The sequence below is a fragment of the Vidua macroura genome, chromosome Z (genome assembly GCF_024509145.1).
Source record: "Vidua macroura isolate BioBank_ID:100142 chromosome Z, ASM2450914v1, whole genome shotgun sequence".
Taxonomy (NCBI): Eukaryota; Metazoa; Chordata; class Aves; order Passeriformes; family Viduidae; genus Vidua; species Vidua macroura.
In genome coordinates, this window is record NC_071611.1 from 28758358 (window position 1) to 29280186 (window position 521829).

A 521829-nucleotide genomic window follows, 5' to 3' on the forward strand; every position below is an offset into this window, starting at 1 on the left:
TACACTGCCAACCTCCTGGAGAGGTTACAGCCCTGCTTCATGAAGGAGGCTCCCAGCCCTCCAATTTAGCCTCTTCCTTCTAGGCAGAATGCAGAACAGCATTCCAACAGCTTCCTTGACATCAGAAGGAAGAGCAGTGCACATGTCCATTGAATTTAATTGAGAAAGAAGGGTGACATAACAAAAGAGAAGATTATGGGAACACAAAATTATTTTGCATCAGCTCAGTAAGGGAGATCTCTCCTTACTGAGTGCTGGGGATCAAAGTGTACCCCAGGCAGATCTTCAGGCTTTGAGAGCTTAGCACCCTGACGCTAGTAACTGTTTTAATGTGAAAAACGCTGCATTGAACACTGTAAAAGGGGTATGCTCTTTGAAATATTTCATCTGTGCTATTAAGTGTGCTCACAGAGAGCAGGTGTCCATGTGCATGTGCAAACAATCACTGACAAAGCACCATGGACTCTGACATCATACTGATGCCAGGGATTGTACCCATCCTGCGGGAGAATATGGGCTTCCAGGAACAAAAATTTCTGAAGTATGAATATGAAATTATGAGATGACAGGGAATGTCTTCCAAATGATACATTGTGCCTGTTTACCAGAGATGATTTTGCACAAGATATCTCAGTGTTATAGAAACCACAGATAATGAGAAAGAGGATGAAAGGGAACTTGAGAAAATGTTGTCTGTAGCATAAGATTGACAAATGTCCTGGGAAGAGATCCTTTCATCACTCCAGCAAACTCTATTATAATCAAAGTGTAGGCAAATTCATCGTATAGTGAATCAAAAGAACTTTTCAAATGCTAAGAGGATTTGAGAGGGAAACGGGTAAATAAGAACTTTTAAGGAGAGGTGGGACTCTCATTACATATGGCTAACAACTGGCTTTTGCACTGGGAACAAGGACATGAACTAATAAATTTCTTAATCTGGCACTCCAATCAAATATCATTGCCAAAGTCAGCATGATTTGTTAATTATATGGTGTGATGTCCTACCTTTAAGGGGAAGGAAGCTCTCAAGATTCATAAGTGCTTGTGGCCAAAAGAAATTATAGAAATCAGAGGATCCACAAAAAAAAATATTAGTAAAGTACAGACTCAGCATGAGAATTTGTACATTAGTCCCTGACCTACTGTGAGAGAAAGAATGAAAGGGAGAGAAGGAGAGAGAGAGAAAGAGAGCGAGTGAGGAAGGAAGGAATTTCAGAAGGAAAGGGGGAGGGGAGGGGAGGGGAGGGGAGGGGAGGGGAGGGGAGGGGAGGGGAGGGGAGGGGAGGGGAGGGGAGGGGAGGGGAGGGAAGGGAAGGGAAGGGAAGGGAAGGGAAGGGAAGGGAAGGGAAGGGAAGGGAAGGGAAGGGAAGGGAAGGGAAGGGAAGGGAAGGGAAGGGAAGGGAAGGGAAGGGAAGGGAAGGGAAGGGAAGGGAAGGGAAGGGAAGGGAAGGGAAGGGAAGGGAAGGGAAGGGAAGGGAAGGGAAGGGAAGGGAAGGGAAGGGAAGGGAAGGGAAGGGAAGGGAAGGGAAGGGAAGGGAAGGGAAGGGAAGGGAAGGGAAGGGAAGGGAAGGGAAGGGAAGGGAAGGGAAGGGAAGGGAAGGGAAGGGAAGGGAAGGGAAGGGAAGGGAAGGGAAGGGAAGGGAAGGGAAGGGAAGGGAAGGGAAGGGAAGGGGAGATCCCTGTGCTTGTGCTGTACTGTTTTGCGCTTATCTGCAGGGACTAGAACAAAGATGTTTGCCCCAGAAAAGTGCTGCCCTATGTCTGCATGGCCCTTTCTACAGTTACATCTTGCTCCTTCTTATGGCACCAATCCTTGGTTGGCTCCATGGCTATCCAGAAATCAGTGTTTCAGACATACCCATCAGTCCCTTCTCTTCTTGATACCCTGTACTTATGGTACTAACATGCTAACTGTCCAGTACCAAACTTCCCTAATAGAATATTGAGACATATTTCCTGATATCAGAGGAACAAAATATATATCTGTAAGATGCAAAGGAAGGTCTTTAGCAGCCTGGGGAAAAAACAGTCTGAGAGAAAGATGTGAGCCTCAGATTTGTCTTTGGTTTTCCCAAGACTCGTTAGGATATGTCAGTCTTGTTTATGGTCGAATTAGTTTAGCTAAGAAAAAATGATCAGAAATAAAATATACCAGTGCAGTCAAAAATAAAGGTGAATTATTTTCCCATACCAAATTCTGGCCATAAGATGCAACTGAAGCTGGATAAAATTAGGTGGATGTGAGACCTAGGTATCTTAAAACTTGCAGCAAACTAGCCACAAATGAACAATAGCTCAAAGATTAAAGTTACATTAAAAAGTGCTTTTGTTTCACATGTCAGGGTGTGCTTCTTTCAACTTGCCTTGTCAACTCATTTCCATTTCTTAGCTAATACAACAAACCGTATAAACTGACAAAAGCCATATGACTGATGCAACAGTTACAAAAGTTAGCTGCATAATTTTTAACTTTTCATTGTTCACTGTGTCCTCATTGTGTTGCACATTATCTGATATACATTGTGATTGCCTCTGGGCAGGGGCAATAATAAACCATATACACATTCTCCAAGAACAAAGTAATCTAAAGGAGCTAGTTAAATTAGTAGTAAAGATACAACAGGCACAGTAGCCATTAATTAAAAGAAAAAAAGTGCTAGTTGCTGTTCTTACAAAAACCCCTCAAATTGGCACCAAACATTTGCAAAATATTCCATTCTCAAATTGCTTTGGCAATTGGATTGGAAAATCTCCAAGGTCAAAGTCTCTGCTAAAGTGGGCAGAGCAGCTGAGCCAAAGCTGCAACATACTTGAGGTCAGGATACCATCTTTGGACAACTATCTCTCTTTGCAGAAGGGAACCTCCTGCAGTAGGATAGTACAACAACCTATTTTCTTTATAGATGAATATCAGAAGGGGAGTCAAGCTAATGCTGGACTGACTCTGTGACTGCTGCCAAAGACTAAACAACAGGTAATGTTTCTCAACTGGACATGCTAATCCTCCTTACAAAAGGAAAAGTATGCTGAGCATTCATATATTTAGCCTAGGGGTTTGCTTCAGCAACCTTCTTATGGCATAACTGAGACAACCCAGTTGGGTCCTGGCCTGGAGGAAGCCTAGCTAGTGAATTAGAAGTCAACATTTTATATTCATGCAGTGAGATTATAGGTATGCAACTTTTGTTTCCACTAAATATGATGGCAGCTTTGGTAAGTGCATAAGACGAGAAGAACAGAGGTATTTAGCTTACAGGTAAGCAAGCCTGCTCTTAGGTGGGAAGTAACAAATTCACTGGGTTTTTAGAGGTGCTGCTCTGTTATTTTTTCTTCCCATACTATATTGCTATTTTGAATTTAATAAGCCAAGGGCCAATTTTAAAATATCATGCTATGCAACACAGCAAATATTCCATGTCAGGACAGATTGTGGCATGGATTCAAGACAGTGCAGCACTGGAAGCAGAGGACAGTGAGAGCTAAACCAGCCTGGATTTGGTTGTTTTGGTAAATAGAGAAATAAGGAAACACAGTGTCCTATTCCTTCACAGCTCACAGTGGCTCCCTTTGCTGCATCCCTCTTCAATATATCATTCCAGCAGGCTTCAGCTACCATACCACACAAATTTGTTATGACATCCTGCTTCAATCAGACTTGTGCCAGTTTCAGAGAACCTGGAAGGACAATCTGTAGTCTTTACTTAGCCTAATTGCACCACTTTGCAATCACTGTCATTTAAGGCTTTTTAGCCAATAGGTCATCAAAATAAAATCATTCCAATAACTCTTTCTTTTACCTGTCTGATATTCACAGAAATAATAATCAGCATATAAAAAAAAATTCTCTCTCAATATGAAATTGCAGGAAAAGATTTGAATTAAGGGGTACATTTGAAAAAACATAGGAGCTTTTCACTGAACAATGCTAATAACAGGAGGCCTTTAAACTCTATTGAAATATAATTAAATGCATGTTCACCTCAAAAACAATTTTAAATAATTAAGCTTTCTTAAAGTCATTCCATAAAGCCCCTTGGAACCCATTATGAATCCTTTCAATAAAATTTACAACATTCAGTTAAGGGGTTTTGGTTTTTTTCTTGTTGGCTGGGTACATTTCATGAGAGCAAAACTGCCTAGTGCCATTGTGTTAGCTTTGGGGAAAAATACAGTGCTATAAGCAAATGCAAATGCTCTTTTGTTTTCCCCTCATTACCCAACAGAATAAGGGTGTAATTGAACAAGTGACCTCACATTTGGACACACATAGGAAAGAATGAAATGTATGTTATTGTAAGTTCTCTGGAGTTCCCATAAGCAAACCTCTCCAGATATTTCCCTAAATGTCAGATCCTGCTTCATATGAAGTCAGCGGGAGGTTTGCCATTGTCTTCTGTGTCAGCAGGATGCAGTCTCTGGTACTTGTGTTCAGATGTGGTGACTTATCCATGCCCACCAATGTCACTAGAGCTCTGTCTGCTTAGGTTAGCTGAAGATCTGGCAAGACTTATTTATGCTCTGTCGCTATTGAAATCACAGCATGCAGGAATTTAAAAAACAAAACCAGAATGGGCCAAGAAACAAACCAAACTACTTTATTCAAGGAAGTCCTGGAGGACAGTCCAGTGCCTTTGGGAAAGGACTGCACATGAATAGAGCTAAAGAACATGGAAAACATTTAGGTATGGTGGCAGTCAGAGCATTGCACAGAGGATGAGTTTATTTTGCTCACTCCCAGGAGCTCACTGCAGATGGATATGTGGGAGCTGTAAAGGAGAATGAAGTGATGTCTCCTCCAGCTCATGGTGCCCTGCAGAGCAGAGATGGGAGAAGAAATATGTAATTGCTGGGTATCATCAAGGGATGAAGAATACAAGCTGGACCCCAGGTGATGGAGGGAGAGACCCAAATTCCTACCAGAAAAACCACTGGACCCATGGTAGCAGAGATGGCTGGCAGAGCCAGCACAGGCAGGGAATGGAACTGCATACAAACCTTTCCATCTTGACATTTTTTCCCCTCTCCTGTTCTTGGTGACCCAGTCTCCTTGAGTTTTCTCTATCTAAAAGACAAAACTTTCTAAAATTAAATTTTCAGTTTGAAAGTCCTGCCATTTTCCTGCAGAAAATTTCCCCTCATTGTAGGGGAAAGCCTCAGCAGGTCATTGAAATCCTGTCAGAAGTACCAAAAGACATCATCTGCAAAGACTCATTAAATTTAAGAGGTTTTGGTTTGTTCTGGTTTGTTTGTTTTTTTTTTAGGCTGTTTGGTTTAATCAAAGCCATTGCCCTTGCTATCACCTAAGCTGGAATATAAACATACTCTTCTTAAAAATACAGTGCATCTTTGTTTGGTTTGAATGTAATTTTTTGGAAAACAAATCTTGCTGAGATTTACATCTTGCTCAGCCTTTTAATTCAGTGCCAGACAAAAAGCAGACAGGGTGAACTACTTAAAAAGGACAACAAGTACACTTTATTTGGAGTCAGCCCACCACAGAGAAGAGATGAAGAAAAAACAGCTGTGATGAGATTCATATTCATAAGGATCCTCCAACAACGTTTGCATTGCCATAATACCATCTGCTTAATGAATATGCCCAGTGAGGTAAAATAAAAGCAATACTCTCATCTGGAAAATGGAAACAGAGGTAGTTAGTGGCTCTCCTGAAGTCACAGAACTTGCATGTAGTGGAGACACCAATGCACAGCCTTACAGCTAGGGCTTAACCAGAAGACTGTAACTTACCTATCAACTTGTTAATCACTGTATGCACAATCACAAAACCTGTGACATGGAAATCCAGGACTTCTGTCACAAAAGAATATGAAGTTGATCACAATTACGGGTGTTTCTGATGACCTCTGAAATGAGAAAGAGCTGCTGGCAAGCAGTGGTGCTGAATCCTAGAGCTGCTATCTCCTGTGTGATAATAGGATCAGCATTTGTTGACAGTAATAGAGCCACTCCCTCATACTTTATATTTAACTGGGTTATATCTCATTCCATGTAAAACCAAAAATAGCCCACTGAGAGCTGAAACATAATTCACTGAACAGCATTTGTGATGTTGCTAAGCTGCTGCTGAAGCAATGAGGAGGGATACATTAAGTCCAAGAGCTTCTGGCCTACCACAGGGGGGCAAGGACCACTCTCTCCACACAGCCACAGCAGAGGACACCACATGCATGTACAGCCAGGATGCTCCATGGTCATTAGCCAGGTAATTAATACATGTTTACCTAGGGAGGACCACCCATATTGTCTGGAGGTCTGAAGGAACAGAAAAACTTTTCCGTACTCTGGGTTTGCCCAAGCTCCTCTAAATCATGGCAGTCAGGGGAAGTCCATGATGGCTGGAAAAAGGGAATTGTAACAGCAGTTTTTAAAAAGGGGTAAGTGGAAGACCCAGGGAACTACAGAGACCAGCCAGTCTCACCTTCACTTCAGGGAAGATCCTGGAGCAGATTCTCTTGGAAAGTCTGCTAAGGCACATGGAAACAAAAGGGGGATTGATAATAGCCAACATGGTTGGTAACAGCCAACAAATGGCAAATTGTGCCTGACAGATCTGGTGACCTTCTGTCTGGGATGACAGCATAGGTGGACAGGGCAGAGCTACTGACATGCCTCCTGGACTTACACAAAGTGTTTGAGACTGTCCCACACGACATCCTTATCTCTAAATTGGAGAGGCATGGATTTGAGGGATGGACCACTGGGTGGATAAAGAACTGGCTGGATGGCCAGCCACAGAGTTGTGGTCAAGGGCTCATGGTCCATGTGGAGACCAGTGAGGAGTGGTATCCCTCAGGGATCACTGCTGGGGCCAATACTGCTCAACATGTCTGTCAGGGACATGGACAGTGGGATCGAGCACACCTCAGCAAGGTCACTGACAGCACCAGGCCCTGTGGGGCAGGTGACACACTGGAGGGAAGGGATGGCATCCAGAGGGACCTGAACAGGATTGAGAGCTGGGCCAGTGCAAACCTCATGGTGGTCAACAAAACAAAGTGCAAGGTCCTACAGCTGGGTCATGGCAATCCCAGACACACCAACAGCTTTGGCAGAGGAGTGATTGAAGCAGCCCTGCAGTGAAAGATTTGGAGTGATGGTTCATTCAGCATTAACCAGCAGTGTGTACTCACAGCCCAGAAAGCCAGTTGTGTTCTGGGCTGCACCCAAAGCAATACAGCCAGGAGGGTAAAGAAGAGGATTCTGTCCCTCTACACCTCTCTGATGAGACCCCAGCTGGAGTGCTGCACCCAGGCTGGAGTGCCCAACAAAGGAATGACAAGGAACTGTCAGAGTGAGACCAGAGGAGGCCATGAAGCTGCTAAGAGGAATGAAAGACCTCCTCTATGAAGACAGTCTGAGAAAATTTTGGCTGTTCAGCCTGAAGAAGACAAAATTGCATGGAGACCTCATAGCAAGGTCTCATAGCAAGCATCCAGTATCTGACAGTATCTGGCCTACAAGGGGAGCCAGAGAGAGACTGTTCATCAGGAACTGCAGTGATAGGACAAGGAATAATGGGTAAAAATTGAAATTTACTGAGAGTGTGGTGAGATGCTGGAAAAAAATCCCAGGGAGGTTGTGAGTGCCCCGACCCTGGCAGTGTTAACAGCCAGTCCGGACAACGTCCTGAGGCTAAGAGGTACTCCTGCTCATAACAGAGGGAGTTGGGACTAGATGATCTCAAGGTCCATTCCTACCCCTTAACATCCTATGAGTCCATGATTCTATGATAACTGTGACCCACTTCCAGGAACACATCTTACTTCTGGTATCGTAGGCAGTGGCCTTCCCTCAGGCTTCTGTCTCACCTGCCATAGTTGTACCCTTTCTTGTCCACTCTGGGAACTACTTCCAAAGCAGAGCCAGCTAACCAGCTAAACTTACCCAACAAGGTTCTGTGTCCTGACAGAAAAAGGGGAGCTGGTAGACAGAGAACTGGAAATGTTTTCCCCCTCTGCTGAAGGGATTCGAAATAACAACAAAAGTGACCCAGACTAACACCAAGGAAAGCTGATGGAGATGAGTGAAGCCCTTCACCACACCAGGGGATACTCAGTACTATTGATCACAAGGTCCACATGTTAGCCCAGCATTTCAGGCTTTGGGGTAAAGGATAGCAAAACAAAGGAAGAGAATATTAAGGCAAGGATATTGATGTGGCAAAACTGAAATCAGGAAGAGAGACAAAATCATGCATCAGTTTTCCTCAGAAGTACCTCAATGACTTGGCTATGCCTGTGTCATTTATCCATTATATATTTTTTCCCCATTCAGGTAGAGAACCTGCATTAATTGTTAAATGGGTTATTGTTAACATGAGGATGTTTCCTGCTCATTCAGTAACTCCTTGCCAGGCCAATAAATCTTTGAGTTTTGGCCTCACAGTATTTATTTGCAGTATACTTTACCATCGGGTTAACTCACTTTTGGGCACCAGGCAGCTGAGATGGCTTTTTACAAGCAAGGTGTGCTGTGTCTGCCCACACAAAGCGCAAAGCACACAGGCCACAAAGGGAGCTTCAAGTAAAGAGGTCAGCCACAGCCATCCATGCTCAGATGACAAACCCTGCCTGGGAGGAAAGAGGACTCTTCATTTCCTAAGCTCCCACTGACATTTCTTCCACCTGAGGTAGGAAGTAGACGTAACAAGAGTCTGCTCATTAAAGCCCAAGTTATTTTAAAAGTAACACCTGCTAGGCACTTCAACCAAAATCACATATCTTCCTGAAAGGAAAACGAGTTTTACTGCTCAACATAACAACCTGGAAATGCAGAGATTCCTTGCCTGTGGAACCTCTAATTAATACCATCTTGAAGTAAACTTGAAAAAGGGATTAGATAAGGTCTCAGTGCCCTGGGATAACTATAACTACAGATTCAATGCTTTGAAATCTGATGTATGAAGGGTTAATCTGAAACTATATCATATACTGCAATGCCATCATCTCAATAATTCATAAATAACTGACTTCAGCTTTGCAGGACAATATGGTGGCAGTATTATGAAACCTGTACAGAAACTGACTGTAACATAATTTATATGAATGGTTTATTGGAGGTGGGCTGTTGCCTTTAGTGATACAGTTAAATGTTTCCTCTGTTTTTAGCCCTAATTGTGAAGGGTTTTCTTATATCGTCTGAGTGAAAGCAGTGTTTTCCATCTGTTTCCAGTAGTAAACAGCTCCTAAACACCTTTACTATTTGGCTCTACAGCTGCAAAACTGGCATGTGAATACTTCTAACAACTAATTAATTCAGGGCAAGTTTTAGTTGGCCTAAACTCACATCCATTGAATGAAGTTACCCTGTAAAAAAATTGGTTTGATCATTTCATTCTTGCACCATTAAATACACTGTTACCTAAGTAGACAATCTTACCCATAGTCTTTGAGGTGAATTATACTTTAGTAACCATGCAAGTGGGACACATTCATCCCATCAAATATGTGCCCTTCAAGAGCATAGGCTACTCCACTGCTGGAAAAGCTGGTGTTTAAAAATACCCTTTTGCCATTTTGCTGTACTTTGAAGAAGCTACTCCTTCAAAGCAAAGACACTCAATTGCATCAGAAACATAAACATCTGCCAGAAATATGTTTGTAATCAGCATTCAGAGACAGGAAAGCATCCCTATGCAGAAAGGTTAGTTCAGCATATGTTTAAATTTAAGCACATATTTAAGTCACACGAAAGGAAATTCTACTTTAGTATTTCTCCTTGCATTGGCTGTTGTACCTACTCTCTGCTGGAGAAATCAGTGGTTCATCCAATGAACTAAATGCCGTGCCTATATTTCCTAAGAAAAGTTGACATACACATTGAAATATTTTCCTAGGCAAGCATGGGATTTCAGTATATGTACAAGTAAATTTAAGTGCATGCACAAATAAGTTTCTAGATGAAGGTCTAAAATCAGAAAATATGGATGGAGAAACAAGAATTAATTACCTGTCATTCCCAAAGAAAAGAACTTTCTTTCAAATACAGCCTATATTTTTCAGGGAACCTCTGTTCTCTGTAGTTCTTGAGCAGCTGGGCTTCAGCTGGCAAGATTTAGTTAAGGGTGAATGGCTGCCACTTGACAAAATATTCTCATTCCCCAGCATGAAAAAGAAATGGCCCACACAATATTGAGTTTGATGTAAATAAAAAGGGCATGCAATTTCAAAGCTACCTACTAATTTCTTTCAATTAGTATATTAATAATTATGACAATTAAATAGCTCCTGGGTTTTGATAAAAACTAACTTGCCTTTTTTTTTAACTGCAGACTCTTTTTCTACCAGTATTATATTTTTCTTTTCAGATAAACATGTCTCAACTTTATTAGGGGTAGCAATTTTTCTGGTTTGTAAAAATGTAGTCACATGCTCCATTTTTTATGGATTAGAATCATACACATGCTGTTTTATAATGGACTTTCAGTAACTTCATTTTAGGTTCTGCTTTATAATGTTGTTTGCTTACCTCATAATCTTCCGATAAAATTTTTCTGACCAGAACATTTATTTCTTTACTTGGTTTGTATTTAACTGCCATAAAGCAGTGAACTGTAAGAGCTCTGTACAGAGTGATTGATCCACTCCTTTATGTACTGTATGTTTCTCTGACTTAACTAAATTTAGCAGTATTGCTCAGTTCCTCACCATATACTTCTCTATCAAACTTTACAAATGTTTGCGAAATGTTCTTTTTTCCAACATATTGACCAAAAAGTGAGTAAATTTAAGAACAAAGTGAAATTTGTCTTGTTCTTTTAAAAACTAGAAGGGATGAAAGACCTGTCTTACACAAATATGACCCCTATGTATGACAGCCAGCTAATAATAGAATGGACCAGTACATTTCATAGCTTTGATGTTTGCAGAATGAGCATGAGTGAAAAGTTATTTTGGTATTCAGATTAATACCATATTTTCACTTTATTCATCCCAAGACTCAGAAAGTGAAACAAAACATGCACATGCTCAGCACTGTATACTATCAACCTGAAAACCCTGCACTCATATGATTTATACAGTTGGAACAGTCTAAAGCTCCTCAACACTTGCCAAAAATATCATGACTAAAAGGACACAGTCACAGATACACCAGGGCAGAAATAGTCCTGTATCAGCACTCTCTTCTACAGCACAGCTTGCACACCTCATCTCATAGTGCAAGCACAGATTTAGATATCATCCCTCACAGGACTGCATTTGTGCCTATTCCCTGCCAGGTCTTCTGTGCACAGCACACAACTAATGGGAAGTTCTAGCAATTTCTTGCAGCACCATTTTTATCCTATCAGCATCCCAAAGGTGGTTTGACCCCAGAAGGATAAAGGCTGAGAGGACATGTACAGTGTGAGGGGACAAGGAAGCTAAGTGCCAGAAGCAGGCAGCTGACTTTTCTCACCAAGTACTAAGACCAGACAGAAAGGCAAAAAGCTGATAGGTCAAATTATTACAAATGCAAAATCTGAACTGTTGTGGGGTTCTGTTGGAGATAATTATGGCATAGCAGTTGCCATCAAGGGTCCAAAGTTTCTGCAGGAATCTCTCTGCAGACATCTGTGTCTGACTATTCCAATCTGACTTACAACCATGCTGTTCCTCTGGAAAACAAACAATTTGTTTTCTCCTTGGAGTTTTAGTCTATATCAAGATAAAAACTCAGCCCATCCTCCTCTCCTTCGAAGCTGATCAGAATAATATTTAATAAGGAAATAATAAAGCAGAAATCTGACTGAAACTCATTTCCAAAGATCACTTTAACTTCATCTGCTGTGACTGATAGTCAGATCAGCACTGCTCAGAGTACACATAAGTCTTGTAAATGGTGTCAAGGAATTTTGCCTGAGCCAGCGCTTCCCAGATGCAGCATCTGGTTTTCAGCTTTCCAGCAAACTTACAGTTTGGTTTATTAGAGCATAAGGGAGGTCAAGTGACCTGCCAGAGGTCTCCCTCCCAGCAAGTGAAGCATAGCACTGGGTTTGAACCTCAGGTTCCACCTGATTTGCAGACTTCTACTGTCTTGTTTGGATGCTTCCCATCCATCAACACTGCTCCTCCCTGCCAGCTTCACAGCCAACAAACCCACCAAGCCTTCCCAAACAGGTTACAAACAGGTTTTTTTACCATTCATCCAGCACACACTGAATTTGGTGGGTTCAGTAAAGCTTCAGTCTGTACTGCATTTTGAGTGCACAAGAGAACAGTGGGGGAACAGTAGCCCCACAAAAGCCCTTTTTGTGATCCACTCTCCCCACCCGGCATTCTTATAGAGACATACTGATGGATAGGAAAGCTTCTGTAGTGCCTAAACCAGGGCTATCCCAAACTGGTCATGGCAAGAAGAGCCACTGTTCCCCAAATATGCAGAGTCTGGGGTCAGTCAAAGCCCCAGAAAATCTTGGAGAAATACATATTTTCCTTCCTCTTGGCAACCTTGGCATTAACTGAATGTCTCAACTCTCTAAGCTGCTCATCACTGCTCAGCTCTGGCATGCATCTGACTGTTCCCTTGCTCCTCATAGCCATGACTGAGTCCATCAGAGGCCTGGCTGAATTACTTTTGCAATCAATAGGAACTTATTAATCAGTAAATTCAAGGGTAGTAAAATAATTTTTAAATTGTTATTCTTGTTGGTATTATTATTAGAAATTATAAATTTAACAGTAGAATACTCAGCCCAAATAAATGCATTTTTGTTGTAAAATGTACAAATATTTTGTTGCCTTTGCAGTGAACATGAACTCAGACTGAGAATAAAAAAAGTTAAAACAAAATCCAAGGCTTCCCATTAAACAGCTTTACAGTCTTGTATAATTCATAGCATTTCTCTGTGCTTCAGTTCCCTCTCCTACAAAGAAGAGCTATTGAAAGATGTCTGCCTTTGCCAAAACGTGGGTTTTTCAGGAAATGAGGATTGTATTAGGTGTAATCCTGAAAGTTTACAGGCTTTGAAGCTTGTCCTCAAAATTGAAACCATAGTCTATGTGGTTGTTTGGGGTTTTTTGACTATCTAATTCATTACTTCACTGTGTAGTGTCCAGCAAGAAAAGCAAACGTTAATAAAATGTGACTGTTCATGGGCACAAGAAAAAGATACTGTCCTTCACACAGAGCAGTGGAACATGAGGCTGGGGCAGTCCTTCCTGGCTTCCACCTTTGTCATTTCAGCAGTGTATAGGGCTGGGCTTCAATGCCATCTGCAGAGCTAAACCAGCTTAGAAACGAAACCTACAGATCCAGTTTTGCTAAAGAGTTTATTTGGAACGGGCAACTCAAGACAGGACTTTACCACACAACAAAAGGACCAATGTTTGCTACATAACAGCACTGTGCATCGTATGACTTTCTACCCACCTTGGTTCTTAGCAGCAAAGCTGTCCAGAGCTGCTGTCCACCTGGGTACATACACAGTGGAAATATCAGTGTTGGCTACACTGCAAAGCACTGCCTGGGAACACCTTTGTGATCATGGGGTTGATTTGGGGTTTATCAAGGACGGACATACGGCTTTGGCAATTCCTCCTGAAAAGCCACCACACCTGTTTGTAATGATGCCTTTATATTATTTATAGCTGAGTTCACATTTTTGTCTAAAGCATGTCCTACTAGGTGCTATTTTAAAAATGCTGCACTGCAAAAGCAGAAAAAAAATCTACTGACATTTCTATATTGCATTATTACACTAGATTAAGCCTCTAGCAGTGCCTCAGATGGAATCTCTTCTTGCTCCAGCTGTCAAACAATTTACACCATAAAACCTGGTTTTGAACAAGGTATAATGGACAATATCAGAATGTTCTTTCCTTGTCAATTCAGATTAAAAAATTATTCTCAAGTAACAAATTATTAAGGCATGCAAAGCCTTAGTTCACTCTATTCCTATTGCGCACAATTATTTTTTAAAGTAAAAAGAAACCAAAAACCTCTGACAACAACAAAATTTAAAAAACCCTTTACAATTGTTTGAATAGCTGAGATTTCTTTTGTGGGTTACATCCAAACATCTTGCTCTATTTTGTTACAGTCCTGAAAAGTCACAACATTTACCACTTTTCTTAATCCCACCCCACAACATATGCTATAGTTCTCAGGCAGATCCTTCTCATGACCACCCTCTTCTCAGTCTCTGTAATTCAGAAGACAGGAACAGACATCCCTCTCTGTGTTGCAACATGCTCCCATCAGGTTATTTAGAACAAAACAATTCCTAATCTGGACTACATAGCAGGAAAAAAAAAAAAAAAAAAAAAAAAGAGAAATTTCACGGCAGCTTTTAAACTGCCACATGCCATAACCCTGCACAGAGCAGCAGAGCCACTTTGTTGACCCAAGCTAGGAAAGTATGTGGCTGTGGCAGATGGGTCTTGTTAGCAGTAATGCACAGCTAAAAAAGGGGTTTGTGTCCTCCCTTTGAAAAAAGCAAATTTGAAGTGTAAGACATCTTGTAAAGTAAAGCCTTAGAAGCAGAAAATGCCTAAAAAGGCTCAGTATTTGACATTGCTTAGTTTTAGATTACAAATAAAATAGTCCCTGTCTCTCTCCAACCTAGAAAGCAGAAACTTTGCACAGCTTTAGCCTGTGCATCATGTCAGCCACATGATGCACAGCCTCACATTACTTCCATTTTCTGCTCTAGATTAAAAAAAAAAAAAAAAAAAAAAAAAAGGTACATGTCTCTTGAGTTCAGCTCTCTGGAGTTTGAAATACAGATTTTAGATGAGAAAAAAAAGTTTCTTTTCCTAACTACAGCATATTTTCCACTGTGGAGGAAGTGAACACTAGCCAAAGAGAAAAAATATAAGCCATGAGTTCCTGTATTTTAACTGTCTCTCATCTTGAAACAATAAACAAAGGTTAATCAAATACTTACTAGCTGAATAAATATTTTTGCTCATATGTATAAACCAACCTAGGTCAGATTCTTGTGTTTTGGCTCAGCATTAGTATCTCTTTTCATGGTTGGTAGGTCCAAAATTATTTTTTTCCATCTTAAGCCCATATGCTAAATTGAGAAACTATGCATATATACATACATAAGGATATACATACACTCTATACACATTGTTTTTTACAGACCCTCCAAGAACTGTTTCCTTTTCCTAAACAAAGCCCAGAAGCATGTTCATCAAAGTGTCTCTACAGAACTCTGCAATGACCATTTAACAGAGGTCAGCATGTTCCAGCAAGGTAACACACTCCAGCTGCCTACAAACTAGGTGGAAGGATCTTCCCAGCCCACGTTGCAGAGGCAGATGATGCATCAAAAGCTCCATTTAGGCAGGATGCTCCCACCCAACCATGCTTACCTTGCATGTTCACTCCTATCTGGCTTTCAGCAAGCCCTGGTCCTGTATCACTCTTATCATGCGCCTAACATAACAGAGAGCCCTGTGTTGTGGATACTATTAGAACAATTAATTTGCTGCAGCTCTGTGAGGGTTGTGGTTTAAGCCCACATTCAACTCCATTTGAATCTTTAGGTCAAATTTCTTCATTGCGTGAAAGCTGTGCTGAAGTCCCCAAAGAGCATGACCACTCTTCCCCAAAAGCTTTAGAGACGGGGATGGAGAAGTAACTGTTTTCTGAGGACCTCCCAAAGGAGACCTGATCTGCCAGACAGCAGACACCCTGTCCTCCCTGGAGAAAGAACCAAGCAACAATAATGTCAAGTAACATCTCCAGCATGATTATCTATGCCTTCCAAAGCAGTACTGTTCAATTCTACAAAACTTGTGGCTATGTGTCACATTCCAGTATGGGGAACTGCAAGGAGTTCTTTTAAAAAATAGACAGTCGGGAACGAAATTAAGCCAAAGGAGACAAACATTGTCTCTGACAACTGTTTATTCGTAACGAAACGACAAGTTACCCCACTAAGGAGGGCTAGAGAACACAGAGTACCGGGAAGAAAAATGGGAGAGAGAAGGAGAGAGACAGAGATGAGACAGAGGGAAAAGAGGGCGTTACCAGCGGAGGTCGGGCGTGCCGTCGATGTCCCGAGGCGGGGCTGTGCACGCTGCCGGCCGGGTCACGGCTCCTGCGGCGAGGGGCGGCCTCACACGGGCTGAGGGGCACTCGAACAGGAGGGCCAGGAGCGTGGGCAGTCGCGACGAGGATGAGCGGCGGGCTGGCTCGGGCCGCTGGCTCACAAGTGTCTCAGGAAGGGAGCAGGGACGCAGAGATGAAGTAGGCAGGACGTCGGTCAGGGACACAGGGAGGCAGGACAGACGCGAGGGAGAGAAAGAGCCAGCGAGGGCAGGGGAGCCAAAAGGCAGGACTCCAAAAGCAAGTTCGAAAAGCCCCCAGAAGAGTCAAAAGTCAAGGGACAGAACAGCCCCCGGAGCTTGCAACACAGTTACTTTTTCTGCCCCCGGCTCCTCCCCAAGTGTGCCTGCTGAGAGGAGACCATCAGCCCAGTCCGATGTCCCACTGCAGTCCATTGGCAGAGACCTTTTTCGTCTGACTGGAGAGTGTTTCTGCGGTACAGTGCCTTTGGTGTCCCCCTGCTGTCCCCCCTGCCTGTTCCGTGCAAGACATGAAGTGGTGGCCAGGCGAAGTCTCCCCAGAGACAAGGCTTTCCTGCATCTTCTCCTGGCTGCCTCCTGGACATGGCACATCTGCAGCCCCTCCCCACAGGCCTCTGACAGCCATTGCTGAAACCTAACAAAACTCATTAGCTCCTCACACTATGGTTTAAAAGCTTGTGTTTTCAAACAGTCTCTTTCTGCATTTGTGCATTTCACAGGATCACATATATTGTGGTTGGGGTGAACTGTTTTAAGATAATAGTTCTGCCATAACCTTTCCTTCAGACAAGTAATCACTTTATGTCCTGAAAAACACATATCAGACCAGACATTACTTTTGGCAACCATATCTGTCTCCTGATCCTCTAAGACTCAACTCAGCTTTTTAAGGACCACAGCCTTGCAAGAAAGCTCCATCACTAAACTGTAAGATGATGGCCCTGGACTGTACTGTACTGAGCCGGTGACTTTGGATCCAGAAAGCTAAAATGCAGAGTGGGTGTTACCAGGCCATCCATCCAGTTCCAGTCTGCTGAACAAACCTCTCACTAAGCCAATTCAAATACAAGTCCTTCTTCTCATTTTCCTCTGCAGAGGTACTATGGCCTACCCATGGATGCCAGATGGATCTGATACACTGGCATCTAGATCTGACACACTGGTATCTAGGACATGACTCCACAAACCAAGGCTCCCCAAGGGATAGGAGGAATGTTTCCTTTAGAGGAACTAGCTATGCTTGTTTATTCTCGGTGAGGACAATGCAGGTTTTATCCAACAGAAAAATCATTAAAACATTTTAAAACAGAAACTAGACCCTAGATAGTATTCCAGTGCTTATAAAATACAATATAAGAGAGATCAAAGGAAACAGATTTATGAGAATCTAATTTTTTTTCCAATATATACCAATCACTTGGGACTGGGGTGAATAGCTTACACAGTTACCCCATCCCTTCCTCATCCATTAGACTTTGCACCTCCTCCATGGGGCTCAGTGAATGCATTCATCCCAGGGGACCCAAAAGCCAACTTTCTGTGCAGCTGTTTATATGAGGCTAACTTTTCATGGATCCTGGCTAGACCACAGGGAAGCAAGCCACAGCCTTCTGCCCATTTTTGCCTTCTCCTGGAAAGACACAACATTGCATGCCTTTGTCAGCAGTGGTCTAGCTTGGCTCTATCTCTAGCCTGGGATTTAATCCTGGGAAACACTCACGTGACTTCTCCGTACAGAATCTCCATTTGAGCCAGATTTCCCTGAATTTTTCCCCTCTTTATTTATCCAACTATTGGCTTTGTTGTTTTGGAGATATTTTTAACCTTTCAATTTCATGCTTTGGGGCCCTAATTGTAGGAAGACATGACTGTAGCTTCTTAGTTATAAGAACCAATTTCTGACTGCTCCTTTCTCAGAGGGGCAATTCCACCACTGAGACTGAATATTTTCCTTCCTCTTGTTCTTTCTACAAGTTTAAAATTTATTTCAATCTTTAAACATAAGCCTGTTTAAACAATCCACATGTACATTAATGATGTTTTAGATGTTTCTTTGGGAGTCACTAAGTCAATCAGCATCTGAATTTCCATGTAAAGCAGTCTTACCTTGCTGGTAAACAGGTCTAGGGTGGAGAACAGCTGACAAAGGGAGAGAGCAATCGGACAAAAAGTGTGAGTATCATTTTCTCATCCTTTCTCAACTTTACATTCTCCTTCTCCCAAGTTCAGTCTCAGCTTCTCTCCTCTTACCTAAAACCCTGTTGTTCTCATTTACAGTTTCTGCAATTACAACACTCAAGCAGATACACATGGTTAGGATGGTATCAGCTTTGCTCACCATGGGTAATAAGGGTGAAGAAGACCTTTCCCAAGTTACTGTCAGGGTTGTGTTTCAGATTTTTGCCCTCTGCAGGGAAGCATTTCTGCCAGAGGCAGCCCACAACCTCTAGTCACACAACACTGCTACTCACCACTTAGGAAGCCGGACAACATTGGCATCTTTCCATGTTTATTACCCTCCTTGAAACTTCCAAGTAAAATATGTAGGTTTATTTCTTACTGAATCCTTTGACTAATCTTGTTCTTTTTTGTGCCGTGGTCACTTTATGGGAATGAGTGTAGTTGCAGAGGAAACCAGTCCCAGTTACTAACTCAGCTGCCACAGTTCAGAGGGAGAACTTGTTTCTGACCTTTACACAGTCCCTCTGCAAGTACATCACCTCAACACTAAGATCACTACTAAGGTCACTACTTTGTGTATGAGATCAAGCTGCATTTTCTCCAGTGGTTTCTCCAGCACTTTCTAAGGATGCTGAGCTGCTGTTTGAGGTGTAGTCTTTCAGGGAGATAGGCAGCCAGAAGATGTTTGCAGTGGGATAGTGCAACATTTTCAAAACAAACAAGTGTATATTAGCCCATGCTAATAGCACATTCCTAGCAAGCCTGTACCAGTCATGTCATTTCTCTCTCCTTAAAAATGGCAAAAATAATTTAATTCTATCAATTTAATAAGCACACAATTATAATACTTTCTGATTTCAGGCTCCAGTTATGTTTTTTTACCTGTTTCTGGATACTTGGCCAGTAAACATGATGTGTGGTCATAGGTTTTCCACTGTAGAAAGGTCAAAGGCCTTTGGTCTTTAACATCTTGACTGAGGCATGGGATTTCCAATTGGCCAGCAACCTGGTGAATCCATACAAGCCTATATGGTGGAGCCTGCAGTGTCAAGTACAGGGGTGGAGTGTAGATGCATGCAAGGGAAGTGCCCACCCTGACATTGGTGCACCCAGGCTACATCCCCCAGGCTTCCAGCAGCTCCTCCGGGAAAGTATCACAGTTTCACTGCCCTGTTACAGGTTCAGAGAGGAATCTCCCATCCACTGCTGTCATTTCTAACAAGACATGAACAACAAGATGAGGGACATGCTTTTACACCAGCCTAAGCAGGCAAAAAAAAAGTACATTTAATACAGGAATGGCAGGGGTGGCAGGGACTGCCCATTGGACATGGGGCTTTTGGCTTAACAGCTGTTTTCAAGATTTGTAGAAGTTGGAAGATCCAGGTTTTGGAGAAAACACAAAAACAACTTTACTCTGTCCCTCCTGGGTTCACTGCCCTCTCTATATCCATGAGAAGCCCTGATCACAATTCTTGGAATCATGAACCAGTGTGACCAGATCATGGAATTCAGGAGCTTCTGGTAACCAGAAGGACATAGCTCTTTTTTATGTTTGGTGGAACACCTGAGTACATCTGCCTTACTAAGTTCAGCACTGCAGGCTCGCCTCACCCACAGCCACTCAGAAGACAGATCCACTTCAAGCAGAGAGCCAAGGACACCTGGAAACTATGCTTTGTAACTCCCATTTTCCTAAGAATCAGGAGACTTTCCATGTGTTCCCGGTTTGCTGCCATTGGTATTTGCATGACAGTAACAACCACAGGCTCTGGATCACAGATCATTGTGTATATATTGCCAAGTGCTCCTGTAAAGATGTATGTTCATTATGGCTCTAAAGCCATTCTCTGCCTGCAGCCCCTCTCTAGTCAGATGTCTGTCTTTCCCCTTTCCTAGCTTGGAAAAGGGAAGCCCTTCTTTGAGGCTCTGAGGAGCAGTTAGTAACCAAATTTAGATGTGCAAGAAAAGAATTGGGTCCAAGGCACTGACAGTAGCTAGTTTCAAAATGCTTTCAGTTATGTGTTCTAAGTTATTTCTACAGGATCTTCTTTGAGTTTTACTATATGGCTGAGAAGATTTTCTTCTGTTGCTGCTAATTAAAATGATAGTAAACAGACACTTGTGTACTGTCCTGCCATTATGTAGTTTATACCTTTCTCATCTAGATACTTCCTAGGGCACGTTTTAGTTCAAATATGTCTCTGGTAGTGAGGTGACTCTTCTTCCTACACAATCCCCTCACATATATCTAATTTCATAAACATTTCAGATACTGTTTGCCTTTCAGTTTCTTTCCTTCATCCCTTAAAATTACCTTTATATGTCCACTCTAATGGGGTCTATTTTCTGAAGTTACTAGAAGCATTTTCTTTCCAGATACTGGCTCAGAAAGGAGCAGTGTTCTTCACTTCAACAAGGTTCTGCATAGTCCTTGCATTTCAGCTCCCACTGTGGAGAGTGCTGAAGCCCCAGTTTCTTGAGATTCTAAGTACAGTATGTGATATGCTGAGTAATGAAAAACTTATTTCCTTAGTTTTGTCTCTTGCTCTCTCTTCCTGTCCCCCACCTTCAAATAGGACAGCTTTGAGTTACGCCTGCAAGGATTTGCTTTAGACCCAAACCTAGAGGGACAGCTTTCAAAGGGCAACACTGGTGATCCTACTCTGTGCTGAAAATTAATGCATGCACATCTGCCCCACTGAGGTGCCTCAGCACCAGCATCTTTCACTTACGTCAAAAAAAAGACATATGAGATTTGCTGTAATTTAATATAAATCAGTTAGCAGCTTCTAAAGGAATAACCAAACTCAAAACAGTGTTGAAAGTGAACAGAAATAATAGATCCAAGTTGTATCAAGCAGATGCAAACAGTAGAATTCAACTTTGCTCTGCCTGATGTTCAAGATGCCTTTGTTTGGTAATTTAGCTTGTAAATAAACCACTGTCATTTGGCACAGTCAAAGATGTTTTACGCACAGAAAAGAGGACAGCAAGGACTGATGTGATATTAAGGGATACAAACATAGAAAGCAATGAAAATGTTACTATATCCTCTTTGGCCAGCTGTATTTCTGAGTTCTTATTTGACAGAGAAACAACATGTCATTTGTCCTCTGCACACATATGAATTATAAAGTTCTAGAAGTACCAAGTGTGCAATTAGAGATAGATTTTGCATACAAAGGGCAAAGGAGAGTAATGTGGCTTCCTACAGCTTCCCTTGTGCATTTCTGCTGGAATCAAGCCCTTCCAATGAGAAGACTATTGAGTAAAGCAGGAAGAAAGAGTCTATTTTTGCCAAGTAGGAGGTTCTGCCACCACTTTGGAGAAAGGGACAGGAGGCTTTGGCTGAGCTGTGCAGCTAGAAGCTATGGCCCACACAGAATGCAGAAACGTACACAGGCTGCCAAAACAGCCAGCTCCCAAGGGAGTTTCACTCCCAAGTTAAGAGGCAGCCCCAATGATTCCTTGAGAATATGTCGCTCTAATGCACATATCAAAAACCTTAATCCTGACCCCAAAACAGACCTTGTCTTTTAAGACAGAGCAAAAAGTAAGTAATGGCACTGTTATAAAAATAATAAAGATGATGTTTTTCAGAGACAGCTGTATATTACGCTGGTTTGAATGCAGCCATAGTTAAAATCTGTTGGACTTAATCCATGCAAAATCTATGCATCATGACTGAGTCTCAATAGATCATGTTTCAGCCCTCCAAAACCTATGGATCATGAGTAAACATAAGACCATGTTTTGCAATTGTGTACACAAACCCACTGGAAAAGGGGTGAATGCAACAAAGACAATCACAATGAGACAGGGGAGATCTACAGAAATTAGGTCTAGAACAGAAATGTCTTAAGAGTTGACTAGCAGCAATGATACACAGAATGAATGTAAAATAATTAGTAAGGAGATTAAAAACATATTTAGGTAAGAAACAAGGAGAACTCAGAAAGCACTTGGCATTGAAGCAAACTGCCCTTTTAAGAGCTCTTGCAGAAAAAAATACACAGTACAGTTATATTTAGAAACTACACTGAAAGTCATCTGCAAAATTGTAATAATAAAAACCCAAGTTTTTGAATTCATTGGCCTGATTCTCAAAAATGTGTTTCATTGAAAGCTATGAAGAAAGAAGAGCTATTAAAATAAGTTATTTGGAGGGTCTTCCTCTTACTAAATAAACATAATGAGCAAGACATTATCACAGTTTTGCAATTTGATAATTATCTTCCAGGCACCCAGTGAGTATAAAGAAAATGCATATTAAATTATGGATTACTCCTAATGATAGCTGTAAACAGTGTGTTTATTTGAAACCCTGAATAAGAGAGGGCAAAGCAATCTGTGGGACTCAAACACACACTGCTTGCTACAAAAAAAAAAAAAAAATCAGCAGCATTATTATGTCTAAAACAAGCCTGGGCACTTGTGAAAAACTCAACAGAACTTGCCCACTATCGTTAAAGTTGAGATGCTCTGTCCCAAAACACTTGAGAAAATCCTACTGAGATCCAAACCAATTAGTTGGCTCCCACATCTATGTGTCCAAAACTCATGGCCCTGAATTGGGTTTTAAGAGAGAGGGCATTTCATAATTTCATAGTTTGGTTTCAGGATTTAGCTGCAGGGGCTTCCCGCTGCTACTGGGAAGCTCAGATCAAAACCATATCTCAAATCTGCCATGAGAACTTGAGGGGAGAGGACCTGAGAGCAGCTCAGAGTATCCCAAATAATGGCAGTAAAACAGCTGTGGCAACCTGGCTTTGTGCACAAGAGTGTGATAGCCACACTGGACCCTGGGAGTGCCTAGTGCTGCACCACAGTACCAGCTGCCACTGCTACTGTTGCCACCAGCACCCACTCTGAAGTCGCATCAATGCTGAAAGCATTGCCAGCACCACAGCCAAGCCCCGCACTGTCCCTAAGAAGAAGAATTAAAAGAAGCTGAGGCTGAACTGGCTGCACCAGCACAGAAACATCGTCTAACTGAGGCTAGTCAAATCTATTATTGCCAAGGGCTGCTGTACGATTTTAATGGAGCTTAGCTGGTTGTTTTTTCCCTCTTCTTTCCTCCCTTTCTGGTCAGCTGTCAGGAGCCAGACCAAGCTTGCTGGACTCAAGGCTTGCTCCTCTGGCCAGCCTGCTCCAAAGCTTTTCCACAGGCTACAGTGGGGTCAGTACCTTGTGCTCTGCCTGTGAGCAGACACATGCCTCTTCTGCTGTGTACACCCAGTGTGTGAACACTGGGAGAAATAGGTTATCCTAAGCCTTTATATGCCCCAACTTGCAGGTTTTTCATAACAGGTTAAAAACATTCAGCTCTTTTACCACCAAAAATGTCTGGCTAGTCAGTTTTTTTTAGCAATCAGTACTGCTCTCTTTTAATGTGCATTTTTCAGCTAAACCATTACATTTTTGTTGTTGTCTTTGCCTTCTCCATTGTTACCTGGTCCTTTCTGATCCTGACTACTAATCTACAATTTCATAGCTCTGTGTTTTTAGATCTGTCCTGTGTTATGTTGATGAAGTCTCAGTGCCAACCATACTGTCACAACCTAGCACACTCTTCACATTTACATAGCCAAGGACTAAAGGATTTTTAATTTTTTTTCAGACTTTCTGTTTCACTTCTGGAAAGCTAAAAAAAAAAAAAAAAAAAAAAAAAAAAAAAAAAAAAAAAATTAAAAAAAAAATTAAAAAAAAAAAAAATTAAAAATAGTTGCAAGCAGGAGGAGTTGAAGGGTGACACAAGGAGCTCATAATAGAGAGGGCAGGCCTGCAGTGCTGAGTGCAGTTATAACCTCTTGTAACTGCCTTAATGAGAAGTCAGTTTATTTTTTTAAAAAAAGGGAACTAAATCTGAATGTCATTATCAAACATGCCACAACTGATACATCCTTTGCACACCTTCAGAGAGATCTGCCTGTCTAGTTTTGGTAATGGAGAGCAGCCAAGCAGGTCTCTAACCGGGTCCATCTCATGCCTGATGGAGCAGCATGACAACTCTCGCAGGGCTCTGTGCCAGCTGGCAGTGCTTCAATCTAATAATCCCATACAGCACTTTCCTACAGTGCACTGCAGGGTGTTGTAAGGCTTCATTAGCTAAGTCTTGTAAAGGATTGTGACTGCTTAAATAAAAGGGACTAGTTTAATGTTAAATATTAGGAGGACGATTTTCACCATGCAAAATTTTCAGTTCCAGCTCAGAGAAGTCAGCTCTCATCCCTCTCATCGAAAGAGAGGCAGCTGCCACGGGCACTGGTATCAACAGGATTGCCTGGAATGGCCTGAAAGCAACAGTGACACACAGGTTTCTTCCACATTTAAAGGAACATTTCACTGATTTGTTGAAAAAAAAGTTAATTTTCTTCCTTGGCAACACTTTAGCAACTAAAACTATATGCAGGCCAGTCCTGGTTTTTGCCAGAACATTTCATTCTGTTGCATTTAAAACCTTTCTTAATAGTAATTTTAAAGTGTAACAAAAAGGAGGTAAAAAGGCTATATTTTAACCTAAGTGAAAACTTTCTGTTGCAGTTAGCAGAACAAATCACACTCAACAGCAGTAAGCTTTTACTGCTATATTATATAAATAAATGACAGTTTAAATTAAAACTGTTAATCAACTGCTGGCGATGCAAACCTTCCTGCCCTACAACATGAAGACAATATAACCATAGACAACAAGGACCTTTCTTTCAAGAAAATTAGTTCTGAAAAGGAGAGGAAACCTCCCACTGACTGTGACCCTAGCAAATGGCTCTGCATCATACCCTCAAAAAACCCAAAGACAAAAAAAAAAAAAAAAAAAAAAAAAAAAAAAAAAAAAAAAAAAGCCAGATTATTTACTGGAGGTAGATGTGACAAATTCAGAGAATAATTCTGGAACCAAAGAAGAACCCTTCACTGTATTATAATTTCAAAGTTTCAGAAATTACTGCAGGAAATCACACGAGTCACTTTTTTAAACCATAGCCCCAAGTACCACAGTAACACACATCTTAACATGGTGACACCACCACTTCCCTGAGCAGGCTGTTCCAATATCTACACACCCTTTCAGTGAAGAAATTTTTGCTAATATCCAATTTAAACTTCCCTTTGACCACCTCAAAGCCATGTCCTCAATTCCATGGAGCAAGTAGGACTGCCTAGTGCTGAGAGGGACATGAAGGGCACAGCAAAGCACTATTTTGGAGGTTAGAGGAGTGGCCATGTTCCCCTTCCCATAATCCTCTCCCCTTTTCTGCCATTCATCTGTCTTTCCATGTTTATTGGCTTAATGACTTCTGCCATTAACTGCAGAGGCTCTTCTCTTTTCAAGGCCCTGCAACCACTAAAGAGAGCCAAAAATGCTGACTCCTAAAGAAGTTTACAGTAGCTGGTATTTCTGCTGCCTCTGATATTCTTAATGACTTGTTGGTCAAGGAGTGAAGAAACACCTGTTTGTTAATATTTCTGATCTCCGCAGCCACCACACAGCATTTGTCCTTCAGTAGACAGGATGTCTTCCCCAAGGCATGATCTGGGATGGGTTAAGTCCAGACAAACTGTAAGGTCAGCTAAGTCATCCAGGCTCTAGAAGCATTCACTCTGCAGCTGAAAACTGCCCACGTTGTCTCTGTCTGTCAGGGTGTATCCTTTTTCCTTACTGACACTCAGACTTTTAATTTCACCACAAATACTTTTATCATGGTTTTATGCAGCACAAGCATGTCAAACAAAGTAGTCATTACTTAATTACTTGATATCTAAATTGGAGAGTTTAGTCAAACATCTCAGGTTTTCATAATTATAGACAACTTTATATAAACATCTGGTGGGAAACACCAGGCTTGCATGCTTGAAGGAGGGACACCACAAATGACAGGAGAATAACCTGGGGTAACAAAATAAACACGGTTGCTCATCTCAGCTTGCTAATCTTCTGAATATTTTTGTTTTCAAGTGATTTTTACAAGCATTTTTTAAATTCAACCAGAAGTCTGTGTATCATTGTAGTGGTTTTCTTTGTTACTTTATTACTACTACAGACCAAAGTTCGAGACAATATTTTTATCCTGCCCCTGGTTTGTCAAGGAATTCTGTCATCAACATGATACCATTACCTTTTTGCATAAAGCATAGCTAGCAAGACCTTAGCCTGGCATAAAAATGTATACAGGTAATTTTGTATCTATAAATTTTAGTTCATCTTTCTTTCTCTCCCAGAACTCTCTCTTAGATACAGTAAATGCTAATTTTATGGCTGGCCGATAAGGACTTTTCTCTACCTCATAGAATGTGACTCCAGGCACTTTCTCCAGAAAAAATCAACCTTTTTTAATTGGCAGAGGGACCTTGTTCTTTTACCTTCTCTCAGTTAGATGCTCAAGATCTCTACCAAGTCTGCTTGCTGACCCTTCCAAGAGTTCTTAGCATGAGTAGGCATAGATGACAAAACTATTCCTGACACCTCCAGGCTCTGGAAAAGCTGTAAATCAAATGGGAAAGAGCTAAAACTTGGTCTCCTTCATGTGCTTTGGTTATCACAGGAAATCTACAAGGGCAGTGACCTGCATGGTCCATGATGCTGGAGAAACTGGGTGCCAGTGCAGCAGTGGGTCACTGTGAACTGTTCCCACATTATTCCTTCAGTAGAGGAGCCATCTCTTTTCTCCCCCAGGCATCCTCAGTGGCAGCTGTGTCACTCTGAGAAGCCAGGACACAAGGCAATATGACAAGCTAATGTTTACATTATTTTTTGCTTTCTAGAAGCATTAGTAGCATAATTATTTTCTCAGTCCATTTCATCAGCCTTAAAGTCTTACTCAGGATATCCTTACACCCTCTTCTTGTTTGTCTTTTTGCTTGTTTGTTTGGCTGGGTTTTTTTATTTGTTCTTTGTTTTGGTTTGGGTTTGGTTTTGGTTTTATTTTCAGTAGTATGGATGTTGTCCAGTCTTAATCTAAGTTTTTATTTTGACTCTGAAGGTTAGTGTCATCTCAGATCCTTGTATGTGATCCCCCTGCAGTCATCTATTCTTCTTCTCAATGCGTGTGCTGATATTTTTGTCTTGTAGCACCTGCATCCTATGAAAACCCCTTGTTACTTCTTTATGGCTCAAACCTCCCTCTCCTCAGGTGAACCTTTTCCTGTCTTTCCAGTGGGAATAGGAGACAAATGTTGCCATACTTACCAAATTTGGTATCAAATGGACCTTTTATCTTTAGAGGAGGCATCTATGGACACTAAGTCAAATTTTCTCCCTGGTGAAGGTGCCCAGGTTCCTGGAAAGGTGTTTTTTGCCCAGACTGCTGTGGGCCATGGTATATTCACAAGACTGTAATTTAGAGGCCTATCCAGCCTGGCCTTGAGCAATTCTACAGATGAGGAGTCCACAGCCTCTCTGGGCAATCAGTTACAGTGCCTCATCACCTTATTTCTTTTCCAGATTCGTTCTAAAAGCTTATCTAAACCTGCCCTCCTTCAGCTTAAGGCCATTCACTACATAAGTGAAAAGAAACACTATATAATATATAAGAAAAAGACTTGAGTATTTCTACAATGTTGCCCCTGCAGTTTCTTGTAATTGACTGAAGAGGCTTTGATGTAGGGCTTCCTGCAATTACCTGTCAGCCAGCTTGAACTACTTCTTAGAACATTGCCCTGCGTAAATGAACCTCTAGATTAAATCACTGTGATGGACACATAAGCACATATTTATAGGAACAATTACAAATATCCTCATAAACTTTATGTCTTTCCTTATGGGAATTCCATAATGTTTCAAGGTTTCATTCCATTAGCACTTCATCAGAAATGTGAATCTATGTAACTGTCCCTCCCCTACAGTAAAAAAATTGAAGATTTCATATAAAATCCAGTAGCCAATTATTTCTTCTGTGAAGCTTTCAAAACATACTACCAATTTAAGTTACATTCATGTAGATAATAGTAGTAATCTCCTTTAAAGCATTTCTCTCCTTATTGTAAATTAGATAACCTCCATGTACAAGAAGTGTCAAATTCATATGCAAGAACTGATCTATGTGATACTTATAGGAATATATAAGGCAAGTAAAGGCATGAGTGCAGAATGTAGTCAAGGAACTAATGACTGCAAAGAACATAAAATCCTTAGAGAATTTTTCTGGCCTCCATGCTGTGAAGGACAGAAAGGTTAAATAGCCCCAAGCACTCTTTCTACCAAGAAGGAAGGAAGACTTTCGCAGCCATTTTTTAAATACTTTAGCATATTGTGTGTCAAAGTATTAAACTATAACCCACTGGTCAGTAATTTATTACAGTGGTAATCCTTCTCCTGCGGCAGAATCCTTCTCCTGAGTGTTAAAGCTGTGAAATTAAAAGGAAGCAGGATTACTGAATTCTGATTTCATTAGAAGCCAAGATAACCCAAGTTCCTTCCGATGAAAAGTGTATAAAAGTGTATAGGCTATTAGAGTCTAATCCTGTTATTTTATATTTAATTTTAAAAGTCTTAAAAGTAAAGTGGTCATCTATTGCAACATATAGAGTCTCAGCCTACCTGGTCAAAAAAAAAAAAAAAAAATTGCAACAAAGCAGGGGAAAAAAATGAAGAAAAGGAATTCTCACTGCTCCAAAAACTCATCTTCAGACATGAACATGTTTACCTTTGCTCAGCCTAGCAGCAGACATAATCAGAGCTGCCACCAGAGTGAGTGCTTTTTCCAGAGTGAGCTCCGACATGGTGCAGATGTCAAAGTTTCAGCTGCCACTGAATGTACGTAATGTGGCTGTTAGAAAGCAAAGTGTTCTCTGTCACAGCCATATTACAGCTTGGTATGGAAGGAAAATACTTTAAGTTTCATGTGACAGATCTCAGGAGATAAAAAAAATGACACTGTTCTGAAAGGCAAAGCTAAGCTGTCTGGACTTCTTTTTCCTTTCTAGTTTAGTCAGTGAACCCACATGACCCCCTTCCTCCCCCAAGTGACTTATTTAAACAAACTCAATCTGCCCCAAGAATTAATTAGTGACAGTGAAAGGAAAACAGATTGTTATACCTTTTGTTAAGAACTTCCTGATATGTCAGGGACATTTAAGACAAGTTATCAGTGGTATTTCCAGACTTACATTTTATACTCCTCTTTTGTGAGTTTATCTAGGGTTTTGGAAATGCAGTTTCACATGTCCACACCAAAACCTACAGATCCCTAGTATTTCCCATTTCCAGTTGCTGTGGACCTGTACAAGTGCATTAAAACATGACAAGAAGAGAAGTCTTGCATTTCAAAAACATGAACCTAAAGGTATATCAAGATTTCTTCTTTAACTTGCTTAATTAATGCACCATTTGCAATATTTTCAACGCCTTGGATTTCAGCAGTGTCATGTCCCCCATGTCACACTGATAAGGAATCTGAGCATGCACCATCCTCTCATCCTGTGACATGTACTACACACTACACCAGGTGTACACTCTGTCTCACTAAGATTTGAAATGCAAAGAGTGCTCCTTGCCTCTGCCCAGCCTCAATAAACCAAACCTCTGAGGATAAATGACTGCCAAGGCAGAGCAGAGACCCTTTGAATGAGAGATACCATTCAAATTTAAAGAAGCACTAAAAACCCGAAAAATAGAGAATTATGTGCCACTGAAAAGGAAGCAGAGAAACACAGTACATGAGTCTTGAATAAAAACAAAAACCTAATCACACTGCTGAGGCTGTGGATAGAACATTTCATCCCCTTTTTTGTATTCTGTTCAGTCAGGCAGGCATAAAAATGACATTTCTTGTATTCATGTTTTCAAAAACATTTTTCAAGCAGATGTTTATTTTAGCTGCCTGGATCTCAGCCAGCCTTCAGCACAGATGATACCAGATGTTTTGCATTTAAGGACTACACTCTGGAATGTTATGCCTGGGCAGTACTGCAGGTGTCTGTGTGTGAGTAGTTCACCTTCTTCATCCTTGGGATCCTTCAGTGCTATGTGACTTCAGCAGAGACTGCCAGTGAGCAGGAAAACTGCCTGGTTCCTCAGCTGCTGTTTGACATGTATTGTCCAAGAACTCTGGGTATGGTTCAAAAGGTCCTGTGCTGATCCCAGGACCCTGGCGCACAACATCATAAGTACCCTCTGACAGTTTTTTTGTGTGGTCTTCCATCCTTGGCAGTACACAAGCCTCTGAGCCATTGCATGCTGCTGCTAAAGTGAGGTTTCCTCAACAATGAACAGGAGTTAAAACTGAGACCATTTCCTTCCTTTCAGCCTCAGACTATAGGCAATTTTCCCACTCTGTTTTTTCCAGAGCTCAAACCCAAAGAAAACTGCCTACTAAAAGCAAAAGGGTATTTAGCTATTTAGCTTACCTAGTACCATGTATAAGGCCATCTGGAACAGGCCATACCAAAAGATCTCTGAGGCTCAAAATCTTCTCTCTGACAGTGGCTAAAAGCGTGTGCCCATAGCAGGTGGCAGGTAAGGATACATCCATAGGATACTTAACCAACTAATGTCAGAACATCTGGTACCACGGGGATAATGGCCACAGTGAGGTGGAGGTGATTCCTGTATACTGGGTAACCCCAGGTGCATTTATCTGTCATTAACAGATCTGTCATTAACAGATCTGTCATTAACATTAACATGTCAGTCTTCAGACATGAACTCATGCATCTGTGTTATGCTGTAGCATAGAGCTCATGTCTGAGCTACACAGCACTTGAGCAGATTAACAGTGAGCAGGTGAAATTTAACATGTTAACAAAAATAAAAGGAAGTTCTTGAAAAAGAGATAAATGAACACTGAAAGATAAATGGCACTAAGGAAAAAAATAAGAAAATTAAGTATTGCCCATAATATAGTGTTAATCTCTCACTTGGTTTTGGTCCTAACTGAGAGGTACTGGAAATCGAAAAAGGTAACATTTGCATCTTGTCTGATGATGATGGTGATTATTATTATTATTACTACTGCTACTGCTGCTACTATAACTCCTGCTACAAATATCTGCTTGGATCAGATCAAAACCCTGGGATTAACCATACTACACATCCCAATGGCTAAAAATAATTTACTCAGCTGGCATCTTGTACATTTTCTTGATGAAAAGGTAGTAATTTTTTTAGGAACATTTAAGTTTAGGGTTACAACTTATGAGGGAACAAAAGAGGAAGACAAGAGAAAAAAAGTGAAAAATGAGAATGAGCTAATCAAAGAAATTAATGCAAATTCTTAAAAGTGTAAGGATATTGATGAAACCTGAGAGTTATCACAGTGAACATACTTTGGTTTTTTTTGCTCTTAGAAAGATTTTGACTATATCTCACTGTAACTATGTGCCTGGAGACCTGTAGCAGTCCCAGCAAGTGGAAAGCAAGTCCCAGCAAGTGGAAAGGTGGAATGAAAGAGGGGCTTTACTGACTTTTAATAAGTGAGTAGAAGAAGAGTGGTAGAGAGACATCTGCCACTCCTAATTAATTTACCAGCCAGGATTTTGGCTTTGAGGAGATTTCTTAGTCTGGACCGACAGAGGAAGGAAAGTGAAGAAGAATTAAAAGATGTCTGTTCATTCGATCAGTTGTTATGAATCTAAAGGATTTGACTGAAAGATCTCATCTGGTCCTAGATTTTTCCACTATAAGTATCTTGATTTTTTTGTGGAAAATTATAAAGCACAGTTCACAGAGCAAATTTTCTTGCACATGTCATTTGAGGTTGTAAAATTGTTTTCAAAACATTTATATTCCTCAGGAGTGTTCCAGCCTTGACCCACATCTTCATATAATGTGTTATTATTGCTGCCATATCTGAGACCCCATAGGCAAAACCAAACACAGACTAATACAACCAGAGCCAGTTTGCCTTCTTACAAAGAAGAGCATGTATACATACAGACAGATGCATGAACAAGGAGCAAAAATAACTCTGAAAACACATTGTTACTGTCCCTAAGAGGCACTTGGCTCTTCAACAAGATATTTTTTCACTATGTTCCGGTGTTTAATTGCATTACTATGGATGACAGGAAGTCATCCTCCTTCATCCATGTGGGGATATAGAGATTACTGAAGGGTAGGCTAAAGAGCTAAGTGTATTATAGCATTAACACTGTTTTATACCCCATTAATGAACGTTGTTTAAAGAGAATAAAAATAAACACCTTTGATTACAGATAGGAAAAAGATGTGTCAATATTGAAAGATATTCAGCACTAAGAGGAACTCATATAATTTATGGGGAGAAAAAAACAAAGCAGGGAAACTATACGATGCAGTCTCAATAAATGCTGTTTTAAAAACCCCAAATGTTTATTTACATAATTTCTGTAAAATTTCTTTGCCTTGCAACCTGCCACTGAATTAACTAGTTCCAGAAAGAAACCATACACTTTCACATCAAATACTAGATGTCAAAATAATGGGAGCAGTTGTATAACAGCTGCTGCAGCACAGAGGGAAAAAAACCCCTTTTTTTTGTACACACAGTATAGAGCAGAATGGTAATTTGTATTTAATTTCTATAATATTGGGAAAGGCTTTTAGTGTATAATGTTTCCGAGTATTTCTCACAGTTTATTAAGAATGCTGTTCTACTTCCTGTGCTTTTCCCAGTGTTTTGTTGACAGCTTTTCTCAGGCAGATGGACCTTGATAAAAGACCAGAGGAAAATTTCTTCTAATCAGCACTAGGTCATGAACCAAATGGAACAACCACTTGGTTAGGAGCTGTGTTCCACATTCAGCAGGTCAAACTGGGATCAGGAAAATACATTTTGGCCTGGCCTGAAGGCTGTGACCAATGCAGTCCTTGTGGTACACGTAGCCCAGGTTAGCCTCAGCTCAAGACACTTTTTACTCTTATGTTGCACAGAGTACCTCTAACCCCCAAGACACCTTGGTTAATGCCCCAGACTTGCTTCACAGAGACCTCTCACATGCTAGTAATTTTATCCACCAATACCCTTACCCATGTTCAGTTTATAACCCAGAGGTAAGAAGTAGCTTATTTCAAGCTCCTGGAGCAACATCACATTGCCTAGAAATGCTTAATGAGGTGGATTATTTGCTGAATGAAACCACTGTACTGACCTGTAGCGCATATGTGACTATTTCCGCTCGTCCTCTTCTGCACAGCACATGCAGCAAAACAGAGTTTAAATTCTATTAAGAAGTTTGCTCCAGAAGTGTAATCATTTAATAAGATCATAAAATTGCATAAAATACACAGTGAGATGTAGCATAAGAAAGCATGGATTTTTTTTTTACAGATACACATTTTTACATGGTTCTTTATTTATTAGAAGTTTTAAAGAGGAATGATAGACCTATCTCTACACAATCTAATAAGCAATTTTATTCTTTATTAAAAAAACATATTTCTCAAAGATAACAGTGCATCCTGAAAGTATCAGCGCAAAACTACTTGCATATCTAGCTGACAAGTTCTGAAAATAAGGTAAAAAGGCCTGGTAATTCCTAAGTATTTCAGATTACCATGGAATTACACTAAAAGTAACTTGGCAAATGATTTAAGAATGCCTCAGAGTGTAATTATGTGCAGATAGAGGTCATTGGATAGAATATTCTTACTGTAGTTTGGAGTTCATAAAGGAGTGACGGTCATATTCTAAGGTACTTTGAATTCCATTCTCTGTAATTGGGGTGGAAAAGTAGCAGCATGACAGTATCTGATTTAACTTCTAGGTAATTGTAACACCTCTGATAGGATTTTTCCATTGAACAACAGACAGGACAGGCAGGAAGTATGTAAAGCAAAGGTCAAGGAAAGAAAAAAAGATGTGTGTTTGAAGAACTCAGAAGAAGCATATCTTGAGCTATTTTCTTGTCTTCAAGAAAGAAAGAAGGCAGAAACTTTTGCCAAACTGTGAGGAAGCTTCTTTGTGCTCATGCAAGAGGTTTTGTCCTCATACCAGGAGTGCTTCCCTCCTGTGGCATGTACTGACTGAAGCTCTATCTAGAAAGCAGTTTTGCAGAACCAAGGCTTGACTCATGGTTAAGACACTGACTGGGACCCTGGGAATTTGTTTCTTTGCTGGCACAGTGTCCTGACTGCACCCCAACACACCTCCTCTTGCCGTTTAGTCAAGCACCTTAAGAAAAATATGCATTTTTTAAAAACAAAAATCCTGCATTGGCATGCAAAGACTCTACCTTACGCTAGAAAAGCCCTTTTTTACTTGCCTGTAGCATGTCTCGAGGGCTTCAGCAGGGACCTGTTCAGGTCAAGAATCCCTGACCACGCAAGCACCCTGCAAAGGCTGCAGAGGAAGGAGGAGAAATGCACAGTGAGCCCACCATTCTGAAAGTCCCCTGGTAGTGCCAGTCTCTTCCTCCCTCTCCTCTGATAACCACAGCACAGGAACTGTGTTTGCAGACAATTATGAACCAAAACTGAGTAAAAATATCAATGAACATGGTGTTCACAAATCATCTGAACAAGCTTTATTTATTTGGAAAAAAATAATACTTGTCACTCTGATCAAGGTTGGAAATGAAGCCACAATTATAGCATTAACTTTCCTTCCCAAAGACTAATGAATCAGGGACTTGACATTTAGAATTATATTTAATTTTATTAAGAAATACAAAAACAATTGAATACAGAATTTGCCTTTTTCAAGCCACAGAAGTTTCACTAATATTCAGGGCTCCTCTGGAAATGAAATAGATTAATCTTGATTTATTATAAAGGGAAAGAATTCATTAGAGTAAAAATAAAGTTCTCTGATAAATTATATGTAAATTATATTTTGTCAGGAAACTAAAACTGGCAATCAAATAAAAATACCCTGAATAGTCATTATGGTAGCACAGATGTTCTCCTACCCACATTTCACTTTGACTTTTTCTATTCAAGTAGCACTAAAATAGATAATTGAATAAGAAGCTCTATAGCAGGCTACAGAACCTTTCTTCTGAGTCTCATAGATCTTTCTTTTCTACCCTTATTCACAAGCCTGTTGCTCCTGGGACACATTTCCTGGATATTGAACATGGGGAGTTTTATTTTAAAAAAAAAATGTTTTGCAGAAATATAAGCTCTGCAGCTGTTATGGTTCCTTTTTTTCAGGCTCTCGACTGCATACCGTTAGCATTTCATGGAACTTGACTAAGGAGTTCAAAATGAGGGCAAATGTGAAGTTCTCAGAAGTTCAACTAATTCAACAGCTTGGAAAGAGTAAGTGTTCCAAGAAGTCACATAAAAAGCTGTTGAAAGTGCTGGATAAACAACAAATTTTGCATACAGAGTCTGCTAACTGGTTTCATGGAAAATTTATGCTTGTGCCTACAAAACTTTGCTTTTTGCTCCTGAGAGCTACTAAGGGATTTTGTTTTAAACAGGACTTTACAGACTTTGCAGCCCTTCCGAAATCTCCTGAGAGTTTGGTGCTATCACTTGCTTAGGAGTTATATAATTAATTGGTATTGTCAGTTTGCTATGTTAACTGAAAAAAAAAAAGAAAAAAAACCATCAAAAAAACCCCAAACAACAAAAAAAAAACCCCGGGAGTGCACGTGCACACACACACACATGCACATGAAAACTGCACCAAAAAACAAGCAGTGGCAGTGTGTTACTTTTCCCGGCCCCAGTTGGCTCCTGAGCGCCCGGCTTGAGCATCTCGGCTTCTTGTCAGGATTGGTGCTTGCCGCTATTTCCAGGCGCTTCTGCTGCTGTGCCTCTGGGGGTGGGCTGCCACACGTTGCCGTTGGCGCGAGGGAAGAAATGAAGAGGCAGGAAATTCGTTCAAATCCACCCGCGTGGCGGCTGGATGCTTTATTGGCCGCGAGAGCCAAGATGTAGAAGCCATAGCCCGCTCCCAAACTCACGTGGATGAATCTGGCCCCGAGGCTGGGGAGCTGTGGAAGGATATAGGGGGAGGGATAGGGGAAGGCAAAGGCCCTCCCACCCAATCGGAGTGGGTGCTGCGGTGATGACGTGGCCACGGCAACCCATGGGAATGCGGCAGGGGCGGACACAGGGCTTTGGGGCAAGTGGGACCGCGGGAAAGGGGTGACAGGCACAGAACTCCTGGGACTGGATGGGGGAGTGGTCACAGGAGTGACAGGGGGAAACTCCAATGGCAGGCAGCCTGGGGCTAGCCACCATGGGGCGGGGGGGGGGGGGGAGGGGAAACACAGGGGATGCACAAGGGTACACACAACCGGCAAACTAACAAAGACCAGAACTCCTAATCTGAACCCAAACCAAAGATGCAACATCTCCCTGCTTTAAAAAATATAAAAAAGACAGTTGCTTTGACTCGGATTCTCACGTGATTGCCTCTTCTCCCAGCTTCTTCTGCTGCTGCAACTGTGGTGACTGCTTTGCAGATGGAGAGGGCCTGGAGATGATGCTGGAGCTGGTTTTTCCATGGGCGTTTGGGGATAGGGGAACTGGGGCAACAACTTTATTATAAACATGTGGACTGGGGACATAACTGGACTGAGGTAGTTGAATGGAGAATACTATTTAGGGGGATGTTGAATCCCTCCTCTCTCTGTGGCGCCTGCAATTGGATGCAACCCCTTGGTTGGTGGGATCATAGGTTGCATCCACTGTCACTGTATTGCTCCGACCCACTAATTGTCCTGGAGTGTAAGGTTTGACATGCCTCCTGGGGATCCACTTGACTCCTGAGGGCGTGGATATGCAGGCATATCCCCATCCTCAGGTCAAAAGTGGGAATGGACCCTGGATTTCTTTAGAGTCCAGATCCCTCACTAGTACTGGAGGCCTCTCCTCTGGCTGGAGCTCCTCATGTTGTTTGAAATGTCTCAGGGCTGGCGGTTCTGGTCTGTCCAAAGAGCAGTTTAGGAAACTGATGGTAAACAATGCCTTGCAGAGCCTCTTGTGCGGTGACAGCACTCGCACATCCCTCCGCTGCTTCCGGAGGACCTGCTTCAGCGTCGGGTGTGTTCTTTCTATTATGGCCTGGCTGGTGGGGGAGTGAGGAATCCCGGTCTTATGTTGGACCTCCCATTCCTGCAGGAGGTTGCTGAGCACCCTGGAAGTATATGCTGGACTATTGTCTGTTTTAATTGTGGCTGGGACCCCTAAGGTGGCAAAGGTGTGTATGAGTTGTTTTCTCATGTCTGTGGCCCTTTCCCCTATGTGGGCTGAGGCAAAACCCGCTCCCGAGAAGGTGTCCACGGTTACATGGACATTCTTAAGTTTCCCAAATTTGGGGACTTTGGTGACATCCATCTGCCATACCTCGCAACTGCCGAGACCTCTGGGATTCACACCTGCTCCCAGTGTTGGTAAAGCTGCCTCCTGACAGTTGGGGCATGAGGCCACAATTTCCCTGGCTTGGTCACGCCGCAGATGGAACTGGCGTACCAGACCTGGAGCATTTTGATGGAACTGCTGATGGCTGAGCCTGGCCTGATCGACTATACTTGGCTGGCCTCCCAGCTGTACTGGGGCTGCCCGGGCATCTGCTCTGCGGTTCCCCTCAGCAATAAAGCCTTGGAGATCCATGTGTGATCTCACATGCACCACATAAAAGGGATGCTCACGGTTAGAAACCAGGTGTACCAATTTTGTGAGCAACCCAAAGATGACCTGATTCGGGACCTCTTTGATGACTGCATGCTCAGCTCTAGACACTGCTCCTGCTACATACGCAGAATCTGTTACCAGATTGAAAAGTTGATCAAATTTTTCAAAAGCCCTCATGACAGCATCCAACTCAGCCACCTGTGGGAAACCTTCCACTACCTTAACATCAGATTCCCACAGCTGAGTCTCTGGGTCCTTCCAAGTCACCACTGACTTGTGGGACTTCCCTGACCCATCTGTGAACACTGTTAGTGCTCTGAGTGGCTTCTTACTTTGTAATTCTTTTGGCAACAATTTGAACTCTGTGTTAAACAGATGATGGCCAGGATGTCCGATCTGAATTTGGCCTGAGAAGCTGTCTAAAGCAAACTGCAAATTTTCATTCTGTCTTAAAAGGTGTTCAAAAGTCTCCTTGGTCATTTTCCCCATGGATGTTTTGATGAGGAGGTGGATACATGTGAAGTCACATCCTGCTAGTACTTGCAGACGAGCCCTGGCCTGTATTATGAGCTGCGCCATCAGCTCCTGTGGCCTGGTGATACTCTTGGACTGTTTGTGGCCAAGGAACACCCACTCTATTTTTAAGAGGGGGTCCCGTTGGCCCTTGTCCCACTGGAATATCATTCCATATAAATGGGGTAACTCACCTAGGATGTTGAAGCAGAAAGGCAGCCCTGGTTGACAGCGATGGGCTTGCCTATTCGCTATGGTGGTCTGGACCTTCTTGAGTGCGGCTCTGGCCTCCTGGGTCAGGACTCTTGGGGAATTTAAACCCTCATCCCCCTCCCTTTCTGCTAACAAGTCAAAAAGAGGGGATAGTTCCCTCATGGTGAGACCTAGACATGGCCTGATCCAATTCAACGATCCGCACAAGCGCTGGATGTCATTCAGCGTCTTGGGGTTGTTACTTATCTGAATTTGTTGAGGCCTAATTGTTCAGTTGTAGGCCCAGGTACTTCCAGGGTGGCAGCAACTGTACCTTCTCCTCTGCAACTCAAATCCTGCCACCGACAAGTCCCTAACAGTGTCTTCCAGAGCTGCTTGCAGGACCTCGCTGTCAGAGGCACAAATCAGCACATCATCCATGTAATGATAGAAAATGCGGGATGTCCACTTGGCACACATGGGGGACAGAACCCTGGCAACATACCACTGGCATATAGTGGGGGAACATTTAAGCCCCTGAGGTAGTACCATCCAATGGTAGCTTACAGATGGGACAAGATGGTGTATTGCGGCTCCTCTTGTGGCACCACGACTTGCCTCATTTTAATCAGCATGCGAGGCAAGTGCGCGTTCTTTCCCTAGTTTTTTGGAATGGTGGGGTTCCCGTCCCCCCTCCCTCCTCCCGCGGCCCCGGGTGGTGTAGTCTTTAGAAGTGGGCAGCGATCCTGAAAATGTCCCTCCTGATGGCAATGGAAGACCAGCGTGTAAATGGAAATCGCCTCGGAGCTGAGTTCCTTGAAGGAGCAGCAGCTGATGCGACCAGCTTGTCTTTGGGTCTCTTTGGGGAGTGACAGGATGATTCTTTTGCACATTGTATTGGCGTTCATGTGCACCACTTCTAGGACCAGTCCATCTCGGTATTCGGGTCTCTCCACCCATCTCTTGACCGCTGCCCGGACCCAGTCTACAAAAGCTACAAAAGGCTCCGCAACACCTTTTTTAATTGCTGTATAGGGCACCATTGGGTCCTGGGTGGGCATGCCCAGGAACGCACGCTCTGCTGCACCCCTGGACATGTCCAGCACGGCCGTTGGAATTCCCTGAGCCTGTAGTTGCCCCTCACTCCATTCTCCCTCACCCACAAGATGGTCTAGGGTGATTGGTTCTTCCACGAAATCCAGGTTGTGTGGTCCCTCTCAGATTTCGGGAAGCAGGTCTGCTACCAGTTTTTTCCACCTCCTCTCCCACAGGCTGTATTCCGATGGGAGAAGCAGGCAGCTAAACAGACGCTTAAGGTCTGCTGACACTATGGTTCTATAGTTAAAGTTGCTTTTAGAATGCCCTTAAAGAACGGGCTTGTTCTGCCGAATTCGTGCAATGTTTTGCAGACCTCTTTCACTGATTCATAGGCAAGGGGTGCCCATGTAGGGTTCTTCTGGCGTAGGAGGCTGGAGTGCAGAGTGACTGCTCGACTTCGTAGACTAGGCCCCGTCTCCTCCCCTCACCCGGGTATCCGAGGAGCAGGAGGATGTTGGGGCGGGGTATGAGGCACAGGGCGGACAGGGCAGGGAAAATCTTCTCCCTGGGACAGCGGGGCGGAGGATACAACACAAGCAAGCAAAAAAAAGCAAAAGCAACCAATCAACCTGAAACCAACCCTTTCAATAAACAAACAGGCCCAAAGCACCCCAGCTTCCTCAGCAAAGCAAGAACTGGGAAAGTATCACAGGGAATGGACAAAAATGTTTCTAATGGTCCAGACTAGAAAATGCATTTTTAAAATTAAACACAGTCAAATATCACAGCTAAGGGTTACTTGGACCAATGCCATTATTATTTATCTTTTTTGTGTGCAAACTCTTCCATTCAATACTATGCACCTGGAAAATTTCAGCTCTCTTACTTGGAGCCCAGGCACAACATGGCTTTACCAAGTTCTGACTATATGTACATATGGCCCTCCAATATTTCTTCAGGGTAAAGCATATCAATTTTATTTCAACTCTCAAAAAATTCTGTGACTGGCAGGGCAGAACTTTATGCTTTGACTCTAGCGGAGCTTTAAGCATATAAACCTCTTTGAGAAAATAAATATTTGTCTTAAAAGCAACCCATGACATAGTCTTCTGCCCCACCCCATTACACAGTACCTAAAAAGAGTCCACAGCTCAACATGGACAGTGAAGGGATGGTGAGGATATACCCCGAGAGCATGACCCACCTTGTTCTTGCTCTCCACATCCTAGTCAGGATTAAGCATGTCTTCTTTTACAACAGACATAAAAATTGATACCTGCACTGTCATTCACATGAGACACTGCTCCTTGCCCCATGCTCATTGCAGACCAAAACATGGAAAAAGCTGAATTTTTTACATACTGAAGCCACACTACATGAGCCAGACCTCTTCTCAGGAAGTCAATGCATTTGTGAGCCAACCATCCTCAGCATTGACTCACAGTCCACAGAAGTCACCTCTTAAGCCCCAGCAACCGTTTGTGTGGTTCCAGAATCACAGGACAGGTCAGGCTGGAAGAGACTACAGTAGGTCATTTAGTTCAATCACTCTTCTCAAGCAGGGTTATCCCAGAGTACATGGCACAGGATTGCATCTAGATGGTTCTTGGATATTTCCACAGAGCTATTCACAGTTGTACAGGGAACTTTGCACAGAAACTCATTTGAAGGCTACAGGCTGGGACTGTTTTTCTGAGAGCTACATTCCATGCATCTGCAATGTTTTTTCCTTATCTGCCAGGCCTTTAAATGGGAAAAATGTCCTTCCCCTGTCTCAGCCATTAGTCATTTTGTGTTTAGATGTCCCTTACAAAAATGCTCTCAGATTCATTACTTCTGCTCTTTTTTCCTTTAATTTGAGTAGCTCATTGTGGCTAAATGAAATTTGAGGTCAGTTGACTAAATGGGGTAGCATTTTAGCTGTCAGCACTTCAATTTGGAAAAAAAGAAAGCTACAGCAATAAAAGTTTGAAAGGCTAAAATGGGTTCTTCCTAGGACAGAGATTCACTCTGAGCTGTTCTGGGTATTATATATTTCAAAATCTCACTCACAGCTATTTAATTAAATCGGCTTTTTACTTTCCTCCCAAGACATCAAAGTCCCAATATCTGTCCTTGAGCAATAAGTCCTGAGACACCAGTGAGTACCTTCACTGAGGAAAACTCAGGCTAGGTTGTAAAAATCTCCTATGGACCCTCTGTACCAGAAAAGCAGAGCAACTGAAGAGTCTTCCAGAGAATAAAGAATGAATCTGGTCCAGAAGACACAATTCTTTTGGCATGATCTAGAAAATGGCTGAGCAATATATCATGTCAGAGCCTGATACGGCTAAACATCAAATATATAATTTCCCCCAACTCTGTTATTTGTAGCTTTGTACTTTTAATAAAAGGATTCAAGAAGAGCTTCCACTATTGTGAGGCTGTGTTATATTTCCAATCTAAAGGACTTCTAGGGATATTTGAAGAGTATTTTCCTGCTATGTCTGAGAAATGTGTATGACACAAATGGCTAATGTAAGGAAAGCAGGTTCTTACACTTCTTCCTGTGACTGATGTCTTGAGATTTCCAGTGCATGGCTGAGGGGCTCATTTCTAGCAGCTACTTGTGAGTGCAGAGGGTTTTGCAAAGAGTGGTCCTCTCTGCTTCTTGCCTGTGAGCTGCTGTGCTTTTTTCAGTAATTGCCTAAATGAGCCTGATTTTAGATGTTCGCCACAGCAGCAAGGCTGTCACATGCTGGCCCAAAGGTCTCTGACCTCTGTGGCAGATAAGTGACCACTGTGCTGCTTTTCTTCTCACGTTTCATTACCAAACTACATCCGGATACCACAGTTCTCAGAACACTTCCTGCCAGAAATTGCTGCAGCTCAGGCTTTCTAGTGTAACTAGGTATGTGCTTTTCTACCACCCATTTCAGCCTGTGCATCATCCAGGAGAGCTACCAGGGAAGAACATGTGAGAGCTATCTCAGTCCCTCTTTCCTCCTTATTTTACAACCTGGAGCTGATGTGATGAGATGCCATAAAAAGCCAAAAGCAGAAGGCACACACACACACACACAAGGACCACACTGGCCCCATTTGGGATGAAATGTCCCAAAAGCTTGTGTAGCTCAGATTCCAGAAACCAGCATTGATGCTCCCTTGCTCCAGGACAAAGATTCCAGTCTGGAAAACTGTTCATGCACTATTACAACCAGAGATCTACACCAGAGCACTTCATCCTCCAAACCTTATTCTAGTGCCTACCAACACACTCAGCACCCTGAAATGCTTAGTCCCAGTTGAAAAAAGGCCCTGTGACATTAAAAATCTATCTCAAAGAAATTGCCCATCAATGGTGAATTGGAGTGGTATCACCATGACGGTAAACAGTAGCTGAACAATGGTACTCTAGAAGCATCTTACTGCAGCCACAGGCAAAATAAAAGTGTGTTTCATCGAGCAGGATCAACATGGTAATTCACACAGTTGTAGCACAGTGAGGAAAGATTCCTGTTTTTATGAGAGCAATCATAGATGTTTTAATGCTTGACATATATTTAAAACTGATATTTGTGCCTAGTTTCTTAGTTTCCCTTCTTCAGTTTGAAAGTTGAAAAGTTGTGAATATTATGACCTCAATCTCATTTTATGGGAACAAGGTTGTCAGAAACCCAGGACAGCTTTATCATTAGAGAAAACCATGCATGTAGTGTGTGTTTGTATGCATGTATTAAGGACAGGGGAGCAAAATCTATTATGAAAAAATCAAGATGCTTAAAAATATCAAATAGTAAGAAGAAAATACTGTGTTCACTGAACAGGAATTAAGCTCTAAGCAAAAAGTAACAAACTATTTTAAAACTGTAACTGCGCCATTTTGAACCAAACAAATCAAGGTGATACCCAAAATGCAGTAAAACTAGACTGTTTAAACACAGATGAGTATTACATCTTGCGTTAATTGTTAAAGTGCAGCAGGCACCCTAAGATTTCCAGCTAGGGATCCCCAGCTGGTTTATGTCCCATTTTGTAGATTTGCCAGATCATTGCTGCACTCAGCACCAAGCTTCATCCTCTCAAGGGCAAATCCTCCCTGAAAATAAACAGCAGCAAACCCCTGAACTCACAAGGCTGGTGGCAACACCATGGAGAGAAACATTTGGTTCTGCTCAGCTGATGCTGGCAGTGCCGTGGGAGTGCTGCCAGAGTCCAGGACTGGAGGTGGCAGTCCTAGGAGAGCACCTCCAGCCAGTATGCCTCTTGCCTGCCCATCTCACCAGTTTGCAGAGCAGCCCTTCCAACAACTCAGAATCACCTGCCACACAGGGGAGGCAAGGACACGTGTTAAATCAGCTTCCAGGAGAAAGGAAGCCTCTGTTTCTGTATACCAGCAATTATAGATTATATTGAAATAGTGTATTCATATCAGGACTGGCAGAAAGTGGGGGAGTGTTTGCAACAGCCCAGGTAGAGCCACACTGGGTTCACAGCTGGGTGGGATGCCCTTACTAATACACTGTCTGAGGCAAGGTCTTGCTGTGGTGCCAAGCACGGTCCCCTGGGCAGGTTGCAGACAGGTGACAAAGGCAACATCAAGTTTCAGTGTATCAGACTCATTGCAACTATCTTAGTTATATTTTGACACATGTGGTGTTACATTTTAGTTAAATGGTATACTCTGTCTCACCCCTCAAAAATGTATTATTTATTCCAAGCCTCTAATTCTCCCCTGAAGTATCACGTGTTTGTAATCCCATTGGCCCAAATCTTATTCCACGCCCACTTTGAATCTCCCTGTTAAGTGTGCCGGTGAGACCAGGCTCTTTTTTGGCCCTTTTTCTCCCTAGCTTCTCCCTCTCTCCTCCTCCCTCTTTCTACCTCCCTCTCCTTCACACCCCCCCCCCCCCCAAAAACCATGCTGCTCCCGGGGGTAGGACCCCAAATAAACCCTCATCTAATGAGCACCCTCAGAAGCCGTGTGGAATCTCCTTGCCTGCCTGTTGCTACCAGTGAACTCACAGCTTAGGGGGCCCCCGGGGACCACAAATGCACCGCAACAGACACAGTTACAGGCATTTATTTTGCAAGGGGTTTTCCTATGTTTCACTTCTGCTACTTAATAACATAGCTGACACCATGATGAACATGGCAAAAGAGAGAAGATTGCTATGCAGATCAGATACCCATCATTAACCAAGAGAGCAATAGTAAGTGAGGTTATTGTGCAGCTGAGAGAGAGTTCAATGTGCTGAATGTAGATGAGATCTGCAGCCAAACTTCCTGAAGATTTCACAAGGGATAGGAACCTGCATCACAGTTCCAGGGTGGATCCAGCTGAGCACATCACTAGGACTAGGATATCTCCAGTTCCAACCCTAGTCCCTCTCTCCCCTGGAGACTCTCACTGTGCAAACTCTCCTCTCCATGACAGTTCTATGGCACACACATGTACACACATACACACATAGTGGAAGCTCTTTAAACATTTCATGTCGCTTCCATGCACAGCAGAGTAGATTAGTCCCACAGAGATAGTACTTGTGATGATCTAGCAGACCATGGTAATGTAAATGCCAGGGCAATGAGGAGTGAGGGAAGGTGAATATCACAGTCTGCTGATTTATGATTATACTGGTTGATCTTGCTAAAAATGTCTAGAAATATATGTTATTTAGACAAATAAACTGTCTTCAAGTAAAAATATTCCTCATATGACAGCAAATTTAAACAAGCATTATTTACTATTGTTTGCTTCCCAATGAATCACTCAGTGTAATTTCCAAAAAGCTCACTAATATTGTGTTGGACCAAAGTAATACATCCCTGCAAATACCAAGCAAATAAGGTGCTTTACAGTTCTGTCCTTCCTTCCACCCAAAGAGCACTCCACACTTTATGCACTCATGAATTTACCCTCACTGTTTGTGAGGCCGTGGAGAAAAAAAAATAAAAAGTGGAAAAATTCAGCTATAACACTGAACTGTAATTTACTTGTAAAAACATAATACAAACATATTTTGAAACTGATTTATTTTTCCACAGGGTTTTTCCATTGAATTATTTTGCACCATTAATATTAGTTGCAAAATACATTCCAATCTGATAAATTTTAGTAGAGAAGAACATTAATAAAGCTGATGCTAAGATCAGCATCAGAGTCGCCTTGAAGCACCTTGATCCTTCTCCAAAGAGAACATACTGTATTCTAAAGTGATACTTCCACAATGTGTCTCTAGTTATTCACTGTAAAGCTAATAAAATAATTGTATATGGCATAACACTGCATGAAACAATAAATCTCCAGCAGTTTAAGTAGAAACTATTTCCAAGGAGAAACCATAGTTCTGCTGCCTCTGAGTCTGTGAACATCCCAAACATCTTAATATTTAAATGACAAGCATGAGGTTTCAACCAGGAAAAAAATATCTCAGATGAAAACCTGTTTGCCTTCCAGTAGATGCCAGAGGGAGATTTAAATCATTCATACCAAAGTGATCAATATTCCACATGGCACTTCACAAAGGAATTAAAGAAAATCAATTTCCTACAGACCTTCCTACACCAAGCTTTTTTATGAGTCAATGACAGCTGAAGTGTTTGCATCATCACTGAGGTCTTTCAGCACATACCTCAAACACTGCACAAGACCTCTCTTGGGAGGCATAAAACAAATTCACTTGTTCTGATGTGCAGACTTCAGAGCAACAACCAGAAAGCATGGCTGCATTACACCCCTCATACACACATACACATATATCCTTTTTAAAACTAGCTTGTATTATGCAGAGTAACATATTTTGCTAGCACTCTGAGCTTAGCTGCATTCATGTGGAATACCCCAGACTCTATAGGAATCAAGAAAAGCAAAGGCATAACTATGTGCTAGACATTGTAAATTGTGGTGGCAGAGACTGAAGGAACAAAGGAACACTGTGAATTGCAAAGGGTAAGATGGCTATTCTTTTCTTCTGTATTAGCTACATACACCTTAAAATCAGATGGTTTAGCTGGTGAGGTCTCCAGTCTAAAAGTGTAATTTAGCACAGTAAGCAGCAAATTTAACTGAAGAGATATGCAGGAAAAATATATGGAGAGAGCCTTACTCATGTTCACTGCCTGTAGGAATAACTAACCAATAACCTACTAAGAGGTTTCCATTCCTGTGGTACCTCATCTTTCAGAAAACAATGCCTGATGGGACTGTTGCCTGTGGGGCAGCCCTGACTGCTCAGCAGCATCACTCACAGGCTGCAGGAGTCTCTTGCTGACAAACAGCACAAGAGTCGCAGAGATCTTTAAATTCCCTGTTTTTTACTGAGAGGAAATTGCAGTTGTAGCCACATCACTCTGCAGCCTCCAGCTCTGTGTGGGTTGGTGTCTGTGATCCTCCTCCTGCTGCTGGCATGCTGCACATATTCCTCTCCTATCATCTGCTTTTTTCACCACAGTTTTTGAGGACAGCTTGCCAATCAAAAATTTGCTATCACAATCTTAGAAAATACACTTTTTTGGCTTTCCCTCTTATCAAACACATTAGTCTTAAGGAAGCCCTGAGCGAACTTGGGTGCTTTGTGCAATATTGAGGAAATTTCTAAGATTTAAGGCTCAAGGTTCTGAAAAAAAATTCTTCTTACAACTTCACCTGCAGCTAGCCCACAGCTCTGTTGGTAATTTTTTGTCCCACTTGCCAGGTGAATGCATGGGGCTATGTCCCTACAGGGCTCTGTAGGAGTGGAGTGAACAGGGCAGGAAGCACTTCAGCTTGTGGAAAAGTTCAAACAACATCCACATCATGTATCCAAAATGTTGTCCAGCACAGGGAGACACCCCAGTGAGTGCGGCCCTGCTATGCCCTGTGAGACAGCCTGTGTAGGCCGCCCTGAGATCCAGTCCATCAGGGTGGCCCACAGCTGGCTGATTAACCAGTCCCCAGATAGTTATGGATAGCTCCACCGAAGAGACAGGAGGACACTCAGGCTGCTGTGATGCACGAGGGTTTTATTGAAGGCAAGGCAGAGGACGAGGGAGGAGGGAGAGGTGCAGGGAGACAACCACTTGGAAGGGAAGCAGACTCTGAGAGCCCCGAGTGAAGGCGGGGCTAGGGTATATAACAGTGGAGGGGTAGGAGTGGTCGGGGTACAAATGAACCAATAGGGGAAAGGCTAAGGGGAGGAACAAGGATGGGGTGACACGAACTGAGCCAACGAGGAAGGAGGAAGGAGTGGTCTTACAGAGGGAACCAATAGGGGTAATAAGAACAAAGAACTTTCTAGAACAGGGGAGTAGAACAATTGTTGATTGGCGTGAACCAGGGAGGGTGTCGCATTTCATGGACAAGTTTCCCTATACCTGTGTAGGCTCCCATGGCAGTTCAGCGGCCCCCACCACAAGCCTGCACCAGGTACCCAGCAGGGCAAACAGCAGCAGTGTTGCACCAGTAATCTTTGCAGACACCAGACAGGTCCTACTCTCATGTCTTTTGGTTCCCTTGAGTGAAGGTTTCAGTTGAATTTATCTTGTCACAGCTGAATCCTCTTTCTGTGCCTGATTTACCATCTTTTTCTACCCAAATTATGGCAGAAAAACACAACATATAGATGAAAATTTGGTGAAAAGGTTCTCCAGATGCAACAGTAACCAAATCAGAATGTGTGGGTATCATCTCTATCCCAATGTTTTGTGTTTGCATTGCTGTTTGGGTTTGGGTATTTTTTAAAAGAAACTTACAACAAAAGAATATTTGCAAAAATATCACTTTACAGAAGAAAAGCACTCATCAATGACCACACCAACAACTCAATGACTGCACACATCCACTCAACGGGAGCTTTACAACATAAGTATTTCTTTGGTAAAGACATGTATTTGGGGGAAAACCCTTGCTGATGCTACAGCACTTCACTACAAGAGCCTGACCATCCCATTAACTGGATAGATGATCCACTCACTAAAATAAATAAGCTACACTTTTGCAGGGCTAGAAATTCAAGAATCCATATGGCCCTATTATCTTACAGTGAATAAAAGCCTGTAAATTATGCAGACATTTAATTATATGCCAGTCAAAAAGGAAAAAAACTGATATGTTCTAAGGAGTATATTGTTTTCTTTCTTGTTTTTTTTTTCCAAAAATTATTATCCAACAGAAATCCCACACATTCCCCAAGAAGCTCTCCAAAATCACATGCATGAGATGAGCCCCTCAAATACCATAATCAGTCAGATTAAAGGCTTAAATGCTTTTTCTTCATGAAGTGAGTAAATTAAAGGCTCATCTAGCAGAACACAGATATTCCTGCACTATAGTCTCCTATCATCCTTACAATTTGATTATTATTTGGTTGCTTTGAAAAGGAGGTGAGGCAGGCTGGATGCTTGTGAGGCAGCCTATCTAATTTAAGCCATCCCCAACACTTGTAACACACAGTGGCTAATACAAACCTAGAGAGAATATGTACTAAAAAGCAAGCATACTTGCACTCTGGGCAGGGAGCTTCTGCAGGCTGACCCAGCTGCAGGCACATATCTGCCCCGCTCCTCTGCCCTGCAGTAAAGGACATCTGAGTCTTTCTCTGCATGTCCAATGTCATGATTGAGGTAGAGAAAAAACTAAGGGTAAGTAAACCCTTGATTTCTCCAGGGGATATAATTGTCCATCCTTACATACCTGCTGACAATACCTCAAATCAGCAATGTTAGTCCCAAAGTCCCTACCACCCAAGCCAAAGGACTAAAGTGGCTATTACTAGTTAAGACTGTCCAGACTGTCCACCAAAGGGATATATATTTGGACTAAAGCTGGTTTTGAAGCATTTTCTCGTGAAAATTTCACAATAAAGGAAACCTGACTATAACCTACTATAAACAATTCATTTCAAGGAATACAATGCCACAAAGAACAGGATTATCAGATACTCTGGTGAAGGTAAGATCCTACAAAGTTATTGCCTGTGACTTCAAAGTATATTCCTCCTGCTTTTTCTTAATTGGATTTACTACTAGCATGTCAGGTTCTACCTTTTTTCTTCTGTTTTTATCAATCAGGCTCATTGGTTGAAATTCACAGTCATTCGTGTGAATAAGGAGAAGTTAGGGCCTCCTGTACAGAAGAGGATTTAGGAAATGCTCTTTTACTGCTCTTTCAGAACTTGGCTCTGAATTCCTCATCCTGAATAAGCTTTTTCCATCTGTTTAACCAGACAAAGCACAGATCCAAGAGATGTAGGCTATTTGGGTAGAGCTGAGATATGTGGACTTTTTGGTTATTCCAAAATTCTTTGGGCGAAGTACTTGAGGCAACATCTGCATGACTAGGAAATGATAGGCAGGCATATAAATGTGCATAAGTGTATATTCAGACTTAATTTCTCATATCCTGTGGCTGAGCATTACCAGCCATGGGGTGCAGGAGGAAGGGGAAGAGTGGGAATAAAAATAAAAAGAGCCATGGGTCTGTTTGTTGCCTCCTATTCAGTATCTCTTCTGCTCTGAAGGATAGTCATCCAGTCTGCATTCTAGGAAATGCATGATCCAAAGTGAAGAATATTGTATATATTTGAGACCAACAACCCACACTGAAATGCTCTTGCATTTCTTAATAAATGGCAATTATTTGTACACTATCTTCTATAAATGAAAATAAGCCTTCATAGTCGGGTATGTAATGATATAAAGGTTTGTTGAAAGGAAGACTTCTGGGAAGAAATGCAGGTCCTATCCCTGAATTCTGGGAAATCACTTAGGCCTGATCTAGCTGACATTTGTCTAACAATATATGGAGGCAAATACCTTATGGTTGAAAGCATATTGGAAAGACCATGGCAACCTATTTGTTTCAGCAGCAGTCAGAAACAAATTATATTCTAAAACATGTGTTCCTTACCTGCTTGTTTATAGCTATCTGACATGCAGATCTAAAACCCCTCACTTCCAGTTAAAGGAAACTTCATTTACAGAGCAAAGCTCATTTGTAGGTCTGTTGAACAAGCACATCTCTGTCAATTTACTCTCTGGCAGGGCTATGATATCCTGGAGGTTACACAAGATTTTGTGCAGCAATTGCTGATCAAGCCCTTAGATGGATAGAGAATGCCAGTTCGGTGGTGTTTGCTGAAAGATCCTAATGGCTGCCAGGAGGTGAATTTCAGAATGAAAGACAATATGATTCCTCATTAAAACACTGGGTTTGCCATGCTCATTTTAGATTCAGTTGAAGGACCAATGAAATCACTTTCTATATAATAAAAAACATTTTTGAGCTGCCTTACAAGGCATTAAATTGAAAAAGAGGTCAAGGCTAAGCCATTCCACCTGAGAGTTTCCACATATTATGAAAGAAGAGACTGAAATACTAGCTTTGCTGGAACTGGACTTTGGAGACATAAAGTCAGGTAAAAGCTTGGGAAGGAAATTGGGGAGAGATGGGCTGTCTGAATGCCTAACTCCTTGGAATTACAGTCTTTGGATATACTAAGAGCTGTACCCAGTGTGTACTTTTTTTCATTTGTTAAAAAAAAAAATATTTAGGAATTTACATAAAAGTGTGACAATTATGACTACAAAAGATCAGCAATGAGCTCACAGGACTCCAGAAACTGCTTTTTCTGACTTTGTCCTGATTCTAAAAATGGGCAGTGGGCAGTGTAAAGATTGAAGAGGCAATGAAAAAGAGTCCAAAAGTAAGCTTAAACAAGCTTAAAATTCCTTAAGGATGAGAAGGCAAAGTAAAGTTTCAGTGAGATGGAGGAAATGTCTAATTACACAAAACATATACTTAAATAAATACATAACTGTTAGGTATGGCATGCACATGATACTAAGAAAATGTAAACCCGTCTTTCAAATCAGGGCTCTGCTTATGTAGCAAAGTATCACACTTCTATTGTGTGGCACTTAGGAACTGATAAAAGGCATAAAACAGATGAGCAAACCTCTCCTTTTGGTTGTCTGCCACTGGAGCAGACTGGACCATTGCTACAATATGGAGTTCTTATAAAATAATAAAAAATAAGGATTATAAATATTTAAAGAGGTTTATCCAAAGAAAGGTTTAAAAATATTTGATCCAAAGAAACCACTCATATTTGCTGTTCTCTGTCCACTCTTCTCCCCCAAGGCCAGAACACCCACTAGGGCCCATCCATTCTCCTCTTTCTCGGAATTATTTTGTTGCTTTTTTTTTTTTTTTTTTTCCAAGGAATAATGTAGAACATTTATGAAGCACGGTCTTGCTGTTTGTTTTCATTTTCACTCTAAGCCTGTTAGGTTCTTCTCTGAAATCTCTGGCAATTCACTTGCTGTATGTTTTTCTATTTATGAGGTATTGTGTAATTGGTTAAGTTCTAGAAATTTAATTTGCATTTTGCATTTCAGGGCTTTGAGGATGAGGTGGGGATTATTTTGAAGTGCTTTTTTCTGTTTGTTTTCAAGACCACAGAACACCTTGAACCTGGACTATTTGTTGTTTTTCCCATAAATCCTTCCATGCTTTTTAGCCGAGCATTATTTTACCTAACTGAGGGGTTGGACTGCTCTATTCTTGAACTGGAACATGCTATCATATTCCCCTTCAAGAGTTTTTTTTTAATATCCTGGGATTAAGTTTGAAGCTAGTTCAGGCAAGGGCACTGAGGGTACTGTTCATTGCTGTGGCTACAGCTGGTAAGTAGTTATATAGGATTCTTTCTTCTCTCTGTATCAGGAAGTAGGTATTTCTGCTTCCTATATCTCCTAATCATGTAAACTGTGACTTGAACAGATTTGCTTGGGGCATTTGCCCACTGTACTATTGAATACCATCAAACAGCAGACTGTATACTTACTTGCAAAAACTTGGATAATACATCCATTCCATGTATGCAATAATAATAATAATAGTAATTAAGTGGATAATAATTTATACCAGAGTGAATACATATATGAAGCTATTGGCAGAGGTCATCACATTAAATGGCATGTCTTCCCCAGATAATAAACCAAATTAACAGTTCAAATTGCAGATGCCCATAAACCTCAGGACCATTTGGGCTGACTGCCTCTTGTGTGCAGGAGTTTTACTCCCCATGCATTTCACATGTCCTAGCTATTCAATTACCCAAAATTTTAGATGGGAACATCCATAAGCCCTGATATATGAATGCAGTATAATTCAGACCTATGTGATGTCAGTAATCAGTCTGTCATAATTCCACCAGCTGTGCAAGAACATCATCTTCTCAAGAGCAATCATCCACCACCTCAGGAAAAACTTAAAACAAAAAAAAGTTTTAGTCAGTTCTTTGCTGTCTGCACTGGCTTTGGCTTGTTCTTGTTCTAAGACTCTCCCTTTGCCATGAAAGAACCAGGGCAAAATGAAAAATCTCCATATGGTTATGATAGTGATTTGTGACCATTAATATTGGGTCATGTATTGAAGTGCCTTGTGTTTCACTGATAGTCAAATTGTGCTGTAGACATTCAGTCTGACTTGTATGGACTGAAGAAGTGGTACCTCAACCACCATAGCTGAACCACAAAAGCCTGCACTGATTATGGAAGTCCTATGAATTTTAATGTAAATTATTATTCAAAATGATAACATATGATAATGTGTTGATAAATGATAAATACCATGTATTCATTATCATGGGTTTAAAATCCTCTGACGTGCAATACTTGCTTCATTTTGAGTTGTACGTGCCACCCCTTAAGGCAAGAGACATTACATCACAGACATCAGCTGACTATGATGTCAATGACCAAGGTGAATGTCATGCAGACAGTCCACCCTCTGGAAAAGTAGTTAACCACTCTACTCACTGAGTCTTAGGAGGAAGTCTGGTAAGTCCCTCCATGAAACAGGCACTGTGATAAAGGCAAAAAATACGAAGAAGGCTAGAGCAGGATTTTCTTTCTGCTAATGGTAATTTCTTTTCACCTCCCTTCAGTCCAAAACCTTCTAGTACAAGACAGAGTCAAGGGTCCCAGATGTGCTGTCCTGTGTCATTACCCTTACCAGCTCATGTAGCTCCCAGAACACCTGGGAAGCCAGTCCTGTGAGACTGGGAGCAGCATGGAATTTGCTGTTGGGTTTATTGAACATTATTCAGAACACATGAAATCTCTTCATTTGCAAACAGTCATCACTTCAGATATGAATTAGTTGTAATCTCCCATTTTTACACTATCTTCTTGTTCAGTCTCAGCACACACACAGATCTGTGGGGTATGGAAATCTCCTGAGAGATTGAAGAGAATGATTGAAGAGAGAGGATTGTTGGAGTTTCACTGGGAATATCAGGAAGGCCTGGAGAGGCTAAAAGTGTGAGATCAGAGCCATCAGGGAGCAATAATATAAGCCTAAGAAACTGGAGAAGGAAGACAGAATGGCTCAGGGTGTACTTGAGGCAGTAGATCAAAGAGATGACTTGTGAATGAAATAAGTCAGATTGAAAACTAATTGAGTAAAGCAGACAGACAAAAAGACTGAATCAAGTCTGGTTTCCTTTACTATCTGCTGTACTATCTGTACTGTGCTTACAAAAGTTACCTTGATTATCATGGGGATATTGCAGCAGGACACTAGCGGAGATGGTGATGTTGACATGTAAAATGATTGTATCAGGGGTACTGTTTATTAAATAAAGTTGTATCCTCTGCAACTGACAAGGCACGGCTGTTACTTGCCTGTTCTCTCTCCCTGTTCAAAAAAATATTTAGACAGGGATTGCAAGAGGAGCTCAGGAGCTTTGAAGCTGAGATGCTTTGCTTCATCCTATAGGCACAGAGTCAGAGGTCACTCACTGGGGGCACTCGAAGGAAGATGTTGCACAGGACAATGAGCTGGAAAGGGGCCAAGGAGACTTCCAGACATTTCACAACATAAAATTGTCTCTAAGATTTAAACTGCTGAGGAGCAGGTCTCTGTAAAAGCAAAGCTGTTTCATCCAGACCTTTCCAGTTTTGACATATAGTTAGATAAATCATATCAAGAGATGAAGCAGCAGCCAGTATAAGAGTTGGCCCCCTTTTTATTCTATTTGTAGCACCTGAGGAAGAAGAGGTGAACTGAAATGTTTCTTTTACTTCTTAAAACCTTCTTTCTTCAGTATCCTGTTCCTAATCATTTTTAATTGAGGTATAGAAACATCTAAATTATCTGAAGCCAATTTAAGAAACAAATAATTTTAAAAACATAGAAATAACAGCTTTCAGAGTATCCTAGAGCCATTTAGGTTGGGAAAGACCTTTAAAGTCATCAAATCAAACTGCTGTAGTCTAGAATAAATGAGCTTTATAACCAGGTCTGGTCCACACATCTCCAGCAGCAAAAGGTGAGGCTTTCACTGCAGAAAACGCTCTAAGAAAACACCCCCACAGTCATCAAAAGCCTGCAAGAGAGAGACTACTCCTTCAAGTTAGCTGCCAGGCTAGAATAAATGGGATCTTGTAGATCCCTTCATTCATGCTTGGTGGAAAATATGTCAGTGAGACACCAGCCCTAAGTCAGGAAGATGTTTGCACACCTGGCTAAACAGAGTCCTAGTGAGAACTACACCTCTCAGGGGTATTGTCCCAACAAAATTATGAGTTACTTCAGGGCCAAGTGCCACCCAGTCAGATTAACTGCAAACATTATAGCAAAACTTGAACATTACTGCACTGACTGCTCCAAAACACGGTTCCCAAAAGAAGGCAGTCTGTAGCATAGGCAGACTGAATAGGAAACACATTTTTCTATCTTACCACACCTTCCCGTCTTCCTCCTCCAGTTCTGTGATATGCACAGTCACACAGAAAACTTCCATTTGACATTTTCATCTGTAGAAGTCCAATAAGTTGACTGGTAGGCCTCTCACACGCCAGTTTGTCCCAGCAAGAAGACAGAAATGGGTGTGTAAGTATTGCTGCATTTCAGCCCCATCAGTCAACTCAGCAGTGATGATGGGACCAAATGAAGTCTTTCCACTCATTAGATTCCTGTGGTCTGCTAAGTGCCAGGAGTTTGACCACAACTCCCTGGTGTATGTAGATGGCTTCTGTGATTCCCAGGTGGTCCCTCACCAAAATATATCCCAGGCCTGCATCTGGTTAACTTTCAAGAACAAATGACACCATCACAGCCATGGACTCCAAAGGTGATTATTTCTTTAAAAATATACAGTTTTTAGCAACACAGGTCAAAAAATAACCACCACTTATGGAGTCAGAAATAAGAAATCAGAGCAAATCTACCTTCTTTGTTTGAGAACAACAAAGAAGCGAGGCAGTCTTGCTTTTTTCTTAACCAAAAGAGTACTTTAAAAGTAAGACCTTAAAACCCAATAATTTTCTTTATTTTCAAATAAGAAGTATTATCACATTTAACCTAATCCTTAGCCTCTCTGCTTTCTCTCTTCCCTCTTCTGGACAGGTTTGCTCTGACACCCTTCAGGCCCAGGTGACTGCAGGACTAAGGAAGTAATCCTTACTGTGAAAGCAAGATAAATCTCTGGTTTTATAAAAGCCCTTTTTCAATGGAATTTGATACTATTTTATTATTTGACTCTGCAGGAAAAACACCTTGAATCAATACAGAAATAATAAAGGACCTGGGCACTGATTTGATTTCCAGGCAGGAGAACAAGGTCTCTTTTCTCTCCCTTTTTACCACAGTGCTGGCAAAAACATACAAAATGTGCAAAGAGGATTCAAGAGGATTCAATAAATCAGTAGAAAGACTTAAAGGCTTTTTTTTTGTTTGTTTGTTTAAACTTGAAGGATGAAATATAGGAAAAGGACTGCAAAAAGCAGGGACAGAGAACTAGGAAAAGGCAGCAGATGTTCTAAAATATCTACTTTCATGTTCCCTGTGCACCAGAAATGTGCAGATATATGTTGGCAGAGCTACAGTCAGAGTCCACAGCGAGGCTACATTGTACACATCTGGAAGGTATTTGGCAGGGTGTCGAGTTCAAATGTTTTCTGCTTCAGCTGATTTCAGACATACCTCAGTGACAGGCTGAGCTGGGGACAGCTCAACCAACAGGCTCATGGAAGAAGTCATTCACTGCAGTTCCAGCTTGCCTGCTCTGACTGCTGTTAAAAGCAGGCATGGGGCTGGGCTCTGCTCTTCCCTTGGGCTAAGGGTTGCTAGTAACACTCAGCAATGAGAATGATAATAGAGGAACTGGGAGGAGAGCAGGCAGAAGAAAATGGAACCATAACTCAGCAAAGCCTGGCCTTGTATCAAGAAACAGAATGTACTTGGATGAAGTCCAGGGTGTGAGTTAACTGGAGTGCAGAGCAAGTCATTCAGGAAATAAGAAGGCCCTCACTGCACAGAAACATGGAAGGGTCACATTAGAGCCCGTGTGCTTTTTTTTTTTCAGAAATCCCTCTATTTTAAAAATACATAAATACAAACAGAAAGAAAAGTTCCATTTCTCTGCACTAAAAGAAAGGCCAGCTTAAGCCAGCAGGGAAGGTGAGGCACATTGCTGTATCTGGAACTGCCTGACATTGCACTGGCCCAGTATGGGAGCTTACAGCAGTCACCAGAGGTTAACTCTGCTTTGGTAAGAAATGCTTCTCAGCAGAAATGCACTTCTAGGACCTCTTCCTACTCCAGCTGGTACAATCCAGTGCCTGTGAGCTACCTGCTAAGCCTAGTCAGGAGAGAGCATGTCCCTGGTGTGGTGCATAATTTACATCACTATGATGAGCTTTCCAGGTGCAGAACACCTTGCAGTAACAAGCCTGCCTGACAGCTTACTGTGACCAGCTAACCACCATGCTAACAAAGCCCTGCTGATGCTGCAGATCCCGCAGGTATGAAACAGCTCATGGCAGAGGGAGGCTTTCCCCACCTCACAGCACAGGTTCTGGCTGTGCCACCATGGGAACCAAGCCAGGGACTCCACTGATGAGGAAGGACACCTTGTGTGACAAGGAGACAGGGGACAAGGTTTGCCCCTGTAAGCTGCCCTTGGACCATCCAGACAATGTTTCCCTCATTTCCTCTGGAGTCTCAACCATGCACAGGAACTCAAAGCAATTCATTGATCTTTTCAATGCTTGACACACTTCAGGCTTGCAATGTAGAGTTTGTTACATATCTCCACTTCTGCCTTCACCTTCTCTGCCCAGAGCAATCCTGGAATTACAACAGGGAAAGAGAGGAGGAATAGGATGACCAGTGTCTAAAAGCATCATGCCAAGACATTACCACTGAATAACACTGTCAGTGGCAGGAACATTTTGCAGCACAGTTATTGCAACACCTCCACCTGCAGCTCCCTCACACTCACCTCACTATTTTTATTTTTGCACTCTCTGACAACACACATACCCAGATGCAGGTGTTTTATTCATTCCCCTTTAAAACTTGAAAAGGCAGCAATATTTATTCACTCAAATTGTTGCTAAGATCACAGACACTTAGACACAGTAGGCTTGATCCACACATACAGTAGAGAGATGAGGGAATGGAAAGTCCCTATGATGTAACACCTCTGCATGGCCACTGCAGTCTTCTCTAACCACCAGTCCAGGTGTCCAAATATGTAGCCCCACTTTGGAAATATCCAGCAGCAGGGGCTTGCAGCTGGGCTTGTCCTCAGAGAGTGCTTTTCATCTACCTGTCAGCCCAGCCATCAAGCCTTGCACTGATATTTTCCCTGGGTCAGCATTTCCAAATATTTTTTTATCCTGACCCTACCACCCCTGCCCCACAGCACACTCTGACAGCCTCTCCAAAATAAGCATCCATTTCCTCCCCTTCCCTCAGTTACCCATGCCCCCCACAAACTCATCCACAGCCCTCCTATTCTGGTGCTGACATGGAGGAGCCACACTATTTCTTTAGCTGACACAATGAGAAGTTTGGTCAGGGATTAAAAAAACCCAAGAGAACACTAAAAAGTTTTATAAAAACTTGGAATGACAGCAAGTCATTCCAAGTCATTTCAAGCAGTCCAAACTGCTGTTTCTACACATCAAAAATACATCCAAGGTGAAGAAAGAACCCACACTCATGACATAACAAAAATTGGAACCTGGAACAAAGTTAAAATTTATCTGATGATGAAAACAGGCTGAGAGATGTGGGGCTGATCAGCCTGGAGAAGACAAGGTTACAGAGAGACTTTAATGCACCTTGTAGTACCTGAGGAGAGCCTACAAGAAAGATAAAGAGGGGCTTTTACAAAAGCATGCAGTGATAGTCCAGGGGGAATGGGTTCAAACTGAAAGAGGGCATGTTTAGGTTAGATATTAGGAAGAAATTCTTTAGTGTAAGGGTGGTGAGACACTAGATTGCCCAAAGAAGCTGGGGGCATCCCAACCCAGGAAGTGTTCAAGATTAGGTTCAATGGGGCCCTGAGCAACCTGTTCTAGTGGAAGGTGTTCCTGCCATGGCATGGCGCTCAGAACCAGATGATTTTCAAGGTTCATTCCAACCCAAACCATTCTGTGAATCAGTGACTATGGTGACTGCAAAATCTCAGCAGACTGAGACCCAGGTAATTATCTTTTCCCTACAAACAGCTTTACTAGAAAATACATGTAAACCATAAATATAAAATTCACTTACTTTTTTCAACTTGTTGTACCTACCTTAGCAATACCAACATGACATGGTGCTGTGTAGACGAACAGTCTGCAGAGGAGGAGTGGTTTAACCACAATGTTCAACTGTTCTGCCTCAGCACAATAGCTCACCTCCCTATTGCAGCCCAAAGGAATAGAGGAAAATGCTTTTGAAATGGGAGACCACCCACTGAAAACCACCTAAAACACCTGTGTTTAGCTTCTGTGTAAATAATCTGAATTCTAAAACAAACTGCAGGCTGTCACCTGATGATTTTTCATCTAAAAGAAGCAACAAACCAGGGAGCAGCAGCATACCAGGGAACAAGCAGCAATCCTCCAACCTTGCAGGTGTAGAGAGCCAGGTCAGGGTAAACACACAAATACTGAAATGTAAGTTGGTGGCAGGAGCCCTGGGGCAAGGATGCAGCATCTGTCTCAGAAATGTGATCTTTCCCAAAGCCAGGAAAGGGGAGAGGTGTTTTGAGCACTAGATCAGTTGTTTCCCTCAAGACTGCTTCAGAAAAACCTAACCCCAGCAGACTGATGTGCCTGAGCTCTCAGTCACAGCACAAACAGAGTTACTCCATCTTGGCAAGGGTGGTGCTAGCAGACATGGGGCATAATGATCTAAGAGCATAAGGTAACAAAGTCTGTGGACAGAGGGGAATATATTTTATTAGAATCACTAACACAGTTACAAGAATAAAACAGACCAGCTTTCATCATGCAAGCTTTCTCTCAGGTCTCTCAAGCTTTCTCTCCCCAGGGGAGAGCCATGACCCATGGCGACCACATAGAATCTGAAAAAATAAGAGGATACTGAAATTCAGTGGATTATTCATGTATATTTGAAATATTAAGTAGCAGGATGGCTGTTTCCGGCGGCGCATCATCCAGTGGAGCGTCACTTTTCCCGCCCCGACCGGCTCCCGAGAACATGGCATGGCACCTCGGCTCCTCGTCAGGGTCGGTGCTGCCACTACTTCCGGGCGCTTCTGCAGCTGCGCTCTGGGTGGGCTGGCCGCGCTTCATCGTCGGTGCGAGGGAAGGAAACGAAGAGGCAGGAATTCGTCCAAACCCATCCGTGTCGTGGCTGGGCCTTTATTGGTCGCAGGAGCCGCAATGGAGAAGCCGTGGCCGCTCCCAGCCTTGCTTGGACGAATCTGGCCCCGAGGCTGGGGTGCTGTGGAGGGATATAGGGGTGGGACAGGGGAGGACGGGAGCTCTCCGCCCAATGAACACAGACACCGTGGCTGTGACGTTGCCACAACGGCCAATGGCCAGCAGCCTGGGGCTAACTTCCGTGGCAGGGGGAAGACACGGGGGACACACGAGGATACGTGGAACCGGTAAGCTGACAAAGACCAGAACCCCAAATCTGAGCCCAAAACCCAGGATGCAACAGTTGTTGACTAGCACAGGGTTTGGCCAGGAGAAGAGAGCAGCCAGCTGCCTGCGAGGGGCTCTCCAAAGGCTGGTGGGAATTAACCACACTGTGATGAGCAGAGCAGACCCTCCTGCACCTGACCAGGCTGCGACTGGGAGCCCATGTGCCTGGGACACCAGCAGCAGAGGATCAAGCACTACCCAGGTTCCCAGGCTCCCAGGCTCCCAGAATTTTCCCAACATGTCAATAGCAGCATACAACTTTGCTCACAGCCCTGATGAAAGTCCTATTTATGAGCAAAGCTGCCTGGCTTGGTGAGGCTGCAAAGGCCTCACTTGTGTTAAGACTGAACTGGGAGCCTGTCAGCAGTTACTGCTGCAAAGTGCACAGCTGTGGAGCCCTTTGGGGGTTTTAGAATTCTGCAAAAAAGAGTTTGCAAGAAATAATGTAATTTTTTCCAGCTGTTCACAGAACTTGCCACATCTCTACAGAGCAACTTCTTTTAAAGAGTATGAAAGCCCTTATAGTCAGCCTCTAGCACACTGAGGGAAATGCTCTCTTCCTGCTGAGATAAAGGTCTGGTGGCACATGAAGAAAGGCCTATGCTCCCCTGGAGTAATGACAAAACCCAGTGCATTAGTATTGCTCTGGCTGAGCAGAGGCCATTGCAGCTGCCCTGCTTCATTCTGTATTCTCTTTCTTGTCATCTATACAAAGGGAAAGATGATGAAAGCATAGCCCAGACCTGCTCCCACAATAAAGTCAAACATGAGTATGGAAGAAGAGCTCGTGCCTGATTTTGAATGCCTGCTGAGAAAGAGATCTGCATATGGAAGTTGAGAAATACTTGGTCTGGTAGAAATAGATGTAAGTATATATCTTTGGATAAGGGGACGAGACTAATTAGAAAAAGGAGGGAGGAGACAGCAAGTGGTAGGATTGAACACATGGAAAATGAAATTTTTGCCATTGACATTAAACAGGTTCAGATCTAGTATTGAATGGTGCTTTCTACCCTTCTTCTGTAGCAAAAAACATCTCAAAATTAGAAAATTATGATACAGTCAGAAGTAATATCTAAGTTTTAAGGAAATGAAAGAATATGGATATTATTTATGCATGAGAAGTCATTGTAAAAGAGGAAAAACTATACTTCAGTGAAGGTTGAACTGTTGAGTTTCACGGCATAATCTTTATCCATCATCTCTTCACAATAGGTTTTCTGCTTTAATGAAATCCCAAGGGCTGATGAAAAAGGAAGGCAGGCTGCCAAAATGAGTGAGGTACTGTCATTGCAGAGTGGCCTGAGTTCCCAGTGCTCAAGCTCACCTGCAAAGCTCAATACCTCAGGTAGGAGTTATTGCTGACTGCTGGTTTTCACTTATAGGTGAAGCTCAAGACTCATCTCTCTCTGGTCAGATAACAACAAGCCAGTTTACTATTTTTAAAAATTATGTATCTGGCATTAGCCAAATTGAAAATAGAACCAAATTCCTTTAAGTCATAGGGCCTTCATGGGAAACCAAAAGACATCAGATGATCTCGAGGTCTATTTTTAATCCTTCACCTCTCTGAGGACACTATCAGCTGTGATACTCGGTGCCACATCCTCCTCCAGAGGCTAAAACTGCCTCAGACTCAGCTCACGAAGAAAAGCAAGTCTGAAATGCTACTACAGATGTAACCATCCTTTCGCTTCACAAAAAAACATGGAGAGACTAGATCACAGGCTTCTCTGCAGCCTTGCCTGTGGCAGTCAGCATTCTGGGCATCTAAGGCTCATCTTTAGGAGTTTGTAGGCAAAGAGTGTTCTGCAAATGCAGCACTGATGCCATGGCATTGGTACTTGGTACCTAGTTGTTTTCCACTGCTGTACCAAGTTATAGCACTTGTTAAGCACAGAGAAAGACTGAGAAATCAGATATGTTGCTTTTGCATGTTGCCAAATTGCAGTTTAAGAGAGAAAATGGATCTGTCTCTTTGCAGATCTCAAAGATGGAGATGAGATACTTCTGGAATGACAAGGAAGTTTTCTTACCACAGCCAACACAATTGAGCAGAGACGTATATGGGTGGGGGGGAGAAGGGGATGGGGGGAAGCTGCACCAGGCTTCAGTGCTTCTCCCCTCTTGAGCTCAATGAAATTTATGACAATTTCTTTGTGTATTCAACCCATGGTCACAACATGGCTGGAGTGACTTCCACAGAGAGACACCTTACAAGTGACTGCTACTGTCATTGTTTGCTTCACTTCCAGTGCAGATCTGTGCCACACAAATTTGCCCTCTTGCTTCAGATGCACTCAAACCTGTCCACTCCTGTTTGGAAAGTAACAGACTGAGCAAAGAAGAGGAAGCTTTGTCACAAATCAGAGTTTCCTTCACCTTTTGACATAATACCTACACATGCACGAACATGAGAAAGATAATTAGAGAAAATGCAAGACTTCAAAAGCAAGTTTTTTTATTATCCCCATACCACAGATCTCTACCAGTTACCTAACTGGTGCTCTAAACTAGCTACAAAAGGGTTCAGCTCACATAACCCTGGCCCCACATGGCCCTGGGTCCTTGGTGCCATCCTGCAAGGAGGGACAGGATGTGATATCAAACACATGGGGTAGCCCAGTGTCCTGTATATTTTTCTAATTGGTGTCAGACATTGGCTGATGGTTTGAAGTTTATATGTACTATATCTTCCGCATAATTTTCCTTCCATTGTCATGAGGGCTGTTTTCATTTAAAGCAGGTCTTGCTTTGCTACTTTTTAACCCAGTCCTCTGTACTACTACATTTTTGCATGTTAAATCACTTAGGATCATTTTTACTGAAGCATAGAGGGAATCTGTTTTTTTTACCCCAATTGCTGGACATCATCTTATACACAAAGGCCTTGCTTTGTAAAGGCAACAGTAACAGAGAGAGTTTGCTGTAGAAATACCTGAGGTACCTTCAAGGAGCAGGGACCATAAATCCTCCTAGGGATGATGAAGCAGGATAACAGCAACACCAAGGCCTCATCTGTCTTAAAGGAAAATCTGTATCTCTTGCATAATTTCTATAATGGACCTTCAGAAACAGATTCATGGGTGTGGCAGGTGATTACAAACCAAGCAGCAACCAAATAAATAGTTTCAGAGGTGACCAAAATTCATCTGTTTATAATTCAGGTCAAATAGTGTTAGCCAAACAAAGGCGGGTGATAATTTCTAAATTAACTGTGTAAGTATTTTTACAGTGTAAAAATAATATTTCATTTGAGATGAAAATAACACATTTAGTATCTCCAAAGTAAAATTTTCCTTTTTATTATATTTCAGTGGAAAGAAAAACAGTACCCAAACTTGTGTGGTTTGCTTTTTTCCTCCCTCCTTGGCAGCTGAAACATAGTTCAGTCCTAACTTTCATTACCGAGGACTTTCATATTCCTTTCCCACAATTCCTATTGTCTATTTAAGTACCTTCCAATGGATATAATTTCTAATCAAGACAAAGGCTTGTCATTACATGACCCTCAACAAATATATAAGACAACAAGACGGAACCATATCAAATTTGTTTTACAAGTGTGCTTTATCAAACTGTGGGGAAAAAGTGAAGAGAAATCAAGAAAGGGACCACTGACAAAGTTTAATCACATATTTTCACTTGTGAATTATGACTTGATAACTTGATGTTCTCTATGTAAGGCAATATGAGCTGTGACCCCATTTCTCTTTATCATTATCTGATATTTGCAACCTCGTTGACATTTCTGCAAAAGAGTCTACCAGAGGTAATGCAGGTCACATGGGTCCTTTCCAAAAGGCCACTGACTGCTTTCATCTTCCCACATATGGGTTTGCCAAACAGAGGCTCAGGTCTTTAGGAGCTGCAGAGAAGGGAGAACATGAAACCAATGAGAAAGGGGAGAAAAAGAGGATGTTTTAGGAAGCAGAAGCTACAGAGAATTACTCTGCCTCATTAGCAATCAAAACCTTTTTCTGACCACATCAACTCTACTTGAAAAAGAGAGACAACAGGACTGTAACAAGCACATGGGAGGCTATAATTTTTACCTGAACTATTACCTACTGGTATGGAGCTCTTTGAGGGCCTGATAGCTCTCTCTCACCCTACAACTGATCTACAAAGCTGTGCCATGGACCATCTCCCTTAGGCAGCTAGATAGAAATTTTATTCCAGTAAAACGTCTCGAACATTTCATATCAGAATGAAAACTAGACCAACATTTTTGAGAGAAGTCACAAAGGTTGCAGTCTGAACCTTTGTTTAAAATAATTGCCAGGAAAGCAACAGGCTGAGGTTTGAGTCTTGTTTTTGCCTCATTCAGAAAATGATCTGAAAACCAGACCTGTGAGACATAGGCATACCAAGCTTCAGGCACTGCAGGGAAACCCTGGTGTACAGACAAGACACCTTCGTGCAAATGCTACTGTTGCACCTTTTAGGGTGCTCTGCAATAAACATGGTGCAAAGGCTACAGGGCATGGTACAGGAAAGGCACAGACATTCTCCTGCTTAGAGTCTGGGAAGCTGAAGAGCTTCAAACTATTATTATCTGTGTGAGGGAAAACAGACTTTGCACACTATTTATATTTTTCAAGAAAAATATTTCACTGAAATAACATGTTTATGGGCTTTAGCTACCAGAGAGAGAAGCCTGACCTCTTGCCTGCAGTGGTAAGTCGGTCAGAGGGTGTGTGGGTCTGAGATCCCATGTTTGAACATCTGGGATGCCAGGGTGGAAGTGCAGCTGCAAAGGGAATGAACAGTCCAACCTGCAGTCAGCTACCTCTTTCTCTTGCATTCCTGTTCATCGAGGCTTCAGTTTTCAGACCTGCTCTACAGTCTCCCTGTTCTTTCCTGTGAGGAATAACTGACCTTATGACTCTTGGTCCTGTCCAGGGAGCCAGGAAGCTACCCAGGAGATGCACTTTGATTTCCAAATCTTCTAGCCTCCCCTGAAGCAAGGAGCTATGTTTAATCTGTGAGGCAGCAGGCAGATGAAGACTCTGAAAATTTCTGCTTTATCTGGAGAGGAATAAATTGGAAGATATTAACAGTGTTAAACTTAACAGTAACACAGATTTGGATAGCAGACAGCACAAGGTTATGAAGAAATAATTGATCAGACCACTGCAGTTGCTCAATAGACAGAATGGCAAGTTTAGTGAAACACAACAGATGTAAATCAACAGTACAACCTAAATTTGACCTTACTGATGGAAGGTAAACAGGGGACCTGTTTTGTCTCACTAAGTGTCTTCAGCAAAAATTTTTCAGCAAATGGAAGCTGCAATCTCGAAAGAAGGAAAATGATGCAGGAGAATTAAGTAATTTTCTTCCAGATTTTAGATGCACTCATTTCAAATGCATGATGTGATGAAACAGGAATTGCATCAGCTCCACACAGTCCCTCTCTATCGGGTTATGTGGGCTGGAGCTGATTCTGTGTAACCAGTGAATCAACTAAGCAGTGGTTTCCTGTACCAGTTTTTCTTTAACTTCTCAAGAAGGAGCTTGGGGTTGCAAATAAACTGTTCAGTTAGTACTGATGAAGAAGAGGTGGAAATGACATGCCACAGCTGCCAGCTAATCCTGTTCTATTATGGGACTCTTTCTTTCAGGTTTGGCAGCCCACATTAATCCCATCACTTTTTTGGGGAAGTGCTCTTTGAGCAGAGCATAGCAACCTGCTGAGCAACATCCGTGGCAGAAACAGCTCACAGCTCCCCTGTGTTAAGTTCTGCATGCAGCAAAGTCACACAGGCTCTGCCACTTCAGGAACAGACATGTGAGAACAGAGGTCCATACTGTGTTGGATGAATATTTCTGGGACTCCTGTTGTAGTCCCCTATGGATCACATTCAATCAGCAATTGCAGGCAGTGGGAATAACCCAGAGCAGTGCCAGAGGAACAAAAGGGCAGCTGGAAGTGGAATCTCATTCTTTGGAAGAAGCTAGCTGGTGGAGGCCTGGGGAAGCTGCATAAAATTTGGCTTAGTTTCTAACTATCTGGTTAAAAATCTGGCTTGTTAGGGCAAATTTGGTTCTCCCCTTTGATCTTCGTGATGTGGAAAAACCACAAAATAATGAAGCTTTCAAATAGAGCTGTGTAAGACCTGTCTCTCTCCCATTAGGCTGCAGCACACTGCTCAAGTTACCACTTTTTGAGTAAGTGGTTCTGCAGCATCATCTGTTTTCCCGTCATCTGAACATTCTGGAATCAGTAAAATCAAAAGATCCTAATATTATATATTTTACTACAATATTCAGTGCTCAGCTGGAGAAAGGTTAAGGAGATGGTTGAAATGTTTTAAAATAATTAAAATGTTTTATCTGAAAAATGCTAAACTATTCTACTGTTCCCCTTCTTTGTGAAATTCCAGGAAGATCAACCTGATTTCATAGAACTTTTCAATTTTAATGGAAATGCTTGAAATTTCTTTCTCCAGCTGGATGTTTCTATGTCCTACAAAAAAATGTCTGAAACTCGTTGACATAAAACTCCAGAGTAATTGCACCCATCTTGGAAGCTGGAAGGATCATATTTCAGATGCTTATTTAACACATTTGACATAACCCTTGATAACGTCTTAGAATTTAATTATAGTATATACATAAAAGAAGCAGCTCAAAAAAATGTTATCTGAGATGATAATTCCTGCTGCAGCTGAAGTATAAAGTTTTCTTTGAGGATTAAGAGTTAGTCAATCCAGTCTACCTTTTTATATGCCCAAACCACTAGATCTCACCTGGAATTTTCAATTTCTCCCATATGCCCACTCACACATCTCTTCTTCCCTTTTGAAGGCTACATCTTGTTCATCTACCTCTTTACTAAGAAAAACCACCAAAGCCACATTCTCAGCAACACTATTCCTAGTTTTTTGTTTCCCCTGTAGGAATTGCACAGTTCATGTTACCATGAAACCAACTCACAAAAACTTATTTGCCAAATCTAGCTGCAGCTTGACCCAAGTTCTGAACAAATTGCATTTGATAGCTACCTTTGTTCAGACAGGCGACATACTACAAAATCTAGTATTACGTTCATCAACATACACACAAAAATGAGAGTCAATGGGAAGCACTGACATTTAGAGCTCAGTACAAAGCCACATTAGAAGTGGTGAGATTCCAAACATTCAGTCCATGTCAGAGTGCAGCCACAATTAATTGCTGAAGAAACTCAGAATACAAGTTTCTTATATTTCTCTTTCATGCTGCACCATCATCCTTGAAAATGAGCTGAGACATCTATTGCTGTGGAGGGAAAAGCTGTACCACCTGACCTACCAGGAAAAGTCTGAAGCAAGGTTGTCCTCTCTTTCAGTTTGCTTGGTACAGAATGCTTTGAAATATTTGTGTTGTAGACTCATAGAAGGATACAGCTGAAAATAATTTGAAAAGCTATGGACTTCTTACCACTGCTCTAAGGCAGAATCAGCTGCTCCAGTGTCACTTATATGTCTCCCTATGGTTCTTAAAAACTGGCATCCCATTCCTGCAGTTTACCATTTCTACCACCAGAAAGCATATTAAAACCTTATTAAATCCTATATTAAAACCAGAAACTTCTTCGCTACTGTTTACAAATTGCCATTCCCTTACTCCACAGCAGTTCTGCAGCAGCAAGACATTTTTCTTCCCTCTTCATTCTCCCATTCTTTCCACTGGAAAGTTCTCAGTCTCTCACCATCAATTATTTGCTGCATCCCATACCACTTCTTTATGGACTTTTTCCAGTTGCTGCCCAACTTCTCTGCTGTTGACACAGCTCCTGAACTGCTTTGTCCCAGGCTCAGTGCAGCCTTCTAGAGCTCACACTGCTATCCTTACTGGCACTTTTTCCACATCCCTCTGCAACTGGAAGACAATGTTGCCTCACATTCACTTTTGAAACTAAAAGCATGCCCCAGAATACCTCTCCTCCCAATCTCTGCTCATTTAGCACTTCCCCACCTGTGCCCATTGATCTAATAGCTTCTGAGAAGGCAAGACCTGTGGACTATCTTTATTTACACCACCACTTATCAGTCCATATCTTTAATTCACTGAGATCCTTTACAATTCAAAACCCTTCTGAGATATGATCACAGCACTCTAACCTTGGTGTTACCTGCAAATTTGATGAATTGTCTCTACTTCACTAAAATATTGAGTAGTGATGGCCAAAACCAAACTCAGACAAACCTCTCACAACCATCTTCAGTTTTGATTTACGAGTTTCTCAGCATCCCTGTTGAGTAGGGCAGTTTTCTTGATAATGAATTCACCTACACTTCCCTCTGATTATAAAAACATAATCCAGTCTTTCCTATCTACCTGCGGTGAGGTAGAAATAAAGATGTCACTAATGAGGGATGAGATTTTCTCAAAAATAAGTCATCATGCCTAATACAAGATAACTGCAAAAATCTGCACCAAAGGAGATACCAACCCAAATTAAGAAATCACCCATTTAAATGCATTGGTAGCCACTGCTTCCACTTTCCTTCTGGGTTTTAGCACATTTCACCTTTAAAAATTCCATGGACACAAGCATGCTCACACAGTTCTTCCTCACAGCAAGGGACAGAGTCAAAAACCAAGTAAGGGGAAAGTAAAATGTCAAAAAGAGTTAAGATGTCCCCTAACCACTGTAGCAAAGTCTAGAGAATAGTCTTTGGGGAAAACAGCTACAGTTGTTTTATATTTGCATTGTAAGTAGCATTTCTGGTTTGGGCTTTTGCATTGTGCCAGGTGTTTAAGACTTGTCTCTCTCACAACTGTTCATCCCTAATTTAGCATTACAACTTCTTCACATAGGTTATTCCCTGAAGCACTAAACACAATTAAAAACATGAAGAAGATCAATGCACATTTCTAGGATAATCTGGTATTGCTCCACTGGTTGCCTTAACTCTAGCTCTTCCATATAATATTCTTTTTGTTCATGTAAAATCTTATTAAATTATTAATTTAATAATTATATAATTATTATTTGCAATTGTCTTGAAGATCATTCCTTCTGCAATAGCAATTGAAACTATTTATGAACATCCTCTTGGAGTGAAAATTATACAAAACCTAAGGCTACAAACATGTGATGTTTCTATGATTAATTTCTTTTCTGTAATAGATTTTTGATGTCCCTTGGCCAAAGCTTCTGGTCAGTAACAGGTTACAGTGCAGGCCAGGCTGGGTCCTGAATGCTGCACAGGTGCTCCAAGCAGCTACTCCCCTGGCCACCAAGCACTCCAGATAAGATGCTCAGGCAAACTTAGTCCTCCTGCATAGTGTTGCAACAGGTAAATTTCAGTACTCATTTACCCATTCATAAGATTTACCCATTCTTGCTGTCCACATGGCAGTGTTCACTATTTCCCACAGTTAAGACTGGGCAAGATGAGGCAGTCAGTCTGTCCTTCCCATTTACCAACACACCACTGATCACCGTCCCAAAGGCTTTACAGTCTATTTTGAAGAAAGGCATGAAAGAGCATAAGCAAACAGGGGAAGGACAAAGGAGATCAAAGGCATCCAGGGCAATGAAGATAAGTTTGAGTAATGATGCATATCTGCGCTTGCTCAATTTCATGGTTTTAAATCATCTGAAAAATCAGCTGACCTTCAAACAGATTCAGGCATAATCACATTGTGTGTGGTTTGATTTTCCTATGTTTAATCAGATTTTTCTTTTTCCTCAGAGGTGTCCGAGCAGAAGTAATTCTGACTGGAAACTACCTGGCCAAAGCCTTTGACCTAGTTCAGAAACATAAATCAAAACAGCACAGGGAAATTCAAGGGAGGTGTGAAGAAATGAGCCATAAGGTGCCAGCTCAAGGAAAGAAGGGAACAGTTACAGAGATCACATCTTGTGTCAGGGCTTCTTAGCTGCAGGATGGCAGAATCACCTTTTTTTTCTACTGGGGACATATACAGAGAAACCAGAGATATTAAAGAGACTGGTATCTTTGAATATTGTGTCTGACAACACAGAACAAGAGTAAGAAGCCTGGGGAAGACTGCGCCATGAATTTGCAAGCCCAGTGCTGCATGGAGCCAACAGAGCTGTGCAGAGCTCTAATGAATAACAAGCTGGATCCAAGGGAAGTTAGGAACTTAGAAAACCCATACCATGATCCTGTCTCCTGTGACCAGCTATTTAATAAAATTAAGATTTAACTTTTTCTGTAGTTTCATGTAGATAACTAACACCATAGATTCAGATTAACAGAGCTGTACTATACTGTCTTGCTTGAAACCATATTATTCCAAATGCTTGTCTTCATAACTATGTAGGACAGATCACTACTGTTACAGTACCTTTTTATGTATGATGCACAAACCATTGCTTCCCTGCTTCCTTTACTATCCTTTTTCAAATTCTGTAGCAGGCACAGAGTAACAAGAAACCCTGCTGTTGTAAATTACTCTGCTCAGTATGCTATTTTGCTTAAATATTTTTCTTTCATATGGCATCCCAAAAAATACATAAATATGAAAATATTACTGTGGTTGAAAAATCAAGCTATTTAGGTAATGTCAAATTGGCAGACATTCAGCATTCTTCAATTACCCCCCTCATACATATGCATTCTGGCATAGCCTTTAATTAACGTGATCTTACAATTTTTTCTTGTGAAAACATGTCATTAAGTACCCAGGGGGAGTGAGGACCCTGTTCAGACCATTCTACCTTCTCCACAATGATTAACAGGCTTATTTTCTATAATCCCTAAAACCCTGCTCTGAAGACAGACTAATTAATTTCTGCCTGTTTTCTCCCATGCCACTACAATACATGAGTGCTTCAAAAACAACATGTTCATTTTCAAGGCAGCCTGGGGAGATGGGCAAGGGGTAAGGAGGTGTGGGAAGCAATAATTTTCACTTTACACAAAGCAAGCCAAAACTGTGGTCCTTGGTGGGAGATATACACAAAGACAGTCTCTCCTATACCACCCCAGACTGGAAAAGCATAAACCACCCACCCCAAGCTGAAGCACAGTGCTGGGCTCCATGGGGACAGCACACACTTCGGCTGGTGGCAGAGAAATCGGTATGGGCTGGTGCCAGTTCCAGGGCACGTGGCCACACTGAGCCACTCCAACAGTTGAAGCAAGCATGGGTCGCTGCAGGAGAGCGTGTCCACAAGGATTTATGTGCACAGGTTCTGTGCTCAAAAACAGCCAAGTGTTTTGGCTGAAGTTTTCCAGTAAAATCAGCTTGACTCAGAGATCTGGTGAGGAAGTGCTCAACACAGGGTATCACATTTTGTCAGAATCTGATAATCAGAAGCACCTGATAACCATAACAACAAGCTCAAACCCTTATAATGAGAAAAACAATAGTATGTCTGGCCATATAAGAAAAAAAAATGAGATTGATTTTGAAAATCTGACAACACAGTTTTGATTGCTGTTTATTGCACATCACTTTTGTGTACCCACATAATCCATTAGCAGAACTGTCAGCAGCTAAAATACAGCTACATTTGCATACTAGCTCGAGGAGATGGACTGGGTGGTCTTGCCTGCTCTGAGCTGCAGATGGGCTTGTAGTGCTCTGGCCATGGCCACCCCTACCGAGGGCAACCTCTGCTTTGACTAAAATCAGGGCAGAGCCACGAGGGTCACTTTAACATACAAAATCACAGAATGGGTCAGGTGGGAAGGGACTACATCTAGTCCAGCCTCCCTGCTCAAGCAGGGTAATCCCAGAGCACCCAGCACAGGATTGTGTCCCAGCAGTTCTTAAGTATCTCCAGTGAGGGAGACTCCACACCCTCTCTGGGCAATCTGTTCCACAGCACGGTCACCTGCACAGTAAAGAAGTTCTTCCTTGTGTTCAGGTAGAACTTCCTGGGCATCAGTTTCTGCCTACTGCCTCTCGTTCTACTTCTCAGCACCACTAAGAAGAACCTGGTCCATCCTCTTGGCACCCTCCCTTCAGATCCTTGTACATGTTGATGGGGTCCCCGTCAGTCATCTCTTCCTGAGGCTGAACAGCCCCAGCTCCCTCTGCCGTTTGTCATAAGAGAGACGCTCCAGACCCCTCATCATCTCTGTAGCCTCTGCTGGACCCACTCCAGGAACCCCATGTCTCTTTTGTCCTGAGGAACTTGTCCCAAAACCGCACTCCAACTTGTCAAGATCATTCTGAAGGGCTGCACAGCTCTCTGGGGTATTGGCCACTCCTCCTAGCTTTGTGTCCTTTGTGAATTTGCTGAGGAGGCATCTGCCCCTTCATCCAAGCCAGGGATGGATAAGTGAAACAGTACAGCATTGAACCTAGCGGGACACTACTAGGGACAGGCCTCCAACTAGACCCTGTGACACTGATTGTAACCCTCTGGGCTCTGTTGTTCAGTCAGTTCTTGATGCACCTCACTGTCCACTCATCCAGTCCACATTCCTGAATTTGTCTGAGGATGTTGTAAGAGAACCTGTCAAAGCCTTGGCTGAGGTTGAGGTAAACAATATCCTCTGCACTCCCCTCATCCAGCCAGGTGTTTGTTACATTGCAGAAGGCAATCAGGCTGGTCAAATATGACTTACCTTTAGTGAACCTGTGCATATGTATCCATGTGCACTGAGAAACCTTCTTGCAAGGATACATACAGTTCAGAGCCACATCACCACCAGAGGCTTTTGATGAAGAAACCAGTCTGTAGGACTTCAAAAGACTCCACTTTAATCATGACAGGTGAGTACAATAGTGTACTCACTTGTCCAGTCAGTGGAAGTGCAGCTGTGAGGACTGTGAGGATGAAAACCCTGGGAAGCATGCTCTTCCAGCCATCATGGGTTTAAGGGTCACAGCCTGTCACAATGAGACTTCCTTGGCATAGTGTCATTACCAAAAAGCAGTAACAGTCAGAGACTTGACTGAGCCAGAGCACAAATCATTTTCTGAACCACTGACATGAGAGTTTTACTCAGCTACCATGAACAGAACATACATAGCCAGATCTGAAACACAACAGCTAAAAAAAAAAATTCAAAAAATACATACATGGAAAGCTGGTGGCTCAGGCACAAAGGCAAGTGATCACCAGAGCCAGCTATATGTGTCAGACATGTGCTGTAGACTAAGTGCTGCAGGTGAAGTCTTCCCTGCTTAATCTGAGAGGCCTTACAGTGAATCACATGAAAAACCTGCACCAAATGACATTAATTTTCTGCTACAATATGCATGCCTACAATATGCCTGCCACTTTTTGCTCTGATAGCCAGAGACTACAAAGCCTCTGCAACAAATCTTCATACATCCATGTCTCAGGAACCCCCATGATCACCTTCTTTAACTTAGTGACAGTCACACCCCTCTTTTGCAGCCTCTCACCAGGCAAAGAAGGTGCCTTGAAGACTGTCCTAGGTTGACTGTATGATGCTTTTATCCCCAATCGTCTGTTCTGTTTATGCTGATAATAAGTTTTGCACCTTTAAGACTTGTTCCAGGAGTGAAGGGAGGGAGAAGAAGCGCGGAGTTTGTTTTCAGAAACTGCACTCACTCCTCCACGTTCCTGCTACTGGACTGTGTTGTCTGCGGATGGACAGACAGAAAGACAGAGCTCGCCTTTGCTTTTTAGTTAGTTTTAGCTAGCTGAGGCAAAGAAGTTCCCTGGACTGTGGCTTTTCCTTTTCTTTGGACCTGCTCAAACCTGCTCTGGACTGAACATCAAGAAGAGCAGCAGCAGCTCGCACCTGTGGCCCAGCGGGCCGGGCCTGGGCCGCGGCGTTTCCAGCACTGGAGGGAGTGATCAGAGAGTGAGTGAGCCAACCTGCAGCCCGGGGTGGAGGGGAGGGGGGATTTTTCTGAGTTTGTCCCTCTTTTAGAGCGGCAAGAAGTTTCACTGTTTAATATTGTTTAGGTTTTCTTGTTTAATAAACAGGTTTTTTTCCACTTTTCCCCAAGGAAGTATTTTTTCCCGAACCAGTTGGGGGGAGGGGCCAATTGAATCTGCTTCCTAGAGGAACCCCTTTGGGGGTTCTCTCCCAAATTTGCCCTGAACCAGAACAAAGACATACTATATTTACTCTTAGAGGGAACAGCAAAGGCTTCAGACAATGCTCCTTCTCTCTTACTGAAGCATGAGTGAAGCAATGTTACATCCTTCTCAATATCAGGAGAAAATCAGACAATCCTCAAATTTAAAAATGTGTTTGTAGGGCTGAATTGAAAACCAAGATTAGATGATTTTCTAAGCCAAAGCCAGGAACAATTCCCCAAGTTCACCCCTTTTGCTTGACACTTGTCACAGTACAAGATAGACGGAAGTTTTCATTGCTTCGTTGGTATCAATGTGAAATTTAACACGTCCATAATTACAGCAGTCTGAGTGGCAATCCCACAATATTTAAAGAAGAATGCAAAATCCTAACCTCTGCAGGACTGTACTAGTTCATGGCAAATAGCCCTGGGAATAGCACACAACACCCTGTGAGACACAGGTAAGACAAACTGCTCCACATTACAGCAAATACGAACAGTATTTTAATCTTGCTCTCAAACCAGCCAAATGAGTAGCATTCATTTGGAGGAATTAATGTAAATACTTATATTCAAACACCAAGCCAATCCATTTGCAAATCTTACCCCATTTTGCTAGCTAGCAGGTGACTCTTAAAAGCTAGCTAGCTTTTGACTCTTAGCAACCACAGGCTCTTGCTGTGCAAAACCAATTATTTTTCTGAATATCCTCATTGTACACAATCATTTTAAACCTAAAGAGGAAGCAGAGGCTTTCTTTAGTAAGATCTTTCTGCCAAACTCTGTGAACACATGGGCCTTTAAAGCAGGCTTTGACAATTTTTTTTTATATTTTTATATATATATATATATATATATAAAGTGACACCAAAAGGTTCAGTTAAACCTTCTAGCTCTGTTTTTATGAGCTGAGAATAAAGAAAGTTACATTTTGGAGGAAAGGAGAGTAGCAAACTATGGCTACCAATATTCAAATGACAGAAATGTCTGAGAGAATTCCAGATGTCAGCCATGTGTTATGGTTTAATAGTTCAGCTCTGAGTCACAAGCACAGAAACCTGTTATGAAACACATGCCTGCCTGCATATGTGTGTGTGCACACAACAGTGTGGGCTAAAAAAGGAAAAGTCATAATTTGGAGGGCATTGATACCACTTGGGAAAAGCAGTTAATCTAAGCTGAGGTAGGAGGAAATCAGCACAGTTTGTCCTATGCCATGGACCAAGGGTGTGATGATTTATAGTTTCAACATTTACAAACTGAATTTATAACGGAAGAGAGATTAAACACCCACTTGACAAGCATGTGTAATCCTTTCAAATCCTAAAAGTCCAATCACACCCTGTGTCTTGAATAATCACTAGCCTAAATCACCCACACCCCTGACATGTGAAACTCATGAAAGTTCAAATAATTTCTAGTCCAGATCTTTCAAATAGTAGCATTTATGCTGTGATTTATTAGGTCCTTCTAGCATTTTTTTTTATTCTCACATAAAAGGAACAAATATCTGTGGCACCAGTGCTTGCAAGAGATATCACATGCCTCATCTTCTTTCTGGCAAAGAAACACGATCATTTATTGCTCTGTGAGCTGTTGGTGTCCATGGGCAGGCACCCCTCACTGGCTGATTTCAGCCCTCCCTGACTCTGGATGACAGGCCTGCAGGGGACCTAGCAAGCAAGATGTTCCCTCTCTGCCATCCTCCAGCTTGGCTACCTGACCAAAGCAAGGACCTGCCTGCAAGCAGAATAATGTACTTCAGCTCACTAATTTTTGACTCCTGGAACCAGTGTTGCCTGTGCCATTCTCCCACACGCTGCCATCAGCCTGCTCTCTCTCCCTCGCTGTCTCCCTCCATCTGGGTGAACCTTCCAGGGGCACAGCTTCAGGAGCTTTGGGATCTGAACCAGTTGATTTCAGGGAATTTGCACAGCAGCGTAATCCATAAGGAGCTGCAGACAGTTTGTCACCCCAAGAATTACACCCTGAACATCGACAGGCAATTGCACACTGCAGGTTTTCATGGCCAGTAGCAAATGCCATCGGTATTTGGACGTGCTTCTGGCACATCTGTGCTCCCACACAGCTAGATGGGTGCATGCAAGCCTGAGCCAGGCAGGCAAGCATATCAAGGGCACACACGTGTGGAATGCAGTAACTGCATGCTAGGCATGCACAAATAGACGTACTCTTTTATGAAAATTACACCTTTAAAGCTATGTTTAAATAACCCATATTAGAGGACTTTAATGACTCTGAAAGGACAATTAGCATAGTGGTAGTGAAGTGGCTCAAGCAAAATCACTGCAAAGCAGTTCATGTTGCAGACTGGAGAGTGTGAGAAAGAAGAGCAAACTTCAGCTGTAGGACATACAGCAAGGTGCTCCTTGGAAGGGGCAATGGCTGAAGGCTGTCTGCTATTTGGGCCTCCCAGACACACTTATCAGCTGCTCCAGGTGGTCATCAGAGTAAAGAAATTGAAACGATGCTGATTCTGTCTCTGTTTTGGTCTTGAAAAGCAAGAGACAGACGGTGCTTGATAAGTGCCTGTGTGCTAAGAGGGTGCTAAGGTTTTGGTCTGCCTCAAGGATGCTGCAAAGAGGACAGTCCTCTGCTTGGGAGTTCATAAGAGCCTTTTTATTTCCCTCAAATCTCCCTCCACTGTAAAGGACAGGTCTGGGGACAGGAAAGGATGGATGTCAAACCATACTGTAAAAAAAGCCTAACCAACAATTGTCAAACACGTTTATGCTCCATCATGAATTAAGATTTCACATGAGAATTTGGACAGGTGCAGTGTCACCAGATCTGGCAATGACAGCCCCCGCCTAGATAGCTGACCCTTACTTATCTTGCTGTGGTTTCCTTGGCTGGGACCTGCAGCAGGGAGGGTTTCAGACCCCGTGTGGCTGACAAGTAGCAGCCAGCTGGCCCTCTGCTGAGGCAGGCAAGGGGAGCAGTCAGCCTCCAGCACCGGGCACTTGCTTGGGAAGGAAACTTCTGCCCACTGGCTCCCTGGGTGGCCATGGACTCAGAACAAGCACTTGTTGCCAGCAACACCTCATCACAGAGATAGCACTTATCTCCTGTGTGCCAACAGAGAACACCAGCTTCTCACAGCAATGCCAGCACAGCCCTAAACCACTTGCAAGCTGTGAGCAAGGGGTGCTCATGATATGCTTCTTCCAAGCATTACAAACATTGCATATAAAACTGGCCCTAACTTTGACAGCTCCTACTGAAAATCCCCAGACAAATGCCTCTCCCTGAGCTGCTGCTGTTTATAGGGGCTGCAACATCAAAGTATGCTCCAACAACAAGAGCAGGAGGTGTTTGGCTCTGTAGGCACAACTTGATCAAAAGACAGGCATGCCATGAGGTTCTCAAGCATATATCATAAATCAACAGCATTTACATGAATTTTTGTGTGCATTGTGACTCAGTGGAGAATGGGGCCAGTGGGGGTAAAGCAGAGCGGGAATGAGCAGATGCTGCAGTGGAAGAAGATGGCACATGGAAACAGACATAACAAGGCTTTAAAAGATTGATTAGAAAGGACAGAAATGTCACATGAGAGGGTCATAATGATTCGGCAAAGGCAGTCTGCTGCCCTAGAGGGCTAATGATTGCAGACAGGCAAGCTGGGTGTCAAAGAGCCACTCTGAATGCACTTGGGGCATTGCAACTTTCCTCAGCCATGGCAAAACAGACCCTCCAGAAGGTGAGGCTGGATGCACACCTCAGCAGCTGCTCCAGTGTGGGACAAAGCTGCAGTTTGAGCGTATTTATCTCCATCCTCTGGGAGTAATTTTTGCAAGAGGTCTTTTGACACAGTCTATCCAAATGTGCATTGAGCTCCAGCTGTTGCTTCTGGAATTTGCCTTTTTTTGGATGATGATTTTTCATAAAATTCTACCCACTTCAGAAGTACTGACACGGAAATGAAAAAAAAAAAAAAAAAAAAATATATATATAGAATAAAATGCAGTAGCACACTTGCTCCCCACGGTCTGCTGCCAAATCCATGTTAGAATAGCTCCATCTCGTGGAAATCAGTAGCAGCACTGGGAGCAAACAATGATCTGGAAGAAAACTGTAGGAAAATGTTGGCAATTTGGTCCTTGGTCACATGTGCCAGCAGTTGCTTTGGTTCCCGTCCATAGGGGTTTTCCTAGCCTCATTTTTCCCAGAATTTCAGCCTGAGCTGTAGGCTTGAAAAAAAAGCAAAAAATATCTATTTGCAAATCCAGCATAACTGGCATATTTTATTGGATTTTTGACATATAACTGTAATATTTACACAGTTACTGTATGATCATGTTCACACTCAGGGGCTGTGTAGTGGCTTCAACCTCTGCCACTGAGAGCTCCACTTCAGACTGTCTCCTAGAGGGACTCCCTCACCCCCATCATTCCCTGCTTCTCTTGATTAATTGTCAGCTGCATCTGCAGCTCAGCACTTTTTTCTCATCTCTGTCATGTAGTTTCTCACTGTCTGTACCCCTGTGCATGCACCTGTTAAACGAAGGGAACATCTGCACTGCAGGGCTCAAACACATTTCTGTCTTTAAGTTTCCAGCTTAGATAAGAAATTCGTGAGGTTACAGTTTAAAATAATAATTACTCCCTCTTTCCTAACGTATTGTTGGATTTCTTCTCTTGTTTATCTAGACTCTAAACTTTACACTCAGATAAAAAACTCACTTCAAACTTTCCTTTTAAAGTCTGTTTAATCTATATCCTGAAGGACAAGCAGTGAATTTCAGCTTGAAGTATGTGTCCTTTTGGTTTGCATTGTTACCACCACTTAGAATCATCTAAGTGATGACAAAATCTTTCAGGCCGGAGAAGTCTAACAAACATCCCATAAACTACATCAAGAAGTCACCAGGACAGATCACTGAACATAGATGTAGCCTCCTCAGGTGAAATTGCACTCAGCTGCAAGGTGCACAAACACTTAAATAATGCTAAGAAGATTAATTACCCTGAAGAGAACTCTTCATTGTCTTCTCATGCTCATGGTATCCCACAGTGCCTTAGCAAACAGTGCTCATTCAGCACATGGGCATGAGAGATGGAATTGCAGACAGGCACAGCAGCATGCACTGCAGGGATCCCATACAGCTGGCCAGGGTGAGGTCCAGGCTGACAGCAGCTTAGAAACGGGACCTCGAAATGAAAGGCCAAGGAAAAGGCTCTTAACTGAAAATCTAGACAAAGTCATGATTGTGTCTCCATCCCCTGATTTTCCCCTGACTGCAGGCAGCCAACTAAATCTGTTACAAACTGCAGCTCCCTGAGGTCCCACTCACTCCATAATGCTGGGTATGACTCCTGCAAGATTGGGTCTATAGCAATGCTGCTTAGGTATCTGAAAGAGAGAAGAAGAAAAAGGTAGAACTAAATACAAGGATAATATGAAGGCAAATTTTGGAAATCTCATCAAGATCATAGGAGTTTTCTCTTCTGCTATTGTTCACCCCACTGTCCTCTTCTAAAGTTATTTCCACTTGTGTGTAAAACGATCAATTTGTACAGTACTATTGCCCACACCCAGCTTGCGTCATTTAATCAAACCAGGCAAACCCCGCCTAGGGCGGGCTTACCACTCCCAAACTGAAAGACACGGCCATTTCTATCACACCAACACAACATCTGAAACTTCCTCTTTGTTCATTAAAATGGAGTGCCAGTGCCCAACCCCTAGTGTTCCTTTAAGTCCCACTCTTCTGTGACCTAAGGAAAATATACATCCCATGGTGCAGTGCAGACTAACAGAGACATGTGTCTGCCCCAAGCAGTGCAGCTTGGATCAGCACAGCAGCGTGACAAACTACAAACCACACACCTTCTAAGAACACTTCTTTAAACACGATTTTGTCCCCACAAGATGAGGGTGACGGCTCTGACCAGGCGGAGGAGCGCTGTAGAAGAGGGGATGGGGGCTGCAGTGTCCACAGCCTACAGATGCTGCAGACGATGTTAGGTGAAGGAAAGGGTCAATCGTTCTCAGCTGTCAACAGCAAAATAAGCAACAAGTTAAATTAGAGCAAGGAAAATACAGCTACACCAAGAGGAAAAAGCCTGTAATTGACAGCAAGTGTGATAGGCCACAGGCCCCAGTGGCAGAGGAAGCGCTGACTATTGGCCAGCACCATCCCAGCGAGACTTCGCCATCACTGCCTGCAGGAGAATGGAGCCCAGCCACTGCTCCCTTCCTTTTTGCTAGGGAGATCAGCCATCCCAGGCCATCCCTGCTATGGGTGTGGCTGTTCAGCTGCTCCCAGCCCACCCTAGGAGAGCACAGAGAGCTGGGGTACAGTCTCTTGAGAATTCCACTCCTTTCTTTAAAGTTATTGCAGAAAACCAAGAGAAGACTTTGGCTTGGTTCTGGCATTCCCTTGGAGGAAATTGGTATTTTGGAGGGATGGCAATATGCAAAGAACTAACACCCAGACAAGCTGCATTGTGAAGTTCTGATGTGCTTTCTCTGATGGAAAACTTGCCAAAGACTGAGTTGCCAAGTGAAACCCTGTCAAAAGACTAATGACCAACCTGCAGATTATTACCCCTGTCCATGCTGTAGGACATCCATCCAGAGATTTTTCAGGGGTCTGAGGAGCAAACCAGGATCTGACAAACTCTAAATTCTAAACATTTGGCAAATTCTTCTCCTTGTACATAGTTTTGGAAACAGGGACTAGGTATTTGGTGTATATATATAAAAAGAAAACCATATGAAAGTTGACATAAGAGCAGACAGGATTTCAGGAGCAAATATCTGATGGGAGGAGTCATCTGTAGCCCCAGGTCACTGGTTACTTCTGAGGCCAGTGGGTAGGGGGGCCATGGCTGACTAGCTCTGTGCACATGGAACCACTCTTCCCACACTTCCATCTCTAGTCTGGCTGAGTTATAGGAAATTACCTTTTCAAAACCATTTAATAGAAACAGCTTATTAGCAGCACCCAACTGCAGCCTCAATGCCCAGCAGCTGCAAAAAGAACTAAATGCTGAATTTTAGCAGAGAGGTTGGTTTGTTCTCCCATCAGGAAATCAGATCAGTCAAGAATTCACACTTGGCAAGAAAGGCAAGACCACTGTGAGCCCCATCTCTGAAGCATGGAGGGGACAAAGGAAGAAATGTTATGCTGTGGCAAAATATATTTATTTTGACATATTCCTGAATACAGAATGCATTTCACATCATTACATCACATTAGTAGTTACCTGGCAGTTAGTTGGATGATCATAGGCAAAGACCATCAGTGTGAAAGACAAGAATTTGTTAATATGAATGGGGGAGAAAGAGGAGGGAAACTTGAGAAATTAATTGAAGCAATCAAAACACTACTGGAAACATCACTTTATGTTCCCAAAACATCTGGCTGAGGATGACCTAGGGTTTTTTTTTTTTTATGTTACTCTAGCAGTTTCAGGTTTCTCCCATTATTCTCAAACACCTTGAGCAGAATCACAATGCTCCTGCATTTGAGCAGGTGGAGGAGGAGAGGTGGCTCTCACCTGCCCACACAGTCTCACCAGTGGCCACTCTGACCTGAAGGGTCATGGAAACTCTCTCACAGACAGGATGTGGCTGGAACATTTCAAACACACTTTGGATGCAGGTATGGCTCCTCACCAGCATTTCTTCTTTGAAAGCAGCGGAGTTTTCTCTCTTATCTTCCTGGAGTTCTATAACAACAATGCATGTTGCTTAGCAACAGGGCTTCCTTTTAAGATGTTTTTCTGTAATTTCAAAGCCTCCATGACAGAAGTTCTTTAAATAGTCTGAACTCACACAACAGAGCTTCCTCAGTTTGGCTCTTTTCCTTTATCTCTGCCTGGTTTCCTTCCATTATAAGGTTAATATATTAAATATATTAAATATATTAAAGCCAAACCAAAACCAACAGAAATGCAACTTCAGTGATCAGTCCAGCTTCTCTGTGTAAGGGCTAAGAACTTCCTTTTCTGCAAAGCCACCCCAAGCAACACCCAATAGAGACCAGTAATGAAAAGGGAAGCTTACATTTTTTCTTGCTTCTCAAGTCAGAACTGTTGCAATTACAAGGTTTTTCTATTGTTTGTTTAAAATCTAGGATTTGAGATTTGTGCAGCCCAGTTTGCCATATTCTGTACTAGTTTAAGAGAAGAATAATGGCTTCTTACTAATCATTGAAATCTGCATTTTATCTTGGCTTCATCATGCCTTTACAGTACTGTAAAGTACTCACTCCCATGGGAACCAAGAACACTGAGTATTTTGCTTGCTTAGTATGGAACAGAGGCTGAATTTTTGAGACAGAGAAAAGTCTTATAACTGTTTCAAAGAGTAACAGGGAGCTCCAGCACTGAGATCCTCAAGACACCTTCTAAATTTTTGAAAAATCAGAAGATACTCAAGGAGGGTAACACAGCAGCAGAGTCTACAGGGAGCACATAGGAGATATCCCCTCTTTAAAGAAGAAGCATGGATGAACACAACATCAGTGATTAATCTGTTGCTAATTAAACTTGTCAGCAATTTTCTTCTTACTTAGTGCCTTTGTCCTGGCCATTTTTAGTCTAAGCATTTTAGTCTATCATTTTGTAAGACTTCACACAGTTCCACATACCCCAGCCATGGCAAATTCAGCTTTCTGGCCACCAGCTGGGCTCAGGATGAAGGCACAGGGGCCAGGAAACCCTGTGTCCCCTGCCCTCTAGCAAGCTGTAGTCATCACCTGAAAGTTTGTTCATCCTGTCTGCTAAAAAAATAGCACTGCTGCCTCCTCTGAAGTCAGGGGTTCTAGGTCATGGAGCCATAGTAGTAGCCTGACTAAGCACCTGCACCATCAACCCTTTTGGAAGTTACCACAAGTAAAATTCACTAGAGAACAATCCAGCAGTGGAGAGGCCACTGGAGGAGTGCTCACTTTTTTTGTTTGGGATATTTCTACATCATGTCTGTGGTCACACTGCCCCTTTCTTCCAATGGGCATCCAGGTCACTACCTGCACAAGTGGTTTTTTAAGTCATGAGAATTTTGGATTGAAGCTGTGGTATGTCTTCAGCAGTAACCTCAACCATCAATTCCAGAGAAGGAAGCTGGTGGTTTGGTCACCTGCCAAGGAGTGGTGGCAACCAGAGGAAGAGGAATCCCTGGGGCAGGGGCATGCTGTGGCTTGGTCCCTGGCTACTCAAAAGATCCAGTGGGCAAGCTCATGCCCAGCTGGGAGAGTACCACAGGTGCAGTACTGCAGCTCTTGTCCCACTAGTGTCCCTACCACCCCCAAGGCCAGGCAAAAGGATATTGCTCACCTGCCCAGGGTGTGGGCTGGAGAGCACATCTGGAGCCCTTGTTTAGGATTTCAGAAAGATCAATTGCTGCAGCATGAAACAAAAGAGCTTCACATAAAGTCTGGTAAAGTCTGACATGTTTTACAGCAGCTGTTTCTTCCTGACAGTGATTTATCCTCTTGCTTCATCACTTTGTTTTGGGCTTTTCCTTAGAATGCAGCCTGCAGCCTGAGCCTGCAGCACCTGCTGCACTGGCAGCAAAGCCCATGCAGGTTTTCCTGCTGGGAAATGCAGGTTTGAGTTAGAGCGGGTGGTCCTGGTCCTCCCCAGCTGCCATGTTTCACTCTTTTGTGGTGCCATGCAGCCACAGCAGGGGAATAGTCACAGCTCAAATCCTGAGTTCTTAACATCAAACATTTGCATTCCTATCTCATTTTTAATACCAAAGAAAACAACAAATGGGGAAAATCTTGAAATCCATACTTGAAGGAAATAGCTGAAAACTATTTTAATCCTTTGATCCTATATAGGATTTGCAGGTATTTTGGAAGCCTTTCTGTATTGGGTTGCCAATCCATTTCTCTTCAGAGCTATGGCAAGTACAGAGGTTGACATGATTTATCTTTTAAAAAAGAGAGAATTTACATCTTATAGGGATTCTGAAGGTACTAAAGTCTTTTTAATATATATACACAACTCAGTGCACTTTGGTTTTGTTTTGGTTTTGTTGTTTGGTTTTTTTTGTTTTGTTTTGTTTTGGTGTTTTTTTTGTTTTGTTTTGTTTTGGTTTTTTTTTGTTGTTTTTTTTTTTTTTATCATCTTAGATTGATTCTCACTTATTCCTACAGTCATTACACATCTTTTTCAGGTTCATTCAACCTGCAGCATCCCTCGGCACTTTTTGGATTTTTTGGAGGTGTGGCACTCAGTGATCTGACTGGGACCCCTTCCTGACATACAGTCCAAGCCTGGCATAGGGTCAGCCAAGTGGATTGACTTCATGCAGGATTTCCTTTCAACCCAGCCAGCCATCCTCCTACCCAGGTGGACAGGCTTCTGCAGGATCCAGGATCCCACCAGAAACAGGACCCATCCTTCTGTGTCCAGGGTGGGAATTGGCATCCTGTGCCTTCCACATTGTGCCAACAGTCCACACAATGCCTGGGTGTGTGGGTCTGTGCCCTGGGCTGAGCTGAGGGACATGGCAGCACTTCACTGCCACAGTCCCTGCTAGGAGTGACACTATATCCCTGATGAGGGAAGATCCATCACCTGTGGACCCTGTGTATGACCCACTGCATTCTGGTGACTTTTGTGAGCTGTTCTTCCTGTCTAGTTCAGAATACCAGTTTAGAATAGGGAACCTGGGGTAGAAAAGGGACTAACTGGGGTGCCACAGTTCTGGAGGGGCAGAATGGAGGCAACAGTGTGCTCAGCCCTCTGTAGCATGCAGCAACTCACAAGCATTCAGTGGCAAGTGCTGAGGTCAATTATTACTGCTGGTGTTTGCATGCTCCTAAATTTTCCCCATCAATAGTGGAAAGAGTTTCAACGAAGCACAAAGAAAATTTAATTAGAAGCAGCAACTTACTCTTGAGGGCACTGTCCCAGTAACCCCTATGATCTGACAGCTACCCTGAGTGCAGTGATGGAGAAAAAAAATCTACCCAGCACTTGGGAACAGCAAACTCCAGCATGCAGAAGAGGAGCAGAACTGAGCATGGGAAGTGAATCAGCCTGCAACAGCCCTGGCTGTGCCTGTCACAGAGGGTCTGAAACCTGCCTGAGCCCATGGTGGGTATCCATAGCAAAGCCCCCTGCCAACATCAAAACCCACTCCCACTAGCTATTACCATAAATCCTTACCCCTCCCCATTTTGCTTTAAAAGCACAAAGATCTAAATTAATCTTGATAGGCACTCATAATGAATAATTTAAATATCCCTAATCATTAGTCAGTTTTACTAAGCTCAGCAATTACTTGATCACATGGTCAAGAAGAGGAACTTCAGTCACCCAATACTAATTTCATAATGAATTCTTCAAAATCCAAAATTTACAGTTTTGGGAGCCTCAGTATAAGATGTAAAGCTAGTAGAAAATGTCCAGAGGAGGGCAACAAAAATGGTGAAAGGGAAGGGAAGCCATATGAGGAGCAGCAGGGGTCACTTGGTCTGTTCAGCCTGGAGGAGACTGAGAGGAGACCCCACGGCTGTCTGCAACTTCCTCATTAGGGGAAGAGGAGGGGCAGGCACTGATTTTGTATCTCTGGTGAGCAGTGACAGGACCTGAGGGAATGGCCTGAAGTTGTGTTGGGGTGGTTTAGGTTGGATATCTGGAAAATGTTCTTCATCCAGAGGGTGGCTGGGCACTGAACAGGCTCCCCAGGGAAGTGGTCCCAGCACCAGCCTGACAGAGTTCAACAAGTGTTTGGACAACACTGTCAGGCATATGGGGTGATCCTTGGGACTGGCCAAGAGTTGGGCTTTAAGATCCTTGTGCATTACTTTTAATTCAGGTTATTCTCTGAGTTTATGAAATTGAGTTAGTCCCTAGAACTCATTATTTGAATAAAATATCTTCCCATTTTCTCAACAGTCCCACTCCTTCCCCCCACTCCATTTCAAAAAACAAAAAACAAAACAAGCAAACAACAACCAAAACCAAACCAAACACACCCAAAACTTACTAAAACTAAAAACATCTCTGGAGTTATTACTGCTTTCTTATATGGCACATAAGCTCCATGATGCATAATAATAGGCTTCATTGCACTGCAGAATGAGACAGGATTAGCTTTGGCTGATGCCCTTCTTGATTCAGAGGACTTTTCTTCTAAAATACCTCATTAATTTTAAATTTGCGGGTTTTGGTATGGATGGTCTGAGGAAGTATCTATGCCACCAGGGCTCACAGTCTGCAAAAAAAAAAAAAAAAATAGGTAATGGGGTGCAAGTGTGAGTCCAAGCTGCTTCACCCCAGGAAAGCACAGCAGGGATCACCGGGTGTAGAGGTTTGACCCTGATTGGATTCCAGATATTCATCACTCCCTCTATCACTCCCCTCCACCAGCTGAACAGGGGAGAGAAAATATAACAAAAGTTCATGAGCTGACATAAGGACAAGAGAGATCACTCAACAAATACCATTACTGCCTAAACAGATTGAACATGGGGATATTAAGTAAATTTATGATCAACTAAATCAGAGCAGGATAATGAGAAGTAAAATAAATCTTAAAAACATCTTCCCCCCACCACTCGCTCCTTCTCAGACTCTATTTCCTCCCCCTCAATGGCACAGGGAGTGGGGGTTATGGTCAGTTCATCACAGATTGTCCTTGCAGCTGCTCAGGGAGGGGATTCCTTCCCCTGCTCCAGCATGGGATTCCTCCCATAGGAGACAGTTTTTCATTAACTTCTCCAACTTAAGCCCAACCTACAGACACAGTTCTTCATGAACTGCTGCAGTATGGGTCACTCTTCCATGGGTGCTTCAGGCACAGCCTACTCCAGCATGGATCCCCCACAGGGTCAAAAGTCCTACCAGGAAACCTGCTCCACTGTGGGCTCCTCTCTCCATGGGTCTGGAGGTCCCTGCCAGGACCCTGCTCCAGCACAGACCTCCCACAGGTTCACAGCCCCCTCTCAGGCATTCACCTGCTCTGGCCTGGGTCTCTTCCAGGGGCTGCAGGTGGATCTCTGCATCCCCTGGGACCTCCATGGGCTGCAGGGGAACCTCAGCTCTGGTGCCTGGAGCATCTTCTCTCTCTCCTTCACCAACCTGGGTGTCTGCAAGGCTGTTCCTCACATATTGTCACCCTGATCCTCTCTGGCTGCAATTACATTTGCAGAGTAACTTTTTTTTTTCTTCTTAAATCTGTTGTCACAGAGTCATTTCTAATTGGCTCAGCCTTGGCCAGGGGCACCTCCATCCTGGAGCCTCCTGGCATTGGATCTGCTGGGCATGAAGGAAGCTTCTAGCAGCTTCTCACAGAAGCCATCCTGGTAGCATCCCCACTACCAAAACCTGTCTGTGCAAATCCAATACACAGCGACACACCAAGCCTTAGCTTTTGAGCATTAACATGGAAAATGGCAGATAAACAAGGAGCAAATGCATCAAATTCTTTCAGAACTTTTTGTGACCAGCTACAGGGCAAGCAGGATTCCCAGCAAACACAGAACTGGATGGGGAAGAGAGAGAGAGCTGTTAGTGAAATGTGGAGTCAGCTTTTCAGCTTGTCATTGAGATAAGGTATTTTCTTTTGTATACTATAAATTAAAGAGGAGGGAAAAGACCCCAGCCAATCAGGTCAGCACAGAAGCATCATGGTAGCAAACAAATACAGCAGCAGGGCACTGGTTCTGTGGCCTCTCGGTACCTGCCCGCACCGTCAGTCCACCCAATAGGCTTAGGCAAGTATGCAAAGTGGAGCGAGCTCTTCATTTCGGGCAGCTTCCCTCCTACCTTGTTGACTCCTCCCCTCTCCTCAGCTGCCTGTAGGTATGAGCTCAGCGCGGCTCAGGTGAACTCTGAAATCAGCTGCAGCTACCAGCACAGCTGTGGCATTTATACACTGTTTCAGAGCCAAAGGCACTGATTTTGTGCATAGCCTTAGCACCAGAGAAGTTGAGGTGTCTACACCTTCCTGGGTGCTGACCTTGATGCACTCCACATGGCATCTTGATTACTTGAAGCTTCCCCGATTGAGTACAGGATCTGGATTGGCTCTGTCAGGCTGAGACACATTTTCTGAGCCCAGTAAGTTTTCCTTATGCCTTTTTCTCCTAGGTGGTGGAGATAGGGTGCCACTTAAGGCAGCAAAGTTGTCAAGCTACTAACTCAGTCATTTAAGAAAGGAAAGAAAAAGACAGGCTGAGCTGTGTGGCCGAAGTCAGTGCTCAGCACTGCCCTGGGCAGTCAGGGCCTGACATCTCTGTCTGGCTGGCATCAGATCCCCTCCTGCCTGCAGCTGCCACACACACACTCATCTTAGAGATGGTTAGAAATATTGTCCTCCTTCAAAAAAGTGATCATTCTCTGTAACCTAAATACGAGAGGAACAGTGATAATTTTCAGATTGAAGTATTGCTTTCTAGCTTTACTGTTTGTACTGCAGTAGTCATCCATCAGCACCATAATGCTTTTTGCAAAAGTGTAGGCAGAGGTCTTAGAGTCATAGAATGGTTTAGGCTGGAGAAGATATCTAAGATCATTGAGTCCACTGTAAAACTCATAAAGCCAAGTCCACCACTGCCATCAGCCCTCAAAGAAGAGCTCTGACTGTCAGCTGGTTTATAAGCCTTTCCTAAGTGATTAATCAAATTTTGTTCAACTCAATTTTCCCATTAATGAAATTCTCCTTTGGTAGTGTGCTACAACCTTGTCTGCATTATCCTGTGACAGAGACGTTCCAGTCCACATGAAGACCAATTTTCCTCACTTTCCACTTCTTAAAATCTGTTCTGCCTCAGAAAAGCATCAGTGCACAGTAACCCAACTATATTTAAAGCAGGCAAGTTCCTGTTTCGCTCTGAAACTACTGTTTTGCTCACATTGAGTTCAGCATGTCTTTTCCTTGCAACCTGCTTTCCGGCCAACTCCCCTGGTTTGTCTGACCTCTCTGCTCAGCCTCACTTTTATTCAGAGAAGTTAGCACAAGATCATCCAATGCAGCAACCCCCCTCTCTCCACAAGGTGCAGTTGTGTGATTTACATCTGCTGACTTTCACAGAGCTCCCCTGTGCCAGCTGCAGAGCACCCAGCACGGATGCGCAGGAAGGGGAGTGACTGCCGCCATCCTGCTCAATGATGGAGCTGCAGACATCTGGGTTAAACACTTACCTGCTGATGTCTGAAAGTTTCCAGTTCCCACAGGATTTATCTTAGGGGAATCTGAAGGTATTTATGAGAAGAATAAGACAGGTTTCTCAGGATATACTTAGGGACATCAGCCACTGTCCGTCTTCCTCCTCACACCTGTGCATCAGTGCACCGTCACATGCTCTCCCACCACTGATGGGGACTTTGGGAGCCCTTCAAACCAGCACTGTACTTCACTCTACAGAGAACCTGAAGGATGATAAAGTTTCCCAGGGGTGTTTAACAGGTATGAGAGATTGAAAGAGGAAAGGTATAAGGATTTTACCTCTTGTACTGTGCTCTTCATACAGGAATTTGTACACAGTGGGGATATGATAATGTCACTATTTGTTATTTGGTTGGTGTGCAGTACCACATGAGAATAGTAAGAAAGTACCAGGGCTTTTCCAGGGGCAGGAGAAAAGACTAGCTGAATAAACTTTTCCTTTTTCTTAATACTTTCTTTTATCTTTGCTTTTCTTCTCTTTTTTTTTTTTTTTTTTTTTTTTTTTTTTTAATCTATTCTTTTCTATTCCAAGTGGGAGACAACAGAAAAAAGCATCCCTATGAAATGCACACCTGGGGCTAATAGCAAATTCCTCACTGAATTAAATCTACAAATCTCTGAGCACTCAGAGCTGCACAACAGGATCCCCCTTGGGACAGTTTCTCCTCAGTTCACTGCTAGAACCAATCCACACCCTGAAGCATATGGAGAGGGCTTACTTAGTCACTGTTTTATTTGAAAGGCAAAACATAGGCACTCTTCTCATTTGCAGTGACAGTTAAATTATTTTTATCTGTCTAAATTACACATGGCAGCAGTTAGCTCCACAGGTTCTCATTTGCTTACCAGCATTGAAAGCATCAACTTTTCTAGGTCTGTATTTTGACATTTTTGTAGATACTGACACTGTATCAGTGCTTCTAGGCTGGGCCTAAGTCCCTGTGCTATCACAAGTGTTATCACAGCAGGTACTGGGCTGGCTTTCTGCCCACAGGTCATGCCAAGCACCTACATGTGGAGGGATTCAGCCGTGGGCAGCATTGGCTCATCCCTCCTTGCTGATGCTGTCCCTGTGTGCTGTTTGCCTGGCAGTGAACTTCAGCTGGGACCCAGCATCCCAGAGGGAGCTGGACAACTGAGTAGCTGTGCTCCCCACCCAGATGGGAAATTCTGCTGTGACACCCCTCTCCACTTCCTCCCACTCCACCACACTGCTGCTGACATCTCTCTGCCCCTGCCTGCCAGGATGCACTGTCTGCAGCAGTGGAGGCCCACGCTGGTTCCCTGACACTCCCTGGCACCCTGCAGTTACAGGATTTGTGCTTAAAGGAAAGGAAGACAATGTTCACCAAACCCAGACTGTGGTTTGCAACAAACATTACTGCTCTTCCCCGTATCCTGAGGCTATTGAGTGCAGACACAGCCCACCTGCCTCTTCTAAGCCAGAGACAGGCAGAGATGTGGTTTAGCCTCAAATACTCATGGCTGTGCCAGCAGAAAGACCGGAGCCTCATGCACCGCTCCCCAGGGCCTACATACGTGTGCCTCAGCAAACCCCGACTGACCATGTGCTCCCACCCACAAGGCACACACCTGCACACCTGTCCTCTACACATCATGGCTCCAGCGCATTCTTCTCTGGACATACAACTGCTGCCCTGCTTTCTTCCACTAGCACACTAGTTTTGTGTCAAATTAAAGTGCTCATGTTGGCCAACTATGCCATACACGTATTTACTTCCCCACAAGATTAACATTTACATGGTTATGAGGCAGGAAATTGCCAGAGCGGCAGCTCCTACACAGCCTTGGGTACCCCACCCCTCCTAGGCTGGCCCTGGGACCACCCAGGACAGGACATTCCTCTGTCCTTTGGGAGGGGAGGTGGGTGTGGAGGAGGCTGGTGCTGCACTGGCTGTGCCTGTGCTCCCCATTGCAGTTGGGAGCTGGGATGAGTGCAATACCATGAGCATTCCCATCCCTCAACAGCATGACAGGCTATTTCAGGCTGGCACTAACCTGGGTCTGGTTGACTTTCATGTAAACAGCAGGCAAAGGCAGGTCAAGTGCACTCAATGAATTTCCCTGGTATCCACAGAGTTGACTTCCCTAATAGATGGATTTCTTTTCACATAAAACTGAAAAGCTTTTGTAGACATTTTAAGGACTTAGCATATCAGGCATGATCTTCATCTAGTCTGAGCTAAACATTCCTGCTGTCTCCTCACTGCAGTGTGTAACTGAATTAATATCCAGTTAATTTGGCCACATTCCTTCTAGAAACATTTTCCAGACCTACTCTTTTTTACTTCTTCTCTGTAAGGTTTACTTAAGACTTCTCTTAGAGTAAGTTTTGTTACAAGACTCATGACATTCACAATTTAAAACTACCTTGTGGGGATCCCTTTTTAAGGATTAATAATTTATCAGAAGAGTAAACAGTCCTCATATGTGCTAACTTTGATAAGAAAGTACTGCAGATGAGACACTCAAATTAATACAAGAGAGATTCAAGGCATTAGTTTTAAAAACATACTCCCCAAAACCCCAGGGCTATGCATTGCAAGCCTGTGCTGAGGCTTCCTAGGATTTTGGCTGCTGCATTTTAAATAATTAAAAATTCTCTTTGGGTTATTTTGTTGGTTGTGTTAGTTTGGGTGGGGGAGATGAATTTTCCAAGTGCCATGTTTTCCTATTTATATTCACAGTACATAACTCTTTCAAATTTACTGTGTATTTTCCACAGATTACAGAAAATAAAAACTACAGCTGGGAAGGTTTAGGAATGAGAGAGGTTCCTATGACTATTTGTCACAACAGAAGTCCTCAATTACAGCTTCAATGTGCTCCTTTCCCTCCAGAATTCAACTTCTCTGACCTGAATTCTCTTCTCTACTTGGACTTAACAAAGTATGGAAGGAGCATCCTCACTTCTGCTCATCACAATCGTCTCTGTCCCTGTCAGAGACTTCTGCAGCACACCACAGCAGCATCTTCCTGCATTCACAGGGAAATCACTACCAGCACCTTCAGACAGCTGGTGAATTTTTTTGCTAAGCAGAGATTGATCCACTTGGGCAATATCTTGGCTTCTCCTCTAAGGACAATCATTTACAGTTCAGTGGGTGAAATACGCAGTAGTGACAGCAAAGTCACCAGAGCAGATTCTTATTAATTTTCAATATTGTTCCCTAAAAAACTGGAGAAAGACATGTTTGGCCCATCGAAGTGTCTGGCTTTTTTTATAGCAAAAGAGATTTTCCTATTAAGTTAGACATTAAATACCTCATATCTCCTGACTCCCATAAACGCCTGCTCACACCCATCATTTCAGGACAGGTTTTTCTTCTCAGCAGAACCCTGTAATTAAATGTGAACTTAAAAGTACCAGGCAAGCATCAGTGAAAAAGACAGACACTTTTACCCTGGTGAGGGCAACAGATAATGGAGTTTAACAGATATGAGGTGCAGTTTTGTGCAATCACATTACCAGGAGATTTTGTAAGGCAGTTTTGTAATGTTTTCTCAAGGTGTCAAATCCGCTGGGTGTATGACAGTGCCTTTCCCAGCAACAGGCAGCTGAAGACAGTCATTCTGACCAGAAACCTGCTCATGTTTCTGTCTGACACAACATTTGCTGGCCCACGTTCCCTGGAGAATCTTAACACAGACAGGAATAACATGTTCTTTATTACAGTGACAAATCTTGGCAGCTTAGGTATCTTCATCTTGGGCAGCAACCACATCTCTTCACTGCAGCTTCCTCCCAACTTTCCCACATGAAACCTCAAACACTCGACTTTCAAATGGACAACATACAAGCAATCACAGCAGATGTCCAAGCTCTGCAGAAGTCCAGCAATGCAACTCTCATCCTTAAAGGCAATGGCATTACATACATTCAATCTGGATCTTTTCAATCACATTTCTACAGTTTGGACTTAGTGGGCTGTGCTGGCATCCCTGGGGTCCTGGTGGGGATGCAGAACTCCACAGCCCAGACCTTTTGGCTGGGAACATTTTATGTTGTGGAAAAGGAGCTCTACATAAGCCCAGATATTTTACAAGGCCTCTGTAGTATCTCTGTCAAGGATCTCTGCAGTTATAGCACTTCAGAAATCTAAATGCTGACATATTTCAGAGCTTAACCAGGCTCCGAAAGTTGGACCTAACCCAAATCCACATTCATGCACTGCCCCCTGGCATCAGTGGCATGAGCTTGCTAGAGGAGATGGTTCTCAATGCAAACTGCTTTGAGCACCTAGGCGACACCAGCTATGCTGCCTTCCCCTCCCTCACCCACCTCCTCATCAAGGGTAACTCACAGGCAGGAGCTGTAGTCCAGCTGCCCAACATGAAGCTGCATGGGCTGCCTGCCCTTCTGCAAGGGCTCAGCTACAGGACAGAACTGTCCCTGAGCAGACCATGCTGCCCGAGCTGATCACACCCTGACTTGACCTTGGGAGCAAGGCAGGGACATTGCTGAACTCAGCCCAAGGTTCAAGGTGGATTTTCCTCTCACTCTGCAAATCCAATTGGTTAAATGAGCAACCTCCAGTATCTTAATAATTCAGCATGGCTGCTAGAGTGAGTTCCACCGAAGAAAGACTTATTTCTCTCTTGAAATGGTGAGGTCAGGAAGGTGTTAGACAAATACTAACGTCAAAACGGAACATAACACACTCCAAGGGCACAAAAAATAGTGTTCAAGTATCAGGTAGTTAACTGTGAGAGAGGCACCTATAGTAGTGACTGGAGACAAAACTGCATGTTGTGCTGAAAGGTATTCTGAAATGCTCTTCTGTTTGGAGAGAACACCACAGGATTTAACCACCACCAGTTTCTGAAATGCTATACCCTGTGTCACAGTGTAGACTCAGGTGTACAGTTACTGTTAAAACTCAGATGTTTGAGAAGGCAAAACATGTTTCCTGTGACATATGTATTTGCATACAGAGTATTAAGGCTTTCTCACAATCTATCTTGCCCCTCACACAACTTGTTTTAGATTACCTTATCTTCAGGTGTTCTAATTTTGCTCTTTTCTTAACAGGACACTTTACTCTGTTCTGTTTGCCTGAAAAAATGTGATTCGTAACACACTGTGCACACAAAACAGCATACACTGTGTATTTCAGAACACACAAACCCTAAATACAGGGACTGACTATTCTGAAGGAAAAGTTATCTCTAAATATAATACACTAAAATATCCTAGATTATGCATTAAGACTGTTAAATTCAAAGATCTGACCTTCTGGGATTATTTAGTAAGGATATACATGGCAAGAGGCAATAGATTTTTTTCTTATAGAATTGTGTACCTAGTCAAGCTCTGATGTGATGCACTAATTTGGCTTTCAATCGTGCCTTTTATCTCTTTTTTTTTCAAATATGGATATGAAGCCAGTACACAGAACAAGAGAATTGTCTGAGGTGAATGGTGCCTAACAAAATTTAGCTTGTCACCACCCTAGCTCCTGCACTACACATCCCTGAAAGACACAGTACAACTCAGCACCACAACACAGAATTTATCAGTATTTGCAAAGAGAAGGAACCCGAGCATATCTTCATTATTTCACAGACTGGTAAGCACTTAGCTTTATTTCACCAGGACAACCCAAAACTCAGAGCCAAGTTCTTCTTTCCTTAACTGCTTAAGCAAGGTCTCTCAGTAAGAAGCAAGTCAATTTTTGAAGGGGCATTTTACTCTGAACAAGATGGTTAAGTGGGCCAATTTCTACATATGTTAATTTCAAAATATGCACCCTGATGTCAATGGAACATCTTTTAAGAACTCTCTCTCATTCACTGGTCTTGTCTGTAACTGGAAAAAGGTGAGGTCCCCTCCCAAACAATCTATACTATACCTCCCTGATCAAACAAAAACAATGGGAATTCTTCTTGCCCAGTAGCAGAAGACATTTTTCCCTACCAAATCCCTTGGACATCCTCTTCCCTTTCAGAGATGCATTTCTTAAGGCTTGATGTGTACTAGAACACAACTACACCATTACTGTCTTCTTACTCTGCAGTCTTCTCAGTTCCTCCTGATGCTCCCAAATTTTGCCTTTTGAACTATTAACCTTTAGCATCGCTTCCTATCCACCGTGGTTGGAAATTTAAGGTCCCTTCCAACCCAAACCATTCTGTGATTCCTACACTCAGTTCATTCAAATGTATCCTTGGCAGATTGATCTGGTCAGTTCTAATCAACTACTATACTACAGATACACTCAACGGAAAGAAAAACTGTTGCTAACTCAAGGCATGCAGTGGGACATGCATCCATACACCCTCTAGTATCTTCCTGTCCTGTGATCTTTTCCTTCTCATCTGCCCTCTCAGTTTTGATCCAAATCAAGCTGGATTCCCCTGCGAAGTCTTGCAGGCTACGCAAGACTACAGTAAGGGCCCTAAGGGGGCTTAGCAAACTGAAGAGTTCAGTGCTGAAAAAGGGAGCTTGCATTCCCCTTCAGACCATGGAAACATTCCTGTCCCAGGTAAGGTGAAAAAGTCAAGGTGACAGGCCATGCCAGATATAACAGTGATAACTCATCTCTCCCAGCTTCCCCTTAACACAAACTCCACACACCACCCCTTTCCTCTGGCCCACAACACTGGGGCTCACTCTGGGCATGCAGGTTTCTCTACCTCTCCTGGCAGAGACAACTATGCTGTCCACAGCCATGGATAGCACAGCTGGCAGAGGCATGAGATAGTCAACCCTCAACTCTTGTAATTTCCCTTCCCTCAGCTGCTGGATCCTGCTCTTCTTTCCTCAACCCATCACCCCCCATCAGCACACCAGATTTTCAAGACTATCTGCCTTCTGATGGGCTGCAGCAAACTGGAAAAGTTTGGGGTGAACTGCAACTTCCCCTCACTTATATGTTTCAAACAAACAGAAAAGCAGCAAAAGTGATGATGTAACACTGCTGCACTTAGTTCTGTACAGAGGAAAAATAAAGACAAAACAATGCAATAATAAAATATGAACACAAATTCCCAAATGCTGGGCAGCTGTGCAGAGTTAGGAGCAGCAGAACAGTAAAGAGGTGTGTACTTTAATATATGCTGCTCCTATAGTAATGAATGATTACATGTGTTTTGCAGAAAGAATTTAAATGTCACATTACAGGCTACTGCCCATGGAAGCCAGCAGTCAGGCTATGCCATCCACCACCACACCACACTTACCGATCCAACAGCGGAGCAGAGGATCCAGACACAGCCTGAGATGAGATACTCAGCCATACATATCTCCTCTGTCCCCAGACCAAACTGCATTTCCTCATGCAAAACCCTCCACCAGCATATGCCGTTAAGGGTGCACTGAGCTGGTCCCAAAAAACACCAAAACTGCCAGCCTCTGAGTACAGCAGAGATGTGCCTTAATTTACAGCAGTGAAAGCAAGAAAAAATGCTAACACAACAGTTTCATGCTGAATTTTTATTTCAATGTTATGCAACTGCATAAATATAAATAACTGTGTTCAATATATAACAATTATGACATCCATAAGGAGTTTCTCAGAGAAAATAAGACTGCAAACACTTTATTGCACAGACCCTAACGATTTTTTTTTAACTTTTACAGTTTTTTTGTAAGCTGAGAAATCTACTGCAGGAAGTCTACAAAAGAACACATCAGATCTATAGTCACATTAAGACTGACCAAGAAGAACACAGGCAGAAGGATCTCTAACAGCTCACTTATAAGGTAAACACCAACAAACAGTTACTACATAAACACAAGCTTATGCACTGTTACACTTCCAAAATGCAAAGAACTTATTTGTCAGAAGTGATAATACAAAATACTCATAAAGGTATCCTGTAAACAAAAGCTAGATGGGTTTTAAAAGAAACAAGAGGATAGCTGAAAAAATGCAGAGACTGTAAACTAGGAAGTATCTCCCAGACAGAAATGTTATTTTGAAGTGCATTAGCATTCATTTGTATTAACTGCCAAAGCACAGATGAACTGTAAATGTCGAGACCATTTTATTTTTAAGACTTCTCAAAAACGATTATCCACTGCTTACTAGCTCCTTTCTGAATGCATCAAAGGCAGTATTAATGTTCTAGTGCCACATGTAAAATCAGGAGTTTTTTGTGATACTGGATTTTCCTTACAGATTTGCTGTAATCCAACTGAACAAATCAGTACAATAAAGTTTTCAGCAGAGGGAAATTAATTCTGCACATTGTCTGTTTTCACACAATTCTCCAAGTCAAGATTACACTGTGCTTTTACAAAAAATTTTCTAGCTTTTGAGACAGAAAGACAAACCATAAGCATTGGTGAAAAAGGTAGGGGCCTAGCTCTACTGTGGTTACAGATAACAGAAATAAGCAAAATGACCATTCTATTGATCCCCAATTATTAAAACCCATGCGCCTGCAAGGGTATTTCATAGTGCTTCTGTACGTGTTTCAAATTTTACCTTTCATCCCTCAAAACAAGCTAAATACTCCACACAAAAATGATCAAAGTCTACACGTTCCACTGTATACAAAATTTAAATAAGGCTTAGCAAAAGTAAAAAGACAGTAACATTCTAGCACCAAATAGCTCCAACAAGTTCCTTTGTTAAAAAATGCTTCTTTTTTTGTAATTACAGTATTGAGTTTTTTTTTTTTGCATACAAATAAAAAGATTATGCTATGAAATGTATGGAGCTACTCAATGCATTTCAAAATGAATATGAAACCTAGGATTACTTGCTAAAAACAGCAAGTTAGGTCTGTAACATAAGGCCCCAGATATGTATTAAAATGTGTCAAATAGCCTAAACTTTTCTGAGGATATGATACTGAAGTGTATTTTTCCTTTATACCTTACTTGTCATAAAATAGAAAATAGCTACCAGCTATATGACACTAACCAAACAGACCTATATGCCATAATAAGTATTCTCTAAATGTATTAAGAACAGGGATGAACATACTAGTACAACCAGTCATGTGCTTGTACTTGAGCCTTACACTGTAAGAGCCTGAATTTAAAAAAGCTCAAGGAACTCAAGAGGATTGCAGCAAAAAACTAAGCACATGGCATGTGCTTCAGAATTTCAGCCTTGTCTGGGGTGAAAATCACACAATACACTCCCAACAGACAAGACAGGAACCATCATTTCACCAGAGAACACAACTCTTGCTGGGATGCCCTGATAATTAAGTGGTCTTCCCATAGTTTTAAGGACATCTACTCTACTCAGACTTTGTGCAGCAGGGAGATGCAGCTACTTGTGTTAGTTCTGGTGAAGCAGTCAGCCAAATACAGTACTATCAAAATCAGATTATTAAAAATACATGTGAAAACTCACAATAGGTCACCATATTATTTTGTACTAGTATTTTTTTAGCCTCTATCTAGGATTTTTAGTTAGTAAAAATGTGGCCTGTTTTTTATTTTTTTCCCAGTCAGATCAATGCTTGTGCATGTCCATGCCAGCTCTATATTTTAGTAATTTGGTTTCATATTCGAGTATGGCAAATACGTGGCAAAGCAACTATCTTAAAAAGGGAAAGAGTAAACAACGCAACCAGCAGCAAAGTATATATGCTACATTCAAACCCCAAACACATTGCTAAGTATTTACAGAAGAAGTATTTTCAACAGCTCTAGGCTGTAAAGGTATTTTTGTACAAATACTATGTGGTAACAGTTTTACCGGTTACAATTGGAAAGGCATTTTGAAAAAAAGTCCTCTCTTTACATATCCCCTTGTATTGTTTCTTCAGTGACATGAAAGCTTTGCCGCACAAAGACACGACACAGTGCTGGTTTAAAGGCAGTACAACATATTGAAATTGTATCAGCTAGTGTTGAATACACACTTGCCAGGTCTTAGAGTTAACATGTTTTTTTGTGAGCACTGCTCCGTGAAACTTCCTTTCCTCGACGCTGCCGAGCCGAGTCTTTGTCATCTGAAAGTGCGTTAGGGCGGTCAAGTGTGGCTGCCGACCTGGGTAAATCTTTACCTACATTCTGTTTTCTTGAAGTAGACTGCTGAGTCAGAACAGCATCTTTTCCCTTTACATCCACAGTGTTAACGAAAAGAGCCTTTTCTTGATTTCCAGGTTTCCCCCCAAGGTTTGAAGCAGGGTGGTGGGCTTCTGCTACAACAGTGGCACTGTGCAAGGCCATCAGTGAAACACTCTTAGTCATTTCTGCCTTACTGCTCCCTGTGGAAGAGGTGCTTTTCTTACTTAGTTCCTTGCAAGTTGCAGGAAGCTCTGACGAGCCTGGTTTAACCTTTGCTGAAGATGCCTCACTTTTGGCTGAAACAGATACTTCCTGTCTACATTCAGAGAAACCGGATGAACAAGTCAGTGGCTTTCCCGGTGTTGCAGCCACACGACAAGAACTTTGCCCACTGGCAGCCGGCAGATGTTTTATTGCAGTCTGCTTGTTTGCATCCTCTGGCTGTTTCTGATTAACTTGTCCCTTCCCTTTTATATCTTGAAAGATTTTGCTACTCATGGTTGCTTTTTCTGCTCCTTTCCCTCTGACATCACAGGTTGTGAGACAAAGGGTAGGTTCCACTGTCCCACTATCAAGCTGAACGTAAAGTGCGTCAGTGCATATTTTTACTTCAGGTCTTTTGTCTGCAGTGATCAGCTCATTACAAGGACTTCTCTCTGCCTCTTTGTTCAGTGAGAGACTGTCTTTCACAGTGGAAAACTTTGGAGCAGTGGTTTGTTTTTCACTCAAACGAAGTTGCTTTTGATCAGCAGATTCCCCCAGGCCTGCTGCTTCTTGCCTCTGCATCTGCTTAGAACTCTCTGGGCCTGCTGGAAGTGGGCCCACAGCAAACGATTTGGGTTTGGTGTCAGGGGCTGTACTGCTCATTTGGAGGGTGGTGACTGAGCCGTGGTCCAAACCCACAGACCTTTCAGCCTGCACATGTTCAATGTTCATTCTTCTTGAAGAGCCTGGAACAGGAGAAAGGTGATCTAGAACATTTTTACTGGCATGCTTTCCATCCTTTCGGGAGCTGGTAGACAACTGAGTAACAATTTCTTTTTCTTTAATGGCTGGAGCACATGGTTTTTGTGACAATGTCTGTTTATCCAAGGACTTAGACTTGGAGGAGCTTGTATCAGAGGCTGGCCAGGATTTATTACTGCTGCTTTCCACACAGGTGGCAGCAGGCTTCACATGTTCTTGAACGCTTACATGAACTTCTATAGTGCTGTGTCTGCTTACTGCCTCTTTCACAGCAGGGGAGCCTGAAGTGTTAAGCTGCTGCCGAGGAACTTGGCAGGACTGCTCTCTCTCACTAGTTTGAAACCTTATATCTGTAAGTGATTTCTGATCTGTCTTTCCCATGTCTTTAGCACTGTCCTTCTGCACAGAGGAAACTGGTGCAGACTTCTCAGTTTTATGATCACCATCTCTTGAGGGTTGCACGGACCATTTGGATGGAAGACTATCACTCTTTGCCTCTGTAATAACTTTCTTAGACTCCGCTTTCTGCTTTGTTATTTCCCTTTCCACAAAACTTTTAGAAACACCGCTGTCATCTTTGCCTAGCTGTTTCAATGATTCTCTGCCATCCTTAGGTTGTGCCTTGGGGCCAGCTGACTGCATTTTTCCTTGCATCTCAAGTGGAATGGCAAAATCAGCACAATTTTTTTCACTGCTCTTGGAGCAGGTTGTTATCAGGACGTCTGAAACAGAAACCTTCAGAGATGACTCCCTGATCACTTCCACCTTTGCAGGGATAGGCTCACAACCTCTCTGGGATACTGGCTGTTTGACAGGAAACTCTTTCTGTATTTGTTTCTCTTTTCCTGCAGCTTTTTCAGAAGTGTTTTGGCCAGCAAAAGGTTTGGAATATGTTTGAGTAGTTTTAAAACTCTGACTTTGAGTAACACAAGACTTTACCTCCACTGAATGGTCCTTTTGTTTTGAAGGGGAGGTATCTTTCTTCTGAACAGCTTCAACAATGGAAATACCGCCTTTACTGGCCGGACTAGAAACCTTTTTTTCCGTCATGGCGTCTGGAGCCACAGAGATGAGTGGTGGATTTGGAGAACTCTTGCCTACTTGTTGAACCGGAGGCTCTGCTATGTTGACTTTGCTAGATTTTGGGTAGCTCAACGACTGCTCTTTCTGAGAGACCATTTCTGCCTTCCCACCACTCCCTTGTGGCACTGGGGGCTTAAGAGATGCCCCATCACTGCTGGTGCTCTGTCCTTCTGGCAGCACACACAAAGGCAGTTCAGTCTTTGAAGCCTGTGGCCCAGAAAGTAATGCAATGTCTAGTGTGCCTTCTATTGGCTTCAGACAGGAAACAGACCTCCCATCAAGCTTATATTCTGAAGGACTTTTTCTGACAGGAGCTTCAGAGGAAATAAGGGCTGATTTTTCCACGCTCATGTCTGCTCGGCCACTCAAGGTCTTGAGAGGAACCAAAGAAACTGAGTTCATCTGAGTAGCATGTCCACTGCCAATAAATGCTCTACCTTCTGCAACTGCAGTGGAGTCCTGCTGTATGTTTACAGGTCTGCCTGTACTAAGTTGAAGGCATTCATGAACATTAGATGTCATCTTAGGTTTTAGCACTGGACAGACACTGTCATCTTTTTCTTCAATAGACATTTTCTTTTTGAGATAATCAATATTTGCAACTTTACCATCTAATCTTTCGAATTTGACAAATTCTTTTGTTGGTACAATTTTATCTGTGTTTTCTCCCTTTCCATTTAGTATCTTATCAGAGGACTGAGGTAGCACATCTTGCAGGGTACATGAAGGGGAAATTCTTTTTAAGTCATAAGAAATATGACTGAGTTCATTAGAGGGAGGCCCATGACACAATGTCTGTCCATCTAAAGCAACACCATCATTTGATCTCAAGTTTGCATTCTTTTGAAGGGTGTCTTTGAGTATGCCACCAGCTGACTGGGTCTCTAGAGTAACAATTTTCGTTTCAAACTGGTTTGATCTTTCTAATACCTTCTGGAATGCTTTTTTGTCTCTTTCTTCCAGTCTTAAGGTATTGGGATTTTCTGGTTCGCTGCTAGGTTCATGTATAGCAGCATTTGCTTTTTCAGCAAAATCTTGCTTTTTCATAACTACCTTGACCTTCAGCTTCTCTCTGTCTAGCTCATCAATGGATTCTTGTCTACCCAATTTTCGGGAGATGGGTCGTTTCAAGCAGCCCTGCTCTGCAGGCCTGACTCGTGTGAGCGATGGCACATCACATACATTCTCCTCCAAGCTCTGAAGAGTTATATCTCTTTGAGACAATTCTCTATTCACTTCTTCCTGGGTCACTTCCAGACTGTGTTTTCGTGAACATAAGTGTTTTTTATCACTCCCATAAGAGGGTGCAAGTTTCTCTTCAGACTGGACTCTCTTCAACAATGGAGATCTTGGTGGCTCTGCACTCTTTGGCCTGACAATATGCCTCACAATAGTTGGAGGCGAGTGCATTTTACTAGGAAAAGACTGAGCTATTTTTGTATTTCCAATTGAATGTCCCAGCAATGGTGATGGAGATCGCTGAGGAGATGTTGGCTGGGGTGTTGGAGAAGGTGTCCGTGCGAGAGGAGAAAGGGGAATGCTGCCAGCTGATTTGCGCCTTCCTGATCTGTATCTTTGCCCACCAAGCTTTGGACCCAAGCCATGAAGAGTGCTGGGTCTTATGTGCCCTGAACCAGCTGGAGAATTGGGAGCACTGGAACTAGGGGAGCTACTCTGGGAAGAGTTAGTACCTACAAAAAGAACAAAAAAACAAGCAAACAACATAAGATTAGCAAGATTTTTCTATCTTGTCTAAATGTTCAGTGAGAAATAGAACAAAAGCCCAATGCTGTCTCCCATTACAGAGTTCCAAAATCTGGCAGGTTTTAAGTGGAAAAGGTTTTAGGCTGCAAAACCTGCATCATTCAAATTACATTTGCTGTTTCTCTCTCTCTTCCATCATCCCCTTTAAGTTATCTCTTGCTTTTACTTAAATAGAATAACTAATGCTTTCTGACACTTCAAAGCAATGATCAAGGCTTTTCAGATAATTTACCTTTGCCAAGAGATTGTACAATAGCAGTCAATTCTAGTACACGCTACAATTGTGACAGAAGTTAAAGAAGTAAAAAGGGGCAGGCTTTTAGGAGTCAGAGAGATGTATATTTTAGCACTTGGCTAATCTTTTCAGCAATAAATCTGCATTCATGAGTGCTGTCCTAGTTCCATTATGTAGCAACTTTTATATCAGTTTCAGTCTTTTATCAGGTAGCCTCTCCTAGGCAAAATTCTGTCTTTTGCTACAAATTGGGACTTTTTATTATTCAACTTTCAGCCACTGGACTGAGCTTTAAACACTAGGACAAAGTTAAGAGAAAATTGCTGTTTAGGTGTTTCTGTATCATAAAAACACCTTTTGTTTTGCATCAGGAATCTGTTTCCATTTTCCAGACAGAAAACAGTTTTTCTATGATTATGTTTGTCAGAGCTGACTGCTCTTAGGAGAGTATATCAGATCTGTGGGGGCTCACAAAGTGTACAGCATCCCTCCAGTCCTTTTCCTCTGCTCTCCACTGCTTCACACTCACCTGATGGAAAATCAGGAGTGGAACGGTAGCTCGGGGTAGGAGATCTAGGAGATAAGCTGTGGGTTGGAGACCCAGGCAAGCTCTCCCCTGAAGAAAGTGATCGGTTCAGGCAGGAAAAGCTTCTGCTTGTATGAAGAAGAGGTGAGGGTTGCTTTGCCAGCTTTTTAAAGAGAGATCTTCTCCTTGTGTGAGAAAAACATAGCATTAATCATAAGTTAAGCTGCACAAAAGATACTATTACCACAGGCAAAATTCTTGTAAGCTGACACTATGAGAATAGTAAATCTATCTTTACATGAAAGCAAACCACATTGTAGACTGGGAAGTTTAGTAAACATCCTGATTCGCTAACAGGTGGGATAGACACTGTAACTAATTTTATTCATACTAAAATTCACTTATTATATTTCAGAACATCTATCTCCTTATGAGTATAAATTTTTATTTTCTTAATTTAGCAACCTATCAAAACTGAAGAAATTTTATAAATATGTTGCTAGTACAAAGTACTAGCAACATATTTATAAAATACACAGTACTATATATAAAAATATATATATATTTTTGTATATATATATATTTTTATATATATATATATATATATATATATATATTTATATATATATATATATTTATATATATATATATATATATGTATATATATATATTTTTGTATAATATATATATATATTTGTATATAAAATACAAAGTACTAGCAACATATTTATAAAATACACATGAACGTATCATATTAAAAACGCTGATAAGCACTAGCACTAAAAAGTTCATTTAAGCAAGTATAAAATGATACATAGTTAAGCCAAATTAAGATGCAACCTCAGTTGTTCACTATTTTCAGAGGTTATTTTACCAGATCTAGTTTAGGCAAACAAGATTTGGAAGGACACATAATGTCAGAAAAGAAGGTAGAAATACAGAAGATGAGAGAAAACTGTATTAACTTCATAATTTAAATTTATTGTTATGTACAGACACACACACACAAACAAAGAAATGCCTTCACTGTGAAAGCAACAGATTATTCACCTCTCTAAACTCTCCTTCTTCTTGGTCTTCTTACTGCGCCTAACCATTCGGCTCCTGTAGCTGTTTCGCCTGGCAGGTCCTGTCTTGATGGAAGTGTTTTCAAAAGGAGTTGTCATTACTGAGACTTTGTTGCCACTCTGACAAAATGAAAGAAGATATTTAAGAGTGAGTAATACGAGTAATACAAAACGACTTTGCCTTAAACTGAATCAATGCCATACATGCAAATGCAATGAGAATCAACTCCAGAATAAGAGGAGCTTTTGTAGGAAACCCTATGCAGACATTGCCAGGCATAGCTAGCAAATGAGGATTGGGAAGTTCTCAAACGCTGCTGTATTTCCTAACTTCCTCCTTCAAGCTCCAAGACAAGGAGTAATTCCAATAATTGTAGCTAGACAGGAGGACACCAAGGATTAAGCAAGACTGAAAATTTCAAGATATAAGCTTCTGCAGAAAAACCTGATTTTCTCCCAAAGAACAGCTGTAATTGCACAGTGGTCCACTCACATCTCAAGACACCAACTGTTACAATGATGTAACAGAGGAGAAAAATGAATCTTCATTGTCAATCCCAAAACATATTTTTATCTTGTTCAAAACGGTTAACAAGTATAATTAACCTAAGCTTTTTAGCACTGATTACACAAAGAGATGACTCAAAAAATTAAAGGTATTTCCTGCTGATTTTATGTTTTAAAAATCTGTAGCTCCTGCTCAGCACTGTATACCCCTACAGTGAACTTCCTTTCAAAGAAATTGCAATAGCCCAAATTAATTTATGATATAGCCCAACTAATTAAGTGATGGATAAACAATGATCTCTTGTTTTGTGTTTACGTTTTTAAGTAGTGAGCAGGGTTGTCATGCTTCTTTTTCTGTATCTGACCTGGACAATGAGTGCATAGCTGACTGCCTTAAGTCACAGAATTTTCTATTACGTATTTCTTTCAAAATTTGAAAACTTGGAAGCTCCTCCTGGTTTCAGAGAAATAAAGACTGAAGAAAAAGTGTGTTTTTAATCTTTCTTTAGCGTTGCATCCTGCGTTTTGGGTTCAGATTTTGGGTTCTGGTCTTTGTCAGCTTACCGGTTCCATGTATCCTCGTGTGTCCCCCGTGTCTTCCCCCCCCACCACGGAAGTTAGCCCCAGGCTGCTGGCCATTGGGTCTTCTCCCATGCCATTCCTGTGACCACTCCCCCGTCCAGTCCCCAGCAGTTCCATGCTCGTCACCTCATTCTTGCGGTCCCACTGGCCCTGAACCCCCGTGTCCGCCGCCGTCGTGTGCCCATTGGCCATTGTGGCACTGTCACAGCCACGGTGTCTGTGTTCATTGGGCGGAGAGCTCCCGTCCTCCCCTGTCCCACCCCTATATCCCTCTGCGGCACCCCAGCCTCGGGGCCAGATTCGTCCAAGCAAGGCTGGGAACAGTCACGGCTTCTCCATTGCGGCTCCTGTGACCAATAAAGGCCCAGCCGCCATGCGGATGGGTTTGGACGAATTCCTGCCTCTTCATTTCCTTCCCTCATGCCACCGACGAAGCGCAGCCAACCCACCCCAGAGCGCAGCCGCAGAAGCGCCCGGAAGTAGCAGCAGCACCGACCCTGACGAGGAGCCGAGGTGCCAAGCCATGTTCTCGGGAGCCAATCGGGGCGAGAAAGGTGACGCACAGCAGTACTTTAGCTTTTTATAGTTTCCCATCACCTCAACTGCTTTCCAGTGCTTTTTTTGGACTTCTTTTATAACTGACTACTTACTTTGAGCTCTGCACATAACACCATAAATTGTTAATAATATAGGAAGCAAATATACAGCTGTCTAAAGTAATTCTGACCTACATTAGCCTACACTGAAAGATTACATGAAAAATGAGATATGATGAGCTACAGAGAAAAATAAAAGTTGGTGTTTTTTTTGTTTGGTGGTTTATTTGTTTCCATGGAAAAACTGTGCTTTTCTAATAGGACAGACTTCAGAAAACTCCACAAGAGAAAAATGTGACAGATTATTCATGAAAGTCCAGCTGCAGGATGAGAATTTCATTAATCGAAGAAGCTCTGTCAGACATGCTTGGCTATACTTGAGACAAAAACCTTTTGGGGCCTAATATGAAAGGCATCCTCCTGTATAGCAGGCAAACAAATATTTAATATTCTTTGTTTTTACTTTTCCTCACTGATTTCACTTTTAAAGAAGAAAAATGAGAAGTTTCATCATTGTCAAAAGGCTGAATTATCTGAGGGAGATGCAGGCATTAGATAACATGCTTGAAAAGGTCAATTTTTTTGAGAGACAGAGACATCTCTTTGTGTCATTGCCTCAAATTTACTTCAGCTACCTCTGCAGCAGTGCCAGTCTATGGCAGAGAAACTAAAATCACAGAACAATATATGAAAGTCATTGGCCCTTCTCCTGATCTGTGGCAATAGCAGCTTAGAGTTTGTACTTCTAAGAACAATAAAATCTAGTAACTAATCTCAAGAAAACAAACATAACCCCACCATTGTTGGTGAAAACAGCAATTGCTTTAGTATCGCAGCTGTACAAGAGTTACCTTTAACAACAATTCAATGACTTCTGTATGAACAAGACCATGCACTGGCTCTCCATTGATATGAGTAATCAGGTCTCCAGCTTTTAAACCTGCTTGGTAAGCTGCACTTCCTTCTTCCACATTCTGAAAAGACAGAGGGAGAGAATATACACAAAATGAACCCCAAACCAGCTGGCAATGAAGAAACTTATATAAAGGAAGAAGAATAATACATTCGGCTCTTTCACCATCCCCTACTTACTCCAACTTTATACGAGTATTCCCTCCTTACTCAAACTTTATATGGGGCCCAGAATGGTTTCAAAGGTCACTGAAACACTGCTGGTTGCTATGGGTATTAAGTGAGCTCTGTAGAACAGGGAGTTTTCATGCATGGTAAGAAGGGATGGTTCACTACCCACTGCAAAATTTCAGAACTAAGTGAAGATTTTTAGCATCTGAAAATGAGAAACACTATGAAATTAAGGTAATGGTCACATGCAATACTCTCATCACAACAAAAATTAACTCCATCATATGGTTAAAGATTGTTTCTATTTGGTTCAAATTTACCAGGCTTCCCATTAGAGGAGTTGGTGCAGCACAGAAGTGACAATGGACCAAAACAAACTGAATTGAAAAATATTTTGAAGGTTGTTTAAATAATTTATTCTATTTTTAAATGGGTATTTTAAGTCATGCAGACACTACTGAAGACTACAATGCAAACAGAGCTAAACAACAAACTTATGATACTTAAAAAAACCCCCAAGGTTTAGCTTGTACTGCAATGTACCATTTTCCCCCTTCCTTTCACTGGTGTGACGTTACACTAGTGGCAAGAAATAATTTTTTAAAATTTATTCCATTATCCACCAAATGTAGCCAGTTCTCCAGATTCAATGTTCTTGATGGATTAACAGGTCTAAGGGGTGAACAATAGGAATAAAAAAACGAATAATACACTGCATCAGCACTGCTACTTCAAAATCTACAATACCTATTTAAAACTAAGCAGTGTAAAAAAACTTGAAGTCTTTTGGTAAATTTGCGATAATTTTTTAGGGTAGTTGAACTAATTATGTACATATAGTATTTATGTACGTGTAATTTATACCATATATAAAATGACAATTTGTTACTAACATAAATTATAAAATAAATGCATATCTATGTACCTAAATATATAATTATTTTAAAGTTAAGGAGGCTGACAACCAAAGAATTGCTTTAGCCTCTCTCCCACGGTGTAGTGAAGAGAGGATGAAAAATACATTATTTATTCAAGACAGTCAATCTTTTTCCTGCACCATACAAACCTCAAAAGTCTTCACAATTCCAAACAATCTGCACATTTCTACACCAGAGAAAATCGGTGCTTGAGATTAGCTTACCTGTGTCTTGTAAAATAGTTCCATTTACTAAACTCCACCTATTTTTCAACAATTTCTCTTTACAACCTCCTACAACTGCAGATCCTGATCCAAATCAAAAAGGGTCTGCACCAAGCCTTTGGTTTTCTAAGACCTAGTACTCCGAACTCAAGACACTATTTTTCAAAACTGACAAACTTGCCACAAGTGAACTTGCAGAAGTTCAACACCACGTGTAGATAATGCTTCTGCCAAAGATGGCTTGTTGTCTTCCCTACAGGCAACACTGCTCTTGTACACAGGCAGAATTTCATTCTAAGAAAAACTGCTTGGCATATCATTGTAACTTACACAGTAATTGTCAACAAAGAGATACAACGGGTACAAAAAAGTGAATCCATCGTTACAAGATTCTGTGGCCACGTATCAGCAAGAAAACATGTATTATCTTACCCAAACAATGTGGTGCACAGTGTAGATATCGCTGTCACCCACGTAAACCCTGATTGCTCGGATGGTAAAGCCATACTTTTTCCCTGAACTATGAATTACAATTGGCTGATGAGGACTTGCAGCAGCAATTGATGAATCACGGCTGGGAGATGAATCTCGGGATGATGAAAGGTCAGATGATAGGGAATGAGGAGACATAGGACTTCCCAAAGGAGAAACACCAAACACATCTGGAAAAAAAAAATCTACCTATTACACTCTGAGTACACACAGATTTTGTTCGGCTTAATGATATTTTTGTATTAAAATACATCATTGTCTTTGTCTAAACAACCGCTCCTCTTCCTCCTCGCCTGGTGTGCATATTAGTGAATGAGAAGTTCAACAACCAGATATTAGAACCTTATTATTTTCCCAGGAGTGTAAACTCTATTGTTTAATGCAAGGGTTAATTTGTTAGACATAGATGGCTTCCTTTTGCACAGGAAACACACTCATTGCTAACTTTGCAAGAACTATTCTCAGTCGTTTCCTAGCAAACACTAATGAGAAGAAAATGAGAGTAGGGTAGCAAATATTATTATGAATACACCCAAAATCACTCCCTAAGTAATCCAGCAATGCTTAACAAATTGCTAGCTGTTTTCTTGATTTCAGTTATATACGAAAATAGATAAAGACTACTCCCATTAAACCACAATATCTACTGGGTACCTAGGGCAGTAACTCAATGTTTGTAAGAAGGCTCCATTGCTACATTCTGCTACATCATGTAAAGACTGCAAGAGTTTCTCACAATAATACCAGTTCCAACTTTGCTTTATTTTATTGTTTTGAATGCACTATGTGCTTACGCTTGTGCAAATGTGAATACAATTGCAGCAGTTTGGACTTCAGTACTGTACAACAAGAAAGCAAAGTACCAATCCTTCATATGAAAACACTCAATATTATTGTTATACGTCCACTAACAGCATTATTTCTGGCTCCAAATTTTGAGCACTTGATCTAAGTTAAGATCATCACATCTAAGTTAAGATCAAGTGACTTAGACTCAAGAGTAGTACAAGTAGGAGGCTACATGCTATTTCTATTTTTGTGACACTGCTCTCCTGTTTATCAGCTTTTTTTATAGGGGATGAGGCAGAACTAGTCACGTGCTGCTTTAACAAACATCTGTTTTTGTGAGCTAGTTAAAACTTAATCTACAACCCTACTGTCAGATGGACCAAGGACTGAAGTTGCATCCTGCCATGCATGCTCAAGATCAAACACCATTAAGTTGCATTTCTGCCTGTCAGAGAAGGCCCCTCAACTGTAGTGTGAGCACCATGACTTGCTGACAAGATTGCACTAACTAGTCATGCAAGTGAACATGAGAAACAAAAAGAGCGATGAAGAATCAATTCTGGACTATACAAAATCTTGCATTTGCATCATAAGCCTTCATAGCATTGCATAAATAATTAACATTTCAACTAAAAGTATTTATCTCTACCTCCTGGGATCATGAGGGACAAAGCACTTGCAGAAAGAGACTTTGTGACTTTTCCAGAGATCTTCTTTTTCTCTGTGCTTTCCAATCGCTGTCGAGCCATGTGAGATGCAACTTCACCAGCTGGCTTTAAGGAGTTATCTGTACTGTCCACACTCTCACTTCTTCCATTTATTTGATCTAAGTGTTCTGAGAAACTGCCAACTGTACAAAAAAGAAGGGATAAAGACATTGATGGAAAACTGAATATCCTTTTGCTAATGGACCACATAAAAAATAAATTACTCTCAAGTGTAACTGGTTAAGTGTAAGAAAAGGATTACACGGTTGGAGCTATCACTGCAGCTGCTGTGTTAATGCCAGCACCATTACACAGGACCCAGGGGATAGCAAGCAAGACTTGGGATACAGCACAGTCAATATCAATGTTTTAGACAAGGGAAGGAGATGGATGACCCTGAGGAAATTTTTTTCTCCAAGAACAGAAAGAAGGGAGGGGGAGGAAAATGTGGACTACATGGGAAATCAAGGGCTTGGGAACAGAAGGGTATATCTTGAAAAAACTTACTGAGATACAAAAGAGAAGTAAGCTGAAAATTGGTAGATGTGTAGATATGAAAATAAGGCACTTCAGTCTACTGAAATGCAACAAGTATTTGAGCAGGGAGACTATGCTCAAAATTAATTAAGTAGAGAATGGTTTGCAACATTTCCTCCTAGATTTGTAATCACCAAAGTGACTTCCACAAGTCAAAGAAAATCCTCTCAATTCTGAAAGGTGTATATGATAGAGAAGTCTTAATTAAAAACACACAATGTGCAGTACAGAGTGTTAGACCTGATCTGATCCCAAACCAGCTCCCTGTTGAGATAGCTGTTTTTGAAAGCAATTCTGAAATGCATCACTTCTAAATCTATGAATACTACTGCCACAAGAAGGTGGTCTGCACCTGTCTGTAGTATCATCAGTCAAGACACACACTACCTGATAGTGTGGAGCTGCTGATTGTACTTGCTGGAGTGGTTACTTCAGGTTCGTCTTGCACTATTTCATCGCTCACAAATGCAGACCTTTCCTGCTCCTCCCGGGGTCCCCGTGAGCTGGTGGAATCTCCTTCGACTGATATGGACAATTTTGGAAGCAAACCAGAACTGCACTGCTGCCGGCTACTGTCATTCTCAGATGAGATGGATGTAGATATTTGCTGTCTGCATAAAAAATAAGCAAACTCTCATTCTGCTATTAAATGAGAAGGCCTGCTATCTGGCAAGCAGGATGTAGAAGACTTGCTGTACATCCTTCTACTTACATTTCAGAATATTCTGAACTCCAGCTTAAAGATTCCACAGAAGGCAATGCTACACTTTTTGTTTTGTCTCCTGCATCTTCCTTTTCTTCACCTTGAATTTGAGTGACTCGATCTATACTACTAAAAACCTATAAAATAAAAAAACCCCACAAAACAAAACAAAAAAAAACCCCACAAAAAAATTGAGTATCACCGACACATTTGATTTAAAAAAAACATATGCATGATCTACAGTTCTATGATTTTAAATGCTTATATAGCATTTCAGATTGCAAACCTCAAATTTCTTGAAACTTTTCAAATTTCCAATACTTAGTGTTCTTAAAATGCTTTCTTGGCTCCTTATGTACAAGTATACAAATAGAGCCTCTTCTCATTATGTATTTATCAGTATTCTCCACATTTCGAAGTACGAATCAAGACTGTAAAGCCGAAATCCTGCATGCTTTCTTCCATTATTTCCTGCCAATTCACCCTCCACTGTATTGCCTGAACATGCCCACTTTGATCAGCAAAAATTAGCTCTCATCTCAGCTACTAGAGTAACACTACCTTTTGGGTAGAGCATTCAGATCATTCCCTAAAATCTACATTTCTCCATGACTGTAACACATTACCTTGCTTTTTCCGCTGGTCAAATGTCATTAAATTAATACCTACTACAAGGTAGTACTGTAATATTTGTTATGCTATCACCTACAAGATAACCAGGACACAACTGGAGCAACATGAAAACTATGTATAAAGAAACCAATGCAAAGAACACGTATTAGCATTTAATAGAACGCTTCCTTGACACTTTCTGTTATGCTATGATGAGTCTTCTACAGAAAATACTACCATATTTATATAATTTTCCATTAGTATTCTAAAGATTGAAAAAGTAACTTTTCTACACAATGTTCCCATATTTTGATTTAATCGTATTCATTGTATTCTTGCTCAATTTCAGTTAACTTCATAGCTTCTTGAGAAAACAAGGCCCTGTGTATCTCCTTCATATTTAATATTTCCAAAATTTGCAAAAGTACAACAATAAATGCAATGATTACAGAAATTTTTACTTACTTTCGAAAACCGGTGTGAACATGAGGAGAACTGTCTTATCTCTAAATTAAAATCTTCATCATTGGTATCATCTTCTTCCTCAGTTTCCATATGGTGGTATTTCTCAGAACGAGCTATAGAAAAGGGTAATAAAATATCTGAATTTATTGGGAAGAATGGATACCATGTTTTAATAATAAATAAAAATCTAGTTTAAAATATTAAAAATATTAAAATAATCTTAAGATTATTTTTGCTGAAGTGTCAATTCACTGGTGAAATTGCAAGCTGCCAGTGATTCTGATAACAGAGATTTTAAAAGCAGTATGCAAGAGTCAAAGACAGTGATTACTTTAAACAAAGCGTTCATCACTTTTTTTTTAATACCATAAAACACCTACTGTCAAAATAACTTGTGTCATCTTCAGACTCCAACTGTGGAATAAATTCTGCTTTCTGCCTCAGCAGGCTATTCCAGTCAAGGCTCCTGAAGAACTGATGCTGCTTTACTTCATATGCACCACCTGGAGGAGCCAGAGGAAAACACTGAGCAAATGGTACCAAATCCTCTGACAGTAGGTGAACTAAATCCCCAGCCAACAATGCAAACAGTCATAGAAAGGCATAGTCATCGCTGTATGCATGAACATCTACTACCCATTCCCATTAGAAATTCTAAACCTGTCAGAAATAGCCCCTGCCCCTGTTTTCTTGTGGCCATTTCTTTTGACAATTTACTGCTTTATCATGTCTCCCTTTTAAGATTTTTATTTTTCCAGATGTACTAATATCTTAGCTACACAGATGTACAGGTGTACTAATATCTTAGCTATTAGTCAGAATCATCATATGTAGTTCTACATATGTACAATAGTAGCCAAAAGACAGGAGTGAGAACAGGGGAGAACAACAACTCTGAAGACATCCAAGTCAGTGCAGAAGGAGCTCCAGGTACTGGAGCTGAGATTCCCTGCAGCCCATGGTGCAGACCATGGGGAGACAGCTGCACCCATGGACGACCATGGTGGAGCAGAGATCCACCTGCAGCCCATGGAGGACCCCACAGTGGAGCAAGGTGGATCCCTGAAGTAGACTGTGATCCCGTGCAAAAGCCTGTGCTGGAGCACTGCCCTGGTAGGACCTGTGGCAGAGAGGAGCCCAAGCTGGAGCACGCTTGCCGGCAGAACTTCTGACCCCATGGTGGACCCATGCTGGAGTACTCTGTTCCTGAAGACTGCATCCTGTGGGAGGGACCCACATTGGACCAGGGGAATAGTGTGGGGAGGAAGGAGCAGCAGTGGCAGCATGTGATGCACTGACCACTAGCTCCATTTCCTGTCCTCCCGTGCTGCTTGGAGGGAGGAAGTAAAGCAGTAATGTAAATTTGGGATAAATTAAACTAACTTCCCTGAGTTTTAGTATGCTTTGCCCATGATGGCAACTTCCTGCCCTTATCTCAACCCACGAGCCTTTGGCATATCTTCTCCTCCTGTCCAGCTCAGGGGGGAGGAGACTTGGTGAGTGCCTCCTGGCAGCAAGGATCAACTCAGCACTTTGATACAGCATGTATACTTCTCTATGTCAAGGCTATGGAGAGAAAAAAATGAAATCTCCAGGACTGGTTTCTAAGTCAGTGTTAGACTTTCTAGATTGGATTCTTCGCTTTTCATACTGCACCAGGAAAAAATTCAAAGGAGACAAGTCTTTCCAAAGGAGAACAAAATCACATCTCATCAGAAGTCACTAGCTAAGCAGTGAATATCTGAGCACAGTAATGGGATATTACATCAGAACTTTATTATTCTTGATTGGTATCAGACACTTCAAGCCCAAAGAAGTCTTTTTACTGATGTTTTCCTTCTTCAAAGTAAGTGTAGTATCCATCTCTCTTTTTTCAACTTGCCTTTGTCACTCAGGTCTCCTGAGCAAGTACACAATTGTGATTTTCACACAGTGTTATGCAGCTTGCTAATACATATTAAACAGACGGGACTGTAATTTGAAATGCATGGTGGAGACTGGCATAAACCATGGTATTTTTCAGTGCACATGTGGGACCTGCCACACTGCAGCCTCCATTTCTGTCAGCTGATTCTAACACTTAAAGATCCTACAACTTTGTTGTGGCTTCTGAACCCTCTGATTCAAAGAAATAGCTCCCTTATTTCCTTCTTCAGACTGCCTGCCAACTGTTAGAGAGACCAGAGGCTTTAAAGATGTCAGTTCCTAACTGAGCACCACAAGTGCTTCACATTGTGGCACTGACCATTTAGTATTTAAGGCAGCCTGATCTCACCCCACTCACTTTCTCCACCAACTGTATAGCAACAGACACAGAATTTGCAATCCACTTCTGATCCAGCCTCTCACATGGAAACAGACTTCAATTAAAACTGTATTTACCAGGAAAATCATCCTGGCAATGAAACAACAACACCTGGAAAAAGTGTACTTAAAACAAGGGAATAGAACTAGTTGTGGATTTTCATTTTGTCTTTGGCATTGGTGCCTTCTGCAGCAGATGATGCAGGCAGCAAGTGGAGAAGCTACTGGGGCATGACACCTTCCTCAATCTTAACTTGTTCAACATGGGGCAAGGGACAGCAATAAACTTTGCTAAGTGCCACTTAGTCCAGACCATCAGTTACGGTGAAGTCTAAGGGTTGTTCACACAGATCCCAGCCATTCGGGCTGTGAGGGACATGCAGTTCTTTCATATCAGTAAAATCATCATGCCTTGAAGGAAGCCAAAGGAAGACATGTCATTTGGGACCATGGCAATACTACTCAGGGTCTGGGTTATAATCGTGTTTCCCCTGAGTAGCTGTGATAACACCAGTTATGAACTGATTCCTATCACCTCTTTTTAATTAGGCCTAAAAGTATGTAGCACAATTTGACTCAGTTTTGTTAGCAATTTGCCAAGTACTCTCAAGCTGACTCAACCTGCCACTTGGCTTACTTAGCATCCCAAATGTATTTCTGTTCATGGCATACAATGTTCACTGTAAATAAGATTATACCTCTATATTTGGACTCATTTACGCAGGAGGCTTTTTTTTTTTTTGCTGTATTTATCTAGTGCTCTGCCTAAAGGGATGGCAGTCAGTTACTAGGGTTCCCATACATTAACACTTAAAAATCACACACAATATTCATTACTGCCTCTCACAGAAAACTCCCAAAAAAATCCTGGTCTATCAGCCAACAAATAAACTCTTATTACAGAAATGCACAGTACTTCCATTAGCCTATGGAAGTCTTAATACTTCCTTAACATTCAGTTTTATTTTAATTCTTTTTCATACAAGGCAGTAGTACTTGATAAATGAAAATGAGAAGACTTTTCACCACACAACCTCAGACAGTCATTGCTGAATAAGAATTTTGAGTACTCATCACCCACCCTAAAACCTGGAGGAATTAATCTGCCAGGTTAAGATACTTCTGAAAAAGGAAGCTGTATATTGATTCCCCTCCTAGATTTCTGAATTTAGTCATTTAATACTGTATTCATGAAGAAACCCCATTCACTGACTTACAGGATCTTTGGGAAATTTCTGTTATATTTATCAAATTAGTAGAAGACTAAATATAAATGAGCCCATGTAAGTCCCACAAAAACCAGGACACCTATCATCATGTTAAGATCCTATTACTGGTCTTAATCTATAAATTATCATGGCATATTACCATACTGCATGTCATGACAGATGTTTCCCAAACAAAACAAACAGGTGAACAAAAGCTCCCAATGCTGAATACAGAAGCTATTTCTAGTACATTAACAATTTAAAATTAGTGCCTCCTAACCTGTTCCCAGTCTTTCCAAAGGATTCTGCCTAAGTAGCAGAGTAATCAGATCCTGGGCATCTGGAGGTGGTGCTTCATCCTTTTCAGGCCAGTTGATTTCATCTGAAAAAAAATGAAGTTGTTTGATATTGCTGAGGTCTGATTCCAGCACAAATTGCATGAATGCTCTCAGAAAGAGCTCTCAAATGCTCTAACAGCAAAAGAGAGTTAAAGCAACTTTCTCAACTTACTCTGCTGCATACCAATTATTTCTAATTTTTATACTTTCTACACAGACTGCATAAATATACTATGTTCCCACTTTCTTTGGAAGTATCATTAAACACAGAACTGTGTTTAGCAGCAGAATACATGAATGCCTGGGTCATGGAAAACTTTCAAAATATTAGCACAACTTGTATCCTTCCCCCACCAAATCAAGGTTTAAACTGTAGTTATGTTCCATGGAAACTGTTGTTAAGATGGAAACTGCTGACCTGACACAGCAGTTGCTGCTCACATATGTGTTCACTCTTTAATGCTAGTAGACTCCCTGAGGTCAATACTCCCATGACTAAGGGTCAAGGTGTCAGACTGTACTCTGGCAACATACATAGCAATGAAGATTTTTTCCAAGAGTCTCATACTTCCATACAACCTCCTTCTACTGACTCTTATACTACTATGGCTTCTGCAATTCATGGCAACCTCGACTTAAACCATGCAATCAAGATAGGCTGTGTATGAATATGAACTTGATAAAAGCCTACAAACAGCAAGTTTTGCCTGATTTTTACTGGAAACTTCCTCCACAAATGTAATATAGTTCAGGTTTAGACAAAACTCCAAAGAAGTTTCTTGGGAGGTACAAGGATTTTGTTGTCATTTTATGATCTAGACTTCTTCTATTAAATAATCATAACTGGATAAATAATCATCGGAAGCTACATGCAGGTTTAACCTTCATATTTCAGAGATTAAGGAAAGGTACTGATAAAAACAGACATGAAATGTAACCTGTTTCTGGGGCAGTATTTTAAGTTCTTATAACTTTAGGTATCTAAGTTTACACTGAGGCCTCCCACAGCTGTCCTTGCAAACCTGAGGACAGGAAAAGGCAACCTACAATGAAAAAGGAGGCAGCAAGATTTTAACTTTAAAGAGAATGTAAATTTTGCTCATGGAAACTGGAAGAAAAATATAGGCTACAGTTTGGTTCTTTAGGATGGCTCTTACAGTCAAACAGAAGGAGATCATTTATTTTTGCACAGGAAACATATCCAACAAAAGTTCTTCTAGAGATACTAAGAATTATTTCAGTAAGCAAGGCTATTTCAAAGAGAAAAAGCTGACAAATCAACATCAAAACAAGAAACAGCCAACCAACAGTCTTGTAGGGTGAGTGGGAATAGATTATGTTTACAAAAGGACTTCTATAAATAACTTCTGTAAGATAAATTGACATATTCAAACAGATGAAGCTATTTACAAAGGTCTCAGCTAGATTGTAACACATGACAATATGTTTTACAAAAGGCAAAATTAATGCCACATGCAAAAAAAAGCCAAACGTACAAATTTTATCATTAATTTTAAGACTATTCCCTCCCCTTCTCCTGGTCAGGGAGTATAAGGATAAAAACAAGGATAGGTGTGTATGTGTCTGGAAGTGCAATAAAAACTTGAGTTATTTCCATGTTTGCCTGCCTACAGCTTTCACTGCAGTTTAAATCTGATTTGGAAAATAAAGCATGAATATGCATTGCAGCCATGGGGCACCCAGAAAACAGACAGCATGTGCTGCTTGTGTTAATTAAACAGTTGATTCTTCTTGCCACTTAGGCCTCAGCTTATCACATCAGAAAACAACACAGTTATAAATCCATGAACATGTAGGATGTCACATGCATTTTAATAGTTTATAAACAACTCTGGCTTTCAGCTTCAGAGACAGAGGAAATAAAGATGGTGACAGAAAGTCTCCTTAAGTACAAAAGGGGATTTGTTGCATTCTCACAGAAAGAGGAACCAGAGATATATTCTTAGCTATTGGACTTTTTAAGCAGACCATAAAACAGACTGGGAAATACTTAGTAACAGAGGTGCCATTCTCTTAACCTTGTGTCATAAATAGTGACCCTCTACATCTATGCATTTGGGAAATTTATTGAAACAGCAGATAAGATAGTAAACAGTTTTGTTTAATTATTTTTCAGTTTTGTCACAAGACACATAACAATACTTAGGGTCAGTTTGCAGGTTAAGATCTAAAAGGTTATTGAATTTTAAATGGAAGAACAGCTGGTACAGAACTAACATTACACTCCAACAATCACCAATGAAATCATTAACAATCTGTGAACTGAATTAGTTTCCTTCTTTTTCTCATTATTTATTATTTGGGAGACATTTGTTTCAGAGTTTTATTACATCTTTGTTAATTTCTTTATTGTGCCATGAGGCACAATTTCCCATTTATGCAAATTTATTTAACTGTGTCTTCTCTGGTATAACTTCTTTACCAAAGAAAGAAATCACTAGTGCATAGTGGCACTACATTTTCATTAACATAGCTTCTCTCTTCGAAATAAGTGTAGCTTAACCCCTGAATTCTACATTAATGGATTTCTGTACTTAGCAGAGTAAATTCAGGTTTTAATCTAATTTAATTGTTACTGCTTTGATAGCAGATTGTGTAGTCTATCAGTAAAATTGTAATATATTTACTATTATCAGATTTTGGGTTTTTTTAGTGATGATTCTTACCACTGATTACTTGTCCAAAGAGCTCTTCTGGTGTATCTCCAAAGAATGGCACACATCCAACAAGAAATTCATAAAGAATAATTCCCATAGCCCACCAATCCACTGGTTTTCCATAACCCTGTCTCAGTATCACTTCAGGAGCTATGTATTCAGGTGTACCACAGACCTAAAAGAAAGAAAACAAGTATGATGGCAAAGGAAGTCTTAATTGTGCTATATGAGGAATTTATAATTCCTGAAATATAAATTAATATGAAAACATGGGAAAAAATGGAATGCAGTTGGGCTTAGTCTGCTGAGTTAGCATAAAAACATACATTTTTAGAACAACCTACCTACATTAAGAGGCATCATAATCAATATTTGCACATCTGTCACGCAGAGGACAGTTTGTGCTTTGTACACAGGAGTCCATCACGGCAAGTATCTTACTTAACTTAAAACATATTGTTATCCTTATATGAAAGTTGTGATGGTTTTATCTTAAGTAACTTTTACAGTGAACAGATTGTGAGCAACGGTAATGAGGCATGGTTAAAGGGAAATGGGCCATAGCACAGATTTTAGCACCCTTGGTTGTACAAAGCATGATGAGCTCCACAAGTACTCTGTTGAGACTTCTGAATTCTTTACAAAACGGTTTTCCATTTGTCTCTTTCACAGATTCACTTGCATACAATTAGGCTGTTCATCTTACTAATAGATCTTAATGTAAAAAGGAAAAAGCTTAGAATAATCTTCAGGGCATCAGTTAAAGTACCTGATAGACTCAATTGGAACACCAATGCAGAAATAACTATGGTTTATTCAGTATTACAGTATGTTCTGCTGGCAAAATATTACTTCATGTGAACATTCAGTGTAGAAATGAAAAAGGTGGTTTCTTACTTGTTTGTCGAGGAATTCTCTGGCATCCTTCTCAATGTGACCCTCGTACAGATTGGTAGTCAAACTCATTAGCCCCACTTTTGACAGGCCAAAGTCTGTAAGCTTTATATGGCCCATGGATGTTACCAACAGACTGAAAACCAGAAAATTTTTAAGTCACTGTGATATAATTCAACATCATGTGCTTCTCATTGTTATTATTATTACAATTATAATATTTAGAGGAAAATGCTTCATTAGCACTGTGGAATTATACATACAACTTAAAAAGTACTTTAACTGGTACAGAATGAACAGGTTAAAAATCTAAGTCTTATATTTGTTACTATTACTGTCAGAAGTAAACAAACTTTTCATGTGCAACTGAACAACATCTTAGAGAACTACAGAGGTGGTCTTGAGAGCTGAGCCTTTAAAGCTTTGAAGAAACAGTTATCATGTGAAAGACCTAAAAGAGAATGTGTATCATTTTTGAGGTGAGGTGAGTATTTTCCATTTGTAACAAGCTGGGTCAGTCATGCATTTGGAAAAAACCTCAGGGTATTAAGTTAGTAATTAATACTATACTGCATATACTATATTAACTAATACTTCATGCTAGGAAGCTATTGTCGGTCAACACCCATGACTTCAATTCTTTTTCTTTTTTTTATTGTGAAACAGGAAGAAGAGTAATGAAGTTGCAAAGGCCATACTTTGTATTTCAGCTACTTGCTGTAATGTCAATTTTTGTATAGGAGCAACACTGTACTTTTAAATATTGAAATTGAAAACCCTAACCCCTCAAAAAACAAAGCAACCCCCAAAACCCAAGCAAGAGGAGATACTTCTGCATCTGGTCAATTTTGTCTTCAAACATGCAAATACCTGCAAGTTGATGATATTTTGTATCAGTGCTTTAAGTATACTTTGAAAAAAAAATCCTAATTGCTAAAATGTCTTTCCCTTCATTCAAAGAAGAAGAATAAATACCTTTTTCTTTTTAGCTACTCTGATCGCCTCTTCTATCTTAAACACAGGAAATTCTTAACAGGTCTTTTGGAAAAAAAATGCATTTGCTGTAACCACAAGTAATGAACATTCAAATATTGTGAATGAACTGTGAATCTACGTAACATTTACAATAAAACAATAATTGCTTAGAATTTAGAAGTTTAGACCTTTTGTGTCTTATCTAACAATTTCAAACTCCTCTTTCAGTTATATTCTATGTACATACTTGTCAGGTTTCAAATCCCTGTGTACAATGCCGTAATTATGAAGGTATTCCAAGGCCAGAACAGTCTCTGCAAAGTACATTCTTGCCATGTCTACAGGTAAGGGACCCATATTCTTCATCAAAGTAGCACAGTCTCCACCTGTGGAAACAGTGCAAATGTTCCAGATGACTCTATAATTCTGAGGTGTATCAGTATAAACCATATACAATGTTAAAAGGAACAAAACCTGCAGTTTTAAGGTTTTATTTTCTAGTCAGATGATTCAACCAAACATGTAAGCCCCACAGCTACTCTACTGTAAATAATGTGAAGGTGGGAGAGAGCACTACAAGGATTCAGGTGAGAAGCAGTAACGTACTGCTACCTAAGGAGAAAACAAACGAATAAATTGAGGGGATGGGGAGTGGTGGAAGCCCACACAACCATATCTCAGAATCCCTTTGGTACTGCTTCTGTCCACTGTTCTCCTTCAACGTTAGCACCTTTTCAAAATGTTTCCTCTTTCTTCTTTCTTTGTAAAAATAACTACTACAAATCTTCCCCAACACTTGCTAATGAAAATTTCAGCTCCAGGAAAAAAGCAAACATTTCCATGTGAACTTGGAATGCTAGCACATTTTCGATTACAATCTATAAGGAACTTACTCTAAGAGCAGTTATTTCCCATTATAGCTGGAACACAAGTGTTTTACAAGCTGTTTACCAGGAGATAATGACTGGTGGAAAAAAAAGAACCACCTTGCTGTTGGATCTGGTTCCTAAATCTGAATTGCCAGAGTATGGAGGACACACAGGGGGCCCCTTCTAATTCAAGTACCATATGGGTTATTTTTCTTTTGTGCTGTAAAGAAATTCTCTTCTTCCTCTGTAAAACAGAAGAGCAATTTTACCTTCTACATATTCCATGACCATGCATAAATGACGTCTTGTTTCAAAGGAGCAATACATGCTGACAACAAATGGATTTTCTGCAAATGTCAGGATATCACGCTCAACAAAGGCCTGTTGGATCTGGTTTCGGAGGATGAGATTCTGCTTATTAATTTTCTTCATGGCAAATCTTTGTCTGGTTTCTTTGTGTCTCACAAAATAAACCGCACTGAGAAGTTCAAATGGGAGAGAAAAAGAAAGAAGTCTGATTAACTACTAAAAATGTATTTGAAATTACATTTTCCACTCAATTTTTTAAAACTATATATATATTATAAAAAAGACTTGTTCTCAATTTAACCTAATCTTTCACATTAAAGAATAGTTACTAATCTCCTTTTGTTTAAAAAACAGTACTCAAACTAAACCAAACAACTCTTCTGCCCTTCCCTCTCCTTCCCAACCAAACAACAGCAAATATAACAGCAGATACAATAGCAAATGCTTTTAGCCCAGGCAGATTTCAGGCATTCCCATCAACAAAGGATTACATATAAAATTCAGCTATGGCACAGTGTTATAAATCATTGTGACAAATGCTTATTCTGTAGGTGTGATGAAAGGAAATTATGACTCAGTCCAGGGAATTTTAAAACATTTTTAATAAGGTCTCTTATGAAGGTTGCTTAGAAGTTGATCGAAGGTGTGGCTCCTCATTAGCAGGTGCAAAATCTCGTGTTCTTGTTCAGTCCCTGACATCATTACTGATCCGTATCAGAGGAAGGTCAGCAGTAGGTAACCCAAAACAAAGACCACTGTGTTAACAACAAGGTAGTGTGGGGCTGTGCTGTATCTTGACTTGGAGAATTTCCACTGGGGTGCTGGGTACAAGGTTTCCTGTGTATTTGGTTAGGTAAAGTCAATGCGCTGAGGGAAGCAAAGAAAAGGAAACCTCTTGAGTTACCTCTTGGGTAACTCTTCTGTCTTTCAGGTCTAAGGAGAAGGTATTACTCTGCTGTGAAATACTCAGAAGGACTTCATGGCTGCACTTCTCAAAATCCCTTGAGGCAAATCCTGAACATTTTTGCCTTGAAATCTACTTTATAGCATTTAATGCTTATATCATTTCCAGTATATAATTATCACAGTGTTTATGGAAAGAAAGCACTTAAAGGAGAAAATAGAGATGGAAAGGGCGAAGAAATGGGATTCAATTGTGACGTTTTTTTAATTCAATTAATTATACCCACGAGGTCCAACTATCAGCATACAATTATTTATATTAACACAAAAAGTAACACTTGCCTTACTATTTCTATAAAGATCTTCACACAGCTACCGAAGTTTTAGGCACTGAAAAGAATCAGGACTTCTCCTTTCCTTTGTGAAGGAAAAATTTCCAGACAGCATAGTTTCTCTTACTGATTCCAAAAGCTTTTATTAATCCCTCATTCTTGTCTGAGCATGGGGCAGGTAAAAGCCATTACACCATCATGAAAGTAGGTAAAAACTACCTAGGGCAAAACCCATGACAAACCCCACCCTTTCTGCCTCCTACTAAGTCTCACTCCCTTCTGCCCCTCCCAAGATGGAATACAGACTGAGTTATTCATCTCCAGTACTCCTCCCTGCTGACTTCATGCCTTGTGTCCTGCAACTCTTCCTACTGCCCCCCTCATATTCACTTCTCTCTCCAACTCTTACTTGCCCCTCCCATGCTTTTCCTTCCCTTGCATTTTGGTTTTCCTCTCTCATTTGTTGCTTTCTCCAGTCAGTTTCATAATCTCCTGAAATATCTTTTCTTTTATCTATTTCAGTTCCTCTCTGCATTCCTGGCATGTAGAAAATTATTGCCTGAAGTCTCCCTCCTTCAAAAAAACCTAGTCACACGAATGAACTAAGGACTGACTGAGGACTTGGCATACAAATATTCCTCTAGAGTTTCAAACTGGACAGTGTGCAAGATGGCCTCTTAAAAGGCAAACAGAAACCACAGCACCTTATTACATTTTATTACATATTATTACAGCACCTTAACAAATCCTCCTCTCAGATCATATACATCTGCAAGATCATTACTAACATATTTTAAAATTATTAAAGGATAAGTTCCAAGGACTATCTACTCCTGTAAGTATCTGGTACATGTTGCTATATTTTCCCAGCTGTCTAAACTCCATCTTCAGTCTTACAGTCACAAGAAGGTATCTTTCCACTAGGATTCTGTTGTTTCTCAGAAAAAAAGCTGTTTAGCTGAAATGTATCAGACTCATGAGACAATTGCAACACAATAGTCTCTTCTGCTTTTACACATGCATACACTGTTTATGCTATACAAAGCACACAAAATGTCTTCAGCACACAAAAATGTCTTAATATCCCTCACATCCTCTGGTCACAGTAACCCCAGCAAACAACATTTATGCTTTATGAAGAAAATGATACCCCAGCCAGCAGCATGTTGATCATCAAATGCTGCCCATGATCTTCAGTATATTATAAAGACAATTTCAAATTTAAGGATTCTGTGACACAAAAACAGTGTAGGGAGAGCACCCAGACTATCCTGTCAATTGACTGACTGACAGCAGCATGTCCTGTTGCCCTGTAAAGCCACAACCAGAGTGGTACTGTTGCATCCTCCTGTCGTTTCAAATGAAGAATTTGATTTCCTATCTTCCCTCAGCTTTCTGTTTTCATAACAGCAACAAGAGTTTCCAAACATCCTCTGATTTCACTGGGTGAATTTCAACAGGTATGCAAGTGCTCTGTATTTTACAGATGCTGTAGCTCAACACAGCAAAAAAGCTTAGTTTTCAAGAGAAATAAGAACGTTCATAAAGAATAAGGAACATTCATTTGGCAGTGTCCAAACATTACCTTATTTCACTTTCAACATAAATCTCAGTCTGAAAATCTATCTCTATAATTACTCTAGTTAGGCACAATTATAAAACACTGCAAAAGTGGTAAGATGACAAAAACAAGCCAAAATATTTAACTGGGTTCCTGAAGTTGTCCCACTTAAATATCATGCCATCTATCACTCCAATCTTACAGTCATGATTCCCATTTTTTCCCTAAATTGAAAAATCTCTAATTACAAAAAAAAATCCAGATAGACAGATTTCAGGCCTAGTTTACAGCTCTCCAATAACTCCAACTTTTAGAGCATTTTACAACCTAGTCTACATTCAGTGCTTAAGGCTAATATAGATGACACTATTCTTTAATCTGTCAGGAGTCTGAACTCCTTGTGCAGATGCAGGTACTGTACCTACTGCTTAAAAATTATACCTGCTGACCAAGAACTTTGTTTCATTTTTACCAGCAATTTCCTGAGAAGAGACTGCTAAATTCTGTTCTACCCTGGAATAATGTCTCATGTTGCCTCCAGTGAAGATAAGCTGCTTGTGAGGCTGTGGTTTATATTATTTGGTTAAGTTTATAGATAGTTATTTAAGACCAGAATTTAAAAGCAGCACTCCACCACCTCCTGACAAAGCAATGCCTGTGACCAGATCAGAGTTATTTGGAGGCAGGAAGAAATGCTACCTAAAGCACTGCAGCTCTCCAACAATGCACCCAGCCTTCTCCTTGCAGTATTTCAGACTTATCCTAGTCTGCCTAGAAGGAAATGAGAGGCTGGCTGTATGACAAAGAGAACACAATGGCTTTGATCCTTCTCTCACAACAGGCATTAGTGCTAGTTGTTCTAATATGTCATCAATTTTGAGTAATAAAACCACCTCTCCGTACCTAACAGTACCAATGCCTTCTATCTTTATGGCAGCTAGTAAACACAGATTCAAAGTAATGAAACTGCAGTCCAAAATTCTGATGGGTAAATTGTCTTGTGCTATTTTAGTGAACCTACTAAGTCACACTTCCACCTGTTCCCTTCCACTTTTGAACCAGTGGCCACCAGGATGATGATGAATTAACCTGACTGCTAGGGTTTTATTCTACAGCTGGTAACTTTATTAATCCTGTTCCAAACATAATAATACATGAGCAAGTACTATCAACAAAGTGGAGAAGGGACAGAAGCACTACTCACAAATTTCATGCAGCAGCTGCTCAAGATACATTACTTCTGAGTTTTTTAATTTATCAAGCAACACCATTAGCCAATATGTCATGTACATACTGACATTACCATCCCTGCAAAACTAAAAGCATTCCAGAGAGGAGCAAAAGTGGTATCACGTATTTGCTTTAAACTGATACAGTTATATATTGAAGAGATATTGAACTAACATCACTTGCTTCCCTGAAATCAAATGTAATTTTTATTTTGTTGAATTGTTTCAGGAACCTAGGCTGATGCTAACTTGAAGAGATGGAAGACTACTACCTGCTACCTCTCAAAGCTGAAATGTGGAAAAAAATGTTGTTGAGATTGCAGTAAAATTTTAGAATTCGGGAAATATGAGTTTTGTCTGGCTGAACAAAATCAGATAGACAGCTTGTGAAGTCATTAACGACTTGGCCAGAATCCTACACATTTACTGATTCACAGCTTGTTTAACTTCTTGTATATTCCTAGCCATTCCCAAAAGCCTCATCTACTAATCTACACCACCTCATATACTATACAGTCATTTAATTGCACTACAGATCAGTTTACCCAATCAATTAAAAGCAGAGAACTGCTAAGATATTTACTCAAGCCTTCACAAAACCAACAGTTTTTATTTAAACTCATCAAATTTAATGCATCTGACAAATCTCTGCTATAACATGCCAAGACCAACAATTACCCTGTCAAGTAATCAAAGCTTTCCATTTCACTAATAAAGGCAAAAACACCACAGCAAAAGAAAAGAATGTTATAGGGTTTTCTTTAATTAGTTTAGATTTAAACCCTCCATTATAGCCTCAAAATAAGTAAAATATTACAACAACATACTGCAGCTTTAGTAAGTCATAACACAAAATATGCCCACTGACATATTTTAGAGAATGAATAAATGAATCACAGGCAGAATTCACATACACTTAGATTGTTTCAAAAAATTAATGGCCTGGAAAAACATAGGAGGGAAAATACAATTGCTGTACCCTAACAACAATAACTTTTGTTTTAACTACTTGTACTGGTAAATAAACTACAATAAATGCCTTCAGCATAGTTTTTTGCTTTATGTTCACAAGAAATAGGTATTACTGGCTTATTACACTCCATTTCATATATGGGTTACACAGCATTTAGGTTATCTTGATGTGTTTTCCTTTAAACTTGACCATAACTTTTGAGTAAATAAACCATCAACTGTATTGCTGCCAACAGCAAAAAGAAAACCCTACTTTAGTAAAGACTAGAAAAATGGTCTGTTGATTTTACAGTCTGTCTTACATAGCAGAGATTTTCAAGCACACAGATAGTTTTGAAAAAATCATATCCTAGAGAACTTAGAAGCACAGGCCTCCTCAACTGACAGTATTGTACAGGTGCTAAAATCACTTTTTAAAGTGACTGAACACTTTTAGAAATTTATTGTCTCACATTTCACTGTGTTTCTTTCCTTCTCCATGTATTGGGTTTGCATAGCAAGGTTTTGGTAGTGCAAGGACTACAGGAGCCCACAGTGGAGTAGGTTTCCTGGTACAACTTGTGACCCTGGCAGTGGCCCACACAGCAACAAGCTGTGCCTGAAGAACTGCATCCCATGGAAGTGTGTTAGCAATAAATTCAATTAATATTCCAAATTCCAGTCTGTTTTGCCCATAATGGTATTTAAAGACTGATCTCTCCCAGTCTTTATCTCAACACATGAACCCTTCTTTTTATTTTCCCTCCCACATCCAGTTGACGAGAGTGACAGAGTAGTTTTGGCAGGTGCCAGGAATCCAGCCAGAGTCAACCAACTACAGACTGTTTTCTCATTTTTGATTTTTCTTCTAAGTAATCATTTAAAAGAAAAAAAAACAAAAACAAAACAAAAAACAAAAAAAACAAAAAAACAAAAAAAAACCAAAAACAAACAAACAAAAAAAAAAAACCAAAAAAAACCAAAAAAAAAACAAAAAAAAAAAAACAAAAAAACAAAATCTACTTTGTTATCACTTCCTTAAAGATGGAAGTAATATGACTCTACTAAAGTGATGAGCTTTTCAATTTCCACTAATACTACAGCATTATAACCTGGCAGCCTACCCCTGTTTTTACACTTGCTAATGAAAATAATGATTTATGAAGAATCTGGATATACTCCAAGCTGATTATTCTCTAGCACCTTTCTTTTCTTCAAATATTGACCATGGTCTCATCCAATTTCACAGCATTGCTTTGCAAATTTTGTGTATTACTGGCATTTAAAAGATAACCAATAAGCCTTGTTTTTCCCTGCCACAAACATGAAGACTGTAAGTGTGTGCCACAGAAGACAATTGTTTTTCATCTGTTCTTTTCCATCTTTGCAGATCCCTTTTTGTCTCTGGTTTCAGGTGGACAGTTGTCTCCAGTCTGTATTTCTTAATGGCTCTTTGAGCTTCCCTCTGGTTGTAACACCTATGAAGCAAGAGGCACACATAGGTCTATTGAACCTCTGCCTTCAGGTGCCAGGCCTCACTCTGCTGTATGCTGAGCTGCAGCTGTTCATTCTTCTCCCCATCCCTCAGCATCTGAAAACTGTTCGTAACTGAGAAAGGTTCAGGGACTCTTGATACCCCTTTCTCCAACAAGGGCCTACCCCACACAGTTCCTTTTATTTTCCAGTAAGAAAAAGAGACAAAGAGAGGAATGTAGGGGACTTAACATCTGCCAAGGGAAGGAGAAAGGGGTGCAGCCAGGGAGGGGAGTAGCATCTACTGCTAACTGCTGAGAGGCAGGCTTTTGAGATACTGGAGTAATTGGGAGAAGGTGAGATATGGTAAGAAGAAAGTTTGTCTGTGAAGAAGTTCTGAGAAAATTAATTGAGCAGAGCTTGACTAGTGAGAAACTGTATTTGGATATTTTTATAACTTTAATGCAGAATATACTATTTTGCTTGGGATTTTTGCTGAGTTATGAAAAAATGTCTTGGACACAAGTGGCCTCCATACAAGCTACCATGGCCAACAGTCTAGGCAGTACTAAATGCCTCCTGTTCCAGAGCTCATGGCTATCTTTAACTAAATTTCATCAGAGAGAGCCCAACAGTCTCAGGCCATTCAGCAGGCCCACAAAACTCTACTGGGTAGATTGCAGGTGCTTTTTCTCCTATGTCAAAGATCCCTTCAAAGAGTGCTCAGTCCTAGCAGCTTGCTGCCACTTCCCACCTCAAGCAGAGTCAATCTAATGGGGTCTGTGCTGGAAAGAAGCACCACCCTCCTCCTCTGCCAGGCTGTGACACTGGCTCATTTGCAGTGGGCTCCTCACCTCAAGACAGAAACCTCTCTTTTTTCAGCCAGTTTACATCCCTCTTGTTCCTGCAGGATACATAGAATAGCTCCTGTCTCGACACATTTCAGTGCAGAGGAGGAGCCAAACAAGGATCTAACCAATAGTACAGGATCAGAAGAGGGGACTGAAGACAGACACCACCACTGCACAGTACTTCCAGAAAATATTCTGTGTTCGTTTAGAGACCCTGAATTTTCTCTTGGTTTTCTAGGATATCTTCAGATGACTTACGTATCACTAGGCAGTAAGCTGTGCACTCTCCAAGTATCCAGAAACAAATCAAGAAACAGCAATTCCTTTAAAGCTAATTGGTCAAAATTTGAGAACTAGAATAGCATCCACAAAGTAACAAAACACTGTTGCCCTACTTCAGGAAATTTGTTTCTATTGCAATGATACTTCTAGGTCAAGTAAGCACTCATTTTTATCAATCTATCTCCCTACATATAATTCTCTCGCACATCTGCATAAACACAGTATTAAAAAGTTGAGCTTAAATCTGCCCTTTGATTTATTCACATTTCATCTTTGGCATGCTATCTGATTCTGAAAAATCTTTTCTGATGTAATATTCAGAACTTCAATTTACTGCAGTACAGAGTAATACATTACTGCCTAGCAAACTTCCCAAAACCTTGTCAACTTAAAATACGAGTAACAAAACAAGAATACAAAATTAAAAAAGCAGGGTGCAAACTCATTCCCTCACACAAAGACCTCTGAAATAAGAAATAATGGGAAATTGAGCAAAACTAAAATGCAAAAAAGCTGTCACAGTCAGATTACTCACCCATAAGCTCCATTACTAATCAGTTTAATTGTTTCAAAATCACTTTCCCGAGGTTTCCTCTGCAGCTTCAGCGAGGTATTAGAGCTCTTCAAAGTAAGAGGTGAGAATGAACAAAGTTAATACAATACTTTTTTTCAAAACTGGGGGGAAAAAACCGAAACAAAAACCAGCTATCACCAGGCTGTCACACTGATGAACCAGGTAAAAGCTCTGGACAGCCAGCCACATAGCCAACACAGAGAGGGACCAAGGGCTGCTTTTTCATCAAACAGGAATCTGCTGCACTGCAGCAAACTGTCCATTTCTCTCCATGCACAGGTTACAGTCACAAAGGCTTCTGGTAGTTACTGGCAATTGAGACATGGACTCAATTACTTATCTTGAGTCATGGACTTCTGTGAATTCCACATGTCATTTGTTGGACACTGCCTTCCCAGTCTCGTAAATCTGACTTTTGTATTACAGCTGGTAGCAATGAACTGTTGATGAGCCCTTGTTCACTCAAATAAACTGGGCACACTTCAAACTAATGTTAGGACAGAGTGTGATATAATAGGGAGGACGGTGAAAAGAGACAAAATGAAAGAGAGAAAGATGGAAAATAAAAATGCATTAGTTCTACCCCTAAAGAGGTCACTTTAATCTACTTTGTCAGAATTTTTTTAAAACCAAGTTGCCCTGAGTATGGCAAAACCTTTTTTCTAGTTTTAATTTTTTAATTAATCTTGAAGATGTGTGAATTAGAATGGGGGTTGAAGGGGAAAAGATGAAGGCATGGGACTCCAAATGCAGACTTGCAAACCCACAAGATCTTTTTCAAATGTCTTTTGAATCTCCAAGAAATTCCATGATCCTTACCCAGGCAGTTTAGTAACAGTTGGAAGTTGAACGTAGAGCTGGTTGAAACATTTTCAATTAAATACTTGCTAAAAAATATTCAGTGCAAGACTAGTGAAAATGTTAATATACTGAACTACACAGGAACTGACAGAAAGGACTTACTAAATTGTTCAGCCCACTTGTCTGCCAGTACAGGATTCTTCCTGATTGCTATTTATGATGATTGTGAGCAGTCCTGTACTTGAAAGTTATGTTTCCTGTCACTGCCCATGTGTGTTTATTCCACAGCTACATTTTGAGATGTTTCCAAATATTCCCTCTATAGTTTTCTTGACTGATTTCATCATATACCCTATTTACATTCCTTTATTATACCACATTATCCTTTCTGTATTTCTTCAGCATTTACACAACACAAATAACTTCACAATGTCAATTGCTTAGCTAATACTAAGCCACTTTGCACCTTAGATTCAGTTAAATACTTTGGCACTTCCCTTAAGCCTTCTAGTTATTCTGTCCTTTCTCCAATTTATCAGTAAATGCTGCTCAGGTCTAATAAAGTATTTTAAATGAAGATGAATGAAAGCAGCAGAATAAGAAATACCTTCTTGCCATTTACAGAATCCTTCATAAGTGGCACTTTGCCAATTATTAGAAAATATCCCAATATAACATGACATGTACCAGAGAACGATGTCTTTTCTGTTATGTATCTGAGCAGGTCCAGCAGATAATCCATGCCTGCTAATATTTGTAAATACTTGTTAATACTTGTTACAGGTATTAACATTTGTTAATACTTGTAAATACTTGTCACTGAATTACCTAGACATCCCCTGAAACTGCTCTGTTTTTTGCTATCCACTTGGCTCTGAAAATCAAGACTAAATTGAAGGAATTTCATCTACTCTGTTGACTGAAATACAAGGTGTAAGAACCAACTTTTAAAAATAACAATTTAAAATATTTGCATTTAAGTTCACAATCAACGTGTCCAACTTGCTTTTCTGTTGTCATCCTGAGCAAACATCTAATAAAATATTACTGCAAGATACCCATTGCTGTAGGCAAGTGTTTTTGAACACAGATTCAGAAGAATGATGTACAACCCTTCCAACTGTAAACTAACTTCCCGAATCCAGGCTCTTTGCTAGTATACTCATTTCTTCCTTGTCCCTTCACTGGATCTGTTCAGAATCTCTCAATTTGATCATTAGCTGCCTCTGTGAATGGATTGTTTTAAAATCTCTTTAAAATACATTATTTTATTAGACAGCTTACCAATACTTCTAAAAGAAAAAGGAATACATTGACTGAATAGAAAAAAAGAAAGTAAGGGTGGATTTCGTGGTAAAGTTATCGCCATATAGTAAACACTAACTCTGTGGAAGATGAAGACACTGAGATGTCTAGGAAAATAGGTAGAAAGCTTGGTTAGACCTTTTGAAAGCCTTCTGTCTGAAGAGCTTCACAGAGTTAGTGTGAGTATTAACCAAGTTAATCAATCTGTTCACACATACCAGGAGAAAACAGAACAGGCAGGGTTGGGAGAACACACCAGATTTTCCTTGTTCACATTCAGCAAAAGCAACAACATAACAGGGAAGCTTACATTTATTGATTCATCCGCTTCCAAAGGTTCTGCTGTCCCACTGTCACAATTAGCTAGCTGAGCTATTTCTGGAAAGAAAAATTAAAATCTTCATTTTAAACTATGGAAAATACAAAACTAAATGAAGCACAGAAAACGTGAGAAGTGACATCTTTTTGGAATATTTAATAGAAAATTTAAAAAAATTTAAATACCAAAACACCAAAAAAATTGAAAACAAACAAAACAAAAAACAAACAAACAAATCCAACAAAACCCCAAAAAAACCAACCAAACCAAAAACCCCACTAAAAAAAAACCAAAAAACAAAAAACAAAACCACAAAAAAAAAAAAAAAGAAAAGAAAAAAAAAAAACAAAACAAAACAAGAAAAAAAACCAAACAGACAAAACAAAACCACTCCTGTAGCAAATAACTTTCAAATAACAAATAGCAAATAACAAATAACTTTAAGGGCATCTCCAAGCATATATTAAAAAATCCACTCAGTAAATGAAGACTTGCTATTCAGTGGCTATGTAATAATCTTCCACTGAAGCAATGAAGATTAGCCATAAAGCAATGAAGAGCAGTGAAGAGCAGTACTGTTTTCACTACTGAGACCTGGGAATTCCAAGAGCTGTGTGCAAACTGAGAGCTAAGGGAAGACAGCACTAATCTGCTAAAACTCCTGAGGATCTCAGCCTCTGAGGTGTTAACAGTAGGCCCCATCCTTCACAGTTTCAGCAAAAGCTTCTAGTTTAGACCTAAGATGGACTCTAAATAGTTTGCTTCTTCTACAAAGAAATGCTGATAAGCCTACCAGAACAAGCTAAAAGCCATTTTCATGGAAGCTTATCATTTACAGAGTCACTAACACAGATGAATTCTCTGAGAAAGTAAGATTTTAGGAGCCTACAACTCTATCAGGTTGTCCCTGCCAGGGTCAACCTATGCTGCAGAGGTCCTAAGCCCAGCCTGTTCTTCAGGGTGGGTAGTAACCAAGAATTCATCTGGGTAAAAAAAGCCAAACAGGACAGCCAGTCACTAAAAGACCCCAGCAACCATAATATTAATTTATATTATATTTAATTATATATCCTACATAGCCAAAGATGCAAATTTTATCACAATTACGTGCTGGGAATCAGAAATAAGACCATCTAAAATTTGCAAAATTAGTTTTTATCTCAGGACTGCTAACTGAATTTGTGACTACAAAATATAACTGAATATTCACACAGAATACCTAAATTGGATTTTTCTATATAAAAATAAATTATTATTACAAGTGAAATGCTCTGCAAACTTACTGAAATTTTTAAAAGCAAATTAACCACATACATAATTTTCTGTTGGAACAGCTAAAAATTTAAGGAGTAACTCTCATTTGTAACTACCATACAAACCAAAACATGTGATAACTGTAAGAAACAGAAGAAATTAGAATGTCACTTCAAAATCCAAACAGATCTCTCAAGTGTTAAAGAAGCTAAAAAAATATTCCAAAAATTAAGTCAATAAACAGTGAAAAATATCCTACTAGAACAAACAAAATCTTGAAGGAAAAAAATTATACAGGCTGAACCTGAAGTGGATTTTCCAATCTAAAATTATGGTTTTGTGAACATGGAGGTTTTAGAATAGAAGTGTTAATGAAATCTTTATTGTACAGACGAGAACCAAGCTAGCTGGAATAATATACTTTGACAGCCTTCTCAACTGAAATTACTTTCATATATAGCAAATTAAAGTAATCTTTTTTGAAACAAAACTTCCGCAAAATAACCATTAACTGAGAAATCCATATTATTTGCAAGCAGTAGGTACTAATGGGATGGAACCAAAAGTCAGCTTTCAAAACAGGGAGCTATGGGACCATTTTGCAGTGCCTGAAGAGATTTTTCAAACTCATTTAAATACCATTAAACATCTCTCCTTTTTCTTCCATTGATTTAAACCTTTTCTGAAGACTCATGATTCAAAAAGGTAAAGATGGTAATTTAAAAAACATGGGGAAAAATTTCTCCCAGGGAACTCTTCAGAAATGCAGCCACCACTCTTTGCCAAGTGATGAATCTGTCGTGGTATTGCTTTCAGTATAGTATAAATTTATCTAGCATTATCTCCAAATAATACAAGCATCATTTCACTCAAAGAAAAGACACTACAGTTATGATAGCAAACATAGGAGGCAGGTAGGGAAAGATCTAAAGTAGGTTGCTTTTCCCTGCAGATGGAAGAGAGTCCTTTGCAAGAATATTTATGAACACTGAAGACAAACTTAACATCTGGGTTGAAAATATAATTCTGTGTTACAGGATAAGTAAGTAGTGCTACTAAGGTGCACTTTTTTTTTTGAAAAACTTGGTTCTGCTTTTTAAAAATCTTCTATTTTTACATAAAAGGGCTTTAAAATTCTTGAGGATGATCTTCCCATAATATTTTTACAGTAATGAATACAGTGCTCCCATTAATTCCAGGGCATAAACCCATAGTGCCCGTATTTCATTTTTGCTTAAGTTGCATCCCTATATATATAGACACCCATTAACGTTAAAACTAGATCATTTAAGAAGTCATTGCACAGTGATTTATACTGCTTATAAATATTACTTTTTTTGGAGTGTGGGAGGAAAGCATTAACACAAATCAGATGGCCTAAATTACCTATTACAAATACTCATATACATTAATCTTTAAAACAAAACACTAAATAATTCAATTGCTCAAATCTCCAACTGAAACAAAAATCAGTAGTCCATATGTTATACACCCCTCAGTATTTACTAGCAAACCACACAGACCAATTCTTCCTTCAGAAAAAAAAAAACAAAACCAAACATTTCAATTATCATCTGAATGTGTCGAAGTTTGTTATATTCATTAATACTCCATTTATGAAATACAGTAAGATGTGTCTTAGATGAAGTATGCTCCCATAAAACAAATACTCAGTTAAAGGAAGCAGGATTCCTTATTTATATATGGGCATTTGTTTCTAGACCTCTCTTACCACAAACTGTCCAAAAAAAAATTCAAAGTTGTTATTAAACATGGGTAGTAACAGATTCTTGACTAGTTTTATCCAAGTGGCCAGGAAGAGCCAATGAGAAAGATAAGGTTCAACTGGCAGAACCAGAGTCAATAATACAAAGCTCTCAACCCACGCTCCAAATTAAATCTTGCATACTTAATCAGTGAAGAACTGATGAATTGTCAGTTTAGGACAGACCAACAGCTCACCAAATCCAGAAGACAATGCTTTATCTTGCAGAGAATTTCAATACTTCTTGATCTTTTTAAAACCAAAGGGGAAAAAATATGTATATTTTCCCAATTTGTCTGGCTTCCTTTGCTGCAGTCCAAATATAAACAAAAAGCATCAAAGATGTTAATCTGTATTGCAGACAAAAAATATTACTAAATTTGGATGAGGAAGGTAGGAAGTGGACTAATAATAGGCTTGTCTTTCTTTAGGTCTGTTAATATAACATTAATGTCATCTGTAACAATACTCAGTCTAACTGAATTAGAGCTAACCAAATTCCTGACACAACTGGCAGTGCTGAACTTCTGCTTTAGTTCAGCAGAAGGGTTTTAAAACACAATATACTACTTCTTGATTTAACAACATGTGATTTTACATCATGAAAGCTAGCAAAAAAAAAAAAAAGGTTTATCATAGTTTTTTGCTAGGATTCTTTGTTATCAAGGCCTTTCTGGGTCCTGGTTGATAACATAGTAGACAAGCTAACTGGCACCAGCTAGGACCATTTTTCCATTATGGCATTTCTGCTAATTTCTTCCAAATTGCAGAATCAGCACTGAATACAATGAACTGATTTCTATTTGTCACCATTGTTAGAACCTGGTCTCAGGGTGGCAAAGAAGGTGATCTAGCTAGGATAGAGAAGTAATTTTAGTTTTTTCAATGCTGTCCTTCAAAGAACCATAGAATGCCTTGGGTTAGAAAATATCTTGAAGATCATCTTGTTCTAAGACTTCCACCAGAGGCTGGGACACAGGATCACAATATCTGCTGAGCTGGAAGGGACACAAAAGGATGATGAAGTCCTGCTCCTGGCCCTGCACAGGATCACCCCCAAGAGTCACATCATGTGCCTGAGAGCCTTGTTCAATGCTTCTTGAACTCCATCAAGCTGGTGCTGTGACCACTTCCCTGGGGAGCCTGTTCCAGTGCCCAGCCACCTTCCAGGTGACAAACCCTTTTCCTGATATCCAACTTAACTCCCCTGCTGACACAACTTCAGGCCATTTCCTTCAGACAGATCCTGTCACTGGTCACTACATCAGTATCTGTCCTTCTACTTTCCCTTGTGACGAAGTTGTAACTGCAATGGGATCTCCTCTCAGTCTCCTCCAGGCTGAACAGACCAAGTGACCTCAGCCTCTCCTCATATGGTTTCCCCTCAAGGTCCTTCACCGCCTCCATGTCCTTGCTGGACACTCTCCAGTACCGTCCTTCTTATGCTGTAGCACCCAGAGCTGCCCCCAGCACTCGAGGTGAGGCTGCCCCAGAGCAGAGCAGAGCAGGACAATCCCCTCCCTTGCCTGGCTGTGATGCTGTCCCTGATGCCCCCAGGACACGCTTGACCCTCCTGGCTGCCAGGGCACTGCTGGCTCATGTTCAACTTGCCATGGACCAGAACCCCAGGGCCCTTTCCATGTCACTGCTGTCCAGCCTCTCATTCCCCAGTCTGTCTGTACATCCAGGGCTGCCCCAGCCCCAGTGCAGAATCTGGCACTTTATCCCGTTGAGAGAAATCATCAGCCAATTTCATATGGTTGATGATTGCCCAGCCCTCTAATTTGTCAAGGTCTCTCTGCAGGGCCTCTCTGCCTTTGAGTCAACAGTTTCTCCCAGTTTTGTATCATTTGTGACCTGTCTTAGAATCCCTCCCAGTCTTCTGCCCAATAATTCTGAAGATATTGAAGAGAACAGAGCCTAAGGTGGAGCCCCATGGAACCCCCCTAGTGACAGATCACCACTCTGTCACCCCATTCACTGTAACCCCTTGTGCCTGACCCGTGAACCAGCTGCTCTCCCATCATGTGATCTGTTTATCCAGCTGTGTGCTGGACATTTTGTCCAGCAGGACACTGTGAGAGACAGTACTGAAAGCTTTACTGAAATACAGTAGACAACCATCAGCTGGCTTCCCCAATCAACTAGGTGTGTTACCATGTCACCTTTTGCTAGACCACATTGCTCAGAGCCCCATTCCATCCAGTCTTAAACATTTCCAAGGATGGGGCACCCACCACTTCTTCGGGCAACATGTTCCAGTGTCTCACCACTCTCACAGTAAAGAAAAATTCTGCAGTGACAATAACTCCACTGGAACCTAAGTTCTCCCTACAAAAGCCCCCAGCATGGACTCAAATTACACAGAAAATTAATGGAATAGTCTTCTCAGAGACACCAAGATGAAGGAACCTGGGAGCATTGAAAGGCAAACAACAGCTCAACCAAGGGCTCTTTATAACTGTGCTTAGGTAACAGTCACCATCAAATTATCCCAGTAAATTTCAGCTAGAGCAGCAAAGAGGAAGTTGCATTGTCAGGCTGGAAGAAGATGAGTAGGATCATTGATACTATTTGTGAATGATATTTGCAAAATAAAAAATCCTGTTCAGAAGAGATGGCCTTTTAAATGTGTTTGAGCTTGTGAGCGTACAGTGCAAGTCAGAAAATGCTCTGCTACCATCTTTATCTTGACCGTTTTCAGGTACATACAGTTTATCAGAATGACAGAACACATTGAGAAGGAAGAACCTAGAAACCTATACCAGGAGATTCACTTACCTTCCAGAGGATCTTTATTTAAGCCCAGCTGGCTAATAATGTATCGAGGAATGTCTGTTTTAATGCCTTGCCCCTCTTTAGCATGGCCTTCAGCTGCTTCCAAAAGATAGTAAAACTCTTCGGGATCAAATTCCTAGAGGAAAAATAATCATCATCATTTTCTCTGTTGAAACTGGTTCCTTAGGGTCTAACATAAAAAGCTCCTTTGCTTCTCCTAACTCTACATCTATGGCATGTTCCTACTAAAAACAATACCTCTTTATTCCACTACTAGTAGTCTATTAATCTAGTCCGATTCTTATACAGTGTAACATGATGTAAGCAACAGAATTGCATGTCACTATTTTAGAGCAATACTTTATATAAATATTATGTTCTTTGCCATCAAAACTTCATGTAATACTGAGCGAAATTACCTATAAGCAGCAAAAATAAGATTTCAAAGAGAGAAGTCTATCTCCCTGCATGTGTTCACTTATAAAAATCCACTGGAACTATGTAAATATATTACACTACACTTTTTACTTCTGCAGTATTAATTTCAAGTATTTCTAATCAGTATATATGCGCTGTGTTTTATGGAAAATACCATTTAAAATATCACTAACTTTAGAATGAAGATAAAATTGGAACTTGATTTAAAAAATCTGAGCTTCATTGATCCAGTTGTTTCAAATTCAGAAATTAAACATTCTCCTGTGGGAACTAAATATATTACAACTATCATTTTTTAGCATACCAAAAAGGTAAGCTTCAACAAGGAACAAAAATGAACAAAAAAAATAGAAACTCAAAATGCTACCTATGCCCAAGTCCATTGGAAATACATTTATTTTACTACCTTTATAGAGTATAAAAAGATACATTGAAAGGAGCAAAGAAGATTATTAAAGCAATGTGAGTGGGATTTTTAAAAACAATTTTTCTCTCTACTGGCATGAATTCATACCAAAACATCTGCTCATGGTTATTGCATCCTTCAAGGTGTTGGTGACTATAGGTGCAATCATTAACAGAGTGATAGGCATCAGTCATTAAGGTAACAAAATAGACTTTTTCCTCCAGTAGGTCAGCTCTGTCACAAATACTTGTAGAAGCCAGGCAAACTGCCAAGATAGCTAATTTTCTGAGTGTTTTGCAGCCAAACATAACTCCATGGCATTTCAGACTACATGTTGAGTCATAAGGGTCCTGTCCTAGATCCTCAGGCTACTCAGGCCTTGGAAAGTCAACATCCCGACCAAGAAGGCAGCTTGAGAAATTTGATACCATGCTTCATTTTGCAAGCATCAAAACTGCTGCAGCTAAAAGGAGGAGTTTCAGCATGTCTGAAATAAAATATCTTTAGAATTTTCAGTCTTATGGAAACAATATTAGTTTTACATGTGTCATGAAACAGTCTTCATCATGTACAACCTACTGCAAAAGACTTAACCACAAACCCATCAACTGTCCAAGCTGCCTTACTTTAGCCCAAAGTCACAGGATGATGCAAACCTGCCCAAAAATCTGAACCAATAACTAAACAGTACATGCTATTTCAGTCTCACTCTCCTCATCTTACATGCCATCCCCAGCTGTATCTCTTATATGTTACTCCTTGGCACTAAAGCAGCCAACAGCATGATATTGTGTGCCAAGATTTCTATTTACTTTTGTAATGAAAACATTCCCATCTCCTGACCTGCTGCAGTGACAGATATACAGCTTCTCCTCCACTTACTAGCAAGACAAGGCAATTTCAAAACAGGTAATTTAATCATACAAGTGTGTGTGTGTGTTTGTGTGTACAACTCTCTGAAGACACATACATATATATACAGGTCCAAATAATGAGAAGCAATTAATTTATTTTCTGATCTTCACTTCCAACTCTGCATTTAATTTTCCATGTACAAATGGAGAAAAAATATTTAAATAATTGGCAGTAGCTCTTACAACATATGAAACTTTATGTAAAACCTTTATTCATATGATTATCAAGTAAAAGTAAAATAGGATTTCACATGCTATGAGCACCTGAGACAAGACTACCATCAGAAAACTGACAGCTTTACTGCATGGTATCTGAAATGTCTGATGACCACAAAGCTGGAATTTTTTCCTAAGATTTTATGAACTTCCTTACAGAGGGTGAAGTTTTCCACACCTAGTATCTATTTCAGATAGATATTCTAAAATACCACACAGTAATATTCAGAAGCTACCAGAGAGATGCTACAGAAAAAAAATACTGTTTCTTTAAGTTTACAATCATGTTTATGATCTAGGTTTAACATCTTCTTGCGTGAAAAATGTACTGTTGTATGACTATACACCTAAATTTGTTCAAGCTACCTGTATATGTAGAAACATACAATCCAGGGTTGTCACAATCCAGTTTAAGCCTCCTGAAGATCCTGTTTTAAGTGAGAACACTAGAAGCAAGCTGTGCTGGCTTTCCCTGCCTGCTGCTCTGAAACTCAATTATGAGACACAGTCACATCTGGACTTTGCACCACTGTTCTTCCACTCATAACAGCATGCCCAGCAAAAAGAGGGGTGCAGGATGCACATCACTCTACTTGAAAGATATGGCAGAGCAAGTAGCCTAGGATAAAATCCTGGTGGCAGAAAGTGAGAACTAAATGAACAGAGTGACTAGCTTCCATTAAAATTTAGCACTTAGGGAGATTAAGCTAATAGGCAAATAGACCACCGAGAGAGAACTTGAATTGGAACCACAGAATCATCATGGTTCAAAGAAATCTTTAAGATAATTCAGTCCAATCATCTACCCAGCACCACCACTGTAACCTCTAAACCACTGAACCCTCATCCAGCATGAGATCCAAACACCTCTTGAACACCTCCAGGTAACTCCACCTATACAACCTATTCCAATGCCTGACCACTCTAACAGGGGAAAAAAATTTTCAAGTATGTAATCTGAATCTCCCCTGTCTCAGTTTAAGGCTATTTCCTGTAGTACTGCAGGCACTGTAGGAGAGACCAGCTCCCACGTGGCACCTTACTTTCAGGGAGCTGTAAGAGTGATAAGGTGCCCTCTTCTTGAGACTAAACAAACCCAGCTCCCTCAGCTGTTACTAGATACATTTTCTAGACCCTTCATGAGTCTTGCTGCCCTTCACTGGATGCACTCCACCACTTCAATTAGAAAGCTCACGCAGAATGATGATGCTGGGAGCAAGGGTTGATGGGAGAAAGCTAGCAAGCCTGTAATGGAAGGATGTAAAGTATTATTAACAAGTCTTGATCTGACTGCCTACAATATGTAGTTAAGAGCATTTCTGCACGTATGGTAACAGAGAAGGATGCAAACCAGAAAGGGAAAAACAAGGCTATGAGGAACTGGATGATATGGAGAAACATATAAACCCTGTAAACAGAGCAGGGAACAACACATTAGACATGGAATGAACTTCTCAGGGAGAAGAAGTAAAACAAGTTTGGATTCAATGGCAGAAGCAGGACATGCTAAGATGTTCTTATCTCTAAAGCCTTCCTTTTTGTTTGTTTTGGTTGTTTTTTTTTTAAACATCTCTCATCTCTTTCATGCTAATTCAGAGCACATATCTTATTTTTAGATTCTTTCTGAACTGCAAATCACGAACGAAAAAAGCAACTGGGAACACTGAGACTTGGTGTTTCAAAACCAAAATAAAGGCAGCTCTCAAAATGTCCATGGCTGAATGAGGCAAGGTATGGATTAACAGTGCCACAGATGAAGGCATTCAACACAAAGCCAAAATCAGGTTGGAAAGACTTACTAGCTCGTGTACTAGCTCAGATTCAGTGTGACGCAAATGCAGTTATGACAATTTCAGGCATAACTTGAGTCTAGCAGCCGGCTGGCTTCCACCTAAGGCCTGCCAGCCTCAAATAGTTGTATGCAGCATCAACAGTGATCTTATATTGGCAAGCAGAGTGGCTCAAAATCAGCTCAGGCTGCCTGCCAGGCCTTTTGGACTCAGGCTGGCTCTGGCATGGTATTTGGGTGTCTACACCATCCTCCTGTGTACACTGTGTTCTGCAAGTGTTTATTAGTTCAACTGAACAACTGAAGCAGACTGTGTGTAGGAGCAACTTCCTGCACCTGAGCCATCCCAGCTCCCACAGCATGAGCAAGAAAAGGAGAAACACACCCACACGGCACATACAAACTAATCCAGTCTGGCAACATCGCTGCTATGCTCATGCATAAATAAATCAATTCTTCTGCTCCTCTGGTCCCCAGTATAACACCAACTACCTGTGTATCCAGACAGCCTAATCCCTCTGCTGATTTTATCACCAGATCAGGTACTGCAGAGCTGACCTCAAGCTGTTTATAGTTCTGGCAGCTGTTAAGTGCAACAAAATTATGAAACTGTTAAGAAATGAGAAAACCACCAAGCAATAACAATTCCGGAACAGTCTTCCCAAGAAATAGAGAAGTCTAACAAAACAACTGAAAAAGCCAACTGGTTTTAAATAGCAGCTTCCTCAGCTGATGAAAGGGATTCTATACCATAGTATCTGCAATAGCAGGGAATCAAACAAAACTGCAGGAGGGTCCTGCCAGTATACTATATCCAATAACAGAAGTGGAAAGGATTTCACACACAATGAAGCCTCACCACACTGTTTGACATGTTCCAAAAATCAGTTGTAAAGAGCCTTGAATACTAAATCAGAGAACTGCCTGCACTACTAAGTGAAAAACACTAAGTGAAAACATAGTAAGCATGACCTTACCAGGCATTCCAGTAAGCGAGCAGGACGAGCAATAACTATCAAGATTTTTCGAACAAGTTGTTTAATAAATGCCATTTCTCCACTCTCTGATCGCTCTTGCGCCTAAAAGATAAAGTCACATTAAACCAAATCACGTTCAATGCACTCTTAGGAAAGCAGTGATATTTAGGACATCTCTAGGGTTTGAAGCATGTACTTGATACAAATCGTGCATCAAATTCAAGATGCCAGCAGAGATAACAAATATCTGAGAAACACTGTAACTTCTGTTCAAATAATCTGAGCTTTAAAACTCTAACAACTCTAACTGTAACAACAAAAGTGCCTACAACAGACAACAAATACCTATTTCTTTTTTTTTTTTTTCTTATTTCTTTAGCTTACACAGTATTATTACCACCAGTTTTGCAAATGGATACAATGTATCAATACGGATCAACAGAGATCTATATGTGCAGGTTGTGCCTCAATTTGTTAACAATATTAGGCTGAAATGAAAACTAACATAAATAATAGTAACAGATATAAGCAACATCTCTCCCAAATTCATACTCTCTTTTGGTCAGTCACAGGAAAATGACAATTTATATGCATATATACATATAAAAAACCTGTACTTGCAGAGAGGCTTCATCTAAAGGTACAATGAAAAACTGAGTTCTAAAAAGATTACAAAAGAAAGGGGGAAGTGCTACAGTGCTATAGAAGAATATATACAGAAAATGTACTTCTAAAAGATTTGACAACATCTGCACAATGGTCTGAGCTGCATTTCAAGCTTCTTTTAAATCTTTCCCTCTAAGAACAATTTACATTATTTAAGGATGCTAGTGAATGCAAAGAAACTGTATAATTCTCCTTCTGATTAGAATGTACTAATAGCCCTTGCTTTAAATATCAAAGCATTTCCTTGCTCGGAACAGTAGAACTCACAAACTTAAGTTTCTCAGCATCTCTTGCTTATTCAAAACCACAAAGACAATTAAGAAACTAACACAAATTATTACTACGGACCAATAAGTACTTTTCCTATAACACATTACGTTTTTGAAAAAAACTCTATGAAAATAGGAAGCTATGCATACTGCTCTTAGTGTAAGTACCACAATTTTAAAAATCACCAAATATATGAGAGGAATTAATTTGTAGAGTTTAAAAAAGGAAAAAAAGGAAATGGCACAAATATCATCTAGCTGTCTGCAACAGGTTTCAAAAGAACCTTAACTGGACAGAAGCATAATTCTAAACATTATCAGCTGAGCCCAAATAAAACTCTTTTGCAAAAAACACCTGCCTATTTTAACCACTAACAAAACTTAAAGCACCTTTGTAGAGTTTTATGAACACTCAGGTGCCTAAGTAAACAAAAGATTCAATATATATTACATTTAAGGAGGATGAAACAGGAAAGCATTCAGGTCCACTTGACCTTAAAATTCCAAAACTTCTGGCTGAACCAAGCTGCTTTGACCTCAAGGGTCTTCCCCTAGTTAAAGGAACTGCACAGTGCCAAGGAGCAGCAGGAAATGCAGCTTTCTATTGAAGACTGCAGCTGGGAATTAACAACAAATGAATCACATGAAACCAAAGCAAAACTAAGTGCCCATAACAAAGTTGTGCAAAGAAAATGTTTTCATACTGTCATAGCATGCTATTAACAAGAAGCAAGCAGTGCACTTAGAAGTTAAGACTGAATTTTTTGAGGCATAATGTCTTTGCAGAACAGGAATCTTTTTCATTCATTATGAACTATTACTTCAGAGATTATGACAAAATGAGTGGCTTGGTGATTTTTTTTGAACAGTGCTTTATATGCCCGTTGAAGAATATTGTGGTGGCATGTTTTTTTAGCAGGTTTTGGGAGAAGTGTTAGTGAACACATACTCTAAACTCTACTTAATGTGTAGCCATTTTAAGGTATATATTGTCAAGGTATATATTGTTATATAAGGTATATTATGTCGACAGTGTTAACAGTGGTTCAGCAAATCCTGGCTTAGACGTATTTTCTGGTATTCTGACATTATAAACTGGCCAATTCTGCCTGCACTTTGGCATGGCAGAACTATGATCATTTCATAAGAAGGTTACTGGTTCAAAACTTCCTCTTGAGTAGTAAGCAAACTCTAAGTATTTAAGTATTTTCAGTGTTTAAAAAATAGTGTTTCAACAATCCAGAATAAATTTACTGATGTCTTAAATATTGTTTTTCTGTATGAAGAGAAAAAGTTTAAAAAACAGTAGAGTGCCAGAAATCCTATTTACTGAATAGAAATTAACAAAAAAGAAGCATAGGAAAAACAAAAACCAAGAAAACAACAACAAATCCAAACAAACAAAAAAAAAACCTCCCCACAACAACAAAAAAACAAAACACCAAAAAAAAACCACACACAAAAACCCCCACAAAACAAACAAACAAAAAAAAAAACAAAAAAAAAAAAAACAAAAACAAAAAAAAAATCACCCACAAAAACTCAACCATAACTGCTTGTGTATTTAAAAGAAAGCAAAAGACAAATTGAGAAGGCATGGCATCTTAAGATATCAGCTGGAAAGAATTTCGAATTAATTTCAAATCTGCTGCTCTATCAGGTTAATTTTGACTCATAACATACTATCAAATCCCACACAAATAAATGAGTGCATTACATGTTGCACTCATTATTTTGAAAATCATACATTAACAAACCACAGAAACTTATGTAACAGCATGTTTGTCAAATTTCAAGTTCTTCTTAATTAATTTAGCTGATTATTCTATGGAAGTTTCAACACATTTAGAAAAGACATATTTGCTGTTAACATTTTGGCTATGAGAGGAATGTTGCAAATAATTAAATAATAAATAATCTCTCACTAATGGAAAGCTAAAGGTTGCTGTCTGCTTTCTCAACACAGTAGGGTTGATAAAAGGAAGTGTGTATGTTACCTCTTTTATTTAAAGTAAATGGAATAGCCAGCCCTGTCTGGGCCTTAGGCACACACTTTTGTAAACAATCTACAACTTGCACTGCAGGACATAATGCTGTTGTTTCTGGAATCTTTACAACCCATCTATACTAGACCAAAATGCCAGGGTGCCTTATGGTTTTCGTAGAAGTCATTATGTAGACATCTTAAGAATACGACTTTGACAAGTACTTGAATAAACAGTTGTAATTCAAGACAATGTTCAAGAAAACTCTCAGGCAAACAGATTTAAACAATTTTTCAGGCAAACACTCATCAGTCTCATGGATCATACCTCCTGTAGCAATTTGTCTAACTTCTGCTGTAATTCAAGGAAGTATCGTGATGTGATGAGGCCCTGGTGAGATTTATCCAAACAATCTCGAGCCAGTTCTGTGATCTGATGGTGGGTAAAACTGAGCACTCCATCTGCCAGAGGAAGGGTGTTCTCTGGAGAATGATTTGTTATAATGTCCTGAAGCTTCTCTTCCATCTGAGCTGTGGCCTAAAGAAAAGTAGTTGTTCAACACATTAAATCAGCTCTACATGAAGCTAACAGCCTTTCTGACTCTAGAACATTTCTATACTGCCTAAGAATTTACCTAGCTGGAATGCATGAAATGACTGAAGCCAGAAGGCAAGTACACAAAGGCAAAGTGACAGATGACATTTCCCCACATGACCAGTACAGAAAAGCAAGAGCCCTGTTGTTCTACTACGGTTTCCCACTTTGTCTGCCAATGGTGATCAACTGTGTGCTAATCTTGTGATAATCACTAACAGAACTAAAAAGCTTTTAAGTCAAAGCCAAAGTAGAAATACATAAAAAAGAAAAAAAGAGAACTCATAGGGGTCCACTTTTTTTCTGCTAAAAGTGCAGATACTAGACAGCAGAATATAATCACTACTTTCACAGAGGTTATTCCACAAAAATATTTCACTGAGCAGAGTTTGAATGGGGCTCATTTGACTAATTAAAAGCACCACAGGCTCACAGGCCCTGCCAAACGTGTCTGCAGGTTCCCAGATGCATTTGTTTTACAGAACCAACTGTGTGGTTCTCACAGAACTGCAGATGCTTAAAAAAGACCCCTTGCATCATTATTATTATTATATAGTAATCCCACACATCTTAGTTCATATCTCAAACAGTAAGATGAGTGAGTTCTTCACACTTCATATCATTGCTCAATTACTCTGCAAATCTTGACAGATCCTTCTTCATATTTATATGAAGAAATGCAAGAAGTTCCTCCCTTTTCATCTCAAGTTTTAGGAACAGTACCTTGTTTTATTTTCCAGGGGTAACCAAAATCCTAGGAACGACCAAGAGTACAGAGCTTCAAGCTGCACACACTAGGAACTCATCTGTGTCTCAAGATCTCTGGACAGGAGAGCAAAATGTCTTCCTATCTCACAGTGAAACTCCCACATCTGTGTACTGATCTTATTAAGTGCATTAGATCAGTGCATACAATGCATATACATGTATGTAAAGTATATAGCAAGTGCTTCGGAAAATGAAGAAATGGCACTAACCAAAGGATCTGCTGTTATATCACAACAGATGCTTCTCAAGACTTAGCACTGGAAACTAGTTTTGATTTACTAATGCAGTATGCATTTGCCCAAGTACACCACCTATTGAAATCCAATGTATCATCAAATTCCAATCAGAAGAGTATTTTACCAGCATGATTAATTTCAAAACCAGTTTGGCAGCATTGACAAATGAACGTCCAGTTCTCAGCCAGAGTTTTCTTTATTGTGATTTTATCATTGCAGTAACAGCTCAGTGATGCTTAATGGAAGCCATTACAGGGCTGGATCATTACTTCCCATTACAAAAGCACCACTTACTTAGAACCTATGTTGCTTAACAATTTAGATACTGGGTATCTTAAATATAATTCATTACCTTTGGGAACCTTTCTTTGTAGACATGGTTCATCATAATTATTTCATTGTCACAGCAAGCAGGAGAACGTCCAGGGCTGCAAGCAAAGCAAATTATCCCTTTACATTTGTCCCAGCATGAACTACAGTTAGTTCTTATATTTCTGTATGATTTATTTGCAACAAAAAGTCAGCACAGACTTCACAGGAAAGGTACAGTCTGCAATCAATAGTACACTTGGTTCTTTTCTGCTACTTCTCTTCAAGTTCTCATGATTAGTTAATGTACTTGACATCTAACTGCTAACCATTTTATTCTCCTGGTTTGTACCTGTATTTCAAGGCAGATGAAGCTTTGTGAACATTATCTTTTCCTCAGAAAGGCAACAGAGATCTTTTTAACTGGTCTTATACCTGTACCTTTGAAGATTAGATACAACCAAAATAGCAAGATCTGACCAAGAACTCTGGTAGCTGCAAGTGAAGAAGTACAAAATGAGCTTGTTTGAGTTTAGTTTGTTTTTCTAAATGGATAATTTGAAAAAATATATCAAAACAATCTATTTTCAATCTGACCAGCAGATAAAGGCAGTAACTTCCTACAAATAATGTCATATATATGCACATGTCAAACACAGCTGGAGCACTGTGCCTGTAAAAAAAAAAGCACAAGCCTCACTGTCCACTATAAAGCCCTTTAAAAAAATTTCAATACAGATTTCCTGTGTTGGTGATTCTGGTCCATGCAATCTGTCTGGTCTAGTGGAAATGTCCCTGCCCACAGCAGGGGGGTTGAAACGAGATAATCTTTAAGGTCCCTTCCAACTTAAATCATTCTGTGAATCTAAATCTGGCTTCTGGTATTCCTAAAGATCAAAACTGAACACTAAACTTTGTCACGGATATCACAACAGTTAGTCCTTGAACTGATACAGGCAGTCTGTTACAGACATTCACAGGCTACTACTGAGAACAGATCAGGTACATAGATTCAGAAAAGGAACACTACACTTATATCATTAATGACTAAGCCATCAAGACAGTCTCTGCAGGTTAGTTGCCTTCGCATTAAGACCTATCTTAACAATATTTACCACTGAAGTAAGTCATGACCAAAACCAGAGCAAATATTTAAAGGACTATTCTTCATTCAGCCTCAGTTACATATGTATTTCAGCCATTTCAAAACCAGTATACATCCCCAATGTAAAACACCATGATGCTCTCCACAATATGTGAATTTAGATCCAACCCAGTTTTCAGATAGACAAACTCACCTGAGACTTCGGGACCGAGGGCGCATTGCAGTCGTCCTGCACCTATTATCACTGGCAATGCTCTCAGTGGTACAGAAATGTTTAGACAAAAAATGTAGCTCATCAGGTGTTGGTTGGTATGGTAACTGGTGTAGCTTCTCTTGGGATGAGCAGGATGACTGCAAGAGCACAAGAAAACACAAGCTTCCATCAGAGTGAAAAAAGGCCATTTTCAATACCATATTTGGTACTCATGAATAATGAATAATGTAATTTAAGTTAAAAATTATAGTTACTGTTTCTTGTGCCTGACTACCAATTTAAAGAAGAAAATAAATAATTACTCTCCAACTCATGAGCTAAGTATAAATATTAAAAAAAAAGAACCGCTTCAGTTCCAGAAGACATACTGCATTTCAAAAATTTAAATTTCCTAATGCAAAGGTGATGTCTGATGTCAATGATACATAAGAATAGCTAAAATGGAGTCTGCTGAAAATTAATTATTGGAATAGGACAGCCTAAGTATGGTAACTGTAAAGTACATCTTATTGTCACAGTGCTAATTGTAAATCTTCATAATAAAGATACTTCATTGTCCGTATTTAAGACATTACTAACACTCTTAAAAATAAAATTAAATACTAGCTAAAATTTTGCTGAAAAAACAAATACACTAATATCTTTTAAAAAACTGTACACTGAAAATAGAGAGAGAGAACTCAATACTTTTACCAAGACCAGTTATAAGGCGGACAAAAAGTGAAAAGAATTACACTAAAACCATCCATTTAGTATAAAACTGGAAGATACAGAAGGTATGAAAATGGCAGTACTACCACGATAACCACCCTTGCAACATTTCATGTACAGAGCTGCATTACATAAGCAGTGCAAATGACCATACTGTGTATTTTAAGGGTTTTTATGCAGCTCTACCTGAGCCACATTAGATCTCGGAGGTAGAACTTTGAACTTTTCCATGAACCTGGATCTGGTACCCTTTTTAAAGAATACGTACATAGTTAAAATCATTAGCAAACAGCCTTGCTAACATGGATTGACAAACAGAAAAATGTTCTGCTGTTTCTGGTACCAAAATCAGTTTCCAAGTTAGCCAATTCATAAATATTCTTGTGCAACTGCACAAAGCTGCTTAGTATCATGCAGACATTCCCTATATTTTACCCATTGAAGGGAAGAAGTTGAAAAACTTGAGTATCTTTCTGGAACTCTTCAGTCTCCAGCTGGATTTCTCAATAAAATTAATTTCTTTTGTGTATCAATTTACACGTGCCCATTACTGCTTATGTGACTTCTCCCATTGAACAGCAAGGCCCCTGCCTGGGTGCTCTTTTAATGGAGGCAAACACAGTAAAGAGTTTCTTTGTTACATCATTTCTAGCAAGGGAAATCAACAAACTTTCGTACTGTACAAATACTGCCCCTGCATTGCTAAGATCAGCTGAAAACAACCGGGATGTTAAGTATAGAAATTAGGAAGTCTTTTTAATCTTCTGGCAACTTGTGTGGTAAAGGATGATATTGTAACTCTTAGAAGCAAAAGAAAAGTTTTCTTATCACACTAGATCTCATGAAGTCATCTCCTAAAAGCAAAAAAGAATAAAACCCACGGGCAGAAAATGCTAAGAAGGACATGGGAATGCCACACCACATCAGAACAAGCTGAAGTTTGCAAGACTGTGTAGCCTTGCTTTGCTGCGGGCTAAGAGGCATGAACACTGAGAATTTACCACAGTTCATCGAATAGGTAGTAACTTGTTGATTTACAGTAACTCATGCATGAAATCCTGCCTTGCACATTACCATGCATAATTCAGCATACACCATGATAAGGTAAGTTCTTTCTTATCTCACACTATAGCAGCTAGTTGCAGTTAACCTCACAGCATATATCCCACAGCCATACTCCGTAAAATAAAAGATACTCTAGCACAGGAGAATTTCCCAATACAAAGCATCACATGTGGCTATTCCTCTAAAATCATTCTCTATCTCTTTGGTTTTGGGGGATTATGGGAAGATCAGTGGGAAAATAAGTCATATAAGGTGCCACAGAGTTTAGTGAGGATCATGACTGAAGTGAGGATCTTCCTAATGCAAACCACTCTCAGTTTTATCAGGACCATCACAGGCACAAAGTACATTTTTATGGTGATCCAAATTCTTATTCCAGTACAAATCCAAATTCTTACAGCAAAATTCTTAAATGTAATAGTTCTCCTGGCATTCTACATTAATGCTCTAAAATCACACAAGAGTTAAAATATTTTTAATATGTTCAACTGTAGTGTATTATGGAAATGCAAATGTTCTTATGAAACAGAAATGCAGGTTTGAAAAATATGCAGCACGTCTCAGTTCATCACTTTTATAAGGCTTGCTCTCCTAGAAGACACAATCATCTCAACTGCATTTTCTAACTGCCAAGATTTGATGCTATTGTGCTAGAATAAGATACACCAACAGCTTCTTTTCAACTGAATAATCAAGCAGAAGGTACTTTAATTTTGATTTTGTTGTGATAACCAGTATATGTGGTACTTGCACCACTTCTAAACCCATGACCTTCCATTAAATAGGCAATTCTATCCATCCCATCACTTTCAATATTAAAAAACAAACAAACAAAAAAATAGGGTAACAAATGGCGAACTACACTCACCTCAGCATAACTGTGATAACTTACAGACACTTTGGCCCCTACTATGACTTTCACTTACTTGTGAAGAACAGACTTGTGTTCTATTGCTATGTGTAAAAACTCTCTCTGCTCACTGGTTGATACATGGCTAGATTAATGTGAATTTTATTTATTCATCACTGAAAAGGAAGTGCTCCAAATGTACATTTACAGTGTTGTATGAGCTGGTCTCTCATTTCCTCTAAGAATAAGTAATAATGTGGAGGAGAAGGCTGAACTGTGCTAGCTCTTTCAGATTCTGAAAAAGTACATGAAATCAATTAGATGGGTACAGTTCTAGTTTTGGTTTTGTGATTCACATATATCATCCAAGGGGTAAAAGAAGAAAGTGAAAAACATCTCTAAGAAGTGAAGAAATAGTCACTAGACTTAGAATTCAAAGACTATCCAAGTGCTTTTGCAGGGCTTAAAAGCAGTAGCAAATTCTTGGGAAAACAAACCATGAGATGCTGCAGAAGGCAAGACAATAAAGGCTAATGTGTTTGTCTCCAACATCAGTAGCAGGGTGGCTGTGGCACCAAGGACTTTAGGTAACAACAGCCAAGGACTGTTGGCAGTAACATGCTGTGAGAAAGAACAAGATGTGACTGGACAAGGGGCCATATGGAGGTAGGACAGCACTTTTCTGGGACAAAGGTCTTTGATCTACCTCCTGGAGATAAGCACAGCTCAGTACAGCACAAACAGAGAAATGAGGTGGAGAAGCAGGCACAGACTGTAGACCAGGGGGGAATCAAGACTGCCAAAGATTCCTGAAGGCCTCTGACCCATTTCCACAAGGACCTGGAAGACTGGCATGTGAGTGACCACTAATTTGCATAGAAAATGAGAAACCCACCTTCAGGGGGGCAACAGCTTCTCTATAAAACGGTACCCCCCCCACACAAGCCTCAGGCATCCCCAGGATCCTAAGATATCCCAGCAGCTGGACTAATGCTGGAACCAGTACTGGTGATCTCTTCCTCCCCCCCTCTCAATCCCCCTTTTTTTCCTCTTTTTTTCTTTCCTTCCCACCCCACCCCTTTATGCAAAACCCACTGACATGCTTATACAGCAGGTCAGAGACTAATGTACTAATTTCTATGCCAAGTGTGTAATTTACAAATAAAACTTAGTGAATTTTTGTGGTTCATTTGACTTCTGTAATTTCTTTCAACCACAGATATTTACCAATCTTGGGTGATCCCTTACTCTTAATGGTGGGACACCATTGATATTTATGGCATGAATTCTTTACCATTGCTTTCTTCAACAAAATTAAAATGTATTTATTGGAAAAACAGATTTATTTCCACAAGTAAGAAACTGTTTACTCAGTGGTAGGGAATACATATAAGTATGTTATTATTTATATATTCTAGTCAGAAGTAATTATGGGGTAGGTCAACAATGATGTATTACAGAAGTTAAGACATCTAAGTCTATAAATGTATGGACAACATATGCAAACACCATGTAAAACTGCTCCACATTCCAGGATGCCTACAGCAGCTTAAGTGAACTTAAGTGGGGAAGAAAGTATATTAATTAGAATTACCATTTTAAAACTGAAGATATCAAAGAAATGAATATGAACAGAAAATTAAAACAATTTTGATCTGGTTTTGACACAGTTTTTAATCTCCTTTCTAGCACAAGTCTGTTTCTTGCAACAGGTCCAGTGTTTCTATGGCAATTCTTTTATTTGATATAAACTCCTTTATGTCAATATATTTTAGGTGAAGAGCACAGCATATCTGATCTAGTTCCAGTAAGAGGTATACAAACATGCCCTAATGAAAACTGCTTACAGAATTAATGTGAAACCAAGGAATTTACTTGGTAAAAGTAACAGCTACACAGAAAAGAAAGCAGAGTTCAAAATTAGTGCTTTATAGAACAAGTTCTTAAGATACACAAAATTACTCAACATGGTTTAAGACAGATAGAATTGTCCTTCCAGAAGTCTTTGTGGACAAAAATAAAATAAAAGTTGATCATAACACAAAATGGTCGCATTTCATCATTGTACAGAATGTAGAACTCAATTGTTTCACATGAGAAACTGAACAAACCCACTAGAAGTAGGAAGATAAAGCCTACTTTAATTGTCAAAGACACTGCTTAAAAAAATCAGTTATTACCCATTCAGTAAAATGTGCTATTCATAAAAGGTAAAACACCTTTTATAGGCATTTAAGGCATAAAACATTGAAGAGCCATAGTTGGATCTACACAGACCAAGCCTTCCACTGCAGTGAAAGTCAGTTCCACTCTGTCAAAATGTCAACACAATTTGCTATTTCCAAAGCAGACTTTCTCCACAGTCTCTCAGGTGTGACTACCACAACCAAGAGCTTTGCTCTAGGTTGTAACATGAGACAGTCGCTCCTCTCCAGTACAGAGATGTGCAGATGCACAAAGTAGAGGCTGGTATTTCTCCCATGGCCACCTCCCAAGTCCTGGAGCAGGATCCAAGGCACTGCTGCGGCATATGAGATGTACAGGTATGGCAGGGGCTGACACAAGATTGGCAGAAGCAAGCCCGAGGGGAGCTGAGCCGAACCCAGCTGAATACTGACAACCACAGCTGAGCCCAGCAGTCTGACAACAGACAGCAAGACATGGACAACCCAGCTTTTTTGGGGATTTGTCCCTCATTGTTTCTTTTTCTGGCCTCAGGGATGGGGAACACAAGCCATGAAGAGTAAATGCCATCTTGTCTTTGTCTCATCAGCCACACAGAACTGAGCTGAGGTGCTGAACATCTTTTGTGTGTAAAGCACCTTCTATTTTGTAAATTTTGTTATTAATATTGTTGCCATTACTGTGCATTTCCTACTCTTTAGCTGTTGGTTTTCTGTTACCACAACCCCTAGTCTCTGCTGTAGTTATCTCAACCCATAGTCTCTGCCTTTATCCCTCTTTCACTGGAGCGGGGTGGGGAAAATGGGGGTGGCCTATATTGAGTTTAATTCCCAGCTGTTTTTTTAAACCACCACAATCGCACTGAAACACCTGGTCTGAAAGGTAAAAGTTATTAAGTTAAACTTATTCTATTATGCATCCCAAAGGATTCATTTTATTCTGACTACAGCCATCTAAAAGGCTAGGTATCTAACCTATTATCATGCACTAACATCTCACAATTGCCAAAGCAAAAAAAAGGCTAATGTGTGATTCATCTCATCCTAAAACAGCGGTCTAACCCAGGACAGATCAATCCTGCCATAGACAGTTTCTCTTTCTTCCTGTCATCAAGGCAGCCTCAGTTAAGACTTGATACCTAACTATTATATGATTAAAATAAGGCAGATCAAAAGGGGGCAGTTGAACACTATTCACTACCAAAAAGTTTCCTATCACATGTTAGTTCTAAGTCTATCAAACACAACAAAACCTACACTGTCTTCTCCCAAGAGAAGCATGCTACATTTGAGAAGCTAAAGCATGCAAAAGACATCTATCAGCACAGCCAAACAGATACTTACAGAAACAGTTGAGCTGGGTGTATTTGTACCATAGCCAGAAGAAGGGAGAGAAGCCAAAGACCAGCGGCGACCATCAGTCCTGGAAGTTATGAAACGGAGGTTAGTCACATGAACACTGCAGTATCCTAATGCAGTAACATCTGTTGAAGTATTACTGTGTAAAATTGCATCCCAAAAGCATGATACAAATAGGGGTTTTAACAACCAGTACACTTCCACAGAGCACCACAGTAAACAACCAAGGATTAATTATTTTTATTGTGGTTTTCTTTATAGTTAAAAATCTATGAGATAAAACCACCACAAAGAGAATGAACAGCTCCACAGAATTGGTATCTAATACAAACAGAAATGAACAAGAAGCTCACAACTTTTAGGTCCATCACATGAAAATTAATGAGAAGCAAGTTAAAAATTTTGTGAACAAATGCAGACCCACTGTGCTCTGACCCACACAATAACCATCACAGTCTAATTGAGACAAAAAGGCAGTGCACTCTTCAGTGGCATCAGCAGAGGATATCAGCAACTAGCAGGCTAATGATTAGGTAAAACCAAGCCTAAATGTTAAATGTTACATACATGAATCAGGAAAAACAAATCCTCAGAAAAAAATCATGCTCACTCAGACTAAAAAAATAAAATACAGATTATAACCAAAGCCTGATATATGTTCTTCATTGTCTGAGATGATCTACGCAAAGACGACATGGAACTTCAACATTCAAAGTGGCAAACAAAAAACCAACTAAGTGGATTTTTGAGAAGGTAGAATTTACCTGTCATTTCGATGCGCATGACTGCAATACAATTGAATCAAATGTGTTTAAAAAAAGGCAAAATAATATATAAATAACAAAACAGGCCAACATTTTATTAACAAACAGTATGACAGCATGGAAAGGAGAACTGAAGACCTGTTTTACAAAGATCATCTCCCAAGTCTGATGAACAGAAAAAGTGAAATTCTGAAGAACTGTAGATTAATTGAAGTGTATTTTTGAAGAACTGAATCACGTCAAATCAGGAATCTTAAACCTATTGATGCAGATGTTTAAGAGGTCCCTTCCTTCAAGCTAATAGTCTAAAAAAAGCCCCTTGCTTCTTTCCAATACATCCACTTATTCATCTACAAACTATAATCAAAACTCTGAGACATTGTATACATAAAGCTTAAGAAAAGGAACTACAGTACATTATTAGTATTAAAATATGAAAAGCACATGTGCTAGAGACTGCTAATTATGTCAAATACTGAACTCTGGAAAAAACTTCCACCTCTGCCATAATCTTGTTCTTAATTCATTCTTTAACATTCTCTTCTTCACCCAGGTATGTAAGAGATACCTCCAGATGAAAGCATCATTCTAAAAGTAGTTTTCTCTTCATTTGGCTTCGCTGTTCACAACTGAAAGAATTTAGGCAGTACTTAAACATGGGTGAGACCCATGTATTCTGCATCTGTGAGAAAGAAAGTGTTTCTCAATTGAATAACTCACAGTGAACAGGGTACTTGAATCACACAGAAAGCCCGTCAAGGGTACAGATAAGCTACCACAGAAAGTTACCTGGGAGGCAAACATGGGTGAACAGGAGGCATTCATAAGAGATTATGGGAAAAAAGCCCCTACAGCATTTTCCCCTGGATTCTTGATACACCACTTGCTTCTGTCCTAAGTACAGCTTTACTCACTTTCTAGAAGCTCCAGAAAAGGCAGTCTGTCACCTACCCACAGGTTCATAGATGCTGGACTTGTATATACAATAGAAGTGCTGACTTCCAGTGGCACAGGCTATGTCTGGGCACTGATCACCCCACCAGACATGGGCAGAGGATGGTGACTCTCCAGCTTGGTTCCAAGGCGCTGGGGAAGGCTACCTCCAGCTCTGCCCACCGGCTGGAAGCACAGCACAGGGCCACCTCCCTGAGGCAGCTCCCTTTGCTGCAGCTGCTGCATGGCATGGCCAGCACCTGATGAGAAGTGGCTACACTAAGGAAGCAGCTTCACAGAAGGCTTCAAATAGTTTCCTTTGCCTCTCTCTCCCTTCCTCACGCTGTCCCATTGACTGGGTGGTAGTGGATAAAAAAAGGAGTATCCATACCCCTACACCTCTGCCCCTGCTTCTTCAACCTGCTCTATCACCCTTGTCCTTCCCTTCCTTTGTATACCTATTAAATATACAAAATATAACAGAAAAGGCATAAAGTCAGAAGTCTGCTTTCATTAACCACAGTGCATTTTACTATGAAAATTCATCCTATCACAACTTACATGAAAACAACCACAACAGACATACCAAATTCATAAGGAAAAAAGTTGTATTAATGCAGTTTTAAATTTTATTGCCATCATGTATTTTCAATATAAACACAGAACAAAATCAGTTTCCACAGAAAATTGCTCTAAGTATTTCTTGAATCCCACTGAAGTGGTGAGATATTTTTCAATCAGAGAAATTTCCTTCAGTTAAATAATCTATTTAAAGCTCATTACAAGGCTCTAGAGAGATGAAAATCCAAATGAAACACTGAAAACAAATCTTTTTTTTTTTTAGTTAATTCTGAATTTTAAGGTTTGCAAAAGTAAAATGTTTTAAACTTTCTGTTGATTATGGGTGTGGAAGGAAAACTATGTCCCGGCCGCTGCATTTCTAAGCAATGCTTGATCTTTCACATCTGCTTTTTCCACTATAATCTATTTCTGGAGCTAATGAATCTTTCTAAAAATACGCTCACAAACAAATGTAGTCTCTGAAGAGATAGTATCTCTGACAAAAGGAAAACTATCAAGAGGAAGTAAATTCAAAAGAAATACTCAACCTTCTTAAGATAATTTAAAAAGCAGCATCACAAGCTATTAGAAAGATTGATAAGATCTACTGCCAAAAATTAACTAGATTCAGATTAAAAAATTATGCAAGTTTTCCCCCCTTCACAGCTTTAAACAAACAGTTAAGCCATTTGTTTGCATTTACTTTTGAGAATTTTTGTGTGCTACTTTACTGATCTAAAAAATTAAGTAACTAATACTTTACAGGCAAGTTATAGCTCAGTGCAAACTCATCAGTTACATGCCTGACACTGCTTAAGCATTCCAATTTCGTTTTATATATATATATACACTCCTGGCTAAACATATGAACTCTGCCTACCTTCACAGACATAGGAGTTAATGAACGTGTTATTTGCAGCAGGGTGACAATGTGTTAAGTAATGGGGAACCACACTGGCACAAACAGGCAGTCTCCCACGATATGCTATCAACTTTGGTTATGGTTCATTTAATAATAATTTACTTCATAGATCACTTCAAATTCACTTTAGATCTTCAAAAATTCTACTAACATTACTTAATCCTCACAACACTCCTGTGACAATGCTTACTGTCTCACAGACGTTGGTACATATATTGAAACAGGTCAATGACAGATATTCAAGGTATGGTAATGGAATTGCTGTTCAGTAAAATCAGGACCTGTATTAGAGTGATCTTATAAGCAATGCACTTCTTATATCATTAAAAAAATATAGGAAGAATCCTTCAAGTAATTTAAAATTTTCCCACATCTCAGTAGCTAAGACAGTAATGTCTGAATCAGATTCATTACAACTAAATCATTAATCTATTTTTTTTTAATTCAAAAATATATGCTCACATTGCATCGCACATTCAGTAGTTTGTTGCCGCTGAGGTTTAAAATGGTTTACATTAATGAGCAGTATTTATTATTCTAAGTGACAGACCTGACAGATGTATTTGCAATCATCTTTTGTATCTGCATACAACAACATTTCCTCGATGCAAAATGTGTATTGAATACTACAAAAAAGCTCTTTCTTACCTTCGTGCAAAAGAAAAGTGGGCTGAGGCACTGGGAGAGAAATTCCTAGGGCTGTCTTGAGGACTGTTTCCTGTTGGAGATGATACACAAAAAAATTATTTTTAGATGGTGGGGTGAAGAGAAGCCATTAAAAACATTCAGACATACTAATGCATGTATTTCCAGTGGGTTAGAAATTAATTCCAGAATTTTTTTTTCATAGTTTCTCTGAAAAAAAATTCTGAAACAGAATCTTATTTTGACTAGTTTAATTTATACTGAATTTTAGTGACTGGATTTTGTAACTCATAAGAGAACCGTTCACTCAGCATTTTAATTTGAAAATTCTAAAACAATTTGATAATTAATGTTTAAAGAAACCAGTACATTATCTTGAAAGAACAGGTTTTTAATGTCACAAAGGAAGATTGGTTTTTTACAATATCATACAAAATAATGAAAGAAAGATCATTATAAAACAGATTTAGACTTCATATACGAAATCTCTACAGCATTTCCACAGGCTTCCTTGCCATTTTTTTTTTTCACTGCTCATTTTTTCTATCTCCAAAACAAACAAGCAGAACTGAACTGAACTTTTTTACCCTTAACTGCATTTTGTGAATAGGTTTCAACTTTGGGGTTTGTTACTCCTTCCTAATAGAACACCTGACCCCCTGTGGACCAGCATAAGTGCAGAAAGGCAGCAGCTGCTGAGAGCTGCTTCTGCCACCTCCACCCCTCAGCCCATACAATTAGAGAAGCAACTGTATTCCTTCCTTTAGAAGGAATAAAAATTACCTCTAAAATAACCCAAAAAACCTACAAAATAACCCCCCAAACACACACAAAACACCCAAACCCCAAATAAAAAAACCAAACAATCCCTCCCCAACAAGCTAAAAGGATCCAATTTAAAGTAGTAGTGGCACACATCTAACAATCAATCTTTCCTTAAACTTTTCTTTAAAATGACTGTAGCAGCAATACAAGAAAATAGACAAAAAGCAGTGCATTTGTTGTAGCATTTTATTTTTGGACATAAATGAGACTGTAACAAAAGCAATTGATAAAAAAATAGCTCCTATGTAGCCAGCTAGAAACAACATGAAATTTTTGAGGGGAAAATTACTACCTATGTGTGAAAAGGCCAGCACAAAAAATGGAGTCCTTAAAGGGCGTGAAGTGGCCTTGACTGTTATTCAAATGTTTGAATTAACATTGCATTTACCACAGTGATGCCCATAACAGATAGCATTAATTCTATATGGGAAAGCATAATCATTGAGTGATTAGGTAGCAAACACAGCTATCAACACACATCTCTACACTACCCCCCCTCCTTTTTTGTCTAGAAGCAGATGCAAGATGCTTTTTGAGCTGTGCTGAGCTGATTTTGCAGCTGCTCTTTCCACAGCCTCAAGAGATACACATTCCACTCTCACTGGCCAATACCCCCAAGTTTTTGGTTTTTTTTCCCATTAATCTATCACGGCAGAATTATGTCTTTCCTACATTCTCTGCATCCCCTTAAGACCCCAGCTTCTTCATTACCCTTCAGACACTGCTGAGGGCCTCAATAATTTCAAGGTGGCAAGGATTTTCATTCTCTGAATGGGCTGGAGCAGAGGGAATCTGAAGCCCATCTTTACTTGGGGACTAAAAAAATTTATTCTTACCCTGCATCAACTGTAACACCAAATTACTGAGAGCAACAGTTCATTCAATTTAACAGCTAACTGGATTTCTTTTTCTGCTACCAGAAATTATTTAACAAAGATAAGCTAAAAAAAAAATATAACACTGTGCAGATAAAACACGGTCACAACTGCTGCACTAGAAAAAAATCAGCTGTAATCTGGAGTGTGTTGTGGCTTAGATAAGTAAAAAAGACAAAGAAGCTACCCTGAACTCTGACAGAAGAGCACAGAATTAGCCTTAACATAGTGAGACAAACAGCTTTTGACTGGAAACCATTTTACAAATCAGAATATGTGGCTTTGTAAACCATTTCTTCTTTTTTTTTTCCTAGCTGAAGTTATATATGGATATAAACATATTTTTAACACGCATCAAGGACATACCTCATTGTCCATGAGTTAAAATATACACAAAAACTTCATAAAGAATAAAATTGCTGCATTATTTAATCATATTTTTCTAGCTATCAGTGTGGACTTGGATTTGTGGAGTCACAATGCTTCAAATTCTGTTGCTAGAACCAACATAGATCACTTCCTTACAGACAAAACCTTAAGAAGTTGAAGTCTTACTCAGGAAGAGCATCAGATCCTGTTATTAGGAAAATCAACTTGTAAGCATTACTTTCAATAGCAAATCAGCTTTTAAAATAACAAAACTGATGACGCCACACACATAATACTTGGATACTGAATCCTGAAGGTTTATCTAGAAGTTGTAAGAACTCAAGACAAACCTGGAAACAAACAATGAGAATACAAACCCCTAATGACTGGAGAAACAGGTAGTGTAATACAGGTTTAAGGTGTATTCCAGAGGAGCAAGACAGGTTGGAAGCAGAGTCCTACATGAGACCTCCATCCATCAAGGCATTCACCCACCCATCTGCAAGTCAATACCTGGGAGACTTTCAAATAAAACCCAGTGCCAGTGCATATGCTCTGTTCATATGCACAGGGCTTGCTGATGAGTCAAAGCCTGATGTTATTTGAAATCTGTTTGTATTGTATGTTTTAGTCCTATAGTATCTCTATGTGACTGAGATTACTGCCCAAGTGTCTGATTCAGTAATGTAAACTGGACTGGTGGTCAGACATCAGATAATTAACTCAAGCATCCTCTGGGAGACACAATGAACAGGCAATCAACATACCAAAACAATACTCTGCTTCATAACAACACACAGGGTGGCTCATTTTGAAAGCACTTATTGTTAAGAAAACTATATCAAGACAATTAAACTGTGATTGTTTTGCAAGTAGCTTCAAGAAATCCTTTGTCTTTGCCACTGAGGAAAGATGTTTCTAATCTTTTCAAAAAAGCGTATTTACAGCCACTCTATATTATTAATGTATTTTTAATAGCTGTCTACCTGCAAAACAAAGAGTTGCAGATGCGATGATTTTCTGTTAGTACAGAGAGAATACCAGATTAATGGTAACTGTTATCCCAAATTCCTGATGGATCAAAAGACAAATCCAGTTCAATTTTTTTTAAAAGTACCACAGTACATCAGTGCCCCATTAATACAACAATACAACAAATGTCAGTTTACATGGTGGTGAACCCCGACTGTGAACTGAGTATACACAAGACATCACAGACCTGCAGTTACAGGTCTGACTTTCTTACCATAACAAACAGCATCAATCAGCAGAACATACAGCAGGGCAGTAGAATCATTCTGAATACTTCTGCAGGTGCTTTCCAAAAAGTGAAGAGCTCAGGCCATTATTTTAATGTAAGGAGCTCAGGCTATTTAAAAACCTGGATTAACTATATCTGAAACTAGCGAAAAACTTGCCTCAGCTATGGCATGATAGGTATGATCCTTAAATGCATCTGCAAGAAAGTTCTACATGTTCCAACCACTACTTAAATACTGAGATTGCTATTTTTACAGGATTTAATTTCTACCTGCATGTAACTTACCACTTAAATTTTCTTCTCCTGTCCTTTAAGTAGTAGAAGATGTTCTGAAATTTACATAACCATTTACTGCACCCAAAAGAAAGACTAAATAAAAAGTCTTGTTTTAGCAAACCTGTTTTTGTAATTCTATATTATACAGGCAGAGTAATTGATATACTGTCAGAGTACAGTTTTACAGTTTTAGCAAATCTGTTTTTGTAATTCTACATGTTACACTCAGAGTAATTGATATACTGTATTATTTTCCTTTCAGTTTTCTTTCAAAATCTGACATTCAGAACCCTGCTTTATATCCCAGCTTTTAGCATTTCCATACTTCAACACATACAGGGCCTCATTTATTTACAAGCACAGTCCTTCTTTCCCTTAAAATATATTGTGCAAACAGCTTTGTTGATTACTATGCTTCAATGTTGCTAACTAAAGTACATCTCTCAAACAGAATTACCTGATGCAAGCAGTGAGCCCTGACATAGTGAGTGCAGAGTATGAACAGCCAGCACTCTACCAATGTCCACCTAAAAGCCTGAAAAATACTAGAAATAGGATTACAAGTGGAGGTAAAACCTTCTTGAACTTTAATTTTGCTTTAGGGAATTGCATCATGTAATCCCATTGTGAAAGACTGATGTCTCCAGGCATTTTGGGATGCATGTGTGCTGAGGAAAGGGGCAGGTCAGACCTTACCCTGACAAGGCCCTGCTTTGTACATCCCCAGCCCCCTAGAGCCTGTATCCCAGCCCTACAGAGATGCCACTCCTTGGCACAGTGGAGGCAGTGTCCCTCTGGAGCCCCTAACCCAGCTCCTGACTGGCCAAATGACAGGAAATCCCACCTAGGGAAAGGGCCCAGGAAGGCCAGGGGTATTTAAGGCTGAACACGAGGCCACTGCATTGTCTAAGACCGCACCTCCTTGGGGAAGTTCTGCCTGAACACTGCTGGAACACAGGGATTGGTTACTGTATGTGAGCTCTTCTGTATCTTTTCTGTCTTTCCCTCCTTTCCTTCTTCTAATTACCTCTTCTTAGAATTTCTGAGTAACTTATAATCAATCATACTTAGTGTTTGCTAAGTTCAATGGGTCAAGTCAACACTTTGAGAAGTGTTCTATGCTGACTGAATGTTGCACTAAACCTTCTGCCCAAGATCTTTGATATTCTGAAGTTGCCAGTGATGTTGTTTTTGTTGTTTTGACCTCTTGAGAATAAATTGTCAGTATTTCTCCCATGCATGCAACTCAGGGCACATGAACAACTATAAGTCATTTAAAAACTTCATTGAGCAAGTTGTTTGGGGCCTTATACCTATTTATCCAATCTCTTAGAGAAAGTCAGGTTTGTCCCTGCCATACTTGGGTGGAGAATTCTTTAAGACCCCTCATGTTCCAGTATATACGACCAGCGTGTTTTCCTACTCTATGGGGGGAGGGGGGTGGGGGGGGGAGGCAACTCTGACTGGTTTAGAGGAGAATACCATCTTCCAGTCTTCTGTTACTAAGGAAAGCAAGTAATATCTTTCAGTCTTATACAGAAATCTCCCACATTCTATCCCATCAGCCCTTCTCCCCACATGATCTCACCTGAATTAGTATGACAATAAACGTATTCTAGATGAAATCTAACCAGGACACTGTACAGAGGCATGATATCTTTCCAAATTAAAACAAAAATTACTTCCTTTATAAATCTTCTGAGATTTCATTTTAAAAGCTGCACTAGACTGGTCCTTGCAAATATCATCTTATCCATAAAATGCAGTCAGATCCTAAACTAAACTCCTCATAATAGGTGAGTTCACAGTTTATCATAGATATTTCTGTTACAGGTCCTCCAGTACAAAATGTGTCATATTGCAATTTCATTCTTTTTTATTCCATTCCCTCACTTCAACATAGTTCCCCAATGCTATTTCATACTGGATGTCTTCCAAATTTATATAAGCTACAGTAATTTTATGTCAGTGCCACTTATAAGAAGAATAAAATGTTTGGCCACAAAAACAAAACCTGATGACTCAACTGATAACCTCCACTCCCACTTTATAATATTCCTCATTTTAGCACAAGCCTCTTTATTCCCTTAAACAATTTCCTACTTATCTTACAATTCTTGTCCTAGTCATCTCAGTAGCACCACATGGAATATTCTTAAAATACAGAGAAATAAAATTTACATCATTGCTCCTAACAACTAAATCTTGCTCCTTCAGCAGACACAATTAAGAAGCACCACATGTGACTATTAATCATTACGGGTTAGTATCATCCACATGAAGAAGCTCCTGTGACTTCTGAGGTGGGGACACCTGAATGCCCTGACTTGCTGAGATTATTATCATTCACATTGCAGGCTTGGTGGTGCAGATGACCTGCCTACACAGCATCAGACAGTCAGCTAGAAAAGCCCATTAATGACATGGGCACCAGGTACTATCCAAGCTAATGCTGCAACAAACTTTCCCACAATTCTCTATGTATTCAACAGCTCATGGAAAACTTAGAAGTACTTTTCAGCAGGTTTAACACCCTTCAGCCCAAATACTAAAGGTAAAGGATGTCCAGACCACTAAGACAGTTGCTAATGAGCCTAAAGGTATTACCTGGCATGTTTTCTATTTTTGCAAGAAATAGAAACACTTTATGTAGTGAAAGCTGATACTGTGTGATCTTTACATGTATGCATAAGGCATGGTAAGAGACTTCAGCTGCAAACTAAAGTCTGACTTTCCAGACAGAAATTATCTCTGCAAGCAGCTACAGGTCCTGCATAGAGGAAAATGGACTTGCATATATTGTATTAGCAATTAACATACATAACAGAGATATATAGTATCTGCTGTACACACTGTCTTTTTCGTGTCCCATTTATTATCCTCAGTCTCAGACCTTACACCTCCCTGTGTGCTCCCAGTCCTTGGACTACTTACTGCTCTAATAACTCTTTAGTGTAGCCCAGGAGCTTTTATGGTCACTGTTGTTTACAAACAAATCTGCCCCTTCCCTGACAGATGCCACTCATGCACTACTTGCACTCTGCACAATCTACTTACTTCATAAGTGGGGTGCTGTCTCACTGCCTCTCCCTCCCATCTGACATGAATCTGAGTATGACTGGGATGGTATGGCTAACAGTTAAAAAATTCCATGTAAGTATTCAGTGTTTGTCCAAATCAGCTTGCATCTGTAAAGATTAACAACAAACTCCCTTGTAGGAAAAATCTTCTATTATCTCCAGAGTAAACAATGAAAACTGTAGGGGGAGAGTTGAGGGGATCATTTGCCTGAGATCTCTATATTAGACTTTCTCATATGGGGCAATTACTATTACCCTAAACTTGGGCCACTAGTCCTCCTCAAAGAACATCTATCTGAACTAGAGAATAGCTGATACCTCCAGTTCAGACTGCATCTGGATGAAAAACAGAACTACAAAGAAGAACAGGTATAAAATGCACTTAAAGAACTATGCTTACAATCAACATGCTCGTCCTCTAAAATAGAGCAATCCTATTCACATTCAATCTAGCTCAAACCCAGTTTATGATTAAATAGTAGCTACCTGAGCTCTTCAGCAGATCTGAAGTAATGGCACATTGCTTCCAAAAGTGCAGCCAGATTGATTGGTCTGCAGATACCAAAGATGAAAATATTTTTGAGCAAAGTCACAGGTACTAGCAGAAGCACTCTAAGAGAGCTCTACCTTGAGATTCTGGAACACACCTTCACTCACTTTGCTACATTTGACACAGAGGACTCACAGCACTTTTCTGTACTCAGAGATGGGGGGCCCTTGGGGAAAAAAATCCAAGTAGCTTCAACTAGTGGTCCAAATAAAATAATTTCAAGTATGCCATGCAGAGGTAACTGAGTATGTATTCGGCTTGCTCTCAACATGCAATGAATTAACTCTGAAGGGAAGAGGTAGGGAATCCAAAGGTGTTCTCACATAGAATGAAAAGACTCCCTTCAGATGCCTCTGGGGCAATGAATTCCCAAGCAATGCCAACTATCTCATTAGGACTACACACAAAGCCAAGGATAACACTAAAGACTATTAAGATGATAACTAAAAGAAATTGATCCTGGGTGGATTTTCAAGAGTGACAATTTTGAATCCACTCAACTTGAATAATCTAGAGTAAAGGGCATGCCGATTTTGACTGGGATAGAATTTTCTTCACTGGTTCAGTGCCATGTTTTGGATCCAGCATGAGAGTAATGCTGGTAGCATGCTGATGTTTTAGCTGCTGCTGAGCAGTGCTTACCCTTAGCCAAGGACCTTCAGCATCCCATTCCCCGTCAGTGAACACGTGCACAAGACACTGGGAGGGAGCATGGCCGGGATACTGACCTGAACAGCACAAAGGGATGTTCCACACCACAGAACATCGTGTCCAGGATGTAAACTGCAGGGAGCTGGCCAGGAGGGGCTGACTGCAGCTGGGGGCTGGGCTGGGCATTGGTCAGCAGCTGGTAAACAATTGAATTGTGTATCACTTGTTTCTACTGGGTATGATACACCACTCTCTCCTTTTCATTACAATTGTTATTTTTGTTATTATTATCTTCAGTAGTAATATTGATTTTTTTTTTTGTTTTGTTTCAATTATTAAACTGTTCTAATCTCAACTCATGAGTTTTAATCTTTTTTCTAATTTTTCTACCTGCTCTAGGGGGATGAGTGGGTGAGCAGCTGCATGGTACTTAGTTGTTATTGCAGGTTTTTATCCCTTTGTTGTGCTATAACCCCAGCTGGCAACTAAGATGGTACAAACATTAAGAACCTAGTCCACTTAAATAAGAGCAATGGATAGAACTCTTTTCAGTAAGAGCAACAGGAGGCTCTCCCCAGAGACGGATTGAGCACCTGAGAGTAGGGAGTACAGGAGTGGGATCCAGTAGAAGAAAAAGCCTATCATGCAATATGAAGAAGCTAAACATTTCTAGGACAGGTGATACTAAAAAGAGTCTTCAATGCCTAAAGTTCCTGGCTTTCTCATCAGTGAGACTGAGTCCCTTAAAATGCAGATGCAAGAATCAATATTTTCTTTTGACAATACACTGACAAGAAATTTTGCAATGGTCTCACAAAGCTAAATCAGATGTTAGCATCCATGCAACCTGATCCTCACTGCATTCACCTGGGCAGATTGCATGAATGGAACAGAACTCTAACAACACACAAGAAAAACTTCTCTAGAGCCTGTGCTCTCCAATGTCCTCCACATTCTGCATAATCTCACTAGAACATATTTGTCAAAAATTCATGTTATTACCACACTTCAGCCAAGAACAATCTGATGAATAAACCTGTTTTCAGTAAATGCAAGCACTGACACTTTGCTGCACATTGAGCTTGCTACATGCTCCTCAAGGACTGGAAATTTGTTTGTTTGCCTCTCCCTCTTCTATTGTTTCCTCTTCCAACACTAAACATTAGTAAGAAATATATGAAGGTTTCAGAGGATCACCTTCAGTCTCTCTGAAACTTAAAGCTTGAGGTACATGCTCCAGGCAGATGATCTGGCTGTAAAGTAGCAGGCTGTAAAGTAAAAACTTCCAATTTAAAGAACTTTTCTAAGAGAATCTCAGATTCAAAAAAGACTCTAAAATTGTCTATAGCTGGACAGGAGATATAACAGGTTCTCTCAGTGGAGTCAAGGAGGCCACTCTGACTTGGAGTAAAGAAGAATAAACCCGACAAGCTATACAGCACACACGGTCTCTTGTCACATCTCTCTACCACACTTCGCAAGGAAAGAGGCCTTCAGTCCCTATCATCACAGAGAACAGGAAGGCAATTTGAGTGTGCAGAAGCTAGGGCAGTTTAACACCTGGCAGCTCTGACAACACAGAAATAACAGGATCACTATAAATCCAGCCTCTCAAGTCTGACATTCTCACAGATTTATACACATTAAACACTTGAAACATTGAACTCCTAGTGCCTATGTAGAGGAAAGTTTTTAACTTACTAAATTTGCATATTTTTTTATTTGTCGGGATTAGGATGACATTCACAGGAATTTGATGTACGGACTTGTCTAGGCACATTAGCCAGCTAAGCTAAGAGACAGTAGTTGTGCGAATATTTACTATAATTAGCCATTTACAGAAGAAAGCTAATAACAGAGCTGGTCACGCACATGCAAATATTCATCTCATATATGTGATGAGATTTACTAGTGCTACTCAAGTGTCTAGCACACATGCCTTCAGAAGTATCCAAGTCAGAGAACCTACTGTATCCTGTGTAATGGAAGAAGTTGTCAGATTTCTGTAATACATTTTTGAATAAACAGTACATACTGCTGAGTTTATGGAAAAGAACCGCTTACACTTAATCTTTTTACTTACAGAATTGGTTTTCAACCTTCTCAGCCACTTGACAACAGCTGTGACATCAGCAATATTATTTCCCTTTTACTGTCTGAGAAATCAATTCAAAAGATGAAGCAACTTGGCAGTCCACCGCCAGACAGGAACTTTCCGCCATTTATCAAATACACAGCCTATATCCAAATCCCAGGTAACATGTGCAGTCCATACTTCAGAGCTCATTAGGCATCATTGGTCCAAGGTTTCCATTTCCAAACAGATGGTATTGCCATTTACAGCAGTAGACATGCTAGAGCAAGCATTGTTATTGCTTTCCTCAAGTCAGCACAGCACAACCAAGGGCACTTTTTATGGTGACCACAATCTCCTCTCCCAAATAGAAATTTCTGTATTTAGGAGACCCAAAATGGCATTCCTAACATTGCAAAATTTAATTTTTCATTTTCAAAACAGTCTGCACCATGTTTCACTTTGCTTGTTTTAAATGCTCTATTGTCTTGAACTCTTTACAAATTTTCATGTTGCCTGGATTCCTAGTTGTGACAGCTGCTTCTGAGAGCGAAAATCATCACCATATTTTAATAATGTTCCTTCTGTAAGAAAACTGGAGATGCCTTAATATACTTCTAAAATTCATGTGAAACTCTGCAACTTCTTGTTTAGCATCTCTTTGCAAGCCATTCTCCAAAGTATTCAGAGTCATTGATTACACAAGGATTAGTGTGGCACTTTCATTTTGGCCTGTAGCTACAGTCAGTGCACCCTCAAAAATAAAAAGATAATAATAAACGTTTGTGGAAATGTGAGTTGATATGCTAAAAATGTTACTTTCAAAAATTAAGGCAATTATTGTAAATAAAATATTTATTTATGGACAATCATTCAAGCCTTAAGTGTTTCAGATGTTTTAGAAGAAAAACAAAATTATCAGCAATTTATTGTTATGCAAAGTGCAGTACAGCAACTACCAGCAAAGTGCCTGACGCTATAAATCCTCGGGAGCAGAAGTTCCAGAAATAGAATGTAATACAGACTCCACTAACTTCATTATGGGTGCAAGCTGTAGGAAGGGCAGTGGTAGCAGGAAGAGAGAAAATCTACCAGAATGCAAGGTGGAGAAATAAAAAATAGCTACATGATATTTTTGGACTGCTCCTAATCATAACACAGGATTTATGGATCTAAATGTAAAACAGAAATTCAGATGGGACGAAATCCAATTTTTTGCTATTACAAACAGTGAAAAGAACAGTAGAGTATGTTTTCCTTCAGTTACAGAGACACCATAAGAATTTCAGAATAGCAGTAGTAGCAAAATTTTAAAATCACCTGTATGAGCTGAGAGTGGTGAATGAGGCCGAGGCAGAGCTGGAGACTGGCTACTGCCCATCAAACTCTTCCTGTTACTTGTTCTACAGCTGTGGGCAAAAAGAGAGGAAAGAAGACATTAGCATCAGAAATACAGTATGTACCACATATGGGCATTTTGAGATTCTGCTACTGAGTTCCTTGACTTCCCAGTTTCCTATTAAAAATCAGAGCTATTGTTGTTTTTGTAGGCATGTCCAGGAAGTCTACGATCATTACTGATAATGGCAAAACCAGAAGTTTTCAAAAAAAATACACCATGGATACTTTTCAGGCTTGCACGTTTGCTGTTCCGTACAATGACAAGCATTTCCCTGTAGAGTAACTTACAAAATATTCTTTCTGATTACAGCTTATTTCTCCGCCACACACTTTTACAAAATATAAATATAATGTGAAACATAGTCTTAGGTTTACAATCACCATTCAATGACTAAAACTATTTCTGGTTTTCATTAACTGTAGCTTGAAATCACATGCCAGAGAGAGCAAGGCTTATCAATTTGAGAATGATGTAATAATTATAAATCTAATTATTGAGATAAATTTCACATCTGTGACTTTTGTCAATGGAACAGATGATAACTAAGAAAATAAAGGCCTTTTTTTAGTCATACATTTTTCATCTGTAAAGCCACTAATTTCCCATACCACAAGATCATTAAACAAGATAAGAAGTAAATTAACACATCGATTAAACTTGGGAAAGGAGGTATTTTCGTAAATACATCATACAATTTTTATATATTAGTTGGCAGATGTAGTTTTCTTCTTCCCTCATTCTACTATAAAGAATATTCTCATAAACATAAATCCCCAGCACTCCAAACATTAATGCAGAAGGAAAATATTATCCTGAACTAAGAAACCTTAGCTGTGCATAAACTGAAGTGCATGTACTAATGTTTACAGCACTGCAATCAGAACTTTTCCGTAAAGGTTTAGAAAAATTCCAAACTACTAAAATGGCGAAAATTTATACACAAAAGCATTTAATTATCAAAGCAGACTGCAAGAGAAGCGGATCCAGATCTTACTTGTAGATGTCTCAAAAAATGAATTTTGTAACATTATGATGATATCTCTCATTAGTCTTGCTTTCTAGCTGCTACATAATTAGTCTTGATATAGTTAAATTGAATAAAGTGTAAAAGAATGGATGGAGTTTAATAGCATAAAGAAAAACAGATGCAGAAGTACTCCAAAGTAATACAGAAGGCAAGGAAAAAAAAAGAAAAAAAGGTAAAGGAGAAGTTGAGTATAAAATCAGTACAGATGGTATCTTCAAAATGCAAAAGAAGTCAAACACTAAGACCACTTTCCCCTTAATAAATGCTTTGTGAAGCAGCAAGAGTGCCACTTCTAAATCTCTAATAGGTTAATACAAAGTCCATTTGAACACTGCACAAAGCTTTGCCATATTACTTAATTATTACAATGATTTAACCTTTAAATGTATCATTACTGTAGATCTCTTTAAGAAAAGAATGTACAAAATTATTGCAAGTTTTACATGTGGAGTACTGGAAAAGTCAAAACTTATTTAAAACATACACTGACATTTTTAAGCCAAACAAAAAGGAAGAACTTTTTAAATGTGGAATTATAAACATGTTTTTAATAATCTGTCTAGATTAATTTCTACCTTTTCAATCACAAAATCTGAGAAAATATTCCATATTCCATGAGACTGAGTCTTAATTGTTTCCCCTTTTCTCTAAATTTTGTCCAGGTAGAGTCACTGAATTCCTCTCTTATCAAAGAATGGTCCAAAATTTTCCTTCTGGCTTCATGCAATGTCACTATATTTTTGCTAACTTTCCTCTCTTTTTCTGCTACTCTTGTTTTAAAAGCTTGATTAACTGTTTCTTTGCAGTTCTCCAATCTAAAATTGCACCTAGGAAAAATTTCTGGTATTTGTTAGACATTAATTAAAAGACACAGAGATTGTATCTATCCATGATGATGTGATGGTATCACTACCAACATCTGTGATGCAGGCTGGGGCTCAGAGCACCAATGATGTGACCTGAAAGCAAGTTTTTCATGGTTGAAGTCTGGGATGTAAAGAACCACCACGAATTCTGGCAAAAGAAAGTAATACATTTAAAGCACAAAAATTTTAGATACCCTTCACAGGTTTTGCTACATGGATGATTCCTTGTACTTACTCGTCACTTGCCCTTACTTTTAGAAATTGAGACTTTTATCACTTTTGCCAGAATTTCCTATGTAAATAAACAAATGCCTTGTATTTACTTCTACATTAATATCCAAACTTTACACTTCTTAGTTGAATTGCAACGTCTTTCACAAATCATTATCAAAACTACCTAATTAAACTTATCTTTGTGTTTTGGGGTTTTTTTTTGGAGGCTGTGTATTTTTAACACTCTGGAGAGTATGATAGCATTACCTTCAATATCAAGATTGATATTATACCACAAGAAATCTTTCCCCCCTGCTGCCATTTCAAAACATGTTTGCTACTTGCTCAGACGTGGCTGCAGAGATAATTTATCTTCTGTCATACTCAAATGAAATATTCTACTCAGAAATGAAAAATAAAATATATTAAGTTCTCCTTTATTTGCCTTACCAGTAAGGTAAAATGCAACTCACTGCATGGAAGGACAAATCCATCCTAAAGCACTCAGTGTAAGCTTTGTTTTTCAGTTGTGCTTCACAAAGATTTTGAAACAATGTAATCCATCCTGTATAATGCGTGAAACACAATTCCTTCCCCAAAATAATGCTATTATAAAAGAGGCATTTTGTGGATGAAAAAAAAGTAAACTTCAGGGAACCTTGAAAGATAATCTAAGCTGCCAGAATTCCACAAATGGGAAGCACAGTGGCACAAAGGAAGTATCAATGCATTACTTACCGAACTGTATTTAGCCTTGAAACAGCAATCTTCCTTATAGAAAAGAATCTCAGAAGTTAAAACCACTTTAAGACAAAATTGTTTTTTCTAGATCTCTGAACACATCAAGTAACTTTCCCCTTCTATTGTTTTCATAAAACTATTCTTCTCCCATTCAAATCTGACAAGATAAACCAATTGATAAGAGGCAGCCCTGAAATAAAGCTTCTTTGTCTGCAGTAAAGTTATAGCCATGCAGGAACACTCTACAGGGATTGTAACTTAGGGAAATATAAACCTTGGTAAACCACAGAGCACTAACCCCCAAAATGCAATTCTCTAAGCCTTGAATTTCATGCTGTGATCAGGTTGCATGCCAAGAGACTAGCAAGCTAGGAAGCTGGTAAGATGCAAAGCTTAGAACACTTTTTTTTTTTTTTTTTAAAAAAAAAAGACCTTTTTACAAGATGAAAAAGAACAGGAGAGAACACAGAAAAAAAAATCAGTCACATTTAACAATAACTAAACTTTGGGGCGTGCAGAAAAGTTGAACAGAACAGAAAGTTTATATTTGTTGCTCTCTGCCTTCTTCTCTGTCCCACAAATATCCTTCCTGGACTTTATTCCTCCTGGGTAACTACCTATCTGGAAGTCATTGACCTTACACTGTATCAAAAGAGCCCTAGACAAATGGCACTACTCCTTATCTTAGAATCCAATTCATAATTTCCTATTTGTTTCTCAAATCTGCCCCCCAAGACAGGTTCCGTAATACCTCCTACTCTCTGTCACTGACACTCCTGCCCACTCACTCTTCTCCTCCCTGACTTCTCACCATGTCTCACTGTGGGGGAATTCCTCCTTCACCTCAGCTCTAGTATCATTCCCAATGCACTAACTCCAAGTCACTTCTTCAGCTGCTACAGACTAACAATGTTTCTGATGAGAAGCATTCATGATAAAACAAACAGAAGACACTACATAGAAAGTGCTTTTGCTGAACTTCTATTGTAACAAAGCCAGGGTGAATAGCAGCTGCTGAAAGATGCAATGCAGTTACATCAAGCTTGATTACTTTCCTCCTTAAAAAGCCACAATTCTTCCCATATCAGGCAAAAGTTATTTGGGTAGAAATGAGGGGAACAGTTAGACTGAAATCAGCAAAGCACAAGACTCAAGTAAGAGTATGGTTGTTAAAACAGAGCTACATTCCACGATCTCCTGGAAACACTAAACAGAATAAAAAGCTGAAGCAGAAATGCAGTGCTTCTAGGACAGACAATACTTCATCAAGAGCTGAAATGCCGGTTTCAGGTATGGTAACCAAGAAATGGCAATAGTTGTGAAAGATATGCACTGAAATGGATATTTCTTTCTCTGAATGAGGGCTAAAAGATGAACAAATTACTGGCAGTGAAGGTTAATCACTTTTATTTATTCAAAAAAAGTAGGGAAAGCTGGCTATTTTGTCAGAGCCAGGGTTGCCAGGCTTTTAATGGGAAATATGGCAACAGCCTTTATAATTTATAATTATTTAATTTCACCATCCTCAATTATTAATATTCACACTTGTTATGGAGATGTATTTGGAGTGTAACCTATTATGACAGTTCACTACCTCTTGCTATGTTCACTACCTCTGTGCTATGTTGAGCACAGCACTACTCCATACCACCTTAATTCTGGTAGTAGTGTAATATATAGCAGTTTAGCTGGAGGTGAAGATTAGAAGGGGATTTCTACCATTCTAAGAAGAGGCTGCAAACAAATAGTTTCAGCTGCCAATACAAGCACAAAGAAATTAAGTTACTGCCATATCCAGAATGAGAAGCCTAACCAGGTACACATGAGACACTAATAATGCAAGACCACCCTTCCTATAAAGGCTCTAGGGATAGAAAAAGGGGTTATAATTTCTCTGGTGTTAAAACTACATGGTTGAAAACTACCCTAGCAGGAACATGTTGTCCCTAGCAGGACTTCAGATGTTGTGACTTTGGTTATACAGGAAAGTTAAATTTTAGTTCTATTTCAGTTATATTTAACTTGTTATGTATGTAGCTAAAGTATGACTTCATAGTTATTATCTTCAGTAACATCAAAACTGAAGAGTCATTGAACAGTGCACACTGCACTTACAAAAACCCAGAACATTTGAAATGAGGAATTTAGTTTGTCTTGGCTATTTTGTCTGGTTGGTTTGGTTTACTTTGTTTTTAAAGAAGAAGCCTTCTGCATTAAAAAGCAATTCAGTGAGTAATTCAATGTGCTCCAGAACCCAGATAAACTCTGTGGGATATTAACCAGAATAAATGCAAAAACCAGCTGCCCTGAAGACATGACACACACATCGATATTGCAAGCAGCTTCTTTGTCGAAAGTAGCCTTGAAGCTCGTGTTTGATGAGGCATCTCCAGACCTAGAAAGTCAAAGTAACACACAGCCGGCACTTAGCGCCAGTTCATACCTAGATCGCTTTATGCAAGGAAATAAATTGGCCGAGAACGTTCCTCACTGAATACTGAAGAATTAAGAGTTACACTGGGACAATCAACAGACTCCATTCAGAGATAATGATTGCTACCTTGTACTAACTTACAGCTAGTTAAGACTGAAGAGTAAGGAAGCATAGGTTTCCACTTTTGAGAGATATTTCCAATCTCTCTAATTAAATATTTCAAGGTGATACAATAACTGGGAGAAGTGTGCAAATCATCTGAATGCAAGTAAAATATAGCATCAATAACACATAGAATTTTTGTTTTGGTCTTTTAAAGGCTGTTAGTATTTCACATTCATATCAATTTATTATCTAGCAGTATTTTCTGGTATATTTTACCTAGACTGTATGTCTGCATATATACTCTCCAAATTTGGTATGTGTATATAGATGTGTATATATGCATATACAGACACACATTCATATTTATATGCATAAAATGTATGCATATATTTAGATAAATATATATCTATCTAACATCCTACCTTTACAACATTGCACATACAGTCTAACATTCTACTTACTATATATACTCTCTCTGTGAGGAATTTTTCTACATCAGTCTGTAATGTGCTGGGGAAAATAGGCTATTGGGATTTAAATTTTAAATGTTATTATGTAGGGAGGGATTCACATTTTCCTCTTTGGTATGTGAGGTTTAGTCAAGTAAGGTGAGTTTTAGTCTAAAGAAACGAGAGTGCTGTCAAAACATAATGAAAATGGCACACCAAGATGCAGCTGCTTGCAGCCCTAGTTTGGTGGTCTGTTTTGAACCTTTGCAACACTACAATGACTCCTTTAGCTTTGGCTACTGGCCAGATAAACATGGGCAGTAAGCTAAAGGTCCTCTCTAAATACTGAAAAACGTGTGTGTAACATCCTTCTCCCTACCATTAATACCAATCACTAGCATGCCACCATGCCATCAGAACTTCACCTTTCCTCAGTCATACAAAAGAAGAGATTTTGGTCTTTTTTCTTCATATTTCTAAAAAAGAAAAATTTTCAGGGAAAATAAAACATAAAATACTATCAACTAGATGTATGATCACCCTTTCCATAAACTGCCTAAAGGAATCAAATGCATGCAAGAGAGCATCACTGCAAAAACAGACACCAGGAAAAATCACAAAATTGCAAAAGTATCTGCCAAATCTCTAATGACCAGACCTGAGGGAGACTGACACAAAGACTTCTTACACTGAGAAGGGCTCCTCAATCTCCTTTAAACTAGAGTCTTAGAATACAAATAACAAGGTCATTATGCCTTCTCAACTGAACTTGCTAGTTGGATATGTTCAGTGTCTTCAGCCTCACTGACTGCTCTCACTTTAATCGATTTTGATCCATAATCTTTCTTCTCGCACAGGAGAATAATCAGGAGTTACAAGAAATCGGAATTTCTTCTACAGATTTCAAATGACGTACTTCTATCTGTCCTGAACCTTCCTAAACCCATTGATTCACATTTAACTCACATAATTAAATATTCATCTCTACAGTAACAAAAAAAAGAGTATTAAGCTAACTACTAACTCCATAGTTGTACAATATTCATAAAATAGCTGCACAAAAGTTAAAGTCTGTACTGCAACCAAAGTGAGCATGCAAAGGAGTACATACAAAAAGAATGCTCAGGATCACAAACCACTGGGCCACTGAGCAATTCTGCTTTATTATACCCAAAATTACATTTTTGCATCTTCACATCATACAACACATTTAGAATATGATGACTGGGATCATTTAAATCCCACTGTTTCTTGAATTTGTAGTTTATTTTCTATTCTGAGAAGGGAAATAAACCAAGTTACTAGGTGTCTCCTATCATACTGAGAAATTTAACTAAATTCCTCGATACAAAAATGTTACAAATTCAAAATAGAAGGGTATAAGGAAGCTAGCACCAAATGTAGAGGAAAAATATGCAGGGCTGGCCTAAATTACTGCTAAGTATGATTATCTGCATGCTACAAAATTCAGAACATGAAAAAAACCGCAAAAAAAACCAAAAAAGAACCCCAAACAAACAAACCCCACCAAAACCAAAACAACACCCAAATCAAACAAACAAACAAAAAGCCTAACTGAAAAAAGCCCAAATCAGTAGCCACAATGAGGGGTTTATAATACATAACAAGCCTTATCTTAAAAAATAAGTCATACATCACACCTATTAAGATCACAGCATCACTGGTTTGGAGGCATTAACCAAATGAAGTAGTGCCTTGACTTGCATAGTAGGTAATAGTGTAGAAACTGTTTTCATTGGACAGGAAATACCTATTTACCAGAGAGCATGCCTATCTAGGCTGCAGACAGGAGGTTCAAAAAAGAGGCCTCCTTGCGCTTTTGGGCCATCCCCTACAGTTTACATTAACCTTTATCACTCGATATTCTGACTACAACATCCTTGTGCATCTCTTGTGCTGAGAATGCAGCCAGACATTTCCTACCAGGCTGGAAAGGCTGGGGGCAGGATGTTTCTCACTCTGACCCACTGCTGGCTGTTAAACAGCTTGGGAGAAACTGGGGGAGCAGATGGAGGTGAGTCAGGATTTTGGACGCCATTTCCTCTGGAGCTGCCACTTCACCTCAGGCTGGCATGCTGTCTGCAAGGCTGTAGTACACACACTGTCACAGGTGATGCTTCCACTGGCTCTGTCCCTGGTTCAGGAGCTAGGCTGGAGCCCTGTTGCTGCTGCTCACAACACAAGCAGTCAGACTCAGTCAAAGGACCATCTCCTCACCCTTCCACCCCTACAATGGGGAAGAGTAACCTTTTCCACATTTACATTCAACAAAGCAGTCAATATACTGGCAACTTTTACCCAGTCAGTCCCTTCAAAAAATAACCCCAAACAAAACCAACAAACAAATGGGTCCTTCCTTTGAGCAACATCCATCCAGACTCAAGGACTAACCATAGTCAATTCCCCAGGACTGCCAGGGAGCCAAGCACATATCCTGAGTTTTCTGTAACTCCAGTTGAAACTGAGGTCAGCAGAGTTCAGAATTTAGATGAAACAAGGGAATGTCTCCAGATTACAGACCAAAGACCTGTTTGTCCAGTAACCTACCACAGTGAAACCCTGTTCACCTTCTCTCCAGCTTTCTCATTCTGTTTTCCCCTTAGAACTACCTCCTCTTGGGCTTCTTTCCTTCTTACTTCCTCAGAACAGCATTGTTCCTAACTTACCATGTATCTAGGAATCATCAGGTCAGGATGGTAAGCCATAAGCCTCTACAAAGCAGTGAGCACATTCCCCAAATAGCATGGAGAGAACTTTAAGGAGTGCTTCTCTTGGGTCAAAGTGTCTGCTTGTCATGAATACTCAAAATATGCCAGTGGGTTAAAGTCTATAATGTTTTGAAATTAGGTAGTTACATGCAGCGAGCCTAAAACACCCTTCTTCCTTGGTTGATGTCTAAGAGACACCGCAAAAATTACTAATCCTTTTCCAGTTGGGGGAAGAAAACAAGAAACTATTTTGTTTGCCCTGCTTCTTGCTATGGAAGTTGTGCTTCATCTTCCTTTCAACCTCCTCTATTTGTTGGTACCCATTAAAAAAATTTATGTTGCCAAGGCAACCTTCACATAAAAAGAATCAGAAGCTTATTAAAACAGAAGTCTACATAACACCCTTTATCACATAAAACACAGTCTGCTTTGCGATGTTCTCTAGAGACTAGCCCAGGACAAAAGCCATTAAGAGACTAAGTCCTTGAAATATTTTTTCCTACATTATTTTACAGTATTTTTAAGATAATTTCATTATTTTTTTCCCCTTTGTTTTCCACACCCCTCCCCCACCTTTTTTTCTCCTAATAGTCTTCAAATAGTAGAACTAAAGTAATCACATCCTAAAATTCAAGGGTAGGAGATTGGGAGCTGCTTGAAGGAGACAGATTTTACTTGGTTTTACATTCTGATTCAGTAGTTCTCTTCTGGTTTAACCTCTAATTATAATTAAACTTGACTCCTTTCTCCTATAATTAAGTAGAAACTATCCATTTTTACTCAAAAGAGCATTAAGTCCAGACAGGACAGGCCTGCTTCTTTCCTTCTTTAATAAATCTGATAGCTCCCATGCTCTCAAAACTATGAGGCTGCACATGATGGATTAAATGTGTTGTCTTCAAACCTTTAGCAATACTACCAAAGACTTAAGAAATTAACAGGTAAGACAATGTTAGAACAATGCACCTGACTGAAGGAAAACTATACAGCAGATCAAACACAGTAGCCGAGGAGTCTCAATTCTTCTATTATCACACCCAGCAGGACAAGAGTCTGAATTCTTTAATTCCTACTTGTGCAGACTTCCTACTTGGGCAACGAGAAAAACAAAGGAGGAAACAGCATTTAAGGAGGATAGTCCCCAGGAGATACATGCTCCTTCTAACATAAAGTTAACTTTTAACCTCTTAAGAACCAGAAGTGGGGATACACATCTACAGACTGGAAAGCAGTACAGTGATGAAGCACAGCTGCCTACTGAGCATCTGACATGTGAGGGAAATGAGCTTCATCCTTTCAGCAGTACTGTCACACTAATTGCTGTGGTTTATCTTCTCTCTTCATCCAAATATGAGAGTTGCCAAAAATTCACAAAAAATGCCTACCTAATCTTCAACGATGTGATGTAAATTTGCATCTTTTATTTAAGGGAATCAATGGAAATAACAGGAAAAGTGGTCCTATTCCTTTTCCCTTCTCAGGTTTTAAAAAACACTAGAGGAAATATTATGTAACTAAAGTATTACATTTTCTATACAAGAAATATAAACATTTTGCAATTAATATTCTGTCCTGCCTTTTCTCTGGACATAAGTAGTCAGTAATGCTTAAGAAGTAAATGCATTGGACTTAAAGAAAAAAAAAACTTAAAAAAAAAAATAAAATCATTATTTAGGGCAAAATATGGGTGTTTGAAAACTATGCCCTTTACTGGTTAGGAGACTGAATATTAACAATTAAGTGGAAGGCATTCAACCTCAAAACTATGTCTGTTCCCACAAGACCTCTGGCAGCACCATCAGTGTCCCACATTTGAGTGTGCACACATTGACTGCAGCTCAGAAATTCAGTTTGCAAACAAAAGACCCTCCTCTCTTTAGTGAGACCAACATTCTCCTTCCCTCCTACCGACAGCTGACCAAAAGTTTTTTTAATTAAATGATAATTAAGCATCTAGAAGCATTATTTTCCCAGGGGAAGGTGAAAAAAAAAAGTCCATTCACTGCGCCCAGTCAGCTATTGGTCTCTGTCGAGCCTGTGGCAGAGGGCATCAATTAATGCCAGCTATGGCAGCTTTCATGAAGAGGGTGTTTGTTCTGCAGGAGCCAGACATCTGCAAAGTTATGCTAAAAGGTAAGTGACCAAACACTCCACAGTCATGACCTTAAGATACCACTACACATTCATCTGCAGCCAGCAAGGTGGCACTCCCCATCAGTCTTATGGAGCAATAACAAATTGAAGTCTGTTTATGTTGGAGTTTCCAAACACAGTTATATCCCTTTAGTAGCAAAACAATAAATAACTGTCATAAAAAATGGGTATGTCTGATCTAGCTTTTTTCCCAGATTAAAACTGAGCTTATGCAACAATATAACTACGGATTGTTACTTTTCATTTAACAAAGCCTCATGGAAATTTAACAGAAAAAAAATTAAATACATGCTGGCACACAGTTGACACCATTTATAAACTACATAAATTATTTCTTCTCCCTACAGATTTGTATTAGATATACAGTATCCACACTTTAAAAGTTAGCTGTGTATCTAAACTGGAATAGTCACCTAAGTGATGTCCCTTCTAAAGACTAAGTTATACCATAGACAAAAGTCTTTTACTGGTTCAGAATTTCCCCATTAGGAAATAAAAATGAACCATGAGAATACAAACTGCCTTTTTCAACTGCAATTGTGTACTAAGAAAGCTGTGTCAGCAAGATTAACCTGACACTAGCTATGGCTCAAATTATCATCCCTGTAAAAAACCCAGCACTCAGACTAAGTCTGGGAGCAAACTTCAGCTCCACATGGCAATATAGCTACTGAGGAAGGCAACCCATTACACATGCACATCATCACACTGCATAGTCACAGTGAAGTAATTGGAAACATCTGAATAATCTCTAGTGAAGTAATTTAAACATCTCCAGGCACAGTCACAAGTGGGGATGACATAAGCCCTCTGACATCCATTCACTATTTTTTTTATGGTAATGCTTAATCATCAAGCACCACAGAAGCCAGGAAAGATCAGATGACTTACGTGTTTCAGTGTGCTGCCACAGACCTGCACCACATATACATGCACATTCATAGTATTAAAAATAGTGTGGCATGGTATTGAAAAAAGTTTCAGTGGTGTATCCTTCATGTTTCAAGTGACTGGATTACTCAGCTAGGTCAGAAACAAATTATCTAGGCCACTGCAAATAAAGTACTGATAAAGCATTCGTGTTACGTCATCAAACATCCCTTCCTTCTGACATGCTGTGCCACTTTAGTAATCCAAGTCTCTAAATCACCAAGTCGCTAAAAGAACTATTCAACTTTAGAATCCCTTTAGCGTATCTAAGATAGGCTTTCTGCACATCAAAACACCATAGTGCTGGGTTGTGACCTCTCATACAGGCTCTGAGAAAAAATGATGCATTACCCAGGAAAAGGGAAATCCTTCTCTGCAATTATATACTTCAAGCTCCCTCCCACAGCTGGTGTCCCAGTACAACAAGAAGAACACAATATGACTTTAAGTTTATCCACCCATTTATGCCAAATGAAAATCCAATAAGTGAAACTGGAAAATTAATAGCATCTTTCTAGCAAAAAAACTCAGTACACATTCAACACTAGAAGTTTCCAAGCAGAGTGAAGCATATCAATGTGAATGAATCTGGCCCACAAAATCCATTTATAGTATGTCTTAAACAAGATTTCTTACTGTGACTGAAGTTTTACAGAAAAAAAAGGAATTTCCAAAATCAAGTAAGTTTGATTTCTCATTTACATCTCTCCTGACCACTTCAATGGTCAGTAACACCTTATTCTCTCATGAAAATCCAAGAACACAGAAACACAACAACAACAACAAAAAAAAAAAAAAAAAAAAAAAAAAAAAAATTAACTTGTATACTTTCTATACTAGACAAATCTATACATCAATACAAGAATACAGGGAAAAGCTAAGACCATCTTAAACACATTACAGAGTATATAAGCAATTTATGGAAACAACCTTACAACCTTTGCTTGTACTTTGCCCTGTAAAAACGCCCATACTGCTAAAGGACTATTTTACCACCAAAGCAATGTACTATTTCCTCACCAACAGAAGTAGGTCACAGAAGATTCATGAAAGCAAATGCCAGTGACTCAGAAGGAAGAAGAGAAGGAAGAAAATGAAGCAAGGATATGATTTATAGTGTGTAAATAGGTATGAGCTAATAGTGTGAAGAGGAATAATTTCACGATGAAGATGTGTTTAATTCACCCTGATGTGTCAAGAATAAAGCATCACATAAAATTACTAGTAAAGCAATATCCACTATAGAGACAAAAAAGCAAGCAGTGGTAATTATAGTAAACATTCTAATTTTGAACACATCAGTTAACTTACTGTCCGCAGCCACAACAGCCCACAGCCCATGTGACGCACCGTGCCAGATCTAGCAGCGCTACTGGCAGTAACGAGAGCCACCTGAGATGCTGCAGGAAATACTTCTTGTTGAACCATGCAACGCAAGACAGTTAACATCTGTTTTTAAACTTAACTGATGAAAAAATAACTGCTCTAATACAAGCAGAACTGCTGACAAAAGAGAGGAAACTAAAATGAGTGCATTGCTGTCAAGTCTTAAATTACATAATGTAGTATTGTGCAGTCTTCAAGTTCCATCTTCTAGATTCATACAGTGACTGTTTTCAGTGTTTGAAGGTAGGGGTTTATTATTGTTTGGTTTGGTTTTTTGCTTTGTGGTTTGACAGTTTTTCTTGTAAGTTCATGTTTCAAGCTCTATTTTGGCAATGGAGAGACTCAAGATGAATGGTAAGTATCTAAAACCAGACAAAATTCACTTCTGCTAAACTCTGCACAGCAGTAATGAATTCCAAATAAAAAGGAAGACTGGCTTGGATGCATATGAAGTTGAACAGTGCAATCCAGTGTACAGTCTTTCTTCTTTACACATCAATCTTTTCAAGAATTTTGGAAATTTTACCACGTAGTTAAAAATATCTCAAGATTTCATAATCTCACAAGAACAGATCTGTATAGGCTTTTAAACTTCTAAAATTCCACATTGAAGCATCAATGTCTGGGGCAGCAGAAACATGACAGTGGAAGAAGTAAATTGGAAAGGGAATTTGTCTCAAATTTGTCAATTCTCTCCTCTCTCAGAGGAGAGAAAAAACACAAAAGGTGATTTTGTATTAAATCTTGCTGCTCATAAACAGTTAATTACACAAAAACTGTTAACTTGAACACGAACCAGGAAACTTACATTAAAAACTTGGAAAAAATCATATATTATGCTTCAATGGGTACATGAAAAAAGTAAAAATGGGATCCATAATGGGCAAATTTCCCCCTTTCTCAACTGCAACTTGAAGTACCACTACAGCATGTCACCTTTCACAAATTTTCTAAGACACATTACTATGCTAACAAGTAACTTACATGGACAAGCTAAAATCAAGAGTTTCCACACATTCTGTACTGCCACAAGGTTAGTGTCATCATTACTATTCTGAGATTCATATCCATGATTCCACCAAAGAAAGCTGTCTTGCAGATTACCTGTCATCTTAAGCATCATGGCTGAAGAGAAAAGAAAGCTGAACCTACAGTTTAAGATAAATTCACTGGTTTTAACAGAGGAATACCCTGTTCTACTGAAAAGAATTTCCATATCCTGTCTGTTTGACATAATGTATATGGGTTCAAGTAGAACCCATACTGAGTACTGAACACTTTCATCACAACACCTGACATTCTGTGATCTCCTAACCCTCTCAGTAGTAAGAAAGAATGTGCTGAGAGTTTGAACACTAATTTTTCATTTCCTGTTTTTTTGTAAAATAGAGGCCCCAAACCTCTAATTTGGTTCAGTGGTTTAATCAAACATTAGACTTTCAATTAGCATAAGGTCTAGCTCAGCTTTTCAAATAATCATTACAGATGACCTCAGATTACATTCAGCTTGAAAACCCAATGTAGGCATACCTCTGAAAGACAAATTAACGTCAGCAAAAGCTATTTTCTTAAATGTCTTCAGTATAAAAGAATTGAGACATTTGTTGGTATTATCCTTTCTTCAAATCATAACCACAAAAATTACCACCTTGAAGATATAAATTTAATGATAAAGCACAGATGAGTCAATTTTAACATAATCATATGCTTCTTAATCATCTCCCTTCCATAAATCTGTAACTAAACATTAAATCAAAATGATTTTTCAAGCCCTCAAAAACCTTGAGAAAGTCTGTGCAGGTAGGTAATGATAGCATACAGGTTCAGGAGGGTTGGACAACTAGTTGGATATACATATGGGTGTGTAACCAATTAAAAAGTGACTGATTGTTTTCTCAACCTAGCTTACAGAGTTCTGAGTTGTTTTTATGGGGATATGTAATCTCTTGCCTCACAGTGACTGGCATAAATTTAGCTGATACAGGAAAACAGTGACAATGAAATACTAAAAAATGACCAATAAAAAAAACAAACTCAAGGTTATAACTGGCAAACTGGCATACAACAATTTGGTGAAAAACAAGTACAATCTCATCATCTCTTCCTTCCAAAGTGCTTCATTAGGTTCCACACAACTGTGGAGAGTATGTATTGAGTGACACAGATTCTTTTTTTCTTAATATTTTACAAAGAAATATAGTATCTTGTGCTCCTAATTTGTCTTTATTGTTTCTTTTTTTCCAGAAAATAAACCCAAACACTAGAATAACAGCTTCACACCTATTTAACATAGGACAGGTACAGTATCATTCTGCAAAAATCTGCTAAGCTCCCAAAACTTTCTGTAAGACTGAAGCTGGACTAACATTACATTACTGATAGTTTTGTATTTTATATCACATCTTAGCCACTGAAGCATTTCCCATTCAGAGCTCTAAAAAGAAGTTATAGTAATAACAATACCAGAAAATAATATTCTGTTTTTAAATTCTGACTACTCACTATGTTATACCAGCCATGTTTTTGAAACAGATAATGTAGTCACTTTCTCCAAGGGGCAAATTCTCATCTTCCTATTCACTAATGTCTCCCAGCACACTTTACCACAAGTAGAAGACTAGAAACATGTCATTCACCAATGCTGGAGACAGGAATCATGCTGCAGTATGATACAAAGCTACACGTCACATTCTTTACAAGTCTAGGTTTAATAGTCCAATGCCTACAGCCATACTGCCTCGCGCTGCGATTTTTTCTCATCTTGGGCTATGCAGCACTGGGCTAACTAGCTGCTACAGGAAATGATGATCACCTCCAAGTCAGAGCTAAGCATACACCCCAGCATGGTGCTGCAGGGTACAGTGCTGTTTTGCAGGTGAATTTGGGCTGCCAAGCACATGAGATCATTAGAGATCATTGCTTTGAGGAAACGTAAATGCAGTGAAGCACACACTTGTGAAGAAACTTACTGAACATTCTGAAACCAAATCAGCTGAATGTGTTTTCCTCAGTTCTGGGCTGCTCCTTAAGATCTCAACTTCCTCCAGCTAATTAAAGAAACAGTCCAATTATTTAGACAGTATATTTGTGTTAAGCAACCCCCTGAGTACCTTAAACATTTGTCTGCCAATGTTTAATTTAAAGCCAACAATGTCTTTTGATGGGAAAAAAATCCAAAAAACAAAACAAAACAACAAAAAACAAATTAAAAACTCAGAAAAAAACAAAGAAATCAAAAACACACACAACCAACACAAAAAAAACCCAAAAAAAACCAACAACAAAAAACCAGAACTAAACCAGAAAACCCACAAAAACACTTTCCCAAACTGATAAAAATTAGTCTGTAAACACACTGTATGTACAATTGTATGTACAATTCACCAGTCAAGAGAACTGAGCATCTCTGACAATAAACTGATGAGTATGGTTTCAGATTAAATTTAGCATTACCTAGCTATCAAATCACAGCCCAAGTATAAAAAGTAGGCAAATTATATTGACAATCTTGTTAAAAAGTTATCACTACTGAGGATGCGAAGAGAAGCATGAAGTTCACTCCATTTGTTAAGGTGATGTAAGGTGGTTTGTGGCCACATTAAAGATTAGAAGTCAATTTTTCATATACAAGCAACTAAATCATACCCTCAAAATACACACAAATGTTTTTAAAAAGTACTCAATATAGTTCAATATGGTTATTTTATAAATTCAGTGTGCTGGCAGAAGGGAAGGAAACCAAAAAATGAGCCTTAAGCATAGAGACTACTGCCTTACAGTGTAACAGGAGGGTACCTTCCAGCTAAGTTGAAACATATGAAATCAACAGAAATTAATCATACATTATGCTTGAAATCATACATGCTTGAAAACCTTGGTAACCACTAAATTCACCAAGTACATTAATGCTATTGCACATTTTCCATTCCAGAGTTAACATGCAGAGAATGCGTGAAAAAATAATCTGTTGTTTTGTTTTCTACACATCTTATCTTCTACAAGGACATATGAAAACAGAAAATTGTAGGTGCTCCTATGCATAACCCTATAGCCATGTGGTTATTATTCACAGCCAAAAAAAACACAACTATGCTAGTACAGGTAGAAATAATGGTGCTTTTTGGTTGAAAAAGTCTTTGGAATAAATGATAATGGGTTGCAGATGCTTTTACTCAAGATTTTATCTAAAAATAATGACTGGATTATTTTCTTTGTTATTCAACATTGTACAATGATTTCAGATTGTAGCCTTCCTCCTTTAGGCTGCAATGGAGTGAGTTTGAAGAAACTCTGAAAAAACAGCCATCTTTGTCCCAAGACTTCTAAAAGAAAAGTATTTTGAGAGATCTGTCATTTCCCACATTTTCTACTTTCAAGAACAAAACCATCTGGGTCCCTCAGGCAACAGAGAAGCATTATTATTTCTTATATATGCAGTTGTGCTACAAGTCTCCATTGTTCTTCACATCACAGGAACACAACAAAGGACAACACAGGAACACAACAAAAGCCTCTGCTCCAAAGAGCTTACACAAGCCCAAAAACCCAGTCTCAACACACAGACAAGACAAACATCTCCAACAGGTTAGAATAGGGTGTGGATGAGGTAAGGTGACAGAAAAGGGTGTGCTACAATTTTTGGCCATCAGGAAGAGTAATCACCTCACTACTCATCCGGCCCATTAGCCCATTAGCTAATTTAAGGTTTCTATTTGCATCACAGCAGAAGGATGCCTTAAGAAGTAATGTTCATAAAGCATAAAACCACCATTTCTGCAACCTTTGTTTTCGTTTGGAAAACATCTCAGGTCTTAAGAATGCCACAGAGGGTTAGAGAAAAAGGAAAAAATGTGACACTGGTCAAAAAACTACTTCAGTACCTCACAGTCACAGTCAAGTCAAAAAGACAGGAACAAATTCACCTTCTACATGAGTTTCCTTTGTTCTCTAAGTTTTTTATGAAGCAGAAGTAGCTCTTACTTTTGACAGGACCTGGAAGAATACATTACCTAATAAAGGCAGAAGCTAGAATATTAATGGGAGTGGTTATCATAAAAAAAGACCATTAAAAAGCAAATAATCTGATACTGCACATATCTTACCCAATTAACATGAAGCACCACATTCCTTCCAAATCAAATTGCAATGAATTGCCTTTTAACTACTTGGACTTCAAGTCCTATTCTCACTTGTCTTCACTTATCTTGAATAGGTATATTGATAATATTTGCTGCCTTTGCCCTAAGGATGGTTAATGTAAAATGAAATCATCAACCTGTGATTCATGAGTTTCATATTTACAGAATTTTGGTATCTATTAGAAAAGTGGTTTTATAAAATAATACAAATTTTGTAGGAAAATAACCCTACAGCACAAACTGTTTAAGTGAAATATCTATAAATGTATGAAAATTAGAATGAAAACTATGTCTCTATCCTTGGTTTTGGTTGTGCAGCATTATGTGCCTTCCTGCTGCGACTTCAAAGAGGCCACTATGTAATGCAGAGCAACAAACCAGTTCTCAAACTCTAATCCTTCCTCTAATATTAAAAATGCCTGCAACTAAAAGATTATGTTTTTTCCATATATATATTGGGCAGCATACTTTCATAATTCTTTATCTTCTGTTACATGCATGTTTAATATGCCTATTTATATAAAAATAGCAACACCTTTGTGTAAATAAAAAAAAAAAAAAAAACCACCTTAATTTGTAACTTCAAATCATCTGAAACTTGACAGATATTCTTATTCTACAGGCATATGCTACCCCTATACCTAAACAATGCTCAGCAACAAGTCATTGTATTAGGGTGCTGGATTTCTAATATCCACTGGGTGTTACTGCCACATGTTCCTGTTTATACTGCATGTGCTTTACTTCATTCCTACATCTTTTTTTTTTGCAATGATCTAGCTGATTTACCTACAAGATAAACATGGGAGCAGTTCTATATAACTTAGGAGTCTCCATTAATGAGACCAATGGGAAACTTTTGCCTCCTGCTTGTACTACAGTCTTCCAACAACACCTTAGCAGGACACATCCCTTCATACAACTTCCACACCCTTCCTCCTTTGTGTGACAAAGATAGCCTGTTACACCTGAGAGAGAAAAGCAGCACACAACCTCCCCCTCCAAGTCCGTATACAGATCCTGCACTCCCACAGGGACCTGAGCCAAGCAGTCCCACCACACAAAGAGACCAGACCACACTGTCAGCTCCTCAGCCAGCTTTCCGGAGTAGGTGTCTTTTAGAAAACACAACACTATTGTTCCCTCAGCATGACTTGAAGGGAAAATTAATTTTTCCATACCAACTGAGGCAGAAAATGCTAACAGTTCTTTGGACCTCTCTTTAGATTGTTTCCTTCTATTAATATCCATCTGGTGACCCTTGTACTGGATTTAGGCAGTCACAGTCACAAAATGTACTGAACACTTTCAGCTTTACGAAGAGACTGGCCCAATATCTCTGAGGTTATTACTGAAGTTAGTGTGAAAGACAATAAACTAGTAGTGGTAAAACACAGCCCACTTAAGGAACAACAAGAAACTAAAGAAAGTCCTGTGCAGTGTTAAATCTTTCAGATTTTGCTAAACTCATCAATGATTAAACAAACAGGTTACCTTATCTGGGAGAGCCAAATTACTAAATCTCTTAACACTATTACTCTTTGTCTTGATTCCTGTAGACTGACAGAGTAGGTGATCCTACTGGTTTCTTCTTGCCTTATAATTTATGAATCAGAAGAAGGAAACACACGATCGCTAAAAGGTATTAATTTGTAGATAATGCTGAATGCTTAGGTCTGACCCACACAAACAACTTACATATTTTAAAAAGTAATCTAGTATATTCATATACATTAGTATGTTTTGTATATCCTTTACAGAAAAGGGAAAAAGAAAAAAAAGAGTCTTGCTCTCCTAAGATTTGAAGAAGACACAGAAGAAATAATATGAATATATAATTTTCAAACTTAAGGGAAAAAAAAAAAAAAAAACACCAAAAACAACCAAACAGGAAGAAGTTTCACTTATCTGTTTTGAACATTTTCCCACAGATAGAAATCAAAGCCTTGCAAAAGATGATAATATTTTCACATTTGACAAGACAGAATAACACATCTAAGACACAACTGAGCAGCAAACAAAAAACAGACAGAAGTGTATTTCCCAAAGCAACTGTTCTCCAGTTACTCATAGGTCAGAGATGGGGAGAAAATGCCTCCAAACTCAACAGTTCAATCATCAAAACATGGCAGAAAGGCCAGGGATGAAGCCAAATCACCAAGCCTCATGTAAGAAAAAAAAAAAAAATACATAATGCAAGCTTACTTTAACAAATTGTTCTGTTTTCTGTGTTCATTATGTGGGTAATGCAAAAGATGCTCTGGTAAGACCTGATGGTGCAGTGAACTGACATAAGCATCCTTTTGCTTGGTGTGTTTGTAGACAAGGTGAATAGAGCATACTGCACTTGTCTGACTGCTTTTGCTTCTACTGTTACAGCACTTATGGAAATTCCCTTGACATACCCATGCATAAAAACAAGCTAGACAGGCCTAGAGTCACTGAAAAGGCAAATCTGTAAAACAAACATACACAATCTACTTTTATAACTCCAAGAGGGTTACCAGTATTAATACAAAGGATATTTGTTAATTAAAACTTCTCACTGAACAGCACTGTCTGATGAAGGAGATACTTGATCAAGCATTCTCCTTCCAGTTTCCCAAAAAGAGAACTTTAAAAAGTCATGTATTGATTCACATTATGAAAACCATGCTGAAGACAAATTCTGGTAAACATCAAGACAGCTGTTGAAAGAAACATGTCTGATTTATTCTTATCATCAGTAATTAACTCCTGTTTCATCAAGGACTGGATTGTTAGGTTTATGTTTGAACTATGCCAAATCTGTAAAGATATATTTATCAACTGGAAATTCTAATAAAGATTTTTGATTTTTGTCAGTCAGCTCTGACTGTAATCAACAGGAAACAGTCCATTTCAGAACTTCAATGGAACTTCACTCTGGATGGCTAGGCTCATTGATATTAACCAATACACTGTTTAGTTAAATAACATATATATGTTACAAATAATTCTGTCAAGATAATAACCAGGGAACCTACATATAATATGGATGCATGTCCTCTGATTGAATCACAACACTACATCTTCTACAATGCTCATGTGAAATTTTTATCTCATACTCCGTTTGCTCTCCAAACCCCCTTTGGAGCCAGCTTCCCCCAGTGCTGTTTAGCTATCCGTAGTGCAAGAAATGCTTCATGGAGCCACTGAAAAGCCATCTCTGGGAAGCACTGATGGCACTTCTAGGCATGGTGTCACAACTTGGCTGGAAGAAGGTCCTGGCTTCCAGTTACACAAACCTCTGTGTCCATCATGCGCATCAGTAAGTCTCCTGATGTTCCATTAGAGCTCAGTTTGGGTTTGAAGAGGTGAAGGTTTCAGGGTCAAAGCACATACTTAAAAAATATAGTACTCTCAAGACTATTTTTCTGTTGTTTTCTACTGTTGAGGCTTCTGTATACTTTTATGTAGGAATACCTTTCCAGCACATTCTAGCATCTCATCCAAGAAGTGATAATAACAGTAGCTCCAAAAGGATTTTAAGACTAAGAAGAATTTAAATTAGAAGCCAATTCATTATACTCAGATTTATTAAAGTAAATTCAAGCTACTATATCCATCTTCCCTAGAATAACTTTAGGACTTAGAAATGATGCTTTAAAACATCATTTTAAGCGTATTTCAAAAACAAAGTAAGCACTTCTTACAGAAATCCATATTTGATGAATAGCTTTAATTAAACAAGTAATTATCATATAAACTCCTCTCTTCCAAGCATGCATGAAAAGAAAATGTCAACAAACTCAACAATAAAAGCACTGCAAGTTGTTTCACATATCAAATCTATCTCCTGTGACAAGTGGGATTCTGTTCATAAGCCTAGTAAAAATGCCATACAAGAATTGGGCCCAGCAGCCCAAAGAGGAAAGACTGACAAGACACTGCTCCCAAATGCATGCAAGAAAGCAGCCAGGGAAAAATAAAGAAATTTACCTACTACTTTTTCAGTTCTGCGTATCTTGAGTGCCTCTTAACCACAGGTGGTTAGTACCAGCATTCACCAAAGTAACTTTTAATTTATTAGCTTCCTCAAGGTGAGCTTCCAGGCCAAACCAATATCCCCAGAATTACCTCAGAAAAGTGAATCCTTCCCCTATGATTTAAGGGAAAAAAGACTCAGATTATATGGTATTTCAAAATGTAAACATTACACTAGTTTGAATTAGTCTAGTTCAAATTTTTTTCTAGTTCCAATCCCCCTGCCACAGGCAGGGACACCATATATACTGATACATATGAAAATCAAAAATAAATAAAAATATTGACATTTTCTCTCCAACCTTAAAGCAGACAAGTATATATTCATGTATTTTGCCAAAACCAAAAGATAATGATTTTGTCAAATACATAAAAAAACACTGACTAATCTAGCTCCTTATCGACAAAAAATAAACTGTATTTGTTCTGCAATCCACCACCTTACTGCCTTGAGAGAAATTATGGGTTTTTAAAATTCTGAAACACACTCTAGAATACTACAATCAAGTACTAAGAGAACTGAGGGTATATACGTTTTTATTCAACTAAATTACTTCAATCCTTAACACTTCACACCGCTTGCTGCAGTAGATTAAGCAGCAACAGGAACGGCATTTCTTCAGTCAACGCCCTTGACTTTACACAGGACTACCTAAGTCTACCTATCATTTAATAAAATAGATACGTGGTATTGATTTTTCCATATTTACTTTGATGTTAATAATTATGTTTTAAACTAGTCTAGTTAGAAGAGACAGACTCTTTGATAATATCTATCTATAGACAGCTAGATATTTATATGTGTCTATAGACACATATAAATATATGTGTCTATAGACACATATAAAGCCATTTTCTTAGCAGTAAGCAGTGCCTCATTTAACATAATTTTCAACTTTTTTTTTCTGAGGGAGGAAAACAAAATTCACAGTGGGTAACCTTTAAATTTTTTTTCTTTTGATACTTTATTTTAAACATAGGTTAAAGTCAAATGATAGAGACCAAAAGCTTTAAAATTTCATTATGACCACAGTTAGAAATTGCAAAGGTTCAAAGGAAAAAAAATCCTCTGAAAGGGTCTCAAGAGAAAATCCAGGAGCCATCACTGAATACAACATAGCCTGTTGAATAAGGCTGAATCAAAGATATGTGAACTTTCTGATTCTCCTCAGATATGCATCTCTCCTCATGCCATCCCAGTGATCCTCCAAACAAATCTAATTCCTACTAAACCTCTTCTAATGACATGTAACATCACAGACTATAGATAATCTGACAATATACACAAAGTTACTGCATGCAACCATCAGTTTTACATAATTTTCAGTGTGATCCATTTAATACACTTCATGTAAAATGTTCAACCTAAACCAGTTATCAGTATCTTCATATTCTAAACACAGTGGAACAAAATACTGAGTGATTCCACCTCCACCTCCAACTAACAAAATCATTACCATTCCTGTACAGCGACATGTAACAAATTCACAGAATCACAGAATGGGTAAAGTTGGAACCTGAAGACAACAGTGGCTCATGTGGTCCAGTCTCCCTTCTCAAGCAGGGTAATCTCAGAGCACACAGCACAGGATTGTGTCCCAGCAGTTCTTGAGTATCTCCAGTGAGGGAGACTCCACACCCTCTCTGGGCAATCTGTTCCACAGCACGGTCATCTGCACAGTAAAGAAGTACTTCCTCGTGTTCAGGTGGAACTTCCTGGGCATCAATATCTGTCCATTGCCTCTTGTTCTACTGTTCAGCACCTCTGAGGAGAGCCTGGTCCATCCTCTTGAAACCTATCCTTTAGATATTAATGACGTCCCCTCTCAGTCGTCTCTTCTCAAGGCTGAACAGCCCCAGCTCCCCCTGCCTTTCCTCATAAGAGAGATGCTCCAGACCCCTCATCATCTTTGCAGCCTCCACTGGACCCACCCCAGGAGCTCCATGTCTCTCTTGTCCTGAGAAGCCCAGAACTGGATACAGCACTCCAGGTGAGGCCTCACCAGGGCTGAGTAGAGGGGCAGGATCACCTCCCTCCACCTGCTGGCAATGCTCTTCCTAATGCCCCCCAGGATAGCACTGGCCTTCTTGGCCACCAGGACACGCTGCTGGCTCATGGACAGCTTGTTGGCCACCAGGACCCCCAGGTCCTTCTTCACAGAGCTGATCCCCAGCAGGTCAGCCACAGGCTGTGCTGGTGCCTGGGGTTGTTCCTCCCCAGGTGCAGGACTCTGCTTTTGCCTTTGTTGAATTTCAGATGGCTCTTCTCTGCCCAAAGTCATTAGAAACCTCCCCTGAAATCCACTTTTCTGACCACCGTTTCCAGCTTTGACAAAGGGCTACTAGAGGCAAACCCATCAATTGATATGTGCAGCTGCACAAGCTGGTACTCAGCTTATCATTAACAGAAGTCTGAAGCTCTCTGACAAGAGGTGAGCAAAAGAGGCAACTATTATTAACTGCATGGGTGAGCTCCTGTGTGCTTAAAAAAACATTTGAGAAGGATGAGCCGAAGTCTAATACAGCAAGAACTGTAATGATTGCAGAACATCAGTAGCAGATGTAAGCCAAATACAACAAGAGTGAATCTCTGTGTGCTGTGCCTAGACCACGTGGTATGTCCAAACAACTCATTAAGGGATGTCTGAACTATTATCCTTTAAATTCTCTGAATACAAAAAGAAAAAAGACTGTCTCCTACCATGTCACAGCAGATATTAACCATGAGAGTGGAAAAAAAAAAAAAAAAAAAAAAAAAAAAAAAAAAAAAAAAAAAAAAAAACCAAAAAAAAACCAAAAACAAACAAACAAACAACAAAAAAAAAAAAACCTACAGCTTCTTTCAGCATATTCCAGCATTTTCCTAAGCTTCTTTTTATTTTGTTCATGTACCAACTTTCCTCAGGCTTTCTCAAATAAGACCCTTTGGTCACTTCTTAATGATCTTGACATAATTCTAATAAAATAACATTTTATCAGAGTGAAAATGAAACAAAAAATAGCAGTATGACATGATGAATCCTTACCAGTCTGGCTGAAGCTAAGAAATAATGTTGGCTCATTCAGACTGTAAGTAGAACTTGAAATACATTAATTGCCTGAAGAAAAAGATTGGTCAATTACACCAACCAAAATAAAAACAACACACTCAATTTGACTGTGAGACTGTAAAACTATCCCCCTAACAGACAGCCTTTACTGTGAATGAAAGGAAATACAATTACCAAGATACATTAATACTTCACTAGGTAGTAGAGAAAACAATGCGATCACTGGTCCAGTGAATTAACATCCAACAAAGCATATTCAATGACAGTGTATTTGGAAGCACTTATAGTCTGCACAGATGTACTTCTTAATCCCCCCAGTTCTGGGATAACAATCTTCTCTAAACTTACTCAACATCTATTAGAATAATAGCTCCTCTCTCTTGCATGTAGGAACTAAGGTGAACAAAGAGTGTTGAAAGTCAAGAAATGGTGAAGCTCTTCAAATTACCACAACCCAAAACATACATTAAAAACAATACATATGCATCAAAATAAAATACTTTTTTAACAAAGTTTGAACTGATGTTTACTCTTATGCAGAAGTAAAGTAACTCCACTAGAACATAGTTTCAGCTGATATCAACATAATTAAAGATTGGTTTTCTTATATTGTCAACAGGACCACTTTGAACACCTGTTATTAAATAAAATAATCCATTTATAATATACTTTTAGTATACTGTGTTGACAAAGTTAAAAACCAAGGTCTACATAAAAACCAACACCAAGAGTTTACATCACAATTTTAACGTCATTGTACCTATCTGAACTGTCAAACTAGAGACATCCAAAACACCTGCTTTTCCAGGCAGCATGCTGTCCCAAAACTAACAGAACTACAATGAAGTTTGACTACTCAGTTCTCTCTGTTTCCAATGAAAGTTATAATTTTCCACTAAATTTTCCACAGAAATCATCTATGAGTCTATTTTGGTTCAGAGGCAACTGGGCAAGCATTCATGAATTTCATGCCTTTGGGGGAAAAAAACCCACTCTGACTCAAAGGAAGAACGATTGCACTAACATTGTTCCAGTGTAACTACCATAAAAAAAGCAAGAGAAAAGGACACACAAAAAATGATCACTGGCTTGTTCGTTCTGAGAAAAATACACAAAGAGTGCAAGTGTCAGAGAGAACCAAATACGTATCATAAAACAAAGCAGAAAGTAATGATTTTTCCATGTGAAAAGAAGTGTATCTGTACACACTTATCCATCTGCAAATCTAGACAGCAATTCCTATAAGTAGATGTCTACACTTAGAGACCCTCTCTCACTCACTCTAGTTCTCTATATGGTGGTACACACATTTCTTCACTGTAAAAGCACATAGCACTTACAGTCTCAGGGATTTGAATAAAAAATGCCTCCAATTTATAATTGAAGATAATTTTTCTACCCGCCAGTCCAGAAAACTCACTCCACTTGAAAGTCAGGCTGTGATACTTCTTATTCAGGTATCACTTCCCAAAGAGCTGCTGCAACTGAAATTCAGCTAAGTCAACTGTTGGAAAACTCATGAAGAAGGCTATCTCTTCATTCCTTACTTCTTAGAACCTCAGAGAGATATATAATTACATCAAGTAAATCTGTACAAAGACACGAAATTCATAGTACTTGCAGACAATTCTCATTATCCCAGGTGTTAAGAAAGTAGGGTAGTGCCCACAGAAACAACAGGGTCTAGCATGCCATAAAAATCTGGCAGCACAGGTAAAAATAATTGAAGAGGCAAAAGGAACGTAAGTGAGAGGCAAAAATGCCCAACTGAACAATAAAATTTTTGCTCTTAAATTGGCAAGGAGTCCCAAAGCCAATTGCAGATACAACCAGAAAGAAACACTTCTTCAGAAATTTTCGTTGAAGTACCTAGGCCTGCACCAGGCTAGACAAGTTTCATAGGCAGTGTAACTATTAAGAAAAAACCTCTTTTGAATCAGTAGACCCAAAACTTTCACTTAAGGCCAGCAGGAGATTCAGATGACAGGAACTAAACTCCCCTCAAATCTCAGTCCTTAACTTACTCTTCGGTATCTGAAATGCCTGGGAAGCTACACAACACATGAAAGGTTACCAGCAGCTCTCTTAGAAAGAAAGGGAAGGCACCTCATGGCAAGTTAAGCTAAGTAAGCAGCTATCTATCCAATTTTTACATGCAGCTGCAGCTATGGCTGGCTGAGCCTGTGAGGATAATACAAGTGAGACACAGCACAGAACACATAAACCTGGCTAGTACATTAATGAATCCATTTCTACAGTAGAGTTAGGAGAATCTGTGCTGTCAATGCTGGGTTTTATGCTTCTGACAGTTTTATTGTTCCTTAAGTTTTATATCTTACATTAGTAAATGTAAGAATTATGAGTATAGAGGGGCAGAGGGCAGATCCATCTTCAAGAAGAGAGCTGAAGAAGTATGTGGACAGCCTTCCCCAGGAGACAGTAACAGATTAGATTGTGACTTCCTACCACTCAGAAGATAGAACCAATCTGACAAAGGAGGGTCATCTGGGCCCATAAAAAGTAAGCAGCCTTAAAATTCTACTGCTGGCTTTTTAACTTCACAGTGCTGTGACACACTGATTTGGCTACAGAGAGGGCATTAAGTATTTAACATCTCTATAATACATGAAACGTAACTGCATATATGGCATGTACTATTCACTGACATACCATATATGTGATTTGCTGAGATAATATTCAGTGCTGCTTTAAAAAGTCTTTCAATTATTTCAACAAACCTAGAACTGAATATGTGAAAAGCAGGAAGGCATCCAAATATATAAAATAAAGAAACGAAAAGTACATATTTATTTCATGTTTCTTGTGAGATCTAGGAAGTTTCTCTCCTCCTCAACCTGCCACACAGCCATACATTTATAAAAGGTATTTGTAGGTCTTCACACAGTTACAAACCAAATTTGAGCAAAAACAGTGAAGACAATTTGAAAAAAAAAAACCAACCTCAACATGTCTCAGCAGAAAAATCTGTAAGTCCTGTTTCAATTCTCAGTTAATGCTGTTGTGTAAGAGTGAAAAATTATTTACAAGACAGGGATAATAATGATAAAATAACTTAGTATTTTCAGCTACCCCAAGTAGGAGACACAAAGAATAGATATTTACTGCAGGAATAGTTTTTTTCATTTATGTCAAACAGGCCACTTGTTTTTCCTATTTTAAACTTTCTGCCATTAAACAGACAAGTCTTCTTTCTTTTGAAAGAAACCAAAAAAATCAAACCGTAAGTACTTAAAGCTTTGTAAAAGCCAACTTTGATACACCTCTATCCTGCTTGCTTTTTGCCACCTTTTTAGCCAGCAGAAGAAACATTTTACGCACATTCTCAACATATAATACATATAATACTCAAGGTAGTTTCACACTCAGAAGCTTGTCATAATTTAACACCACACCTGGTATGTCTCAAAATGGCACACGGGGTACTAGGGTACAAAGTTACAAACTTCCATACATTTTTTGTTATCCTTGTACACAGGGACATATGTTTAACTGAAAGAGCCACCACGGCACAAAAAATGACCACGACATGAAAGCCTGTCAGTCTTTTGCCCACTGATGGCATAACCTTTAACTTTTACTCAGCATTTACTATTTCCAAGCCTTTTCCCCCCCTCCTGACAGTAATGAAAATGCTACGAAAACAAAAAAGGTCATTCCTGTAATAACAAATGTCAAGCTTGCCTGTTTTAAAAAGGTACTTATGCAAACCTGTCCCTTTAAGAACACCAAACAAAATACGCTATCTTGAGTTGCCCATATAAAGATTATCTGTTTCCAATAAAAGATCGAATACTTGAGAGCAAGCTGGAAATGTCTTTCAGGAGGAAAAAAGGAGGAACGTAGAAGGGCTGGACAAAACAAAAGATCTTATAAAAGGAGGCAGAATACTGTGCAGCGTCTGGTTACAAAAACCACCACCAAGGGCCTCACAAGGAGAGGCTCTCAGCTGTCACAGCTCCAGACCAGCAGAAGCCAGGAGGCCGCGAGTCCCGACGCTTTCCCAGGGCCCTTCTGCCGGGGGCCAGGAAATCCAGCGCCCACTCCCGCGCACCTGGAGCGGCCTGCCTCACCTCTGAGTCCGGCGGAGCCGGCTGCCTCGCCGCAGGTGGGGCAGCGTGAAGTTGGAAAGGAGCGTCCAAAAACTGGGATCCGACATATCCATTTCTCTGCGTTTGAAAGCTTAATAACTCAGTGCCATAGTACGACGAGGAAGAGGCGGAAGGGACCACAGCCCTGGGAAAGAGAGCGAGAAGGCAGCCAGCCTCCGAGGGGGCGGAAGGAGAGCAGAGACAGCAGTAACCCGAACCGACAGAAACTTTTCCGTGCGGCTGCTCCGCGGGTGCCGCCCCACCCCGGCCATTGGCGGCCGCGCAGAGGCCGCTCCGCCCGCCCGCCCGCCCCCCGCGGGTCGGAGCCCCCCGCGGGTCGGAGCCCCCCGCGGGTCGGAGCCCCCCGCGGGTCGGAGCCCCCCGCCTGTGGCCCGCGGATCAGCCCGCACCCGGCACAGCCCCCGCGGGCCGGCCCGCCACAGCACAGCCCCCGCCCGACCCCTGCAGAGCCCCCCGCGGGTCGGAGCCGCCCGCCGGCTGCGCTCGGACGGGCTGGGAACTGTAAGTTAAGGACAGGGACACTCGGTGCATGCAGTGCACAGTGTACGTGTGCCATGGCCGGGGCCTCTGCCTCTCCCGGGAGAACTGACGGTACAGGTACTTAATTACCGTTTCTCACACCGGCTACCTGCCACTCCAGACATCAGGCGTTTGCCACGGAAGGCTGGGACATCCGCCTCCCTCCATTGCCAGCTACCTTTTTTGAGAAAGCTACCCTGAAGCACATGCTGGCAAGACAAGGGTACAGAAAGGCTGTGACTACGTTTCCCACTCATGACAATGACCTAATCCCTCAGGTACTTTGACTTATTTCTTCCCCTTCTTCCTTCCAACTTTCTTCCTTTGCTTCCCTCTTTGCCATTCACCAGCTGCCTCCCGACGCAGCTGGTTTGCTTTCTTGACTCCCACCACCCATTTCACCTTCACTCCTCATTTTAGCCTCTGCTGACTGCTGTCCTCAGTCTTTTCACACCTAACTCCAGCACCACTCTCCAGCCCTCTCCTCTCTTGCTCTGCAGCTCTGTCTAGACTAGCATTTTTCCTCACATCTCTGCATTATGTAAATAAAAGTGTTTCTAAAATTACTACTCTACTACCTTGTCATTCCATAATGTCTTAACTCCAGATGTTGAAAACAATGATGGTCAGGTAATAGAAAAAGATACTGTGGATTCAAAAACTAGGGGGTTTCTTTTAATGCACTTAAAAATTCCCACTTGCCTTTCTGTTTGTCTGAAAGTCACAGAGCAGAGCTGACAGGGCTCACATGACACTTCAGATGAGACAGCTCTCATTAGACAGCTCTCACTCTACTTGGCACCAAAGGCTTTAGTAAAAACCCCCAGCAAACACCATTTATTGTCATGACACAGAAAACATCAGGGCAACATTGATCAAACACAAAGAGTATTAAACACTTCTTTAAAAGCATATTGATTTTAGAAGAGATCATTTCCGTGTAAGAAGGGAAACAGCCTCATCTAGGTCTCAGGACAGATTTTCTTGTACAAGAAAGGCTGAAACAGGTGCAGAAGCTGGTACTTGGGCTGATGTCCATTTGTGCCCTACAGGGAGGCACTTTCCAGCATGACTGCTCGTCTTATACCTCTCCATTAGCACTGAGTATTCACAACTACTGCAGCCAGTAAAAGGAAAACTCTCATCCATTTATTTTCCCTTTGAGGCATGCCTCAGCATACTCAGCATGAAGTTTTAAAGGTTCACATGAGGGCAAGCATGGCTGGCAACACTCGTTCCTTAAAACTGTGTAAGAAGGAAACTCTCAAATATCTACGTAAGTACCAAGAAACACCTCCTTCTCCATTAAGTCCATAACTTTATCTTCTCTGCTACATACACAAGTTTTTTGCCTGTAATCAGCATGTCTGGAGAAAGAACTGTACACAATCATGAAACCAGAGAATTATACTTAACTGTTGTTGTGAACAGCACTAGCTAAAGATTAAAAACAGTCTTCCACCTATCGCACAGAAGAAGTTTCAGTGTCCTCACTGCCCTTCAGGTTCTCCCCTTGCCTCTAAGAGGCAGTTAAGAGTAACAAAAGCAGTTCAGGTTCCATAACTCAGTCAAGCACATCACTTGTGGGATGATCGTGGAACATGGAGTTCAAACTTTATTTCACAATAAGGCAAAAAATTACCTATCTTTTCTGTTCCAAGCCCAGGACTGAAACTGAACTCACGATTTCTTTGTGAAAATCTCTACCACTTCATCAAAACGATGTGAAGTCTCCAATTCTGAAATATATCCTAAAAGCTTTTAAAAATTAAGCAAGACTAGCCTATCATAATGTTGGCAAAGACCCACCAGAAAAAAGTAAGATTGCTGCTTGCAAGTAGATAAATTCTGATGGAAAAAAAGTTTAATCTTTCTGTGTACAACCAGACATGATTATACCAAAAGCCTTACACAGATTTCACTATCTGAAAAGCTGGATTTTGTAAAAGCAGAAAGGAGAAAAAATAGGATAGAAGAAAGGATAAATTCTAGGCAACTGTTTCTGTCCACATATATAGCAACAGAGGGTATCATAATGTCATGGTTTTAGGAATAGTGTTCCCCAGCTTAGTGCTCTCATTGAGACTCTACAGACCATAGACACTCACTTCCCTCTCCCCCTCCCCACCATGCCCCTGTGGCAGGATGGAGACAAGAATTGGAGATACAAAGCATAAAGATCACAGGTTTAGGTAAGAACAATTTGCTGGAAACAAGAAGATTAAAAACAAACAGTAACAGTGCCAATAATAAAAGAGTGCATAAATAAAAGTACAAGAAAATAACTATTCGCATCTGAGTTCTCACACCCCCGAGAATACCTGATTACTCCCTCCACCAACCCAAAAGAGACCCTTTCCCCCCATCCCCAGAAAGCTACATGAGGTGGACCTTCATGTCCTAGCCATGCCCCCTTCTGGCTACTGCAAAATTTAACACTGGCCAGAACCAGGATACATATCAATCAATGGTGAGCACTGTTCACTTCAAACAGTGATGGTCCCTTGCAACTCAGTCTCTAGATCCTGTACAGACTATTCACAAGCAAGAGCTTCCCAAATTCCATGACTTGTAGATCCAAACATAACTTCACCATGATTTTCTGTGCACAATTACATACACACACACTCCTGCTATTCAGTCATGTTGTTTGTAGCATGGGCTTGAAAGCAAGGAGACTTTAATAATTATTTTCTGAAGTGCTTACTGGAAATATGCATATGAAGGCACTACAGAGACTTTGTCAAAGGTATGAAAATGAAGGGATGAGCTGTAAGAAGTCCAGCATTGTTCCACAATAACCTTTGACAAATGATATGCTTCATAAAGCAAAGCAGAGGCCTTATCCTTTAAGAGCCCAACATGTAAAATGGTGGTGAAGATTTTTGCAATGCCTCTCAAAAAATGACGTAGCTTCCAAAGTGATGCCTGCAGTTTGTCACTTTCCATGACACAGAAATGCCTGATTTCAAAGCAAATACCTTAAGGGAGAGTGAGGTTTTGCAAGCTTATTAGTATTACACGGGACACCTAAGAGGACATATTCTCTTCCAATTTAGTAAGCGGAATCAGCTCAATGAAGGACATTCCAGGACCAGCCCCAATACAAGGGATACAGACAGAATGAAGGGTCAGGCAGTGAGGCAGGGGCAGCAGGACCACTTCTTTTTCAGCAGCTGTCCCTAAAATTGAAGCCTCTTTCACTATCAATTCTGATAATGCTGCTTATCTTTTACAAACAAAGGATCAACAGGTGTATTTTGTCATGTTCTGTAAGCCACTGCAATTTACTCACCTCTGTCATGTAGAACTGGACCAATAAATATGATCATGTCTTAAAAATATGAAACCCCCAAATTATTAGGAACAGATCTATGTCATATTGATAAATGCATAGTTGACAATTAGCTATAATTTTCCTGCAACAAAATGTTATTGGCATGTTCAGCAACTTTCCTTCAGTATCCAAGTAAAACAGTTGTCAAAAATAAATAAAGTAACAAAGTTAAGAACCTGCAAACATGTTCTTAACAGCATTTATTGCTTAAGTTATCCTCTATACAGCCACTTGCAAAACAACAAGCAGCTTGCAACTTCATCTCTTAGGAGATGCTTCACTGCAGAACTTGGGTGACAACTTTTATTTATCATGAAGAGTTACATAAGCTAGCATGTAACAAAACAAGTGACAAGGATCATTAAGTTTTCCCTTTTATATTCACTTGAAGTCAAAAAACATCATACCACTCAAGTCAGAAAAGGTGCTTAATCAATCCTTGCTTTGAGGATTACATTTCCAAAAGCAAACTTATAAAAAACATCTTTAGAAAAGTCTCATTCAATATATAAGAGAAAAGAGATTCAAAATGTCAGCATTTACTACAGTAATTAACAGCAATAAAAATTCTTCCCCAGTAACTTTTTAATTGTATAACTCTGATTACTGATTTTAAGAACTACCACAAAATACTACTTAGGAAATTGGAAGTGCATGTTTAAAACCACAGTGCCATACCAATACTAAATCAATATTTTACACATAATATTCAAATGCAAAAGTTATCTAATCTACCATCTTCATGCTGATGGATAATTACACTAATAAACACTGGAATTTTTCAAAACATGAAAATCTTGAGAAGTCACTGCCCAAAGGTATTACAGAATGCTCAAGTCTCATCAATTTTATAGGACAATGTACACTGAATGCAGGTCACCAGCAACAATACAGACAATAAAGAGTTTCTTAGTAATACTAAGACTAATAAAATCTTAAAAGCATAGGCCTCATACTGAAAAAGATGAGTAAATTTGTGAACCAGGAAAAAAAAGGTCACCTTGAGGCACCTTCTCTGTTTTCATGTCATGGGCTAGGAAGATTATGAAATCACATCTTTTAGCAACAAAGAAATGCTTCTCACTTCATCAACATCTTAGAAGAACAATAGATTAGAACTGAGCTAATACATCCCTTGAGAAGAGTTTGTTTTGGTTTAGTTGACTCTCTTTAGTCAGATAATTATTATCCAATGACTAACAAAGGAACTGGTGAAGCTGCTCATTCAATTATTGCTATTTTCAAAGTGTCTTGAAATACCTGGAAGTTATTAAAATGGCTGAATAAAGCTGTCATGCCATGATGTTCCTTGAAAAGTACAAACAGGATATCAGCTGCTACCAGTGCTGAGTTCAGGTATGGTAGCTTACTTAGTATGACATGAGACAGTTTGCCCAAAAAGTATTTCAAGTGAGATTTCAAGTCTGATCAATAAACCCTCTCAGCTGACTATATATCAAGACATTTGTAAAATATTCCACCTATCTCCTAACAATATTGTAAAAAGTTCAGTACCACAAGAGAAAAAATTTATCCATAAGAGAAACATTAAAATTCACCTATACATTTGAAAAATGAACTGCACATTAAACATTTCTAATAGATCATACAGGGTTATGTTTTTCATCTAACACAAGTAAAACTGCTATCGATGAGCTGGAAAAAAATATGATACCCTTTCTAGCGAACAAGACATAAGAAGTAAGTAACCAGAGGAACAGGTTAATTTATAATTGGATAAAGCAGCCTTATTTGCATTACAGCCTTGCTAGCCATCAAGTCACACCAATGGACAAAACCACCCCCCAGTCATAATATACATACATATTGCAGAATCTGGAAGGCAGGAATCAGGCAAACAATTTAGGTACTATCATAGATAAATAGCTAAATAAGATTTTTTATGTGATGTATAGATAAAAGAATAAATGTCCCTCAATTCTACAAGCAGCAAAATCTCTCATGTGAGCAAGCGGATGATATAACTGAGCACTGAGGGGCTCAAATGCAGCTCCTTGTGGCATTTCCCAAAGGCTGCAAAAAAGATATGAGAAGTTCAAGAAAAAAAATATCACCTGAAATATAATGTACAGCTTAAAAAAATTTATTTATTTCACTTGGTCAAGTCTATCGGAGAACCTTCATCATTCAGTATGCATTTCTACAGCAGGAAGAGATTTTAATGAGGAATCAGAGGGTAAGAACAGCAAATTCTATCATGTCCTCCCCTCACATAAAGAGTTAGGGGTTCAATCAGAAAGAAGCAGGCAGAAAAACAGTTTTAAATTATTTCCTCTTATCCATTGTAACACAGGGATTTTCCATTACTGTAAATCCTGTATGTTATATGCCTTTCTAACTAAAAAAATAATCCCACTTCAAACAAGCACTAGAGGATGGATAAAAAAGCCCTAAGGGGTAGATGAAGTCTACAGCCTATTTTATAAAGGTTGTCAAACTAAAAGATCTCACTGGTATATTCAGTGCTTAAGAGATACTAATTAATTATTATCACTACACTTAATGACAATAATTGAACTCTTGCTCCCCCTAGTGGTTGATATTGATGTTTATTACCGTCTAGTGACTGCACAGCATTTTCAGTGGGATGTTCAGTGTAAAAATAAAGAAATCATAGTACAAAAGAATATTTTGTGGGTGTACAATATATGTCTGCCAAGCTTCCAAGTTTTCTTAGCTATGTTTATAAGTACACATAAACACTACTACTCTAACCAGTTTTGAAGCAATGTGCAAAATATTAAAAAAAAACCTCCCACTGATCTAGTTTATTATAGCTCATCTAACATAAACATATTTATGAAAAGCAATGGCTCCAATATCTCCCTCCATTTCTGAAAGGTTCTAAAATTACGCACAATATATTTGGAAGTTAAATATATTGTCTATCCATCTGCATCAGGCACCAGAATTCACATCAGGCAACACTATTTTTAATCTAGCATTTTGCTGTCTGTAGTGGAACATGCTAACAACTATACTGCCTATTTACTCTGGCCTAGAGATTAGCTTCTCTTTCTGAGTTTGTTTAGCAAATCAGCTAATGAGAAACTGTAGAAGAACCATCTCCCATTTTTATCACTGAATTTTCATTAATCTTGGCAAGCAGAGCAGCATTACTGTGGGAGGGGTTCCCGCTCTCCCCTGGGAGGCGGCAACAGTTTAGGAAGATCTATCAATCAACTGTTGTTATCCGCCCCAGTTAAGTTGTCAGTCAATGTTCAGCATACCCCCCCAGTTCTAGAAAGTTCATTGGTTCTGTTACTCCCATTTGTCCCTGTTAGAAAACCACTCCTCCTCTATATCTTCATTGGTTTGTTGTATGTCACCCCATCTTGTCTCCTCCCTTTTGCCTGCTCCCTATTGGGTGATTTGTACCCCAGCCACGCCTACTCTCTTTCCCTTATATACCCAGTCCTGCCTGCCCTCGGGGCTCCTGGAGCCTGCTCCCTCCTCGAGAGCTTGTGTTCCCTATCTCCTCCTCCCGCTCCTTCGCCTTCCCTCAATAAAGCCTCTTGGAATACTGCTGCCCAGGAGACCTCTCATCATTTTGGTGGAGTTGTCCGGGTTCCATTGTCTCCTCCCCATGGACCGGTCAGCCGAGGATTTTCCTTGGACTGGCTGGGCACCCAGGTGAGCCCCAGAGGGATTTTTAATATTATACATTACTACATTTCAGAAGTGCTGCTTTACATGGAAAGCAAGTCAGAAAACATCTAATAAAAATGTTGTAATTTTCCAGATACAATGATGCTTGAACCTTGATTTCATTACCACAAATGCCAGGGGTGGGGAGAGGAATACTGTATTAAAAAGTATTGGCATTATTCTATCCTATTTTGAGCGTTCTTCAAGTACCTTTCTGCTAGCACTTAACAGCATCCCAAGAGGATCACAGCATCTTTTCAAGTTGTTAATTAACCATTTTTGTGGCTGCAGTACCACTGTGTGATGTGACGGCACCATGTTATCCAACAGATATGTAAAGAGTCATAATGAAGTTTTCTATAGTTCTGGGCACTCGTGTGAAACAATCACCACTTAAGACTGACTTCATTACATGGGTTTAGACCACTCTACACACTTAGACATTCTCCTGATATCACATACATCTAGCCGTATTTTGCCAAGCATCTTTATAAGTCACCAACAATAGCCTACGTGGCAAATGGCATTCCTAAGGGTCAAGGTGCAATTCCTAAGTAAGTCTTAAGAAAATGTGGATACAATCATACTTCTAAAACAGTTACGTACTTAGTTATTGCCATCCATTCCTGATCACAGCTGCAGCCAACTAAGCCATATTTTTGAGAAAAAAAAATTATTAATTCAATTGTAGAAAATCCATTTTTTTAAATAGAGAAGCTTTTTTTGGTTTTTCCACTGGAAAGTTAAATTTTTGTTTCTGACATTTTGAAATGACATGATCTGTATTTATACATAATCTGTATAAATCAGTCTTAGAGCACAGAATCTTTCTTTACCTTTTAAAGATGAAAATATTCACAAACAACTTCTCTTTATTACAGGAAACAGACTACATAAAATAGAGTTTGAAACACATACGTAAAAAAAAATACTGTTCAGCCCTTGTATGTTTATCTGGTTTTGTTTCATTTTCATAAATTTCTAATTGCGGAAAACAGAGTCCAAAACCCATGATCTTCAAAAGGCAATTACGTGGAGCATTTTATCCTGCCACCACAGCTTTTTGGTTTCAAGAATCCCAAACAACATACTCCTCTGACAGAAATGCTACCTCTTACACAGAGCCAACTCTTCCCTGGGACACCCCAGTGCCACACTCACAGATCTGAGTAACCGATTTCAGGGATTCTCTATTTTTAGTCAAATAAACTAGGGAAAGAAATCAAACTCAAGTTTTGTTTGATAGCTTTTAATCCTGATAGATTTGGGAAAGATGTCATCATGAGTTGTAACTTTCCTCATTCTTAAAAGACCTTTTGTGTTACAGGGGAGGTTTAATGGAGGTCAGCACAGCAAAGTTCTCAAGTCTGTCAATCAAAGTCTAAACAAATCTACTATTGTGATACTGAATTTATTCAGTATAAATGCTGACTTCAGTGAGACAGAAAACTTCATCTGCTGTAACATTTACATACTGAATTTGCTAAATGAAACACCCAATCAGCAGGTCTCTGTCAGAGCAAGGACATTACAGGCTCCTCCCCAGAACTGGCAAGTACTCTGTTACTTCCTGTATTTTAAACACACAATTTTCTTTAAAATCATTATTTAAATGACAGTGAATATAAACCAGGTGCCAAGAATTCAGAGCTTTGCAATACGTATACACCCAAGCATTTCCTGAGTCTTCCCTGCACTCATCTGGCTTCATGCTTCAGTTAATCCATGTGATATATGTGTTGTCAGCAGAATGGTGTGAGATGGAGCACCCCATGCAGTGCAAGCAGGCAAACTGGAACTCAGGTACACAGGAAGTTGAAAGGGAAAACATTATATTTAGAAGAATATTACATGGACTGCCCATTAACGCTACCCTTGGTATTTCAATAACCTGAGCACATAGCACTGCAAGTTTATAATATCCTTAAATCACTTTACTGGTCACCCTTAATGCTCTCCTCCTGAAAGGGATAAATAATAAACAATCATAGGTGTGCTTCAGCACACATCTTCAGTTTAAATCTGAATTTCTGAACAACCATAATTACACTCAGCACATACTCTTATGTCTGTGGGGTTTACTAAACAGTTAACTATCAGACATGCAGATGATATGGCTGCCAAACAGACGACTGGAAGCAGTAGGATTAACTACATAGAAAGAAGGGAACTTCACAGAAACAAAATTAAAAACAAGCATCGAGAATTGCAAGAGTAGTAGAGATTATTTTAGTTAGTCATACTTCTGAAAACATGACAGAAAATTCTCAAAATTAAGAACAAAATACTAAAAATTACCTCATGGCTAAGGCGCCTCAGGGTCTAAGACCTGGTGTCATCTAGTTATTTAATCTGTTTGCGCTTCAGTTCTCCACCTGTAAAGCAAAGATATTTCTACTTCTTGGGAACGCAGTGAAGATAATTCCAGAAACACCTGCATCAAATATTCACATACTAAAAAAAAAAAGAGGAAAGACAGAAGTAGACAGTAATAGGGAGATCTTCTTTGGGCTGACCACTCTGCAGATTCAGAGGTGCTGAATGATTTCTATAATTCCTGCCTCCCTATAAGCAAAGACCATATATGCATAAGTTGAAAGGGATTCAGATGAGTCAAGAAACAGTCTTAAATCTCCCTGATATGCACATCAGGAAGAGTCAGAGAGAACACCATGGTGAGTCACAGAATTTCACCCTCTACTTCCTAAGACAGACAATCACGTTTTGGTTTATTTTTGTTCGACTAAGAGTGCACATCAGCTCTCTCTAACCAGGAAGCTACAGTCAGCACCTGATTTGTCACCAAGACTGTCAAAACTATGTAAACCAAGAGGATCAGTACAACCCGCATTAGCTGTTTTAGGCCTCCAACATTCTGAAAAACTCTATCATAGTACAAACGAGGTGATAAAGCTGTCAAATAACAGTTCAAACCACTAAGTGTCCTAATTTCTCTGATACCAGACAACCTTATTATTCCATTATAAATAATGGAATAATAATTGTATGTAAGTTTATGGTAATATTAATATCATAATACAAAAGACACTTCTATAAGTACTTACCACTGCAAATATACACTCTTCCTATACCAGCAATAAAAAACCGCAAACCTATCTCAAAACCCCTTCACCATTCAACCAGCCTCTCCTTTGACCATCTCCAGTCACATCTGGACACAGTTTACCATCAATTTTAATGAGCCTAAACTATGAAAATGTATATAGTTTGTTTCTTTTAAATCATCATACTCATTTATCTCAGTATTTTGCTCTTTTTTTTTTTTTTTTGGTAGAGGGCTTGTATCTTTTTGCAACAATTCAATTCTGCAAAATTTAGTAATAACCATGCTTAATGTTGACAAAAGATTATCTCAGCCTCTTCTATATTCTGTTGTTCCTCAGCATCCACACTTGCACACTTCTACATACTCACTAGATGAGCAGATTTCATCGGTCCAGTGGCAGACTGCATGGGGAGAGCCTAAATGTTTTCATGGTAAAGAAACAGTAGTATGAACCTGAAGGTGAAGAAGGAACATACCAGGCTGCTCATAATGAAATACTGGCTTCAGTTAATAAATATGTACACCAGCATTTGCCATGATGCCCTTCTCTCAGGTACTACACCAACTTTTAGAAATATTTTTAGGTTTTATCAGCTGGGGAAGTTACACAGCATTTACAGCCTTCCCAAACTCAACAGCATGTGTTCCTGTGTACTCACCAACAAAACTACAGCAACCAGTCTACAACTTCTAAAACCTGACAAGAACTCCTTCCAGTGTTGTGGCTGCACTTCACAGTCCCACAGACATGTCTTTTACAGTGTTTTTGTTGCGTGAAAGTTTAGGCTTGTTTCTGTCACCATTTACTTTTTTATCAATTTGAAAAACTGCCTTCCTAGCCAAGCAGTATCACGTCATCTCTCATCCAAGAACCTGTCTTGGAGCAAGAGGCGTTTGCATCCAAGAACCCCTCCTGGAGCAAACCCTTCTTTCCTCTTTCAAGGTACACATTTTGGCTGTCAGACACAGTAATGGTTTGCTAGGTAACCCTGAAGCTCTAACCTTCTACTGGTTTTGCTCTGCTGAAGTGTTACTCTGCTCAAGCTGCTAACTGCAAACCACCCTCTCTTTTCCAGCCCAACCAGAGTATTAGTGGTCTCTTTCTGAAGAGCAGAAAAAGCAGCCTCCATCACTCATGCCATGAACAGAGGATGTGCCATGATTCTGCTCTATAACAGCAGCTTTCTTATTGCTACAAAAAAATTTAACAGGTCTGGGTCATTTCCTCTCAGTCTGTAATATTAACAAGCAGTTTGCCACAGAGTGCCCTGTGGATTTGAACATTAGACTGCTCCAGGACAAGCTCAGCACATCATCGTGCTTATCAAAGCCAGATGTGATAAAATACACCCAAGATATACAGAATCACATGAATACTGATATTATTGTCACACCACACAGGAAATGATTACCACAAACTGAAAAACACACTAGTGTGTGAAAGCTGAGTTACCAGGAGATGTTCAAGTTGGGATCATTCCAACATCAGGCTCCTCAATGCTTTCTGCTTCCCATCACTACGTTCCAGCCCAGGAGGAGTATCCAATACTTTCTAAGAAAAGCAGCAGCAGGTGGAAATGCTTCCTCAGAGATGCTCAGGACTACATTCACTACATTCACTATGCATGTTTACAGGAGCCCAGCTGTATCTCATCTCATACCAGGGAATGGAGACACTGGGGTAGTTGATCAGTCTGTGTCCCCGAACCATGCCATGGGGTATCCCTCTCCCATAACATCCAGGGAAGCTGCTCTCCTGTTACTAGCCATGAGACTATTTGCTGAACAGCTCTTCTGACAAGGAGCACTGGCCTTCCCTATGCTAACCATCTCAGGGATCAAGAGCAAACTAGCCACAACTGGCATCAGGGAAAGAACTGTGAAGTGTCAAATACAGCTATTTAGTGACGTTCTCCCAATTTTTTTACAGCTGCAACGCTTTGCCTCTAGAAACCTACACATGTACTTTCTTTCTGAAATGCTTAGTTGCAAGCAAGAGTAGAAATAAGATCTCTGAAAAACAAAAGGACTGAGAAGATTTCTATTTCTGGGGGGCTCAGTCACATGCTTTTTCATTCCTACTTACCATTTTGTTTCTACAACATTCATTTTTAAAAGGTTTTCAGAACTCTGCAGCTGTGAAACTATCACTTCTATAGTATGCAAGAATAAGCAATTACCAAAGCAAGACACCCTAAGGGATCACTAACTTTCAGTGCAATGCAATTCAGTTAGCACAGCAGTGGAAACAAGTTGTAATGTGTACAACAGTAATAATGAAGCCCTCACAAAAGGCCACTGCAGGGACAGCAGTGTGTTTCCAATATATACCTCCTGCTTCAGCATTCCTCACTTAAAATCTTTGAGAGTCTCAAAGCATTTCCTCTGCTGGAGCTGTGTGTTGTAGGGAAGGCTGATGCACACAGCACTGGTTACTGTTCTGCATCTATTTTTATCAAGGTGGGATAAAATTATGCAGATGCAACGTGCATCGTTGACACTGAGCAAGGTTGAGAATTTCCATCTCAAGAATATAGCTGCAGGATTTTTTCTCTGGCATCTCACACAAGGACCAGCTGAAATTTGTCACTGTACTGCAAAAGGACTACAGAATTTGTGATTTTTAGTGGAATTACCTCAGGAAATACTTAAGCTGAAAGTGAGCCACTGACATACCTGTAAGACACAATTTTCAAAAAATATAGGACAATTGGCAGGTTAACCTAGCAATTTCTCTATATCTGCAAGAGCTGATTGGCAACAGATTACAGACAGTCACATTTTGGACAGCAAGTGGACCTTAAATTCAAGATGTACTAAATGCATTCTTATCAAATCAGATTAAGTCAATTTGGAAGCCATACTACAAAAATTTGAATTGTACACACAGGCTGAGAGCAGTTGAGGTTCAGCACGTTTCAGTCATTGCTAACAAATATGTCACCTGACAGGCAAAGCAAAGAGGTCAACAAGAACAGACACATAGTGACTTATGATGGCTGCTTGCAGGTAACTTACCTGTACATGAAACTACGTAGTATGACAGCACAGGAAGAGAGCAGACTGTCCATTTTCCACTACATTTCAAGACCCACCTTAAGAGTTTTTTTCATATGTGGAATGCAGATCAATTCAAATTTTAACTACCTCCTTGAACTTCAGTGATTTCCTAATACTACACTGCAGTACTCAACTCACCTAGTCTCTGTGTGGCACCAGCAGAACTCCCTGTCATCCTCCCTCCCTTCCTACAATTTCTGATTTAGGTGTGGTGTATTTTTTTGTAAATATTAACAACTTACACTGTGAGGTTTTTTTAATTAAAAATGTGGGGAAAAAAAATCTGCAGAGTAATGTCGGGTTTTGATTTCAAGATGAGGCTATACTGGGTCATTTGTGTTTAAGACCTGTATGGCAAAAACATTCATAGATTAGCCAATGAATACTTTATTAAGTAAACTGAGCAGCACATCCGATGAAGGTAAAAGTAAGCTTTATTATGAGGGAATATCTCAGTGGGAAACACTTCTACAGTATTTTAATTCTCTGTTTTAGGAAGTAGTAAAGCAATTCAAGAAATCTCCATTCAGGTAATTTCTATGACTGCATAGCCTTCAAACTTGTAAGACATTTTTTCAAGCAGTATTTTGAATAAAAAAATAAAAACTGTCTTCAGATTCAGCATTCCCCTGTTACAGCACAACTCCAAAATTACTGTAATTTTCAAATTCAAATTCATGTTACCTCCTCAAAATGCTTAGAAGCCCTAGCATACCAAATTCAAAATTTAACATTCAATGGTAAACATAAAATACAACCCAAAAGGCCGAAAGATTTAATAAAACTAGCACACAAGTACTTTGGGAGGATTTTTATGAGAGTTGAGGGAGAAGAGATCAACAAGCTGGCATTTAAAGTGATTCAGATGAGCTCTGTGTCTGTAGCTTTCAGTCTACCAGAAAAAATAACTGTCACACATAACTTCCTTGCTTTCTTAAGATGCACCTTATACATGAACTTAAAAAAACTCAACAAACCCAAAACAAACAAAACAAAACCCAAACACACACACACATTCCCCCCAACAAAAAAACAAAAAACAAACAAAAAAAAAACCTAACATAAAACCCAAAGCAAACAAACACATAACAAAAAAAAAAAACAAAAAAAAAAAAAAAAAAAAAACAAAAAAAAAACAAAAAAAAAAAAAAAAAAACAAAAAAAACAAAAAAAAAACAAACCAACAAAACAACAAAAAAAAAACTCCACACCCACCCAAAACCACAGGATAAAGCAAACATCTCTATTTTCTAGAATTCCGTCATCCGTTCCTATAAACTAGAGGGAAGCTTCTGTTCCTTGCTTTACTTGATCTAAAAAATATATACCTAAATCTTCCTGCAGAACAATATCAAGTAGTACAAGCCACAAATTAAATTTAAAAAGTTACGTGGATAAGACAAAGCCATACAGAAGAATTAAGTTTGTCCTGGAAGCTTTTAAAAATGTACTTAAAGACTAATCTTTATGATATAAGAAAACCAAGCTTTATACTCCAGAATCTTTACAAAACATCATCATAAAAATACAGCCTTACCCTCCCTGACTTGGCAGCAGTGGGGAGCAATTAAAACCTCACCTTCTTTAGCACAAGCTCAAAAAAACCCACAGGGAATCAGAAATTCACATCCCTATATCCCTCTTGGATGAAAACTAATAGTGAAGATCCTCCAAGGGAACAGACTGATGACTCAAGCAAAAATCTTCTCCTCTGCTTTGAATCCAGAGAGCTCAGAAAACAGAAAACTTTTAAAAGTATTTCAAAAGCTGAAGCTAGAACAGCACACTTGAGCACATAAGAGATCATGTCTGCTCAGTAAGGGGTTGCTTTTATTTAACTGATCCTCAAAACTCAATGTCTATATCACAAAAAACTTATACATGCAATGAAATTGTTTTTCACTTTCCATTTTCAAGTTCCAATGGAAATAGCTCTCCCTTTGACCTGTCATAAGTTTTAATATGGGAGAATATAGAAAAGAGCAGAGGAAAGTGTTTTAGAAGGTTAAATATGTAGTCCTAAAAAGAGTTAAGAGAACTGCAAGGACCTAAAAATAACTTCAGAGTAGCCAAACTACTTTTGGAGGAGAAAGCCAAAGATTAATTTGTTCCACCTTGAGGAACTCGTGCTTCATGGCTAATGTTCATGAATACTAATCAGATTACCTTGAAAGATGAAACAGCAGGTTTTCCTTATTTTAAAGAAAAATTTGAAAAAAAAATTGATTCTTTAACTCATCCGCATCAGCCATTCCCAAGAACTTCCCCTTTCAGGGTAACAAGTCAACAGCTTCATTTTTCAGCATAACCTTAAGGTCAATGTACTTTGTACTGGTATCAAAAAGCAAAGGTGGAAATAAATTTTAAAGAAAAATATCTGCTTGTGAATCCCCGGGTATGGCAGCTATGTCACTGAGGAAAGGAGGGAAACGAGGTATCCTTTGGCGTGTACTCCTCACATGTCTTTTATAAAACCTTATGAATGCATGAAGTAGCAGTTCCATAGTAAAATTACATAGAAGTAAAACTACTCTGAGACCAGAAGAGTCCAAATTTAATACCTAAGTCCTCTACGACAATTTTGCTCTACCTTGAGAGAATCACGTCATGTCTCTGCACAAGTCCATCCTCATCAGGAAGTGAGTACTAGTCCTTCTTTTTCTACAATATCCCCTGTCTACCTAGACTGTATGCTTACACCAGATTTAATAATTAACCAGCATGTGTAACAGCTGTCACCTTGGCTGTTGCTCAGGTCTGAGTGGGCAGCTAGTGCTGCTGAAGGCAGCAGAGTGCCAGTCCAAGTACACACTGCCTCTGCATCCCCCCATGCTGAAAAGCACTTCCCCATTCCCTCCTCGCTCCTGATAAAGGCCTGCTCTCACTCACGGTGGAGATTCAGCTTGGTGCAGACACATGATCACAAGCTAAGAAGAGGAGAAGAGGGCAGGAACATGATTACGGCAACAGGGTCAAGGACAGAATGGGTAGGGCCTCTGGTCATCAGTCTGGCTGTGCAAGTCCCTGAGGCAGTTCTGCCCCAGCAGCCCCATGGCTACCCCAAGAGACTCAGCCCAGCCAGCCCTCACAGGCAGCAGAACACACCACTTTCCTCCCGAAGCACAAGAGTATTGCTAACTTTAGAAACAAACTATTGCCTTCAGTGAGGTAAAAACCAAACAGCAAATTAAATTCCTACTGTCCATTACATCTTTCATATGTGTGAATATGCCCCACATGCCCACAGAGCATCACACAGAGCCAGAAAACACTTAAAAGCTCTTTAAATATGCTCACTTTCAGAACAATAAAACATCACTAGAACTAGAAACTTTACTGTTCATTTTTCAAAAGAAGCCATCCATTTAATTGATGATTTCATAATACAGACCAATACAGTTGTTAGAAAGTAGCTATTTTAAGCCTTCTGTCTTTATCTGATTCTGACATGCAGAATGTCATAGAGGAAAAAAGGGGATGCAGACAGAGAAAATGGAAGAATAGGAGCACACTGACTTTTTATTTCTGTATTCAACAATTTGGTATATGAATTTAGACAGCTTAAATAAAGTTTCTTATAAAGTTTAATAATTGAATTTTTATTTGTATAAAATGATATTTTAAAGTCTCATACTAATTCTCCCTTTGTAATAATTACTCATTCAGCTTACCTATAGATTCAGGTTAGATTCATTTAAAGAAAATGCAGGTGTCAACATTTTTTGCAATTTCCAGATATAAAAACTTAATAATAAATACCAAAAAGTGGCCAAGCTATCTGTGACACTGACATTTGTTTTTCTTTCAATTCAGTGCCAAAGGATGAGGTTTAATTCATGCCAGTTATACTTCTAATTGCTGCCCTTGGTAACACATACGTAATCATTTGACAACATGACCCTATGTAAAATGCAGTGTTTACAGTGGCATCCTCACAAGCTTCCCAAAGGAGCAGATTACATTACTGAAAGGTTTAGATAATAATCCTCATTTGCCTTCCTGCCAACTCAGCTGTAGATACGGTCAGGTGAACTGGATTTTCCTCATTAAAGAGTCTATAAAAAATTTAACCATAAAACAAAAAAAGTACATGGGCTTTTTTACTTAATGCTTTCTTTTCCAAAGCTTCAGAATGAATCCTGTCTACCTCTTCACCAGTCTTAGCCAAGTAGTAACATTTGTGTCTGTACAGTGCCTGACACTCATGCAATGCTCATGCTCCTGAGTAAAGGCTTTCTGGAAAATTCACTAAAGCCTTTTCTTTTTTGTAGATACTAAGAGCTTTCTATCAACTGCCTTTTTTTTTTTCCCACCCAGTATCAGTGACATCAGTAAAGCAAAAGTTGAATAAAAAGATTTTTTGTTGACAATCACTATTCTGTAGTCTTCGAGTTTAAATGCATGCTGTTATGTATTTTTTAATTTATTATTTCCATTTTCTTTATCACTTTTACAAGAAGCCACTACAACTTCTAGCACTTAGTGTTTCCTCCTGGTCTTTTCCAAATACTTTCCCCACTCCACTCCCCATTACTGTGACAAAGGACTTCAAATTATCCACAGCAAAGAAAAACACTAAAGTTATGTTAGAAGTATGAGGATCTTAAATATCTCAGTAGCTGTGTTCAGTTATTTACACCATCTTCTCTCTTTCTTTGCAAATCTGCTGCTTATAATTATTAGTAATAAAACTGCACATACTTTTCCCCCAAACAGCAGTTGGAAGTTTTCAGGTGACTCACACCAAAGATAAAAATATAATGGTAAATGTGTGCCTATCTTCCTGAGATCTGAAATACCACTTCATCCCCCACCCTCTCTCAGAAGAATGGATAGCTTCACGCTGTACCAGCAGGCAGGTATTTCCATTCACAGGATGTTACTGTTTATTTGAAAAAGATCTTCAGCATCTAGCTGGCAAGAGGTTCCCTTTAGAATACTACTGTATGAGACAAATGCTATAAGCAGAACTTCAACAAAAACAACCGCCCAAGGAGCAGCTGTGGAAGTCAAAGGCCATGAGGGAGATGAGCCAGCATGTTAGAGAGAGAGAGAGAGAGAGAGAGAGAGAGAGAGAGAGAAATACCACAGGAAAACCCTATCCATTCATTCTCGTAAGGCCTGCATGTTAACATTTCTGAATATAAGCAGAAGTAGTGTCACTGAAGTAACTCCTCTCCTCCCACATACAGGAATACTCTGAATTAATGGAAATGCTAATTATTTATATACCCTAAAAACCAACACATTTCATCTTTCCATTATGCTAGGTCAAGCTTAATAGTAACTAATAACTGAAACATTTGATACACCAGCAGCTCTACAGCTAGAGATAAATACAGCACTCTGTTTCAGATTTAATCAGACTTTAAACATTTCCACTCCAGGTAAAAAGTAACCATTCTGGTAGCCTTACATAAATTTCAGGACAAAAGAACCTAAGACAAATCCCTATGAATCTAGACATTTTCCAGCCATACCAGGGGATGAGGCTTTACATTAAGCCAATAATTAACCAATAATTTCCACTCTATTTCTTCGAAAAGTATCTGAAAAGTCTGCTCCCAATATCATAGGTTGAAAAGCTCAAACTTGGCACTGTTGGGTGTCTCTGCCACCCAGAGGGGTAAACAAGGTCTGAGCTCTAAAAACACTGAAGGCTTTGTCTATCGCACAGTTAGCACAGCAGCACATCCACATATCTGCAGAGGCCATTCAACAGGTCATCCAGGTCATACAAAATCTAAAATTCATATACAGCTATTTGATTTCACAAAACTGAAATTTTGAAAAAGAGCACATCCTTCACCATAAAGGGAAGTGATTTTTCTGGCTGTATAAAATAAAGATCCAATTTGAAAATCCGAATTTCACCAAGCATTCTATACCAGCTGATGATTTTGCTGATAATTTATCAAACAAACATCATGGAAGTGTTTTCACTGAGGAAGAAAAGTGTATTTATTTAAATCATACTGAAAATTGCACAAATAAGGGATTCTCATACCATCTCTTCCCTAACAGAACAGAGTATCTAAAAAATGACCATATTTCTTCAGAAACACATATCAAGTCTTTAGGTTATTGCTCCATTTTTCAGTGTCACATGAACCCTTGATAGAAGAGCTCTCACCTATTAAATTGGTTTTAACTTTAAAGTATACTGAAGCAGGTTAACACATTCAAGCACCCCTCACCTCTGCCACATTATGTTCAAAGTCGTACCAAAAAAGCACAAATATACTTTACTAGGTAATTTAACAAGGTGGTAGTTCTTATTGTTACAGTAACAAGTAAGACCTCTGACCAAAATTAGAAGTGCTTTGTTTTTGGGTTTTTTGGTTTTTTTTTTTAATCCATGAGACATTGATGACTTATTAGTAACTCATTTTAAAAACTACCCTCCCTATAAAGCAGAATCTCAATGACTGACACAGACAAGATTCCTGACTAGCAACTTCCTGCTCTAAAAAGAAAAGAAGGAAGGAAAAAAGTTTTTCTGTATCAGAAACATCCATCAATTATTATTTATTATAATTTTACATAACAGGAAGGATTACAAAGTATTTTTTATCACTTAATGATTTTCTGATCTCATGAAGACAACTACCTTTCTGACAAGTGCCAAAAAAAATTATTCTTATGAACAAACACGGCAGTTGAAGAAAGAAAGAGGGTGAAAAGGATGTTGTATGTAGCTGTTAGGGCTTATCTAGAACACTACTGAAATAGAAGTGAAGCTTAAAATCCTCCTAGTCCCAAGGACAAAACAGTCCTACCAATTTAATGATTATGACTTTGTGTTCTTCTGAATCACTCAACTCACTAAGCACACTACTAGCCCTCACTTAAGCAAAAAATAACCATGTGTTTCATGAATCACCCTCATTTCTGAATGCACCTTAAACTTCCCACGTAACAGAATACAATCTGAGGTATGATCACAAGAAGCGAACTACAACATTTCAGATACACTCCTAAGCAGTCAAAGCAACACAGAATTATACATCAATATCTTGAGTCTGTGTACTAGGTCTCAAAGTACAGATTATCCTGGGTTTTTCTTCCATAAAATATTTACCTTCAGAACAGCAGCTGGTCAAGTAAAACGTATTTTGGACTGCAGATACATACTTAGTTTGTTTGTTTGGTTTTTTTTTTGGGTTTTTTTTGGTTTTGTTTTTGTTTTTTTGTTTTTTTTTTTTTGCAATTTTTCTTTTGCAATATGTTTTGATCATTATGTTTTGGATGCAGAAGAAAACATCAACAATGGAAGTTTACTTGCTTACCTCCAAAAATGAAAAGCGAACAGAGGACTGCATGGACTGCAGGGGCTTGTTGGGGTTGGGCTCAGGCTCCTTGGGGTGAGACTGCAAGTTAAAATAATGTCATCTCTAGTGAACAGAAGATTTAGCAAGAGTTGCATGTTTTAGTGTAGGAGTTATGAAAGGAGTTTCAGTTAGAACCAAAACATGACCATCCTCCTGAATGAAGTGATTGACGGTAGCCACACAGGTTTTGACTTAAGATGAAATTGATTTAAATAAAAATAAATATGAGAACTGGTGTTGATGTATATGCTTGACCACCTTAGACTTCTTCCAGGAACAATACTTGTGTACAAAGTCTCAAGAGTGTTGAAACATAGTAACTTTTTTTAGACATCTAACCAAACAGAATATGCAAATTGGGTGGTTTTTCCTCCTAAAGAATCTTGGGGGGCAGTGGTTTAAGTTTTTTTATATGCAAATCAGATTTATTAAAACAAAAGGAAAACTAGAACTGATTATAAACTTCCACTAGCAATATAAAAATTATAACAAAATTTTCCAGATTGAGAGCATAAAATTTGCACACTTACTGAAAATTAGAAGTGCTCCAGTTAGCCTCAATTTCATTATTAAATGTTTCCTCACAAATGCCAAATTCTTCTTCTAGGTAATCAAACATGGATATAAACAGTTCATCCATAAAATTCTTACTTGAGCATTTGACTTCAAAGGTGTCTTCAAGAAGTTGCCTCAAGTACATCTCCATTCAAAAAGATTCTCAAAAAACCAGCTAGCCACTGCCAGATTTCAGAGATGCTCTTTTAAAATATACTTATCCTATCCTATGCATAGTTCCCCAAAAAACTCACAAGAACGTTTCTTTTAAAAAACATGCTTATAGCATGCCTCTCACTGCAATTTGCTTTAGCAATCTGTCAAAAAAAAAAAAAAAAAAACCACTCTGTGCAGACTGAGAGAAGGCAGAAGCTTATGGGGAACTTTTTCAGCTCATCTTCATAAAGCTTTATTCTGCTTTGTACCAGACCCTTGCAGCCAGGCAATGCTAGCATTCCTGTCCTCTCCCCAGTGGAGATGCAGATGGCCAATATGCTAAGCACAGCTAAGGTCCATTTTTTCAGTTGTGTAACACTTTGCCAGATATTAATACACTGCCTTCAAAATCTGTCAAGGTGGACACCTGATCCAGGTTTTTTTCTGAACATTTCAGCAGGAAGAGTACTACTGCTTCCAGAACAGATTAGGAATACAATTTCAACATTGTACATTTTTGCAACTTTTTCCTTTTTGAGATGCCTTGGAGAGGCACTAAGTTTGGCAGGGACATGCACACTGAGACAAGGATGGTAATTTCTGACAAGGCTACTGTGTCTGAGTAAATTCCTCTGGCTGCTGGCTATGCTTTCATAATCTCTGAAGGAGGTGCACAGAAAAGCACCAGCAGCTGAGTGCAAGCTCATTTGGTTTTAACTGCAGACTACCTGTGCTAGCACAACAGTACCTTTGAGCTGACAAGACCCATTGAGGCTCAATATATCACTCTGAAAATGGCTAAACTGAACCCAGTTCATACCAGCCAGCCCATGCAGGCCTGCAGAAAAAGGTGTGGATCAACGGGCAGATTTCGGCTGTTCCACTGGGGCAGTCTCTGTTGTGTTGCACTGCACTGACCTGCAACAACATGTACTACAAGGATCATTGTTTCTGTATGATCAATACAGTACAGACTTGTAAAAACTGCTTCTGTCCTTCTATGTTTTATCTGCTCTATCTCTTCATCTCTGCTGCAGCAGAGCTGGTAGTTTGTCCCCCACTGTCCCCCTTTTGTCCACCAGTTAGGGCCCTGACTGACTGTAGGCTGGGAAACAATCCTGTGCTGCACAGTCAGTACTTGCACTGCGATTCCTGGGGGCACTGCAAGGTGAGATGTGAAGGCAGGCCATGCAGACAACCACCAGCCTTTATCAGGACCAGAAGCAGGGAGGGGAAGCTGGAACTGATCCAAAGATAGTCCAGGTGGAGGGAGAGGAGAAGTGGCACCAACTGGCCAAAAGCACAAGGCTGCAGCAAATGGAGAGCAACAGGACTGTTTGGAGTAACAACTGGGGAATCTACTAAAGCCAGAATGCTTAAAAGAAAAGGGGGGAAAAGAAGCTCTGGCATTGAATAAGAAGAATATATTAACTTCAAAGCCCAACTACTGAGATCTCTGATTCACCTTGCTGTGAACAAATCCTAGAAATACTCTATGGCAAAGGGCATTGCCCTTCCTCTACTGGATGGCTCACACACAGCAAGCATAAGTCCTACACTACTAGTAGCTACTCATATTTTTCCTCATTTTCACTACTGTAACACATCAGAGTCTCAGTAATGGCACAGACTGTGAGGGCATCCAATATCAGATGTCCTAGTACTATGGATCTAAAAATTCCCACCAAGCGACAATACTGGTGTGTTAATCCAGTTCTTCTATAGAAGAAGCTTTGCTTTTTTAAGACCTAAGAAAACCTGCTAAAAAAAATTATCAAGAGTGCATGACAACCCTACTTCTTACACTTACTAAATTTGGAATGCTTTATTTTGGATTTAATATTCGTTCAAGGAGCTTTTTGCAAGTAATGAATACAAAGTAGACAGACTGTACTTGTTTCTCAGGGAGGCAACATAATTCTAGTCCCAACATTTAAACTTTACTGAGAGAAAATTCATGAGACTCAGGATGCGAGGAATAAATTGGATTTTTTTTCCCCCTAGATATGCTCTTCTTTAAATGATTGCAATTAATAGTTTGGGAGACATGACTTAAGTCTGCATTGAGTCAACTCTGGCAAATCATGAGAGAATGATTCTATGGAAATCATTATATGCCAGCAACCAAAATAAGGTATTTTCTTTTCTCTACAGGTAAATCAAGTTCAAAAAGTAGCAAGTGTGATGATAAAAATAATTCAAATATATGGGAAAAGTAAATATATCCAGACAACATTTTAGCAAAAACAATGATCAATACTGAATTTAAAATATAACTATTAATGTTATTGGTATTAAATATTTTGAAAATATGGCAAAGCAAGTGGAATTATGTTAGGTTACTGTGAAAAAGGAGGAAGCAGTAAACAATTACTTCATATTATAAAAACACAAACATACATTGAGAAACACAAATCTTTTTTTGTCCTTTGCAGCTAGTGATGTTATTCTCACATGATGATTACATAATTCAGTGAAGACTGATTTAAAAATATTTAAATTCCCATATCTCAAAAGAAGTATAATTATCAATTATTCATGGAAACCATTTTAATGAGATCTTTGATAAGACCCCTCCTCCAAAACTCATAAGAAATTAGCAATGATGGGGTTTTTTTTGTTTTTTTCAGAAAAATATCAAGAGCTTAGCCTGCCCACAGCTAACACACACTACTCTTACCAGAAGATGCCTGACTAAAATGCAGAATTTCTGAGACACTTCACAAATGTAATTCTGGGGAACCAGTATGACATCTACATTTGTTCCTTGGAATAAAGTGCTTTGTCACCTTCAAGTGATTATTAGAATAAATTATTTGCTATGCTGCACACTTACCTATAGCCGTCTCTTTAACATATGGCAGATGCCAGAGATAATACCTTTCATAGCTAAATAACTTTACCGCAGGCATCTGCAACATTCAGGATTTTGTTGGGTTTTTTTAATCCAGCAAGAATGGGGCAGTCCCAGGGAATATTTATTAAAGGATCTGACGTAGCCATATCTATTTACCTAGATAAAATTAGCGAGTTCTCATGGTGGCTGTAACATGCATACATGCATGACTGACATGTCAGTGTAGACTACATGTATGTATGTATAGAAAAAAGTATTTGGCTTTGACTAAAATGGGGTAAATATATGCTGGCATTTATGAATAAAAGACTACACTTACTATCACTATACATTAAAATTACATGTTTTCATTTAGCTACTGTCTAAATAGCTGAAAGCATACAAATTAGTTAATCAGTTTAAGCGAGTATAAGTAAACACACTGCTAAATTAGGTAAACATACTTACTGAAGAAACTATCAGGAATCCTCCAGAATGTCAATACAGGTCATTAGTGCAGCTACGTATGTAAAATACATCTTGTTCCTGATGAATATTCACAAATAGTATTTTTATAATGCTTTAATCTCTCACAGTGCTCTCTATTATTCAGCACAGAAAGAGGCCTTTCTAAAAGGCAGCACCAGGATAAACAAACAGCAATACAGAGCTGAAGAGAAAGACAGTCACTATGGCCTACTGACAGATTCTTCCTCTAGAAGCTGACAGGATGCTTCATGCACTGAGATTCATTCAGTAAGTTTAAATATGCAGAAACGCTTTCTTTTCAAACACACTGCAATATCCTGGCTCCAGGCTCACACATTTGCTGAAACCAACTGCAATGCATTGAAAACGTGCTCCTTCAACCTGGAGCTGCAGTGCTCCCAGGCTGTCAGCACAAACGTATGTTAAAAGCTCCTTACTGCACAAAAGCCAGCATCATGCAGAAACCATTAAAATATTAAAGACAGACAATACTTACTCCAAGGTCAGCCCTGGAATTTGTAGCCTTTCCCGCTGGGCTTTCATTGCTGTTATGTGTTACCACACTCTATTGTAATCATGACACACATTCACAGGCAGCATTCTGATGATGACAGAGAGCCAAATGAACCACTATACAGGAATGGACTAAGGATCTCTTGGGGGTGGGGGGAGGACCGCAAGTTGGGGTCGTTCCACCTCTAGCTGTCATGAAAAGCTGCAGGCTGCCTCTCTCAGGTTAGTGGCAGTGCATGCCGCACCGCTTTACTGGAGCGAGCGGCACCTTCAGTTGTGCACACCAAGTAAGTCATCCCCGGAATTCCGCAGCAGCAGCCACTGCGCCGACACAGCGCACGCACACACACACACACACACACACACACACACACACGTTGCACCTCGGAGGATGCAGTGGTCCCCCTCACTACACCAGCCCACCATGCAAAACAGATGCTATGCTTAACATAGTTTCTCTCAGCAAATGTCCAGCATTTGCCACCCCCTCCAATCCTGCCAAATAGGATTGAGCCATCTTCTTTAAGTCACATTATCCCCTTCCGTGGCAAACAGACAGTTTCTGCAGTAATAGAATAAGAAACTGCTGAATGAAAAGCAGGCTCTGCTCCTTTAATGGAGAAAATTAATTGCCAAGGCTTTTCAGAACAAATATATTCTTGTAACACAAAGCTTAATACAAAAGAAGTCACCATTTGGTTATGTCACATCTGCACCTGAATTTTAAAATTATATAATCTATAGTTTATATTAAAGGTGAAAGCCAAACCTAGAAATTGTAGAAAAGTCTATTAAGTTCAGTATTAAAGCTAGGATCACTTAAACCACTCTATGTAGACAGTTTAAGATCAGTGATGCTATGTGGGATTTTGGTTATAATTTAATTATATTCCTTTCTTAGGCACTCTCTCTTATTCTGAGATTACAATTTTAATAAATATATACTTTGAACTGTTCCATGAGGAGTAGCAGTTTTTTCAATGCTCTACACAAGACAAGAAAGCAAAGTGCAAGTACTTATTTTTAGTAATTTTAGAGCTAGAATATTTTATCTCACCCACCTACTTTTCCTGTACACAATATAATAAAGTCAACTACATGATTTTATTTTTGCTAGAGCTCTGGACTTGCTCTGTGAATAGACAACTTCTACAGACTAGTCAAAAGACAGGACCAGATGAAGCTGCTGCTTTTTGGGTCCTTGGCTTAATTTTGGAAGACATTAGTGAGTTTACAGGTACAAGGTTTTAGAGACAGAGGGAAATCTTCTAATTATGGGAACTGCTGAACTGGATTTGGTGAACTTGATTGTTTTTTCAACCACACAGTAGAAAACAATAATTAAATTCTCAATTACATCTCTTATATCTCCTACATATTTCTACAGGAAGGTATTTTAAATTTATGTTATATATTATCTGGAGTCTTTATTTAAAGACATTGAAAACAAACTGAAAGAGCTATGCATTTGAATTTTTAAAACATAACAGACACCTGGATTGTGAAGGTTAAATTGAGTTCCCAGCAAGCATCCTGTAAGCAATTTTTGAAGGGAATTTGTAAATTCTCCCACCTCCCAAAAGAAAGAGAAAGAATGAAATCAAAGGAGTTAAATTCCATCTCACTAACCACAACGGGTGAGTGCACAGATTTGCAAGGGCACTAAGATCAGTTAGGTGCCCAACTCTAAACAACACGTTCAGACAGGTTTTTCAAATTTTACTCAGAATACAAGCAAAACATCAATTTTTGAAGGTATTCTAAAATTTAAAAAATACAGTACAAGAATCAACTGTCTAACAGCCAAACAATTCTAACACTGAAACTATCTGATGAAGCTGCCATGCTTTTGCATTATTGAGTTTGGAGACAACCATTTAAGAACAGAAATTCAACAAGAGAGCAGCAGAGTATGGGGTACTACAGCCACAAGTTCCTGTCTCTCTCCTAGCTGCTAGGAACAGGCAGCTCCCTATTCCCATTGCTCAGCACCTCTCAAACGAAGATCTCTTCCCCTAAAAATCCTTTGATAAAAAAATATCTTTTGTACATAATACTTCTTCAGTTGCTGGAAAATTCTGTTTCTGATGGAGAAAGAAAATTTTGATAAGTATACTATGATTGTGTACAGACATGTTACAGTTTTAGTTAAGCCTTAAAGGATGTTCAAAGGGCTTAACTTTGTGCATACCACCCTTTAGTTTGGTGCTTCAGTCAGTTAGCTATGTAAGCACATGCACTTGTAGCTTGCACCAAAGTACTATTTGTTGTTCTATAAAACTGTTAACTTTTTCATTGAAGGCACAAAGAGTAGGAGACAGCATGAACACCTCGAGAAGGACAGCCAACTCCAGTGAATCAGGATGGCACCAGAACTATTTCTGTAAACTAGCAAAAGGCCTAGCTCTGGAGGTTAAAGTATGGTTCCATCAAGACTGCAATACAAATTTCATGCACTACTTCCACAAGGCAAATTTTACTGCTGAAGTTAACAGAAGTCCACAACAAAGGCACTTGTTTTGTTTGTTTTTTCCTCCACATGCAAAGAAAATAGTCTGTCACTACTAAACACTACTTCATGAAACACAACAGTTGAGCATTTAGTGTATTTTACCTGCAGGAAGACAATACCAGCAGCTTGTCTTGTCTAAAACCAAACTGAGTGGGACTGGCAGTCGGGTACAGGCATTTAAATATAAACAATTGCATCCAAGGGCTATTTCATGATCATGATACATCTCTCCTGAGTTGACTCATGCAAGCACCTCAAATTACATTAATGGTAAATTATTCTAAACTGAGATTGAGCTGTATCTTGACTTCCAAAATTCTTTTTCAATACATTTTGCCTGATCCAGACAGAAGTTTAGAAAATTGTGATTTACTAAAAAAAGGAGATTAATCCAGAGTACAAGATCAATTTTTTCTCACTGTTGCAGTCCTACAGTTTTTGCAGGAATAAACACGATCTGCTTCATGCATTATCTGGGGGCAAAAAACTGCAGCAATTAAATTAGATGAAGGCTTGCAAGTGAAAGCTGACTTTAAATTTGATCAAAACATCTGTTTGCTCTTAATTTTGCACTGCTTAGATTTCATCTCATCAACACAGAGTTGAGGAAGGAAGCAAAAGTTAGCAAGAAAGCTTATTGTTACTACAAAAGCTAAATGTAGATTAACCTGAAATACTGTCAGATGTTACCTCTAACTTTTGTAAAGAAAATGTCTCATCTGGAAAGAATTCCAAAGAAAAAGTCACTCATAGCACTGAAGGGCTGTAAGTATTGTATTCCTTTGCAAATGCAAACCCTGGTCTCCTCTTAGCTACTTCAAGAGTGAATTTAGAAAACAAGATGTAGGAAAACATGGCTCAAATTATTCATTTACATCTTCACTGAGGTCTCTCTGGTTTAGTAATCTCAGACACCTGGTTAAAACCAAGCAAAACCAGAAGAGCACAGAGAAATGTTTATTTCCTTGAAACACAAAACAGAAAGACATTACTTCCATAGCACAGTTATTAATGCTGTATGCTTTCAAAGCCCCTCTCTTCTGCAGATGTTGACTATTCTTGCTTTTCCCCTTAAATAATGGCAACACAATAACACCATTAATAATGCAGGTGCTTTTAATATTCTGTAACATTTAACAACAATTGCACTAATACAATTAAGAAGTCAACGCATCCTTTGTTTCTGCAGGTGCTCTTGGCTAATGCTTTCCAAAGGTATTCTAAGGTTAGTAATCAACTCTCAAAGAATAATGACACCTTTCTGTCATAGTCCTTAAACAACAGATTATTTCATCTGAATTTCTGTCATCTAATCTGTTTAACATACCAATTCACACATTCATGTATTTCCAGCAAGCACAGCTGCTTCACTGCTAGCACCACAGTTTATAAAGAAGTTCTAGCAGAAATGACATCTGCATCCTGTGTTGAGTGCAACACTGCAGTTAAGTGCACCACTGCTCCTTGGCATCAGTGAGATGTGAAACACAGCACAAGAAGAATGGGTGATAAACACACACACAATCTCTTTTTACAGTCTTTCAACACAGCATGCCTGGGCATATTATAACTGCAAACAAAAAAAGTCTGAAATATGAATCTTCCCATTTGTTACCTCTGCCTGAAGTCAACAGACTGACCAACACAATGCGTATAAAGCAAACCTCATGCTTTAGCTATCTGCCAGAAAGCACCAGAAAGTATTATTCTTCGTATTGATCTAACTGGCCAGTTTATTCAGGATTGTTTGGCTACTTCCTACTTTTGCCGTTAGTATTTGAGATAGGTCACAGCTAAGGAAGCAGTACCAGATAGTGAAACCAATCCTTTTCCTTAGATCCCTGTCTGGTGTGTCTCACTCATATGCTCAAACTCACAGTAATTGTAATTGCAAGGAATATTTCATCTTGGTCATCTTATATAAGGAGAAGGAGGTGGGCTGTCCTGTCGGTTTCCCTGGGGAAGGGAGGAAGTGGATACGAATGACAGAAGGTGTCTGCATTCACCCGCACCCAAAAATCTCAGTTCACACAATGGACTAAGCATGGCATGCAGAAATAAATTCCTTGTCACTGCAGGGCAGTGGGTAGATTTTGGTAGAACCTGCATGTCCATGGGATATCTGTGTTCAATACATGCCAGCACAGAGCACTATGAACTCCCAGAGTACGGGCATGACTGTTTGGTATGCCACGACAGAAAGACATACTAGACAATTCCTTCCAGCCTTAAGTCTTGTTAACATCATGGATCTATTAACATTTAAAGGCATATCCATAAATCTCATACCACTAAGCAATTTACAATAACACATTTTATTAATGTGTCACTGGAGTATACAGTGAAAGACTAGGTGGTCTTGCAACACATGACAGAGTCTATTTAGAGCTCTAACTCATATGATTCTGCAAGGGACTTGTTTTAAAAATACAGTTCCAGAAAACACTCTATTAAACTCAAATATATTTTAATAATTTTATATAAATTAGTTGCACATTCTGCTGATAGTTTTATGGTATTGTATGTATTGCTAAAAAATGGAATGGATCAAAAGAATGTGTTTTTTAGCAATGTTAATTAAACATTAGAAATAACTGAACTGCTGTAAGTTAACCCAGCAATTGGTTGTCACACTGAACATCTTAACTAAAACCACTGATCCTAAAACATTGCAGACAAAAGGAATCAATAAACATCCACCAGCCAAGATTTGGCAAAATCTCTCTGCAACCTCACCCACTTCCATTCCTCCACAATGAGTTTCAGCAGGTACTTCTTAAACATTCCCTACAGCCAGGACAGCTGCTTTGTGTGTAGAACAGATGCATTATAGATAAAGCAGGACTCATACTGACTGGTCCTGCAACTTTGAGAGCTCAGAAGACATATAAAAATAAAGAAGGTATGTAACCAAAGAATGAGAGAAAAAGTTCCCTATTCTTTGTCTAAATATCATCTGAACTGTTACTATAGATGTCACCAGCAAGAGGTGTTAGAGGTGTTAGCAATCTGTTAAGGCAGCCTTCCTCATATTCCACCAACTGATGTCCCATCTCCCTTGACTAGGCAGCATCATTTTCACACCTGCCTGTGCAAGCTCAAAAATAACATCCCATACAAAATCAATACAATGGCACAGCATGCCCTTTGCCAATTTTTTTATGGAAAACTCCTAGAGCAGCTACTTCAGATTTGGACAATCTCTTACCATATTCCACTCTTATACCGTAAGAATAAAAAAAATTAAAACAAAAATTAGAGAGCAATAAAAATACTCAACCAATAAAGTCCCTTGTCAACAGATGTTTAACTAATATTAAAATGATAAAAAGCTTGAGAAATTACATGTTAATAGTAATTATGATCTCAGTCTGCACTGCCTTTCATTAAAAAAAAGCATTAAAAATTAGTGGCAAAAATAGATCTACTTTTTGAAAAGCTCTAAATTACAAAAGGTTTAAACAGTTGTTCTTTTTAAAGACAAGACCCTTGTTACACAGGAATAACCCAAATCCGGCTCTTTGTTTATCTGGTCTTCATTTAAGCTATATTTCAGTGGTAACTGATGCCATTTAACTTTCCTGTATGTATTTTTTGTCAAAAGAATGAAAACATAAAAAACCTTGAAGACATAAAAAACATCTATTGAACTGGTTTTTTAAGATCATGATGGTACCTGAATATCTCCTTCAAAAACTTAAGCACAAGGAGGAAATTTCATGATTCCACAGTCCAGCCTGCAGCTGGATTCTTGCAAAACCTTACACCCACCTATCAACAACTAATATATACCTAGAGAGTTACTAAGCTCTGTTTTGGCAGGTTGATAACTGGTTTCTTCTTAAGACCTTACCATGCACATATATGCCTGCAGAAGAGCCTTCCACCTTTCCAGCCATTCTATAATTCTACCCCATGTATGCTTCCATTTTTTTTTTTTAATTCACCTTCTGGTTCTCTTTGTGATTAAACAAATGGGTAGGCAAGTGCTCCAAATGGAGGTGAGCAGCTGAAAGAGAGCCATCAGTCTTTCACCAAAAAAAAAAAAACAAGAAAAACCACCCTCAGGAAGTTTGAAGCTTGCGTTTTTGTTTTTTTTTTTTTGATCTGTCTTATGCTTACATAAGTCCCATACACATTTCCACAGGGAAATCTGTCATTACAGAAAACTACAAATTAATAATGTTGTCAATTATGAGAGAGTATTTTCTTCCATCAAAGTGGATACTTAATATATGGAATCAAGTTTCAGCAGAGTTTGAGCAAATAATCCCACAGACATAATGACCATGTATAAAGAGAGCTAGAAAAGTCAAACAGACATATTTTCCTTCCCCAAGAGAAGTCCATTATGCCTATAATACTCCTATTGCTCCAGTCAGATGTTTGTCATCTTTCTGATGACAAACTGATAACAATTTCACAACACTCCCAGGTACACACTCCTCATACATTGTTTAGACACTGCTTCAACCATGTCTCAGATGAATCCCCTTGATCCAATTTAAACACATTACATCTTACTGTTCACCCCAATAATACTTTTACTTCCTACTCATGGCAGATGTTTCACACACTGAAAGACTTTTGTGAACATCCCTCAGCCTTCCCTTCTCTAAAATAAATAGCCCCAGCACAGTAAATATTTTTCCATATACCATGTCAAATTTTCCAAGCAGCTGAGAGTTGTCATCTGCTTCCAGCTGATTGACCTCAATACACAGCACTCCAATATAAGGCCTTCTAAGTTCTGTGTGGGATAGAATAATGCTGCATGCTTTGCAGCTCAAAATATCAGCTTCCCAGCACAAGGCACACACTGCCCTCCAACAGCAACTCACAGATCACTTCTAAAAACTAACTCCTGTTCAACTATCTTGTGTATCTGCAGCATTTTCTGCAGGAGTAGAAGTTCTGTGTTACTTGGTATATTTTGTCCAGGTTGTCAGAATGATTTTGAAACCCCATACTGTTCTTCAACATACTTGCATTCTTCCCAGCTTGTTGTCTGCTGCAAACTTCATGAACACCATCCAGTCTATCACCTAGGTCACTAATGGAAAATAATGACTACAATCAGTCAATCAGTCTATTACACCTGCAGCCCAGTGTTATCTCCTGCTTAGTGTTTCTACCCTGTAAGAAGCAAAGCAAAAGGCTCTTGAAAGTGACAATATCCCCAGCCCATGCCTCCACCCCACCAAGGCACATTTGTTGGTACGGCTTACTGGTAAAATTTGACTTTTAAAAAAGGCCAGCAAAGTTCTGATTTATAGAGCGAGAACCTAAAATCTTTCTGGATTTAGATATATGTGGGTATATTCTCGGTACTTCTGAAAGGCACATCAACCATAAAAACAGCCATATTTTTAAATGCAAACGGAAACATTTTACATTTTTCCTACCAGAATCTAGGAGACAAGCATTCACAAAATATGACAATGATCTGTAAAAGCTCATTTTCAGCAGCATCTCAATGATACTAAGAAGAACTACAGAACAGCTGAGGCTGGGTCTCAAGGCCATATCTACACATGAATATAAACATGGCTGATTTAATACTGTTTCCATCATATACTGTGTTGAAGTGTTGCAAGTAGTATGTGTCCAGTCACCTGATGGTAAGTAGTACCACGTAGCAAAGGGGAAAAAAAGCATTCCCAATGTCCATATTCCCTGCACAAATTTTACAAAGGCACAAGAGAGCTTTTCCACTCAGGCTAGAACAGCAGGAACTTGCTTGTTTACAGCAGCACACTCAGCCCCGTGTCAGGAGCACCTGCAATAGCATGTTTGTCTCCAATACCATGCTTGTCTTCATTGCTCAGGGGCATGACCACTCTAAACATTCATGAGTGAAGCCACTGGGATTTGAGGAAATGTGATTATATGCAATTACACTGCCTTTTGCACTGTGGCAGTCAACACACAATGAATATAAAGTAAGAAATTCCCTATGTCAGCTGTTTAGACTCACTTGGTCCCTGTGGCAGTTATCTGCTACCCTTTTCAGGCAAGCACGACAATAATGTGGATCCACTTATCCCCAGTACCCTTTCTGACCTTTTCACATGCCTGTGAGATCTGCTGCAATATACCTCATTAAACCTCACAGGTTTAAGCTTGACTGGCTTGCTAGGAAAAATTGTAACAGAGAAGCAGAAACCCTACAATATTTAGGAGAAAAAACAATAGGACAGAGATGGCAGAGAAGAGCATATAGACGGAAGGAATGTGTGCTAATGCCAGGTTGGCTGCTGCCTTGACTCAGTGAGCAAAGACTCGTTAAAGACCATATAGAGGCAGTGCTCTTTGATTATGGAACAGAATGGTATCATGCCAATGCAATATTTTCCTTCTCCAAACCTACAAAAGAAGACCTCTGTCCTGCTGCTATCCAACCCCCATTTTCCTTTTCAGACGGCCACAGAGGCCACCCACCTTCCTGCTGCCCATGCTTTTGGCTGAAGTAACCTGCTCAGTTTCCTGCAAGGTCCAGTCTTTTGGTGAGCCATCAACCCCTCTGCAAAAACCACATGTGCTGCCTGCCCCTCAACTTACTCCCAGGAGCCATCACCCATCCTCCCATTCACAAAGCATTGGGCAACCAGGTTCTTGGCACGCCTATCCCCATATGAAAACTACAATCACAGAGTGAATTCTGCGAGCCTGAACCTGTGTCAGGAACTCTGCCCTAGCTCTACACTGCTCTATCCCAGAGATCATGCCTGCAAGGAAGGCACTTGGCTTAACACAAACGTTGAAAAGACAAATGGAAAACCTCCAGCAAAACAGAGCATGAGAAGGACTGCATTCAGTCAACAAAACCTTGTAAGACAGTTAATATGACACATAACTCCCAGGGGGAAGGGAGGCAGCAGATAGTAGAGCAGAAGGAAATTAAAAGGATCCAGAAGTTTTAGACAGGGTCAGAAGTGGTGATAGGGGCAAGAATGGCCACAGCCACAAACACTATGTTTACAAATGTTATGTGCAGCCAGTACAACCTAATTATAGAGCAGGTACACTCCCAGCTATGCCTAACAGAGGCCCTGCTGCCACACTGTCTGCTTTGAAACTTTCAAGTCTGTCTATGGACACATAACTGGAGGTAATAAACACACTAATGTCCTTTATGATAAGCAACAGTACAGGTTTAGAATACTGACAATAATAAAAAATGTTGAAGTCTGTATTTCATAGGAAAGAGATGGAAAATACTTCCCTTCTCCTCTGAGACAAACCAGAAGTGGTTCACTGGGATTTAATGATTGTTATTCATGAGATCTATAGAAAGTCAGCCTATACTTTACATAATGGAATGGCAATAATATTGAAAATTTCAAGGGGAAAATCTATAATGGCAGAATGCCTAACTGAAGATGCAAGGCAGGCAGATTCCTGATGTTCAGCAACTGCCTCTTTTTTTCTGAGGGCAAATATTTAGAATACAGGTGATACTATGGGCACCAGAGGAAACAACATATTGTCCAGAAAAACCTGAATGCTTCTTTTCTTAAGGTAAAAGCAAACATTTATTTGTAGTCAATACCTCATCCTTAACCCCCATCAAAAAACAAACAAACAAGCAAAACAAAGAAACAAAAAAGAAATAAAGAAGGGGGGGGGGGGGGGGGGAAAGCAGTCTCTCATTATAATTCTTTAAGCACAGCATAGGTTCATCAAGCCATTGTGTACTCCTCCCAGAGCCTCACCAAGACCCCAGTCCTACAGACCCTAAGTAAATGTGTGCACACTAGGAATTGCACAGCCTCAGGAAGTTCCCTCTGTAGATTAAGAAATTATTCAAAACTTTGTAGCATCAGTGTAGGAAAAAAAAAATCAATTCATCAATACAGCATACAGCACCCTAGATCATGCAATTCATCAGGACATTGCAATGTTTTTTAAACAAATTTCAGACATTTTTAAACTGAAGAAAACTGAACTTTCTGAAATTAATGACACTGGGGAAAAAAAAAACAGTGAACAAGAAGCTGCCTCAGTATGTCAGGTTTTCAAGGTTTAGTATTAGAAATTCAAGGTGTGCTGACTAGTAGTGATTACCCACATGATGTTCTTCTGCCAGTTTTCTCAATGCGTAAATACTTTCTCAGGCAGCAGAATAAAACAGGTGGTTATATGGTCATTTGTTCTTTTTGTGTATGTGATAGAGTTTTGAAACTTTACTGGAACAAAATCAAAGACAAAATAATTCTACTCACTGAGAATGCAACTTCTGTTCACAAAACAAACAAGAAAACGCAGCCAATGCTGATTTAAAAATGCTTATATACATCCATCACATTTGCCAATGCCAGACAGAAGTTAATCACACAGCTATTGCACTCACACACTATGCTACCCCTAGACCCCACCCTGATGCTCAGAAATCAATACTCCCTTGCTTCAGTGTCTCATACTGAGCCATTCCATTTCCAGCCATTAAATTCCCCGAAGCATTTTCTGTACACTCTTGCCCTAAGCTTTGCTGATTCAATGTACAAAGAAATACTGCAAACACCACCAACTGCTAGTTCAACAGGTAAAGCAGGATATAAGGGCAGAACCTGGACACAGAGCGAGCAGTTCAGTGAGAAAGACTGTAAAGCAGAAGAGACTGTCACATGGGACAATCAAGAATATTAGGATAAACATTTTTTCAGGCCTCCATCCCATTACTCTTTTGTGATTCATTTTGACATGTTGACTATTGAAGTTTTAGCAGTGAACGGATGAGACCTTTACTGCTATTTGTTTGTAGAGATTCAGTTATTTTAGCACCTTGGCACCTGCTTTCAGATCACCAGTAACCCATTAGCCATGAGATCTGGCCCTCAAACCAGGTTGAACCTCATGCATTATAGAATAATTTTTAACATGTATAAAAATATTTTAAACTACCCTACTGCACAAACATTTTTTTACTTTAGGCAAAGCTTGGAGGCATCCAGATATTCAATTTTCTTTGCGTCTACCAAGAATCATGTGACTCTCCCATCCTGAAAATCTGCAGCATGCCTACAGAACCATAGCTTGACCCTAGACCCTAGAGGCTGATTTAATTTTGCTTTTTTGCTGTTGCTTAAGTTTGATCACCTTTTTGATAAAGAACTACATAAGATTAATTTTCATTCTTGACCCTGGTCCTGTCCTTGCCTAAGTAGCTGAAACAAAATTCCAATAGGGCACAGCACACCCAGCACACTGTGGAGAAACATGGTACCTGGTCACTTTACATTACTTAAGACACCACAGCAGTTACAGTACAACAGCAGATTAATGCAATGTTACACAATTAAGCTATAAAGCATCATCACCTTATATTATGAGTATCATTTCTCCAGGGAGGAGGTTATTTTAAGAATTTTGTTATGTAGCTGAATAGTTTTCAAATGAACAAAAAAAGTCATCACCATCACTACCTGACTTTTTTTTGCATGTGTAGATAAAGGTTGCGTACATGTACACACACAAAAATAGGTGAGCATAAATTTACCAGTAAAAAGGTACTATAAAACTTTAAAATACTCTCAACATAGTATACATAATTTTTCACTGAAAAGGGACACGATGAATTACATTAACACAGATCATTCCTTTTTCTAACACGTGATGTATAAATCATAAAAGAGGACATAAGTGGATAAAATCTACAGATATACTATTAAAATCTGAGTCCAGAGACAACTGCAGACATACATAATAATATTAATATTAGTGTAAACAAAGAAGGGATGCAAATTTTTGTGAGCAAACACCAAAAACCCCAAAACAGAACAACAATAAACAGAATGGCCTGTACTGTTAGCCAAGGACACATCTAACAGCAATAAAATACCAAGGGATATGTTGTTTACATCTAAATCAAGCCTGTGTTCTCCACAACACAAAGGACCTCTTTGCAGAAGACCATGCACTGACAACAAGAAGGTACCAACAAGGTTACCCAGCACACTGCAGGAGCCACAAATTTCCCTGGTAGACCAGCACAACTTTAAAAGAAGGAAACACAGACAATGGGCAGCACACTTGCACAGAATCTATGGAGGTTGAAGTAAGCAAGATTGTGAGGGAAAAGGGTCATGTTATAGTAACTGTTGGCTCCTAAATTATACAAAAGACATAACCAAGTTTTTCACTGTCAATCACAAGGAATCCAAAAGATGCAGTGGAAAAAGAATTCCACTCAGTGACAGGAGTAGAAAGCCCTTGAAAGCTGAGGATAGAAACAATGCTAGTAATGACACTGGAAAATATGCAATTTGAGAATCAAACACAGGCTGTGGAGAATATCTGCTGGAGCACAATCCATCCATACTAGAATGGAGAAATTCATTACCTGGCAACAATAATTAATCTACTCCACTCTCCAAATATAAGATAACAGGTCACCCATGAACACAGCTGATTTTTTATTATGTAGATGTCTATCTACATCTATGTACATCTATTCTATGTACATCTGTATATATGCACACAGAAACTGTCAAACAAATTCCAGTTTTGTCCACCTACATGACACAAGCCTCAGAGCTATTTTTCTTTTATTTTTCCACACTACTAATCATTCCCATTTTTCCCCTAAGGGCAACCAACAGTCCATATTTTTCACTGATAAAAAAACTTTTTTTACAAAATTGTTTTTGTGTTTCTTGAAACTTACTTAATCAAGCACCTAAGCAAACAGTGGTTTTAACTACTGTTTCTCTTGAATTCTTGGCTGGCCACAATCTTATGCTCCTATATCCAAGGGTATCAACTGTTTCATTGAAATGCATAAATTAATTTTATGAAAATTCTGTGACCGACTTTGACATTTGTACAAGCAGATTATATACTGAACTTGAAGCTAGTACTGAACTTGAGTCCATATTTTAGAATTACGGAAGTTAGTTTCTGAACTCTAAGGAGAAGGACAGATGCAGCAAAAATAAATACATCAAAGCAATGCATCTCCAAATCTAACAGAAACTGAAAAAATAAACAAAATAAGACAGAAAGAAAACAGATTTAGTCTGGAGAAGTAAGGAATTTTGCTTCTAGGGTATGTACTTTAAGCACTGAGGCTCTAATGAAAGGAGAAACTGCTTCTATTTATTCACTTCTTCTCATTTATTGCTGTTACTGAAGGCTCCTCTCGACCTCAGAGAAGCCTATTGTAAATTTTCTTTTAGAAGGCCATTTTAAACCAGAATGTACCTACTTAAAGCTGAGCGCAATTTTTTTGCCACAACCTTTGAGTTTGTGCCTTCTGTCTATAAAAAGTTTTAATTTTTCTGAATACTGCCAGTATGTAAAGAAACAAATCAGGATAAGGACACTCACATCTTAAATTCGGTCATGTAAACTCATCTGCTTAACACACACTGAGAGGCCATCTGTGGCTACCTACTTGCACTATATACTATGAATGTCTAATGGATAGGGATGTGTAAATGCTATCAGGCATTCGCTCGTTCATAAGAGGATCTGTGTGCTTCACAAATAGCAACATTTAATTCTGATCAAATTAAATCTGTATTTCTGAGTCTGGTTTAATATTAAGCACAAGTACCTTCCTTGATATTACAGAATCACAGAATAGTCTGAGCTGGAAGGGACCCACAAGGATTATCAAGTCAACTCTTAAGTGAACAGCTCATACAGGGATCAAACCCACAACCTTGGTGTTATCATAGCATGATCTAACCAGCTGAGCTCAGGTTAGGGTTGGAAGTGTTTGGTGAAAATAAACAAATCAATACAAATATTCTACCAAGATATAAATAACCCATCCCCATTGTAGCAGTGTGCGAAAATATACTCCTATTCAGTTTTCCAATGGACTTCCAAACTGGGATACCAGCCATGCAGATTTACAACCAGGATAAGCTTATATAAAGTCTTTTTGCTGCTGAGAGTTCTCTCAGCCCGAGAGAACGCTCCCATCTATTCATCCTGCCTCCAAGCCACCACACCCTGCTGCCAGAAAGAAGCATTTGTGCAGCTGGGCAATTTAACATGCTGAAGAAACTGCATGAAGCTAGTTGCAACCTGGATCAATTCTGCCTGTGTCTGGAGAAAGAGTTCAGCCAACACAGCCAGGGGGTGCTCCAAGCATGGAGAAGATCACTTCTCAGCCAACCACAACTCTTTATCTCAGTTTGTGCCAACTACGCTAAGATTGCTCACCCTTGAAATAGCTCTCCCTGTCCTGTTCAAACCTGCGTCCTTGTCATGACATTGGGCCTGAAGCCCCAAAAGACAGTGTGAGATGTGCCTGCCTGGAACTGTTCAGGATCTCTAGATGTCTACATAAACCAAAACATAGGACTTTTCACATTCTGAAATTCAATCTTCATGTCAACATTTATATAATATACAAATACAGCAATCAACACAGCCCATGCACATAACCCCAATGTCACAACTACTGCTAACCTCAGGAGTCTGAGCCCTTTTAATTAAGCACTATTAAAGTAATTTTAAAATACCATTGTTTGGGTTTGCATGGCCAGGTTTTAGTAGCAGGGGAGCTAGAAGGTGGCTACTGGGAGAAGCTTTCTCTGTGTCTGGCAGATCCAATGCCAGGTGACTCCAATACAGACCTGCCATTCACCAAGGCTGGGCCAATGAAATTACGTTAACAGCTCTGTGATAACAGATTTAAGAAGGAAAAAAAGTTATTGCACAGTTGTAATTGCAGCCAGAGAAGAGCAGTGTGACAATACGTGAGAGGAACAGCCTTGCAGACACCCAGGTTGGTGAAGGAGAGAGAGAAGGTGCTCCAGGCACCAGAGCTGATGTTCCCCTGCAGCCCAGGGTGAGACCATGGCCCTGCAGCTGTGACCCTGCAGCCCATGGAGGTCCCAGGGGATGCAGAGATCCACCTGCAGCCCCTGGAGCAGGTGGATGCCTGAGATAAGATTGTGATCCGTGGGAGGCCTGTGCTGGAGCAGGGTCCTGGTAGGACTTGTGACCCTGTGGGGGACCCACACTGGAGCAGGCTGTGCCTGAAGGATGGCACCTTGTGGAAAGAGACTCACACTGGAGCAGTTCATGCAGAACTGCTGCTTATGGGATGGACTCACACTAAAGAAGTTCATGGAGAACTGTCTCCCATGCAGGAGACCTCAGGCTAGAGTAGAGGAAGAACTCCTTTCCCTGAGCAGCAGCAGAAACAATGTGATGAACTAACCATAACCTCCATTCCCTGTCTCTCTGTGCCACTGAGAGGGAAAAGGTAGAGCCTGAGAAGGATGGAGTGGTATGAGAGGGTGTTCTTAATATTTATTTTACTTCTCATTATCCTGGTTCTTTTAGTAATAAATTCAATCAGTATTCCCAATTCAAGTCTGTATGGCCTGTGACAGTATTTGGTGAGTGATCTCTCCCCATCCTTACCTTACCTTACCTTACCTTACCTTACCTTACCTTACCTTACCTTACCTTACCTTACCTTACCTTACCTTACCTTACCTTACCTTACCATTCGCATGAACCCTTCATTGCATTATCTCGCTTCTGTTGAGTTGCAGAAGGGAATGACAGAGAAGCTTTGGTGGGTGCCAGGCACCCAGCCAGGGTCAACCCACTACAACCATCTGCAGAAACCTAAGCACTTTAATAACTGGATATGATTATGCTGTCACAATGGTGTTCTCTACTACATTTTAATAAAGCCTCAACACAGAAAGCACACTAGTATCTCAGTGATCAGCTAAACTAGTATGTATATGAATGCAACTGAGGTGATTGTGATGCAGTCATTTTTCAGATTTGGGGTAAACTAACTTATAACATTCAATGTCAAACATCCTAGAAAGAGTAAGCAAGATCAAGTTCCAAGAGCCACTTTCTGCTCTGGCTGCAGCGAACAGCAGTTTAGCCATTAACTTTAACAGAGGTAGTCTTGTACCCACACAACAGTTTCAGGTTAATATAAAGCAGCAAGGACACCAAAAGAATGCACCAAAAATAATTTTCTTTAACTGTTTTTCCCTCTGTCACTGAAATACTTAAATACTTGGCAGGAAATTTGTTTTCTATTTTCTTGACTTTTCTTTCAGAATGGGTTTGCTTAGTGTGTCCCACAAGAATTCTCATGAGTCCAAACCTAAAACAAGATTTTTTCCCAACACAGCAGACATCCTATTAAGTACAGACTTCTGGTATGCTCTTTGAGTCAGAACAACAGAGCACTTCACTGCACTTTCCCAGCAGTTACAGTTTCAGTTGTTCACATATTTCTATATATTCATCTACTATCACTAAAACCTACAAAGCACTATCAAGTTGAGACCAAGTAACCGGCCTCTCATGTAAGGGCACAGGTTTTAATCAAAATTGTCACCAATAATCTACAGATCATCTTATAGTATTATTTTTGAAAGAAAGCAGTAAGTGAACAGAGTTTGCTTCTTAAGACATTTTGTGATATACTTATCCCAATACTTTCTGAACAAGTTACTAATACAGAATAAGAAATGAGACAGATGCAAATAAAAAATACAAGCTTTAAAAACAAACAGCTTTAAACAACTGGAGCATCAAAGCCAAGGTATAGAAATCCAAGCAAAGCACAGTTGAACTCAGCATCTGAGTATATATTATTATAACTAAGTAACAATTTATACAAGAATATATAGTCTTTATTTCCATAATCAAAATAGTAGCTTAATGATCCTATACATCTAGTAAAACTCATCTATTCTTTTTTCCTACCTTCTCATCCACAGGACTGTTCACGGAGTTCTTTAAGCATGACAAGTTTCTTTTATATTATTCACAAAGAAAGTGTGTTTCTTCCTTGATTGTTAAGAAGAAAAATCTTTAATAGAAAACAAAACCCTGAACCTAAGGATTTTTCATCCCTTTGGAAATCCCTCACAATAGTTTCTCTAAAAGATGGACATAAAAATGGTGACTGTACAGCTCACAGGTTTTCATTTAGAATTTTCATTTCTTTGTATGTATTCTCAGGCAGAACAACTGCCATATTTAACCTCCATTCTAACTGCCCTGAAAACTAGTCTACTCTAAAACTGTCAAAAATACATACTACAATCTAAGCACAATAGCGAAAAACTTCATATACTCACAAACTTCCTCTTCTTGGAAGGCTCAACTCTTTCTGCAACAGAAAAAAGTTACAGTGTATTAGCAATAAAATATTTTAATTGGAGGTGGTCTATTTGAGACAAGTATCACACTCCTCTCATCCCATCAGTAGCAGAGAGACAAAAGTGGTATATTGGGACAGTAAAAGATGTTACATGTACCACCTTCCTTTCTTATTTGAAATATTAACATTAGTATTTGGAAAAGTCTATATCTTTTTGTAGCAGCAACATTAAAGTATTTCAAGCAATAGACAGATCTTATGGAAAAGACAGTCAGCTATGATGCACTGGCAACACTATTAAAATTTGCAAGACTCACTGACAAAGATAAAGTTCTTTGCAATACTCATAATTCACAGAAGTTGTTAACAACAGGATCACAAGCTGAACAGGTGACCATTGCCACCAAGCTTTCTACACTATATTCTTAAACCCAGAAAACATTAAGTACATAAAAGTTTGATCCACAATAAATAATTAGAATTTATTACAATCTTCTGCAAAGTACTAGCATAACAACAGAAACACCACTGTTAAACTTTACTACAGCTTTTGCTCAGAAGAGTTAAATAGTCAAAATACAGTTAACAGTTAAACAACTTTTTATGGGATTGATATACCCTGCTAGTCAAATGGAAACCGCAAAACAAACATTTTTCTGTTATTTTAGTGTAGAAGAAAGCCACAAGACCCATAAAGTTTTGTCCATCAGAAACAAGCAAAATATATATACCACAATACATATATTATCATCTATTGTATAAGTCACAGCACAGCTGAGGCTGGAAGGCATCTCTGGAGATCCTCTGGCCCAGCCTACTCACAGCAGAGGCAATTGCAACAAATTACTCAAAACTACATCCAGCTGGATTTTGAACATAATTCTGAACATTTTGCAAAGATGGACACCCACAACTTCTCCAGGCAATCTGTTCAAATGTTCAATTACCCTAATTTCTTTTCATTTCTCACATGAACCTGAATGCTACATTAGTTAAGCATTATCTTTGCAATCATGCCCAGCAGAGAGAATCAACTGCATTCAAATAAAAGGACAACTTATCTGACCCAGAGGATATACAGTCAAGATACATTTGAAGTTGAAGGGCATCATCCTTGTTGAAAAGTAAGGTTGCATATGTGTGTCCTGGGGTGACTTTATGATGCTGAATTGTATCCCTATTTGTCTGTTTAGCTCAGAAATAAGTTTTGCCCCTTTAAAACTGGTTCTGAGGGCAAAGAGGTGGAAGAGAAGAAGCATGGAGTTCGTTTTCAGAAAACTGCACTCACTCCTCCACATTCCTGCTCCTAGACTGTGTTGTCTGCAGATGGACAGACAAGACAGCAGGACAGAGCTCTCCTTTGCTTTTAGTTAGTTTTTAGCTAGCTGATGCAGAGAAGTTCCCTGGACTGTGGTTGTTCCTTTTCTTTGGACCTATTCAAACCTGCTCTGGACGAACACCCAGAAGAGTACCGGCAGCTCCCACCTGCGGTCCACTGGGCCCGGCCTGGGCTGTGGCATTTCCAGCACTGAAGGGGCTGATAAGAGACTGAGTGAGTCGAGCTGCAGCTCACAGAAAGGACTGTCTGAGTTTATCATCTCTTCAGATTGGCAAGTGGTTTTATTGTTTAATATTTTTCAATTTTTGTGCTGGTGAATGCTCTGCCTATTAAATAAACAGGTTTTTCCACTATTCTCCACAGAAATCTTTTTCCAGAACCAGCTGGGGGAGAGCCCGCTTAAAACTGCTTTCTAGAGGAACCCTTTTTGCAGGTTTTCTCCCAAATTTGCCCTAAACCAGGACAATGCGAATGGTTCAACTTCTGTGGTTGGATGCATTTAGTAATTTAAATGTATTTTTTTAATGTTTACTTACAATAACCTCACAAAAAGCTGTTTTAAAGTATGTAACAGACACTCTGTTTCCATTCTAGAAGTTATCAAAGGGAGTAACTGAAAAATTCTCTTTCAGAAGTAAATAAACTACATATATGCAATCTGTGTATGTGCACATGCATTTATTTCACACAGCAAATAAAGCTATAGCTATTGACCAGAAAACACATATAAGAATAGAATCAACTTGACAAAAATAGTTCAGCCAGGCACCTTAGATAAAAGGCCATAAGGGAATGAATAATTATGTATTCTTTAAAGAGTTTTAAATGGTGTGCAGTAAATAAAGCCTGGGCTGCTAACTGAATGATAAGGACTAAAATATCAACTAGCAGCTCGATTCCTGAGTACCGCCCATCCTGTTCACTGAATGAGGAAGGAAAAAATAGTGTGAAACAATGCAATTAGACATCATAATGCAAAGGCATAGGAGAGCAGGATTACGGACCTTGGTAACAAATTCTCATACTTCCTAGGAAGTTCCAGCAACTGTTCAGAATTTGCAATTCAAAACAACATCTTTTAGCATAACATGTACTTACGTACAAAAGAACAGTTACACCTGCATACAATATTGCATTATGAAGCTGAGTAATTCCCCTCCATTTAAGATGTCACATTCATCATGAACAAAATGTTACCACAAGTTAGAACCCACGTACTTCCCTTTGTGGTTTTTTTCTTTAATATTTACAATGTCATTGTGTTCTATTTCTAACATGTAACTTTACTTATAATGGTAGGCACTGTCATATTGTAATAGACAATGCTTGTGGGAAAGCTGCCAAACGGTAGGAACAAGTCGTACATGGGTTTGAGCTGCAACATGTACTTTAAATTTGTTTCCTATGAATCTGTGTGGGGTTTTTTTTTTTGTTTGTTTTATTCAACAGGAGTGTTTTGGTTGTAGTTTATCATTGTAACAGCAGCGTAAATAAGAGGCACTGGCTTCTGTAGACACTTGAAGTCACATTAGTCTCTTGGCACATTCTCATGCATGCCGTGCTGAAGGACTACTTTTGACTATCAAATGAAGCTCTAAAAGAATAGTGGCTCACTGTTAAAGATGTTAAAAAGTGCCAAGACCACCCCATATAACATAAAAAAATAAAGCAAAACCACTTGTATGTAATTAATACAAGACAATTTACAAAATGTTGCATTTCTAAGGCTGGATTTTAAAACAGTATACACATAAACAAAAGAAGTACTGAAATAAAACAAATATCCTTCCTGGATAATATTTCTATCCTCATTTTTCCTATCTATTACAACCATGATGTTAAAACAAAAGGTCACTTCTCTCATGCTTCTCCAGCTGGAGTACGTCCAAGAAAAAAAAAGTAACCTAAAATGTAGTAAACTGAAGCATGTTTTTCTCTCTCAGATCACACTAAATTATTACAGCTCCTACATGATTTTTTTGGTATTACTTAAGGCTCACCTGTCCCAAAGATTTTCCCACAGCCTGAACAGATTATGGACTGTGTCCCTACAGACTTTCTCCCTCCTGAGAAGGCTCAACAACATGACGCTAGCTTCACAGTAGTACAGCATACTCCACAACTGGCTCTACACAAAACAGGTGGGAAAAGCATAAACACACTCTGCATAGGGCTTAGGTCTAGCTTATAGCTTAGATTCGAGAAATCATTTATTTCCTAGGTATACAAAACACTATTTGTACTAAAAAGTTAAAGACAACACTTTTACTCTGCCCGTTCCAGCTGTTTTTGTCACAGCCACTTTAAACAGGGACAAATGATACTAAACCAAAAGTATTTCATTCTTCAGGCTTGCAACGCTCCAGTTAAACTCCAAATGACCCGCATCAACTTCAGTTTTCTGGCAAATCAGTGTTTCCTTTCTGAAAGCCTCAGTAGAAGACCCAGAAGACCTGTCTGCCCTAGTTCCACTGTTCAGCATCCAATGCATGCAGACTGCTGAAGGTAAAACTTAGCACGGTCAGGACCTGTGGATCACATCCTTAGCAGGCAAGCACCTGGGGCGTTACAAAGAGAAAAAGATGCCTTCGCTACAACTCTGCATGGTTCTCAGTCACCAGCTCTGCCCCGGAGGATCCCACTGTGCTCTTCTGCCCTTGCCCTACATGAAATCCTCCTCTGGCCAGTTCAAGTTGCGCTGGTTTTAGGGCTACTTCATTCCACTGCAATAACATAAAGCATTTAATGGACCAGAGACTCTTGCCCTTGAGGCCCTGTGTGTCTCAAAAACTACTGTCACAAAATATAACAAACCTTCTCTCCAGTTTAAGAGATCAGTGCCAAATTGCTATGATGAAGCATTAAGAACCAGGTATATTGAATGCAATTGCAGCTGTCAGTCAGCTCAAACTCTCTACTCTGTGCATTTTACTATCAATAACATGTTTTGACAAGAATAATGCTTTTTGATTATTTCAATAATTATGATTCTTCCCCTGGTCCTATACACCTCTAAGACACTTCCATATGCACAAGTTCAGTATCTTCACCACAATGCAGATATTCAGCCTTATAAATAGATCAAACTGAACAAATAAAACACAGTCAACTTTATTCTGAGTCAAGGCCTTCACCCTCCTAATTAGAAATACGGTTTAGAAAAAAAGACATATGTAAATAGATTTGAACAAAACAGGTGACTTAGAAAACACTAACTTCTTCACACTACTTGTGAAGATTACCCGCAAGTTAGAGAAAATTTTAAATATTGAATTTCGTCCCCTATATGCAAGGAAGAAAAAAATGTCATTAACTTATTGCTTGTTACTGGTTCAATTTTAAGCAACCAGTATTTAAACATTTAAATATTATTTAAACAACGAGTAAAAAGTTGCAACATTCATAAACTACCAAAAACACAGCTAATATTATTAATACAAGGTTGACTTTACAATCATGGTAAATCTGCTTCATCTTCCAACAACTGCAATCTTCAAATATTCAAGAAGTCTTTCAGAGTTTCGAGTTGCTCATTAAAGTAGTCTGGAAAAGTGCACTTTTTCAAAACAATTTCAGTCATGCACTCTTCAGCTGTTGAGGTGTTAAGTATAATAAGATTAATACGAGGAGTTGGGGGTTTTTTTAAACATTGTTGCTCTATCCATCCATCATAAACTGTAAATATCTGGCAGCTTTCTGGTGACAGCTGATCTTAACAGCTTAAAATTGTAACATTATCACTGCATCAGTAACAGCAGGAAGGAAAAAAAAACAGCAATGACACACAATTCACCTTCTTATCATCATCAATGACAGCAAGACTTATTGCTTTGAGGAATGAATTTGATGAATTTCTTCCTAAGTAATTACAATGTTTTTGCTGAAGATAAGCTGGGGGATGACAGCAGATCTTGCATTTGGATGTGGCAATAAGAATATAAAGCAGTGCAAGTGACAAAGTAAAGTATTGTTTCAATGTATCAGAGAAAGGTATTACACCATGCAAGAGCTTTTTACAAGCTAATCTTGACCTCTTTATAAGATTAATATATCAAGTCATTGCAGTAATCCATTCTAAATACCTTCTAAGCAAGGCAGTGGCAGGTGATGCTTTTTATTTTATTGCTTCCAATTTCGCCAGCATTTGGTTCTTTTGAATGACAGAGTAGTAATGTCTGTGTGGAGACTGATCAACCACAACAAATGACAAGTGGTGATGTCACACACCAAATTTACATCTTCTGCTCTAAGTTTGTTTCTCTGGCAAAGCTGTCTTTTGTTTCTATGACAACTTAAAAGTGTTTCCTGGTTCCAGGGATAGTAAGCCATTGCCTCAGAAATGGTATTCTATTAACATCAGGGTGGAATTTTAGGAGTGACTATTTACCCTAAAAATTGCAGTTGAACACAGGATTAACCAATTTTCAAAAAGATGCTGAAAATACATTGAGGTCTTTCTTTGTCAGTCAAAATGTTTTCACTTGGATCTGATTTCTCTCAAAAGAGGTGTAACTGTAAAACTGTTCTTCCTTTCAGATGACCTAAGTGAATTTGTATTTGCAACACCTTGTTCTCAGCAGTCTGAGTTCTAGACTTGTCCAAGATGCAACTCTATATCCACTTTTCTCAGGAAAACTGAATCAAATACCTTCTTCACTGATAATGTGAGTCAAGATCACTATCTTTCCTTTTCCACATTTGCTGCCAAGGAACCTGGCAGTATCCATGCCTTACAGTAAAGACTGATGTTCTGCCTTTTAGCTGAAGGCTTACAGGTTCTTTCCACTCATTCAGGCACAGCCACCAGTTTACCAGGGTTTTTGCTTGCTTATTGTGTACTCTCACCAACTGAATCACAGGTCATCCCTTCACAAGCATTTCCATGAACAAAAATTGCCACTTCTGCACTGGCAAGCTCTAGAAGGTAGTTATCACTACTCAAGGAAGACTCCATTCACAGTTGCCCTGTGACAGCAAAACACTCCTTAAGACAAAACACAATGCTTCCTAATTCTTAATTCTGCACATTCTTAATTGTGCATTTAAAAATTTAAAGGTATTATTCTGTATCACATCCCCAAACTTCAAGTTGCAAATTAGCAACACTACCACAGATTCTAATGGGAATATACTGTAGAAGTGAAGAGGCACTTAAGCTCCAGCTTGGCCAGGAAAAGCCACATTTTATCTAATTCAGTATTGCGTGTTCTATGTAATTCATTTTTATCTCCTTAGTTAACCTTCCCTGCTTTTGTTACAGGCACTGCTGACTGTATCCTTCAAAGGAGAAACATATCTTTATGTCAGTTCTGTGTTCTGAGATGTAAAAGGAATATTCAAGTGCTAGGCAAATTATCAATTTAAATGCAAATTAACTGGATCAAAAAGGATGCCAAACTGGCTATATATAAAAACCAGATAACAAAAAGACAACAATCACTTTATCACATACAAGAGCAATTTGAATAATCTGTTTTCCTACAGATGAACCAAATACAACATTAAGATTTATAATAAACTAGACTCAACTAAGTAAACAGCAGTTAAATGTGTTTTGCTTTGCATAGTATTCTAGAAATTCTCATATAGCATTAAAAACACTGATCCATATGGAAGACGAAACATTTCAGAAGGATTCCATGAGTTAACAGTAAGGATTTTTCCTATGAAATACACTTTAGTCTGAAGACTCTTCAATTGCAGGATTGGTAATAACATTTAGTAAGCAAACGAACTTTGTTTACCTTATTAAATATTGTTTAGGGATAAAATACAGTAGCATTCCCATCTAAATTTTGAAATAAATTAACAGAAAACAAAGGAAAAACAATTACACCAGGTTTTCTGTAGTTTTTTCACAGAAGATGAAGAACTACAACAGTTTCTTCAGAGAAAGTAGCAAGAACCTGAAAAAAGAGTCAGTCACTCAACGTAGTTTTGAATATCATCTTTAAATGTTAGAAAGAGAAAAAATAACCAAACTGACATGGCCAGGAAAAAAAAAAAAAAAAAAAGGAAAGTTAATAAACAAATAAGTAAATCAAAAGTGCTTTAAACATACCATTTATGGGAATAAAAATCATCAATGTAGAAAATGAGGCATGCCTAGTTTACCCCAATGGAGTCCATAATATTCAATATTTTCAGGGACATACCTGAAAATATCACAAATCACCACAAAAAAAAAAAACTACCAAACTGTATGTTTGGTAACCTCCTGCCCAAATGAGAAGCAGGAATGCATTTAAGAATTATTCAAACTACGCTTAACAACATTATCTCTGCTGGATCTCATGTTCTCCACGAAAAGCAGCAGTGGCAGAAGACATCAACATCACCACCTTATGACAACAATGCAGCATATCTTATTTGAGAGCAGCTACCCTAATTAGTAAAAGGTGAAAAACCCCTTTCAATGAGAAGCACAAGTCTTTCTGAAAAGAGAGCAATTTGACTGTTGCCAACATTAACTGTAAATCTCTGCATTCATCTTCTAGTGGTCTGATCTTTCTTTATTTCAAATAATTCACATTAAAACATAGTAGAAAAAAGTATTACTTAATAGATTGTTGCCCCCTATGTTGCACTCTTAGCTCAATTTAAAAAATAAATAAATAACCATGTTTCTTTAAGAAACAAGCGTGAAAATTCTGAATGAACTCTCCACTTCCAAGTACACAAAATAATTTAATCTAACACAGTGTTAGAAAATCTATGCTTCATTCTGACTTGCTGTCCTACAGTTTATTTCACCTCTTGGCAAAGTACATCACCACATAACTAATGGAGAAAATGCATGGACTGCAAAGTGTTTGAAACACCAACACTCAACAGATTCCCGCTGCCAAGTTCATATGAATATTCCCATCAATACAGTTTTAAAGTGTTATCATATATTAAGGGAAAAGGAGATGAAAAAGAAAAAAAAGGTCACACAAGACAAAAATGCCAGCTACTGGTACAAATGTTCACCTGAACAAATATAAACAATTATACAGTTAACCAGAACAGGAAAACCCTAAATCCATGGTTTAACTAAAGCCGGTGATTTCTCTAAGTTCTGTCTGAATCTGTAAGTTCTTTCATTAAACAGAAAGCAGTGTTTTTTATACGGGCATACCTACGAAGGATTTTGCCTACTATTAAAAAGCAAAAGAAAAAAACACTACCACAGCACAAAGTGGCCAGCATGAACACTTCTTGACAACATAGTTGCTTAAAGACCATTATGCCCACAAGAATCTAGATGCCTTCGTTTCCCCAGATGCAAATCATGTTTTGTGTTATACAATTCAGAAGCTGCTCTGGACTTTTGTTGAAATCAGTAACTAGATGATAAAATGATTAAGCTTGCCTTCAGCATGAGAGACTTGCCTACACTCAGGCTTTGTTTGCAACAGTTTTTGTTTGTCATTTTGCACAGGATAGAAGGGGCAAAAGAAGTCAAAATACATTTGTTCTTTCTTCCAGGACTGATTAGCACTAGCAAAATACAGGCCTTGCTCTACCTTAACGTGTTCACAATCATCATCTGGAGCAGACCAAGCCAGAAGGGGAAAGTTCCCTGGAGCTAAGTTTTAAGCTCAGCAGAATTGAGTCATGGAGTTTAGTCAAAGCACTGCTGTGCCCAAAATGCCCACCTTCAGACCCACAGAGCTGAGCTCTGCAGCTGCTCTTCACACATAAGAGAAATACTTGGGAAAAACCAGAAATAAAGGGCACAAATAACTCACTTTTTCACCCACAAAAATCACATGGAACAAGCAATAACAAAACATTACGTTTTCAAAAGATATCTCTTTTGCAGAAAAAGGATACTTTATATTTCCTCTGTTTATGATACCAGATCTTCTGCCCCTTATGCATTTAGAAGTCTCAAAATTACAGATTTTGCTTAGTGTTGACATTTTAAATACATTCACATCTGATCAGTTCAGCTGATCTCACACAACCTATTAGTAATATACTCCATTGATGTGAAAGAAAGTTTCAAGTTCTCAAGCAAGGGCTACACTGGAAAAAGTGAGGCTGTCTGGAGATTAACTAGGTAAATCCCGTTTGTGAAAACTGGTTAGTCATAAAGCACACTTCATTTTTACACTTCAAAACTCTAGTCACATATTTCTCCTAACATTTCATTTTTCAGTTTGTTCAATTTCAGCTGAAGCTTGGTTTCTTACACAGCTTTAAATGCCCTGAAAAATCTGGAGATCCCCTAAACCAGATTAATCTAAACATAGTTGCTCATAGGCCTTTTCTGCATTACCTGCCTTGTCCTGCCTTTTTGCCACGCTTGCTGCTGAACTGCAGAAGGCTATTGTCACTATTCCTCTTCCTATATGGTACGCAAGAGGACAACACCAGCATGAACTGTTTCACAAATATTCAATTACTAGTCAACACACACTCCAAAGCAAGAAAAATTGATTTTGACCGCTCCAAAGATAATACAACAAAAATCCCATGAGCCATATTGATATTATACTCTCTCTGCTGATGTGATCCAGGTTCTCTAACTGGCTGCAATCTCAATTTTGAGTATCTACCACAGGAAGACAGGAAAAAATGTAATTTGGGGATTTCAATGCTCTTTTAAAATATTCATTTCCCTATCAGAAAGGGAACATAACACAAACCTTATCAGTCTGCGTTTTTTATTTTTATCTGAAAGCACCAAAATGTGTTCAACAACACACATATCTATTGTATCAATCTGTATCAATCTCAGGTCTAAAATCTCTGATGCAGAGAGTAAACTGATGTCTAGCAGCAACTACCTTGAAGCACAACCCCCAGCTTCCTAATACTGACAATTTCACTGGAATAATCATTGATAAAACAATATTAATTACTAGGCTAGTGCTGTACCACTGTGTGTAAGAATTTCTTAACTCTTGACATAAAGCACTGTTTCACCCTAGACACAGTTTTCAAAAACACAGTGGAAAGATAATTTTTCTTCCATAAAAAGCAAACATGTAACTGTGATAAATCCTTTTCCACAATTTATATCGTTACCTGGTCCCTCTGTATGTGCTAGCAATAAAGTCAGGTATATTTTATAGTTTTTATTTGGACTACTTACACTCTAGATCAAATGAGATTAGGACTCAGATAGTCTTTTTGGTTTATTGCCATTTTATAGACGGTTTCATTCCCCTCCTTGTCCAATATGGCAAAATGATTGTTTCAAGTGAAACTACAGTAGATCACATCAGCAACTGTATTAAGTTTTGCAAGCATTACATTTCTTAAATTTCCTTTTACCTTTGACTGATAATCCTATTTACACCAGCTTAATAAGGTTTAACAGGATCAGTGAAGGTTACTCGAATTTGTATCTCTGTCTAATATCTTTGTCTGCAAGTTTCTATACAGAAATATCTCCTAATTAACAGGAAGAACTTGCACAGATTTCTTGTGCAACTCATCCAAAACACCCTCACAAAATAAAAAGATAAAAAAATAGAAGATACACCTTCAAATTTGTATCTATTCAATATGAAACAAAAGCAAAGGAAAGCCAACAATAGTTTTTCCCTGCACTTCCCAGATGGTTTTAAACCAGGAGATAAGCATGTGGTTTGTAGCAGCGTGTGGCTACAAGCAGCCAGTCCTAAAGTCTGCAAGAGGGAATAGTATAAAAAATTCCTCCCAGTTCAAGATATTTGAATTAGGGAAAGCACCAGTGTATCTTCCATGCTAATTTCATTAGTGAAGATAACAGAATCACAGAATAGTTAGGGTTGGATGGCCTCCAGAGAGCATTTGGTCCAGTCATCATGTCCAGTTGAGTTTTTAACATCTTCAGACCTTCCTGGGCAGCCTGTTCCACTATTCTGCTATCCTCAACATAAAGAAGTCCTGCCTCATGTTGAGGTGAAACTGCTTGTGTCATTTCTCCTTGTTATATCACTGAGCACCACTGAAAGGATTCTGGCACCATCCTTTTGGCACTCACCTTTCAGATATTTATATGCATTGATGAGATCCCCCCTCTCAGTCTTCTCTTCTCTAGACTAAACAGGCCCAGCTCTCTCAGTCTCTCCTCGTAAGAGAGATGTTCCAAACCCCTCATCATCTCTGTGACCCTTTGCTGGACACTCTCCAGGAGCTCCTTGTCTCTCTGGCACTGAGGAGCCCAGAATTGGACACAGCACTCCAGATGTGCCCTCACCAGGGCCCAGTAGAGGGGGAGGATCAGCTCCCTTGACCTGCTGGCCACACTCTTCCCAGTGGAGCCCAGGATCCCACTGGGCCTCCTGGCCACAAGGCCACACTGCTGGCTCATTGTCACCCTGTGATCCACCAAGACTCCCAGGTCCTTCTCCACAGAGCTGCTCTTTAGTGGGGCAGCCCCAGCCTGTGCTGGTACTTGGGGTTATTCCTCCCCAGGTGCAGGACCCTGCACTTGCCCTTGTAGAACCTCATTTGGATTCTCTCTGTCCACCTCTCCAGCCCACCAAGGTCCAGCTCAAAGGCAGCAGAGCCTTCAGGTGTATCAGCCACTCTCCAGTTTGGATCTTCAGCAAATCTACTGAGGGCACCTTGGATCCCTTCATCCAGGCCAGTGATGAACAAGTTGAGTGAGACTGAACCCATTATTGATCCCTGAGAAACACCACTGACTACAGGCCTCCGACTGGATTCTGCTGCCTCTGAGCTCTGCTATTGAGCCAGTCCTTGGTCCACCCCATTGTCCATTCATCTAAACCACATTTCCTGTGCTTACCAACAATAAGTAGGTAAAATAAGTACATGTATAGTGATGTACCTCAGCCCAGAAAGCCTATCAGATAACCTTGAATGTTATCACATGGCACATCCAAGGATCAGACAGCATATATTTAGGAACTGCAGCTCCTGCATGGTCAACCTGATCTCCTCTCATGATCATGAGATCACCTGGGTGATCTGCCCAGGGGATGACAAAAAGTCTGTGGATGTAGTCTCCCTTCAGCAAAGCCTTTGGAGTCTACTGTCTCCTGAAGCATTCTGCTGGAGAAGCTGTCAGCCCACGCTTTGGACAGGTGCACTCTTCACTGGGTTAAAAACCAGCTGGGTGGCTGGGCCAAAAGAGTGATGATGAATGGTGCTGATATCTCAGGGGTCAGAAATAATGCTTCACTCAGAGAATTACATGGAATGAGAAGAGGGTTGTAGACCAGGTTTTGGCTTACCCCTGAAACAGGTCTCACAGCCTCAAAGGAAGGACCCTGAACAAAGGACCACCAGGGCTTTTATACCCTGTGCAAGTCTGGGGCCTTTCTGCTGAGTCATCAGCTCGTGCTGTTCTCTGTTGTCACCTGGCTGTGCCAGAGACTCATGCACATTGTAGTGCAAGGGACTGGTGCCAGTTCACAGCTTCTTGTCCTCAGGCTCCAGGGAACTCGAGTTCAATCAGCAGCTGCATACTGAGACAAGGTAAAAGGCAATTTGGCAGGGGGGGATTGTGACCTTCAATTCATGGATCAAGAAACCCACTGACTCAAAAGAAGGGCTGACTGAGCATGCAGACTTATCAGTATGAGAAGCGAGAGAATAATTCATCCAAAAGAACTTAGAATACTAATTAATATGAGAAGTAGGTAACCTGTAGCCAACATGCCTCTGTTCACCGAAGTGGATATATCGTGTAAAATTTCAAGAATGTGTATCATGTTCACCAAAATGGATATATTGTGTAAAATTTGTAAAATTTCAAAATTGCAGATATACCACACAGCTCTCATCTAAGCACAAATCTTAAAGAAACAAATACCTCAGCTCCATGTGTGAGATTGGCCCTACTGCACATCACCTGACAAGAATTTTAGGGACAATGACGCCACAACCAATTGGCAGACAGTCACTAGTGAGGTTCCCAAAGGCTCAGTACTGGACCCAATGCTGTTTAAATTTTTACCGATGATTTGGATGACGGGACCAAGTGTACCCTCAGTAAGTTCATGGATATGACTAAGTTAAGTGGGAGTGCTGATCTGCTGGAGGGCAGGAAGGCTCTGCAGAAGGCTCTGGGCAGGCTGGATCATGGGCTGAAGGCAATGGTGCGAGGTTCAACAAGGCCCAGTGCTGGGTGCTGCCCTTGGGTCACAACAGCCCCAGGCAGCTCCACAGGCTGGGACAGAGTGGCTGGAAAGCTTCCCAGTGGGAAAGAACCCAGGGGTGCTGGTGACAGTGGCTGGACATGAGCCAGGGTGTGCCCAGGTGGCCAAGAAGGCCAATGGCATCCTGGACCGGATAAGCAATGGTGTGGCCAGCAGGATCAGGGCAGAGATTGCCCCCCTGCACTTGGCACTGGTGAGGATGCATCTTGAATCCTGTGCTGTCCTGAGCCCCTCAATTCAAGAAAGACATTGAAGTACTGGAGTATATCCAGGAAAGAGCAACAAAGCTGGTGAAGAATCTAGAGAGTGGGTCCTATGAGGAGCTGCTGAGGGAGCTGGGATTTATCCTGGAGAAAAGGAGGCTCAGGGGTGACTTTATTGCTCTCCACAACTGCCTGACAGGTAGGTGAAGCCAAGTGGAGGTCAGCTTCTTCTCCCAGGCAACAAGAGACATGATGAGAGGAAATGGCCTCAAGCTGCACCAGAGAAGGCTCGAGTTGGACATCAGAAAGAAATGAGTTGCTAAGCACTGGAATGGGCTGCCCAGGGAGGTGATGGAATCACCATCCCTGGAGGTGTTCAAGAAATGACCAGACATAGCACTAGTTGGCCAGCAGGTTAAAGATTTCTAAACTACATGACTCTGTGAATAACACAGTTCTCTGTGGAAAAAAAAGCCACCTGTCTTTTTGAAGACACAAACCTGATCTCAGTATGGTTGAAATAATTCCCAGCTCTGGTGTGACCCAACACTTCCCCAGCCCCAGTTCTAGGCAGACATTTCAAAATCTAGTTCACAATTTGGTCTCATTTCACACTTTTTTTGTGTCAGTACTATGCATTCCACACCTAAATGAGGTTGCATGCTGACTAATTTAACCGTATTTTAAGACTGACTTTAAATTTCTGTAATATTTTTTTGCATACATACTAACATTTATTCTAGCCAAACTATTTATAATACTATTTCTGCCACAGCTATTTCTATTTTTAATCAACTGGGAAGCATGCAAGCAACACTGAGATGGAGATCACCCATCTGAAGTAACAGCTGAAAGTATCTAATTATAAGTTGGTATTGCCTTGTACAGAACTGAAGTTTTAGTAAGGAGAAAAAGGAGTACTGTGCATTTTTTCCCCAGTTTGGTGTAGAATGTTACAAAACTTATCTAGTGCAATGAATATTACACTACTGACACACTGACTTGGCCAGGAGAATAATTTTATAAGGAAGACAATTTTAACTTGCCAGGGAGGATCCATCCATAATCTTTGACTGTAATATATCTTCTGTTCCTATTTATACATCTACCAGACTCTCTAACCTTTGGTAAACATAACTTTCTAGCAATCAGTTGGCCATCAAATCAACCTTCCGTCAGGTGTTGCCACAGACCAGTGCTAGGGAACAGTGCTTCATTCTCTGCACTCCCCTGCTCACTAGACGATTCTATGATGAGCACGTTACACTAATATTCTACTCTTACAATAAGACTCTCTGATTTGTGTTAATTTTATGGTAAAAAGCAGTAAAAATTTAGGAGTGTAGGTAGGCTTAAAACATACTTAAGGTGAAGCCTAAAAAGATATAAAATAGCAGCTGATCCATCTAGCTATTTATTATCAATAACCATATATAAATCATTATTTTTAATGAGACCTCTCAACTATTTAAGACCTTCAGTCTAGGTTTAACAGGTAGAGACATGGTTCTCAACAGCAAACTATTTCTTTACAACTACAAATCATGAGCCACTAAGACAGAGAAAACAGTTGTAGAAAAATTTTATCAGCTCAAAAAGTACAATAAATTACTAGTTTAAATTCAGAAATTACTTTATAAGCCAGCATCAGATTTAAAAAAAAAAGTTCTACAGAAATTGTTCAGTATGAGTTGAGGTTAGACTACTTGGCTCTGTAATTAATTGATAGGGTACTCACACCAGAATGTGTGTAAAAGTAAACTATCTGTGCTGAAATGTCTTGTCTCTTCACAACCAGACTAGAGTTTATTTAATTCATTCTTCTACAGTGTTTTTTTCCAAGCTAACAAAATTCTCTGTAACTTTCTTAATTGTTAAACAGATGTTCCTAATTTACACTTGCAGCCTAATCTGAATACAGCTTTATTTATGCACTGAAACACAAAAAAAGCTTGAAAATTGTCTGAATGCTTTCCCTTGTAACTCTTTCTCAATTCCATGCTCCCATATGAAATTGATTTCTATTCAACTGTTAACTTTCACAGCTTTATAAATGCATGTTTTATTTTGTCTTCCAGATCATTACTACAAGACCACTTTCTTTGTCTACCTGTGTCCATATTTGTTACCCACTAAGAAGCTCCAGCAAACAAATTAACCAGCAACCCTTTCTATTAAGCTTCTGTTTCAAGGCACCAGCAGCTAATGTAAATACATTAATGCAATGTAATACAGCAAAAGCAATTTAGACATTACATTTATATTACATTTATATAAGAGTATATCTGAGAACCAACTCTGCTTTATAGGTCAAGCAGACACGTCAGAATCCCCAGTGTCTCAGCATCTTTTATACTTCAGATTTTTTTTAATGGTGTGACTGTATCAATGGACAAGGACAGGGTTACAGGTATCATTTATCTGGACTTCTCTAAGGCCTTTGACACAGTCCCCCACAACATCCATCTCTCTAAAACGGAGACAGATGGATTTAATGGGTGCAGTGGGTGGACTGTTATGTGGTTAAAGAATTGGCTGGGACAGTCACATACAGAGGCAGCGATCAATGGTTCAGAATCCCATTTGACATTGACAAGCAATGTCCCTCAGGGGCCCTTAAGCATTATTTTGTATCATCCTTAATGACAAAAGACAAAGGAATCAAGTGAACCCTCAGCAAATTTGCAGATCACCCGAAGCTGAGTGGTGCAGTTGACACACTCAAAGAACAGGAAGCCATCAAGACAGACCTGGACAGGCTGGAGAAGTGGGACCATGGGAATCTCATGAGTTTAACAAGACCAAATGCAAGGTCCTGCACCTGAGCTGGGGCAACTCCCAGTATGAAGCTTTAGGATGAATACATTGAGAGCAGCCCTGCTGAAAAGCGCTTGGGAGTGCTGGGGGATGAGAGGCTGGACATGACCCAGCCATGGGCACTCACAGCCCAGAAAGCCACACGTGTCCTGGGCTGCATCCAGAGCAGTGTGGGCAGCAGGGCCAGGGAGGAGATTCTGCCCCTCTGCTCTGCTGAGACCCCACATGGAATATTGTGTTCAGTTCTGAGGTCCTCAGCATAGTAAAGATAATCACTTGTTGAAGTGAGTCCAGAGGAAGACATCAAAATTATGAGAAGGATAGAGCACATCTCCTATGAAATAAAGGCTGAGAGAATTGGGATTGTTCATCTTCAAGAACAGACGATTTCAGGGTGACCTAACTGCAGTCACCCAGTACCTGAAAGGAGCTTAAAAGCGATGGAGACACCTTTTTACAAGGGCATGGAGTGAGAGGGCGAAGAGTAATGACTTCAAACTGAAAGAGGGCAGGTTTAGATTGGATATTAGGAAAAAAGTTTTTCCTGTGAGGTTGCTGAAGCACTGGAACAGGCTGGCCTGTAGAACCTGTGGATATCTCATCTCTGGACATGTTCAAGGCCAAGGTGAATAGAGCTCTGGTCTAGCAGAAGACGTGCTTGCCTATGGCAGGACGATTGGAACTAGTGATCTTAAGGTCCCTTCCAATCCATACCGTTCTATGACTATGTAATTCTTTGAAGTTTAGCTTTCCCTGATTTGTATCAGATCAAACATGAGCTCATAGCTGTCCAAGTTCACAGCACCACATCCTAACAACTCTACTCTCTTCTGACAGGACAGGCCAAGATCCTCTCCTCAGGGAACACTCATCTCACTAAGTCAATACTACGTGTTCCTTGCTGCTTTGGGTCACCCAAATCACTGACCCAGAAATGGACTTCATCAGGGTCCAGGACAAGCAGACACAAGTGAATCACTGCAGTCAGCAGATCACAGATGAACGATCTTCTGGACAATTTGTAACTCAGAGTCCTCTGACTCACACAGCACTGCTGCTGCTGTCATAAGACATACTATCTTGCTTCCAAGTCTCCCAAATACAACCATTCTCCCATAACCATGAGGGGTTAGGAGGCAGATGCAGGAAACTTGGGACATGTAGAATTAAATGCCAGAATAAAGCCCATCAGAATGTCAGAATGTAGGCACAAAACCAGTATTCCTTTACAAGTTTGTGATGGTCTTGCTCCAAGCCCAAATAGCATTTCTGATACAGGCAACAGTCCATGCAAGCTGTGGAGGCTGAGCTTCCACTACATCCTGCCACCTGGGCAAACAGCTGCTGCACAGGAAGGCAAAAGGAATAAAAAGGATCCCACCAGTCTTTACAGTGCCAAGATACAAAACAACATTTTCAAAGTAACAAGTTTCTTTGGTTTTAATTTTTTTGTTTTTTGTGGGGGATTGTGTGTGTGTGTGTGTGTGTGTGTAGTATGTTTAGAAAAGCATGTGATATTTATTGATGGCAATTTGCCATATTTGGTCTAAAAGCACGCAAAATAGTCCTCCTTGGTTTAGCATAACAAGACCGTGAGGCTTCTGTGTACCTGTACCACCAGGAACAACTGGCAGCTCTTCCTGAGGCAACAAATGAGTGTGACAAAACAAACAGCTGAAGAAGTTCTGCCAGACTTGCCTTTCTACAGCTTCCTACTCTGGAACTACCTGCAAAAGTGACTCTCAACCACATTCCTACTCTTGATCAGGAGAGCATCCTCACTCCACCGTAGCCCAGGAATGAATGATCAGTCATCTGTAAGCCAAAGTGGTAGAGGAGGCTGTCAAAAGGCACTGCAGCAAAATGTCCGCAGAGAGACGAGGTGCATGCAGCTTAAGTCATTGGTAGGTCTGGGAGATAGGCTACACTGCCATTGCCTCTGGAAATTGGAGTTGCCTTTGGAACTGGAGTTCAACTTTCCAGCCAAGTTACAACTTAATGAGAGAAAGTTGTGGGCTTTCTTCACCAGAGGCTTTGCAAAAGGATTCCTTGAGGTGGAGTGCTTTCTGGTCAGGTTGTCACAGCAACTACTGGTAAGGGCTGACTTGCAGCAGTCTGTAGGTGACTGACAGAAAACAGTTTTTCTTCAAGTGCAACAGGAATACAAAGGAAAGACACAGCTTGTCTCTCAGAAGCTCTGTGCTAACAGCACTTCCCTACTTTACTTTCATTGTGATCTCAATAGTAAATACTGAGGATTTCACACTGCCTGAAGCATGTCCTTGGAACACAGATGAGCCTTTGAAGAACACAGGATTTCCCCCTTTTGTTAATCAGTGCACTGTGCCATACTTTGGCCAGCTAAATCTGCTCAGGGTTTCTCTTCCAACCAGGACACAATCAGATGCAGTACCTGCTTCAGGACAGATTTGTCTTCCTTCTTTTTCTTGAGTAGTGTCAGGCCATAGAGTAGTAACCCAGTACAGCCTCAACAGTCCTGAAAAAAGATATTGAAAACCACCTTTTCACACTTCTCATGTCCACTTCCAGGACATGTACCATGTAGAGCAGCAGACTATGCCACCTTGTCCTATAATCACCTGCCAATATCCCTATTCCAAAACTTTCTGGTGAGCTGCCAAGGCCAAACCAGGCCACATTCCATCAGCTGGGTCCACCTGAGTGGGATCTGACCACAGGTTAACATGACATCTCCCAGACTTGAAACCCAGAAAAGTATTGGACACAAGTTATGTCACAAGAGGTTTAGATTGAGTATGAGGAGCAATTTCCCCACTGGTCAGGCAGTGGAACAAGGTTCCCAGGGAAATGGCAGAATCACCATCCCTGGAAGTGTTCAAAACACGTGTAGATACAGCACCTGGGATGCAGTTTAATGGTGAATATGGTGCTGGGTTAACAATTGGACTTGATGATCTTTGAGGCCTTTTCCAACTTTGAAAATTCTATGATTCCATGAGCCCAAAACACATAATTCAAGCCCCTGCATGTCACCCATGCACAAAAGAAGGGAGAAGGCATGCAGGAAGGATGAGGAAACAGAAATTAATAACTCAAACTACCTCAGCCAGACCAGGGATGTACAGTACTTTCAGCTGTTGATTTCAAGAACACAGCAAGGGTGGTTGTGGGAATCCAGGGCATCCCTGTGGCTGCCCTGGAAGGTCTGGAATCCTGGCAGGGGGGTCAGAAACCCCCCTGTACAGAGCCCCAAGAGACACTGTCTCTGATCAATATCCATGGAAAAGAGTTTTCCATCTTACAAGATGACTTACAAGCTCTGACTGTTTGATGTAAGTAGTAATTAGTGTGGCACAGGTGCAAAAGTAGAATTTTAGGATTCTAGATAAGGGGTTCAAAGGAGGCAAGATGGAGGAAATTTGGTGTGCCTTGTCCTTTTTCTTCTTCTTCATGCCCTCCATGTTTCATTGTGGTGTTGGCATTTTTCTATTGGTTTAGGCTGGGGACACACTGTTCAACATGGGTGATAGATATTGGCACGTTATTGTAAATACAGCACACGTAGTTTCTAGTATAGAATGTTTGTAACATCCCACTGAGGGGCAGAGCCCTGCACGCTGTCCTGCAAGACAGAGCTGCAGCAGGTCAGAGAGAAAATATTTTAGATAAGAAGAAATAAACAACCTTGAAAACCAGCACAGATGAATCACAACTTCTTCTCTGGCAGCGGGGCTGAAAGACAGAGACTTTCTACAATCTTGGGAGCATTTAAATATCACAGATCCCAAAGTAAATGTTGTCCCTGTGTGGGCAGTCTGAGGGGCCACAAGCCCGGAGGACTCAAGCCTGGACCATCGACCACCTAGCATCAACCCAGCCTAAACACCAAATAGCCCGATTTCTAGAAGGGCACGAACTAGACGCCAAATCTCAGACTGAGGAGAGGAGCATGGCCAGAGAAGGATTCCTGAACAGATAGCTTAAATCTCTGCAGAGATGAATCACCTCAAATTCAACCTGTAAAGGAGGTGAACCCAAGGCGCCTGGGAGCTTCCCCATTTGAGAGCTCTCCGGATCGAGTTTGTAGATGATGCAGTTAGTGGTAAGACCGGTCAAAACGAAGAACATTTATCCCCAGAAGATAAAACGACCTTGAAGCATCAAGATCCAGCAAATATTATGCTGGAGGCAACTTTATAGGAAACCGCGGGGGCTGCTCATAGCTATCAGCAGCCAGCTGTTACTCCCCTCAGGGCAGAGAGGGGGGAGGAGTACCGTCTAGCCAACGGCGGACAGTGGGGGCCCCTACCAAGGAAGGGGGGGCCGAATTAACCCTGTCAAAAAGAAGGTGGGGGAATGGTCACCACCCATTGGGACTCCACATCCTGATGCTTTTTGAGGTATGTTTCCCTGATTTGCAAAGACCAACGAGAAACTCTACCCTGGCGGCAGAACACCTTTTCACCCCACTTTCACAGGGAAACAGGCGGAGAGGCGGGGGGCGGGGGGGGGGAGCAGAGACAGCGCAGGGAACAACAGGGATGCAGGCGGGCTCTGTAGCCCCGGCGGTCGCGGGGGATGGCGGGAACTGCCTTTCCGAGAGCCGCGGCAGCTCGGGGAGAGTGCGGGGCTGGCCAGGGAGACCGCGAGGGTGCGTGGAGCCGCGGCGAAAAAGCACGCGGCAGCGTCCGTAATGGCGGGCGCGGGGTCTGGGGCGGCAGGAGGGGCCGCGGGGGCCGGAGCAACCGAAGCGGCCGGGGCCACAGCGGCGGCGGGTGCCGCCGCGGGGAGGCCCGGAGGGCGCAGGGGGAACGCCGAAACGGAACCGGGCAGGGCCGCGGCAGGGTCGCGCGCGGCGCCGGAGGGGACGGCGGACGCCAGCCAGCCGTCCGGACACTGCGCGGCTGCCGCGAGGGGAGACCCGGGCGGGGCCGGGCCGGGCCGGACGCGGCAGCGGCGGGACACAGCGAGCGCGCGCTGATGACGTCAGCGGAGAGCATAACCGCGCCGGGTGCCGGCATTGCCATGGAGCCCGAAGGGAGCGGCCCGGAACGGGATCGGGACCGCGCGAGGCCCGGCTGGGGGAAGGAAGAAGGCGTTCCCGAGGGTGCGGCCGCGCCAGAGCCGGTGCAAGCGGGGCGTGGTCAAGGCGAGGGCGTTCCTACCCACATCCCCATCGCGACGCAGACAGAGAGGGGGGCGAATCCCAGGCTGCGCATGCGTTTGCGAGAGTCATGGCGAAGGCCGAAGTGGCTGGGAATGTGGGCGCTGGTTTCGGAGAGGCAAATCCCAGGCGCGAGCTAGGCACAGCAGACACCGGGCGTGAGCGGGGAGGGGGCGAGCAAGAAAGAGGCGCAGCCATGCCAAGGGAGGCAGAAGCGGGCGTGACTGCACCGGAGACATTCCTCTCCACACCCCCATGCCAGTGCAGACACGGGCTGAACAGAGCCAAGGCAGGGATTCCCTTTGGTCACCGCCCCTCCATAGCAAGTGCGAGCAACACACCGCCCATTTCTTTTCATCAGCAGTGGCGGGCAAGCAACAACTGAGCTGCATTGTGGCAGCGGCAGAGCAGAGGTGCCAGAATTTTTCCGTGGCATCGGTGAGCCTGCAATCGCATGGTTCAACTGCAGTGCACGTCCAAAAATTAACAACAAATACACAGCAGTGCCCGGAAACCACAGCAGCCAAAGCAAACAACTTTTTAGCACACCCATTGCATCAAATGTCCTCCGGCAACGCTGAGCGATTGGACCTCAACATTCACCCTGAAAAGAGATTCAGTCAGTTGTCTTTTGAAACCAGTGCAAAACAAGGCCTTCTCCAAACTTCTCCAATGTCTCTAACACCAACCCCAGACTCTTCAGTTAGGTCGACATGACCTGGTCAGCAGCCGCACCCAGCAGGTGTGGCGACAGCGTCATCCAATGACAGAATGGCCAAATCGCAACGGTTTTTTCATATCATTGATAATGAACAGATTTCCGGAGACACTTATCTGTCACAGTTTCAAGAAGAACACCAACGGAAAGACAACAGAACTCATGACATTTCTTCTCAAGAGCAACAACAACTGTGTCATCTGAGATTCCACCGGAATCTTTTCCATTTACAAGAGACTTTTTGCTACAATCTTTCCTCCAATTAACAGGCTGTGCTCTGGAACTGTGTTTGCATTCAGCAATGCATTTTTCCCAATTGTTCCTTCCAGCAGAAGGTAGCCACATCCTTTCCATTCATCTGTAAATATTCCTTCTTCATCAGCACTCAGGCTACCTGCTAGATCGATGGCAGTTTCAGCCGTGGTTTCCCCTGACTGTGCTGCACAGGGACTGTGTGCTGCACAGGGAAGGCAGCTTCCCCTTCCTCATCTAGAAGGAGAAGAAATGCCAATGCGGATTTCCACTTATCATTCCAAGAAGGAAAGAGATACCTAAGGTGTCAGTACCCCTTGAGAACAGAGAGGGCACATCTTGGCAAGGTGCAGAAAGGCCAAGAACTTCAGTAGCCCTCAAAGATGAAAGAACCACATTTTGGTAAGGTGCAAAAAGGCCAGCAATGTCAGCGAACTCCGGGATGACAGAGGATGCATCAAGACAACAATTTGCACAAGTGTCTGGTGTCACAGACTGGGCAGAAATCAGAAAGAGAGCATTGAAAGACAAAAACTTTGATATAGTGAACATGGACAGCATCATATTACCAGTGACTCGTAGTCCACAGACTGCAAACACGAGATGGGAAAGACTAGACTATGAGATTATGAGAGACTTAAAAACAGCACTGCGAGAAGATGGTTTGGATTCTAAATATTTTAAACAGTTATTAGAGGGTACATTTGAAATATATGATTTAACACCGCAAGATCTCAAATACCTCGATTCAGTGATTTTCACTGAATCACAGATTTTTATATGGGAAGCGAGGTGGAGGAGGGCTCTTAAGGAGCTCAAAAACAGGTATCAGGGAGGACCAAATATAGCTATCTCTGTAGTGCAGATGGCAGGTGAACCCCTGGGACCAAATGATAATACAGGACAACAGATTAAAGAGCTACCATGGGATGTGTTGATTGACATTGAGAATGCAGCATGCAATGCAATTTTACAAACTCCATCAGCTGGAACACCTGAAAACATCTACACAGGGATCAGGCAAGGACCTTCAGAACCTTTTACTTCATTCCTTGAGCATCTCACACAGGGAGTAAACAGGCAAGTGAATGTAGAAACAACAAAACCACACTTGATTCAGGATCTTGCATTTGCAAATGCCAACAAAAAATGCAGACAAATCATCAACACACTGCCCGGTCAACCCTCGTTGGAAGAAAAGGTGAGGGCCTGCAGCAAAAATGATACACCTCAACACACTGCATCAATTCAGGCAAACATCTGGGGAGAGCAACTTGAAAGGATCCTCCAAGTTCGGGATGGAAAATTTATTGCAGCACTTCAACTACTGTTTCAACAAAACAGCTTTACAGAAGACACATGAAGATTGTGGAAGAGGACCAGAAGAAAGAATCACAATCACTTGATCCTTGTTGTGTGACAGGTCATCATTGTGTGGGATACACAATGTGAGAAAGGGACATCTTATCATAATGAAAATTGAAATAGAAAATTTAATAGCATGAATTTTTAGTAATTTATTATATTAAGGTTTAAGTTAGGTTGTATTTTAACATTTTATTAATGATGGGATTGATTTTTATATAGTTTGGTTTGTGTTTAAGTTAAGTATTGTTTAATTAGAGTAATCAACTTTAAGTTTTATTTTAGGTTTGGGCCCTGAAGAAGTTAAGTTTTACTAAAGTTTAATTGATAATTAATTTATATATTATTAATTTGATACATATGAATTTTATAAAGTTAATATAATTTAGGAATTTTTTACCAAGTTTTTTTAATATTGAGTTTAAGTACTGTTTGATTCAAAAATTATTTTAAGTTTTTCAAAGATCAAGTTTATTTAGCTAACAAAGTTTAGTTTTCTTTGAGGATGGGAGGATTTTGACTGAAAAGGAGGTCATGAAACATTGATGAACATTGATTTAAGGAGAAGACACAGTTTGTTGGATCCTTGGTTTTGTTTCAGTCTTTTGTGTTTTACTATAAGTTTATCAATATGTAAGAGTTTTAAAGGAATTTGTTTTCTGAGATTGATTTTATTGTTTAATAGTCAGTTTTTATAGTCTGTTATTTCTTTATATAATGATACAAAGGGTGTTTGTTGTTTTCAAATCCTTCCTTGCCACGTTATTGTAAATATAGCACACGTAGTTTCTAGTATATAATGTTTGTAACATCCCACTGAGGGGCAGAGCCCCACAAGCTGTCCTGCAAGACAGAGCTGCAGCAGGTCAGAGAGAAAATATTTTCGATAAGAAGAAATAAACAACCTTGAAAACCAGCACAGATGAATCACAACTCCTTCTTTGGCAGCGGGGCTGAAAGACAGAGACTTTCTACAATCTTGGGAGCATTTAAATATCACAGATCCGAACAGGTGATGGTGGCTGAGAAGAAAAGCACATACACGTAGGACATAAAGCATGGCATCTATTCTTCACTGAGAAATGTGTACCAGAGAAGAGGAAGAGAAGGCATGGTTGGCAGCACAGATGGGTACACATGATGGTTAATTTTATAGACTTGCCATGTCTAGGTACTGCCCACTCAGTGAAATGTTACTAAAGAACAGGACTCAGAAGACTACTGCTCCAGATTTTCACTAGTCTCTTGTCTGGACAGCGAGGAAGATTATGTGAGTGACCTGGAGATCACAGAGAATTATGAACTTGCAGTTTTTCTCTTTTTCCCACTGGCACTGAAGAAGTGCTTCTTATTTGCCTTCTCTCTTCTCCTCCCTCTCCTCCCCTCCCTCCTCTTTCCTCTTTTCTGTTCTCCTTCCTTCTCTCTCCAGATATATTTTAATCAAAACAAAACACTAAACCAGAGCAATGTTCTTACTATGTGCTGAGAAGTTTTTTCTAAGCAGATGGTCATGCTGAAACTGCTGGCAGTCATTATAGGGGGAGAGGTGGAGCTGATGTGGTCTGTGGTAACAGCCCCCCTCTGGATGCTGGGCTGGTGTCCAGCAGAGCTGAGCTGCTGACATGCTCCCTGTATCAGGATGTTCTCCCGGCAGCAAAGAAACTAAAGGACAGTGGCTTAGGACTCTAGAAACACCAAGCAAGTCCTTCTGTCCCAAACAAAACGGAAGAGCAAATACTAAGGTTACTTGTAGCTACCACACTGAGGTTTTGACAGCACACCTAACTTTGACAATGTATATTCAGACAAACAGTAGGGCACTGGGGCATGGTGAACAAATGCAGGAAAACTAGGTAAGAGGAGGGAGCAAAACCTGGCAAACTTATAACCCCCTAATTGCGCTTCAGTCGATGTTTTTCCTTTACATGTTGAGGCTCTACACATTGCAGAAATTACTTGATTCTAGCCAATAGTAATGCACACAGAAAGTGGTTTGTCATGAGTATAGGCTGACATATGTTTCTGGGGCTTTTTTTTTTTTGGGGGGGGGGGTGCATGTGTTTGACTTACTTTTGCTTCTTTAAACCCCAAAATGGCCTTCCCCAGACCCCCAGAAAGGTATCTTATTGATAATGTTGCTATATGCTGAAACAAATTGTAAAAGCCAACATTACTAATACCTAATGAATTAACACATATAAAAACAGAAGGAATCAGTCTGACAACAGTACTTGGAATACTAATTAAAATGTAAGCCAAAATATAGAATCAGGGCTTTTCTTACATCATCAGGACTGCTATCACAGACCTACTTCAACCTGTATAAAAAGTTGTATGTAAATACTGCAATTAATTCTGCAGTATCTTAAATAAAGTGAAAAATGGGATTTCCAGGCAGTGGTAGCAATGGATACACAGTTTCATATTTGCTGGAGTCTCACAAAAGAAGTAGCACTAAATAAATACAGGTGAATACTGACGCTCTAAATTGTGCACTATAGTTTATTTTATCAGAAGTTACATAGTAAAATCAACCTCAGTGAACCTATCAAGTTTTTTGACTACATCTCTAAAAAGGTGGAACAGCCTTATGAACTAGGAAGTACTGCTATTGCATTTGCTCATATAATCTTTTGATGCCAGTTTATTTTTTTACTCTGAAACTTCATATTGCTTCTTGCAATAAGCACTTGATAATAGTGTTTGATTATTTACTATATCCTTGCCAATTTTGTATTCAATGAGAGCCTTTTGTTGTTTAAGAATGAGACAAATGAACTTCACATGGATTTACAAAAAGACATCACACAAACTGGTAAAAGCGAAGTGGAAGTTTTCATACAGTTTCTATTACATTTTGCAGATACAAACAAAATCTCCCCACAATTTTTTAAAGTTAAAAAAACAACTGCTGCACTTGAGTAGGAATCAATTCAGTGCTGAAGTTCACCTTTAGAGATAGTGATTATATTACTTGCAGGTGAGTAAAAATAACTAAATCCCCCACCAAGCATACAGAGCTTCTCTTTAGCAACAAATCATTCCATTTTAGAAATGGTCCTTCAATAAAGGCACTCACTTTTGTAGCTGATGGTTCCACTAGTCTCTGACGGTGGCGTGCTGAGCTGAAATGACTCTTCTGAGGCGTCCCTTCCTGACAGTGAATGAAGAAAGGGGAGGAAGAACAGAGGAAAGGGGGGCAATGGATTGTGGAGGGGATGGAATGGAGGATGTTGGAGAAGGGAGAGGGAGAGTATTTAACTGAACTGTATTTTCACTAACTTTGAAAAAACTTTGTTACATCAATTTAAGTAATACCACTGTACAAATATCAGAAAGAAAACGGAGCATTTGCTTTAAAAAGCAGCCTCTCAAAGTTTTTATATACGTATTATTCACACACATTTAATGATGCTGTTTCCTGTAAGTCCACATACTGTACACATGTACACATGCCTACTTCACTTCCAGATGCACATATTAAACATTCATTTCACTTTTCCAAAGTATAGATGTTATCTTACATTTTCTGTATCAACTTATGCAGTTAAACACAAAAACCCCAATCCAACTGGATTTATGCTTCAACACAAACATCAAAATCTCCTCTAGCAAAATAAGATTTTTTTAGATTCATATTCTCCACCCAGACCTGCAATCATCACCTTAAATTCTAGAGACTTTACCTTACAGAGATTAATGTCCTTGCCTGAGAAAACTGAGAACAACCAGGCTCACACAGGTAACAGGTAAGTATTTTCTCTTAGAAAGCAAAACCTGAAAGAGCATTCAGCTGAAAAATAACCTGAAACCTGGTAGTCTTCATTGCATGTGCAATACAACAAGAGATTTTTCCAGGATATGATTACTGGTTCCAAATCCTCTACCTGCTTAATATTCAAGAGACAGAAGTGGGACATTTAGATTCTTCCTCAAGACACTTCAAATATGCTGTGTCAATCTCTCCAGAAACTTTCCTATTCTGAAAGCCCCTCATTCTGTAGTAAGTATGAACTCTACTTACTCTGTAGTAAGTATGTAGTAAGTCTGCTATTTCAGGTATGTGTCTGAAGGGGAGAAGATATGGGTGAAGAGCCTGCTTCTAATCACAGGAATCAGAGGATGCAAATTTGTAAGGCTCATTTTTTCTTTCTCATTTTTTTATTTTCCTTTTTTCTTTCAGAGCCAATGCACAATTGTCCTAAGAGTCCTCTCTGGAAAAAAAAGTCACACTATTTTAAAAATATAAGACAGACCCGCTCCTATTTCTGAAAAAGATATTCACAGCTTTGTTTAAATGAAAATACAATGCTACTCAAATATTTTTCAAGATCTCAAGACTTGTTTTTCAAAAAGCATTTTTATAAAAGAAGTTTTTACACCTCCTTAACAAAAAGGCTTCTACTTCTGGCATGACACCACACAGACAGAACCTGCCCTGTAACTCAGAAAGATCTGATGGAAATAATCAAAGATTACAGCCACCATGGGAGGATTACATCATAATTCAACAAATCCACAATAGTAGTAGTGTAAACGAGCTCTAATCAATAGAACCAGCATTACAGAAAAAGTAGTTATCCAACACTTGCCTAAACACCTGGTTACAATTGCAGAAGACTGTTCTGCTGATGGCAATGTACTTTGGTGATATTCCATTAAATTACTGGTGTAATGGACTAAAATTAGCAGTAAGAACTATGGCTGGATGACCTTTACACTTCTTATTTAACAATTTCTTTGAAAATTTCTCAATGCCCTTGCCATTATAATCTAACATCAAATTTTATATAATTAACAACGGATGCTTGAAAAGACTCTCCTTTCTGTCATAGTTTGGAAACAATGGTAGGGTCAGCATAACCTGGACATTAGCTAACGAAAGTGCTGAACTTCAGAGGCCCCACCTTCTCCCATATTAAGTTATTAACTAATCTGACAAGGGATCCTGTACTTAACTGAGAAACGTGGAATTTTTCTTCCTTTAGTCACATTTTTCTTTCTTTCCTGTCTCTCCTTCAGAATGCTTTCCAGAAGCAGTTAAGAGCTGGCACAAACACAACACAGAGAAAAAAACCCAATACAGCACCAATATCATTTCAGAAGCAAAAATGTATACCTAAATTGATGCCATCCTATGAAAAAGGAGTTCAGACTATTAAATGTTTATGTGGCTTGTGCCTTCAATCACGCCAGCCAGTACAAAATTCTGAATCAGAATATATTAGCAGTTCACTTTTTAGCCCAAAACAATCAGGGTAGACTTCATGCAATACCGTCCCATGTACAGATGATAGTTTATCATCAGGGCATGTGAAGGTTTAACTAAGATCAACAAGAGATTTAAAAAAGCTAGAAAGAATCTGGTTCTTTCACTATGGAAAAATTCAACATAGAGCATTTAGAAGACATTAGAGACATTAGACTGTATGCATACGAGTTCTGCATCATAATGTCATGTTCCTTAGTATTGTATTTCAGCTGATAAAAACAGAAACCTTCTGCCAATGTCAGCAGTAGGTGCTGTTCCATACAGGATTGTCTAATAAGGGCAGAGAAACAAGAGTCAATGTCACAGAGACACAGTAATCTTTAACTTGGGGGGAAAAAGAAGAAAAACTGAGAAAAGAATAACAACACAAAAAAAACCTTACATGCTGAAAAGACTAAGCATTCAGAGTCACTGCAGTTATTACCAGTAAAACACATACAGTGGATCCATGATACCCTTGAAGGATGAATGTCCTTTAGAGAGGAACCAGTCAGTTGCAATTTTAAGTTGACATAATAAAACTACTGTCAGAAAACAAAATCCTTGCAAAAGCCAATACAATTCATGTCAACAAGGACAGCTAAAGGAAAAAACTGAAGGATCCTAAATAATCCTGTGATAAGGTATTTTAGTATTTTAGTTAGGTGGCATGCAGAAAATTGGCATGGGAGCAGAAAGAGACAGAGACATATTTCATTTAACAGGTGAGTAATGCAAGAAATACCTTGTGGGAAACACACATCTTGGGGTAAGAAAAACAAAACAAAAAAAACCCCACATAGAACCAAAAACACACACCCCACAAAAAAAAGCAACATAGACAGGGCAACAAGTATTGCACATAGTTTATTTCTGAAGTCACAGAAGCCTGAAAATAGCTGTGAGGAGAAAATATACTTTTGGCTGAAGAGGCTGGTAGCTAATTCAGCTATGTATAGGCTTTACTACTGATACCAAAAGCAGTTTCCGTAAAGAGCAGCTACCATTCACTGTGTGGCAGTTCTCATGAAAACGCCAATATGAAGAGAAAAGCAAGAATAGCAAGTGACACAAGCATGTGGTCTTATCTGAAGAGATTTCTACCTCCAGACTGAAGCGGCCACAGACCTGTTTTTTTCCTCTCTATTTTTATTAGCTGCCAGACCAAGATCTGAAACAAGTGGCAAAAATTCCTCGCAGAGGAGTGGAATTCAGCAACAAACCCCACAGCTGGTCTCTGATGGATCTGCAAGTATTTAGCACTGAAGTAAAAATAATCCACAGACACAACTCCATCCACATCAAGCTGGGCAAATCCTTATGTTGACAAAGCTATTTCAATGTTTTTATATTAATGAGTGTCATACTGAAGAATACCTCCTCACACAACCTCAAACCATGATCGTTCTAAACATGCTTCCCCTAAGACTAGCCCTGGGCTATCTCAAGATACATCTGCACCCAAGACTCAAGTCCCTGCTGCGTCCTTAAGTGTACTACAGAGGTGACTGATATGTAGAGGTGTCCTATAGAGATGACTGAGCATCCTGGTATTTGAGTGTAGCAATAGCTACTGCAAAACTTATGGCGAAGACCTATTGTCATAGTTAAGACTGTATCTAAACTTTTTGTTACACTCCTTTACATGGTAATCTACCTCCTGCTGTATAGTGTCTTACACTAGATGCAGCTGTTCTATTCAATTACGAAACCACTACACTGTATATTTTTAACTGCTCTGAAGATTCATTTTTTTCTCTTTTTCTACTGCAGTGTTAAAATGTTACTCTGTTATAATCCATCTATTTAGGAGGGCTATGTAAATACATCTGTGAGGGTACAGCAAAAATACAAGAAAAGACAAAGTAAATAAGAAAATTAGGAATAAAAATGTGTTAGAATATAATGTGTTTAGTCTGATTTTTCTCTTTCTTTCTTTCTTGCCTCAAAGGAGCCAAGATATCAGCAACAAAGAATGCCGTTCAACTTCTGATAGCTCAATAGTTTTAGGATACAGCAAAGAAAGCAGTAAATACTGTGGGATGGCTACACAATCAAGTCATTTCACATGACTAAAACCTTCAACAGCATCACTGCAATACTAATTTACCAAATTACCCAGTTATGTTTTTTTTAATTATATGACATCATTCAGAAAGTCAGCATGCTACATCAGCATTAGTATTTCTTCTTACACACAGCTTCCTGACACTGGATACCTGCTGAACATATCTGTGAACAACACCAAGGCCATCTCTATCAGATATCTGCTTAGTAAAAGCTACTGGTGATTAGACTGGGTCCATCCAGATATTATGATCATTTCATTCTTAATCCTTGAAGTGTGTTAGTACATAAAATTTTGATAACTCTGTTTTATTATATTACATTCTATCTAAGGTTATGTCTTGTCTGCTGTAAGGTCACCAGTAGCCTAGCTGTCTTGTACAAATAAATTTCTCTGTGTTTCAACTTACCAAAGAGATAATGAAATGCTATTCCTGTTTCAATAATAACATGAGACTAGGAAAAAGGAAAAAACAAAATATCTAGGAAGACTCAAAAGGTAAATTATTCAAATTTTCAGTGTTACAGGTGCAGATTGGTTAATCAGCTTTTCATAATTAAGAAGAAGGGGAAAGAGTGGACTTTACAGGCACTGGGGGCCTTTTTCTCATAAAGATTAATTCAACTTATTAAAACAATTTTATAATTCATAAGAGATAGAGGTAGCAGGGATGTGCAGAGAGGGAGAGAGGCTGTACACATTCTGTTCCTACAAAAATTCACAAAACTAGACAACAAAACATACTCTGCTTACATGCCATGACACTGAAAATTCACCGACACTTGAAGGGTATACAGTGTGGAAAAGCTGAATTACTCAAAGTGACATGCAAATAATGCAACAGATTGATGATGAAACTATGAGAATCAATTTAGGCAGAGACAGACCAGCAGGTGCTCCAAAGCTCGGAACTTACCCTTCTGATAATATAGTACAATCCAAAAATATCTCCAAGCCCTTGTACTGGTACAAGAGGTAACAAACAACGCAGTATAATCCTGCATTGTAGTCTCCATAACTTCAAACTACGCTGAATTCAAATTACTCATTTTTGTAAAACAGAGCAGTAGATAGTAGGCAAGTCAGCCTGCCAAGTGTGGGGGCAGAACCAAGTTATAAATTTTAACACACAGTCCTTCCCTGTCAGAAGCAAGTGTGAAATCTTTTGGGATTTGCTGGGGGGAAGGGGTGCGTTCGTTTGGCTTGGTTTTTAACTTCTCAAATGTTCATTTCTTGCTTATGTCCACTGCCTTAAAATTTGAATTTCAGTGTAATACTTAACTAGGCTCTCATCCAAGCTTTATAGGCTGATCAGAAAAGCTCTTTCTGCTCTTTCAGCTCTTTGCTGCATCTCACAGCAGAGAATAAGCATAGTTAAGTAAGAAAGATTTCTACATAGTTATGGAATTTAAAAAACAGTCATAACTGTTTGTCAGTTATTTGACAAACAATGTCACATGATGGCACAACTGACAATCCTTACAGCCAAGGAAAGATATCATGTCAATAAAAAGCAACACACATGTGCAGTTTCAATTTGGAACAGTAAGAAAACAAACCCTTGAGAGTTATCTCCCAAACAGAACACAAACCAAAGGCCAAGAATGCATCTTGCAGCAATTAAGCTGTTAGCAACAGAAAGTACTGGCGGACGAAAAAATCATCTCAGGTAAATTGCTGTATCCCATTCTTCCAGCACAGCAACAGATGTTAAATTCTGAGTAACAAAAATGCGTAACTAACATGTTTGCTGAAATTGCTTAGCAGTCTAACACATCAGTGTGCTAGACACTCTCCTATTAGCACTCCTAGTTATGGCACTACCCTCTTCTCCCTAATCACATCCAGTTCTACGCAGACAATCATTACAGCATTTGAACAAAGAACACTGGGCCATTTTGAAGGAGAAAGGGGCGAGAACTAATTTTCAACAGGATCCTCATTGATTACTGCATTTCCTCAGTGGTACTAGAGAGAATGCACATGAAAAATGAGTGTTTTAAATAAGACCTTTTTTCTAGAATAGCTCCTTTGCAGAAACTCATCCATTTAAAAGTAACTGAATCTCCCCCATGTATCTCCTGAGAGCCTGAAGACAGGAAAACACACTTCGCAAACCTGTAAGCCAGACCAGCATTACTGGATGCAGCATCAGAAGAGGTTAGTATTGATTTGTCAGATAGACTCCACATCAGAAAGAAATCACATTGAAATAATTGAAGGTGTCTTTAGGGTGAAAGAGGCAATCAAAAAGCATACACTACTACATTTTGCAGCAGTGCGAAAAAACTAACTGGAAGGTTCCGTTCTTACTGTTAAAATAAAGCAAGAGACATAAGGTGCTACAGAAACCATTAAAAGACATCAGCCCTAAGCATACACAAATAAATACACAGGAACAGAAATGCAGAAAACAAAATGCATACACAAAAAAGGTGGTTGTTCACTTGTTATTCTACTCTAAAACCCCTGAACACCATAAAAATCAGACAATAAAATCAGTTCCAAAGTATTGTTCCAAAATATGCAAGGCCTGAGCTGCAATCTCTATCAGACAAGACTAGCATTTTGCTGTGACCATAAGGAGAATGTAAGAAAGAATGCCAGAAGACAAAATGGAGAAAAACAAAGTTGGCATTACTGATAAGGCAAATTACATGCAACATAAAACAAATTCCAAAGACTCATGAAAAAAATCTGTGCTGAAATATGAGGAGTAAAGCAATGCACAGTCCTAAGAGCAAGAAAGAAATTACATTGAAGCAACTTAACAGTCAATATGCTGGTCCAGTCTAGCAGGCACTAGTCTCTTCAGAAGATCAGTCAAATGCAATGAGGTCTTTGCAGTTACATCATACAAATACATTTGTTAAGGATTAAATCTCTTATCACAACCACAAAACAAAGTATGTAAATGCAGTAATAGCCCCTAGTGAATTCATAGACGTGATATGCTCAACCTCAAATCTTCTTTGCTGCCAACCAACCAAAAAAATTTTGGCTACCCTGTCCTAAAAAAAATTCTGAACTGTTGCTTCCAGACAGCAGCAAATACTCATGACAAAAATGACAAATATGAAAATGCTATTAATGCTTGAATGTTAAAGCCTTCTATTTATCATTGTCAGTCTAGTAATACACCATACTTGACCACTACTTTGCTTACACCAAATACACTGTGGTATTCTCCAATGTTAAAACACAAATACACTACTCTGTCTTGAGGAACTGAAAGAGACCAGCACATGAATATAGAATCAGAGTAACATGAAATGTAGCGCTTACTCTCATCACAAACATTTGCTCTAATTTTTTATTTATATTATTCCATCCTTTATTGAACTTCTCGACATTTACTAAAATCTCAAAAAAAAAAAATATGAAGTTGGGTTCCCAAGGGGCACTGAAGTCCTAAAATCAATTTTCCATTCATAACCTAAATTTTCCAGCTGTGCTCATGAGTGTTGTATTCATAAAACATAAGAGTTTGGGGAATACTTTCAGGTTCTTCTTACTTTCAGGTTCTTCTGCACAAATTCTGACTGCTGAATTCCCCTAATGGATCTGCACACCTTGGGTACATACCACTAGGCTTTTGTAAAGCAACTGAAATGGTATTCTTCTAGTGGTATAATTTAAAGCAAAGTGGTAAAACACCTTAAAAAACCCTTTTCATCAAGGAGTTACATCAAAATAACTCAGAAGTTAAAGCACACACTTCATACATTTAGCACACTTTCCTTATTTTTCACATAGAAAGTTACACTGAAGGACAGGCGAGGAATCTACATTAGCTGAACAACATCTTCAGATATGTTTCTGTATTTGATATAACATGATTTATCTGTACAGAATACCAAGAATATTCAAATACACAAAACACATGCCAAACATGCACACTTCAAGCTGTAGTTTTCTAGGACTAAAATACTATCAGACTATTTGACATTATCTCAAAAAAACATAACAATGCACTCCAATCAATTCTACAGGGCAGATATTCTGAAGTATTTCCAGCTTCCGGACAGCTGAAAGTGAAATTCAGAAAAACATGTATTGTTTCATAACAGTAACTACCAGTTACCATAAGCCCATCTTCTAACCACGGACCATCTATTAGTTTAATTAGACTGTAAGTTTGATTACTAAAGCATTTTCTTCAGATTTGATCACTTGCAACATTTTCTTTTACAGCACCCAGACAAGAATGGAATTTTTTACATTGTGCTGCTAAAACTGGATCTCCTATTTCTGATAGTAAAGCTTAAAAAATCATCCATCTTGTAATATTTTTCAATGCACATTTTCATTGAAATAGTGTCTTGGTTGGGGAGGATAACCAGATGTCAAAAATGTGTTACTTAACATCCTTATGAAACTAAGCAAAGCATATATACACAAAGGAATTTCAAAAAGGACAAAGTACTCAAAATAAAGCATGCACTGTAAAAACATGGAATTTAGCTGCTAAAGTCTCTGAAGAGCTTGTTTTTTATCAAGGGTACAGACACCAAATACAAGTATCCTTTTTGTCTCTAATCCCAGCTCTTATATGCTACTGAGAAGCACTAAACTTTAGACCTAAAATCAAGGGGGACTTGAATGAAGGGGTACAGGGAATCCAAGAGGAATACAAGTTAGAAACTGAGACAAAGTAATAAGATTACAGAAAGCATGAGTTGGTGACAGAAAACAATGATGTTCTGGTTTACATTGGATGAAGCAAGGATCCTACAGAGAATAAGGTTAGCATTGCAGAAGTTAGTGCTACATGTATAGGGGGAAAGGTAAAGCCAAGAAAACAAGATCAAAATCAATGATGAAATTGCAGTATTGAGTGTTCTGCTATGAAATCCTAGCAGTAACTTATGGATTTTTATGTAATTTTAATGCCCAAATGAATAACTGGTACTGTTACAAGCAATTTGAAGTAATTATTGCCCCAATTAATAGAAGGAATTAATAGCATCTCAAAGCCTGTGGGCAATTTTGAGAAAACTGCTAACTTAACAAATCTAAAACTTTTGATTTTTAAAGCAAATATAGTTTTCAGTTGGTTAAAGCAAATCTAAAATCATTATGTGAAATATGACACATGAAGCAGCATCACAATCAAAACTGCATCAAATTCAAAGAAAGCATCTTACAAAAAAATTTGAAAAGAAAATACAGACAATTACTAGTTTTGTTAGTTGTGACAAAGTAAGTAAAATAATTTGTTAAACCAAGGATATTTCATGGAACTTTATAAAAAAATCATGTTTCAGTAAGCTACTGTCCTTCACGCAGCTATTATTCCTACTGTTACCAACAAAACAGGCAAAGAAAAAAATGAATTTAAAAAAACCCACACAAGTAGATTTTGGAGATAAGCCAATCTCCTCAGAAAGAGGAGCTAAGGAGTACACAGAAGATGCCAAAGCTGCTTTATTTTATGACCCTTAAAACACAACTGAGATCAGTTCAAATCATTACAGACTCTACCACTGAGCTCACCAAAGGATTTGACACAAAGAAATGTCAAGTTTATGTTTTGCCTTCCAAACCTAATACAAAACAGTCCATCGACTTTGTGACATATTGCAGAGTTTATCAAGAAATGTTGCTACAGTTATCAGAAGGCATTAGTAAGAAGTATGATATGGGCTACAGGCACCAAGTTTGGCCCCACACCAAATATTTTAGCTCTAGATGCAGCATGGTGCTTTCTTTTCTTCTTTTGATATTTGACTCTGAAATAAAGTGACCACAACATACATAAAAGCAAAGACAGAGATCGGGGGAGGGGGTTGAGGGGGGTGGGCATAATCTGAAAGAGTAACTCCTTTAGAAAAGCTTTCATAGTTCAAATAATAGCAAAATATGTCTGACACAAAGTGTTTTAGAGGACCTGACAAACATGTAACAATGCATGATGAATGTCTGAAAAACAGAGGTGAATAAACTGATCAAACGATTGTACACTCTATTAGGCTTTCTCAGTAGGCTGGTCCTTTGCTTTCTAACGGCAGCTATCACTGCCTATCACTATTTAAACCAAGAAATCATCTATTCTAACTTTAGGTACCTCTTAGTACCTAAAATGCCCTGTTTTCTGTAACAGTGTATAGAAACAACTAAAAAATAAACATGGCTCTATCCAGAAAAAAAATTACCAAGGTTATACAAAATGTAGGGGTTTTTTACATTTTACATCTATGTATGTTGCTCATGCAATACACTCATAAAATGAAAGAGCAAGTATCACAATTTATGTAGTTCTGAGTAGCTCAATCACTTCAAAAATTTTGAGGTTTTAGTAAATGTAGAGAAGTTTAGTTTGCAAGTGTGGCCCCTTCCAGGCAGGTCTGGGCACAACTACTAAGCAGGCTATTAACGCAGTGCACAGACACACAGCTATTCCCATACAACACCAGAAGTGTTATATCTCTCTACTTCTTAACTGATTAATTTGAATCCACTGCAAACTGCAGTATTTTTGTTTGTTTGTTTGTTTTAAATCCTTCTCTGGTTCCACGCCCTCCACAAACATTTTCTTCCTAAGGCTCACTGAGAGGCAGAGAGATACATCAGAACTGATTCATAGTTACACAACTCCTCTTTGACACTGTAAAACCATTTCCACTAATAGAGAAACACCAGCAGAAACAATGGATAAGGTTTGCCTTGCCTAGAGAAGAACACTGACATACACAGTCTTCAAACCACTGACAATTAAGAACCCTTCCAGAACCTCATCTGTAAGACTGACTTCTACACCCTTTTTTCTTCACTTTGAAAGAGATACCAGGCCAAATTCCAACTAATGCTCTTCAAGTTTTATCATTTTTTCCTCAGCAGACCACCCAACAATTACATACCCAAGCACAAACTGCATTTAGAAAAGAGATCGTTACAGTCTACTTCTTTCCTTGCCTCTCCTGTAGAGTGTGGCTTCCAAGATTACCCTTTTATTTCACACATTAATTTTCAGTATTTCAGGAAGAATTCTTTTCATTAAACATTCTACTCCAAAGAAATCTCACCTGCTTAGGAGCTGCGAATAAGGCCATTTTTTTCCATGAAGTTCTTTCCTTTCTTTCTGATTTCTCCGTAAATGCATTTTCCAGTTGAGCCAATAAGCAAGTACTCAGAAAAGTCTGTAAGGCATGACTTTTTGCAAAGGTCTGGACAATTTATGTATCACATTTCAAAACATTTATATACAAGAATAACTGTTTTCCTGTACCGAAGATAGAAGAAAGGAGTAGTCAAGGCTACGTAATGACTGTGTGCCTTGCCACCTTTTCTAGAAACATACGGAATTGATATAAATTCATTTTCTCAAATCCACAAAAATAGCAATTTTCCGTTTACACCACATTTTCCTTTACATTGCCTACTTCTATTTCTACAGCAGTAAGTCTGAATTTTGTGATTAAATTATTTTTACCTCATACCCATTCCCCCCTCAAATCAATGCATATATTAGATTTCCAAGTGGAATTTTCCATGTTGACTACAATCATATCACTGCAAACAATGCAGTGCAGTCACCCTGAATTTAAAGAAGGATTAGATTCCCTATGAAAATTTTCCAGCATTTAAAAAAAAAAAAAAAGTGTACATATACCTAGAGAGAAGAAAATAAATAAACACAGCATTTTCTTTGACATTTGAGAGGTTTCATGTACAGCTGCTGTCTCTGCTGTTGGTCAATTACTCTGCAAGTCTAATTAAAAAAGCTCATGTAATTACCCGAAGACTTACAAGACATTGTTTACAGGCCACTTAAAGGCGAACTGAAATTAGCAAAAGGAAAACTGAAGGCCCAAAGCATCTGTCTGACAAAGTGAAAGCTTAATCGGCACTGGAAGCATGACTGAACCTGGCTGCTTCTGGCAGTAAAATTTCTCCCACATTCCCATATCCTTACAGATTCAGGGAAATACGTGCTACCTTTACCATCTATCGTCTAGGTTTGCAGTCATTACTTTAAGGCAATATGAAGTGCACTGTTTAGTCAAACAACTACAAACATAGGCTGTTAGCAGACTGCAATTAAGAACGTAATTAATAATGTGCAACAAGTAATTAGCTGCTTTTGCCTTTTTCAAATTTATTTGCAAGAAATTGTTGTTTCAATCCATACTAAATTGCACTTTAAAAACTTAGAAGTTGAAAGAAATTATCAATTTTATCCTGATGTCCTGATGTTTCTTACCAAAAAAGTGTTCTTTGCAATTAAACCTTCAGAATCTGCTCATTGAAAAGGAGCACATATTACAGATTCAGACACTTTTATTCTACTATGAATACAAACACACAACTAGACACAGAAAAAGGTTGTAGTAAGATTAAGTAGGTATGTGTATTCAGGTTGCAACCAATTAAAGGCTTGGTTTCTTTCAGAAGCCTGAGCAACAGAAAAATTTTTTACATATCAAGCTGAAACAAGATTTATCCAAGTCTACATATTTACTTAAGGCTTGTATTTTGAGATTCAATTCAAGCTGCTTCCTGGCTTTTTTTTAAACACAGCACGATGGTACAAGGCATTAAAAAAAACTACATCAGGTTCCCATCTAAAAGGAAATGGTTTGTGCGTCCTGTAAATCAAGCTTTGAAGCAAACTATGTACAAAGAAAAAAGAAAACAGCAGTTATACCAACTTTGCTTTTAATTTACTCATATGCTATTTATCATTGTTTAATTTAAATGTATCTTTACCTAAGAAAGCACACAGCTTTTAAGCAGATTTACCTGCTTTTAACATTTCTACTTCTAATGAAGAGAACTGACAAAGTTACATGAAGTTATCTGACCTTATACTGAAGATCACAGGTATTTCAGAACAGTCTTAACTCAGAAAATTTCCTTTTCTTCTCCCCCCTTGTTTTTGGGGGTTTGTTGTTTTGCTATTTGGAGGGGGAGGTGGGTTTGTTGTTTTTTTTCATTTGGAGGTTTTTTGGGGTATTTTGGTTTTTTTATTTTCTTGGGGTGTTTCTTTTTTTTTTTTTTTTATTCCTTTCAGAATACACTCAATAGTCTTTACACGAGAGTATCAATAACATATGAAAAAGAAGAAGGGGCAAAATACATGGATTCCGTGGATTTCCCACAGAAAACAAGGAGTGGAGAGTTATTTAGGGTTGGGTTTTTTTTACAGTAAAAACATATACTATGACTATAAAATAACCATGTCACTATTTTGGAATGTACTATAAAATCAAAAGGTCAGCAAAGTAAACAACTCAGACACTTAATATTTATTAACAAAACTTAAAACAAAACTTAAAACATCCCTTGTCATATAACCTGCTTTCCAGCCCACAAGATCATCATCTCTAGGCAAGCTGCATGGACAACAGATGAAGACAGAAACAAAGCAACAGAAGAACGTAAGGGGAGCGAGAGGACAGTATGAAGACAGATTTACTTTAAAGATCTAATGAATACAACTTCAGTGTAAATAGCATTTCTACCCCTCCCATCTTTTTCTAAATAATAGTGTGTCAATTTTTACATTTTTGACCACTGGCTGGTTTTCTCCATTCTAGGACCAGATCATAAAGACAGTCATAAAGTACACATCTTCAAAAACTGCATGCACTGCAAGTGTGAATAGGCCCCTCTGCTACTTGGATTATTCACCGTATAACTTTCAATACTCTTAGGTAACTGCAAATAGTTCCGTAAAATATTTTTGGTATTAATTCAAAATTGTTTTGTTAAAGTTACAGAAAATAAAATAAAAATAACCTCTGCAGAACTCAACACATTTCCTTCACACAAAGGTTTAAGTTATAACTTAATCAGACCAGACTGCTGTTTAATTCAAAAGGAAGAAATCCGGTTTACACTACTAAATGGATTAGAGCAGGTTTAAGAGAAGGAAATCCGGTTTCACTATGAAGATATACCTCTTGAAACTTATATATCTTTTAAAAGCTGTCATATGCAGTCTCAACCTGCAGCAGAGATTCTCCCTCCTACCTGGCTACCAATTGACAGAAAATATTTAAGATAGAAGGACTGACTAAAGTTACTTTTTTATGTAAGTCACTCACTTTCCACAGGCAACTGTTATCATACAAGAAGTTAAAGAAAAGTTAATGGATTCTTTAAAAGGCCCAAGAGAATTTCAGGAGTTCTGTATGCTACATAACAAAATGTGCTACAGATTCTACTTCTATACCTCTAACAGAAACTGTCGCACTGGATCAGCACCAAGTTGAAAGCACTGATCAAAAAGGGTATCTTACTAAAAAGTTCAGAACTGTGCAAGTTCAGTGCATGTTAAATGCTTTATGGGGGTTTGTATTACTTAAGAATAACGATCCCAAATGTATGGAGACTTTCCTTTTCACCCTCCTTCCATTGAAATTGCAGATGTGGAGGAAAACAAAAGAAAGGAAGTACATTCATCGCTGAGAGCTACTTGAGCAAAGGGGCTTTCTGAACAATGGGCCGTAATGATGTAGTTTGAGGTGGTGCTCTATTTTGGTGAAACATTAAAAAAGTAACTACACCGTTTATTCGGCTGTAGTCATATATTCTTTATTAATATACTTTCTGTCAACAGATATAAGTATGCACATTTTAATTATGTGAGTGACTTATGCATTATCCTAGAAGGGTATATGGTTCGAGTCTTGGGTTTAAACAGCATACGGTACCAACATTGTGTCATAACCCTCCCTCTATCTGGGATACGGGGGTTTCCAGAGTTTAGGGACGCCAGCGGAAAAGTCAGCCCAAAGCCGCCCGGGAAAGGAAGACGTGCCCGCTCCGGCGTTCAACAAAGTGCGCCGCGGCCGCCCGGAGCTCCGAGTAGCGCCAAACTTTCACCCCACCGGTAATGCCCGGCCCGGAGCGCGGCTGGCGGGGAGAACCACAACGCCGCCGCCGCTCCCGTCTCCCCGCGAAGCGCCCGAGCACGGGCTGCACCGCCGGCTCCGCAGACAAGCCCGCCGCCCGCCCCCGCGCCGGGCAACCCGGCCGCCGCGCCCCGCCCGCCCACAGGTGTCCCCCCGCCGCCGTGCCCGCCGCCACCGCGCCCCGCCGCAGGTGAGGAGGGCAACTTCCCAACTGCGGGGAGCGCGGACCGCCCCGCGGGCGCGACGCCGCGCCGCGCCCCGCCCCTACCTGCAGCCCGCGCCTCCGCAGGATGCCCGGCTCATCCATGCCGGAGCTCCGCCGCCCTCACGCCGCGCGGCGCCGCCTGGCCATGCCGGACCGCCCGGACCCCGCTCCGCATCCCCGCAGCTGCCGAGCGCTGACATCACGCCCGCGCCCATTGGCGCCGCCGCCGCACGTGACCGCGCGAGGTGCGCGCCGCGGCAACTTCGGCGCGCAGTCCGGCGGCCGCTCCCGCAGCGCCCGCGCCTCCGCCGCGCCCCCGCTGCCATTCGGGCCACCCGGGGCAGCAGAGCCATGAGGAACTTGCAGGATGGAACTGGAGTAGTGCTATAACGGCACCGCGTTAAGAAGCCGCGCCCCACTGGATTCCCATGCGGAGAACCCTCGGAGAGAGGACGGATTGTCTCAGGGTGCAGGCACCGCGGCCAGCAGGTCCGGCTGTGACCTTGGGCTTGTCGCCCGAGGGCCTCTCATCAGCTCAGCTGACCCGACTGGTGGAAGGAAAACTCGTCTCCATCAAAAACTATGTGCTAGATCCTTAAAGGTTATGTCTGAAAGCACAGATTTTAAGGAGCAAAACGGCAGTGGGAGTTTTCACATCTGCCAAGCTGCTGATTAAACAGATCACTGATTTCCCGCCCCCCCCTGCCACCCCCCGCAAAGGCTGTCAACATACTATTAGCTATTCACCCATTAACAACCTAAGATGAGGCAATGACAATCACACCCTTAAATCTAGTATGAAAAAGAAATATTGATTTCCTGTCATATTGCATCATTTTGAGAAGTAGTCCATGTACATTCCATAACAGTAAAACCTGCCAGGGGCAAAGGCATTTAGAACAAAAAAAATGAAGGTCTGCTGAAAGGATAACGCTGAGAGTAAAAGCTTATCTGAAGAACAGGGAAAGAACAGGCTGCTGTATTCCCTGCCCCCAGCTCTAAACTCTTCTTCATATGACTGAAATGCATTAACATTATTGTTTTACACTCATTACAATTAAAAAATATATAATTTCTGCTATTAAGCTAGATTTCTCTGATACTTCCAACTGTATTATTCTAAAAAGCAGTCATTTTTTATCTAAATTACATGGTGACATTAACTGAACATGTTTCCTCTTCCCTGTCCCTCCATCTCTCCAGCTCCAAATGCATCCATCACATTTGGTCAATGGCTTAAAACTAAGCCATCACAGACTTCAGTTACAGGATTAGAGCAGTACGAAAGGAGATGCTCATACTGACCAAAACTTCAGTTCCACAGGAGGGAGACAAGGAAAATCAAACACACTGATAGACTTACAAATCTGTAGGCCAGAAGGGGATATACCTTCCTCTGTAACAAACGCTACTCATCCGTCCTGAATTCATTTTCCAAGAGTAGCATCTCTTCAAGCAGCATGCTGACCCTAGTGAAAACTTTTTTGCTTTACAGAATCAAATTGAAAAGTGACTACATCTCCTCACCTGCTTGAAACAAAGGGAAAAAATGTTAGATTATCTCCTATGGGATCAACCCAATATTCCTGTTTTCCCTTTTCCATTTCAAAATGTCATCTTCCTTCTTCTTATAACACTTTCAAACTTTATCCCAATCATTCGCATCCATGTTGTCCTCACATAGGATCTCTTCTGTGTTCCTGTTTCCAAAAACAACACAGGCAAATGAATGACAATCTAAATGCTTCCAGTAAGAAGCATGTAACAGCATTACAAAACTTAATTAACCAAAGACTGTCAAGTTTCAAGGGTGAGAGGTAAAACCTTACCATTTGTCTCTCATGACACACTGCAAGGCTGTTTGCATTTTTACACCCAATCTTTATAGATATTGCACAAGTTTTATTTTAATCACTGAAATACAATATCTCCCAATGCTCTATTTAGCAGTTCCTTTAAAGGTAAGTAATACTGAAGTGTAGTTTGCTTGAGTCCAACCATCATTTCAGCCTGTGTATTTAACTGTGTATGTATGAATTAAAAGTACTCTGTGCCATCTAGCTCAGAGGTCATTACTGGAACAACAGCATAAGAAAGTCGTACTGTCAAGTAATGTGTCACTGACAGGCACAGAAAGAAGAAGTCCACAACCTAACAAAATACCTCAAGTATCACATAAGCTAGAATTTCATAGCAGGACAATTTACAGAAAGCATTATAGGCAGACAAAGCACAGATGTACATGCATGAAGAAACTATCCAACTACAGACTCTTAAGCGTAACGTATTTTGCAATATGCTGAAGGTCATTGGTACAGCTACCTAGGTAACAGTGGAAGGCAGAAGAATGAAACAAAAAGAAGACTGCCTTCCAGTAGAAGATGACATAAATCCCAAACAGAAGAGTATAAAACTATCTTTCAGTGAAACATGCATTCAACTATCAGTTCTAGAAGTGTCATTTTCCTAGGCTTGTGCTGCATTTTATAAAGATGTATTGGAAGGAACTGAAAGGCAGATGTTTGCACATAAGAAGGAAAGCATCCACTGAATTTTTTCACAATTTATTAGTGTAGCTATTGCCTCTTTAGTTGTTGCCGGAAGTGCATCTTCATGTTTAAAAATGTATATAGCGTAGTTTTTTCTGAAGGTTTTTATTATTTTCAGATGATTATTTCAGTTATATTCACCATCAAAACCATGGCAGGTAAAATTGTGGTATCTAAGAATTTGTGTCTTAGAAGAAGAATCCATGCTCTTTAAAACATTTTAATATAATTATCCTTATATTTATATATACGAAATACAGCAAAATGCCTCACATATTCTTTCACATCACTTGTAGCAGAAAGACTCAGTTCAGTTGTACATGCACCACAAAATAAAACATGTACAGTTGTCCTGGATTAGGGCAAATTTGGAAGAAAACCTCCAAAAGAGGCCCCCGCCCAAGAAAGCCCTCCCCCACAACCAGTTTGGGAAAATTTCCTCAGAGAGAAGTGGAAAAAACCTGTTTATTTAACAGGCAAAGCACTCCCCAGCACACAAAATGAACAATACCAGATGACAAACTAATTTGCCGCTCTAAAGAGATGACAAAGTCAGAAAGTCTGTCTGGTGGGTGGTGTCTCTGTTTTCAGTCCCTCCGGCGCTGGGAAAGGCTGCTGCTGCCCACAGTAGGTCCTGGTGGGCCACAAAGTGCGAGCTCTCCGTGTTTCCCCAGGTCCCAGTCCGGAGCAGGTTTGAATGGATCCAAGAACAGGGAAAGAAAAACAGTCCAGGGAAAACTTGGACTGCCTCAGCTAGCTAAACTAACTAAAAAGCAAAGGAGCGCGGTGTTCTGCCCCGTCATGCCCAGACAACACAGTGGAGTTCTGGGTTCCAGCAGAATGTGGAGCAGTGAGTGCAGGCTGATAACAAACTCCGTGCTTCTTCTTCTGCCCGCCTTCACTCTCAGAGCCAGCCTTGAAGGCACAGAATGTAATATCCAGCATAAACAGAACAGACAACTGGGGATACGAGCATCATAACATCATCCTAGGACACAGTGTATGAAAAAAACTTCCCATCAGGGAAGGCAAAATTATTTTAGGACAACAGTAATCAATCTCCAATTTTGCCAAAAATTTTTCTCTCCTATAAATGAAGCATTTGACCTGATTAAATGTGAAGGATGTTTCAGAATTAATTTAGACACATACTCCTAAGCCCATGTTTATTTAAAGCTGCAAAGAAACATGGTAGAAGATAATTTTCAGGACAATTACATAAATCTAGTAAGTTTTTATCTTCATTCAACTGCCATTTTTTTGCATTAATCATACAGTTTCACTTTAAAAATATTACTGATTGACAAAACAAGAAAATTTAGAAATCACTGTAATTACTGAAATCAGCCAATCAACCAGATAAAACCTAAGCATGCAAAACTATGTATGAATATGTAACTAGAGTTTTACAATGCAGATTTAATTTAAATCTAATTTTAAGCATACACATATCCCATGTGTGGCTGCCACTCTCATACTACACACAGTGGTAGCACATGATAAATCATATTAATTATGCACCATGAAAAAACTCCTTTGTACTCTGTCAATAAAATCTATCTCTGTCAGAGCTGTTTCCTATACCTTAAATACTCTACTGCATCCAGTCACCATCACTGAGTTTTAAAAATAATTATTTTCTTCCTAAGTGTGAGAATTCATATGCTTAGAATAGATAACAAGCAATGAAATAATTGCCTTATATTCTGATAACTTGCTACCCAAAATAACAGGAATTTTTTTCCAGCACAGGTAAAAAGAGAGCTTTTCATCATATTTTTGTCCACTGATAAGCTATTCAACTAACTTACTAGAAAAATTAAACTATTTCAACTGCCATCATTTCAGGAAGGTAAGTGGACAAACTACAACTACAGATACCTGGAAATTATTAACATTAATTCTTATGCAGCCTTTTTCTAAGCTGCGTTAGAGATGAGAGAACAATTAGAGTATACCATAGCATGTTCCACTGGATGTTGTAGTTACAATGGTTTGAAACAAACTCCTGCAAACACTGCTTTTGTGGTTTTGAATGGAGAGCAGCCCCACAGTAATGGACCTGGGGTTCTGGTCCATGGCAACTTGAACATGGACCACATGGTCCAGCAGTGCCCTGGCAGTGCCCTGGCAGCCAGGAGGGCCACCAGTGTCCTGTGGCGCATCAGGGACAGCATCACAGCCAGGCAAAGAAGGGGATTGTCCTGCTCTGCTCTGGGGCAGCCTCACCTCGAGTGCTGGGGGCAGCTCTGGGTGCCACAGTATCAAAAAGACAAAAAGCCATTAGAGAGTGTCCAAAGGAGGGCAACAAAGATGGTGAAGGGTCTGGAGGGAAAGCCAGAGTACCTGAGGTCACTTGGTCTGTTCAGCCTGAAGAAGAGGAGACTGAGAAGAGTCTACAACATCCTCACAAGAGGAAGCAGAGGGACAAGTACTGATCTCTTCAGTTTCATGACCAGTGACAGAACTTGAGGAAAAGGCATGAAGCTGTCAGGGAGGGTTTAGGTTGGATATTAGAAAAAGTTTCTTCACCCAGAGGGTGGCTGGGCACTGGAACAGTCTCCCCAGGGAAGTGGTCACAGCACCAGCCTGACAGACTTCAATAAGTATTTGGACAATGCACTCAGGCACAGGGTGTGACTCTTGGAGTGTCCTGCACAAGACCAGCAGTTGGATTCAATTATCATTGTGTGTCCCTTCCCAGCCAGATTATTCTGTGCTTCTGTAGTAGTTTAAAGAATAAACTGTCAAGGGAAGACAACATTACAGTTCCACAAAGGAGTTCAAGGTTATTTTTCTGAATGGTCATAAAAGAAATTGAGCCACCTTTATGTTCCACACCAAAACAATCATTCTCTGCATATGATTAAGAAATAATCTAGATAACATTCCTGTTCTGTAGTATTCTGAGAACAGTTTCAGTTCCTAAAGGAATTTTACACTGAGTATTTTACACTGAATTTCAAACACGCTATGCAAACACAGTACATTTTTTTTTCTATTACATACACACAAAAAAGCCTCTAAAAGCATCACCCAGAAGTTTTCAACTGTCCCATACATATATATCCACACCAAACCATCCTACTGTCACTCCACAATGCTTTGGGGAAAAGGGATTTCATTAGAATCTTAATGGATACCAGGTCATCATCACAGGATGCCACAGAAGCATGAAAGCAAAAGCATGTGTGGTGCTGGGAGATGGAAGATGAGCATATATATTTTTTAATCAATCTGATAGAAGTGAAGCAAAAGGGAAGTGAAACAAAATGAAGATCACCTTTAAAGAATTTTATACAGATCAACATCTAGCCATCTTAAGTATGTAAAAAACTTATAGTATCACTCTGTACTTTTTACACAACCCGAGTTTTCTTTAATGCAATGTTTTTAATGCTATCTGAGGAGAAAAGGGTTATGGAAACAATTCTTTCCATGTGCCTCTTGTTCCTTCAAGTTCTGGAAGCTCTGTTATCTGTGAACTGTCACTGAAATTGGCTACAGCATCAGAAGTAAGACATTTCATCAAAATTAGCAGCAAAAATTGACAGACCAACATTTAACACCATCACAGAGATAAGGGACACTGAAACCCGCCCAAAGCCACAGATACCTTCTCAGTCTGTACATCTAGACTAGAAAACAGAACTGTAGCTCTGCAATATATTTTTCAAGAATTTTCTCAAACAACCACTGTTGTTTCAGTATTAACAGGAAAGTGTATTTAAGATACTCGGTCAGTGCAGGAATATAGGCCAGCTTTATCACAAACTACTTGAATGGGGTAATGAAAATCCACCACTCAGTTTTCATTATTTATTTTCCAAGACTTTATTTACCCATAGAACCTATGCAGTGATATCATATGAAGTTGCATATTACTTTAAGAAATTGAGAAAGCAATTCTCGCACTTTAGAGTGTTAGGAGCTAAAGTTGCCTTGTCTAAATTTGAGGTTGATAGAGCAAATTTATTAATAATTATTAAATTACATTGAAATTCTGAGAAACTAATGAATTTAACAGAATCAAGTTACATCCCCAACATCATAATCAACTACTAACAAGGTCCAGTAATTCATATACAATTTTAGACACTGCAAGTAATACATATTTTTACTATTTAAAGTGGAAAAGTTACAGTATTTCATATATACATATACATATATACATATATAGCCATTTATGTTCCTGTATACATCTGCCTTATGTCCCTTCTGAGGGCCTAGAAAAAGTACAGAATAAATGTTCCATGTGAAACCAACAGCTCCCTTTCAGGGTGCAACTTGCTAACTCACCATTTCCCAGAAGAAAACAGACATGCTCCACCAGCCAAATGTTTTCAAGGCACCTCTGAGTCCCCAGCTACAGCACTGAGAAGGCATTGCTAGCCTGACAATAAAACCATGAGTTCTCACCAGTTCTTTCCTCTGTCCTCCTTCAGCATTACAATCCTACCCACACACACGAAGTGCATTACTCTCTTTTACACTCTTCTATGCTTCAGAAGTAAAGACTTTAGGGCAATAATCACTGCATGGATTGATAGAGCATCATTTAATTTGTGTTTCACTTCACCACATTACACCAACACACATTCAGGTAAGCCAGACTGGCTTCCTGAGTGTCCAAGATGCACCAACTACCAGGTCCAGCAATGCATTAAGAGACAGTTTATTATTCTTACTGCATATTACTAAGTATACAGATCACAAGCAGGGAAAATTTGAGATTCCTCAGTTAGCAAAACTCTAATTCTCTTCTTCTAGAGCTGATAAACCTCACAAGTTGCAAACCGCAGCAGATGGTTACACTTACGCAACAATTTATTACACATAAGGAAGTAGGGTTGATTGCTGCTGTTTCTTAATAAAAGAAAATATTACTGATTCTGTTACTTGTATTTTAAGGTTCTTGAAAATAAAGTACTTTACCCCATGAAAGCATGCGTACCGTGCCAACAGTCAGCATTACACACGTAGGCATGGACACATTCCATGGAGAGCATAGGTACACGCTGCGTCTTCTCGCCACCTGCTGGACAAAATCCTACTTGCACCAACTTGTTTCAGGGTTCACCACTCATTCGGATGGCTAAGTTACCTCAGGTAATCAATCCCTTATGATAATATTAGAAGAAAAATAACTGTTGCAGAAGAAAACAAAATGTTCAAATAAGTTACTTAAAGAAGTTAATAAATTCCTCTTTCAGTGACAGAACACACAGAAGACGGTTCACAACAGACATGTCAGCTTAATCCATTTTGCTTTTTCCATAAAATACTGTTTCTTCCTCCATCAAAAGGCATAGCTATATCATCAATTAAAAAAAGGCAGTCAGCCCCCCAATTCTCTACATCTTCCATAATTACACAATAACATAAAAGAAATTTCTTTCTGAAAAGACAGGCACATTGTGAGTACAGTCTGAATCTCTCATGTGTCACCTTCCAACAAGAACTGAGATACACATATAATGTTATCGCTTTTTTCAAAACTTGCTGAACTATTTGTCTCAGTATCTTCCCAAAGAAAGCCTAACATCAAACATACAGAAGCTACACCATTTTTAATCTTAGAATTTGAAGTGCCACACATATAGCTATGTTTTCAGAGAACAAATAAAAATCCCTCTGAGTTGAGACTTTTCTAACAATCAGCTCAGTGGAATATTTCACATTCTGTAAATGGAAAAGGAACCAAATTCTTAAAAAAAAAAAAAAAAAGAAAAAAAACAAAAACACCACAACCTCATGGCAAAATAGTAATAGCAATTACATTCAGAATAATCCCTGTTAGACATTTAAGAGTTTGATTCTCAAGTGAAATCAGTAGTAGGCAAGCTCCACTCCAACCAAAATTATCAAACTTTGGCAAGGTTAAGTTCTTGTTTTGAGATCACTCTGAACAGTGATGCATTCAGTCTCCTTTATTTTGATGTCCCATTTTCCTTTTTAGAAGCATTTAATCTAACACTTACAATAATGCAGTGTTTTCTCAATGAGATAATGTATTAATGTACTTTCTCTTAAGGACACATAATTTTTCTTAATGTGTTTTGGCTGTTTCTTCTACTATAAGACTCAATACTTTCCACTGTATGTGGTCCAGCTGCTTCACAAAAACACTCTCCTTCATAAGAGATCAATGGTTAAGCCTTTCAACATTCAAATTAATTCAGAATATAGTTTACCTTGCTGAAGTCTTAAGTCCCTATGGATAGAAATTCCATTACAAATCAGCAAAATAAGGAAGTCTGGAATAAAAGGGAACATTCTCCTAATGATTGCTAGTTGCAATCCCATATTTAATAGGTGGAGGACATATAACAAGCACACCAAAAAGATTTATTCACAGTTACAGCTTTCTGGAAAAGCAACTTCATGCTAGGAATGTTTGTTCAGGATATGCTCTTACTAGAAAGAAAAATTTTTATGAGAATAATGAAATACACTGAGATCCATCTCCACTTCACTGTAAGCTAATTCTCTTACTTAACTTGATTTTTTTCTCCCTCAATTACAGCAGGCAATCTCATAATTCAACTTTGTTTCTTACCACCTTCATCCTAACAGATCACAAAAGAAATCTGTGATCAGCCAAGCGTATATTATTACTATTAAATTATTCCATGCTTACAAAGCCAACCATCATTTCTGGATTTAACTGACCAAATACTGAGTATTTTCCATTGTACCACATAATCGCAGCTATTCCACAATGATCAAGAGGTTAAATGCATCCATGAGAGAGTAGCAGTTAACCAATCTCCTATTACATCTCCCTATTATATCTTTAGGTCAAGTGACATTAGGTCAGCTTGAGCACTTACCTAGTTTCTTAATCTCTGCAACACCATGAAAGAAAATGCTTAATAGATGCAATGATTAAAAATCTGATAGAATTGGATAGAGACATATGCACCACAATTGGGCGTACTGTGATTAAAAAAAAAAAACAACCCAAAACAAAACAAAAAAAAAAACAAAAAAAAAAACAAAAAAAAAAAAACAAAAACAAAAAAAAAAAAAACAAGCAGTACTTTCAAGCTTTACTGAGATGGCAACAGAGTTGATGCTAAAAATCATCAGTCCATTGTGGCAGGGTACAGAAGAGGTAAGCAAATGCAATGACCATTTCACACCAGTGAAGCTAGAACAATTTAAATCACCGTTTATCAGAACAAGGGAGAGACTGCAAGAATACTAACAGGTATGGTAAAAAATATTGAAGTCCACATTCCCACCTGCCTCCACAGGACAAAAGTGCATTTTACAGTAACACATTTGGTGTTACATGAATGTACAAGAAAGTCTGACTAAAAACCAGAGTTACAAATACCCAGCAGCATGTGTCAAAGCCAACTGTAGTGGTAAACCCACTTAAAGTTTCAGGTCAGTAAACAGCAGTTGCTTTTAAACCTAAAACTGTAAGAGATAAGAAATAGCAATGCACCATCCAACACAAAAGTACTCTGTTGTGTGTTTCAGAAAAATTCTTGCTAGATATCTTTGCTTTGTGGAACTTAAAAAAAAAAAAAAATCAATGAGGAAGAACATTTATTCCCACCAGAGATCTGGAAAAACTACATTTCCCCACTTTGCTCCAGTGCCTGTAAGTCAGCAGTGTCATTCAATTCAGTTTGAGTCTCTTTGTTTTGAGAGTGACAGCTATCATCAGAACCATGGGAGTACTTCAGATTGAGGAATGAGAGATACTGTTTCCAAACTGTCTGCTTCCATCCCCTGCTATATTACAGTCATTTGCGAGTACCACAGGCATGAGAACATGTCAGCTTACAGGAAGGAAAATAAAGATGTTACTTCACCAATCTAGAATGCTATCCTATTTAGTCATCGTTTAACATAAGGATGCTGCTCCACAGCAAAAAAAAAATTAACAGAAAGGAATGTGTCTCATCAGCTTCCAAACAGAAGCCAAACTATTTTAGGCCAAACTTTACTAGGAAGTTCAAAGAATTTTAATATTTGCATTTTTGTCAACTGAAACTGCCAAAACAGGGATCAAGTTTTCTATAGCAATAGCAGCACTAGGAATAATTTTTAGCATTGTAAAAACTTTAAGTCTCTTAACAATATAGAGTATCACTATTAAAATTCAGGTCAGTGGAACAGCATCTTGTCCTCTACCCCATTTTTTTTTTTAATTAATCAACCTATTCTAATTATGAATGAGTACCAAATTCCTAAGACTGCTAAGAACAGTCAAAGAAATTGTAATTGCCTTATAAGAACACCAAACAACACCCTAACCTACTACACTCACCCACACCACACAGGGAACTCTCAGTTTGAGGTTACCAACACCTCTCACTTCAGATCCTGAATGCTGACCCAAGTATAGACAGCAGTTTTCCTACACTCATCACATTATTCCCCATACCCACTTTATCTCAGTTTATTTTGAAGACAGAGCTGTGATTGTAATTAGTTTAAGCTTCCATTACGTACTTCTGACACTGGAAATCAGACCAATCAAATTAGATTCATACATGAGCGCACAACTCCTCAAGCAAAGAAATATCTCCTTGCAACTTGTTTACTATTTTGTCATTAAATGTTACAAACCGTAAATGTATCACTGTTTCAATTAATATGCTAACTAACAGAAAATGAATTCGCAGTAGTCTGCTTTTTGTGACCAGAGGGAACAGAAGATAGTATGGAACAGGAGACAGCATTATGGTTAAATTTTCCTCAATCCTTCCAAATGCCAGTAATTTTTCCAGTTTCTTCCTGCTCTTCATGTCCTTTATAACCTCTTGATCCCCCTTCCATTTCCACACCTATAAATCTTTTAAGGAGTTGCAGAACCTTTTGATCTAAGGCCAAAAAAGTTCATCACTATATTCTTGAGTTTTATCCCTTGTTAATCACAGATTATAATTTTGTGCAGTTATCCTCTAAGTAAAGTCCAACAACAAGCCAAGAAAGTTTTATTCCCAGAAAGGCATCTAAACTTCAAACACTATACATGATTACACATTGATTTCTTCTGGTCATATAGTTTACTGCAAAGTATCACTACTCCTTTGTCTCTCATGTGGCCAGTTCTACCTGGGCGAAAAGTTCACAGCCTCACTTTGGTAACACTTCCCACTTTTCCCACTTTCTAAGTCATACTGGCAACACAATTCTAGATGACATTTTATGATAACCATCACTAACACCACACTCAGACAACTCAAACATTACATCAGACAAGAATAAGCCCTTATTCAGAGCCACTACTAACATACAATCAGAAGCTACAGTTCATCACCTCTGATGAACTATGATGCACTGTGATGCACTATATTTAACCTAGCTTACATGATCTCAACTGTGTGAGTTCTACACAAGAAGAACAAAGACATCCTCAGCCGACAAAAATTTTAACAGCCCTAGATTCTTGATTATCTAAAACTAGAAACTGGTCCCAGTGAGCCTTTTCACCATTCATGGTAAGTCTCACATGAAGGAAGAAGACTCTTATATGGGACATCTGGAAAACAGTAGCATGGTACTCATGCAAAATAGGGATGTATTACTTAGCTCCTACATGTATTTGTTCTCTCCTCATAGTATATCATTAACAGGATACAGAAGAGGGTTATACCTACATTCAGCTCTAATAAACTGTGCAACATCTCCTTTCATTTCTCTCTCATGCTCAGTACATCCTGACAGCTGGAAGCTAGCTGAGGCAGATGGGAAGTGACCTACTTCACCACAAAGGGGGTATTTTTGAAAAACACACTACATATGCATATGCATAGGACTTTTTAACCTAGGTTAGTCTTCTCTGAGAGATTATTATTTTACCTACTTTTTCCATTATTCTTTAACTAATGAAAATTTGCAGCACAAGCTGTGTTCTCTGAGAAATCACAGGCTCTCTCTGGGAGAAATGTCAACCCCAGCCATGACCATATCTGTATTTTATCCACACCCAAGAAAAAGCAAGAAAAGAAAAAGAATTAATAAAGCCAGTAGTTTTAATCAGATGACTTAGGAAAGGATTCAGTATCTAGAATTCTGTCAAGCAGCTACATCTACAGTTTTGTTCTATATTCAAGTACACCATGACTATTTTGAAAACAATGATAGAGACAATGATAGAGATACATTTGTATTTATGGAAGAGAATACCCAGTCAGCAACTTCTTGCATCAGCCTGTCAAAGTATTATAGTTTCACAACTCTGGACCAGGTCTACTCCAGCCTTTTGCTGTGTACAAATACAAAACATATAGGCACATCTTAGATCTATCCACTGGATTAGAACTGCAATTAAGTATTTGTTAAAAGGCAAATACAGACAAAGAAATATGAATGAAAATACATATTCATGGGTAAGGAATTAATGGAATAAAATACACAAGGGAGAACATCTAGTCTTAAAAGTTAGAAGCAACTGAAGCACAGAAAACCTGCTATCATTGCTTGACAATTTTAGCATTTCATAGGAATAAAACGTCACATTTTAAAAAGATTTTTTGTAATTACTCTTAGATGTTAAGCTTATTTTAAGTTAAATAAGAATATGATTTTCAACTTTATACAGGGGTTTAGCATTCAAGCAACTTCCTCAGTTCAGACTCTGTTTCTGAAGTCTAGCTAACTATTTTGGGGAGATTAGAGATAACAAACCAAGATTAGCTACTTTGGCAATTTATGTTATATAGTTTTTGTGCTTCTCACAAGTGCCATCCTTGTACTTGCGCTGCATTAACTGTCAGACTATTAATTACCTGCTCACACTCAAGCATTGAAAACCTGAATCCCTGGACAGAAGGAACTAAAACTTAAAGCAACCCAAGTTTCAGATGCAGTTCCTTTTGCTTTCAAGGAAGTTTACTTAAAAAGAAGTTCAGCTACACCTGATATTCATCATATAAAACTGAACACAGACAATTAGTGATTTGAAAAATTTCCTACAATTACAAATAAAACATTTAAATAGAAGTCTTTTTTTAAATTACGTAGGTTGGCGAAGCACAATTGATACTGTCATTCGCTTATCTAACCAATTAGTACTTCTAAAGAATGTATTTTATTTGTTAGCTATCATTTATTATCTATGCTGTAATTTTGCAGCTTCTCAGACAACAAATGGCTGTCTTACATCTTACACACAAAAGGGTGTTGGCATGCTGTTTGAATACGTGTAATTACTGGTAGTTAAGTTCTAATTAGCATAATTAGTTTTGAAACAGTTCTCATAATAACCGTCAACATTATGTCAATTTAGCTGAAGTTAATGGCATATTTAACAAAGACACACTTACTCATTTTCTGTATTATACTATTTAAAAGAGAGGAAGAGGCAAAACTCTTTCTGAAGAAGTAGAACTGTTTTTTATGTTTTTTCCTTTCAGCAATCCAACTTATAAACAAGTACTTTATATAATTAGCCCCCTCCAGTTTCCATATGACCATTCTTACAAATTAACACTGATAAAATGGTAATAAAAAGCAACTGAAGTACAGATGTTTGCAAATTCAGTCTTCTGTTGTTTTGGGGAAGGCAGTATGCAGGGGGATGCCTGGTTTGGAAGGGGGAAGAAATCAAGAGGTAAATCCTGTAAAATTCAAAGTAAGTAGTATGCTAAAAAGTAGCAAATGTTTCCAGCCATACCTAGACAAAACATCCCTTCACTGCTTAGCAGGAAAGGGCATAAAGCATTCACAAAGGCCAGTTTTATTGCTTTTGTCTAGTTTTGACATTACTAGAAATTATTTCCAAGTACTAAAAGATGATCCATTATTAAACTAATAGTAATTTCATTGACATCTTTCACATTTCCATGAAGAAACCATATGTTTTTCAGAGTCTAATTTACTTCATGGTGTATACTCATCTCACACAACAGAAGCACTAGCCAACTTAAGCTCAATACTTGCCATAAAGCTGAAATCACACATCCAGTCTTGACTGAATTTAAAAGCCAAGTGCACCACAATCTATATGTTTAATTTGAGGATCTTTGTTATAGTGTATTTCTATTATGTGACTATTTCACAGAGCAAGTTACCATAATGTATTCTTGAAATATGCTGTCCCAGAAAGCTCTCTGGACTGACAGAAACCTTTCTTGTGGCACAAAGGATTTTTCTTTTATTAATATAAAACAGATAAACAAAATGAAAAACTTCCTGCTCCTTAAAGCAAGAGATTACTATTTTTTTTAATTAGGAAAAAAACACCATACAGCCAAACAAGCAATAAATCAATAAAACTCATAACAGGAGTTTGACAGTAAGCCATGACAAAGCCAAATATGAAAAAAACTTTCCCAATTAATTTGTGCAAATTCATTTCCTTTCATGTACACATTTATCATTATGTATCATAGACACTTTATGTTTAGGTTTCCATTGCATTTATATAGGAAGCTAAGTAGAAAATGTTAAAATCAATAATTTCATTCAATCTGTGTCCCACAATATACCTTTATGCCTAAAAAACAGTAATTAATTGCTCAATTTCAGACTTGTTATCATAACTTTAAGCATATCAGCTTATTACAATGAGAATTTAATAAAACTGCATTTATTTCTATTTATTTTGAAGCATTTTCCAAAAATTCTTCTCACAGTAATAAATGGAAAAGTCAAAACAGTAAGTTTACAAACAATATTTGAAAATACTTATGGAGTGGTAGAGGGGACTGGTAGAGAACAGGTGAATGACCCCTAAACTTTGGACACTGAATGAGGTAGCAACTTTATGTTATCTCCCAATCCATCCTACCCTGAAAAGATGCCTGAAGTCGAGTGAGATGACTGGCAGCCTACAGTGCAAGGAATCAGATAAACTAGCTCTACCACAGTTTTCCTACACTCCTGCAAAACTCAGCATTGAGATGCACACTGAATCACCTTCCAGGAGCACCTATTACTGACCGTGGAGAGGAAGAGACTGACCAGAACGACATGACCTATAAAAACATCCCTAAAGCAGAACCACTCCTCAACTCAGCTTTCCTTTTCTATTCAGTGCTGAAGACATTCCACATCATTTTCTTAATGTTTTTAAGTCCACACTAATTCTCTGTGAAGACTCACATTGTCTGTTTCACCACCACAGAATCTGTCTGTCATGGACAGTTCGAAATGCTCATAACAGAAATTTAAAAGTAGCACGACTACGACTTAGCTACCTCTGAATAGAGGGGCGACCCCATTGCAGTCACAACTTCCTCGTGAGGGGAAGAGGACAAGTAGGCATTGATCTCTTAGCTCTGGTGAGCAGTGACAGGACCTGAGGGAATGGCCTGAAGTTGCAACAGGGGAGGTTTAGGTTGGATATTAGGAAAAGTTTCTTCACCCAGAAAATGGCTGGGCACTGAACAGGCTCCCCAGGGAAGTGATCACAGCACCAGCCTGACAGAGTTCAAGAAGTATTTGGACAATGCTCTCAGGCACATGGTGTGATTTATGAGGTTGTTCTCTGCAGGGCCAAGAGCTGGACTTTATGATCCTTTTGAGTCCCCTCCAACTCAGATTATTCTGTGATTCTGTGAATTAAGGGTCCACATCAAATCCAATACACTACCCACTAATCACAAAATCAGCCTCCTATACATCTTTAAACCAGTTCTGCAGGTCTACACAGAAACCGTATTTTTAATTTATAGTCCAACTGCCTATACTATAGGAGTGAATCATGCATAGGTATTGAACTCTACCTAAAGCAACACCTGCAGCCCATTTTTAATCAATATTCTGTAAAAAAAAAAAGCTATCATTTCCCACAGAAAAGTTTTACACCTGTGAACCAGTGAGAGATTTTGAGATTTTTTAATAAATTATTGACAGAACAAGAAAAAGAATTACTTTTTTTATACCCTGTTTGCAATTGCACTAAACACTACCATGTATCTTTGACCTGTTCACTTGTCATTCTTGTCTAGATTGGCTCATAATCACTACTCAGTCAGATCCAGACCAGCTGAGTATCAACTCAAGTGAGAATAGCTAGTTCTAGTAAAAGAACTAATAACAGGTTAATTATTTTTCAGATGAGCGAGACAATACATTTAAAGTCATTTCAACTCAGGCTGTGAACAGCTATATGAAAATTCTTCATAAAAATCTCTTCTACATAAGGGTAAACTCTCTCCTAGGTATGATTAAAAGCTCCAATTACTACAATCTAACAATAGGCTTCCCAAATTCAACTCTGCCAAATCACAGAATCAAGGGGAAAAGAAAAGTATGCAAGGAAAGGGAGTGATCCCTAACTTATGGCCCCTTTTAACCCAAGACCGAAGTCCTTCAAAAGCCTGCAGCAAAGTATTTGTCAAAGGAGGCTTGAAAAGAGCTCTGCCTATTTGACACTAACATTAACCTCCTTAGAAGGCAAGTCTGATCAGCAGTTCTAGATAAAAAATAAATACTTCTGAGAAATCTGCACCTCCACCCTATGCACAATCTGCTCAGATCTGCTTAGACGGTTCTTGCCTGCTTTTGCACCAGCATGAAAGAAACTGCAGTCAGGCACAGATAAAAGATGTAGAGAGACAGGAAGGAAGAAGTCTGTGGCAGACAGATATGCCATAAAACTATATAGGTGATGAGTTAAAGGACCTTAAGGAAGCAAGGCTCACTGAATTTTTCATTAGTCTATTTTTTATGACCATTTAAAGTGCTTATTGTCAAAATAGTGCTGTATCTTCCTCTAGTTTAAGCATCACAGCAAAACAAAACCACAGTATTGCTAGCAGCATGCCCCCTAATAGCTGTGCAGATGGAAACAGACCATCAAACAGCAACACAGCCCTTTTTAAATTCAATTAATTTGGAAGAAATATTTTTTATTCTCAAATATAGAAAAGAAGAAAAAATGTGTATTTAATGCAATTTGAATGCATTTCTGACCATTCATCTATTTTCCTTTTCATTTTAATTATACATAATCCAAATACTTCATTCACAATTAACACAATACATAGGTTGACACTTAATTCCCTGGAAAATATTAGGGATCAAAGCACAGAATTTCCAATAGAATGAAGTGTTTGCAGCAAGTGTGGAGTCCAAAAAGCCATATCTGACCTAAAGAGCCATAAACAGCACCACCACTACCAAGCAAGATGACAAGCAGAACAAGCAAAATCCAGAATTAGATTTGTAAGTGAAGATTTGTGGCATTTGAAGTGAAATGCTACTTCAGACAGATCATGGAAAAAAAAGTCATCTATCAGTATCATACGAAAAAGTGTCATGGTGATATCTGTTCAATATTAGCTGACCATAGCTGCCTTCAGCCTGAATACTGTGTCTAAAAAATCCAAAACAAATCACAAAATAAGCTTCCCCTAGAAAGCAGATACAGATCAACAAAGTTTTAATGACCACTAAAGGCAAGAGAGGCAAAGCATTAATAAATTTTTTTCTTTCTTTATACAAGTAACATATTACCACAACTCTTTGAAGAAAAGTATAGGCTAGTACACAGAGCCCTGCCTTAAACTTCAACACTTCTTAAGATATTAATATACAGAAACACAAAGCAGTAAAACAGATGCTTGAAACCAAAAAGCTGACAGTTCAAGTGTATGATGCATCTCTGCCCCTTTCTCTTCCCTTATACTTTTATCCAAAAGACTTCATTAAACACTTGCTTCACACATCTATCTCCTCATGAGGACTAAGTACTTCCAGAAGTGAAAACAGACATTGATAGAAAAGAATGCTCAGGAGAAAGGACAGTTGCCGTGTATAGCATGCCCTTTTTTTAAGAAAAGAAACCATTTAAATGCAAGCATTAATGCAACATTCAGCTCAGGCTTTATGCAAAATCCAGTAACCCAATTCAGAGTTACAGCTACCATAAATGTTATTCAGCTGCACTCAACATATTAAGTAATGTTGTGTAGGCATGCATTAGGTACTTCAAAAATGCAGTGTAAGGAGGAGAGATTGGTCTGGAAATAGATTCTGGTTTGATCCCCATCCTCCCACCAACAGACGTAGAGATAAAATTTTTTTGGTACATTTCTAGCCTTGAAAAGTAGTTACTCACCAAACTAGCAGTGAGTGAAGGTGCTGACTGTCCAAATGTTTGGTAGCGCATCCGAACAAGATTAGTGGTTTCTATAGGTTGCCACAGCTGCTGTCCAGTTGCACTGGGAAGCAAATATTTGCCTGTCAAGTTCAGAAAGAGTGAGTTAAAATATGAGAGGTTGCAGTTGAGGCAATGCAATGGACAGTTTACTGTAACACTCTTGCCACTGTGAAACATCATTCACTGCAGTCCTGACCAGAGCTGATTCCAACAGAATTCCCACCATTCACTTGGTAGTTCTTCAGATCATCCTTCCACTAGATACAATTCTGTTCTCAAAACTGTACCTTTTTCCTACATAGAAACATATTTAAAACAACAAGAGATACAAACATCTAGAATGCTAGTTCTGAAACTTAAAGCTAGTTCTAGCTAGCTAACTTCTGAAAGCTAGTCAAAAATGAAAACAAGAAAAATGTATTAAGAAACATTCCTCTATTTACCCCTTGAAGGAATAAGGTTCTGAGTCTGAGGGACAAAGTGAGATTTATTGGAATAAGACACTTACCATGTGGACAAGCACACAATTTTGTGTGCAAGGACTATTCTGCTTCTATTCCAGAATTCCTCATAATCTACCTAATACATATCACTCAGTTCCCAAGGATCTTTATCCAGTGTCCCAAGTAAGGGGAGATGACCAAGGTGCAGGTCAGCCATTCCTTAGGAGTGCTCACATGGGGCTCTCAGTGCCTGTGCTCTCTGCTCAGTTGTGTCACTTCACTGTGGGGAGGAAACCTCAAGCCCAGGGCCACACAGGGTCACAGGGCCACCCTCCCCATCACTCAATCAGGATCGTCTCACTACAGGTACTAATGAGGCAGACCACATCTCCTGCTCATGAAGCCTGAGCTACAAACTAGCAGCAAGGAGAATATTCATGGAATTGTACTAAGATGACAAGCATCTATCAATATTGTTAATTTCTGCTTACTTTCAGCCACTGCCAAGAAACAGGACAACAAGCCAGATATTGGTCTTAGCAATATGACCACTTTAAGTTCTTACTTATCTCTGCAACCTGTGCAAAAGTGAGACAATCATATTACTAAAGCCAACTGTTTTCTCTTGGAAGACCAACAAGCTGATGCAAAGCAACAATTGAGAATTTTATTTTTAATCAAATCTTAGTTTAAAAATACAATGCAAGACCTTGACTGAACAGATCAAATGAAAAACATCTCCAAACCACATGAGTTAAACATTTCTTTCCTGAAATTATTAAACCCCACCTCATTAATCTTGTCATCTCAGACAGCTATGCAGTGGCTTTGTGCGCGACCACTGACACAGGATATGTACCCTGGTAAATCGGCACAGGTTTGCCAAAAAATCAAAAGCCTCAGCTTCATACTTTTATTTTAATGGCAGATCCACTGTGAGTTGCTGAGGTCTCTGGGAAGTGACTGTCTTGGAAGCTGGAAGTTCCCAAGCAGCAGCACAGCATAGTCTTTTAACGCTTTCCAATTAGTCTTCCAAATGTGTTTTGTTCTTTGTTACATCAGTAAAGCGGAACCCATAAACATTTTTGCACCCAATTTGCTAACAGCCTGCCCAAGACTAGAAGAAAAATGTACAACAAAGCTGAAGTTTCTTGCCCATTATCTAGGGTAACATTTCCCAGAACCGGAAAACCTGAATTAATTTCCCATCTGCTCTCTCTACCTCTTTCTATCAAATTTTGGTTCCCTTTTTGCATAGGTTCCTATCATGCTCAACTAAAAGGATGTCATAAAAAGCTTAAGGCATTGATTGCAATATACACATCTTTGATATTCCATTTATGTCAATCCTCAAATATATCAGTGACATATGCAGTCAGAGAGAGCTTAATATCTATCAGTTCAAAAGGTTAATTCCTTCTCATCTGGACAGGAAAAAGAGAATTAGGAAGTGACTGCAAAAAAAAGAAGTTATACAAACCTTCTGTTTAAATAGGTATGCTTTATTTCTGTGATGCTTTCTACATAAAAAGAGGTCTATGCCTTTTCTTTCCTTCCTTTTTGACTCTATTTGTTGGACACTGGTAAGATGAAGTTCTCAGAGAAGGGTGAAATCAAACATTTCCTAGTGCTGCAATCCATAGGTTTCCAGACTTCCAGCAACATCCAGATAGCTCCAAAGAGCCATCAGCAAAATGCTTCAACGATACCTATTTTGTCAAGCAGACATACGATACGCATAACTCCTTCAGAAACTCCATATTAATCCACTCTAAAAGCCATCAAGAAAATTATATTAAATAATTTTCAACTCCATCACTGTAGCATAATATTAGGGCATTTTATCCTCATATAAATCAATATTTGAAAAGCAGTAAGTCTTCATCTGATCCTTTCAAGAAAAAGGTTCATTCTATTAAAGTTTGTTCTAAAACTGGGGAACATCATCACTCTTTGGTTAACAAGTGCACTTTCTCATAGAGTGTCGTGGTTTGGTATTCCCAACCTTAGTTTCCCAACCTTAGTTTTTCCACTAAAAAAGAAAATTGTAAGCTGCTCCCCTCCTACTCTAGTGAGACAAACAAAAGACAGAGATCAAGGATTGAGGTAAGGACATTTACTGGAAATAGCAATGAGATAAGAAAATGAACAGCAACAACACTAAACACAAAAATGTACACAACGAGAGGGTTATTTACATGCAAAAATGCTCACTGAGTCCAGGACAACAAAAAACAATGGCAGACAGACCATCTGTCTGCCACACTTTCTCCAGGATCAGAAAGAAACCCTTTTCTTTTTGGTAGCAAGAGAAAGAGACCCTTTCTCTTACCCCCCAGTAATGAGATAAGATGGTCATGAGTAACATTTGCAATTTTTAGAATTGAAGAGAAGAGAAGTAGGGGACCTCTATCAGTAGATGACACAATATCAATAGCATATGCACACAGCACAGCACATGGCAGCCCAGAACTCTTGGGCTCAACAATACAGCAAGCTCAGCCACCCTGGCAGCCAGGACTACAGCACACACCACCACACCCAGTACTGTAAAGAAAATTAACTCTGTCCTGGCCAGAACTAGGACACAGGGGGTTAAAACCAGTCTCAAAATCCACTATCAGACACTAGGCCCTTCCCAGACCGCAGTAATTTTCATTTCACATGAATCCCACTTGAGCTTCCCAAGAAAGAAGATGGAAGGCAATCATTTGCATTTAATACACAAATTAACATTGTTTTAAGTAAAATAAGCCAAAAAGGTTTAAATAACAAGACAATTTAGTCTAGGAGGAGAAAAATATATAAGAAATAAGTGTTATTCTTAATGCTTGTACTTTTTGTTGCAAATGTGCACCAGATCCAAAATATGAAGAGCTAATATTGTCTGTACCTTATCATGTGCAAGGCATTCTAACAGCCACCTTTACTATTCGTCCTTTACAGTAACCTATCTTTTACTCTGTCTTTATCTTGCTCAGACATCTGAAAGAAAGTCTAAGATATCTTGATGCAGAGGCTACAGGAGATGCAATCCTACACAACAGAATCTTGTACTAAGCCCTTTCTTGAACTGTAATATTTTGCCTGACTGACAAGAAAGCAGAGAGGATTTACTCAATACTCTATAGTCAGTATCTCCACTCTAAGAATTCACTTAATACTTCATTATTTTTCCTGCATGATTAGCATCAAGAAATATTTAAAAGAATGTTGGGGTTGTCTGTTGAAAAGATAAATTAGGCAGTAAACACTATCAAAATTGCCAGTGAAATCATGTTTGATGCTGGAATTATCCCTCTTCCCATCTTTATCCCCAACAGGAGCCTTAAAGGTACCACAGTTTTCACAAAATACTGGAATTAAGGCAAGTGGACTGTCTAGAACTCCAGTTCTTCTTTTCATAGTACACAGGCTTTTAAACACAGAAATGGCATACAAGAAATATGCTTTCTAAAGAAGCAAAATTAGCCAGGCCTTAGACAAAAAGATGGTAACAGATAAATCTCTTATCTGAGAACAGAGCTAACCTACTGCATTAAACCACTACATGACAAAACAGTCCCTGCCCAAGTGAGTTAATAATTAACTCTCCCTCAAGTCCTCCAATAATAATAAAAAAATAAAGTTAAAAATTCCCTCATACTGTCCGCTCCCCCTTTCCCTTGACATTATAGCACTCCTACACTTTTCTTGCTATAGTTTCATTCATAATTGTATGCATTTTACTGCTTTTACATTTTCTTTGATAACCTTGAATTTATACATATCCACACTTCCCCTTATTAAGTGATTTCAATGCCAGTATTATACAAAAAAATTGAGCTGAAATACATCATTATTTTCACACTGCACTCATGTCTGCCTTCAAGTTTAATGCTCCAAGGAGCTGCTTTCCTTTTAAAGTGAACTGATTCATGAGGGATTCATGAGGGACTGAGAGGAAGGCTTCCACTCCACCTCAATCCTTCCATCTTAATTCAGTATTCTGGCCCATATACAGCATATAACACTGCCAGCATCCAGACCACTGAAACACTGGTAGTAATGTTCATACCACTTTCATATGCTATTGATATTGTGTCATCCACTGATAGAGGTCCCCTACTTCTCTCCTCTTCAATTCTAAAATGGTCCTAGTTGACTTCCTCCTCTACTTCCTCTGCAGAAGCTTTGCTGGTATCTTTACCTCCCTTCCTGTGCCTGAAACAATCAGGACAGCCTGAAGTATCTACAATGGAACTAAAAGCATCACTTCCCATATCTGAATGCAATCCTTGTTAGTCCAGCACATTTGTCAAAACACATTTTGATGAAGGGTGATTTAAGTTGACTATGTCATGGCAATAATTTAGCATTATTTAATAGTATTACATCATTGTTGGTGAACATAGGCAATACATCACTGCAGCTCAGTGGCATCTTCCCCTTGAGCATGCCTCTTGTACATCTAGATTCATCTGTAATGAGTATTTGTTGAAGGTCCAAATAGAATCGTTGTTAATTCTTACTTCTATTATGTTCAGCATATTATGTTCAGCATTGCCTCTTTGTTGTATGATTTACTGTATAAGGACAAGATGACTTGTGTAAGGACAAAGAAACTAAAACCACATACACTTCCACAAAAATCAGTCACAAATCAGAAATAATAGAAAAGTTCTAAATAGAAAAGTTTTTCCTACTGCTGAAGTACTACTCTCCTTCCTCTGTCCCTCGCAAATGCATATCATAATAGGACAGCTGAGAATTACTAAATGAGCTGAAATCTAATACCTAGAAATCTTCCATTTTCAATTAGAATTTAGAAATAACTTTGTCTCTGATAATTAAGCAATTGCATATGATTAAGAAAATGTTTTGGCATCCAAGTAAGATTTTACCTTTACAAAAGTGCTTAGGACAGTGTAGATTGCACTGCTAAAAAGTCTGATTTGTAACCAGTCAAAATGCAAAAATAAATACAGAGAAAGCATCTTTAAAGTTTTTGATAGAAGTATTTTTTGTTGAAATAGTAGAAGCAGTTTTCTATTACACTACTGTCGTGGGGACAGGACATTTTCATGCTCATTATCCCAATCGTGGTTTCTGCTCCCTGTTCTCAGTTTGTTTTGTCTGCCTTCCCCCCTCCCCGGCTGGCTGCTGGCTTGCTGCTTAGCTTGCTTGCTGCTCTTGCTTGCTGCTGGCTGCCTGCTTTGCTGGCTCTATTTTCCTCTCTTTTTTCTCTGCTTTTCGCTGGCTTGCTTTTTTGCCATTTTTTTTTCCTTTTCCCCGGTTTCCGTTGTTCCCTTCCCCCCCCCCCCCCCGAAGACATCGGACCTACTCCGGGCAGGAGCTCCCCCGGGGTCTGCGAAAGAAGCTCCGTACCCTCTGCGGCGAAGAGAGATACAGCTCAACCCCCTTGGACTGGTGAAAACATCTGTGGTCATCTTGGGCTATTTCTCTTGTGCTGGGGAGTGTTTTTTGTTGTGCCTTAATAAACAAGTTTTTTCCACTTCCCCTCTGAAGGAATTCCTCCTGAACCCGGTGGTGGGGGGAAGTTGCGGAGGGTTTGGTTTCCTATAAGGGGCTCCTTTGGAGGTGTTTTCCCCTAATTTGTCCTAAACCAGGACATAGAAGTATTTTTTGTTGAAATAGTAGAAGCAGTTTTCTATTACACTACTGCAAACAGAAGACATGCATGTACTTTGCCAAAATGGAAGAATCTGAATTTGGGCTGACAGCAGCTACAGACACAATTAGTCCAAAGTGAAGCTCTGCATATGATTACAGTGTACCACAGACTTACCAGAAGCTAGCATCAATGTGTTTGTGTTAGCTGCTGTGAAATAGCAGTCTTCAAAATAGCCTGTTGCCATCTGGACATCTTTAAGGCAAGAGCCAAGAAATACTTATTTTAATTAATTATCTTGTTAAATCCACTGTAGGTATTTATGATATGAGTGCAGAATATTTTATAAAAATACAGAAAGTTAGATATTTCTCCCTCACTGGTTTACTTAAAAATGTAATTGATCTTATCTAAGGAACCTATACTCTGGACAAGTCAAATTTGCCAAGCCCAGTTTCAAGTGGGTTGCTCACTCCACACCTCTTTTTGGGAGCCTTAGGAGCATGAGCTACCTCAGAGGAATAGCAACAAGCCATGGCAAAAGAGGAGACTGGACTCTACTGCAGAGTGCTCTGGATCATAAAAATGTTCTGAAAAGAAACACAGATGGGTACTGCTCCCTCTTCTTACCCTTGGCATATTTCCAAACACAAAAAAACCACAGAAGAGCTGGATTCATTGACAGGTCTTGATGTGAACAAAAGAAACACTAAAGCCACCACCTACCACCAGGTTACCAGAGAAGCAATGGCAGTCCCAACATATCCAAAGCAACCACTGTTACCAGAGGATAAATAGTCTACACCTGGTGAGCTAACACAATGCTTATTCTCCCAAAACTACTGGCCTATGGAACTGCACAATGTCTACTGTGTAAAAAGAAGAACTGCAAGTTCATCAGCCACTGTGCCCTGCCAACTCAGACAGGTCAGCTGGAACATCGGGGATCTACAACCACCAGGGACTACCAGAGAGATCCCCCCAGAACATAAGAACACATTTTTAAAGGGGAAGGAAAATATGTTAATGATTTCAGGGAAATGATTATCATATTCTGAGACAATCAATCAATATTTATGTAAAATATAGTATATAAACAGGAACTTCCCTGTACTCAGCATGCATGGCTTTGGGAAAAGTTATTCCCTGTGTATCTGGACAAATAAAGAATGCTTGCTTCTTAATGCTACATTGATGTTAAGAACTTTTTTTTACCTAATTCTTGGTAACACCACTGCCACACACAGACTGCCTGAGCAGCAGGAAGTGAAGACCAAAGCACGAAGCAACGTACCACCACTTTTTCCGCCACAAATAAGTGAAGCCTCACTCCAGGTTCAGACACCTGCCAGGTGAAAGGCAGAGCCCTCCCACCTTAGTATTCACTGGGTTCAAGTTATGGCACTTAGCTTTACTGCCTCAAATTGAACTCCTGCAGACATCCCAGCTGTAAGAAATGATGGGGACACTGCAAATTTTAGGGTCTATTTTCACATCTGGGGGCAGGGAGGAAGGGTGGAATTAAAGCCCATCATTCCCATTAGCTGTTAACCAGAAAGGAAAAGAGTGGATGGATTTGAAGTCATCACTAAGAAACTTTTAAGTATTTTGCCTTATTCTATTGTAGTTGCATCAGCAAGTTTTACTTAAATTTAATATCACCAACAAGGAAAAAAAAAAAAAAAAAAACAAAAATTTACCATTTTAATAATGTCTTATTTATTGCCCAGAACTTAAAGGAGCATGTTTTGCATATTACTCAGCTACACATAGTTGAAGTTAATGAATAATGCCACTTTCCCAGTCTGATGCAAAAGATGAAATTTTCCTTTCAGCCAATTTGTCCCCTAAACATAACGTTATTCAGGTAAGTCTATAATTACAACTGACTCAATTACAAATTCTTTTGTTATTACAGAAGAAGCCTTCGTAAAAAATCCTATTACACTCACTATAGTTCTTTCACTTTTTGATGTACTATAAATGTCCTAAAACGCTCTATATTTGTTTCACTTTCCAAACTTAGATGAAGCAGTGGCACATGGCATGATTCTTTGGGTCGTCCTGAGCAGGGTCAAAAGTTGGACTCATTGATTCTTTGTGACTTCCTTCCAACTTAGGATATTATATGGTTCCATGATTCTGGCTGACAATGCATGAAAAATAAATGTGGCCCAGCAAAGGCAAAAATTTGGGGTGAGATTATGAACCTTAAAAAAACCACAAAAAACTGCAGTAGACCTACCTTAAAATTCTGCCAATATTGGCAGAATTGGAACTGGAAAAGGACATATCAAGTTTTGGACCAAAAATCAGTAGGATGAAGGTTTAGATCTGCATCCAAAAATACATATATATATATATGTATAAAAAGAAAATGAAGCCTCCATTAACTACAAAAGCATGCTGAATCAAGCCTGTTTATAAATCAATTACCAGGAATAAGTCATTACATTCCAGAAATAATGGTTCATGCTTGGAACAAAATTCTCTCACTGAAAGTCATTTAAAAGACAGTACAAAATTTTGCTGATCAGGGAATTACTCAGAGTTCCTTTGCTAACAGATACTCACTGAAGTTATATTGACTATTTGCAATTTATTATTGAAGTACTGTGACAGCAACAGAATATTTGAAATGCATTTGAGATCACTAGCAAATCTCCCTAACCTTAAATTAGATTTGGATAGATAAGGATAGGTTTGGGGTTTTCAGTTTGGTTTGTTCGGTTGGGTTTTTTAAGTCTTCCACACCAAACATACCTAATTCAATAGCACTGTTAGCCAACCAATGACAACAATAACTACATGATAAAAACACCCTACAGATTGATGTTGTCATTCATGACACTACTTCCTTACCTCACAACTCTACTGAAATACAACTCAGCAAAATAATTAGTTGATAATATTTATCAAAGAGCTCTGAGATAGAACACTCTACTGTTTCCTTTTCTTTGTCTTAACAACAAATAGGTCCTTTTCCCGTAATTCTAACATGCAGCTCCAAAACTTATAAACTGCCAGTCTATCCTATAACACAAGCATAATATACAGGTATTACTGCATCCCTTTCATCCTTTTTTACAGCTTATACCAGCTCCAGAAAAATTTCAAGGTCCAGTTCTGTAACTTTGGTAACAGTAAGAAAAACAGACATTTAAGATCCACACTGCACACATGATACTACAGAAAGCACACTAAACTACATTCAAGTGATACTGAGGCAGAGTTCCTTTCAACATATAGTCTATTTTGCAAAAACAAGAATCCTGCATACCAAGAGGTCAGAGATAACTGATACTGGCAGACTTACAACAAAACTGTGCCTAAAACACAAAGGACCTCAAAAATTCACTATTGCTCAATTCAAACATTATGTGAACAACTGCTTCAATCAGTGGCCAGTATTCTTGGCTCACAACTCTCCACCAGCTTAACATTCGGGGTTTTGGTGTCAGAATTTATGGTCAGAAATAAACATCTCCCACTGCACTATGAAGAATATACCCAGCAACCCATAACTGACATTAAGACAAACATGAAATGATGTGTTAACTTGCTATTTTCTCTACAGTACTCACTGTGAGACCCTTTGTCTCATGCATATGTTGTTACGCTCCATAATTAAATTCCTACATGCTTATAGTAATTTTTCAAAAGGTAGAGTTTATCAATAGAAAATCCTTCTCCTATTTTCACTGGAAAATATCTCTAAATTTTTCTACTCAAGCTGTCAATCTTCATTCTAAGGATTAAGTACAGGAAGTGTTTTTTCCCCTCTTCTCAAATATTTCTCTATCTGTACATTCAATTTATGCTAAAGCAACCAACTTGGAGAAAGCAAATATGTGGTCAAATCATTTGCTTTACAACATCCACTAGAGAGAGGCCACAGGGAAAAAATAGGAAGACTTAAGCCTCTAGAAGTGTAGATCATGTGTTCTTGAAGTGCAATTATAGTTTATTTATAAATATGCTGCAGTCAGTTTTGCACTAATGAGCTCAGGTACTAGCAACAACAGCACTGCAATCTCACAAACTTCAAATTTAGTTAATCAGCTGATTAAATACAAGCATACAGCTAAGTCCAGACTAGTGGACTGGACTTTCATCTGTGCTTTTACAGTTTCACTGCTAAGCATATTTGAGCCAGCTAATTCAACAGCTCTTAGAGTACTTCTTAAGGAGCAACAACTCAAACTTCAGAAATTTAACATGAATATTAATTTTCTCCACTTTTTGTTTTTCCACTATGACAAGTAACTCTTAACAATTTTCAAGCTGCTGTTTAAAGTGTCCCAAAGAGGGTTAAACTCTATTTCTCCCTCCTTAAAAACTGGCAGCTTGCAAACATATCTGCTAATTAGGACCTCTACTGCTACAGTTTGCTTTGATCTCAACAACAATCAACTTCTCATGTTCTGATGATACAAGCACGATTAAGCAGCAATTGAGGAGTTAAAGGCAAAATAATGAGACAGGAATACAATATCTTCTGTTCTCATCTCATTCTGTTACATGGTACAGACTCCAGACACGTCAAAGAATATGGAAATTATCTTGCTAGGCGCACAGGGACATAAAAATCAACTCCACTATGCAGGCTGATTGAAGCCTTAAATGATGAAGGTAACTGACAATGACAAATATAACCTAATGTCATCTCAAACACCAGTGCAACAAGAACCATCTAAAAATGCATATTTCATAGCAGAATATTTTTACTTCATGTGGAGAAGACAGCTTTGTATTGAATGCATTAAAAAAACAAACAAAAACCCCTCCACACCACATTTCCTCAGCCACGTAATTATAGAACAGACTGCCTCTATCTCCTTCTACTAATTCTGGAATAGGTTTAACATATGGCATGGTGCTTTAAGGAAACCTTTGAGGAGGACAATTGAAAAGACTGCCAGATGTGCTCTGGATAGGTAGTGAATGAATGAAGCATGTTGTGCTTTTGTCATGCACACATGGCTGCTGAACCTTCCCACCTTTGTAACCTGGAGCCCAGTGGTGCTAGTACCCATGCTGGGCTGTGACTCTCCCTTCCCTGCTGTTGGGGAAAGCCCTCAGGCAGCTGCAGCTGAAAAGGCTTTCTAAACAGGGTACATCCAGTCCTGACATGCGTCACAATGAAAGCCATTTTAAAATACTTCTGCTCTGATATGAGAAGGGAAGAAAATGCAGGAAATAAAATTTCTTATTAAAAGGCACATCTGATAGACTGCACTGGCAGTCATTCTTACCCCACATCCTACAGCACCCTAGCTTCTGGCGCTGGGGACAGGCCAATGGAGTCCACTAAGCTGTATCCCCAGAGACAGCTATGAAATCATAGGGCTTTTTATGGAGTGGTGTAATCATATATTGTATTCATATATTCCCAGTGTTAGTATGTATAATTTCGTCCATAAGAGGAAAAATTTTTGATTATGTACACAGGAAATACGGAACACTTCCTCATATCTACACCAAGAGGCCATCATTATTAGGAAAAAACCTTTTTTATATGTTGCCATTAAACTAATCATATCACCACAATGACAAGCAGTTGTATATTATGGGAAAGTCTCATTTCCAAAGAAGGTTTCAAGGTACAAGTCACATGACTGTACAAGTTCAATTTTCCCCATTCACCAAGTTGTACCAAATAGCTGACACTGTAAGACTTCATAAGGTAATCTCAATTTTCAACAATATTAATGATAATTTATACAGCCCAATGTTTGTGAAAATTCTACTACTGCCAATTGCTCCTCTTTAGGAATGGGGAAAACCTCCTCTTCCAAGTCCTGCCAGCACATGCCAACCACTGGATAAGAGAACAGCTTGTTTTTTATGGTCCATAAAGCTGTTGATCTTTCTGCTAATTAGTGTTAGTAGAGTGATGAATCTCTGAAGCAAAAAAACAGACTGAGAATTCCCAAATTCATTTCAAATCAACCACAGATTAATTATACAGAAATAACAACAATTGCTGAGTGTACTTGGATGACTGATGACTCAGAGGTGGAAAGCTGATCAAAGCAAGAATATTAAAGAAAAAATATATAAATCACAAGTTTTTTTAGTTTTAGCTCTTCATTATCTGTAGACAGTATGTGATCAGAAGAACATGAAGTAATTTTATTGAAGTAGATCCTAAAGCATCCTTGGATTAAAGATTCTACAAAATGAAATTAATACGTGTTATGTTACCTGTACTTGTGTAAGATCAATATAAGCCTAGCAGATAACAGCCCTACCACAGTTAGACACAATCAGCCCAGCAGGAAGTCTTTTCCAAGTACTTATTGATGAGATAACAGTAGGTGAGATAAAAAGTTCAAATTATAGGTAGCTAAAATGCATTTTTTTCTTTATATATAATGGCAGAGCTTACCAGTACGGTATAGAAATAACTGAGTTAGCTGCAGTAATCTCCAAAACATGTTCTCTTCCCAGAAATATGTTCTCGTATCTTTCAGAAGTAGAAAGGGAGATAGCAATCTCCAAATGCTGCACAGCAACTGAGAAACCAGGACTGCACTGCCGATCTCGGGGCAAAGTGAGGAGCAGCAGCAGGATGTCAAAGTCAAGGCAATTTGTTTTGCTTGCCCAAGTGATTTGCTAGGTTAACCCTCTCCACAGTAAAAGCTCATTTAATTTCTCATCCTTTCACATTACCTTCTGCTGTGGATTCCATTTAAGCATCTCTGAACACAGCAAACTAAAACCTGTAGGCAATTTAAGTCTAAAACCCTGACTATAGACAGCCCTTTGAAGTTTGTGGAGATCAAGACAACCAGCCACCACAGAAAAGCTGCTTTTTAATTAAACATCTTTTCTCCTGATTTGAAACAAGTTTTAAAGTCCCAGACTGTTTACCATTAGAAATCCTTAAGAAGGCAATCTAATGCTACAGCAAGAGGCATTAAAATAAAAGTGTATTAAACCAATGTCTCTTGTCCCAAGAATAACAGAGCTTATCTCACCTACCACACTTTCCTCTCAATCCCGCACACTGCCAATGCCCCTGCACCCAGAAGGCACCAGTATCCCTCTGAAGCAAACCTCTTTTCCCTCTCTATCTGACCTGGGGCTATGAAACAAGCAGCTGCAGCTCAGCTTTGTGAAAGGGCTTATCCTACAGTTCAACAACCTGTGCAAGGATTGTGTTTTACACAAGCAAAACGTTTAAAGATCTTGTTTACTTCCCAGACAAAGGATGTGCCAAGCACTGTTATGGGCATGTGTTCATGCAGGGAAGGGGAAATCTGGAGCAAGAGAGAAGTTAGGACACAGCAGAAAACAAAAAGACAAATACTGATTATAGTGTAAAGTGACCATGTTATCCAAAACTTTATAACCTGTTGGAAACATGACCTTTCAAATTAAAAAGATGAATTGGTCATAAATTACATTCAAGTTCTTTTACTCTGAGATTGTTTTATCTCATGAGTGCTTATGTTTAGCAACCACAGTTATGAAATACTATTTTTCACCTTATCTTTCTAGTAAACAAAACTGTTATCACTTCACAACAAGTACTACTAAGGGAGATTTGCTAGACTAATAGCAGGCCACATGCTATTTTCATTCCAAGCTCAGTCTCTGTTTTTCCAGAAGTCTTCCTCCTTGGCTATGAAGATTAAGGAAAGCAATACTGTTGCAACAATTATATTGAAGGGATTTTTTCCAAAATATAGTAGCATGGTGTCGGCAAGAACCACTATTAATTTCTTTTATTGGACAAATATTAATCAGTGGCAGCATAGCAATTTTCTACAGAATGCAATAGTAGATTTACTCTCAAAAACATTGATTTCATTTTTCTTCTACTTTGAAAAGCATTCTTTGCTTGTCACTGAAAACATGTGGTTCCTGGATTGCTTAAAATCACGGGAACTATTTTGGCTCTAGTTTCACTGAAGCTGTGTCAAAAATAATTTCCGTTTCAATCCTACCTCTGCAGGTTTCAGCCTCTTCTCCCTCATCATCATGATCAGTACATTATGATGTACTGATGACCCAGTACATAATTCTCAATTTTTCTCCTATTCATATATAAAGAGTTTTGTAATTTACTTCAGCCAATTCAGTATAGTAGCTTCTCAGTAACTCTAATCTTTCAGGTTTTGCAAGTCTCATTTAATATACTGCAACAATATAGATTTTATTTCTTCTCATATGTTGCACATAACATTATTCCCTCCTGCAAGCTCAATAAACTCATTTATTTGGGATCTATTCCCAGAGGTAGAATCCCTATATATTTACCTCTGTTAGTATTCAGCTCTGCAGGAATTGAACTATTTTGTTTTATATAAACAAATAAATTTTGTTTTATTTTCATTGTTAATACTGCTTATGGTCTATGGCTCAATAATACTGTTTTTAACAGCCAAAGGAAAGGGACAGTAAAATACAAAATGCAATTCGCCTTTCTAATATCTGGAGTGAGCAACACACATCAGCGTAAGAATATTCTGCAAATTTGCAAGCTAGAAGTCTTGTCTCTTGCTTTATTTACTCCCACCTTCTGTATTTTAGGAGTCGCACATTTTTTAACAACAGAGGCAGAGACTGAACTGAAAATATTTCAAATATACTTTTCCGAACTATTTTCCAATGAACTGATACCCACTGTTCAGCTAGCATTTAAAATGCTAGCTTTTTTATATTAAAAGTAACAAAAGAGAAGAAAGAATAAAGGAAGACAGTGACCATTAATAGTGATATTAAAGATCAAGTACTTTCTCAAATTAGGGGCCTCCAAATATTTTCTCCCCCTTTATGGACCAGGAATATTTTTTCAAAAACATTAAGACTTAAACAGAAATTTGGGAGGGAAAGTGTGAGCATGGAAGTTATCCCTTACCAAGCTCACGTCAGTTCACCATTTTAAAAGAAGGATTTATTGTGCACCACTTCTTTTTTTTAATGACACTGTGATTCTTGTCATTTCAAACCACAGCAGCAAACCACTCTTAAGCATTAAAGAAATCTTTAAAAAACCCCAAAATTTCAGTATGTTAAAAAAGGTATGTAAATACATGACTAAAACAACACTGTATTAACTTCAGATTACTGAACGTTTGAAACAACTCTAAGAATTAGTCCTCTATCTGCAGTGGTTTCTTTAAAACAGTTTTTTAAAAAATCCCTAAAGAATATAAAGAATTTTCTGTCATCAGAATGAGTTTGATTAATTTAATCAGTATCATAAAAGCTGTTAAGATATTTAAATTATTTTAAGATACCAAAGCCTTAGGGTATTCAGGTTCATTTAAAGTGCATTGGTAATAAAGCAGTAATATTGCACGCTATTTTCCCAAATCCTGACATGAATCTGCACAACAGATTGCATGCAGACAAAAAGCATATCCATTTCCCTTTATAAAGGCCTCAAGCAATAATTCAAGCATAGAGATAAAGACTAGAGACTATGGCAGCCGAGCACAATTGCTATGTTTTTGATTAGGCTGTCTTCTTCCTCTTTATCTGCACAGCTTGTATGGCAAAGATCAGTTTTTAAAGACCACCACTCCACTTTAAAGTTAGACAAAAACAAAATTAAAGAACTACACCAGCTCCTGCTAAAAAAAATTAACTATGTTGGCAGTTTCTAGTCTCACTAAAACAGTAGTTTGGTTTACACTCCAAGCTTTCAAAGGTATAACACTCCAGAGCTGCCAGAGAGTTTACTGAAATGGTTACCAAAATTGACCTTGTCTGCTGCAGGTCACTTATTTTTCATGAAAGCCCATATGGATCACAAATACTCTTACACTGTTTCTGAAAGCTTTGTAACAACTCGTGATAAAAAGGAAATTGCAAGGGAAATGTCAGATCTTCCCCTAGTGACACTAAAAATCAGAGCAACAATTATGTGTTATAAGCTACAAGAAATTCCTGTAGTAGCATATGTTTTTTCTTCACAAAGTGTGAGACAGTTTAATTTCTTAAATTCTTTAGGTTCCTTAAGACAAAATTATTTGTCATTTACCAGAACCCATGTAGGTGATTTTAAGGTGGTGAACACAAAGAGAGTTATTGCTATAACTTCTTGGAGCTTCTTCCAGGGAAAGGTTAGGGAAAGGGGTAGGAGAGAAATGAGAAAAGCAAATACTCTAGAGGTACTTTTCAGACACTTAATGCAGAAGAGTCAGCTCTATCCACTATGGAACCATTTTTCATTCCCAAGTAATAACAACTCTGAACAATTCACATAATTTAGACAGAGGACAGTCCTATCTCAAGTAAACACCATTTCAACTTCCTCTAACCTGAATTTCATGTACTTGATTCTAATATCAATCAACATCACTTGGACAGATAAAACAACTTCCTCATGAGGGAAGAGAAGGGGCAAGGACTGATCTCTTATCTCTGCTGAGCAGTGACAGGACCTGAGGGAATGGCCTGAAGCTGAAACAGGGGAGGTTTAGGCTGGGTATCAGGAAAAGGTTTTTCACCCAGAGAAGGTCAGGCACTGGAACAGGCTCCTCAGAGAAGTGATCACAGCACCAGTCTTGACACATTTCAAGATACTTTTGGACGATGCTCTCAGGCACATGGCATAACTCCTGGGGATGGTGCTGTGGAGGGCTAGGAGTTGGACTTTATGATCCTTGTGGGTCCCTTCCAACTCAGCACGTTCTGTTACTCTGTGAAATTTCTTTCTTCAGTAAATTTATTGAAATCTTTTGTCCCTCTCACCAAGTACAACAAATTCCTCTATTACCCATTATGCACTTTAGAAACATATTTGATTCAAATTCCAGTGAATTTATTTATTTTTTATTATTTAATTTACTCCATAGTCAAAACCAATCACTCTTCAGTGACCATTACTGCCACAGAGATACCAGTCACAGCACCTAGTATCTAGAAGATGCTACCAGGGCAGGGAGGGCCTAAGCCCTCCTCAAGCATCCTGTTACCTCTGCATAGCTCCACAGAGGAGAAGATGCAGTCCACAGCTTGTGGCTAGTTGGTAATGCTGTTCCTCCCCTGTGAGTATTCCACCACATAAATGATGTCAAATTGCATTTTCTTCAATGAAATCAAGTTTAAAGGCACCATCCATGCACTTCAACTCCTAGAGGAAACAAGATATAGGCAATCCCATGGATGGATGCACATGAGTCAGCAAGATAAATGTCACAGTCAAGCAAATCTCAAGATAGGGGTGATTTTCAGGCTGTGCTTGGCCACCTCTCAGCAGCCCGTAGAGGCAGAACCTCAAACATTACTCATCTCACTAACAGTCAGGGAACCCACTGGGAAGAGACTATGGAAACCCCAGGTGGAGCTCACACCTCCTACAAAAAGTTCAGCCACAAGGCAAACACCAAGCGTCGAAGTGCCATCAGCTCCTTGTGCTAACCCAGGTGACACTACATATACCCCAAACTCACCAGTCAGAGCTCCTCCAAGGCTTCCTCTCCTGAGCTGTCTCCCATCTTCACTCAACTGCCTCTTAAATTTAGGAGATTTTCCAAGACCAGAAGATACTTCAGGACTGCTGGATTTTCGGAAAGGCATAGGTGGAGGTGACAATATGTGATCAAGCTGCAAAGAAACAGAAAAAAAAATACATACCTATACTGTTTAAATGTTTATCTTCATTGAAAGAAAAATGTAAGTTACCTTCAACTAAAGATTATGACATCATTTGGGAAAAAAAGATCCCAAAGATCTTAAGGTAACTAATTTGCTAATTTTGAAAAGAAAAATTTTTCAAGTGCCAGATTTGTGTCTGGCTGTGTAAGAAAGCCATCCTCCTCTTGAACAGGTAACTCCACCTCCAACCAATCTCACACAAAGAGCATTGCGCACGGAGGTCCTGTCTCAAGATAAAAGGGATCATACTTCAACTTACTCAACCTTCCATAAAGCAACATTTCTGCAGTTGTGAGCCACCTGATCTGGAAACCTACGCCAGACACCGAATGGCTCTTCAAACGTTTTTCTTTGACAAGTTTTCCCCACGTCTACGTTAGCAGTCACTAGATGGCACTGTACCATCACCAAACTGTAAACCACTGCCCAGTCTAGGGAAATAACAACAAACAGATTTATCAATGTCAGTGAAAAAAAAAATTAAATTATCCTGTGTATAAAAGGCACATTCATTTACACTGACTTTGAAGTTAAACAGAAATACAGATCCTCATTCTTCAGACGGGGTTTCTGTCATCATAGCCACAATTATTTTAGCTGCCTGGTCTTGACTATGCATCTTATGTCTCACCATTTGATTAAATTCACTAAAACAAGACAAAACGCATGTAAGCAAATGCCAAGAAAGTACAAAAAAGCAGGGTATGCAAATATGCAAAGTAGAAAAAGGTTTACAACCATCCTTCTCCTGTAAGTGCTACAGTGGCATGGTGTCATCATTTTGAAAAATCATTCAAATTTTTTTCTGTAATATTTAAACCCTAATTCTTACTACAATTTTTTAGGAAGCCAAGCATGTCTAAGTGTTTTATTTTTACAGTTCATGTACTGAGACTTACCAGCCAGAAAATCTATGCATCACCTGCATACTTGACCCTTTTATCCTTTTTGTCCACTGAAAGGAATGAGTCAAGGTCACAAGAAACACTGATGAAGCTGCACAGCAAAGCCCATTTTTGCTTACAGTTAATCCGACAGCAATGTACTGTCTTCCCTACAAAGCATTTTGAATCCCATGTTTAGTTCCCCAGGTACTTCATATTTCAGGTGAGTTATTGCTTTGGGGACTGTTTTAAAGGTTACTTTAATCAAATCTGCAGCTCATTGGAAGTGTACATACACTCTTAAAGCATCAAGAAATGCAACTGATTTCTTAATCTGCTTCTTCAGCATATTAAGACTCATTCATGTTCACAACAGACGCTGAAGTATTTGATTAACTCACAGCACATGCCCTTAGCCACTAAACTGAGTGTTTTTGGGATCACAAAGAATATTTACTATTCACCTTCCACAAACACAAGCACATCACAAGTATTTGTATTTACAACTTCTTTGTATTTGCAACCTCACAAGATTAATTTAAATTTAAATATAAATTACTCTTTTAAAAAGGAAGCAACTGACAACAGCTAACTTGTAAAAAAACTACCATTTTGAAAGTCTTTCAGGTAAGTCTAAAAGCAGATACTCAAGCTGCTTACTGACTGATGGATTCTGATGGAGATTGGTTAGTTCTAGACTCCAAATTAGTCCAAGCATCTGAAGATGATTTGATCCCATCAAGGCTTTAGGTGAGTTACTGGCAAAAATTCATGCTTTCTTCAGGTTTACACTTCAAAGTAATCAACACACTTGAAATCTCTTTTTTCCTGAACTAAGGTTCATCAAGCTTTTAAACCACAGAAGGAAAAAAAAATCAATTCATGCTCTAAGCATGAATTACACATTAGCACTTAAGCAAACATAACAAAATTTTGCATCTTCCATTCTTTCATCTCTTCCCCTTTTAACCAGATATTCAAATTTTATGCTTGTTCAAGTCATTCCCACAATGAACAGACTTGCGCATTCCACAACATGCAGTCTGATTTGAAGTCATTATTCCCAAATAAGCTGCGCTACATTTTCACAGCTTCCTGAGTTTCAGAAGGAACTTTAAGACAGTGCTATAGTACAGACCAGCACAGTACCATCTAGATATTCAACTCATAATTATGATGCTATCCCAGAGAGCTAAGACAGTCTAAATATTAGCCCCCAGTAGCTCATAGTCTTAATAGCAATGTCCTGCCAGCATTCTCTCAAAAAGGTACCTTCTTCTTGCTGACTGACTCTATTACACCGAAAGACATTTTTAAGGTATAAGACTACAAAGAAACAACATGGAAGTACAAGATTTAGCATTTTCATACAGATGGCGAACTCTTGCTTCGCAGAAACAATTACAACTGTATCAACAAAGCATTTCTGGAAGCTATCCAAAGACTCACTTTTGCTTCCAAAGGCCCAAAATCATCTAAGAGCATGTAAAATGTGTATTTGACAGGAGTCTGTACATTCTAACTGATATTGCAGTAAACCAAGAAGAGCAGACAAGGATATACCCTTTAACAGCATTGACATAACAGCTCTGGATGTCTGGGAAATATGAAAGTAAATGGACTGCAGAAAGCATCCAGGCTTGCAAGCGCCCTTCCTGTGCCAGCCTCTAGACAGGAAAATGTACCAGAACTAGAAGGGTTTATAGCCCTCATTCAGACCTCATTTCAAGCAAAAGCATTTGTAGCAGATGAGGCTTTCTGCCCTCAATGGAATAGCCTTCCCATCCTCACAGGTCGAGCATTCAAGTCCAATGAAACCAAAAAGAAAACATTAGATTCTACTTTCTTGGAACACAAAGCTGGTTCTGAAGATGCACAACATGTTACATATTCAAATCGTACAAAGTGGTTAATTTAGTCAGAAAGACACCACAATCATTCAGTAGGAAGATTACATCAAATTCAAATACATAATAGCAAGACCTATTCCAACTTGTTAATACTTATTTGAAAGACCTCCTGGAAACCTGAACACCATGAAAGTTCAGGCTGTGCATCTTACCAGATTATAAGATTAGACACTGCTGTTCATAGGACAAGATTAAAGCAACTATCTAAAAGACAGCTGAAATTCTACCACAGAGATTTTAAATAATTTTAATTAAGCTGCTTCTGCTCAGCACTCACTTTTGCTTATCCACAGTCATCACTGTATTGGTATTTACTTCATACTTACTAGCTATGTGGCCATGTGCTGATGTTACATGGCATGCAAACACAACAGGATAACCAAGGTTAGACTGGTTCCCCTTTTTAATCAGTAAAATTTGCAAGCTGCAGGGACTACAATAGTTATATCCTTGCAGGAAGCTTCCAACAGACACACATTCATGTTACATCTGGAGTATCTGGCTATCTCATGCCCTTATTACTGCACTCAGGCTGCAGCCATATCCTTCTCTCAACACCCTTTGAAAAGAAATGTTAGTGACCTTGGGTGAACTGGGATAACAGAGATCAGGTTTTTTAAGCTAAAAAGAGGGAAACAGTGAAAAATGAAAACTGCGAAATCAATGTATTTGAGTGCCCTGTATTTAAAGTACAAGGGGGGTTAAGTTAGCCTTAGAGTGTATGCAGGCTGCTTAGAGAGGGATTTTTAATAAATGCACATCTCGCCACCAGTCTCTGCTGTTAATATTCACCATGCATGGATAGTTAACTTATTTAAAAGCCTCCCTCCCCCAACACTAAATAATACCTTCTCAATAAAGGCACTTTGAAAGACAGAAAACACACAACACCAACCTATGACGAACATATTGTTTACTTCTTCCAGTACATTTTTCCATATCTTTGATATAAAAATTTGCCTGCTCATGTCATAGATATGATGAATTTCTACAAAAGCACTGCAAAATTTAGGAGATAACGGATTTCATAAAACCCTACTTGCTCCCCCTCATGCCCATGAACCTTACAAAACGGAACAGAGAGAATCTTATTAGAGGAGAATGGTTTAAAAACTACACAGAAGAGAATATCAAAATATCCTTACCATAGACTTCTACATATAGATTTAGAGATCCTGTAGAAACAGGGATAGAATTTTGAGTGAAAGTCTCCTCCCATTATACAGGAATCAATTTGTTCTCAAATATTTTTTTCTGTATTTTCAAGCTATTCATTTTCTGTGTGAATAGAATCAGTTAGATTCCTCTGAAGAAAATTATTCCCATACTGTACTATGGGCTTTTAACAGCTCACCTACTCAGAAAGGATTATACTAATATTTTTCAAAACCTCAGTAGCATTAAATCCACCTATCTACCACCATGTATTTATTCTAAAGCTAGAATGAATTCTGTGCTTTATAATTATATCATCAAATAGTCACATCAAGTACATCAGCCCACGCGTCCTTATGAAAATTAAGGACATGACAACTGATTCAAAGTAAGACCTCGCATCAGTGTTCAGGAGCACAATTTGAGCCAAGTACATAATGAGGAGTGAGGCAGTCAGAAAGAAAATGCATTTCAGAAAATTCATGGTACAAGGTGAATGTAGCTAAGAGAATAAACTCTCACTTGTAAACCAGGATAAGGAAAATAAGCAGTTCTGGGTTGCTGAAATGCATTGCAACATGGACTGTCTTTTTCCAATAAAAATTAAATTGAATAGAGAACTGAACTTGTCTGATCAACTCCACTTTTTTTTCAACACCCACTACAGTTTCACTGTCCAAACTACTTCACTCCTAACCTCCCCCAATTGCTCCACAGACAGTATTTCTACTTCCCACAGAAACTGGAAAATACTGGTCAAGTATTCAGTCTTAAAAATGTGAACAAAGATGTTCTATTAAGCGTTCTTCCTCCTGAACGCAGCACAACTTCTTCCTACCTCAGGTCATGCTCTACATGCATATTCAGTCCTAAAGTTTCCATAGAAGGGCTGTGCACTGTCACCCATTTTATATCTCCCCTGGAGAAGCACCAATCCAAAAAAAGAGGGGCTTTTTTTCATTATTAACCTGAAGTCCCCAAAGAAAATTACACTACTAAATACATTGTCAAGAAATATGCCAAATCACAGATGTTTAAAGAAGTGAGAAAGCATCAGGCTCCAGTCCTATGCAGATAAATGTACACAAGCTTCCCTGACATTGAAGAGAGATTCAGTCATTCACTAAAAACTCTCATTGTAAAGTTAAATGCTTAACAGGAGCATGGCTCCACAAACCTTACAAATCCAATTGTGCTAAGACCTACCACTAGTTCAACAGTGGTTAACCCTTTACACTCCTAGTAGTCTGCTTTGATATAAATCAGTCTGTTTCTTCATGTTATTTACACTGGGTTCCTCTCAGCATGCTGCCTCTCTGTCTTGCTTCTTTGCAAGCACTTTAAGCACAGTTGCTGCAACAAAATAGCCTAGTAAGGCACTTTTCTTTTTGATGCAAGCTATACAAACTTACTTCAGCTGGGCATAGGGGAGAGGTATGTTCTTATCATTTAAATACTCTAATTACATTTGGCACAGATACATGAGTTTTGATTAGCTGCACTAATATAGAAAGCAACACCAAATATAATCTTATCAACAGATAGGATCATACTTTGCAAAAGCATCTTAAAATTCATTTAAAAATACACTTCTATCAATTAAGAGCATAGTGCAGTTTAGTTACTCCAGATGATTGACAAGAACTCAGTAGAACCATGTTAGACTTGAAGAGGAAATGCCACAGTGGTGTAGTACAGATACCAGAGAAGTCTATTTTACAGTACCATTACAAGCAGAGGTGCAATCAAATTTCCATGGATGTCCTGCAGTAACTCATGTCTGCAGTACACAGAATCCACTGCTTTTGGTCACAACAACATCAGCTTTTGAAGAATTCTGCTTGTGGGTGCAATCTGACCAATCTAGGGCTGCCTATGAATCTCCACAAACCTGTATCAAATACATTAGCTGAACGAGACTGTCAACAGTTCTTTTTAAATCAGCTGATGGTTAAAATACTCTACATTCCCTTTACTCACAAGCAATACTAATCCACCTTAGTTTTGAGTAGGGTTTACAGAACTACGCAACTATTGTGAATATTCACAGCTCTCAGAGCAGCCCCTGCGGAACAAAGAACCACAAATAACTCACCACACAGAGATAAAAGGAAACTTCTCCAAAAACTAGCACCACTTCCAAGAAGCCATGAATACAAAGAAAGACTCAACAGGCCACAAGGATTTCAATCAACCAGGAAAGATACCATTTCTTGCCCCATTTCCTACCACAATTCCTCAAATACAAGCAGGTATTTTTTCCGCCACCACAGATCAAGAAGGAAGATCGCTATTTATCGCACATATCTTAAATTCAGCATTGCCGCCCCATGAGAAAGGTTGGGCTGTTCAGTTTGGGCTGAAAGACCTCACTAGTTCTCCAGCCTAGTGGCATCTGTCATTCTAGTCTAGCCTTCAAGCCTTGGATTATCTCACTTCCCCCTATGACCTCCAGTTTCCTTGTAAGGACAGTGACACCAGTCTGTCACCTATGGCAGGGACAGAAAGTAAGATCCTAGGCTCACTATGGATTTTAAATGATTAGAGACAGAAAAGGTCTTGTTTACAGGGGAATTTGCTAATAATTCATAAAGCAACACTTGATTTACACATGAAAGCAGCCTGCAACTGGCACTGTAAACATGTCCTTACCAAGGTAAAAAGAAACCCACAGTAAAACTGCAATTCACAAATCATCACTTCTAATCATTGTACTTATTGATTTTACATCCCACATATATGCAGAAACAGAGTCCTTAAAACTAATGTCACTATTCAAAATTTTCCAGTTCGTTACGTTGAACACATCATGTTGTATAAAGACCAGCAGCAAAAAAAATCATTATGTTTTCCTATAGCATCTTACCTATTATATCCCAAGTAGTAAAGAAACATTTTAAAAATTCTGCTAAGGATCAACAGAGACATAACCACATTATCTTGCTACCTACTTCCCACTCATTCTAGAAATGCAAATCTGCATTTAAAACAATTGTATTTTTCTTGAAAACAAATCTGATGCCTAGTCAATTAAAAGCAAATAAATACAACTCAAGACAAATTTGAAGTATCAGCTATGGATATGTTAAAAATAATCAGGTTGCATCCAATTCTTTTTCAGAAACATATTTACACGATTGCACAGAAAATGAAGCACAGCCTTTACAGTATTCTACAAGGCCAAAAAGTGACCTATAAATATGCATGCACACTGCTGTCTGAGCCAATTATTACTTTACCCTTGTTAAGATGGAACAGTTTTGTTACAATATGACAGAGTCCTTCAGTTCTTGAAAGCCTCCTGTGTGCTGCATCTGTACACACAGACCCAGAGACAGACTGCTCCCTTTCCAGGAAACAAAGGAAGCAACAGTATTTGTATTGAAGGCACTGCCTCCAATAATTCAGCTTGCCCTCAGTCTCCTTGGATTTACACACCCAGCTTTAACAAACACCAAAAGATTAAAAAATAGCAGGTTTGGCAGACCTCATATAAGGCCCTAAAAACATAAGCAGAAACCAGAACACAATTCTAAAAAAATATAATTCAACCCATGGTTAAAAGAGATCAGATAGAGCACTTTACTTATGGGTAACGTCAACCCTTTTTTATTTTATTCTGACAGTCATAGAGGTATCTTCTCAGGAATGCACATGATGGGCTAAGACCTTTTGCTTCTTACAAAAAAACATCATTTCCAAACTAGGAAAAACTGTCAGCACTCTAAAAAAAAGTGAAGTCAAAGCATCACAAACAGACTGCTAGCCAGGATAAGGCTGCAGCAGCTCAATAGGTCAGTCCTACTGGGAAGGACACAGAGGGACCAGATCCAACACAGCAGATTCTGTGAGGAAGTCTGTTTGAGAAGTTAACCAAAAAAAAAAAAAAAAAAAAAAAAAAAAAGGCATGAAAACAGAGAGCAGTGTCCCAGGGGTCTGCCAAACCCACTCAGCTCTAAGGCAAAGGTACTATCTGGAAAAAGAAAACCCCACTTTCTGCAGTGGTACAGGTCCTCTAAGCATTGCCCTGGAAACATGCTCATGTTTTACCTTTGTTTCCACAATTTTTAAAAGGGATCTGACAAAGATAAAAAAAGAAAATCTACCCTTAGCTGCCCAGATGTGCAGCAAAGTATGCCACTGCTATGCAGCAGGAAGGATACTCCCTTCCTCCCCCTGCCCTGATGGCCATCTTGTCAGGAAAAAGCATTTCATAGTGTTGAAATCTGCTGTCACTACTGCCACATCTTCCTGTTGTAAAAGACAGAGAGTAGCCAGGACTCAGCAAGAGAAAGCTGGCAGAAGTACTCCTGATTCACTCTGGGGGGAAATCAAGGACACAACCCAACCACAAACCTGGTGGCTCTGAGGCCTAGGAAAACACCTGTGCTGGGGCAAAGGGACAAGAACTGGAAATCTGCAGCAGAAGAAAAACCACACATACACACTATTTCAGACACAAGGCACTGCAAGTTTACGGAGCAGGCATCAACACAGCAGTCCTGATCCTTCCAGCAAGCCCATGGACACTGAGGAATAGCAGTGGCTGACCACCGCTGCATCCTCACAAAGAAACTGCTTGGCAGGGTAGGGAACAGCCAGTTGCAAAAATCACATCTTCCTAACACTAAGCAAACACTTCAGAAGGTTGCTTTGTTTTCACTGGTTTATCTGCTTTAAGAAGTGGAAGAGAAGACAACAAAGTTTTCAGTTTAACAGTAGGAACCACCAAGTTTAAACAAAAGTTACTAATACCGTGACAAAGTACTATTTTCTTACCTTCACTTGGGTAAAGCCACCTCTTTGGTAGTTTTTTGTTCTTCAGTTTTCTATGGTTGCATTAATTTTCTTATTATCATATGCAGAGCCATTAGTAGCATTAACTATGCACTATGCTCTGCTCAAGATAAAGATATTAAATTAGCCACTCTATTTCCTTAATTTCTGAATGAAAGTAGAAATTAGCTACACAGCAAACTGAAAAGAACTTTGATATTTTAGACACTACATGAAACATTTTCACCCTTAATTATTTTAATAATCCTTTCAACAGGTCAAGAAATGCATGACAAATTCATGGAAATAAGTATTTCTACTCTGTGCATGTGAAGGCATCCATATCCCCACCTTTTTCAAACCTCTCTAATGCTTTGGCTCTTACAGAGATTTTTAAGAAAGATTTTTTTTTTTTCTGGCTCTTTAACTAGCAGGATGGAAATTTAGTAAAACCAACCTTCAAAGTCACTTTCAATTGAAAACAAAATTAAATACAAAGAAAGAAGCCTATTCATCTTCATCAGCTGTTGACACCATCATCATTTGTCTCATGGAGAAAAAAAAATAATCCAGAGGAGAATATATATACTCTGTAAAGAGGTGGTGTGTTGTGGGTTTTTTTGCTATACCATGAATACTAATGAAGCAAAAGCAGTTTAGTTTTTTATAAAATCTATTTCCATTCACATTCACCAATGAGGTCCTAGACTACGTATAAAGGTTTCATTTATTCTATCACATTGGAAGGCTCAGAAAACTAATTGTTTATTCAAGTCTATCTGCTCCATCCATGCTCAATTAGGTCTCACTTTTCCCTCAGTTACAGCAAAATTAAAAATAAAAATGCAAGCTGAAATATTCCTGGTCCCACTGGCCAGCTCCCCATAACAAACCACTCTGAAAAACCATTGTTTCAAGCACAGGAAGAGCTTCTTGACCATAATGCAGCATTTGAGGGACCTTCTCAGCAACTAACAAAATTCCTACTCATTAACTTAGTCCTCTGACTAATGGAAAACATATTTGAAATGCAGCTTTCTAGTAAGAATTCTGTTAAGAACTAGTAAGCAATGTTAAGTATAACCAGGCATTCCAGCCACAGCAATTCACAAGTACCTCATAAAAATGAGTGATATAATCATCACATGTAAAAAAATTTTTAAAATATTTTCAATTCAATATTCTTTATTTAGACCATTAAAATATCAAATAATCCATTTTGCCACATAAAGCTTCAAATTCAGCATCACTTTCATCAGGAATAACTTATCAAAGGGAAACACAACACATTTATGCCAGGCAGGTACAAAACAAAAGAGAGAAACCCATGATGAAATGAGCTTGGAGTAAAAGGCTCTCAGCATGTAATGGAGCTGAAGTTGATCTATAAATCAATGCAAGATGAAAGCAATATTATTTATGTGAAGGGATTGCATTGTTAATTTACAGTCTGATTGAGAAAAGAAATGCTTTACTTGATCAATGAACCAGTGATGTGCATGTGCGAACTTGAGCACAAATTAGTAATAATTACCAGTAGGTGTATCTTCTTTTATTTTTTAATTAAGCTTAACAAGCAGCAGAAGCACATCCAGAAAATGCAGGTTTTTCCTGAGTTTGCCTTTAACACACTCCTAAGTTTTTAAATAATGCAGCCTCGCCACAAGAGACCTTGCAGACAAGGGCTTTTTGATCTCTTTCTTTCCCGTTCAGTGCTGAGAAAGACAGCACACACCGTTACCAAACAATAGCTACCATGAAAAACCCTTTTCCTGAACTCGTTTGAAAGTGAACTAGAATAGGGCATTTATTTGATAGCTTTATAGTTTTGCCTTCATCTTCTAAAACAAAATTCAGAGACTGGGATGCTTCTCCTTTAGCCTCACTAGTAAAATCAGCAGAAGAAATATCAGAAGGGTAAGAATATCTGGGTGCAAGGGTGCACAATCCAATTTGCATTTGGCAGAGATTTGTTGTTAAGGACAAAACTCAAGAACCACGTTTGTAATTTTAAGTGCTTCCACTGCATTTCAAATCATCACTAAGTTGCCATTTGTCAGTCTCAGACAATTTACCCAGGTCTAACATTACCAGAAGGGATTTATTAACACTATCCAGCCTAAGAAAGATTTTTATTCTTTTTTAGCCTGATGACTTTAAGTAGTACTGCACTTAGGAAAAACCATGAAGACCATGTAACCAGACAGGTGACACTGGATCATTTTAAATACTCCACCCTTCTACTTAATTATTTGTGTAATCTAAGCAAGTAACTGTCCATGCATTCTGAAGAGCCCCAGTGTAAAACCTACACTTATTAAGTAGACTTACCCTTATTTGTCCTGTCTTTTTTATCCAGGTTTTTCCAGTTAAACAAGCAGCTATTTAAAACAATTATATTGATGACTGAGAAAAGGGAAGAACTCTACTTAGATTTTAAAAAATCCTATATTAAGTCCCATTAGGCAAAGAAATGACAGCAGAATGTATCACACATTTTATCTGAAAGAACAGACAGTAGTATACATGTGTAGGAAACCACAAAATAGACATGTAAAAGACATCCAAATCTAAACAACTGCATTTTTTATGAACTGTTTAGAGCTGCTATAGTTTCTTCACCCTCATACAGAAAATTTTAAATTAACAGCAAAAGAAGATGCATGGCTTTTAGAGATTTATTTATAGATTGTATCACTTCAGAGATTTACACACAGTTCCTCAGAAGTTCAGTATGACTTAAAACTCTCTAAATTACAAGGATTAGTCGTACACTAAATTGTAGCAGTTGATTGGTATCACCATGAATCTCTTAAGTAATTTAATGCAAGTATTGTTTAAATGTCTACATTGTAGGACTTAGCACAGAAGCACTACAGTATCTGCAAGATGGTAGTAACCTCTCAGTGACAAGGGTTTTATACCAATATTTTCCTAAAGTAACCTGATTTAATAAAAAATACAGTTCTACCCATGATGTCTCACACTGTGTTATGGTCTTACTTCAACTTTCTTTACACCTTCCATTAGTGAAGGAGGAGAGCTGTCAAAAGAGGGACAACAACCACCTTCTGTTATCAAGGACTCAAGGACTCAATATCTCTTGCCTGTAAAGCAGCTGCACTTTTAACTGACTCGTAAATCAACTTTGTACACACTCATTTCAAGTAAGCACCATACCTCATCCTGTATTTCCAGGGTTACATCTTAGTCAAAATAATGAACCCTACATCTTTCATAAAACAAAGTAAGTTGTCTATGTCATTGACAAAAATTTTAAATCACACATAATCCTTTAATCTGTGTACAGTTACAGAGGTTATCAGCTAGAGCAATTCCAGACCAGTGGCTTCAAAATACAGAAGCAATTTCACCATTTCAAAATCTGAAAACAAATTAAATCTATTAGAGGGCAAAGATACTGCCTTTTCTATGGTTTAGGAATTTGTCAGTTTATAGAAACCTAAAGTTTCTAAAACACACAACTCGTTCATTTTTCAAATCTGTGCTCTTATTTAAAAGTATTGAAAGCCAGCACAAGGGATGAAAAGGCTAATAAAATTATGAGATACAGAATCAAAGTTTTCTGGAAACCAACCATTTTTTCATTTAAACAATTGACATGTTGTCACCAAACATGTCATATAGACAAAGAAGGCCCAAGACAACTTATTTCTTAAATCACAATCTAATTTTTCAGGCTCTCTCAAGTATTAGGGGAAGCAATTTGGAATAATCTAACAAGACATCAGGAACGCTTCTTTATTTCCATCTATATATAGAAACAGAATCTCCTTTAGATATATCTTTATCTGTACCTACAGTATGGTTTCACTTCATTTTAGTTGGTTTCTTTGATTCTGATAGATAGCAGTAATTCACTAAACCATAGCCTGAAACTGAAATAAAACAATCTTGCTAAGCCATACTAACAAGATTCCACTAGGAAAAACACACCATACGAAAAGCTTTGAAATTTATTACTTATGTGACTACATATCACTGTGGGAGTTAACCCAGTTTTTTTGTGCTGTTCAACTGCTGTATTAACTGGACATCCTTAAAACTAAATTTAAAAGTAATTTAATAAAACAATTTCACAAAAAAGGAAAACATTGACTCATCTTAAGCAAATATGAAGGTTATTATTACTATATTTTACTTTATTTCAATTACTAAACCGTTCTTACCTCAACACATGTGTTTTACTTTTCTCCAATTCTCCCCCCCATCACAGTGGAAGAGTGTGGAGAGTGAGCAGCTGTGCAGTACTTAGTGATCAGCTGGGGTTAAACCAGGACTGATGCATCCCCCACTTGGAATTCAGAATAAAAACACAGGTAAAGCAAAGCAACTGGGATACACAAATTGGTTTCTTAGTGACCTCATCTTTATTTTCATAGCAACTTCAAGAAGTTATTGATAACAATAAGTAGTTCATGGACAGGAGGGCAAACAACTTTGAATTTCAAAGCTATGCCACAATGATTTGTACTTCAGCAATCACTAAGCTTCTTCTGGCTAGCATTTGGATTTTTCCTTACCTATTTGGAGAAGACAGACCATATTTTGCATCATGATGATGATGACGACAATGATGATAATAATGTTTAAGTATCTAATTGATTTGACAGAATATAGCTTTAACATTGGGTGTTGTGAAGACTACAAGCATCAAATCAATCACCAACATACCTTATTAAAGTCACTCAGGAGGGAGTACCACTATGCAACATTTCTGCAGCACATTCCTCCCCAGGAAGGTCAATATCAAACACTTCAAAGTCCTTTTTCTGAGTCCCAAATGCACCATAAACCAAGGTATTCAGACCTCAGTTAGGGATCTACTCTGCAGGACTACTGCCTCCACAGTCCTTTCCCATCCAGGGAACAGAGGACCCAGAATTCTTTCCTCTAACAAGCAAACACTGTCCTGTCCAAAGACAGTGAAATCAACAACCTTCCAACAAAGAAAATGGATAGAAAATATATACATGCTTGTTCTTATTTTATAAAATAATGTAGCAACTAGCGCAAATAGCATATCTGTTTAATAAGAAATGCAATCACTCTAAATTACCCTTTATGTTTTGGCTGTTAACTTAGATTCTCAAGCCGTTCTCTCCCTTCTAATACTGCTGCTTCATCTATTTTTGCAGATGCAAAGGTGCAGAACTATATGCATGCAGCAATATTTAGGCTGCTGCACCACATTTGTTCATGCCCCACATAAAGGCTATCAATTAAACTGTCTTTCCTACAGTCTCATCTCTTACACTGCCAGCATACCAGGAGGTCACACAAGAATAACATGAAACAATGGACTCACCATGAATAACTGCTACAGAATGTGAAGTACTGTAAATCTTTTCCAGGCTACTACCATGCTGCAGTTTGAAACACACATTATAGCCTCATTAAGAAACACAGTACTGTTAGAAATCCTGACTCAAGCAGCAAACCAAAACTAACACATATATTTTCTCTGTAACAGCATTTCACAAAAATAGCAATCTTTAGAAGTTCCTAAAACCTTAGCTCAGACTCCTGGTTCAGAGTTTCCATACTCATTCATACCTTCCCCAAAGTGGCAGGCAGGGGAGAAACTTCCCAGGTGCCTGGAGGAAGCAAAGAGGACTCAGCAAGAAGAGGAAAAAGGCAATTCCATCCTTTACCTGCTTGCCTGATTCAAGGTCACCTATCTCCCTTTACAGGCATCTTAGCTTCAGTCAGGATTCATTATTACATCCATGTTCTTTGGCACATTTCTTCATAAGTAGCCGCTATGTTTCCACAGTGGAAGCTACTTCCCCTAACTACAGAATTTAAATTAATTTACAGGTCTAAGTACAAGAAAGGAAGCAGCTCAAGGCCACTGTTAGCCAAAGAAGAATCAGGAATAGAGCAATGCAAACCTCCTAATGTTTAATAATTCCTTTTCTATTTTCATATTACCATTTGAGTTTTTGTTGTTCTCTAGTTTGTATTGCAGGTATGCTTCTCTTTACTGCTCTCATAATATGACTGGCACTGCCAGGTGTTTTATTTCCAGAACAATGACCTCCAGGTATGCAGCTCATTATGCACTGCCTGTAAACCACTTATTTTTAGAATGAAGCATAAAACAGAAATCTGATCTCAGATTTCTGTCCCATTCTCCTCGTTTAGTTAAGGTTCTGGAAATATTCAGGAACACACTACTGAAAGATACCCTTAGATGTTCAGCATGTGAGGCTGCAGTCCCACATGCAGCCAACCCACTGCAGAGCCAGCCAACAGATGGATGTGTGTCCTCACAACAACAGTATGTGCAGTTATTATCACTAGTAAGACAATGGTCCTTTAAGACAGCCAACAGTCCAATCACAAAAGTGTCTAGATGAAATGTGTTAATGTTGACAGAAAAGTCTCAAAGTGCCTGATCAGCAGAATGTCTGCATAAAATTCAGTACAATAACCTTTCTTAAACTCAGAGCCTAAGGGTCTTAAGACTGTTTCAGTCAATAAAATTCTCCTCTGCCTCTATCTAAAAGACAGCTGCACAAACAGCAGCAAGCTCTTCCACCTGGTTCCATCTTGGAAATCCATCTGACTCCAGAAAAGGAAAGGATTCCAGCTTCTCCAGACAACATGAAAGAGTAAAGAAAAACAGGCAACTGGACATGAGCCTACTGGACATCCAGTAGGACGCCTTACCAGTTGTTGAGCCTATACATGTTCACTAAAGTCACTGAACAACCTACCACAACTGAGGTTACTAGAGAAAGGCAGACCTTCCCTCCCTTCTAAGTGTCTCACAGCAGAGCAGGAAAACCAACCCCAGATAGTACACTGACTGGACAGCTGCCTCTCCCCAGGATATACAGACTTGAAGGAATGAAAGAAACAAAGGATAAAATGCTCAACTTGTCCACTCACTTCCTCCTCTCATTTAAGCCAGTAATTAACTTCAGGAGAAATGCTACATTGTATGATGTGTCCAAAAGGCAGCTCAAGAAGGCACATATTCATCCCCAGGCTGTGGATTACACTAGACTCTGTTCCACCAGATCTTTGCATCTTTGCGGACCTGTCCGCATTCTTCCCAAAGAAAAGACATGTAGTGCAAACAGAAGGGAGACTGCAGTAGTGCTATCAGATCCTACCTCAACATCTCACCAAGAGTATTCAGAAGATTATATAAGGGAAAATTCAGATCACAGTAAGTGAAAGATTATACTTAAGGACAGCACCAAATATAATGAGGGAGTTTGGTACATGAAAAAAAGACCCTTAAAATTCAACAAGGCTCCTCTCCCACATCTTGAAGGCATGCCTTTATTACTTTCATTGTCAAAGTCCTAAATCCAAGTCAGAAAAAGTCTGCAAGGTTTTAGAAAAAAAAATTGTTTCTTAAACTTTATTCTTACACACTATTTGAAGAGTCCCCTGAAGTTCCGCTAGGGAAGAAGAACTGCTGCACTTTCATATTCCATGACAGCTGAAGACAGCTTGGCATTTAGATAGAAAATTCCATGGGCAGTCTCCCTCCTAGGTTCACAGCAGTTTAAAAGCCACAACATTTAGGGCTTCATTTATTAAGAAACAGCTCAGCCAGTATTTTGAGATACGCCATCAGGCATACAAAGATCAACTCTCTGAACAGACCAAACTTTACTGTTACAGACTCCACCAACCAAAAAATGCAGTACCCGTTGAGAGTTTTTAAAACTTCACATTATAGACAAGAAAAGAAAAATCATATTTATCAAGCATGCTGGTCTACTAATGCTGACCTCATGTTTGTTTCATTATCATACAGGCTTAAGTAGTGCCAGTGGTTTACCTCTACATATTTCGAGACCAGAAATAAACTTTAGTTAGCATACAGCATAGAACAAACTACAATTGCTAAGCCATGGTACAAATATGGTGAAAAATGAAGATCAGTATTCTACCTTGTAGCTGTGCAAACATAAAAGTCTTATAAATCAACCTTAAATATTAAGACTCAACTTTTTTATTAAATTATTTGATTACTCTTTTACAGTTTTGAAACACTGGATTTATGCAATCAAAGTCAACCCTTTTTGGGGAAGATCTCCATGTCTCTCTTTCTTGCCTTATGAAAAACGAATTCCCCAACAGTTCCTACCCTACCTTTAATAGCAGCTTGCCTGAAAAAGCAGAGAAGCTGAAAGCTGTCCTTTGCTATCAACTGCAAGCTCATTCATGAGTCAGGCATAAGCTGTTTGCTTTCCAGGTAAATATGAACCTGCTCACATCAACTCCTGCTCAAAAATCTTAAGAGAGGAAAGCCTACATTGTCCAGATGACACAAAGCTCCTGAAATCTGTGTACAGAAATCCATACTGCAAATTTAACATGGTGCCCAAAAACTTACCAGAACAGGCCATTAAGCAACACTACCCATTTATCATTGGGACCCTAACTGATAGAGTATGTTACCTAGGCCTTACATTTGACTTCAGTCAGATTCGGTTTAAAAAAAAAAGGAAAGGGGAAAGGGGAAAGGGGAAAGGGGAAAGGGGAAAGGGGAAAGGGGAAAGGGGAAAGGGGAAAGGGGAAAGGGGAAAGGGGAAAGGGGAAAGGGGAAAGGGGAAAGGGGAAAGGGGAAAGGGGAAAGGGGAAAGGGGAAAGGGGAAAGGGGAAAGGGGAAAGGGGAAAGGGGAAAGGGGAAAGGGGAAAGGGGAAAGGAAAGGAAAGGAAAGGAAAGGAAAGGAAAGGAAAGGAAAGGAAAGGAAAGGAAAGGAAAGGAAAGGAAAGGAAAGGAAAGGAAAGGAAAGGAAAAAGAAAAAAAATTAGACAAGCAAATATCTAGGATATGTCAGGACCTTATGCCAACATTTTTAGACAACAGGACCACTACAATTGCCAGAGCTTAGGGTCACAGTTGCTAGCTCACACAGCACTGCTAGAGTTACAAAGGTGGTTTATGGCTCATAATCATGACTCTTGCATCTATCAGCTTTTGTGTTAACAGCCAACACACTGAAATGTGCTGCCGCACTGGGCAGGGCAAGCACCCAAAGAGATACAGAGCATCAAAGACACAAAGAAATGTTCCTTATGAGAGAAAATTTTCTTCCATCCTTCAAAACCCCTCTCCCTTTATGCTGCAAAGAGCTGAGATTCTTGACCACCACCCAAAATTTTGAATTTAGTTGTACAAAATTAAATAGCCAACATGGAAGACCTGAAATGCTCAAGGTGAAAGAATTCTAATACAGATCTAAACAGCTACAAATATATATTCCTATACTAGAAATCCATTTGATATTGAAGTCTCAAGCAAACAAAAAAAAAAAGTCCCACACTACTCTCAGAATTACCAAATAACTTTTTGCTCAAGAAATTATATCTTGACATCTTATATGGAAAGATGGAAGGAAGATTAGCACAGAAAGTATTATATTTAAATCTTAGGAAAAAACCCTGTACCCTTGTTGATGCACACCATAAAGCAGAATTAAGCATAGAAGTATTTTTCATTCTACTACATACACTATTTTTCTTCTACTTCAATCAGTATTTCCTTGTTTCAGATCAAAGTCAAAGAAGAAACACAAACCCTAGAAGCAGCTAATTTGCATACACACTGAAAAGGATAATCATTTACATCATAAACTCCCTAAAAATGGCCTAGATTTGTGCATGAGGTTTAAGTACCTTTAGCACATCTTTACTATTACATCATGTTCTCTGAATTTTAATCATGGAAATGGCAAAATTATTCATTATTTGAAAAAATGGCCACACTTGCAGATTAATGCAGTTAGTCAATCATCCCTTACCTATTCCCTCAGATAAATATATACAAACACACATACACACATATATAGGAGTGTGTATATATATATATATCTCCTGGGTAAAAGTGGACATTCTTCTGTTAACAAGGAATGGGGAGGGGGCAGGTGCTAGCCATGTAAAATTTTACTTATAAATGTATACGCCTCAAATACATACTAACACACATAGAGCTAGAATGGGTTAAGAAAAAAAAAATAAATAAAAATGACACCTTTGCAGATCACCTAAGACAGTGACTCACAGAATGAGAGCAGATTTCCAGTCACTGTTACTAGCACAACTGAAGCTAATGTGCATCTAGGGGATATGTTTTGCTTTGCATTTCCCATTCTATAACATTATGGATTTATAAAAGCAGAGTCTCAGAAAGAAAGATCAATGTATGACAGTTCTTTTTGATCTCTGGGTTTACTTACTTCTGCAAGTGAGATCAGATGCTAAAAGCCACAGGAATTTACCACTTTGAAGTATTTTAACTTTTCATTAACTGGAACAGTAGTACCTGATTACCAGACAAATTCAGAAGGTAGAGCTTATTTTATTTTTGCAGACTTAAGCTTGTTGCCCAACTAATAGGAAATCCAGTACTTAATTTAATTTTCAGGCACGTGATTTCTTAGTACTATTGGAGTTGTGGGAAAGAAAGGGATATTTAAGATAGTTGACCTATTTTGCTCTGGAATGAACAGTGTAACAACCCCACTCAAATTCCAAGAAAAGCCACTAGCAGATAAATATATTTTTCCTTTCATGTTTATTCAGCTGACAAGCATGACCCTGAGCACTGATCAAATTAATAAAGGCCACTTTGCCCTTTCTCAAACAAATTAAGATTTTCTAATGATTACAGGAAAGGAAGACTGAACTGTTTAGTCTGATTAAAACTGGTGGGTTTTAATACTGCCATTCTTTAAGGTCCTTAAAATAACAACAAAGGATAAATACAGTGAAAGTGCCTAACAAACGTGCAGCTTTTTTAAAACAATCTGAAAGTAGATCAAGATTTATAGATTATACACTATGAACTCAGTTTCCTGAATGGAAAATAAACATTTATATCATGTATAATTTTTGAATATTTATTTTAAATATGTAAAGTGTGACTTGAAGCCAAAACATTATAAAATTGTGGGTTTTGTCATTGTTTAACACATTGGAGGCATTCTACATATGTTATTATTTCTATGTAAGATTTCATTACAGTATCTAGAATTGGCATGATGGCAGAAAAAGCTAAAAACTGAAAATCAACAACTATACTCTGGCTAAAAAACTTTCTCTAAAAAAGGAAATACAAAAACTTCACTGGATAACCACTAGTCTGGACAAGAAGGCAAGAAGGTTTTTGTTTCCTTCCTTTTGGAGGAAAAAATACTGGAAATCCAAAGAATGGGAAAATTACTTGCCATGTTGTTTTTTAAATAACTTTAATAATTTTAATAACTTTAGTAATTACTTGCCAAAAACATGTTGTTTTTTAAGGAAGTAGTTCTATAGTTCTGATCTCAGACTGTTTTATCTTGGGTGCACAAACTGAGGGGGAAGAAAAAGAATAACCAATGAAATGTATGTGCTTAGATTGGTAACCAGAGAAACAAAACAAAAACAAAACAAAAACAAACAAACAATATAGTAACATAGTAGTTCTCTTTTCTGATTTGCTCATGAAAATAATCAACACACTATCCACTACAGGACTGAAATATAAAACTGCAACACTGACAGCACTGGTGACACAAGGATGAATTAGGGGAGTATAGCACCACTAAGAACATCTACTAAGAAATAGCTGCACAACGGCAGACAAACTATTATTAAATTGTCTGCCTATTTATACTTAGTTTCTAATTCTGTCCATCTAATGTCCATGTAGTAAGTTTATCAAATATGATCCAAGATTTCAATTTTATCATCTGGACACTCACACACGCTAAGGAAAGGAACTAACTTCATTTTAAATTGGTCATTTCTTTACTACCAAAACTAATTTTTTTCACCAGATAAAATCTTTCTTTTCATTAAATTTACTTTCTCCATGAAGAAGTTGGATCTGAAGTAATGGAGCCTCCTAAGAGGGAACAAGGAAATGTAGTACTAAAACAGGTTTCCAGAGAAAAAGCTTGCTGACTCACATAGGATGAGCTTGAAAACAAAGCACCAGCTCATGCAGGAAGGAACTTTCTTGACCAAAAGAGAGAAAAAATTAGTGCCACTGAAGGGCTTAACTAGAGTGTCAAACAGCAAAGAAGCCGTAATTGAACCCTGGAAAATCCTGAAATTCCCAGAAAAACAGCAAAGCCAAAGGGACATCAGGAAAAGCAAATTACAAGAGTCATGACAAGAGCAGGAATATTTACCTGGGGTGCTTCTACTAGAGGCAGCACGGGGAATCCAGCACAAAATGTCAAGAGGCTCTGTCTACATAAAAACACAGGGGTAGTACCAAAGCATATGACAACGAGTTACTGGAGTTTGTGTAGTTTAATCCTAAAAACACAACCCTGCTTTACAGGGCTCCCAATACATGTCAAGCCCATGTGCACTCACCAAAACCCAGGACTGGTAAGACACACATCTCCATGTGCCAAGGGCACTGCTTTTACCAGATTTTGACCATTTGACCATTGACTGATTTTCAAATACCTATATCATTAACAAACAGGACTACAATTACATCCAAGCTTTTAAGTGATGGCCACAAAGAATGTATAATTAGGTATTCCTTACATGCACTTACAATGTTTCAGTTTTCTAAAGTCTGTATATACCACAATTACAAATATGTCTTGGGGAAAGTCCATCTTGTTTCCAGAGTCTCAAAAGAATAACATTTATTGTTATATTTTAAAATTAACTTGCTTACTGTTGCATATTCACATTAGTGTAATTCATTATATATATCATGGCTATATTACTTAAAGGAATTTATTTCAATTTTCTGAATGGTGATCAGGTTTGATCTGATTGTACTAGATTGAAATATCAGTTGTTCTTGTGTATTACAAAGACAGTCCTTTCCTAGTTACTACGAAGTCTAAAAGAAAATACTATCTTTTCCTGGCCCACCTTTAGAAGTGGAGGGTGAGGGTAAAGATGACCAAAACCCTTCTGCATGGATTATTTCTTCACCCCAACTCTGACCTCTTCCTATTTACTCATAAGAAGATCTATATTTCCAGCCTGTGTCAAGTAAAAGAAACATAAAGCCAGCATAGCTGATGTGGCATAAGAAAGGCAGAGCAGTGACAGCAGCAGAAAAAGACAAAATTACAAAGTTTAAAAAAAAAAACAAAAAAAAAAATCAGGTGAGGAAGTAACTCTCAGTCATCAAGCCCTGCCTTCTACTCCCGTATCTTTGCCATCACTCAACCACTGCTCAGCAAAAGCAATTATCAAAAAAAACCATGCAAGACTGACTCAATTAAAATTGCCCATTGCCTTTCCCAGACACATCTAAATGATCCCTTAAACAGAGAAAATTTTGAAGCTTCTGTGAACCATCTCCCCCAGGGCAATTTCCCTGGTGCACAGTGCAGTTCACCCACAGCGAATAGCACTCGTAGTTCCAAAACCAGGGCTGGTGGGAGTGTTGAGGGAGCCCTCCTCTGTCCACAGAACCATCACAGTTGCCACTTCCTAGTGAAACAAGGCTTGGGATAGCAATGTGGGCTAACTTCCAATACACCATGCACAACTTGCAAGTGACCAGGAAACTACAGCATGATGAATGTTTTATTTTGAAGCTTAGCTGAGAGGGGACAACATGGAGAAGCACCTTTTCAGGCAGACTCCCACCCACTGCTTAATGTTTTATGGTAACAGTTTTTAAACTTGAAAGTAGTTCTTCCAAACACACATTTAGGACAAAACTGAAATAATCACTGAAAATGTCAAAATTTGCCTCATGTCAGAAACTGAAAGCACATCTTCTTCCTAAGTACTGATGATTAACTTCTTACCAAGATGGCTTCTAGAACAGCTATGACAACATCTTAAATTACTTACCTCTCATGGCAGACTCCTGTAAACCAAGTGACAGCAGCAATAACTTTGGTTTTGATTTTCTGGGGTTTTCTTTTGTTTGACTTTCTGTTTTGGTGGGGTTTGGTGTTTTGGGGAGTTTGGGAGGGGGGTGAGGGTTGTTGGGTTTTGGGGCAGCAGGAATGGTTTTGTGTCTGGTGTGCTTTCATTTGCTTTTTCTTCTGTAAGGGAGCAAAGCAGAAGGAAAGGAAATAAAGAAACTCACAAAGTGAAGGTCAGCATGTCAGCAGGGAAAAAAAATCCCTGGTTTGATCAAAGAAAGTACTAAAAGCTACCACTACCGTTCCACTAAAGGCTTTTTAAACTCTTTGGTTACATCCTATTTACTCAGACATCAACTACTTGTAAACAAACTGCTTCAGGCTAATCAGGAATGTTCCTTGATGTTAGCTAGTGACCCACTGCATTACCCTTTGCTAGTCTGTTTATTTTACAAAACAGAGATGTAGAATAAAAGAGATGAGAAAAACACATTTCAAGTCATGGATTTTACATTGACTGAATCATTAGGAATTTGCAAGACCTTTCTTATTCAATAATGCCCTAAAAATCAAGAAAATGTGGTACAAAGATAATACAGGCTATATTCAGTAATTTTGTTTTTCTCCTTTCATGCAGCATTTAAAGGTTTCCCATAAAGACAATGATCTTGCTTTATTGACAGATAATTTCAGTTGTGTGAAGACAAATAACCTTCTCCAAAAAAAACTACATTACTTAGCAATGTTACTCAAGATGGAAAGCAAGGCCTAAAAACAAAAGCAGAATGCATGACATGCTTGCAGCCAAGACAAAAGAACACCTCCTGCAATAAAAATAATTTGAAGGTAGCTGCACTTTTACAGGTGAATTTATTCCTTAACAGACCCAGAGGTGTGTCATGTTAAAAAAAATATTCCACTGACAGTTCAGCTTATGAACACTACAAAACATCCAGGTAATTTCATTAGTATACTGGAAAATCAACAAGCTTGTCTGCATCTCTGCACAGCAGAACCCACTATTTTTCTAGAACTTACTACTAAGATGTCACATGAATGACGTGAATTTATCAGATGGAGCTTCTCAGCTCCAATCACAATAAAGAAACAGTTTCTGTTCTCTCTGATGTGTAACAAACTATGGCAAAATCAAAATGTAAAACTATTATGAGAACTATCAAATCAACACTGATTCAACTGATATTTGCTTTTAATCACATACACAATTTGAAAGCAATTGTATGAAAATACAGATATTACAACATGAAAATTCATCAAAATTAACTTCCCCCCTCACAACATTTGGAGAATCAAACTGACTTCAAGCACAAGTTCTCTGTCAGTATTCCAAGGCAAAGTATTGGCATTTTTTACGAAAATCTCTCATGTTATAGTCCAATCTCTCTTGCAACTTCTTATCAACTCCATAACAAAGAGGCAATTTTTTTTTTAATGAAAAAACCGTCAGCAATATAAGTGTAACTAATACTTTAATAATGTCTTTGGTATTCCTTCCACCAAGGCAGCAGAACTCAAATATTTTAAATAGCACAAGTGAATTTTCTTAATCTCACAGAATTATTCTTTTTTACCAGGAGGATTACAACCAAGATATTTCTAAAATCTGACTACAAGAAATAAAAATGCAATATAAGCAAATTAATCAAGACCCTAATTAATGAAAAAAAGGAAGTATTCTCTGGTTAAATTTTATGTTCATTAACATAAGCCCTGTAAGCCCTTAAAAGCAAGTTTATTACACATTATTAAGAGCAAATCTTACAAAATTACAGAATTAATTCAGTTGGAAAAGACCTTTGAGATCATCAAGTCCAATCTATGACCTAACATCACCTCATCATCAAGACCATGCCAATAAATTGTCACATCTGCTGTGTTGTTTAAGTTGTTCCGTTTCCGTAAGTGGTTTGGTCCAGTACCCCTATGCAAATGGTTCTGCCCTCCCTTAGCTGCTCCCACTTAAATGTCAATCCTGTTCCTCCTCCACCCCTACCCCTCGAAAACTGCCAAGTCATTCTCCTAACCCCACCCCGGGGCCTGCCTGTCACTCAACCATCCTTCCTCTCCATCCAGAAAGTTCCATCAAGGGCATCGAGTGATATAGGTCGCGCACTGGGGCCCCCTCCCCTCAACTCCCCCCATTTTGCCCGTTCCTGCCCATTCTCCCTGCTGCTACTCCTCCCTACCTCCCCATTGGTCAGTGAGAAGACCACTCCCCTGTTCCCTCCTCTGTTCAAATGTTGCAGCACAAGCCGGTTCTGGGCTCTCGTGTTAGCTGTTCTCCCCTGGGCTAAGGAGCTTGTCAGGGCATTCCAATAAACCTGGACTTTGAACCCCAGTGAGATTCACTCTGCCGTCCTAACCCCCCGGGGAACTGGAAGGTGGCCCCCGCTGTTTGCCGTGCCAGGGCAAGCCGGGAGGTCTCCGAGCACTCAGCCGGAGTGGGCATGGCAACACACATCCAGTCTTTTTTTAAACGCTTCCAGGGATGGTGACACCACCACCTACCAGGGAAGCCCATTCCAATGCCTAATCTCCCTTTCTATGAAGAAATACTCCCTCATGTCTAACCTAAACCTCCCCTAGTGCAGCTTAAGACAGGGTCCTCTTGTCCCGTGCTAGTGGCCTGGGAGAAGACACCAACCCCCACGTGGCTACAGCCTCCTTTCAGGCAGGTATAGGGAGTCATAAGGTTCCCCCCTGAGCCACCTTTTCTTCAGGATAAAAAATCCCAGCTCCCTCAGCCACTCCTCACTGGACTTGTGCTCCAGACCCTTCACCAGCCTTGCTGCCCTTCACTGGACCTCCTCCAGCACCTCAACATTCTCCCTATAAACTGAGGGGCCCAGAACTGAACACAGGATTTGAGGTGTGGCCTCACCAGTGCCAGGTACACGGGAACAAACCCTGCCCTGGTCCTGCTGGCCACACCATTGCTGATCCAGGCTAGGATGCCATTGGCCTTCTTGGCCACCTGGGCACACCCTGGCTCACGTTCAGCTGCTGTCAGTCAGCATCCCCAGGTCCCCTTCTGCCTGGCCACTGTCCAGCCACTCTATCCCCAGCCTGCAGCACTGCAGGGGATTGCTGGGGCCAAAGTGCAGGACCTGGCACTTGGTCTTGTTAAACCTCAGATTGTTGGACTCAGCCCATCTATCCAGCCTGTCCAGGTCTCTCTGCAGAGCCCTCCTACCCTCCAGCAGATCAACACTCACACCCAGATTGGTGTCATCTGCTAATTTACTGTGGCAGACTCAATCCCCTCATTTGGATCATCAGAAAAGATACTAAACAGGACTGGGCCCAACACAGATCCCTGGGAACAACTGCTGGTAACCAGAAACCCACCGGATGCACCACCATCCACCACCACTTTCTGGGCCCAGCCATCCAGCAGTTCTTATCCCAGTGAAAAGTGCTTCTGTCCAAGCTCTGGACTGACAGCTCCTCCAGCAGAAAGTTGTGGTGGGAAGTATCAAAGGCTTTGCCAAAGTCCAGGTAGACAATATCCACACCCTCCCTGCATCCACCAAGCAGCCAACCTGGTCATAAAACCAGATCAGGCTGGGTCAGGCGGAACCTGCCCCTCCTAAATCCTTGCTGGCTGGGTCTGATCCCCTACAGCTATCCTGTAGGTGGCTGTACGATCACACTCAAGATGCTCTGTTCCTTAACTTTGCTGGACACTGAGGTCAGGCTGACTGGCATGTAGTTCCTCAGATCCTCCTTCCAACCCCTCTTACAGATGAGTGTTACAGGGTCCAGCTTCCAGTCATCTCTAACCCTCTAACCCTCCCCAGTTAGCCAGGATACTAGATGGTGGGTGATAGGTTAGCCAGGATACGAGATGGATACTAGATCCCAGGTGAAACTTAACAGGTCATTTAGATAACTGTATGTATAGACTGGCATTTAAAAGGTTATCACAAACCACAACAAAGGGGGCACATGCTAGAGACAGAGATTAATTGAAGTCATCAAGCTACCTGCACCAGTCTATGGAAACCTTTAGGAAACACTCACCAGAAGCACTCAAGATTATTTGAAATATAAAGCCAGTCATGATTAAAAGCAAATGTTTGCTGCTGGACACCTCTGCTCTGTACAACCAGCAACACTTCTAGAGTATCACTCCTGCTTATGAAAGACACCCTGCAATGAGCCTGGAATCAAGATGTGTAAATGAAAGAAGTCAAAGGTCCCTACCAGTATAAAAGTCACACTTAGGAGAAAAAGCTAACAATAATCATCTCACCTTTGTTACACCTACTAAGAATCAACATGGTTTAACTCTTTTTGCTGTTTTTAACATAACCAACATTGCTTTTGTTGCATTGCATTACCATAGGTGAGAAGTTAATTTCCTTCTAAAACAGATAAAATATTTCTTAATACTGAATAGTATTCACTCCTTGATCAGTACAGCTTTTCTGGAAAAAGAAGCAATTGTCTTCTGAGAATTCTGTCAGAAAGAGCAATGCATGGCAACAAGATGTATCTTCTCACCAAAACAGGAAATTCTGCAAGTTGACATTTAAAAACAAATATTATTTTTCCCCTATAGAGTCTGGCAAATAGCCATAACATGACTCATATTGATACCGATGCATCCAATTATGGTACACAAACTAGTAGGAAAAACTGAACCAAAAGTAAACCAAATCAACTCTAGTAATACATGTACCATGCAATGAAGAACTTTTTCTTGTTCTTGCATATTTTCTTGCAAGGGGTGTGGAAGCGGGTGACAAATCAAGGTACTCTAGAAGGAACAGATTCACTTTCCATTCTTTGTGACTAAGAATTCCAAGTCTCTCCATTTATATTTAATTACTCAATTTTTGCTGTACACACAATCTACTATGCTATTTTACACCACACATTGAAGCTAAATATTTGATTTCTAACAAGGTTTGACAATATTTTATAAGGACTGTCATCAGTTTTATGCAAACCAACTAAACAACATTTTTTTTATCTTGAGTTGGCTTCATTTTTTTCTGGTTTTTAGTCCAAAGTTTTAGAGCCTCAAAATGTTAAATTTCTCAGGAATGATAATTAGCCATTGGTAATTTTTGCTCATGTAAAATAAAAATGTATAAAGAAGGGACTTTTAAATTATTAAACTCCCTTCCTGAGCAATAAAAGAAATAACTGATTCCCAAATATATTTAATTGAACCTACTGCTGTTTCAAATTCAATTTTTCTTTAATTGGTAACTGTAGTACATGTGAATTATTAACCAGCAATCCCCAAGAACAGGATATAAAATAAAAGGAGAAAAGGCTTCCAATGTAGCTGGAAGATAAACTCACTTTTTTCAAGACACTCTGTAGAATTCTCCTGCTGTGCTGCTTTTTTTTACTACCATCTACCTGAAGTTCTGCTGTAAGGTTTCCTTTAAGGAGCCCAAGAAATCAGCTTGAGGATGATGGTATTACATGACTTGCCTTCTCTGAAATGTTAAAGATTTTTAGAAGGGCTGCAGGCACAAGAATCTGCACTGCAACTTCTAAAGAAGCTGAAGAGTAAGCAAGAACTTTTTAGAGGCACCTCTTCTAACATGTAATTGTGCAGCCAAGAGCTGTTTCCCCATTAACCCATTAAGACAAGAATGAGTCAGAGATAATTCCAAGAAGCTACACAGAAACTGTTTAACACCAACTGTGCAAAGCACATAGTATGTCTGCCTATGCAACACTCTAGAACAGCAAGCGACAACTATTCCACTACTTAAGATATCTACAGTTATTTCAGTTTTCCTGCATTTAAACAAGGCTATTACCCCAGTCACCAGCAAAATTACGTTAACTGCAGTAAGCACTATAGGCATTCAATGCTATTCCAAATCTGATGCTGCTCATTATTTTCCCAAAAATGCTGATGAATAGAAACCCTACTTGGGTAGTTGCCAGCCCTTACTTCAGAAATACACCAGTCTTCTTTCTACAGCCTGAACACCAAGTGACCCAGGAACTTCTCACACCACTGGGGCATTTTTTGTTTCTGTTTTTCAAACTGAAGTCCACTGGACAAGAGGAGCAGGCATTTCAGCTCTGCTGGCTGTAGATCACCTCAGCTGAGATTGCACCTCAGCTGCAAGTCTATGAAGAACATGCAAAAAGGATGTTAGTGGCAAAGGGACTGCTCCATAGGTCCAACAATACCTTAACTATCCTAATACAACACAACACACAGAACGCTAGCCTGTTGCCAGAAAGGTGTTTATTCTGTTCTTTGGAAGGGTTCCCCAGGGCAAAGAAATGCACACATAAGAAAAGCTGAGCCCTAGACATATGCAGAAGCTTATTGTTCATCTCCTCATCAAACATACATTCTCAGAAAATCAATATATCCTCTAAGCAGCAGTACCATCAGTACCTTCTGCTGCTGCCACTACAGTTCCTCAGCAGTTCACTTGGTTAACACTACATACCACACCAAAGAAGAAGATACGCCATTTGGTACTACATGACAATGTGAACAAAAAGATGCTTTTTCTTAGCTTTTAATTTAAAAATAATACAGGAAAACTGTAGTAAAAAGAGAATAAGCAGAAGCAAAGCAGGCAAGGATTGCTCAGTAGAGGTTAATCACCTGCAGGGGAGAGCTCACAGCGGTTTCCCAGAGAGACTTGGGAGCTGTTGCGTTAAGCTGAAGCATTATAAATGTGCCATGCTAAGAGAGCTGCCTACCAGGGGGAAAGTCCAAACTCAGCACTGGTCCAGCCAGGCACCAAAGGCAGCCAAAATAGTTGCCAGCATTTCCAGCAAGCAGAGCAGCAGAAGCAAACAAGGGAGTGTTTGGGCAAGAGGCACAGCATGAAATCACACTTGACTAACACCCACCCCCAGCACAGAAGAAAGTACCCATCATGCTCACATCTATTTTTAAAAAATACTTCTCCTAATAAGGAGGAGAAAGAAGCATAGTCATCCTGCATATCAAGTGAAAACATTTTTAATTAGATAAAATGCTGAAATGTTTAAGTTCAAGATATTAAATTGGCTTCCTATCTTAAGCAGCAAGTTTCCTGTAAGGAGATGCCTCTTCCTTTCTTATTTCCTCTGAGAAACATTCCTCAACTTCTACTTAAAGCAACAGGAAATTGTTGAATATTTAGATACATCTTATCGAACTATTTTTGCTAGTTTTCCTACAATTATGTAGGAATGCAGCAGTTACTGATGTACCCAGAGAGCACTAACCCAAGGAAGTTGTGCAGCAGCAGCCCTTTTTAGTCAATGACAGAAAAAAGCAAATCATTTGATTAGTCATTAGTTAATAAGATAACCATGTGAACACATGGCCCCACAACCATAGTACTCTAAAGGAGTTAAGAGTACTATGCTTGTAGAAGCCTGTTAGGAGAGTTAGGAGCCTGTTCCCACTTCACCTCTCCAAAAAAAGATGGCGAGTTTGAATGTCACTATGATCCTTGTTACAGGTCTTGTGTGCAGACACAGAACACAATGGCATATGAACCTGGGAGGGGAAGGACAGGACAGTCAATGCAGTACCTTTAAGAAGAGCGACAGGCTCTAAAACTGCTCTACTTTGAACAGAACTTTGGCAATTCAATTACAGAAGTATCATTTGACTTTAAATCTAGAGGCATCCTCCAGTACAGGAGAAAATCACTTTATGTTTGACAGCAAAAAGCCACTCCACTGGAGAGTTTTGACTTTTGAAGAGAAGAGAAATATAATGAAAGCATGGCCACTCCACAGGAGACTGAACCTACTTTTTCCATTCAAAAAATTACAATGTGATTTCTGATGTTCTGAGTAACAGGGAAAAAATTTGTCTTCTGAGGCTAAATTCTTCAAACTCACATATCTAAGCTTTTGATATGACTCTATATTCAGCAATAATCAGCACTAATATTTTATAGAGAATTAAATTTATACAGACTAATTTCTAGTCTTTTCTAGGGATGAGAAGGGAGTTACAGTTTTTCCTTTGCATAATGCTCATGTAGGATAGTATTTCTAAAGGGGCAATTTTCACTTTAACTGACAAACCCATGAAGACTTGTTACCATCCTTTTACAGAATGTACAGAAATATACTTTAAATCCAAAAAAAGAAAAAAAAAAAAAAAAAAAAAAGGCAACTACATGTGTGAATCAATGTGTCATTTTCTAGACAGAATCACTGTGTTACAAAATTGCAACCAAATGTTTTCCTGAAACTCTATCATCACATATGGATTACACACTGGTCACTTAAGTATCTTTCATCTTAATTTTATAATCCTTGAGGGATATATAGATAAAACCCTAACAACATCCTGCATGTTTTTTTTTCAGTTTCAGTTATTTAATGAGCATTGTGCCTTCAAGGTAAAAACCAGATTAATATTTTCATTGAGGACAATAACCATCCTGTGATTTCATCTTCCTACAGAAACTCTGTATCTGTTTATTTACTCAAGCACTCCTTGTATGTTACTTAGTGCTGCTAAAAATTCAAAAGGTTGCATTTAACTGCTGCACAGTAAGCACTGAACAGTATTTTGGTATGTGACCTTTTGGTATGTACCCAACTAAGCATCACAGAAATTGTCTTGTTTGATTCAATATAAAGTTGTAACTTGGACTGAATTTTTTGCCAGCTTTATTAAAACATGATGGGATTAGAAACCTATTCAGTCAATCTCCAAAGGAAAAAAAAAAAAAAAGCATTCCCAGTGTTAGAATAAGAGGCTGTAACAAAATAAATCAAAACAGCTGTATGAGCTCATAAAACTCAAGTTTCTTAAAGACACCTGAACATGTTCAGACTAAAGATAGATATTCCAAAATTACTCTGTTAGATCAGAGGTCTAAGATACAAGAGTGGTGAAGAAAAGGGAAGGGAAAAAAATTGCTTTTTTACTGCATCACTTCAAGAGCTCTTAACTTGCAAATATGCCCATTGCCTACAGCAGTGTCTTAATTACACAAAAAAAAAGTCTTATATTCAAGCCTTTTGTGAAGGATTTCCAAAGTTTCTGAAATTTCTACAGTAACTAAACTAAATGTATAACACATTACCATGGCACAATATCACCTGGGGGACGTACCAGGCTATTGGGCTGGTATACTCACAACTTGAAGGGTGACATAACTTCAAGGGTGAAGCAATCTCATTTACCATCTATTCCTTCAACTAACCAGTCACTGAAGCATATATTTAAAATTCTTTTACAAGTTCTCGCTTCTCTCTAGTTTGGACAGCACAGGGAATATACAGAAAATACCTATTTGCATGTCTGTGCTCTTTCCCAGAACTAAAATTTTCTTCAGCATTTAGACTTAAGAGTATTGATGCTTCTCTCATCCTCCTTCTCTCCTTTCATATTTAGAGCACAGGTTTGATGTTTACACTTTTCAGCTTTGGTTTCTTTCCTTCCTCATCTAGTTTCTTCCCTTCCTCATCTATCTGCACACTAGAAGTCCACCTCTCTTCTCTCACTGCCATTTTCTTTGAGCTCCACTCAAAAGAAGCAACCCAATAAACAGCTGCAAAGCTGCCCACCTTCACCACATCAGGAGTTGCAAACAGGCAGGCCACCTTCTTATTCTTCTTGCTCAATTACCTGTCAGTGCCCCAGTGACGAAGACTTTAATGTCATAACATAGAGAAGAAGGCAACAAGTGAGACTACAGTTCAAAGCAGTGCATGCATTTACATCAGACTCCCCACACCTGACAGGAGTTTTATACATAATCAGCTCTCCAAATCACTCCAGTCACACTGTGTTTGTGCCCTCATGTACATTGTTTCAGAAAGGCTATATTCAGCTTCCCCTTCTGTTTACAAGATTGATTCCAATTATAAGTAATCTTTGCTTGGCTTAGAGTTCTTTCAAATTAGAAAAAATGGCAAGGGTTGAGGACACAGCCAGGTCTTCATATATCATAGGTCATCTAAATAGGCAGGAGACTCATGTTAATTAATTTACTAATATTCCATGCAGATGAGCAGATGAACTCCTTGGTTTTATTTGTCTGAATAGAAGAACATGTCAAATCTTGTATCTGCTATACCTGAAACAAATCATAGCAGTAACTCAAACATTAGAGAATCAAACAACACCTAAAGTTACTTGAAGTTCTGTACCAACACAATGCTAGGACAGCTCACAAAACTGAATGAGGAGGTAACTCTTTAAGTTCAACATCCCATGTCCGCTCAAACAGGACTGCTCTTTGAAAACAAAATAGTATCACATACTGTAGCTCAAACCCACAGAAGTACTGAGGACAAAGAGCTCCACACAGAACACACTACCAACTGACAGAAGTCATCCTATAGAAACACTTTCAAGTTTGCTGAATTCAATATTGGACCTAACTCTTTAATGGTGTACACTTTCCAAACACACAAATTAAAATAGAAAGAGATTCTGCTGACAAGATAAAGTCAAGGCAACTTCAACATATAGGTGGAACCAAATGATCTTCATGGTCCCTTCCAACAGAAATAATTTCAGGATTCTGTGCTTTCATGTCCCATATAGTATTTAAGTAAAACCAGAGTCGCTTACTCTTAAATTTTACCTCCTTTAAGCTACAGGCACAAAAGCTCAGCACAGGCCTAAGTCCTAACAAGTAGGAACACTTAAATGGTTCTTTCATGTATCTGTATCCTTTGAAAACATAGTCCTTTCTACCTATATGTCCACAAATTTTCCAAAGTCATACATATTTCCATCTGTGACATTTAAAACAGCCTCTCCTTCCAGCATCACTAAACATGCAACAGGCTTTGCTGTTCACCCTTTGACATGTTCACAGTATTAGGAAAATACCTTTATTATTGTAGTACCCACCATTTTATCTCTACAAATAAAGATGACATAACAATTTGATCAGAATTTCTGGATAGAGTTGAATTTCCAAGAGCTAATCTGAATGACAGCTTCAGTAAAATCCACATTAGAAACTTCAGAATCAAAGCAGGATTTTCTCCCATTTCAGGGAAATGCATAATCCTAATTATCTCTTTATACAATCATTAAGCAATAAACAGATTAAAGAATTTACTACAAACTTAATTCTTCATGCCTTCTTTAACAAGTCTTCCCAAGAGATGGAATCAAAATCTTTTTTCATTTCATTAGCAGTACGATAGAATTCACTTGAAAAGGAATTTAAAAAGAAAAATATATTTTCTGCCTTACTGCTAGAAAATAATTTGCATTGGTAAAACAAATCACTCTCACTGGTGTTATTTTACATTTAGCATGACAGAAGAGCATCACATTGCAGCAAAGTATCTTTCCTTTCTCCCATTCGCTGTCTCTCTATTTGCATTAGGCAAATACTGTCTACCAAGAAAGAACTGAAATTAATACTCATTTTATAAGGTTTCTATATCAGTACACAGTGGTAAAGAGTAACACTAAATCACGGTAGGTTTTGGTTTCACAATTAAATCCTATAGATGAGACACCAACATACCTGAGAACTATCTCAATACTAGCATAACGTTTACTAAGGCAGCTTTTATTACTTCCTTGAGAAAATTTATATATACAACATTTCTGCAAGGAAAATACAGATTTTGTATACAAGATACTTCATTTAAAAACTTCTGGTTCACAAAATTTAGTCTACCCCAATCTTGATGATGGGAAAGTGAAGCTAGTTAGAGCATATACAGGTTGTCTGTGGCAAAAGGTGCATGGCCAAATGGATGTCAAGAGAGCAATTTTCTGATCAATTCTGTAAGACTTGTTTCTACATGTCTTTTTCACAGAAGGAGGAGACTGACAAAACTGAACTGAACAGTTTCCTGACATAATATTGATTTGTCTAAATCAAGGAAGTGACAGCATCAGAAAAGCCATGATGGCAGTAACAGTAATTGCCAATTACTCCCTCCTGCAGTCTTAGCCTCATTCTTGGAAATATGTTAAAATATTTTTTCCCCAATAATTATATTAAATCAACAACTTGTTCTACCATGAACATGTCTTAATCTAAATTATTAGAATTTAAAGACAATAAATCAAGTACTTTATGAAGTGGGTTCAGAAGTACAGTTTCAGTCACAATTCCAGTGAAGTTCTATCACTAGATTACAGTTTTATTCTGGTACAATCCCTTGATCTCATCCCCTTAGCCTGAAAGCAGAACATTTGATTAAAAAGGAAAATAACCGAAATGAATCATATAAGACAAATTTAAAGATGCCTGAAAGTTAACCTAGATGGGGTTGTTTTTTAGTAGTAGTAGTAGTAGTAGTTTACATCAACAAGATCCTATATTTTATTCAGGTTTTTTACCGAAAATTTAAAAACTAGTTTCTTTGTCGTTTCATAGCTTACTCTCTATTATTAGTAGAAATTACAGGTGCCCAGCTAGGAGCTGCAGTACATGATTAAAGCATTGCCATGACAATATGCTTAGCATTGCATAATAATTATTATCCAAATAAAATAACTACCCCTAAGGTAGTTATTTTATATATTTGTCGATTTTATATATAAGCTGTGTGCACACTTCAGTTGTGCAAGAGGTATGTGACTGACTCACAGATCAATTCAGCTTGCTAGAATTAATATATTTATAAATGTTACTCAGGCTTGTGGGTTTTTCTTAATAAATACAAATTACCTGCAAAACACAGCATTAGCATTAGCAGGTTATATAGCTGAAACCTTTTGAGCAATCCCTATTATTTCATACTGAGCAACCATTTCCAGATGGAAAAAAAGGAGTAGTAGAAGGATTCCTAAGCTTTCATACATGGCCAAATGCACAAGAGGAGCACATGCTTCCCATGCATGTACATGTACAGGCTGATGTAAACTATAGAACTATTAGTTTATAAACCTCAGCTTTGAGTCCCTGTAGATGTGGGTGTTCAGCTTTCCAATGTTTACTGCTTGGAAGTAACATGATGAAGCCACAGCAGCAGTGTTACAAAGTGGGCATTCACAGTCTTAAATCCCGCTGCAAAGACCACGCTGCCCTGTGCGCGGCACCTTGATGCCTTGATGCTACACCCTCCCAGCCACAAATTATAGTGGTTCTTCACACCAAAGACTTCTTCACCCTTTGTGCTATCAGAAAATGTTCTTGTGGTAATTTCCCCTACCAGCTTGATCAAAGATTATTCCCCCTCTATTGGCAGAGAAACCCATTTTGGAAACTATGATCTCAGCCCTGCCAGGCTGTGCAATCTTTTTGACAGCTTCCAGACACTGAATAATTTAAGCAGACAGCATACATGTTATAAGCTATACTAAGACTGAAGTTCACATTTAAAGGCCTTCAAGGCTTGCACAAAATGTTTCAGAATACCAGAATACATAAAGTCCCAGTATGCTGACCTAGTGAACACTCAACTGGATGTTCACTTCAGAATAGGTATGAGGCCCTGGATCTAGAGAGCCAGACAGATGATTTATAAGAAAATTATCTGCCCAGTGAGCCTCCCAATTATGACTCATCTAAAAAACGAATTACCACCTCTAACATCAAGAAAAAAAAAGAAGGGTCATCGTATTGGTGATTCCCTTCTGAGGGGGACAGAGGAACCCGTATGTCAACCTGACCCATCCCACAGGGAGGTCTGCTGCCTCCATGGGGCCCAGGTACGAAACATTACTGAGAGACTTCCTAGGCTGATTCGATCCTCTGATCATTACCCACCCCTGATACTCCAGGCTGGCAGTGATGAGACTGAAAAGAGGAGTGTCAAGGCGATTAAAAGGGAGTTTAGGGCACTGGGTCAAGTGGTTGATAGGACAGGTGTACAGGTAGTGTTCTGCTCAGTCGCTTTGGTGACAAAGAAAAATGATGAAAGGAATAGAAGAACCCACATCATTAACAAATGGCTCAAGGGTTAGTGTCACTGGCAAAATTTTGGATTCTTTGATCATGGAGCAACCTTTATGGCACCTGCTCTACTGGAATCAGATGGGATACATCTCTCTGTTAAGGGCAGGAGGTTTTTAGCTCATGAACTTGCAGACCTTATTGAGAGGGCTTTAAACTAGGTTTGAAGGGTAAGGCCACCAAGGCTGACATCCTCCTGGGAGTCTGCTATCATCCACCCAACCAGGATGAAAAGGTGGACAACTTATTCTATAAGCAACTGAACAATGTTTCAGGATCATCAGCCCTTGTTCTTGTAGGTGACTTCAACCTACCAGACATCTGCTGGGAACTTAATACAGCAGAAAAACAGCAATCTAGAAAGTTTTTAGAGTGTGTGGAGGATAACTTTTTGTCACAACTGGTGGGCAAGCCCACCAGGGAAGGGACTGTGTTAGACCTATTGTTCACAAATAGAGACAGACTGGTGGGTGATGTGGAGGTTGGAGGCTGCTTGGGGCACAGTGATCATGAAATTATAGAATTCTTAGTTATTGGTGAAATAAGGAGGAATATCAACAAGATCTCTACACTGGACTTCTGGAGGGCAGACTTTGGCCTATTTAAGAGACTTATTCAGAGAGTTCCTTGGGAAACAGCCCTTGAAAACAAAGGAGTCCAGGAGAGATGGGTGTGCTTCAAAGCAGAGATCTTGAGGGCACAAGAACAGACTGTCCCTGTGTGCCGAAAGATGAGTCGACGAGGCAAACACCCAGTCTGGATGAGCAATGAGGTTTTGAAGGAACTTAGAAATAAAAAAAAGATTTATCTTCTTTTTAAGGAGGGACTGATTTCTCAAGAAGTATTTAAGGCACCTGCTAGGGCATGTAGAAAAAAAAATCAGGGAGGCCAAAGCTCAGTTTGAACTTAACTTGGCAACTTCTGTTAAAAATAATAAAAGAAGTTTTTACAAATATATTAATGGTAAAAGGAAGGGTATAACCAACTTCTGTTCCTTATTGGATGAGGCAGGCAACCTAGTAACTAAAAATGAGGAAAAGGTGGAAATGCTTAATGCCTTCTTTGCCTCAGTCTTTAGTGGTAAGACAGCTTGTCCTCAAGACAACTCTCCTCAGGGGTTGGTAGATGGTGCCAGGGATCAGAATGGTCCTCTTGTTATCCGAGAAGAGGCAGTCAGAGAACTGCCGGGGCACCTGGATATTTATAAATCAATGGGATCCACCCTAGGGTGATCAGGAGCTGCCAGACGAGCTTGTGAAGCTGCTCTCCATCATTTATCAGGAGTCGTGGCTCACTGGCGAGGTTCCAGATGATTGGAAACTGGCCAATGTGACACCTGTTTACAAAAAAGGTAGGAAGGAGGATCCTGGTAATTACAGGCCAGTTAGCCTGACCTCCGTACCAGGTAAGATAATGGAACAATTCATACTGAGTGCTATCACACAGCACTTACAGGATGGCCAGGGTATCAGACCCAGTCAGCATGGGTTTACAAAGGGTAGGTCATGTCTGACCAACCTGGTCTCCTTCTATGACCAGGTAACTCATCTGGTAGATGCAGGAAAGGCTGTGGATGTTGTCTATTTAGACTTCAGCAAGGCCTTTGACACTGTCTCCCACAGCACACTCCTGGAAAAGCTGGCAGCCCACGGCTTGGACAGGAGCACTCTTTGCTGGGTTAGGAACTGGCTGGATGGCCGGGCCCAGAGAGTGATGGTGAATGGTGTTGCATCCAGCTGGCGGCCAGTGGTGTCCCTCAGGGCTCTGTACTGGGACCAGTTCTATTTAATATTTTTATAGACAACATGGATGAGGGCATTGTATCCTTCATTAGCAAATTTGCAGACGACACTAAGCTGGGAGATCTATTGGAAGGAAGGAGGGCTCTGCAGAGAGACTTAGATCGGTTGGATGGATGGGCAGAGTCCAACAGCATGAAGTTTAATAAGTCTAAGTGCCAAGTTCTACATTTTGGCCACAAAAATCCCCTACAGCGTTACAGGCTGGGTACAGTGTGGCTGGACAGTGTTCAGGCAGAAAGGGACCTGGGGGTGCTGGTCGACAGCCCGTTGAATATGAGCCAGCAGTGTGCCTTGGTGGCCAAGAAGGCCAGTGGCATCCTGGCCTGCATTAGGAATTGTGTGACCAGCAGGAGTAGGGAGGTCATTCTTCCCCTGTACTCGGCACTGGTAAGACCACATGTTAAGTACTGTGTCCAGTTCTGGGCCTCTCAGCTTAGGAAGGACATTGAGATGCTTGAGCGTGTCCGGAGGAGGGCAACGAGGCTGGTGAGGGGCTTGGAACACAAACCCTGTGAGGAACGTTTGAAGGAGCTGGGGTTGTTTAGCCTGGAGAAGAGGAGGCTTAGAGGTGACCTTATTGCTCTCTACAACTTCCTGAAGGGAGGCTGTAGACAGGTGGGGGTCAGTCTCATTCACCAGGCAGTAACTGACAGAACAAGAGGACACAGTCTCAAGCTATGTCAGGGAAGGTAAAGGTTGGATATTAGGAAGAAATTTTTCACTGAAAGAATAATAAAGTACTGAAAGTACTGGAATTGTCTTCCCAGGGAGGTGTTAGAATCACCATCTCTGGATGTATTTAAAAAAAGACTGGACATGGCACTTGGTGCTATAGTCTAGCTGAGGTGTTAAGGCATAGGTTGGACTTGATGATCTTAGAGGTCTCTTCCAACCTCATTATTCTGTGATTCTGTGATTCTGTTGCACATATAACAGCTACAAATGCAGTTACAGTCTAGGCATATGGCAATATGGCCCCAAGGACCAAGCAGACCATCCAGGATTTCAGTATCATCTGAATTAAGCAAAACCAATTAATGCAAAACCAAACCTGTCACACACAACAACAGTGCCCAGCTAGTCCATGGACAGAGGTATGTTGGATATCTTCTGTAAGAAGAAATTCTTCCAGATGCAGAAAAAACCTCAACTCATTAGCAGTATTATTACTCAAAGCCTGCTGCTGCAAACATCTAGGCTTTATTTATTAACAGAATAAATAAAATAATAAATAACAGAATAAATAACAGAATTTTGAAAACAACTCCAGAACAGAACATGGAGGCTTTTTGGTGCAACAGGACCTAAACAAAATAATATCCAGGAGTTAACTTCAATCCTTTTGCTTTCAGTCTGTTCCAGTCCATGAAGCAATTGCTGCAGCTTTCCTTTCATTAAGGATGTTCAAGATTCAATGTCAACATTACTAACTAGAACTCTGCAAGCTATGCTTCCTATGTAAGTGCTCCTTACCTAGAAAGTCTTCTAGCAACATCAGCCAACCAAAAAACTTCGTAGTTCAACATTTCTGAAGTTGAGTGGGCTTTTTGTGTGTGCAGGTTTTGTATTTCAGAGATCGTTAAATCACATGACAATGTGGGAGGCAAAAGAGATTAAAATGCTAGTTGATTCTATGATTACCCCGACATAAAAATGAATCTTTTTTGTTTATTCTTTCATTAATCCCAATGGCCATACACTTGTATTTCTGAATGTGAAAGAGCAGGACTGTTGATTTAAAGAGAGGTGTACTTAATTTTATGGAAATTCAGTAACCAGACATTATACTGTACATAACCTGTCTTCTGATTTTAGCAGTGAGTTATTATTATTTCTAAAAATGACAAAAGAAACAGAGGAATCACTTTCATCTCAAAAAGCAAAAGCCCAGATATCTACTTAATCAATAAATCTGCAATATCACCTCAGAGAGTGAGTTAGAACTTCATGGCAACTACACCTCCTAGCACAATACAGCAGATGAATTTTTATGTTGGACCCAATGCAGTAATTATTTTCCCCAAAATACAAAAATACTATCCTCAGGCACAGAAATAGTGGGTTTTTTTCTGATCTGCAATTCCGTAAACAAGATGGAGCAACCTATAATGGACTAGTATGCATTCATTTGGAAAAAGATACCAATAGACAGGAAGACACATTCACAAAGTCATTTATAAAATCATTTATGGTTTAGCATTATGACAAGAAATAACACGCACCAGTAAGCACAAGGCTTGCTTCCAAAGAGCAACATCTTTCCACAAGAAAAGGGGAACATTCCATTCAAGCACTGTAACCCCAATCCCAAGCAGACCAAAGCTGAAAACGTCCCCGAGTCTCGGTCACCTTTTCCCAACTCCTTAACAAAACAAGGGCAACCATGGATTACGCTTACGCAGGACGGGCAACAAGCAGTCGAAGGGCTGAGAGCTTAGAGTCATGGCACCATGGATCACCGGGCACAGGCCACTCTGAGGAACACCGCAGAACAAAATCCAACTCACGAGCACAATACACACTAAGGGAACACCTTCAGCAGATAAATAACATTTGAGGTAGCCTGTATGGAACATGAACACAAATTATAATTGATGTAAGCAGCAGTGTGAACTACATGACAATTATGCTAAAGGATTCAGCTACTCCTAATTTAACAACTCATGCAGTTGTGTGAATAGAATATTCTGAAAGTACCTAAAAAGCAATTTAAGTACACACTGACACACTATTTCAAAAGCTGTGTCTCAAACACAGAACTCAATATAGATCAGACTGCAAACCCTCTAAAAATTATAGTACAACTCTTGATTTATACTGAAGTATTTCACTATGTGTGAACTCAATTTTTTTAAAAAAGTGGAACTGAAGCAAGCTATCTGACAAAGGCTTTCATTAGTGCTGTAATCAAGTGCCAATATATTTTTACTACAATAACAACTCACAAGGCATGTGCACCAATACATCTCAATTATGAAGACCCAGGCTAAACATCTGCAGTTATAAATTCACTTGGGGGCCAGTGGAGAATTGAATCAAGTTGGACTACATAAATTAAAAGCAGAGAGGTATCAGAGAGCTTATTTCTCATTTACACTGCTAGATCAGCAGCAAAGACTTGCAGACACAAACCTGCAAAAATTCTGCTTTCCACTACTACCTTTTATGTGTGTGTCTTCAAAAACTGAAGAAAAAAAATAATCAAACTACAAACAAAACTCTTACATCACCCACAAAGAGGGTTCTGAGGAAATTATTTGACCAGCATTCATCTTTACCTTATTTATAACATTAACTGAAAAGCTTTATTATATATTACCTAGGCATGGCATATTTTGTATCTTTCTCTAAGGTTTCTGACAGTGTTGCCATAAAGCATAATACCTAAGATTTCACAGTGATTTTCTCTATTTCTGTGATCAGATTACCTCTTAGCCAGTGGCCAAATAGACACAATTTTAAATTAAAATTATTGCTCCTAGCTTCTGCTAGACTAGAAACTGGGAGTTGTCCACTGTATTTAGAAGCATTACTTTTATTAGGTATTAGAATATCTCAAATTAAAACAGCTGTATGCTTGTTAAGGTAGAGTTGTAGATTGCTTAAGGATCAAATGGTTAACCTATAAATATAGGTATATTCATAAACAGGTTATACAAATATGCACATAGCTTTTAACTATTTTGGAGCAGTAGCCAGCCAGTGAAGCAAGATGTTTGTGGAATAGCATGGGTTAAAGAAATTAGACATCAGAGACAACTAAGCTGCATTACTTTACAAAAATTGCATGCTTTGATGTTTATTCTACCCACTCCTGGATACTAAAGCTCACCACACAGAAATCTCAGTAAGCTTCTTTTTTAGTAGCTGTTTTTCTAATTGTCTTCTCTCCCCTCCATCATTAAGCCTCCCATCATTAGAATGTCAAACACACAATGATTATTAATAAATAATCATCAAAAAAAGAAATATAGTCACATCTATTCACATTCTACTTCAACAACATGGGAGCAGACTCCTAATCTAACTTTGAATACAGACTGCTTTCTATATGTAGGTCTAGCCTTCTTTCATATCAAATGTACCTAACATTAAATATCAGGCACGTGTGTAACACATTAAATCATTAATTCAAACACTATAATAACTAACAAATCATTAAGAGTTCACACAGAATGCAAAGAGAAACAGGATACCCAATTTACCTTTTGATATTAACAAGCGAGAAGGGGAGCACATTGGAATATTCATTTTTTTTTCCTAACAGAAGAAGATAAATGTGTTAACAAAGTGGTCGTGACATTTCTGGTATCACATGCTGCTGCAGAGAGATCAACAATGCATGAACTTCAACTTGTCAGATCAAGAGAGGCCAGTTTTCAAGTGTTACAGCTCAAAATCTGCACATCTTAAAAACAGAGCTTAAAATCTAGTTCACTTCCATTCGGTTACACTGTCTGTAGGATTATTCCACATATATTGTAGACTCTGGACTAAACTACTCCTAGGTGCCCAAAACACACATTATCTTCTTCTCCATGTGATTCATCCTCTGGTGAATACCTAGAAACCTTTTTATCAAATTTTAACTTCCTAACAACATAATATGAAACAGCATAACAATGCAAGGAGGAAAAAAAGCCAAAAAAATACTAATTTTCTTGCATCTGTGGAAATTTAAGGTCTAAACAGGTAAGTAACAGTGCAAGACTGAAGTCTTACTGATGCCTGCTCTTAGGGCTTTAAAAGATGAATATTTTAATATTGTCACTGTTGTGTTTGAGAAGCCAGCCAGTAGCAGCATACCTTGAAACATTTCAGCTTTGAAATTATTTACTTCAGAAATCAAAAAGCACGGAGGTATATTTCCACCCCTGCCCCCAAGTGACTTAATGATCTAACAAATGACTTACAGGCAGATGCAATATGGCAACAAGTACAATGGCTTAGAATATTTAATAGCAATCTAATGTAGTGCATCATCAAAACAGAGAAGGAAAAGTAAGAACAGGAAATCACACAATTTTCTCTGGCCTAACAATTAATCTAGACAAATATTTTGAAAGTTATTTTGCTGACATTTGTCTGTAAAAAAACAGATCATGGGATTCTAACCATGATTTCTTGACCTTCTTCTACCGCAACATAAAAGGGAAGTAATTATGGCTTTGAAATCTTGTCAGCATAAATTGCTTCATGGTTTCATATGGGACAAGCTTTTTCAGCAGCCACATCCATGTATGTTTACAATCTTCCAGTTTAAAGCCCTTACAGCATTTAAAAATCAGGTTTTCCTTCACCAATCCAGTATCAACCTAATGTCTGTACCTGAATAATCCATCAGTACCTGATCTAAAGCAAATGGCCAAGATTCTCCTAACCAGGCTTAATACCCTGCATCTCAATGTAAGATGTTACCAAGTCTGAAAGAAGTTTGTGATCATCATTCCTCTAATAAGGGAGAAGTCTGCAAGGTGACCAGAAATCTCTGCCTGAGTCTGTAGGAGGCTGTGATGAACAAGATCAGTAAGAGGTTATATGTAATACGTTTTCTGTCTTCATTCGGAAAGCTATCCTGGAACTCAGGGGAAAGCAGACACAGATTCCTGCAGGTTTATCAAACACCCCTCCAACACACAGATGCAGAGAAACTGAGAATCCAGTAGAGATTTTATGACCTCCACAGTTACTAACTAGGGGTGACAGCTTGGACTTGCTGGGTCATCACCATTACTGTCAGGGCAGGCTAATGACAGGTTAACAACACACTGTCCATAGCTCATCTTCCTCTGTACAGGAGAAGCTCCACTGCAGTGGTCCTCTCTACCAGGATGTACACTGACATATCTTAAAATGAGAGAATAGGATGTTATGCAGAGATTAATCATATTTCCCAGCTCCAGGATTTTTGCATGCATTCCTGCACCCTCCAAATCTTGAACTTGGGATTTCTAAGCAGCATTTACAACAGACTTTTTGTGAAGGTTAAGAGAGATTAAAGATGTTCCTTATTCTTTCACTTCACTCAATCTAGCTATCCTGTCCACCCTGGAAACACCTTCAATTTTCTTGTCAATCAGCATATGACCAAGGTATAGACAATCCAAACCACAGTGTCTCAGATAAAGTGGCTTGCTTATTGAGACATATCCGTAACACTGCAATTTGGCTTACTTCTCACTTAGATAATGGTAGATTAGGAACCTGACCCAAGGCTTTTTAACTTCAAATTTTTACCCATTCTAAGAATTCCTATGTGTGGTCAAGCAAGAGACAACATGAAAATTTAACCAGAAGCAAACAAGACAGTTTCATTTCAAGAATATCACTGTCTCTTAGTCACTTGTGCATATAAAATCGGTCCACTTCCTACTTACTCATTAGATAAACAGCTGAAACATGCATTCCACATACAGTAACAGACTGAACTGTTAACGGGTAATGGCCCAAAATAACAACTCAAAATATTTCCCTTTTGTGAACATGCCAGGGTGGTTTGTTTAAAATGGAGGTGGTGAGCTTTTGGGTGTGTAATGGCTAAACCTCTGAGTTGATAAGACAGTGAGTAAATGACAGGCTATGAGTGAGACAGGAGCCAGATCCCATGGAGACAGATGGTACCTCTTGTCATCCTAACCTGCCCTCCTTTTGCACAAACTACTGGGCTGTGGGGCTCTCCCTACTTCCCCTGGGAAAATACCAGGCTGTTTCCTGAGAGTGCTCATCTCTGTTAATGGGACATAAGGGGACTCAACTGCATAATGGAACTCAACACACTGGTGTGATGGGCAGCTGTGTTGTCTTAGAAGGTGCCAAGGACTGCCAAGGTGTCCCATGATCCACAACACTACATCATCCAGTGCAAAGTTCCTGCCCTAGGGGAGGTACCTAAGCATTCCCACCTGAACCTGAGTGAACATAAACCAAATATATTTTGTGTTCCGGGAATTTTCACGGGGATTGTTTTTCCCCAACACTTCTTCAGGATTTCTCTCACCAACTGATTGATCTGGTCTGCAACCACCACTTCAACCAATCAGACTTGATGTAACCAAGAGTCCTCTGCAAGTCTTGGCACAGGGCCTATGGGTGGTGAGATCCTCACACTCTCGTCCTTTATCTCTTCCCTTCTTTTCCCTTGCGCATATCCTTGGGTGATGTTGTTGTGCTTTCATACTGTAGTTCTTTCATACTGTAATGCCTTCATGTTGTTATATTACTATAAATAATAAAATGGCTACATATAAGTTTTCCTCTCCAATCAAACTGCTCTATAATAAACCCTAAATTTGTGTACTTACAAACACTGATCATTTAGTGTCATTTCACTCTAATCCACCCCAAGGGATCAATTAACATAATCTGGGTTACCTTCACCTTCTGCAGTGAGTTGTAACATTTCATTGGTGTCATGGACAGGATCCCTTGGATGTGGTGCAATGACCAGTATGATCCAAAGCCATTGCAGGGGTTTCTTGTGGAAAAAAAATCCAAACGACCTCCCGCGGGGTGGTAGGGAAAAGGACATTGACCCTCAGTGGGTGCTGAAAGGTATTATTGCTGAGGGTGAGTGAGGTGGTGGCTGTCTTCTCATCACAGGTTATTAACATAGCCATGAACTTCCCTTGAAGGAAGGAAGGAAGGAAACAATGTAATATAAGGAAACCAAGTGCCACCATCCAAAGCCCTAGGTGACATACATACCGGCAAGTCTTAATCTAAGGATACTGAATAAAGACAGCTGAAAAAGAAAACTAATGTGTCTGGGCAAGCAGAGAACAGAAATACAAGGAAGAAAAGCAAACACTCCGTCAGTGGACATCAGTATACTTTCTCAAATAGTGAGACAAATTCGGCAACATAATCAATCTGACAGCTCAGAAATTTTTTAAGCAGTCTCTTTCTTTCTGCTTCTTTTACAGGTATTCTCTTTGCAATGCAAAAGAAAAGTTCCTGGAAAAATCTTCAGTTCAGCTGTTGGCTTGACAGATGCCCAATATCTCAAATAACCAAAGTGTCTCCTCAATTAAACCAGCTTGAACAGATGAAACTGAGCAAACAGCTTTCCCTTTCCTCTTAAAGTCTTGAGGCCATTGCACAAATATCCGGTCAACAATCCTTACAAGAGAATTTTGGGAATTCCTGCAGTTAGGTCACAAAAAAACAGACAGCTCTTTCCCCATCTTCTCTTTAATAAATGCAGTAAAAAAACAGTGACAATAGTAAATAATCTTCCAGTAACTGAAACCCAAAACAGCAGCTATACCAAAGTACTGATACTCTGCAGAAGCAAAGTTTCAGCAGGTTCTTGAAGGAGCATCCCAATAATGTCACTATTTAGAGTCAGCATAGTATCATTCACACAGTGGGCTTTTAGTGAACAAACTTTTTTACTATACATCATCCTTATGCTTAATAACACTTTGTCCTTACAAATCAAGACAGTTATTGGTATGATAAAAAATCTGGATGTTCCATTTTGACATCAGGATCTAGGAAAGCATTAGACTTTAGTAGCCAGAGGGAAAAAGAGAAGCAGGGATTTCAATATCTGTATTGCTACCTGGAACTAAAACTTGACTGACTTGCATTCAAAATTTGTCATCCTCTTCTAGAACAGTGAATACAGAAAATAAATATATTCCTCCTTGGTCTACACACTACAAAAACACTGCTAGGAGAAAGTGTTTTGGTTCAGACTGTGAAACTAAAGGAGAAAGAACAAGGTCTTACTAGAAGCGCAATGCCTCTATGAAAAGACTTCTATGCATGGTAGCTCTTTAGCAGATTAAATGACAAATAAAGAAGTAAAATGCTAATCCACATTCTGGAAAGAATTACACGGTACAAAAGACAGCTTCAAAAATTAATCAAGAAACCCCCAGAAACCCCCACAAAAAAGCCCCTGAAAAAGCTAAACCCACAACCTTTCTAAGATTCTCATGCTTCACTTTTTTTCAGGTTGCTCATACAAATACACAGACTCACAGCTCTAAAGAGTTTCAAAGCAAAATGTCTGCTAGCATCAGCGTTTCTTCCCCTCAAAGATCTACTTCTGCTTTCTGGGTATGTATGTAAGAACTTGCTACTGACATCACAGATAAACTAGCCATGTTCATAAAAATCATTAAATTAGGTCAGTGCAAATAAGCTAACTATTATTTTTCCTCTTTGCTTTTAAGTAATCAAGATACATCTTGCTTTATTTCTGAAAACTGTTCACCTCTACAATTATCTTTGGAAGAAAGGCAACCAGCTTCGGTATCCAATGGAACACACACACCTCTGCAACTGAAGCCTCATTAAAATAATTTCACTGCTTAGAAAATAGCTTACATAATTCTTCTAAAGAAACTAGCATTAGTGGCCCAATGAAAATAAAAGTAGCAGCAACTAGTGTGGAGGAAAAAAAATGAAAATAAAGGGAAGAAAAAAAGCCACATCTACAAAATCAATTCTGTACAGTTTTAAACCTACACCAGGGCTATAATACAGCTGATAAATCAGCCATGCTAGCAAGTGCTCAAGGCTGAAGCCAGGCAGAGAGTAACAAAATAAAGGTAGCAAATCACAACTCCAGATGCATGACCACATATATTCATCATGCCATATAAATGTGGAATCGAGCCATCAAATTGGACAACCTTAGGCCAGTGTGCTGCACACCACCACAGGTAACCTCAACACTCATCCTGCACTGCAGGTTCCTTAACTTATCACTGTAAAATTCTTTCAAATCGGCCCTTGCCCTCCTGCAGAAAGGCAATTTATAATCAAGAGAACAATAGAAAAGGAGATGGCTTTCTTGTACCTTTCCTAAGAGCACATCTGTTGAGAGAACATAATACCTTAACCCAATTAGTTACGGCATTCTCAATCTTCTCTATGAAATTGCAGCACAATTCTGGCCTCCATGCAACTCAAATCTAAACTCATAAATAAATATTTATTAAAGAGGCTGATTGACTTAAGATGACAAAAAGGTTTTAAACCCTTGACAATAAGATGAATGACCAATGAATTTAGCTTCAGAACAGGTAAACCTTCAGCTTTTGCCACATTAAAGGTTTTCTTGGCAATCTTTCTGCATAACGACAAAATTACTGTAAAAAAAGTTTCAATACTTTTAAATACTATGTTCCACTGCCACATTGCCTACTCTTAAGATACTTATAATATCCACCTCTGACAAATTCAACATATTTTTACAGAGATTTGGTGAAATAAAAATGTACACTACAAAAAGTGGTTTGATTTTTAAAGATCTCTCAACTCACCTCATTTTGTCCCCTTGCAGAAAGGGGACAAGATTACATAGTAAATGACACAGTAAACCCACTTCAGAGATGTTACAAATGTAACACTCTGTATTATGAAATCAGTATCAGTATTGATGTTTACACTTAGCAGTTTTCAAATAACAGATTTTTCTTCTTACATAATGACAGCTGACAGACATACCTTGTAGTGCTACAGGGATAGCTGTCCAAGTTCCATACCTGAACCCCCTATGTTCAGCTCTACAGAACTCAGCCAACAGCAGTACCCACTTCCCTATACACATTCAGGGACTTTGGGGTGGAAGAAGGAAGCTAGAAAAACATTTTACACATACTAGGTGATGTTCTAAAAATACTGTTGCATAAAGAAATACAGCACAACTCTTCCTTAAAGAAGCAGTGACATGACTGCATATCTATTGCAAATAACAAAACATGTATGGTTCCACATCTTATTTTGATGGCTGAACTGGATTCATTTGGAAACTAACATCAATGGCCACTTCCAACAGCTCTTGAGACAAGACATCACCTTATTTCAACTATTCATAAGATTTACTACAAGTTTGAATTAATTTCTTGGCATTATTACATGGCCAGATCACCGGGTACATTTAGAGAAAAAAATAAAGTTTCCAACTGAGAAACCAAGACCCCAGCATCTGTATCCAAAGCTGATGTCTGAAGTATTAAATGCATTTAACTGTAAAGCCAGCATGAACTTATAGAGCTGTATTCAGGAAAGGAAAAAAACTGTGTTTGTAAACTGAGATTTCAGCTGCCAACATGTGTCAGCTAAAACTGCATGGAGCTACACCTACCTTAATATATGTAACAACACTTTCAAACACTTTCCTTCTGTGAAAGTTTTTAAAATGCAATATATACATAAGCTACTGACTGTGAGGGCCTTCGCCAGCTGCTAGCCAACTGACCCAGCCACCTTCTCACTCCCCTCCTCAACAATCCGTGGAAGAAAATAAGATGGAGAAGTTCATAACTCATAAACTCTTGTTTACAAGATCTCTCATAAACAGAGTTCTCTCACATATTACCATGATAGGCAGAACAGGTTCAGCCTAGGGGTAATTAATTGGCTAATGAGAAACAAAGACTAATTAAAAGCTTTTACAAAGTTCACTTCTTCATTTTCAACTCCTCTACCTCTTTCCTCACAAGCAGTGAAGGGAACGGACGTTGGTCACTCCCTAACAACTCCTCTCCTCACACTTTTGCCCTGATCCTCACAAAGGACGCCCCTAAAGCCTTCCACTGCCAGCACCGGACCACCTGTGCCCAGTACAACTGCACTTTTGGAAAGCAGCTGAAGAGGACTTAATGAGAAAAGACACTTACTGAAACTCACCAAAAACAATTGATTTACACAGGGACTCATGAGCCCCAAACCTGTATTCCAGACTTAGAGAGCCAAGGAAGGCAGACAGTTCACCATTTTGCCAGGCAAAAGAGATTTTTATTTTTCTTTATAAACACTCCCAATAAACTCAATCTGCAGCCATCAAGACCAAACTCTGCAAAAACACCCTTCAGTCACTAACAGCGCAGGACAGGAAAGGGGAGAGAAAAACAGTCCTTAATTCCTTTTGACAATTTTCAGCTGGATACTGAATAGCCTCAAAATTAGCACCATTACATCTATACATAACTGAGAGTCAAGCAATGAAGACTCAACGCACTTGTGTTACCTCCATCCAACACTAAGTTTTCCTCATGATATTTTACATGACCTTTTATTTCATGTCCACACAACCACAAAAAAACACTTGACTTAAGAGCCAATATGGAAGAATACCTGAGGATGCACGATGAGTACAATAAAGTAAACAAGACAATTATTGTTTTGATGTAGTCTTATTATAAAAGCTCTCCAAGTGCTTCAATGGTTAGTCACATATAGAGATGTGCTGCAACTCCAAGCACTTAGGAGCCGTGCTGAAGCGATCACCAATGTATACTACACCACTCAAATTTTGCAGCAAGAAAACAGTCATAACTGTCCAAACACTAAAGGAAATCAATACAGCCAAACCATATGTTTTTATACACAATGTTTGTCAATATACACTCTCTACTATTAAAAAAAAACTTATTATAAAGATTTCTACATCAAGTACATAAGTATCATTAATCCACTGAAGACCAACTGTCTCCTACACACATGTATTAAAATGGTGTGGTTTCAGGGGAGTCCTTAAATCTTAGGATCTAAATTTATATCTAGAGTAAACACCAATCTTTCGTTATGAAAATGTCTTTTGCCCACGGGTTTATTGAAGGAGCTTAACTGGCTTTATTTGGTCTATCCAAACAAACAGAGACATTGCACAGTTACCAAAACCAAACTGCAGGAGGCATCTGTTAGCAGTACCATCAGAAATGAAAGCAGAACAAAACATTCTACTTGTCCACACCTGGTAAAGTAGAAGGAAGGCTACGTAATTTTCCGTGTTTGTTTATGTATGTATAACCTCTTAAAGGATTAAAATTACAAAGTGTTATTGCTTTGTCTCCTAGGAAACAGGCAAATCTATTTAAAAGCAACCATACCTAAACACGGGGAAGACACTGCCAAAGGCTAACCACACACAGGAAGAAAGTTCCTATTCAAAAAAATTAAGGCAGATAGAAAACAAAGCCTCAGACAGTCAAGACATCTTGGAGGTGGATTACCAACTTTAAACCTAAACTGTGAGGATTAACACACTAACCACTTGTTAATTCTCTCATGAAAGCACATTACCTCAACAATAGTCAGTGAAGACAGAGGGATTCATGACTAATGAAAAACACCACACCCAGAAATTTCAACTGAAATGACTGTGTTTACAGTATCACTGAAGCTGCAACTGAAGCTCTTGCAGACACACTCAGCTTAAGCTTATCCAGTAAAAACAGTTCATGCATCAACTGCTGCCTAAAGTTCAACACTCACCAGAAAAACCTAGCCAGGCACCAACCACGAACTTTAGGTAGCTGATCTGGAGGCAGCACCATCAATACCCAAGTCAGCAAGGATTCTACTGCCCTTTAACAAACCCTGAGGCAAACCTAGGCTCATTTACAACTGGCAGTGTATGAGGTCATCAAATCTTGGGATCAGACTACTGTTGATCTGAAGTAATTTCCCTCAAAATACACACAATATATATATACTGCCTTCAACAGCACTGCACAGAACAAATCCATTACCCTTGCTTTGTGATACTTGCTTATGTAGGTACAGTTCTGTTTCTTCATTTGTTTCGTAGAAACAATATTTCTACAGGACATCTGTCTTCATATCAGACAACTGATATGGAGATCGAACAAGTAGGATCCTTTTTCCAGAAGCTGTACACATTATGTTTTAATGTCAAAATAACTTTTCTGCAACACAACCTATTAAAAGTTCCCAAAGGAAAGAATAAAAGGAAAGGCATTAATTTAATTAGAAGATCACTAGCATTAAAAATACGTTTTTCTTAATAATAGCAGCAAGAAGATTTCAGTAACTACAACTAGGTATAGTTCAGCTACTAGCACACCTATACTACAAAAAACATTCCCAACTTGTCCTGGAGTAAAGTCCAGGACCTCAGAGATATTTAGCTTGCTAATTCCAATTCTGTCTTTGCTTTTTGCTGAAAGATCTATGACTTAATATATCTACATTTGTCATCTGCAGTTTCTGCAATTCACTTTTTCCTAATTAAATGTCAAAACCACATACTACTTATGAGTGTTTTATTGGGAAAGTACACCTGGAATGAAAGTGCTTTAGCTCCCACTGCTATAAAACCTGTCTCTACCTGCTTGTAAGTTACAAGCTATTCTTTTGTTGTGCCCATGGTATAATGGCAGTTTCTGGCATAGCTGCTCTCTTGGGCAGCGTGCAGATGAGGTAATGCAGACTGTAACAGCAGGGCTTGCAGATCCCTCCTTTCAGCGATTATCAACATACCAAAGTTCAGATGTGCTTTTCTTCACCCTCAAATGAGCTTACACCTGATAAAGTGCTTGATAATATGGCTTTAGCTTTTGCATATTTTTAACATATTTTTTCCTTCAATTTGTGTCCAATGGTCCTTTTAACACAATGGTAATACTATCAGAAGCATAAAAATTTCCCCAAGTGTACATCATTATACCCTAACTGAACCTCTCTCCTTCTCCTCAAAAATCTTTACCCTACTTTAGGGTAAAAACTGTAGGACCACTGCTATCTAAATGTAACCCTTGAAGTTTCAATTGCCTCAGTTTTCAGTCTCTAGTTATTACATCTGACACGAGCTTAAAAATATGCAGGCTGAGTTTGGGCGGCACTAAATCGGAGGAGACCACAAAAACAGTTGCCAGAAGGAAAGGTAACATTCAGCACAGTGATACTATTGTAAACCAGTAGGAATAGTCTTTAATTCACATTTTCCTTCCTAGACCCATAGAATCACTGAAGTTGGAAAATATCATCGAGCCCAGCCACTAGCCCAGCCTGTCAAATGCACCATTACACCATGCCCCTAAGTACTACATCAACACATCTTTTGTTGCTCCACACAACTACCCTAACACATACTCAGTGTGAGCATATTTACATCCTCTCAGCAGAACTCAGCAAGCCTGAACCCACACCATAATTCCAATACATTGTTTGTGGTTCAGTAGACTCAGGAAGTCAATGAAACTCAAGCAAGTCAATGACAGTCACTGCTCTGCAATGGCAAGTAAGTGATATTCCCAAGGTCATCTCCTTGCTGCTTCAGCTGTAACTTAGAACCACATTTTCTGAATGTATGTACAGCCAATTCAATGTGCAGTACTCTGCTTGTTACAGAGCTGTTCCAACAAAATCAATAACATCTTTAACTCTAGAGTGTGTCCTCCAGTGGAGTCATGTGTTAACACCAGCAATATGTGACCAAATGGGAAGGGGGAAGAAAGGACTGATAGCAAGTTAAAACTCACCCAGCAGCTTTACATTAGCCCAGCTACTCATCAAAGCTATGAAGACGCAGTTGAGCTTAAGGATTTCCCTGTGACCTTTTGTAAACAATCTCTTCTGCTAGCTAGCCCAGAACAAAATACATTAGGTACAATTCTCCCTGCCCTTCCCTGCCATGTATTAGGCACAAAACCAGAAACACAGTATGAAAGTCATCCAAGGCATTTTTGTTATGTGGCCCGAATAACAGCTTTACAATGAAAGCACCCATTGAGCCATAGCTACAGCATTATTACGTTCTAGTGAAGATTCCTGAGGTAACAATGAAAATCAAATGAGCAGTTTAGTGCAGTAGTTCATCTGCTTCATTCACCCACAGCTCTCTTCCTCAGAACTGCAAAGCTATTAAAAACAATGGAATCATTAACAGTCCAAGTGCAATTAATTATACAGTCCCACTAGCATGGCAGCATGGCCTCACAACAGAAGTTTGTTACTTGGTATAGAAGCACCACCCCCGAAAAATTAAAAATACATTCATATTAAACTATCATATCACATTAATTTATTATATTATTATTAAAAGGATATATTGAAATATACACAGTAGTTTAAATAAAACTCTGCAAAATGTATCTAATACAGAAGCTTCTCTGTCAGGCAACAGTGAATCTCTCTTGGCTATAGAAGTTCCCATCCTATAATCAATTATTTTCACACACACTTAGCAATTTTGCAACAGGGTTTTCATAGCTTCTTTTGTGGTTGGGTTTTTTTGCTTCTCCTGAAGGTCACTTCCACAGCTGTTTGATCAAAAAGGCAGAAAAAACATTTCTTTTTTTCTAGTTTAAGACTATACATGTTATCTGTATGCTTGAGGGCCACACAGGACCAGAGTGGTGCTTCCTCTGTCACTGAGTGGCTGCTTGTGGGAATGCTGAGCAGGTGTGCGGCTCATGCTTGAGGGTCACAAGGTCTGTGGCAGGGCTTCCTCTGTCTCTGCGTAGTGGGCTGATTAAATGAGGCCTCCAGGGAGCGCGGCGAACAGGGGAGTGGCACAGCAGATTGCAAGGCAGTTCGCGCAGGCAGGGCAAGCAGGCGCGGTTGTAGGGTTTCTTGCTAGTAAGGTTTACTGTGTGTTGTGTTGTTTCTGTTGGTTGGTTGGTTGGTTGGTTTTAGGGTTTCTGGTAGTAATGGTTTGTATACAATCCAAAACTGCAGTTAGTACAAGTGTAAGTAATCAGATGGAACCCTCCAAAAAGGATGCGTCTGCCCAGACCCCTTCCTATGTGGACTGTTTGAGCTTATCAGTGGCTTCAGGGGGCGTTGCGGAGGAAACCTGCCTGCAGTGTGAACAGGTGAACGATCTCCTTTCGCTGGCTGAGCTTAGGAAGCTGAAAAACTAAGGAGTATCAGGGAAAGTGAAAGGGAAATAGGTTGGTGGAGTTCAGCCCTTCCATCCATGAGGGAAGCCCAACAAGAGTCAGAAGACTCCCATGCCTCTCACTGTCAGACAACAGAAGGGCACCTGGTAGATGAAGGGGAGTGGAAGTGGGTACCTACTCAAGGAGGTAATAATAAGAATTCCTCCCAACCCCCACTCCCAAGTCAGGTGCCACTTCAGAATAGGTATGGACCCCTGGATCTGGAGAATCAGCCAAATGATTTAGAAGAAAACTATCTGCACAGTGAGCCTCCCAATTATGATTCATCTGCGAGGATTACCACCTCTAGCATCAAAAAGGAAAGAAGGGTAATCATGGAGGGTGATTCTCTTCTGAGCGGAACAGAGGGCCCCATATGTCGACCGGACCCATCCCACAGGGAGGTCTGCTGCCTCCCTGGGGCCCAGGTATGGGAATAATATTGAGAGACTTTCTGGGCTAATTCAGCCCTCTGATTATTACCCACTGCTGATACTCCAGGCTGGCAGTGATGAAACTGAAAAGAGGTGTGTCAGGGCAATTAAAAGGGACTTTAGGGCATGGGGTTAAGTGGTTGACAGGGCAGGAGCACAGGTACTGTTCTAATCAGTCCCTTTGGTGGCACAGAAAACTGATTAAAGGAATAGGAGAGCCCACATTATCAGTAAGTGGCTTAAGGGTTGGCACCATCAGCAGAATTTTGGGTTCTTTGAACCCAAAGAATCCATTCTGCTGGAACCAGATGGGTTCCATCTGTCTGTTAAGGGTAGAAGGTTTTTAGCAAGTGAACTGGCAGAACTTGTTGAGAGGGGTTTAACTACGTTTCAAGGGGGAAGGGGATGCAGCTGGGCTCTCTGGAAGCAGGCCCAAAGGTGGTAAGCCTGAGTTAGGCGTGAAATCAGCAGCCCAGCTGAGGTGCATGTGCACAGCTTGGGCAACAAACAAGAAGAGCTGGAGGCCATAGTGCAAGAGTAGAGCTATGATGAAATTGCCATCACAGAAATGTGGTGGGATGATTCACATGGCTGGAGTGCTACACTGGATGGCTACAAGCTCTTCAGGAGAAATGGAAAAGGGAGAAGAGGTGGAGGGGTGGCCCTTTATATTAGGGAGCTTTGGACACCATAGGTATTGAAACTAATGACAATGAGGTTGAATGTCTTTGGGCAAGAATTAGGAGGAAGGCCAATAAGGCTGATATCCTACTGGGAATCTATTATCATCCACCCAACCAGGAAGAAGTGGTGGACAATTCTTCTATAAACAGCTAGAGAATGTTTCTGGATCATCAGCCCTAGTTCTTGTTGACAATTTCAACTTGCCATACATTTGTTGGGAACTTAATACAGAGAAAACAGGCAGTCCAGGAAATTTTTAGAGTTTGTGGAGGACAACTTTTTATCACAGCTTGTGGGTGAGCCCACCAAGGGAGGGACTCTAATAACAGAGTTAGATCTGTTATTTGCAAATAGAGATGGGTTGGTGGGAGATGTGGTGACTGGAGACTGCTTGGGGCATAGTGACCATGAAAATATAAAATTCTCAGTATTTGGTAAGTCAAGAGGAACATTAATAAGATTTTTACATTGGACTTTCAGAGGGCAGACTTTGGCCTATTCAGGAGACTTATTCAGGGAGTTCCTTAGGAAATAGTCCTTAAAAATAAAGGAGTTCAGCAAGGGTGGGCGTGCTTCAAAATGGAGATCTTGAGGGCACAGGAACAGACTGTACCTGTGTGCCAGAACACAAGTCAACGAGGCAAATGTCCAGTCTTGATGGGCAAGGAGGTTTTGGAGGAACTCAGGAATAAAAAAAGGATGTATCATCTTTGGAAGGGGGGTCAGGTTTCTCAGGTAGTATTTAAGAGGACTGCTAGAGTATGTAGAAAAAAATTAGGGAGGTTAAAGCTCAGCTTGAGCTTAAAATGGCAACTGTTATCCTGTAAAGGATAACAAAAGATGTTTTTATAAATATATTAATGGTAAAAGGAAGAGTAAGACTAACCCTTGTTCTTTATTAGATGAAGAAGGGAACTTTGTTACTGCAGATGAGGAGAAGGCAAAGGTGCTTAAAGCCTTCGTCTCAGTTTTTAGTGAGAAGACTTGCCTTCAAGATAACTGTCCTCTTGGGTTGCTCGTTGGTATCAGAGAGCAGAATGGTCCCCCCATTATCTGAGAGGAGGCAGTCAGAGAACTCCTGAGCTGCTTGGATATTCATAAGTCCATGGGACCAGATGGGATCCATCCCAGGGTGATGAGGGAGCTGGCAGATGAGCTTGCAAAGCCACTCTCCATCATTTACCAGCAGTCCTGGCTCACTGGTGAGGCTCCAAAGGACTGGAAGCTGGCCAGTGTGACACCCATTCAAAAAACGGGTGGGGAGGAGAATCCTGGCAATTATAGCCCAGTTAGCCTTGACTGTACCAGGTAAGGTTATGGAACAGTTTGTATTGAGTGTCATCACACAGAACTTACAGGATGGCCAGGGGATCAGACCCAGTCAACATGGGTTTAGGAGGGGTAGGTCGTGTTTGATCAACCTGAACTCCTTTTATGGCCAGGTGACCCCCCTGGTGGATGAGGGAAAGGCTGTGGATGTTGTGTACCTGGACTTCAGCAAGCCTGTGACACTGTCTCCCACAGCACACTCCTGGAAAAGCTGGCAGCCCACGGCTTGGACAGGAGCACTCTTTGCTGGGTTAGGAACTGGCTGGATGGCCGGGCCCAGAGGGCAGTAGTGAACAGTGCTGCATCCAGCTGGGGCCAGTCACCAGTGGTGTCCCTCAGGGGTCTGTGCTGGGGTCAGTCCTGTTTAATATCTTTATTGATGACATGGATGAAGGGATTGAGTCTTTCATTTGAGGACAACACTTACCTGGGAGCATGTGTCAATCTGTTGGAAGGTAGGAGAGCTCTGTAGAGAGACCTGGAATGGTTGAATGGATGGGCAGAGTCCAACAGGATGAAGTTTAATAAATCCAAAAGCCGAGCTCTGCGTTTTGACCACAATAACCTCCTGCAACGTTTCAGGCTGGGGACAGTGTGGCTGGACAGTGCCCAGGCAGAAAGGGACCTGGGGCTACTGGTTGACATCCAACTGAACATGAGCCAGCAGTGTGCCCTGGTGGCCAAGAAGGCCAACAGCATCCTGGCCTGTGTCAGGAATGGTGTGGCCAGCAGCACCAGGGAGGTCACCCTTCCCCTGTACTTGGCACTGGTGAGACCACACCTTGAGTGCTGTGTCCAGTTCTGGCCCCTCAGTTTGGGAAGGACGTTGAGAGGCTTGAGCGTGTCCAGAGGAGGGCAACAAGGCTGGTGAGGGGCTTGGTTGCTGAGGGAGCTGGGGGTGCTCAGCCTGGAGAAAAGGAGACTCAGGGGTGACCTAATCACTCTCTACAACTCCTTGAAAGGTGTTTGTAGTCAGGTGGGGGTTGGTCTCTTTTGCCAGGCAAAAACTGACAGAATGAGAGGACACAGTCTTAAGCTGCACCAAGGGAAATACAGGTTGCATATTAGGAAGAAGTTTTTTACAGAAAGGGTGATAAAGTTCTGGAATGGTCTGCCTGGGGAGGTGGTGCAGTCACCATCCCTGGATGTGTTTAAGAAAAGAATGGATGTGGCACTCAGTGCCAAGGCTTAGTTGAGGTGTTAGGGCATGGGTTGGACTCAATGATCTTTAAGGTCTCTTCCAACCTAGTCATTTGGTGAATTCTGTGAATTATCTATTAAGAAAAAAGTCTTGCATTCATCCCTGGTTCCCACTTGAAATTTAAGTTACTCAGTAAAGAAACCTGTGGCAAGGGCAGACAGGCTGTTTATATTGCTGAAAACTTAAGCTTTAACCCTTGAGGTACTTGTAGTTCACTTCTGAATAGCACAAGTTCATCAGCTTAGTTACATTTGTACAGGAGGGCAAGGCATTCATCCCACTGCTCCTTGGCTGGAGCCAGACAGTCTTTCAGGTAGAAAGCTTGATAAGGGCACCCCTTATGGTAGCAAACTATAAATAAAACCTTACTTAGCTCAGTAAACCAAAAGCTAAGACAGGTTCCTGTCTTGACTTCAAAGCACAGCTCATTTGCCAACACACTCCCATGTTTCTCACCTTTTCAGCAACCTTGTCCTCAATTTTTTGCTTTCATTCTATCACAAAAAAAAGAGCTACCAGCATTTTATGACTTTAGGCACCAGTCTCCCACAACTCATATAACTTAAAACCCAACACCATCCAACTATTATAAAGTTTCAAAAAGAATTTTAAAAGCCACAGCTGCAAGAGAAGAACTGAAAAAAATCTGAAAAATCTGAAGCCTGAAGCAATAGATCATAAAATTAGGCAGTAGGATCTTGTGTGTTTCAGACTGCAGAGTATTTCAAGCCCACATCACTATTTTTAAAGAGCTTAGCAATGGCACAGTTCTGCTGGTGATACCATGACACTGAGAAGTTCCCAACATATGCTAGAACACTGCTGCACGTACCAAAAACCGCCAAACTAGAAACAAAGCAAAAATTTTCTTCCTCCCTTCCTCTTTCCCAGTTAAAGAAGCTGTTAAGAAGACTGGTGTATCTCTTAAGACAAAGCCTGAGCAGGTCAGATCCCAGCCCAGCAGGAGAACAGGCAGACTGTTAGTTCAATACTGAAGTTCTTAATAACAGGCATCTGCTTTGTCATAACGGATATAAGAGAAAACCTCCAACCTCCAGAGCAATTTTACTGAAGGAAGATTCAACAGAAAACTGCGGGGACTCTGTTCTCATTACTAATATTTCAGAGTCTTTATGCCCCTTATTCTTAAGTTTCCCAATTCTGCATTTCACATTTTTGCTCTCCTGGTAGGGTAAATCTTTTTGTCATGCCTTGTACAGAAGAGTATTGCTAGTTAATGTTTGCCAGCTCTAGGCAGTAACAAAAACTTAGGATCAGAAAACAAGTATTCAACAGTATTAATGCTTCAGTACTGCAATCTTTGAGCACAGTTGTGCTTTGGGACTGGGGGACAGAGTGCATAATTTGTGACAAAACCAAGAGGCAAGCTACCCCATTGCATGAATTGTTGCAGAAAAAAACTACCTAGCTGCTCAGCTTCCTACCTCAAGGACCTCCTCATTTACACTGTGCTTGGCCATGCTTTTATTCTGTGCCTCAAGACTTCAAATTCTCTTATTCCCTTCTACAAGTTCAACTTTACACAAGCTGTTACTGCTAGCAAAGTAGCCCCATCATACAAAGCTTCCTCGTAACACACCTTGTTCAGTTCAAAGCAGCCTACATCTAGCCAACACACTTCGGGCTGTACTCCTTCTACAGAGCTCCAGTTTTTCAAAAAAGATGTTTCTTTACATTTGGTTTCACAGTTGGACGTACAGACACATTGGGATACTGAAGATTAGCCTCAGGACTATGTCCACCAGCCTGAAAAATATAAAGGGTGCAAAAGGGCCTCTCAACTATTTTTGCAAACTGTCCAGATTCTGAAGACTGTAATTATCAGTTCTTCACCCACCTGTTTCCAGAATTTTAAGTATCTAAATAGTTCTAGTGCAAAAATTCAGATATGCAACTCAATGTACAGTTCTTCACTTCTCACTTATTCCAAGTGAGAAGAAAGATAGATGTTCTGGTTATAGGCTTATTTATACCCACCAAATTCTTGAAAAGAAGTTCCAGAGAGCTGCAAATATTACTACTGTACTGATATTTTCAAATATCAAGCAGCAGCATATGGCTGTTTTAGATTAAGCCCTCAACCATGTGTCCCTCCATGTCCCAGAGGATTTCTGAAGCAATAAGGATACATAGCAGCAGGCACCTTTAAAGGCCTATCCTGTAGAGGAAAGGTTTAAAGCAGTAGACAAACATACATTTTCTTCATACAAAAAGCAAATCAATGAAGTCTTTTACATGACTCTTGAGACAGCCCTACTCACTTAAATTGTCAAATATTTCACTTTATGGGTAACTTACCACAAACATACCTAAAAAAACCAAAAGCAATGCTGTTAGTTGGGCTGACATGACAAAATAACAGTTTTGCAGCTGTTCTAGTTTAGAGTGTTTTATTTAATCCCACCACAATCATTTTAACCCTGAGAAGAATAAATTTTTTGATGGCATTACTATTCTTTAGTACAAACTAAAGATCACACTCTAGCAATTAGGCTATTCATCTTTAGCTAGCTTTATCATTCAGGTGTGCTACAAAAGGGAAGAATCCATCACTGTTAGAGATAAGAAAGCCTGAAACAATTAGAGGAAAAATCTATGGTAAGTCCCTCACTGTCTTTGAATGTCCCATGGTTACTTCTGCAGCAGGATAAGCAGGAAGGGAAAGAGGTAACAGAACACTACTTTCTAGCCAGGTCACAGAGACATTTTGCCAGAACTACCACCACCTCCATTACATGTAGATGTACATGTAAATACTGCCATCACTTCACACACTGCTTATTTTATTCCAAAGTATTTTGATTTCCACCCCTCTCCCAAACTGCACCACAATTTTGTTGGGTGAAGATCTGGCACACAATCTGTAATGCTGAAGGGACTGTACCTTCCCAGTAGGCTTATGTTAAAGGATGACTGTGTGAAAGCATAGTTTCTAGAGTAATACATTCTTTACCACACTCCTCACCTTGCTATGAATACTCTAATGACAAAATCTTAGCTTCCTAGTAATTAATTCCCACCACACAGTCCTCATGAAGCTACAACAGATTGCAACATGAACAGCAAGAAGGCAGATTCAGGAGAAGAGTTAGCCACAACAGAAAAAGGTTTTGTACTCACTCTGTACAGTGAGATACTTCTTAATACACAACACACACTAACTAGATAGAAGGAGAAAATGTACAATAATCAACTTCAAAGTTCAGTGGACTCTTTTCATGAGAAAACCTACCTTGTCATGCTGCTCATCATCTCAATTCTTATAAACTCAAAGAGTCACTTCACTGCCAAACTGAATTCACAGAGCAAGAAATTGAATTATTTGAGAACAAAATACCATACTACCCTCCCCCCCACCATTTTTTGTAGGTGGTTTTAGGTTTTAAAGGAGTTTTTTTAAGCATCTAGAATAATGAAGAGAACTTACTATGGTAATTCAGAAGTCAGTGGCAGGTTCAGAAGCTTCTGGATCCATTTCAGATGTTTTGTTATATGGCAAAGTATGATTCTGAAGGAATTCTGATCCTTCCTGGTTTGTTACTCTGCTTTGGTAAGCAATGTGTAGTTACTCTGACAAGGTTCATAGAAAGGTGATGGAAAAACAGACAACTCCAATACACACAATTTAACCTTCAGATCCTTGAGAATACTGATGTAAGCAAGGAATCCATAGCTTGCCTTCATTCTCCTCTTAAGAAACGAGGTTAAACCAAGTGAGCTTTCAGCTCCCCTATAAAACATTGACTAAGATTTGAAAGCCACCATCAAAAGGATTATCCTCCATATCCATTATCCTCCACAATGTAAATCCAGTACTGACTACTCACAGAGCAGAAGCAGACAGATTACAACAGAAAACACACTGTTGCCCAGCCTCAACTCCTCTTTTCATAGTCTGCAAAACACTCTTTCCAGCAAAGAGAGTTTTGAAGAGAATACAGAAAAATATTTTAAAACTAACCAACCACACGGTATTAGAAATGTAGTGACCCATCATCTATGCAGTATTGTACTTGAGTGCCCTTCACCATGCAATCCCATCCTGCCTGCCGTCAGCAGTTAGCAACTCACCTCAGAAGAGCATAGGCAAATAATCTGCTTGAATTCATTTGTGTTTATGTGCTTGCTACCCACAGCACTTCAATGCACATAAGTAAAGCACTTCTCAGATGTTGCTGTTAAACCCTTATTTAATTCTCATGTGTCTTAAGATCTCAAAGTAAGACATCAAAAACACTTCAGAAACTGATGACTGTAATCTTGTAAACTATTATTTGTTCTTGCTTACATGAAATGAAGAACTGTTTCTCTTCAGGTATTTTGTGGTTTTTTTTGTTTTGGTTTGGTTTTTTTTAAGGTGAAGTTTATGCAACTGTAGGATGAAGTAATGAAGAAAAAAAAAGTGATGTACTGTCTCTTCCCACCCTTTCCTTCCTTGTTTCCCTCCAGGACTTAACTCTTCCAGACATGCTACTCAGAAGAGGAGTTATCATTATAACTCATTATAACATATCAGAGCTTTCAGTTCCAAAGTCTTAATTTCTGAACATAAAATAAGCTGACCTACTCTAGATAGCATCATTAAGCTTCCTTCACTGAGGTGGGGAGACCAACCACTTTTTCGCAGAGTAGAAATGTTCGTATCATTCTTCAGGAAAGACATATAACTCATAATGGACCACAAACTGCAAATTAGCTGTCTGGGGTATGTAAAAAACAACAGTGTTTGAGAAACCTCTGAAATAATCTCTCTGTTCTAGCAGATCTGGCAAGGTGTAAATCTGAGTATAACATTCTGGTTTTTGACGTCATGCTTCAAGACAGATGTAACCAGCTGGAATGAGTACACAGGACAGCAATGAGAATGATCAGATGTCTACAGGAGAAGATGAAAGACACTTGGGCTGTTTAGTCTAAAGAAATCCAGGAGGAGACAGGTTCAAGGTGTCAAGGATGTCTTATACACCGTCACAGAAGAAGAAATAGTTCTACTGAAATACCACATGAAATGTCAATGTGTATGGGAAAATCTACATGTTTTCTAACTATCCATTTATTTAGTTTGGAAACCTTTTATATATCATGACTTTCAAGAATTTACTGACAGCTAAAGTAGAAATAGAGGTAGCAGGACAATCTGTTCCACTGCTGTCTGAAGGATATTGAAAAGCTGTGACAACAGATTCAATTCTGCTATGCTGGCAACAGGAACAAGGACAGGCCAAGAGGAGAAATGAAACCTACAAGCACAGGATCAAACACTGGAGATCCATATAACTAAAAGAACTCAGTAACAGAAAATCACACAGAACATCAACATTTCATTATTTGACAGTAATTAAACAGGATGTCAATATGAAAACAGTATCTTCAAGCACTTCTCTCAATGGGGTACTTTCAGCAGGTAGCACATAAAGAAAGCCTGAAATCATCTGTATGTACATCTTGGACCTCAGCCTTGCTTTCTTCCATTGTCCTTAGGGATTTCCATGTGAATAGCTGCTCTCTCAGCTTCAAATTAACCTCTGCATTGTAATGCACTGCAGTGTACTTGCACAAAATTATTATACAGGTGGATTTGCCAGGTGGTTCTGCAGGTAGGCAGAAATTCAGCTGCAAACACTGACTACACCAAAATGGGAGGATGGGCAAAATCAAAACACAAAAAACAGGCAAAAAAAAAAATCTGGTTTCAGGTAATAAAGAAATCTAGCAGAGGGCAATAAAGGGGACTGAATAAAGCTGCATATTCTAAGCAAACTCTACCACCACAACACTAACTTGAGTTTATGCTGCTATCTTCTAGCACTACTAACTGATGGTGAGATATCAGATTGCCCTTAGAGACTTTCAAAATTCCATGATTGCAACGTTGAGTTATTTTTGGGCTTACCTTCTCTATACTGTCAACTCAAAAGATGCCTGTAATTTATCTTCAAAGCACACACAGAAATAACAAGCCTTTACCAGAAATTCACTGGTCTGCAAGCAGCTCCGAGTTTAGCTAACTTAACAGACAGACTCTGTACATTTCTGCACGGTATTATGCAGGCTTACCAACTGAGCCTTAAACCATCTAGACACCACACAATTGTGGTAAGCATAGCCCCGAGCCCACATGTATCAATTCCTGCCGAGAAGCAGGATATCTTAATCACCTAGCAGTGTGCTCCATACTAGCAGCAACTATGGAGCTCCTACTTAGTTCAGTGAAAAAGCAAGTTCACATATATATATATTTTTTTAAAAAAGTGTATGTATCCACATTCACTCTACTTTATCGTAAATGCATTTCACTGCAAATACATTCCACTCTTCAGGGGCTCATGCAGTTGAAAGAAGCAAGGAACCTGGTCTGAGTTTGAGTATTTAAGAAAAAAAAAAAAAAACCAAAAAAGGAGGGGGATACAGAAAGGTATATTTAGCTCCAATTCATCATGCTGCTCTACAGCTGTATCAATTTACAGGATGCACCAGGAAAAGAGGAAAAATAAGAGCTACATAAACAGCCATTACTGCAGAGGGAAACATTCCTGACAACCACAGCTCAACTAGTTGAAAATAACTTCAACCAGCTTAACAGATATTCCCTTAGAAATGCAAGGTTTCTCAAAAAAACCTTTGCACATCCAGCCGCATAAAGGCACAGAATGAAAAAATGAGCAAACTAAGAGCAAACTAAAAAGTTGACCATAATGAAACACCGTATGTAATGCACACCAGAGATGATGCACCGAAGCAAAGTAAAGCAGCAGTTAGACAAAACAATGGAGCTGTTTGGGGTCATGGCTTGAAATAGATTTAAGAAGTGTGAATCATGCAACAAGAAATAAATAAAATAATTTTTAAATATCCGTCTCAAGACCCAAAAAGGATGTTTTACTGTAACATTGTGGGGCGGTTGTTTTGTCTTAAGAGTGCTTAGTAGGTATCGTAGCTAGATCAATAGAGGAAAGGGAACAACACGCGTATCCCCGTATCACGCTATGGATCTATCACCCACAGAGCTCCTCCATGATCCACAGCCTGTCATGAGCTCTCACCAGAGGATTACTGTAGTGTGGGGGCTTGCCCATCACTTCCTTCTGGCATTAAAGAGTTTGCTTTGGAGCAGCGCTTTCCAAAGGTGACACGCTCGTGGATAGGAAGAGGAAAAAAAAAAAAAAACCCAACTCACAAACAAGCTTTCCTAAAACAAAAAGTCCCCTCTCCATACAAAAAACCCCAACTCTCAATTATCGGCAGCCAGAAAGCTAGAGCCGGCTAAGCAGAAACAAGAACGCTCGGCTTCAGCTTCAGCCGCGGAGACCGACGCGAAGGCGCTGTCCCCAGGTGGGCACGAAGCCGCTCCCCGCCGCGGGGTCACCTCCGCCTCGCACCCCGGGACGGCCGCGCTGCGCGGGTGCTCCCGGCGCGGCCCCGAAGCACAGGGGCGGAGAAGCAGCCGCCGCCGCCCCGACCCCGCGCACCTCTTCATCCCGCTCCTCCAGCGAGGCGTCGTCCTCTGTCCGCCCGCCGAGGATCGCCCGCTCCGGCAAAGCCGTCGCCCTGCCGAGGGCCGTCGCCGCCCCGCCGCCCTCTCCCTCCTCGGAGAGAGTTTCCGAGCCGGAGGAGGAGCCGGAGCAAGAGGAGCCGACGTGGCCGGCGCCCCGCGCCCGTTCCGAAGCCGCCGAAACTTTCTCCGCCATGGCCGGGGGCTCAGAGCCGTGCCGCCAGCATGCCCCGCCGCCGCCAGCCACGCTCCCCCGCCCCGCAGAGCGGCGGCAGCGCCCCCGGGCCGGGCCGGGCCAGGCACCGCGCTCTGGGCAGCGGGCGGCGCCTGCGGGCGGCGCCTGCGGGCGGGCGGGGCGGGCCGGGCCAGGCAGGCCGGGCGGAGCCAAGGTGCGGAGCTCGGCCCGGAGCAGCTGAGCAGCGGCGGGAGGGCGGCGAGTGGCGGGGTTGGGTGTGCCCGGCCAGGGGGTCTGCCTCCCACCGCGGAAGGAGGTGGGAGGGAGGGAAAAGCGCGACGTCCAGCGGCTGGAGGCGGCCTGGGGGCCCGGTCCTGCCACCCACAGCCCAGTGCGAAGAGGGCAGCGGGGTCTGCCCGAGACCCGCTGGGATCGACTCGGCGTGGGCACAGTGAGCCACGCTCCGCTCCCGGGCGATGTCATGGGTTTAAGTAAGACCAGCTATTTTACATTATATAAGAGTTTTCTGCGCCCCTCACTTCCTCTAAAACGCATTTATCGGCAGTTTATGGCAGCAATTTTGCCGTCTTCGTACCATTTTGCAGAAGGCTACAAATGCCTAGTTGTGATCTTACAGCAAACAGAAGTCCCTTTGAGTGTTTCAAACGGGCACGGACACTGGGATTTGTGACCAAACTTCCAGTCATTGAAACCAAAGCAGATGACAAAAGTTAGGCATCTGAAAGCTTTTGCAAATCTTCCTGGAAAACTCCTTCATCTTTTAGGACCTAAATGACTTTTAAACCCAGTTATCGTGTCAATTTCTAAAATATTGTTTAGATAGTATTTTGAAAAAAATCTCCTTTTTTTTTCTTTCCCGAGAACATAGGTTCTCAATTAATGTGCTAATACTATATATAAATGTATAATAGTATAGACCCGGGCCTTATTTGCTTATTCCTGGACCCCTGATTAATCCAATTGTGAAATCAAAACAGACTAAGAGCTTTTATAATGAAGAAAGTCCCACAGCATCACTACAGAATAGCTATCTTCTCAATTTCACAGAAAGAGAAATGTGAGCACAGACCAGTTACTGATGTGCTCTAATTAAAGCAGTACATAGTTGTTGAAAATAGGAACCAGAATGCAAAGCTCCACTTCTTCAGATTTCTAATTTGATCCATTTATCCAGTATGCCCAGATGGTAAATGAAAAATTATTATTATTATTATTATTATTATTATTATTATTATTATTATTACTACTATTACTATTATAGTGGAAGGAAAAACAATGATATACAATTCTCCAAGTCTCAGTCCTTCTCTGTTTAGAGCAAGCTTTTGATGCTGGATATTAGGTTGTAACAATGCTGATAGCTCTTTGTGGTTTCTAATCAGCATTTAGATAAGACCTTTAAAAGTTAATTTATTGTGGAAGAGGATTATAAGAGTCACTAGGGACAGAATTTGACCCAGAAATTTGCCTATACCAATATTTAATGATAAGGAAATATGAAATACACATGCAAAAACCGATTTTGGCTGAATTAATTATGCACATATACTGCTCCAAACCTAGCTAAATAATTTTAACTAACCAGTGAAAAGAGTTCCTCCTTGGTACTCCACGTTCTGCACATAAGTTGTTATATCTCCAAAACCTGGAGAATTATTCATAATTCTTGAGTCCTTGATTATAAAGCTAAACCTTTTTCTGTCAGAATCTGCCTCTGGTGTTATTCTCATAGCAGAACAACTTGCTTAATTTCCTACCTATTCTTCACAATGTATAAGAAAATTGCCAGGTGGTGAAAAGCAATGCTGCAGGTCTCTGTCATTTCTTTCTCTTGCTGCCAGAGATGAGAGTGGAAAAAAATAAAGCTTAGCCAAAGCACTTCTACACTTCAGTTATTATCAGCTGCCAGAACAGCCCCTGTAATCTGGGGGCAGCAAGGAATACATTAGAATAGTCACTGAACTGCTCTAATTTATGCCATAAATTGAAATCTAAGAAGACACTCAAAATTTATTATATCACCCCAGAGTTACAAAGACAAGTGACAGTATTGTTCTGCTCTGGCCTCTAGACTGTCAGATCACGTGCTCTGCTAACATTATCTTACAGGAACAGAAGAAGGATGCTATGTTGCCTACAGTAGCTAAAATGGAGTTAAAGCTAAAAGCAACAAAGATAGATGCTTACATCATTTTCCATCCTGGGAAAAGCACTGTTGCTTGCACTTCCCCATGACAAATCAGTGAGGTACTTTGTAGCAAAACACTGAATATCTGGCGTGACTTGAAAAGCTCATTTTGAAAACATTTGTTGAGAAGAAGTCCATATTTAATAAGCTTTGAGCACCTCCTGTCATGCATTGGATTCATTTGGTGGAGAATATGGAAAGAGAAGGGTATAGAGTGGTCAGATGTCAGCTATTACAGGTGGCTGGCTCAGTTTTGGATACGTTCCCCCATTTACACACTTTTTTCCACCAGTACATTATTCCCTAGTCTGCTCAATATTCCCGTTCTGTCCTTCCCCCAGTACACACAGCAGTCACCCACTCTGTGCAGTTACAGCTGTTCAAGATGTGCACTATTCACTGCTGTCATGTCAGTTAGCTGAAAACAAAATACAGGAAAATAAATAAAATTTATCTCAAAACTCCCTGATTATATACCTATCTGTTAATGCTTGGGGAATTCTTACACTGTGTGGTCTTGAAGGACTGAAAGAATGACAGGCTAATGGATTTATTAACAAGTTTGGCACAAGATACCAAGGTAGAGGGGAAACATTGGAAAAAGGCATGAAGAGGTGTAGAAAAAAAATGGTCAGCAAATAATAGCTGTACATGAGACAGCAAGAAAAGTCAAATAGGAAGATGATGATTGGCTTTGTAATTGGCACTTCAAGCTAAAGATCAGGATCTTTACCAGGAAATGATAGTGGGGAGTCAAAGGAGTAGGTATATTGTAAAAATGACAGGCAAAGAAAGTAAATATTGCAGCAGTGTATTGAGTAAACCAGACAAGTCAGAGAGAAAGACTGTGAAGCTCATGAAAAAAATTTAAAAGGTGGGACAATGGTTTCAGCAGGGTAAACATCTGTCCCATATTACAACTTTAATGAGTCAAATACAAAAAGTAGAACTTTATAGTAGCTACTGACATCAGTTGTCTTCAAATCATTGCCTTTTTGATCTAGGCAATGTTTCATCAAATTCTTTTTTATACTGCTTAGAATAGTTTTCTTCCTCTTTGATTCTGAATATTTAGGCAAAAGTCTACCTCTGGAAAGAAACAGTTTTCAAAATACACTGACAGTGAGGTTAGCACCTGAGAAAATCCCTAGGCAAAACTGACTGACGTGGCAAATGCAAGGCTCTCCAAATAAGACAGTTACACTATCAGCAACAACAGCGCTGTGCTTCCCTTTCTGCATAGCAAATGTGCATTAAACCTGACCTGGAAGAACCACTTCTTTGGATGAATAAGTCTCCGTGCTTACTCAGTTCTTGCCCTCCCCGTTGAGACTGCCAACAGCATTGCCAATTAGTGCCAATCCTGAATGCAGATTGTAATACGAATAGGCCTTTCAATATTTAATTCTCGACTTTTGCATTGGTGGTATATAAATGTTTCATTAGTGCTTTCCTTCCTTTCTGCCATTTTTTCTCTGAAAAAGAAGCAAAGCTGTCTTCCTGAAATACTAGCAGAAAATGGGCAAACAGCAACTTGTACTTTTAAGTGCTCCTCCCAGCTCTAGCAGTAAACTCTGGAATGAGAGTTCTTTTTCTTGGAAATCCTGATTTATTGAGAATGCATGTTACAGGGTCATAAAGACAACACTCAGTTTTTATGTGATGAGTTTTATCGCTATCTCAAGCAACATCCAAGATCATTCAAAAGCTTTCATTTGGTGGTGTTCAACTCACTGGTGTTAGTGGCAGGAATACTCAACAACACAAACAGCAGTGGTAGGCTGGAAGAGAAGAAAAACATGCATAAGGACAACTCTCATCTCTGGGCTGAGACAGGTACCACCAAACATACAGTTTAGTTTGGAGATCCCTTCTTTTTATCTCTGAAAATCTCCTTAGAGCTTAGAATACTTCAGAGTAAACAGAATCCACTTCGTATCTGCCTAAGAGAATAAATTCTGAGACTCTCTTTCTTGCCATTAAAAAGCCTTTTTGACAACGAATGTGAGGCACGATTTTGTTTCTCTAGCACTTGCAGAGCATGAAACAAGGGCATTTGAACATGCTGATTAGATTCAGATAATCTCAAAACGGCATTAACAAGCTAGTCATGTTACATTGTAAATCCTAGCAACAATATTGCATTCAAATCTGTGGAACATGTAATAAAACTGAGAAAAAAATACAACATTTCACCTTTTAAATGAATATGTTACTAGATGTAAAATGTCTTTGCCAGAGAAGTAAACACAACTAGCGTAGGTCTCCACCTGCTGCAGGGGCCTTTATCAATATGAAGTAGTGTCACCATCTTGACAGCTAGAGATTACAGTAAACAGTGCAATTGCTAAAGACACTTTTCCCAGATTACTGGCCCTTGAGGATGTGCATGAGCACTGCGTGAATCACTATCCCAAGAAAATCACGCTTAGACGAAACCACTGGCAAATGTTTACGCTCTGACATTCACAATTCTGATACCTTCAGTATAAAAAGAAAAAAAAAAAAAAAAAAAAAAAAGAAATACTGCTTAACACAGTACATATCACAGAGCATTGAGAGGCTGTACAGGAACACGGGGAAACACAATACAGTGAGTGATCCCCTTGTCACATCTCCCTCAAGGCATTTCTTTGGGGTTATACTACTATGACTAAACATCAGAAGCCCACCCTCAGTTTCAGGCAGATTCAGGGAGCTTGTGAGTCTATGTGCTGGAAGGGACAAGTATAAGTTAAACTGTTTTAATCTGACTTCAGATATGGAAGTATACTGCCAGCATGTTGTGTGGAGCTTCTGCATAAGTCTGCTGGCAGAGGTGCTCAGTTTTTTGATGGAAAACCCTTGAGCAAGGAACCTTCCATAATTTCTCCCTCACCTTCACAGCATCTGTATATCACGGATATATAGTGACATGCCAGCAGCAGCAAAGAGGAGTAAACATGGCACAGCCCTGTTACCAGCTGGCATACAAGAGGAAGGTTACTCATTCTAAGACCTCTTTCCCCAAATTCTGTATTATTCAAGGTGAATGCTATGACTCTCATAAAACTATGGGGAAACTGTAGCTTCTCACATATTAACAAAGATTGTCACTCTTGCTTCAGAGTGCTGGAACTAGAGAAGTAGAAAGATGCTAATTTCCCACTTCATCATGGCAGTATCCTATTGCCCAGTCAAGAGTGTTATGAAGACCAGTCTTATGAAGATCAGATGGGCAGGAAGAGATGGTCTAGATTCAGGATGGGAATTGGAGATAACCAAAACTCCAGCTGTAGATATAGTAGGGAGAAGGGAGGTGCTCTGAGACTTGCACTGTGGTTGAGTTTCCAGCCTCGTGGTCTGAGAAGCATAGACAGGTGTGGACTGCTAAATGTAATCTAAACCCTGGCTGCATCCTGTGGTGTATTCTAACCATTATTTTTTATGATGATATTTTTAACTCCCAAACAATGTTTTAATCTTTAGCTCTACAGGTGTAAATCTAATTCACACCTGCATCTTCAGAAATTATGCATTTTCCAGACTCCATGGGGTATTGGGCTTCCCTGGGTAAGTTTTGATGCCCTTAAGTCTACACAGCATCCCTTCCATAAATGTTAAGGATGTGTTTGACAGTGTTATTATGGACTGCAAAGTTTGTGGAAAGAAATCCTTCTCAGCAAGTGTTATCAAGAACCTCTTTGAAAAACATGAAAATGGAAAGTGAATATGAGATCCAGTGATTGTCCTGAATTGTCAAACTCTCCAAAGCTCCATGGCAACAGCTGAGGTAAAAGCAGGTTTGAGGCAGCCCACGAGGTTTCTGTAAGCTCTGCCTCCTCTCATCCCAGGCCTCACAGTTCCTAAATAGAGCAGGCACAGTGTTTGGGAAGCTGTGATTTTCTCTGAGAAATCAGCTATTGTGTGGGAACATTAAAAATTATGCCACAGTACTTAAATGGTATTGTTTGTGCAGACATTCTTATTCATAGATTGAGCAAAAATAAGTCCTTGCTGTACATGTAAATAGGATTAATACTCAGTTTTACTCTTTTCTAATCACTTCTCCATTAAAGTATAATCATCTTCCAAACTCAAAATGTCATGTCTCTTAAGCTAGGTAGACATCACATGATTAACAAGATGGATACAATTTTTAGCATAAATGCCTCATGTAAAGTAAAATATTCAAAAGCCAATTTTTACTTGCTCTGTCTACCAGAATTAGAAAAAAAGGGCTGTGGGGTTTCTTTTCAAAGTATTGCTTTACCTTTCTTTTTTTTTTTTTTGTAACTTGCAAGATTTTAATAGCAAAAATTACCTCTTTTGCAGCCTACCTTCTATTTTTGAAATAAAATATTATGACACAGGAATTTATCCTTTATTCTCTTATTGGTGCTTTGTCATTGACTATATTTGTGTCCCACTGTGTATCAAAACTGAGTTCTGTATTCCTATGTGGAGTTTAAAGAGGGAAGAAATTTGCTGTTTTAACAACCACCACTGTGATGTAAGATTTACATGAGTGGAAGGCCTGCTAAAGGTGACTGAATTCTCTGTTTACTTTGTCTCTACTAGAAGCTTGCTCCTGTCAAGAGAGATGCATAGCCTTCAGATCTTACATACTTTTGCGTAGGCTTTATGTATGGCATGAGATAAAGCACAGTACAAACTCAGTAGATTCTACATCAAAATTTGGCCGTTATCTCATTTGTAGCTTGGTAGCATATTTATATATCACCAGTACCATTCTATGTCCATTGGCATACTTTGCTAAAATATTACCTCAACCATAGGTTTTATTTTATTATCAACTTTTATTCTATGTTGTATTTGTTTGATTGGTAATTTCATCCTAGGACATCTAGGTCTAAAAATAAATATTCTACAGTAGTGTTTTGGGAGCTGAAGTTGACAAATCTATATTCTTAGATTCATTTACTGCCAAAATTTAAGTGCTGTTTATGCCAGTAACTGCCAGTTTAAAATAAAAACTCCACTGACAGGAATGTAGGAAACTCTCAATTTATCCAAAGCTTGCATGTTTAAAATTCAAACATTTCTTATGTTCCAGATTAGAAGTAGTAATCAACACTTAAAAAAGTAAATGCCTCAAACCAGATTCCTAAATATGTACAAAGGATCCTTAAAAGCCACCTAAAAATCTGAAACAAGGTTAATTTTATGTAGGAAGCTAATTTGAAGGAGCTAGCTGTGAAAATAATAGACATTGTTGCTCAGCTGGCCTTGACTTCCTCTCCAAGGGGATTCTTATAGATTCTGCAAATCCACAGAGACTGCCATATGTATTAAGGAAAGTTTTCTCTCAGGAAAAAATGAGTAAGTCCTTCAAAATGTGGAAAATATGATGATGATGATGATGATAGTAATTATAAATATATTTTGAAAATTATAAGGTCTGTTAAAGTAAGCCAAGATTTTTATGTATTAATGCAATTTCCACAGAATTTAATAATTTGGCAGTTTTGGTGTCAACAACGCAGATCAAATTTGTACCTTCTTGTTGCATCCCGGAGTTTGGGTTTAGATTAGGGTTTTTAATTTATGTTAAAATAAGTCAAGTTCTGTAATCCCGCGTTTCCCCCGCGTTGTTCCCCCCCGCAGTTTCTGCCCCCATGTTGCCTGCTGCCGGCTCTTACCCCTGTGCCGCTCCTGTAACCACCCTGCCGTCCGGCCCCGGGAAACCCCGTGCTGGCCGCCCCGAGCCACACGATCCCGCTCAGCCCGCTCTGGCTCGGCGCCCGCCCCTGCGGGGCTCTCTGGTTGGTCGCGGTTGCTGGCGTCACCGCCACGGCAGCCGCCCCTATTGGCCGGCAGGCCGTGGATCCTCTCGCCCCGCCCCTCTATAAAATCCTATCCCGCCGGCAGTCAGACGCCATTTTCTCCCATGCGAGTGCCGGGAGCGGTCGCGTCTTTCCATCGAACTGCGCCACGTGACCAATAAACCGTTCCTGCCGAGCACGGAGTAAATGGACAAATTCCTTCCTCTTTGCCGGATCCCTAGCGCACGGTAACAGCGGTTGGCCAGCCCACGCGCCCGAGACACGGAGCCGTGTCCGGGAACCCGCGGCAGCAAACCCTGGCAGCACGTGGAAGCTACGCCACAGCCGGGCTCCCAAGAGCCGCGTGCGGCCGGGGAGAGCAAAAACCCACGCCGCAATTGGCGCCCGAACGTGGTGCCGAGGCCAGCGCTGAGCTGATTGCGTGGACGGAGGTTCACCGCGGAGCTCCAGGAACAGCGCCAGGAGCCGCCGCCGCCGGCCAGGGGCCGCGCTGCCGCCAAGGGGGGAGCGCCGCCGCCAAGCCAGAGCGGGCAGCGATCCGCGCCAGACCACAGCTCCGTGCCGGACGGAAACCGAGAGCAGGGGCTCTCCAAAGTACGTCAGTGAAGTCTCCGTCGCCCACGAGGGACCAGACAGTGTGTCCCGCGTGGGACAGGAAGTGCAAACTTTCGCAGCCAGGAGGGCAGAAGAAAGAACACTTCCCGGGACTCCCGGACCCTGGTAGCAGCTTTTCTTTGCAGAGACTTCAGTCTGGTAAGTATTAGTCGTGGAAACGTGTCCAGCTAATACGGGGAGGGCTGGCCGTGTTCCCGAGGTTGGGACGTGTGGCGCGCAGCACGAACGGCAGCCGCTGGAGTCGCCTGCGTTTTTTTGCTTTTTTTTTCTCTTTTTTACTGCCCCAGGGGTGAGGTGGTTTGGGTGGAAGAAGCATGGGGACCGTGCTATCTGCCCAACAAAAGGAATTTTATTCCCAAGTTAAAGAAATCCTTTTGGTGAAGGGCCCCTACCCCAAAAATTTAGTTAAGAAATTTGTCCGGTGGTTGTTCTTTGCTTTCCCCCGTCTGTCTACCGAGGACGCGCGCAAACCAGAATTTTGGGAGCAAGTGGGAAAAAGGCTAGCAGAGGGGATCGGTAGGGATCCCTCCATAGATGACTGCTTCCCTAAATTCCATTTGCTGATCACGGATGTAGTAAAATCAGACCCCGCGCGAAACTCGGTTGGGGAAAGGAAAGAACCATCCGGAAAATCTGTTACTCCCTCTGAATCTGTTTCCCCATCCCCTTCTCCTACCCCTTCTTCCCCTAACCTGGGTGGGCGAGGGGGGGCACCCCGTCAGTCTGAGACGCAGGGCAGCTCCACAAATGTGGACCGTGCGCCTGGCTCCCCCAAGCCACCCCGGCGTCCCTGCCTTAGCGAGATCGGTCGATTCGCTGAGGCCACGACCCTAAACCCCTTTTCCAATCCCTTGTTCCCAGTTGAAAATCCCAGTTTCGGCGCTACCCCGAGCAGTTCTGTTTCTTTAAACCCCTTTCTTTGTCCCCCTGAGGAGGCCGAGGCCACGTGGTCGATCTCTTTGTCTTCCCAAGATGGAGGGCGGCCACGTGGCAGGGTCTCTTCTTCCCACAACCCCTTTCTGTTCTTTGTTCCTGGTGTCCCCGCCTTTGACCCAACCCCCACCTGCCTCCCCGTGGGCGTGGGCGCCGCCCCCTCGGGAGGTCAGGTTGCTCCCTCACCCATTGTTCCCCCTCGAGTGGGTGTTCCCTCCAGTCCTTTGCATGTCGTCCCTGCTGAGTCATCGACTCCGCCCTCCTCCACCGGGGAGAGCTCTGCCATCTCCACCCCGCTGCCTGAGGGAGGCAGCCCCCGTCCTGTTGCCCGTACCCTGTCCCCATCTTCCCATGGGTCCCGGAGATCCGGGCGGGAGGGAAGAGGGGGGAGGGAGGAGCGGGAACCCCTATCCCCATCTTCCCATGGGCCCCGGAGAGCCGGGCGGGAGGGAAGAGGAGAGGGGGGGGGACGGGAACCCCTACCTCCAAGTTCCCATGGGCCCCAGACGTCTGGGCGGGAGGGAAAAGGAGAGGGGGGGGAATCGGAGCCCCTGCCTCTGCAGTCCCAGGGTTCCCGGAGACCCGGGAGGGAGGGAAGCAGGGGGATGTGGGTTTCTGAGCATTTTCCAGATTCCGTGGAATGGGTCGAGCCGACAGATGAGAGGCATGTAGAGGGATCGGAGGTTCAGGACAAGTTTGTCCTGGAAGCAGCATCCATGAACACTGCTGCCCTGGATGCCGTGCCTCCAAAGAACGCTGGTCCGAAGCAGCCTCCAGCAAGACGCCAGTGCTTCCACTGCAATCAAAGAGGACATTTTGTGGTTCAATGTCCGTTTCTGGGCAGGGCACCCCCAGGGACAGTGGGAGGGGGGAGAGGGGGGGAGGGAGATCCCATTCCTCCAAAAAACTGAAGAAACAACGCGCACCTGCCTCGCGTGAAGATAAAAGTAAGGCAGGCCACAGCACCTTAAGGGGAGCTGTGATTGATCAAGTAACTGTGCAGGTGGTAGTTCAGAACATCAGGGTGCCTTTGAGCGTGGCAGATGACCCCACCAATCGGGGGGTTGCATCAAACCGCAGGCGACGCAAAAGAAAAAGGACCCTACAATCTTCTTAAAAAATGTTTTTCCCCAAAGCCCCAGTCTGTGTGTGTCCCAAATCCCCATGTTTGTAATAAAGTTGTCCCAGTTTCCCTATCCCTAAACACCCTAAGAAGAACCAGCCCCAGCACCATCTCCAGGCCCTCTCCACCTGCGTAGCAGTCACCACAGTTGCAGCAGCAGAAGAAGCTGAGAGAAGAGGCCACCGCTTGAGAGACTGCATCAACACCACTGCTTTCTTTTTATATTTTATTAAGCGGGGAGATGTTGCATCCCGGAGTTTGGGTTTAGATTAGGGTTTGTAATTTATGTTAAAATAAGTCAAGTTCTGTAATCCCGCGTTTCCCCCGTGTTGTCCCCCCCCCGCGGTTTCTGCCCCCATGTTGCCTGCTGCCGGCTCTTACCCCTGTGCTGCTCCTGTAACCACTCTGCCGTCCGGCCCCGGGAAACCCCGTGCTAGCCACACGATCCCGCTCAGCCCGCTCTGGCTCGGCGCCCGCCCCTACGGGGCTCTCTGGTTGGTCGCGGTTGCTGACATCATCGCCACGGCAGCCGCCCCTATTGGGCGGCAGGCCGTGGATCCTCTCGCCCCGCCCCTCTATAAAGCCCTATCCCGCCGGCAGTCAGACGCCATTTTCTCCCATGCGAGTGCCGGGAGCGGTCGCGCCTTTCCATCGAACTGCGCCACGTGACCAATAAACCGTTCCTGCCAAGCACGGAGTAAATGGACAAATTCCTTCCTCTTTGCCGGATCCCTAGCGCACGGTAACAGCGGTTGGCCAGCCCACGCGCCCGAGACACGGAGCCGTGTCCGGGAACCCGCGGCAGCAAACCCCGGCAGCACGTGGAAGCTACGCCACAGCCGGGCTCCCAAGAGCCGCGTGCGGCCGGGGAGAGCAAAAACCCACGCCGCAGTTGGCGCCCGAACGTGGTGCCGAGGCCAGTGCTGAGCTGATTGCGTGGACGGAGGTTCACCGCGGAGCTCCAGGAACAGCGCCAGGAGCCGCCGCCGCCGGCCAGGGGCCGCGCTGCCGCCAAGGGGGGAGCGCCGCCGCCAAGCCAGAGCGGGCAGCGATCCGCGCCAGACCACAGCTCCGTGCCGGACGGAAACCGAGAGCAGGGGCTCTCCAAAGTACGTCAGTGAAGTCTCCGCCGCCCACGACGGACCAGACAGTGTGTCCCGCGTGGGACAGGAAGTGCAAACTTTCGCAGCCAGGAGGGCAGAAGAAAGAACACTTCCCGGGACTCCCGGACCCTGGTAGCAGCTTTTCTTTGCAGAGACTTCAGTCTGGTAAGTATTAGTCGTGGAAACGTGTCCAGCTAATACGGGGAGGGCTGGCCGTGTTCCCGAGGTTGGGACGTGTGGCGCGCAGCACGAACGGCAGCCGCTGGAGTCGCCTGCGTTTTTTTGCTTTTTTTTTCTCTTTTTTACTGCCCCAGGGGTGAGGTGGTTTGGGTGGAAGAAGCATGGGGACCGTGCTATCTGCCCAACAAAAGGAATTTTATTCCCAAGTTAAAGAAATCCTTTTGGTGAAGGGCCCCTACCCCAAAAATTTAGTTAAGAAATTTGTCCGGTGGTTGTTCTTTGCTTTCCCCCGTCTGTCTACCGAGGACGCGCGCAAACCAGAATTTTGGGAGCAAGTGGGAAAAAGGCTAGCAGAGGGGATCGGTAGGGATCCCTCCATAGATGACTGCTTCCCTAAATTCCATTTGCTGATCACGGATGTAGTAAAATCAGACCCCGCGCGAAACTCGGTTGGGGAAAGGAAAGAACCATCCGGAAAATCTGTTACTCCCTCTGAATCTGTTTCCCCATCCCCTTCTCCTACCCCTTCTTCCCCTAACCTGGGTGGGCGAGGGGGGGCACCCCGTCAGTCTGAGACGCAGGGCAGCTCCACAAATGTGGACCGTGCGCCTGGCTCCCCCAAGCCACCCCGGCGTCCCTGCCTTAGCGAGATCGGTCGATTCGCTGAGGCCACGACCCTAAACCCCTTTTCCAATCCCTTGTTCCCAGTTGAAAATCCCAGTTTCGGCGCTACCCCGAGCAGTTCTGTTTCTTTAAACCCCTTTCTTTGTCCCCCTGAGGAGGCCGAGGCCACGTGGTCGATCTCTTTGTCTTCCCAAGATGGAGGGCGGCCACGTGGCAGGGTCTCTTCTTCCCACAACCCCTTTCTGTTCTTTGTTCCTGGTGTCCCCGCCTTTGACCCAACCCCCACCTGCCTCCCCGTGGGCGTGGGCGCCGCCCCCTCGGGAGGTCAGGTTGCTCCCTCACCCATTGTTCCCCCTCGAGTGGGTGTTCCCTCCAGTCCTTTGCATGTCGTCCCTGCTGAGTCATCGACTCCGCCCTCCTCCACCGGGGAGAGCTCTGCCATCTCCACCCCGCTGCCTGAGGGAGGCAGCCCCCGTCCTGTTGCCCGTACCCTGTCCCCATCTTCCCATGGGTCCCGGAGATCCGGGCGGGAGGGAAGAGGGGGGAGGGAGGAGCGGGAACCCCTATCCCCATCTTCCCATGGGCCCCGGAGAGCCGGGCGGGAGGGAAGAGGAGAGGGGGGGGGACGGGAACCCCTACCTCCAAGTTCCCATGGGCCCCAGACGTCTGGGCGGGAGGGAAAAGGAGAGGGGGGGGAATCGGAGCCCCTGCCTCTGCAGTCCCAGGGTTCCCGGAGACCCGGGAGGGAGGGAAGCAGGGGGATGTGGGTTTCTGAGCATTTTCCAGATTCCGTGGAATGGGTCGAGCCGACAGATGAGAGGCATGTAGAGGGATCGGAGGTTCAGGACAAGTTTGTCCTGGAAGCAGCATCCATGAACACTGCTGCCCTGGATGCCGTGCCTCCAAAGAACGCTGGTCCGAAGCAGCCTCCAGCAAGACGCCAGTGCTTCCACTGCAATCAAAGAGGACATTTTGTGGTTCAATGTCCGTTTCTGGGCAGGGCACCCCCAGGGACAGTGGGAGGGGGGAGAGGGGGGGAGGGAGATCCCATTCCTCCAAAAAACTGAAGAAACAACGCGCACCTGCCTCGCGTGAAGATAAAAGTAAGGCAGGCCACAGCACCTTAAGGGGAGCTGTGATTGATCAAGTAACTGTGCAGGTGGTAGTTCAGAACATCAGGGTGCCTTTGAGCGTGGCAGATGACCCCACCAATCGGGGGGTTGCATCAAACCGCAGGCGACGCAAAAGAAAAAGGACCCTACAATCTTCTTAAAAAATGTTTTTCCCCAAAGCCCCAGTCTGTGTGTGTCCCAAATCCCCATGTTTGTAATAAAGTTGTCCCAGTTTCCCTATCCCTAAACACCCTAAGAAGAACCAGCCCCAGCACCATCTCCAGGCCCTCTCCACCTGCGTAGCAGTCACCACAGTTGCAGCAGCAGAAGAAGCTGAGAGAAGAGGCCACCGCTTGAGAGACTGCATCAACACCACTGCTTTCTTTTTATATTTTATTAAGCGGGGAGATGTTGCATCCCGGAGTTTGGGTTTAGATTAGGGTTTGTAATTTATGTTAAAATAAGTCAAGTTCTGTAATCCCGCGTTTCCCCCGTGTTGTCCCCCCCCCGCGGTTTCTGCCCCCATGTTGCCTGCTGCCGGCTCTTACCCCTGTGCTGCTCCTGTAACCACTCTGCCGTCCGGCCCCGGGAAACCCCGTGCTAGCCACACGATCCCGCTCAGCCCGCTCTGGCTCGGCGCCCGCCCCTACGGGGCTCTCTGGTTGGTCGCGGTTGCTGACATCATCGCCACGGCAGCCGCCCCTATTGGGCGGCAGGCCGTGGATCCTCTCGCCCCGCCCCTCTATAAAGCCCTATCCCGCCGGCAGTCAGACGCCATTTTCTCCCATGCGAGTGCCGGGAGCGGTCGCGCCTTTCCATCGAACTGCGCCACGTGACCAATAAACCGTTCCTGCCAAGCACGGAGTAAATGGACAAATTCCTTCCTCTTTGCCGGATCCCTAGCGCACGGTAACAGCGGTTGGCCAGCCCACGCGCCCGAGACACGGAGCCGTGTCCGGGAACCCGCGGCAGCAAACCCCGGCAGCACGTGGAAGCTACGCCACAGCCGGGCTCCCAAGAGCCGCGTGCGGCCGGGGAGAGCAAAAACCCACGCCGCAGTTGGCGCCCGAACGTGGTGCCGAGGCCAGTGCTGAGCTGATTGCGTGGACGGAGGTTCACCGCGGAGCTCCAGGAACAGCGCCAGGAGCCGCCGCCGCCGGCCAGGGGCCGCGCTGCCGCCAAGGGGGGAGCGCCGCCGCCAAGCCAGAGCGGGCAGCGATCCGCGCCAGACCACAGCTCCGTGCCGGACGGAAACCGAGAGCAGGGGCTCTCCAAAGTACGTCAGTGAAGTCTCCGCCGCCCACGACGGACCAGACAGTGTGTCCCGCGTGGGACAGGAAGTGCAAACTTTCGCAGCCAGGAGGGCAGAAGAAAGAACACTTCCCGGGACTCCCGGACCCTGGTAGCAGCTTTTCTTTGCAGAGACTTCAGTCTGGTAAGTATTAGTCGTGGAAACGTGTCCAGCTAATACGGGGAGGGCTGGCCGTGTTCCCGAGGTTGGGACGTGTGGCGCGCAGCACGAACGGCAGCCGCTGGAGTCGCCTGCGTTTTTTTGCTTTTTTTTTCTCTTTTTTACTGCCCCAGGGGTGAGGTGGTTTGGGTGGAAGAAGCATGGGGACCGTGCTATCTGCCCAACAAAAGGAATTTTATTCCCAAGTTAAAGAAATCCTTTTGGTGAAGGGCCCCTACCCCAAAAATTTAGTTAAGAAATTTGTCCGGTGGTTGTTCTTTGCTTTCCCCCGTCTGTCTACCGAGGACGCGCGCAAACCAGAATTTTGGGAGCAAGTGGGAAAAAGGCTAGCAGAGGGGATCGGTAGGGATCCCTCCATAGATGACTGCTTCCCTAAATTCCATTTGCTGATCACGGATGTAGTAAAATCAGACCCCGCGCGAAACTCGGTTGGGGAAAGGAAAGAACCATCCGGAAAATCTGTTACTCCCTCTGAATCTGTTTCCCCATCCCCTTCTCCTACCCCTTCTTCCCCTAACCTGGGTGGGCGAGGGGGGGCACCCCGTCAGTCTGAGACGCAGGGCAGCTCCACAAATGTGGACCGTGCGCCTGGCTCCCCCAAGCCACCCCGGCGTCCCTGCCTTAGCGAGATCGGTCGATTCGCTGAGGCCACGACCCTAAACCCCTTTTCCAATCCCTTGTTCCCAGTTGAAAATCCCAGTTTCGGCGCTACCCCGAGCAGTTCTGTTTCTTTAAACCCCTTTCTTTGTCCCCCTGAGGAGGCCGAGGCCACGTGGTCGATCTCTTTGTCTTCCCAAGATGGAGGGCGGCCACGTGGCAGGGTCTCTTCTTCCCACAACCCCTTTCTGTTCTTTGTTCCTGGTGTCCCCGCCTTTGACCCAACCCCCACCTGCCTCCCCGTGGGCGTGGGCGCCGCCCCCTCGGGAGGTCAGGTTGCTCCCTCACCCATTGTTCCCCCTCGAGTGGGTGTTCCCTCCAGTCCTTTGCATGTCGTCCCTGCTGAGTCATCGACTCCGCCCTCCTCCACCGGGGAGAGCTCTGCCATCTCCACCCCGCTGCCTGAGGGAGGCAGCCCCCGTCCTGTTGCCCGTACCCTGTCCCCATCTTCCCATGGGTCCCGGAGATCCGGGCGGGAGGGAAGAGGGGGGAGGGAGGAGCGGGAACCCCTATCCCCATCTTCCCATGGGCCCCGGAGAGCCGGGCGGGAGGGAAGAGGAGAGGGGGGGGGACGGGAACCCCTACCTCCAAGTTCCCATGGGCCCCAGACGTCTGGGCGGGAGGGAAAAGGAGAGGGGGGGGAATCGGAGCCCCTGCCTCTGCAGTCCCAGGGTTCCCGGAGACCCGGGAGGGAGGGAAGCAGGGGGATGTGGGTTTCTGAGCATTTTCCAGATTCCGTGGAATGGGTCGAGCCGACAGATGAGAGGCATGTAGAGGGATCGGAGGTTCAGGACAAGTTTGTCCTGGAAGCAGCATCCATGAACACTGCTGCCCTGGATGCCGTGCCTCCAAAGAACGCTGGTCCGAAGCAGCCTCCAGCAAGACGCCAGTGCTTCCACTGCAATCAAAGAGGACATTTTGTGGTTCAATGTCCGTTTCTGGGCAGGGCACCCCCAGGGACAGTGGGAGGGGGGAGAGGGGGGGAGGGAGATCCCATTCCTCCAAAAAACTGAAGAAACAACGCGCACCTGCCTCGCGTGAAGATAAAAGTAAGGCAGGCCACAGCACCTTAAGGGGAGCTGTGATTGATCAAGTAACTGTGCAGGTGGTAGTTCAGAACATCAGGGTGCCTTTGAGCGTGGCAGATGACCCCACCAATCGGGGGGTTGCATCAAACCGCAGGCGACGCAAAAGAAAAAGGACCCTACAATCTTCTTAAAAAATGTTTTTCCCCAAAGCCCCAGTCTGTGTGTGTCCCAAATCCCCATGTTTGTAATAAAGTTGTCCCAGTTTCCCTATCCCTAAACACCCTAAGAAGAACCAGCCCCAGCACCATCTCCAGGCCCTCTCCACCTGCGTAGCAGTCACCACAGTTGCAGCAGCAGAAGAAGCTGAGAGAAGAGGCCACCGCTTGAGAGACTGCATCAACACCACTGCTTTCTTTTTATATTTTATTAAGCGGGGAGATGTTGCATCCCGGAGTTTGGGTTTAGATTAGGGTTTGTAATTTATGTTAAAATAAGTCAAGTTCTGTAATCCCGCGTTTCCCCCGTGTTGTCCCCCCCCCCGCGGTTTCTGCCCCCATGTTGCCTGCTGCCGGCTCTTACCCCTGTGCTGCTCCTGTAACCACTCTGCCGTCCGGCCCCGGGAAACCCCGTGCTAGCCACACGATCCCGCTCAGCCCGCTCTGGCTCGGCGCCCGCCCCTACGGGGCTCTCTGGTTGGTCGCGGTTGCTGACATCATCGCCACGGCAGCCGCCCCTATTGGGCGGCAGGCCGTGGATCCTCTCGCCCCGCCCCTCTATAAAGCCCTATCCCGCCGGCAGTCAGACGCCATTTTCTCCCATGCGAGTGCCGGGAGCGGTCGCGCCTTTCCATCGAATCGCGCCACGTGACCAATAAACCGTTCCTGCCAAGCACGGAGTAAATGGACAAATTCCTTCCTCTTTGCCGGATCCCTAGCGCACGGTAACAGCGGTTGGCCAGCCCACGCGCCCGAGACACGGAGCCGTGTCCGGGAACCCGCGGCAGCAAACCCCGGCAGCACGTGGAAGCTACGCCACAGCCGGGCTCCCAAGAGCCGCGTGCGGCCGGGGAGAGCAAAAACCGCAGTTGGCGCCCGAACGTGGTGCCGAGGCCAGTGCTGAGCTGATTGCGTGGACGGAGGTTCACCGCGGAGCTCCAGGAACAGCGCCAGGAGCCGCCGCCGCCGGCCAGGGGCCGCGCTGCCGCCAAGGGGGGAGCGCCGCCGCCAAGCCAGAGCGGGCAGCGATCCGCGCCAGACCACAGCTCCGTGCCGGACGGAAACCGAGAGCAGGGGCTCTCCAAAGTACGTCAGTGAAGTCTCCGCCGCCCACGACGGACCAGACAGTGTGTCCCGCGTGGGACAGGAAGTGCAAACTTTCGCAGCCAGGAGGGCAGAAGAAAGAACACTTCCCGGGACTCCCGGACCCTGGTAGCAGCTTTTCTTTGCAGAGACTTCAGTCTGGTAAGTATTAGTCGTGGAAACGTGTCCAGCTAATACGGGGAGGGCTGGCCGTGTTCCCGAGGTTGGGACGTGCAGCGCGCAGCACGAACGGCAGCCGCTGGAGTCGCCTGCGTTTTTTTGCTTTTTTTTCTCTTTTTTACTGCCCCAGGGGTGAGGTGGTTTGGGTGGAAGAAGCATGGGGACCGTGCTATCTGCCCAACAAAAGGAATTTTATTCCCAAGTTAAAGAAATCCTTTTGGTGAAGGGCCGATACCCAAAAAATTTAGTTAAGAAATTTGTCCGGTGGTTGTTCTTTGCTTTCCCCCGTCTGTCTACCGAGGACGCGCGCAAACCAGAATTTTGGGAGCAAGTGGGAAAAAGGCTAGCAGAGGGGATCGGTAGGGATCCCTCCATAGATGACTGCTTCCCTAAATTCCATTTGCTGATCACAGATGTAGTAAAATCAGACCCCGCGCGAAACTCGGTTGGGGAAAGGAAAGAACCATCCGGAAAATCTGTTACTCCCTCTGAATCTGTTTCCCCATCCCCTTCTCCTACCCCTTCTTCCCGTAACCTGGGTGGGCGAGGGGGGGCACCCCGTCAGTCTGAGACGCAGGGCAGCTCCACAAACGTGGACCGTGCGCCTGGCTCCCCCAAGCCACCCCGGCGTCCCCGCCTTAGCGAGATCGGTCGATTCGCTGAGGCCACGACCCTGTTATGAACAGGCGAATTCAAAGCCAAAATATGTTAAAAAAATTTGGGCCTGTTTATTAAAATCACAGACAGCTGGGGACGAGGTCCCAGGATAAGCCCAGGACCTCAGCGGCAAGCCAGAAAGTAACAACGTGCAACAGTAACTGTGCACAGGCACAGGGTGTTTCCTTGGCAACAAAGTCCGCGGAAAGACCCCGGGGTGGCCAGCGCCCGGGGTTGTTAAAGTCTCTGGAGGCTGTTGATTGGTGCGTTCTTGATCTTCTCGTTGATTGGCTCATTTTCTGGTCCTTGATTGGTTTATAAGATGGTGCATTTCTGGCCAATCATTCCTGAACTTCGAGGCACCATTGGTTGATCTGTTTCTCCAATAGCAGGTTGGACTGATGATGTCGTTCTCCGATGCACCTGGCCTCCCCCCCCTTGATTGGCAACTGTGCACAAACACTTAACTAATGGTACATATTAAACTTCGTAACTAACAGTAACTCACAACCACTTACTACATTAACAATTTAACAATTCATTACATTAACAATTGGTTACATTATTTAACAATTACCTACAACCCATCACCACTCCCACCTATTAAAACGAGTTTATTTGTAACAACTCCCCCCTCTAAATCTTTGATCGGGCTTTAGCCCGCATCAAGCCTTTAATTTAAACAGGAGTATCATAAACTTGGTAAATTCTTCTTAATTTCTGGTACTTTTCATAGGTCTTCTTAGCAGTTTCAGAGTTCTCTCCCAGTTTATTTTCTTGTATGATCATGATCTTCTCGAACTTCTCTTTGCTTAAGCTTTCTAAGGAATTCTGCACAATGTTAGTTATCAACCGAATTAGACAAGGTATTAAACAAGGAAGTAGAATAAGACTTATTAAGGCACTTCCTGCAATCAATAAAACCTTCTTCCACCATTCTCCCCCCAATAGGTTATCCCACCAATTTAATTTTATTAGAGGGCTCCATCTTTGGACTGGGACATGTGCCAATTTCCTAATCCTGGTTGTAATGTTTTTGATAAGATCTCCATAATCATCAATTTCAATACAACACTCTGATGAATTAAATTTACCACAGACCCCCCCTTCTTCTGCCAATAAGTAATCCAATGCTAATCGATTTTGGTAGATAGCCGTTCTCATTTGGCGGTTTTGGGTAGAGATTAGATCTAAAACCATGGCTGTTTCATTGGTTATGATTTCCAACACTGCCTGTAATCTAATAATTCTATTTAACATATAAATGGGAGTTCGGTATCCCCACGACCCGTCTTGGGCCCAAGTGGCAGGGCCATATGTCTCGATTATTCTTTCTGGAGGCCACTCTTCTTCCCCCCACTTTTGAGAACCACCAATTAAGTCTCTTCTTTTACGTTTTAATTCATCATATAAGGGAATTCCTAGATGTTGACTTTCGTCTCTGGGCAGTAAAAAGAAAGAAGGTTTTATAATACCTAGTGTACAACTTCCTGTCCAATCTTTAGGCAACATTACATATGCCATTCTACCACAAAGCCAAAATAACTCATTTGGAGCTCTCCAGAATTTATGATGTTCTACAGAAGTGATCCCATTTTTACTCCAAAACTTGTACATTTGGGGATCATCATGGAAAGGGTTGGGATCTGTGGTAATACATTCATATAGTTTTTCCTTTTGAATATAAGAACATCCCTGTTTTTGTTTTCTAGACCAATAGAGGTGAGGAGCTCCAGGAATCCACCATTGGTGGGTGTCGTTGGTAACTAGATATCGTTTACAGGATAACTCACCCACATATGAAATGAACTTAGAAGATCCCTTCCTCCACAGACATTCTTCCCCGATTACCTCAGATTTTAAATTCCATACTTCTTCGTCATTCCTTTTATCTTGCACAGGTGATGACCTTTGGATTCTCATCTTATTCCTCATTAACCTTAAGATCTCTTTTGGACTCAGTGCAATTCCTTCCCACGGCCAGATTTCTGCTGTTCTAGTGTCTCCACAAATCCAACAATTAGTTATATTAAATTCATGACTTATTTTTTCAACTAGGTCTAAAAACAGATTTTTCCCACCTAGAATCTTGAGTCCTGCTTCTTTCCTTATTACCCCTTTTACTTCCTTTTCCTTTATAAAGTCAGGTTCGTGAACCTCTTTTGCTTTCTCCTTTTTCTCTGGCTTCTTCTCCAAACATATCCATTTTTCCCTGGTAGGGCATTCTCCCAACAGTTTTTGTTTATGATTTCCTATATTTTCGGAGAGCCAATAGGTTGTACCGTCCTCTACACATGTTGTTAATTGTAAAAAGTCAATACAGTTGGGACTCGGATTTGTATGAATTCTTAGGACGGCACTCCGAGAGTCTCCTGCATAAAGTGGATAGTAACATTTATCACAGGGGTCCATCGGACTTCCCTGGATGTTTATTACTGTTAGCAGTGCTAACAGCAACAAGGGTCCGGTACAGGGCACTCTCCCAACCTCCATATTTTTACCCCCTCTTTGGGAAGGCCTATGGTGTATCTGCTTTGTGGCAAGAGTGTATCCTGACCCGGTCTTGCCCCTTGTAATATGATCTTACCGTTACCTCCTCCTGCAGTGACTTACTTCCCTCCTTGTATTGACTTGAGTATTTCTTTTTAGGGCCTGATTACTAAATGAGTGGGAGGATGCTCTATTCTTTGGGATCTGCAATAAAAAAAATACCAGAAATTTGACGTGAGTTATAATAAATACTTCAATACAAACAATTTTAACTTTTTATACTAATAACAAGTTAGAATAATTATTTAAATAATAGGTAACAATTAATAACATCTGAACAGTTCATAATAGATTAAAACCCTGCTCTTCTTCTTATTTCACTTCTCTTGAGGTTTTCTCTTTAAAGTCAGTTTTGTATCAGATGTATTAACCACTGTCCACTCGGTGGGAGCTTGTACCGGACCTTTGACTCTTGTGACTTCTGTTCATCTTCCTCATTCCAATCTATAGGTTCTTCTTCAACTAATTTATCATATAGGAACTTAACTAGTTTAGTATGCCCATCAATCCACAATTTACAATATCCGATTAACCCCAACAATTTCCTTACATCCCTTTTTGTTTTCGGTGCAGGTAGGGAGAGGATCCCTTGAATTCGCTCAGCTTCTAATTTCTTGTATCCTTTCCCAATCAGATGACCTAAATATTTCACTTCCTGTTCTACAAATTGGAGTTTCTTTTTTGACACTTTTAAACCCTTTTCCCCAAAAAAGTTTAATAATTTCACTGTTGTTGCTTGAACCTGTTCCCTCTGTTCCCCTGACACCAACAAATCATCAACATATTGCAGAATTTGGGTATCTCCCACTGGTTGAAACTGCCTTAACAATTCTTCCAAAGCCTGGCCAAACAAATTTGGAGATTCTGTAAAACCTTGGGGTAGTCTGGTCCATTGGAGTTGTTGTTTCCTTCCTGTCTCCTCATCCTGCCACTCAAAGGCAAACCAACTTCTACTTTCTTCAGCTAGAGGACAAGCCCAGAAGGCATCTTTCAAATCTATCACACTGAACCATGCATGTTTCGGTGGTACCTTACTTAGAAGTGTATACGGATTGGTTACTACAGGGTACCGTGAAATTGTCTGTTTGTTCACCTCCCTTAGATCTTGGACTAATCGGTAAGTACCATCTGATTTCTTTACCGGTAATATCGGCGTGTTATGGGGAGACATGCATGGTTCTAGTATTCCATCTTTAATCAATTCTTTTATAACTGGAGCTAGTCCTTGTTTCCCTTCGGCCGAAATAGGATATTGCTTTACTCGAATTGGTGAAGTTCCTGGTTTCATTTTTACTTCTATGGGGGGTATATCGAGTAGGCTGCGGCCTCCCCCTTCTGCCCAGACTTCGCTATTGATTTCACTTTCATCCTCCGACTTGAGAACCAGCATCTCTGCTACCATCTTTCCCTCTTTAGGGATTACCCCTACCCCTAATTGTACCTGTAGGTCTCTACCTAATAAATTACATTCCAATTTAGGCATATATAACAAATCTACATATCCTTCTCTTGAATTTCCTTTAACCACAACTTGCTCTATTACCGATACTTCAAAAGGCTCATTACTAGCACCTCTCACTTTACACACTCTTTGACTCAATTTACAACCTTTTGGGAACCGTGAAACACATGACCTATCAGCCCCAGTGTCAACTAAAAATTCAAATTCTTCCCCCTGGGGACCTATTTCCAAATTTATCAAGGGCTCCAACTTATGCTCACCCATCTTCCCCAGGGGATAGAGCCCCTGACACCCCTAATCATCATTTTCTCCAATCTCCGTTTCTTTGTACAGCCTCCTGTCTTTTCTCCATTTCTTACACTCCTTCCTAAAGTGACCTTTTTCACCACAATAAAAACATTTCCCCTCCCAGGAGTCTGCGTCCTGCCCTCGAATCTCCTCCTTCCTTGATTTTTCCCTTCCCTTCGGCTCTTCCCTTTCTCTGTCCTGACTCTCCCTAGCTATTGCAACCATAATTCTAGCCTTCGATTTCATCTTTTCTTCCTCCCTCCTCAAATAAACTCTCTGTGCCTCCCTTAACAATTCATTCATGCCTTTTTCCTGCCATTCTTCTATCTTCTCTAACTTCCTTCTAATATCTGGCCATGCTCTAGTTACAAATTGCACCTTTACCAACACTTTCCCTTCTGTGCTCTCTGGATCCACACTGGAATATAATTGGAAATTTCGCCTTAGCCTATCTAACCAGGCATTTGGGGTTTCATCTTTCTCCTGCTGGCTATCAAAGGCCAACTTTGCATTACTAGTCCGGGGGACCGCTCCCCGGATGCCTTTAATAACCAAAGACCTATAACAATTCATATTTCTACGGCCTTCTTCCGTATTTGGATTCCAATCAGGTGGAGTGAGAGGCATCTTCTCCTCACCCCGCGGCCCGGCCCTATTCTCTTTCTCCCATGCTTTTATGCCTGCAACCCGAATAAAATGCATTTCCTCTGAAGAAAAAAGAATACCTAAAATAGAATTCATTTCCTCCCAAGTATATGTACTTGAACCTAAAAACTGATCAACTTGATCAGCAACTCCTATAGGATCTTCCAATAGGGGTTTAAGTTCTTTCTTAAAACTTCTCACCTCTGAGCCCGTCAAAGGTGCATTTACAAAACCGATTCCCCCCTGGACACCTCCCATCGGAACCTCTCTCAAAGGTAATAACCTTTCTCCTGCTTCCCCCTTTTGGAAGCTCCTCTCAGCTTGTGATCTAGTATTATAATGATGACTACCTGAGATTGCAATCCTCTCTTTTGGTCTTACAACTCTTTCGCACTCACAGTTGTGAGTCGCCACCCCCTCCAAGCTACTCTGTTGAGTTTGTGTAAGATTTTGTGTGGGAGGCAGAGGGAGGGTGACAGGGATGGAGAGAGGCATGGGAGAAACTGCTGGAGTGGGGACTGTCGGTGAAGTCAGAAGAGTATGACAAGGTGCGGGTTGGGCAGGAAGGGATGCTGATGGAGTAGAGTGGGGGACAGGTTGAGTAGGGAGGGGCCCTGAAGAGATAGGAGGGGAAATAGGCTGAACAGGGAGAGATGCTGGAGGAGCCAGAATGGGTTCGGGTTGGATAGGAGGGGGTACTGGAGGAGGAAGATAATCCAATGGATCCCATTTTTGCTTAAATTCTTCTTTTCCCTCTTTTATTTCTTTACCCACCCTATACATTCGGACCTTTTTATCCCAAATTTCATTTTCCAGCCAACAGGTTGCATATTTGATTTCTTCCTCGTCTAATACTTCTCTTGAATTAACATATTTATTTAAAGCTAGACATAACCATTTTTCTTTTGACCCATACCAAGGCCAATTAACAGGTCCTTCTTGAATGTTCTTTTGTGGCCATATTTCAATACAATAATGTATCATTTTTATCTTATCCAATTCCTTTAAATTTTTATCATGGTCCCAATTCTCTAACATTTCCCCCAATGGACTGTCTTGTGGTATGTCTTTCAATTTCATTTTCTTAGCTTTTCCCTTATGGATACGCTTACTTGCACACTGACCCATAACTATAAACAACTTGTATCAATTTAACTAAATAGACAACTTCGCAATAAGTCACTGTGTAAACTTTAAAGAAGAATGACAATCCAAAAGGATTTACAATAAAAAGAACAACTAGAATTTAAACATAAATCAATAGGAGACCCCGTGGGAAAATTGAATACCGTGGGAACGAAAATAATGACCCGTGGGAAAATTAGATGCCGTGGGAACCAAGACTCAAAACAAACCAAAATGGCTGATCAGCCGGAAGTCTTTTCAAATGTCTATCACCCACTCCCAAACCACTCCCCTTCTCGAGGGGAGTACCCCAAAAGCAACTAAAATGACTTCTCTGAGCCACCCACACTCACACACACGCACCCTGTAAAACAACCACTCCCCTTCTCGAGGGGAATACCTCAAAAGCAACTAAAATGGCTCCTCTGAGCCACCCACACTCACACACACACACCCTGTAAAACAACCACTCCCCTTCTCGAGGGGAATACCTCAAAAGCAACTAAAATGGCTCCTCTGAGCCACCCACACTCACACACACACACTATCAATGACTTAAAATCTGTGTACTAAAACAACAAAATGTCGGCTCTTTAACACAACCTCACAAGATACACGATACCCTCTGACACAAACAGAAATCCTAACCCAAAGATATAAGCTGACAAAACGCTAAAAACTCTCTACTCAAAGCAATATACACCTCAATCACTTGAAGCAAAAAATTACACAGAATACCACAAACAATACTGCAAAATACCAAATTGGTATTTTTGTGTTAAAACAAATAAAACAACACAATATAATAACCCAATAAATAACACTATCGGTAACAACAGACAAAATAAACGAACTTGATAATATCGACCACAAAATTCCAATTAAGAGCAAATCACACATAGACGAGACAACTTATATATACTAGAACAAAATAATATCCCTAACTGACAGGTTCTAAACCCTCCCTCCTACCCCTAATGGATAGAGGGACTTCTCCTAGCCGGCGGCCTTTTGCCCTCCCCGGCCCGTCGCCGTGCTAGGAGGAATTTCCCCTTGGCCAGACCCCCTGGCCTAGGGTCCTATTCCCCTCTGGTCAGGCTCCTACTCCCTCCCCCTGCCAAAGGAGGGACAATCCCCCAACCGGTGGCCTCACTACCAGTAGGTCTCCGGTTGAGAGTCTTTAGCCCACCCCAGAGGTCCTAGTTCCTCAAGATGCCCGGGACACTTCCCGCGCTCACCTTGAGGAACTGCCCTTCAGATTGCTTGAGCCGGTGGAACTCCCCTGCGCCCCCCTTGTCCACTCCCCTCCCAGCCAGCCGCCCCAATGCCTGTCACTGTACTAGGAGGCCCGGTTCCAAAGGTCTTTCTGGCAAGCCAGAACGTTTCTGGCAAGCCAGAAAGTTATCCCTACCAACCACCACCTTCGGTTCCTTCGTTTTTGGATCAAGGGTCCAGGGACCGTCCACCCCCCCTCCCAGCCAGCCGCCCCAATGCCTGTCACTGTACTGGGAGGCCCGGTTCCGAAGGTCTTTCTGGCAAGCCAGAAAGTTATCCCAACCAACCACCACCTTCGGTTCCTTCGCCTTTTTGGCTCAAGCAACCCCTAGGAGCCCCCACCACCCTGGGGGAACGGGAGCCTACGCGGGTAAGGGCAGGAGAAAAGGAGGTACTCCCCCTTCACCCACGCTAAGGAGGGTCCCTCGGGGTTCCACACTCACTCCAATGATTTATTCCAATCGCTTCCCTCCGTTCCCGGCCGGCCCCCTCGCGGGAGTCCGAAAACGCGGTACTAGGAGGTCCACTGTCACTTCGGGAGTCTGAGGTGCCAGCCCCCGTCTCACTCACTCACCATGCATGAGCGTACCCCCTTATGCCTGCCCCACTCGCAACGCCTACCTGTGCGCTGCAAGCCCCGCTCCCTCTCGAAGGGCCTTTTCAGTCTGGGTTGCCGGGTCCTCAGTCGTCTCTCGGGTGTAGCCAGCAACCGTCTTCGGTCTCAGAGAAATCCAAGTTCGGGCAGCGATAAAAAAAAAAAAAACGCTGGACCGGTCTTCCCGGACCTGTCCTTCTCCGGGACCGCCTCTGGGGCGTGGCTATCCCGGGCGAGCCCCCAATCTGTTATGAACAGGCGAATTCAAAGCCAAAATATGTTAAAAAAATTTGGGCCTGTTTATTAAAATCACAGACAGCTGGGGACGAGGTCCCAGGATAAGCCCAGGACCTCAGCGGCAAGCCAGAAAGTAACAACGTGCAACAGTAACTGTGCACAGGCACAGGGTGTTTCCTTGGCAACAAAGTCCGCGGAAAGACCCCGGGGTGGCCAGCGCCCGGGGTTGTTAAAGTCTCTGGAGGCTGTTGATTGGTGCGTTCTTGATCTTCTCGTTGATTGGCTCATTTTCTGGTCCTTGATTGGTTTATAAGATGGTGCATTTCTGGCCAATCATTCCTGAACTTCGAGGCACCATTGGTTGATCTGTTTCTCCAATAGCAGGTTGGACTGATGATGTCGTTCTCCGATGCACCTGGCCTCCCCCCCCTTGATTGGCAACTGTGCACAAACACTTAACTAATGGTACATATTAAACTTCGTAACTAACAGTAACTCACAACCACTTACTACATTAACAATTTAACAATTCATTACATTAACAATTGGTTACATTATTTAACAATTACCTACAACCCATCACCACTCCCACCTATTAAAACGAGTTTATTTGTAACAACCCTAAACCCCTTTTCCAATCCCTTGTTCCCAGTTGAAAATCCCAGTTTCGGCGCTACCCCGCGCAGTTCTGTATCTTTAAACCCCTTTCTTTGTCCCCCTGAGGAGGCCGAGGCCACGTGGTCGATTTCTTTGTCTTCCCAAGATGGAGGGCGGCCACATGGCAGGGTCTCTTCTTCCCACAACCCCTTTCTGTTCTTTGTTCCTGGTGTCCCCGCCTTTGACCCAACCCCCACCTGCCTCCCTGTGGGCGTGGGCGCCGCCCCCTCGGGAGGTCAGGTTACTCCCTCACCCATTGTTCCCCCTCGAGTGGGTGTTCCCTCCAGTCCTTTGCATGTCGTCCCTGCTGAGTCATCGACTCCGCCATCCTCCACCGGGGAGAGCTCTGCCATCTCCACCCTGCTGCCTGAGGGAGGCAGCCCCCGTCCTATTGCCCGTACCCTGTCCCCATCTTCCCATGGGTCCCGGAGATCCGGGCGGGAGGGAAGAGGGGGGAGGGAGGAGCGGGAACCCCTATCCCCATCTTCCCATGGGCCCCGGAGAGCCGGGCGGGAGGGAAGAGGAGAGGGGGGGGGACGGGAACCCCTACCTCCAAGTTCCCATGGGCCCCAGACGTCTGGGCGGGAGGGAAAAGGAGAGGGGGGGGAATCGGAGCCCCTGCCTCTGCAGTCCCAGGGTTCCCGGAGACCCGGGAGGGAGGGAAGCAGGGGGATGTGGGTTTCTGAGCATTTTCCAGATTCCGTGGAATGGGTCGAGCCGACAGATGAGAGGCATGTAGAGGGATCGGAGGTTCAGGACAAGTTTGTCCTGGAAGCAGCATCCATGAACACTGCTGCCCTGGATGCCGTGCCTCCAAAGAACGCTGGTCCGAAGCAGCCTCCAGCAAGACGCCAGTGCTTCCACTGCAATCAAAGAGGACATTTTGTGGTTCAATGTCCGTTTCTGGGCAGGGCACCCCCAGGGACAGTGGGAGGGGGGAGAGGGGGGGAGGGAGATCCCATTCCTCCAAAAAACTGAAGAAACAACGCGCACCTGCCTCGCGTGAAGATAAAAGTAAGGCAGGCCACAGCACCTTAAGGGGAGCTGTGATTGATCAAGTAACTGTGCAGGTGGTAGTTCAGAACATCAGGGTGCCTTTGAGCGTGGCAGATGACCCCACCAATCGGGGGGTTGCATCAAACCGCAGGCGATGCAAAAGAAAAAGGACCCTACAATCTTCTTAAAAAATGTTTTTCCCCAAAGCCCCAGTCTGTGTGTGTCCCAAATCCCCATGTTTGTAATAAAGTTGTCCCAGTTTCCCTATCCCTAAACACCCTAAGAAGAACCAGCACCATCTCCAGGCCCTCTCCACCTGCGTAGCAGTCACCGCAGTTGCAGCAGCAGAAGAAGCTGAGAGAAGAGGCCACCGCTTGAGAGACTGCATCAACACCACTGCTTTCTTTTTATATTTTATTAAGCGGGGAGATGTTGCATCCCGGAGTTTGGGTTTAGATTAGGGTTTTTAATTTATGTTAAAATAAGTCAAGTTCTGTAATCCCGCGTTTCCCCCGCGTTGTTCCCCCCCGCAGTTTCTGCCCCCATGTTGCCTGCTGCCGGCTCTTACCCCTGTGCCGCTCCTGTAACCACCCTGCCGTCCGGCCCCGGGAAACCCCGTGCTGGCCGCCCCGAGCCGCACGATCCCACTCAGCCCGCTCTGGCTCGGCGCCCGCCCCTGCGGGGCTCTCTGGTTGGTCGCGGTTGCTGGCGTCACCGCCACGGCAGCCGCCCCTATTGGCCGGCAGGCCGTGGATCCTCTCGCCCCGCCCCTCTATAAAGCCCTATCCCGCCGGCAGTCAGACGCCATTTTCTCCCATGCGAGTGCCTGGAGCGGTCGCGTCTTTCCATCGAACCGCGCCACGTGACCAATAAACCGTTCCTGCCGAGCACGGAGTAAATGGACAAATTCCTTCCTCTTTGCCGGATCCCTAGCGCACGGTAACAGCGGTTGGCCAGCCCACGCGCCCGAGACACGGAGCCGTGTCCGGGAACCCGCGGCAGCAAACCCCGGCAGCACGTGGAAGCTACGCCACAGCCGGGCTCCCAAGAGCCGCGTGCGGCCGGGGAGAGCAAAAACCCACGCCGCACCTTCTCAATGTTATTCTCTGTGTTCAAAGCAACGCTCTCTAAATATTTGGGTTTCTGTTTAAAAAAATCTGTGTATATGTGACATTTCATTTTTCTAGCCTGTATATGGTAATACTGTAATAAACTTGAAGTGCTTAAGCAAACTTGTCTTCATTTACTAAGTGTAGAAAGATTATGCTTCTCTAGTGACACTTTCATCCTTTGTAACTAGTAAGTGTAATAGAAGAAAGACTGATTCACAGACCTCAGACATGATGAAAGTATTCAGACCAAAAAATCTAGTCATGTACAGAAAAGCTTCCTGTCCGAATCACTGTCCCAGCCTAAGTTTTGCCAACACAAACATTTAAGAAATGTATCAAAATTAGGGATGTGTCTTGTGATCCACTTTTAGTAGTGGTGTTGCCCAATACTTTAATTATCAAAAGAGTCTGCCTGTGCTGCTTATAACTTTGCTAAATTGCGCTCATTCAGACTGAAGTTTTCTATAATGAGAATTTAGCTGAGGTTGTGATCAATCATGTGTGTGGATTTTTTGTTGCCATTGTTAGGCTATTTTATTTTGGGGGTGGGTGGATTTGTATTTATTGAATTTTCAACCAAAACAATTTGGCCATTTAAAAAAACACATCAAAAGAAATTCACTGTCTAGTCACACTCAAAATTCTCACAGTGCCTCAATACAAAGCTTCAGTGTTTTTAGCCTTCAGAATAAGAGACTACATCTGGTTGGAGAAACACCTTTCTGTCAGGAATGTGATTTTACCATCCTCATGAGAATGCAACCTAATTTCATCACAGAAATTACCTTAGTTCATAGAATAAAAACATTTTTGTGCATATAAAAAAAAAATCATTTACAGTTTATCTGAAACGAGCCTGATATTCAGCCATGTACAAAAGAATCACAAAGCCTGAGAGAGGCTTTTAAAGACACTGGTGAAAATTTTTAAATGCTGAAAATGTTGTGGGTTGTCTTTCCCATCAGTTTATTTCCTTTGCAACTGAAAACATCTAGTATAGGGTGTGAATATTCAAACTGGAGGGAACTCAAAAAAGCAGGATTACAGGAAGAATGGAAACTGTAAACACCAGTGACTGGAAGAAGAGCTGAGGATGATTTGGAGCAAGAATGTGTAAATGTAACAAATGCAATGAGTATGTGCAGAAAATCTTGAACAGAAAAGAGTAGGATCTCAGCAGGGAGAGAGCCAAAACTGCTACAGGTCACAGGAAATAGGGATTTGTGACGCCTTGGCCATAAGCTGCCCAGGTGACTCAAGTTTCTGTTCATGCTTCTATCAAACAACTGGGGTGAAACCTTACAACTGGGTTGAGACCCAACAGCTGTGGGGGTCAAATCTTTTATGTAAGGAGTGGTGCATCTCTTCCCTGGTGTTGGGTCATTCACATTAGGAGGTTCTTGCTTATGGTGTGTTGGCCCTGTCTGGCTGCCAGCCTCACCACCAGCCCCTGGCCACTCCCTCCCTACAGCAGGACATGGGCAAATTTGCAGGAACATGAGTGAGGAAGCTTGTGGGTATAGATACAGGCAGGGAGATGGTTTGCCAATTGCTGTCACAGGCAAAATAGACCCAACTTTGGGTAATTTAACAATGTATTGCCAATTAATGTTTTAAATTCCTGATTTGGGAATGGGGAAGCAGAGAGGGAAGAAGCAAGCACTAGAACACCTTTCCCCCTCCACTGGTCTTGACATCCATCTGCCCTTTCTCACTCTTTATCTCCCCATGCACTCCTGCCCAGATGGTGGTCTCTCCCCTTTTGTCCATACCTGCTCCTTGAGGGGATGGGAATGGTGGGCTGGATCCAGCAGGGTAGAGCAATGTTGCTGCACAGGAGAACATCCCAGACTTCTGCAATACCCAGGCTGAGGTCTCCCTGGCAGCCTCAGTGTGCCCCTGGTTTGAGGCAATGCTCAAGAATGCAGTGAATATCTTGCCCTGACTGACCTGAGGAGGAAAGAGGGGATGGTGCAGATGCCTTTTCAAATTGTGGAAGAAGCTGTGTGAAACACTGTGCTGGAGGGCAGGGAACAGTGGGGATTAAGCCTGGCCACAGCTGTGATGGTATGGGGAGAACAGGACAGCATCCTCCTGCAGCTGATAGAATACAAACACAATCTGCTTTGTGTTCCTTTACTGCTTTGTGTTGCTTAATAAAAACCTGTACTTTGCTTTATCATTCTGCTGTACTACATAAAGGTATCATAGAATCATTGAATCATAGAATGTATGGATTGGAAGAAACTTAAACTATCATCTAGTCCCAACCATCCCTGCCATAGGAAAGGACACCTCCTGTGAGACCAGGTTGCTCAAAGTTCCATCCAACCTGGCCTTGAACACTGCCAGTGATAGGATATTCACAAGGTCAGTGGGCAATCTGCTCCAGTATGTTACCACCCTCACAGTAAAAGACTTTTTCGTAATAGCTAGCCTAAATTTTCCCTATTTCAGTTTGTATTCAGGTGTTTCAAAACCATTTAAATACAACTTTATAAAGATGTTTGCAAACAAAATAATTTCTAAATCAAAGGCCTGGAGAAATGTAAAGATATTCTTTCTTTTCCCTTGTATTTGTTTCTCAGAGACCAAACTAAATTTCAATCAAAACTGTGTAAAAGAAACTCAATCATAAAGATACACTGGAAACTTTTAAATAGCTCTTTACCCTTTGGAAAATTGGCCTGTTCCATGTTCAGCCAAGCTCACCCACTCAGTGTGTCTCTAACAGTTGAAACTTCTGTTTACCTTGAATAAAGGTAAAACCTACTGCAGTCATAGAACTGTTGCCATAAAAAAATAATTCACATACAAAAGACCTTTGTATTAAAATAAAAAAGTCACAGAAACTAGCAGGTAAAAATTAATAATTATATGTTCATCGTAAGGACAAAGGTTATGAGTTATGTCAGCTCTGAAGTTACCCATGAAGCAAGGGAATTAGAGCAATATTACCTCAAGGAGCACTGGACATATAACACTACAGTGCTTTTTAGTGCAATAAGGCATCTGATTGTGTCCTATTACCCAGGAAGCCTTGATTATGGTCCATTCAATAAAATTCTTTCAATATTGCATGTATACAACACAAAAAAGTCTGAAATAAACTCATGAGATGCTAAGGTAAGTAAACTGTCTTAACCATTCCTTAAAATGAAACAAAAAAACCAATTATTTCCAATAATGTAATCAACAATTGAGCAAAAAAGCAGTTCAGTGACTTCTTAAGTAGCAGTTTTAAAGGCTCCTTCAACAGCCACACTTTATTCATTCAAAAAGAATGTTTTCAAGTTTTCAAAAACATTTATAGCCATTTTGATGTGTTACATTTTTTACTGTCATTGAAATGCATTTACTGTGATAGTTAGAACTCATGGCAAATATAAGGGAACTTTATAAGGATATTCAATCACTCTAACACAGCTCTAGGTCCTGATGGATTTAGTAATGACTTTTAAAATGAAATTACAGACAAATCAAATGACTAAATACTGCATCCAGTAAAAAAAAAATTAAAATTTATCAGTGACATAAAAGCTAAAGAAGTCTTAGAAAGGATAGTATGTACATATCTTTCCACCCCTAGATCATGTTAATTTGTTGAATGAAAAATTTTTCCAAAGCACATAAGCTATTTTTCAGTTCATATGTTATGGTAGGGTTTAGGGAGTTAAAGATAATAAGGTCTCTTATCCCTGCAGCATTTTATTCTGACTCTAGGAGGGTTGAAGTCATAATTCTGTTCCGTGGGGAAATTATCCTGCTATTAACACACCATTATATTTTACATAGCAAAGTTAATGCAAACACACTATAGTTGTATAAAACTAAAGCATATTTCATTAAAAGAGTACAAATTTTATGTAAGACAAGCTATGTAAAGTAATCCTTGAACTTTTCTGCCATGTAGAAAACAGAGGTCGGAAAGTTTATTGGAGACCAGAGGGCTAGTAGCAGTAGGGAGTGTATGCCCTTTGCTGACTGTGTGATTTCATCAGGATCGCAGTCTGGCCAGCTGTGATTGTGCACCTCTGCTCCTCTGAGAAGTCTCTATGCAAGCATAAGGAAGTGAGTTACACATGTAGGTGTGCCTACTCTGACAGACTTTGTCATTCACGTAACATCAGCTACTGAAGGATCATAGAAATATTTGTGCATGTCTATTAAAAAAAACAAAACCACTCTTGGTGCAACTTGATGCATAATCAGTCTTTTTATATATAAAATAATTCCTTTGGGTGTTAATTAATTTCTAAGGTGTTAAGATGTTACATGTTAAATAATGTGGAGACTGTTTTGCAAATGAATTAATTTCTTATTGCAACGGTTCTGTTGAACAAATTTTTTTACTTTACAAATGTTATTTTCATAGTCACAGTATTTATCCAGTTTTGTGGTTTGATAGATATACTAAAATATGCACAATCACTACTTGTCTAACTTGAAAGAATTTTTTCATTTTGATTTGCCAAACTGTTTTTGACATGTGAATGAGCCAGTGTGTTATTTAAAACATGTAAATAGAATCAAGAGATCTAAGCTTATAGGTTCTCCTTTCTTCTGTTCTATGGAGAATATGTACATTTGAATAGTAACATTGAGTTCTGAATACTGTAAAATTTATATATTAGACCAGAGATTTTTATGTAATGTCATACCATGTTAATATATAGAATTATTTGAAAACACAAATCTCAAACAAATTATTACTTAGTCTTCCACAAAAGTTTCTTAGTTTAAGACAATTATGTGGGGTGAAAACTCCAAAATAACTTACACCCCCTTAGGTTCAACCACTCCTCTTTCACCAATAAGGAGAGATAAATGTGAGAAGATATAAGTCAAAAGATAAGAGTTTGCTAAAAAGGAAAACAGCAACAACCAAAATAACAGCAATAACCACTAGATACAAAGGTACTGAGTCTTGTGCACTCCTCAGGAACAAAGAAAACAAGATGGTGGAGAAGTCCCTCCCCCCAAGATGGTGGCAAAGTCCCCTTCTCCAGACCATGCAGCAGAGAGAAAGAACAAGGGAAAAAAACCAAGACAGCAACCGAACCTCCATGGCTCTGGGACTCCCTCATTTCAACAGTGGGGGATAGGGACAAAAAAACACCTGGAAAAACTATTTTTGTCCATAACGTTCCGATGATGCAAAAAACACTGGAAGAAGCTTCCCAGCAAGTTACAGGTCCAATCCCTGCTAGCACAACCTCCTCCTTGGAACAAAAAAAGGAGCTTATGAAGGAGTTCTGGTGGCACATGCGGGTGCTGGCGTGTCTGGGAAACTCCAGACATGTGATGTCAGCCTCCCTGTTTCCTTTTGGCTTGAATGGACACAGTTAGTGTAGTGCAGTTCTGAGTCACTGCTGCATTGCAGGGGAGGAGAACTGCTCCTGCTGAGAGCCAAAAAGAAGCAGGCCCAGTCTGGCAGTTCAAGAGTAGCAAAAAAGGTCTGGAACAGTTTTGGACTGCAAAATGCAGCTTCTGAGGTTGTACCTCAGAGACCTGCCAGAGGCAATCCCCTCAGCAGAACAAAGAGAACAAAAGAGAGCTCGTACAAATCCATTTCCCATTCTTAAAGGGACCTCACAGGGACCTCACCAGCCCCCCATCTGTGAAGCTGGTGTAAAGCACCTAAGTTTGTTTCCCAGGTTGTTAAGTCTTAAAATATCCTTAAAAACTGACTGCACAGATTAGCATTAGAGGAAATACAGAAAACACAGTTTTGGGGTCACTTGAGGCAAAGCCTCAAGTTGACTAAGGAGTTTTTTTAAAAGAAACAGAATTAAAAATGAAAAGTTAAAGTGTCCCTGAGCTTTAAGATAGCAAGCTTCCAGATCCTCAAGGAGATGGTCAACAGGATCCTTGTGAGATTGTCCTCAGGGGCAAGGGAGTGGAACACAGGTTGCAGATCTTTAAGGAATTCTTCAATGGAGTGCACAAGCTAGCGATTCCCAGAGCAAGAAAATTGGGCAAGGAAGGCAAGAGACTTGCATGGCTGAGTAGGAAATTGCTGGTCAAACTAGGGGAAAAGAAGCAAATGCATGGTGTAAACTAGGATGGATAACCTGGCAAGGGCATAGAGAAGTTTGATTGTGTAGGGTTAGGGTAAGGAAGGCTGTGCAAAGGCTGGAACTGAACTTGGCAAGGGGCACAAAGGATGGAAGCCTTCTACAGGTACATTAACCAGAAAAGGAAGGCCAAAGAAGGCCTCTGATAAACAAAGTTGTAAAATTGGTAGCATTGGAGGAGATGGCTGATGTAATTATTAATATTTTTGCCTCAGTCTTCAATGGTAAACTGTCCTCTCACATCTTCAAGTGGATGGACAGCAGGATGGGGACTGGGAGAGCAAAGTCCCACCCACTGTAAGAAAAGATCCCGTGTGTGACAACCTGAGGAACCTGAACATACATAAGGTTATGGGACCTGAAAAAATGAATCCCAGAATCCTGATAGAGCTGGCTGATGTATTTCCCAAGCCACTCTCCATGACATTTGAAAAGTCACAGCACTCAAGGCAAGTCGCAGATGACTGGAAAAGGGGAAACATGGTACCTATCTTTAAGAAGGCAAGAAATTAGGACTCTGGAAACTAGGACCCTGGAAACCTAACCTGTCAGCCTCACCTCTGTGCTTGGGAAGATTATTACATTTCACCAGCCCCATAAATGGGGCTTTTATTGTACTGTTATGTAGCATCCTGTACAATGCAATGCTTCTACCAGAACCTTAAGAGACACACAAGAGAGGTAGAACAAGTGAAATGCTAAAATATTTTGAGCTAATCAATAAGATCATTGCAGTGCACATGTCTTTTTAACTCATTTTATAGTTGTGAAAATAATTTTTAACTCTAATAAGTAGTTTGTAATTTTTGACAGTTCTAGTGAGAAATCACAGTAACTAGAAGAGGAGAGAGTGGCTCTCTTCTGCCATGTATTTCAAAATTTCTTGCAATAAGACCACAAGTTTCTCTGGACACAAGATGAATATCCATCTATTTTATGACTGACCAGGTGTTTACACTGCTCACTGTCAGGATCAAAATACTTGTGGTCCTGCATTTCTGTGCCAAATGAAATTGAAGGCCCACATGCCAATTAAGCAGTGAAGGTTACTAGTTCAGACCATGCAATGCACAGAGTTTAATTTGATTCACAGCAGAAGAAGAATGCTGTTTCAGAAGAAACATGCTATTTGGTGTACACATTTTTCACTGGGTTAAGACCAGGCTGGTTGGCTGGGCCCAGAGAGTGGTGGTGGATGGTGGTGCATCCAGCTGGGGATCAGTCACCAGCAGCAACCCCCAGGGACCTGTTTTGGGCCCAGTCCTGTTTAGTGTCTGTTCTGATGATCCAAATGAGGGGATTGAGTCTGCCACAGTAAATTAGCAGATGACACCAATCTGGGTGTGAGTGTTGATCTGCTGGAGGGTAGGAAGAGCTCTGCAGAGAGACCTGGACAGGCTGGATAGATGGGCCAAGTCCAGCAATCTGAGGTTTAACAAGACCAAGTGCCAGGTCCTGCACTTTGGCCCCAGCAATCCCCTGCAGTGCTGCAGGCTGGGGATAGAGTGGCTGGACAGTGGCCAGGCAGAAGGGGACCTGGGGATGCTGACTGACAGCAGCTGAACGTGAGCCAGGGTGTGCCCAGGTGGCCAAGAAGGCCAATGGCATCCTGGCCTGGATCGGCAATGGTGTGGCCAGTAGGACCAGGGCATGGATTGTCCCCCTGTACTTGGCATGGGTGAGGCTACACCTTGAATCCAAGAGGACCCTGTCTTAAGCTGCACCAGGGGAGGTTTAGGTTAGATATGAGAGAGTATTTCTTCATAGAAAGGGAGATTGGGCATTGGAATGGGCTTCCTAGGGAGGTGGTGGTGTCACCATCCCTGGAGGTGTTTAAAAAAGATTGGATGTAGCACTTTAGTGCCATAGTCAAGTTGACAAGGAGGTGTTAGGTCATAGATTGGACTCTGTGATCTCAAAATTCTTCTCCAACCTAGATAATTCTGTGATACTGTCATTCCGCAGGAAAGAAAATTCTTCTTGCGTAAGGACCATTTAAGCTATAAAAGATATGAAACAACAGTCAAAATCCTGAGTTATTAAGTCTCTTCAAACAGATAAGCACAAAAAATGTATAGAAACCACAATCACTGGAATACCTACTGACTTTTGAAACATATCTAATTGCTTGTAGTCAATGCCAAATAAGTATAATAAACACAGATTTTTTTGGCTTCTGTCATAATTTGACATTTATGCCAAACCATAACAAGAGAAAACTGGTTCAATACTTTAAGTAAAAGGTGCTGAATTTTACTTCATTTGAGACTATAGAACTGCAGAGGTGGGTAAGCACTTTCCTACTGTAGCTGCCTGAGATGGAGAGATGGATGTGTCCCTGTCTTTTCCAGGTTCATTACCTCTTCATGCAGTGCTTCATTTCTTCTGAAGTCAAAGCCCAGCTAGACAAAGTAATATATTGTGGAAAATGAAGTATTACCCATGAGATGCACATCTATAATACATGCATACTTCTGTAATCAGAATTTGGGCCAGAAGCATTGATACATGGTGTTTATCTTGAAATACGCACTTATAATGTTTTCTTGTTGAATCATAGAGCACTGGAAATGCTGGTATACAGCTTTTAGTAGAAATGAAACATTGATGTATAGTTGTTACACTGTGTACTTGAATTCTTAAATCATGATCATTAATTACTCAACTTGCTTGCTCTATGCATGGCAGGGTGAATTATACCTGCACTAGGTAGTACCTATTGCTCAAACTTACAAATTATCCTTAGTTTTTGGCAAGACAAAATGACACATAGCAACTACTGACAATGAATTACAGTTTTTTAGAATTTTCTGCTTGAGTGAATTGCAGGCAGCTTTTGAATAGCAACTTTAAAGCACATATTACCGGATGGGGTGGGGTAACGGGGGGAGGGAGGGACTTGACACCAATCTGTGTAGGGCAGTAGATAAAGAACTTAGGTTAACAAAGCATCTTGCTTTTTGGATATACTCTTTCTACCCTGGTTAGTTCCTTCAACATTCTCAAATGAACCCTACTGGAATTTACAACTTAGCTTATGTGTCCTGTAAAGCTGAATTTCATAGATGTTTTCTCTGTTTATTTAATGCATAGGTAGCCTCAGGCTCCTATAGAATAATTTCAGATTGCTTTCCAAATGCAGCTTTCCCCTGATTCTTTGATTAAAACAGCTGGAAGGCTAAAACATTCATTCAGGAATCAAGATAGGAAGATTACCGCCTCAATCAGATGGGAGAAAAATGCACATGTCCCACCAGTGTTTCCTCCTGCCTGCTGTCAGTAGGGCACTATTCCCCTCCATGGCTGAAGCTGTTCTGCTAACCAAGCCAAAACCCAGGAGTACAATTTTCAGATACTCCAGTAGCCATTTTGCTTTAAACATTTTTCATGCACAGACCAATATTGTTAACATACAATATTTTTTTCTTCCATGGGGTGTCACCTACACATTAGCTTTATTTTATAGAGACAGACTTTCAAAAGGCTTCTCCAAAACGACAGAAGCAGATACGCTTCAAGAAAAACACATTAGAAAGAGGCAAGTCAGTCTTACATTCTTAAGGGCAGCTTTGGACTGTCAGTCTCAAATGGCAATAGTTTCCTATTTATTATCTCAACAGCTAGAGAAGAGACAGGCTGATTGTCTAGCAGTTAGTTAGAAAAGTTAGGCTACTTTTACTGAGTTTCCTTTGCACTTAGGAGGTGTATATGGGAGCTGCTGTACTTTACTATGCACCCTATGAGAAAGCTACACATCTAAATCAGCAGAGCACAGGTTAGTGCAATTGGTGCAACACAGATTGCATGCACTATTTCAATGTGTATTTACCTTTCACCCCTCCCCCACCCCAGACTGGCCAGTGGCTTTTCTTCCTCTCATTTTCAAATTACTGTGATACAGTGGAGAGCTTAGTAAGACAAAGATTCAGGGCACTGTAACACCTAGATCTCAAATGTTGACATCTTTGGTGCTAACCCAGGGTAAATAAGTGATTCTTATTATTTGACTACGTTTTAAAATATTGATTTAATGTTTTCTAACTGTGTTAGATTGACTCTATCTAAAAAAGTACATAGCTCTTATCCAGATAGCATAAGTGCAAGCTGATGAATGAATATTGTTTAATTCTAACCTCCCAAAGTGTCATTTCCTTTTAGGTCTCCATTTCACTTCTGGAATAACAAACAGAAGTGCTGGTTCTGATTGATAGCTTTGGCCACAAAGAACTAAACTGAGATCATGATTTTGTTTAACATAGGCATTACAATCTACCTCTGTTATGATTTCAATATGCTGAAATAAAGAACACATGGCCCCCTCTTGTACTCAGAAGTTATCTCAGCACTCCTGCCTGGTCTGACATCTTTCATCAAAAAGTTGGACTGAAAGCTTCCCAGATCATGTTATATTTACACAGTACTTTGACAAAACAGGCTGAAATCGGCAGATTGGCTCTATACATGTAGACATACGCACACATTCTCCCACACCTCTTGTTGCTGTAAGGTGCCTCTAGCTTAACTACCAGCTTCAACCAGTAGGTTGAAGGCACCTTGAGATCGCCAGCAAGTCCAGTCTACCTTTATGGCAGGGAAGTTCAGGAGCCATGTGGCAAGAACTGCTAGAAATCTGTGGTAGCACTTGCATGTATATTACTGCTCTGGTACATGCTAAGGTATAGTTGGGGCCTAAATTTTCTTCATGGACTTCTCTGAAAATCACCTCAAGATGATTTACAGCTCTTTGGAAGCAGAATGAGATTAATGTAAGGTGTCAGCCTTGAACTTAAAAAAAGCAGTCGAATGCTAAGGTTGTAGATCATGTTTAACGCAAAAGGGATATTTGCTTTTGTTGATACTTGAACCTAACGTGTAATTGGTAATAGATCACTGTTCCCTGATATCAGCTCTATTCTGGTAATGAGTAAGTAATAGTTTAGGAAAGTGTTGATGCCAGAATCTCGAATTCTGTAGAAAAGATTTTATTGAATTATTTACACTTATTTCTCAGATATGCAGCAATCTGAATTTAGCCACATAAACAGCCACAATCAGAATACCAGTTATATACATCTTTCATATATAAATATAATACATACAACTCAGACACCTTGGACTGACTGCAGTCAGTATTTCTACACAGGTGGGGAACACCTAAACAAGCCTTGCATAAGTTACCAGTTAGAGAGCAGTGTCACTACAGATACACGTTAAACATATGTAGGGGTCAAAAGGAACAGCCAAAGTAAAAGGCAGTGCCTCCAAAAAGTTGTACTTCCTCTAACTTTACAGCTTCTGTCATCTTCAATATCAGGCTAGGGTTAGAAAAAGGATTAATTCCCAAATTCAGCACAGTTGACTCTACTCCCTCTTCCCCCTCACTGCTCCATGTACACAAACAAACCAGTGATACCCCCTAATGACACAACAACTTTATAAAGTTTGTTCCAGCCCCTCATTGTGATTTCTTTTTTTGTGGGAAGCAATGAAATGCATGCAGCAAAATTAACCATATCCTGTGCATTCACTCTGACAATGTGTCTTGGGAGGTGACTACATGTCTCCATAGAGGAGAGATAGGTACCTGATTTGTAATAATTTATAACAATCTAATAATAGATACTCCTCTTTCTTTCTTTCTTTCTTTCTTTTTTTTTTTTTTTTTTTTTTTTTTTACTAAACTGTTTACTGTGGCATTCAAATTAATACAGATGCTTATTCAACAAGAAATGAAGACAGAAAGGAACAATTCCAGAAGTGCCAGATTATCAGCAAATATTCAGGACTATTGACTTTGGTCTAATATATGTTGATTCTGCTTAACTAACCAAACTGGTTTAACCCAGATTCAGAAACCACAACAGAGAAAGATTTCAATACCTTTAATAGATGGTGCCAAAAGGTCAACTGAGCAGTCAGGTAAAACAAATAAAATGCAAGACACACAGAGTTTACAGTTTGAGTTAAATATCAACAGTGATTGAAAATAAGATGAAAAATTATTAAATTAACTTAATGTAATCATTTAACCCCAGCCCCATCAGTAGGACCGGGGAGAGCACTGGAAGGATAGGAAAGCAAAAGCTGCACAAGCAAGCAAAGCAAAACAAGGAATGTATTCTCTGCTTCTCATGCACAGGCAGGTGTTCAGCATCTCCAGGAAAGTGGGGCCTCATCCCTCAGAGGAACATGAGGAAGATGAATGTCATCACTCTGAACATCTCCCCTTCCTTCTTCTTCCCCCCACTTTGTATACTGAGTTGTGATGTCACCTTGTCTGGAATATCCCTTTGGTCAGTTGGGGTCACCTGTCCTGGCTGTGTCTGCTCCCAGCCTCCCAGGCACCCCCGGTCTTCTTACCAGTGTGGCAGTACAAAAAGCATAAAAGGCCTTGGCCTGCACAGCAATAACAAAAATATCTCTGTATTATCAACCCTGTGTTCAGCACAAATCTAAACCACAGCCCCATACCAGGCACTGTAAACAAAGTTAACCCTATCCCAGTCAAAATCAGCACATTCATCAAACCCATTTGTTGTTAGCCTCTTTTCTTATTAAGTCATATTTTGAACATAGAAAGTTGTGAGTGTAACAAGACTCTAAAAGAAATGCAAGTACCTAGATGAGCTTGATCTGCTGGAGCATGTGTGGTTGATCCCCAACATTCTGAAACCTGGAGCAATCCAGAAGATTAGAAGAGGTTGCAAAAGAAGGTGAGGTTGCAGGCTGCCTTACACCTCAACAGATGGCACCTACTTTCAGTTCACGTTCAGGGGTATGCCCTTGTAAGCATGAAATTTCAACAAGAGTTACACCAGACAGAGTTCCTTATATGTCACCATATTGTAGCCTGGTCTTGAGAATTTTAGAGGGTATCTTCTGGCAATGCATTGACTCCATCAGACTTTTTGCTTAATAAGAATCAAACAACAAAATAACAGCTCTTCATCTGTACTAGCATATTTGTGCTTTTAGTTACAGACAGCTTAACAGAAATCCTTCCTCATATTTGCTCCCCCACTGCTGTGCCACATTTTTCCTCAAATGTCTTTGTGAATAATATGCCACAAGTATTGACATATAATTAAATGGAAATTACTTGGAAATACAAACATATCACAGTTTTTAAAAATTAATGCTTTCAGTAGTATTCTTAGCTTACATTATTTGGGGAACCTGAATTTTCATTTTTTGATAATTTACTCTTTATTACAAATTATAATATATTTGCATTATGACACCACAGTTGATTGCTGAAGAAAAATCCATTCTGTCACAAGCATAATATTTTATTATTCCAGAGTAATGAGAATGGGACCAAAAAAAGTTTAACAACAACAATATTGATAGAAAAGATAAAAGCAGAAGCTAGCAAGGGTAATAATAAATGTTGAAATTAATTCCACTTATTAAATATTTAGGCTAGATATTTAGATATATCAGTTATAGGTAATGTCTTCAGTTGTGCAAGACTGTCTGCCTTAACATTTACTTCAGTTAAAAACAACTGTTGGAGGGAACTATACTGAATGACTCAATTTTCTATTTTCTTTTCAGATTTTTATGCATACAATTTTCAGATTTTTATATGCATACAATTAACCTGATAGTGGCTACTGAAGTCAGGAAGTTCTAATCTGTGTCATATAATTAGTGAGATTTTAGAAGCCTGATGTTTAGAATAGAATAAGCTTTCATCATAAAAACATTACTCCATTCCATTGCAAGTTAATGAGGAAAATGAAACCTTGTGTAGAACTCTTAGACTAATATTCTTTGAGATTAATTCTGGATTACAGCTCCTTGGCTAAGACTACAAAATCTGTAGTGAAATAAAGAGTCTTGTTTATTTGCTGTCAGAAGGTCCTCCATATTTTGAGGTATAATCAGCAGACTGATCAATTATTAACTGTAGTTTTGTCTTGTCAGTCTCTTTCACCTTTTATCTTACCTAGTATTTATTTTTTAGTCATACATCTATATTTAATTTTGACTCAGTGATTGTCTTCAGCCTCTCTAGACTCTTGTCTTCTGGCTAAGTGGGACTTTTTTCTGGCTACTAGTGCAAAATCATTGAAAATACTTTACATTCACATTTACTTTAATTTCCATGTATCGCCATCATATATTTTATGAGCGCTCTGATATGAATCTCTTTAACATTTAAAGAATACCAGCTATTCAATATCTTCTTTCCAGCTTGCTTAGCAATATAACCTTTATTTTCCTTTAACTGGAGTCCTCACAAAGACTTAATTTACAAGGGAAGGCTCAGCTACAGCTGCCATTCAATCCCACATTTTTCAGGGACATCTTCTAGTTATCAATGTGTTTTAAATAGTTACAGAATGATGATAGCAAAGCATTTGCTTTTGCTAGTTGCTGATTTCTACCCAAAAGCCTTTCTGAGAAACCTAGTAGCACAGGGTCTCATTTTTCTCTAGCATACTATAATGGATAATGTTCTAATGCATTTCTTCCCACAGCTTTTCCCTGCTGTATTGTATTTTGCCTTTGTTGTATAGGCACAGCTGAGCCTGAGTTACTATTGGTTTAGCTTCAGCTTGCTTTGAGATTATTCTCATGTGGTTTGGCTTAATTATTTTCTGATTTTCATTTTAGGTATTTAAACCAGAAACTGAACTTATCTAATTTTTCCTGGGTTTTTTTACCTGAAAAACAGACAAAATATCTTAAAATTTTAGAAACTGTATATGGAAATATACATTATATTTATATAATAAAAAAACCCCTAGCCCTTCAGATAACAAAACAAAAACAGACAAACCAGGAAATAAAAAAAATAAAAAAGTACCTTAAACAGAATTGTTCTTTCTCATATTCTTTTTAGTGTTTGAAATGTACCATTTCATTGCTGTTTTTTTTTTTTTTTTATATTTGGGGATGGGTTCTTAATTTCATTTTTTTTAATGGATTTTGAAGCTTTCCTGCTCTATAAAGAAATCTTTCTTTGTATGTCATCTGGTTCAGTATCACATTACTTTGTTTACTTAATCTGTAAGTATGACCCTGTGTAACTTTCCTGTTAAGCCATTTTTTATATTTCATCTCTGGTACTTCTTGAAGGATATCAGATAATTTCATTTCAAGAAATAGTCTACTGAGTGCTAACATGGTCTAATGTATTTTACCTGGCTAGGAATCAAGTTTTCTTTTCCTGATTCCTACAGTGGTTTATCACACTTAGTAAGACTGTGTCTTTTATTTTCTTTTTTCTTTACCCTTTAACTTAAGATCTTTTGAGGGAAAATTATTTTCTTGTGTAATGTGACTTATATCCTGGGTAAGCTCTAAAAACACACATATTATTCAAAATCATTTAGCAGGAGGAATAAGGCACATTCTAGTTGCTGATTATAAATTTTCACATAAAAACCATTTAATTTTCTGTTTCCTTAGAGAATAAGGAGGGCAAAGCAAAGAAAGGAAGTCATCTTACCTCCTCAAGGTATATTAAAAGGGATGGGAGACTAATGTTGATCCTGAAAACCCAGTAAAATAACCAACCACAAGAATGTCCCCATTTTTAGAAACAAGTTGTTATGATTTTTGCTTGTTCCTTAACTTCAAACCACCAATGCAAATCTTAGAAGAAAAGTTTTTAGGATGGAGAAGTTTCACTAACTATATCACATTAATATACTGCTATACAATAGTAATAAAAAATAAAAATAAAAAACTCCTCAAAACCTAACACCAATCACAATATCATGCCAGAAACAAGATGAACCAGTTAAAGAAAGAAACCTGTCTCATCCCTAGGATGCAGGATCTCCACCCTTGTTTTAAAGCCTTCGTTACAACATCCCAGTGAAGAGCAGTAGTATTTCAAAGGCGGCCTCTTGTCTGCCAGTACATTCAAAATCATGAGGCAAGCCATGAAACATAAACACATATCTGGACTGAATCCAAACAAGAGTCCATCAAACAAAACAAACAGATATACTTTAAAATGGCACCTCATGCAGGGCTACAAACAAAGCCATAACTTGTGATAGCAGCAGGTAAGAAAACAGAGGTAACAGCAGGGAGGTGGGAGGAACCTTCTGGAGATACCATGAAAAATCACCTGTCTATGAAAATTACAGTGAAACAGCATGCTTCTGAATGTCAGCAAGATTTTTATGCAGATGGGGATTTACTTTTTCTGCACCTGCTGTCAGTATGCATTAGACCATAAATATCAGCAAACATTGATTAAGCAAGTTCCCCAAATGAAACATTAGGCAAAGAAGGAAGGAAAGTGTTGCAGAAGCTTCAAATTATCAAAGGCAAATGACTCATCCCACAGCAATGGCAGAGTCATTGCTGCTCATCAGACTCAATGGTGTTGAAAGTTTTGTAGATTTTTCTTTTTTTTTAAGTAACTATAACCTGACTATTTTATTTACCAAATCCACAGATCAGTAGTCATCAACCCTAACAAAACTATGGAAATCAGATTACTGGTGAGCTGCAGGAAGAGGTAGTTCTTACACTATATCTCTTTGGAGAAAACGCAGAAAATAAAGCAAAGAGCAACAGAAGGCTGTTTTGACCCTGGAATCAACAGGCCAAAATGTGACTCCTCTGCTTCTTATCCAAATGTGTGTTTCTTGGAACTGTTTTGGCACAACCCAAACATCAGAAATCCTACTCTGCCTTACACTCTTGCCTCATTATGGAGCCTAAGCAGCTAGAATCTGGTCAGTAATATTTCTGGCAGTGTAGCAGTGAGAAAGGCATGAAAAGATTGAACATGCATACAGGCTCTTTCTTCTGCTAGAACAAACTTACCCAAAACTAAACCTGTAGTATTTGGTGACTGTTTTCTCACTAGTATCATAAATGGTTCACAAATAATTCCATGGGTCACTGTTGGCATGATTTAATCCACAGTCCAGCTGTTATTTTCAACAGCATGAAGCACCATAGGTAAAGGTTGCTTCTAACATATTGGAAGGCTTGTTTCTAATTGTTAGCAGCATATTGCAAGAGTGTTTTTATTATGGAGACATGCCTAGTTACAGACGAGCTTCACTAAATAATAGAAATGCTAACATATTGCTACAAATAAAATATGCGTCACATGGGGCTTGATTACTAAATGTCCGTGTGGCTCCAGACAATCTGGAATTTAAAGACATTTATAAGGATCAGACTTGTTCTTTTTCCCAAGGATTTAGGTTCTGTTGCCCCTGCAGTGATGCCCACCTTAGCTGTATGTCAGAGCCAGGAAGTTTAGCTGAATACAGTCTTCCATGCTAGGACAGGTGTTCCATGTATCAAACTACAACCTGTTAACTGTCCACAAACATTGTGACAATTAAGGATCCTGGGCAAATGAACTAGCCATCTACAGCTGCGTATGCCTGACTTACCAGTGATCACTGACTTCTCCTCAGGCTGACCTTTTACTATCATCATGAGTAATTCTGACATAGTTTTCATCTGTATCAGCTGAGTCATAACAAAGAAATAGCAAGGCTAAAAATTCTTTAAACTCCACAGAGAAGGTTCCTTCTAGCTCACATATAAATGTGGGAAAAAATATTTAACCTTAAAGAAAATCAACTGGAACTTTTGGGAAGGAAAATTGTCCATATAGGGAATTCATAGTAAAATGGGAAGAAAAAAAGAATTTATATTTTGACTTTTAAACCTTATTATATACTGATGAATTGTGTAACTTTTAAATCAAGTTTGTAATTCCCTGCAAAGCTGACTAATGTACTATATGGCTCTTTGTAATGTGAAAGACAGAGTGTTAGGTAAGCATTTCAATTGGCAATATTTTAATGTCTTTTCACACTACATATTGAACATGAAGCCTACCTATCACCAATTTTTTTGTTCTGTCATCTCATATGCAGGCACCTTTTACATACCAATCATTTTGAACCAAGCTCTGTTTGCAGAGAGCAGGGAGAATAGTAATATTTAGCATAGTAATTGTTCTCTTAGCCAGGTCATTTTTCTCCTGAAAATAGGGTCTTGAGCACCTACTGCAATTCAGTTACTAGAGTATGTCACAGCCAAGCACATGGCCTTCCTAGGCTTACTCAGGCTAAAAGTCTTTGCATAAGCCTTTAGAAGGAAATGAATTATATACATTTAGGCACTGAAATTGATTTTATTTTAATTCACACAAGTCACCACTAAGACTATATTCTGCTTTTCTTTTTGCATCATGAAAGCTTTTATAGGCAATATTGCAAGATTCCAGTAACTAGATATTATTAGGGAGACTACCCCTCTGTTGAAATGACAAGCATTCATTTCAGTTTTCACAATAATATTAAGTGGTTTAATGGTTAAGAATTTGACCATCAATTTAGTTAACAATGGAATAAATTCAGTTCCTTTTGTTTGCATTTTTTCAGTTCTGTTTTTCTGTTAACAGTGTATTGGTAGTACTTCAAAGCAGGAATTATATAGATATTGAAATGCCATTACCCAGTTGCAAGGAGTCCAGCTAAGTGTGACTTTTTTTAAACTATATTTTGAAGTAAAAAAAAAGATGAAGAGTTTGTAAGAACTATTGATCTTCTCCTTAAATAGCCAGAGGGAAGTTTGAATGTGTAGGCTAGGAAACCAGCTTTTCCAAGCAAAAAGACTGAGTACTCAGAAATCCTTACCAGCCCTGCAAGACCCTGCTAGCTTTGACAGCAGATGTAAGCTCATCACTGCTGAAGATAGCTGATCAATTCTCATAGCAAGAGGCTTTTTAGAATAAGTCAGAACTGATTTTTCTAAGCACTGTTGCACACCTGGTTTTAAATAATAGTAGCCATTATGACAAGTGTCATAACTTCTGTGTTCTGGAGACAACTGAGGATGCCGTAGGGCACAGCAGGAGGGGAATACATGGAGTCCTCAGGTCCAGCTACCTTACTGAGCATACAGGGTACTCTCAGCACAGGTATACAATGCCTTTATCCTCTGATAGGAATCTACTCCTTCTATTCATTAATGAGTAAACTTGTCAAATTCCTGGCAGCTGAGAAGGAGAAGCACAAGAGGATTTTAAAGCACTTTTGTCTCCCAGGGAGCCCTACATTTCACACAGTCACACTGCAATGCCTCCTGCTTCTCACTCTTGCTACAAGATCCATGACCAACAACAAGGAAGGAAAGCTCTGTCCTTCAAAGAGAGTTGGGAAGACCTTGTGCCATCTTGCTCCCTAGCACTTGAAGAATGTAATAGAGGGACCAATGACCTGGACAAATCACTTTGCAGCCTGTGCTGGTTTTCACTGAGGTAGAGTGAGTTTTCTTCATAGTAGCATGAACTATGTTTTGGATTTTTACTGGAAGGTGTGTTGATAATACAGGGATGTTTTAGCTATTGCTGAGCAGCATCCAGGCCTTTTCAGCTCTTACCGCACACCACCAGTAAAGAGGTTGGTGGTGCACAAGAGGTTGAAAGAGGGCACAAGCTGGGACCCGAACTGACCATGAAGATTTCCCAGACTATATGGCATCGTGCTTAGCATATAAAGGTGAGTGAGAATAATGAAAAGAGAGGACATTTAGAGTGATGGCATTTGTCTTCACAAGTCACCATTATATGTGATGGGGCCCTGATTTCCTGGAGATTGTCAAATATCTACCTGCCCATGGGAAACGGTGAATGACTTCTCTTTCGTGCTTTACTTATGTGAGCAGCTTTTGCTTTATACTGATTAAACTGCTTTTATCTCAACCCACAAGGCTTCTTCCTGTTACCCTCCCGATTCTCTCCCTCATTCTGCCCAGGGGGAATAAGTGAGCAGCTGTGTGGGACTTAATTGCTGGCCAGGGTAAAACCAGGCATCAGAGCCCTAGTTCACATTGTTATTGGTAATAGAGATTCATTAATCTATACACAAAAATGACATTTTAAGATAGTTCAGGCCAATTAATTCTATGTAGTTCAGTGTTTCATCATATTTCACTGTTATAAAACGTGAAAAGTAGAAGAGAAGAATTAACTGAAAAATGCAGTGTAAGAAGACACAAAAGAAGATAATAGGAAAGGGAAGGAAGGAAAGAGAAATTTGAGCTTCTTACAGATGTTTGCACTTTTAAAATCCAGCTCTAGAAAGTGGGAAGGGAAAGGAGGTTTAGGCCAGAGAGATATAAATCCAAGTGAGAAGAGGAAGGAAGGTTTAATGAGGAGAGATAAGAGCAAAGAGGCAAACCTCATCAGCCATAAAGGGAGCCATGGCCAACAAAAGGACAGAGAAGCTGATTTACTAGAGGTCAGCCCTAAAAGCTGGGGACTAAGCTGACAATTTCCTAAATTAAGTCACTTGTGCATCTAGGAAGGATTTTGTTACCTCTACCTGTCTTTAAATGCTTTTCTTTTGCACCTGTGTTTGCAAATCCAGACAAGAAACAATACAATGCAGGTGTCAGTGCATCAAACTGTAGTCCCAAGGAAGATTAAGGGCTCTCTGGCACTCTGATGGACTGTATTAGTTAAGTCACATTGTCAGTGTCCTTTAGAGTCGCAACACATGACCACTCCTCATACTGTACTCATATTGTAGGTAGCTCATACCTACAATAATAGTGTTTTGTTCCTGACCTAAGATTCCCCAGATTCATCCCTCTGAGATACCCAGTCCCTGCTGTGGACTGGGACCGAGAGAGTGAAAATACTGAGACCTGAGATTTTTTCCTGATCTACCAAAACAGCAAAACCCAGTTTCCCAGAGGAACTCGCTGCTGGTTTCCTCACATGCTGAGGATGATGAAATCATATGACTAGGTGCTGATCTCTGTTCTTCAGTCTTGAAAGTCCTTGGAAAACTGAAGGAATACAGCCTTGACCCCACTTGGGTATAACCACTATGGTATAATGTAATGTGCTGTATGTTTGAAGTCACTTTTCTCAGCAGTGCTTCTGGTTCAAGGATCAAATGAGGAGACAGAAGAGACACTTGTCCCTTCATCCTCCACGGTACCCAACCTGGTTCAGGTTGCACAGGAAGGTCTTAATCTGTTTTCTCAGTCCTGCTCACAGTCTGTGCATCTCAAAAGCAGCAAGAGGGAAGCAACACAGCCATCCAGCAAGTTCAGTATGCTGCATGCCAACTGGCATGAGAAAGGCAGGCCTTTTCTATTAATAACTCACTCAGGTCAAAGGTTGTGTGTGATGCATAATGACATTGAGCAGACATATCTGCAAGAAGTGCTTGATATAGAGGGGCACAGAGGTGGATGAGGCAATTTACAGCACTGCTGTACTCCTGTCAAAATACAGTATAAACATGACTGTCCCAAGACTGAAGGTGGACAGTATGGAAATTAAGTCACAGGCCTAAAAGAGAAAGCTATAGCAGAGCTCAGCCTTGCTGTGGTCAGGAATGCTCAGGATTAGCAAATGGAGAAAAAGACAGATGTTGTTACGTAAGCAGATATTCTCTTAGACTTATTTTCCTCACCACCATATTCCTCTGAGGTCTCATCTGCTTCAAATGAATCTAAAGAGACTCCCTCTATTGAGAGCTGTAGGACATGTAAGGACATGTAAGAATGTCCAGCCATAGCTCCTTCCTGCACAGCAGCAGATCCAGTGGGTTCTGGAGGCTTTTGATGTTTCATGTGTGAAAACAGGCTGGTGCCATTCAAAAGCCAAACATTTCTGTGTAGCCACAAGAGCAAGACTGATGCAAGCAGCAGCTGTGTACTTGTTTCTGCTGGACCAATAGCAAAATACATCCCTAGCCATGTATACAATGCACAAGAGTTCCTCTATTTTATGATGTTTACTCAGTATTTGCAAATTTAATAACATTTATACTAGTAGGAAAGAGATTTTTGTTGCCATTGAACAAGTGATTTGGAGACTTTTCATTTCCCATGCAGTCAAGCATTTTTATAAAGCCCTGCCTGCTGTACTCCACATTAAAAGTCCTGTACAGTCACAAGAGCTTAAATGAAAAATCACCCATACAGGCAAACCATGACCTTTTCCTTGCAGTCCCTGCCCTCTGACATAGGAAGGCTCTACCATTGAAGTAGCTAATGCCGTAAACACGCACACTTTTCATAATGCATTTGGAGAGTTTGGAACAGTACTCCAAATGAGACTGGCTCCTTTACAAAGAGTTTGTTTTGCACACCACTTGCCCCAAGGTGTTTACAGTCACTGACAAACCTTCCACAGCAGCTTTATATCCTCTGCTCTGTGTAACATTAATGAAAGCTTGTGAGGCTCATTAGGGCAATATGGCACAGCCCAGCAGGCTGTGGCACGCTGCCCATGCTGCCCTGCCCCTCAAATTGTGACAAGCAACTTAAGGGATTGTACTAAGTATATATCTAAATCAAGCATCTCACTTCACTGAAACTGGACAACCTTCTCCACTAAGGCCTTCCATTTCCTAAGAACCAGAAAGAGCTGTCTGGAAAGCATAGTGTGCAGTATTTGTATACAATATCAACACAGTGTACATAGGAAACACATCATGTGCTTTCACGCAGCAGCTCCTTCAGTGCCACCTTTAAAATTTCAGTAAAAACCATGCTGAAGGTACCTGCTTCCTGTGACTGTAAAGTGTATTTATTGTGTTGTATTGGATGAAGATAAAAAATGGGTGCACATCTGCTTCTTCTCCAAATATAAATTGGCATTAATTTTTCCATGGAGAGACCAAAAAAAGCACAAAATTTCTCTTTTCCTTGCAGTATTGGTTACCCTAACATGACCCTCTGAGACCTCCTCTAGGCATCCAGGGACCAAACATGGTCCTATACTTCATGTAATCTTCTCAGTCAAAAATATGGAGATAAAATATTATCAAATCCAAATAACAGCATTTTGCATACACTTTGCCTAGCTGTAATTAATTGCAGAAAGGACAAATTGATTAATACAATTCTCAGTTATTCTAATCAGGTGATATTACACAGGCATAAACATGAATCAGTGGTCTATGCTGATAAGTTTTTGTTATTTCATTAGAGGCCAAATGTTTCTGCCTCTGCATGATATCTATCATAAGACATTTTTGCATTCTTTTTAAAAGATTTTGGGGCTCTTAGCAATCTGATCTAATGTGTGGCATCACTGTTACACAAGGGTGTTGGAGCTAGATGATCTTTAAGATCCCTTGCAACCCAATCCACTCTAATGATTCTATGATCCTATGATTTTCAATTTGAGGAGGCTACAGGAGAGCTCTGCTTATAAGCTTAATTTATTCTTTCAACCGAGTTAAGTTCATAACTGATAAAAATTTGGAACAAGTAATCCAAAATCCTCTGATATCATTTTGGAAATAACAAAAGTGCAAAACAACCTCTTGTTGAACCTGTACATTTGAAGAGATTCTTGCAAAAACTGTGACTGCAGGCTGTACTGCAAAAAAATTATTATAAAAGTCACCTATCTGCACAAACACCATTTGAGTTTAATTGAACTGAGAGTAAATACACAAGCAGAAAATTTTCTGGTCTGCAGGATCTACTGATACTAACTGCTTTTTAAAACTAAAATGGTGCATGCATACATATCACTTCAGGTACTGAAGTGTCTCTACTTGTGCCCTAACACATAAATTTATATAACCTCATTGTATACCAAGTTCTGGGGTATTCAGAGGTTCCCATTCAAACAAAAAATAAGCTAAAATTTTATTTACTTGGTTTGCATATTAGCCCTTTTTTTTACTTAGCAACGCAGAAATCAGAAACTTACACTTCTAATTCACACATAAAAGACTCTTGCAAAAGCTTGGCTAAAACTCTCAGTGGTGATAAATTTCACCAGACTTTCCTTCTCATTGGCTGTTTGCATAAAGTAGTGGTGCCAGACACCCTCTCCATCTCCCCTTCCTACTATTTACCAAAAAATGTCATTCCCTTCATTCCTTTTTGTCCAAAGTCATGCTTTGCTCTTGTTTTTTGTACTCTTCTCTGATAATTTAACTAATTCTGCCACTTAAAAACACCCTGCTAATCCATCCTACCTTTCTGTATTCTTATAGTTCTCCTTATTCTCCCATTTTGCACTGCAAACTCAGAGGGACAGTGGTTGTAATTTTACAGAAACCATCATTTTATCATTTGCTCCTACAAATGCCACAGACAACAATATGTCTTTGCTGGCAGCAAGATCAAAGTTAGGTGCTGTCTTTCTCAGATTTTGACTAGTAGAGCACTTAAACAAGCAGAAAACCATTTAGGGTAGAATAGCACTCAGAGCAATTTAAGTACCTTAGATCTGACTATCCATGCCTAATTACCAGGATGGGATTTAAAGTGTGCAGATGTAAATTGAGTGTAGAAAAACCCATCTGGAGTACACTGTTCACTGGTTTGAATAAATGCAACATTAAAAATTAAATAAATCCCTAAGTACCATAAATCAAAAATGTCATGCCTAATGTGACAGATAAAAGGACTGTAGTACTCTTTCCAGTATTTTTGGTTTTTATATATATATATATATATATATATATATGTGTGTGTGTGTGTGTGTGTGTGTGTGTGTGTGTGTGTGTGTGTTTGGAAACATGTTTTTAAGGCTTTACACTTTGTTCTTTGAAAAATTTTTCTCTCTTCCTCTACCCAAGCTAATGTTACTATGGACCAGGGAGGGGTTCCTTCTAGGAAATATAGTTTTACTTTAAGCACAGCAACTAATACCATAATCTCAAAGAATATAACTGGTCTCTGGTAATGAGAACTGAGTACTTACTTCAGTTCAGTGTTATGGCATATAGAAAGCAAAGCTAAAGCTGCTCTCTTCAAATATTTTGAATATTTGAAGAGAGCAGCTTTAGCTTTGCTTTATTCAAATATTTTGAATATTTGAAGAGAGCAGAATTGTAGCTTGAAATGTGACTTTTGAGGACTAAGTACTTTGTATCAGAAAACTCCACCACTCTTGCAGAAAAAAAAAGAAATGAAGCCATGGTCGGCGACAACAACTGAGTTCAAAGAGAGGGGCATAGGGCATAGCTCGGGTGAACAACAGGGGACAGTAAACCTGCAACAGGTATTAAGACATGCTTTTCTGAATTCTCTACTACTGCCTTCAGTCAAATTTGACATTAAATTTTATTCAAAAGCATGATCTGACTGATAAAAATATTTTTATTAGATCTTTTCATCATGATTTCAAAAGGCATTTGATGTATCTGTCATATATATGAACTAAATTGCATGTTCTGTGCAGCACATTTACCACTAAAAAAGCATTCTAGGTCCAGTCAATCCTCAAGATAAAATGGTACATTTTGAAGAATTGCTGACAAAACCACAAAAAAACATGTAAATACGGTTTAACACAGAAGTTATCTAGCAGGAAACCAAGGAAATGCCATCTTTATGACTGTTTGTTCAAAATTATTTTGTCCTGAGGCGTATGTTCTCTTTAATTATCCAATCACACACCATGTTTCCAGTAGGAATCTTAATTCTGTTTTTTTATCCTTTGAGTATGGGTTGTCAACAGTGATAAGAGCCTATTAATAAGTTCATGATGTAAATGTATAAAACACAGAAACAGGTTACACAACATGAAAGAATGCAGGTATTGTCTGTTTGTGTTTAAAGTCCCATGGGTGGGGAGCTTGAAAGGGTTTATAGAGCTAGTTCATGCCTTTTCACCACTGTCCTTAGTCAAATAACTCCAGCTGCAGTATTGCTGAGGTTATGTGTACTCACATGAATGTAAATAACTATATAAACAGAAAAGGTCTTTCTTGCTTTCCATTCTTTCTATTTAAAAAAATCATTTAGTGCAATTAATCATTTAATATGGTCACCCAAAATGAGGGTTTAAGCTTTTTCTAAGCTTTGCTGCCAGGAAAGATCCCTAAATACATGAAGAGCAGTCTGATAGCCCTAAAATGTCAATATATCTTTAGCTTGAAAGGACAGCTGGAATATTTAGCTATTTTCTACTGAAATCCACCATCTAAAAATGCAAGCTTTCATATCAAGATTATTTAATAAGAAGTTCTTACAAAACCAAATATATTAATCTCTTTCACACTTATGCACACATCAGATTTAATTTGGTTAACATAAGTAGTCGGTGTCTTCCTCAGATGAATCACAATATTCATCTTACTTAATTTGCACTGTTTTCGGGATCAGTCCCAATATTTTATATTTCATCCACAGTTACTGTAGCTCTGTTGTAAACCATGGAGTCATATCTCATTTTCCCACCATTTTCATAAGTATTTACCCCATCTCCATATCCTAGCATTCAAAAATACCTCAAGGGGTATCAGCCAGAAAAAATATTGTTGTAGGCTTGACATGTTCACCTTTTTTTCATTGCCATCATATGGGAAAACAAACACATTCCATGCTGAAATTAATTTAATTCAGCAATCTTTTGACAGTAGTGCTGTAGCATCTTCTTTCACTGCTTCATCAATCACAAATAAGTCATGATAGCTTGTGAGGCACTGGAGGATTGACATGGCAGTGTGTCAATAGCTGTAACTGAAGTATTGTTGTTGCCTGGTAAATTATTAGCAGAGGGGATTGTTGACTGAGCATCAATTCCCCAGAAGTTTGGAGCCATTAGGGCACATCTTTCAAAGCTTATTGGCCTCAGAAGACTATAACCACAGTTTAACTTCAGCAAGGGTCTAACATTTGGACTGGGCTATCCATATCTATGTCCAGATCCAGGCCACATTCATTAATGGGCTGTCTCTCAGCATGCAGCTGGGGAACCATCATAGAATAGACAAGTTACTAATGTAGTTCTCCAAGGAACCTATGGCCGTAGGACAGGTCACGTTTTTTAATCAATGACTTGGAAAAAAACCAAAGTCATTACAGAAAACATTTCCAATAGTCACAAAGACTGATGGAGGGCCAAATAAGAGAACACGTCCTTAACCCCATGTAATTTTAATGCCTGGAAGCTAGGCACAGACAGCACATTTAATAAAGCCAAATGTAAAATCACATAGTGTCCAAGTGATGATTGATGGCTGATGTCCTCTGTGCCCATTAGCACCCCTATGTGATTATTCGCTGTCATTTTTGGCTTGCAAACAACAGCCAGTATTGAGCCATATGCACTCATACAGTTATGGAAGGTATGACTGACAGGAGATAGTTTTTCTAAGTCTTATAGATTCATCAAGTGAAAAGCCTTTATGCAGAACTGAAATACAAGGCTACTCAGCTAGAAAGAGTTCAAGGAGAGATTTATTTGGAGCTAGTCATTAGCAAGTCACATTAAGGTCATGCTGAAGCCATCAGTGCCTGGATGATCAATTAAGATGTGAAATGATCAGTTACTCAAAGCAAGGCTGATTATGTATAATTACCCCATAATAGTTTCCTTAAACTGTTGGGAGTGTACAAAATGAAAGACCCTTGTCATGTGGCCAGGTCACACTGATTGCTAGAAACAAAGTAGAAGGGAAAAAATGTGGTGTTAGAATAAGCAGGGATGTATGGCTGTTCTATTTCTGTAACTGAACCATCTACCAGGGATTTCATAGATAAATGCTTGAATTTTCTATCACCTTAGCATGGCTGAAGCTAAGGACATTTCCATGATATCTGCTGAATACAGATTGGACACCCAGACATGCAGTTTTTTGGACTGTGACAATACCATTTTGCTAAGTACCTAACAGCACAAAACATGGCTTCTGCATTTCCATCTGTGATTATGCAATAGTTAGGAATGCAAGAAAGTGAATTTTCACATTTTAGAAGTGATCTGTATGAGAATAAAAATCTTCTTCTACTACTACACTGGCAGTGTAGTAGCAGAAAACATTCCTGATTCTTCTCGGAAACATGAAAGTAGTACATCTAAACTCAAAGAACATAGGTGTGCAATATCTAGAGAAATGCAGTTTGGGTAACAGTAATTGAGCAAGAGTTCCAACAGCCAAAGAGAAGCATTAAATATTGAAAAACCTGGTCTGTTTTTATAGACTGCAATGGATCAATCCATTTTAAATAAGCACAGAGGAGGCTCACGGGCAACTTGATTCTACTGTGTAACTACTCACATACACCACAGCAAGAGGATCTTAGGAAGCCTATCAGCCCATCAGACAAATATATCACAAGATAAAACAGCTGGAAGCTGAAGGGAGGCAGTTCAAATCAATAATAAAATGTTATCTTTGTTTTAAATGACGAATTATTAATTTAGGAATGATTGCAAGGATTGGGTTTTGATATGACCTGTCACTGATGACTTTTAATTAAAATTTTGGTGTTTTACTAGGAGAGGCACTGTAGTTAAACAAGAACTTGTTTATTTAGTAATACAGCCTATGCTGTGGAGCTCAAGTTACATACACAGAGATTGTTCCATTCTAAGCTTGAAAACTAATCTTCTGTATCTTCATTTTTTTTTACTTTCAATAAACAGGGGAAAAAAAAAGTGGTTTTTCTATGTGAGAAACACAAATTCCAAGTAATTTCTTAACACGTCACTAAAAAGTGATCATATTTCTGCTGCTGAATCTTGACATTTGTTGAAGAGTTTGATCCTCAAATGCTTTGAATTTACAGAGGAGTTTGTTTGTTTGTTTGTTTGCTTTTCCTGAGTGAAAATGTTTCTGTTTCTGGATAGTAACTCAGGTTTCACTAAGAAAACTGTCATTTCTCTTCTCAGAAAACACAAGTCCATGTGGACAACCCTGCTCTGTATCCATTCCATCAGGCTTTGTTTCTCTGCTCCACTACCTTGATTTTAATGAAACCTGTCCTTGTGCTTCTGCTTGCTTTGAATTAGCTATTCTTCATCCAGTCAGATTGATTGACTTTTTTATCTCATGACTGCCCAAGTATGGAACAAGCTTCTTTCACAGCCATCTATACCACTTACAAATTGTTTTCTGGTTTATTTCCATTTATTTTTGTAAACACCAAAGCACAGGAGACTGAAGTCTTCAAACTTTACCGTTTTACTTTATTATTGTACTTAAGAAAACTCTCCGGATTTCCATGATTATTCCCTCAAAGTAGAGACCTCTCTTTTTCATTTTACTGCTTCAACTGTGTATGCAAAGCAGGATCTTTGACCTAAGTTGATATTGAGAGATAAGCTCTTCTTTGTTTTTTTTTCACTGCATATTATTATTGGGGAAAAATAGTCTGTAATCACTCTATTGCATAAAGTGTACTAGTAATTTTTGCTTAATTTAATCAAATTCACAATACGTGTTGTGGATTGTTTAAAAATCTGTTAAAATATTACACCTATATAGTATATTTAAATACTTGGCAACTAATAGCAGGATGTTGATTTCTAGTATTTTTATAACTGGAGGAGATTTTATGGTATTAAATAATACCTTCACATTTTATATTTCATCTTATGAGAGGATCAGCTGGGATCCCTAAGAATTAATCAGAATTTAAGAATGAGGACCAGGAATTTTAGTATAAATTTATCTCTCACAATTAAAGCTAGTATACTTGATATTCTTGTGTCTTTGTTAACTTCCATTGCTATATCAGAACTGTAGCATTTTTCACATCCCCCCATTGTGATGTATTTTATATCCAATAATTCTCTGGAGATACAAGACTAAAGGGAAACCTTGAGATGTCATTAAGTCTATTATTGCTTTGCTCCAGAAAGAACAATTATACCAGTGTCATTTCTGACAGGTGTTCCACTAGTTGGTTCTTAAGGACTTTAAAAGATGGAGATTCCACCAATTCTCTTGGCAATTTATTGAAGTGCTTAATTTTCCTACCAATAAAGCTGTAGTTTATACTCATTACTTCCAGGCACAGAACATGGAAGAATGGATTATTCCCTCTCTTTGCCAACACCTTTTATGTATTTGAAGGTTGTTTGGTTCCAACCATCCTTTCCTTTCCAGGTTAAATAACCCAGTTTGTACAATCATTTTTCATATGTCACATTTTTAGACTACTGAACCTTATCATTTTTCTCTACTGAATTCTCTCCAACTGGTCCACCTATAATTGGAAAATTGCTCTGAGTGAAGCCTTTAAATGCTGAATCAATAGGAAAAATTTCTTTATGTCTTGCAGGCTACACTTGATGTAATAGATTCCATTTGATCCCAAAGGGCTCTGGACATTTTTCATCAATATGACATTCTTGAATCATGTTGAGCATATCTACAGTTATGGCCAGTTTTAACCCCTGTGTCCTTTCCTGTAAAACTGCACTTTAAATTACTTTTATCCATCCCATCTACAAAATAGACAATGACTGCTTAATGTATGTGTACCCATTGAATAGCATCTGATTATTTTCAGATTATGTCTCCAATTTGTCAAGATCCATTTAAATTGTTGTACCATTCTCAGTATATTCATTGCTACCTTTGCTTTGCTCCATCTGCAAATTAGATAACCATACTCTGCACTCCATCATCACATTTATTAAGAAAACCATTGAACAGCAAATGAGTACTACTCTATGAATCCTTCTATTTTGACAGTGACCAATTGATAAACACTCAGTATTCTTTTCAAATTCAATTTCCAGTTCTAGATCTAGATTCTTCTAGATAAGAAGTCATTATGTTTCTTTAGCTAGCATAGAACATACTGACATGGAGAATCCCAGAAGTCTTTCCAAAATTAAAGTGCAGTGTGTCTGCCCTTGGTCCACATACTCTTCCTGCCACTGAAGGAAATTCAGCAAATAGCTTATTGTAAATATCACATATAATTGGTGCAAAATAGAATGCAAAGCCTTACTGAGTGAAATCTTTCCAATGGATTGTGATCCCATACTGTGTTTTGCTTCACACAGAGGAGTTGCCTATCTCCAAAATTTATTGTTTTTTCTGTAGTGCATTGCAAAGTGTCTTGGGAATCTGAGGCACTTAGCATGTCTTGATGAATAGTAGAGATGTTTGTGCTGCACTGGTTTTAACTTCTCTAAAATGAAAAAAAAATATCACTAATTGGGAAAGAAAATAGGTAGCAAACAGTACATAGCAGAGGGTTTAAAAAAAACTGGTAAGGGAAGCTAAGGTGACAGAAGGCTTTTTGGATGGCAGAGCTGAGACCAATAAAAAAATTGTATCTGAAGTCTATTTTGAAAGAAATTAAAGAAATTAAAATTGTAAAAATGGCACAGGCTCATTGTTCAACAGAGATGGTAGATTTATTCACAATAGTACAGGAGTAGAAGTGTTTATTAATTAATTCCATGCTGTGTTTAAAATAAAGAGACATCACAAAAGGAGTATTCTTGTATGATGAAGTACTTTCTAGCCTATTTGTGACAAAACAGTTACTACATTTAATATTTTTTTTAAATATCAAGCTGGGAAAATTTGCTTCTAATTCCTAAAATCACCATTTGAGGAACTCTCGGGCTTACTTATCTTAACACTTACTGAATTTTGGACTTTCTACAAAACTCCAGAAAACTGAAAAAATGACAATGTCTTGCTGTGGTAGTTAGTGTTTTAGTGTTTTATGTGTTCATGTTTTATGTGGTTTTACAATTGCTTAGTCATTTATCTAATGTTAGCCAGTTCAGTTGGTTCGTTCCATGTACCCCTATTTCTGTCCCTCACAGTTGGTCTCTCCCAAGTTGTTTACTCCAAAGTTTCCTGCCACTTGCCTGTCCCTCCACCTGCCGATCTCCCTGCTCCTCCCCGGTTGTCCAACAGCTATGTCAATCCAAGTTGTACAACCCACCTCCCTTGTCAGTCTTCCCCCCCCCCCCCGTTTTTTCGGGAATGTTCCCTGTCAGTTACCCTATACCCCACCGATGATTTGTCCCTGAGATCTCGTCCCTCCTTTGTTTGTTCTCCATTGGTTGCTGTAAACCCTCCACTCCTCCCCAAGTTTTCCCCATTGGTTGTTCCCAGACCACTCCTGCACACCCCTACCCCCTTTATAAGTTGTTACAAAATAGTGTTCATTTGGCGCTTGTCCCTGTCTCCCGTCAGGAATAAAGTTTCCTTGGCTTGTCACACAAGTGTCCTCTCCCTCGTTTCTTTGTTTCGGATCCCAGGCAGTCTTACCCACGCAGCTGCCTACACCACTACCAGCTGCTCTCATCTGAGACTCGAGTGGCCACTCTTGTGGCTCTCCCCGGCCACCAAAAGAGACCTGCTAGCCGGTGCCGTCCCGTCTCTGTGGCCGCAGCCTGAGAGCGACATCTTGCCAATAGTTCATAAGGGCAGGACAAATGCAGGAGAGGAAGATCTGCTAAAGAAGCAACATATGGTTTAGATAGATAAAGTTTTGCAGTATAACACAATTCCAATTTTTCCATTTATCAAAATTAATTTAAAAATATAGAGGAATCTGAATTTTTGCCCAGTTAAAACAGATGGCAGGCACTGCAGTGTTTCCAGTCTCCAGCTTAAGTTTGGAAGGAGGCTCAAAATGAGTTAAAACAAAAAAAGTAATTGAGCTGTCTGACATACTGTCTTGTAAACAATTATTCATACCAAGCAACTTGTCACAGCTCCATCAGTTGTATGAGGTATAGACCAGGATTAGTCAGTATGTAATTGGCAGCATTTACAATACTTTAGCAAATTACAATACAGCATTTACAATACTTTAGCAAATTAGAGAAAATGCATATCTTCCTGCTGATCTATATTTGGTTATGTATTGCATTCTCATGTTTATACTTTTGTCATTCGTCAGCTGCCTTCAAGATAATGTGTTCCACATAAGCAATCATTTTGTATTATCATCAGGTTTTATGCTCCTACCTGTACAGAGATATGTAAATTTAAAATTTCTCTATCATTGTCAGAAAAGCCTAATTATATTAGGGTTTGCATGACAAAAGCTGATGGACAAGGCTTTTGTCCTCAAGAAGTCAATTGAAATGCTTCTAACCAAGACCAGAGACATCAAAAATTACCATTCCTGAAACTTTGGTAATCAGCTTTGATAGATAGTCTTAAGATGTTCAGCTAGGTAACCTTTGAGTTCAGCTGGAAATAGGACGGGACTAGACATCAGGAGTTAAAGCAAAGTTCAACCCAAAATACTTTCAAAACCAAACACAAACAATTCAGAGACTCAAATCTAACAATTGAGCATTCAGCTCAAAGGTCTTAGATGAGAAATTTTTTGCATATAGTGTGTGGCAGATAACTTTACTTGCCATCAATTTTTAATTTTCTTTTAATCCATACATTATGTCTCTTGTAACTAGCTGTTTCATCCCTCAAAGCCTATGTCACAACATCTAGCTTCATACATCTTGACAAAAACACATCCTTGGAGAACTGGGCAAGAATACTGAGATTTCAATTCATCTCACTCCAGACCATTTCTACAGCATGATTCATCTAGTCCCAAAGTAAGCATCTAAACTAGGTCTGATTAATCAATCTTAAACCCCCTATTTCTTTCCTTTTCCCATAAAAAATGGGCAGCCCACCAGATGTCAGTGTCTTCATTTTGGATATCCATAGGGAGGAGAGAAAATTCTAAAACCTATGCTTCATGAAGTAGAAATAGGCTGTGTGGTTTTGTTTTATCATCATTTTCTCATCTCTAACAATCTTAACATGTATGAGCAAAGCATTAGTTTTCTAGATCTGTTTGCCAGAACTTTCCTCACAGTCACTTATTTTAAAGGTCAGAAGTTTGGTTCAGTGTACTAGTATCTGTATACCTTCCCCAAATCCCAAAGCTTTAAGCAGTTGTTTATTAGCCATAACAAGAATCTCTAGACACCTGGATAAATAGGTCTATTAATTGCAAAGATTGCAGTTTCAGGTCAAAGTGGATCAACATTTATACATTTTACAGGTTTCTGTACAAGATAAAATCTAATTTCTCTACACTAGCATCTAAACTATTTCTGATTCCATTCCATATTCCCTTTTAAGTCTCACTGTCCTCATAGTCATAAATGAAGGACGTAATACTTTGTTTCACTTGTAAATGTCAAGCGGTGTAGGGTTATCATCTGTGTTACCAGTAACACTAATAATACTGCAGACTAGACTGCTCTGTCTTCATCAAAGGCTGTACATCAGTTGAGACACTGTGCTGATGATAACCTGAGTCAGCTATCAGGGAAAAGGGCTCTGTAATATGTAGGTCACTATGAGGGTTCATTTCAGCAAACACCTGCAAATTGTACTTCACCAGAAAAAAAAAAAAAAAATCACATTGGCAAAAAGAAAAGCAAAGTGCAGAGAAGATACATGAATGTATTTATATCCTCATGTCCTACCCATGCACACAAGAAAGTCTTGATAGCTTTTTGAATATCTGTATAATCCCTGTAATCCCAATAATAATTGTCTTCCCACAATTTTAGATTATTTTTGCTTTTTTTCAGATGGCTTCTAAGCCACCTTTCCACTCTGCCTGTTAAAGTAGTATAAACGTGTTGATGTCTTTGCCAGCAATGAAGGACACTGCAAAACAAGACCTGGAGTTGAACTGCAAATATAGGTGTACTAAAAAGAAATCCCTACATATTAGCAGAGTAATAAACTCTTCTATTAATGCTCATTTAACATCTGTCCTGCACACAGAGGTGGAGGGAAGAGTCCTCTAAGTGACCAGTCAGGTTCACCAGCCCTTCAAACAGAGGTTTACCTCATTGTCTGTGCAGTAATAAATTAATCTAAAATATTCCGATTTTTAAAAAAAAATTAGGTTGATTTTAAGGCTAATTGCAATTATTTGAAGTTTTTTTTTTCCTCACTGTAGTTAGTGGAGTGGGGAGTTTATGAAAATGAGAAATATTGCTTAACACTGAAATCTAATTAGCTCACGGTGCAACATATACTCACAACCAGTATGTTTAAATAATGCATCCCATTTCTGATTGACTGCCTTGGCTGCTGCCTTGGTATTTTCCTTATCTATTGTACTTATTCAAGGAGGATCCATTCAGGGCACCCATTTGTTTATACATACTGATATTACACATTTTAATATAAATTAACGTCTATTAAATTATTTCTGCCTATTAATTGAATCTTCACCACTGGAATCCCCTTGCTCTATTTTCTTCATAAGCAGATAAGCAAAAGAAATATCTTGAGCTACCATGCACCATCTGGATAAATGTCAGCATATCCCTACCTAGAGGGTTTGGTATTTATTTCTCAAGAGGGCAGGTGTTGGTTTAGCTTTCCTTGCCTACAGTTTGCACAGCTGAATAATTTAAAAAGGACTCAGTGCTTAAAGATAAAATGAAGATGGAGTATATTGTTTCTGGCTACAATCCCCGGTGCTGTATGTGGCATTTTCTGCTAATACAACTTCAAGCAGAATTGCTAGGAAAACCAGAGATTTGAATCATCATAATTAAGGTTGTGTCAAATGGGATTTTTCTTTGAAAAAGAATACATGCATAAATAATACTAAATGCATAAGCCACCAGTATATATTTAATCTATATATCAGTTACATCCCTAAATGAATGGTCGTTCGGAAAGTTCACTAAAATCCTTGCATCCTAAATATCAGACCAAAACAACTGTAGAGAAATGTTCTATGAAAAATGTTCTGTGCAAACATTTATTGCTTTTGAAAAATACTGTATTTCCCCATAATTAGTAAGCTGGCAAAAGGTGTAAAACTTCAAATTCTCTTCCATCATTACAATCAGAATTATGCATAGTAGGGCTGACATTGTTGAGATTCCATTAAAATGGATTTAGTGTAAGCATATAATAGAGGGGTTTGTTGAAATCAAAGGGTTTGCAGCATAAATAAGAGAAACAGAAGTTTGGAAAGGTCAAAGTGAAGAAGGAATTTGCCCAGGGCCACACATAATTAAGTGTTAAAGCTCCAAATTGATTCAGGATGCCTGGGCTAAATCAGTGATATGCTGTCTGAATGTTTGACAGTGTAGGGGAAGGTGTGTCTTTTGAAGAAATACCATGATTCTACACCATGTGCTAACCTCTGAATTTGTCTAATAGGGGTTTGGTCTCAATTTTGTGTGCAACTCAACCCTGATTTTTTTCTGTGCAAAATTCAATCTTAAGCAAAATAGGCTGCATGTGTGCAGCTGCACACTGTTGTTCTTCAGCCTGTGTCTTCCCAAAGTGTATGTAGTGCTTTATTAACAATGACGGTAGTTTGTAATTGAATATTCAGATAAATTCTGCATGAGGTCAAAGTGGTTTATCTACAATCAATCTCCAATTGATTTGCCTGTACAGCCAAAGTATTTGCATATCTCCTCAGACACTGAGCTGAGAACACACTGAACAGTGTGGTGAAGCATCCCTCAAGAGCCAGTAGTTACAAGGGGGTCAAGGTGAGGGTCAATACAATACCCACTACAGCAGCAGAGAAGCCATCAGTTTGAATTTATTCTCATCTCAGGGGCAACCTCATTTGCTCTTGTATATTGAGGGAGGAGAGAAAAAGGGAAGGAAGAAGGAATAGGTGGAAATGATGAAAATGTCAAGGAAAACAGACTTAGATAAAGAGAGAAGATGCAGAAGAAACTGCAACTGTAAGTAAAGCAGGAAATAAATCCATCCAAAAGCAATATAATATTCAGCAATATCAAGCCTTGTTGCCCTTCTCTCAGAGAACTTTTCTGCCTTCATCTGCAAAATGCACAGCTCATGATGCAGCTTTTAAAGGCCTCATGATACCATCCAAACACCTCTCAACCTGAACAAATATCAGCTACTTCTGTGTCTATGTCTGTGTCATTCCTGACAGATATTTATCTAACGTGTCCCCAAATAGAGACTGAACATCAGTGGCCTGCCTTTGGTATTAACAAACCTTTTCCAGTGTCTAACTCAGTGGTTTAAAATCTTTTTATTGCAAAAGTACCTTTAGACATTTCATGTTGCAGCTGCAGGTCAAGTCAAATGAAACCATACACCACACATTACTTTTCTTAATTGCCCATCACAAATTATTTTGAGACATCCACACAGCAATTTTTGCAATATGTGAAGACTAAGCCCAACTAATTTAACCAATTTATTCTGAAGTAATGTATTCTAGACCATCCAGCATTTGAATCCTTTTGAATCATCTGTAGTCTCACTTCAAACATTTTACTGGACTGAGGCAATATTCCAGTGGGATAGAGCAGTCCAGCTGTGGCATAGCTGGTCTCAAGGAAAGAAGTATAATTTTGCACATCCCTGCAGTCTGGAGTTTACATTATTCACTGCAGAATGTCTGGGTTTGGGTTTCTTTGGCAGACAGGGAAAGTATTGTTGACTTGTACTCAGTTTGTGATCCATAAAGCTTACATCATATAAAGATCTGCTACTGAAATAGTTGTTCCCCTCTTATTTGTGCAGCTGATTATTCCTGCCTAAATGCAGTTCCTTATATCTATCCCCAGTGAATAGCATCCTATTTATTTCAGACCATACCTTCAATTTTTCAAGATCACTTTAAATTCCAATCCTGTCTTCCAACATACTCGCAGTCCCTTGCAGATTAGTGTCATTAGCAAATCTAATAAACATGTTCTCATTCCTTTCATTTTTGGCAATCCCCTGAGATTACAGCATAGTTATGACCTTGTTAAATTGTAGGAATAAGATACATACTTTTCTGCAACACTTTAAAGCAGCAACCATCAATCAAATAGACTTTGAGGATATTTGTTCTCAAGAATTCTGTACAGGTCTCCAGGAAGACAGGGTAAGTCTACAAAACCTTAGAAGGAAATCCCAAGGCCAAAGTGAAAGAGTTTTGTTCAACTCCGTTATTGAGCCTCCCTCACAGCCCTAGACATGTCCAGACACCAGTACTCTATTTTCATACCAGTGAAGTCCCATCAGGAGGGGGTGTCCAGGGTTCATCCATTTCAGAATACATATCAGCTGCCTTTGAAGTGTTTTGCAAAGGCCTCCTTAGCAGTGAGGAAGGTGCAACAATTAAAATGTGTCAGGGAGCCAAGTCTCTAACAAAGTAAAAGAATTTGCCCCACACCACAAAAAGAGTTGTGGTAGTGTGCTGGCTGTAGAAGTGACCAAAGATGCCAGATGTGACCCACTCTTGAGTCCCCATTTGTGCTAGTGCTGGAAAAGAACTTGTCTACCTGCCAGGAAAACACAGAGCCTGAAGTTCAGGGAAGCACTTCTGCCTCAGCACTGCTGAGGTTGCACCTGAAATCCCGTGTTTGGTTTTGGACTCCTCACTGCAATAAAGATATTTAGATGCTGTAGTATGTCCAGAGAAGGGCAATGGAGCTGGTGAAAGGTCTAGAGAGTGACTTATATGGGGAGAAGCTGAGGGAGATGGATCTGTTTAGCCTGGAGAAAAGGAGACAGATCAGGGGTGAACCTTATTGGTCTTCAGAACTACCTGAAAGGAGGTTGTAGCCAGATGGGGATCAGTTCTCTTTTCCCAGATAACAAGCAATAAGATGAGAAGAAATGGGTCAAGTTGTGCAGGGGGGAAAGGTTAGATTACATGTTAGGAAAAATTTCTCCACAGAAAAGGGTGTCAAGCATTGGTACAGGCTGCCCAGGGAAGTTGTCTAGCCCCGATCCCTGGAGGTTTTTAAAAGATGTGCAGACTTAGCACCTGGGGACATTGTTCCCGTCCTGCCTCAACGGCGACAGGGACAGGTCTAGTGGTGGGCTTGGCAGCACTGTGTTAGTGGTTGGACTTGATTATCTTCAAGGTCTTTTCCAACCTAAATGACCAAATGATTCTACAATTAGGATTTAATCCAACTCTGACTCCAGCAGCAAGCTGTGGGTATGGGTATGGTCTGCCACCAGCTCTTGCAGAAAATGACTGGATCAGGCCCTGCCACTGGTCCCTTCTCCACGCCTTATAAGAGCAATGGAGAATCAGGGAGCATCAACAAAGAAATGTCTTAAGATAGCCTCTCTACACAGAAATGTCAGCTTTTTAGGTAGTTAAAGGCTGGCTAATATAACTGCTCAGTGCTACAGGCAGTCTAGGTTTTGCTAAAATACTGCTCCTTCTACTTCTGGACAAAATGTTCCAGTTTTCCAAGAATCTAATCCCCACTGATTTTTTTCAGCTGCCATAATTCCTAGATTTAGATAAATGTCATCTCAATTGGAATGTAATTCATTGAAAGATGTCTATTATGTTTAGGCTTTTGTGTCTTTAATTGTTGTTTATTTGAAGCAAAGGAGCACACAAGTTTATTTACAAATTGCAAACTTAAAACTGGTCCAAACACCTCCAGTTACTTCATCTACTTCACTTTAACAAAAGGCCTGAGAAAAAGGAAAATAATGGAGAGAAATCAGCCCCCAAAAAACTAAGGAAGTATTTATCTGTGAGATTTATGTAACTCTCAATGCCACAATGAGAACCATGAAAATGCTGAAAAATACTGGTAACATGAGGAAAAGCTTCACAGAACAAATGAATGGTGTAGTAAGTTGCTCATCACATTCAAATAAACATCCTCGAAAACATCTGGTATAAGCTAAATGTGCTGCAAATAGACTGGCTCTAAATTGCTAAGGTTAAGGTAATTAGACATCCCCTGCTTTTGTTTTACAGTTAATCAACTGAACAATGTCAAGGGTCAGAAAAACTCACTCATACTTACGCTGAGGGGCGGAACAGACGGCTCTTGTTAGGCTCCTGATAGAGGAAATTAGAAGATGACTTTTTGATAGAAGGAGCTGGATTTCTTTTGCTGGAAATAGAATGGACTCATATTAGCATTAATAGATCTTCTCATGGAAAGAGCCATCATAATTAGTGATCATTATTTATCATCATCAGAATTTCACCAGCAGATCTTAATCACTCCTTTCCTCAATTACTCGCAGAAAAACAGATGTATGCTAAAAGTGTTGAATGCAGGAGACTACTTTATGCCTGGTAGAAGATATAGAGTGCCTGTAGCATATTTAGACAGTTTATTTTACTTTTTGTCATACTTATAATAAGAAAAAAATTGTGCCTATTTTGCTTTTTAAATAACAGCAGTGTAAAGGCATAGTTTTTGAAAGAAATTGAAGAACTACTCTTAAGAGTGCAGAAACTCTGGGGGAAATGCTTATATATTCCCTTAATTTGTATTTTCCTTTTCTTCCTCCACATCTCTCATATTCCAAAATCTTTTCTGACACAGGATGTGTTTCTCATTATATGTTTATTATGTGAGATTATCTGCTCTCTCCTCAATCCATTTCAGCTGTATCCAGATGGCAAGAGATGTAGAAGAGGTGCAGATGAGGGCTGCACAGCTCCCAGGCCTGGGACACTTCTTTACCAGCATCACCTGAGGTAAATCAGAGTTGGCACACCAGACATGACACCCAGTAATGCCATTTTCTCTTTCTGTTATCTCACTTTCTGAGACTACAACACAAAGATGGCATTCCTCACTACTAAGGAAAGCCAGACTCCCTGAACTGCTGGAGTTGAAGGGGACCTCTGAGTCATCTTGTCCAAAGTTCTGGATTGGATCCCAACTTCTCGATGCTTTAATCCAACAACCAGGAGAGGGAAAGGAGAAAAAAAAAAGCCCAGCACCTTATTGGGGTGATAAGTCCGGTTGTTACACATTATTTAAAATTATGAAAGAGGAGATATTTATCCATCCCTCCTATCTCATGTAATTTCTTTTATTCTTTATTCTCTGTACAGTGGAGACAGCTGTGTGCAAAAGTCAGCTGGGCACAGGAAACAGGGTCAGCTCTATAGATTATTCCTAATACCTGTTAAATCCTCACTTATCCCTTCAGTCACACTAGCACACTGAATGCAATAAAATGAGTAAGAAGGGTGCAAAGTTCATAGATAGGTTTATATATGTTTTTATGGCCAATAAGAACTTCCCCATTAATGAGCAAGTTAATAAACATTTTCTTTAGATTGGGGTGCCTAACTGCCTACTAGACTAAACAGTGAGCTCTAAAAGAAGTTTATAATGTACTAAATGTGTCTATTATGAAAATTAGCAAGTAAAACCTTTTTTAAATTAAGAGACATGGGTGTCAACAATCTCTCTTCTCACCCTTCATGTCATACTGCCAGTTTGCAGAAGGCTTAGTTACATCAGGTACTTCGACCTTCAGCTCTTTTACTGAAGATTTTATACCAGATGGTTAGATAATACGTTTTACATGCCCAGCCTCATGTATTCCTCTTCATTTTAGCAGCTTATTATGAGCTTGTAGTTCTTTTATTCCTAGTATTCTTTTTATGCATATATTGTCTTGGATTATCAATTTATGTCATTTATTGCCAGTATTTTTATATTCAACAAAATTGTTCTGATCCTTCACAGAAATATGTACACAGAGATTTCCTGCTGCATAGCACAAGCTAGGAAAAGCAAATGGACATACTTTATTTCAAAAAGTAATAAAGAACCACATAATTCAGAGATCATTGCCTGACTCTCTTTACATTCTGATGTGTTTGAATCTTATCTGATTAGCGACAACAAGATTAAATATGCTTCAAAATTTAAACAAGATGGAAGTTTATATGTATGGTGTCACCACCTCGTCTTACTCTGTAGAGGAAAATTATGTCAGAAATTATTTGGATGCAATAATGTTTAATGCCCATATGCTTGTTCTAATAATTCATTATTTCCTTTGCAGTCAGTTTTAGCAGTGATATTGTGTTAGAGTACAAAGTCTGTATTTTCATTTAATTTCCTGCAGGCTTTTTTGTTTGGCTCATTTATCTTTCCTTATCCCTTGAAACCATCTATAGTAATTCAGTTCACTGCAGCTAGACCTTTTGACAGAGCCAGAAATAATCAGTTCCAGGCACTGCTGATTCCAAAGTCAGCTAACAACTAACTCATGATTCTCACCATTTTATGCTTTTTAGGTTAATGGAGACTTTTGGACAGCATTTCTTTCTCCTTTGTCCTGTCAAGGAGTTCATTGATTCTCTTTCCTTTCTACTGAATCACAGATTGAGTACTGGTACAAAATCAAATCACACAGAGATATAACAAAATAAAATTTTGGGTTGTTATTCCCAGTCCTAGTTAATGTCTCTCAAAGTATTTCCTTCCATAGTACAGTAGTGCCACTGAATATGTCAATATGGAAAATTTGTTATTTAAAGCCTTTTAAAATATAAGACAAACTCATGTAAATACAATATCCATTATCCTTAAGCTTATGCAAGTGGGCAAATAGTTCTTAAAAGTTATTCTGTTGTTTACAGTTAAGTTAGGATACTTCCTGTGATTTGTGTAATTATTTTTTTCTGCTGAAGACAGTGTTCATGAAGATTTCCTAACTGACGGGTGGCAACCATTTCTTGACGGAGAGGGCAGTGCCTCTGCCCCTCCTGCCTTGTCTGTGCCTTCTGACCAGCCTGCAGCCATTGATAGCCACACTCCTCTTGTATGATTCATCTCACCAACTCTCAGTAATGGTAACTATCTTCAAGGTGTACTTCCAAATTAAAATAGCAAAACATACTTTCAAACATTAAGTGCAAACAAAATGCTTTTTTCTGATTTTGACCATTCAAAATTTCTATGAAATCAGTAGTATATTTTTGGCCTGATAACTGCTACCAATTATTAAGTAAAGAATGAAATAATGCCACAAGATCTTTTTTGTCTTTGGTCTGGTACTTGTGGACATCATTCTCTGCTCTGCATTTCTCCAATACTTCTGTGTTTCAATAAGAATAAATTACTTGTCCTCATGTTCAAGGGCCCTCTTGGACAATCACAATCCTATTTCCATTCTGTGTTAAGAAGCTAACTTCTGTCACCAAAGGGACATATTGTCTTCCCAGTCATTAAATATTTTATTCCTTCCTTTTTATTTCCTTGTACTTGATAGGAATTCACTAAACATGCTGCAGAAATACCAAGTCACTGCCATACAGATTCCTTCCTCCAACTTTAACCCCTTCACCTGGCTCTATCCATACAGTTTTGACATGTGTTTATCTGTAGGCCACCTGGGATAGTTCCTGTCTTTTTTTCTTTGCTTGGGCAATACTGAAGAGAATGAAATGCAAATCCCTGTAGGGGACCCCATGTGCAATTTGTAAACTCAAAATGAAAGGAATACAGGCTGCTGTATTCCAGCAGCCTGCACTTACTTTGTGGAGTATTTGAAGTCTTAGATACACTGCTTAATGACTCTAGTATGTCTATAAATTTTCTCAGGATTTCTTTAGAATTTTCCCTTATGCATTAGAAAGAAAGGTGCATGATTGACAACAACTTACTGTTCATAATAATTTCTTTCATTCTTTATTTTTGCTTATTGGACACTGTAAAAAATTTGTATCATGAAAGTTAAAATTTTGTAACCAAACAATTTGAAAGGGCTACCTGCTTAACTATGAGATTTTTCAGCCAGGGAAACAAATTATATTCCATTCCACATCCTCCTGTAAAATTGATGTCATTTAGGAGAAGCTGTTAAAAGGAGATTTCTTAATTGGAAAAACATCCTTTTCAGTCACAAGTGGCTGAGCTGAAGTGTGTCCTCAGAATATCAATATGAGCTGAAGCTATTAAAATGTCATGATTAACCTTTTTTAAAAACCTAATTTGATTAGAAAAATAATAATTAGAGTATTCTTGACAGTTAGAAACACCTGCCTCAAATGAGCAACATGTAAACTCTTAATTTCAATGGCAACACTTTACCAGAAAAGCATATGAACAATGAGATTGAGTTAGAAAATGCTGTGATTAACTTACTGGTTTTGCTATTGGAAGAATTTACTGGACCATAGTGGAGGGCAGGTACAATTTACTTCCTGATCACACCTAGTAAAATGTTTTTGCACATGTCAGCAGCTCTTATGCATAATATAAGGGAAAAAAAATCAGACTAATCAATGTTTGTACACAGTGTAAGTTTCCTTGCTTTTTCTCAAATCATGAGAGCAGAGACCCCACGAACTGAAGGAAAGCAGCAGCCTGACACCCTACAGGGTATTTTTTCATTAAACCTGCATGAGTTAGAGCCTTGCTCTACCTAGCATTTTGCAGGTACATTTTCACTCAAAAATAATTATATCTCATGTCAGATGTGGAGACAAGTTTCCTTTTAGTGCAGGGGCTGCTGGAATAAAAGTAGTCCTATTAAATGGAACTGGATTACCTGAGGCAAGCTGTGGCCCTAGGATAAAGCTATGCAGGCATCCTAACATGAGAGATATGTGGAGGTCAGCTGATGAAATATTTTGGAAATCTTGTTCGATGGCTTATAATTGGAAATTAATATCCAAAATAATATCCCACTAGATGTGGGACTGGAGAATCACTGTTCTTCAAACAACAAGAGTAGTCTTGCAACAGAACCCTTAGGACCAACAATTTTAGGAAGACACTTTAATACTTTTGGAAAACAATTCTGTTTAAGAGCCAGTGGCATCACCAAATTCAGTGTGCATGGGATGGTGCAGGCTACAGTAGCAGTTAATTTACTTGAAAAGTGTCCTTTGACAACATTCATGTTCTTTTAATTGGATTGATGCTACATTTTGGAGTTCTCCTAACTGGATGTCATGCATCTAATCATGGGGCCCTTTTCAGTAATGACTCTTTTGGCTCACCATATTCCCTGATATAGGACCAGGCCTTTATTGTGTTCTTCATACTCATGGGAAAATAAATCTCACTCAACCCTTTTTCCCCACAATTCCCATTTTCCAGTTCAAATGTTTAATGGGATTTTACCAGGAGGGGAGTCACTGGAAGACCCAGCAAATTTACATTCCAGAGGTTTGGATCCTGGTCTAAACGCTATGAAAACATCCACCCCAGCTCTGCTGTGGAGGACAGTGTCACTCATTCTATTATAAAACAATGAATAGGTTGGGTTGGACTAATCTAAGTATGGCAGAGCTAAGAGTTTTTCTTAACCTCTATGTCACTGACCTGCCTTCATACAACACAGCTGGTACAGGAATTTCTTCACTGTATTTCTGTGTACTGTAAAATCCCATAGGCACTGCCTGTTGCCTGTTCTTGTCAACCACTTTCTTCCTATTGTTTCTCACTTCAGCAGGCTCCAGACAACCACAAAATGCTGGCGCCAGATGAGTTAAAAAACAAAATGCAATCAGATTTTTATCTCTGCACAGAGATACGTACTGTGCATTTTGTCTTCAGGTAGAGAAAGACTAATAAAAAGGACTAATTGAAAAGATACACTAACCTACAGCTTTGTGAGTGCACTCAGCCTTCCCTGAAGTTGAGATTTCAAGGAATAAATTACTCAAATCAGGCTATGGAGACATGTCAGGAAATCATAGCTCTTTTAAGTCATGATTGCATACTCACCTCTGTAACAATTGCTACAGATTGTGACTAATTTTTCAGCTATCTTTACACTGATTTTGAAGTGTTATATGAAAGAAATTGGAGTAAAAGAGGCTTTTAATTCTAGCCTCCTCTTACATAGCAAAACAATATACACAGGGCTGCCTGCTATTTTCTTCAATTCCTATGCTTCTTGGGAAAACCTTGAATAGCAGTGCTACCTGTTTCCCTGGTTCACACTGCAACTTTTTGAAGAGGTCACTTTTGCAGGTCAGTGGCCATTTACAACCTGTCCAGGTGTGCAGGCACTGCCCTAACATCTTCTGCTCTCTGCTGGCCTCCCAGCATGGGCAGCAGTGCCAGCAGGGGCTCCTTCACCCAGCCAGCTTGTGGGAACAATGGTTCCTGATTTGATCAAGCTGGGTAGAACCAAGTGTTGACTAGTGAACCTGACTGGCACTTGTCCATGTTGTTGCATATCTGAAGTAGTCTGCAGCAACTATAAGCTGGTCTGTGCTGTTAATTTCTCCGCTCACTTTTGCTCCATATTCTTCATAAAATCATGGAATGACTTGGGTTGGAAGGAAAATTAAAGATCATCTAATTCCAAGGACACCACTGTAGTCAGGAACGTCACCCACTAGACCATGTTGCTCTGTCCTGAAATTCATTTCATAGTGGCATTTTTTAATATCTTGACTTTTAAAGCAGATTCTGATCAGACTTACATATATCTTCAGTGTTTCATAATCATAATTCTGTTGCCTTGACAGCCGTTGCTATATCTAGCCCTAGTCCAGGCTGGATCTCATCACTGAGTTGTATGAAATGGTTGTGTAAAACACAAACACATTATAATCTTCCAAAATCAGCCACCACCCAACAGGGAAAAGAAAATACAATTTCAAAATACAGCCTTTGCTATGGGACATCTGTGCTAGGGATGACCAAAGGGAAGGAGCAAGTTTGAAAAGGAGCAGAGAAGAGCAGAGCTGAAAGGTGGGAAGGGAACACATGGAGGTGCAGCACACTTTTAACATCAGAATAACCCACGTAGCTGATCTCACAGCCAAAAAATTGAGAGAAACACTTGGCTGCTCTAGGGCATTACATGTGTCCAAGGAGTAGCTGCAGCTAGGGAAAGGGAAGTCTCATATCAATGACCATCGCTGTAGTTTGGTGAAGATTTTTTAGAAGAATTTCCTCTGTTTTCCCCCAGCTGACCTGCCATTGCCAGTTATCATGCTCCTGCTGATTGTGTACTGGGATATGTGGTCAGACTGTTAAATAGTGCTTTCAAACAAGGGCAAAGCTAGACAAATGTCATTATTAACCATAAACTGGCATAGGTCATAGAGTGATATGAACTGCACATTAATTCAAGACAAATTAAGCATGGCTCTTAAAGCAGATAAGTGCATCAATGCCTCCTCAGTGTACAAACACAGCCTGAGAGGAGGAACAATTTCTCAGGTGCATGTGTTTAAAGAGATTCTCTAAGCAACACTATTTTGAATAACTCTCCAGTTACTACCACACTGCTAGTTATATCTGAATCAGTTTTATAGCGGGTAGTTCAGGTTCTTATAGCAGAGAGCTCAACGAAGGATTTAAAATCTACCCATGAAATCAGAATATCTGTTTGATTAGCAATATTGCTAGCATTTCCCAAAGCCATTAATTTAAAGCTGTTTTGGTTATGTCTGTGTTGTAATACAGTCACAGAAGCAATGACAGAACTTGCATCAGCCATATGCAACTGTCCTGGTTTTGTGCAGATATGTAGTGGTTAAATCCTACATCCCATCCTTGCTAGATTACAAACACTGAGATTGTATTCCTTAAACAGCTCTGTAGTTTTACATGTTTATGCCTCTGCTTAAGACTACAGAATTCTATACAATATTGTTAAATGCCCAGTTTTAACTTACTGAGACAAAACTAGGCTTCCAAATTCATGAGCTGCTTCTGCCCTGCTCAACACTTGACAGCTGGGCACCAATTTAATAAATTTTCCCCGTTGTCCTAGCGCTTGACAATATCAGCCCTCAAAAGGTTTCTAGTTCTGTGAGAAATGCAATCCCAAAGACTTCATAATTTTCAATGCTAAAATGGGGATGTAGCAACTTGCTCTTCTGTCCATGGCCCTCTGCCTTGAGAATATGAAGGACTTCTACCAAATATACCTATGAAAACTTATTTTTCTTCCTTTGCTGTCTGAAATTCACCTTCTTCTCTCTGTATGCCTCTTTGGGCAAGTTGCAAAATGCAACTGTGGAAAACAGAGTCCTTAGCTCTTCCTAAGGTTTTTTTCTAAGACTGTGGTACTACCATAATCTCTATTTCTAGATATCATGAACTCTCTGGGGATTGCAATATTTTCAAGCCTGTCTCCATATTTTATTTGGTAAACAGGATAAAAGATATTCAGTTCACTCACTACCAGTCTTGGAATCTCTTAGTCACCTCCTGTTCTTGGTGCAGACATTCCATGATATTAATACTGCAGAAGACAGATTTAGTAGAAAATGTACTAAACCCTCCCCACGCAATTTGTTTCAGCAATAGCAGTTCTTGTTGTCCCAGTTACGCATATGCTTAAACTCCTTTGTTCACCTGATGCCTCTGTGCAGCAGCTCCCTCTCCACCTGATGTTGTTTCCCTAATCCTCTGAAGACTATACTTTCATCATTCTTTATTGCAAAGTGCAAGGCTTCAAAAGTCTTGTAGATCACTTGAACACCTTGTGCCACTGACTACATATGGATAAAGGATACTGGCAAATTACCAGGGTAAAAAATGTAGCTGTGAGACTATGGTACACTGCCTAAAGCAAGATGAAACATGGCATTGTTCATAAAGGAAAGATTCATTTTACTCGGAGATAAAGTGTCTCGTGCTTCTATCCTGGAGATAGCTCACATTACTTAGTCAACATTTGCTTTGTTTAGTGGAGTTTATATTCCTTACTCCTGGGATTATGAAGATTTGGACATTGAACGCTGCTCTGAACAAAACACTATTCACGGAAGTTCTGATGCACAAACACACACAGTTCATGAGCACTTTATGCAGTTATTTACACTCTACACTGATTCAGAGAGAAAACATCTCTTTGAACAGGAATATCCTGAAACATGATCTATTTTTTTTCTTAGAAGAGTGTCAGATAGCCAACTGCCAGGTAAGTGATTTATTTTAAAGCACGTGTATTAGATGTGGAGAATGCAAGTATCTTGTTATCCTTGCCTAGTCATGGAAACGCGGTTGTAGCAAGTCTTGGCAAGAATGCAAAACTCCACTGTTTGGAAAGGAAATATAAAACTGGAGTCAGCGGATTTAAATAGCATAGACCTAAAAAACTCCTACAACTGCTGCTTTGGCGTCAACATTGGAAATTACTAATATGGCAGCAGCACAGAGGAGCCCAAGAAGAGGACTAGACCCCACCATCAGGAGGGTCATTGAAGTAGTGAACAGAAGCAACTTTATATGCACCTTTGTGAAAAATAAAGATCACAGTAAAAACAAGAAATGCTGTGCACAGAAATAACATTTGCAGTGATTGGGTGTTTTTAAAACAGATCTAAGAGAGGCATATGGATTCCTTTATTAAAAAGAACTCAATCCAAAACGTCTTTTTTTAAAAAAATTTTCATTGAAAATATATGCTTGTTACAATGGGTTGGGTTTTTTCCACATTGTGAGTCATATACAAGGTATTTTGTCACCTTGTTATGTGATTTCCTACTTCAACCTACTTTTAAAATTAGCTAATATAACAAGCTGCAGGATAAATACTTGAACACAAGGGGGTTTTTGCAGCTGAAGACTAATTTATAATAAAACATACAGAATCTGCACCAGTTCACACTGCAGGGCCCTGGAAAATGGCACCTTCCAGAAATGCTAGCATACTGCAGCTCTCAATATCTGGTAAATTTTATTGTGATTTTAAGTGGGAAATTCCCCATAGCTTTCTGAAAGAATATATATATATATATATATATATATATATATATATATATATAATATTATTTACATAAGAATTTATTCTGCTCTTAGAAAACATGGGTTTCAAAACTAGATTTGCCTATATAACTCCTTTCCTTCATTGATAATCAGAGAGTATCACAGCCATTCCCTTCAATTTATTTAACACAATGGTAGAGGAGGAAAGTTCTACTATGGAGTAATCTCTGCTCCACAGGATCAGTTAGGGAAATTCATTCAAGGGAAAGCAAGAAAGAAAAAGGGATTATGTCATATGAACATAAATTAGAGATAAGACAAATACTACTTACACTTGGGAATTTGCTAAACAGAATATGGAGCCCATTGACTCTTTTTCTCTTTTTTCTTTTTTTTTTTTTTTTTTTTTTTGAGATGTAAGCTAGGTTGCATGACACTGAGAGAATCTTCTTGGTTCATTAAGTAGAAGTAGCCAAGAATTATAGAATACAATTTTATTTACCACATTATTCATCTTGGGACCCATACAGTTTAATACCTTCATCAGTGACATAATGCATCAAAAGAAGCATGACCAGCAGGTAAAAGAAGGTGATTCTGTCCCTCTGCTCTGCTCTGGTGAGACCACTCCTGGAGTTCTGAATCCATCTCTGGAACTCCAGAACAGGAAACATGTGGATCTGCTGGAGCAGGTCTGGTGAAGGGCCACAAAAATGATCAGAGGACTGCTCCTTTGAGGACAGGCTGAGACAGCTGGGCTTGTTCAGCCTGAAGAAGAAAAGACTCTGGGAACACCTTCTGTGGCCTTCTGTACTTAGCAGGGTGCTTATAAGGAAGATGGGGACAAGTTTTTTTTTAGTACCGCCTGTTGCAATAGGTCAAGTGGTAATCATTTTAAATTAGAAGAGTGTAGATTCAGACTAGATATAAGAAAAAGCATTTTTATGATGAGGATGATGAAAAACTGGACCAGGTTGTCCAGTAAGATGGTGGATGCCCCATTCCTGGAAACATTCAAGGTCAGATTGGACAAGGCTGTGAACAATCTGACCTAGCTGAAGGTGTCCCTACTCACTGTGACCCTTCCAACCCAACCCATTCTATGATTCTGTGGTTATGAATCTGTTTCTTTGCAATCAAAGATGAGATGACAGCTGTTTCAGGTACCAAAATCAACTGACCTATGGTTCCATGGAGCTCAGCTGTGGTGCCATACGGAACATTAGCAGAAGTCATCCCAATCCAAGTTATGCTGTCAGGGGTACCTCAGCTTCCACTTATATAAATAATCTGCTTACAGAAGCTCCTTTCAATAATTCAGTATTGAACTTCTAAGTTCAGAACAAATTCCATACCTCTTCTACAAAGCACTTTAGCACACATTGGTACTCTACTAACTTCCAAAGGACCTGAGCACATGTATTTTTGTCTCCTGAGCTGTGTCCAGCCCTTCTGCTTTGATCATATGAAGTCCAGAGAATATGGCTCAGGGTTGTTACCAGTGTGAAATCTCCAAAGGCAGAGTATGGCACAACAATGATAGCAAGTCCAGCTGGTGTCACTTGTTTCTCTGAGGAAGTCTCAGTTGTGAGATACTGCAATGAGATCTGAGCCACCAGACTGTGGGTCCCTGGAGGGGTGGCTCAGCAAGATAAATCTTGTCTAAGATGGTGAATGCGGTATGCTTCACTCTTCCTAATACAGGCAGTACTGAGGAAGGATTTAAATTATCAGCATTTCTGGTGCACGCATTTGGTCATGCAACATATTTAATTAAAATTCATATTTTAAACTAGACTGCAGGTTTACTGAAATTTTACAGAAAATTGATTTCCCCCTCCCCCCCTCCCCCCCCCCCCGCCCAGGTAGCAATTAAGAATTAGTGGCTGGAGCCTACTTCTTACATGCTTTATGGTGGTTTTCTACTGTGTGTCTCTGAACTAATATTGCAGTGGTTTCTTATTACAAATTGATTTACTCTCTTGCCAAGTATCCTATGAAAGGTACATGAATCAGCTACAGCAGATTAAAAATATATTTTTAAATTTCCAGAGCAGGTGTAGAAGTTTAACAGAGTAATGTATTGTATAGTAGACATGGAGGTTTTTTTTAAAAGCAAATACCCTAATATTTTTTTATCTATTTAGATGGCACTGCAAATTTTGTTCAAGTTTCATCAAAAACGACAGAGGAAAAAGTGAAACTCTATGGATGTTTGCACTACAAAAATAATTATGATCTTCACAGAATTTAAAGCAAGTTATTAATCAGATTCATCTGATTAATCTGATTCAAATTAATAGATCTAACTATTAATCATACTTCTCTGAGTGGATGAAAGACAGGCAAAAAACTATGATCTCAGAGAATTAAGATAAAGACACTTGTTCATCTTCCACAAAAGTCAAATTGTTCTGTACCATGAGATGTGCATTAGCCTGAGCATCACTCAGGTAACCATCGCAGCATGTACACAAGGGACTTACTCATTCCCTGTCTCAGCTATTATTTCTGAGCAAGCTGTTGATTTAATACTACATGAAGAAGGCAAGACTAATATTAAGTAACTATGATATAAATTAGCTGAATCTTTCTGAAAGTCTAATGATTGCAGAATGTCTTTTGTTTTATTCAAGCAATTGTCAATAACTTGGCTGCATAACAAAGCTGTGTTTTCAGTCCATTTGTGTGTGTCAGCTGGATAAGGTTGCAGGAATGAGCAGAACTGATTCATCAAATAATTTTGTCAGGGTGCTTCCTTGACATATTTTTCTGAATGTGGATTTTGCACAATAACTAAGTACACTGAATAAAACTGTCAATAGCAGTAATATATGAAGTAATATATGAAGGCTCCTTGACTTGTTTGTAACACCTTGTTTTCAGTTGTATTTGTCAAGGTTTGGGTGCCTGCTCTTTTGGCAAATATGCAAATATGCAAAATTACAGAAGACACTGGTCACATCCACAGCAATAATCCATAGGCAGCAATATGACTACACATGTAAAATATTCCATCTGTTTTGTACAAGTGAAAGAGTCATTGAGCACAGAAATGTGCACAGGCTTAGCACTTTCTCAAGATCACATCACTCTGAGCTGCATCTTTCTCTGCACTGCTCTGCCAATGGCCTGTGAACTGCTACCCTCCTGAAGCAGGTCAGGATGCACAGCTGCAAATTTTGTTTAGAAGAAAAGCCCAAAACATACACATTCCCATACATTTAGCTGTTTTCAACTGTCTGCTGGTAAACATTATGAAGAACGGATTCTCAAATTCTGTCAGTACCTCACCAAGATGCTTGCAATTAAAATAATGAAATCATTATGTTTGCAATTAAAATGACAAAATCATTATGTTCTTGGAAATAGCATCCTTTCATTTCTCTTTTTTTGCAGTTACTTAACTCTTGCTTCCTTTTCTTCTTCCAAATGCAACACAAGATAGTCCATAAGGGCTGGGGGATTTACATAGAAAACGTTTCCTTTTAGCAGAACAAATCAAGGGCAGACATTCCACTCTTTCACTGGTACACAGAAATCACCCTGCCAGTCCTGCAATATGTCGTGTTGCTCAGGAAGGTAGGGTGTGGGTAGCATGTGTGCAGGAGAAAGAGGACAAACAGCATCTGAAGCATAAAGAGGTAGAGGGACTTAAAGCAGAAGGAACACAACAATTTGCATTTTTTAGAATAAATTAAGATCTTACACATATCTAGCTTCGGAATTTGCACAGCTCAGGCATACAGTAGTTTGATGGATCAGGTTCTTTGTGCAGGTTTGTCACCCATCAGGAGTGGAGTGCCATAGCAAAGACATCTTTGTTGTATAGCAGGAAGGTACTGTGTGACTCCCAAAAGGCTTCGATGCTGATGTGGACTATTCCTCTAGATAAAGAAGGGATAAATCACACGCAGAAGCAAAAACACATGTCAGTCTAAGACAACTTGTCTGGTCACTGGGATGTGCTAACATCAATGGGAGAAGTTTCTCAGATGTTCTAACTGTGAAGCAGAAGGTCATATTTTGCTCTGAGGGCAACTTCAAAAGGAACAAAAATGCTGGTCTGTTTTTGTTCTTTCAGTAAAAGAAATGGGTTTAAACAGAAAAAAAGATGAGTTTTCCACTGGAGAAATAACAGTGACAGTCAATTGAATCTTAGAAAGACAAAGAATTCTCTTGGACACCTGTGTTTCTCTGGGTTTACAAAATACAACTCTATATGTGGCTCTGAAAGCAGGAGCAGAGGCTGCTCCATTCAAAATAAGTGGGGCAGGTAGTGGTAGACAGAGGGGAGTTATTCCTTCTGAAATAAACTCCACAGCTAGCAACTCAGCACAAGTTCTTTCTGTGACTGATTTTAGATTTAGCTTGAAAGTATAAAAACTTTTTTTGGTATCATCCAACAGATGTATGCATCATTTAAGTAAAACAAACAATTATTTTTTCCAGTATCATACTGTTCTGACCCCTAGCAACCTTTAAGACAGAATTAATCAAGCTGTAATCCATGGACTGGCATAACCCACAAAGCATCACAAAGTTCTCCTTTTTTTTTAATGAAAAGCAAAAACTAAGACTACATACACATATTCCCATATAGCAAGTATGTGACCATGCCTACTGCAAGTATAGTCAATGTTCAGCTCTCTCCCAGAATCTGAGGAATTCATTGTGGTTTACTCATCACTAAATATTCAAAGCAGTCTCCAATTTTCCACAAAAATTTAGAATTGATGGACAAAGGTATTTTCAAGGTTAATAATTCACCAAGAAAAATATTGAAGACAACTAAAAGCTCACTTACCTTGCCTGAAAGAAAGGTGACATTTCAGGAGACCTCTACAGTAACACAACAATTCTATTGGCTAGCACTTTTGACCAACACAGCTTGGTACCAACATTATAGGAAAGGAACATTACAGATTAGCTTCATACAGATCCTTCTGTTCTGGTGACTTTTGCAGCATCTGAGAAGCTGCAGTACATTACATTACACTTGCATTTATTTTCTTGTTGCAAACCACAGAAGAACAGATAGCATTTTACTCAAATAAATGCAAGTAAATACTCAAATCCTTTTGTACCCAAATAACAAAGATAATAAACCAATCATCTTGATTTACATTACATGTTTCCTATGTTTTTTTCATTCACAAGTATAAATGTAAAATTACTTTAGGTAACATTAATTTTAAAAATTCTTTTTTACATTTTACATTTTCTTTTACATTTTCCCTTAGGTTCTGGGGAAAATGTAAAGTTGTGAATCTGTTTATTTTTAATATTTTTGATATAGATAAAAATTAGAATATATATTTGGATAAGGACAAAAATCTTCACAAACATATTTGCCAATTTTACCACAGTAGGTAAAGAAGTGCTTAATATTAAAGATTTGCCTTTCATCTGAAAGTCACCATTTTGGTGGGCTGATCTCTTTATTCTCTTTTTTTGGTGGAATTTTATTTCTTAAAACAACAGCCTTCTTTCTGAGATGACTGTGTATCATTACCCTAGTAATCTTGCTTTGAGATTTTACACTATTCATTTGAATACTAATTCCAATCCACCTTTTGATATTCTTCTTTCCTACTTTTGATTGTCCCAGCTGAACACTTCAGGGACTAAGGCTGAAGAAAAAACCAACTGATCTCCCACAATGTCATGCAGCAAACCACATGCCCCTCTCTAGCAGCAGCAGCTACTGCTGAGGAGGTTAGGAAGTGGTCATAACACCTCATTGTTAAAATCTTCTAGCTATTATCTGCATACTATTTTTAATCTGTACTTTGTGTCAAAACACAGTTTTTTAGAAAGAGAAGCCGTAAATCTGTTTAGATCTCAGGCCCCTGTGCACAAATATTGTTTGGAAACAGAAGATAATGCCTTTTTGTTTCCCTATTTGTAGCTGCTGGCTGCTGCCTTTATAATGCAAAATGTTCTCCTCTAAGGATGATTTTTTTTTTCTATTTTAACAGCTGATTATATGTTTCATTGCTGTGTCTTTGATTTCATGGATTCTTTGTGATTTGGCTTAATAGGAGGTACTGTAATTTCACAATGAACTTTCAATAAACCTGTCAGAATGCTGCTCAAAAATGTATTTTCTATTTTGCTTCTTGCCTATTGTCAAAAATCTGTTGATAACAACATACGCTCAGGAGCTCCTTTGTAGTTTTTAAGGAAATTTTCTTCTCTTTATAGAAGTGCTGCATACTGGGAACATGATATGCTTACTCTTGACTCCTTAAACCATAGAAAGGGAAGAGGTAGAAAGTAATCTAGCGCAGATTTAAGCAGTATCAGCTTCCTTGTGCTGTGCTTTTGTTCCAGTTAGGATTCAGTCTCAGCAGGAGCTTATATACAAAGCGATGTTGCACTTTACACAAAAATCTTCCATATTGCTGTGTAGGGGTGAGCAGCTCTCTTCACCCTCTCCTGTCTCATTGTAACTCCCTCTGCTATTACAAACTCCTTCACAGACTTTCAACAGCATGTGAAAAGTCACTCACAATAAAAACAAGGACTAAATTAAACTGCTTTGTACATTTCTTGATTACTTTGCCAAAGGAGTATCATGTTGAGAACACATTTTAGGTTGCTTTATGTACAGATGCTTGCTATGTACCTGTGAGAAATGATGCCACACAGCAGGATGGGCTGGTATGGGCAGAGCTGCTCACCACAACAGCAAGTTCTCACATTCTGTGCTGGAAGACATCATGGACATGTAGCAGCGATCAGTTTGTAGCAGTCATTTATGACACCCCAGCATGTTATTTGGGGTATCCTTGTTTAAGTCAGCCTTCCTGAAGAAGAATTGTTAGGCATCAGAACAAAGAGAAGAACCTGTTACAGAGCACTTGGTAATTAATTTGGTTGTAATGTAAGCTGTTTATGATAAGGGCTAGAATTTGCTTGTCTCTTTTACCTTATGTAAGATGTTAAAATAATTTTCTTTCACTTTTTGAAGATGCGTTAAGATACTACTTCTAGTCCATAATACAGGACTCAAATCTGCAAGTGTTCCTTGCCAAAGAAGTCCATTCCAGGTGCAGGGGATCTCATTCTATCAGTGCTTATGTGCAGGGCTGGCCCACAAAGATAACTAACACAGCATGTAACAAAAGTTAGGCAAAGGCAGTCAGTCAGCATCCAAAGAGCTATTTTGCTTTTAGCATATCTGCTGAGACAATTCCACATCAATCCTTACACGGATATTTGGTTTGTAGCATCAAATCAGCACCTCAACTCTCATTAGCAAAGGAATATGAAGGGGGGGGAAAACACAACAGAAATAAGAGAAAGAAAAATAAACAAGGATATCCACAGAAATACAGAGGATGTTTATATCCCTTACATATAGAACCCAAGGAAGCAGAATTTCAGCACTTCCTTTCTATTACAGATTTTCAATTTAGAACACATTTATGTGAATTTATCATTCACAGTTGCTATAGAAAATCTTTGCTGCTTATCCAGGGTAAAAAGCAGATGCAAATGAGAGTGTCACAATTCAAATATTTTGATTGGAAGTTCACTGGGCCAGTGCTCTTTCCCCTGTCTACCTGAAGACTATTGGTAATGCTTATGAGCACTGTGCAAATATTAACAAATCAGCCGAGGATTTCTGAGCTGGCTGGAAAATGACGAACAATGCAAATAAGCAGCAGGAGAGGTGAAAAATGCATGCAAATCAACCTATACTTTCTGGTCTATAGGTCCCAAGCCTCATTACTTTTGCAACTTCTCCTGGCACATAAGCAGCACTTTAGCTTCTTTCTCAAATATGGAAGCAGGGTCTGACACCCACAATTTAATGAGCCTCAAGGAGATCAAAAGAAGCCAGTGAGAGAAATTTCAATTGTCATCTTGAAATAATTTATTTGTTTATTTATGAAGCTTTATCTTATAATTATTTTTCTTCCTCTTTTAGAGATAGATTTTTATGGATGTCTAGGAAGGAATAGCACTGTCGTTCATTTGAGGAATGAGGAAAAACACTAATGCACCTCTTACAATCAAAGTAGAATATACTGCTTATAATATAATGCTTTTCATCTTCAATACACTCTGCAAACATATGTGTATTAAACCTTAAAACATTAGGTTTAATTAAACCTTATAACATTAGGTTTAAAAACATTAGGTTTCTTTAACCTTAACATTAGGTTTTAAACATCTTCATTTTCTATGTGGAAAAAACTGTGCCAGAAAGAATTTTACTCCTCTGTGTATAAGACTACATTGAAGTTCAAAATTAATACGTCTGAGTGGGGATACAAAGCACAGCCAAACTAAATGGTCAGAACAATGAGAGGCTTACTCTTATTACTCCCTGTCAGAGAAGACTGTAATTATAAAATATGGGATTCTAGAGGGAGATTTTCTTCCTAAGAAGATGAGAGGTTGAACTATGGAATATATATTTTTTTAAAAATTACTCTTGGCAAAAGAAAAACTCAGAAAATATTCCTATCATGTAACAAAGAACAAAAGAATAGCAGGTAATCTCAGCAGTATTTCCTTGAATGCATTGAGAATCAGTCATTACCAACAGACACAAACACTACTTTTTCTTCTGCAGAGCTTTTGTTCCTTTGGTAGAAAAAATGGCTATTCACTTTTCATTTTGTTATTTCCTTTTCCAGCACACAATTCCATCCTGCCTTTGGAACCAAATATTTGATTGAAGAAACACAGAAAACTTCAGAGCTTTTCCCAGGAGATCGGCAGCATTGCCACTTTAAGGATGCTCTGCCTTACAGGGCTCTGCCCTGGGCTGTGTGTCAGAATCCAGCATCAGCAGCTCCAGCAGAGATCCCTGCTACTGAGACACTTCACAGATGCTAAAGGCAGAAGTATTTACATAATGTGTGCTGGTTCATCCTCTTTTTGGTTGCTCCCAATTATGTCCTCACTCCACATGCTTCCTTTCTGAAGAAAGACCAGACAATCATTGAGGTAGGGAACTGAGCAGAGTTGGTGTTGGGATGTTGCCAGAAGACCTCTGATACACCTCTCAAAATCAGTCAGGCCACTGTACTCAAAATCTGCTTTCTCTCTGCGTCCTTCCACACTGCTAAAGGAAATCACAACTCAATCTGAGAGAGAAACCACACTTAAAAAATGTTGGTCCTCCTCACATTTGCTCTAAAATTCACAGGATGGTAGGACAAAGCTGTGTTTGCAGCTTCATTGGCAGCCTTAGTTTTAACATTTCTGTATGTGTTGTACGTGCAACACAAAATTATTCTAAAATTATTCTAAAAGCAAATACAGTTGGGTTGGCTTTTCCTTTGACTACACAAGATGTTGATGAGACTTCTACTGAGTACAACCTCTCTGAGTACAGATGGCAGGAAAACCAGATAAAACAGCATTCTTTTAATCCTGATGCTAAAGTAGCTCCTCTCAAGTGTAAACATATAGAATTTAACAGCTTATACAGAACAAGATTATTTTACCTATGCTGTACATAAAATAAAGTGTATCCAATTAAAATTGGAAAGTTGAAGGTTTATGTGTTCAATTTGGAAGACAGAGGTATTTCCCAAAACAAATCTTGCTAAAAGCTAAAATGGCCTCACACTTCGATCGCTGCAAAAAAGCATAGTAATAAAGCAGTGTGTATATGAAATATGTACAATATTTTCCCTTTGATGGGCGTCTTGGGACCAGTACTGACAATCCCTGGCATTTAGTGACACCTAGTGGTACTTTCTTGAGTGGGAGAAACCCCTTCAGTCTTGGTTTGTTTAATGTTATACAGCTATGTTAGAAGAATAGCTTCTCTGAATGCCCAGCGGCAGATTTCTTCCCTACCTTCCTTTTGCTTTTTGAATCTCTCAGGAAGCTCAGTACAGAAGGACTTCCCAGTGAGAACTACACCTTTTATAAATGAAAGAACCGTTTCCTAAAATATGGGAATGGGAGAAAATTATGTTCCATACCTTGATTAAACCTCACGAAATGTCTAGAAGAGGGCTTCAGCATCCTCAGAAATCACTGTGCAGAGAAAAAGCACATTCCTCTGAAGTCTGCACTTGGACTCAAATGCTGCTGGACTTCGGGTGTAAAACTGTGGTCAGTCAGTATTCATCTTCAGGAAATTGCAACAGGCTTCTTTACAAGATTCCAGTGTTCTCAGGAAGTTTTTTAATACTCAGGACATTATGTGAGGCAAAGATCATAGAAAAGACTAGCACAACTGAAAACCACCACCAGTTTCTGGCATCCAGTGGATGTTTAATTCATAGTAAAAAATAATCTTTCTTGCCTGAATGAAGGTCCTTTTCCAGCAGGTGTCACTGTGAGGTAATAAACACCAAATCCAAGCTCCTCACTGAGATGTGGGGAGCTGGATGGGATGCAGGACATCCCTACCCTGGCTGTGTGAAGAATCCATGGCTCAGTGCCCTCAGATGGCACACACTCCAGAGCCTGACAAAAAAGTGTGTTTGAAGAGGCAGCTACAGGCCTTTTCCAGTACCTGGCTGGGGGATGCCTGTTGGGTTTGCCACATCTGGGCCCTGCCCTTGGCCTCCAGCAGCTCCATGAGCATCATGAGTGGAGGTGGCGTCTCAAAACACATAATTTCTTTCAGCTGTGAAATACCTGGAGTTATACACGGGATGAATCCTTGCAGGTTTCAGTAGCTAAGCCTACTTTTTCAATCCTGGGCTTCTGCTGTGTCATGAAATCCTTAATTTGACAGCTGTGGTGCTGATTTTCCAGGGCATAAGACACTCAAGGCTGTGACTGTATAGCTATCTGCCTAAGGACTGTGTGCCAGGCGTCAGGAAGCCAGATTTGGAAATGTCAGCATAATTTCATGTTTTGTTGCAGCCAAATTGAAAAATTCTTCTGGCTGCAGAACTCCAGCTCAGATTTGATAGCTTTATTAATTTCCATAGTGGTTTTATGGTTTTATTGTTGAAGCAATTCAGTATCTATATGTCTGAGAAATTCAGTCATAATAGCCTTTATGAGCAATTCTATTATGTAAATTATTACATTATTGTTATACAATATAAACCGCAAGTAGACTTAGATATAGAGATGGATGAGGAAGTTTTGACAGCACTCTTTCTCTGAAAAATGTTAACACACAAGAATATTTTGTGGAAGTGTACCAGCTTTGCCTAACCTTCCTTAAGGGAAGTGAAGGAGGACAGGAGCACAAAAAACTAACAGTATTCAAAAGCTGAAGAGAAAAGCACCCTGCTGGCTCTCTATCACCTGCCCTCTACTTCAACTCTTGGCTATCACTTTTCAGAGTGCCAGGACTGTCAAGTTCCTCTGAGCTAGAGTGTTTTTTCATTTTTTCATTTTAAGGTTTTCATAAGAACTGTCAAATACCCTTTTTTTTCTTTTTTTTTTGTATTGGTTCTTAAAAAACAAAGAACATTTCTGTGAGTATAAATAATATCCTATTTGTGTCTACTTAGAGAATAAATATAATTTTACCTCAGGAAATATGTAGTAGAAAAGTGTAGGAGTTTGGTTTTTTTCTATTTCAAAAAAGTATTTTCTAGTAGATGTTATGGGAGGCGAAGCTAAATTAAATATTTTTTCATCAGAAAAAGAACTACTTCAAGAAGCTCTTCAACCCTTTACTGTGGGTTACTATATGGACACTGGGTTACATAATAAGCTGCTGCAGATAAAAAATTTCAGATCAGCACAAAGTGTTTAAACTATAATATGACTATTCAAAACACTGCTGTTTCCTATAATTGGCACAGTGAATTATAGCCTCCTACATGCAAAGTGCCTTTGTTTACCAGCAGCTATTGGAATCGTACAGCTTCATTGTGCAGGGGTCTCTGAAAAGCCATTCTCAAACAATAAAATTTCAGGTATTTGTAAGTAACTTAGAAATGTCTCACTATATTTTTCCCTTTTGAAATGGGTTAATAACAATCAGAAAAATGTTGTTGATTTTATTTGCACATTTGAACCTAGAGCAAATATCAAATCACCTTATGTCTCTACTTTCACAAAGAAAACAATAACTCCATCAAACTCCCTAGAGCCTCTCAGGAGATATTTCAACAAGAGTATCAGAATCTCCTTCAACTTTGAGATTTGCTCTTTAAAGCGTGGAAAGTGATGTGAGAGAAAATATTTCTGAGTCTTTTGATCTCTGAAGATAAACTTCCTTGAGGTGAACAGACTAACTAGTGCAGGAGTTAGTGCAGGAGGCACATTAATTACTTCTGGTCTGCACTATAATTTTCATTTTTAAAATTACTTAAATTGAAAAACCCTCTCCTTTAAATAAGTTGTAAGAAAGTAATGCAAAGAAATGTGACCTTTCTTGGATTTTTTTCCTCTATTAACGGCTTCTTTTTTTGTGATAAGCTTATCCAGTACCATAAGTAAGAACTTGATGTACAAAGATGTACAAAGCCTACTCAACACTACTCAGAAGCTTATCAGAGTTTCAGATCAGTGATGTGTGTGTTATTTTTTTCTTACTCTTCATGATTCAGAAACTCAGTTAAGCAAAAAAGGCATTACTGGATTTGTGTCATCATGAGGCACAGCCAAGTTTAAGCAGCCTTCACAGAACTCAGGTTTTGAATGGAAAAAAATAGTTAAGAGGAAGATAGAGGGACAAGATCTATTTTTCACCCAAAGCAGCATCACTAGAGAAGGGCTGATAACTGTACAATTGCATGAACTTTGGCAACAACAGCCCCAGCTCCACTACTACCTGATGTGCAGTGCCAGGACCATGGCTTTTTAGACCAGGCTAACAATACTCCCTTCCATTCACTGTGTCTCACTTGTGCCTTCAAGAGAAACAGAATAGGTTCACACTGGATATTGGGAAGAAACTCTTCCCAGTGAGGATGGTGAGACACTTGAATTAGTTGCCCAGAGAAGTTGTGGATGCTCCATCCCTGAAAGCATTTAAGGACAGGCTGGATGGGGCTTTGAGCAACCTGGACTAGTGGAAGGTGTCCCTGCCCATGGTAGAGGGATTGGAACCAGATGGTCTTTAAGGTCCATTCCAATCCAAACCACTCTATTATTTTATGACCATATGATTCAGATTCTATGACCATGGGCATTGCTTAAGTGATGTTTAGTATTAATGCTGATTATTTCCTACTCATATTCTTGATACTTCAATAACCACAGAATGGAAGGGACTGAGGAAAACAGTGGCAGAGGGCCATCAAGAGCTGTTGCAAAATATTGGACATATGTCGGATTTTACATTTCAGTACCTATCCATGCTTACTAAAAGAAAGCATTAAAGGCCATTACACCCAGCAAAAATTACTGAGTTGTGAATGCCTCTTGTGCTATGCCTTTGTGATGTCACCTGTAATGCAGTATAATAAAATTAAGGAAATTCAAATTTTCTTTATTGAGCTATGTGATGGAATGATTGCATGAAATTATGCTTCAAATACTTTTTTATTATCTAGAGAGTCTGTTGTGTTTAAAGAGAATATTGCTGATCTCTGAACTGTCATTAAACATGGAACAAGGGTCATTGCTACAATGACTCCAAAGACAAGAGATTAAACATAAAGGTGTCTTACAAAATTGTATTCCACTGTAATGAAAGGAACATCCTTTTCTTCTAGATAAGAAAAGCAAAAATTCATTTGTGGCTATTCCTTTAAAATTCTGCCTCCAAATTATTCCAAATTATAAAACAAACTAAATGCTCAAATACTTTCTCACAAATAACTCTCAAAGATGCACACTTATTAAAAAAAAAAAAAAAAAACAAAAAAAACAAAAAAAAAAAAAACAACCCTACATTTTAAGTTGGAGTCTGACCAGTTTACAAACATATTAACTGCAAATGCCTTCAACAGTACTAGAACTGGCAACTCAGAATCCCCCTTACTTCATTTGAGAGCCTGGGGCAGAAGGGGTAAATGTAATAAAATTGTTCTCTGCTTATTGCAATATTGTTTCTTCCTGTATGAAAGAGTCTTCACGTAGTTTCACTTCTGGAAAACTGAATTTATACCTAAGAATGGAATTAATTCTCCTATTTCTTTTACTACCAAAGTGATGCTCACAGTAAATTGGGTCAAATAAAGCAGCTTTTCTCTTCTGCATAGCTTCTGCAAAACAAGGTCTTGTCTAAACAAGCCATCTCTATCTTTCCTCTATTCAGAGTTGATGTGTCTCCTTCCCACGGCAGAGCAAGCTCCTGTGGTAGGTGGGGCATGACACCACAAGGCTGTTTACATGACATAACACTTAAAGGCTGCCAGCAACTGCTTTTCCCAGATGTCAGGAACACTCCCCTGTTCAAAGCCCTGCTATGGTGAAATACGGGGTGGTAGGCAGAGAGACCAAACTGCATTCACATTCCTCTTATAATCCCAAAGCCAAAGCACACCTCTCAAATACATGTATCTCAAGTATGAATGGCCCTTGTCCTGAATCACTGTACAGCATATGACCCCAAGATGCAGCATTTGCTTTGCCTGTATATACACATGCCATACATGCCTGTATACAGCCATGCATGACAGAGAATAGGACCCTTTAGTACTTGCATTGTTTTACTGAGAAAATGTGCTTACTTTATGTTTTATATCAATCTACCTCTAAGTATTCGGAGAGAATAGAAAGATCCAGCAAGACATGCACAGACAGCCCAGCGCACTGCATGCTCTTGTTCTGGCTTTGCCAATAGCTCAGATCTGGGAGTTCAAAACTACAGTTAAGCCTTTCTCTTGACTGTAGTTCCGCACCATCTTGCAGCAATCCTTTCTGTAACCCAGAAGGCCTGTCCTTTACATATTTCTCAGATCCTCCTCAGCTGAGTGCTGAAGTCTACATATTGATCAACTAGTGTTTCATTGTCAGGGACCAGTGCCTGAGGAGGAAACTGAGCTCTAAACTATTGATCTCTATTCATTATGTAAATGAGAAAAAGACCACAAAGATTTGATGCAAACTTCCCAAATTTCAGAGAGCTTATACCCTCCTCAGTTCAGTGTATTCTTTGGCATGTCATTTCACTCTAAATGTGATTCCTATTTTCCTGTCATGATCCTTCCACAAACTTTCCATCTTCATGAAAGAAGGGAACTTACATCATGGTAATTATGCAGACTTTTGCTTTCATGCAGCCACTTTCACCATGTCCATTACCACATTGTTTTAAGTCTCATGCTGGGAACCCATTAAGTAAATCTGTCGCCATTTGACAGATCTAAGTTCATTTCTTTTCCTCAGAAAATAGAAGAAAATGTTTTAATTAAACATTCTTAACTGGAGAGACCTAAGAAAAGTTTGCATTTTTCAAAACAGGAGAAGGAAATTTGCAGAGGTAATTTTGGCATTATGGCATCATAAGGAATCATCAGTAGCTTTGCCTGAAATGTTTCCTTTTTTTTTTGTCAAAGACATCCCTTAGGATCTTTATGTTTCATATTTTCTAAATCACAACTCATATTGGTCAAACAGCAGGGATTTGCCTACACCTTCTTTTAGGATTCTGCATCTGCACTACAGAGATACATCATGCTGCTGCATGCTGCAGAATTCCACACGCCAGCCCTCCTTCCTCTCCTAGGCTCTGTGGCACACTTACAAACTTAGACTTCTCAGTGCCATTCTAGTCCTCAGCATCCAATTCAGCCTCTATGACAGGAAGTCCTAAAACTGTTAAAACTAAAAACACCTGCCAGTTTGGACTCAGGCTGTCACACTCCATGGCTAACCACACTTTAACAGTTCAGTAGGAGTTGAGCATGACTATTTGTGGTCAGTGGGAGGGCTTCACTTTGACAGCACCCTTGGCCAAAGAGACATAAAATAGGGGCAACAGAAGCAACAGCCTAAGCAGGTGTTTCTCTTTCCATCAGCAGCAAAATCTCAGATAATCAAACTGTACAGAGAAAGACTAATGAGATAAGAGGGGAAATTGAACCTTTTTTGTGTAATAATAGACTGGAAAATAATAATTTGTTTAAATCTAGCAAAACACAGGCTGATAATCACTATGGGAGATGAAAGGAAATATTTTAGAGTAAAGAAGGAACTCTCAACAGGAATTGCTAAATTCAGGAGTAGTCTCTTGTATAAGATATGATGTTAAAAAAACTACCTTTAAAGTGGAACAAGTTCAGTTCACAAAGAAATTGTGAGAAGAATGGTAGCAGGGAAGAAACTTCAGGCAACCATGACATTCCTGGTATTTCTGTTTTCCTAGCAGCAAACCTCAGCTGGAGGCTAAGAGTGAATGGGAGCATTCACACTGTATTACAAATAAGCTACGAAATCTACAAGCTGACAGAATTTATGGACAGACAGGCCATAGTTAAAAGAAGCCATAATCACAGTTGTGCAAGTAATCCATAGGCAGGCAAATAAAAATTAGAAGCTGCAAATATGTTTAGCTCAGCTCTTATGCAGGCAAAGCATAAATCAAAATTTCTCAGCTGTTAAAAGTATACCTTAACTACTAGGATAGTTACATGTTTTGCATAGGAGCACTCTTTGGAGGCTCTTGCTGTAATGTGATGCTTCAAATTAATAGTTAAAAAGCTTAACTGAGATGGCTCAATAGATAGAAATCCTCATTCAAGAGATTTTTGTATATCAATTGTTATTGATATAAAAGTAAGAATAATCTTAATGGGAGGTTCAAAACAGGCCATGCCAGGATGTCCTAAATAATAGTGGTTAGTCTCATGAGCAAGGCCCTCCTACAGTCAAACTAAGTTTACGGCATCCCACTTTCTGAGCAATCTTTGGAATCACTGAACTCTGGAAGATACAGGGGCGAATAAGAATCATTACATTATTATTTGTTTGACAAATCTTGCCCCTCCCTGGCTTTCTATTCTACACATGAACAGCAAATAGCTATTTGTGAATTATTTTAAGATGACTGAAACAATTTTGGATAGATAATTAAATGGTGCCTCAAAAAAAAAATTTCCCCAGGTTATCTATTGTGTAATAATAGCTGAAGGAAAAAAAAATGGCCAAGAGTTGTAAAGCCACAAGTGGGCATACATACAGACTCTCAGAACTCAGCTAACCATAATTACTATCTTTAAATCACTTCGTTCTAAGTCAGGAAATATACTTGAAAACTTTTAAATTAAGAAAAGCTAGTGACTTGGCAGACCAGTTATGCTGGATAAAATTCTGAGACAAAAATTAAAATGAGAAAATCTGAAACTAGCAGTGCAAATACATTCACTGTTATTAAGGTGGAAATAGTAGGATAAAATACCATGAACACAGAATACTACCCTTAAAAATTCACCTTTTGCCTTGTGCTAGGTGAACAACTTCATACTACTTTCCTGGACTTTCTTCAAACATGCTTTCTACAATAGTTGTGTTTCATTGGCAAGCATTTCTTTGTCCAGGAGTAATCCCAGGGGGAAAATCAAAAAGAAAGGTAACTAAGATATTTATATCTCCTTGCCTCAGAGATTAAAACACAGGCATTAAAGAAAAAAAAAGGCCAAACAAAAACACATAAAAACAAACAATGCAGCCTTCCTGTAGATTTAAAAAGATAAAGATTGCTTCCGAAACTGTGTATAGGAAGAGTACAGACAAGCTTTTGTCAAATTCTCTTTGGTTCCACATCACATATCCCAAAATAACTCCCTGTAGCAGTTGCAAGCCTGCTAGGTAAACCAAACAGGATAGTAAGGAAGAAGGCTTATATTCGTTTTCATCCACTTGTGCATTTAAAGTACTTACAAGCATTTAATGAAGACTTAAATGTGATGAAGAAAGTTAAGGATGATCCTTGTTTCTCCTCTTGGCTGCACAGGAAGAGACAATGTATGTCAATTGAAGCAGATTCTTATGCTGTATTTTCAGAGCAGTCAGAGACCACTAAAACTGATCAATAAGATGTGCTCCAAGGTGATCTAGCAGAAAATCTTCTTTGCAAGTCAAATCCCAATACTTAAGACTCTGGTTCTGCACACAGCTCAGCCACTATGTAAGTGAACTCTGTTTTCAAACCACTGGTCTGAACTACCACAGTGATAATTTTCTCCCATTATCCCACAGACAAGCCTGTAGCACTAACTGTGATGCAGTAGTAAAGAGAAGTTACCAGTCTCATCTGATCATACCACCTTGACTCTCATAAATGTTCTAACTGATGCACTAGGCAAAACCCTGTACCACATCACTGTCAATAATGTGGTACTGGTGAGACCCCAGACCTGTCTAATATAAGCGGAATTTAGTCTACATTTGTCTTAATTCTTTTTTCTTCTATGGAATCTTCACCCCAATATATAAATCTCTGGGATTTTTTTGCATTCTGTGTTGTGTGTCTAGTCTATTCAGGCACATTTATGCTTCATCTGTAATTGGAAGTTTTTAAATCTCCAGGGCAGATCTCTCATTGGCACTTTATTATGGCCCCTGACTAGCTGATGTGTTAGGGTAAAAAAATGTGATTTTCATTAAGATAATATAGAATTGTTTGAAAGGTAAGCTGTTTCATAATGTAACTTGAACTCAGAAAGGATGAAAATGTTCATGGTAGAGACTCTCCCTGACACAACAAATTTCCCCTAGGGGTTATAGGTGAGGGCTGAGTGGGAATTTTTCTTTCCACAAAGATCATATGAGATTTGCTCACTGAATTCAGATATTTATGTATTTGTCTGGAAAACAAAGCCAATCTGTAAAAATCTGTCAGATATTTACAGACCTGGTGGTCTGCTCATTGGAAGCAGTTATATGAGAAATAATGTGTAAAAATTGTATGACTCTACTTTAGATCCATAAAGGAAAGATACATGATCCTAGTATGTACTACTAAGCAGCAAAAACTGAATTTGAAATTGCTGCAGTATTGAATTTGCTACAAAATGCCTGAAAGAAATCACCTCTAGTCAATTGGAGCTGTTTATCAAAGAAACAGCAAGCTACAAAAACCACATGCTGATTCAACCAGGAGACAATGAAGACCTCACCAGTTTGTATTTCAGACAAGGTAAGACTTCAAGTAGAAATGCAATATGCCTCTCCTGATGTGGTATCTCTGCAGTCTGCATTCTGCTTCATTTGCCCACCAGGACCTGAATGCACTGTGACAAGGTTGCTGGTTACACATATCACAAACTGTCTTGGGACATGGTTAAAATTCCCAACAAACAACATTTCAGACCCTTTCTGGTTCATTAGCATTCATGGGCACATGGCTGACCTGCAAAAAATGCACTCAGAAGTTCATGGCTTGACCAGTCCTCCCATGATGTGCAGCAGGAGCTGTAGCTCCACAGGAGCAGAGCAGGACGAAGGGGCCAGTGGCATTTTCCTGGCTGCGCCTGCCTGTCTTCAGAGATTGTTTTCCCTTTAAAGAGCAAGATTTAACAGATCATCTTGGAGAAGGGAACAGAGAAGGATGTGGGATTTATATTAATTTACATTGTCTAATTCAGTCTAAATGGAAAGGTTCATTGATTTCAAGTCTACATTGTGGAGAGACCGGGAGGCTGCTGTGTCTTTTACTGCAGAACTTATATAAGGAAATGACAGGAGAAAGTGCTCATGGAGGACCTCATCAAGAATGATGCATAAACCTAGGTCTAATAAAGCATGTAGGTCAAAGTGATGTAAAGCTGGAAGTATCCTGCAGTCATTCTGCACTTTAAAACATATCATAGAAGATGGCATAATTTATTCTCATCTGAATTAACAGGTAAATTTCAGGCATTTACAATTCTCACAGAAGTTCATAGTGGTGAAAAAATCTGAAATATTAAACATTTGAAAAAGTGATTCTATGCAAATTTTACCTCAAATATAATTTATCTTTTGCTATACATTAAACATACAGTAACTTGTTAGCTAAACCATAGTAAAAACTTGGCCTCAGTTGTCGCTATTGGACAGAAATGAGTACACAAAAGCTTTGTAAGTTCAAAAGAGAAAAAAAGAGAAAGTTTTATTTGAACATCTGGGATTTATAAAATTCCAGAGATGACCATGGATTGGAGGATGGAATTACCACCTCTCCAACCACACTGGTCAAACCAAGAGTCTATCAATTCTCTCCTCCCACAAAGAAGAATGCAAAACAATCATTATTTACATGAACAGTGTGTGAGAACTCCACTAGAAATATGTAAACATTATCAGGAGGCTAAAGAAGTTTTATGAGAACTTTAAAACTTTCAAAAGAACTATAAAGGAAAACTTAACACTTTTAAAAATCAGGGCAACACTCAGTCAAATGTGAAATTCCAGTTTTCAAGATTATATCTCTTCTGCTGTTTGGACTAGTAATGTATTTTCTGTGCTTGTTAGAATTAACTTTTTTTCTTCAAATTGCAGTGGCATTTATACTGAGACCTACACCTCCAGCAAAGATGATATGGACTTGCTTCATTTGGTTTATTTCTCTCCAGTATGCTCTGTCCTAATTCTGTTCACACTAAATCCAGTCCTGCTCTTGCACTGAGTTACTTACATGGTTTTAATTTAGGATAGGTTGTTTTGAGTGTGATTATACCGAGCACATCAAACCAATACGTATAGCTGTTAAAGTTTTCTCCGTCTCTTGACTTCTACACTATTCTGAGTCTCTGGATCTTCAAGCCCACTGTCAAAATCTATCACATATGACTTGCATTTTTACTTTTTCAGTTTCTCCTTATGATCATCAATTGACACTATCCTCTTGGCTATTCCTTGTTGGAAGTATTGGCAAGGCAAATTTTTGGCAAATTTTCCTTTGCCAAGGCAAAGGATCTCTCAGATAACAGGGGCTGTGATCCTGAAGGGATACATTGAATCTGCCACCCTTCAGCATTTTGGAGCTTACTCCTGAGACCAATGAATTTGTGGCTAGGAAAGCCCCTGTAGCACTCAGAATTCCTTGATCACTTGCCTTTCATGACTGTGCTCTTCATAAAATCTGATAAGACATGGTTGTTGCATTAGTCACCCACTCCTACTGCAGACCATGCTGAGAAGCATGCCTCTCTCTTTAGGAAAGTGATTAATTTTAAACAGACATTTTTTTTTTCTATTCAATACTCAACCTGAAATTTACCATGGTTGCCAAGATAAGTTAATCATTTGCCTATCTCCAGGTAAGTCTGGATCCAGTCTCTGATAGCAGCTGTCTAAGCCCAGAAGGGAAATTTTCCAGAGTAGCAAAATTTTCTGAAAATTTCCCTTTACTGCTGTAAGAGTAACAGCTGTTATGTGTCTGCTGGCTTTTATGTTCAGAATATTCTCTGAATTAATGATGTGGAGCAAACATCTGATTTACAGCTATGGTGATTTTTGTCTGTTTTAGGGCCCTGGTGTAGGTACCAGCAATGTAGATACAGCATCTTTGAGGTAGGGAAATTACATTGAAAGATAAAAGAAGTCAGAAAGTGAAGACAAGTTAGAGTCTTCTGCTGCTATTATTTCTACAGTATACAAGAATTCATATTAGACTCAGTCAATCACCTTGACTTCCTTTTTACTGATATGAATAGCTCTAATTTGCAGTGACAGTTAGGGTTTTCAAAGGAGTTAGAAGTACCTATAAGCTTAATTCAGGTTGCACTGCTGATACTGCAGACACCGTCAAGAATCTCACAGTGAGTGATTACAAAATCCAGGATAGATAGTTCCTGTTTTCCAGAAAGATTTTTAGGATCTTGTAAGTATAATTAATAACACAGAACTCAAGTGTCCTTCCCATTGTCATTGATAAATGTATTACTTTTGTTCAGCCAGTAGCAGGATAGGTGTTAAAATGAATAGGAAGTTTGAAAAGGAAGTGTGAAAATAGACTGAAGACAGTGTAATGTTGATGGTAATCATTACGCTTCTTTACAGAGAAGATGAAGAACTCTCTGCTGGCAGCTATCTTTTTACTTATCAGAGGTGAGTTTTCATATACAGCTTACTGCCGCTTACAAACATTAAAAATCCTTAATGTTACTCAAGGATGGGGCTGTATGAAGAAAATAACGACCGAATTAAATTCTGTGAGTAGGAGAAGCAACCACCAGCAACATTTTTCCTGTTTCTTTAGCGGTTGTCTTGACCAACAATTCCTCTTTTTTTCCCCCTTGTTCTTCTTTTTTTTTTTCCTTTTTTCTTTTTTTCCCCTTCCTCCTTGTGCTCCCCAGATTCCTGCCGCTGCACAGACTGGGACTCTCCGTTCTGCCGGCAGCTACCAGGTGGGTGGAACGCTCGGGTCCCGGCGCGGTGCCCGGGCTCCGGCTGGCGATGAGCGCTGCTGAGGGCTTCCGCCGGCGCTCGGAAGCATCGCCCCTAAAAGCACGCCCGCCTTTCCCAAAAGGAAAACCCGGCCAGAACAGCACGGGCAGGTGTGTCTGCGTGATGGCAGGGCGCCCGGGCTAACCCGCACGCTGTAAGCACCCAGCCAGCGCGTCACAAACAGCTGCCGTTCCAAAAGACCACGAATCCTCTAATGTTTATGTGTGATAGATATCTCTGCTTTCCATTTAACTGGGAAATTACTGATGATGGCAAGAAGGAACAGTACAACACATTTGATAGATAGTATTACAGAGCAGTGGGTGGTCATCTGATGTACTTTGTGCTGGATTTATTGTGGTCAGGATTGTCCTACTTGCTAAAAGGCATAGCAGAGATGACAGGTTTTTGAGTACACAGGGCAAGACATTTGCTGGAGGACTGTGTTCTTCTGAAATTAGCCATGAATAATTTTCTAGTCCTTGCAATTAACTTGCCAGACTAAGCTCCACTAAATCATTAGTGAGAAAACCAGATGCTCAGGAAGAAAAACAGAAAGTTCTAGAGTGAAAAAAAATAAAGGTAAGTGGTTTGGGGTTGTTTGTTGGTTTGAATTTTTTTTTTTTTTTTTTAAGTGGAGAAACTGAACTATGTTTTCTTTAGAGCAAAGGAATTTTTTTCTTTCTTTGCATAGCTCTTGGAGCACAGTTGTGATACAGCTCTGGTACTATGCTAGGTCTGGGAAGAATTATTAATATGCATATTAAGGTGTACATTAAGGTGTACAGTAGAACAAAGAAAGCACTAGAATAAAAATTAATGTGCATGTGCATAATATCCACAAACAGGACAAGTGAAAACAAAAGTGTGCAAGATTCATTATATTCATCTGGACAAAGTAATGTAGAATTTCAGTATATTGGAAGTGGGAGGATACACTGGGGTGTTAGGTGAGCTAGTACACTATTTCTACACACGAAATCTACTATTTTTTCTTTGTCTGCTTTAATACCATAATCTTGTAGAGAAAGACCGGGGGATTTTGCAAAACTTAGAGCATGAGGAACAATACAACCACTGTTTCTCTGTAAGCAGAGACAGGTCTGGCACATGGTAGACACCATGTGGATCTGAGTTAATAGAACTCTTATTTCAAATAGTGTCAGGAGCAGTGTATTACCAATGTATTGACATGAAGTATAACAGCAGTTCCAAAAAGATTGTGTTTTCAGGTGTTTTTTCAAAACAACAATAAAGAAACACTAAGTAAGTGTAAGGTTTAATTCAAAGTAAAACAGAAGAAGAATGTGAGAGCTGTTGCTGTTTTCCCTGTTGTTGACAGACACTGTGTTCATGGGTGAGGAGGCCAAGATGTGGTTTGGTGGCCAGACTAGAAAAGCAAAGACTTCTGTAATATTTCACATTGCAATGGAAATAAGGAAGACATAATCTCCACCTTCCTGAAAGGAAACTGTACACACCCGAACTGGTGCAGCATAGTTTATTAGAAAAGCATTATTCATTTAGTATGAGAAAATAAGTGTCGTAAGGTGAGGATATTAAAGTCAGTGCTATACTCATTTGACACACTTCTTTTTCCAAAACACCTTTAAACTTCAGTATGCATTTTCCATCTCAATGATTAAAAGAATGCCAAGGATACTTTATAACTCAGGCTGTAGGAAGAAATGAGGAAAAGAGAACTGATCTTTTAACTCATAACCTAGGTTATGAGATACCATAACTATGCTGCAACACTAGCTCCAGACATATTCATATTTACTTATAGCAAAACATTTCCTATTCAAGATTGATAGGCCTATTGGCAACTTGCTAGACCTAACAGTAGGAAGGACGTGTGACTCTACTCATCAGGAAATATTTAGCTTAATCATCCCATTCCTGTTGAGATCCTTGTCTACTTTCTTGAACAAAAACAACAAAAAATCTGAGTCCTTCTGAAAGGACTTTGAGACACCATGACTGATTCTTCTGAACTAATAGTTCAGACAGTAAGACACAAAGCAAAAGAAGAACAACAGTCATATTTTGTCATTAGTATTTTTGTTAAGAGATTTTTGAAATACTGACATAAACTTAATTACTAAAGACAAAAACCAAGTTTGTTTAATAATGTCATCAGTGCTTACTTTCACATCAACTGAAAAAGGGTATGTTCAGTTGCAAAAAATCCCCATATTTCTCTTTAAAAAAATTAATAACAGGTAATTTTATATATGAACTTATACTCCTCCTGTTTTATAATGCATTCTTTATGAAGCTGGCAGTTTAAAAGTAATATTGTTTTTATCCAGCAATAGTGTGTAGTTCTGAACTTCAGATAGAGATTGATGGTTTTGAAGCAATTCTGGGATCTAGTCAACCAGTTCTAGCCTGGTTTGTATTTGATTTCATTACTCATAGTCCCTTTGAGTCAGTTAATGGTTGCCTGTGATAGGTCTTTTTCAGTGCCCATGTTTTCATCTTTCAGATTGGGACAATGAATTGGTGTGTTACAAAGAATTAAATGAGGATCTAACCTGTACCTGGCTGCCAGTACCTAGTGCTGCAAATACAGTTAATTATACTGTATACTTAAAATGGTAAGTCTGAAAAGTTATCTCAGAAAACAAAAAGCTCTTATTGCAGTTAGATGTGGTTCCCATCTGCTGGAGTTTTGTTCCAGTGTATTTCATCACTTTATAGGTTATTACACAAGGCTAGTCAATACCTTTCATCACTTCTCATCAACACCTATTGATTTGTAAGAGCTTGGTAAGAGAGTGGTAGGTTGATTTTGGCTAGACATCACAAAAGCCGTTCTAGTCCTCCCAACAGGGCAGAGGAAATATGACAAATCATAGGTTGAGATAAGAACGGGAAGAGGTCTCTCAGCAATTACTGTCATGGGCAAAACAGACATGGCCTGGGAAAATTAATTTAATTTATTAACATTCAATTCAGAGTAGAGTAATGAGAAATATAGTTAAAACTTGAAACACCTTCCCCTTCTCTGCCTCCCACCCCCATTCTTTTCTTCTTACTGGTCTTAACTGAATTCTTTGCCTCCTCCACCCCAGCATTGTGGGGGGATGGGAAATGGGATTGTGGTCAGTCCATCACATGTTGTGCCTGTCACTTCTTTTCTCTTCTGATTCTTCCTCTGGTCCAGCATGAGAATCCTCCTATAGGAGACATGAACTCCCACAGTCCATCATTAACTCCAACATGAATGCTTCCCATGGGGCTCCATTTCTTCTTTAACTGCTCCAGTGTAGGTACCTTCCATGGGGTGCCAGCTTTTCAAGAGCAGCCTGCTCCAAAGCAGGTCCCTCATGTGCTCACAAGCCCTGCAAACCTGCTGCAGTGTGGGCTGCTCTCTGCTGTTCCCACATGTTCTCATTCCTCTCTGCCAGCTGCTGTTGTACAGTAGTTTTTTCCCCCTTTTAAATGCATTATCCCAGAGGCGCTACCACCATGGGCTCAGCCTTGGCCAGCAGCAGGTCTGTCCTGTTAGCCCAGCTAGAACTGGCTTTGTTGTACATGGGAAAGCTTATTGCAGCTTCTCAGAAACCACCTCTTTAGCAATTTGCTCCCTTGCTCCCAAAACCTTGCCATGCAAACCCAATACAAAGTCGTTATACATCTTACCATGCCTCCAACGTACTGTTTAAAGCATTATTACCAAAGATCAGCTTACTCAATTACCTTTATTTGCAGCTATTGACTTTTATTGACTATTCAACACAGATGTATTTAAGGTAAAAAAAAAAATTAAAACAAAACATTCAAACAAAAACAGACACTAAGCTTTTATTTTATGTATTATGTATTTTGCTATAGCATGTACCCAAGGAGATGTCAGATGTAGCATACTTTCTGGTAATTCTGAATTATCAAGTAGTGGTTTAGCTGATGGAATGAACTTGTAGGGTTAATTTTGAACTGATTACCTAAAATACAGTATCTTCAGTTGCAGCTGCATTACAAAATTGAATTTCCTCATTTTATATCTAGATATTTGGAATCTCCCATGAGATTAGGGGCATGTTCAGAAATAGAAATGTAAGATCAGAAGACATGATCTTCGCCATGAGACCGTATCATAGGGTTCGTAGAGTACAACACTGTATACCATAGGTAAATTCTGATATTCATTGCTGATTTTTTGGCCACATAACCACCCCTTGTCATTAAAAATGAGCTGTGGTTAGAAATATCTCCTAAAGCTAAGAAAATGTCACCACACTGGGAAATTCCCCAGGGTGATCATCTTCACATTGCACAGGAGCAAAGCAACCACCTCAAGGCTGAGATTACTCCCTCCATCGCCTTCAATATTTTTTCACTGGAGGTAGCAGCAGGCGCCAATTTGCAATAAGCACCAAATTCCACTGCATTTGCTGTCATGACTCTTGGAACTTCAAGGAACACCAATTTTTTGGAAGGGCAGAAATATCTATGAAACAGCTCTGTTTCTGAAGAGATGTTATCAGTTGAAATATTTTTAAGCTACTTGCTCTTAAAGTCATAAGCCAAAACCAGACTGTGTTGTTCCCAGGCTGCAGGGTTGATGTCATGAACAGACAAGACAGACAAAAGAATGAAAGAGGATGTTAGTGGGGGACGAGGGAGACAATTCCCTGGCAGAGGTGTTGATGTTTCCAAGTCAGTCAGGACTTTAACCTCAGTCTCCTAAGCTTCCACCTGGTGGTCTTGAAGACAAGCTTACTATTTCTGCCTCTGTTGGGTTAAAAGAAAAGAAAAAAAACCACATGTGAAAGGCTTTTACCTTGCCTAGAAGAGGAAGGGCTTTTACCTTGCCCCTTCCTGCATGTAACATCAGTTTGACATTGTAATAGTTCTTTGTCCTTGCTCCTTGTGATTAAGTTGTCAGGAAGAAAAAGATTAAAGACAAACACTCCCGCAGAAAAAGTTCCAACCAAGAATTCAAAATCATGCTTTGAAATTTTAATGGGTGATTCACATCTAGCCTGTAGCAGAAGACAGGAAAACCTTCAAGCAGTTTTTTTTAGGTATTAAATATTGAATCATGATGTGTGTAATTTAATACTTGAAATGCATAGGTAGGCAATTAGTATGCTAGCCCCTCTCTTTAAGAGCACTGAACTTGCAGAATTTCAACCTTGGAAAATTCTGTCCTGTGGCAGAGACTAAATGAGAGAGACAAGAAAAAAAATAGGCAGCAAAGCTGGATGTAAGGCATTAAAACTGTCAGATTTTCTGTGCTATGTGTATTAGGTATACCAGGAGAAATCTACAGGGCTGAGGACTCAGGTGACATTTAAATATTTCCATCAAACTCTGCCAACTTGCAGGAACAGAAGTCAGAAGATAGGCATATAACTCATAAGAGGCTTCATAACTTTATGGTAATTTAGATGCACATAACTGGAAAATTTTGCTGTTCAAAAGGAATTTGGGTACCCCTGTTATAAGAGATGAGGCTTTATGAAGTAATTTCTAACCTAATTTTCTACTTTCAAAATGCTCTATAGATCCTACTGTGAGTAGAAAGAAGGTCATACAGATCTTGTTGTATCATGCTATGCCTTAAAAGTTTAAGGAATTCAACAGTTCTCCACCACACAATACAAGGATTTGCATATTTAAATTTGCTAGGGTTGCTGAGGTGCTGGAATTAATCTTGCTATTTCAAACTGCTCAAGGTGAACCTTCAAGATTTCCAGATGTGGAATTATGTGTAGAAGTATCTGGAAAGCTATAAATTGCTATAATTTTGCTTTCTTGGGCAGGGGAGGAAAGAATAGCTATAATCCAATAAAATGTTTTTCATTCTGCTTCCTTTTCTCTGAAGGAACCAAATACGTAAACCTTTTCAGCGAAACACATCGTCACCTTCCATCACAATAGAACGAAAGAATCTCTACATTGAGAGATTTGCAACCATTTGGATAGCAGTGAATTATGCCCATCACATATGTGCAAAAGGAAAGAATATCTCAGTTTTACCAAGCAAAGCAGGTACAGCGTCTTCACAAGTTGTGTTACTGCAGTGCCCAGCTAAAGCTGTATTCTTTAAAGATTATTTCCAAAATTTCAGCTCCCAAAACACTCCTGTTATTTTAACTGATTCAGAGAGCTAAGATGCAGTTTGAGTTTGACTTTGAATGAAGTTAATAACAGAAGCCTATAATGTTTTATGGGAGGAGGGTTTTACTTTAAATATTTTGCTGGAATATTTCATATTCTTATCCAGAAAAATATATAGTAATATTTGTGTACCAGCTTTCTGCACTCTCTTCGATGGTTTTCTGAATTTCTTTGTATTGGTTTACAAAGAGCAGATTGACTCAGCACTCTGTAACTCAGGAATCCTTGATATAGGTCATTAGAATTGTAACTGATGTTAAGAGCTTCTCAAAACCTCACCTGCTCAGACAACTCAGGTCAAAGAAAAACCAATGCTTCTCACTGCTGGGAGTTACTACCAGTACAACCTAAATTATCAATAGTATAATCTTTACTGAAGACTTTTGGCCACATTGTGTTTATTGGAGAGGAGGATTAAAGTATATTTGCCCTTACTGAAATGTAAAGATATTCTGGATATTTTTTTATACAATTCATGATTACAGCTACTTTTGACATTTTGATTTTGCCTTTTAGCCTCACTCAGAATAGTAACTGCTTAGAAGAAGAGTGTTCCTGAAATCAGTAGAAGCATTCACAAAAGAAAGGCAAGAGGAACAACTGTAGCACCTTCACTTAGGGGATGCTCCCCAGGGTCCTTACAAACAACTGTATTTTGTTGATGTCATAAAGATTTAGTAATTATTCATTTCCATGGTGTTTTGAAGTCTCACATCATTCAATATTGTGTGCCAAGTCTTTTAATTTTATAGGCCACACTCAACGGATGTAATTACCAAAACTTTCCTGCTTCTCTTGCATTTTTAATGACTGTATCTCCCCCATTTTAGGAAAGTGCTTGTCACCATCTAACATAAATGCTTATCAGATCACAAACCAATTAATAATAAAGTGGGACCTGCCAAAGGCTCATACACCATATGAGCTGAGATACAGAGAGGCACTCACAGAATCTGCTCCATGGACACTGGTAAGTACTTCCAGATGACAATTTCATGCGAATATAAGGTGCCTCAATATCAGCTCAGCTGCACATATTGTATGCAGCACAAGGATTGCAAGGCAGCATAGCAAGGAGTCACTTTGTAGGCAGATCCCACTAAGACACCTTAGTTTAGTTCTAAAAAATCATGAAATGTTTGGGAAAGAAGGAATAGTAGCTTTAAACAAAGTAAAATAGAATAGCATGTTATCTGGTTCATTAACCTACCAGTGAGACATTACAACTACCTGTGATGCAAGAGCTGAATATCAGAAATGCCATGTAAAAGATCCAAATTTACAATATTTACAATATTGCTCTTTTAGCTGGTATCATTACATTTTCAAACAGATTAGAGATCAGGTTGCTTTGTTTTTTGAGGTAATAATTCATACTTTACACACTTTTGGTTTGTGTAAGTATTCCAGATTTTCTTCTTTGAAGAGAAATAATTTTCCTGTAATACAGTCATAGAATCATAGAATGGTTTGGGTTAGAAGGTTCCAACCAGCCTAGTTCCAATGAGCCCTGCCATGTACAGGGCCACACTACAGTAGACCGGGGTGCCTCATCCAAATTGGCCTTAACACTTCCAGAGATGGAACATGCACAGCTTCCCTGTTCCAGTGCCTCACCACCCTCACAGAGAAGAATTTCTTCCTCATACCTAATCTAAACCTACTCTCTTTCAGTGTACAGCCATTGCCCGTTGTCTTGTCACTACATGCTCTTGGGAATAGTCTTGCCCCATCTTTTCTGTCAGTTCTCTTGAGGTACTGGAAGGCAACAATAACACCTCCCCAAAGCCTTCTCTTTTCCAGACTGAACAATCCCAATTCTCTCAGCCTTTCTTCACAGGAGAGGTACTCCATCCCACTGATTTGCTGGCCCTCCTTTGGATTCATTCTAACAGGTCCATGTCCTGCCTGTGCTGGGGACCCTGTCCCTGAAAACTGGGAAATAAACTCTCCATAATATGTGTTATGATGGTGACTAGGAAGCCAACATTATTTCATTAGCAGTACTGAATGCATGTATAATTCTCTTCAAAGCATACATGCCCAGTAACCTCAGAGACCAGGTTATATTCCTGAAACTATTGTATTTTCATGTTTCCTGAAAACCTGCATATATGCCGATTATTTCAACTTCTTTGGATATGGTTCCACATCTTCTGAAGAATCTTTTTTCCTTGGGAGTATCTCAACTATGTTATCAGGTCATAATGTACTTCTTTTATGATTCTTTGCTCTGACACACAATCCTTATTGTCAAAACTGAGATATTAGTTAGTACATATTAAATCACAGAAGTAAACAAGAAAGCATTAACTGGAACAAATTTATTAGTCACAGATGTAGGGAATTAGCACAAGACCACATTATTCTCTGGTATTTGTACTAAGCACTGTATGTACAAAATTAAGCACTAACAACGAATATAGGGGTCATGCTCTATTGTGCTAAATTTAAAAGAATTTCCAGCACCTTCCTTCACTGCTGCATAGATGTCTTCTTACAGGACTGTTCAGTAACAACCCCAGAGCTGGTGGGGTCTCAGCAGAGCAGAGCAGAGGGGCAGAATCCCCTCCCTGGCCCTGCTGCCCACACTGCTCTGGATGCAGCCCAGGACACGTGTGGCTTTCTGGGCTGTGAGTGCCCATGGCTGGGTCAGGTCCAGCCTCTCATCCCCCAGCACCCCCAAGTCCTTCTGGGCAGGGCTGCTGTGATCTGCCCATCCCCAGCCTGTGCTGGTACCAGGGTTGCTCTGACCCAGGTGTAGCACCTTGCACATGGCCTTGTTAAACCTCATGAGATTCCCATGGTCCACCTCTGGAGCCGGTCCAGGTCTCTCTAGATGGCATCCCATCTGGCAGGAGTGCCAACAGCACTGCTCAGCCTGGGGTCATCTGCAAATTCACATAGGGTGCACTTGACCCCTTTAAGTCATTACTGAAGATATTAAATAACATTGGTAACACCCACTATGGACCCCTGATGGACACATCTTGTCACTGATGTCCAATGGGGTTCTGAGCCATTGTCCACTACCCTCCGGATGCAACCATCCAACCACTTCCCAATCCACGTCACAGTTTACCCATCAAATCCATCACTATCCAATTTGGAGAGAAGGATGTTGTGAGACACAAGATCAGTTCCAGTTGCGTTTTAGGACATGCAATATACCACAGCAACAGGGCAGTACAAAATTAAAAGGAATATGCAGATCAAAAATGAGTCATAATTTCAATAATATCTGTATGCAGAAGCAATGGCTGCTTATCCTGCCCCTTCCCATCCAGCATATCAAGCAAAGGCTTCTCCAGCAGGCAAGCACATAAGCATGATTTGTATCACAAAGTCCCTGAAATTGCCTGTTTTACAAGCTCTGTTACTTTTATATGTGTTAATCAGGTTTTAAATATGCATTTATCAAGGAAAAGAAGAAAACTGTTTAAATAGCAACAGTCCCCACTTCTTGGGAAATTCTGCTTACTCAGGAGCCTCTTTGCTTCCTTTTTACTACAAAAATCTCTCTTGTTCTTCCTTTTGTCTCAGAAGACTGTTCCTATTTCTCTTGTAGCTGACTGCTGGTTTATTTAGCCACTTCAGAAGAGTTACTTTGAGAGGACCATGTAAGAAATGTTTCATCTCAATACAAAGAACATTCAGGTCTTGGAAAGGTCCCCTTGTTCACTTGCATACAAGTCCTAGACCATCCTGCGGCAGCCAGTTACCCATGCATAGCCCACCCAGTAGTGCAAATAGATAGACAACCACGTGCAGACAGTCTGGCACATGGCATGTGGAAGAATAGAGGGGTAAGAGCAGTACAAATGCATGCTCTGCAGGTTTTGGAGTCAGGGGAGATGGAAGAGTCACATGAGTACTGTGAGGGACTAGTAGAGACATCCACTGAGTGACAAAAATGAGTGAAGACTACAGGTTATGAATATTCATGATCTCCCAGGTCCCAGCTGATGCTATGAATTAGGCTGTAATCTATTAATAAAATAAACATAGGCTAAGCTTGCAGATGAATAAGTGAGTATGGCCATACGTGCACAAAGGATGTATAAAGCTAGTGTTTGTCACAAGTAGGATAAATGTATGTGTAATGCAATTTAACATTTGGGTTTTAAATCAATTCCACTTCCCTCTTGTTTGGAGTCTTTCTGTAATATTGTGGGTAGTGGGATTTTTCTGCGACCAACCAAAAAATTATATGAAGTTGTCATGGACAGGGTAATACCCTTCACTCATAAGAAAGAAGTTATATTTATTGATATAAAACAGAAATCTAGCAAAGTTTGATAGTAAACGTGGCAGGGGCTTAACAGGAGTAGATGGCAAGGAACGCATGATTACTTCACAGAGCACAGAGTCAGACAGAACTGTGAGGGAGACCTTTTAATTGGGTCATGATAGTTAAAAAAGGCTCCCCTTGCATTCTAAAATGCTTCTCAGAGCCCCTGCAAGTCTAGTTGCTTCTGGATCCAGACTTAGTCCCAGACCTGGTCAACAGTTGTCTAAAGGATTATATGTGCACAATTAATCCTTTGTATCACTTAAATGAGATTTTAAATTTTCAGTGTATTAATTTCCAATTCACTTAACAAGTATCTGATGAGATGAATACTTTCTCATCCTTGAGGACTAACCTTCAGAGGTTAAGAAGTGTCCTTACTCAAGAGATCCCGTTGTATAGCCCACTGCTGTGCAGGAGAGCTCAAGAGGCTGTGGGCTATCCACTATTTAAAGGGTAAGATGAGACACTTAAAGACATATATGCATTCTCTCTTCAAATATTAGTTTCTTCCAAAGCTGACTTGAGTTGAGTCTTAATCAGCACTATGAGTAGGTGGATGAACTGTTAAAATCAGCCCTTGTCTTTCATGCTGTTATCTGTCTGCCCCGAAATGACTTTGAGCCAGATGCTGGTCCAGACACATCTAATATGACAGCTGATAGTGGTTATCACTTAATCAGGATTACAGGAAATAAAGGTCAGGAGGGGAAGTGGAGGAGAGGGAGGTGAGCACACTCTCACAGAAGTTAATTAATTAACTTACCAAAATGTAAAGTACTGCAGAAATTCAAAGAGAAGAGTTGCTCACCTTAGAGTGGGGCTTTGCTGATTTTGTGGGGTTTTAGGGAAGAGTTTAAGTGATAACAACAGTTTCCTAATGTATTTTCTCTTATTTTCTCTGTATTTTTCAGCTCAGGGTTTTCCTTAGACACAGGTGGTGTCTTTGTTTCAAGAAAAACGCCATTCCCTTTACAGTTACTGGAGCTCCAGTGCCATCATCAGCTGCAGATGCAAATCTCTTCTGCAGTGCCAAGGCATATAGGCAGCCACACATTCAATCCAGTCATGCTGTTTAAGAAAACAGCCATGTAGATCTATTCAGACATAATGACACTTTTAAAAATAAGGGCTTTTTTAATGTTTTGTTTTCCCTTGACTTCTTGTTCTTGAGAATGCTAACAAGGTTTGGAGTTAAGTAAATTTTTATTTTTCAGTATATGTAATGTCTAATTGATTTAAAAAGTAATATTTATACCTGGTTACTTACTGTCCTGAGTGAGCAGAACAAGTTCATGAAAAAGAGGGTGTTGCCTTGAAAGAATGAAAATACCTTGACTAAAATGTGCAATAATTCCTATTTGATGACGGGAACCTCTACTTTCAGCTGAGTCAGAAGACTGGTCTTAGGCTGAGAAAACAATACAAGATAATGTTTTATTGCTGTTACATAAATTATTTTTTTTTTAGGTGGCTGTAGGAAGCAACGTTGTCAATGTCACCATTTCAAATTTAAATGCTATGTCTTCATACATTGTTCAGCTCAGATGCATAACCAAGGATGGTCTCAACTGTGTTTGCATTTGGAGCAAAGAGATTCTGGTCCCTCACAGTAAGTGAAATGTAGTTTCATCCTACTGGTAGTAAGTATGAATGTAAAGGCTTTTCCAAATTCTGTGTCATATGGAATAGGATTTTCAGATACTCTTGAAAATACGAATATCAGAATTATTCATTTGAGTGCATGTCTCCATCTTTTTCCATGTTTACCAGAACTCATGAACAAGCCAAGAATATCATATAATGTAACTACACAAGTCTCTCCAGGAAGAAGAAGTGTTCTTCTGAAGTGGGAAGTAAGGTTCACTTTGAGTCTGGGTACCTTCAGATATGTATTCTATTTTTTTCTTGCACTGCAGGGAAAAACAGACTTTCTTATTGTATTGAGTCTACACTTGATATGCAAAAGACATAGGATATTTTATATTTGCTGCAGAATTAGTTGCATCTGTATGCTGATGATTTAGGTGCTAGAAAATAACAGAGAAAAATTATATCAATTTATAATCTTGAAAAATTACTAAAACTTCCCTTCTTTTCCAGGGAAAAACATGTTTTTATTTTAAGAGCTTCCAGCTTCATTTGAAATTCCTCACAAGATATGTGTCTCTGCCTTTTAAATTAGTAAATGTCTTCCTGTCTATGTTATTCTAAAAGTATCCAATTATTTCATTAAGACAACCCACCCTCACAGCTTCACGGTATCTACATACTATTAATTTTGTGCCAGAAATAACAGACAATCTTGATATCAGAAATAATCCTTGAAGAATTCACAGGTATTAAGTTTCTGTCTACATTGCAGTAATTTCCATTTCTGTGCACTCATTTTCCAATCTCTTATTAAGATTAGTACAGTAAAATAATGAGTGAACCACCACTAGGAATTTCTACCAATGGATATTTAACACGTTCCAAATTTGTAGCATAATTGCTAGCATTTGTCTTTAAAGATACTACATACGTAATCAAGCCCTAGAAGACGAGGATATCCACAGGCATAAATTTCAATTAAACACCTCTCATTAACTGTCAAGTTCCTGAAAATGAGGGATATGTTCCTCTGAAATGTAGAGAATGCTACAGCTGCTTCACTGCTGTTATTACTAATTGCATACATATTACTAAGATCTCAATTAAGGAAAATTTGTAATTGTGTACTTAAATCCTCTCAATTTAAGTATGCTCTTAATTTTAAGGAAATGCTTTTCTTTATTGATTCCTAATGACCTAATTAAATTAGTATGATTTTATCCCCATCATTAGAGACTACATTTTGTTTATAAAATTAAATTCCTCTTGATTTTTGGCACAGGAAATAACAGCATTTATAAAATAATAATGTTTTTCCTCTTGCCAGGTAGCACAAAGTAAGAATGTTCTGGGATATTTTGTTAATGTGGAAAGAATACCCAACAGTTGCAGCCACCCACCAAATCATATCTCTCTCAAAGACAGAAAAATTCTTGTTAATCTCTCTATGGCTGACTATAGAGTTAATATTTCTGCCTATAATGAAGCAGGAGAATCTCCACCAGCTATCTACATTGTCCCAGAATTCTCTGTAACAGGTATTTATTTACCTTATGATCTATTCACCATAACGGTGGGGAAATTTTATGACCAATCTCTAAGGCTACTTTTTCATGGACTTTAGGATAGGTGAAAGCATTCTCTTGAATATATATTAGGCTAATATTTTTACATACTAGGATTCAGAATTGTTTCTTAAGAAGATATTTCAGCAGAAGTTAACAAATTAGCAATTTAATAATCCTTTTTGCACTCACTGCTTTCTTTGTCAACTAGAGAAAGTACCATTTGTTGGATCTACTTAGGAAAATGGTGGATTTTACATAGGAAAATAGTTTATGGACTGTTCTCAGTATCAAGTAGGTGCCAGTGGTTTAAAAAAGGTTCACAGAACTATGTGCAAGTCTAAGTTCTTGAGCTAAATAACTATTAAGAGACTTCCTATTGTCCTTTATTTCAGTATTACTCTAACTGGCACATAGGAAAATGAATAGATAGTATATACATGTCACATTAGGATCTACGTGCCACATTCTAATGAAGATCTAAGCTGTTCTGAGACCTAAATAGACAGTCTTTTCATTTATGATTAAAAATTATTGTATAATGTCTTCCTTATAACATAAGCTAGATTCATGTGTTACAGTCTTGAGATGTATTTATTGCAGTATAAGAAGAACCTCTCTTACGAAGTAAGATTTTCTAAATTCAGCTATAGCATTCACAATAAAGAAATGTGCAAGTACTCTTGTTGATCTTCCAACAGCTGCAAACTATTGCAGAATTTTCTAACACTCCCCTCATGTTGTTCTCCTTTTCCTTGCAAAGAAGAAACAACTTGATTTTGCCCTTACATTTCAGTCCCTTAGCTTTCTTCTGATAAAATATATCTACCAGTTCAAGCCACCTTTTGACTGACAGTTAGTTGTCTACTGAACCTCTGAACCTCATGGCTCTCTCCAGATGCCTGTTTCTGTTTGGTTGTTCTTCAGTGCAGCTTCTCTGTATCTATCATGAATTACTGAGAGGATACTTGCATTAAGTGCATTCTTAAGATAAATTCCTTCTTTGCATACACAACTTTTTGTTAGCTAGTATGGTAATTTTCTTTACAGATTGACAGAATCAACTATTTTGGACAAGATCTCTAAAATCATTGAGTCAAACTAATGGCCTAACACTACTCTGTCAATTTGACTATGGCACTAAAGTGACACATCCACTCTCTACTTAAACATCCCAGGGACAGTAATTCCACCACCACCCTGCACAGCCCATTTAAATGCTCAAACTCTCTTTCTATGAAGAAATTCCATCTAATGTCAAGCCTAAACCTCCCATGGCACAGCTTAACACTATGTCTCTTGTCCTATGGCTCATTGCCTGGGAGAAGAGACTGACCCCCACCTGGCTACATCCTTCTTTCGGGTAATTGTAGAGAGTCATAAGGTCTCCCCTCAGCCTCCTTTTCTCCAGTCTAAACAACCTCAGACAGCCCCAGGTCCCTCAGACAACTACAGCTCCCTCAGAATTAATTTGCCTTTCTTGTATTTGTTTCCAGTCAGGAGATAAAATGGAGAATTTTATGTCTCTCACAAGGTCCACTTCTTACCTCCAAATGGCAGGTTGCCCTTTTCCTTCCTTAGTGTCAGTCAGAAGGCCTTTCCTAGTTTGATACCCTATCTTCTAAAATGTCAAAATTTTAAAGCTCCTTTCAGAAAATTAAAAATATATGAAATATGAAATCATCTAGGTGTGATCTATCATTAGCCCCTTCTCCTCCACCCCTGCTCAGGCAAGCACTATTTCAGAGTTTCTCTATGTATAGCAGCTACTAGTGGCTCACAGGAGGTTATTTAGCAGCGCCTGATGTCTTTTTCCTGAGGCTTGGAACAGCCACTTAATTTCAAACAATCAGAAATCAGGAAAAGTCTTGAACAGCAATCCACACTGTAATCCCCAGACACCTCTGCAAAGTCGTAAATGCCAAGTTTCTTCTATTGAAATACTATTGTAAACCTTACTATGATAAGTATCAAGTAACTTGCTATGATAACTGCTTAATGAATAATCTTTTAAAAACAGAGCACAAGGGAGAAAGAGAGAACAACGGAGGAGAAAACTGCTTTCCTGTTTATTGACCTTTAATTGTGTATTTATTCACAGACTTGCCTGGTCAAATCCATGTCAAAAGCCAGGGAACAAATGCAATTGTCACATGGACTCCAGAATACAATCCAAAATGTTTTGTGGTTGACTGGGGCACCAGTAAAGAGAATATGAACATGAAGATAATAACCACAGCTACTGGAAATTTCACATTAGGTAACTGCAACCACCACATCTCCTGGAGAAGCACCCTTTCATTTCTTGGTTATTTTTGGTTGGGTGGAGTGGGATTTTTGTTTTGTTTTTAAGGGCAAATTGAAGATCCATCCAGATAAGTACAGCTCTTAATATTTGTCCAGTACTGAGTCATCATCTAATGCTTAGCAACATTAAGGCAGATAAAAAGAAGAGTTTTCATTAGGGTTTTCCTGGATACTGTTGGGCAAGGAATGCAGGTAACTACTGGTACAATGTCTCTCCTTGCCCATATTCCAGGAATTCCTATACATTACTGGCTTAAAAAAACCCTTTCATCTTGTACCTAGGTAAGCTTATCTTTCAATATAAACTACTCTGTTACAGACTCCCTAAGGTTAATTTCTATTTTTATACCAATGTCTATACTTGTCAAAGCCTAAGTTCTCAACTCCAGTATTCTGATTACCATGCTAGACATGATGGGTTTCAATCAGGGATTTCTTTATGGAACAGACATTGAAATTTTTGATTAAAATTATGTAGATAACTCTTGCAAAGGCCATTCAGCACTGGTTTGTATGTACAACAGAGAACATTTAGCTTCAGAATTCTACAAAGTCTTCTAGAGAGTGCACTGTTTACCTTCGTCCTTCTGCAACATCTGTAGTGCCACATTACATCTAGGTTTTTTGTTTGGGTTTATATGTTCTAGCTGAGTGGGAAATACCTATCCCTGAAATAAGATAACTACAGCCATTTTAGTTCCTAATTTCTCCTTCAGCAGCTAAAGCCTCCCATAGGGAGACTATAAACCCACCTGTCATCTTCTAAAAGAAAACCCATGTTTTGTCCCATTCTGGCTTTGAAATAGTTTACATAAAGCATCTAGAGACACTGAAGAAGGATGTACATATTTTGTACTCAGTGGAAAGCACTATACACTTTTGCTATGCCATGAGTCTCAGAAAGCAAGAACTTGACAGAAAATCTATGAAGCTGTTGCTTTTCCTCTTCTTTGTAATTTATAACTTTTCAGTAGACATTGACATAAGTTTATTTGTTTTACAGACAATTTTCAGCCATATAAGTTGTACAAAATAATGGTACATGCATCTGATGTGTGTCAATGTGAAAGTTTCATAAGACATGAAAAGACTTTTGGAGTGACCCACTTTTACTCCGTTGAAGGAGGTATTCCTCCCCTTTGTGTAACCCAACCCTCTATATTTCTTCTTGTTTCCTATTTGTAGCACTAAAAGGAAGACTACACAAAATTTCTTTTCCAGGTGACTGAACAGCTTTCTCCAGTTAGCATTGTCTTTATTCTTAGCAGTTATGTCCTGGCAGTGAACAACCTGAAATCTGTTCCTTAATGACATGTCCAAAGAAATATTTTTATTATGTGTGACATTACCCAGAATAACAGAAAGATGGTCTCAGACCCATGTGGCTCAAACTTAAATTAAATCAGATTTTCCAGTCCCAATTTCATCGTGTCTCATATTGCAAGTTGAAATGAGTATGGCTGTTGCTATTGGAGTAAAATATTCATAATGAGATAGTCACAATTTCTACCTACTTTGGTATTGTTTAAGGTGAGGGGTTTTTACTCTATGGCACTCTGCCTTTCTCTTACACCCTTTACATTGCATTTATAGCATCTAGATGTTGACAAGAACTCTCTTGGAAACAAATGTCCATTGCACACGTATTGATGCAGAACTCAAATATCTGTTTTTTTCAAGTTCCTAGGACTGGTCCCACTAATGTGACAATTCTGAATATCACAAAGCATTCTGCAATTGTGAAGTGGGCTGAAATAGCTGCAGAAGACTGTTTGGGCTTTCTCCAGGGATACAGGATCAGTTACACAGATTCATCAAGGAAAAAGTCTCCAGGTAAGTGACCACTGCTAGAACAAAGCAGCAGCTCAGGGTCATGAAAGAAATGCTTCATTCAGACCATTAAGTCTACTGAGTTATTTATGATTTCTGTACAATTTGAGTGCTCTACTCTCAAAGGTCAGCTCCTGGTTAGACTTTTAATGCTGTAGATGCTCCCAAGAACTCTTAGAATTTTCTAGTTTTTATATCAAATTAAACATTGCTATTTCCTTAAAAATTCAATTTCTAAGACTACAGCAGAATTCTCTAGGAACACTTAAAGGAAGACACACATTTTCACTATTACGATTTCAGTCACAACTCTTTTATGTTTCATTGCACCTCATCCAAGCTTGAGTCTGAGCATTTCTATAAGATGTAAGACATTCTATATTTCATTTTTCAACTCAATTAGCAGTTTTTTATTTCTTACGTGTTTCCAAAGACACCATTATAAATTTAATTTTGGAAACATTTTATTAAATTGGTAGTTTTTATGTCTAAGTTTGGATAACATTAAAGGTTTTTTCCAACCTTAAAGGTCTTTTCCAACCTTTCCAATGACTGTTCAGCATGTTAGATGTATTTTCCTCTCATGAAGTATAAACAGCCTTCTGCATTCATCACCTGTGATGGTTTGACCCTGGCTGGATACCGAAGTCATTGGATGCCAGAGCCACTCTATCACCTCTGCAAGTGGACAGGGGAGAGAAAATGTAACAAAACATTCATGGGTTGAAATAAGGACTAGAAGAGATCACACATTACCACACGGGCAAAACAGACTTGACTTGGGGAAATTAATGGAATTTATTGCTGATGAAATTCAGAGTAGGATAATGACAAATAAAACAAACCTTTAAAACACCTTTCTCCACCACTCCCTCCTTCCCAGGCTCTAGCTCTTCCCCACAAGCAGCACACAGAGACACAGACTGGGAGTTACCCGCAGTTCATCACAGATTGTTTCTGGCATTGCTCAGGGAGTAGAGTCCTTCTCCTGCTCCAGCATGGGTTGCCTCCCATGGGAGACAGTTCTCCATGAACTTCTCTGGCATGAGTCCATCCCATGGGCTACAGTTCTTCACTAACTGCTCCAGCATCTACAGTGTTTACTTCCTACAGGATGAAGTCCTTCAGGCACAGCCTGCTCCAGCACAGATTTCCCACAAGGTCAAAAGTCCTACCAGGAAACCTGCTCCACTGTGGGCTCCTCTCTCCATGGGTCTGGAGGTCCCTGCCAGGACCCTGCTCCAGCACAGACCTCCCACAGGTTCACAGCCCCCTCTCAGGCATTCACCTGCTCTGTCCTGGATCTCCTCCAGGGGCTGCAGGTGGATCTCTGCATCCCCTGGGACCTCCATGGGCTGCAGGGCCACAGCTGCAGGGCCATGGTCTCACCCTGGGCTGCAGGGGAACCTCAGCTCTGGTGCCTGGAGCACCTTCTCTCTCTCCTTCACCAACCTGGGTGTCTGCAAGGCTGTTCCTCTCACATATTGTCACCCTGCTCTTCTCTGGCTGCAATTACAACTGTGCAATAACTTTTTTTCCTTCTTAATCTGTTGTCACAGAGCCATTTATAATTGGCTCAGCATTGGCCAGCTGCACATCCATCCTGGGGCCAGCAGGATTGGCTCTGTTGGACATGGGAAGCTTCTGGTAGCTTGTCACAGATGCCCCCCCTGCAGCACCCCTGCTTCCAAAACTTGGCCATACAAACCAAATACAGCCTTGGTGTGTTAAAAGCTTATGCTTTTAATCTCTGGATTTAAAATGTACATAAATATTTTGGAGAAATCTTGTACCTACCCAAAGAACATCTGCACAGTCTGGTTTCCTCCAGATGAGGATCAGGGAATTGAAATTTGCTGTTTGCCCAGTCAGCTACGCTGATATTTGCTCAGCCATGGGAGTTCATCTAATCATCTCCTAAAACCTCTTGTGTTTCAGCTGTTACTCTCAACACTTCTATCACAAGTTACCATCTTACTGGATTGAAGGAAAAGACCACCTATCGTGTGCAGATTTCAGGATTCACTAATGCTGGAGAAGGACCTCTGACTCTTTCACAACCTTTCAGCACTCCAAAATACGGTACTGTGGAACCTCTATGCATTTGCATTACCCAGCATGAATCTTTGCTTTATGTTCTGTCAGTGTTCACTCACAAGGTTTATTATTCAATCCTCAGTTACTGAGAGCAAATACAAAAAAATTGTTCCTCTGCAAGAGGTAAGCTTTGTGTCACAGAACAAAGTATTTCATTATATACCTGTATATTACCTGCATTTTATTACCTAATATACAGGGAACTTAGCTAGGGTTCTTAATCTCTGAAACCTTTTCTGACCTTTTAGTGCTAGCTATGTGTACATATCTTTATTTATTGGCAATTATTGTCTAGATTTCAGCAAATGAAATTTTTGCCTGTGACTAGTAATGCTCAATCATTTGCTTTTGGCAAAATCTTGAGTAATCATGTAAAATTGGCTTCCTGAGCCATTAACTGCAAAAATAAAAGATTAAGTACTTTTCAATTGCTCCTAGGGTGGGTGAACACTAATCAAAGTATCCTTTGCTTTCTGATAATTTAAGTACATTTTAAGTAACAGGTCCTTTAGGTCAGTGGGAAAAGTTTGCTTTTCTCAGAAGTGCCTGGATAGGTTAAGACCAATATAATTACATTTAAAAAGTCAAAAAAAAAAACAAAAACCTTAAAATCATATAAGGTTGGCTAAACTTAGTCTTTCAAACATTTTTAACACCTCATCAGTTAAACTAAAACAAACACTGCAACAGACTTTTTTTTTTTTGTTTGACCACAGCTTCCCTTAATGAAGATTTCTAAATAGAAAAATAAAAGAACATGCTAAGATGGTATCAGTAACCTGTGATATTCAAAAGCAGAAGTATGCAAATGGTTTCTCCCTACAACAGCTTTTTTGTATTAAGTGAAGGAGTTATAAAACAATACAACTGAATAGTAAAAAATGTACAGCAGAGATAAAAAAGAAATTTTAAATCTTCCTTGAAATCAACAGGATTTGCACCCCTCCTCCCCCCAACACAAAATATTAAATTCTCTCCCTGGAGCTTTTCTTCAGGACTCTATTTCATTCATCCTACCAAATGTATATTTGGAAAGTATTCAATTTTTCAGAACAGTAACAAAAAAGCAGAGTGAAATTAACGCAACATTTTAAAAATTTGAGTAATTACACTGAATTTAAATATTACATTTACTATTTTTGCTATTCCCAAACATTTCATAGGTTATTTAACCCATTAGAAATATCTCAGGTTTTTTTGCTATAAAAAACAAATTTCAGCAACAAAGCAATTTGCAGCTTTCCAAATTAGTTTTGAACTTTAGGTAGCTGTTTGGTAAAAAAAAAAAAAAAAAAAGACATTATTGTTGGGGGATGGGTAGGAAAAGAAAAAGCAAGTGGCTTTTTTTTTTGCAAATATGGTTTGTCAATATCAGTAACACAATCATGAACTGACCACACTCTATGGGCATTATTTTTAAACTTTTGGTGTCTCCATCTATACTGAAGACCTCTACACTGACTCACTCTTAACATCATAGTCAGTTTTGGTTCCTGTGTTAGCCTGAGCATTTTATCAACCTTCATTAATCTCTCAAACACTTTCTTCTCTTTAGGTAGGTGGGATCTTAATAGAAAACATCTCAAGCAAGTATTAAGAGGCAATAAGAGACATATGTTTGCTTCAAGTATTGACAAATGACTGATTACAGATGAATGATCTTAAAAGTTAAAGTATGGACACCATCTAAATACACAAGCTATGTTATTGCTATCAGGACCAGGCATTACCTCCTAAAACAACCCTAAAATAAAATAAAATCCAACCAAATAAAAAACCCACAAACAAACACACAAACAAAATCCCCAAAAAACAAAAACCAAAACCAACCAACCAAAAAAACAAAACAAAACAAAAAACAAACAAACAAAAAAAAATACTACTACTAAATCCTGAAATAGATTAAAAGACACTTTCATCAAATAGTTTCTCATTAAGTCAGACGCGCATGAAGGTCCTGACCTGTTAAACAAGCTAGAGCTCACATAACAGCATGGGGTGGAAAAAAACACTTGACAGGTTGGGGAGATGGACAAAGAAGAACCATCTGAAATTCAGCAAAGGCAAGTGCAGGGTCCTTGCCCTTTCCAGGGAGGAACAACCCCAGGCACCAGCGCAGCCTGGGGCTGACCTGCTGGGGATCAGCTCTGTGGAGAAGGACCTGGGGGTCCTGGTGGCCAACAAGCTGTCCTTGAGCCAGCAGCGTGTCCTGGTGGCCAAGAAGGCCAGTGCTATCCTGGGGGGCATTAGGAAGAGCATTGCCAGCAGGTGGAGGGAGGTGATCCTGCCCCTCTACTGAGCCCTGGTGAGGCCTCACCTGGAGTGCTGTATCCAGTTCTGGGCTCCTCAGGACAAGAGAGACATGGAGCTCCTGGGGTGGGTCCAGTGGAGGGTTGCAGACATTTTTAGCGAACTGGAACACCTTACTAATGAGGAAAGGCTGAGAGAGCTGGGCCTTTTTATCTTGGAGAAGAGGCAACAGAGAGGGGATCTTATCAATGTATACAAATACCCTAAGGGCAATTGTCAGAAAAATAGGGCCAGACTCTTTTCTGTGGTGCCCAATGACACAAGAAGCAATGAGCATAAACCAAAACACAGGAATTTCCATCTGAATATGAAGAACTTCCTTACTGTGAGGGTGATAGAGTACAGGAATAGATTGCCCAGAGAGGCTGGGGAGTCTTCTTCCCTAGAGATACTCAAAATCTGTCTGGATGCAATCCTGTCTCACCCGCTTTAGATGAACCTTCTTTAGCAGGGGATTAGAACAGATGATCTTCAGAGATGTCTTCCAATCCCAACCATTCTGTAATTCTATGATACCTAGATATCTTAAAAATACAAACCTGAAAAGCTCACACTCCCCTGAGAACACCAGCTTTACTTTTAACTAGATTTTCTTAAATTCCAGAAGATGTGTAAAGTTGGCTTTGGCTTCTGTTTGAAATATTTCTTTCATGATGTTAAAAAGGTCTTTCTGTACTTAACACCATAAATCTGTTTCAAGCTTTCTGTTTCCCATCAGATAAAGGAGAACTTGAAGGTTTTGTGATTGGTCTTTGTTTCAGCATGATACTCATTCTGGTTTTTGCACCTCTCACTTGTTTTCTGGTGATTAAAAGGTAAGAACAGAATATTGACTGGAGTTGTTAGCAGCACTTTTGTTTTGCTTAGCTCTGAGTTTCACAACAGTGGGCCTTTTTTGTCATTAAAGGCAACACAACTCAAAAAACACACAACACAAAAGCCACCATAGTAATCTCACAGTGAGAGCAATTACAAGCCACTATAAGCTGATTTAAATGGTAAAGCTGATTAAGTTGGTAAAAATCTATACGCTTTAGCTTTTGATTCCTTTATCTAACAACCTCCTGTCACAAACATGCTTAGAAAGAGTCAGGATCATTTCTCACACTGGGACATATGTTATATAGATAAAGCATGCATTTGATTATTTTTCTCTAAGATGTTTCTTGCAAACACATTTGGATGTAATGGGTTCTAATAATAATTTTCTGACAAACCTAATTGCATGACACTAGTAACACTAAAATACACTCCTGTTACTATTTTGTGTCCTAGAACACCACCTTCCCTTTTTCTCCTCTTCACAAAGCACCAGCTTCATAAGCTGAAAGCACAGCTGCTGAAGGACAGATGGCACAACCTGTGGCTTGAGAGCCACACAGCATGACATAGCCTGCTTTAGCTTTAAACTCTTGTCCTTGCCTCTGGGAAACAGATTCTGCATTTTCAGATTGTATTTTAAGTTGTGCTGCGTCTGATACAACAGTTTTGACAGGAACTTCTGAGACCTACCTAGTTTTGACCTAAAGCAAACTTCGTTGTGTCCAACATAAGACCACACTTCATTGTCTGGGCCCAATAGGAAAGAGGAAAGGAGGAAATAAAGAAACAAACCACAAAACAACCAGGTAGCACACAAGAGCCCAGTGTAGCACTACAAAATAGTGCTTAAATTTGTAGTAATATTGAACACTTTGAACTGAGATAAAGGGTCCCAGTGATGCCCTCATCTCAATTGCCTTCTTGATTTCTAAGAAAGGAGTCACCAGCCAGCCAAACACCTATCTTCACAGGATCAGCCACAGTCTTCACTCCAACCACAGCCTAAGCAGAGGCAAAGTACCCTAAAGCTAATGAAGTCTAGCTTTAATTTCAAAATTGAAAAATACTGAAGCCAACACTAAGGTAGAGCGATGGACTACTTAAACTCTCAGCCTCTCTTACAGCTTTGTTGAGGCTTTTTTTATGGAGGTGAGATACTGTATGTAAAAGCTCCCAGAATGAGCCAAACTCAAAACAATCAGGAAAGAGCAGGAGTTGGTTTCCTTAGAGCTTCTTCCATACTACCAGTGCCATTGCACAGGGGCTGAATGCAACCATGTCTTGCTCTTTGTTTTCAGAGGAAAGGAAACTTTTAAATCAAAGCCCAGGAGGAAATACTTACTGAAACAAGCTTCATCCTATATGTCCCAAAGCCCTCAAGGAAGATGGAAGTTTTGTGGAAATGATAACAAATTAGATGTATAGAAATGTTAGATATATAGACTAAATGTACAGAAAGAGACAACATTGCCAGCACTTTCACAGCTCCTTTGTCATTAAACAAGGATGATAATCATCATTAAGTCAGTATTTCAGTGTAGACTACCCAGTTTGGTCTTCAGATTTTAATTAGCATTCTGTTTAAATGTCTCTGTAGAACACCTTTTTTTAATGGTTACAAAAATGTTAATATGTTATGTATGAAGAGTAATTAATTTAAATGTATAGGAAATGTCAGTCATCTAACCTGATGTTAAATGTAAAATACTGTTTTACAGGCTGAAAATGTCATATTGGCGCAGTGTACCCACCCCAAGAAACAGCACTGCACTTCAAGATATGGTAAGCACTCTTCTGACAGCATGAAAAAATACACAGGGGAGATCTTTGATTAATCTATAATGCTAGTTATCTGTCCTTTCACACTTGGCTCTAGAAAATGTCTAATATCAACTGCTTGGAAGCCAGAGTGATATTCCAAATATAGGATGGGGGATAGTTTCTATTTAGGCATAGGCTGTGTACACTTTTAAATTTAATAACGGTCTCGGACTTTTTTTTAGTACATTGTAAATAATTTTTAAATACATGATCCTTAAAAGAACAAATAAAAGCTGAATGGAGGTAGATGGAGTCTAAAGAGAGAAATTCAGTTTTTATATCCAGTCAGTTTTCACCAACTCAAACTGATTATTAAGTACAAGATAATCAAATACAAAGTAGTGAATTGTGGCCTAATTCCAGAGAAGTATTATAACAGAGGCCATGTAACATGGTGTTTTCTGAAGTCTGCTCCTCAGTCCCTGCTTGCCTCTAATCCAGGGGCTCTGATTGGCAGCTGGGAGCTGTCTGAGGAGCATCTGCCAGTCAACAGGTAACAAGGTTCAGCAGCATGCTCACATCTTGCCCACAGCTTTCCCATATATTTTGGTAAGTATACCTGAATTTCAGCACTAAATAAGGAGGAAAATCACCTGTTAGGAAAAAATACAGCTATTACAATCAGCTGCTGGAGACCACATTATCTACTTTTGCCTATTAGTGGACTTTTTTTTTCTTCACCTTCTTGCCTTCCCCCTTTTAACAAGATTTCTACTGCAGTTTTGGTGACATCTGATACTAAAAATCCTCCTTTTAGAACACCTAAGTTTATCTCTTAAGTGTCAGACCACCTATGATTGTGTTTTTGTAGCAAGTATTAGTACTGCTTTCCTTTATAAATCTCTTTTTCTGTAAGACTTGAACTTAATTTGGCACTTGACAATCTAGTTGTTTCTCTCATGAAATTTAACAAGCAGACTTCTATCTCATCAAATTTCATGGATTGGCTAGTATGTATCTACTGTCCAGAACTGGGATACAGGTTGAAATAATGAGAAACAATATTTCAGAAGACCCTGATAGTCTGCTGATAATCAGAAGTTTGGCTGAACATCAGCATTGCTTCCTGCAAGTATGAATTTTCATATTTCAGATCAGGACTTCCTCACTTGCTTTCTTTCTTTCTTCCACCTAAATGTAGATAAAGAAGTGATGAGTTCAGAGCTAGTCATCAGGTAGCCATTTTGCAATGAAGAATTGCAAGTGAAATATGCTGAGACTGCATGCTACAGAAAGCACAAATAGGTTTTATGAACCACAGTGCCATTTTGACATAAAATGCTTAAAAGTAAAATATATTAATTTAAAATGCCTTTAACTTTTCCTGCAGAGGTAAAGCAACTATCAAAGAAAATGAAGTCTGTATTAACTATGCCTGGTAGAGAATATTGTAATATTGATAACACATCAGACACAGAAATACCAGGATAATGCTCTGGGAGAAAGCAGAAAAAGCACTATGTCAGGAGACAGTACAATAAACAGTTTACCAGACATATTGTCTAGAAGTAGTTTGGTATTCTGAACAGTTAATGAACTGTGGAAAAAGGTATTCCCCAAGTAGGTATAGCAAAACAGGGACAGGGAGCAAATCTTGCTATATTCTGTACATTCATTTGATTTCTAGTTGTTCCAAGATTGAACCACATCAGTTTAGTTGAGCAACTTAGCAACTCTTGACAAGAATACAAAAATAATCCAAAAAAAAAGCAGCAAGACAACTTGTTGTCCAGACAGGGGATTTCTTAACAAAATATAAGTGAATCATACAACCCATGGTACAGAGCAGCAGGAGGAACTGAAGACACTCATTACAGAGACCAGGTAAATGAACTATAGGGAACTAAAATGTCAAGTCAGTCATCCAAACCAGTTTTCTTTATGTTCTTCACATATAGCCAAGATTCTTCGAAGATGCTTCTTCTTCTTCACCTATTGCCTCTTTCAGACAGAATCCTAGCATTGCTATGTTCTTTAGAAAAGACCTCCATTATCATCAATTCTAACCATTAACCAGCACCACTCTGTTCACCACTAATCCATGTCTCCAGGTGACACAAGTAGACATTTCCAAACACTTTCAGGGATGGTGAATCCACCACATCCCTGGACAGCCTGACCACCCTTTTAGAGAAGAAATTCTTCCCAATATCCAATCTAAACCTTTCCTGATGCAACTTGAGGCCATTTCCTCTCATCCTGTCACTTGTTACCTAGGTAAAGAGACCAACTCCCACCTGGCTACATCCTCTTTTCAGGCAGGTGTAGGGAGCAATAAGGTCCCCCATGAGCCTCCCTTTCTCCAGGCTAAACACGCCCAGCTCCCTCAGCTGCTCCTCACAGGACTTGTGCTCCAGACCCTTCCACAGCTCTGTTGCCCTTCTCTGGACATGTTTGAGTATCTCAACATACTCTCTAAACTGAGGGGCCCAGAACTTGGCACAGGATTTGAGGTGTGGCTTCACCAGTGCTCAGTACGGGGGACAAGCCCTGCCCTGGTCCTGCTGGCCACACCATTGCCGATCCAGGCCAGGCTGCCATTGGCCTTCTTGGCCACCTGGGCCCACCCTGGCTCATGTTCAGCTGCTGTCACCAGCACCCCCAGGTCCTTTGCAGCCACTCTGCCCCGGCCTGTGGAGCTGCCTGGGGTTGTTGTGACCCAAGGGCAGCACCCAGCTCTGGCCTTGTTGAACCTCACACCATTGGCCTCAGCCCATGATCCAGCCTGCCCAGATCCCTCTGCAGAGCCTTCCTGCCCTCCAGCAGAACAGCACTCCCACCCAGTTTGGTGTCATCTGTGAACTGCATGAACTGCATGAGCTCATCGGTGAAGATACTAAACAGAACTGGCCCCAGCACTGGTGACTGAACACCAGCTGGATGTAACTCTGCTCGCCACCACTCTCTGGGCCCAGCCATCCAGGCAGTTTTTTACCCAGTGAACAGTATAACTGCCCAAGCCAGGAGCAGCCCATTTATCCAGGAGAATTCTGTGGGAAATGGTATCACAGGCTTTCCTAAAGTCCAGGTAGACGTAAAACCTATTTCAGATTTGTTAGCTTTCGAATTTGGGCTGCTCTTCCTAAAAAAATATGATAATGAACATACATATCATACAGATCTTTATTCAAAACAAGGCAGAAGTTAACCATGCAGTGATGTCGACTTATCCCATTACAAGAGAAAAAGAGAGATATTTTATTTGGTATTGCTGAGACTTCAAAGAACAACATATTCTCATTTCTTGGTCAGATCACAACTTGTAAGAAGAAAGAAAATAAAAAACAATGCACACTTACTTATTTATTGCAAAAAAGCCCAGTGTAAAAAAGTTTAGAGCAAGTGGGGGTAGGGAGGCAGGAGGGGAAAGAAAGAAAAAATCTAATAGCTATACCAGCCTGCCCATAATTTAAAAAACATGGCAAACACAGAACAATCTAGGAGGAAAATAAGGAAGTTTGGTGTTACCAACTGTTCTCCATTTAACTATCCAGAATTTGCAAAAAACTTGTTACCCTAGGTATACTCAGATCACAAACTTCATAGCAAGAAGTTTAATAGTAAACTGTTCATAGCAGCTGACAGCTTAATCTTGTTTGGCTGCTGTTCAAGTCGCTGCCTTTTTATAGTAATATATTTGCTAAATTTTTTGAAAGCTGTGTTCTCAGAACAGCACATCATGAGGCTTACATTTTATCATCACTACTTTTAGTCCCAAGTAAACATAAAAGCAAGAAAAACTGATTAAATACTATGGGACTGGAGAAGATGGTCCTTTAAATTAGGTATTTTCAGTCATATTTCTAAAACCAAAGATGAGCTAAAATTGATTAATTAGCATATTATTCTTTTTTCTTGCTTTGTCTCACAGACTTATTGGAAACCTGTTTCAAGGTCACTGCTTCAGGCCCTCTCAGACAATGATACCACCAACCTTTTTGTCATAGAGCATGAGTCAAAGGTTCCTCTGACGCTAGACCTCTCCACAGAGGTTGGAGAACACAAGCATAACACCTGCCAGTCAGGAAAACCTAGCAATAACATAGACATGAGCCTGAGGCATGAAGAAATCCCTGCAGAAGCAGTTACAAGTGAAGAAGACACCATTGCCATGGAAGTACCACTCTTGAGTGACTATGCCAGCATGGAGTTTAGTCAGAAAGCCCTGATGAGTCTGGCAGTGAGCACACCTGAAAGAACTGCTCAACCTCGTCTGAAGATGGAACTAAGCAGTAAGCCAGCACAAACTGTGCAGAAGGTTTTGTTTCCTTCCCAGGACTACCTCAAACAAAGCCAGGTGGTACTTCTGCCATCTGGACCAAATTTCATGGGACAAGCTATTTAAACCTGAAGCATCTTCATTATTTTCCTTACCATAAAATGAAGTTCCAAATCTTGTTCTTCAGTGGAGCCACTAGGACCTTATGGCACAGTGAGCTTGTGACAATAGTTATCTCCACTATAGTAAGTTTCCTTGGCAAAATAGATTGATTGTATTATTAGATTAGCTATTTCACCACAGTCATCCAGTGGAAAGTCCCACCATCTTCACACAGGCAAAACCTTTAGGGACTTATATGAAAAAATCTTTCAGTACCTCTTGCTTGGTATTTTGTTCCAGGGCATTCAGGAGCCATTCAAGGCTTCCACTCTAAGCACAATGTCATTGTAGATATTAGAAAACAACTCTACTCACTATGACCAGCTTCAGATCTGATTTTCAAATCTAGTAAGTTCTCCACCAAAAAAACTTCCAGCAAAAGTATCTACCACTTCAAAGAAGATCTCCAGTTGGTCAAAGCTGGTAGCAGAAATTAGTGAAAATCTTTCAAATTAGGAATCAAAAGTTTGTTTATTGATCTATGTAAAACACTATTAGTGCTTTACCTTCTAGAACTTTACAACTTTAGTCATTGTAGATAAATAGTGCTGTGTAAGTGAAGATGATAAGTTTCATTGATAGTATTGGAGATGTTACTTGTATTAAATTAAGGCTATTTCCTCCTACAATTACCTACACATTCAGAAAAACCCATCCATAATTTGTGATGAGGTGTAGTTGCAGGTATGTTTTCACACTGCAATGACAATAACTTTTAAACAGACTTCAGGAGCTGAACAGATATTTCAAGTACCCGTACCTCCAAAGAGGTAGAGGAGCCACTGGAATACAGGGGATAAAAAGGGTCTTCCTCAATATGCTTTCTATGCAACTCCATCATGTATCTCCGCAATGCAAGGAGTCCATTTTCAGGCTTACAAGAGTTTCTCAGTCTTGAACTCTCCAAGCATTAATGGTCTGCACTTACTGTAGAAGACCCAGTTTATTGTTGTTGTCTCAAGTTTAAGGAGTATTTTGTTAAAATTGCTTTGTGGAGAAAGAAATTTATCACCTGTAAGCACCAGAGAATCCATAGATGGATATTTTTTAACATTTTCTCATTAAAAGTGAAGGATGATTGGCATTCACACAAATATTTCCACTCATACTAGGCAGTATGAATTATAGAATAGCCATGCTTGCAAAATCTCAGAGAAATTCCATATCTCCCTTCATTGGTTTAGTGAGAATCCATAAGAAAATTTAGTTTATTCATTTTCCTTATTTATATTCACTCTCTCTTTAACTACATCTCTCTATATCTGTTAAGACTGCAAGGAACTAACCTGTATTTCACTGTGGGTAATGCACTGTATTTTTTCTTAGCACTTAAAATTCCTTGTTCTCCCACAAAGCAATGTGTACTCATAGCTGTTAAATTGAAATTGCAAAAAAGGGTAAGAGAAGCACTCCCTAGAGATCACACAACTTTGGACAGTCTTTTAAATATCTTTTTTTGAACTTTATTATGGTGAGTTTGCCTGATTTGAATTTAAGAGAATGCAAATGATCCTGCTATTAGTGGAGCTATTTTTACTTGTAATATCAAGTAGTGGTATTGAAATGCTGTTACAGACAATGAAGTCCTGATATATAATCTTTATCAGGTAGTCATAATTTGTACCTCTCCAGAATATAAGAATTATCCATGCTCGTTACTTACAGTATTTCTTTCATTTCTGGTCAAAGAACTTTATTTTCCTGGTGCACACCTTCAATGGCTTTACTCATCCCTGTAAATACCAAATTCTTCTTTTCTTACTCCGCATCTAACAAAGCAGTAAGTATTTTTCTGTTATAGATAAAATATATATAAAGTAAGTAAGTAGAACCAAACTAAAGGCTTGCAAGCAGTTTCAGTGTATGAAACAGTCTTGATACATGAAACTTAACAGACAGTTTGGGCTTTTAACCTGGTGATTATCAACTCCACTCTACTAGCCATTGTCTGACATCTTGCTACAGAAAATTCATATAGCAGAACAGGAGAGTTTACTAGAAGCATCCATGGATATTAAATAGGAGGTGTAGATGTATTCTATTTTCAGTTATAAAGTTCACAATATATGTAATTCTTAGTTGATCTCATTAAAGCAACATTTGCACAATGGCCATAAACAGTACATTTGGGAGAATAAGATATACATGAAAAATCCTGGTGTGGAGATTAGAAATAAATTCAAAACTTATCCCAGCATGATGTATGGTTTGAGAGCAAGGAAAGAACCTTTTATGTGGAGAAAAATAGAAGAATATGTTTGCTAAATAGTTTCATGCAGCCAAAAAGGAGGTTTAGTTGGAATAATGTACTTACTCTGGGACACAGGATTAGGAGACATACCATGCTCACGTCTTCAGGTTAGGAAAAAATCAATGTCTGTGGTATGTTTTTTTGGTTGGCTCTCCTGTGGTGATTTTTAGTTCAGTTAGAAGAGTCCTACAACAATCATC

At 39.9% G+C, this 521829-nt stretch overlaps 2 protein-coding genes and 1 long non-coding RNA gene across 3 annotated transcripts; 1 reads left to right on the plus strand and 2 right to left on the minus strand.

Annotated features, from left to right (window-relative positions):
• Positions 1–63767: 63767 nt before the first annotated feature.
• Positions 63768–73903, minus strand: LOC128822530 (uncharacterized). The gene is made up of 3 exons (XR_008441476.1): positions 73827–73903; positions 65278–65427; positions 63768–64264 (listed from the first exon to the last, which is right to left on the minus strand). It is a non-coding gene; the product is annotated as an uncharacterized LOC128822530 (long non-coding RNA).
• A 23074-nt stretch (positions 73904–96977) lies between these two features.
• Positions 96978–388984, minus strand: MAST4 (microtubule associated serine/threonine kinase family member 4). Its single transcript, XM_054002715.1, has 30 exons — positions 388714–388984; positions 322510–322663; positions 305003–305124; positions 271117–271191; positions 244068–244099; positions 171502–171590; positions 160224–160293; positions 156381–156459; positions 150207–150364; positions 148952–149027; positions 147329–147538; positions 144082–144183; positions 139345–139477; positions 133536–133603; positions 131081–131166; positions 122924–123132; positions 122033–122171; positions 120814–120946; positions 119926–120091; positions 117181–117282; positions 113769–113891; positions 113389–113501; positions 112321–112448; positions 111996–112219; positions 111014–111214; positions 109516–109745; positions 107711–107833; positions 105158–105294; positions 104111–104292; positions 96978–103273 (listed from the first exon to the last, which is right to left on the minus strand). The coding sequence occupies exons 1-30, from the start codon at positions 388930–388932 to the stop codon at positions 99402–99404; spliced, it is 7755 nt and encodes a 2584-aa protein (XP_053858690.1). The 5' UTR covers positions 388933–388984; the 3' UTR covers positions 96978–99401.
• Positions 388985–489844: 100860 nt separating this feature from the next.
• LOC128822294 (interleukin-6 receptor subunit beta-like) lies at positions 489845–519342 on the plus strand. Its single transcript, XM_054003985.1, has 15 exons — positions 489845–489887; positions 490136–490186; positions 492718–492829; positions 496066–496232; positions 497192–497331; positions 502123–502264; positions 502426–502508; positions 503573–503783; positions 505912–506070; positions 507121–507243; positions 507798–507950; positions 509886–510029; positions 513073–513169; positions 514895–514958; positions 518869–519342. The coding sequence occupies exons 1-15, from the start codon at positions 489845–489847 to the stop codon at positions 519340–519342; spliced, it is 2163 nt and encodes a 720-aa protein (XP_053859960.1).
• The last annotated feature ends 2487 nt before the right edge of the window (positions 519343–521829 follow it).

Bases quoted from the DNA above. Each gene is read 5' to 3' on its own strand.
- LOC128822294 (XM_054003985.1), top strand. From the start codon at position 489,845: ATGAAGAACTCTCTGCTGGCAGCTATCTTTTTACTTATCAGAG. The intron at 489,888-490,135 runs GTGAGTTTTCAT...TGTGCTCCCCAG, and splicing joins TATCTTTTTACTTATCAGAG to ATTCCTGCCGCTGCACAGAC. The intron at 490,187-492,717 runs GTGGGTGGAACG...TTCATCTTTCAG, and splicing joins GTTCTGCCGGCAGCTACCAG to ATTGGGACAATGAATTGGTG.
- MAST4 (XM_054002715.1), bottom strand. From the start codon at position 388,932: ATGGCGGAGAAAGTTTCGGCGGCTTCGGAACGGGCGCGGGGCGCCGGC. The intron at 171,591-244,067 runs GTGAGTATATGA...TTTTGCCCACAG, and splicing joins CTTCCAAGAAGAGGAAGTTT to CTGTAGAACAAGTAACAGGA. The intron at 112,220-112,320 runs GTAAGTAGAAGG...TTTTTTATGCAG, and splicing joins AGTTCAGAATATTCTGAAAT to ACAGCAAATATCTACATCCA.